The sequence below is a fragment of the Pinus tabuliformis genome, chromosome Q (assembly GCF_031772625.1).
Source record: "Pinus tabuliformis cultivar Carrire ecotype Pingquan chromosome Q, CPIR1, whole genome shotgun sequence".
NCBI lineage: Eukaryota > Viridiplantae > Streptophyta > Pinopsida > Pinales > Pinaceae > Pinus > Pinus tabuliformis.
In genome coordinates this window covers 544,047,880-544,624,595 of record NC_142296.1, presented here as the reverse complement: position 1 = coordinate 544,624,595, position 576,716 = coordinate 544,047,880, and the positions used below count along the sequence as shown (strand labels likewise).

The 576,716-nt window shown below is 38.5% G+C and overlaps 3 protein-coding genes across 8 annotated transcripts; 1 reads left to right on the top strand and 2 right to left on the bottom strand.

Moving 5' to 3' along the window:
* Positions 1-56,013: 56,013 nt before the first annotated feature.
* Positions 56,014-57,773, bottom strand: LOC149220600 (Phosphoenolpyruvate carboxylase family protein). 2 transcript variants are annotated; one of them, XM_089384831.1, is made up of 2 exons: positions 57,587-57,773; positions 56,014-57,467 (listed from the first exon to the last, which is right to left on the bottom strand). In XM_089384831.1, the coding sequence occupies exon 2, from the start codon at positions 57,326-57,328 to the stop codon at positions 56,465-56,467; it is 864 nt and encodes a 287-aa protein (XP_089240957.1). In that variant the 5' UTR covers positions 57,329-57,467; positions 57,587-57,773; the 3' UTR covers positions 56,014-56,464. The 2 variants fall into 2 exon arrangements, with proteins under 2 accessions (XP_089240957.1, XP_089240956.1); XM_089384830.1 differs by having other exon boundaries at positions 56,014-57,773.
* A 122,996-nt stretch (positions 57,774-180,769) lies between these two features.
* On the top strand, positions 180,770-486,379 carry LOC149220598 (POLLEN-EXPRESSED TRANSCRIPTION FACTOR 2). Of its 5 annotated transcripts, none has more exons than XM_089384826.1 (13): positions 180,774-181,284; positions 221,965-222,165; positions 224,075-224,149; positions 258,331-258,390; positions 271,792-271,893; positions 311,638-311,679; positions 311,991-312,074; positions 394,472-394,561; positions 440,586-441,169; positions 441,999-442,230; positions 485,441-485,560; positions 485,811-486,032; positions 486,238-486,379. In XM_089384826.1, the coding sequence occupies exons 1-12, from the start codon at positions 181,018-181,020 to the stop codon at positions 485,877-485,879; spliced, it is 1,926 nt and encodes a 641-aa protein (XP_089240952.1). In that variant the 5' UTR covers positions 180,774-181,017; the 3' UTR covers positions 485,880-486,032; positions 486,238-486,379. The 5 variants fall into 5 exon arrangements, with proteins under 5 accessions (XP_089240955.1, XP_089240952.1, XP_089240951.1 ...); XM_089384825.1 differs by having other exon boundaries at positions 485,811-486,058; XM_089384828.1 differs by having other exon boundaries at positions 180,775-181,284; positions 311,994-312,074; positions 485,811-486,058.
* LOC149220599 (uncharacterized) lies at positions 245,217-245,885 on the bottom strand. The gene has a single exon (XM_089383658.1). The coding sequence runs from the start codon at positions 245,883-245,885 to the stop codon at positions 245,217-245,219; it is 669 nt and encodes a 222-aa protein (XP_089239784.1).
* Positions 486,380-576,716: the final 90,337 nt, after the last annotated feature.

Sequence of the window (576,716 nt, the reverse complement as noted above, 5' to 3'; positions counted from 1 at the left end):
ATGATCTAAAAATATCATTACATGGAGACAAGATTTGGAAGAGCTCTAACCAACGTCAAGAAACATGTAATTAGAAAAATAATTATATAACTTAAATGTTTTCTTCATAATCGAAAACAATACTCAATACATGAGAGGCTCATATCATTTTATAAATAATTATGTTTCAGAGGAACTACATGTCCCAAAAGACGTGAAAGAAAACAATTAACAAACATTTCGGAGGTTAACAGTCGGGAGATTCCTCTTCGAACAAGAGAAATCACACCCATGTAGAATGAGAAACCAAAATTTGGGTACCTTATACGTGGCGGAAGAGTTGAATAAGTTGAAATCAACCCATGCCAAATTTGGAAAAGTTAAAGGAAAACGCTATGTTCAAAAGAGAAATCGGTACATGAAATAAGCATATACGAAATTAATAATTAGTAAACAAGAACTGGATAAATAACACAAAGAAAATTTAGCATTAAAGGAACAAATGTGAAGAGGGTTATACAAATAACTTGAAAATAAGTTACAAAATTTTGATGGCTTCTTCCACCTATACAAGAGTAAAATTAACTTATTTACTATACATAGAAAAATGGTTGCTATCTAAAACAAAGACAACAATGTTATAGGTAAAAATAATTAAAGATTGAACTCAGAAATTATAAAGTGAATAACAATGTAAACCCGGTGATTACATTATTTTAACCTATGTAAAACAAATAATTGATTTTTGGATAAATACCAATCTAAACTCTGTACAATGTGGGAAGGAAATAATTGCTGAGTAATTAAGAACTTCAATTCATAATTATTTTTGGGTAAATTTACCCCAGGCATATGACTTTATCGCGCTTCATGCAAATGACAAGATGAAAGAAATGAAGAACTTTAGCACAGAATTTTTTTGGATTTATTTGAGTTCGAATCATGGAAATGCCAAAAAAAAAAAAGGAAAAAGTGTGGCACATAAATTCATGACAGAAAAATGCTAAAAATTCAGACCAATAAAGAATAGAATGAAAATCTTAGGGCATCAACAAAAATGATACACACACCAAAAATTACAATACACGCACCCAAAAAAATACGAACGGCCCTAACCAAAAAAATTAAAAATAGTTACCTGAGCAGTAGCATAGGGAAGAGCGGGAGACATCCCTGCTACCTTTTCTCTATAGAAAACTGTCCTTTCCGCATCAACTACTGGTTGGACAGAGACGGCATTAGAGAAGCCCAGAAAGATAATAGCTGCGAACATGGATCCCAAAGCATTGAATATATCTTGTTGCTTCTGCCTGCAAACAACATCCAACCACACATAAGAATTGAATTGGATCGTTTTGTCCACAAACAACACATTAGAATTGGAGAAAGTAATGTTTACATGTTATTAGGGCGCAGCAAAAGGTGAAAATGAGTCGAACAGTGTTGTACTGAGGATTTCACCAATACACCAGTGCTGCTTCCAGAAACAAGTCATGGTTTGAACGGCAAATGATTGACCAAATTTCCATTCGAAACACAAATCCTTTGAGTCCGGGGCAGGTTGGCTGAGTCCGTGAATGAGAATTTTATTATGCCTGTGCAAAAAATAACGATACATTTCGTTTTCAGTCACATGAATAAACCCACATACATAAAACAATACATTTCGTTTTCAGTCACATGAATAAACCCACATACATAAAACACAAAAATGCGGGCATTATTGCTAATGGATCTCTAAATTATAAGTCAAAAAGATAATAAATTGGGATAAATAAATAAGAAAACTTCTTTTTTTTTCGGAAGAAAAAAAATAGAAATATGTTTTATTAGATGTGAAGATTGTTTTATATCAGCTTATATCTATGGCAGGCTTTGCCTTAGCTGGATTGTAAACTTCGTACATATAACCAAAAAAATTGATCACTGATATATCAACAGAATATTAACAAAAAACAGGTCACATGAATAAACCCACATACATAAAACACAAAAATGCGGGCATTATTGCTAATGGATCTCTAAATTATAAGTCAAAAAGATAATAAATTGGGATAAATAAATAAGAAAACTTCTTTTTTTTCGGAAGAAAAAAAAATAGAAATATGTTTTATTAGATGTGAAGATTGTTTTATATCAGCTTATATCTATGGCAGGCTTTGCCTTAGCTGGATTGTAAACTTCGTACATATAACCAAAAAAATTGATCACTGATATATCAACAGAATATTAACAAAAAATAGTAACAGTACCAAAAAAATTGATCACTGATATATCAACAGAATATTAACAAAAAACAGTAACAGTAATCTTGTAGTCTAAGTCACAAACCTTACCATAACTTGGGCCCTTCCATAGCTAATTTCCCCCGGTGACTGAGATTACACGATAATCGACTGCCTGTTCTGGACGATAGAATCTGAGATTACATGATAATCGACTGCCTGTTCTGGACGATAGAATCCAACCGCTGGTCGAAAGAAAGAATCAACCCAAGGTTGGGATGGATAATAAACTGGCTTGCTGACTTGTAGATAGCACTAGAGTTACATGCATGCAGATAGACATGTGGCAGATACAAAACTTTGCCCCAACTACACTTTGGATAAAATGAACTTTGGATAAAATGAAGGCAAGTTTGTGTCAGTGAATTATATGTAGTTTGGATATAAAAATCTTTAGTGAATTATATTTAGTTTGGACTAGGAATTTACAAAATCCGCTTTAAGTAAGCATCAAAACATGAGAAATAATCAAATTGATAATCACATACTTATTAAGCTTTTTTATAGTATGAAAATAGGGAATATCTGAAAAATAAATAAAAATGGATAGTAAATGAAAGGGTAATAGGTTCCAATAAGTTTATAAAAATTTCAAAGTTAAATCTTGATAATTATAAATTAAAACATAGTTATTAAAAATAAAAGTAAATAAAGAAAAAGATTAAAAAGAAAAAAAGAGTAAAGTATAAATGGAAAAAACATAGAATGGAAAAACATATATTTTATATATTTTACAAAATATAAACAAGAGCCATATTTTTTTGAATATTTAAATGAAGGGATTATCATCGAAACTTTTGTTTACATATTAAAAAAGAAAAAATATTATTTTAAATTATGAATATGAATTCAAAAATAATATGTTTGTCAAGATGAATGAAAATGGATTATTTTTTGTTTAATGGTACGGAAAAAATGATATTTGATTTTGAAATCACTACGAAATGAAAAAGTAGTAGAAGAAACATCTATATTTTAGTTTTTGCATTATTTCATTATGTTACCAGAAAGGAAAATAAGAAAAATAATATTTCTTATCTACAAAATTAACTTTGAATGTCAATCATATATATGTAATTGTGATATATTCTAAATTGTTGTTAAAAAGATATTAGGAAAAATGAAAAAATATTTAGTTTTTGCATTATTTCATTATATTACCAGAAAGGAAAATAAGAAAAATAATATTTCTTATCTACAAAATTAACTTTGAATGTCTATCATTTACATGTATGTGTGATATATTCTAAATTGTTGGTAAAAAAGATATTAGGAAAAAGGAAAAAATATTAAATTTTCTATGGTTTATAACATTTCATATTTTTGATGTGGTTACTTCAAAATTATGCCCAAAAAAACATAATACAAGAGATTACACAATGATGCTACCCTTTCAGGGCTCTAATCGAAATATGGAAAAATAGTAATATTTTGACTAAAGAAATTATTAGAGATAATTGTTAAAAACTTACTAAAATATGACGTAAAAAATGAAATATAGCAATTCAAAGTAGCTGCTAGAAAATAAAACTTTTATTTATAATATAAAAATCTTTTGCACGAGAAAAAACCTTGGATAGCAGAAAAGTTGAATATCTTTTGCACCTGAAAACTTTGGATATCAGAAAAGTTTGCCGCAAGGACACGCAGAAGAGGTACCAAAAACTTAGGATATCTTACTTTTACCCGTCTTGAAACCTGTGAAGCCCGCAATAAGACCCTCAACTTTGTTGGCCAATCAGCAATTACATAATAAATTTTATATTATTTTTTAATATGAAAACTTTGGTTAAAATTGTGATGTATAGCAATATTTTTTGGTCAAACAAGAGATTAATAGGCAGTCAACGCACGATCAATTGCTAAGAGTCCAGGCAGGGACTAATAAGCCATATCAATGAATAACTTATCAAGTTCTATATTAGTAAATGAATAACTTAGACTTATTGAGTTCTATATTAGTGAGGAACTACAATTTATAATCAGGTTATTTGTTTTAATTTCAATACTAAGAAGAAAAAGGAAGAATGAGTGGCAATCTCATTGATTTAATAATAGTGAATTTATATTTAGAATGACATCCATTCATTCACGTGTGTAGAGAGAGAGAATCCCAAATGAGCTCTGAGATAATGGAGACGGTTTCTGAAAGTGTCCTTTGCGCAGCCCCCCAGCCCAGCAGTCTGGGCACAAATGGAGAATACCGATCGGGACCTCGTTGCCTCCATAGCAGAACTGCATGCGCTATTGGCAACTCTGCCACTCAGCTTCCCGTTCGAATACGCTATGACCTAGCACATGAGCTTCCAGTGAATGCATGGTCTCGGATGAACCCCGCTCGCGCCCCGCCCCCCTTTCGGATCGATGGCTTATCCATAGATCTGGCCAAGATCTATCAGTTTCGGCCACCTAGAAGGGAGATTGGCCCATGCACTGGCCAAATTCAGAATCTTGCTCACGATCTAGTTTTTCCCTCTTCCGAGGTGCAGTCGCTGAGGCAAATCGCAAAGGCGGGTCCGATTGGAATGTTTGGGTAGCGCTGCCTAATGTAATCCTGACCCGACTCACACCCACGTCGCCGCAATCCGTGATAAACATCTCAACTCGATCTCACGTCATAAATCAGGGTCTTGGCTTACAAATCTGCCAACCAAGGAGATCAGTTCAGAACTTACAGCCACCAACACAAGTCGGCCGACAGTGCAGTCCAGCAGAGAGAAATCCAAGGCTGGATCTTGAAGGTCAAGCACCACATCTACCAAAATGAACCACAATTCGTCTCTTTATTAGATCATTAGAAGGGAAATCGGTTTGTTTGAAGATAGGGGTTTGGGAGTGGATAAAAACCCTCAAACAAATGCTACAAGAAAAGATGGGTATACCAGCCAGACTACAAACCTTGATTTTTGCAGGACGATTACAAACTACAGGATTATACTATTGGACATGATTTAATCATTTTTTTCAACACAAGACTCTTAGAAGGAAACCCTGGCTCAAGCTCAAAAAACGCATCTTCCTTCAAAGACACTGTCAAAGGAAAAATGGAATCGCAGCAACCACCAGATCTGATGCCCAATTGACCTTGTCCCTATATCATGGAGCAGATGACCCGGTCCCAGCATTGACAATTAATGTACCTGAGGTAAATGAGATGCATGATGAATTCTTTTCTAAAGCAATGATCTACAGGTTTAGTGGGTTTTGGCCCAAATCTGAGGCACTTCATCAATGATTTTTTCCACTTGTACAGCAAACTGTGACATTCATTTATGTTCTAAAGGTTTCTTCATTGTCAAATTTGACACAACTTCAGATAAGGAATATGCTTTGCATGAGGGACCATGGTTTTGGGGAAATTTATTCATGATACCATGGTTTCCAGGATTTGATGCAAATACTATGGTGGTTTCTAAAATGCTAGTGTGGGTAAGGTTACACAATCTACCCTTGCATTTTTGGCATCCTAAAGTATTAACAGGAATTGGAAATACCCTGGGGAAATTCTTAAAAATAGATGCAGATCGTGTGTCAAAGGGCATCTTCACCTTTGCCAGAATTTGTGTGGAGGTAGACCTCAAAAATGGTTTAGCACATCACATTTTGATGTACCACAACAATTAGCGATGGTCCCAACGCCTAGAATATGAGAATACAGCCTTCAGATGTTGTACATGTCCACAAACTGGCCATCTTCAAATATCCTTAAAAAAAAAAAGGAAAGAAAAAAGAAACAGACACAAAAGCCAAAAGGTTGGCAGTTTTTTGCATCAAAGACAATTGCAACAAAAGATGAAGAAACTACAAATACTACCACAAATAACAATGATCCACAGGCTACTATGCATCAGGACGAAACAATACCCAAATAAGCTTTAGTTCCAATGTCTACTGCACAGCGACAGCAGAATGAGATGATTTCCTCCGCCAAAGAAGAAATCAACACCAAAAGAACTCATGTTTCAGATGGCTCGGATTCTGAAAAAAGAAATCCCGCCAAATATAACTGAGTCTCAAAGGGCCATTGTATCATCCACCCCCAACTCTAGTGGTTGGCGGAAAGTGGAAAAAAAAAAAGGTAGGAAAGAATAGTATAGGGTAACTCTTTCATGAGTTATTATTGATCTTGGTCAATAGGATCTGCCATTATGCATATGCTTGACAGCATCTACAACATGTAATTTTGTTCTCTTTTCTCTATATAAAATTGCGATTTTCCCTGGGGAAACATATATATATATATATATATATATAATCTCATATTCTGGGTTATCAAAATTGCCTCAATAACAAGTACATTTTAACTTTCATCAAAACAATTTAAGACAGACTAGCCCTTTTTATATATACATATAGTATATGTAAATTGAACCAAAAATATAATTCACCATCGATCCTAGATCGAGATAAACTAGAATGTTGAAGTTGATTCTAATGTAATCCCCCATCAAATTTCAGAGGCTCTAACCTTGATTCCTCGTATGCTTTTTGAATGTCATCGACTCACTAGCATACTCCATGCCTACTCCTTGGATACTTTTCTTCCCTGCAGACCCCCAATCTGCAATGGGGTTGTAGAAGAGATAAATACTCTAGTAGTGTGGAGGAGAGATTCTCAAGCCCAAGAGTTTCCAACTCAATGCAATCTCCATAGACAATAAAATCATAACAAATCACAATTAGTCACTCAATGATAGTTCTGCATTAGGACAACCTTCCAGCATTAGGGTGCATAAAAGTGAATCTCTCATAGCTTGGACCTATTATATAGGAGCTTTCAGTGTTGCCACTTGGCTACTCATACAAATTATCAATTTATAATTTCTAATTCCTATTATTCACCTAATCATGTGTCACAATTTTATCAAGGCTCTCATCACCTAATCATGTGTCACAATTTTATCAAGACTCTCATCAAGTTTGATTTCTTATTTTCTTTAAAAGATTAATTTCCATCACCCCAAAACATGTTCTTTAAGTCTTCTCTTAGTTGTCTCTTGATCGCCTTTCAAATTTCCCTATTTTGGTGGTCATGTGCCTCTTTTACTTGTGTTAACTATTAGGTGTTAGATTTATGAATCTAACCTTCTCTGCTTTTTCTCAATTCAAATTTTAGTTAGAGATTACAATTATATGCTTTTTCCACATGGAGAGCTCTCATGATATCATTTTTCTTAGTTTTGAATTCAATTGTTTTTATTTCATGCATACCTCTCCCCTTGAGTGTTTGTATTTAATAAACATTTGTTTCCATTTTTCCTAACTTTAGAATATTCTTCCCAGGTGCTTAATGGTATTTAGCATATTAAATTAAGTTACTTTACTTCATTTTGAGTGTCTAGAGTTTGATCTTAGTCTATCCCCATAATCCCTTTTGCTCATTATTCCCAATTTTGTTTTAACTAATGTTTTACTTCTCAAACTTCCTTTTGTTTATTCTCTTTAATCTAAGTGATTTATCCCATTAACTTGAAATTCAATTACCCTGCTATTTCCCAATATGAAGGGCACCAAGTAATTTGTGCCCTTAAAGAACTTCCTCACGGAATTCGAAGGGTGCTACAATAGTTACCTTTCGTATATTAGTGACTAGTTGAGCAAATCATGGACATAACAATGTAGACAATCGTTAACTCCAAGACTTCCCTTTGTTGTGAAACTAATGGTGACTAAGGATTAAGTTGTCTACGTTAATGCACTCCCCTCAGTGTAACCTCATGAGTGATTGAATCCACAATCCAACTCTCACATCATCGTGAACTTGAAAGTGAAGGTGTCCATCACTTTCCAATGTAGGTCACAAGTAGAGTGCTAGTGGGTAGGATAAGGGATGTTGTCCCATCCCTCCAATAAAATTTCAATATGCTCCATACAACCCCATCACCCATGTGTGAGTTTTTCAACAAGCATGTAACATGTGTCTGCAACCATTAACATATCATTAGTATTTTGTAACAATATATCATTTATAAATTCAAATTTCAACATCGATTTTACTCAATAACCAAACTAGAATTATCGCCCAATCATGTGTAATCATTGTCTTCGACCATACTTAAAAAAAATTCAGTAACATAGGATCATAATGATTCATCATCACAACAAATATATACACATGACAAGCAACATTGAAATCATCAATATCACACTAAAATCATAATAATCAACATAGTCAACACTAATAGTCAAAGGAAGCACATCATGAGTCATCATCACATCAAACAATAACAGGATCATCAATGCCTAATGTCCTTAAAGAATATAGTATGTCACAATATCTGTCTCTGGAGTCAAAGTAGAACTAAAAGTGTCTATCTCAATTCAAACTAATACATGGAACTACATACACCCCCTCCTAATCTAAACTTCATCTTGAAATTTCAAAACAAGAATGGGAATCAATGATGCATCTCTTCAGTGTCCTCCCATGTAATTGAACTAGGTCCATGAATGTCCCATTGGACCTTTACTTGGTCCACCACTGAATTTCTAAACTATTGAGAGTATTGGTCCAATAGGAAAACCAATTTGGTTATCATCATCCCCTCGTTTGTCACTTGTAAATGACTCAAATTAATAACATGTGATGGATTGGAAATGTAATGACGTAAGACAAAGACAAGAAACACATTTTGCATGTGTGCTAATGATGCAAGTAATGCAAGCTGATATATTATTGGCCCCTTCTCTATGATTTCGAAAGGTCCAACAAACTAGGGAGACAACTTCATTCCCTTGCAAAACCTTATTGAGCTATTTTGAGGTTTAACACTTGGGAACATTTTATCTCCTATCTCATAACTTTGATTAATATGACGAGTGTCGACATATCTCTTTTGTCTATCTTGAGATTCCTTCAATTTTTCCTAAATCATAGTAATTCGTTCATCCATTTCATGTATTATCTCAAGTCCTATCAAAACCCTAGGTGTCGAGTTTGTCCCAACTCAGAGATGTCCTACAAGACCTCACATATAAGAATTAAAATGTGTCATTTTGATGGAACTTTGTAATTGTTGTCATACACAAATTCCACTAGTGGAAAAATTTATTCCCATCACTTTTGTTGATCCATTACATGCATACACAACATATCTTCTAGCACTTGGTTAGTCTACTCAGTATTTCCATCCACATTAAGATGATAAGATATACTAAAATTTAGTTGGGTTCCCAATGCCTCTTGGAAACTAGTCCAAAATTTGTTAGTAAACACACCTCCCCTCTTTAATATTATTTTGTTTAGTACTCCATGCAATCACACTATTTCATCAATAAAAACTTAAGCTATTTCAAGAGCCTTATATGTATATTTGACCAATATGAAGTGAGTATTTAGGCTATTTCAAGAGTCTTATATGTATATTGGACCAATATAATATAATGTGAGTATTTTTTGGTCAAAGTTTCCACAACTACAAATATGGATTCATGTCTTCTAGTCATCATCAACAGAGCCATGATGAAATCCATTAATATGACTTCCCACTTTGACTTTAGTATTATGTGAAGTTGTAATAGCCCAACGAAATTTCTATGTTCTGCCTTACTTGTTGATGCCCCAAGCACCATGTTGTGAAATTTAAGATGTCCTTCATTCCTCTCCGAAATAATAGTGGCTACAAGTCTGCACTCATCTTATTGACGCCGAGATGTGCCATGTATACAACTCAATGAGTTATACTTAGAATTAATTATTGTACTTCTTCATTCGGTGGCACATAACTTTTCCATGAAATTGTAGTAGTTTTCCAATGCATTTCCCTTGTACTTGGATATCCTCATTTTTTTTCCTCTAATTCCAACTTAACCTCCTTGTACCATTCGTCATCAACTTGCAATACAAGTAGTGTTTCTCTTAAATTCGTCTTCAAAGAGATAATAAAAAATATATACCAATCTTTTGACTTAAGGCATCTACAACCCTTTTTATTGTTCCCTTTATATAATACTGAAGTCATTTTTGTTAATTAATTTTGTCCACCTCCTTTGTCTTAAGGCATCTACAACCTTTTTTAGTGTTCCCTTTATATAATATTGAAGTCATTTTCGTTAATTAATTTTGTCCACCTTCTTTGTCTTGCATTTAAGTTGTCTGGCATAAAAATGAATTGTAACCCATAATGATTAATTTGTAGTCCAAATTATTTTCCAATAAAGTAATATCTCCAAATTTTTAACATGTTAACAATCATGTTAACAATAGTTCTCATTTACAGCTTGTGCATTACATACTTTCGTCGTGTGATCAGAGCTTCCTTGACACATACACAATCAATCTTCTATGTTGCATAATTACACATCCCAAACCTTTCCTTGACATGTTGGTACATACCAAAATTCTTGCTCCATGTCATGTACTTTTAAGATTAATGCATTTGTTAATAATTCCATCAACTTATTAAAGGCCTCTTCACACTTCTTCATCCAAATAAACTTATTATTCTTCTTTTGAAGCTCAATAATGGGGTTTTCTATGTTCGAGAATCCGTCGATGAATCTACTATTAATATCTTTCCATCCCCATAAAATTGTGTACTTCATGAACATTGGTTGATGCTATCCAATCCATAATGGCCTTAATTTTCACATGATCCACTGCAATACCTTCTCCATACATAATGTGTCCTAGATTATGAATATTGAACTAGTAAAATGAACACTTACACAATTTTCCATATAAATGGTTTTCTCTAAGACATTGCAAAATGAGTCTTAAATGTTCGGTATATTCCTCTAAGTTTCTTGAATAGATAAAAATATCATCAATAAGAACTTGCAAGAACTTGTTTAGATAATCTTGAAATACTTTGTTCATCGGGCTCATGAAAACACATAGGGTATTGGTTAGTCCAAAAGGAAGTACTAAAAATTTGTAATGCCCAAATCTCATTTTAAAGGTTCTTTGGGATACCCTCTTCTTTAATTCTCAGTTGATGATACCATATCTTAGATCTATCTTAGAAAACATGGTTTCTCCCTTAATTTGGTCAAATAAATCATGTATCCTTGGTAGAGAATATTTATTTTTAATCATTACCTTATTTAATTGACGATAATTTGTACATAACCTTTGGGATCCATCCTATTATTAACAAAAATCATTGACGCCCCCCACGGTGATACACTGGGTCATGTGAATCCCAAATCTAGTAATTCCTTCAATTAGATTAGCAATTCCTTTGATTTAGGCACTAACATTATACGGTGTTTTAGCAATAAGTTATGTGCTAAGTTTTATTTCAATGGTAAAATCAATTTCCCTCTTAGGAGGTACTTTAGGTAACTTCTCTGGAAACATATCCTTAAATTCAACAAGAATTGCATATTCATCTAAATCCTTTAAATAATTTTTGTCATTCAACAACGTGATGACATATAACTAACATTATTTTCTCCTAAATATCAACAATTATATCAATGAGATGAACCTTGGTGGCACCCTTATGTTCTTATCTACTAAATATTTTCTCTAACTATCGTCATTAGCGAAGTGTAGCACTTTATCCTTACAATCAAAAACTACCTCATATTGTTCTCACCAGTCCATTCATATGACAATGTCATAGGATCCTAGGATCATAGCATAATTGAAATATTAGTCTTACACACACTTAGCTCAATATTACAATCCTTTATTATCTTTCCTATGTTCTATTTCATCCCATGTGTTATTTCTACATTTCTAAAATCATGTTATTATACTGCTTCATGATTTATTTGTTATAATGCAATATCTAAAATAAAGGACTCTCCAGCACCAAGATTTATCAAAATCACAAAATTTACACCATCAATTTTACCTATAGTCTCCAGAATAGTGGATTGGTGCTCATCCTAGTGTTTGTTCACTATAGCATGTATCTGATGGGCCTTGCCCATGTCTCCCAAGGTATTTGTTGTTTTGTTGGGTTAGAATTTCCTTTTCACTAAGGGAAATCCCTCTCATATTGTGTACCTTTAGAATTCCAATACCCCCTCTTAGGACCCTGACTCCCACTACCGACTAAACTAAAATCTAGTTTATAACTTTGTTCGTACAAGACAAATTGTTACGTTAAATGGTGATGAGGTGGGAAATGGAATTATTGTGTAGAGTGATATTTATGTGTCCAATGTAATTGTTATATTACTTATAGTTCCTTCTATGTTGGCCACCAATATGGTGGCCTACAGTTCCATGTGGACCATTGTTGATTGTTAAAGACCAGTCCCTTCTAATGATTTATATGATATGCGGTGTTCCCACTAGGTGTCAAAGTTGTTTTTGCTCTAGGTAATTTTGAACTTGTAGGCCTCATTGGTCTACTCGGACTGTGACTATCTATAATCTCCTTCAACGATAATGGTTTGTTGAACTGCCTCATGTAAGGTGCAAGGAATTAAAATTCTTAGTTTATCCTAGACGAAGTTCAAACAATACACAAACTTATTAACTCTTAAACTAGACCTCATATTTCAATACAAACTAACCACCCTACTTTAATACATTGAACTCATCTAGTGGCCTTTCAAAAAAATTCCTATAACAAGTAGTGTTTCTTGGACTTATTCTCAAATAATTCCCAAGTCACTTTTGAAATATCCATACCCAACTAAGGTAGAAGTGTCTTCCACCATAGTAACATGCTTCCCTTAAGCTAAAACACACCCATTCTCACCTTTAAGTTTGAGGTGTAGACTCTTAAAGCAAAGCACATGGCCATGTTCTCTAGCCATGTTTATGTGGCTTGTCCATCCATGGACCCCAAAACTTACGTAAATTTCAACTTTTCGAACTCTCGGTGCATGTTGTTGCTAGTTGGATTTTGGGAGCCTTCAATGGGACTAGAGATTCCTCCCTTTTTTCTCTCCAAATGGTTCATTAAGGCTTTTGACATTTGTTGGAATGATCTCATTAGGTCCAGTACTTCTCTAGTAGGAATTTGTTTCGATGCTACCATATGTTGCACATTCCTAGGTGGAGTGACAAGTGTTGGTTGTGAAGGTGGTGATATGTTGTGCCCTCTTGTGGCCCTATCACTTGATCTTCCTCTTTCATTGATGTTACCTATTATAATCAAAAATAAAATTACATTAGTTCATCACATAAATAAATAATAATGCAAAAATATATGATTGTTCCAAGTTTTTTTATGTGGAAACCATGCTCTAATACCACATTTAACATATATGTGTGTGTTTTTGGGGGGGGGGGGGGCGCGCCTAGTGGGGGTAAATTAAAACCATCTTACTAATTACAACTTTAAAAACTCTTTATGTTGTGTGTCATAACTATTAATCTATGTTCATCATTTATTATAATATATCAAGTAATTAGTTTTCCCAACCCAAGGTCTCCTATTGAATATAAGGCTCTAAGGTAGATATAGATCCTTAATTATGTATATTAATTTAATAATATCACTTAACTTACTTTACCCATTTTTTCCTTATTCCAACACCTGGTAATAATATTATGTTATAGCTAGGGTTACGATAAATTTATTGAATACAATGGTAATGAAGATTTAAAGTTACAACCAAACCAAACACCCAATTGGTGTATGAGGAAACATAAGCTCTTCACTATTAGGTCCACTCAAGCTGCGAAGCTTAGTCAAGCTTGATGCTACATGGATAATTTAATCTTTCAAAGGTAACTTCTATTCTCAACCTTTCCCTATGAGGGTTGAACTCGAGACCTAGAAGGCTAACCCCATATCAATCCACTCAACTAGTCTTCACGTATATAGTTAAGTAATATTGAATCAATAAGAGAAAGTAAATCCATTTTAATTCTATATCCCATTGTATATAGTGGTTCTCTCTCTCTCTCTCTCTATGTGTGTGTGTGCGTGCGCGGATATATATATATATATATATATATATATATATATAGAGAGAGAGAGAGAGAGAGAGAGAGAAGACTACATTTGTATTCACAATATTTGGCACCATACACCCATACCCTTTTATAAATGTGTGTGTGTGCATGACACATATTTTAATAGGGTTGCATTGACATAATTTGCAAAGGACATGCATATATAACAATGGTCTATAGTGATTAAGTGACACTAAGGTAGTGCACAATGATAGATCTTGTTGAAAAATGCAGCAAGAAATTATCAATTTAATTTTACTTTGATTAAATTGAGAAAATTCTAATTTCCACATCAGCGGAAAATTGGATGCAGTTAACTTGTGTGACATGGCTTGTGTCACCCATTTTACTCAGTAAATTTGAGTTGGAGGAGTTATAGTTCAGTTCAGCATGTGCGATTGCTAATTTGTAGCAATCAAGGTCAGTTATCTCAAGTTATTTTCAGTTAAACTAGTTCCAACTATTGGAGAAACTAATGGAAGGTCAGTTGTGCAGTAGAACTTCAATCAGAATAAGTGATCATCTAGTTAACTAATCAACCAGCCCAAAATAGCTAGTGCATGCAGAGAATTTGAGTTCCCCAAGTTTGGTGGAGATTCCAAGGTAGTGTAAGATCAATTGTAAACTAGTCTTGAGTGTCCAAGTGTTGCATGCAGTCAGATGATCAACCTAAGGAATTGCGCAATCAATTTTGGAGAAATCCCTAAATAATAGGGGCCCAATTCCTCTAGGATCAGTGCGAGAAAATAGGAGCTCAAGCAGAGGAAAAAATTTACTAAGTCAAGGTCAGAGCCTTTTAGTGAGCAAAGTGATAGGTTATGCACTTGCAGGTCGTTCTCAGTTGAGAAAATCAATTTTAATACATCTCTGTTCATCATATTAATGCAAGAAAGCATTGGAGTTTTAGCAGTTTTATTTCCCCAGGAAAAATACTTGTTGCATGTGTGTTATTTCTTATTTCATGTCTAAAATTTTTGTTTTAGATTGTGAATTACTTTCCGCAGAGCAATAGAGTAGGTTTTTGTCTTGTGATTTTGATTAAAAATTCATGAGAATTTGCAAATTAGATAGTAATTTCTACATGGTATCAGAGCAGGATTCACATTAGAGTAGAAATTTCAAAGTTGTTTCTCAAGAGGCTCAAATTCGGAGCTCAGTGCAGCAGGATTTCTTCAAAGCTGAGAAGATGTCGTTCAATGGACTAAGGCTAGAGAATTCCTTGGAAGGCACCTCTAATTTTGTTGCATGGAAGGATCGCATGGAGGCAGTATTGAATGACAATGGATTGCTAGAATGCATCAAGACAGATGTTGCAAAACCACCAAAACCTAATTCTCGGAACCTTACTCAGTGGAAGAAATGTGTAGCCAAGGCGAGGAAAATAATATTGGAGGGAGTATGGGATCAAATTATCTCAAATCTCCACAGAAAAGAAAATCCATTCACAATGTGGAAAGCACTGACAAAATTGTTCGAGAATAATAGTGACCACAGGAAGTTTGCGCTCAAGCATAAACTTCAAAGTATCAAGATGTAGAAGAATGACACTGTTTTGCAGTATCTGAGCAAGTTCACACAATGTCGTGATGAACTTGGTGTGGTTGATGTTAATGTCTATGAAGAAGACTTGGTAAGCCTAGACCTTCTGGGTGTTCCCAAGAGCTAGCATAGCTATCAAGATTCGGTGAACGAGGGGGAGAAGCTATAAATTGGGAGCGCTTATGGTTTGATTTGGTATAGGAGTAAATAAGGTGGAACACTAGCAATGGGACTTCATCCAAGGGTGAGGATGAAAGAAATTTTGCATTGGCTGGAAAGGCAAAGAAGGGAAAAGGGAAGAAATCGAAATCCAAACCAGAATCCAGTGAAGAGGGAAAGAAGAAAGATTTGTCCAAAATTAAATGCTTCCATTGTCATGAATTCAAGCACTATGGCACGAAGTGTCCACACAAAAGGAAAGAAAGAAGACCTCAAGTGGAGCAGCAGGTGAATCCTTGCCTTCACAGTTCAAGCTTGACTTTACCCTCATAACATGCATGGCCAACATAGTGATGGGGAGTGTGTGGTACTTGGACTCAAGTGGATTGTTCCATATGACAGGGTGTAGATACTTTTTGGGTGAACTGCAAGGAAAATATTTTCATATTCACATCAAGATGGTGGGATTGGTACAGTCACCTTTCAGAGGGAGTTGGGCTCCCCACTCAGGTTCAAGGATGTTATGATCATTATGGGCCAAAATAAAAATCTTGTCTTTGTTGTAGTTTTGGAAGGCATTGGTTATAATGTGATCTTCAGCAAAGTAAAGGAATTTCTGAGACACAAAGTCATGGGACAGGTGAAGAAGATCGAGGTTCATGTGAAGAACCTGTATAAGCTAGATGTGGAAGATTGTGCTACATTAAGCATAAAGGTGAAGAAGGTGCAGAGTTGTGATGTCGGTGAACTTTGGCATAGAAGACTTTGCCATTTACATCATGGCACCCTGAAGATCATGCAGTAGAAAACCACAGGCCCCCCCAAAGGAGCACATGATCAGCAGGATGTATGCATAGGATGTGCCTTGGGGAAGTACACAAAATCCACTTTCCATGATCAGGATATCAAAGCACATGCAGTCCTTGAAAGGATTCACTTTGATGTTTGTGGACCTTTCTCGATAGAATCCACCGCCAGGCACAAATATTTTGTTATTTTTATTGATGAATTCTCATGGAAGTGTTGGATCGTCTTCATGCGGAAGAAAGATGAGACATTCTCCAAGTTCGTAGAATTCAAGGCATTGGTTGAGAAAGAAATCAACAAGAAGATGAAGGATCTCAAGAGCAATAATGGAGGTGAGTACTTATCAAATGAATTTAAAAAAAAGAAGTCATTCAACGAGAGTTGACAGCACCCCACAACCCATAGCAGAATGGGATGGCCGAGAGAAATAATTGTAGCATTGTGGGATCAATGAGGGCGATGTTGCATGACCAAGGCCTACCTTTGAATTTGTGGTATGAAGCATGAAACACAACAATCTATTTTCAGAACCAGATTCCTCATCGAATTCTACACATGATTACACCAGAGGAGGATTTCTCGGGGAAGAAGTCGGACGTGTCACACTTCAGGATTTTTGGAGCCTTTGTTCACTGCCATGTCTCCAAATAATCAAGGAAACATCTATATATGACAATAGAATTGGGGCTATTTGTGGGTTACAGAGAAACTCCCCACAACTACCGTGTGTACTTTCCATCCCTCGGAATGATAATTGTATGAAGGGATGTAAAATTTGATGAGGAGAAAGTGATGTGATGCTCTCTTGAGAGGGAGATTCAGATCCCACCAAAAGAGGAGCTTTTATCTCCAAAGGGGGAACCTCAAGAAGTTGTGGAGCAGCCATAAATTAGAGAGCAGAGAGTGGAAACAGCCACTCAAGCAGAACCATCCAGAGAAGGCAGAAAAAGAACCAGGGAAGTTTATAGACTCGTGCAGAATGCAAGGGATAATGTGGGTGCTCCTTCAAATTTGTGCAGGCAAAGAAGGTCACCAGATCGGTACACTCACTACATGGCTCTAATGACTGAGATTGTAGAGATTGAGCCATCCTCTTTCAAGGAATCAGTAGAGAAACCTATATGGGTTGATGCAATGGTGTAGGAATACTAATCCATTGTAAAGAAAAATATTTGGGAAGTGGTCCCAAGCAGATAAATCAATTGCAGGTTTGCAATGGATCTTCAAGGTTAAGCAGGCAGAAGATGCAAGCATAGAAAAGTACAAGGCCAACTTTTTTGCAAAGGGGTACTCTCAAGTTGAAAGGATTTACTATGAGGAGATCTTTGCTCTTGTAGCAAGGTACTCATCCATTAGATCAATTCTTGCTTTGGCTACACAAATGGGGTGGAAGATCCACCAGATGGATGTAAAAACAACATTCCTCAATGGATTTATTGAGGAGGAGGTGTACATCGAGCAACCATAAGGCTTTGAGATATTTGATCGAGAGTCTCATGTGTACAGACTCAAGCGAGCATTGTATGGTCTCAAACAAGAACCTCATGCTTGGTACACCAGGATCAAGTTAATGGGTGGTAACCAATAACCACTCAGCAAGGCTGCCTTGCTTCCTAACCAAATCTGTTAGGCCTAGGTCCAGAGGAGTCATGTCAACCATATACCTATCTCACCGGTTTGGGCTTCACCAAAAGTGAAGTGGATGCAAACCTCTATCATATTTTGGTAGAAGGTAAATTGTTCATTATTGTCTTATATGTTGATGACTTGATTTTAACTGGTGATGAACAGCTGATCAGATCTTGCAAGGAGGACCTTGCAAGTGAATTTGAAATGAAGGACATGGATCTCATGCACTACTTCCTCGACTTGGAAGTATGACAAGGCAATAGGGAATTGTTTGTCTCTCAAAGCAAGTATGCAAATGAGATACTACAAAGGTTCTGCATGGAGAGTTGCAAACCCATGGAGATACCTCTAGTGACCAATTGGAGGAAAGAGGATGCCACTTCAGGTGAGGAAGTGGATGCTACCATTTATCGGCAGATAGTGCGTTCACTGATGTATCTTGTGAACACGTGACCAGATATGTGCTATGCAGTCAACCAACTAAGACAAGCAATGGTTAGGCCAACCAAATTATTTTGGAAGGTAGCTAAGCATGTTTTACAATACCTAAGAGGTACTACCCAATTTCAACTATGGTACAAATGGAAAAAGGGAGTGAAGTTGTGTGGCTTCACAGATGCAGATTGGGCGAGGAGTCCATCAGACCGCAAAGAGTGCATCAGGTGGAATTTTCAGTGTTGGGTCTGCAGTTTTTCCTGGTATAGCATGAAGCAAAGATATATGGAGCTCAACTCGGCAGAAGCAGAATACATGGCTACAAATCAAGCAGCATGTGAAGCGATCTGGATGAGAAAGAGACTTTTTGGATTCTTTAGTTAGATGATGGATCCAACTGTGATCTACTATGATAATCAGAGTTGCACTAATCTCTCTGAGAATCCAATTTTTTTCGATCGATCCAAGCATATAGATATCTGGTATCGCCATTTACGATACTATGTGCAGAGGTGAAGTTGTTGCAGTACATTACGATATAGGAACAAGATGTTGACATTTTGACAAAGGCCTTGTCAAGAGGGAAGTTAGACTTCCATAGGTGCAGGATAGGGTGGTTGATAGTCCTTTTATTGCTGAGAGCGAATGTTGAAAAATGCAGCAAGAAATTCTCAATTTGATTTTGCCTTGATTAAATTGAGAAATTTTGAATTTCCACATCAGCAGACAACTTGGATGCAGTTAACTTGTGTGACATGGCTTGTGTCACCTAGTTTACTCAGTAAATTCGAGTAAGAGGAGTTAGATTTTAGTTCAGTATGTGTGATTGCTAAGTTGTAGCAATCAAGGTCAGTCATCTCAAGTTGTTTTCATTTAAACTAGTTCCAACTGTTGGAGGAACTAGTGGAAGGTCAATTATGCAATGGGACTTCAATCAAACTAAATGATCATCTAGTTAACTAATCAATCAGCAAAAAATATCTATTGCATGCAAATAATGTGAGTTCCCCAAGCTTGGTGGAGATTCCAAGGCAGTGTAACATCAGTTGTAGACTAGTCTTGATTGTACAGGTGTTGAATGCAGTCAGATGATCAGGCTAAGGAATTGTGCAATCCAATTTGGAGAAATTCCTAATTAACAGGGTCCTAATTTCTCAAGGAACAACGCAAGGAAATAGGAGCTCAAGCAGAGGAAAAATATGACAAAGTATGGGTCAGATCTTTTTAGTGAGAAGAAAGAGAGAAGTTATGCACTTGCAGGTTGTGCTCAGTTGAGCAAATAAATTGTAATACAACTCTATTCATCATATTAGTGCAAACAGGCATTGGGGTTTTTAGCAATTTGCTTTCCCCGGGAAAAATACTTGTTGCATGTGTTTATTTATTATTGCATGTCTGAAATTTTTGTTCTATATTGTGAATTACTTTCCGCAAAGTAGTAGAGTAGGTTTGTGTCATGTAATTTTGATTAAAATTTCATGAGTAGCTGCAAATCTACATTGTAATTTCTATAGATCCCTCAATCATACTCTTATATGAAATTATGTGTTTATTTATAATGAACTTATATTCATACATTATATGTTAATGTACGACATATATTCCTCTATTATGATAAGTATATTTCTATCTATTTAATGTAAGAGGTCTCAATCTTATTAATGAATGAAAAGTTTGGAGGAATTTTAAAATCACCTATTGCATCCTTATCAATCAATTGAGGGTTGTTAAAACTTTCTTTTATTTTTTTCTCTTTACCCCACAAAAGTATTTCTCCCTCATACTTTCTTTGTATGCAAGTTGTGACCCATATTTTTTCTACAAATAGTCTTGCACCTGCAATTATGCAACACACAAATTGTACCATTTCTATACTTAGTAATTTTTCTCTTGTATGCGGATTTCTAAATGATTTTTCTTTACTCCCCATCCTACATGACTTGGTCTTGTATCACTCTCTTAAGTTTTTCATACTTATCCATTTCATTCGTACAGAAGTTGAACACCCTCCATAATCCCTTTTTAGTCCCGCATGGCCCCATACTTATGCATTTAAATATACTATTTCCTTTGCATGTGAATGTGAGATTCACTCCTCAACAAAGTCCCATTCTTATCTCCTGCATTTTGCATCCTTTATTCATCAATTCTTTATAATTTCAAGACGCATTAATTGTTAATCTTAGAACACAACTAGGTTTCTTTCTAGTATTAAATAAGGCATATTTCTTGTTAAGAGTTTGCTAACTTTCTGAATCATGACATTACTTGTTATTTATGAGCCATTTCTTTTGCACAAATCCACACAACGACAATCAATAATATACTTAATACATCAAGGCTTTCAAATTAACCACTTTTAATTCACTTTCTCATTTAACAAGTGTTGATAAGCATTAAAAAGATATGCCAAATAGAACACAAGAAGTTTTTTGCAAAGACACCCTCAATATAGTTAGCGACATAACCATGATTTTTAGTGGTCAATGACTTGTAGATGGTATCCAGGCCTAAGCGCAAAGGAAAAGGATCACAACAAGGGTTGGACTTCTAGTATTGTGCATGTTGGGTGCATTTATAAACAATTTGATTTCTTAAAGTTTATTTTGTGGTGCATTGACAGATTTTATCCTAAAAGGAGGCACATATCACTTATTGATTCTTCTAGGACCCCTATTCCTCTTACTCCAAGTTTTTTCAAGAGAATGCTTATACTTCCATATCCAACCATATTTTCAAGGTTGTTGAAGCAAATGCCTTCCTAATGAATTTTAATAGAGGGGAGACTATGTTAAAGAAATTATTGAGTAACCCAACTAGGGAGCTAGTGAACACTAACAAAATTGAGGTATGTGTGATCACTAGCCCATAAAGGTAAATTTATTGATTATTCACCAGGTTTCTTGGTGTATAATCAATTGAATTTGTCCCCAAATATTTTTTGTATATTCCACATTATTGTGTGCATGACAGAGTCATATTTGCCTCGGCCCATGCAATCTTAGAGGGAATTTCTTATCAACAATAAAATTTCAATCAATCAAAAAGGCTATTAATGTGTTATTACCTATTGCACACCATCATATAATGCAATGTCTTTAAAGGCCTCCCAAGGTTGTGACACTCTAATTTCAACATTTCCCAATGAAAATGAAAAAAAAAAAAAGTATTAGTCCACCTGCTAGAAGATGCTCCCAATAAGTCCTTACTATCCTAGAAGGAAAAGGTAATTTTTTGTAACGCCATCCTCCAAAATCTACCCAAGTAACCATCCAACCGAGGTAAACATGTGATGATAAGTTACTATGATATAATTCAACCTCCTAAGTCACGTTAAGGAAGTGGAACCGATGGAAAGACACTATACAGATCTTCCACAACAACTGCAAGACTCTTAGGAACCATCCCCACCTCTCAGGCAACCAAACCCTGAGTCCCACTGAGTTTTTTTGCCAATTAACCCCTGGACTCTCCCATGAAATGGGCATGTCAGCTTCCAAAGGGCTCTGGACGCTCCCATGGCATGGCATGCTAGCGTCCAGGGACTATTTTTCTCAATGTTATGCCAGCGTCCCCAAGTTTTGAGCCACTTTTTCAGGCCCAAAGCCCAGGTCACTACCCAAAATTTAATGACACCTTCAAAACAAAAAGATAACAAGGGAATGATGATACAAATGCAATTACTAAAACAAGCCCTTGACTAGACCCCTACTAGCCATGACAGGCATTTCATCAAACATATCACAAATATGTAAACTACAGGTTTCAACAACATATCTAAGCATAGGGGTCTCATACTCATATGAGAATCACTAAGAAGCATTTATCCCTCAACACATTAGCTGCAGTTTCATCCATTATGCCATAGATACATTATTCATTCATTTATAAGTGAAAACATGATGAGAGCCATACATAGATATTGTCATAATACATGATCATAACCAACACAATAACCACAGAAATACCAAGGAAACAATAACCATGTGATCCACATATAAACCAGTACAATACTCATAAAATAACAAGGAGAAATAACCTCATATTAATTATGAAAAGGCCAACCAGTGGTGGGACTTCCACGAACCACCTGACCATAGACATGGTTGAGCCAAAACTCTCTTCATCCAGTCACCATTGTGCAATGTTCCAAGCATGAATGTGGAATCTCATAAAACACATCAATCAAAAACCATTCAGGGCTTCCAAAGGTCCACCTCAACCCATCAAATAGTGATTCCACCTCACGCTCGAACATCACAAAACCATCATCAGATTGGTCTCAACCCAAGCCTTCCAGGGCTCCAGAGCGTTTGTTCAAACCAAGGCTCCAAGACTAGTAACTCAACCCACAGCTACTACCGAGCTCCAGAGTGTTTGTCCAACCAAGGATCCAAGACTAATAACTCAACCCAAGTTGTTACAAAGCTCTAGAGTGTTTGTCTGACCAAAGATCCATGAACTAGTAACTCAATCCAAGCTAAAGGAAACATGAGAACCAACCATAGAAACAAATAAATAAACCCACAACACCATGGCTATCCAAGAAATGGCAAGGCTAGGCAAGTCCACTGTTAATACAAGCAATCCTCCATGCTAGTGACAGATCATGACCAATAAACCACATGCATGCCAAAACTAGTGAGAAAAATATACATGCAACTCGATACCTGCAAGCAAAACCCATTGTAGTTGTTGATCCCAATGTCCTATTACGCTTTCCTGCCCTTCCTTTTCCTTATTGCTCCAAAACTCCAACTATGCCACACTCTCCAAGAGTGCTCCAAGAAACTCTAAGTGTCCAAGAGTGTGGGAGAGAGAGAATAAAGAGAGAGCTCCAAAACTAAATTGACAAAAGTCTATGTACTGATTCTCATAAGCCTTTTTATTAATGAGGCATCTACTTTCTTCATTTTCCATTCTTTTCCTTCATTTTCCTCCTCACATACCTTTCACCTCCATTTTCTCCTAATTTCCATTATTTTCATAAATAAATGTGTCAAAATGCCATTTTCCTTTCCAAAGTCTTTGCCATTGCCTTTGTCAATTTCCTTACAATTAATTAACCACAAGTTATCCCCTTCATTATGTTTTTGCCCAACATTCAGCTTGGAATAAGTGTCCCATCAACTATGGTTATTATTTTTCCTTTATTAACTTTTATTGCATGGAATTTTCATGAGGGTTGTTATATTTTCAAACAGAACAAGAGTTTGATCCAAAAGAATTTTGTGATCCATAATTATTTTTGTAGAAGCTTTCAGAAAAATCACATAAGCAATGATTGATGGTCAACATTTCGAACCTACTAATGAGGTTCATCTTCAAGACCAAGATGAAAAAACTAATCTATCAATAGGATTAAATAGCAGAGAGATGCATCAAGTTCCAAAATTAGTCGTCAGGAAAATAATATTATTTCAACAATAACGGATAGTCATTAGTCAAGAAAATTTAACTCATTAAGTCAAAAGGGAGAATTTATTAAATAATAATTTATTTTTTATTTTTTATTTTTAATATATTAATTAATTATTATAAAATTTTAATCCAACAATAAAATTACCGACTATATAAGGAATTATAACAAATTTGTGAATAGGTAAGAAATTAAATAATTAATTAATTTTTTTATATTAATTATTAATCATTAAAATTCTTAATACTTGAATTATAAAAATAGGTCAAAGGAAATAAAATTGTTAAAATTATATATAAGAGAAAGAAATTAATAAAAATCATAAAGAAAGAGTAGGAATCCAACTCTCGCTCAATTTCCAACCATCATCTCTATTGAGATTATGATATTGCTTCTCAATTTCAATTCCCTCTCTCAACTTCCTATGGTGGAAATTATCAATCCTAGCAATGACTATGGAATCTTCAATGCAGACATGGTTCTTTGTTTTCTCTGCATGTTCAGCAATAGCTCAGGAGATGGAATGATTATGCCTAATGTCTATTGCATGCTCTTGAATCCTCAGATTAATGGAGCTACCAGTTTCTCCAATGTGGGGAAACCCACATGAGCAAGGGATTGAATAAAGCCCTTTCATGTCCTTGGGATTTGTAGGGTCTTTGACTAATCTGAGGGAGCTCCTAATAGTCTGAAGGGGCTTGAAGGTAGCAGAAATATTATTTTTCTTAAGAACATGAGCGATCTTATCAGTGGTTCCATGGATGAATGGAAGAATAACATTTGAAAAATGTCACCTTGTGACTTTTTAATCAAAGAACCTTTACATAGCATTTTGAAAGGCTGCAAAACCTTGATGCCTACTATAACCATTAATTTCAAAAAAATTCATAAGGTGGTATTTCTCATCTTCTGGGTGGTTTTCATTAGATACCCTAAATGCACAGGTAGCAAGAGTGTTAAGGACCCCGAATTTTTGCATTGGGAAATAGTGAGAACTAGAATGAGAAAACTTGTGGAGTTGCAATGGGTTCTTCACTCTCTCTTGTTGTTGCTAACTTATTCAAGGAGGATTTTGAGACCAAAGCTTTGGCCTCTACTCAATTTCAACCTAAGCTCTGGAAAATGTTTGTAGATGATACTTGTGTTATATGGCCCCATGGTCATAAGAAGTTGGATTTTCTTCTTGTTCATCTCAATTCTATTTCAGACTCCATCAAATTCATAATGGAGGTTGAAGTTGATGGCAACCTTCCTTTTCTTAATGTTCTCCTCTCTAGAAATGAAGACCGTTCCTTGTCTCACCAGGTGTTTCACAAGAAAACTGACATTGAACAATATCTTCATGCTAGTTCTCAACATTCACACTAAACCCATGGCAACTCCACAAGTTTTCTCATGCTAGTTCGCACCATTTCCCAGCACAAAAATTCGGGGTCCTTAACACTCTTGCTACTCGTGCATTGAGGGTATCTGATGAAAACCACCTCGAAGATGAGAAATCCTACCTTTTGAAAGTTTCTGAAATTAATGGTTATAGTAGGCGACAAGGTTTTGTAGCCTTTCAAAAAGATTGTAATGGTTCTTCGATTAAAAATTCACGTCGTGATCATTTTTCAAATGTTCTTCCATTCATCCATGGAACCACTGATAAGATCGCTCATGTTCTTGAGAAAAATAATGTTTATGCTACGTTATGCTACCTTCAAGCCCCTTTAGACTATTAGGAGCTCCCTTAGATCAGTTAAAGTCCCCATGAATCCCAAGGACATGAAAGGGTTTTATTCAATCCCTTGCTCATGTGGGATTCCCTACATTGGAGAAATCAATCGCTCCATTAATTTGAGGATTCAAGAGCATGCAACAGACATCATGCATAATCATTCCCGCTCCTCAGCTATTGTTGAACATGCAGAGAAAACGAAGCACCATGTCTACATTGAATATTCCATAGTCATTGCTAGGATTGATAATTTCCACCATAGGAAGTTGAGAGAGACCATTGAAATTGAGAAGCAGGCTCAAAATCTCAATAGAGATGATGGTTGGAAATTGAGCAAGAGTTGGATTCCTGCTCTTTCTTTATGATTTTTATTGATTGTTTTCTCTTTCTTTCTATATATATATATATATATATATATATAATTTTAACAATTTTATTTCCTTTGACCTATTTTTATAATTCAAGTATTAAGAATTTTAATGATTAATAATTAATATATAAAAAATAAAAATTTAAATTTAAATCTTTTTTTCCTTATTTGATTTCTTACCTATTCACAAATTTGTTACAATTCCTTATATAGTCAATAATAATATTGTTGGAATAAAATTTTATAATAATTAATTAATATATTAAAAATTAATACTTAATAATTAATTCTTATTTAATAAATTCTCCCCTTTGGTTTAATGAGTTAAATTTTCTTGACTAAAGGCTAGCCGTTATTGTTAAAATATTATTATTTTCTTAACGACTAGTTCTGGAACTTGATGCATATCTTTGTTGTTTAATCCTATTGATAGATCAGTTTTTTCAACTTGGTCCTGAAGATGAACCTCATTAGTACGTTCGAAACATTGACAATCAATCATTGCTTATGTGATTTGTCTGAAAGCTTCTACAAAGAACAAGAGATTTCATAGATTTGAAATTTTGGATTTGAGGGATAGCCCTTTATACTACCAATTTATGTCTGTGACAAATTCCTTTTAGTAGAATTATGCTGACAATACAAGTGATAGGCTCACTTTTTCAATCAAAAAAGGAAGAAATTCATACACTTTCCTATTTCGATGGGAACTTTTAAAATCAAAAATATTTCTATAATTGATGATTATGCAAGTTATCTTGATATGTTCAAATTGAATGAGCTAGGAGAAGTAAACAATTTTGACCCTCAATGTATTTTTTATTTTCATCTCAATTCTAATGGATATGGAACTGTGTTTCAAATGAAACAAGCTAAAGGTGTCAGTGCCTTTTCACAAAGACACAAGTGCCTTATTCAACACTAACTTGCCAAAGAAACAACATGGACATTCAATTGCAAGCACTGGCTCCACCCCGCAACATTCACAAAAGAGTACCTCCATCTCGAAGGGTCAACCTCAAGGAAGGGAGCTCAAAAATAAAATTAGTAATATTATTGGAGATGGTGGTGATGGGAATCAACCAAAGTTTACCCTTTAAAGGTATCATGTTGTTGGAGTTAGCTTGAAAAGAAAAAGGAGTGTGGAACACCAAAATATACAAACATTAAAGTTCCGGAAATTGACGATATTGAGGAAGTACCAAAAAAACTAGGCTAGGTTGAAAGGAAAGTCTTGGAAATTCAATGCGTTAATAAGGACCTAGCTTAACAAGAGCCAACTAATTTTGAAACTGAGTTAGTTACACTATCACACAGCCTACAATAAAAATATTAAGAAATACAGTTTGAAAGAATAAATGTTAAAAATGATGAAGTCATTGCTAATGTGAACTCTGAGATTGATATCAAAGGAATAAAGCTTTCAAAATTATATGAATTTCATCAGGCTACTAGAGATGCATAGTATATTCAATCTCATAGCAAGAAGTTGAAAACATAATGTTGAGGGAAAGGATTAAACAATTGGAAATGGAATTACTATCAAAGTCATTATTTGCTAAACACATTTCTGCAGTCGAACCAAATTTAGCTTCAGAAGATGTACCAGAGAGTAGTTCCACTCGACTGATAAGGACCCTTTAGGGGGCTCGACTGATAAGGACCCTTTAGGGGGTTGTTCCCTCCGGAAACGGTTTGGTTACGGCCTGCCATCCCTCTACCATTCTCCGAGGGATTATCATAAAGAACTATGCGATTATACGAGAAGTGGGGTTATGGTCTCTTACCCTTGACCTTGCGAAATTGCCTGGCTCTTCGACCACCCACCTTGATTCGACGAGCTCGATGCCTAATATAACAGAATATATACGGGTTATATCGTGAACTAGTAGGCAATCTAAAACCTAAAAATTACAGTGGCACCTAGTCTGCTTGTTGAAATATAAAAATATGTTCCAATAACATTAATTAAATAATCGACATGATTTTAAAAGTGTAAGAGATAGCTATAGCTTCAACCACCCTATTAGTAAGAATCAATTCATTCATTGAATATTTACAAAAAGACCTAAAGGATGATAAAATGTTTCCTTAAGAAATATTAACTACATTCATCATGAAAGTATTGGATATGAATAATGCAGAATGGAAAGAACAAAATCTTCTACCATCAAATAGAATTAAAGAATTAAAGGCACGTTGAAAAGAAGAATAAAAACACTCCGCAAATTAATTGCTAAATGTGACAATATAAAGACAAGATTAAGTGATTTGTTCTTTAAAATAATTGAGATACATTGAAAATTAGTTATCCGAGGTACATGTAAAGCAAGAGATTACCGTGGAGCCATTCCGAGGCTTCGTTGAGCTCAAAGAAACTTTGGAGAAGGCAACTACATCAAAATAATTGATTGACAATTCTGACGATTCCTCTTCTAGCATGCACCTTCGGTTTATAGAGAGAATATTCAACACACAAAAAAGACTTCTTCTAGCACCATAAGTAGATTTTATAGCTTTGGTTTTCCATCCTTCTTTTCACTTAGAAATCATCCAGCCATTTTTATTGTAAAGTCTTCCAAGATTTAAGGGTGATTTTTTATTGTTGTTTATTTTTTGTTCCAGGGATTTATTTTTGCTATATGGTTTGTCGAAGCCCAATCTATGTCCTTAAGTGGAAAAAAAATGCAGTTATATTTCTTCGATGGTATAAATTTTATGAAAATATTTGTATATTTTTTAAGGTTCTTCAAATAACTATTTAAGTGAGTATTTCTAGTGTGGTCTCTAAACTTTGAGTTTTAATTTTAAGATTTCAAGGGTGTATATTTTTTTCATTTTTATGAGTTTTATCAAAATATATATTAAATTTCACTGAATATGCATGTCATGAATTCTTTCTCTACTCCAAGTGTTTGATACTTTCACTAACAATCATTTTGGAAGATCTATGAAAAATTATTAGTGAGTATTGAAATTTATTTGATGTTTATGTTCATTAGTATCATTTTTTTTTTGAATTTCTAAGACATGGTCCCATCCGAGAATTCTTGTAGGTTTTAACCCCGTACAGAAATTACCTGCATACGAGTTCTAAAACACAGAAAATAAACGATGCGAGAGCATAACACATATACACAGAGATTTCCCCTGGATCCCAAAACTGGGACTACCAGCTTGATTTTTCATTATATTCCTTTCAATGTTACAATACATATTTATACATGCCGAATCATCCAATATCATGGACCGAAAACCATCGCTTCCAAAACCATGGACCGAAAAACCTTTGCATCCAAAAAACATGTGCGAAAATCATGCACAAAACCATAGGTGGATCCGCCTAACCTAACATAGGGTCCAAAACCAAAATTTTACCTGCACCCCTCAAACCCACCAATTAACTACATGGGCTAGTCGTGGAAAGAATATAACACAACCCAACAACTATCTTTACTTTTCTTTTGAATGTATAATTATTTATTATAGAGGAGCACCACCTCTTCCCTCAAATGTTATATTCGAGATTTGGCCAATCCAAACGATCAACAAGCCTATCTCTTTGAATTAGGGATTGGAAAGATGTGTTCACATTAGTAATAGACTATCGATGAATTGAAAAAATTGATTTTTTTGTATATCAACTCCAACTTTGGCCCTTCCTACAATGATCTGAAAATCACTTATGCATGATCTTAGTTAATTAATGTAGGTATTATAGACTCATGTGTTGGTGTGCCTATGTTATTTTAAGCAATGGATCAATAAGATTGCGAAATACATAGGCATTGGAAAACAGTAAGAGAAACAAAGCAAGCAAATGCAAAAACACAACAAATTAATAAGGAGTTCACCCAATCCTCCTGGGCTACGTCTCCTGGTCCAGCTTTCAGTGGTGGCCTTCTTTATTGTGTCTTTAAGCAGAGTTTTTACAATGAGGAGCTCAATTTGAGTCTCTTGTAGCAGATGATGCTTAGTAGGGTGGTACTTGGATTCCCCAAGCCACTAGAGTACACAAACTCCCCCTTACCAAGTCTCGACCTCAACTGGTCTAAATGGGATGAGTCCAATTTGGTACTCAATTCCCAACCGATATCCTCACAGGCATTGCTTGAATCTCTCAAGCCTTCTCGGTTCTGTCTGCTCGATGCTCCCTTAGCTCTGCAGGTCAGCTCGACTTCTTCTGTTCTTTTCTTCTTGCTTTACTCTCTGTTCTGTCTCTTTTGTCTCACTGTCTTCTTGTCTTTTCTTTCTCTGTTTATGGCTTAAAGCCAACCCGTCCCTTGACTGTTTTCTTCCTCTTCCGTCTCTTCGGATCGCCTGCTGTTGTCCGCTTGGGATTCCCTGCTTCTGTGTTATCGCCACTGTGTAACGTTTCACAGGAGGTGGCCACTTGTCCTCTCACGAACTGAGTGTCAGCTCTTCCTCGAACGGTCGTTATTTCGGTTACTTTATGAAATGATTCATCCGCTAGCTCAGCGGTCAAATTGGACTTCAAACCTTTATATGTCGTAGCTTATTTCTCCCTCCAAATCCGGTCTCCCATTGGGTGCAATCTCCACCGTTAGATCTGGGGCCTCCAGATCCTACGGTTATCGCTCTTATCGCACGGGTGACTTGCTCGAACGTTAGCCCACAATGAGAGCGGTTTTCTCTCTCAGACGTCGAACATGCATCATTCAACGTATGGAATTGCTGAGTCGTCGGCCAAACCCGCTTACTGCCCGAAATGCCTCCAATATTCCGCCGGTTTTGGAGCGCGGGACCCGCCTTCTGTTTTAGCGCTTTTCCCACAGTTTCTTGGCTTCCCTTGTGACCGTGCACTCGGGGCTTTTCCTTCTCGAGGGGTTTTTCCCAGCGATGCGCGATTATCACTTTGATCGCGCATCAGAAACGGCCTTCGTTTTCTGATCTGGTCTTCCCAATTGCTAGTTTGCGCCACTGCGCGGTCTCCATGGGCCAACGGTCAGCGCGCTTTGACCGAGGTCCTTGTTGTTCCGTGCTGGCTACAAACTGTCGTTGTCTAGAGGTCTTTCCTACTAGCTCATTGTTCATAAGATTTTTTGAACTCTGCCTTGATTTGAAACAGTGATAGAAACTTGGATAATTTTCAAGGATCCAATTCGGATCACGACCTTCCCATTGAAAAAGCTTTTGTACCACCAAAAGTTGGTTTTCAAGCATCGACTAAGGGTACAATTGTCTCACTTGTCCAATCTCTATCCATTTTGCATTGCTTGGCTTTGAACCCCTGAGCCCAATTCTGAGGTACTCAACATCTCCCCTGCGTGTCGTTCTCACCTTTCTGTCTAGAACTATGTCTTCCTGCAATTCATTAAGATATTCAGGTAGCAGGTCATCAATAGAAATCAATTGACTCTGCTCTTCAGGATCCTCAATTAGTGAAGGTTCAAACAATCTCAAGCTATCTGGATTTACGACTGAGTAGATGTGCATGTAAGCTGGTAGATCAAGGCGAAAAGCATTCTCACCAGTTTTCTCAAGTATCTTGAAAGGTCCATACCTGATAGGCTTTAGCTTTTTATCTTCACCTTGCATCCTGTCCTTGCTGATATACAGCCAAACTTGATCACCAACCTGAAAACTATGCTCCATCTGATGCTTGTCATGCCTTGCCTTATATTTGGCTTGGCTCTTTTCCAACTGTTCCTGTACTGCCTAGTGGATCTCTTGGATTTGTTTGATGAACCCATTTTCACTATCCACGTTGTTGTGTCCCTCAACTATGGTGTCCTTACCAAAGACAAAATCCAAGTGTGACCTTGGTGTGAAACCAAAACAAGTCTCAAAATGAGATCTCTGTGTAGAAGAGTGTTTGGCTCTATTGTAAGCATGTTGCACATAACACAAATGTTCATCCCAAAGCTTGGAATGCTTGCTGCAATATCCCCTGAGCAACTGGATCACTGTCCTGTTGACTACTTCTGTCTGGCCATCAGTTTGTGGACGGAAAGTTGTGCTTTTCTTCAGTTTGGTGTCCATCAATTCCCACAGACTTAACCAAAAGTTTCCCACAAATCGGTTGTCTCGATCAGATATAATGGAAGTGGGTAATCCAAAATGAACCCATACATGTTGAAAGAACAGTTTTGCAGTTTGTTCAGCTGTAATCTGTTTATTACAAGGCATCAAAATACACATTTTGTTGAACCTATCCACAACAACATACAGATAATCATGACCTTTCCTAGATTTGGGCAGTCCTCCAACAAAGTCCATGGAAACACTTTCCCAAGGATGAGAAGGTACTGGTAATGGAGTGTACAAGCCTAGTTTTCTATTGCTAGGCTTGATTTTAGCACACATAGTACACCCTCTTACATATCTAGAAACTGTCTCGTTCATTTTTGGCCAATAACAAAATCTTTGCAGCTGTGTAACTGTTTTACTTACCCCAAAGTGACCTAATATTAGAGAAGTGTGTGCTTCTCGAATTATCTTTACTCTTTCAGTTTGTGGAATGCATAGCTTCCCACAATGATATAGGAGTCGGTCCTTAATATGATAATCCAATTCTTCTACTCGTTTGCCTTGACTTAAAGTTGCATATACATCTTTAAAGTCTATATCTTGAGCATATTGTTCAATGTAGCTCTCATGTAACACAGAATTATGCTTAAGTATAGTAGATGCATTTATAATGGGTCTAGATAACATATCTGCAACTTTATTGTGTATGCCCTTTTTATATCTGATAACTAAATGAAACTGTTGTAGAAAACCCATCCATCTATAATGTCTTGATTGCTGCAACTTAGTTTGGGAGTGTAGATATTGAAGTGGTTGATGATCAGTATGTGTTACTGTCTCTTTGCCCATTAAGTAATGTTTCCACTTTTTCACACTCTGTACTAATGCATACAATTCTTTGTCATATGTAGGATAGTTAACTATTGTAGTATTAAATGTCTCAGAATAATAACATATGGGTTTATCGTGCTGTATCAACACTACTCCCATGGCATAGTCACTGGCATCCATTTGGATCTCAAATGGTCTTTGAAGATCAGGCAATGCTAGTACTGGTGTTGTATTAATCTTTTCTTTCAAGGTGTCGAAGGCTTTCTGCTGTTTGCCTCTCCACTGAAACGCCTTGTTCAATCCTGTTAAAGCATGTAAGGGAGCTGCAATTAAGGAAAAGTTAGAAATGAACTTTCTCCAATATTGTGCTGCTCCTCAGAAGCTCCTAAATTCTGTAGCAGATTTGGATTTAGGTCAGTTTCCAATGACTGCCACCTTAGAGGGATCTATCTTCAATTCACCACCCCCTACTATATGTCCCAAATAATTCAAAGATGTTTTTCCAAATTCACATTTTGAGAGTTTAACATAAAGTTTTTCTCTTTTCAAAACATCTAGTGTCTACTTAACATGCTTTAAATGTTCTTCCCATGTTTTGCTAAATATCATAATGTCATCTAGATATACAATAACAAAATCATCAAGAAAAGGTCTGAGTACATCATTAATTATTCTCATGAAAGTAGCAGGAGCATTAGTTAAGTCAAAAGGCATAACCAACAACTCATACAATCCCTGCTTTGTTTTGAAAGCAGTCTTCCATGCATCTTGTTCTGCAACTCTGACCTGATGATATCCACTATGCAAGTCTAACTTGGAAAAATAAACAGCTTCTTTCAATTGATCTAATAGATCATCTATGCGAGGAAGGGGATAACGATTTTTTATTGTTATCTTATTCAGTGCTCGGTAATCAATGCACATTCTCCATGAGCCATCTTTCTTTCTCACCAAAACGATTGGAGATCCACATGGTGATGTGCTAGGTCTGATGAACCCCTTCTCGAGCAACTCCTACACCTGCTTCTTGATTTCTGCATTCTCTAAATCGGACAACCTGTACATTCCAATGTTAGGCAATGGAGCATCTTGCTGCAAATTAATTTCATGCACTATCTCCTTTTTGGGTGGCAGACCTTTAGGTTCTTGAAACAAGATATCATACTCTGAAACAACTTTTTCTAAATCAGCTCGCTGTTTAGCATCACAACCTTCAAATACATTGGTTTTATCAGGTTTCTTTTCCTTTACAACCATCAGTAAAAATTGTTTGCATGAATTTATCATTCGTTTCATCTACCCTGAGTTTATGAGAGTGTAATTACTCTTGAGCTTATGAGCTCTTACAAAGTATTTGATTCCATCTTTAACGAGTAGATACTTGTTCTCAGCTCTACAGAAAAGAGCTTTTCTGTCATACAAGTAAGGACTTCCTAAAACAATTCCACATATATCCAAAGGAATTATGTCTAACTCAACCTCATCTACAAATGTTGACCCAAAAGAAAACTTGAGTTTGCATTGTCTAGTCACTTGTAGTTGTGCTTTATCACTTAACCATCCTAATGGGTATGGTTTCTTGTGAGGTGTAGTAAGTAATCCCAACTTCTTTACAATTGCTTCAGAAATTAAATTTACTTATGAGCCACTATCAAACAAAGTATCAATCTTTTGATGTTTGGATATAACTCGAATATGGAAAAGCTCATGTCTTTTTCTCTCATTTTCTTCATCAATAGTAGATTGTGCAAAATTACTAGTAGATGCTTTAGAATTCTTACCTTTTATACCTGTGGATGCAATGGTTGTTTCATCTCCTGAGTTTGACCCCAAATCTTTCTGAATAGCTGCAACGGTCTTCTTCTTCTTGCCCTCGAACTTCTTAGATCTCAACTTCGGATGCAGAATCCAACAATGCTCATCATCATGCCCATCCTTTTTACAGTGAGTGCATGAAGACTTGTTTTTCTGTGCAGTATTGGCCTTCCTTGCTTTCCATTTCTGTTTTATTTTCTCCTTATTCTTGCTTGCAGTGGGTTGGGATGATCCCCCAACTTCTAGGTTTCCATTATTTCCTCTAGCTTCTAGATGCGTAGCCTGAATAGATACCTCATCTATACTAGTGGGATTAAACATGAGGATAGTGTGCTCATGTAGCTGTGTAGACCACCGATGTACTTCAACAGAGTCTCAAGTGAGTCTAATGAGATTCCTAGAATCAATGCTCTCTTCCTAAATTCTTGGGTATAACCTTGTACACTTTTCCCTTTCAATTGTCGAAGAGTTTGCCAGCTCATCATGGCTTGCTGCATGTAGGCCAGTGGATAGAACTGCTTTTTTATTGCAGAAACAAATTCACTCCAGACAGAAAGATTCTTACCATGTCTCTTCATGTCAGCTTGGATCTTTCCTTCCCACTAAACCAAGGTAGTGCCTCCAAGGCGTAGGTTGGACAGCTGAATCTTGCTCTTGTCTGAATCAATACTCTACACTCTACAATAAACATCAATTTGTCTGATCCAATTGTCCAACTTTTCAGCATTAAACTCTCCATCATATATTGGTAAATCAAATTTAACATCTAGTTTAATCAAAGATGTCTTCTTTTTATGTTCAGGGCTATTAGGAGGTGTGAGAAAGCTTTCTTCTTTCCCTTTGCCTTTTGAGTGATCATGGAGGAGAGACTCTTCTTCTCCTTTATCTTGTTTGGAGCCTGATGCATCTTCATCTTTATGTTTTCTAAAGTCCTTATACATTTCCTATACCATGGACCTTATGGCCAAGAAACTATCTATAAATTGAGGGTCTAGCCCCACAGAACCTTCCTCTGACATTGTCTTCTGAGGATAGACTCTTCCAATCTCGGGATTAGTTTCGACCAACTCTCCTTCTCCTAATTTGAGCTTTGATCTAGTTAGCATTCAACAGCTAAATCCAGCACAAGCTTGTCTAGCCTTAACAGCCTATAGCTCTGATACCACTTGATCTGAAAATCACTTATGCATGATCTCAGTTAATTAATGTAGCTATTACAGACTCATGTGCTAGTCCGCCTATGTTATTTTAAGCAACGGATCGATAAGATTGCGAAATACACAGGCATTGGAAAACAGTAAGAGAAACATTGCAAGCAAATGCAAAAACACAACAAATTAATAAGGAGTTCACCCAATCCTCCTGGGCTGCGTCTCCTGGTCCAGCTTTCAGTGGTGGCCTTCTTTATTGTGTCTTTAAGCAGAGTTTTTACAATGAGGAGCTCAATTTGAGTCTCCTGTAGCAAATGATGCTTAGTAGGGTGGTACTTGGATTCCCCAAGCCACTAGAGTACACAGAGTCCCCCTTACCAAGTCTCGACCTCAACTGGTCTAAATGGGATGAGTCCAATTTGGTACTCAGTTCCCAACCGATATCCTCACAGGGATTGCTTGAATCTCTCAAACCTTCTCGGTTATGTCTGCTCGATGTTGCCTTAGCTCTGTAGGTCAGATCGACTTGTTCTCTGCTTCTTGCTTTACTCCCTGTTCTATCTCTTTTGTCTCACTGTCTTCTTGTCTTTTCTTTCTCTATTCATGGCTTAAAGCCAACCCGTCCCTTGACTGTTCACTTCCTCTTCCGTCTCTTTGGATCGCCTCCCACTGTCTGCTTGGGATTCCCTGCTTCTATGTCATCGCCACTGTGTAATGTTTCACAAGAGGTGGCTACTTGTCCTCTCACGAACTGAGCGCCAGCTCTTCCTCGAACAATCGTTATTTCGGTTACTTTGTGAAATGATTCATCCACCAGCTCAGTGGTCAAATCGGACTTCAAACCTTTATATGTCGTAGCTTATTTCTCCCTCCAAATCCGGTCTCCCATTGGGTGCAATCTCTGCCATTAGATCTGGGGCCTCCAGATCCTACGGTTATCTCTCTTATCGCACAGGTGACTTTCTCGAACGTTAGCCCGCAATGAGAGCGGTTTTCTCTCTCATCCGCCAGACATGCGTCATTCAATGTATGGAATCGCTTGGTCATCGGCGAAACTCACTTACCGCCCGAAACGCCTCCAATATTCCGCCGGTTTTGGAGCGTGGGACCCACCTTCTGTTTTAGCACTTTTCCCACGGTTTCTTGACTTCCCTTGCGACCGTGCGCTCGGGGCTTTTCCTTCTCGAGGGGTTTTGCCCAGCGAAAGCGCGATTAGCGCAAAGCACATCAGAAAAGGCCTCTGTTTGCTGATCTGGTCTTCCCAAGTGCTAGTTTGCACCACTGTGCGGTCTCCATGGGCCAACAGTCAAGGTGCTTTGACCGAGGTCCTTGTTGTTCCGTGCTGGCTACAAACTACCATTGTCCAGAGGTCTTTCCTGATAGCTCATTTTTCATAAGATTTTTTGAAGTCTGTCATGATTTGAAACAGTCATAAAAACTTGGATAATTTCCAAGGATCCAATTCAGATCATACAACATGCTACCCTAAGCCCAACACTTTAAATTGGAAAATTCTTTAACTACAACAAGTAAGCACTAGAAAAAACATTATTAGGGTTAAGTTTTGTTCCTTAATACACTTTAAAGTATTTATCAACTTATTATTAGAGCAACTCGGCAAACTTTGTTTTTAAACAACTTATTATTATGGTATTTAGCTCAATTAATGTTACTGGGTCTATAATATGTGTGAATAAATCATGTGTTATTGTTTCAAATTGTCAAAGTCAAAGTTGTACCGTCTATGAAAATACATATATTATCAAAAGAACTTGACATTTGGTCACATCTATAAGTCCATTTTGAGAGAAACATTTCCTCATAAATGCATGACATGTAGTGGGATCCAATTGATTAAGTTTATAAGAGGCCAAAAACATAAATAGGAGGCCAATCACAATCTTGAGTTTGTCAGTAACTTTGAGATTGTTAGTTTGCTATAGTGGAAGAACAAAAAGCCAAAAAGACTACATAGAAGAGTTGTATTCATTAGTGAGAATAATAATGTACTCCATTTGCATATGATTTAGAAAAATCAATGTCAAACCAAATAAAAGCCATGGATGGTGTTCAATGTAGTGTTCAACACTCTATCATTCATCATCTAGAGGCAATGATCTATTACGGTGACTACATGAAATGGTCAATGAGGTGGACACATCTACTAAAGACATAGTGAGGACCCTATCCTACTATCTAGTTTTGTATATGACCCATAGGAGAAAAAAAAATATCCTATTGTTTCATCTTTCCAACTAGCAGCACTATGATGACCCATAGATATCTATTCTCATATGCCTCTCATCCATGCGTTGGTTAGTGTATTATTTCATCTAGCCTTCTCATCAAAGGATGGTGGGTCATCTATTATAAGTTACATTAACCATTTTTTATTCAAGTGCTTTCATTTAATGTTTAAGGGCATTATAATATGGATCACAAGTTGAATTGGAAGATAGATTTTTTTGGTCATATTCTTGTTCCCATGCTTCACATTGGTGGTTATCACTTGCCCCTAGTCCAGTGTGACCTTCCCTAATCCATTTCTTTCACTATTTAGGAGGGGTACAAATAAGGGGCTCGTATTGATGTTGTGTGTTCATGGTAATCCATAATTAACACTTTCCATCTCTTCCTTATATCCACATCCCATATTCTAGTTGATTTTTATCTGTCACCAATATTAGTTCCCTATTTTATTCATCCTTGAGTATGGCCCTGAAAACTTTGCACTAAGAGGACCGTTCATGCAACAGAAAAAATGAAAGAGTGTGAGCCATAATGTTAAAATGTAAAGGATTAGCAGGGATGAATACAAGTGCATGGAAAAAATCTCAGCCTAAGCTCTAACCCCCTCATTATCCATCACCCTATTCTTGGATAAGGCATGAGCTATCTAAATAAAAGGTACTTTGATTATCTCAACCTTGATAAAATCTAATGAAATGTTCATCTTTAACAGATCAATGATGAATCAATGAAAGCTTGTAACCCAAGCTATGTATCTAAAAGAAAAATCAATGAAGAAAAAGGTGCACAAGAGGGGTGGTAAAAATAGGCCCATGAAAGGGGTAACTCGGGCCCCATGATTTCTCCCTCTACACATCATAACACTCAAGAATGTTGAAATTGCATAATTGGTTCAAGACTATGGCATCCTCCATTAAGTAAAACCCATACCGTGTCATTGATCACTTTCGCCTATTGATTGATGGGTCAACCTAGGAATTATTCCTCCCATAAGGGTTGAAAGTACTTAGTAAGGCCTAATGATAACCCTCGCATACCTAAGCAAGGTAACATGTTTACACATCATAAGCTAGAAAGACATTTGAAGATGATGCTCATATAAAGTACTTTAATGTATTTTATATTAAATATGGCCCACTTTGATACTCTTATGGTTTTTGCACCTATGATGTTGTTTCTCACTTGAATCTATGAGTATGTGTTAGATTCTTGCTCCTATGTATAGGTGCCATCCCTTGATGTATTGTGTGATGCTTCTCCAACACTTCAAAGAGGATGTCCAACCCCACTTGATGACCCCAATGGACACCAGAGCCAAGATATTGACCATTTTTTGAGGAGCACTAACCTTGGGGATGCATTGAACCCTATTAATTGCACTCTCCTCTCCCTTCATGACCTGAAATGTTACACATTTGAGCGAGGGCATTACTTAGAGATTTGATGCACCCAAGAGATGAAAAAACACCCTTATGTCGGCATTGCACCTTCTTAATGGATGTTTCCCTATTTTTGAGATCATTTGATGATGATATGAGAATCTATGGAAGGGATGTTACACTACTTTCCATGATGATGTCATGCCCTAATGCCATGATGTCCCCTTCATGTGGCTCGGATTGATGGCATGAGATATGAAATTTGGAGTGCGGAGCACACCCTTGAATCATTCATGGCACATTTTGATGAGAGACATGCCTTTTGAAAGATGGTGTCACCCTTGGAGGACTTTTAGCTTACACATGTGGGTTAAAAGAGGCTTTTTTTATCATTGACATAGTTATATTTGGGGTTGACTTGTGACCTATCCAACTTATAATCTTAATTTATATTATTTTTACGGTGTTTAGTCTATTTTTGGACTAAATCAACTTGATTGTCCTCATATAAGTAGAAGAAAGTCAATTTAGCCTTAGATCATTGTCAGACACATGCACTTGGAGAGTAGTGTGCACTAGCTTGTTTCTTCTCTCTTGGTCACTATGGAGCATTAGATGAGAAAATTTGTCTTAGAGAGAATATTTTGATTGGATGGTTCTATATCTTGTATGATGAATGGTGATTCTGTGATGATTTTGTGCTAATTTATGGTAAGTGTCTTCTTTCATCTTGTACTTCAAGTAGAATTGGGGTTCTAAAGAAATTTTGATTGGTATGTTGATGAATCTTGTGGCACTAACATCTCCTTGACAAGATTATCAAGTTTTTATTGAGAAATCTAAATGTAGCTTCCTCCCATATTGTCTCCAAGAAGATTGAAGGATGCTAGGGTTTAAGAAATTGAGAAACCTAAGTGTAGATTTCTCTCTCTCCTTTAAATCACTTCCATCGATCCTCTTCCATAGAAATATAGCTTTAGAATCCATTAGTCCTTGATTAAGAAAAGCATCAGTCCATTCTCTTGTGTCAATTACATAAAATAACAAATATAAAACCCTATATTTTATTTCTTATGTTTTCTCAGTTAAATTAGAGTTAGGATAGAGTGCCTTGCAGTAATATCTGTATCTTCCAAGTTATAAAGAATTCTTATATTGCTCGAGGATGTCGATGGCGAAACTGAATGCCCTGGTTGCTGGTAACTCCACAGTGGTAGCGGATTTGGACGCGGCCTACGGCAAGGCGAAAACCACGGTGAGTCAAACCCTGGAGAAAGCTCCAGTTCTGTGTCTGGTTGACGATACAAACGGAACGAAGAGGGTTTTAAGTGAGACATTCCTACACATCGAAGCTGTGGGGTTTCAAGCAAGCTCGAAGGCCCTTTGTCGAGCTTCTATCAGGCAGTCAAAAACGATTTTTGTGACGGCGGTTTTGAGGAACATTGATTTTGGCCCTGCTCGGATCAAATCTCCGGATGGCTGCCAACATTACTCTCCTGTACATCATCTGCCCAAGGGTAACAACTGGCTTTTCTCAGGGCCGAGGAACATCAGTGAAACCTGTGTTCACGGCGCAGGCCAAACCCAGAAAGATGGCTTGATAAAGCACTCGATACCTCGCCAAGGGTCAATGACGGGGTTGGTTTCCCAAGCGTTTAACCTCCAGGACTGTTTGCTGAGCTCAGTGGAACAACAGCACCTGTTGGGGTTCTTTATGTTGATGCAAAACAATAGTGACGCAGAGGAGATGAACGGATTGGTTCTGGAAAATAGATTCACAGATTTCGGGGACCAGCAAAGGAAGCTTTCACTTGTCCTATCCAAAGAGGATGCGAGACAAGTGTTTGACGAAATGACTAACCGATATTTGGCCGCCTGGAGGAACCGGATCTCTTCCTCTGCACAGAATGGTTTCTCTGTACAGATCTTAAGATATCGGCATGAGATGAGGTGGTCAGAAGCTGCAGGGCTTGTGCTCAGCCCTGTAGAGAAGGAAGCAATGGATATCAGAGAGATTTCAAACCCTTGCGACCCTTTCCCAGCAATCAATAGTGCTGGCTGCCAGGGGAAGAATCATCATCAACGAGCACAGTTAGAGCCCTCAGTAAGCTATGCTTGCACCAAATCCCGCTCCTCTCATCTTCACAGAGGAAAGCAGGAATTAGACATCCCAGAATCTTTCCAGATCTTGATAATGCTCCTCTCTGGCAAAACTCTACTTCAGTGGGTGAGCTCTTCAGATTTAGTCCAAGACCTCAAGCAAATCCTGGAATATAAGTTGGGGATCTCATCGGCATCTCAACGACTCCTTTATGAAGGTAAACAATTGGAGGATTTTAATCTACTTTCTTTTTACAACATTCAAAGAAATGCTTCCATAATTTTTTCCCTGCGTCGGAGAGGGGGAGCTGGTGGACAGTCATCTTCAGCTGCAGCGTCCTCTTACAAAGATGTTGTCCATGCTCAGACGCACAAGAAAACAACACCACCAGCCCAGGCTCCAAAACCCTTTTTGGTGGACAGACTGGAGGAAATCCCTTCCGTTAATATTAGGCATCCTGCGATGGATGTGCAATTCCAACTGTTCGCAGAAACTGGAATCAACTGCAGGTTCAATGGGCTATGGCCACGCTCAGCAGATCTTTTCCACTGGATTCACACCAACTGGACCAAAAGGTGCAAGATCCTTCTCTGCTCAAAAGGCTTCTTCATGGTGATGTTTGCCTGCAGTGAGGACTACCAAAAAGCATTAACTAGAGGACCATGGTTTTGGGACTCAGCGGGTTTATTCCTAACCCCCTGGTTCCCAGATTTTGATCCATCTACAGCAATTATTACCAAAATCCCCATCTGGGTCAGACTCCCTAACCTCCCGGCGCATTTATGGCACGTTGTTGTGTTTCAAGCAATAGGTAATTCACTAGGACGCTACCTCGACGTAGACACCTCCAGAGAGGAAGAGAACATATACACATTCGCCAGAATCTGCGCAGAAATTGATATCAGCAAGGGTCTCCCTGAGAAGATTATTCTCAAAATGGGAGATTTCCATTGGACTCAGACTCTGGATTTCGAGAATACATCCTTTCGATGTCGAAACTGCCATCTCACAGGGCACCTTCAGAATTCGTGCCCTTCAAGGCCTGCCAAGAATAAGAAAGAAAATTCTAAGCCAAAATCCAAAAGCTGGAAACCTCAAGCACATCCCCCAACGGATGTTTCTGTTTCCAGCTCAGATGAAGAGTTTGAGGAGGAGGATGAGGAAGATATGGACGCAACACCAGCACAGGATACGCCTCCGACGGGACCTGAGGTATCCAAGGTCCCTCCTAATTCACAGAAAAGAACTCATGAGTCATCTCCTTCGGATTCAGACAAGGAGATCTCTCCTTCAACCCAGCTCAGTTTACAAATCATGCCAGCCCAGCAGAGTAATCTTGGTTGGGTTAAAGTTGGCAAAAAGAAAGGAAAAAAAGGTCGAACCAATGTTTCTACCCCCGGTGAGTAGAATCCGTGGTTCGGTTCCTGCTTTTCTGCTCGTCTGGTTTCTTCATGCTTAGTTCTGCTCTCGTCTGAACCTCTCTTCGGGACCGAGGTGGATTGTCCATCCTTTCCGGCTGCCCGTTTTCTTTTAAGGGGTTCTGAAGCTGTCCTTTTTAGCTTGTAGTGTTTTCTGTCAGGTGTTACTATGTTATTGTCCTTCTGACAGTTCTGGTTTTCTACCGCCCTGCGTGGTGTTTCTTTTCTTAGTTTTCAGGAGCTCTGCTGTTTCTTTGCAGTCTCCTGTTGTCTGGCCTGCTGTTTAGCGGTTGTTTTTCTGCAAATGCAGAAGCTTGTACTATATTTTCCTTTGTTAATTTCAAAATCTGACTTACACAAAAAAAAAAAAAATAATAATAATTAGAGTTAGGATAGAACAAAAACTACATTTTTCAACATTCTTTACCTTGGATCTTATAGCGTTGGGTTTAAATTTTGGATGCACTCAATTGAAAGAGTAAAAATATTATTTTTCAGCAATTAATTAGGGTTTATTCCTAAGGCTTATATAGTTATTTTGTGTGTTTTTAGCCATTGAAAATTGTTGTAACTTAATACTTTGTTTACCCATTAAATAGCCTTAATTTTTACTTGATTATCATATATTCTAGGGTTGTTTTATTATTATTGTTATTATTATTTGCATTTTGTAATTTTAATATTTAAAACCCTAATTTAGAGTAACAAAGCGTGGTGTATGTTTGAGAACTTATTTGAGCCATAGGATCCTTTGAATCTGTCATCTAAAAATTATATCCTTAGTCACTTGAAACCCTAATTTCTAAATATTTATCCTTGGGTGAATCTTGTAGTAGAACCCTTATAGGATATTTAGCCTAAGCTACTTGGGTTACTCAATCCCTAAAATCTACTATGGAAACCTCCCTTGTGGTGATAATATCCAACCACAAAATATTAGGGGAATAGTTGCTAAGGTGACAATGCTCGTTAATTCCATTATTGTTCTCAATCTAGATTGCTTAGTGAGACTTTGCACTAAGGTGCTAGATTTTGTAGTGATGGTGCCTACATAGTGGCTAAAGGTTATTTAGCCTAAGCTACTTGGGTTACTAATCCCTAAGATCTATTGGGGAAGTCCCCCTTGTGGGAATAATATTCAACAACCAAATAACAAGGGAATAGTTGCTAAGGTGACAATGGTGGCTAATCCCATTGTTGCTCTTGCTCTAGATTGTTTAGTGAGATTTTGCACTAAGCTACTAGATTTTATAGTAATAGTACCTACATAGTGGCTAGATCTAGCCACCAAAGAAGTAGAATTCAAACAAAGTGGAGCCAAATTTGATATTAATAGTGTTTGTCTAAATGTAGTAAAGTTCAGTAAGGCTAAATGTGACTAATCTCATTATGAATAGTGCAAATCCATTCATGGTGTTGTAGTTTGAATAGTGTGTCCATATCCACAATTTTGTTGTGAGATCTTGGATAGTGTGTGTCCCTAAGTTAAAAATATCCAATAATGTCAATATGTTTCCCCTATAATTTTTTGTTGGATTGGGGATATGTTGTCATCCATTTATAATAGCTTTGAATTTGAGCATGTTCCCAATTCACTCATAATATTGTTCCTTTCACTTTAAACAATGTTTGTACTACGTACGGGAATGCTGAAAATAATCTTAAGTTGGTACAAGATAGTTGTATTCAAGTTAGTATTCTTGTACATGAAAAATACTTATATTAATGTTTGCACATAAGTAATAATAACAACTCACTTTAAATCATGATCAATTCAATGAAAACAAGGGGGATAACTATGTACTCCTATTTAGTAGAAGAACATCATTTATATAAATCTCTTTAAAAAATAATAAAAAGATTAATCACAATTTTATTTAAAACAACTCTTTATTTTTCAATTTTTTTATAACACTAACTTTTTAATATTTCTCTAGCTTTACATGCATTCACATATGGAGGTTGTGGTGAACATTATTAGAGAAAAGACAAACTTGTATTCCTTTATTTAATTTGAAAAATAACAGAATATTTATTCATTTTTTATTGTAATTTACATAGTTATTATTTTGTCATTTAATTTGTAGCTTTCTAATGAGAAATCACATTGTCCTTTTTAACACCTAAAATAGAAAAAACTTACAATGATGTAGTATAATTACGTGATTAAGATAGCAAAATCATAGATGAAGAACAACAAAATTCCAACCAAATCAATTATCTACTGCAACTAAACGTAATAGTTATCTTGTTAAATTGTAGAATAATCCATGCTTCAAGTGCTTAAAGCTATTTATCAATGTGCTCAATCTTTATCAATGTTTAAACTATTTATCCATACATTATTTATTATTTTATTTATTTTTTACATGGGCATAGATGTATGAGTACTAGAGTGACTTAGTTCACGTTATTAAGCTTCAATGTTTGGGAGAGAAGGTGATGACTTTCCTTTAGACTATAAGGACTATGCACTAAAATTTATAGAAAATGTAAAGAGGTTTTCCAAGCCTTACGAGATGGATGTATTCATCAAAAAAATTTGATTATCATAAATACTAAAAAGACTTACCATCATGAGTTAGCTTAAGCAGTAAAGTGCTACAAATTACAAGCATAGAGTCACAAAGTCAAATCCCCAACTTGGTTGCTTTTATGAATATTGCGGTACTCATTTGATGTTCTTGCTAGATTAGGTTGTCAAAATTGTTGGTTGCTTTTATGAATATTGTGGTACTCATTTGATGTTCTTGCTAGATTAGGTTGTCAAAACTACAACTGGTTAGTTTACCATAAACACCATTCTTAGAATGAAGGCAAGTACCTAGTTGGTTCTCAAAATGTGCATTTCATCAAAAATAAATAAAAAAAATAGTGGCTCAAGACCAAAGTAAGACTATGAATTAAGAGAAAAACCAACCATATTTTCTAAAATCAGAATCCCTATTGTTTTGTTTTATATTATTTTGTATTATATTGATTTGTATGGCCTTTTTCCCTCTCCAAAGCAATTGTATCTTTTAACTTTGTTTTGTTTTATATTGATTTGTATGGTCTTTTTCTCTCTCCAAATCAATCATATCTCTTAACTAAGCTTTAGCTTCATCTTCATTTTCTCTATTTCCTCAAATTTAAGGTTAAAGTAAAGACACCAAAAAATCGTATAAAATTAGCAAACAACTAGAAGTTGACAAAAATGTCTAAAAAAACATGTACAATGAGTAAACCTGAAAGCAAAGAATGAAATTGAAAATCTAGAAAATAACACACCAAACATCATAAAAACCAACAAAAATGAGTAAACCTGAAAGCAAAGAATGAAATTGAAAATCTAGAAAATAACAAGACAAAACATCATGAAAACCAACAAAATGCCACCCAAGTAAGAAATAATATATTTGTTAACTTATCATTTTAAAAGTCTTCCTACTCGTTATAGATTATATTAATATTCTATTGTTCTTAATATCTCTTAATGCAATGAACAGACAGAGGACAAGCCCTTGATTACAAATTAAAATATACCTTAAATAATAACTATATACCAAGATAATTTATACAACAAGGACATAATTTATTGTCTATTTAAGATTCAAATTCCTATGATATCATAGCAGACCACTTGTTACATAAAAAAAATGTTAATGTATATGAATTATTGTGGATTTATAATGGGGTTTTTCTTTCTTTTCAATCTTGTGCAATAAAATGTATTGATTATTACCAATGCAACTATTGATTAATGTCACATGTAATAAAATGTATTGATTATTACCAATGTAACTATTGATTAATGGCACATGTAAATATTGATATTTGGTGTAATGTAAATATATTAATTGACTAGTTACATAAGCAATATAAATCCATTTTAAATCAACATGGATCCATTTTAAATCAGGATTGATCAAACATCAAATAGATTCAGTCCAATTTGTTTTGTAATTTTTTAAATTTATTAATAATTCACTAACATAAATAAATCTCTTTAATTTTCCTATTCCAAACCAATTAAGTAAACATTTTTTCCTCTTTCCATGACCAACTTATAATAAAAGCAAATCTTTGTAATTTATTTTTATCTTCACATGGTAAAGCAGTAAAATGTTAAGTACTTTTGTAATAAAAACAAATCTTTGTAACTATTTTTATTTTCATGTAATAAAATGTTAAATACCTTTTATTAAGTAAAGTATCCCCACTATGCCAAATGATGCTAAAATGACAAGTAAAAACACCAACCTCAACGTTACAAAGATGCAATGAATATGCTAAATAGACTACCAATGATATTAAAAGTATGAACGTCAAAGTAAATAGGGATGCTAATATAATGATGGTGAAATATATAAGAATTTTAATGGAGTGCTTCAAAGAAAATTGATGGGACCATAAGGATGTCAGCAGTATTGATATTGATAAAATGAGAATGAAAAAAAAAAAAAAAAAAAACCTAAAGAATAAATGAGAATGACATGAAAAGGATGCTAAAAGTCATGCATAATAGGATGCTTTTGCGATATAAGTTGGGTGCACCAACTTAATGGAGTGCTTCAAAGAAAATTGATGGGACCATAAGGATGTCAGCAGTATTGATATTGATATTGAAAATGAGAATGACATGAAAAGGATGCTAAAAGTCATGCATAATAGGATGCTTTTGCGATATAAGTTGGGTGCACCAAAAAGATGCAGAAAAGCATGTCTTCCTTGTCCTATCAAGGAAGAGAGAATAGAAATAGGACTTAAAATCACCCTATTGTACTTGTGCAAATTCACGTGCACTCTCTTATTTCTATAGTTATTACCACATTGGTTTTAACAGAACTGCGCTCTTCTCATTCACTACTAGAGTGTAGTGAAACAGTATCAATGTGGCAGAATAACTAAAAGAAACCACACATTCGACATTGAGAATTTACCCTAGATAACCCTACGAGAAAACTTCAGTAACAAATAGGAAGCTTTTGTCATCTCTTTAATGAATTCTTAGAAATGCAAATCACAGAGGGCTCATCTGATCTACTCTTGTGTCGGTGACCCAGGCTATAAGAAAAAATAGTTCCCATGTATATAACTCTTAATGCTAGATCCACACTAGAAAGGGACCTCGCCGAGCTTTGCTTCTATGCAACAAACCTGAAGTTTACACATCTGTGCATACTTCCTCTGTATCTATGTTTGAACTCATTCCAAGACCCAACTAGAGTTTTGAATCGCTGTGTTTCTGAAAGTTTTGTCCTCTTGGAAGCTTTGAACCAAGTTAAAATACTAATCTACTCTTTTGGGGGAGAAGGATTCTCTACTGTAGCAACGACTACCACTATAGCATATTGTCCCCCTCTCTATGGATAGTAGTTTCAATTCCTTGTCCATGTGGAAGACCAATTCCATCCTTTTCTGCTACAGGGTGGGTGCTCCCGGTCCGGTCAATATTGCTTATTCCGGTGTTTATCAGTGGTGGTATACCATTGGCTTACGCACTAACGAAGATCTTTATGCTGGAGCTCTTTTCTTGCTATTTCTTTCTGTCATCTTTTTAATAGCGGGTAGGTTACATCTACAACCTAAATGGAGACCAAGTGTTTCATGGTTCAAAAATGCCGAATCCCGTCTCAATCATCATTTGTCAGGACTCTTCGGAGTCAGTTCTCTAGCTTGGACAGGGCATTTAGTTCATGTCGCTATTCCTGAATCAAGGGGAGTGCACGTCAGATGGGATAATTTTTTGGATGTATTATAGCAATATCGGGTAAGCTTGTCCCGTTGTACTTGTAATGGTCAAGTAGAAGATCAACAAACTGATGGAAAGAAAAAAACTAATAAAGGTCTTTTTCAATGCAAAGTAGTAGACGTTCTAGGGAAAAAACGTTTCTTCTATCTGGCGAATATTTGCAGGGTTATGTCCGGAATGAAGGATCCGGGAACATATCTTCGGATCCAAGAGAGAAATATTGACCTGAGTCTAATGGCCTTTTGCATTGCTATTCAGAAGAATAGCAGTGCAAATAAAATATCGAAAGAACTTGCTCTTCAGAGGAGTGATTCCCAGACCAACCTTCAATGCCCAACAAAACTGGTTTGCTCTCTCTGTGGTGAGTTGTCTTTATCGTTGTCCAAAAAACTCTTCGGGGTTGATTCAAGTTCGTGAGATTGTCAACAGGTGGATAACTGAGTGAAAGTGTTGTTATCGCCTTCCACCAAGGTTCTGTTGAGAAATCCAAGGCATAGTAATTATGTGATTTCTTTTCTATTAGTAACTGCTTGCGAGTGCTTTTTACTTCTTTAGATTAGAATCTTCTTTTACTTAGGTTATTAGTGTTCTTCTTCATCAAACAGAAACCAATGCATAAACCATAAACTTTAAAGAGACGAGACACAAAATATAGGCTATCATCCAGGGCCAAAACCTCTCACTCTTTGAGAGGAAAACCCAAACAAATTCTTCTTATAAAGATTCTAATTGACAAATTCTTCATCTTGCCCTGGCGATGAACCACACTAGATGGTTCGAAATGCATTAACAAAACTCTGTTTTGATGTGATTTTTTATCGAAAGTTTTCTTACTTTTCATAATATGGATCACAGAAGCCTAAATTCAATTAAGACCAAGACCCTTGACCTATCTGCCACAACAGACAAAATCCTTAGTCAACGATAGTCAACCTTCTGCTCCTTCCTCCTCGACTTCTTCTTCAACCTCTTGCTTTAGACTTTCGGCCTTCTACCACTTCAGCTCCCTAGGACTGCACCACTGCTGCAACAGACTTCTCCTCTCCTCGGCCTTCACTGTTGCAATATATTAACTTTTGGCCTTTTTCCACTTCAGATCCCTACTGCTGCAACAAACTTCCTCCTTACTGCTGTAACAGACTGCTTTTCTTCCTTACTGTTGTAACAGACTTCTAATACGGATAGGTGTTTTCTGCCCTTGAAACAGTCCCATAAAGTACCCTAAGAACCTCGCTCTTCCTGTCCTTTACTTCACTGGTTATGAGAGGCATCTATCTCCCTTTCTCACACTTCTGTCCACCGCAGATCATCACAGAAAACTTCACTGAAATCTGCCTTCTGAAATGAGGTTGAGCTGCCGGCAAATAGTTGTTTGCCTCTGTATATGAGCCGACATTATTGTATGTGAGCCGACATGTCCTTTGGGGAATTTACATTATTCTTTTTTAAGCCGACATGAGGAGGATATTTGCTTGGTCTTGGAGGGCTATTTATACTTTTCTAATGACTCATATAAAATACAATATGCCCAAGAAGGATCCTTCATACATGACATAGACTCAAATTAACTTTTATGACAAATCCTAAAGGCTTTCAATGGGAGCCATCACTAAAAATAAAATTCCTTGCTCATGAAACCCATGAGACAAGCATAATAATAATTTCGTTTTTCTTCTTTTCATCAATTACATGAAATCATAATTATACATGTCATTATGAAGACCGAACCTAGTTACTTTTCAACAGGTTGGAGTCTCTAACTAACATGATTGTGCTTATGCCTAATCTCTGAGTAACGTTTTTGTGCTTATGTCTATGCTTATGTGCATATAAGCTTGCAAAAACAAGTAAGGCTAGGTATAAGTCTGGGGTACTTTGGTAGAATAGATACCCTTCATGCGTGAGTTCTTAGCCAAAGAAGACTACCATGGCATAGCAGTATGTTTTTGTATTACTCTTAAATCTAAAATAGAGTAGAGAGAAGACTACCATGGCATAGTAGTATGTTTTTGTATTAGTCTTAAATCTAAAATAGAGTAGATATTGCTTGCTCATGTTGAGTGGAAGCTTCAATTAAAAAAACAATGGCAAGATAATCTCTCTTCCTCCACAATGAATTCGATTTCTATTCCCAATTGAGAATAGGCTCTGTTAAACACTTGGGTTTTCTCCTCTTGTAGTCGATTACTAGTCCAAAATTCTGCCTTTTATACTCTGTTGCAAATATATGTAAGAATCAATGCTTAGGATGTCAATATGGCCAAGAAATATGTTTGTATTGAAGAGAAGGTGTGCGATGTGATTCGTTCTCAACGAATGCTGCAAAATTAGATTCTTGCTTCTCATCTTTATCTATATTTAATTTCAACTTCCACATGCTATAGTGGTTGTAGTGTTGCGATTTATACAACTCAATAGAACGACTTCTCCCTTAAAAACAATAATACAATGGCAATGGAATCAAATACTCACAAATCCAAGTCCTACTCTGATTTATCTCATCTTAGGTACAATCAAAACTACAAAACCCTGTCCAATCTTCCCAAGTCCACAACCTATATATCCCATCATCTTACACAACATCTAGGACCTCTCAAAGACAAGAACGCATGAGAAGGAACATCATCAAGATTGACGTTTGTATCAAATTAAGCATCATCACTACCAAAAATATCATCAAGAGTGCTATCAAAAATATCAAAAAAATAAGTATCATTGGAAGAAATAAGTTGACCAAAAGGGAAATTTAACATCTTATTCCAAAGACTCAAGGAGGTCTGCCTTCTCGCCAAATTCATGCATGAGGTTCTGAAGACATGCTCTAGGGGTCCTCAGCCCTCATGGTTTAGTCAGCGACAACTTCATCATATTTTTTCAAGTAGAGGAAACAAAGGTTTGTAATTCACATACCTCATACTCATCAAATAGATGTGCATTATCAACCTAGAGGAGTGCAGCATCCTCACGAAACTCCATAATTCAAACCTACAAAAAATTGGCCTCCCTTGCAACGGGGAATTGAATTCTTCAAACCTATCAACCCGCTCCTTGAGTCCTCTATTTTATGTCCACAACTAAGTAACAATACCCTTCAAAGTTACATTATGATTATACGTTGCAAACAGACAACTGTGCTATGAAGACGAGAAGCATACGAAATTAACTTAGCAATGGTTTCTCCTATAAGATAAGCTCTCTGCACGGAGTCTCTAAGATCCAATTATTCTTCTTCATCAAGGGCAAACAACATTTCCCTTCATTCCACACCCAATTGATTCTCAAATAAGTCAACTCACTACTGGTTGATTTTCAACTTGATCGAAAAACTCTTTGCAAAGTCTAGTCAGTTCCAAAGTTTAGTCAGTTCACATCTAACAAGTATGAATAGGCTTCAAAACTAGTAATATTACAGCAAAACAGTGATAAAGCAGCCAAAGGATCTGATCACTGAAGTATCCTTGTATAAGGATAAGCTTTATCAATCTACCTATGGGAAGCCTTTTATAGAAAGGGCAAATTCATTTAAAAAATGCTACACAATTATGGATGTCAAAATAATATAAGACCCAAACCTGTGTGATCTAGTGTGTGCAAACTAAGCAAAGGAATCATGTTTTCAACAGAGGGCAGTTGAACCCTAGTATATTCTTCTATAATAAGCAGTTTTACCCATCTACTAATGGAAAGCCTTTTATATAAAGGATAAATTAAATTAAAAAAAAAATGCCACGCACTTATGGATGCCAAATCGAATTAAACAACCCAAAAAAAACACGAACATATGTGATTAGTCTACATGCACTAAGCAAATGAACCACATTTTCGGCTAAATGTCCTAGCATGATCGTGCACAATAGAAGTTGTGTCCAAATCACAATGAGAAAGCTTGCACCGCAACTAGAAAAGGTCATGCAGATCCAACTCTGTCCCACGATTCCACTGTGGTAAGAATCGGGCTTCATTGGTCACTTGGAACTTCACGCACTCGTATCTTCACAAAATTTCTCCAAACATCAACAGCACATGTTCAGTCAATTCTTCAATGCTCTGCTCAACCAAATAACCATGCACTTATGAGTCACACCAGAATTAGAAATCGACCTGTAGGGGATCTATTGCTGCTTTACCACCCAAAGTCTTACTCTTCTCTGCATCATCCAGGCATACAACAATGCCCAAGAAAGCAAGACAAGAATTATTGAATGATCACGCTTCATGAAAGCAAGACAAGTTAATCAGTGTCCACGAGATTATAGTCAGATCAAAAATGTCAACAATCTCCTTTTAGTCATTTGGCGTTCACTCAAATCCACCCAAGGATTAAATTCCAGTTGATTAATATCCACTGTTCTTCTTCCATTCAAATTCTGATTGCCATGGTTCTATCTATGCTCCACCGGTTGATCAGTCGACTACACTTGCAGAAAACACCGCAACAACATTCCACAATCTAAACTAAACTCAAGTCAAACACTCACTACACTCCAGCACATAAGTTGATGCTCTAATACACTTTAGACTTCCCTATCATGTATTCAAAGATTCTTCCTCCTTACTGCAATCAAACTCAGCACTGCAATCTATGGACAGTCAAAGATCATCAGCGGCTGCACTACTATCCACAATATGAGCAAAGTAATATCTATCTAAAGATCACATATCTTAAACAGACAAAAGCATATCAAACAGCGCACATGCAGTGACCAACTACTACTACTCAAAAGTGTTATAAATCCGATCTAGGGCAAGGTCAGTTCATATAAAGAACCAGCGATGATCTAGAAAAAACACCAAAGCATCATGATCTAAACACCAGCAAGCATTCTAGAACTTACCATGACCTAGGGCACACAGCAAACTGTGCTCAGCACACCGCAAACCAAGCCCACTGTAATCACATCAGAATCACACACGAAGTCATACCAATAAACAAGTTTATATCAGTTGTAGCAAATGAGCCATGCATTTTAATCGTCAGACAAGACAATACTGATAACATGTTAGGATTTCACATTTATTCAGCATACCAAGATAACTTAGACATAAATAATTCAAAATAAATAAGAACACAAACACCATAGCCAAGACAACACAATGTTTAAAATGGAAACGCTAAATGGAAAACCAGTGTCCAATATGCTTATCATTCAAATCACCGTTTGATTAAGGCAAGCCTTACAATATCATCTCACAATGATGATTTGCTACTCGATTCACATCATAAATGAGGCTAACATGTAAGTTTTAAGATCATTATCCAAAACCGCAAGTGAGGGACCACAACCCACAAATCATCCATGAAGTCAACTTGGTGCCTCGAACCTAATCATGGTCAAACCCAAACTCGAACCCAAATATGACTTCTAGGCAAAAAAACCTTTCAGTCTCAAACTAATCTTGTAACTAATACATTTTCTGTGCAATATGCTCACTAATATGAGGTTAATGCAGAACAGTGCTGCGGGGAGCACTGTTTGATAAACTTTGTTATAGTTTGGTAAAGGTTACAAGTACAACTTTGGTGATGACAAATGTTATATATTGAACTTTGAAACTTTAAGATTGATGAGAATTGAGAAGTTGTAACATGTGGACTTATTGTCGATGAAGATAACTACTAGATGATTAATGTTATATGGCTTTATCCATGTTTTTATGCTTTTATAAATAATTCATCATTTTACATGCTTTTGTTGACATATATGTATCAAAAATGTATAAAAATATATATTATATAAAAAACACTCATAACAAGCCTACATAGATCTGTAATAACATGCCAACATGTAATTCTAGTTGTCTATCCAAAATGCGTTAATTAAAGACAGGGAAACTGTGATCCAAGACTTGGCAAGAAATCTTGAAACCATAGGTGTAGTTTAAACTTTACAGAACAGTATCTTAAGCATGCTTAACACAACCTTTATATTTAATAAGCTTTACATGAAAAGTTCAAAAACAAGAGAGTATAATAGCAGAATTCTAAAATAATGAACTCAATAATATGTTTCATAATGCATATTACCGTAGTTTTAGAACTAGTCAACGAGTTACATATAATGTTGCACTTAAGGTAAGGAGGTGCTGAGAGTGAATCTCTGTAACTAAATCTTATAGAAAATAGTGTGTAGGGTTTGATGTCTCTTTGCGGCACACATATGAACAAAATAAAGACTGGCAATTTGGAGCTTGTGTAGGGTTTGATGTCTGTTTGGGGCACACATATGAACAAAATAAAAACTGGCAATTTGAAGCAAGCTCTAGGTCATTGGAAATGTACATACTTGCACGTAAAGCAATTAACAACAAAATTACCATCAACAACAAATACTTGAACTCAATGGAAAAGAACCATCAACAACAAAATTACCATAATCTGAGTTATTCCAAAACTTGTGTTGTATATATTACAATTCTCTTTTCAATTGCATTAAAAACAGCTGAGATCCATTTTAACCTTAGATTTATACAGCACTGAAAATGATTTATACAGCACTGACTGATAAAAAGAAGAACAAAAAGAAAACAGAGGTGTAAGTTCTTGCTGCTTAAAAGATCAGTCGCTGATTCCTTTCTTTTCATTTTTACATTATAAACCTCAATCTTTCTTTATTTTATTTTATTAGCATCAAGTTACACAATTTATCCATACTAAGTGCACCTTGACAGACTCTGTTTCTCTCAGTGAATGAAAAGATTAATAAAACCTTTAAAAGGAAATGGAATTAGGCATAATTTGCAGAATTACAGCAACATGGTCAACCTTGAAACAAAATAGAATGTGACGATCAAGAATAAACTAACAGCTTGGCAACAGCGCGTTGTTCACTAATGAGAAAAAGTGTTAAACTGCCGACCAGGTTCGCACTGAGGTTTGCCCACCCGTATAGCATGAGTTTTAAAGGGGTAATGCCGGGTGCAAGTCCTGGCTGATATTGACCGAGAAGCTACCCCCTAAAAACCAGCTCCTAAGGCCAAAGCGATCCGCCTCTTTGCAATACAGTACCTAGGGGTTTGTTCATAAAGCACCTCGCAGCAAAACGCTGACAAACCCACGAAATTAAAAATGCTGAAAGAAAACATTCCAAATGACGGCAACCAATGGTGTTTTAAAATCATAGCACAGCAAGGAGTCTAAAATTCAAATTGGCCATCAAGTATCACATTGAATTCCCACGCACTAATACATTATCAACTACACATAAAATGCACATACATACTTACCTTGTTCTGTGCATTCCAAAACACATATAAGGCAATACATACTTACCCCGTTCTGGATATTACAAAACCTACATAAGTCTCTAATTCCTTGTGAAACTACTGTTATAAATTATATCAAGTTTCAACCATCACTATGATCACCCCTATAATTGAAATATGCCATGGAGTTTTATGCCTGTTACAGACTACCATTGAACCAAGATACAGAATGTATATCACTCTACACTATGTTGGACAGACTCATATGCATTACATGCAAAACTTCAGCCCCAGTTGGGTGCCTGCTAGCTAGAAGTCAACCCAATCCATTCCAACCCAACTCGCGAACTATGCATCCCCAACATGCAGTGTAGCGCTAGAATTCACCCGTGTAGCTTCTCGGTCTCCAATTCTCTCTCCACATCCAAAACCTCGACTTGCTGGACACCATCCTCAGTCTCCACCCCATTAGTCTTATGCTTCCTCAGATCAGCGAGCGCCGCATCCCTGAACAACCCAATATCAACAGCACCGGACACCATATGATACCCACGTCGTTGAAGTTCACTGGGCGGATCGTGCGGCATTGCGAAGCCGGCCAAGAAGGGCCCATTCTTAAGCCCCAAAACACCCTTCTCCGCCCTCTGCAACATCTCTTTAGCCCTCTTGTTCCCCAAATCGTTCAAAAACCCCATACTGGTACTCAAGTCCGTTGGACCCATTTGAATACAATCTACACCCTCGACCATGGCTATTTCCTCTATTTTCTTCACAGCCTCCTCAGACTCCACCTGGCACATGACCAAAACCTCGTCTTCGTATTCCTCGAGGTATTTCTCGTTAACCCCGTAGCGAGAAGCCCTAACGACGGAATGCGCAACCCCCCGGATGCCCTTGGGCGGGTACCGGCAATACGAAACGGCCCTCTTGGCGGCCTTGGGGCCGTCTATCATGGGGAACATAAGGCCCTGGGGGCCGAGGTCCATGGCCTTCTTTACCATAACAGGGTCATTGTCCGGGATTCTTAAGATGGCCGGAGTCTGGGTGGAGGCCAAGGCCTGCATCACGGGCAAGGCCGCCATCGTATCCCCGGGGCCGTGCTCCATGTCGATTACAGCAAAGTCGTAGCCCGCGAATCCGACTATTTCCGCCACCACCGGCGAGAAGCTTAGCAAGAACACGCCGTATAAACGCTCGCCGTCTGCGAGGCGGGCCTTGAGCGGCTTCGAAAGGCCATTATGGGCCATTTTCGGGCCAGTGCCATCCGTCTTCTTCTTGCATGTGATGGGGCGAATTTGTTTCAAAGCCCGCGAAGGTTTGTTTAGGGAGGGGAAAGCGCGGGGATGGCCGTTAGACGATAACGCTGAATGGATATAGCTCTGCAAACTGTAGGTGAACGCCATTGATCAGTTCGTGGACTATCGAACTGTGAGATCTCTGTAAAAAGCAGCAGCGTCTTGAATGAAAAGGAATGCAAATTTTCGGTTCTAATCAGCGAGGTATACCTATTTCTCTGATGGTAACAAATTCGGCCCCATGATCGGATCTTCCATCTACATGATGTTGACGATGGTGCAGGTATGGCTGTCACTTATCTTGCAGTGTCACTAACGCCGGCCATGAAATACATGAATCCGTGTCGATTCCTTCCTTTCTATTGCCCGTGAAATTGGGAGTGGGACAGGCTCGAATCCTTGATAAAATAGAAAATAAAATGTGGGTGTATTGACCTAAATCGTTATATTAAATTTTGGGTTTTTTTTAAATTTATTTGTTTTTGCTTTTTTAATTTGTAGTCATATGCATCATGGTATATTAAATTTAATTTAGGTTTTCTTTTAATTTATTGGTTTCTGTTTTTATTATTTTTTTTATTTGCAATTATATGAATCATGGATCCTATATGGCCCTCTTAGTATTACTAAGAAAAAATATGGGGTTTAACGGTGAGTTTTGTTGGGTGAAACTCACGAGATGAGGGTTCAAATTTTATTGAGTATATATATGATCTGTTGTGTCTTCGCTAGAAGAGTAAGCGACCCAATAAAGGACGTCTCCGCTCTTATTGAGGAAAAAAAAAAAAAAAAAAATGCTTTTTCTAAATCAAAGATAATCATCCTTAAATTGGATGGGTACTTTTATCTCCATCCTGATATCCATTAGAGTAGCACATATTTTACGAAGGGAAGTATGGCTATGCTAATAGCCATAGCCATAGTTCATAATATTTAGATCCTTATCGTCCTTGAACTGAAAAGGCACCCATGCAATATAGCTGAAAATATATTTTGAAATTTTTTAAAGTCTACATTTTATTTGATAAAAAAAAAAAATGTTTCAATGGATTTTTATATAGGAATGCATAATGTTTTTTTCAAAATTTCAAAATCTTATTTTAGCGGATATTTAAATGTTTATGTAGAAATACACAATGGTGAAGTCATTTTTAGATAAATTTGTAAAAAATCTACAAATAAAAAATTAATATTTTATATCAGTCCCTAAAAAAAATTCAAATTTGTGAGAAATCTATATAGCAAACAAGAAATTAACATTTTATATTAATCCCTAAAAAAAATTCAAATGTCAAAAAATAATCAACTACTCGCAAATAAACAACATAGCCACAAATATACTTTTCTTCCTTACGAGTACCGAATAAATTCTCTTATTAATGACTCACTGCCATAGAAAATCAATTAAAAAAAAACTTGAATAGTGCTTTCAAATGTATTTTGGAGGGTAATTTTATAATTAATGTTCCATAAGAGGACTGTGATCAAAATGTTTACAAAGGCATAAATTAATACTCTAAACATTGAAGTTAAATAATTTAATGAGGGTGGCTTTCGCAGTATACACACTAATCTTGAATTTCAAAATGTTGGAAGGAGTCCTTATGAAAGTTGGTCTTCAACAGGGTCAACAATAGTTTGATTTTTTATTGGTAACTTCAACAACTTTTTCGACAACCACTTCATGCACACTCAACGCACCATTATCACCATTAGAAGCAACAATATTATGTTGATGTGTAGCTTCAAGTCATTTAGTAGTATCTTTAACAACAGAGATATTGATGGCTTTGTTTTTGTTACTCGCCTCAGATTAACGCTTCAAGAATAGTTATTTTTTGCATTTAACTCAATCAAGCTACCAGGAACATCACCAACCGTTGAGGGGGCTCTGTATCCAACTTTTTGAAAAGAAGATAAGGCATTGATAGATAAATGCCAATAAGATTGTTAATTTGAAAAGTTGTAATTTGGTTTTTATAATCAAATAAACAATAATTGATATATTAAATTAACGTTGGATTAGTAAATCCGATATATTTTGAGATAATTGTATTTATATTTGTGGGTTGTGGTGAACACAAATAGAACATTAGCGACGTGGTGAACCCGAGTGTATTAGTGAAATCGTATAACTCGCATGAAAGGAAATGGTCATAGAGTAATGGAGAAGAGATGGGAGATTGAATTTTGGATGATGCAATTATCCATGAACTTCACATTGAGTGTTGTGTATCACATTTTTTTATAAAGTGGTGGTCATAAATCTGGTGGGGAGTGTAGTCAATCATGTTGGTGAAGGCATCAAGGCATAAAGAATCATAATTTATTATTTCTTGTCATCTTCAGAAAACGATAATACAAAAAAAAAAAAAAAAAACAACAACAACAACAACAATGAATTTGATGATCTTCTGGACATCTAATACAATATTAACTTGGTTCGCCAAAAAAATGCCAATGTAACTAACAAAATTCCAAGAAATGTTTTGTCACTGATAAATAAAAATGGGAGAGAAACCATTTGTTGCATATAAATTAACCACTTTTGAACAAGATAGCAGTAAGAAAAGATACAAAAGGTGTCAATGTAGAAAGTTGTCAATTGATAGACAAGGCTATAAATCCCATGTTTAACCTTCTACAATTTGAAAAGAACCTATAATATTTATGAGAAAAGTCTACAAGAAAAAGAAACATAGAGTTGTGGCAATGATTGTTCAATCTTAGAAAGTTTGCTTTTTCCACTCTTTTATTTGTATCAAATCCTAAGATACAAACATTTTATCGGGTTTGTACTCTAAAAAAAATTGCACATACAGAACAACAAATTCAACTGCCCACATCATGCCTGTGTCGACCTTCAAAGCTTTCTACTGCTCCATACTAGATACTCGTCTAGTTGTTGCACATTTTGTTTCCCTCCTTTGTTGGTCTATTCCAGATACTCGTCCAACTCTTTTGGAGTTATATACTCTTTGTGCCTTTGAATTGCTCTCTATTTGAAGCAATTTAGAAGAAGAGCTTATAGCTCTTGGCAATGAAAACATGCAGTTTAAAAATTTCCAGCAGAGATGAAGATAGCAAGGAGTCGCAGTCTCATTGCTAATAGAATTTGGTTCTGCAAGTTGTAAGCCCTATAGATATTGAGATCGGCAAGTGGCTTGTGTTTTGCGAAATTGGTATTCACCCTCATAGTCTCGGTAAGTTATGTCACTTGAAACAAAAGAAGGTCCTCAAAGCCATTTTGTGATTATGGTAATGGAAATACCCCAAGAGGCTTCATATGCTCATGGAAATTGGTTTTAGTTGATAAAAGGAAATATGCATGTTTATTTATTTCTAGATGTGTGTGATAGCATGCATGTGTTTTTTGTTTGTTTCCACAGTGTGTGGTTGGTGGTTGGTGGTAAGTTATGATTCCGTTCTACATCAAGCACTCCCTCCCTTTTTTTTTCTTTTTCACCCTTGCTTAATCATGAGAAAGGTTTTATGGCCTTCGCTAGCTTGTCTAATGGTTGTCTGACATTAGTTGGCTTTTCTAATTATAGATGTCCAAATCATATGTTACAAAAGATTAACCAAATGATTGTATGCAAATATAGTAAGGGTGAATTTAATGGGATTGATGATGAATTTTTCAATCATTCTCTACCATGTTAAAGAGGACCTCTCACTTCAAGCATTGATGTTGTTGCATACAACAATAATCATGCCACGGATGTACATAGAAACAACAAACTTCTAAGCCTCTCTCAATCAGGTTGACATTACCAGATCCAAACAGTTGGAAGGTGCAAATGAAATAGAAAGTTCAAAAAGTGCCCAAAGTTTACATATAGTTAACTAACAAAAACTAACAACATGCTAGCCCGTTCTAAAGCTATGATTTCACATATTCATGTGCACTAACTTTTATTGCTTCGACATTCTTCTTAAGCACATCACAAGGAACACTGTGAGACTATTTTATTCTCTACATAATTATTTATCTTGCGTGGTTCATCGAGCTTGACTATCATTCCCAAACCATTATTTTCAATAAAATATCTAAACACTTTAATAACATATCTAAAATTTGATTACCAAACACCATTAAATAATTATAAAATTTATTTAAATTATAAGTTTATTTTCACGATAATTATTATTATTAATTTTATATATTTATATATGTAGCAAAATTTTATAAAATTTAATTAAGTTATAAGTTTTTTTTCTTTTTCTTTTTCTTGTTGATTAGCAGAATCGGCAACAGCGGTGGTATCGTACTTGCGTTACACAGGGTCGAATCCCACCGGCTGCAACTATAACCTCTAGGAGGAACCACCCAGCGCACAAGAATAGCCCTCGGGTAAGACGAGACTCGAACTCGTGACCTGCACAGCGGCACGGAGGACTTAACAGATCATCTGCTGGCCACGAGACCAAACCTCTGCGGGCCAATTATAAGTTTATTTTCACGATAATTATCATTATTAATTTTATACATTTATATATGTAGCAAAAATTTTAATTATAATAATTTATTTTAACTTGTAAATAAATTAGTTTTTGTTATAATATCAAAATTTATCAATATCAATTATAATTTATTTTACAACCAAAATATTCTATACAAATTTTATTTTAATTTAACATCAATTATAATTTATTTTACAACCAAAATATTCTATACAAATTTTATTTTAATTTTATAATAATGTGTAATTTAATATGAAAGGTAAAAAAATAAATTCAAATACTTCCTCTCAAAATTAATAAAAATATTTCATAAATATTTTGTAATAATTTAATTATTTATAATTAAATTAAAATTCTTAAATTCTCATTTTAAATATATGTATTAAAATAATTACACACAAACCATCCCATTTATAATTGATATTCATGGTTTCAGTTATTTGATAACCATGTCATTTGTAATTGATGTCCATAGCCTCTAACAACGATAAGACGTGTTACCTAGATTGTCACTCAAAATTTAATATCTATATATGAAAAAAAATTACATAAATTAAATTATATAATTTAGAGTGAAATATATATATATATATTTATTTATTTATTTATTATAGAGTGTAATAAAAAATATAATTTTAAATTAAATGGTGTAGAATGAAAATAAGAATATGCTTTTAATTTTGAAATCGGAATGGCATAAGAAATTTTACAGTGAAATAAAAAATAGGTTTTAAAATCTAAAACAATAATAGAAGAATGGTTTAAGAAAGACAAAAGTCCCAAGTTGGATGGTCGATCTGTAGAATGTTTCTTGGGATTCTATGAGTTAATTGGATCGGATCTTTTTAAAGTAGTGGAGGAATGCAGATCTTCTGGAGAAATGTATGACGCATTTAATACAACTTTCATTGCTCTTATCCCTGAGACCGATGACCCAAAAAATTTAACGATTGTAGGCCCATTTCGTTGTGTAATTGTATTTGCAAAATCATCGCCAAAATTATAGCTAATAGGATTCAGCCCATTCTATCTCAACACATATCAAGTGAGCAATTTTCCTTCTTGGATAACAGACATATACATGAGGCTATTGGTGTTGCCCAAGAAGGATTACACAGATTTGAAAATAAAATAAAAGTGGAAAGGTATTATTTTGAAGATTGATTTAGCTAAGGCTTTTGATAAGGCAAATTGGTTGTACATTCGTATGTTGCTTACTCATTCGAGATTCAATGTCAATTTCTTCAACTGGATTATGTGATGCATCACATATGCATCCTTTGCAGTATTAATCAATGGCGCTCCTTCAGATTTCTTCCATGCTAAGCGAGGTTTGCATCAGGGATGCCCTCTCTCTCCCCTACTCTTTCTCTTGATTATGGAAGACCTCAGTAGAAGGGTTAGGGAGGCTAATAGGAGGGGGAATATAATTGGTGCTTCAGTGGCCAATAACATCAACTTGACACATCTTCTCTTTGTTGACGATGTCCTGATCTTTTTGAATGGCTCTCGTCATGACATTGACTCTTTTAAAGGTATCCTTAATTTATTTTGTAGAGCTATGGGAATAAATGCTAATCATTTTAAATCTACACTATCTGCTACAGGATGCTCTCAGGCAGAGATCTCTTATGCACTTGAGGAGTTCTCGTTCCAACACTCCACCTTTGAAGAGGGACTAAAATATTTGAGATTTCATCTCAAACCCAATGACTACAAGAAGGCTGACTAGATGTGGCTAACTGTAAGGGTTGAAAAAAGGCTAAACTCATGGAGCCACAGGTGGTTATCGAGAGATGGTCAACTTGTCCTAATCAAGTTTGTACTAGAAGTCATCCATGTGTTCTCGATGTCTTTGGCATGGATCCCCACAGGCATCATGAATAAAATTCAAAAATGTTGTTGTGGTTTCTTATGGAGAGGCATAAAGGATGGAAATATTTTTGCTTGGTTCAAATGGGATAGGATTACTCTGCCCAAAAAATGGGGTGGATGGGGTATCAAGAACCTCTTTTGTTTATCTTAGGCCCTTGCTGCAAAGAGTGGATGGCGATTGTTATCCACAAACAACTTATGGATTTATGTGGTCACACAAAAATATATCCACCAGCTTTCTCTGACACAATGGATTTGTCTTCAAAATAAGAATAAGAACAACATCTCCTTGATATGGAAAGCCATTCTCGATACTTTTCATATCATTGGTTCTGGACTCGCTTGAAAAATCGGCTCTGATACACAAGTTCGAATTGGTATTGACCCGTCGTCTGGAAGAAATGTTCAGTGTATTCTACCCCCACACCTCGTGAATTTCTTAGCTAAACACGGCGAGTCCACCATCAATCAGATTATTGATATGGAGAACTCCTCTATATGGGGACAAGAATGGATGTCGACACAAGACTTAAATATCGCCACTCAATGGCATCAGGCTTGGAGAGCCTACACTAGAGCCTTCATCTTAGGTCACATAATACTACAAGACAGAGAGGATGAGCTCATATTGACACACTCTAAAAGGGGATATTACATCCCAAAAGAAGGATATTTTTTCATACATGTTGATAAAGAACCTAGGGAACTAAAATGGTGGCGAAATTCTTCATGGAAAATGAAGAGTTCGATTAAAACCAGACTTTTCTTATGGTGCCTCTTGGAAAACATAGTACCTATCGCCAACAATCTAATGAAGAGGTCCTTCTATGGACCATCCTAGTGTGCACTTTGTCGATGTGTTGTGAAGAATCAATCAATCATTTTTTTTCTCTTGTCAATTTTCAGTCACAGTATGGAACCTCATCTACCATGCATTAAACATCAGCATCAGGTGGAAAGGTGGCACTATCAATGATGCCTGGGATGGTTGGTGGAACGTAGCCTCCCTTGACAAACTAAAAAATCTACATCTATTAGTTTGTTGGGGCATAATCACAAGATCTTTTTTGATATTGATTATCATCCTGAACATCTCGATGCACAAATCCTTACAATCTACAATCTTCTACCTGATGAGGAGATCAGATCTAGTACTCGCTATGTCCTCCCTGAGATCATTGATCATAATATGCCTTGGGCTTACTTTGATGGATCAACACAAAATGGTCGATGTGGTGGAGGGGCAATTTTATATCTCAATAACCAGCATTACTTCAAATTACAAATCGATTTGGACTTAGGCACAAATAATTTCTTTGAATTATTCAACGTCAAATTACTTATGTTATTTGCGCATGAAAAGGGATTTCGGCAATTACAAGTGTTTGGTGACTCTTGGGTTGTCACTAATTGGCTTAATCTTAATTCTACATGTCACGTGCACACACTCAGAACATTACTAGAGGAAGTTCTTATGATATAATCACTTTTTTATTATATTTCTTGTTAACATATTTTTAGGGAGAGGAACTCTCTTTCTAACCAGCTTTCCAAGGTGGGCGTGCAACAGGTTCATGGGACATGGTTGATCACTGAACATAAAGGAAATAAGCATCACCAATATTACCATCGCCCTTTCATAGATATACAATGGGCAGATTTAGACAAAGAATAACTACACCACTTTTTTGATATGTCTCGATTGCAACAAATGATCTTTATGTTATTCTCCTATTAGTTTTTGTTACATATATGTGTATATATCATGGACAACTTCATCATATCAACGGTTTTGGACTTATGATCACATCTTGGTTATGACTTATATCAAATTTTAATTATGGTTGTTAACACTCATATGTTTGTTGAGTGTTATAAACAATCACTTTCAATATGCATTTCCATATACAACATGTAATTTTCACTATTTTACATAATGGAAATTACGATTTTGCCGGGGGGAAACAATGGAAGAAGAATATATATATATATATATATATATATATATATATATATATCTAACAATGAAATTAAACATATGAAATTATATAATATATACAGTGAAATAAAAACCAAAATATTTATATATTGTAGAATGTATAATGAAATAAAAAAATATTTTAATTATAAAACAAAAATATCATAAAAATTGTATAATGTATACAATGAAATAAAAATCAAAATATTTACATATTAACAAGTAGAATATTGCTTTACAGATATTAATGGAAACACAAAGCAAGTTATTACTAAAAATTTCAATCCTACCCAGAATTTAGACCACATTTCAGAAAGAACATAATTACTTTATTTTCTACAAGGTTGCGACTATTGCAACTACTAACAACAATTTTGGAGGGTAGTATTTGTATTCAAAGGGAACAAATTCTATGATACTTCAAAGCAGCGCGATGCATTAAATCGCTTCCATCCAAGTATCTATGAAGGCAACACTAATAACTACCAAGAATTTAAGAGGGCCTAGGGGCCATATACACGTCTTGTTGCAAATGGCCCCTAGGTTGTAAGCTAGATTACAAGCCAAGAAAATTGGTATGAACTTTTAAAGTTGTAAATAACTAGAGTTGTAAATTTAGCGAAACGACATGTGTATCTGCCTAAAGTACTTGGATTGTGAACAGATATCACGCGTATATGAAAAGGGTAGACGAAAATGTGAGATAAACATATTAAAAAAGAATGCCTAACATCAGAACATGGTAATTGTAGATTTGATATTCCTTGAGCTTGTTTTGAGTATTAAACAGGTTGTATGTGATTAATTTTTTTTTTGAACATAGTTAACCTCAATGTTATTTTATTCATTAAGAGTTTTTCAACATTATAAAGAGTACCTCAATCCAATCCAACTAATTTATGCAAGGAAGTTTTACTTTGGATAAATTGACATATGTTTTAATCATCATAATGGATGTTATCCCAATGTCATTTACTCATCTGCATACCCTAGTTGATAATTTAGCACCCTAGTTGATAAATTTATGCAAGGAAGTTTTACTTTGGATAAACTGACATGTTTTAATCATCATAATGGATGTCATGCCAATGTCATTTACTCATAATGGATGTCATCCCAATGTCATTTACTCATCTACATACCCTAGTTGATAATTGAGCAATATAAACACTGTAATCTTAACCCTTAGTGTCGTGGATTTAATATATGTTAAAAAGTGGTTATTTTTATTGTGATGATTTCTTATTTTATAATTAAGAATAAGATGAGTGGGTTATCAAAGCACAGGAAGGAGGTGATTATTTAACCATATGTTTAGGTAATATGTCTATTTATTTCATAGTGAGTGATTATATTTTTTTATAATTTACAATATTATTTTATGAATAAAAAAGTAAGGTATAATCATTTTTTTTTCTAGCGTGGTTATAAAACGTGTTCATCTAGATTACCTCATATGTTTAAGGAGTTGTCTTTAGTGCAACTTTTTGGAATTTCCAGTGCCGGAATCTCGTGGAAAAATTTGAGGCGAAATCTTGATTTGTGTTATTTAAACTAGTTTTTTGACTATATATATGGAGTCACCCTAATGAAGTGTTTTTTAATCATTATTTTGGATTTATCTTAAATCAATCTCTTTCCACTTTAAAAACAATTTGCATCTCAAGATATTTGATCTTTAAGATCTTGGTAAATGTAGAGTCATGATGGATCTAAGTTGTTTTTATTATTAATTATAATAAATTATAAATATAATAATAATAATTATTATTATTATTTTTAATTAGTTTTATGTAATTTGATCAAGTTAAAATGCTTTATTGATAATTATCATAATTATTTTTTTATGCTTTATTGATAATTATCATAATTATTTTTTTATTTTATAATTTTATTTTGTTTTTGTTTTTGTTTTATTTTCACAAAGTCAAAATCTTTACAACATCTCTATCATATTGAGTTGGAGAGCACCTCTCCATGCAATTACTTTTAACCTTTTATTATTCTTTAATTGAGGCTACATGTAAATTTTTACAAATATTTACATACAACATCTATTGCGACTCTTTTGTTTTTAGATTTAATTTAATAAATGTTATCAAATGAAATTAAAATAAAATATTTATAAAAATAAAAAATAAAAAATTGAAATAAGTTATGGTTTTTGGGCATGTGGTATTGATTAGCCATGATATTGTAACAAAGCTTATTTATACGGAAAGGTTATTAACTTATTAGCATATTAGCATATATGGGGGACAGGAGCTCTCGCATTGGGGAATGGAGACCAAGGGTTTCAGGCCTTGGCCCTAGGTCTCATGACCCTGGCACATAATTGAATATGGCAACAATTCAATGTCAGTTCTCTGTACTCGGCACCCAAAATGTCATAATTTTCTCTGGCCCGGAGGTATCGGTGGCGAGGTTGGTACTCGGGCCATTAGTTTTACAACCACAGGATGGGGTTAATCCCTTTTAACCAACATTGCTTATTGCAAAGGGTTTTGATGATTAGGGTTTTGAGACAGTTGCAGTTTTCTCGCTGTGCCGGTTTAAGTTTGTTTGTTTGGGCGCGGCAGAGATGGGGTTTGATAGCGAATTTCTTGAGCTCGAGCCTCCGCCAGAGGACCTTTTGACATGTTGGGGACACGAGGTCTCTTCCAAGAATCTTGACTTGTTTTTCCCAAAGAATGTAAACATCCAAGGTCCCAGTAAAGAGGCGATTGCGGGAGGCTCACAGTATGGGGTAAATCGACGAGATGAGAACCTCCCGAGTGTCTGGAATGGTGTTTGGCGGGCGGGCGCTACTCCTGTGGAGAACCAAGAGCAGCTGCGGACAGTCGAAGGTCGGGCGAAATTTTTGAAGCATTTCTCTCGTATTATCTCGTCGAACGAGGATCAAGTGGCTCTTGTTGGTGGAGTCTCGCAAGGTCAAGCTAGCCCCTGGCAAGGTTTTCCTCTGCTTTTCGCACCCCAGGGTCAAGAAGCCTCACACGGTGGCAGAGGACCTTCTTTAAGCTCCATTCCGGCTACTGCTTGCATAAATCGACTGCCCTGGGCCACATCTTGTGGGGGGGTTGACAGAAACCTTAGGACCTCGACCTCTAATTTGATCCCTCAGGCTGTTGCTTACTCAAAGGAGGTTGGGACCATTGAAGGAAACCAGCAAAGGAGGTCGGACGAAGCAGAAGTCCCTTCTGTGCCTGAAGGAGGGGGTCAAGGGCCCCCTGTTTCGGTTGCGCCGGATGCTCCTGTTCCAAATGCTGCAGGAGCGGAAGGGGACTTCAAGGAAGTCGTGGGGGCAAAGAGAAAGAAATCGAAGTCCATCAAGAAGAAAGAGCTTCGTCTGTGCTGTCTTTTGGGGGTAGATATCAGCATAGAACAAACAATGGACGCAACTGAGACTATTCTAGTTGGCCGTGTAAGAGGAAGGAAGTACTCGGCCGAATACATAGCGGACTCGGTCCAATCCGAGTGGAAAGAAGCCCCGGGCAAGCCATCAGAGATTCTTGTTTTGGAAAGGGGTTGGTTTAGTATTCATTTTGACAGCAAATCACATGCGGACTGGGTCTTTGAATGGAACTGGTGTTTTGGAAAGCGTCCCATTCTTTTTTGCAGATGGACTCCATTATTTAATGCGCAGAAGGAGAAATTGGCGGAGTCCCCTGTCTGGGTAAAGCTCCCTGGACTTCCTTTACAATTCTGGACGGAATCCGTTTTTGTCTCTATTGGTAATACCCTGGGTAAATTTCTGGATTATGATAACTCTTACATCATAACCAAGGACAGGAGTATGGCTTGAGTGCTTGAGAGCCTAAATCCAAGGGAGGGATTGGCGGATGCGATGACGTTAAAATACAGGGAGCTTGAATTCCTTCAAACCCTGGACTATGAAAACCTCCCTTTCCGGTGTCTTCGTTGTCATAAGTATGGTCATCGTGTGAAGGAATGTCCATTGGGACATCGTCGTCGTCGCCGTCAAATGAGACCCTTTTGACCTCAGGGGGCTCCTGCACAGGAAGCAGGGGGGGCTTAGCAGAAGGTTTCAGTGAAATCTGTAGACCAGGCGAGGGCTTCAGAAATAATTGATCTAATGGAGCAGGAACACCTCTTGGATGGTAAAAATGCAGCTGCCACTCAGATTAATCCGCCGGCCACCCTGGCTCCCCTACCTGATGAGCTTGTTGGGGCGTCCATGGCGGGTACATCTTCTTTTCCTCCCTTTTACAAATGTTCTTCTGCAATCTCTTTACAGTCTCTCTCAGAAAGGCCTGGTCCCTCCAGGCAGATTTTAAATGATTTCTCTGCGCTGAATTTATCTAAAGCCTCCTCTGATAGTATTATTATCTCGGTCTCCCTTCCTTCTGATGATGCCTTACATCCCTCTGAGATTGCTATTACTTCTGCTGAATCCTGTGTTCATATCTTGGATAACCCACCTTATAATCTTCGCCCTTTGGCCAATAGAAAGGGTAAGGGACAGGCTGTAGGAGGAATTGCCTTGGACCCAGTGGTTATTGGGCCAAGGAAGTTAAGGGGAAGAAAATCTTTACTCTCAAAAGCCCAGTTCAAAGCTGTCATTAATATCTCTGACGGGAAGCAGAAAACTCTTCCTGGGGTGCTTAGAGCGGAGCCACCACCCCCCCTGTTCCTTGATGATTCTACTTTCCTTCAACTACAGAGGCTTAGCTAGCCAGCTGAAAAAGCTAGCCTTCAAAAACCTTGTGCACTCCTATAACCCTGATGTTATTCTCCTCCAAGAAACATTGGGTAAAAGTGACGATGTTATCTGTACTCTTCAAAAGTTTTTTCCTGGGTGGGCATTCTCAGCTCTCGACGCTGAAGGCGGGTCAGGGGGTGTAGTTACAGGTTACAATATGAGGAAGCTCAAGGAAGTTTCATCTTGGGGTTCTGAAAATTGTTTGGCAATGGAACTCTATTCTAGAGAGTTGTGTATATCCTTCCTTTTCCTGAATATCTATGGGCCTTGTCTGGAGAGGGAACGCTTTTGGAACTCTTTCTTCAGCCTCTCTTGCTTCTCCCATCCTTACCTCATCATTGGAGGTGACCTGAACTTCTCTTTGGGGGAGTCGGAATCTTGGGGTGCTAATGCCCACTCGAACCCCCTCTCTATTTTTTTCATGAATAAAATTGCTTCCTACCACCTGGTCGATGCTCCTTTGATCAAATTGCGCCCTACCTGGAGAAACAGACGCCTCGGTGTCGATTGGGTGGGAAAAAGACTAGACTGCTTCCTTCTCTGTGAGCCTCTGGTGGATTTTCTATCAGTTTTCAGACACTGGGTCGGGGAAGGGGGTCACTCTGATCATTTCCCGGTCCTCCTGGAATTGAAAGGAGATGCAAAAAAACCAGGAACCCCTTTTAAATTCAACTCATCCTGGCTGAAGGATGAATCCTTTGAAGCTCTTTTCCATGATACATGGAGAAAGGACAATCATAATGAAGAAGGAAGCAGAAGCATCCACTTGTCGAACAATCTTAAGAGAATGAATCAAGCGACAAAAGAATGGGCGCATCGGAAGAAACTGAAGGAAGAAGAGGAGCTCAAAAGTATAAACTTCGAATTAGATCTGTTGGAAAACTCGGATGGATCTAGTTATGAGTCCTTGGATTCAAGAAACAGAATTAAAGAGTTGGAAGCATCTCGGTGAAAACTTCTCCAGTTAAGGGAAGAAAGCTGGAGATTGAAAAGCAAAGCCATTTGGCTGCAAGCGGGAGATGAAAACTCTATGTTTTTCCAGAATTATGCAAAGGGCCGAAAGATTGCTAATACAATTTGGGAATTGAAAAAAGAGGACGGGGAAATGGCAAAATCCTTCGAAGAACTGGCTTCTCTAGGTGTAAACCACGAATCTTTTCAAAGCCCCGGAGGAAGTATCCATAGCGGAGGTCATTAGAGTTGCTCAATTCTTTCCAAGATATGTTGAGGAAGAAGACAATGACTCTATTATGGAAGCTGTCTCTAAACAGGAAGTGGAGGACATTCTCAAGGATATGCAGAAGGACAAGAGTCCTGGGCCAAATGGGTGGACAAGAGTCCTGGGCCAAATGGAAGGACAAGAGTCCTCTGGATCTATCTATCAACGCTTCAACTCAACCTTTCTGGCTCTAATCCCCAAATCTGATCAGCCAGCCTCTTTCGATGAATTTCGGCCTATTTCCCTATGCACCTATGTCTATAAAATTATTGCTAAAATCATTGCTTCCAGGATGAAACCCTTCTTATCTAGGCACATCTCTCCAGAGCAGTTTGGTTTCCTGGATGGAAGACAGATTCATGAAGCAGTGGGAATTGCTCAAGAAACCCTGCATAGCTTAAAGAGGAATGGAAAGAAAGGGGCAATTGTTAAAATTGATTTATTAAAGGCCTACGACAGAATAAGTTGGATGTACTTGCGCCTTCTGTTGACTCACCTTGGTTTCAGATTCGATTTTGTAAGGTGGATTATGAGCTGCATTACTTCATCCTCTATCTCCTTATTAATCAACAGAGCGGCTTCAAATTTTTTCAATCCGGAGAGAGGGCTGAGACAAGGATGCCCTTTGTCCCCCCTTCTTTTCCTGTTGGCTGCAGAGGGGATGAGTTTGATGATTAGCAGGGCAAAAAGACAAGGAGAGCTCTGAGGAATTGAAGTGGTTGTTAATCTATGGGTAACCCATCTGCTCTTTGTAGATGACATCATTCTATCTAGCAATGGAAGTGTGGAGGACTGTAGAGCTCTAAAGAGCATCCTGGACCTTTTTCTTAAAGCTACAGGTCTTAAAATCAATGAGCAGAAATCGACCCTTACAATATCGGGTTTGTCTTTGGAGGAAAGTGGCAGAGTAGCGGCTCTTCTTCCATTTGAAATCAAATCTCTGCAGGAAAGCTTTAAATACTTGGGCTTCCTGTTGAAACCTGATACTTACCAGGTACAGGATTGGAAATGGCTCCTGATAAAAATAGAAAAGAAACTAAATTTGTGGAGTCATAAATGGTTGTCTCGAGCAAGGAGGCTAGTCCTAATAAAGACAATTCTGATGGCAATTCTTGTTTACTGAGCTAGTCTCATGTGGGTACCTAAAGGTATACTAGCTTCCATAGACAAACTGTGTAGCAGATTCTTATGGGCCGAATCTAAAGTAGAACATGTGACTCCCTGGGTTGCATGGGATAAGATTTCGAGACCGAAAGAATGGGGAGGATGGGGAATTAAGCATTTGTCTTTTTTTTTTCAAAATCCTTAGCAGCCAAGCTGGCATGGAGATTTATATCGACCGATTCTCTTTGGTCCACTGTTACAAAAAGAAAGTACATAGCTCCGGCCACTGTAATGGAATGGGTCTGCAATCCTGTAAAGTCCTCCAAAAATGCATCGGTGGTCTAGAAGGCAGTAGTTGCTTCGGCTCACACTATTGAACAAGGACTTGCATGGAAAGTGGGGGATGGTTCTCGGGTGAGGGTTGGATGTGATTCCTGGGCTGGGTGCACGGAAATATATGCCTTATCTCATGATCTGGAATTATTTTTAACTGAACGGGGATATCTTTTTCTGAATCAGGTGGCAAATCCTAGGACTACTACCATTTGGAGACAAGGGTGGTTGACAGAAGCTGACCTTCATTTGGAGGAGAGATGGAGGGAGGAATGGAGCCTTTTTGTCTTGGACCTCCAAAACTCCTCTGTCCAGATTTCAGAAGCAAGGGATGAGCTAGTTTGGGTCCATGCACAGACAGGAAGCTACTCACCTAAGACAGGCTACAAATGGTTGATGTCCCAACAAGGTTGGGAAGACCCTGCATGGTGGTCAAAACTTCTCTGGAAGTTGAAATGCCCTGCAAAAACCAGACTTTTCTTCTGGTGCATCCTTCAGAAAAAAGTGCCAACATGGGATTTCTTACAGAAAAGGGGGAAAATAGGCCCGGGATGGTGCTCTCTTTGCAAAGAAAATGAGGAATCAACAATGCATTTATTTCTCACATGCCCTTTCAATGTCAGCCTTTGGGCTGAATCCTTGAGACTCATGAATTCTCCCCTCAGGTGGGAAGGAGACAGTATCCAGCAAGCATGGTTTCGGTGGTGACAGGAGGCCTCTGATGACAAAGTCCGCTCCATCCCTCTCCTGATAGCCTGGGGCACTTGGCTAGAAAGGAACCAAGTAATTTTTAAAGATCTTCCCTTCCCTATTGGAAAACTGGCTGTGGAAGGGGCAGCAATATACGACAGCATCCCATCCTCATCTGGACATTCCATCCACCGCTCTATTCAGACTGAATTTATTAGGGAATCTGTTCCGTGGGCCTACTTTGATGGGGTTGCAGACTTAAATGGACGGTGCGGAGCAGGTTTGGTCATTCATATTACTCCTGAAAAATCTTTTCGTGCCTCAATCGGCCTTGGGTAGGGGACTAATAATTTTGCTGAGCTCAAGGCTTTACATCACCTTCTTTGTTGGCTTTCCTTGAAACAATTGAGACAGGTTCAGATTTTTGGTGACTCAAAGAATGTTGTGAATTGGTTCAACAGGACTCAACATTGCAGAAATTATATTTTGCTTCCTTTGCTTAATGAGATTTTGCATATCAAAAGCTTTTTTAATGAAATCATTGTTTGCCACATCTACAGGGAAAGAAACCAGGAGGCAGATAACTCTAAAACAGGTGTACAACAAGATTTGGGGACTTGGTCAGTAACAGAGATGGACAAGGGGGTGATCAATCCTATTGACCAGCCAGTCTTCGGATGACATTGTTCTGCTTTGATGTTCTACTTAATATCATGTTGTTGCTGTTATTTTAGTTTTATTTCGAACTACATATAATCTATTATGTCTCTCTACCAAAACTATGGACTATCTCATTTATGTTTACTTTTCTGAGGGCTGTTTTCCTCATATGAGGAGGCCTGTTGACATAGTTTTCACAAAAAACATTTTCTGTGTTGTTTTTTCAAGTAACCTTGAGACCGGAATAGTGCCTACTGCCGGTCTCTACAGGAATATACATTTTTATACGTCTGTTTTTTCTTCAGATGATGAAGGCATGCTTCTATCTTTTTCTCTTATCTTTGTTTCAGTGATATGCCGAGAGATTTGAAAGATTGGAAGTGCCCTCTTTTTGAGAAGAAGTTTTTCTGCTTTGGCAGCCTTAGGGATGCTTATGGGTACCCAAGGAAGCCGTGACTGCTTTTCTCCCTCACTTGAAGGAGATCGGGAGTTGATTTGTAATGCAATGCATATGCTATGAGACTCTCTAATATATATAAAAAGTCCGATTTTCTTCCGTGGAAAAAAAAAAAAAAAAACAAAGCTTATTTATAAGTTAATAATATCCATGGTAAAATTGAGATAAATATCCATGATTAAAAATCTTGTTATATTGTAAGCATTAAATTTTTATATGCTTATTAATTAAATTTAAATATGATTCAAATCATTATGTTATATATATATATATATATATATATATAATAAATATGAAATTAAACATATGTTTTTAGATCTAAAACAATAGTATGATAATTATGAAATTATATAATATATACATTGAAATAGAAACCTAGAATTTATAATAAAAAATATATATATATTTATAATTATAAAACAAAAATATTATAAAAAATAATTAATTAATTATATATATATATATAAAATATGAAATTAAATATATGTTTTTAGATCTAAAACAATAGTATGATAATTATGAAATTATATAATATATATATTGAAATAGAAACCAAAATATCTATATGTTGTAGAATTTATAATAAAATAAAAAATATATTTGTAATTATAAAACAAAAATATGATAAAAATTTGTAATGTATACTGTGAAATAAAAATCAAAATATTTACATATTAATAAGTAAAATATTGCTTTACATATTAATGGAAACACAAAGCAAATTATTACTAAAATTTTCAATCCTACCTAAGTATTCAAAGGGAACAAATTCTATGATACTTCAAAGCATTTAGACGGTAGTATTTGTATTCAAAGGGAACAAATTCTATAATACTTCAAAACAGTGTGTGCATTAAATCGCTTTTATGCAAGTATCACTAAAGGTGACACTAATAACTACCCAGAATTTAAGAAGGCCTACGGGCCATATAGACGTCTTGTTGTAAATGGCCCCTAGACTATAAGCTAGATTAAGAGTCAGGAAAATCGCTGTGAACTTTTGGCGTTGTAAATTTAATGCATGAGCAGGTATATGTGAATTCCAAACGAAATATAAGCAGATGGAAACAACAAGTGTAACTAGCCCCTAAGTCGTAAGCTAGATTGCGAGCCAGGGAAATTGATATGAACCTTTGAAATTGTAAATAACGAGAGTCATAAATTTAAATTTAATGCATGTGCAGGTATATGTGAATTCCAAACATAATATAAGCCGAGCGAACCGAACCGACATGTATAATTGCTTAAAGTACTTGGATTATGAACAGATATCACGCGTAGACAAAAATGTAAAGTAAACGGATTCAAAAGGAATGCCATGATGTTTGTAGATTTGAAATTCCTTAAACTTGTTTTAAATATTAAACAAGATGTTTCTGATTAAATTTTTGTGAACATAGTTAACCTCAACGTTATTTTATTCCTTAAGAGTTTTTCAACATTATAAAGAGTACCTCAATCCAATCCAATTTTGTGAACATAGTTAACCTCAGCGTTATTTTATTCTTTAAGGGTTTTTCAACATTATAAAGAGTACCTCAATCCAATCCAATTTTGTGAACATAGTTAACCTCAGCGTTATTTTATTCTTTAAGGGTTTTTCAACATTATAAAGAGTACCTCAATCCAATCCAACTAGTTTATGCAAGGCATTTTTACTTGGGATAAATTGACATATGTTTTAATCATCATAATGAATGTGATCTCAGTGTCAGTTACTTATCTGCATACCTCAGTGTCAGTTACTTATCTGCATACCTTAGTTGATAATTGAGGAATATAAAAACCTTAATGTTAACCCTGCGTGTTGTGGATTTAATATATGTTAAAAAGTGGTTATTTTTATGGTAATGATTTGTTATTTTATAATTAAGAATCTGACATGAGTGGGTTATCAAAGCATAGGAAGGAGGTGATTATTTAACCATATATTTAGGGTAACATGTCTCTTTATTTCATAGTGAGTGATTATTTTTTATTTCATAGTGAATGATTATTTTTCATTATAATTTACAATGTTTATTTCGAATAAAAAAGTAAGGTATAATCATTTTTTTCTTAGAGTTTTCATAAAACATATTCATATAGATTATCTCATATGTTTAATGTGTTAATGATGTGATTTTTTTTTTTTTTTTTTTGTAAGCTTAGGTGGGACCTTCTCATTTTCGAGTTTTTACATGTCCATTATTCACCCCATTTCCAGGGAGGGTAGCACAAGAATCGAACCCAAGATCTCCGGTTCGGTGAAACTTCATTTCCATGGCCATTGCCACTTGAGCTACCCCATGTAGACAATGATGTGATTTTTATTATTAGTATGGTTTTATCTTAAATCCTAAGTTACATGGATTAAATCTCTTTCCACTTTAAAAACAATTTGCATTTCAAGATATTTGATCTCTCTTAGTGCTTGGTAAATTCAAAGTTATGATGAATCTAAATTGGTTTTATTATTAATTATAATAAATTATAAATATAATAATTATTGTTTTTAGTTTTATTTAATTTGATCATGTTAAAATGTTTTATTGATAATTATCATAACTTTTTTTTTATATAATTTTATTTTCACAAAGTCAACATCTTTACAACATCTCTATCATATTGGTTTGGAGGACACCTCTCAAAGCAATTACTTTTAACCTTTTATTATTCTTTAATTGAGGCTATGTGTAAATTTTTACAAATATTTACATACAACATCTACCTCGACCCTTTTGATTTTATATTTAATTTTAAAAATGTTATAAAATGAAATTAAAAATATATATATTAAAAAAATAGTTATGGTTTTTGGGCCTGTGGTATTGATCAGCCTTGGTATTGTAACAAAGCCTATTCATGAGTTAATAATATCCATGGTAAAATTGGGGTAAATATCCATGGTTAAAAATCTTGTTATATTGTAAGCATTAAGTTTTTATATGCTTATTAATTAAATTTAAATATGATTCAAATCATTATGTTAATTCATATGATAAAATGGATCTTAATTTATAACTACTATTTATATTTTATATATTTTAATGTGATAGGTATATTATGATTTTCTTTTATCTAAAAAAAAGTGTTCATAATTTTAAGAAAATCAAATAGCTTATGGACTCAAGTGGTCACATAGAAATATATCCACTCGCTTTCTCTAGCACAATGGATTCATCTTCAGAATACGAATAGGAACAACATCTCCATGATATGGAAATCCATTCTGGATACTTTTCATATCATTGGGTTTGGACTCACTTAGAAAATTGGCTCGGGTACACGAGTTCAAATTGGTATTGACCCATGGTCCGGCAACAATGGTCAACATATTCTCCCTCGGGACCTCGTGAATTTCTTGGTTGAACACGGCAAGTCCACCATCAATCAGATAATTTATATGGAGAAATCATCTATATGGGGACAAGAATGGATGTCGGCACAAGACTTAAATATCATTGCTAAATGGCATCGGGCTTGGAGAGCCTACACCAGAGCCCTCATATAGGCTCATATAAGACTACAAGACAGAGAGGATGAGCTCATATGGACACTCTCTAAAAGGGGATATTACACCAGGAAGGAAGAATATATTTTCATGCATATTGATAAAGAACCTTGGGAACTGAAATGGTGGTGGAATTCTTCGTGGAAATTGAGGAGTCCAAGTAAAACCAAGCTTTTCTTATGGTGCCTCTTGGAAAAAAAGTACCTATGACTGGCAATCTAATGAAGAAGTCCTTGTATGGACCATCCTGGTATGTACTTTATCGATGTGTTGAAGAACAAATCAATCATTTATTTATCTATTTTCAATTTTTAGTCACAATATGGAACCTCATCTACCATGCATTAAACATCAACATCAGGTGGGAAGGTGGCACTATCAACGATACCTGGGATGGTTGGTGGAACGTATCCTCCCCTAACAAACTAAAAATTATACCTCTGTTAGTTTGTTGGAGCACATGGCTCGAGCATAATCACAAGATCTTTTGTGATATTGATTATCTCCCTGAACATCTTAGTGTACAGATCCTTGCAATCTACAATCTTCTACCCGATGAGGAGATCAAATATAGTACTTTCTCTATCCTCCCTGAGATCATTGATCATAACATGCCTTGGGCTTACTTTGACGGGTCAACACAAAATGGTCAATGTGGTGGAGGGGCAATTTTATATCTCAATAACCAACATTACTTCAAATTACAATCTGGTTTGAGCTAGGGCACAAACAATTTCTCTGAATTATTCAACCTCAAATTACTTTTGTTATTTGCACATGAGAAGGGATGCCTATAATTACACGTGTTTGGTGACTCTTGGGTTGTCATTGTTTGGTTTAATCTTCGTTCTACATGTCACATGCACACACTCAGGACATTACTAGAGGAAGTTAGTCTGATAATCGCAATTTGATTATATTTCTTGTTAACATATTTTCAAGGAGAGGAACTCTCTTTCTGACCAACTTTCCAAGGCAGGTGTGCAGCAGGTTCATGGGACATGGTTGATCACCGAACTTAATGAAAATGAACATCACCAATATTACCATCACCTTTCCATAGATCTACAAGAGGCAAATTCAAACACAAAATTACTATACCACTTTTTTATATGTCTCGGTTGCAGCAGATGATCTTTATGTTACTCTCATGTTAGTTTTTGTTAGATATATGTGTATTTATCATGGACAGCTTCATCATATCAATAGTTTTGGACTTATGATCACATCATGGTTATGACTTATATCAAATATTATATATGGTTGTTAACACTTAGATGTTTGTTAAGTGTTATACACAACCACTTTTGATATGCATTTGTGTATACAAGATGTAATTTTCACTATTTTACATAATGGAAATTATGAAAAAAATTCCTTGGGAAAAACGATGCAAGAAGAAATTTTATATATATAATGTACAATGAAATTAAACATATGTTTTTACATATAAAAAAATAATATCATAATTATGAAATTATATAATATATACAATGAAATAAAAACCAAAATATTGATATATTGTAGAATGTATAATGAAATTAAAAAATATGTTTTTAATTATAAAACAAAAATATCATAGGAATTGTAGAATTTATACAGTGATATAAAAATCAAAATATTTACGTATTAATAAGTACAATATTGCTTTACAAATAGTAATGAAAACATAAAGCAAGTTATTGCTAAAATTTTCAATCCTATCCAAATTTTAGACTACATTTCAGAAAGAACATAATTACTTCCTTTTTTGCAAGGTTGTGACTATTGCAACTACTAACAACAGTTTTGGAGGGTAGTATTTGTATTCAAAGGGAACAAATTCTATGATACTTCAAAGCAATGTGATGCATTAAATCCCTTCCATCCAAGTATCTTTGAAGCCAACATTAATAACTACCAAGAATTTAAGAGGGCCTAGGGGCCATATAGGTATCTAGTTGTAAATGGGCCCTAGGTTGTAAGCTAGATTGCGAGCGAGGAAAATCGGTATGAAACTTTGGAGTTGTAAATTTAATGCATGTGCAAGTATATGTGAATTCCAAATAAAATATAAACAGAGGGAAACAACAAGTGTAACTGGCCCTTAGGTCGTAAGCTAAATTGTGATCCAAGAAAATCAATATGAACCTTTGAAGTTGTAAATAACTAGAATTGTAAATTTAATGCATATGCAAGTATATGTAAATTCCAAAAGAAATATAAACAGAGGAAGACGACATTTATAACTACCTAAATTACTTAGATTGTGAATAAATGTCACACATTAACGAAAATGTGAGGTGAACAAATTAAAAAAGAACGCCTACCATCATAACATGGTAATTGTAGATTTGATATTCCTTAAGCTTGTTTTGAGTATTAAACGAGATGTATGTAACCTCAATGTTATTTTATTCATTAAGAGTTTTTCAACATTATAAAGAGTACCTCAATCCAATCCAGCTAGTTTATGCAAGGAAGTTTTGCTTTGGATAAATCGACATAAGTTTTAATCATCAGAATGGATGTCATCTCGTGTCATTTACTTATTTGCATACCCTAGTTGATAATTGAGGAATATAAAACCTTTAATCTTAACCCTGTCTGTTGTGGATTTAATATATGTTAAAATGTGGTTATTTTTATTGTAATGATTTGTTATTTTATAATTAAGAATAAGGTATGAGTGCATTATCGAAGCAAAGGAAGGAGTTGATTATTTAACCATATATTTAGGTTAACATGTCCATTTATTTCATAGTGAGTGATTATTTTTCTTTATAATTCAATATGTTATTCTATGAATTCAATATGTTATTCTATGAATAAAAAAAGTAAGGTATAATCATTATTTTTTTCTAGGGTTGTCATAGTGCATGTTTATCTAGATTACTTCATATGTTTAATGTGTTAATGATGTGTTTTTTACCATTAGTCTAGATTTATTTTAAATCTTGAGCTACTAAGCATCGAGATGAATCAAATCTTTTTCCACTTTAAAAGAAAATTGCATCTCCTTATATTTGATGCCTCTCAGTGCTTGGTAGATTCAAAGTTATGATGGATCTAAGTTGGTTTTATTATTAATTATAATAAATTGTAAATACAATTATTATTACTTATTATTTTTTATTTTAGTTCTAGATTTAGTTTTATGTAATTTGATTAAGTTAAAATGCTTTATTGATAATTGTCATCTTTTTCTTTTCTTTTTTCACAAAGTCAAAATGTTTACAACATCTCTATCATAATGAGTTGGAGAGCACCTCTCCACCCAATTACTTTTCACTTTTTATTATTTATTTTTAATTGAGGCTACACGTAAATTTTTACATACAACATCCCCCTACCTTTTTGCTTTTAGATTTAATTTAAAAAATGTTATAAAATGAAATTTAAATTATATATATATAAAAAAAACAAAAATTGAAATAAGTTATGGCTTTTGGGCTTGTGGTATTGATTAGCCACAAAATTGTAACAAAACCTATTCATAAGTTAATAATACCCATGGTAAAATGGGGGTGAATATCCATGATTAAAAATCTTGTTATATTAGAAGCATTAAGTTTTTATATGCTTATTAATTAAATTTAAATGTGTTTCAAATCATTATGTTATTTTTGATGATAAAATGGATCTTAATTTATAACTATATTTATATTTTACATATTTTAATGTGATATATATATTATGATTTTCTTTTATCTAAAAAATTGTTCATAATTTTAACAAACTCAAACAACTTATGGACTCACGTGGTCATGCAAAAATATATCCACCCGCTTTCTCTAACACAATGTATTTGTCTTCAGAATAAGAATAGGAACATCTCCATGATATGGAAAGCCATTATGGATACATTTCATATCATTAGTTATGGACTCGCTTGGAAAACGACAATGGTACATAGGATCGAATTGGTATTGACCCATGTTCTGGCAGCAATGGTCAACATATTCCCCCCCTGGACCTTGTGAATTTCCTGGCTGAACACGGAAAGTCCACCATCAATCAGATTGTTGATATGGAGAAATACTTTATAAGGGAACAAGAATGGATGTTGACATAAGACTTAAATATCCCTGCTCAATGGCATAAGGCTTTGAGAGCCTACACCAGAGCCCTCATCTTGGCTCATATAAGATTACTAGAGAGAGAGGATGAGATCATATGGACACACTCTAAAAGGGGATATTTCACCCCGAAGGAAGGATATATTTTCATACATGCTGATAAAAAAACCTGGGGAACTAAAATGGTGGTGGAATTCGTCATGGAAACTAAAGAGTCTGAGTAAAACCAAGCTTTTCTTATGGCTCCTCCTGGAAAACATAGTACATACGACCGACAATTTAATGAAGAGGTCCTTTTATAGTCCATCCTGGTGTGCACTTTGTCAATACACTGAAGAATCAGTCAATCATTTATTTATCTCTTGTCAATTTTCGGTCACGGTATGGAACCTCGTCTACCATGCATTAAACATCAACATCAGGTGGGGAGATGTCACTATAAACGATGCCTGGGATGGTTGATGGAATGTGTCCTCCCTTGACAAACTAAAAAATCTACCTCTATTAGTTTGTTGGGGCATATGGCTCGAGAAGAATCACAAGATCTTTTCTGATATTGATTATCATCTTGAACATCTTGGTGAACAAATCCTTGCAATCTACAATCTTCTACCTAATGAGGAGATCAAATCTAGTACTCACTTTGTCCTCCTTGAGATCATTGATCATAACATGCCCTGGGCTTACTTTAATGGATCAACATAAAATGATAGATGTGGTGGAGGGGCAGTTTTATATCTCAATAACTAGCATTACTTTAAATTACAATATGGTTTGGGCTCAAGCACAAAGAATTTCTCTGAATTATTCAACCTCAAATTACTTATGTTATTTGCACATGAGAAGGGATGTCGGCAATTATAGGCGTTTGGTGACTCTCGGGTTGTCAATGATTCGTTTAATCTTCATTCTACATGTCACATGCACACACTCATGACATTATTGGAGGAAGTTTTTCTAATAAAATCACAATTTGATTATATTTCTTGTTAACATATTTTCAAGGAGAAGAACTTTCCTTTTGACCAACTTTCCAAGGCAGGCATGCAACAAGTTCATGGGACATGGTCAATCACTGAACTTAATAGAAATGAACATCACCAATATTACCACCGCCATTTCATAGATTTACAACAAGAAGATTCAGACACAAAATAACTACACCACTTTTTTGATATGTCTCAGTTGCAGCAGATGATGTTTATGTTACTCTCATGTTAGTTTTTGTTACATATGTGTATTTATCATGGAAAACTTCATCATATCAGCAGTTTTGGACTTATAATCACATCATGGTTATGACTTATATCAGATATTATATATGGTTGTTAGCACTTAGATGTTTGTTGAGTGTTATAAACAACCACTTTTAATATGCATTTGCATATACAACATGTAATTTTCACTATCTTACATCATGGAAATTACTATTTTTCCTGGGGAAAAAATGGTGGAAGAAGAAATCTAAAACAATAGTATCATAATTATGAAATTATATAATATGCACAGTGAAATAAAAATAAAAATATTTACATATTAACAAGTAGAATATTGCTTTACAGATACTAAAGGAAACACAAAGCAATTTTTTGTTAAAATTTTCAATCCTATCCAAATTTTAGACTATATTTAAGAAAGAACATAATTACTTCCTTTTCTGCAAGGTTGCGACTATTACAGCTACTAACAATAGTTTTGAAGGATATTTTTTGGATTCAAAGAGAACAAATTCAATGATACTTCAAAGCAGTGTGATGCATTAAATCACTTCCATCCAAGTATCTCTGAAGGTGACACTAATAACTGCCAAGAATTTAAGAGGGCCTAAGGGTCATATAGACATCTTGTTGTAGATGGCCCCTAGGGTATAAGCTAGATTGCGAGCCAGGAAAATCGGTGTGAACCATTGGAGCTGTAAATTTAATGCATGTACAAGTATATGTGAATTCCAAACAAATATAAGCAGAGGGAATAACAGGTGTAATTGGCCCCTAGGCCATAAGCTAGATTGTGAGCCAGGAAAATCAGTATGAACCTTTGAAGTTGTAAATAACTAGAGTTGTAAATTTAATGCATGTGCAGATATATATAGATTCCAAACGAAATATAAGTAGAGTGAAACGACATGTGTAACTGCCTAAAGTACTTGGATTGTGAACATATGTCACGTGTAAACCAAAAGATAAACGAAAATGTGAGGTGAACAAATTAAAAAAGTACGCATATCGTTGTAACAAGATATTTGTAAATTTGAAATTCCTTGTTTTGTTTTGAGTATCAAACAAGATGTTTGTGATTATTTTTGTGAACATAGTTAACCTTAACGTTATTTTATTATTAAGAGTTTTTCAACATTATAAAGAGTACCTTAATCCAATCCAACTAGTGTATGCAAAGAAGTTTTGCTTTAGATAAATTGGCATATGTTTTAATCAACATAATGGATGTCATCTCGGTGTCATTTACTTATCTACATACCCTAGTTGATAATTGAGGAATGTAAAAACTTTAATCTTAACCCTACTTGTTGTCGAATTAATATATGTTAAAAAATGGTTATTTTTATCGTATCGATTTGTTATTTTATAATTAAGAATAAGATATGAGTAGGTTATCTCCATACCCTAGTTGATAATCGAGGAATATAAAAACTTTAACCGCCTTCATATATGTTAAAAAGTGGTTATTTTTATTGTATCGATTTGTTATTTTATAATTAAGAATAAGATATAAGTACATACCTTAGTTGATAAGTGAGGAATATAAAAAATGTAATCTTAACCCTGCTGTTGTGGATTTAATATATGTTAAAAAGTGGTTATTTTTAATGTATTGATTTGTTATTTTATAATTAAGAATAAGATATGAGTGGGTTATCAAAGCAAAGGAAGGAGTTATTTAACCATATTTTTTTTTAAAAGGGAGGGGCTAGTTCCCAGGAGAAGCGATATGGGGCCCTTTTTTTATTACATTATATTTTGTCAGACAAGTTGACAACCGTCATATTATACATACATTCGCTGTGGAACAGCCATCACATCATACAATTCGCAATGGAGCCAGCATACAACGCAGCAGCAGCGGCAGCAGGGAGAATCGAACGCGGTCGGGGAGCGAGATAGCCGACAGCCCTGACCGCCAGATCATGCACTCATGTGCTTATTTAACCATATATTTAGGGTAGCATGTCCATTTATTTTATAGTGAGTGATTATTTTTATTTATAATTTACAATGTTATTTTAGGAATAAAAAAGTAATGTATAATTATTATTTTTCTTAGGCTCGTATGTTTAATGTGTTAATGATGTGTTTTTTATTATTAGTCTAGATTAATCTTAAATCCTAAGCTATTAAGCACCGGGATGGATCAAATCTCTTTCCACTTTAAAAAAAAAATGCATCTCAAGATATTTTATCCCTCTCCGTGCTTGGTAGATTCAGAGTTATAATGGATCTAAGTTGGTTTTATTATTAATTTTAATAAATTATAAATATAATTATTATTATTTTTTATTATAGTTTTATGTAATTTGATTAAATTAAAATGTTTTATTGATAATTATCATATATTTTTTTTCTTCGCAAAGTCAAATTGTTTACAAATCTCTATCATACTGACTTAGAGAGCACCTCTCCACACAATTACTTTTAACCTTATATTCTTTTTTGATGGAGGCTACATGTAAGTTTTTACAAATATTTACATACATCTCCCCCTACCTTTTTGCTTTTAGATTTAGTTTTAAAAATGTTATAAAATGAAATTAAAATAAAATATTAAATATATATATATATATATATATATATATATATATATATTGAAATAAGTTATGGTTTATGGCCATGTGGTATTGATTAGCCATGGAATTGTAACAAAGCCTATTCATAAGTTAATAATATCCATGGTAACATTGGGGTGAATATTCATGATTAAAAATATTGTTATATTGTAAGCATTAAGTTTTTATATGCGTATTAATTAAATTTAAATATGGTTCAAATCATTATGTTAATTTATATGGTAAAATGGATCTTAATTTATAACTACTATATATATTTTAATGTGATATGTATATTATTATTTTCTTTTATCTAAAAAATTGTTCATAATTTTAACAAACTTAATTTTATCACTGTTAAGAAAAATCTTTTAGTAGAAATCACATAAGAGAAATTTTTGGCCGAACCAACAAGTGTGGTTCATCATCAGACTAGATGAAGAGGTAGACCATGACAAATGCTTTAATAGAGAGAAATGTTATTATTGTTATTACTTTTGACATTTTATTATTAATTGGGCCAACATTTAAATGTTTACTCTCATTTATGGACACTACAATATCTACCCCATACCTTTTTGCTTTTAGTTTAATTTTAAAAATATTATAAAATTAAAATAAAATAAAATATTTTCATTTTGAAATTATTTATGATTTTTGGGCATGTGGTATTGATAAGCCATGGTATTATCCGATGGTATTGTAGCAAAATTTATTTAGAAATTAACAAGCTACATAGTAGCGTACCTACTACCTAGTTTAAATATAGCTAGATTAAAGTGTGTGTGTATATATATATATATATATATATATATATATATATATATATATATATATATATATATAATTTCAAAAAATCTAAATTTTAAAATATTTAGACAAATTGTTATAGTTTTTTAAAAATTTGATAGAACTTATTGAAAAAAAATATGGCAAAAAAACTAGACTAAAGCAAATCTTAATTGTTTTCTTGTAAGTTTGGCAGGACTACATCTTCATCGTGTCCTATATAACATCTTGATTGAGACAGGGAATTGAACGTGTGACTTCACATCACCGTCTATCCAAGACCCTTGTAACAACCCACGTTGCGTAGACATTTAATTTGGGTTACCATGTTTTACTTATTACTTTATCTTTTTACTTTGAACATATTTATTATTTAATTAATGAATATTAAGAGTTAAATTATTTTGACAAGAACTGAAAGAAATAGTTGTTAACCTCCTGAGACAATTAAAGTGGTTACTCATCTATCTCCTCAAAAGAGGAATTCAGGGAAGGCCTAGGGGGCTGGAAGAAGACAGAAAGAATAGAATAACAGATGGGTCAAGGGAGCAGAACATTGCTATCCAGAATTCCTTGAGCTGGGTGGAATAAACCAGTGGGAAAACCTTGAGTACAGTCAGAGAGGTATGTGACTTGAGGCTAGACAGTGAGTCCTGATGCCCAAGATACCTGACTGCAACAGACTCATTTTACTATTCGGAGGAGGAAGAGCTCGAGGGAGAGTGTGCACGTAATTTCCAGACTCACAGCTAGCTGGTGAGATCTTCTTGAAGAGGAACTACAAAACTACAAGGCGGTGAACAAATAAGTAATCAAACTCTTTAACTTAGGGACTATTGAAATAATTATTCTACAGTGATTAATGGATAATAACAGGATTGTGCTTGTGCTAGGTATTTTGAAATTGTATATTCTGTATCTTAAGCTAGTATGAAATAGCTTACTTATTTAATCAAAGAATTTTTATTAGTCTATATGTGGAAGAAATTATGAATTAAACAGAGAACTATGATATATTTAAAAAAAGAACTGTTCATATTACCTAGAGAATAGAGAACATATATATATACTTAAATAGAGAATTGTTAACATTATGTTTAAACCGAGAACAACCTAAATACTGCGACAAAGAATTGTTAATACTATGCTTGTGCAATGGCCTAGCTGAATGCAGTACACATTTATGAAATGTGTGACAATCACAAGTAAAAGCCCGACATATTTTTTCCAAACAGTCACAAGAATAGAGAATTAAATTTACATACATGAAAACTGTAAGAATGTTAAGAGCAAAGCTAGATTTTTCTAAATTTAATAACTGGAAAGAAATCACTCATTATCGAATCCAAAGGTCGAGTAATACTCAGTCAAATTCTGGTAAAACGAGTTATCACAATCCATGTATTCATAACTTCACCAAAATAAAATAATCCATGTACAAGATCTGTAGAGTCAAATGTAACCAAACAGACAAGCTTCGACATAGGAAGCCGAGCAAAAGCAAAAGGGATGATAAACCATGAAAGCGTTAAATTCTGTCGTCGACACCATATTCAAACTCTCAAAAGATTTACAAACCAAATTATAAAGACTCATCATAAAATAAACCAATGTCAAACCCTCTACAGGGCATATATATATATATATATATATATATATATTCCATGAGGAAATTGGAACAACTCGGTTCGTCGAGTACCTAGAACCTATATTAATCACAAAGCATTCAAATGCAAATCATGATCGGCTTGTAGCCCCTGCCAATCTTCACGCTTTCACCCAAAGAAGCTAGGGTAGCATCTAGTGGATCGTTTTAAAGCGTAGCCACTAAAAAAACGAAAATATCTGAGAAAGACAAGCCGCCATGGGATTCAGTAGTGAAACCAACCTGAAAACCAGAAGGCAATAATCATACATAAGTATGATGCCTTTGAGACCAACATGTCCGTAAGAGTAGGGTTTCGACAAGGTTTGATACCTAAAATTTCAAAGTAAGCAACAATAAAAAGAGAATCCTTAACATTAAACTCAATTCATTACTCAGAAGGGTCGAGAGGTACCTAAGAGAAGTCTACGTTGGGATTATGAAGCCCGCCTATGCCATAAACCCTCACACCGAGTTAGCATTCGCTCAACTTAGGAGAATGAAAACCCAAAACCCTGTTTAAGCTGTCATTATCTCTCTGAGCATGAAGGTCTTCAAATTCACCTCCATCCGGAGGGGCAAGCCGACGGAAGCAAGAATTCCCTGCATAGTAGACCGAATGAACAGAAAACTTGCTTGTGCACCTTCGAGGCATAAATGAAAATTGGAAGCGAGAATCCAAATCGAGGAGAAAGCCAAAGTTCACGAGGTACCTAAAGGGTGGGGTCTATTGCAACTCTCCATCAAATCGAGCTTGGACGGACGAAAACCCTCTTTGCCGCAGAGATGGATTGGCTCAGTTGCATAACAGAAAACCGGAAGAATGACATAACCCAAATGAACCCATTTGTAGCAGGAGGTAGAGGGAATGGTTACCTTAATAAACCTTGGATGTCGAGGACTGTCGAATCTCCAAACCCAAATTGAAGGGAGCAAACAACGCCAAGTGTCTCGAGCTACTAGATCCTTCTAGTGTCGAACACTAGAATATTAAATGGATAAGAAACGTGTACTGGGAGCTGAGCCGCCCAAATTAATTCACTTTAGGAATGTCATTAAACCATAGTACTGAGACCTGTCAGGTCTATTTGGAATTTTGATTAATAAATAAAGAAATATCTGAAGGTTTGATTATTAATATTGAATATATAAAGTTTGGTTATATGTAATATGTAATTTTTTTTAAGTTAATAGTTGGTGTAGTAATTTGTGTTACAAGTGGTATCAGAGCTCGGTTCAAACACTGAGGCTTCTGGGATATGCATAATGTAAAATAAACAAAATAAGTGAATGTGAATGTGAACACAAATATCAACACTAAGGTGCAAAATGCAGAGGGGTCCCAGACCATCGAACCAGCCATAAGCAACTTATGTAGGGGCCAACCCTGACATGTGGATACATCTGGGAGAAGAATCTCAACAAGCCAATGCTGTCCTAATTGAAACTGTTCAACAATTACGTGTTGAGATGATAAATTTAAGGATAGATAATGAATGGTTGTGGCAAGAGCAAGAGAGAATCCTTAAAAGTTTGTCCGACTGACAGAATCAACAGGGACCAGACCCCAGCGCTGATAATGGGGAGAAAACCACGACAGTCCATCAAGGGGAAGATAATGCTGAGTCGGTAGAAATACATGAGGAGGATGAAGAAGGATATTCTGATAATGTTTCCGACCTGCAGAAAACAAAAATATAGAAATTGGAGTTACAAGGGAAATTCAAAAAGATAAAACCATCACTCTTTGAAGGAGAGTTCGAGGAAGCAGCGAAAGCATGGTTAATCGAAATGAGCAAATACTTTCAGATCTATGACTACAATGATAAACTTAAAGCACGGCTGCTAGTCTATCAATTAAGAGGTAAGGCCACCCTTTGGTGGGAGGAAATAAAAATTGTGAGAAAATTTGACGAAGAACAAGTTACATGGAAAGAATTTCAAAAGCATTTCAAGGATAAATACTTAACTGAGTGTTATTATGATGAAAAAGCAAATGAGTTCCATGATTTAAGGTTGGGAGCCTTGATCATGGATGAATATGTGAAACGATTTACCTCCCTATTACAGTATGTACCATATATGCAGGAAGAAAAGGCCAAGATTCAACGTTTTATTAGTAGCCTACCTAACTTTATGAAGGAAAAGTTGGAATTTGATTACCCAAGAACAATGGATGATGCAGTGTGAAAAGCCCGTATCTATTATCAACAAATGAAACAGAAGAGTGAAGGATCAAAAGGAGGATTGAGCCGGAGGGGGAGAAATTTACCCCCAAACAGACAGACAAAAGCTACCAATGGAAGGAATGTACAACAAAGACCCTTCAGTAAATTTCCAGCAAGGAATCAGTCAAAGCTCCCAACATCCACTAACAATAGACATTTGAAGGGGATTAATAAGCTTGTCAATTATCAGCAACAGAAACAGCCCCTACAGTGCTGGGGATGTGGAGAACCCCATTCTTACAAAACCTACCTGCATAGGGCAAGAACATAACAAATTTCAAACATGTAAGAAGTTTCCATGGTTGGGGAGGTGGAAAGAAGTATGCCCATAATTAATGTTGTACTTGACAACCATCAAGCAGAGTACCAACCCACCCTGATTGAGTGTGAAGATATGATTACTAATCAACATGTCTTTGTTTTGTTTAATTCGGGTGTTAGTCTATGCTATGTTAGTCCTAAGGTTGTAGAGAGATGCCAACTGTAAAGCAGTAAATTTCAAAAAACTTGGTTAGTTCAACTAGCCACAGGGGCAAAGAGAAGGGTAGCTACAAAATCAAGGTGTTGTCCTGTAACTATTTCAGGACAACATATTTATGTTAATCTAAATATACTCCCTTTGGGTTCGTATGATGTACTAATAGGGATGGATTGGTTGGAAGGACACTAGTCCTTAGTTGATTGCAAGGAAAAATCTGTTAGCTACCTTACTGAGTTAGGACAGAGAAAGGAAATACAAGGAATCAAGAAAAATATTAAGTTGTGTCCTATTACTGCTAACCAGCTGGGGAAATGCATTAGGAAAGGCTGTCATATTTATGTTGTCCAAGTAGGATACACAAATTCCAAGAGTAAAATGACTTCCTTGGAAAATATTCCCGTCATTCAAGACTTTGTTGATGTGTTTCCTGAATCCATTCATGGATTACCACCTAAACGTGATATTGATTTTACGATTGAATTAGTCCCTGGTGCAACTCCTGTTTCCAAAACTCCTTATCACATGAGCATACCTGAGTTAACAAAACTCAAAATGCAACTACAAGAACTGCTTGATAAAGGTTACATTCACCGTAGTGTGTCCCCCTGGGGAGCCCCCGTATTGTTCATATGGAAAAAGGATGAAACGGTAAGATTGTGCATTGATTATCATCAGTTGAATAAACTGTCTATCAAAAACAAATACCCTTTATGCATTGACGATTTATTTGATCAAGTTCGAGGAGCTAGTGTGTTCTCAAAAATTGATCTAAGGTCTGACTACCATCAAATAAGGATAAAGGAAGAAGATATTTGTAAAACTGCGTTTCAAACTCATTATGGTCATTATGAGTTCGTAGTATTACCCTTCGGCCTTACAAATGCCCCAACCACTTTTATGAGTATTATGCACGGTATTTTCCAGCCATACTTAGATAAATTTGTGCTGATTTTTATTGACGATATATTGATTTACTCTAAGAATCAGGTGGAACATGAAAAGCATTTGAGAATGGTGTTGCAGACTCTATAGGAAAATCAATTATACGCTAAGTATAGCAAGTGTGAGTTCTACAAAAGCCAGATACAATATCTAGGGCATGTCATATCAACAAAGGGTATAACGGTGGATCCGGAGAAGATTATAACCATTATGGAATGGGGCACCCTGAAGAATGTTGATGATGTTAGATCCTTCTTGGGCTTAGTAGGTTATTACCATCGGTTCATTGAAGGATTCTCAAAAATTGCATTGCCCATAACCTTGTTACAGAAAAAAGGGCGAACTTTCTGATGGACACTTGAATGCCAACAGAGCTTTGAACAATTGAAACAATTACTTACTACTGCACCTGTATTGAAAGTAGCAGACCTAAAGAAATGTTTCGTGGTTTGCACAGATTCAAGTAAGTAAGGCGTTGGTGGAGTATTAACGCAAGAAGGGAAAGTTATAGCTTATGAATCCTGCAAATTGAAAGAATATGAGTAGTGATATTCTGCCTATGATCTTGAATTAATAGCAGTAGTGCATGCGCTTAAAATGTGGCGAAACTACCTACTGGGAAAGAAATTTATGTTATTAATGGATCATAGTAGTCTTACAAATTTCTTTAACCAATCCAGCCTAAACGCCTGACAAGCCAGATGGACAACATTCTTGAGCGAATTTGACTTTGAAATGAAGCACCTTAAGGGAAAGGAAATTGGGTAGCCAATGCATTAAGTAGAAAATTGCATTGTATCTATGAGGTGCAATTCGACCAGGTACGATCAAACCTCCCTGATATAATTAAGGAAGCATCCCTTAAGGATCTAGAGTATGCCTTTCTTTGGCAACAGGTAATTGATGCCCAAAGGAAGGGGGAAAGTCTGAATATGGTATAAATCAGGATAAAATGCTAACTTTCAGAAACCGGCTGCCCACCCAGGGTACCAGAAATTACTTTCCGCAACTAGGAAAGGTTATTTCTAGCCAAGTTTAAGAAAATATATTACTGTATACCTAACTAAATGTTTGGAGTGTCAGTTAGTGAAGGCGGAACATCAACATCCCACTGGACTACTACAACCGTTGCCCATCCCTGAGTGGAAATGGGAGACAATTACCCTGGATTTCATCACCGATTTACCTCGCACCAAGAAGTAGCATGACTCAATTATGGTGGTGGTTGATAAGCTAAGAAAAACCGCTCATTTTATACTGGTAAAATCCACTTACAAAACTGTTGAAATTGCAGACATATTTATGAGAGAATTTTTCATATTGCACGGGATACCCAAGGTGGTAATTCCTGAAAGAGATGTAAAATTTACATCCACTTTTTGGAAAATGCTCTTTTTTGGATTGGGTACACAGTTTCAATTTAGTACCGCATACCACCCACAGACGGATGGTCAGACAGAGTGAGTGAATCAAATACTAGAAGATATATTAAGAATATTTGTGATGAAACAACCGCATAAGTGGGAAGATTACCTCCATTTATTGGAGTTTGCTTATAGTAACGGATTCCACAAGTCATTGGGCATGAGCCCCTTTGAGTTGTTGTATGGAAGAAAGTGCAGAGTGCTCATAGATTGGAATAGTCTTGTCAATACGCTAACATTAGGTCCTGATATGTTAGCCGAGATGGAGGAGACAGTTAAGAAAATTCGTCAGAATTTAAAAGCTCCCCAGGATAAACAAAAGGTTTATGCGGATAAAAGAAGAACATATAGAGAATTCCACGTAGGGGATCATGTGTATTTGAGAGTAAATCCAAGAAAAATCACCTTGCAATGGAGGGGTTGTGCTAAGTTAGCACCTCGGTATTGTGGTCCTTTTCAAGTTTTGGAATGGATTGGACCTGTAGCATACAAACTCGCATTACCAAGCCATATTCGGGTCCACAATGTCTTCCATGTATCCTTGTTAAAAAAATATGTGTACAACCCTCAACATATAATTAACTGGGAAAATGTACAAGTAATAAGTTAATAGAACAAATAATGTATAATTTGTTGTTTTGAAAAGTTTCTGACAGCAGGTTGTAAAATGTGCAGGTCGAACCGAAAGGAGAGTTTCTGGCAGAACCTCTTCGTATTCTCGATCGGAGAGAAACCGCCTTGTGGAAACGAGCCATCACCCAAGTTAAAGTGCAATGGAAGCACTTTGGCCTGGAAGAGGCCACCTGGGAAGAAGAGGATTTTATGCGGAAAGCTTATCCGACGTTATTTTCATAAACTAGGAAGAACACCAGGGACGGTGTTCCTCATAAGCGCGGGAATATGTAACACCCCACGTTGAATAGACATTTAATTTGGGTTACCATGTTTTACTTATTACTTTATATTTTTACTTTGTCATCAAATACTTGACACAAAATATTAAAGCTATGGTTGGAAGGCTAGAACATATTTATTATTTAATTAATGAATATTAAGAGTTAAAGTATTTTGACAAGAACTGAAAGAAATAGTCGTTAACCTCCTGAGACAGTTAAAGTGGTTACTTAGATGTCTCCTCAAATGAGGAATTCAAGGAAGGTCTAGGGGTCTCGAAGAAGATAGAATACCAGATGGGTCAAGGGAGCATAACGTTGCTACCTAAAATTCCTTGAGCTGGGTGGAATAAACCAGTGGGAAAACCTTGAGTATAGTCACAGAGGTATGTGACTTCAGGCTAGACAGTGAATCCTGATGCCCAAGATACCTGACTGCAACAGACTCATTTTATTGTTCGAAGGAGGAAGAGCTCGGGGGAGATTCTGGACGTAATTGCTAAACTCACGGCTGGGTGGTGAGATCTTCCTGAAGAGGAACTACATAACTACAAGGAGGTGAACAAATAAGTAATCAAACTCTTTAACTTAGTGACTATTGAAATAATTATTCTATAGCGATTGATGGATAATAACAGGATTGTGCTTGTGCTAGGTATTCTGAAATTGTTTGTTCTGTATCTTAAGCTAGTATGAAATAGCTTACATATTTAATCAAAGAATTATTATTAGTCTGCATGCGGAACAACTTATGTATTTAAACAAAGAATTGTTCATATTACCCAAATTACAGAGAACATATATATATATATATATATATATATACTTAAACAAAGAACTGTTAACATTATGTTTAAAATGAGAACAGCCTAAATATTGAGGCAGAGCATTGTTAATACTATGCTTATGCAATGGCCTAGCTGAAGGAAATACACTTTTATGAAATGTGCGATAATCACCAGTAAAATCCCAACATATTTCTTTCCAAACAGTCACAAGAATAGAGAATTAAATTTACATACATGGAAAGAATGTTAAGAGCAAAGCTAGCTTTTTCTAAATTTAATAATTGGAAAGAAATCACCCATTATCAAATTCAAAGGTCGAGTAATATTCGGTAAAATTACGGTAAAACAAGTTATCACAATCCATGTATTCATAACTTCACCAAAAGAAAATAATCCATATACAAGTTCCGTAGAGTCAAATGTAATAAAACAGACAAGCTTCGACATAGGAAGCCGAGCAAAAGTGAAAGGGATGATAAACCATGAAAGCATTAAGTTCTGTCATCAACACCATATTTAAACTCTCAAAATATTTATAAACCAAATTATATAGACTCATCATAGAATAGACCAATGTCAAGCCCTCTATAGGGCCATATATATATATATATATATATGCCATGAGGAACTTGGAACAACTTGGTTCACCGAGTACCCAAAACCTATTTTAATCACAAAGCATTCAAATGCAAATCATGGTCGGCTTGTAGCCTCTGCCAATCTTCACGCTTTCACCCAGAGAAGCTAGGGCAACATCCAATGGAGTGTTTGCAAGCGTAGCCACTAAAAAAATGAAAATATCTGAGAAAGACAAGCCGTCATGGGGTTCAGCAGTGAAACCAAACTTAAAACCAGAAGACGATAACCATGCATAAGTATGATGCCTTTGAGACCAGCACGTCCACAAGAGGAGGGTTTCAGCAAGGTTTGATACCTACAATTTCAAAGTAAGCATCGTTAAAAAGAGAACCCTTAACATTAAACTCAAATCATTACTTAGAAGAGTCGAAAGGTACCTGAGAGAAGTCGGTGTTGGGATTATGAAGCCCTCCTGTGCCATAAACCCTCACACCGAGTTAGCATCAGCTCAACTTAGGAGAATGAAAACCCAAAACCCTGTTTAAGTTGTCATTATCTCTCTGAGCATGAAGGTCTTCAAATTCACCTCCATCCGGAGGGGCAAGCCGACGGAAGCAAGAATTCCCTGCATAGTAGACCGAATGAACAGAAAATCTTGCATGTGCACCTTCGAAGACATAAATGAAAATTCGAAGCAAGAATCCAAATCGAGGAGAAAGCCAAAATTCGCGGGGTACCTGAAGGGTGGGTTCTGTTGCAGCTCTCCATCAAACTGAGCTTGGACGGATGAAAACCCTCTTTGCCGCAGAGATGGCTTGGCTTAGTTGCATAACAGAAAACCGGAAGAATGACATAACCCAAATGAACCCATTCGCCGCAGGAGGTAGAGGGAATGGTTACCTCAATAAACCCTGGACATCGAGGACCGTCGGATCTCTAAACCCAAATCGAAGGGAGCAAACAACGCCAAGTGTCTCGAGCTACCTGATCCTTTAAGTGTCAGACACCAGAATATTAAATGGATAAGCAATGTGTACTGGGAGTTGAGCTGCCCAAATTAATTCAATTTAAGAATGTCATTAAACCATAGTATGGAGACTTGTAAGGTCTGTTTGGAATTCCGATTAATACATAAAGAAATATCTGAAGGTTTCATTATTAATATCGAATATATAAAGTTTGGTTATATGTAATATGTAATTTTTTTAAGTTAATCGCTGGTGTAGTAATATGTGTTACAACCCCATAGACCGTAATTTTGATATATAGTGAAGTTTGAAAATTAAATTAACAACAAAATTTATAATTATAATATGTTTTATTATTTTAATATTTTAATTTTGAAAAGGATAGTAAAAAATAAACTTTTTACTTTTATTTGAGAATGTAAGTAATGGTGTGACTTTTTTTTTTCTTTTTAATCTTATTGAAAGTTTAGTTGATTTGTGTAAATATTTAGGTGATTTGTTTAAAAAGGCAATAAATGAGTTTTGGAGTTAAGTCATCAGAGATAGCTCAAACTATCAATATTTGAAATTTAATTTTAGTGAAAATCTAAATTACGCTGCATGCAAATAAAAAATGGTCAAAAAAAACACATAAAACTCTTAATTTAAAATAATGTTAACAATTATCATAAAATTTTAAAATAATGTTAACAAATACCGTAGAATTAAAATAATTAATATTGTAAACATATTACAATACCACTGATTTGATTATATCTTCTCTTTTTTTTTTAAATTATACACTTAAATTAATATTACCAAATTCCAAACTTAAAATTACACTCTTACACTTTTAAAATTATATAATAATTAAATATATAATGAAAATCATATCAAACCGAAAAAATCATACTAAAATATTTAATCAATTGTAAATCAATATTCTGGAATTTGAAATGAAAATCAAATGTCATCTCTTTTGATGTCACACTCCATCACAACACAATTTCCTGACAAGTTTGGAATGGCGATGTCATTGATTCAGGTATAATTCACATCTACCTACCAATTAATTAAATCCTATTCCTATTAAACTGATCACATGTCAAAAGTACATTAATTCAATGTTTCTCCAACTTCTAGTATTATATTATTTAATGACTATGTTTTGTTAGTGATCGGCTTCATTGTCTAATGCATCGTAGGATTCTCAATGCCCAGCCTACACACTGATGTAACCTTTGTACATTTATTATCATTACACAATAAGAGTAATAAGATCACAGCTAACCTAATCAAATGTAAAAATAATAGTTTTAAAATATTTTAAAAAATAGTAAATTTAATATGTAATGGTAAATTATAGAAAATATATAAATATTTTTAGTCAAATTTAAATATATAGGTTTGATTAAAAATTGAATATGCCCACAGAGAGAGGTATAATTATAATATAATAATATCCATGGTAAAGTGGGGTGGAGAATCTTATTATATTGTAAGTGGTAAATTTTTATGTGCTTATTAATTAAATTTAAATATGGTTAATCATTATTTTAATTTATATGATAAACTTGATCTTAATTTATAACTACTATTTATATATTATATTTTAATGTGATATGTATAATATTATTTTCTTTTCTCTACAAATTTGTTATTAATTTTTTAATAAAAACAAAATCACAATATAAACATATTGAATTAAAAAAATGATTGTGTCTAACATCTAGCACGCAACATCTAACATCCAATGTCTACACATTATAATATAATAATATCCATGGTAAAGTGGGGATGGAGAATCTTGTTATATTGTAAGTATTAAATATTTATGTGTTTATTAATTAAATTTAAATATGGTTATGAAATCATTATTTTAATTTATATGATAAACTGGATCTTAATTTATAACTATTATTTATATGTTATATATTTTAATGTGATATGTATATTATTATTTTCTTTTATCTAAATATGTGTTAGTAATTTTATTAATAAAAACAAAACCACAATATAAAAATATTGAATTTAAAAAATGATTGTGTCTAACATCTAGCATGCAACATCTAACATCCAATGTCTACACATCTCCCCTATACAGTGTTGCAAAATGCCTCTCAGTGCAATTATAGCTTCCTCTCTCATTTTTCCATATTAAGGGCAATATGCTTATGTTATTACATCATAATCATAACTATTCACTATGCATTATAGTATCACCTCATTGTATTCATAATGGAATTTTAAAATTTGATGTGAAAAATTGTTTAGTTAAATATTTATGGTTGTTTATACAACATGTTAATATCATACCGATCTTCCTAGAGGTTTTTGTGGAATAGTTGCAAGATCCAATGATCGGCATAAGATGGAGAACATGGGATAAAACCCAAACATGGTGAATGAGTATAATTAGTATTCCAAAGAATGAATCAAGTGAGATATTTACAAGAGGAGGTTCAAACTCTTAATTAACCATGGTGGTTCTAGTGAGGATGATGACTCTAAAAATAAATTTGAAGATAAACAAGACCAGAAAAAGAGTTGAAGAAAGAAAAACCAAGCCCTAAATCGTCTTCCTAGCAACAGTTCAAAGTGGAAGAAAAAGTAGACATCAAGCCCTACCAAGTTTATATTGATGCCATGAAGTTAAATCATTAGTTGCCACAAAGAAGTTTACTTCAATTTGCATATCGTAGGAGAAGAACAAAGTATATCATTTTCCCCACTAAAGCTAGAGAGTCATGCCTAAAACTTAATGGATATATATATATATATATATATATATATATATATATATATATATATATATATATATATATATAGATATATAATGAAACTAGAAGGTAATCCACCAACAACTAAGTGGGAGGTGTTGAAAAACCTTATCAAGTCTTAGACCAAAGGATTCGTTGCCACTACTACCGACATGATAAATGGAAAAGTTTATAAGAGTACACTACCAAGTTTAGAAAGAAAAGCATTCAATTAGGAATATATTCCAAGAGCCTATTTGTAGTTATCAACTATCTTAGCGTTCTACTCATTGATTTAAGGAATTAAGTGATGCTTTTTAAACCTAACATCATTGTTGAAGCGTGTGTGCAAGAAAAGGTATTTGTATATTGAAAATAAGAAATGGAAACCTTATGGCTCTAAGCAAAAGATCAATAGGCATTTTCAAAAGAGGGAAAGAAGATTATCACCCCAATACTAAATGGTACACTAAAGAGAAATGTGGGAAGCTACATCTTAAGTTGAGCCCAAGGAACCACAAACAAATGACAAAGAAAAAGAACATGTTAAAAATATCTCTAGAGAACTGAGTTGAACAACATGGATTTAGATGAAAAGAATGTTTACACCAGAATATAGGGAGGTAAATGTAAGCAACATCAAATAAGGATAAGAGGAGATGAACAAGCTATTATGTACCAAGATTTAGGTCAAGAATAAAAAGGTGAATGTTTTTTTTTACTCTAGTTCATAAGCTAACCTCATAGCAAAGGATATTATATGTAAGATTGGATTTGAATTTCTTGATCATCCTTTTCCACACTTAGTGGGATGGGTAAATAAGGATGTGGCACTATTATTCTATAACAAATCCATTATCAAAATTTCCATTAATGCAAATTACATTGATGAAGTGGAGGTGGGCGTAGTGCCACTTGATGTGTGAGATGTCGTGTTTAGAAACCCCTACATAAGAGATGTTTTAGTATCCCAATTTTAACGTTGAATTATAATGGAATAAATCACGAATCAACAATATGATGTGGTTTAAATAACAAGATTTAAGCCATATGAGTTGAGTTGACACTATGTTGCATCATAAATATCCTTAGTGTTGAACTCAAAGAAAAGTATTCACTAGTGAATGTGTACGAGTCCTATTTATGGGTTAGGATTGTGGTATGGTTGTTGTATTTTCTATATGATATGCTTATGTATGTGTAAAAGCATGTATAAAAAGAGAAATACATAATAATATAATATCCACCAAAAAAAGTTACTTGAGGAAGCAACAAGGGAACTATGATACCACAAGAGAAGAAGACGAAAGGGGGTTGTTAGGTGATTTGTCCTTGTCATTGTCATTTGGAAGTACTCATTTTTTCCCATGCTTACTTATAATATTCCCCATTAATATTTCAATTATGAATGTGTACCAAGTAAAAGTTGTCGTATCATTGGAGAGAGAGTAGATCTCAAACAATTAAATTGTCTCTCGTTGCCTTTTTCATTACCATTATATTATTCAACCATTTATGGGCATGAGGAGGAGACATGCTTAAAAACAATTTTCCTCACCTATGTTACATGGATGTTTTCTTAAATTTTTATCACCATTATGATTAAATGGGAATATATTGCCATGTGCTTGTGACTAGTAAATCTTGTAGAAGTTAGGGAAACTTGTTGCTGAAAATGTGAGATAAAATGGGATGGTTTGAGAGAGAATCCATGGTTGGAATGTCCAAATTCATTGAAGAAAACATCTTCAAACTTGAAACCCTATTATTTTTTATTATTAACTATTTTAATGCAATGTTTTAGGTTATCTCCCAAAGGAAACCAATAATATAACTAATTTTATGTTATTTTTCCACAATACTGGTGTCTATGATAGAATCTTAAATCACTGACGCTACCAAACCAAGTATCACAACAAGTCTACTTTGCACAATGGAATATAAACAACAGTAAATCTACTAGTGCACAAAATATACACAAATTTTTACAAAGTATGTACAACAACCCAATTTCATTATATTAAACAACCTGAATAATACAATAGTCTAGGGATCCCGTACCAGGGATAATGGCCCTCATACATCCACTAGAATAAGATATAATAACTAGGGCTTAGTGTTAGTCCATCGACAACCAATCTACTAATAGAAGATACATTGATCATCTGGCTGATGTAGCGCACTCTCTCATCTCCTCTTGGTCATATCTTGTACATGTTAGGTCATTCGTCTCCCTATTTGTAGCACCTACCTCTATGAATGAACCAAGTCCATCTAGCCACTGAATCTTGGTTCCACCTGCTCTATCATTAATCGTTTTTCCTTCAACGCATACACCTTAAGACTCTTGTCGAGTTGTTCACAACTCTGCTTGTGAAAAACTCTTATCTGCCCACTGTTGCTCCTCAACTACTTAACGACTACAACCCACTATAGTCTTCCTATGTTTCTCCAATGAAGACTAACATAGGGCTCAGAGGGCTTCCACCTATCACTCCAAGATGTCCTTCTCCCACAATGAACACAAGCTAGGAGGACTACCCAACTTCTATCGTAGATGTCCTTCTCCATAAGGCAAGTCTAGGGCTACTCGAACTGCTCCTAGATTATCAAACCCTTGGGTTTCTTCTTCTTCCACATCTAAAAATCCCTTAGTCCTTCAAGAGACATGTTTCTTTGGGCTTGAAGCAAGCCTCTGCAATCCTCACAAGTTGTTCTTTGGGCTGCTCAAACTCTACCAACTTGGTCCACTCTCATGTTGCCCTCCAATAAACAACGAGTGTACAATACAATGTTGTATCATTTTCTCACTGGTTAGGGCATCCAATCACTATGATCACACTTCCTTTTGGCTACTAGCAGACTTCCAAACTTTGTTCTCTTCTAGGGCACACATCTAACTAGATCTCTAAAGATTTTCCCTTTGCTCTGTAATAGAGGGGTTATTGCACAAATCTAGGCACCCAATCACCATTTTAGCATCTGCCCATTGGTTAGGGCTTCTACATTGCCACATCAACCCCACCTCTTAGCTTCTACAGTCATCCAAATTCATATCATCCAATCTGGTATAAAAGTAGACCCAACACCTAGCAATAATGGAGAAATGACATACCTTTAAATGGTTGTTCATGGACTAAATTATGGTCACTATTTAGGGAACTCTTTTATCCCAGAACAACCCACCACATGTGACCAAAAATCACAAAAAAAATTGCGGCCTCCTCCCTTCTTCAAGTCTTGTGACTTGCTTGCATGTTAAGCTTCTATAACACCTTGTTTTAGGCTAGTTTAGCCTACCAAACTGCCACTACAGTTTTGCAGCCTAGAAATTACAGGCCTCTCGCCTTTTTGGCTTGCTCAAGGAAGAGATACCATGCAAAAATAGGCCTAGAACATCTCCTCCATCACTCAGCCTTCCTACAGATTAACTTGCTATTCAAGACAGTCTCAAGATAACCTAAACGACTCCTCTTTCCTTTGCTCAACTCCTACATTGTGGCCCAAAATAGAGATGTCTTTCTCCTCTAATGTGAGCTCCCATCTTCACATTTACTTACCCATGTGTTGCACAAATGGATGCTCAAATGAATCTCCTCCACCTTGTATTTATACCCAATATAAGGGCTTCAACGAACAACCATCTATGGGATTTCCAACTTGTCATAAGGCCTCTCTTAAGCTAGCCGACCTTAACTCTTGTTGTGCAAACTCAACCAATAACTTCAAAAATTCATTTCTCCACATAGACAACTCAAATTTCGATGATCTTCGATGCGTCTAGTTCATCTTGGCATCCTTTATCATCTACATCAATCACATGTCCAAATATCCTCATGGATTCACACCCATATGCTGGGGGTGCAAAGCCCACAAGCTTGGGTTTCACATCCACAAGTGATTTTGTGGCGCTCCAACCTCCAAACCCTGAATCTTAGGGCTTGGAGTACCTCCCAAGCTACAAATCTTAATGCTCCCTCTTAGTCAGGGAGGTACTTCCAACAATAGGAAGTCTCCATCAACATCATCTAATGACACTAGCCTATCTTGTGTTCATCGCTGCAACATACTCTATAGAATGATCCCTGCAATCTTGGTAGTGCCTCTGCCTCATGTCATCAAACCTGAAGACCTCAACACTTCCATAGGGTTTCTCCCTTTGAAGCTAGACTCCCTCTACATTTACACAATCTCCACAGGATCAACCTATCACTGATCTTGTGTCCTACAAGGTCAGTCTAAGTTGCGGTCAAACATAGGTCATCATCACCGCAACCCCTTCCTGCAAGCCCTCATCCTCTTGGATCAAACAAAACTTGTGCACATCCCTCCAATCTCGAATATGCAACATCACGATCCAATGAAGAAACTAGCCTACCAATATGCATTCCATCGCATGAAGCAATCTCGATCATACCAATCTCATCCATGCTAAAGCAATCCTCGAGTTGTCTCAACGATCCATGGCAATTCAAAGGAAGTCCATGATCAACAACCTACCCTACAACAAACTGTTTTTCACTAGGCTCACCACCAATCCACTAGAACTCCCATCCAATCTCACTGCCAAGCCATTCAAGACCACATCTCCATGTCTTCAGTTGAACGCTCTACTCCATGATCTAAACAATCCTAACTCCCTCTAAGTTGCTTCACTGTGCACACTTTGATTCACTGGCCCTTAAAAGAAGCTCTGATACCATGTAGTTTTTCCATGATACTGGTGTTTAGAATAGAATCTTAAATCACTGACACTACAAAACCAAGTATCTAAAGGAGTCTACTTTACACAATAGAATATAAACAACAGTAAATTTATTAGTGCACAAAATATACACAACTTTTTACAAATTATGTACAAAAACCCAACTTCGTTATATTAATCAACCTGAATAATACAACAATCTAGGGCTCTCGTACCAGGGATAATGGCCCTCATACATCCACTTGTACAAGATACAATAACTAGGGCTTGGTGTCCATCAACAACCAATCTACCCATACAATATACATTGACCATTTGGCTGATGTAGCACGCTCTCTCAGCTCCTCTTCGTCGTATCTTGTATCTGCCTAGTCTTTTGACTCCCTATATACAACACCTGCCTCTATCAATGCACAATTCCATCTGGACATTGAATCTCGACTCCACTTGCTCTTATTGACCATTCGTCCTTCAACACATCAACACCTTGAGAGTCTTGTCGAGTTGTTCACAACTCTGTTTGTGAACAACTCTCATCTTCCCACTGTTGCTCCTCAGCGACTTAGGGAATTCAACCCACTATAGTCTTCCTGCACTACTCCAATGAAGACTAACATAGGGCTTGGAGGGCTGCCACATATCACTACGAGATGTCCTTCTCCCATAATGAACACGGGCTAGGAGGACTAGCCAACTTTTTTTGTAGATGTCCTTCTCCACAAGGAAAGTCTATGGCTACTCAAATTGTTCCTGGTTGATTAGACCCTTGAGATTCTTCTTCTGCCACATCTAACAATCCTTAGTCCTTCAAGAGACTTGTTTCTTTAGGCTCGAATCAAGCCTCTACAATCCTCCCAAGTTTTTCCTTAGGCTACTCCAACTCTACCAACTTGGTCCATTCTCATGTTGACCTCCAATAGATCATAAGTGCCCAATACAATGTTGTAGCATCTTCTCACTAGTTAGGGCACCCAATCAACATTGTAGCATCTACCCACTGGTTAGGGCTTCTGACATGCCACGCCAGCACCATCTCTTAGCTACTACAGTCATCCAAATGCATACCATCCAATTCGGTCCAAAACTAGACTCAACACCTAGCAATAATGGAGAAATGACATACCTTTAAATTGTTTTCATGGATTGACTTATGGTCATTGTTTAGGGCACTTGTGCATCCCATAAAAACCAACCATCTATGACCAAAACTCACACAAAACATTGTCAATTATCGTAGCTTGTTGCCTTGTTAATATCCTACAACACCTTGATTTAGGCTAGTTTAGCCTACCAAACTTCCACTACAGATTTGCGGCCTAGACATTACAAGCCTATCACCTTTTTGACCTGCTCAATGAAGAGATACCACACCAAAACAAGCCTAGGACATCACTTGGCCTTCCTACAGATTAAATCAGTCCTCACGACAGTCTCAAGATAGCCTAAACGACTCCTCTTTCCTTCACTCAAACAACTCCTAACTTGTGGCTAAAAATAGATATGTCTTTCTCCTCTAATACGAGCTCCCTTCTTCACATTTACTTGCCCATGTGTTGCACAAATGGATTCTCAAATGCATATCCTCCACCTTATATTTATACACAATACAAGGGTTTCAACAAATAACCATTTATGGGCTTGCCAACCTATCATAAGGCCTCTCTTAGGCTAGCCGACCTTAACTCTTGTTGTGCAAAACCAACCAATAACTTCAAAAATTCATTTCTCCACATAGACAACTCGAATTTCGATGATTTTTTATGCATCTATTTCGTCTCAACATCCTCTACCATCTCCATCCATCACATGTCGAAATCTCCTCATGGATCGACACCCATATGATCCGGTGCAAAGCCCACAGGCTTGGGTTTCATGCCCATGAGTGCTTTTGTGGCGCTCCAACCTCCAAACCCTGAATCTTAGGGCTTGGAATACCTCCCAAGCTACAAATATCAACACTCCCTCTTAGTGAAGGAGGTAATTCCAACACTAGGAAGTCTCCATCAACATCATCTGATGACGCTAGTCTATCTGGCATCCATGACTGTAACATACTCTGTAGAATGATTCGGACAATCTCAGTAGCGCCTCTACCTCATCTCATTTGAACCTGAAGACATCAACACTTCCATAGGGCTTCTCCCTCTAAAGCTAGACTCCCTTTGAGTCTACACGGCCTCCATTGGCTCATCATGTCACTGACCTTGTATCCTACAAGGTTAGTATGAGTTGTGATTGAACATGGATCATCATCATCACAACCCATTCCTGCAAGCACTCATCCTCCTGGATCAAACACAACTCATGCACATCCCTCCAATCAGGAGTATCCAACATCACGATCCAATGAAGAAACTAGCCTACCAATATGTAGTCCATCACATGAAGCAATCTCGATCATACCAATCTCATTCATGCCAAATAAATCCTCGAGTTGTCTCAATGATCCATGGAAAGTAAAAGGAAGTCCATGATAAACAACCTTCCCTACAACAAACTATTGTTCACCAAGCTCACCACTAATCACCACAACTCCCTTCCAATCTCACTAGCAAGCCAGTCAAGATGACATCTCCATGTCTGTGGTTGAAACCTCTACTCCATGATTTAAACAATCCTAACTCCCTTTGAGTTGCTTCGTTGTGCACACTCTGATTCACTGGCACTTCAAAGTAGCTATGATACCATGTTGTTTTTCCACGATACTGGTGTCTAGGATAGAATCTTAAATCACTGACACTACCAAACCAAGTATCACTAGAAGTCTACATTGCATAATGAAATATAAACAATAGTAAATCTACTAGTGCACAAAATATACATAACGTTTTACAAATTATGTAAAACAACCCAACTTCATTATATTAATCAACTTGAATAATACAACAGTCTAGGACTCTCGTACTAGGGATAATGGCCCTCATACGTCCACTTGTACAAGATACAATAACTAGGGCTTGGTGTCAGTCCATCAACAACCAATTTTCCCATACAAGATACATTGACCATCTCGCTGATGGAGCATGCTCTCTCAGCTCCTCTCGGTCGTATCTCTTACCTGCCTGGTCCTTCAGCATTGTATCTATAGCACCTGCCTCTATCAATGCACCAAGTCCATCTGTCCACTGAATCTCAGCTCTACCTGCTCTCTCATTCACCATTCGTCCTTCAACGCATTAACACCTTGAGACTCACGTCGAGTTGTTCACAACTTCGTTTGTGAAAAAATCTCATCTTCCCAATGCTGCTCCTTGAATACTTAGGGACTTCAACCCATTATAGTCTTCTTGAATTTCTCCAATGAAGACTAACATATGGCTCGAAGGGTTGCCACCTATCACTACAAGATGTCCTTCTCCAACAATGGACATGGGCTAGGAGGTCTGCCCAACTTCTATTGTTGATGTCCTTCTCCACAAGGAAAGTCTAGGACTACTCAAATTGCTCCAAGCTAATGAGAACCTTGAGCTTCTTCTTCTGCCGCATCTAACAATCCATTAGCCCTTCAAGATACTTGTTTCTTCTTTCTTGAAGCAAGCCTCTACAATTCTCCCAAGTTGTTCTTTAGGCTGCTCTAATTCTACCAACTTGGTCCACTCTCACATTTCCCTCCAATAGACCATGATTGTGCAATACAATGTTGTAGCATCTTCTCACTGGTTAGGGCATCCAATAAATATTATCACCCTTCCTTTTGGCTGCTAAAAAAATCCCACACTTTGTCCTCTTTTAGGACCCACCTCCAACTAGAACTCTAAATATTTGCCCTTTTCTCTGCAATAGAGGAGCTATTTGAAAATCTAGGCACCTAATCACCACTGTAGCATCTACCCATTGGTTAGGGCTTCTAACATGCCATGTCATCCCTACCTCTTAGTCGCTACAATGATCCAAATTCATACCATCCAATCTAGTCATAACCTAGACCCAACACCTAACAATAATGGAGAAATGACATACCTTTAAATTGTTGTTCATGGACTGAATTTTGTTCACTGGTTAGGGCACTCTTGTAGCCCATAACAACCCACCATATGTAACCAAATTTCATACAAAACACTATGCCCTCCTCCCTTCTTCAAGTCTGGTAACTCGTTGCCTTGTTAAGCTCCTACAAAACCCTGTTGTAGGCTATTTTATGCCACCAAACTACTACTACAGGTTTGTGGCCTAGACATTACAGGTATGTCACCTTTTCGGCCTGCTCAAGGAAGAGATACCACGCCAAAACAAGCCTAGAACAACTCCTCCGTCACTTGACCTTCCTACAGATTAACTCGCTCTTCAAGACATTCTCAAGATAGCTTAAATGACTCCTCTTTCCTTCACTCATGCAACTCCTAACCTATGACCAAAAACATATATTTCTTTCTTCTCTAATGCAAGCTCCCTTCTTCATATTTACTTTCTCATTTGTTGCACAAATGGATGCTAAAATGAATCTCCTCCACCTTGTATTTATACACAAGACAAGGGCTTCAGTAAACAACCATCTATGGGCTTGCCAACCTATCACAAGGCCTCTCTTAGGCTAGTCGGCCTTAACTCTTGTTGTGCAAACCCAACCAATAACTTCAAAAATTCATTTCTCCACATAGACAACTTAGATTTCAATGATTTTTTATGCGTCTAGTTCATCTCAATGTCCTCTATCATCTCCATCCATCATATGTCCAAATATCGTCATGGATTCACACCCATATGCTCGGGTGCAAAGCCCACAATCTTGGGTTTCATTCCCACAAGTGCTCTTATGATGCTCCAACCTACAAACCCCAAATCCTAGGGCTTGGAATACCTCCCAAGATACAAATATCAACATTTTACATGCACTACAAAGTAGTTGAAGGGAATATTTATTGAATGTAAGTGGCATCTGACAAAGAGAAGAGGAGATGATTATGATATTATGTATCAAGATTCAATTTAAGAAGACAAAGGTGAATGTTTTATTTAACTCTAGTTAGGATCTTATAAGCAAGCTTGGAAATGAAGTACTTAATCATCCTTGCCCACATCCATTAGGATTGATAAATAAGAAATTGGCACTGTTAGTATATAAAAGTTGCAAGATTGTAATTTCCACTAATAAAATTTACATTGATGGAGTGGAGGTGGATGTGGTGCCACTTGATGTGTGAGATATGATGTTTAGAAGCCCCTACATAAGAGACACTGGAATACCCCAATATTAATAGTGAATTATAATTTAATAAATTATGTATCAATTGTATGATGTGGTTTATGTGGGATTCAAATAGATGAGTAGATTTTTAATAACAACATGTTACATCATAAATATTCCTAATGTGGAACTCAAAGACAAGGCTTCACTAGTGAATGTGTATGAGTCCCATTTATGGGTTGGGATCATGGTGTGGTTATCGTCTTTCCTATGATATGCTTATATATATATATGTGTGTGTGTGTGTGTGTAAAATAATGTATAAAAATCAAAATACGTAATAATATGGCATCCGCCAAAAAATTTACTTGAGGAAGCAACAAGGGAACTATGATCCCATGAGAGGAGAAGATGAAAGAGGGTTGTTACGTGATTTGATCTTGTCATTGTCCTTTAAATGTACCACATTTTTTGCTCATGCTTACTTACAAGCTTTCCCATTAATTTTCTAATTAGGAAAGTGTACCAAATAAAAGTTGTCATATCAATGGAGAGAGAGAGAGAGTAGAGCTCAAGCAATGAAACGTTCTCTCACTATCTTTTTCTTTATCATTATACTATCAAAATTTATGGGCGTGAGGAGGAGACACTCTCCTAATTTAGTTTTCCTCATCTATTTTATGTGGATGCTTTCCTCAATTGTATCACCATTATGACCAAATAGAAAGAGATTCCCATATACTTGTGACTAGTAAGAGCTTGTAAAAGTTGGGGAAACCTTTTCTTGAAAATGTGAGAGAAAATATGATGGTTTGAGAGAGAAACCATGGTTGGAATGACCACAACAATTGAAGAAAACAACTTCAAACATGAAACTTATATTTGTTGCTCATTAAATATTTTGAAACCTTGTTTTTTTTATATTTTGGGGTATCTCCAAAAAGAAATCCATATTTGGCCTAATTTTACATGCACTAAAGAGTAGTGGAATGGAAGAAAATCCCGAAGTAACTATTAAATAAAGAAAGGAAATATCTATTGAATGTAAGTAGCATCCAAGAAAGAGAAGAGGAGATTACCAAACAATTTCGTTTTAAAATTCAAGTCTTGAAGATAAAGATGAATGTTTTATTTGACTCTAGTTCACAAGATGGCCTCATAATATAGAATCTTAATTATAAACCTGGATTCAAAGTACATGATCATCCTTGCCCACACCCATTGGAATGGATAAATAAGGATATGGCACTATCAATGTCTAAGAAATGCATGATCAAAGTTTCCATCAATGCAAATTACATTGATTAAGTGAAGGTGGACGTAGTGTCACTCGATGTGTGAGGTGAGGTTTTCAAAATCCCTTACGTAAGAGATGTTATAATACCCCAATTTTAACATTGAATTATAATGTAATAAATCATGCATCAATTGTAGGATTTATTTTATGTGACCTGATGTAACGCTCCCTACCCAACCTCCATGGTCTCATTATACAAATGGAATTACAAAATTTATTCTCCCCTATAACAGGCCCAGGTTAAAAGTTCATGTAATAAAGGTTCATAAAGGCAAAATAAGACCAAGGTCATGGGACATGTAATCCAAGCTGAATGTTGGGAAAAGCACTATAGTGGGCATCACATTTGGTTTATTTATGGCTAAGGAAACTGGTAAAGGATATAATAACTAGGGTTCAGAGATCGACAGAGTGATATATCGGAGTTCAGAGCGGAGGCCTTTAGGGATATCAACAATCGGAGGGAGTGTTGTATCAGAAATACGAGATTGGGGAAATATGATATTGGAACTTTTAAGTAGTGACACACTCTGCAAAACTCCGATATGGGATTCTCCGATATAAGGGAGCGGAGGAGGGTTACGTGGTATATGGCTCCTTCGTCCAATAAACTATAGTCACTGATAAATGGGGTCAGGACTTATGATATCGGGGATTTTCAAAGGAATCTTCTAATATTGATAAGTTCCGAGGTTACGATATGTTATAGCCACTTTATCAAGAGAACACACCCGCTTTATAAGATAAGACAAAGCCACTTTTTGGAAAATATAGCCACTAATAATAATAATGAAGATCTTATTCTCGAGGGATATGTTTTATTAATTAATTAATTAAAATAAAAGAATAATTACAAGTTTAGTAACTTCAGAAAAAATGAATATTTTAATTAACTTGAATGTCTAAATAGTAAAACTAAGGCTAAATTATAAAAAGAAAACAAGTGTAAATTGAAATCAAATTATACTTGAAATGATGAAATCATACTCAAATCCTATATGCAATGAAAAAAGGGTCCCCATGTCTATTATCATAGAATAAAATGGGGGTGTTGTGTGTTCACTACAATAGAACATTAGCAAAAAAAATCCTAACGACCCTATCAATCAATGAATACGTACATGTATACATATATGCATAAATAGACATCAACATAATCATAGTCACAACACAATTGCCAGATATCGTAAGGTCTAGGTTAAGAGAACTCCCTTTATCCATGCATCACATGCACAACATCAAGAGCAATAGTTCCCAACATAGCTAAGGCATCTAACGCCTCAAATCCACTTACTTTACCTTTCATGTTACCTTTCTCATGTTTGTACTGCCACCGTCCATTTACCACAATGGACCCAACTAGTTTAACCGGTTGTCATATTCTTACCTTAGTTTCCCTTATACATGCACCAGGCTTCATCCGAGTCTTACATTACATGTTGGGCTTCATTCATCTCTCCCCAAGCTCCATCAACTTTCCTCTTTCCCAAACCAATTCCCTAGACCCACAAAACATAAGAGGCAAGAACAAGACAAACAAGAAGAAACTGTGAAAAACTAATGGCAATGCGACACCACAAATAAAGTGGCATGGCCATACACTAGACACAATCAAAACCACAAATCAAGCGCAACAAATCACAAAAGAACAAAAGCACAAGGCTAGAAACTAACACTGTGACTCAATCCTCCTAATTCCTAATACTTCCAAAGCAAAGCTCAACCCGAGCCTTCTTAAGAATTTCATGGCAATCTCTTTGTCATGCAATCCCCTGCATCACATTTCCATAAACACATCACTGTCAGTGAATAAATAAACATAACAACATACTTTTTACCTTACCTTGTTGTTCCAAGCACATTTCCTTGTAACTGAACACGTCCATTCCATCTCTCAAGGGACTCCAATTCCCTTGACGAATCCATCCATAACTAGAAACTAGTTGTTATACTTGTCAAATACATGTTTAGGAATATAACACAAATCAAGGTTAAGAATACTTCCTGTATGCAAAACACTCATTTGTTTTGAATTGCGGTTTCCAAACATAGCCAAAGGAATTTTCACCCAATTCCTTTCTTTTACCTTTTCCTTGTTGCAATTGAGTCTTACTATGCATTGTCACATCACCCAAACTGTTAGTTATATAAACACATCAACTATTACCTTGTCAAGCTAATACCAAGCATGTTTCCCTGCAACTTCTCACACATGTCACTCTCACATTCCAAAGATCAAGACATCATGTATATTAATTTGAAATCAACCTTTACCAAGTCTAACTACCAGATCATAATCAAGTAACTGTATTAAGACATAATGCTACAACTATCACCTACTTACACTCAAGTACATATCAATTATCTCAACACATATGTATAGTACAACCATCTTAAAGCAATAGCATTCATGCAATCTTATAGACACAAACTCATATCATGCAATTAATCAAACATTCAAAGAAACTATAAACGTACCATGTTAGATAAATCAACTAGAAGAAATAATAAACACCAAAAACTCAAACATAAAATAGGCGACATAAGCAAACTCATACCTCAATGTATCTCAGGGGAGGCTATCTTATCTGCACAATCAATCTATATTAGCATGATATAACTTCACAACATATCAACTCAAACATAAATAAGATCATGATATCCATAACAATAACTAGCTAACATGTTCACCTCATAAGATCATAAACAATTGTTGTTCATGCATAACAATCACATATTCACAGTCAGTTTAGATTAGTACAACACAATGTCACAAATAGGTCGACTCATACCTGAATATTGTAGTCATAACCATCTGCATAGGCGAATCAATTTGGCATGATACATATAACATCAAGATCTTAATGCAATAACCCTAATCATTAAGTTAACTATCATATAACAATCAACAAGTTAACATATAACATACTTATCAACAACATATAACATAATCATCAAGCTAACTCTCATATAACAACAACATCAAAGCATACAACCACAAGTTACTATCATTCATGACTATCTGAGACATGTGCATATGACTACGCTAATTGAATAGCATTTATCATACATCTAACCATAATAATATAATTACAAGCATATAAGTAACCCTAATGCTTATAAAAACCATTAAACACATACCTACATGCCAAATATACAAACCTATATGACGTTATGATCTTACCCCGAAGTCTAGTGCGGCAACCTCACTCTGATGATCTACATCTCCTACTCTATCTCAACCAACACATTAGCATCATAACATACCAATAACATCATGATGACCTAATTGCATGCAATGACCTCACAATGCATGTTTGACCTACTATACACGCATAACTATAACTTAGACAATGCATGCATAACAACATATAGGCACTGACATGCATAACAAATGCATATACAACTGATATGCATTCATGACAAACGCATCCCAATAACAACATCGTCAACTCCTACATGGAAACACAACTACAACAATGAGCATCACCATGCATACATAACAAGCACATATATAACCTACATGCATGCAAGACAAACATATTCTACCCATCCAATCTAAGTGTTGAACCATGCTCTGATACCACTCTGTAACACCCTCCTCACACATCTACCCAAGTAACCATCCAACTGGGCTAAACATGTGACAAAGAGTTACTATGATATGATTCAACTCCCTATGTATCCTTTACGGAAGTGGAACCTACGGAACACAGACAACCTGACCTTCTACACCTGCAATAGAACCCCCAAGAGCCATCCAACCCATCTAGGTGATTAGCCCCTGAGATAAACTGACATTTTGTTGCATTAAAGCCTCAGTCTCTCCTTTGACATGGGCATGCATGCGAATGGGACCCTCTAGTCACTCCCACTGCAAGGCATGTGTGCGACTTGGGACTTTTCCAAGTAGTTATGTGCTAGCGACTATGGATTATGTGCCACCTTTTCAAGGCCAGGACTCAGGCCACTGCCCATAACTCCTTGAAACTTCTAGAAATGAAAAGTTACATCAAAAACATGATACAAATTCAAATACTTGAACAAGGAATTGACTGGACCTCTACTAGCCATGACAGGCATTTCGTCAAACATGTCATAAATATGCATTCTACAGGTTTAAACAACATTTTTGAGGATAGGGGTCTCATACTTACCTGAGAATCTCTAAGAAGCATTAATGCCTCATCACAATAACTGCATTACCATATATTAAGCCATATATTCATTGTACATTCAGTTATTAACCAAAACATGATGAGATCGATACATTTTCACAATCCTAAAACTCATTCATAACCAGCATATAACCAATAGAAATATCAAGGATATAACATCCATATAAGCCACATATAAACAAGTATATTTACCCATAAAATACCAAGGAGAAAGAGAGCTCTTATTGATGAATTCAAAGGCCAACCAGGTTCAGGACTTCCACGTTCCACCCGACCATAGATTGATTGAACCAAGTCTCTCTTCATCCAATCACCCCCATTCCATATTCCAAGCGTCAATGTGGGATCTCATAGAACAAATCCATCAAATTCAAACTAGGGCTTCTAGAGGCCAAACCACCTCAACCCTCAACCAGTGATTCCACCTCACAGTTGGACATCACTAACCATCACTAGATTGGTCTCTACCCAAGTTGTCTAGGGCTCCAGAGCGTTTGTTCCAACCAAGGCTCTAGGACTAGTAACTCAACCCACAGTTGCTACCAGGCTCCAGAGTGTTTGTCCAACCAAGGCTCCATGACTAGTAACTCAACCCAAGTTGTTACAAGGCTTTAGAGAATTTGTCCAACCAAGGCTCCAGGAATAGTAAGTCAACCCAAGTTGTTACAGGGATCCAGAGCATTTGTCCAACCAAGGCTCCAAAAAATAATAACTCAACCCACAACCAAATGAATATGAGAACCAATAAAAAAAAAAAAAAAAACCCACAACACCATGACTATCCAGGAAATGGAAAGGCTAGGAAAAACCACTATCAATCCAGGCAAATCTCCATGCCAATGACATACCATAACCAAGAAACCACATGCATGTTCCATGCATTCCAAAATTAGCAAGGAAACCATATATGCAACTTGATACCTATAAAGCAAACCCATTGTAGCCCTTGATCCCGATGTCCTCTTACGCTTTCATGCTTTTCCTTTACCTTCCTGCTCCAAATTCCAAGTATGCCACACTCCTCCAAGAGTGATCCAAGAAATTCTAAGTGTCCAAGAGTGCGAGAGAGAGAGAGAGAGAATAGAAGAGCTGCACCAAAACTTGTCAAAAGATTGCCAACTAATCCTCAAAAGCCTTTTTATTAATGAGGCCTCTAATTTCTTCAATTTTCCATTATTTTCCTTCATTTTCCTCCTCACATACAACCTGTGACCTTTCACCTTCCTTTTCTCCTAATTTACATTATTTTCATAAATAAAATGTTGATTAATGCCTCATGCCTTTCCAAACCCTTTGTCATTTCCTTTGCCAATTTCCTTAGCCATAATAAACCAGATGAACTCCAGCTAGGATGTTTTTCCTACCATTCAACTTGGAATGTGTGTCCCATGACCATGGTCTTATATTTTTACATGAATTTTTTACCAGGGTTGCTACAGCAAGCATATGCCTCTTGATTCACTTGTTTCTAATTGGGGGTGGAGGTAAAAGCCTCTATATTCCCTTGTTTGGGAAAAGGGTGGAGGTGGGACACGTATTGACTCCCTTGATAGACTAATGGACAAGACAAGAAGTATAATTTAAATCATTACAATTTATTTATGATCAATCTCATGAGAGATTGTATTCCATGTTATAGGAAAGCATGGGAATTTCCCAGTATGGGTGAATGGCGCTGGTTGCAAGACAAACAAGTAGCATCTTGAAGATATCATAGTGCATAGCAAAAGCACCAAGAAGAATGTAAGGAGCCATAGAAAGTGGTTGATTCAAGGAAAAAATTTCATGTCTATTTAGTTGTTGAGCAAGATATATATATATATATATATATATATATATATATATATATATATATATATATATATATATATATATATATAATGTGATTGTAAGTGAGTTGCATTATAAAGCTCACAATGATTTTGTTGGGACTAAGCATGTTTTGCATTGTGTTTAGGATTAGAACACCGAGGATGGTGTTCCTCCAAGGGGGAGGGGTTTGTGACAACCCCTTTGGGAAACTTCACCTCTTACATACATTTTAAATATTTCATGTATTTTGATTATAAATTAAAAATACCTGACAATTGGGACACGGATTCTAGAGTTTGAAGAAGGAGATTGCTTGGGATTTGAAGGAAGCTTGATTTTTTCATGGAAACCATTGAAAGTTGGTAGGTTTGTGATTAAATGGAATAGTTATGTTGTTAATCCAACTAAGGAGGAAGGATAAGGATCCATGCTTGCCTTGGATAAATCCACAAGGCATAAAGAACAAAATTTAAATGGAAAATGGGTTGCGTTGGTATAAGGGTGAAAATAAACATAGGCCAACCATTTGGGAATGGGAGAGGATGAATTTATAGGCTGGGAAAGGGAGTTAGGACCTCTCCAAAGATAGGATTATGCCCTCATCTCAAGGAGGTAGCTCATATGGATAAGACCAAAAGGCCAAGTTGGGAGGATTCAACCTCATCTATGCCAAACAACCTCTAGCTCATCGCTCTAGAAGCTTCTAGATCACGAAGCTTCTCATCCTCTTTGGGAAAATTGCCTTTTTGGGATCATTGCGGGTTTTAAGTCTCATAAGAGTGATTATCCTTAAATTAGGTTTTTAGATCTATTTCCTTAAGGGGAAGCTCAAGGCATTTTCCAGTCAATGTCTTAGGAAGGCTATGAGCTACATATATGAATGAGTACAGTGCATAATGGTCATGTTTCGGCACTTCGGGGTAAGTCACAGAGAAGTGGAGGAGGTGTGAGAAGATACTATGTAACAGAGCTCCCTGTGGAGTAGAGTTCTGATGTATTGTGTCTTGAAAATCACGGGTTTGCCTATGCAAAGTTCCGATGGAGCAGAGTTCCCTGTCTTGTGTCAAGATCCTTAAAAATGAAACAAGGACCATGGAGCGGAGTTCCTTGTCTTGTGTCAAGCTCGTTAAAAAATGAAACAAGGACCATGGAGTAGAGTTCCTTGTCTTGTGTCAATCTCCTTAAAAAATGAAACAAGGTGTCATGAGCATGGTTCTTTTCCTGTGTCAAGCTCGTTAAAAAATGAAACAAACCCCCTAATTCGAGTCTTGGATTAGATCTCATAAAATCCCAGTCGAGTCTTTCACTTGATCTCGTAAGTGAACCTTCATTCCATCCACTTAGGTGAATGAAATGAAGCTTGGGGGGCATGTACCTCGAATTGAGTCATTATGCTAGGGGCATGCAAACTTATCTCAGAATAGTTTATATTTTGTTTCAAGCTTGTGTAAAAATGAAACCACATCCAAGCATAGTTTTTACCATGTTTCAAGCTTATGAAAAAATGAAACCATCCTCAATTATACTCGAGCATAGTTTCCCATGTTTCAAGCTTTTGTAAAAATGAAACCATTCCTACTTTAAATCTCATGATTTCCATTTTTATCCGTTGATTTTTGCTAGATGAGCCTTGGTTTTTTCATTCCATCGTCACCATCTCTTTGGCAATCATATGCTTTCACTTGGTTGTTTTACCTTTGCCTAAGGAAAATCTGCGATGAAGTGGTCTTATTAGCCAACCTCTTGACCTTTACATGTTTTGAGCAATTCCATCCTGACCGGAACAAGTTGCTATCCTTTTATACCACTCGTTCCTCCAGACGGAGTTATCTTTAAGCTCTTTTTTTACTCTCGAAATATGAAAATATTAACGAGTACTTGTCATTTCAAACTCGTTAAAATCAAATGAATTGACATCACTTCATCATACGTTTACCCCTTTTTCGGGCTGAGATTGACTATTTACGAAAAAGGTACACCTTGGTCGAAATGGTCAAGAGGTTCTCTCGAATATTGTTTTCTACCTTTTCAGATTCGAGAGACTAATTACGAAAAGGGACATGATGGAGTTTTATTTTAGTTTCTTTTTCTCTAAACATGAAAAAGACATCGAGTTATTCTTCCGTCGTACTCGTAAAACTTAAACGACAAAAGACTTGTCACCATGATGAGACCGAGTTCCTCCTTTCTAGGACTCGTAAAACTTACTAGGATGGATCCATCTGAAGGATGAACTAATATGACAAGCATATGGTATCCTCTTCAAGATTGTGTAAAAATAAAGAGGTACTCGCTAGAAATAGCGGGGGGGAAATGAAGATGAAACATCCTTTGTATAGGAAGCATGTCGCTCTTGAACATGACACTCTTCTGTTCTCACGTCGGGTTTGGGATATCCTCACTCACTCACTTGTCCTCCCAAGTTTGGGTGATCCAATTTTGCCTCTCATTTGACTATTCCATATTGTCATCATGACCTTTAGTCCTATGTCGAGTCAAATGCTTCCACACTCCGGAGTCGTGTCGCCAATGTTCAAGAGAAGTCCTATTTGTAATTATTTACCTATAAACTATTTGAGTCATTGTTACAGCCTTGAAAATTATTCCACTTTATACCTTGTTTCGTGTCAATGATGAGTGATTCATCATTGCCCTCCTTCGACGGGTCGCTTCCTATTGACTTCAGCCCATTATCCAAGACAATGGCTTAGAAACTCCCTTTCAGTACCTTAGAGCTTGCATGTCTTAATGGCAAGTTCTTTGCATCCGACGATAGGTCTTCACCATTGGCTTTCAATCAGGTGATTCCACGAGTGTTCAACTTCAACTTCATTATCACATTCACTGATTGTACTGTTGTACCTTGAGATCCATTGTCATTATTGGTGGTTTCTCTCGTACCTGTTAACGATCCACGTCATTGGCCGGTAATAAGGTGGATTTCTAGCATGTTTGACTTCAACACGTTCATTCACATGTTGGAATTCATACTTTGATCGGGTAGGGATGGTGCGCAAGACCTTGTGTCTTGACTAATATGACTCAGGTTGCATGGAGTTATATGTTGTTCATGATTGTACACATGTTTCTACTATACAGATGGTTGTGACCATACTGTGGGACTTTATATTTATGATGATCCTCGTTATCTGGATGGTTGTGCCCATACCATGGATCTTTTCATATAGTATTCATCATTCAGATGGTTGCGCCCATGCTGTAGATTCATGTCTTGATCTCAGATATGTATATGTATATGCGTCCTTGATTTGCAGGTCTCCTGAGAGTGAGTCTCCTCGTCCTTGCAAAAGCTCGTAAAGCATCTCAGCCATCACTCCTCGTTCTGCCTTCATGCTTTAGGGGCCATCTGTTACACATTATTTTTTCACACCTCTTGCACTTCTCTGCGACATATACCGAAGTGCCCGAAACATGACCATTATGCAGTGTAATCATTCATATATGCAGTTCAGAGCCTTACTAAGACATTGATTGGAAAATGCCTTGAGCTTCCCCTGAAGGAAATAGCTCTAAAACCCTAATTTTAGGGTTTTAGAGCTATTTCATTCAGGGGAAGCTCAAGGAATTTTCCAATCAATGTCTTAGGAAGGCTATGAACTGCATATATGAATGATTACACTGCATAATGGTCATGTTTCGGGCAATTCGGGGTATGTCACAGAGAAGTGCAAGAGGCGTGACAAAATATTGTGTAGCACTTACTTGCAAATCTCTTTTCATCCTTAAAGGCATATTTTCCGATATGTGATTACCTCTGACCTCTGATATCAAAGAACCTGCGAGATTAGCATATCGCAATATCACAGTGCAAACCTTTATCGCATATCGAAGAGCGGAGATTTTGAATTGTGTCACATAACAAAAACGCCGATGGGGAATCTCCAACTTGCTAAAGCAGATTATAATATGCCAAGTGGGCTCCTCCGATAATGCTTATTATAATACGCTGAAAAATTTTAAAAGGGCTATCACTTATGTGTTTCGGAGTATAGATATTTGCTTATTATTATAAAGAACAAACTTATATGTATTAGAGTTTTAGTATCAGAAATTTCTAAAATAATTCCTCCAATGTCGTAACTCTGATATAACTCTATTATCAAAAGGTCCCTCCCACCAATAGACTACAACCACTTTATGGCTTTTCTGCCACATCATTCCAACCAATCACGCGAGGGGAAATCTGGTTCCACCAATCAGAAGCCTCCCTTGACTAGGGTTTTGACCATCCAAAGGATAAGGTTATCCCAAAATTTCCTTTAACTTCATAGGCTCACTCCTATGCACCGCAACAAATCCTTCTCTCTGATTCTTGTGATGAATCAGCCAAGGGACCTCAACTCTGCATCACATAGTGTCTTAGATGAAGAGCTCTAGAACCTCCCCGGTTATAAGCTTTGTTGTTACAAAGGCTTCTTCGACCCAGTCTTGCCGACTATGTCTCTATCTCAGGAATCTCGTAGACTCCCAAACATGCTTCACGGTTTGATGATGATACCTTTGGTTACTTAGGATGATCTACGACGTTAGCCCACTTGATCTTGGGTGATACGTTCTTCAATGGATTCCTGGTCAGCGAGTCTTCCCTTCCCACTGGGAGGGAATCCTACCGAAGGCGACATAGCACTCTTGTGTCACTTTCCTACAATGGGTTTGGTGTGGACTCATGAGAGGTTCCTACCTCACCTACCACACACTAACGGTACCAGACCCTATGCCGAGCCTGCAAGCAGCTCCATGGCACTTGACGAAACCTTCAGGTGCCTCGACAACCATCATAAGACGCCAATAATAGGTATCCAAACTGCTGAGAAGGCCAGGTTGAAGGTCATTTAGGCAAATTTGGTGGCTTATCTAATTCCAAGGGAAAACTCCCCTTGACATTAATCCAATGCTTGCCATGCAACACAATAACTTGTAACTTGGAAAACAAAAGGCATGTGTTAAGTTTAGGTATGTTCTATGCTAGAGCAATTTATTTAAATTTTCACAGATAGCAATCACATCAACATTACGATAAACTGCAGATAGAACATAAATATAAAACGCGGAAGACAAGCCAAGACAAGAGGACACAAGATGTGGCGCGAGCTAGGGACAAACCCCACAATGTGTGGGGAAACCCTTTGATCAAATCATATTTTATCTTCAAAGTTCAACAGAGAGAGAGAGAGAGAGTACATTTACAACAGAAGTCAATACTTTGACTTATCTAGATCTAGCATAGATCATTTCATATGTCAATACTTTGACTTATCTAGATCTACCAGAGATCATTTCATATAACGATGAGATCATTTGAAGACATTCTGCTTCAACTGATTCTCAAGGTGACTCCTTCACCTATCATCGTGCTGCATCTCGTCCATTTGCTGCACCTTACCATGTAGCACCATCATGCTACTCATGATCTCATACATCACACTGTCCATACATCATGTTGTCCATGATCTGCATCATGCTGCCCATGATCTACATCATACTGCCCATACATCATGTTGTCCATGATCTGCATCCTGTTGCCCATGATCTACATCATACTGCCCATACATCATGTTGTCCATGATCTGCATCATGCTGCCCATGATCTACATCATACTACCCATACATCATGTTGTCCATGATCTGCATCATGTTGCCCATGATCTACATCATACTGCCCATACATCATGCTGTCCATGATCTGCATCATGCTGCTCATGCTCATGATCTCATTTATCATGATGCTGCCCGTTGCATCATTCATCACAGTTGCACCATTGCTGCACCTTTATGAGATCATGCTGCCCTATGACTGAGCTGCTCTCATCTGCTCTTATCATCATTTTGCTGCCCATGCCCATCATGATCTGAGACTGATCATTCTTATCATTCTCATTATGTTGAGATTGTAATCGTCATTTCTTATGATCCTTGTCATTGTGAGTGCATATTTAATACTTCACATCACAGCTGTATGTCACCGAGATCTATATGCCGAGATCTTCTTCATCCAACCAAAACCGAGCAGTTGTGATCATACATCAAGACTGCTACAAGTATGCCTAGGGTTTATCATATCATGTAGAATTACTGAATTATCATACACAGGTATGCGGAGCTTCATATATGATCTGCGGCTTGGTTCAATACATGACTGCGGCTACAGGAATTTACAACGGCTCCACACCTTGACTCGAGTTATGACTGCGTATGAGTATCTATGAACATCGTATGTATGAACAACGTGTATAACTAGCATTGGACGATGTGTAAATATATATAACATCAACAGTGTATGTAAATATGAACAACGTGTATATATATAACATGAACAACGTGTATAACCAGCATTGAACAGCGTGTAGGGTTTCTGTAACGGTGCGTATATTGTCTTCAGCTTATACACTATTTCCATAATCTGCGTGTGAATGACTTCATGAACAGCGTGTTACTGTTTCCTTAATCTGCGTGAATGAATATTGACTGCGTTGAATTATATTATGGTTCCATGACAGCGTTCCATTTAATAGCATCATGACTGCGTTCCAATACATATATCTGTATTTATATTATCGTTCCATGCCCATACATATGACAGCGTTCTATTTCTGGACAACATATATATATATATATATATATGTGTGTGTGTGTGTGTGTGTGTGTGTGTTTCCCATATTGTGTATTTCTGGACAGGGTATATATATATATATGTGTGTGTGTGTGTGTGTGTGTGTGTGTCCACGTATCTCACGTTGCCAGATCTAGGGTATGACATCGTTTCATACAACCACGCTGCCAGATCTATGGTATGACAACATTCCATGACTGCGTTGTGTATATACCTGACTGCCTAGCGTATGACTGCCCAGAGTATAACCATGACTGCGTTGCCTCCTCATCACTGTGGCTCAGCTTTATGCACTTGCTGTGTGTATTGCCGGCGTATTATATCATTGCCTGCGTCCTGATCATGAACATCGTGTAGATATTACCATTGCGTATATTATTGCCTTCTCATGGTGTCTCACTCCTTCTCCAAAAACCCAAGACGTGGAGAGGAGGAGATCACTCAAGAGTTGTGTACCAATTGACATCAAAACTCTTCTATTTATACTAAAGGCGGATGATTGAATAGACATGACGTTTGGGCTTCTAGAGCCTACATAAGAGCTGGTCGGCTTGATAATAATTATATAAACAAAATAAATTCATATCTCCATAAATACTTATCGGAATCGGATGATCTTTGGATCAATCCTACACCTCTCGATGAGAAGGATCCAATAAAAATATCAGCTACCATAAATAAGCCGACCCACATGGAGTTTGGCCCTGGTTGCCAATTTAATAGCATGCAAGCAGATAAAGACCCTATTATTCAACCAGTCTTCCATGTAATCTTCATATTAATAAAAGGGTCTCAGAACTCACTATATTTCAAGTTTGATCCAACCTCTCATGGCTCAACCATGACATGTAATGAGTTTTGTCTCTTCCTTAATAAGTTATTAATTTTTGTTATCATGCGGTTTGTTATAGCATGTGATTTGTTATGCCTCTTAAGCATCAAACATTCTATATTTACCTTCAGTAGTCATTACACACATCTTTGCCTTCATCTTTCACACACACACACACACACACATATATAAAAATCAGTCCCACAGGGATTTACCACATATGCAAACATAATCAACATAATGCAGTCCTTCAATCCAGAACTAGTAGTGGAATCAAAGGTTTACTCATCGCAACATTCAAAATGAGACAACACAAAACATTTGTGATATGGGTACCTCCGATGTGGAACGGATGCGATAACATAATTAACTCATTTTAATAATTGTATCGGGTCCATAATATCAGAGGTTTTGATATCGGAGATAATCACAACATGCCATAGTTTGCAAACTTGCGCTATAATAAAGCTCTGATATGGTGGATGCCAAATTACAATTAAACTCGTTTTAATATCAATATTGCATCCATATTGTCGGCCATTTTAGATGATGGCACATAACAAAAGTTTCAATAAATGGATGTGATCTTAGATTAAATCCAATCTTATAATTATACTGGGTTTGCAAGTGAATCGGCAATCGGCGATTTGATATCGTAGGTTTCATTTTTAGAAGTCTCGATATCAAGGCGGATGCATAATTCTTATTAATTAACATTAATACACCATATTGCGTCCGGATATCAGAGATTGGAGAAAATCCAAGGTCATAGATTATCACATATCGCAGCACATGCCTTCAAGAATATCAGTGAGATATGGATATCGGAGGAAGTGCTCTATCGCAAGTCAGAGATGGGGGGGGGGGGTTTCAAGTGCTAACATATAACAAAAACATTGAATCATCAACTGCACATATATGATATTGTTGTTCGTCTGTATACTTAACATATTTCGATTAAAACACATCAATGGTGATAATGATCTAATCGCATGCAATAACATATATGACAAACTTGAATTAAAACAGTACTTCAGCTCAAAAACATAGCATCAATGTAAAGATAATAGTGCCCGATACACATTCGCTTTGCTCATAAGTAAAATCTGTTTGGTTCTTCTTTCTATTAAGACTTGTTTACAACTACAGTACTAAAAACCAAAATACTTCTCGCAAAATTTTAGAACCCCCTTTCTTCATAACAATGAAGGGGATTTGAAGTTTAAAATCAAAACTCAAATATAGAAAAGTCCATAAAATGTTGTGCTAGTCCAAACAAACCACGCTTAAAATAAAAATAGAAACTAATATTATAGTCATGTTACAACAAGTTGATCAAGACTTGGACGAAGAATGCTCTCCCAATCGTTGTTCAAGTTTGCATATATTTGTCATCGACGTCAATTCAGGTGGATGTTCAGGCCTAATGCGCATAAGTGCAGTGAATAAGGCATCACTGAGTGCTAGCAACACCTGACTAGTTGTATTTAGAAGACACCTCAACATCAACTATTTCCCATGTGGTTTGACTAGTAAATGCCAATGGAATTCCAAGTCAATCTTTGATGGAGCTTTTATCCGCTCAACCTTCTTCTTTGATGATTATCGCCAAGATTTTGTCAATATTTTAACATTAGGCAATGCATCTTCTGGGCAATCCGAGATTAAATTTGCCTGCAATAGGTTATTGTTGATTGATTCAATCATGTTGCTAGATATGTCCCTAGCACTATAGATTGCCATCTCCGCATTTTTAAGCCTTATCTCCAATTCTTGGAAGACAATCTCTTTATGAGATTCTTATATTTTGGGAAAATTTTCTAATCGGCCCTCAGAGTTGCTCTGCTAGTTAATGAAATTAGAGATTTTCTCTTCAACTTCCTTGCTATATGTCCTTAGATCGGAGAATTGATTCATAAGTGCATTAGCTAATTGGCACATCTCTTCGATAATGGCTAACTTTTGGAAAAATAGAACCTGTCGATGAGCAAGCAGGTTATTCAGATCCCCTGCTACTTTAATGAATTTTTTCGTCTCAGGATTAACCTTCAATTGCTCAATCCTGCGCTCTAGTTCCTATATATGGACATCCTGACTCTTCATGTCATATTCATAAGGAATCTTTAGCCCCATCGAAATTGGTTTTCAATTGTGCAAATTGAGCTTGCCATTGTTGGACGATTCGTTGCTTTTCATTTTCTAAATTTTGTTCAAGGAGCCTTATTCTATCATCTTTCTCCCTTAAGAGTTATTGCACTTCTGTGGTTTTGTCAATTGTTGCACTAGCATAGGCTCCTGCATATTATGATAGTCTCCTGAGATCTTTGGTAGGTGTCACTTGGGCATCTTTCCACGGTACTTGAAAGGAGGTATTTGTTGGGACCAGAGCTTGCCTTTGTTCAGTCCTTCTCCTCTTTCTCTGCCTGCTAACTACTGCTCTGTGTTTGGGACTGTGAAATACGTCCAAAGGAGAAATCTCCTAAATATTGAGAATGGTCTCATAGGTCAGGAAAACTGGGATGATTTCCAGATCATCAATGTCCATAGTTTCTTTAGAAGCCTCAATAGTGAACGAGGTCTTCTCAGTGATTACAGGAGTCTGAGCAATCTGTGTCTACGACGGAGTTTGTTGTTTTTTAGGGTCAGTCTCTTTAAGAAATTGATCCCAAATCACATCCAGACTTTCTTATGTCATTACCTTCTTTGCCTTTCATTCGCTAGCTGCCGATGTTTCAGTTACATGAACGACATCTTGACTTTGGGATGCGCTTGTTCATGTGTCTTATTCCATGTTCTGGTGATTTAGATTCATAATTTCATTGGGAAAATGGGAAATCCTTTTAACCCTATATTGATGAAACACCTAGTAAGAAACCTGAGAGCTCTAGCATGACCCATGAAGAAGAGGAAGAAATGCAACATGATATATCAATATTACGAAACCAAGTGCAACAAATTTCACTCGCACAAAAGGTAACAGAAAATAAGATGGATGGTTTAAAGAAAGATGTAGAACCTAAGATGGATGGTTTAAAGAAAGTCGTAGAAGCTAAGATGAATGACTTGGAAGCTAAGATGGATGGCGTGGAAACTAAGATGGATGGCGTGGAAGCTAAGATGGATGGCATGGACGCTAAGATGGAAGCTAAGATGAATGGCATGGATGCTAAGATGAATGGCATGGACGATAAGATGGAAGAATTGAAGATAAATTTGAATAAGTTGCTACAAGAAATGGTCAGTAATGGTGAAGGGGTAGTAAAGGAAATTTGATGAGAACAAAATAAATGTTAATCATGATTTCATAGACTCTAATGTTGGATTGAATACCCACCATGTTCCAAAAATCGATATGAGGAAGTTTGATGACAAGGATCCCGGAACATGGATGCTACAGATGGAGCAATTTTCAATCTCCATAATGTGCAAAACACACAAAAGGTACGTATTGAAACTTCATATTTGGAACCAAATCAGTTTGTATGGTATCTATAGCTTTTCTCTCGTAAACAATTGTCACTTGGGCAATTTTTACGGAAGAAATGATAGCACATTATGAGGATACAAAAGCAACACCTTTTTTAGCCAATTGATCAATCTCAAACAAAAGGGTTCAATGATGGTGCACATTGGGGACTTCCAAAAATTGAACATAAGGGTAAAAGATATTCCAGAGGAGCATGGGATTGGTGTGTTCATAGGGACTTTAAAGGATAATATCCAACATGAGGTTCGCCTTTGGGAACCTGATTCATTGGAGAAGGCATTCAGGTTAGCAAGAAAAATGGAAAGCAAAATGATGGCAACCAGGAAGCCTACCACTCACAACTATAAAGATGGAAGTGTTGTTGCCCCTAGCCTTCCACAACCTACAAGGTTGACACCACAACAATTGGAAGAAAAAAGAGAAAAAGGGCTTTGTTACAGTTGTGATAGCAAATACACTAAAGGTCATAAGTGTGTTGAGAAGAAATTATTCTACATAGATTGTGAAGAGGAGGAAGAAAAGGAACAAGAAAGGTCAAAAGAAGAGGATATAGTCCAGGAACAAACCCTAGATAAAGAAGAAATGAATCCGACTATATCTTGTAATGCATTGGCTGGAATTACCACTCCTCAAACTATCAAGATAGAAGGACCTATCAAGAAGAAAAAAGTAATAGTGTTGATTGATTCGAGAAGTACCCATAATTTTATTCATTGTAAGATAGCAAAGGAATTGAATTGCTTCCTATATCCAGCACCAGAGTGTCAAGTGATGGTTGCAAGTGGAGGAACCATAAATTGCTCTGGAAAGTTCCATAATATCAAGTTATCCATGGGAGAATATGTATTGAATAGCCCAATGCTTTCCATTCCAATGGGTGGTGTTGATGTTGTACTAGGAGTCCAATGGCTACAATCCTTGGGTACAATAGCTTTTAATTTTTAAGAACTTTTCATGAAATTTTATGCGGAAGGAAAGGAAGTTGAATTAAAGGGTATTGTAGGAAAACCGAGAAAGATATTCAGCTCTAACAGTATGACAAAGCTTCTAAAGAAGGAACAACAAGGTGTAATTGCACAATTATGTTTACTATAGGTTCCCACATAGAAATCATCTATTTCTTCAGATCTCCAAAAAGTCTTGGACAATCATTCCAGGGTATTTGAGACTCCTAAAGGTCTCCCACCTATTTGTGATAATGATCATGCTATTCATTTGATTCCAGGAAGTGTTCCTCCAAACATCAGGCCGTACAGATATCCCTATGCCCAAAAGAGTGAAATTGAACTTATGGTTGCAGAAATGCTAGAGGCTGGTATAATTCAACCTAGTCAAAGTTATTTCCCTGCTCTAGCAGTATTAGTTCACAAGAAGGATGGACCATGGCGCATGTGTCCAGATTATAGGGAGCTCAACAAGCTCACTATTAAAGATAAATTTCCCATTCCTGTCATTGATGAATTATTGGATGAATTGCATGGATCAATTTACTTCACCAAGTTGGATCTTTGTTCAGGATATCATCCAATCCGGGATGAAGACTGAAGGCATTCCAAAAACAACATTTAGAACTCATGAGGGTCATTATGAATCTTTGGTCATGCCTTTTGGCCTTACTAATGCACCTTCTACATTTCAAGGTTTGATGAATTCCATTTTCAAACCCTTCTTTAGAAAATTTGTGTTAGCATTTTTTGATGACATACTAATCTACAGCAAGTCTTGGAAGGATCATGTCCAACATGTTGACATGGTGCTCAAACTATTGGAGGAGAAACAATTATATGAAAAAATCTCCAAACGTTTCTTTGGAGTACAAGAAGTGGAATATTTGGGTCATATTGTATCTCATGAAGGTGTTAAGGTAGACCCTAGCAAAATTAAAACCATTAAGGAATGGAAAATCCCCACATCCATAAAGCATCTATGAGGCTTTCTCGGGTTGACAGGGTATTATCGCAAGTTTGTTAAGAATTATGGGAGAATAGCAGCACCTCAAACAACATTATTGAAGAAAGATGCATTTTCATGGACTCCAGAAACAACAAAGGCCTTTGAACATCTTAAAGAGGCAATGTGCCAAGCACCAGTCTTAGCTACACTGGACTTCATAAAAACCTTTATTGTGGAATGTGATGCCTTAGGAAATGGAATTGGTGCTGTTTTAATGCAAGAAGAAAGACCCATTGCTTTCGAAAGTCGTCCAATCAAAGGAAAGTATTTACACAAAGCTATTTATGAGAAGGAAATGTTGGCAATACTACATGCACTTAAGAAATGGCGACCCTACCTAATGGGAAGACACTTCAAGGTAAAAACAGATCTTGATAGTCTTAAATACTTTTTAGAACAAAGATTATCTTCAGAAGAGCAGCAAAAATGGGTCACAAAGATGTTGGGTTATGACTTTGAAATCATATACAAAAAAGGGAACCAAAATGTTGTGGCAGATGCACTCTCAAGAAAGGATGAGGATGTGGAAGTATTTCTTTGCGCCATTTCTATTATCCAACCAGATTGGATAAGCGAAGCAAGTGATGAATGGAAGAATGACGAGGAAGAGTAGGAACTCATTTAAAAGATACAACAAGATCCCAGTACATCTTATACATTTATCTAGAAAAATGATTCGTTATGGTACAAGGATCCGGTATACCTATGTAAGAATTCCCAACTCAAACAAAAGATTCTTAGGGAATTGCATACCTCTCCCTTATGAGGGCACTCAGGATTTCTAAAAACCTACCACGGGTTTAAGAAGGATTTTTTTTTGGGATGGCCTTAAATCGGATATTCAAAATTTTGTGGCGGAATGTTTGGTTTTCCAACAAAATAAAGTTGAAACAATTAAGACTCCAGGACTATTACAACCTTTATCCATTCCAAGCCAACGTTGGGAGGAGGTTTCAATGGATTTTATCGCAGGTTTACACAAGTCTGAAGGAAAGAGTGTTATCACGGTGGTAGTGGACAGACTTACCAAGTATGCACACTTTTGTGCATTATCTCATCTGTTTAAAGCGAGTACAGTTTCTACTGCATTTATGGAAACAATTCAAAAGCTACATGGAAACCCAAATATTATTCTAAGTGACAGAGAGCCCATTTTCACTGGAAATTTTTGGACAGAATTATTTTCTTGTCTTGGTACTCAGTTAGCTCATAGCTCATCTTATCATCCTCAATCTGATGGGCAAACTGAGATAGTAAACAAATGTTTGGAAGGATATCTTTGTTGCTTTGTATCTGATAAACAGACACAATGGGAAAAATGGTTGCCTCTAGTTGAATGGTGATATAACACTTCCTTCCATACTGCAACAAAAATGACCCCATTTATGGCACTTTATGGATATCATCCACCATCCATCACATCATATTTAAGAGAAAATTCTAAGGTTCAAGCAGTGGAAGATCACATCGAGCATCAGCAACACGTTCTCCAACTCTTGAAGGATAACCTCACCTTGGCACAAAATATAATGAAACAGCAGGTAGATCAACATCGCAGCGAAAGAAGTTTTGATGTAGGTGATTGGGTATTCCTACAACTACAACCATATAAACAAATGTCCGTCAAGCAAGCTAAGAAGGATAACAAATTATCACCAAAGTATTATGGTCCGTACAAGGTGTTGCAAAAATTAGATACTATGGCATACAAATTGGAGCTTCCTGCAGCTTCTCAAGTGCACCCAGTTTTCCATGTTTCATGCTTACAGAAGGTTATATGCGACAAGCTTCCAGTTCAAACAATATTGCCAAAACTTAATGAGGAAGGAAAAATCATATTGGAACCTGAAGCAGTCAAAGAAATAAGAACTCGACAGCTATGAAATAGATCAATTTCAGAGTATCTCATCAAGTGGAAGAACTTACCAGTTGAAGATTCCACATGGGAGGATAAGAATTTTATACAGAAGCATCTAGAACTACTCAAGCGTTGAGGACAACACTTTTTTGAAGGAGAGGGGCATGTTAGGTCCCTATAATATTAGTGATTCCCCCATTACTATTGTTGTTGTATCCCTTATTGTTATTATTGTGCCCCTAGTGTCCCCATATTGTTATTATTGTGCCCCATAGAATCCCTCTATTGTTATTTTTGTGCCCCATAGAATCCCTCTATCGTTATTTTTGTGCCTTTATATTATTATTGTTAGGCCATCTTGGTTATATTGTGACCCTGTAGACTCCTATATATAGAAAGGAGGTTTTGTCATTTGAATCATCCAAGAATTGTTAATTTGTGCAATGTAAAGGAGGTATCCCCCTCGAAGAGGCTTATTTCTAAGGTGTTCATCTATCTTTTCTATCTTTTTGTGAGTTGATTTCATAACACTAGGCATTTCTATGACCTCTCGAGGAGGAACAATTGGCTGTTGTTGAATGGAAATTTTCCTTCTATGTTTATCCGGTCAAAACATTTATTGTGAATTTTGTTTATCGGGACTAGCTTGTGAGGAAAAAACACAAGAATGACCAGCGCCTACACTTAGAGAAAATGACCTATTATGCATGAATCCAATAATTTTTACGAGCAAAATTTTCGGGAATCATTAGTATTAATGAAAGCATTTAGAATATCGAAAACCATAAATTCACTGCATTTCGCCATTAATTGACAGAACGTGCATCCACATGGCCTTCGACACACGTCAACTTTACCAGATATTTTTATCGGAGAAATCAGATGGTTGTCCTACCAAAACTTGCGATCTCGTCTATCTTCAGACCTGATTAATTTTATCAGAACATCTTTAATATAAAATCGCATCCGCCCTTCATCGCAGCTTTTGGAATGAAACCTTCACTTAGATCCGCCAATCTCCGATTGCAATATGTCTTACGCCCTCGATTACCTTTATTATAATGAATTCAATGTAATATTGTACACGTCAGGTTTACCAAAGATTTTTATCGGAGAAATCAGATGGTTGTCCTAGCAAAACTTGCGATCTTGTCTATCTTCAAACCCAATTAATTTTAACAGAACATCTTTAATATAAATTTGCATCCTCCCTTCATCACAACTTTTGGAACTAAACCTTCGCTTACACCCGCCGATCTCTGATTTTGATATGCCAATATCCATTGATTCTTTTGAACTCTTTGTGACCATTGTGCTAGCCCCCAAATTGGATCCCTTTCTATGAGCGATTTCCAATTGGAGGTGTAACTTTGGTGCACAGCATGTTAATTCGCTAATTGCTGATCATCGATCACCTTCAGCATTTGACCATTGGTCTTGTAGCTCTTCACGCGATCGCAACCTAGCCCCCATATCGGAGCCCTTCAATCAGAGGTTTCACTTCGATGCACAATACGCCTCAACCTCCAATCGTTGATCTCCCATATGTGATGCCATCACTGCTGTGCATTTTCCACCTGTCACCTTCTAAGTAATGCCACATGTTACCCTTTTTTGGCCTATTGTGAGCCTTGAAACTGCCGAATCCGCATGCCATTTATCAACCATGTTGGCAGGTCGTGATGATGTCAGCCTTCGCGTGTCACTTCTCTTAACCAATTACTAGATGCCACGCATCCCTTAACACATCCAGTCGTTGTTTGTCATGTGTCTCTTATCGGATCTAGTCTTTTGCTACCATGCGTCCCTTTGGGAGGAGAGAGAAAAGGCTCCATCTTCTTTGGTTTTTGATACAAATCCTTTGTTAATTTTTTATCGCCCATCTCGACACATTAACACTAGCGACACATTCCCGACAATTTCATCGCATATCACAACTCGCATATCGACATTTTTGAAATGTGGTCACTCTGCATCAATTCCAAAGATAGGGTAGATAGCTTGGACCCCGACTGCCGATTGTCAATATCATAGGACCCCTAACTGCCAATATCGAATTTCATATAGTGTCACCTCTAATGATTGCAAATATCATATGCGGATGCGATTCATTTTTTTATAATGTTTTCGTGTGATTTCATCTACGTTGTGTCACAACTTTCCAATATCGCATATTTGTGATGCCTGTCATGTTAAAACTTCTGATATCAAGACCTATGATACCTAATAAGCTCTCTTTTTGGCTCAATCAGGGATGAACTCAGGGTCTGCATGTCCTATTGGCGTTGCTTTGCACCTGTTAGTGCAAATGCTAGTTATGTATATGCTTTTAAAATATGTGAATGAAGGGAAGAAGTAAAATAGTAGAATTATATCACCTTTCTATTAATACATTATTTAATTTTTATTTTTTAAATCCAACATTTAAATTTCGAAAATCATTTTCTATTATAGAAAATCATTATAAATTGTTAAATTGGCAACTAGGGTCAAAATTCATGTGGGTCATCTTATTCATGGCTAATAATATTTTTATTAGATTCCTCTCGTCAAGAGGTGTAGGATTGATCTAAAGATCATCCTATTCTGATAAGTATTTATGGAGATATGAATTTATTTTGATTATGGAATTATTATCAAGTTTGTAGAAATTTTGAATAATTTAACACATATTCACAGAGATTATCCTGATCATACAATTATAAGCGGAACATGTATAATACATAATCTCCTCTACGTTGATCAAGAATATAGCAGCATCAATAACAATAAAACATCAAGAGCATTCACACATTAACACAGTATGTATCACGGGGAAAGCATCTCGCTAAAAACCCCACACTATCTGTATATTAATGATTGAGTCATGTAACATTACACAGCATAATACTTCTCACAAGTATCTCCACCTCTGTTACACACAATACAACTCAGATCTGATCTCCAAATCTCTTCCACTGCTTGCCTGCCTCCACTGCTCAATACCTGCTCAAGAACTGATGAGAATTGCTTCCCAAACTCGATTTTCACCTGCAAAATAGTCACTCACTCTTTGTAGACGTGAGCAAAGGCTAAAATGCAGGCCAAATACGTGAGCAAACTCATTGGCATACTCAATCCTTTGATTGTGCAAGATCTGGTGCACAACTATAGTCACAACTGATAGCAATCTGATTCTCTACCACCTGTCCCTGTTGAACTGAACATGCACTGACATGCAACTGAGTTAACTGATGTATTCTTTAGTTGTATTATGAGTTAATAATTAGTTTAACAACTCATCATTAGTCTATCTGCAGTTAGACTAACTACAACCAGTTTAACTAAGTTAAATTAAACACAACTCCATCAACTGTACCTCCAGTCCACTAAACTCAACTCACTTGAGTTCTAACTGAAGTCATGCATGCAACAACTCAACTGACTCATAAGAAAAACGAATTTCCTTCTGACAGTTGCATGTGCCACTTCCGTAGCTCAAACTGAAGTGCTCCAAGAGAATAAGATTAAGTTTATAGTCCAAATATTATTGTGAGATAATAATATTTGACTTTTCTATTTTTGACAGCCAGTCTAAAAATAGACTTGATCACTCACACTGTGATCACTCACACTTTCATCAAAAATAGAAGTCCATCTATTTTTCCCAACTTGATCAATCATCCATAAACATAGACATGATCCATATGTCTAAAAATAGACATAGTCTAAAAATAGACTTGCGCCAAAAATAGCCTGCGGGCCCACTTAGTGAAGGCGACTCTTTTCACTAAGCTCCATCATCTTGTTGCAATCTCAACACTCCCTCTCGACAAGATATGGATTATCAGCAACCCCTATCCTGCCTCGGTGGTACTCGAATTTGCTCCTGGTGAGAGCCTTCGTCAGAATATCAGCATCCTGATCCTCCGTTGGAATGTACGAAAGTAACATGATCCTCCGCTGCACACAATCTCTGATATGATGGTACCTGATGTCAATATGTTTAGATCTATCATGAAATACAGGATTAGCCGAGAGTTTAATGCAACTCTGGTTATCACAGTAAATCACAGTAGGATCCAAATGAGAACCGAACAAACCAACCAGGATCTTCCTCATCCATATAGCCTCGCATGCAGCCAAACTTGCTGCCATATACTCGGCCTCCGCTGAACTGAGTGCCACGGATCTCTGCTTCCTGCTGTACCAAGAAACTGTTGTCGATCCGATACTGAAGACCCCTCCTGATGTGCTCTTTCTGTCTGTTGGGCTCCCTGCCCAATCTGCATCCGTGAAGCCACATAGCTTCACCTCATCCTCCTGTCTGTACCACAAACCATATCCCGATGTGCCTCTCAAGTAGCGCAATACATGCTTGCCCACCTTCCAGAAGAGCTTGGTAGGCTTAACCATAGCTTGTGAAAGCTGGTTAACTGCATAGCATATATCAGGTCGTGTATTGACCAAATACATCAGCGACCCCACCAACTGTCGATAAACAGTGGCATCCACTTCTTCTCCCGAAGTGGCATCCTCCTTCCTCCAACCTCCAGGAAGAGGAGTATCATCAGGCTTGCAGCCATGCATGTTGAACTTCTCCAGTATCTCCCGAGCATACTTGCCCTGAGAAACAAACAGTCCACCACTGCGCTGCCATATTTCCAATCCTAGGAAATAGTGAAGGAGGCCCAAATCCTTCATCTCAAACTCTGTAGCAAGATCCTTCTTGCATGACAGTATCAACAGCTCATCACCCGTTAGAATCAAATCATCAACATACAGTACAATGATAAGCAACTTACCCTCCACCACAATCTGGTATAGGTTCGGATCCGCCTCGCTCTTGGAGAATCCAAGTCCTGTGAAATAGCTGTCTATCCGTGTGTACCAAGCACGTGGTGCTTGCTTCAACCCATACAGCGCTCTCTTGAGCCTGCACACATGCGACTCGCTGCTGAAGACTTCAAAGCCTTCGGGTTGCTCAATGTACACCTCCTCCTCAATGACTCCGTTGAGGAACGCAGTCTTCACATCCATCTGATGAATGTGCCATCCCATCTGCGCTGAGAGAGCAAGAATCGTCCGTATGGAAGAATACCTTGCGACAGGTGCAAAGGTCTCCTCATAATCGATCCCCTCAATCTGTGAAAAGCCTCGGGCAACAAATCTTGCCTTGTACTTCTCCACACTCCCGTCAGCTGCCTGCTTAACTTTGTAGATCCATCTCGAACCTACCACTGATTTCCCTTCCGGTCTAGGAACAATCTCCCATGCACTGTTTCTGACAATAGAATCATACTCTTCCACCATGGCGTCTACCCATGCGGGATCCTCCACAGCTTCCTCGAAAGAGGATGGCTCAGTCACAACACACTTGCTCATAAGAGCCATGTATCCAGTGTACCGATCAGGTGACTGTCTCTGCCTGCGTTGGGCTGTAGGTGGTCCTACAACTTTCTCTGCATCTTGAGCCAGTCGCTTAGCTTCTGTCAAGCGCTTTCGCCCTCTGATGGTTGGCGCTGCATGAGTGGTCTCTTCCACTCCATGAACCTCGTCCTGTGGCTGATCCACGTCCTGAAGCTCATCCTTAGGAACTAATAGCTCCTCATCTGCATGCAAGTGTAGCTCCCTCTCAAGCGAACACTTCATGGCTTTCTCCTCCTTAAATTTTATATCCCGTCGCACAACAGTTTTACCACTATCTGGCAAATACACGCGATAGTTGTGGGGCGTATCAGTGTACCCCACAAATATCCCAACCTCTGCAGTCGGTTCCAACTTCTTTCTGGCATCCTTCGTCACATGCATGTAAACGTTAGCACCAAAAATCCTCAAATGAGAAATATCAGGCTTCTTACCAGAATAAGCCTCCTCGGGTGTACTCATGCCAAGTATCCTATGAGGACAACGGTTCTGCACATAAACTGCTGTATTGCATGCTTCCGCCCACAAGTGAAGGGGTAGGCCCTGATCATGCAACATTGCCCGTGCAGCACCCACAATCGTTATGTTCTTCCGCTCAACTACCCCGTTCTACTGTGGGTTATGGGGAGCTATGAGCTCTCTACGAATCCCTTCTGCCTTGCAGAAATCCTTGAACTCGTCCGAGATGTATTCACCACCATTATCGCTCCTAAGAGCCTTCACCTTCTTCCCCGACTCCTTCTCGACCAGTGCTTTGAATTTACAGAACTTTGAATATGTCTCGCTCTTCTTCTACATGAAGAAGATCCAGCACTTACGAGAGAAATCATCAACAAAAATCACATAATACCTGTGTTTTGCTGTCGAAGCAACTGAGAAAGGTCCACACACGTCTGTGTGAATTCTCTCAAGGATCGTCGTGGCGCGACTATCCTTCTCGTGAAAGGTGGCTTTCACAAACTTCCCCAAAGTACACCCCTTGCATTGATCTGACTGCACAAGTGTGCCTTTAGGAAGCCCTGTAGTGATCTGCTGCAGTATCTTCAAGGCTCCATGGTGAAGGTGACCCAATCTCCTGTGCCACAACTCGCCATCATCCCAGCTCACCAATCCTTCTGCCTTGCCTGCCATTGCTGCGCATCCATCTACATGCAACTGATAAAGGTTCCTCACTCGAACCCCTATCTTCCGGGTCTCACCAGTTGTCTTGCTACGCAGGAAGGCCTTTCCCTCGCTGAAAACAACATCATACCCCTTGTCTTCTAACATCGCCACTGAGATGAGATTCTTCTTCAATCCTGGAACATGCATGACTTCCTTCAATACAAAGGGTTTACCAGACTCCCTCTCAAAGGAAATGGTACCGATACCGGTCGCACTGTATCTACCATCATCGCCCATCTCGATGTGCACTCCAAGATCTTTGTCCTCCAGATCAGAGAACAAATCTCTATCTCCCGTCATGTGAAAAGACGCACCACTGTCCAGAAACCACACTGATCCCATCACACTTGAAACCAAGCATGCGATCAATGAAAAATCAAGCTCAAACTGAGAAGCTAAGGCCTCTCCCCCTGCAAATCCAGCAGCTTGCTTGTTCTTCTTCTTCTGCGGACAATTTGTGGCATAGTGTCCATGCTGGTGACAATGAAAACACTTCACTTTGGACATATCCTGCTTCTTGCCTTTCGCACCAGACTGAGAAGCTTTCTTGCTCTTCCCTTTCTTTGCTTTGGCAGCCAAAGCACAATTCTCTTCATCAGATACCTTTGATGAAGATCCATTCTCACCTTTATTGTTACTGAGTTTATCCTTGAGTGCCAGGTCGCTCTTGCTTTGGAATAACATTTGCAATCCGTTGAAAGACATTTCAACAACACTGCTGCAAATTCGATTTTCCACCAGCTCCAAACTCAACTGCTTCCGATCTAGAATTCGTGAGAACAAAATATTTCTCGTACAGAGATGGACTGTATGGGCTTTTACCGGATATTTCACCTTCCAAAGGAAGGATGAATCCAGAGGATACCTGGCCCGATTACAGACTCTGCCTGAAGAAATAGAATGTAAACACTTCCTGAATAGTAGATCTGATGATCAATCCTCGCTTGATATCCTGTAAAAATCTCTTCTACAAATCAAGCTGCTCCGATACCATGTAGAAATTTTGAATAATTTAACACATATTCACAGAGATTATCCTGATCATACAATTATAAGCGGAACATGTATAATACATAATCTCCTCTACGTTGATCAAGAATATAGCAGCATCAATAACAATAAAACATCAAGAGCATTCACACATTAACACAGTATGTATCACGGGGAAAGCATCTCGCTAAAAACACCACACTATCTGTATATTAATGATTGAGTCATGTAACATTACACAGCATAATACTTCTCACAAGTATCTCCACCTCTGTTACACACAATACAGCTCAGATCTGATCTCCAAATCTCTTCCACTGCTTGCCTGCCTCCACTGCTCAATACCTGCTCAAGAACTGATGAGAATTGCTTCCCAAACTCGATTTTCACCTGCAAAATAGTCACTCACTCTTTGTAGACGTGAGCAAAGGCTAAAATGCGGGCCAAATACGTGAGCAAACTCATTGGCATACTCAATCCTTTGATTGTGCAAGATCTGGTGCACAACTATAGTCACAACTGATAGCAATCTGATTCTCTACCACCTGTCCCTGTTGAACTGAACATGCACTGACATGCAATTGAGTTAACTGATGTATTCTTTAGTTGTATTATGAGTTAATAATTAGTTTAACAACTCATCATTAGTCTATCTGCAGTTAGACTAACTACAACCAGTTTAACTAAGTTAAACTGAACACAACTCCATCAACTGTACCTCCAGTCCACTAAACTCAACTCACTTGAGTTCTAACTGAAGTCATGCATGCAACAACTCAACTGACTCATAAGAAAAATGAATTTCCTTCTGACAGCTGCATGTGCCACTTCCGTAGCTCAAACTAAAGTGCTCCAAGAGAATAAGATTAAGTTTATAGTCCAAATATTATTGTGAGATAATAATATTTGACTTTTCTATTTTTGACAGCCAGTCTAAAAATAGACTTGATCACTCACACTGTGATCACTCACACTTTCATAAAAAATAGAAGTCCATCTATTTTTCCCAACTTGATCAATCATCCATAAACATAGACATGATCCATATGTCTAAAAATAGACATAGTCTAAAAATAGACTTGCGCCAAAAATAGCCTGCGGGCCCACTTAGTGAAGGCGACTCTTTTCACTAAGCTCCATCATCTTGTTGCAATCTCAACAAAGTTGACCTACAACTCATGTAGGCTCAGAAGCCCAACAGTCGCATCTATTCAAACATCAATGTTGTGTATAAATACAGGAGGACTTTTCCTCATTTGCACTCACTCATCTCATCACATCTCTTTCTCTCTCCTGCGGAAAAAAGAGGGTCTTCTCTACTGCGCAGAAAAGAGTCTCTCTCTCACCCATGCGGAAGGAAGCTGCCGAAACTGACACTGCAACTGCAGATCCAAAGTTTGACCAGTGTGGACCATCAAACCTCCTCTTCTAAACTGCGTTGTAGGTTCATCTGAACCTCCTCTAAAGGCTGCAACTTTTGGTGGTGGAATCAAGTCAATCCGACGGTCAGTTTGCGAGATATCGGATGCCCTAGTTTGAAGGAAGCTGCTGAAACTAAAGTTGCAACTGCAGATCCAAAGTTTGACCAGCGTGGACCATCAAACCTCCTCTTCTGAACTGCTTTGTAGGTTCATCTAAACCTTCTCTGAAGGCTGCAACTTTTGGTGGTGGAATCAAGTCAATTCGACGGTCGGTTTGTGAGATATCGATTGCCCTAGTTTTGATGATGAAGCCGCTACTGCTGATGCTGCTGATCTAGGGTTTGCTACTGTTGATATAAATCATATTTATCGTACTATTTCTCTCTACTGAATTATTGAAGATAAAATAAGATTTGATCAAAAGGTTTCCCCACACATTGTGGTGTTTGTCCCTCGCTAGCCGCCACATCTTGTGTCTCTTGTCGTGGCTTGTTTTCTGTCGATCGTTTAATGTTCTATCTGCACTTTACTTTATGTACATGTGATTGCTAATCTGTGGAATATAATAAGAAAAAGAAGTAAACTGTTATAAGCATAGAACATACCCTAACTTAACATGGAATCAAAGCTGAGGTGAAGACAAAGCTCGAGCAAGAGCAAGAGCAATCACCGAAGAGAAGATTGGCAAGGCTGTCCTAAAAGAACTATGGGGTCCTCAACACCCTTTCCTACCAAAGACAAGCTCCGTGAGAAAGTTGACTATCACGGATGGAAGATGTCTATCGATCTAACCTTAGAAGATCAAGGAGTGTTGGACCATGTAAGAGGCAATATTGTTGAGCCTCTGTCAAATACATCTGCTACTACTTGGAACAAATGGAAAAACGGAGAAGTCAAAACAAAGAAGATCATCTGGGACTCTATCGACAAGCACTTGGTGGCCTACATCTCTGAACTGGACAACTCCAAGGAAATCTACGATAGACTGGTGAGTATATTTAAAGTTAATGACACAAATCAAGTTTTGTTTCTTAGAAATAAACTGAGGGAAATCAAGAAGGGTAAAGATGAGAGTATGCAAGCATACTTCTTAAGAATCACCGAGATCAAGAACAACCTCCTATCTATTGGGGAGCCTATTACTGACAGAGAAATGGCACTCACGACTCTTGGAGGATTACCATCCGAATGGTACGTGTTCAGGACTACTCTCCTGAAAAATAATATAATTCCTGGTTTTGAGGAATTAATGGCTAGATGCATTCAAGAAGAAACAAGGGTAGAAGAGAAAGAAATGCCCATGCCTAAAGGTCCTCCTACTGTCTTTTCTTCTCATGCTAAGAAAAGAAATAATTCTGGGACTCAATTAAAAGGAAAGGTTGGACCTAAGGGTGGAAGAAAAGGACAATGTTACATTTGCAATAAAGCAAGTCACTATGCAAGGGAGTGCCCTGATAGAAAGGACTCACACCGGGATGATGATCAAAATCCCTCTAATGGCAATCAAAGGAATGACAAATTCAATAGCAAAGGTAAGAGGAGAGCTGGGAATCAAGGAAGAGGACAACCATTCAAGAAGGCTAGAAATTCCAGGATGTATTAAATGCACCTGACCTCAAAAAGAACCCTGTGTCCATCTCGGCGATGGAAGACAAAGACTACAAGGTAACCTTCAACGATGGCAAGGTACGTATATGGAAAAATAATGTTAAAGATACCTTTACTCTTGGGTTTCGTGTTGATTCATTATATTATGTCGATTGAAGTCCGCTAGGTGTCATGTCTTATGACACATCTCTTCAGTCCGAACTTTGGCATCGGAGGTTTGCCCCCCTTCATTATAAAGCTCTACTCGGTGTAAGACAAATGGTGACAAGGATGCCCGAATTCCAAGTAGAGAAAGAAGGTGTATGTCCAGGATGTGTCGAAGGAAAGCTCAAAAGGGGACCATTCCCCTCAAGCCAAAGCAAGACCTCCGATATATTACAGTTGGTTCACTCAAGCATATCTGAGGTTGGCATTAAGAGGGAGACTACTACACCACATACTCCTAAGCAGAATGGTGTGGCGGAAAGGAAGAACTGTACGATTGTGGAAGCTGTCTCTATGGGTAGATGATGTAACAATGCCTGATGTGGAGGAACCCATGGATCCTATTTATCCACCTGAGCCTTCCTCTTTTGGGAAGAGGCCTTCATGGCTTAGGGGGATACTTAATGATGCTGAAGGACATGTTGCACCCGAGGAACCTTCCGTGAAAGCAAGAAACCTAATAGGTATCAAGGATACCTGACCATCATGAGCACAATCATACAAAATGAGCCTTCAACATTCTCAGATGCCGTCAAACATCAAGTATGGAAGGATGATATGACCAAAGAATATGAGTTTATTATGGAGAATGATGTCTGGGAAGTAGTTCCCAGACCCCAGGACAAGACAATTGTTACTTCAAAATGGCTTTACAAGATAAAGCTGCAGCAGATGGAAGTACGAAATAGTATAAGGCTCGTTTTGTTGCTTGTGGTTTCTCCCAGAAGGAAGGTATAGACTATGATGTGATATTTGCACCTGTTGCCAAATATACAACCATCCGCTTGATCATAGCCCTTGTGGCTTCACAAAGATGGAACCTACATCAAATGGATGTCAAGACCGCGTTCTTGCACGGTTCGATCAAAGAAGAGGTCTATTTGGAGCAACCCGAAGGATTTGAGATTTATGATTGAAAATCTCATGTATGTAGGTTGAAGAAGGCTCTCTATGGGCTGAAGCAAGCACCCCAAGCATGGTATGAGAGGATCGATAGCTACTTGATGAAGCTGGGATTCATTAGGAGTGAAGTCGATCCAGCCTTTACCTTAAGGTTGAAGATGACAAGCCTCTCATACTGGTGTTGTATGTGGATGACCTCTTTCTAACAAGTGCATAGCCTCTCATTCACAAATGTAAGAGGGAGTTGGCTTCTGAATTTGAAATGAAGAACCAAGGACTTGAAGTGTGGTAGAAGCCAAGGGAAATTTTGCTATCTCAAGGAAAATATGTGGTGAAGATTCTGAAAAGATTTGGTATGATGGATTGCAAGCCTGTGACTACCTCAAGGATCTTAACTTTTAGAAGTTATATGGTAGTGATGTTGGACCAGATTTGGGAAATAACTCTAAGTTTCAAAAACTCATTCATGTTGATGTTCTTGGTGAACCTCCGTCCGAACATATGTTTTGCAGTTAACATTGTGAGCTCATATTTGGTTGAGCCTCACTAGATTGGTGCCAAGAATCTTCTGAGATGTCTTCAGGACACAATCTCTCATGGATTGAGATATACTGCCGGAAATATGAAACTGCATGATTATTCGAATGTTGATTAGGCAGGTAGTGTGGAGGATCATTGGAGCACTTTTAGTGTTGTTTCTATTTGGATTATGCTTCAATATAATGGATGAGCAGGAAGCAGAAGTCAGTTGCCATAAGCACCGCCGAGACCAAATACATATCTACGAGTATGATCTCATATGAAGCTACCTGGTTGGGGAAGCTCTTCAGTGAGTTGTTTGAACACATACCACTATGATTCTCTGTAACAACTAGAGGTGGGATTCGATTATTGAGGAAACCTGTATTCGTCGATTGCTCCAACAGATAGACATCATTTGGGATATGGTAAGTCGATGAGCAAGGAGGATCCATCGCATTAAGATGATGTACAGGTCGATACACCTTGTCAAAGGCCTGAGGAAAGATCTAATCAGTGATTTTCCCAAACGACTTGGAGTCGTCAAGAAACCCTTGTACAAGGGTCCTGCATGTTGTATACATTGAGCTCTAGGAGCTTTGAGGGCTTGTGGTTCTTACTGGAGCAACATACGACCACAAGGTGACTCACCCTCCCTTGGTGGTGCACACCGGAACAAGATGATTCGCTTTCTTGTGGAACAGGATGATTCGCTCTCCTGTGTAGCAAGATGATTAGTTCTCCTGTGAGGCCTAGATTGATGTGTTCTCCATGGCAATTGTAGCAGGATTGATGTGTTCCCCTGTGAGGCTTGGATTGGTGTGTTCTCCATGGCGATTGTAGCAGGATTGATGTGTTCTCCTATGAGGCCTGGATTGATGTGTTCTCCATGGCAATTATAGCAGGATTGATGTGTTGTCCTGTGAGGACTGGATTGATGTGTTCTCCATGTTGATTGTAGCAAGATTGATGTGTTCTCCTGTGAGGCCTGGATTGATGTGTTCTCCATGGCGATTATAGCAGGATTGATGTGTTCTCCTGTGAGGACAGGATTGATTAGTTCTCCTGTCGAGGCATCCTACCCATGCAGTATGGGACTCATGGGAAGTACCTCTCATCTGATCAATGAGCAGGGAAATGAAGTTAGGGACCATAGTAGTACCGATGGACGCATCGTTGTATCTACCGTACTCCCTACGCTAGGATGACCTCCATTGATCTGGGATCAATGACACTAGTCTGGGATTAGTGGTAGGAGTGGTACATTCTATGACACTGACTTCGGGTCAGTTGAGACTGGTCTGGGACCAGTGGTACACACTCTGAGACTGACTTTGAGTTAGTGGAGGATGTTACTAATCTGGGACCAGTGGTAGGAGTTGTACATACTATGCAACTGACTTCGGGTCGATTGAGACTGGTTTGGGACCAGTGGTACATACTCTGAGGCTGACTTTAAGTCAGTATGATACATCCTTGATGATTTCTTCTTCTTCATAATTCGGACAAAAGCAGAGCAGAACAAAAAAAAGCAGAGCAGAACAAAACAAAGCAGAGCAGAACAAAACAAAGCAGATCAGAGCAGAATAGAGCAGAGCAGTACAGATCAGTACAGGGCAGAAGAAGAAAAAGCAAAATAGGAAGAATAAAGCAGAGCAAGGCAAGAGTCAGGCTGTACAAGGCAGTGCATTTGATGGATGAATAGTAGCGACCGACAGACAAATTGCAGATGAAGTTCTCCCTAGTTGAGAGGGAGTGTTAAACTGGCAACTAGGGCCAAACTTCATGTGGGTCATCTTATTCATGGCTAATAATATTTTTATTAGATTCCGCTCATCGAGAGGTGTAGGATTGATCTAAAGATCATCTGATTCCGATAAGTATTTATGGAGATATGAATTTATTTTGATTATGGAATTATTATCAAGCCGACCTACAACTCATGTAGGCTTAGAAGCCCAACAATTGCATCTATTCAAACATCAACCTTGTTGTTTAGTCAATTTAGTGTTTCTAAATTGATGTCATTAATTGTCAACCTGGGGCTCGTAAACTGATGAAGTGTGGTGCACTATATGTGCTTAGTTAACCTCTTTCTTACTTCGTTGTTTTATAAAGTTATAATGTTCAACTCTTCCTAACCCTCTGCTTTCAACATATAGTACTATGTTAAGCACGATTAAGAAGTAGTCAGAAATAAGTCCAAAAAGTAATCAAGCTCTAAGGTGACAAGTAAGAAAAACCACTTTAAAGACCAGTTATAATGTTCAACTCTTCCTAACTCCCTGCTTCAACATATAGTACTATGTTAAACACGATTAAGAAGTAGTTAGAAATAAGTCTAGAAAGTAATCAAACTTTAAACTTGCAAAGAAAGAGCTTGAAAGAAATAACTTGAAATGAAACTGAAAGCAAAGAACCACGTTCTAATGGCATTAGTCACTACTCATATTGCTGCAAATAAAAGAAATAAGAAAATCACTTCAAGGACTGATGATAATGGTTATCTCTCCCTAACTCCCTGCTTCTATCACATAGTACTGTGTAAAACATGATTAGGAAGTAGCTAAAGACAAATCCAAGAAATGATAAAAACTCTAAATGACAAATTATAACACTACTATGCCTTTTCCATCATACTGCTTCCTACATACATGATTATGTGTAACAAGTGGAAAAAGAATTAGTGCTACAAGCCAAGACTACTTCAAAACAAGTTGCAATTCATTAGTATTCGGTTCTCTTAAAGATAAATAATTCATGATAAAGAGACCATAAATTAGTTAGCATACAACTTGTAAAACTAAACTAAAAGCTAATCTAGAAAACAGAGTAAAAAGGGCAGCACTATGAATAAGACAACTGCAACTACCATTAGATATTAAAGCAAATACAACACACACAATCCCGGGAGAAAATAAAATGCAGTAATTCAAACTGTACAAGGCAGGGGCCCCCTACTACCTATGAAATCAAAGCAAAATAAAACACACTTGCATAAATTAAAATTGCATGAATGAAAATCTAATCTACCTTACATTCTACAAAGCAATATTTACAAAATGAAATATAATCTACTTACATCCTAATATGCTCCATGACATCTACTTCACATATCCTTCCATGTTGAGAACATCAAAGCTTTATTCAATTTCTTCAAAAGTGCAAAGTACAACAAAGCTCTCCAAAGCTTTCAAAAGCCATGGGACTAACAAACTAAAAGGACTAAGAAAAGACTAAAGGAAAGACTAAAGAGAGACTAACTAATGAAGGAGAGAGATCTCCTATTTATACAAAAAGATGAGAGCCATCTCATTAATGATAATCCATGAATCTCTCCCTCTACCTCTAGAGTCCTAATCAAAATAGGAACTGATAAGACACATGTCTTTTAGAGTTACAATACAATTAGGAGATGTGACACATATCCTCATGATCCCATGATTCTTTCCAACCAAATTCGAATTTGGCCTTAGAGTGCCACATAAGGGTCTTCTAGAAGTCTCCTTTCAACCTACACATGTCAACAAACTCAACCCATTTGTTAGGTATAAGCATATGCACATTATTTTCTAATGTTTAACCACAAATTCACTTAAAAGGCTTAGAAATAATAAATATTGGAAAAACATAAAGGTAGCCCAATGATAATGAAAGTGGGATGAATGTGGTGACATAGTAGTGAAATGGAAGTGAAATGGAGGTGATATAATGGACATAATAGTGAAAGTGTAATGGAAATGAATGACATTTTCAAGACTCAACACTTGTGTATAAATACAGGAGGACTTTTCCTCATTTGCACTCACTCATCTCATCACATCTCTCTGTCTCTCTTGCACAGAAAAGAGTCTCTCTCTCACACATGTGGAAGGAAGCTGCTGAAACTGAAGCTGCAATTGCATATCCAAATCTTGACTAGCGTGGACCATCAAGCCTCCTCTTCTGAACTACATTGTAGGTTCATCTGAACCTCCTCTAAAGGCTACAACTTTTGGTGGTGGAATCAAGTCTATCTGGTGGTCGGTTTGCGAGATATCGACTGCCCTAGTTTGAAGGCAGCTGCTGAAACTGAAGTTGCACCTGCAGATCCAAAGTTTGACCAGCGTGGACCATCAAACCTCCTCTTCTGAACTGCATTGTAGGCTCATCTGAACCTCCTCTGAAGGCTGCAACTTTTGGTGGTGGAATCAATTCGATCTGACGGTTGGTTTGTGAGATATCGACTGCGATGAAGCCGCTAATGCTAAAGCTGCTGATCTAGGGTTTGCTGCTGTTGATATAAATCAGACTTATTATACTATTTCTCTCTGCTGAATTATTGAAGATAAAAGAAGATTTGATCAAAGGGCTTCCCCACACATTGTGGGGTTTGTCCCTGGCTAGCCGCCACATCTTGTGTCCCTTATCTTGGCTTGTTTTCTGTCAATCGTTTAATGTTCTATCTGCACTTTACTTTATGTACATGTGATTGCTAATCTGTGGAATATAATAAGAAAAAGAAGTAAATGGTTATAAGCATAAAACATACCATAACTTAACATAAATCTTAACGAGATAGATTATTTTAATCTTATATATAATAAAGCATTCTAGATATAACATAGATGACGGTATATGTAAGGATAGAAAAAGGTAAAAGATTGATTTCTTATTAGTATATATGATTTTATAATGTAAAATTTGAAACAATGAAAAAGGTTTTTATCACGTTTGATCCCTCTTTGTTCTCCATAAAGCCATGGTTTTATATGCGTATCACTAATGATAATAAAATATACATACCAAATCAAAAGGCTGCCAAAATGGAACTTAATGCTATGTTATTTGGGTTAGAATTGATTATAGTTAGCAAAATGCTTATAATGTCAGATATAAGATATATATAATGTTAAACACAGACATGGCGAATGCAAAATGTTAAGGATAAGCATTGAATGTGTCTATTATTCACATGATATATATTTATAATACATTATGATGACCCTTGGTTTCCATATACCAAGTGGTTTCTTGGACTCCCTTTGATTGTTTACATTCCACACCAACCCTTAAAGGATTAGGTGTCCAACATCCCCCCCCTTAATCCGAAGGGGTATGTATGATTCCAAGAAGAGAGATGCAATACAAAATGTGCAAAAATGCATGGTAGCACTAGGGTGAATGTGCTCTCTGAAATGTTGGCATAAGGGGGTGGTTTAAGTATAACCACCAACACTGGAATGCTTAGTGCAGTTCCCAAAACTCTTCCAAGTCTAGTAAGAAGCTGAAATATTCTGCTAGAGGAAGTGCTCCTAATACTTTGAAGAGGGAGACCTTTAACCTAAAAAGGGAGGTCTCAACTTGCGGTGGTTTAAGGATGACCACCAACTCTGGAATGCTTAATGCAATTCCTGGAACTCTTCCAAAACTGGCAAGAAGTTGAAGTCTTCTGCTAGAGGAAGTGTCCCATGTTCTTTGAAGAGAGGTCTCAACCCCGCATACATGGTTTAAGGCTGACCACCAACTGAAGGCATGCTCATGGGCATCTTTGTCTTTGGCTACAACTCTGAATCTGGTATGGCAGGTTGTGGCTTAGGCTCACTTGATGTGGCTTTGAAGCTTGTATATGACCATCACTTCCCCCCTGTTAGATACAAGGTGAGAAGATGAAGAGATCTCAACTGCAAGACTTTTCAATATTCGAGAACAAATCTTGTTGTATGAGTGAAATATCTTCTTGGTTGTTTAAGCCCATTACCAAGAAGCGATCCATCCAAGATGAATCTTTGTTCCTGCAGGAGCCTTGTTTTTTAAGCATATGTGTGAAGAATGACTACACTGACCACAATACTTGCACGGATGAAGATCAAAACAATGATATTTCATATGGCCAACTCGGTCACAGTGTTGGCATTTAACAACTTTTGTCTGCGAATGTGGAGGAGCAGAATCTGGAACGGGTGAAGGTGATCTGCCATGAAGAAACCCAACACTTTGAAATTTAATGGGCTTGGAATAGTATGGAATATGAAAGGATGCCTCCTTATCATATCCAAGACCTATTATATGCTTATTGTGGACAAGCTCTTCCCAAGGTATGATGATTTGCTTGGGATGTGGAGGTTGAATTTCTCCTCATGCAATTCAACTGCTTCATTGGGCACTGGATTTGAATCAAATTGCTGCTTATGCGAGTCTGTTTCAATGTTCTGAACATAAACAAGTTGAGAATGATGACTATAATGCTGTAATTATGCTCGTTGAAGTTGAGATTCAAGCTCCAAAAAGTCCACCTTCTCCTATGTATACTGCAAACATGTTTTAACATTACAGAGAATGTTATTGTCAATGTTTACCATCTCATCTGCAGTATAATGTATTAGAGTATCTAACAACTCTAATATATCATCACGTCGATCCATCTCAAAACAATTGAATTAAATGAATGGTGTTGGCTTCGACTACAAATGCACCATATAATTCAGAATTATATGCACCAATGCATGAACTAATGCAACTTAACATTCTCCAATTATACAATACAACTGAAGAGGCATATATTCTCTGCTCAATGCATATACATCACCATAACTTGCATGAACTCGGCTATCACAACTTAGAAGTTCACTTCAATGTATATTCAATGTTCAATACATATAAACTATTTATTCCTCACCGTTCATAGTGCATGAACCACCTCAATCGAACCTCATATGAATGGATCTCAATATATATATTAAACTATAGACTTCAACATACATATATCAACATTTAAAGAATGGAAATACACAAAATGTTTTTCAAAACACCACACCATATTTACATTGACCAAAATACATATATGGCATCCCATAATACAACACATGACCTTCATATTTTCATCGCATCACCATTATGGCAGTTCCATATATCACACAAGACTTGACTTCAATTAAGGCATTGAAATGCACCAGGATGTTCAACACTCCAACCAACATAAAACAACTCTCGATAGGAATAAAATCTATTCAAGCTGCTCGCCAATGTCGACTGCTAGACCCGACTAACTGCTCCAAAGCTCATACATGTTGCAGTAACTTGAGTTACATGATGCAAATCTAATCCTGTGTAACAAATTATGTTAGACTTGAAGCAAAAAGGATGAATGGAAAGTGGTACTTTGAGTTCAACCTCGTGACAAAACATGTTAGACCCCTATACTACTAGTGTAACCCCTTATTGTTATTAGTACAACCCACTTATTATATTGATGTACCCATGTAGTGCCCATATTGTTACTATTGTGCCCCATAGAAGGCCACTGTTGTTATTATTGTGCCCTTACATTATTATTGTTATGTCGGCTTTGATTATGTTATGACCCCTTAGACTCCTATATATAGAAAGGAGGTCTTTTCATTTGTATCATCCAAGAATTGTTCATTTATGTAATGTAAAGGAGGTTGCCCCCTCGAAGAGGCTGAATTCTAAGGTGTTGATCTATCTTTTCTTGAGCTGGTTTCATAACATTTGGGACCAGAACTTTGGATTCTAGGGTTTCGTTGCTCCAAATAGGTCATTGTGGCATTTTCGCTATAACTTTTTTTTCTATGATGTTCGAGAAGCTAAAAAAAAAACCCATTTGAGAAGAAATCGCGCTGAATCTTGGGTCTAAATTTCAGATCTTTTCTCGCTATATTTGCAGAGATATGATCTGAGGAAGTTGGTCTTTTTGCAGACTCCTGAATTACATTCCAAATAGGTGACCTGGGGAAAATCGTCATAACTTTCTCTCTGAGCATCAGATTGGAATTTCGTAAGAAGGTATAAAAAGAGGACGGATTGTAGTTTCTTGTATATCTTTTTCAGAGCCAAAGGTCGAAATAGTGACACGTGGCACTTCATACAATTTTGCTCTTCTGGAAAGGTCTATAATCAGGTCATCTTGGGAGATTGTGCATAACTCTTTCTAGGAGAATCCAACTTGGATCAGACTAATGGCATTAGAAAGAGGACGCAGAGGGCTACTAGAGGTTGCAATTTCAGAACTTAAAGATCCGAAAGTACAAAGTTACAGTCGTTTCAAGATCGAGCTCCTAAAGTCAAGAAAAAGCAAGATGAGGAAGTTTGATGGCAAGGATCCGGTAAATTGGATACTTCAGATGCAGCAATATTTTGATCTACATGATGTACCACTGTTACAAAAGGTATGTATTGCATCTCCATATTTAGAACCGGATCAATTTTTATGGTATGAAGGGCTTTGTTCTCGTAAACAACTTGTTACATGGTCAATTTCCACGGAGGAAATGGTAGCACATTATGAGGATACAAAAAGCAACACCACAACAATTGGAAATGGTAAAAGATCTTTGTGACATAGTGGAAAGCAAAATTATGGAAACCAAGAAGCATACCCCTCACAACTATAAAGATGGAAGTGTTGTTTCTCCTAGCCTTCCACAACATACAAGGGTTACACCACAACAATTGGAAGAAAAAAGAGAAAAAGGGCTTTGTTACAATTGTGATAGCAAATGCACTAAAGGTCATAAGTGTGATGAGAAGAAATTATTTTACATAGAATATGAAGAGGAGGAAGAAAATGATCAAGAAACATCAAAAGAAGAGGATATACACCAGGACCCCACCCCAGAGAAAGAAGAAATGAATCAGACCATATCTTGTAAAGCATTGGCAAGAATTACCACTCCTCAAACTCTCAAGATAGAAGGACATATCAAAAAGGAAAAGGTGCAAGAAGTGAAAGATCACATCGAGAAAGAAAAAATAAATCCAACCATATCTTGTAATTCATTGGTCGAAATTACCACTCCTCAAACTATCAAGATTGAAGGACATATCAAGAAGAAAAATGTTCAAGAAGTGAAAGATCACATCAAGCATCAAGAAATGAATCCAACCATATCTTGTAAAGGATTGGAAGAAATTGCCACTCCTCAAACTCTAGAGATAGAAGGACATATCAGGAAGAAAAAGGTTCAAGCAGTGAAAGATCACATCGAGCATCAACAACAAGTTCTCCAACTTTTAAAGGATAACACCACTTCGGTGCAAAATCAAACGAAACAACAGGTAGATCAACATCATAGTGAAAAATGTTTTGATGTAGGTGATTGGGTATTTTTATTGCTACATCTCAAGCAAGTCATTTATGAGAAGGAAATGTTGGCAATACTACATGCACTTAAAAAATGGCAACCTTACCGAATGGGAAGACTCTTCAAGGATGAGGATGTGGAAGCATTGTTTTGTACTATTTCTATTATCCAACCAAATTGGATAAACGAAGCAAGGGATGAATGGAAGAAGGACGAAGAAGAATGGCCACTTATTCAAAAGTTGCAAAAGATCCCAATTCAAACAATATTGCCAGAAATTGAAGAGGAAGGGAAAATCATATTGGAACCTGGAGCAGTCACAGAAACAAGAACCTGATAGTTAAGAAATCGATCAATTTCAAAGTATCTCATCAAGTGGAAGAATTTACCCACTGAAGATTCCACATGGGAAGACAAGAATTTTATACAAAAGCATCAAGAACTACTCAAGCGTTGAGGACAACGCTTTTTGAAGGAGAGGGGAATGTTAGGCCCCTATACTACTAGTGTAACCCCTTATTGTTATTAGTACAACCCACTTATTATATTGATGTACCCATATAGTGCCTATATTTTTACTATTGTGCCCCATAGAAGGCCACTATTGTTATTATTGTGCCCTTACATTATTATTGTTATGTCGGCTCTGATTATGTTATGACCCCTTAGACTCCTATATATAGAAAGGAGGTCTTTTCATTTGTATCATCCAAGAATTGATCATTTATGTAATGTAAAGGAGGTTGCCCCCTCGAAGAGGCTGAATTATAAGGCGTTGATCTATCTTTTCTATCTTTTCTTGAGCTGGTTTCATAACAAAACACGTCCTTCTTCCTTTGTGCATGCTTTAAAACCAACTCCAACAATTTCCAGAAAGCTGAAAAATTTAGACTCCATAGCTCAGGAGGAGAGATGGAATGTCTGGTTGCATGGGGAAAGTTGTGTATTTGTAGGTATTAACGCATATGGTCGGTGGGTATCAACGCTCAAGAGAGAGGGCTGAGAGGCCTAGGCTCGAGGGATGCGAGGGGTCGCGTTCACCAGCGTATGGTAGCGACAACATTTAACGGAGTTGGAGTGGGAGGATACCAACAACATAATATGGGTGGTATTACACATCGTTTAAAGTGGTATATGGTATGGATCTTAGCAGAGTTATGGCGAGGGAGGTAACAATCAATGTTTTGTATTCCACTGATTCCAAGCTCAACACATGGAACTCAATGAGTATGAGCCAACGCATGTGCAATACATTCCACAGAGATGGTAGGATTGATGGATGACACTGGGAAGGTGAGGCCCCAAATTATGTGTATGAATATTCTTGATTCAAGAAGTTGCAGAATAGGAGAGAGAAAAGAGAGAAAACGAGGAAAGGATGGTCGACGGAGTTGTCAAAACTGCATACAAACCGCAAGACAGACTTACATATTCTCTGCACAAGGGACTCTCCACTGTCTAGAGAGAAAATGACTATCGAGGTCGCAAAAGAAAACTTCACTACCTCATGTCAAGAACTTCCGGACATTATTGATTACTCCCTTGTTGTAATTCGTGTGGTTTATTTGTAGCGGGCCCAATAGAAGCAACGACAACCACACGGAGGCACATCAAAGGTCTCGACCAGATTTCATCGGGTAGCAAGAAGCTCTGGAAGCATTCGTGCTAGTGGTCGATATAGAAATGGAAAGGGAGAGCCAATAAGCAAATAAAACTAGCTGTGTATGGGACGAGGAAGAGGGATGGAAGTGCAAACGTCCTTTCAGAATTATAAGCAACAACAAATTAAAAATAGTACGCAGAGAAATGGTAGATTGTGGAGTTGTGAATTTGTAGAAGGGAGTTACTCCAAGTCTGACAAGCTCATAATGGCAGAGGCATTCTTGCATGAATATGTATAGAAAAGAGTCTGACATAATAGGAAAGCCAAAGTAGTGGGCATAGTGGGTAGGTTTTTGTTGTTGTTGTAAAGAACATGCACTCACAGCGAGCAAATGTAGGATCTAAGCGTTATTGCATGGGAGAGTATACAAAGCGCATGTGGGAATTTTAACAGAGAAGGAGTGCTCAGATTCACAAAGACCACAAAAACAAGTGGCTCAAAATGGAGCAGGGCTAGCAATCGCCCACTTTGATACCATGTTAAACACGTACATGGCGAATGCAAAATATGAAGGATAAGCATTGAATGCGTCTATTATTCACATGATATATATTTATAATACATTCTGATGACCCTTGGTTTCCATATACCAAGTGGTCTCTTGGACTCCCTTTGACTATTTACATTCCACACCAACCCTTAGAGGATTAGGTTTCCAACATATAATATCAATGATATAAAAATAAACACCTTTTGCTTAGCATTTAGCTTTAGCATTCCATTAGGTGTTCTTTCCACACTTATGGAAGGACCTATTTATTTATTTATTTTAATAGTTAATGATAAAATTAAAGTTCGAGCTATTACATCATAATATAAGTTGATAAGCACTATTTACATTGTCAAATTTTGGTCAATACCTCTATCAACTATGATGATTTCGTGATGATGGGAACCACCTTCCTTATAAATATTGCATTTTTTAAGGGTGGTTCATGGACACTGAGTGGTCGCTACATCCACGGGAAAACACAGGTAAATCAATCCAAAGGGATCTACCTGCCGACCAAACTAGCAAGGCCTAACCCTAAGAGTGTCGAGGAGATTTGACCCTATGATCTCCCGATAGGCGAGGTACTTAGCAACATGAACTTGACCAATAAAAATTACAAATTGTAATACATTAATATTTTTTTTTTTGAAATAAATAATAAATTCCCCAAATTCAATTTCAATACAAACCACCCTATCCGTGTAAATATTTTAAATCTCATCATATTTAAATATAGTAATTTAAAGAAGTGATTTTTTTTTCTTAAATAGCAATACTTCTAATATTTAAATATTTATATCAAGATAAATGGTTATAACTTTTAAATTATATTTTGAGAAATAATAATGGTATATCACATGATAATATAATATTCCTTTGTGAGTTCCCTTTAATCAATGCTAAAAATGTGAAATGTACCAAATATGTCTTTAACACTATCAAAATCAATGATTTGGAAAAAAAATAAAAATAAAAATATGTGACTTAGTGGATAGAGAATTGTCGAAGACCTGCTCTTTAGTTTACAAAGAGACGTGAAGCTAGTTTTCACTTTTTAACATAGCCAAAATCTCCTTCTTTTTTAATTGAATATGTGTATGTGTGTGTGTCCTTCTTCTTTTTTAATTGAATATGTGTATGTGTGTGTGTGTGTGCGTGTGTGTGTGTGAAATTTAAAGATATAATTTTAAGTGAAGTTTGAATATTTTTCTATTTAAAATGTGTCTTCAAACCCTTTAAAAAATAAACTGGGGATTTCAAGTTGTTCTCGTATTCAGTTAAGCATGTGAGAATACAAAATTTTCATTTGGTTCTCTAGATAAAAAATAAATAAAAATTTACTAATGAAAAAAAATGGGTGTTTTGTTGAGGCAAGCCTCTAAGCAGGTAATGCTCAATACCAACAATTTTCTAGGTGACTTATACCTCACTGAGCATCAATAATGAGTCCTAGAGGAGATGCAATCATTGTTAAATTGAAGATGTGGCATGCATCTACATGGCTCTCTAAAAGAACAAGTAGACACCACAGTCAATTACCTAGGTTGACCCATAAACAGTGTTTACATCAACAGTTCTATAAAATTATTGAGACATTAAGCTTAACATTTTGTAGTGAACAAGATAAAATTTGCGTAAACAATAAAAAGTGTTATTTCATGTTAAGGGGGATTTCTAGATTGGTAATGTTGTCATAGATAAACTCTCTATAGTAATTACACTTATTTTTATGAAATTAAATCTTCAGTCTTTTTACATCAAATATTGGGCATCTATTCTATTCCCGAGAAACTTGTCTCCTAGAGAAAACTTCGGACAATATTTTGTGGCATAGCGTTAGATGAATACCAACTGTTTTGCAAACTGATTATTTCATCCTAAATAATTTGTGACCAATACCAACATTTTTGTCTCTTAAATGCAATACCTACACTACTAATAAATAAGTAAACATTTTCCTCATATATAAAATATAATAATTTTGCCTCCAACGTAATTAACCATGGGCAGATTCTAGTTGTTATCTCTTTTATCGCTTCCAGTTCACCTCTGCTGAACTGCCCCTCTTGTCAATTGCCTCTCCTAGGCCGCATATCCCCTGATTTCCTCTTCTCACAAGATTATGGCATTGCTAATGTGCTCTTTGTTTCTTCCACTTCACACCTTTCTGTAATACGAAACTTTGAAAGATAGGATTTTACACCATACACCACCTTTTCTTATTGAATGGTACAACTTCGGGACTTGCACCAACTCGATAAAAGGAACTCGCACATTTCACTTGGGGTTTACATGAATCAGAATTTTATCTAATCAATATTAGAAATGATTTTTATTTTTATTTTTTAAATGAATATAATTATTTATTTATAACTTTTACACATGATTATTTAAAACCAATGCCATTGAAAAATACTCAACACAGAGAAAATTTATCAAGGAATTTTTTCTTCATCGTCGTGATTCCAAAGGCGGCTTGCTTTAGGGAGTCCCATTTGTAAATTCAAATATCATAATATTCCGATATAATATTTTCCATTGATGGATTTTAAATATTTCATCTAAACGAAATCGATTGATTTATCTTAGTCTGGGAGAGAACTGGCTTTGGTGGTTTATCTAATAAGCAACTGGGTTTCATTCGATCCAATAACAAGGACCCACCAACCGAGTTGAATCATAACTAGTGTGAGTTTGTAAGTTGTTAGATTTGAAATTCTACATTAAAATGATAAAATCCATTTACGATGTGAAATTTGGAAAATTAAGATTATATAAATCAAAATGTGGGTGTCGATAAAGATGAAAATTTTAAAATCTATTTACGATTAAGAGTTTCAAATTATCTATTCCATCAAAAATTTTGATTCTTTCATCCTTGAATTCCATGAAATTGTCGGAGCAAAAGGGAAGAGAGTCTATGTAATGTAATTTTCGAGTATAGTTAGTTGCAAATCCATGACCCTATAGAATAATAGTGTTACTATAAGCTGAGGAAATAAACCTTGGCTGCAACGCAGAATTTACAAAGATTGTCTCTGTTTTGGACAAAAGGATAAATTAAGAGTTAAATTGTTGGTTCTGCTAAACATGAAATTTTTCTCTGGAATTCAGAACATAAAACAAATGCTAAAACTCCACATTGAGACTTCCTTGGCAACCATTTCTGCTCTTTCCAGTCCAACATACTGCTCGAGAAATACGAGAACCCTTTGGAGTTTGTGCAAACAACGAGATAGGTCACTTGTGTAAGGCCATAAGGTCCGACAAAGTTTGAAAAAAAAACTCTGATACCAAATTGTAATACCCTAATCGAAAGTTAACCGGGGAACCTAAATTTAAGAATTCAACATCAATTTTGGATGCCCTAATTTTGCAAATTAACCAAATATTCTAAATTCAAGAACTCATTTACAAGTACTTCCCTGGAAATATTGTTTGAAGGTGTTTCTAATTTGTTGATGCTCCCGCTCCTGCTACAAAACCGACCGAATCCACCTGCCTATTTGATATCAACATATCTGGTTCCCAGATCCAGAATACTTCGAAATTGAAGAATTTTGGCCCCCCTGCCCAAAACCCCAATACTCAAATATTGATTTCTCAGTCAATTCCACCCTCAAAATTCTCCTTTCATGGTCCCTTGTTCAGGAATCCCCATTTTTACCCCCCCTTGCCATTGTTGTGCAATGGCCTTTTAAGGTGCTCTGAGGTGGTCACCGACCCCCCTGCCTCTGATATTCATAGACATGGCTTTAACAATGACAACCCGGAATGTAGGAGTACTTACATGTATTCAAGGGATTAGCTTGAACTATTATAATCCATTATTTGTTAATATTTTGGTGATTTGTTTACATCAACACCTTTTTATTGTATATCATATGTTATAAATCCTTTTAGTTTGTATAGTATATGTATATTATCATTTCCCACTTTGTTTGTATAATAATTATTATATATTATAATTCTTTTATTTTTAATTTGTATAATAATTAATATATATTATAATTATTTGTACTTCCCTTGCTATTTGTATAACACATTGCCTTTATCCTTTATGTTGTATAGTTGTATATATTATGATAGTGGTACATGCATTAAGTAACTTACTCAATGTATTCAACACATATATATTGAGTTAGGTATTCACTTAGAATTTTCAATAATTAATTCAATCATCCTTTACTTGACATTTTTTTTTATAATAGGTTAGTATATATATTATTGTAGTGCATGCGATGCATGCATATGTAGCTATCATATGCATGCCTCGTATGCATGTTAATATTCCTATGTTTCCTATAACTCAAGATGGGTCATTACATCTGCATCCTGTTATTTCTTCATCTCTCCATCAAATGTAGGTGGCTTTGCTTTCTTAAACTCGTTCTACAAATATCCCCTGTCACTCCTCCTGTAAAGGTGATAACAATGCTGATCATAATGCTTATCAGAACCAGAACTAGAATAGTACCTACGTGATCCAGGTGGATATTGGTGGCCACCCGCCTATTCCACCTAGATTCCCTAGTCAGTTTCATTTGTTTCCTTGTTCATTTCAGCATTTACTATTTTTAGTAGTTTTTTCGGGTCCTAAACTTCCGGAGCAGTTTTGACCCCCTAAATGACGTTTTTTTGGGGTTTGCAACAGCCCCATAGCCATAGACAAGGCCCTACAATGAAAACTGTAATATTGGGCGATACCTTTCCAACAAGGTATTGTACGCAACAAACGAAGATAATATGACCAAGTTACGACCCCGGGAAGTTGGCTACTTAACTAACCCCAACGGGGCCCACAAACTCTTGGTGTTACATCTCCTGGGGTTAGGGTTTTGGTTGTTTAGGGTTTGATCATGTTTTCCAATAATAAATAGGCCCTTGAGCCTCATTATAACACAGTTCAGAGGCATGTAGCCGCCACATCTCTTCTCAGAGATAAGCTACCATCGCCTGAGCTATCTTATTTCCATTTTGTTTGTAAGCATAGTTCAATATTTTTCTATTAATGAAATGAAGTGGGTTTTTTTTTTCCTGCATCTCTGTGTTTATAATTATATCTGTAAGTTTTTGCGTTCCTGTTTAAGTTCGGATCACTGCGTCCATCACCTCTCCTATTCGAAGTATCCAAAGACCTGCCATATCTGATCATGTCATCTCCATCTAACCTGTACCCACCAGGAGACCTATTGCCATATGCCCTGTTAGTTCTGTCTTCCTGCTCATTGCTGATTCGAAGGGGTCCTTATCGTTGCAATTTTGACAAACCCTGAAGTATCACTACATTTACCTCTGCTTGTTTCTCCTGTGCCTCTATTATTCTGTCATTGTTTGCCTTACAACTCCTTATTTCTGCCTTTAAGCTTCTCAATGTGTTTATGAAATCAGAAGAGTGCCCAACACCATGCTGCACATTTGATCCATAGGGAGAGTATCGATAATTGTAGTCTACCATCTTGCTAGTCATCTTTGATATTCTTCCTGCAAGGTAGATGATGCCAGCTAAACCAAATCACAATAAACCAACGTACTTTAGCATAATTCGAGGAGGATGCCTCGTCTGCAAGATCAACAAATCATCATAATGCATGTATACATAATCATGAGAACATATAGAAATATAACACACAAACATATAACCATATAACCATCATTCTAGCTAGAGTCTAGTCATCAATGCATGACCATATCAACTACAGATACCATGACCTCATGCATGACAACAACCACCACATCAAAGTACATTTGACCACATGTGAATATTAACGTGCATAAACAATGCATAATAGACCATACACTCATGACGACACACTCCACAACAACACCATCAACTTCCCATGGCGATCTCACTACAACCATAACCCATACCATACAAATGCAACAAGCCCATGGTCTTACAATGCAAGAAACACATATGAAACTGACATGAATGCATGACCAACACACAACCCATCGAGTTCGAGGGGTGAACCATGTTTTGATACCACTCTGTAACACCCTCCTCCCAGATCTGCCTAAGTAACCGATCAACCAGGGTAAACATGTGACGAGAAATTACTATGATATGATTTGGCTCCCTATGTGTCAGGTAAGGAAATGGAACCGACAAAAACACACCATACAGACCTTCCACATCAACAACATAACTTCTAGGAGCCAACCCAACCACTCAGGTAACCAACCCCTGGGTCCCACTGGGTTTTTAGACCATTAAACCCCAGGACACTCCCTTGATATGGACAAGCATGAGTCTAGGAGGCTCCAGATGCTCCCACAACATGGGTATGCGTGCATCTGGGGACTTTTCTCTTCAGACTTGTGCCTGCGACTCCGAGATTTGTGCCACTTTTTGAGGCCTAGAGCCTAGGTCACTACCCATAACTCAATGACATGTCCATAAATGAATTTATACAACAAAACAATGATATATTTGCAAAAACATTGACAAGGTCTGAACTAGAGCCCTACTAGCCATGACAGACATTTCGTCAAACATGTCATAAATATGTAATCTACAGGTTTAAACAATAGATCTAAGCATATGGGTCTCATATTTATCTAAGAATCGCTAAGAAGCATTGATGCCTTAACACATTAGCTGCAATTTCATCTATTAGGCCAGATATACATTGTTCATTAATTTACAAGTAAAAACATGATGATAACCATACATAGCCATTGTCATAATACATGTTCATAACCATCCTAATAATAACAGGAATACCAAGGAAATAATAACCATATAATTCACATATAAACCAGTATAATAATCATGAAAGAACAAGGAGAAATAACCTCATATTAATGACGCAAAGGCCAACCAGGTTCAAGACTTCCACGAACCACCTGACTGTAGACATGGTTGAGCCAAATCTCTCTTTAGCTAGCCACCCCCGTGTCATATTCCAAGCATGAATGTGGGATCTCATAAAACACATCAATCAAAACCATTTAGGGCTTCCAAAGCCAAACCACATCAACCCATCAAACAATTATTCCACCTCACGCCCGGACATCACAAAATCATAACCAGATTGGTCTTTACCCAAGCTTGCCAGGGCTCTAGAGTGTTTGTTCCAACCAAGGTGTTACACAGTAATTTGTCACCATTTGTCACCGTCCCTGTTATCCCTTTCCCGCACTTTGGAGGACTCATTCCGGGACCTGTGAGAAGTGACATAACTTGAAAACACTTGCATTATGTTCCCCTAAGTATGGACTTCATATGCCTTGAAGACATCTCCTGCAGAATATCCTTAAAAAGTCCCCTTTTTCCATTAGCGCGGATCCACAGTGTATCACCCGCGCCAATGGGGGAAATTCTCCAAAGAGGGCGCGCCAGTTGGCGCTCTGTCTCAGAGTCTTACCCACGCCAACCAAGTTTGGGAAAGCTTTTTAACAAACGCACGCCCGAAAGTTTTTTCCTTTCGACTCATGAGGCTTTTCAAGGATAATGCCAATCTCATGGATGTCGAGATTCATCGTATCTCTATCCATAATAGCTTTTCGAGGATAATGCCAATCCTATGGATGTCTGGATTCATTGTATCTCTTCCTCCTCCTCCATCTATAAAAGCTTGTTCTGTTGCATTTGACAAGCTAGTTTTGAGTATAGGGAGAATTATACTGTCAGAAGTCTAAGAGATTGTTGTAAGAGTCTTCTTTGCATTCATAATCAAAGAGAGAGAGGCTTGTTCCCAATCCCGACAAGCTTTGCAAGACATATGTAGCTGATCACCCAGCCAAAGGAGGATTTGACGTCAGAACTATGGTTGTATTCTTCTTTGTTGATTATCAATAATAGATGACTATCATTATGGTTCCATTCTTGTTGTTCATTGTGATGATGTTTGAGTTATATCTTTTCTGACCGATATATAGTTGCATCTATTGGATTTTATGCTTGTATTCGCGTCGTTCTTTGCATGTGCAGGTGTCCATTCACGGAGATCGTGAGGATCGTGACCGGCCGGAGCAAAGGAACGGGAGTGTCAACTCTTCTACAACACTAGCGTTGGAATCCAAGTAGGCTCTTATAATCCACCTTTAATTTGCAATTAGGAACTTGCGTGATAGCATTGTTTGATTGTTGCTAGACCCATTTTGGGCTAGTGGGATCGCCTCTGTCCACAGAGGGGATTTACCTCTCCAACAATTTGGCGACTCCGCTGGGGAAGCTATTTGTTGTTTGATTCGTAAACTTTGGACAGAGCCTGAAGTACGGCCAGGTAGCCTTCGAAACGCTATTGCTCTGCATTAGCGAAGTAGATCAACGCCACTTCAGTCAATCTCCGGTTTGGTTTACGAACCGAACAACTTGGAGTTTGTCTTGCACTTTGGTTTTCTCTTGTTTTGCTTGCTTAGATAAGCTTTATGGGTTGAATTTTTAAGTTGTCTCTTGCTGCCTAGTCTGTCTGGATACTGTTGATTAAGCCGTGGACTGCTTGTTTTTATTTTTAAGCTAGCAAACTTGATTAGCGCGACTTTTTCCCTGACAGTCACGCCAGTGGGCGCACGTTGCACAAAAGCAACTTGCGCTAATCCCTTAAAAGCGCGAGTTACAGCCTGACAGTCGCGCCAGGCCTGTGAACTTTTCCAGTTTGCTTGTTTGGAAGCCTTCTGAGCTTGGATTTCTGTCTTGTCACATCTTTTTCAACTATTGGAGTGTGTCAGAGCTTTGTTTGACTGGTTTTTTACCTTCATCCTTCGGGTGTTTGCCTCTTTCCATCGATTTCATATTCCAGCCCTAGGGCACCTAGTGGCTTTGTGCATCGAGCCTTCCGTGGGAGTTTTGGTTCTTTGATTGTCCAGTCGACTTCTTGGCTACTGTTTGCACTTGTCTAGTGGTTGTCAAAACTTTTTATTGTGTTCATTGAGCAATTTACCTCTTTTTCGTTTAGATTTCGCTTGGCTTCGTTTGGGCTTAGATTACATAGCTCATTGAGGTTTTTGTGATTTTTCTTGGTTTGAAAGATTGTCTTGGTGTTTCAGACTTGTTTCTGTTTTCATAGAGTGAAATTTGTCTTTTTACTCTTTGTTATTATCTCTCAAAATTTGTTTAGTGCATTTTGCCAACGAAAAGAAAACGAACAATCTCTTTTGCATTGCATTAGTTAATGGAAATTAGAGCTTTTCATTGTTATTAAGCGATTAGTGACTTAAAAAAAAAAAAAAAAATTGTTTATTGCCATTAGCTGCATTAGAGTCATTGTTGATTGTTTTATGATCATTTTGTTTGATTGAAAAATCTCAACTCTCCCGTAGTTAGCATTCATCGAATGAAATGATATATTTTGGCATATAGCTTGCATTTAGGAAATTGTGAGAGATTACATACGGTAGGACCTGGAAACTGAAACCTAATCAAATATCAACCGTAAAATGAACTGAATGAATCTAAAAACGCATTGGAACTTAATGCATACATCTAGAGGTCTAGGCTAGAGACGTGTTCCGGCGTCGTTAAACCTAGTCACTGTTGTTTCACATTAAGGTTGGGTGATTCCTCCTTTTGTGACTCAATAGTGTTCTAGCACGGATTTGTGCTCCCACGTACCGTCGAGTATATGGGGAGACCCCACTAGGTTATCATCCTTTATCCACAGGAAGCCGTGTCTGCCGCCTTACAAGCCGTAACGCACTGAACACAACATTCGGGAAGATTGACTGTCGTACGGAAAGTCCTTGGTTTTCATATGATTGCCAAGGTGTATATGCAGTTTTACGGATTTGTTTGGTAAACCCTTTGCCTAGTTTCTCCAGAGTAGTCACTTTTGATCCTTTTCGGACTCCCTAAAAGAAAAGGCTCACCTGAGCATTTGTCACTTCGGGCTCATTAAACATTCGAAGGAGACTAGAGTCACCTTTTTGTCCTTTTCTCGACTCTTAAAACATGAAAAGGTCAAGTTCAGTTCCTTTGTCTTAAAATTTATTCGGCCGCGATTCACATTTACCCGGTTAGATCTTGTTTGCGTTAGCTTGAGTAGGCTTCTTTTTCGATGGCAACCTTTCCAGGGTTCACCAACCTAGGGATCCCCTATGACGGAAACCCTGGTCATTTCGCTCCTTTTGGGAATGTTGGTGCTCCTTACATGGCAACGTTGTCCCTCCCAGGGTTAACTGTTGGGTTGCCTGTTTGGTTGTTCCCAACCTCTTTGGTCCTTGCCGTCTCACCTACTGGTCAATCGGTCCCTCCACCTGAACAACATCATATTGATTCTAAGGTGGACCTCTCCCCTTCTTCGCCTGTTTCTACGTCCTCATTTTCTACTTCGCCTGGTGAAAGTCTAGATTCGAGTAACCAGGTGGCTAAGAAGAAGAAGAAGAAGTCTCCTAAGGGAGAGGCTAAAAGTGCAGATACTGCCTCAAGTACACCTCCAGTCGGGCCACCTTCTGCTCCTCCACGGAAAGTCAAATTTCCTTGTAGATTATGCAAGGATGACCATCTTCTGCGCGATTGTCCTGGCATTCCCAGGGTCTTAGAAGTATGGTCTCACGATCCGGCCCGCCCCTCATCGTCCTCTGGAGCTCACGGCGAGCTGGAAATGGTAAGGGAAAAGGGAAGATTTGAATCCCTTGTAGACTTTGTGAAGGCAATCATCCCCTTCACCTTTGTCCGCTCATGGATAAAGCCTCTGTTGTCTTGGAAAGTCTTACAGCTCCTTCACCCCAACTACCCGTTGGCTATCAACGTCTTTCTGTAGCCGCAGATCGTCCCCCTGTTAACAAAGAGATTGACTTAGATTCTTCTCTTGTCCAGGTTCCTCTTCCCGAACCAGGTTGTGCCAAGCCTGTTCCAGACCAACCATTGGTCGAAAAGAGTGTCGACTCGAGCTCACCACCCGTCAATCACTCTGTTTCGAAAGAGCATCATGCCCATGTTCTTCTCGTCTCCTCAGATTCCCCGGAGTCCAGGAATGACTCTCCTATCCCAGCTGCTCCCGAAAGTCCTTCTTCGGTTCCCATGGAGCATGGGGACAATCATACGATTCCCCCACCAAGTAGTTTGGCCATCTCCTTTGACTGGAGTCACCTGACTGCTTTCCGCCTTCCATCCCATGTGCCTTTCCAGATTACAGTACTTGCCTATGATAAGGCAGTACCTGGCACTGTTTTGGATGAAGGTGCGTCTGACAGTCTCATGCCATCCACTACTTGGCAAGCTTTAGGTTCCCCACAGCTTGGGCCAGTCGCACAGAATCTGTTAGCATTTGACGGGGGAACCAGTCAACCTCTATGGGTCCTCCCGAAATTTCCTATTACTTTCGGAGGCAAAACCGTCTATATGGACTTGCTGGTTGTCCAAGGTGCTTTAGATTTCAGTCTTCTCCTTGGCCGTGACTATGTTTATGCCATGGGGGCCCTTGTCTCTTCACTTTTCCGTGTGGTTTGTTTTCCACACGATGGAAGAATCGTGACTATAGATCAATTATCGTTCGTTCGTCCCCGAGTGCCTCCTGCGCAGTCGTCATCCCCTCTTGGTTTTCATCCACCAGTTGCATCTGCCCCACCACAGATCAACTATGTGGCCACTTATCCCGTGCCTGGATCCAGTGATGCCGCCATCGTGGATAGTGTCCTGGGGGCATTGGGTCCTAACTTCTGAGATATTACCCTTCCACCCGGAGTGGCACTCTTGCAAGCCCCGACTTCCTGTTCATTCTAATGAAGTTCTGGCGGAGCATAGTTTGTTTTCCTATGTCAAGCTCCTTAAAAAATGAAACTAGGTCTGGCGGAGCATAGTTCATTTTCCTGTGTCAAGCTCCTTAAAAAATGAAATTAGATGGCGGAGCATAGTTTCACTGTCCTATGTCAAGCTCCTTAAAAAATGAAACTAGGTGTCGAGCATAGTTCCTGATCTTGTGTCAAGCTCGTTAAAAAATGAAATAAGGGTTATGAGGATAGTTCTTTTCCTCTGTCAACCTCATTAAAAAATGAAACAACTCCCTTTCCAAATCGAGTCTTTGATTAAGATCTCGTAAAATACAAGTCGAGTCTTTCATAGATCTCGAGAGTGAACCTTCATTCCATCCACTTTGTTGAATGCAATGAAGCTTGGGGGGCATGTACCTCGATTTGCGTTATTATGCTGGGGGCATGCGAACTGATAACAAGCATAGTTTTTCGTTTCAAGCTTGTGTAAACATGAAACCGAATCTAAGCAGAGTTCTCCATGGTTCAAGCTTGTGTAAAAATGAACCCATACCTGATTTACATCTCGTGATTGCCTTTTATCTGCTAAATTTGTTAGATGAGCCTTGGTTGTTTCATTCCATCGCCACCATCTCTTTGGCTGATCATATGCTTTCACTTGGTTGTTTATCCTTTCCTGAGGAACCGCAGCGATGAGTGGTTTTATTAGCCAGCCTCTTGACCATTATATGTTTTGAGCAGTTCCACCATTACCGGAACCAGTTGCTACCCTTTATACCACTCGTTCCTCCAGGACGAGTCTCCTTTTAAGCTCTTTTCTGACTCGTAAAAAATGAAAAGATTGCCGAGTATTTTTCCCTTTTTGACTCGTTAAAGAGAATAAAAATGGAGGTCTACTTTCAGCTCTTTTCCGACCGTTTAAAGACGAAAAGATCGCCGAGTTATCCCTCTTGACTCGTTAAACGTAAATAAGAGGCGGTCGTCTTTAAACTCTTTTCCGACCGTGTAAAAACGAAAAGATCGTCGGACCCTTGTCGTTTCAGCCTCGTTAACAGTTACGAAACGACATGATTTCGATCGCTTTTTTACCTTTTCAGGTCGAAGTCACTAATTATGAAAAATACTCCTCGATCGTAATGGTTGGGCGGTTCTTTTGAGCATTGTTTTATACTTTTTCGGGCTCGCGAGACACAAATTTACGAAAAAGGACACCCTTGGAGTTTTCTTTTCTGCTGTCTTTTCAAACTCTCTAAACATGAAAAGGCGTCGAGCTCTTCCTCTGTCAGACTCGTTAAAACTTGATGACATTGGAGTCCGTCAAGATGACGCTTTACAAGCATATGCTATCCCCGTCAAGCTTGTTAATAAAAATAACTGGGGTACTCGCCAGAAATGGTGGGGGAAAATGGAACCATAATTATTGTCGTGTCGACAGTATGTCGCTCTTGAACATGGCACTTGTCTGCTTTCATGTCTGGGTGGGGACATCTCATCTCGTTTTTCACTTGCCTCTGTGGATTTGGGTGATCCTGTTTGACCTCGTCACCATGACCTTTGATCCATTGATGTCAAATACTGCCAAGTCCACTGTCGTGCCGCCGATATGTTCAAGAGAAGTTGAACTCTGTAGAATCACAACCTCCCTCTGATAGCTCGCATAATTCTGATTCACCACAACATTCTTCCTCTGTCTCATGTCGATGATGTGGGAAACACTATGGCCCACCTTCGATCAAGGTCACTTCCTATCGACTTCAGCTCATTATCCAAGAAGCTGATCTAGAGACTCCCTTCCGGTGCCTTGGAGCTTGCATGCCTCAATGGCAGGTTCTTCGTGTTCGACGTGAGGTTTTCATCATTGGCCTCCGATCGAATGATTCTACGGGTGTTTGACGCCAGCTCACTGATTCACACACCGTAGATTGTACCTATAGTACCTTGAGGGCCATTGTCATTATTGGTGGTACCTCTCGCGTCTGTTAACAGTTTTCATTATTGACTGGTAATTAGACGATGTTCATGCATGTTCGACTTCAACTCATGTATTCGCATGCTTGAACTTGTACTTTTGTTCGGGTCGAGATGGAGCGCAAGACCCTGGATTTTGTCTGTTGGAATCCAGGCTGCGATTTTGTGGATTATTGTTACATGACTCATTCACTGGATGGCTGCGACCATGCCTGAGTCTATTCATCAATCCTCACCGGATGGCTGCGCCCATACCACATATATCATGTACTGGAGCTATCAGTTGTATCTCTCTATGCGGATTCTCCGGCAGCAGCTGCATGTGTTCTTGTAAAGCATTTCACCCCTCTCTCTCTCTCGGGCCTCATGCTTTAGGGGGCATCTGTTACACAGTAATTTGTCACCATTTGTCACCGTCCCTGTTATCCCTTTCCCGCACTTTGGAGGACTCATTTCGGGACCTGTGAGAAGTGACATAACTTGAAAACACTTGCATTATGTTCCCCTAAGTATGGACTTCATATGCCTTGAAGACATCTCCTGCAGAATATCCTTAAAAAGTCCCCTTTTTCCATTAGCGCGGATCCACAGTGTATCACCCGCGCCAATGGGGGAAATTCTCCAAAGAGGGCGTGCCAGTTGGCGCTCTGTCTCAGAGTCTTACCTGCGCCAACTAAGTTTGGGAAAGCTTTTTAACAAACACACGCCCGAAAGATTTTTCCTTTCGACTCATGAGGCTTTTCAAGGATAATGCCAATCTCATGGATGTCAAGATTCATTGTATCTCTATCCATAATAGCTTTTCGAGGATAATGCCAATCATATGGATTTCTGGATTCATTGTATCTCTTCCTCCTCCTCCATCTATAAAAGCTTGTTCTGTTGCATTTGACAAGCTAGTTTTGAGTATAGGGAGAATTATACTGTCAGAAGTCTGAGAGATTGCTGTAAGAGTCTTCTCTGCATTCATAATCAAAGAGAGAGAGGCTTGTTCCTAATCCCGACAAGCTTTGCAAGACATATGTAGCTGATCACCCAGCCAAAGGAGGATTTGACGTCAGAACTATGGTTGTATTCTTCTTTGTTGATTATCAATAATAGATGACTATTATTATGGTTCCATTCTTGTTGTTCATTGTGATGATGTTTGAGTTATATCTTTTCTGACCGATATATAATTGCATCTATTGGATTTTATGCTTGTATTCACGTCGTTCTTTGCATGTGCAGGTGTCCATTCACGGAGATTGTGAGGATCGTGACCGGCTGGAGCAAAGGAACGGGAGTGTCAACTCTTCTACAACACTAGTGTTGGAATCCAAGTAGGCTCTTATAATCCACCTTTAATTTGAAATTAGGAACTTGCGTGATAGCATTGTTTGATTGTTGCTAGATCCATTTTGGGCTAGTGGGATCGCCTCTGTCCGCAGAGGGGATTTACCTCTCCAACACAAGGCTTCTAGGACTAGTAACTCAACCCACAACTTTCTCCGGGATTCCAGAGCGTTTGTCCAACCAGGGCTTCCAGGACTAGTAACTCAACCCATCAAGGTCTTCCAAAGTGTTTGTCCAACCAAGGCTTCCAAGACTAGTAACTCAACCCAAGCTGTTACAAGGCTTCCAGAAACTAGTAACTCAACCCAAGCTAAAGGAAACATGAGAATCAACTAGAAAACAAAGAAATGAGCCCACAACACCATGGTTATCCAAGAAATGGAAAGGCTAGGCAAATCCACTGTCAATTCAGGCAATCCTCCATGCCAATGACATATCATGACCAACAAACCACATGCATATGCCATGCATGCCAAAATTAGTGAGGAAAACATACATGCAACTCGATACCTGCAAACAAAACTCAATGTAGTTGCTGATCCCAATGTCCTCTTGTGCTTTCTTGCTCTTCCTTTACCTTCTTGCTCCAAAACTCCAAGTATGCCACACTCTCCAAGAGTGCTCCAAGAAAACTCTAAGTGACCAAGAGTATGAGAGAGAGAAAATAGAGAGAGAGCTCCAAAACTGAACTAACAAAAGTCTGTGAACTGATCCTTAGAAGCCTTTTTATTAATGAGGCCTCTATTTTCTTCATTTTCCTCCTCACATGCAACCTGTGACCTTTCACCTCCCTTTTCTCCTAAGTTCCATTATTTTCATAAATAAATGTGCCAAAATGCCATTTTGTCTTTCCAAAGACTTTGCCAATTTCCTTGGACATTAATCAATCACCAACAATCCCCATCACTATGATTTTGCTCAACATTCAGCTTGGAATAAGTATCCCATCAACCGTGGTTATTATTTTGCCTCTATTAACTTTTATTACATGGAATTTTCACTAGGGCTCTTACAAGGAGGCTAGAAAGTTTATTATGAGCTGGAAAACAATTGTAAGTTGACCTATCTTTAGGTATGGAGTAAAAATAAGTTTTCTCTTTGAGACTCTCGTCACCTTTGTTATGTTATATGGATATGAGATTTGGGATTGTAGTATATCTAGAGAATCATGGAGGAAGATTGAGTTGATCCAAAAGCAATTTATAACCTGCAACATAGAGATTAAAGGAAATACTCCCTACTCTATCTTCTTGATTGAAGCTAGCCTTTCCCCCATTAAAAACATGGATATGTTTAGGTATGTGATCTATAAGAAGAAGCTTTACAACATGGGAGCCAAGAGGTTCCCCAAAATTGCTTTTAAATCTAGATAATACCCCAAGCAAGGCTGACATAACAATAACTAGTCTTGGCTCAACCATTGGGGGATAAAGAAGGAGATCATCTTGGAGAATAAGGATAACATTAAAAATACTATTACTTCCAAATTTAAGGATAAGTTGTGGGAAAAAGGAAGCTAAGGTATTATAAGTAGCTGGTCAACCACAATCTTGCTAACCAAAATTATCTTTTTTTCTTGACCATTGCTAAGAAGAAAATGAACATTGCGAAGCTAAGAACTAATTCTCATGAGTTTCAAAGTGAAACTGAGAGTTGGTCAATTCCCAAAACACCTTGGGATGAAAGACTCTCACCTTTGCGATACTAAGAGCGTTGAAGATGAAAAACACTTTCTCTTGGATTGCCCGGTTCTTACTCACATCCATTTTCATTTCCAAAACCTTTGCCACAATACCAACCTTCTTGACTTGTTAAGTCAACAAAACTATAGTGATTTAGGAATGCTTCTCTCCCTTATGTTTAATCATAGAAATAAAATAAAAAGTCTCAATTAATTTTTAGCTAAAAAAAATCTTAATATACATATCCTATTAAAATATATAACATATAAATCAAAGTTATAAATTAAGATCCATTTTACCATATAAATTAAAATAATTATATGATAACATATTTAAATTTAAGTAATAAAGCACATAAAAACTTAATGCTTACAATATAACAAGATACTTAATCATGAATATTCACCCCTATTTTACCATTGATATTATTAACTTGTAAATAGGTTTGGTTACAATACCATGGCTAATCAACACCACATGCCCAAAAAACCATAACTCATTTCAAAATTGAATTTTTTTCTTAAATATTTTATTTTATAATATTTTCAAATTAAATTTAAAAGAAAAAATGTAGAGGGAGATGTTGTATGTTAACATTTACATATGGCCTCAATTAAAAAATAATAAAATGTTAAAAGTAATTGCATGGAGAGGTGCTCTCCAACTTTGATAGAGATGTTGTAATGCTTTCTAAACATTTTGACTTTGTGGAAATAAAAAATAAAAAATAAAAAATAAAAAATTAAGATAATATCAATAAAACATTTTGACTTGGTTAAATTACATAAAATTAAAACTAGAAATAAGATAAAATAAAATAAAAATAATTGATAATAAAACCAACCTAAATCCATTTTAACTCTGAATCTTCCAAGCATCGAGAGAGATCAAATATGTTAAGATGCAAACATTTTTTAAAGTGAAAAGAGATTTGATCCATTTTGGCCCATGGTAGAGTTAAGAATCATCAAGATAATATCTTGAGATACAAACATTTTTTAAAGTGATTTGTGGTAAATTCACATTTTCTCAGAAAGAAAAGCTGAATTGTATTATATTGAGTCTGTATAATAGAACAATCATACAAAAGATAAAGACATAGGACATATAACCCATAGGATAAGTCTACAGAGCAGATAGCCAAGACATTTCCAGCACTAGTTGGGATCAAAAACTGAGAGAGATATGGACATAACAGATCTAACAGATGCCATAATAGATCATAAAAGAGATAGGACAACAAAAGGCACAGAAGAACCAAAATAGAGAAGTCAAAATCCCGTGATACAAAAGTCCTGAATGATAGAGGACTCCTTGCCATCATAAATCTTTAAGGACCAAGCACCAGATTCCATAAGAAGACCTTCCTTAGATAGGCAATCCGCCCTCTGATTCCAAGCTCTGAAGATATGTTGAATTGTAGACCCCTCCATACGGCTCCAAAAAAACATAATTCAATCCATCCATACAGTGAGGTGAGGGCAGTTGACAAAACCTTTACCATTGACGTGATCAACCATTGTTTTGGAGTCCCCATAGATAGAAATGGCTTGAATGTCAAGAAAGCTACAGAAGGCGAGGAGACCCGCAAGGGGCTTTGCCTCTGCCAGGCTATTTATTCCCTCACCTGCATTCCAAGAGAGATTATATTGTAGATTCTCATCCAGTTGAATGAACACCCCAGCTCCGCAAGTGTTTTGCTGGGATGCGCCATCGAAAACGGCCCTCGGGGACCTGAGCGAAGGAGTCACCTACACATTTCTATTGACAGCATTCGATTTTGAAGAATTTTTGGGGATAGATTCATAAATGAGAATTATGCGTTGATAAATATCCTTCAGAGGCTCCTTTGCATCGTTGAAAAGTTTATTATTCCTCCATCTCCAGGCACACCATAGAACAATTAAAATGATCGGTCTCCATGATTCTTTTTGCCGGCTCCACCATGCAAAAGCGTCTTGAGAAGAAGCATGAGAAACCAGAGGGAAGCCATAAAGACTTGCCAAGACCTGCCATATTTTCAAGAGAGAGTTGCATTGGAAGAACATGTGAAAATTTGTTTCCTCTTCTGATTCGCACATAAGGCACCTACTCGGCCCATGCCACTGCCTCTTCATCAAATTCTCCCAGGATAAATTTTTATTATAAAACACCAGCCATGAAAAATATATCAGTTTGGGAGAGCATCCCGATTTCCAAAATGCTATTGGAAAAATGGAGAAGTGCACAGACTTCAGACTAATCATATCAGCATAAATATCCTTTACACACACATGAAGATTTGCAGTTGGCAGATTCCATACCAGGAAATCCTGTGGGCTGGATTGGAGGAAACCACAGCTTCTCAGAATATTCCTGACAGGGGTCCAAAGGCATTTCAAAGACTGCGATAAACCAAGATCATCAGCCGTTTTCTAGATAGGAAGAGGGCCATGCCATCCTGCGATCAACTTATCCCACGTGAAGATACCTTTACAATGAAGGAAAAATAAAATCCTTTCAGGAATAGAAATGCATTCACGCCCGCTCAAAATGGGATCTACTCCGATAAGAATTCTACTGCCAGATTGAAAACACCATTTCAGATTCTTTAAGAAATATTGTTCCAACTTGCGAAAGCTGAGCCATATGGTAGAGCCGTATTTTGCTCCAATCCTCCCCAAACGAAACCAATATTCCAAGCCTTTGCCTCGCATGTATTTCATTTTGATGGTTTTGCTCCATGGTCCCTCACCGAAAATGCCCCTCCACAAAGATCTGCACAGGAGCGCCTTTCCAAAGGTCCTCAAGTCCAATAAACCCCACCCACCTGCAATCTTCGGTCTAGAAATCTTATCCAATGTAGTGAGATGATATCTTCCTTGAGCTGAGTTGCCACCCCAAATAAAATTCGCAGAGATCTTGTTCATTTTCTGAACGATGCTTGCTGGGAGGAAAAAGATATGAGCCCAATAAACAGCAAGTTGCGAGAGAACTGCCCTAGTTAGGACGATTCTTCCAGCTAGAGATAAACATTTATATTCCCAAGCGGAAATCTTTTTATAATACCTGTCAATAAGCCATTTCCAATCATCTTTTGAGTAACCATTTGCCTTAAGTTGAAAACCAAGATATTTGACTCCATCCTTGATTGACCTCAAGCCGACTCCAAACAAAACCGAAATCCATTCCACTATTTCCATATTGGCGTCATTGTGATAGAGAATGGATTTGGATTTGTTTATTTGAAGACCGGTGGCTCGTTGAAACCTATATAAAATTTCATTTAGGCAAGTCCACGTAACCCTGCACAACATTGCAAAAATAAGCACATCATCAACAAATAAATTGTGCGATATGAAGTTGTTCCTGCATATCCTCACAGGCTTGCACGTTTTCTCTGAGACAACCTTATTTATGTGAAGGCTCAAAGAGTTCATCACCAGAATGAACAACAACGACGATAGAGGGCATCCTTGACGCAGCCCCCTTTCTGCTGAGAAAAAAGGGGTCGGGATTCCATTAATAATGACAACATAATTCACGTTCTCAATACAAGCCATGATCCAATTTATGACCTTCGATTTCATGCCAATCTTTGCTAACAAACATCTAATAAAACCCCAGTCTACACAGTCGTAAGCTCTTTGCAGATAAATTTTTAGAATAGCTGCTTCAGTTCGATTTGAGAGCATGGAGAACAGGCTTTCCTGGGTGATGGCGACTGCATCCATTATATTTCTCCCCTTCAGAAAAGCATGCTGATCCTTTGATAAGAACCTAGCTAATGTCGCTTTGATCCTCTCTGCTATAATTTTTGTGATGATCTTAAAGGTTATGTTGCACAAAGAGATCGGCCTAAAATCCTTAAAAGAGTCCGCCTCCAATTTCTTTGGGATGAGAGCTATCAGCGTGGATGAAGTAATGTGGTGAATGCTGCCCGAAATTCTTGTTGCTTCAACCATCCTTAAAAGATCAGATTTGATGATGTCGAAAAAATGTAAGAAGAATTCTATTGTCCAGCCGTCCGGGCCTGGGCATTTATCCTTCTTAAAAGCCTTCATAACTCCGTAGAGTTCCTCTTCTGTTATGGCCTGGAACAAAACTTCATTTTCTTCATCATTAAACATTTGGGGGAACAGATCGATACCCCATAGGATATCCTGAAAACTGCTATACTCCTTTCTTTTATATTGGTCTTTAAAATGTCTTACCGCCTCCTTTGAGATTTCTTGTTGAGAGAAAAGAAAACCTTCCTGCCCATTACTAATTTTCCATATAGTGTTCATCTCCCGTCTGGCACTTGCATACCTGTGAAAAAACTTGGTGTTCCTGTCACCATCTTTGAGCCATAACGCCCTGCTCTTGAGCCTCCATGAGGCTTCCTCCTCCTTTAATATATGCTGCTTCTTTCTTTCCAATTCATTTAATCTGCATCTCGTGCTGAAAGAGACCGAATTGGCTTTCAAAAACTTAGAGATATCATCCATTTCCTTTTGGATTTCATTAAGAGCCAGTCTGTCCGCTTGTCTTTTATTATATTGCCATGCCTTAACCACTTTTCTCATAGAAGACATTTTCTCTCTAAAAGTCATGAAAGGAGGAAATGAGCAATTAGCAGATAGTTCCTGCCAGGCTTTAGTTATTTCTTCATTGAAGGCCGGGTCCTCTAGGCATGTTCTATTGAATTTAAAGGGGTACCCATACTTGAAACCCTTTTCCCTCCAGCTGAGGGAGATTGGTTTATGATCGGAGATAAAGGCATTTTCAATGGTCGAGAAAGGCATGCCCATTTTATCAATGATGCTGATATGAATGATAAACCTGTCAATCCTTTTTGCAATGTAGGCCCCTTCAAGTCTTCCATTATCCCACGTAGGCATCATTTTGGATGGAGCAACATCAACAAGGTTCCTGTGGAGAAATTCAAACTTGATTCGGTCTGAGAGTGGATCATACTTCCTGCATTTTCCCCAACGTTCTTCCGAACTTAGAGTGATATTCATATCACCTGCAATCATTAATGAATCAATGTCAAAGATCCCTGAATCAAAAAAATTTTCCCAGAAAAGAGACCTGTTCTTATAAGGAGCATAGATATTCAATATATTGATGGGACACGGATGTCCCCTAATGACCGCAGAGATGAGGATTCCTGCAAAACATTTATAGGCTTTAGCTTTTATCCAGGAAGGATCCCACATGACCGCTAAACCACCCGAAAGTCCCTTGGCTTCTGAGGCTACCATGAACCATGAGGGAAACATTTTTCTGAAGTATGAAATGGACTCTTGTTTGCTGTGCATAGTTTCCTGTACAAGAATGATTTTTGGCTTGGCGGAAAGGAAAAGATCTTTGAGTGCCAAAAATTTGAGATCTGCTCCCAGACCTCGGATATTCATCGATATGATAAAAGTCATGGGGGAGGATTACCAGCCGCGCTAGCTCTAAGAGGCTGTTTATCAGACATGTCGAGGATGGGGACATCCACCAGAGACAAATTCCTTATACCACCGTCAGCATCTTTAGTCCTCCCACGATAGTGTCTGCTCCCACCATTGTTTTTCTTCCTAACAGTTATGTTCTTTGCGGAGTTTGGGCTGATGAGCGGGGGTGAAGAGAAATGAGGTTTATGGATGGTTAAGGGCTCCAGCTCGAGAGATTTCTTGTTGAGAAGGAAATCTAGGTCGCTGTCATATAAATTTACAGGAGATGAGGTCGGAGAATTTAAAGGGGTGGCCGATATCATTGGTTCTTTGCCTTTTTTGGAGGAGAGGTGGGATTCAAACAAAAATGCAGAGGATGAAGTCGGAGAATTTAATGGGGTGGCGGACACCATCTGTTTTTTGCCCTTTCCGGAGGAGTGATGGGATTTATCGGGGGTAGGCGAAGACGATGAGATATGGATGGTCTGTGAACCCACTTTAAAGTTCGTGGGTTTTGGAACCGTCGGGGGAGGAGGAATTGCTTTTCCATTAGAAGGTTCCGACGGAGGGTGGCACAAAAAAGATTGTAACTCTTTGTCGGCATTAAAATCAGATATAGACATAAAATCCGGTTTGGAGGATACCGGCTTGGAGCCAGTGCACAGAGAGCGGTCTTGTGAGTAAAACTAAGGAGATAGGTTGGAATCAAATTCCAGGTTCTTGTCCCGCGCAACCTCCAGATCAGTCGGGGTCCAGCTGGTAGAAGGAGATAGCTTCTCTTTTACAGAGGACAGAGGGGATGCCACCCTGGACTTATCACGAAAAACCCTTCTTCTGAAGGTCGGGCACCGAGGACAGTTCTTTATGAGATGTCCAGTCTTGTGGCAAGCGGAACACCTGAAGGGGATTCCCCAGAAATCAAGCCTTTGCTTTATTTTTAAATTCCTCCAGGCGATCTCTATATGATCAGGAAATCCGCCCCTATAGGCCTTTTCAATAAGAATCCATGCAATGCATTTGTCTTTTTCCCCCAGACACCATGGATCAACGTAAACAAATCTCCCAATAGAGTTACCTATCTCTGTTAAAGTCTCCCTAGACCAGAATTCCAGGGGCAGATTTGGGAGCTTGACCCAGATTAAATTGTTTGAGGGAGTATTTTTCAATGGGTTATATCCTAAATACCATCTGTGGAGTACAAGGAAACTTCTTCCATATACCCAAGGGAGATTCTGGATGACCTCAACATCGCCCGCCTTTAAGAAATGAAAGCATAACCATTCCTTCATGAGCTTTGATACAATGGGGAAATATCCAATCAACGGCTTCCACTGTGCCTCCAGCCATTTTCTCATCGTAGAATCGTCCATTTCTGTGAAATGCCATCTGCCCACCAAGGCAAGGTCCTGGAGACTATCTATCCGTTCGGAGAGGTGGACACTGTCCAATTTTAATGCCGCAGGCGGGGGGGTGGTTTTAACAGGGATCCGGGCATTGTTATATCTTTTCGCTTCTTCATGCAAGACTTTATGGGACCGGGCTCTGTCCTTGTCATCCACATGCCTTGTTGATTGTAAGACCACGTCATCCAGCGTGGATTTCCACCCTCCCTCAGAGTTGTCACCGCCCCATACCTTCTCAGCCTGAATGGTAGCACGTATCATGGCCTCCGTGGCCGATACGTCAGACCCTCCCTCCATGCGTTACCAGCTCACAACCCTGAACACTGACAGAGTATTTTGTCCAAAAAAGATTATCAAATCTGGACTTTTACCCCGGAAATAAATGAACATCAGTCCGGCCTCAAAGGGAGAAGCCCAGAAAAAGATGGCCAACTGGAGGGGATAAGACCCTTCTGTCAGAAGCTTGGCAAAAACGACGGTTCGGATGGGAATGTTTTAAAAGGCTCAGATATAGAGAAATCTCCTTTCCAAAGATAATAACTAGGATATGGATTGCCAAATCAGGTTAGTACCAAACAATAAATAATCATCTGGTATAGCCCTGAATATAACACCTGGATCGAATAAAACTGGAGAGATGATAGAGACACATCTGTCAGAGGACACACTGAACAAGGATTGGCTCGGAGGAAAAAAAGACAGTTGTCCAAAGGCATTAACTAAGAAAATACCTACATTAATTAGGCAAGGAGATTAGGCATAAACGGTCAAGGACCCATATCTAATAGCTTTTTGAAAATGAAACCGGAAATGGTAAAAAACCACAGTCCTGTAGAAACCGGTCCCCGTAAGTGGTTTTCGGAGCACTAGCAGTGGCGATGGATAGAGAACTGAAAACTACCCCAAGGCAAAGGCAACATGCAAACCCCTATCCAGCTATCACCCAAGGCAAAACTATGAAGACTTCTGATAAAAGGAAATTAACTAGAAGAGGAGTCTTGGCAGATTATACAACAACAGTAAATTTCGAATATGCACCACCAAGCTCCTATTTTAATTCGGAAATCTGAACAGGGTTTATAGAAAACTATAGACTGCTTTAATTTGTATAATAACCGAAACATTCTGATAACCCCAGACTTTTAAAACATGAGATGCTCCTATATTAAGATTCGCTCTTCGTCATATATCCTTCCCAGCATCCAGTTTATGGAGTAACATCAGAACTGTAAAAACTATTCTCACAATTCGACTAAGGGCGCTTAAAATTTTTCCAGACAATTGACAAAACCAGAGAACTTAAAAGAAACTGAAGAGAACTGAAGCAAAAAACGGAAAGCAGATACAGCTGTTATACTGACCTCTTACCGAGCGAATGCAGAGTGGAGAGCAACATAAACCTCCAGCAGAAACCAACCCAGAGCCCCCATACCGAAGAAGAAAGAGAAAAACAACTTTTTCAGGAGAAAACTGCGCATGAATGCTCCGAGGAAGAAAGAAAAAGCTGGCAAAAAATCATTTCTTACTGTGAAAAGGTTAGTTTTAGAAGCTGCCTATGGATGAGAAGAGGATGTGTGTCAAAACTGCATGGAGAGATGAGGTGGCTAGCAGGCGCGTATGAGACGTGCATGGGGAACTATAACAAGAAACCCAGAGAGAAAATGTGTCTAAAAGACCGGGTCTATCCACGCATAGACTCCCCGCCTACCCTCCTCGCACTGATTGGCTTTGAGATTGAGATGGCCATGGCGACAGCGACCTGGATGGTTGCTTTCAGCGGCAGCTCCACTCGGCATCGCCTCGGCTCCCTCAATTCTAGTGATGACTTTATCGTTGAAGGAAAAGAAAAAGATTATCAAAACTATTATAGTAAATTCACATTTTCTATCATTCAATATTATTACCTCTCATCATTCAAGTTATTAATAGTCATATAAACGCACATGACGTGCATGATGTAATGGTTGGGGCGAATGGCTTTCACATCGCCCAGCCAAGTTCGAATCCTGCGGAGGTTGTAGAATGAGAGGGTCCCACTGAAGCTTACAAAAAAAAAATAAAAATTAATAGTCATATAAACAAATTTAAAATTAAAATTATTAAATTAATTTTAAACATATTTAAAATAATCAAAATAATTACATATTCAACAAATTTTGTGTAACACACTATTTAAACCAACCTAATTCTATTTTAACCTCAAATCTATACCAAAACCACAATGATAAAAAAACACAAATTTTACTCAAATTTTAAACTCAAAAAATTATTTACAACCCCACGAATTTAAACTCAAAAAAATAGTCACCGTGGTAAATCGGACAAATTAAAACTCTGTTTCGTGCCGGCATTGACAAATTAAATTGCGAAAGTTTCTTTTCAGGGCGCCAATGTGGGAATAAAAACAGCCCTAGTTCTGTGCTTCTACTCAAGGAAGGAAGACGCAGTGTCTCTCTGCACGGGAATTTGAGCAAGACTCCGAGCGATTAATTTCTGCCGCTTAAACAACTATTTATCCTCTGAAATCCTCCGCGCAATCCTGTTTTGTTACAAGATGGAAGAGCCACAGTACTGTGATAAATGTGGAGAGTACAGAGTTATAATGGATGGCATAACAGCGATGATGGTATGTGATTCCTGCGGTTATGTTCAGGAATACTCGGATTTCAGGTCCCCCTGGGATTTCACAACGGGCGAAGGCGGAGGGAATTTTGTGTCGGCCAATGACACCGGCGCTCTTGCCGGTAGCCGCTTTTCAACTCTGGTTAACGGCCGCTGGGCTAACGTCAGGGGAGTCTACACTTATCATGAACGGAAGAAGGTATGCATGCTTTCTTCCTTTATTGGGTGGTAACTATTTCGACTCACAAGGACGGACTTTACAAGAATGAATGGATGCCTTCTTTTAACATGTCTACTGGATTATAAATTTCCAAGAAAGTTGGGGGACGGGGATGGGTTTTCCAGTTTAATAGCCCTGTGACTATATTTGAAATATATGGGAATTCCCCGGATAAGTGTAACGGTTTTTTAACAATGCAGCTTCTGGCTCTAACAGCTTATGCCTGGTGTCATGTCAAAAGATATAACAATTCATTATACAGAGCATTCAAAGACCTCAAGATACAGGCTAAAATGAGTCTATTGTTTAACTCACTAATGCAAAATATTAATTAAACATATATTGGATTTTGAGCTGGTGAAGCTCACGGCTCCAAACGTAACTTATTATTATTATGCCGTCTACTAATTTCTCAATCTTTATTGTTGAACGAGTAATTGAAAAAGTGTTTCTTAAATATTGTTTTTTGATGTCGAATCATTGAAGCTCATGCCTTCAGCTTAACTCATGCCTACTGATTTTGAATCATCACGATCTATTTATGTGTTTTTTCCATAGCAAGCCGGGCTGCCCAGGCGACTCTTTAAATTGCTCTCCTCAAAAAGATTCAATAGAATCCCTTGAAAGGAAAAGGAGAGAGGGGACTGAATGATGAGGGGGTTATCTGTTTCCTTAAAGTCACCCAAGATCTTTACCTGACCTCATCCTCCAATACTGCATTAGCATGGGGACCACTGTTAACAACACCACTCCATTAGCATGGAACTGATGTTTATTTCATGAACTCAACCACGCACCTGGAGAAGACTTGGCCAACTGCATTATCATGGAGAGTCTTACCTCCAAATTTGCACTTCAAAAGATAAGTCCAATATTCAAGTACAAACCCTAGGGGAACTCAAATTTGCACTTCAAAAGATAAGTCCAATATTCAAGTACAAACCCTAGGGGAACTTGAGGACATTACCCATTGTCATCTCGGTGATTGTTTTCTGCACTTTAGGTCAGCTCTTCTCTGGCACAGAGGGCAATCCCCAATAAGAATACAAAACCCTACCTCCCTTGCTTGCAAAATATATTGTATCTAACCTAAAAGGGGTTTTCCTCTTGAATTTCTACCTTTTTCAAATGACAGCTCTCTTCCTTTTATAGCTTCTCCTCTCAACAACTTTCCAATAGAATGTTTTATAAATATTATAGAGAATATTTTATAAAGTTATTAGATCCTCCGAGAAATAGTATAAATATCATGGAGAGTCTTACCTCCAAATTTGCACTTCAAAAGATAAGTCCAATATTCAAGTACAAACCCTAGGGGAACTCAAATTTGCACTTCAAAAGATAAGTCCAATATTCAAGTACAAACCCTAGGAGAACTTGAGGACATTACCCATTGTCATCTTGGTGATTGTTTTCTGCACTTTAGGTCAGCTCTTCTCTGGCACAGAGGGCAATCCCCAATAAGATTACAAAACCCTACCTCCCTTGCTTGCAAAATATATTGTATCTTACCTAAAAGGGGTTTTCCTCTTGAATTTCTACCTTTTTCAAATGACAGCTCTCTTCCTTTTATAGCTTCTCCTCTCAACAACTTTCCAATAGAATGTTTTATAAATATTATAGAGAATATTTTATAAAGTTATTAGATCCTCCGAGAAATAGTAATAAATATCATGGAGAGTCTTACCTCCAAATTTGCACTTCAAAAGATAAGTCCAATATTCAAGTACAAACCCTAGGGGAACTCAAATTTGCACTTCAAAAGATAAGTCCAATATTCAAGTACAAACCCCAGGGTAACTTGAGGACATTACCCATTGTCATCTTGGTGATTGTTTTTTGCACTTTAGGTCAGCTCTTCTCTGGCACAGAGGGCAATCCCCAATAAGATTACAAAACCCTACCTCCCTTGTTTGCAAAATATATTGTATCTAACCTAAAAGGGGTTTTCCTCTTGAATTTCTACCTTTTTCAAATGACAGCTCTCTTCCTTTTATAGCTTCTCCTCTCAACAATTTTCCAATAGAATGTTTTATAAATATTATAGAGAATATTTTATAAAGTTATTAGATCCTTCGAGAAATAGTAATAAATATCATGGAGAGTCTTACCTCCAAATTTGCACTTCAAAAGATAAGTCCAATATTCAAGTACAAACCCTAGGGGAACTCAAATTTGCACTTCAAAAGATAAGTCCAATATTCAAGTACAAACCCTAGGGGAACTTGAGGACATTACCCATTGTCATCTCGGTGATTGTTTTTTGCACTTTAGGTCAGCTCTTCTCTGGCACAGAGGGCAATCCCCAATAAGATTACAAAACCCTACCTCCCTTGCTTGCAAAATGTATTGCATCTAACCTAAAAGGGGTTTTCCTCTTGAATTTCTACCTTTTTCAAATGACAACTCTCTTCCCTTTATAGCTTCTCCTCTCAACAACTTTCCAATAGAATGTTTTATAAATATTATAGACAATATTTTATGAAGTTATTAGATCCTCCGAGAAATAGTAATAAATATCAATAAAAGTCTTGTAGTCTCCTTGAACTAGGTTGCTCTTCATTAGGGGTTAAAATATGCATAAAATAAGGTTTTGAATAGGGCTGCCACATGTCTCCTCTCTATAGAGGGTGCTCCTCAAGATACTCTTTTGTCATCTCATATCTATAAAGCATGCCACAACAAAATCTCTAACAAAAGACATCTCCCATAGATGATGGATCATGACTTGGTTTTCAATGTTCACATCAAATTGTACCACATGCCAAATGACAGCTCCCTATGTGGGCGTTCTCCAAGAAGGGATCAATAATTATTATCATAACCTCCTTTACGAAAGGGCGTTCCTCTAATGATGGGCATGTGACCTTGTAGAAGAGGCTTGGATGATGCATGTCATATCCACAAGCTAGGCATTCCTCTTCTCTTGGAATTTGTGCTTTGAATAGAGATGTGGAAGAGGTCTTTGGACCACCCTTCACCTTGAAATATGCCATACCATGCTCAAAGGTGGGGTGCTTCTCTATTCTTGTGCATTTGATCTTCAAGTATAACATAAAACTCCCCAATGCTCCATCATAAGGTGGGCGTTCCTGTAGATAGCTGCAATCATTCTTGTGAAGTGTGCCAAAAAAATCCATATTACCCTTCAAATATGTAGAAAAAATGCATTGGCTAATTTGAAATAACACCTCAAAGGAACATCAATGGTGAGAAATGACTTCAAAATATAAAGCTCATGTCTAGAGAAATGTGCATAAAAATTGTTGAGATTTTTGCCCCTTTATAGAGTTTTCAATGTCTAATGAAAAACAAAAATTTCACCTCTTTGACTAGTGGTTTGTTGGATCTTAACCTTGTGAATTTCAGCCTTAGGGATGTTATGAAATTGAGCATAAAACAACAGTGGAAATAGTACAATATTTCATTGTCTAAAAGCCCAATCTTCTAGGAAATCCAAGGAGAAAAGATACTTGACAACATGCATAACTTTTAGCCCTTTAGGACAACTTATTCGGCATAAACCAGATCTGAAAATTCACTTTTATAGTGGTTATTGTGAAAATTTTGAAACCCGGAATCCTATTGCAGTAACTGGAAATTATTCTCCTACTTGTTATTTTAAATTAACAATTTATTTACTGTTTCCTACAAAAAATACTGAATAACTCAAACTACAACCTACACAAATAAACACTGCGGAAGAATAAACGTTGGAAGAAATGCTAGCACACACACATCAAATAACACAGCTATTTTTGGACAATTGTCCCCTGAAAAACCCAACTTGGGAAAAGTGGTGCAACGGTGAGGGTTTTATTTATTATGCAACATTGAAATCTGAGTACATCTATGGAAGTCCAACTGGCAATCCAAACAACAAGAAAATCTGAGCAAAATATTGAAGGGAATTACCCTTCTCCCACAAGCAATCTTTGGCTCGACTTTCCCTATCAAAAACTCGGCCTTCTAGAGGATTGCGTCAGCCTCTGTGCTGCTCTGCGTAGCTGGCTGGACGACTTGCTTCGGATTGGGCTCAGATGAAGTCGTTCTGCCTCTAGATGTTGAGAAAATCGTCTCTTTGCCTCTTTGGGACTCTTTCCTAGCCTCTGGAATTGAGAACAATTTTTCTTCTCTCCAAATCGAATTGCCTGATTGAAGCAATTGGGCTGCCCCTCAACGCTGCCTCTTTGGGATAATTCAGCTTACTTGCTGTTGCCTCTCCGAATCTGGAAAATGTTTCCTTTGGATCACTGTCTTTGCCCTTCACTCTCTGCTATGATCTCACTGGCTCTCTCTTCGACAACGGACTACTGCTACTTAGGAAATCGATCTGCCCAGAAATCGAACTGCTCAAGTGTTTTCTTCGAGCCCCATTGGCTTCTTATAATCCTCTATTGAGACTTCAACGACCAAGATTAGATCTTAATCGATGGCTAGGATTAACTTGAAGTTGATCCGTGTTAGTTTCTAGAACATTCACACCTTAACTTAATTAATTCTGATTAATTAGTCATATTCTTTAAGTTTAGACTTAGGAAATATTTAAAAACTGACTAATAATCTAATTAAGTCATTTCTAGGCGGAATTTCTAGAACGATTTCTAGTTTTGGAGATCTCATGCATTCTAGCCTCTCCACAAAATTTCAAGGCTAGAACACATCCGATGCTACAAAAACGAACACTCTAGCGAGGAATGTGTTCTAGTGTTGTTGCCCCCTGTAGCAACATCCTGTCTCTGCATCATCTCCTGTCACGCTACTGATGTTTGTTGTTGCTGCTCACCAACTATTGCGCAACTCTGATATCTGTTGCATCTGTGCTGTTGTTGACCCCACTGAATTGCTGCCAACACTGCATCTGCACTGCAACTTCCTCTTCATCTGTTGCTGCTGCAACAACAACATCTGCAATTGAAAAACATTTAAACACTGAATCAACTGTGATCAGTGTAATGCATCTGTCATCCGAGTCTCTGATTGTTGCTAGTATTTGCACTATCGCTGAAGAATCTGCGCTACTATTGACTCTGCACTGTGTCAACTGCACTGCTGCCAACTCTGCACTACGCTACACAACATTTGACTGCTACTAGTTTGCAACTATCACAAAACCCCTAGGTCACAAAACCTTGATCTCAAACCTCCAGATCTCCAAGTTACTCGAAGATACTCCAAGAAACCCTAGTGTCTTCAAGAGAGAGAGAGACTAAGCACAAGTGAAGTGCAAGGGAGAGAAAGACCAAGTATAAGTGAAGAGCAAGAGAGAGAAGACTGATGCGCACTCCTCTCCAAGGTCATAGCTCAATGTAAGACTAAAATTGAATATGAGTACAAAGATATGAATGAGTATTCATCATCTCCTGCATCTTTTGGCTCACAAGAAAACCCTAGTCACAAGAGTCTTCAACAAAGGCATCATCCTCCCATGTATAACTTTTCCTAGCTACACATGTCATGGTCCAAGGTGATGTACATAATAAGGGCTCGAATACGATGCTACTATAGAATGCATATACACATCTCTCCATCACAAGCCTCCACAGATTCCATCATTCCTCTTAAGCAATGTATTCCATTGTGTTAGTTGCCCCTTGCAAGAACACTATTGTAGCTTAGGCGTCCTTGAGCTAGCTTCAAGCCTTCAAATAGGAATCCAAGCTATTTGGCACTAAGGCGTAATGACCTCCTCTAAGATGCATAATGCTCTGCCTTCTAAGGAGGGTGTTCCCCAAGCAAGTGAACTCTCCATGTGGCCATCATGATGGGCATCCACCCTACTGTGAAAAGAACTCTAATGCCCAAGGGAATAATAGCAAGCTAGTGTCCAACTGAGGTCAAACAATCATTAAGTAAGCTATCTCCATTGTGCAAATACATCATGGACCATCTTTGATGTGCCAATGTATCTTAGACCACCTAGGGACTAAACATACACCATGTACCCCAAATTTCATGAAACACCCCAAACATGGTGTAAACACTTATGGAGTAACCTAAGAAATTAACATTCCCTCCTTACAAGGAAAGTGTTTACATCAACACATGTTGACTCCCTTTGCAAGTCCACTAAACCTTCTACCTGCAAAATTGTACTAGTTGTGGTTCCAAACACAACCACTATTATATGTTAAGAATTTGTCACCCATACTATCACAATGTCTTGATCCAAAGAATGATGACCACTTGTGAATATGAAGAAATATAACATTGGAACAAACTTAATGTGTTTAACTCCATCATCCTCCAAGTCAACATCATGGGTCAAAATCAACATACACCACATCATGAATTGTACAAGACATCCTACACCCATACTATCACAATGTCTTGATCCAAAGAATGATGGCCACTTGTGAATATGAAGAAATATAACCTTGGAACAAACTTAATGTTTTTAACTCCATCATCCTCCAAGTCAACATCATGGGTCAAAATCAACATACACCACATCATGAATTGTACAAGACATTCTACAAAGATAATCATATCTCCATACATGATCACACAAGATCAAGACAAATGGATTGCATCTATCAAAGTCACAAGGATAGAAATTTGCACAAGTCAACTCCTCAACTTGGAATGCTAAGCTCACGATATGGGTAACAATCCATGCAAGGTTATTATCAATCTATCATTATGAGAATCCCTCTCATGCACCTCAAATCCTCTAGCAAAAGAAACAACCTGAACTAGGTAAATTCCCTCATCACAAGAGAATTTTGGAGCAAGAGTTACATCATGGGCAACTCTCTCTACCTAAGATTATCCACCAACCATGTCCTTGTACTTTACAAGGCTCCCATTAGTTTCAATTTGGAATCACTCTAAGCATCACCCCCCATCAAGGTATCACACCTTTGCTCTAGTAAATCAATTGGAAGACTCATGGATGGAAGAAACCAATGCAACATGGCTAGCATATCTCTTAGGAGGTATACTTGGCCTCATTAAAGATTTGGGCACTCCTATATGCTTTTGAGCCTCCTTAATGTTAGAAGACTCATCCAACCTGTCATTGGAATGTACATGTGCTGCTAGATTAGCAAGTAACCTATAAAGGCCACCTTTTCTTATCCCTCTAGCCAAGGTTTTCGAACTAGCTAGACTAGAATCACTAATGGTGCACTGTTGTTCCCTAAAAGCAACTCTCCACTATATCTCTGTCACACAAGAAATTGAAAGGAGATTCTTCCTCAAATCAAGAACGAACGAATTCAATATCACTTAGCTCAAGAACATCACCTTAAGGCATCTGAAAAGAAATGGAGCTAGCTCCTCTCGTGAGGTAAGTGGCCTCATCACTAGGCTCCATAGCGATCCCTCCCTCCAGTTTTTGAGTTCTACTAAACAAAGACTTGTAATATGTCATGTGTTTTGAAGCTTCACTTTCCACATACTATCCAACATTAGACACAATTTTTAGAAGATAAACAAGAAGTCATGGAAAAGGCATTCTCAAACTGAGAGTTAATCTCCCTTGCACTTGCCATAGTCCTAGCTGCAAGTTGTTTCACACCCTTTCTCTTCTTCTTCAATAGAGATTGCCTAACATAATATTCCATCTTATGACATTGAAATCACATCACCTTACTAGAGACCTTTCGTGTATTGTTCCATCTTCTTGAATCGTTTCTTGCTAGCCTTCTTTGTCTTCCTGATAGGGCCAATAGCATCCATTTCCCCTTGTTGTTATGAAGAAGATCGTAATTTGGTTTCTTTTTGCACAAGATCAACCCAAAGCTTTGGAAACTTTGGTATATTCTCTTGAGCACCAACACCTTGAACAAACAACATCCAGGAAGGAGAAAGCCCCCTTAGGGCAATGGACACCAACTCCTAATCCTCCACTGTTGTTCTAGTGGGGCCAATTGGTCTTTTAGTTCCTTGATCTTGGTGAAATAGCTCATCATAGTATTTCTCTTGCTCACGTGAATGACTGAAAGTGGGTTTCACAATAGCAATTGTTGAGAATGGCAAGAGTTTTGAAACAACTTAACCAAAGTCTTAAACATGTTCTTATTTGTTGTCTTCTTTAAAATGCGTGAGATCAAATGATCTTTTATAGAATCGAGAATGATTCTCTTCACTTTGGCTTTTCTCTTATGATGAGCAGCCAATTGTGCTGGATCAATAGGCTTTGAAATTTCCTTCCCAACATGCTCACAAATATTGGCCTTCTCCATAAGAATGTAAAGCTTGAGCTTTCATGGAACAAAATTGGAAGCTCTATTCAAACTGTCGTAGTCTTAGGATTGAGTCGCCTTATACATCTTGGAAAAGTTAAAGTGCACAAAAAAAATCAGTAGTATATGAAGTAGAACCAACCCTTCCAAGGGTCAAGATGCCTCTCTCAAGCAACCTAGGGTTTGAAATCCAACAACCTCGACAAGGTCATTCACCTCTCCTAGGTAATCTCTAGTTGAAATACGAGCTGCCTCTTACCTTAAGAGTGATCTCAGCCACAATAAGCTCTGATGCCATGTTGAAATTATTGCCCTTTTTAGATTTTTCAAAGTTTAATGCAAAACAAAATATAATCTCTTTTCTTGAGGCAACAATTATATATTAAATATATATTTTATTATTATTCCAAGTCAATCTTTACATAATGCCATAATCATTATTTATACAATCAAAATAGTACGTCATGACTCTTCCAGAATAGAGCCAACTATTCAAAAAATAATTTATTAATCACTAGCCTAATATAATCTGTGCAAGTATATTATAGTTTCCTAGATCTTAACCCTGTGAATTTCAGCTCTAGGGTTATTATGAGATAGAGTATGTGTTAAAATTGGCAACTAGGGCCAAACTCCATGTGGGTCATCTTATTAATGGACGCTGATATTTTTCTTGGATCCCTCTGATTGAGAGGTGTAGGATTGATCTAAAAATCATCTGATTCCAATAAGTATTCATGGAGATATGAATTTATTTGTGTTATGTGACAATTCGTAAAGGTTGGCCAGCAACCAAATAAACCCCACTTGTGCTCAACGTTTTAGTATAAATAGAGGTGGCCTTCAAGTCATTTCAACACACTTGGGATCTCTTCCTCTCTACTTGTCTTTGGGTTTTAGTAGGAGGAGAGATCCTAAGCGATAACGCTGCCCTAATCCAGAGGGCAGAAGCCGGAACTGCTAGAACTGCCAGGAATAGCCGGAATTGCCGGAACTGCTAGAACTGTTGGGAAAAGCTGGAATTGCCGGAACTGTCGGGAATTGCCGGAATTGCTGGAACTGCCGGGAAAAGCTGGAACTGCCAGGAATTGTCGGAATTGTTGGAACTGCCGGGAAATGCGGGAACTGCTGGGAAAAGCTAGAACTGTCGGGAAAAGCTGGAATTGTCGGAACTGTCGGGACTGCTGGGAATAGCTGGCACTGTTGGAACTGTCGGGAATTGCCGGGAAAAGTTGGAATTGTCGAGAATTGTCGGAACAGCTGGGAACTGCTGGGAACTGTTGGAGCATCTGTCTCCGAAGGAGAGCAACATGCAAGGGACAACTAACTAACATTGCGACAGTTGTATGGTACTTAGCAGCATATACACCAAGCATGCAATGTCACATTTAGCATGCAAGGGACAACTAGCATGCAACAACAAGCATGCTAAGGACAACAAGCATGCTAGGGACAACAAGCAAGCAAGGGACAACAAGCATGCTAGGGACAACAAGCAAGCAAGGTGCAGCCAGAGCATAGGTCAGTACGGCAACATGGTGTAGCAATGGCACATAATGTAGTACTGTGATGGGTACAGTCATGATTAATGAAGCGTGATGAGATGCAACATAGTGATGATGGGTGCAGCATGGTGCAACGCAGTGAGGTGCAACATGATGATGAAATGCAACACAACGATAGGTGAAGGAGTCACCTTGGAGAATCAGTTGAAGCAGCATGTCTTCAACTGATCTCATGTATCATCTTCTTAGAGATGATCTATGTTCTTATCTAGATAAGTCAAAGTGTTGACTTCTGTTGTAAACGTACTCTCTCTCTCTCTGCTGAACTATTGAAGAACATATAAGAAGAATTGATCAAGGGTTTCCCCACATTGGGGTTTGTCCCTGGCTAGCGCCACATCTTGTGTCCTCTTGTCTTGGCTTGTCTTTTGCGATTTATGTTTATGTTCTATTTGTAGTTTACTTTAATGATGATGTGATTGCTGATTTGGAAAAGATATTGAGCTAACTATGAAAATTGAAATAAATTGCTCTAAGCATAGAACATACCTAAAATTAATAGTATGAAATAGCAGTGGAAAGAGTACAAAATATATCACTTTTTAACAGCCCAGTCTTTTGGGCAATCCAAAGAGAAAAAGATACCAAACAATTTGCCCAATTTTCAGCTTTGTAGGGCAACATATCCCACATAAACCAGATTCAAAAATTCACTTTTACAATATTAAAACAGCAGGTATAGCAACAGCAAAACAATCCTTAGATTCTTCAATGATGATGTCAAATCACTCAACAAATTGTTCTTCTACTTGTGTCAAATCAACAAGTTGTATAGAGTCGTAAAGAACAACACATGAAGACCATTTATGGTCAAAAATCAAATCTAGAAATTGCACAAGTTTTTGATAGCTGAAAACTTCATTAATATGCTCAAGATGAAGTATAAGTACATACCATAGTCTACAACATGCAATAATCACTCTAACAAGTCCTCCAATGCCAGATGTCCTCTTCTCTACCAAAGATACCCAAGAGTTTTATTGCAAAATCCTAATCTCCAACTTCCAAGGGATAACTCTAACCTTGGACCTTTAGGATGCTCCAAGATACTTCATGAAGACCCTAGCAACTCCAAGAGAGAGAGATCGGGTACAAATGAAGACCAAGAGAGGGACAAAGAAGACTAGTGCACACTCATCTCCATGATTACTTCTCAACACAATAGTGAACATGATGATGAGTACATACATATGAATGAGTGATCATCATCTTTAATGTCTTCTTAATTCACAAGAGCAAACCCTAGTGACAACAACAATCTTCAAGAGAGATGTCCTCCTCCCATGTGTAACTTCTCTTAGGGTTTCTCCATGAACCTTAGCAAATCACTCCAAGCAGACAAGTGGAAAGAGAAGAATATAATGCTAATGATAATTAAAGTGCTGATTTTTCTAGGGCACAAGCTAGAACAATTTTCTTTAGCATGATAACTACTTCTAATGATTTAATTTGCACATAACATCCATTCAATATCATTAAGCAACTATATGGAAGAAAATATCAACCAATAAATATCAAAGAGCAGTAGAAAATAACCATGAGACAATGAGACAAGAGACACAAAAATTAGGCTTGAGGCTAGGGAAAAACCCAGAAGGGGAAAACCTAGAAAAGTTTTTCCTTATGAGAGAGAGAGTGAAATTCATCATTACAACAAAAACAACCATATCAAGATAATAGCCAAACCAGTAACCAAGAACAAGATCAAATGCCAAGCCAAGTGCCAAGCCCTCCTTCAGATTTCAGCCTCCTCCTTTTGCTCCCAACTTCGTTGGATCATATATAACAAAGACATAATCGATGTGCCAAATGTGGAGGAGAGGTCTCCTTTATATAGACTTTGAAGGGGGGTTGAATGGGTGCCTCTTGGGGGCCCAACTGACCTAAAGTAATAGGAGGTCAACTTGAATTATTTGGAGGCAAAAATTTAAATTCAAAATTTACATTTTTCCACATGATAAAATTATCGACCATGGCTACCATATTTCCAACAGAAAGGACTCTCTCCTTACTCTATATATGTGAGAGGTAAAGGAGGCCAACAATGCATTATGGGTCCAATCCCGTAGAAGAAACCTAGAGTGAGCACTTATAGGCCAACATAAGTGAAGCGCTCCACTACAAAGTACATATGTCATGCTCCAAGTTGATGTTGTACATAACAAGGGCCCCAAGATGATGTAACTACATAAAGCATGTGCACATCTCTCCATCACACAAGCTTCAATTGAACTCCATTGATCCTCCTAAGTAATGTGCTCAACTGGGTTAGTGGCCCCCTACAAGAACACAATCATAACCTAGGGGTCCTCAAGCCAACTTGAAGCCCCTAAACAAGAATTTGAGTTGTCCCATGCTATCTAGGGTTTGATGCCCTCCTCCAGGATGCACGATGCTCCTCCTCCCAAGAAGGGCATTCTCCAAGCAAGTGAACTCTCCATGTGGCCATCATTGAGGGCATTCACCGAAATATCAAAAAGAACTTCAATGCCTAAGGGAAGAATTCCAAGCCAACCATGAGGTCAATTTTGCTAAGTTACCAAATCCGATATTGGGGGGTCCAGGATTCGCTTATCTGTGAATTGGATCCGGATTTTAATATGCCTTGATTTGTCTGGGAAACGATGATGTGGTGGATCTTTATTTGCTGGAAATGGATCCCATATTGAGGAAACATATCCTATTAATTATAATTAACAATGGTATGTTCTATGCTTAAGAGCAATTTACTTCAACTTTTCTTATTAGCCCAATATCAATTTCCAGATTAGCAATCACATTAACATGATAGTAAATGCAGATAGAACATAAATAAAAAGTAGAAGACAAGCCAAGACAAGAGGACACAATATTTGGCAGATGTCAGGGAAAAACCCCAATGTGGGGAAACCCTTTAATCAAGTCTTCTTATTATTCTTCAAAAGTTCAGCAGAGAGAGAGAGAGTACAAAATATGAAATTCACTTGCCCAAATATAGTCAAATCTGTCCAGTCAAACTGCAGTCAACCGGATGCCCTAACCAGAATTTCAACGCTGGTAAAATCAACAGAATTATGCCTCCAAATCAGCTCGGTCAAACCTAATCAATTTGGCCTCCAAAGATAGTCCAAATCAGCGCAAAACAGTGCTGAAGAAATCGGTAAAACTTGGTCAATGCTCAGTCAAACTTGCGGTCAAACTTGCTGCGCTCAATGCTAGTCAAATAGCACAAAAAATCTCGGTTTCTGTGCCAAAGAATGTGGCCTACCCAAACAAAGATATTCCCACAAAAATTGCAATCAAACAAGGTTAAATGTTGCTTGGTCAACGTTGGTCAAACTTGCTGCAACTTGGTCAATGCGGAAATCAAAAAACCCTAGTCAAACTTTCGCATGTGTGGAGGGGAAGAAGGCTGCCCTGCAATTCATACGACCCAATCAGATGCAGGGAGAGAGAGATACGTGTGAGATGATTAATGTCCAAATGAGGTAGATGCTCCTTCTATTTATACACAACGTTGAGGGTGAAGAGACGTGACTCTTGGGCTTCTGAGCCTACATTAGATTGCTGGCCGACCTTGACAATTTGTCCATAGAAGAAATAAATTCATAATTCCATTTATACTTGTCAAAATGAGATGATCTTTAGATCAATCCTACACCTCTCAGAAAGAGGAATCCGACAAAAATATCATCTCCATCATATGAGCTGTCCAAGGTGGAGTTTGGCCCTAGTTGCCAAATTTAACACTCTGTCTCAACTTGGGAGAACTCCACCTGCCAAACCATCTGACAATCTGTACCATCCTTGTCATCTCTGCTCTACTTTGCTGAATTATGAAGAAATAATGAAGTAGAAATGATCGAGAGTGTATCATACCACTTTCCACTGACCTGAAGTCAGTCTCCATTGATCCCAGATCAATATCAAATATCTTAGCATAGGGAGTATGGTAGTACACAATGTGTCCATCGGTGGTACTATGGTCCCTATCCTCATTTCCCTACTCATTGGCTAGATGAGAGGTACTTAGCATGAGTCTCAAACTGCATGGGTAGGATGTATCGACAGCAGAAGGTGAACCACTCATCCTGCTCATATGCCATAGGAGAAGGTGAACCACTCATCCTATGCATATATCAACCATCATGGGGTGTCACAGGGGAAGGTGAACTACTCACCCTGTATACAACGCACCACTAGGGGAAGGTGAACCACTCACCCTATGGTTGCTCATCGCTCCAAGAAGTATCCCAAGCCCCCCAGAGCTCCCAGAGCTCAATATCCAACTCAAACGGGACCCTCATAAGAGGGTCTCTCCACGACTCCAAGTCGTTCACGGAAGGTTAAGAATTTGACCTTCCCCAAGGGCTTCGTAAGAATATTTGCGACCTGATCATCAATCCTAATCTGATGGAGCCTTATTGCTCCGCGTTGTACCATATCCCAGATAAAGTGGTACATGATATCAATATGCTTGAAGCGGTCATGAAACACAGGATTCTCAAAAAGACGAATCCCACTTTGGTTGTTGCAGAAGATCATGGTGGTATCCATCGCATGTCCAAACAACTCACTAAAGAGCTTCCTCAACCAAACAACTTCACAGGAGGCCATACTAGCAGCAATATATTTGGCCTCGACGGTGTTCAAAGCAACCGATTTCGCTTTCTACTCATCCAGGATATCGAAGCAGAACCTAGTGAGAAGCAACATCCCGATGTGCTCTTACGATCCACCACACTGCCAGGCCAGTTAGCATTAGAATAACCATGGAGCTTCACATTCTCGATAGTGTATCTCAATCCATAGGTGATTGTGCCCCGAAGATATCTCAAGAGATTCTTGGCAACAATCCAATGTATGTGATGAGGCTCGACCATAAATTGACTCAATGTATTTACTGCAAAGCATGTGTCCGGACGAGAGTTCACCAAGAACATCAGGGCCCCCACAAGTTGACGATACTTCGAAGGATTTCCCAAATCGGGCCCAACAGTACTTCCGCATAACTTCTTGAAGTTAGGTTCCATCGGAGTAGTCACGGGCTTGCAATCCACCATCCCAAATCTTTCAAGTAGCTTCACAATGTATTTTCCTTGGGAAAGGAAAATCTCACCTGGATTTTGCCAGATCTCCAAGCTTAGGAAGTAGTGCATCAATCCTAGGTCCTTTGTCTCGAATTCGGAAGCCAACTCCCTCTTGCATTGATGAATGAGAGGGTCTGCACCTGTCTGAAAGAGATTGTCCACATAAAGTACCAAGATGAGAGGTCTATCATTCTCAAATTTAAGTAAAGGTTCAGATCAATTTCACTTCTTGTGAATCGCAGCTTCATCAGATAGCTACCGATGCTCTCATACCAAGCTCAGGGAGCTTGCTTCAACCCATATAGGGCTTTCTTCAATTTGCATACATGTGTCTTACGATCTTGAACTTTGAATCCCTCGGCTTGTTCTACATAGACTTCCTCCTTAATTGAACCATGCAAGAAGGCGATTTTGACATCCATTTGGTGTAGGTTCCATCTTTGCGAGGCAACAAGGGCTATAATCGAACAGATGGTGGTATATCGGGAAACTGGTACAAATATCTCATCATAGTCCTCACCATCCTTTTGAGAGAAGCCTCGAGCAACAAACCTGGCCTTGAACTTTTCAACACTTCCATCAACTCCATGCTTGATCTTGTAGAGCCATTTCGAGGTAACAATGGATTTGTCCTTGGGTCTAGGTACTACATCCCAGACATCATTCTTCAAAATCAACTCATACTCTTCGTTCATAGCATCCTTCCAAACTTGGTGCTTCATAGCTTCTTCGAATTTGCAAGGCTCAGATTGAACAATGGTGCTCATGGCAACTAAGTACCCTTAGTACCTATTCGGCTTCTTACTTTCACGAAAAGTTCCTCTTGGAGCAATATGATTCTCAGAATCTTCAAGAGTTTCCCTAAGCCATGAGGGTTTCCTTTTTGAGGAGGAGGGCTCATGAGGAGGTGGATCGATGGGATCCATTGGTCCCTCAACATTGGGCATTAGCTCATCCTGTGGTTCTCCTTGCTTTCCTGTATCCACTTCTTTGTCATTCCTTGGAATAAGAAGGTTACTAATCTTCCCAAGGGCAAAATCTTCATCGAAGGTGACATCATGATTTATCTCCACTTCTCTTTGACTAGGCACATAGATTCTATATGCGTTAGAAGTTTCACTATATCCCATAAATGTTCCTTTCTTCCCAAATGCATACAATTTGCTTCTCTTTTCTTTCGACACATGAAAATACATAGGGCTACCAAAAATTCTAAAGTGAAAAACATCAAGTTTCTTACCGATGAAAACTTCTTCCGGAGTTTTGGAGTCCAAGGTTTGATGATGGCATTTATTTTGAACATACACGACAGCGTTGGCAGCTTTCGCCCATAAGAACTTCGGAAGACCTTGATCATGAAGCATAGCACAGGTGGCTTCTATAATAGAACGATTCTTCCTTTCAGTAACACCATTTTGCTTAGGAGTACATGCGACAATAGTCTCCCTCTTAATGCCAGCTTCTCTACAATAGTCATTAAACTCATTTGATTCATATTCAGTTCCATTATCAGTCCTCAATATTTTGATCTTCTTCCCTATTTGATTTTTGACCAAGGCTTTGAAAGAACGAAACCATGTGAACGCTTTGTCCTTCTTCCTCAAGAAATAAATCCAAGTTTTGCGAGAGAAGTCACCCACAAAGATAGCATAATATAGATATCCTCCCAAAGATGTCACGGGCAACATACCAGATAGATTAGAATGAACCAATTGAAAAATGTCAGTAATCTTGTTATCACTTGAGGGGAATGGTACCCTTGTGTGTTTTCCTTTGGCACATCCTTGACAAACACCTTCATGTTCTACTTTAAATTGGGGCATACCTGTCACCATCTTCCTCACATTGGGTAGACCTCTAAGGTCAATGAGAGTGAGCTCCTTATCAACAATAACTTCTCCAATTGAAAGAAGATCATTTTTGATCTCGGTGATCCTCATGAAGTAGGATTGGATATCTTCACCTCTTCCCTTTTTTATGCCCTTCAATTTGATTTTGAAAAAGAGGATTTGGTTTGCATTGCCAACTTTGAACATGCCAACCAACTTGTCATACATCTCCTTAGATGTGTTCAAATTAGAGATGTATGCAACCAAATGCTTATCAACAGAATCCTTGATGATCTTCTTAGCTTTGACTTCACCTTTCTTGTACTGTCATAGCAGCAACCGGTGCATTTAAAGGAGGTTCAGTAATATTTCCCTGCACATAGTCCATAACATCCCGCTCTTCCAAAGTCAAATCTAGAGACATCTTCCATGCATGATAATCAGACTGATCATTGAGCTTGTCATCAGGTTTGAAGTAAGATGCGAAAGCCATTGAATCTTGTCCTTGTCCAACAAATCTCAATGATTGCTCTTCTTAGTGATTGCTCTTTTTACTCTTGCTTGGGCTTTGTCTTCACCTCAGCTCTGATTCCATGTTAATTTTAAATAACAATGGTATGTTATATGCTTAAGAACAATTTACTGCAATTTTTCTTATTAGCCCAATATCAATTTCCATATTAGCAATCACATTAACATGATAGTCAATGCAGATAGAACATAAATAAAAAGTAGAAGACAAGCCAAGACAAGAGGACACAATATTTGGCGGATGCCATGGAAAATCCCTAATGTGGGAAAACCCTTTGATCAAGTCTTCTTATTATTCTTCAAAAGTTCAGCACAGAGAGAGAGAGTACAATATACAAAACTCGCTCAAATACAATGAAATTTTAGTCAACAGGATGCCCTAACCAAAAAGTCAACGTTGGTCAAATCAACAAAATTATTCCTCCAAATCAGCGCGGTACCTAGTCAATTCGGCCTCCAAAGACAATCCAAATTAGCCTAAAATAGTCTTGAAGAAATCGGTCAAACTTGGTCAACGCTTAGTCAAACCTGTGGTCAAACTTGTTGCGCTCAATGCTGGTCAAACAACAAATAAATTCTCGGTTTCTGTGTCAAAAAATGTGGTTTGCCCAAATAGAGATATTCCCACAAAAATCGCAGTCAAACAAGGTCAAATGCTGCCCGATCAACACTAGGCAAACCTGTTGCAACTTGGTCAATGCAGAAATTAGAGATCCCTAGTCAAATTTTTGCACGTGTGGAGGAGAAGAAGGCTGCCCTGCAATTCGTACGACCCAATCATATGAGGAGAGAGAGAGATATGTGTGAGATGATTAATGTCCAAATGAGGTAGATGCTCCTTCTACTTATGCGCAACGTTGAGGGTGAAGAGACATGGCTGTTGGACTTCTGAGTCTACATTAGATTGCTGGTCGACCTTGACGATTTGTCCATAGAAGAAATAAATTCATAATTCTAGTTATACTTGTCAAAATGAGATGATCTTTAGATCAATCCTACACCTCTCGGAAAGAGGAATCCAACAAAAATATCATCTCCATCATATGAGTTGTCCAAGGTGGATTTTGGCCCTAGTTTCCAAATTTAACAGATCCGATGTTGAAATACGACCCTGCCACAAAGTTCAATTTAATTACTATGTGATTTTTAGTTTTAGGTTTCTTTGTGGTTAATTCGATAAAAGTGGTCCTTGTTTGTATTATTCCATGAGTTTGTCGGCTACACCCTGCTCAATTTCAGACAACAACAACGCAATAGACAAGGATTCCCTGGTACGCAAGAGCAACATGACTCCACTCAGATTTGTCGATGTTCATGAATTCGTTTATAGTTAATTTTAAAATGCTTACGACAATTTTTTTTTAAAAATCTCCATCCGCTATTCCGCTAGGCCGGAATACAAAACCCACTTGGGCTGTTCACATAGCTTTGTCCCTTGCACATAGCCGTCGTTCATCATTGCATGCACATAACCATCGTTCATCATTGCATGCATATAACCATCGTTCATTGAACGGGGACCTCACTTTCTCGGGTTTGTAGGAACGATATTGTTGCCTTCGAGAACGTGGAGGTGTACACCTCCTATAGCCACATCCACCATATCTACTACCTTGAGCTTTTCTACGCATCTCTGAAGGGTTATTCTTGTTCTCTTCAGCAAAGACAATAGCAATCTCACGCCCATCAATTACTTTATGGTTTTTCCTGTGTTTGGCTTCTGCAACATCATCAGGATTTGCATACTTAACAAATCCGAAGCCTCTAGGCTCTCTCATCATCATTGCAAATGAAAAAATTCCCCATGCCCTTGAGTTGGAACCTTTTGCATTTGCTTGAATCCAAGTAGCTTTTCTCCAACACCAAGATGGCTTCTAACTTTTCGCCTCTTCTCAACAACTCCTAATTCTTTTGGTTCATAGAATTTAACCTCTTCTATGGGTGGATAAGTATTAAGGAGTTAGGGGACTGGGTAAACCTCCAGATCGATAGCCAAGCTACATATCCCCCCTTACGTCCCGATATTGGAACACTCTAAACAAGGATGATTAATTTTTAATTTTATTTTAATCAAAGCATGCTGATTAATGAAATGTTGTGTAATCAATTAAATTACAAGGATGATTAATTAAATTACTGGAAATTACAGGGATGATTAATCATTAATTTTAGAGTGTTCCAATCATTAACTAATTAATGTTATGTAATCAATTAAATTACAAATGTTGTGTAATTAATGAAAATGTAATCAAAGTATGTAGATTAATGAAACACTGTGTATTTTAATTAAATTAATTTTTATGTACTTTAATTTTTAATTTTTATGTATTTTAATTTTTAATTTTGTGTATATATAATAGTTTGAATTTTGGATTTTCTGATATATGCATTCACACACTATAGCCTACAACCTATAGAAATGGAAATCATACAGAGTGAAAGGGAAAACATCAAAACAAGCTCAAAATCTCAGAATGGAGCGAAACAGAGCTAGGGTTACACTTTGCGTAATTGGGGGTTTGGGATCGGCCGCCATGCTCTATCCCTTGGACAACTTGCAGGGCAACAAAGGTTCTAACGCACCGAGTCGATGGAGGGTTCTGATCCTTGGGTGGGTTTTTCTCGAAGATCCATATCGGAGAAAACAAATCAGAGATTATTTCGCTGGATACTCGGAACTGGAAGAAAAAGAGAACAAGGTTCTTTGGCGGTCTCTGCATTCAGGGCATCTAGAACATCATTGCTCTACCGCTTTCGGTTTCTTTATAGTCTTGGGTCCATAGATGTCGGCTGACACCGGTTTGAATGGTTGAAGAAGGATCCTTGGATTTCACTGGAGAGGCCGGTGTGGTAGTCCCTGCGGCTGGCAATGGTTGCTTATACCCTAGCAAACAGAGCACTTGACTTCCATCAGATATGCGATTCGGTTCTCTGTTGTTGCCTGATTAGTGCATATGGCTCTGCGTCGGCGCACGACATCACTTTGTGCGGTGCTCGACGGAAGGGTCCCTAGTTTATTAGCGTGACAGTGGAGGTGGGACAACTATCTCAAAATCACATGCACTTTGTTGCTACGGGGGTCGGGCGAAAAGCTTTACTCGGTAGTCAGGGTCCAATAAGTTTGGTTACTCTTGGCAAACAAGATTGCCCCCTGCCCCTGGGATGCCACACATGCATTTGCTCCCCCTTGTCGCGGTCGGTGTCGGAGTTGATTTATGGCTCTTTTGAAGTGGCATTGGTCCATTTCTCCGGCAACAATTGCATCACACAACCCACTGTGCCATACGGGTTACCCGCATCTGTGCGGCCTAACGACTACAAAAGGGATTATGGTGCCCGAAACTTGGTATGCTCTCTTCGTTTCCAAATATTTCTAAAAACCCCTACTGGGACTTTAGTATTAATTTGGGTAAAAAATGTGAAAATATCTGAATCTAACACATCAGAAATCCCTACTGCTATTTTTGGTTTATTATCTCCTACTTGTTCTTTACATTAACAAGTTATTTAATCATATAAACATCGAAATAAACACAATAGCAACCTTCACAAATATACAGATCAACCACTGAAATAAACTGAGACAACACAAGGGACACCGTTACTTTTGGACAATTGTCCCTGAAAAACCCAATGCGGGAAAACCGGTGCAACAGATATGAGGGTTTTTTATTATTATGCAGATTTCTGAATACAACTAGGGTGCTAGAAATGGCTAACCTTTAGAGATTTTCCTTGGCAGAAGTACCTTGCTCCGGAGACAGATACTTCGGCTAATCAACAATCGGATGATTGGCCCCACAACAACTTCGACTATTCCTTAGCTGGACAGCGAAAGCTGCTCCAAGCTATCTTCTGGAACTGTGTCACCTTCCAGGGATTGCGTCACCCTCCTACGACTTTGCGTCAGCTGATCAACTCCTAGTTCGGGCCACGAAATCACCTCAGCGCAACCTCTTCAACCTAGCGTCATCTCTGCAGCTCTCTACGCTGCCCACGTCAGCCTCTGCGGCTTTTGTGTCAACCTCTTGGCCTTCTGTGTCCTCTGCATCAACCCTTGCTGCCTCTGCGTCAACCTTGCTGCCTCTGCGTCAACCCTTGCTGCCTCTACGTCAACCTTCCTCGGCTCTGCGTTGCCTCTCTGACACTTTCTCTACCTCTCTGAGATGTATTCTCGACCTCCTGCTGAACTGCCCCTCGTTGCAACAGATCACTAACTCGATTTCTTAGCAAACCCTGCCCCAAAAAATTGAACTGACTGATCAACTTGGTGTGTCTCCAATTTACCTTCAAGCCTCTTCTTATACTTTTCTTATTGACGATTCAACGACCGAGATTAGGTCCCTAATCAACGGTTAAAATTAGATCTGGCTTGATCCTTGTTATTTAGAACTTTCTCACCCATATTATATTAATACACATTAATATTTTAATTTTCTTAAGTTTAGACTTAGGGTATGATAAAAAATATTAATTATTTTAATATTCCTCCATCCGGGTGGAATTTCCCTAAACGATTTCTAGGTCTTGGAGATCTCATGTGCCTTAGCCTCTCCATCAATTTTCATGGCTAGAGCACATTTGATGCTACCAAAATCAACACTCCCTCATAGCGAGGAATATGCTTTAGTAATACTTCACCACAGAAACATCACACTGATCCTCTACATCGGTACCTGTGCTGATGCTTGGCCTGCTGCCTCACATCCCCTGCACTGCTGCTTCCTGTACTGCTGCCCATGACACTGCCACTTGTACATCTGTACTGCAGCTCCCTCTGAAGATGCTGCCCCTAGCATTGCCACTGCTAACTGCTGCGCAACTCAGTGACTGAGAAGTAAGTAACTGACTTCCCCCAAATACTGACATCTCGGTTAGTCTGGGAGCCTTGTGATGCTGAAGCTACCTTTGCCGCCATCCTGTGCTCCCTTTGTTGCCACTGTGTTGCTGCAAACACCTCTATGCCTTTCGCACTGCTGCAACCTCTACTGCGTTGCTATAGACTTCTGCACTCTAGCCTTGCCTTATCGCTTCACCACACTTTGCTCCACCTGACACCTGTCATCATGCTATTGTCTTTAAGGGCTCCCGTAGCCGGATGTGATCCAAGAGTTTGGGCACCTCAAGGATCCTGTCCCTAGCATGTAATCCTCTTGACTACAACTCGGTGTCTCCCCACCTCTTCTCTAGAGGTGTATGAGCACTCATGGCACAATCGTCATTAGTCTCGGCATCCTTCTCCGTCTTAGGTGGAGCTGCCTTTGAATCGAAAGCTTCTCCCTTGCCTTTCTTCCTAGGGCACTGAGATGCATAATGTCCCAGCTCCCCACAATTGAAGCACTTGACTTTGGAGATGTCCTTCTTCTTCCTTTTCCCTTGCTGTCCCGCAAATTCTAGAGCCGCATCCTCCTCCTCGTCTTTCTTGACTCGAACTTCCTTACCACAACTCCTCGCCTTGGTCAACCTCCTGATCTCTTCCTATCGAAGAGTTGCCCACATCTCTTCCCAACTGGGGAGAGTCGCTTTGCCCAAGATGCTTTGGACAAATGTCCCCTAGTCCTCGGAGATTGCATTCAGAGCAGTCTTGACCATAAACTCTGGATCCGTTGTAGACTTGTAGACCCCACGGAAGTAAGCTAGTCGCGAATTCCTTCCAACTTGAGGAGGAAGTGATTTATCTCCTCTCCTTTTTGCATCTGATATGACCTCAACTGTTTCTCCAACAACATCTTTTGCTGCACGGAAGAGCCCTGGTATAAGGTGGTTAGGGCCTCCCACTTTTCCCTTGCTGTGTTCTTCTCAACAATATGTGGTATGACATGACCTTTGACCCCGTCAACGATCATGCATTTCGCCTTCGCCTCGGCTTCCTCATACTTCTCATTAGCAGCTGGGTCAATTGGGATAGCTACAGTTTTCAAGGCATAGTCCTTGATGCGATGTTTATCCAGGATTTCTAGGATCCTGGCTTTCCAGATGACAAAATTGGAAGCCCCGTCCAATCTATCCTGATCCCTCAATCCATTCATTGCCATCTTTGCTCCTCTTCTAGATTCCCTCTGAGTCTTGACTTCCCTCCTGGAAATCCTCCGGCTAACTGTCGAACCACCCCTCTCCAATTCTCCTTTGTTGCTGCAACTCGGATCTGGATCTCTTGGCTAGAGATCCGTCGAGGTAGTGCTTCCCTCTACCTTGGTTCTGTCTCCTTAGACAGTGTTCTTTATAGGCAGAAACATCATCCCACCGGCTCCTCAAATCACAATCTGCACAACTCCCTTAGCCCCGACAACTGAAGAATTTGAGCCCTTCAGGCTCTGCGTAATCACGACTTGCGCTGAATTTGCTCCTCTTGGCCACAATGTCAATCCTTCTTGGCTGAGAAAGATGTTCGGGCATTGTGTAGGCCTGATCTGCCCCTCTTTCCTCTGTGCTGGCCCCTCCCCTGGCTCGAAATGCTGATGCAGGCTCTATGTGAGCCTTTGCGTCACCTCTTCTCTTGCCGCTTCAGCTTTGGAACAACGCTCTCTCGAGACAACTGCTTCTGTTGCAAATTTTTCACATTTCTCTTGCTGGCATCTTCAGTCCTCCTGTGATCTGAAATCGCTATGATACCATGTGAAAATTTCTGAATCTAACACATCAGAAATCCCTACTGCTATTTTTGGTTTATTATCTCTTACTTGTTCTTTACATTAACAAGTTATTTAATCATATAAACATTGAAATAAACACAATAGCAGCCTTCACAAATATACAGATGAGCAACTGAAATAAACTGAGACAACACAAGGGACATTGTTATTTTTGGGCAATTGTCCCCGGAAAAAACCAATGCGAGAAAACTGATGCAACAGATATGAGGGTTTTTATTATTATGCAGATTTCTGAATACAATTAGGGTGCCAGAAATGGCTCACCCTTCAGAGATTTTCCTTGGCAGAAGTATCTTGCTCCGGAGACAGATATTCCAGCTAATCAGCAACCAGATGATTGGCCCCACAACAACTTCCACTGTTCCTCAGCTGGACAACGAAAGTTGCTCCAAGCTATCTTCTGGAACTGCATCACCTTCCAGGGATTGCGTCACCTTCCAGGGACTGCGTCACCCTCCTATGGCTCTGCATCAACTGATCAGCTCCCAGTCTGGCCCATGAAATCACCCCAGCGCAACCTCTTCAGCCCATTGTCAGCTCTGCAGATCTCTGCGCTACATGCGTCAGCCTCTGTGGTTTCTATGTCATCCTCTTGGCCCTCTGCGTCCTCTACGCTGGCCTCCTCAGCCTCTGCATCAACCCTTGCTGCCTCTGCGTCAACCTTGCTGCTTCTGTGTCAACCTTCCTAGGCTCTGCGCTGCCTCTCTAGTACTTTCTCTGCCTCTCTAATATGTATTCTCGGCCTCCTGTCGAACTGCCCCTCGCTGCAACAGATCACTAATTCGATTTCTCAGCAAACCCTGTCCTAGAAAATCGAATTGACTAACCCTCAATCCTCCTCTTATACTTTTCTTTTAACGATTCAACAACCAAGATTAAGTCCCTAATCAACGGCTAAGATTAGATCTGGCTTGATCCTAATTATTTAGAACTTTCTCACCCATATTATATTAATACACATTAATATTTTAATTTTCCTAAGTTTAGACTTAGGGTCTCATTAAAAATATTAATTATTTTAATATCTCTCCATCTGGGTGGAATTTCCCCAAATAATTACTGGGTCTTGGAGATCTCATGTGCCTTAGCCTCTCCACCAATTTTCATGGCTAGAGCACATCCGATGCTACCAAAAATCAACAAAAATTATAGATAGAGTGAAACAACTAAAGCAAAACATCTTGCAATATGTCGGATACCTTGCCCAAATGCAAAATTTGATATACGCAGGCATAGCATTACAGGACAAGAAGTCTTTGAAGGATTATCATATCCTAGCAGCATCCACCATTACCTTCAACTTGAGACTACATGGTGGGGCTGCAACTGCGAGCAAAACAAATAATCTGGGAGGTGGTTTTGGGAGTAGTAATTCAAAAAACACAGAAGCCAAACAAAAGCAAAAGCAAGGGGGAGAATCCTTCAAGAACATCCATCAAGGAAAAAGAGCAGACGCAGAACCAACAAAACCGATACGTTCTTCCCCTAGCCCATACATTGTGGAGCAACTGAACTCTTTTCCAGAACTAGAAATAGACAACACAAAAACATATGAGCATTGTTCTTCATTTGAATCACAAGCCATCATTTGTCGTTTCAACTGTTTTTGGTCAAAACTTGTTGAGCTTCTTCACTGGGTTTTGACTAATTGGTCATTAGATTGTGAAATACATCTATGCTCAAAAGGGTTCTTCATTGTAAAATTCCCATCAACGGAGGCAAGAGACATTATCTTACAGGATGGTCCATGGTTCTGGGGATCGACGGGCCTATTCATCACACCTTGGTTCCCAGATTTTGACGCAAACACCATGGTTGTCTCCAGAATGCCAATGTGGGTCCGACTGCACAATCTCCCTCTTCATTTCTGGGATGAACGAGTTCTTGCAGGTATCGGGAACATCATTGGGACATATATTAAGACAGATACCCAAAGATTGGAGGAAAGGATATACACATATGCACGAATATGTGTGGAAGTATATCTCAGCAAAGGTCTACCAGATCGCATCCAACTGATCCATAAACAGAGGAACTGGGCTCAGATTCTAGACTACGAGAACACAACCTTTAGATGTAGAATTTGCAAGCAAACAGGGCACCTTCGAAATATGTGTCCAGAAGCCAAGAAGGACACCAATAGAAAGAAGAAGAATGGGAAACAACTCAAAGGCTGGAATTTCGCTCCACCCAAGCATGAAGAGGAGGAGGACGAGGCAAACGAGGAACCCATACAATTTGGGAACAACCAGATAACACAGGTACCAAAAACTCAGGGGAACACCTTCAGGAACCCATGGAACCACAGAACAATCAGGTACAAACAACAAACATACCAGAAGCAATGGAATCAAGTGGGTACAAACGTCTTCATTCATCAGACAATTCAGATTTGGACAAGGACAATACAAGATCTGATGGAAATCAGCTTGCACTTGTCACTTCTTCGCCGTCTCAAGGGGGATGGCGCAAGGTCGAGAAGAAGAAAGGGAGAAAAGCCTAACTTTTCTCTTCACTGTATATTAGTTTGTTTATTGTATGTTTTCGCTGGTGATGCTATGTTCTTAGCAAATGCAACATGTAATTTTGTTTTCACTAATAAAATTACGCTTTTTTCCTGGGAAAAAACCCAAAATCTCTTTTATGGTAGTATGTGGAGATTATTGGAAAAAATCTCGGAGGTGGTTCGTATAAATGGAAGTGCAATGAGTGCCAAGATATAAAAAATGGCTCATATACTAGTGTGAAGGCCCATGTAACTGGACAAACTAACACAGGGGTGCAAGTATGAACCGAGCCAAAAGATGCAAATGGCAAGCCTGACCAAGGTTTGAGTTTTGCAAATTTTTTATTTTATGCATCTTTGTAAGATATTACTGATAGGAAGCTTGCTAAGGGAAACCACCCTGTGCAAAACTCTACAACTAGGCCTCCATTGCCATCTAGGCCTGTTACCGCAACTAATAAAAGGCCCACTCTAGGCCCTTTTGAATCCACTTTCAATAACCAGGGCAAATACATAGTCGATGAACATGTAGCTCGTTTCATTTATGCAAATGGGCCAACATTCAATTTGGTGCGTTCCCCTTATTGGCAACAAATGATTAATGCAGTTAATGAATCACCAAAAGGGTACAAGAGCCCTGGATATGAAAAGGTATGCACTACTTTGTTGACATCAGAGAGAGAATCCGTGGATAGATTGGAAGGATTATTGAAATATATGTAGTTAACAAAAGAAATCTAAATGTTCATAACCAATCATTCAATGTCCCCGACCATATATCAAAGTTTTGCAAAGTTGGAGCTACTGTAGGTACTCTTTTTTAATCAATATTATTTGTATTGGAAATTCTTAATGTTAATTACAAATTTATATATGATTTCCCATTTGAGATTTAACTTTTTGAAACTTATAGGTTGCTGAAATCCGTTTTGCCTCCCACACTCTTGTCATAGAGAGGCTTGTGTTGAAGAATCTAGGGCACATTTAGTTAATGAGATTCTTCTTGACTTGATAATTATTTGTGAGGATTTTTAGTTTTCTTATTATCACAATCTTCTCTTTGATATTATTAGAGGGTGTTTCTTATTTCATCAAATAGCTACCAAAGAACAAAGAGACAAGAACACAAGATGTAGGCATTTTGCTAGGGCCAAAACCTCTCCCTCTTGGAGAGGAAAACTCGCACATTATTCTTCTTATAGAGATTCCAATTGATGAACACCAAGACCATGACCCTTGACTTACTATGCCACTCCAAGACCCAGACCCCAATCCTGTTCTTTGTCACTGCTGAGATCATCATCATCGCTGCACCATTGAGGCCATCACTACTGCACCACCGAGATCCTTATTATTGTTGCAACACCATTGCTGCACCTTCATTGAGGACTTCACCATAACAAAGAGATCATTGTTGCTGCACCATAGTTGCTCCTTCACTTAGATCTTCATCATTGTATGTATGTCTCCCTTAGGATTATGACTATCTTTATGCCGAGATCATGACTGAGATTACGAGGATCATCATCCAAAATGCATGCCGAGAGAGAGTGTCACTGGTGGATAACCGAGACTATGTGCTATACAGGGATCCTCTTCATCATATATATGTCGAGACTATGTGTGCTACTGTAGGACACTCCACCGAAGTGATATCTGAAATGTTCCCTGACACTGCCCTCATGAATCTGAGATCCGTACTAGAGACAAACTTCAAATCTTCCTTACTGTGGCATCCGAAATCGTGTCTCCCTGTATTGTGGATTTCAAACCTTTTTACTCATTTGAAAACTCAGAGGAACCCGAGTTCCTGTACTCCTGTGGTTGACCAAGATTCTTGCACCATTCGAAGTTTCAGAGGTATCCGAATTGTCTTTTCTGTGGTGACCCCAACGGGGTATATATAGTGGTTTTCCCTCCATATTAAGCCGACATGAACCAATGAAGAGGTGTGTCTTTATATGTGAGCCGACATGACTGTTTTGCTTGTTGCCTTCTTGAAGACGATTGTGCTTGTCTTGGAGGGTTGTTCTAGACACTAGGTTGACTCATATACATTTCATATATGCTCAAGAAGAGCTCTTTACACATGTCTTTGACTCTTTGACTTTCCTAGACCTATGGAATGAGCGAGAAACTCATTCTTATAATTTACAAAAATAATATTTCTTTTTCTTGACAAGTACAAAGATCAAAATTACATTTGTAAATACTGAACCTAGTTATACTTTCTTCAACACTCCCTCTTAACTTGGGAGGTATTTATAATGGTACTTGGTCATTCTCAATTTGAAGAGTCTCTCATAAGAACAATCGGATTGGAAACCTATTTGTATAGCATCATAGTAACCAACATTGTCATAGTGAAAGGCCTTGACTAACAACTCCATCTCTCCACGAGACCATGAGCTACAATGCTGACGAGACCAATGATTATAGACACCTTCATCATTGTCTCTCACATACCCACTCGGGTGTTCACTGAGTATTACTTTCTAGGACTATTCTTATCTTGGGTTCCCAACCCTCAAAGAATATCGGTTCTCTTGCCTACTCTTATCTTGGATGCCTTACACATCCTTAAAGAGCATCGGATGCCAGATGATTACCCAATCCTCCCATTCTTTCTTCCCAGATGAAGACAAGAATGTTGTGTCTATCATGTGTCTTCATTTCCATTCATGACCTTCACTAAGACTTATAGTTGTTAGTCCTGTGTCTAGTGCATGACACATGAAATAGAAAAACACAACTGTCACTCCCTTTGAATCCGGGGCGATCTAATCCAAGTCCCCTCTTGATCAGGGGCCTGTCAAAGCTCCTTCTTAACAAGGGAGTCTTCTTTTCATCAACAGCTTCTTCTTCGTGGGTCCTTCAGTTGCTTGATCAACTTCTTTCCTTGATGTCATAGAGTTCAATTGAGCTTTTTTCCTTGTAGGACATTAGCCATCGAACACTTTCCTTCCTGGTTCGTCATGTCATTCCTTTCTTTGTGGAAAGTGGCCTTCTTGATACATATCTGGAACCTTCGTCATGTAGCTACTTCTTTCCCATCATGCTTTTTTAAGGAATTTCCATCCACCACATGGATGCCAGTTGTACTTGTACTTACAATTCTTGTTTTAGTAGCCCTGCATGCATTTATCGAGATATTATTCAAGAAATCAAAACATAACATTAAATTAAATCGTACCTTACTAGATGGCTCTTCGTCATGACATCTTCTTGTAGGTATCAACATCTTGCATTCATGTTGACACATCTCCCAAAGATATCCATTGTCAAGGGTCTTCATCTTTTTCTATCAGCGTCTTCATATCTTTTCGAGAGATTTCTTAGTCAAGTCTTCTTGGTCTTTTGGATGTTGATCACCTTTATCAGGGTTGCATATCTCACGATCTCTTTCTTCCTCACACATTCCATTCCCAGGAACTTTCAATCAGAGTTTTTTTTATTGTAGTCAACCACCTCATACTTCTTATGAGGACATATTATGTTGATTTCATCTGGTGTAACTTATGCCTTCTTGCGTCCTTTCAAAGGAGGAGATCCTTTTTCTCTTGATCATGCTTCTCAAGATATAAGTAATGATCCATGTTACGTGCAACCATATGGCATGTCATTATAATATTAAACACAAGCATACATACTTCATTTTATCTTCAGGTCATCGAGGCTTCTTCCAATAACTTCCTTGATTGAAGAGATCTTCAATCCCTTGATCTACTTCATGTCATCACATCATTATCTCATGGATTCCATAAGTTGGAATTCTTGTTGAAACACTTGCTTCCTCTCTAGATTAGTGAACCCTTCGATGAGGATTCCATCAAAGAATTTTGAGGATCTTGTATATCCCCAACTGGTAGGTGTTTCCTCTTTGACTCGATGTATGATGAGCCTTGTCCCAGATGACTCCTTCCTTTTCTTCAATGTCCACTGAGGTTCCCAAGAGCTATATTCTTCATGTTTGTCTATCATGGGTTTTGTCCTTCATGATTCCCATGGTGATGTCACAAGCTCTTGTTTCTAATGCTTCCATGATGCCATGATGCATCTTATTATCTTGGTTGCGGAGGAGGAAAGGAAGGTTGTGGCAGCAGGAGAGGAGGCAGCAGAGGGAAGATGAGGTTGCGACAAGGTAGCAAGGAGTAGCGTGAGGGTTTTGGAGGGCTAGGTGGATGTTGCAAGCAACATGGAGGCTAATGGTGGCAGAGTGGAGGGATTTGAAGGTTGAGTGGTGGCTTAAAAGCCACGACACGGGTATCAAAAGGGCAGTGTTAGGCCTCAAAGGCTTAGATTTTTGCCCAAATCTCACAAAAAATCTTCACTTTTCACGAAGTGATGTTGATTTATTCGGCCTTGCAAACAAAAATTGAGACTAGATCTTGCCCTCCAAGGCCTAGATCTGTCTCAAATCCCAAAATTTTCCTTGAATAACTTCTGATTTTTACTTGCACAAGTAAAATAAAACACCCATGACCCAATATATACACAATTTGAAAATAAAATCTCAAAACCCCAAGGAATTAGAAAATTAAAATTATTTTACAAATTAATTTAGATCTATACAATTAGAATACAGATCTAGTGGATCTGAGGAGTATGAGTCCAAATTCGCTCTCAGATCAGTGGAATTAAGCTCTTCCTAGCCAAATCTATCAAGTAAACACAATATATAAAAGATGAATAATTTTAGATGAGACACTAGCTAAGAAACCCTACAAGTGAAACTTCGTTAGATAAGTCTCGAGATTTAATTAGGAAGACTCTTTAGTTCTTATGCATTTGGAGTTGGTTGGTCCAACTGAGGACTTCCCCTCACGCCCAAGTTTTCGAATATAAAAGATCTCTGCACATTCAAATCAAGTTGTCAGATTGATAGAGATATAAAATAATACTATAATCCTAAAAAATTAGAGATACCTGTTAATTTAATTGAATTAAAATGCTATCTTAGATCCAATAACTTAAGCAAGATACCTGTGCAATAAATTATTTCACAAAGGCTAATAATCAACAACTTCTAAAATATACTTCAGTAGAGCATTAGGAATAATATTACCATAAGAAGTAGGAGAGAAACACCATCATCAATGAAAACCCCAAAGACTTTGCGTTATTATTATTCCAGAAAAAGTTACAAGAGAGTTTCGAGTGCAAGTACACGATTCAAAGATCGGATGCTTTGTGAGACAAATAACCTCTAATTTATAGGTAAATTCTCCAAATGGCTAGTTGGCTTGATCTTCGTCAAAGTAATTTCGACCGTTGATAAAGATTTGATTATCTTTTAATCTCTTCTGTCGAAATATTTAGTTTTTGAGGAATTTTCGAATTTATTTTTTAACTCATTTTTAATTAGCTATAAATTAATTATTTTGAGCTAATTTCCTCAAAAAATTGATTTTGACTTAACCATCAAGGCCCAAAGGTCCAAAATTTCTTAAAATTTTGAATATTCACTTGGTGGGAGACTTCCAAAAATTAATACTCTAGGACCCACGAATTTTTTATGTGGAGAATTTATTTTCCTTAAGACTTTAATTTTGATTCTAATTAATTAGTCTTAAGATTTTTAATTTATTTTTGCCAGAAAATTTAATTAATTGACATATGAGGGGATTAATAATTTTTTCCAACCTCTAATATTTTAGCACCATGACAAAAATATTATTTACATAAAATAATTACATTTCAACTCTCAAAGAGGGAAAACCCATTCGTTATAAACTTTCAATTATTTAACCAAATTTTGCAACTCAATATGATCTAGTAGACCAAGTGATTTGTAATAAAATAATTTAGCCAATTAGCTAAAATTATTCCCAAATCACTTTTACAGAAGACTCGATTAGAACACTAGGACTCACCTAAGATCTTAACGACAATATTCACCCTAGCTTTGGGGTAAGGCTGGAGGGAAAAACTCCGTCGATCATCTGTGTTTAGAAACACAGATGAATTAGTGAGACGAAAAACCTCTTAAGATGAAAATCGTGATCAAAATAATAAGCTTACCATGTTAAATTATGGTATGTTTTATGCTTAGAGCAGTTTACTTCAATTCTTCTTATTAGCCACTGATTAACAATCACATATACATAAAGTAAAGTGTAGATATAACTTTAAACGATTGACAGAAAACAAGCCAAGACAAGAGACACAAGATGTGGTGGCTAGCCAGGGACAAACCCCAATGCAGGTAAACCCTTTGATCAAATCTTTTTTTATTTTCAATAGTTCAGCAGAGAGAAATAATACAAAATCAAAATTCTGTAATTTTATATCAGCAGCAGCAAACCCTAAATCAGCAAAGTCAAACTTAGTCAAACGAGATGAAATTGACCTCCAATATGCTTGGTCAATTTCCTAGTCATTTAGTCCTCGAACAACTTGAAGAAGCAACCCATAAATTGCAGTTGACTGAAGTCAACCTGCTGCCCCAAACTAGGGTAGTGAACGCTAGTCAAACTAGAGGTCAGATTGCCTCGGTTCGTGTGCCAAAATCTGCGAGCTGCTTAGGAGAGGCAGCCATACGAAAACCGCACTCTTCTAAGGTCAACGCTGGTCAAAGATACCTTCTGTAGCCCCGATCAAACTCGGTCAACGCAGTCAACTATTTCTGTGTCCTTTTTCTTGCGTCCTCCTTCAGCCTGCGTCCTCTTACTTCCCATGAGAGAGAGATCCTCTTCCTTGTGTGTACCCAATATGCAAGGAGAGAGAGAAGAATGTGAGAGATGAGATGAGTTAAAAATGAATCAACCTCGCTTGTATTTATATGATTTGCTAGGCATGTGTGCCACATATTTAGCTGCTGGCCGACCTTGACATTTTGTCAAGTAAATACAAATAAATTAATATCTTCATAAATACTTGTCGGAATCGGATGATCTTTAGATCAATCCTACACCTTTCGACAAGAGGAACCTAGGAAAAATATCAGCTGCCATAAATAGGATGACCCACATGGAGTTTGGCCCTAGTTGCCAATTTTAACACTCCCTCTCAACTAGGGAGAACTCCATCTGCTAATCCGTTTGATCGTCGATACTGTCCCTGCCATCAAATGCACTGCCTTGCACTGCTTGGCTCTGCTCTGCTGAACTATGAAGAAGAAGAAATGATCGAGGATGTATCATACCATCCTCCACTGACCTGAAGTCAGTCTCAGAGTGTGTCATACCACTCCCACTGATCCCAGATCAGTATCATTGATCCCAGATCAATGGAGGTCATCCTAGCATAGGGAGTATGGTAGATACAATGATGCGTCCATCGATAGTACTACTAATGGTCCCTAACCCCATTTCCCTACTCATTGATTAGATTAGAGGTACTTTTCATGAGTCTCAGATTGCATAGGTAAGATGCCTCGACAGGAGAACGAACCATCCTGTCCAATAGTCGTCACAGGAGAACTAATCGTTCTGTCCACAGTTGCCACGTGAGAACTAATCATCCTGGCCCACAGGAGAACTAATCATCTTGTCCCACAGTTGCCACGGGGTGTCACAGGGGAAGGTTGAACCTTTCACCCTGTACATAGTGCACCACCAGGGGATGGTGAGTCGCCCTGTGGTCGCATGTCGCTCCAAGAAGTACCCCGCGTCCCCCTGGAGCTCCTAGAACTCAATATATGCATCATACACGACCCTCATAAGAGGGTCTCTCAACGACACCACGTCATTCTCGGAAAGTCAAGAATTTGACCTTCCCATGGGCTTCGTCAAAATGTCGGCGACCTGTTCATCTGTATCGATATGTTGGAGCCTTATTGCTCCTCGCTGTACCATATCCCGAATATAGTGGTACCTGATATCGATGTGCTTGGAGCGATCATGAAATACAGGATTCTCTGATAAACGAATCTCGCTCTGGTTGTCACACAGGATCACGGTAGTATCCAATGTGAATCCAAACAACTCACTGAAGAGCTTCAGCAACCAAACTGCCTCACAAGAGGCCAAACTAGCAGCAATGTATTCTGCCTCAACGGTGCTCAAAGCCACCAACTTCTACATCCTGCTCATCTAGGATATCGAGGCAGATCCCAAAGAGAAACAACACCCGGAAGTGCTCTTTCGGTCCACCACACTCCTTGCCCAATCAACATCGGTATATCCTTGTAGTCTCACATCTTCGACAGTGTATCTCAATCCATGTGTGATTGTGCCACGAAGATATCTCAACAGATTCTTGGCACCAATCCAATATGTGTGGTGAGGCTCAACCATACTCAACGTGTTGACTGCAAAACATATATTCGGACGGGGGTTCACCAAGAACATCAATGCTTCGATGAGTTGACAATACTCGATAGCATTTTGTAAAATAGGTCCGACAACACTACGACTTAACTTCTTGAAGTCAAGCTCCATCGGGGTAGTCACGGGCTTGCAGTCCACCATACCGAACCTCTCCAATATCTTCACCACATATTTTCCTTGAGATAGGAAAATCTCCCCTGGTTTCTGCCAGACTTCCAGTCCTAGGAAATAGTGCATCAGTCGCAGGTCCTTCATCTCAAACTTAGAAGCCAACTCCCTCTTACATTTGTGAACGAGAGGGTCTGCACCTGTTAGAAAGAGGTTGTCAACGTACAACACCAATATGAGAGGTTTGTCATCTTCAACCTTAAACTAAAGGTTAGGGTCGGCTTCACTCTAGTGAATCCCAACTTCATTAGGTAGCTACCAATCCTCTCATACCATGCTCGGGGTGCCTGCTTCAGCCCATAGAGGGCTTTCTTCAACCTACACACGTGAGATTCCCGCTCATGAATCTCAAATCCTTCGGGTTGTTCCACATAGACTTCCTCTTTGACCGAACCATGCAAGAACGCGGACTTGACATCCATTTGATGTAGGTTCCATCCTTGCGAAGCAGCAAGGGCTATGACTGAGCGGATGGTGGTATATCAGGCAACAGGTGCAAATATCTCGTTATAGTCTATACCTTCCTTTTGAGAGAAGCCCCACGAGCGACAAAATGAGCCTTATACTTTTCAGCACTTCCATCAACTGCATGCTTTATCTTGTAAAGCCATTTCGAAGTGACAACTGCTTTGTCCTGGGGTCTGGGGATCACATCCCAGACATCGTTTTTCATGATGGACTCATATTCCTCAGTCATAGCATCTTTCCATACTTGATGCTTGACAACTTTTGCGAACGATGAAGGCTCATTTTGAATGATCGTGCTCATGATGGTCAAGTATCCCTGATACCTGGCCGGCTTCTTATTTTCCCGGAAAGTCCCTTTGGGTGCAATATGTCCTTCAACATCATCAAGTGTCCCCCTAAGCCATGAAGGCCTCTTCCTAGAAGAGGAAGGCTCTTGCGGAGGGGGATTAATGGGATCTATAGGTTCTTCCATATCCGACATTGTCTCGTCTTCCTTTTCCTTCGGTTCGCTGGTGTCAGGTTCTTTAGATCCCCTTTGAGTAGGAAGATTGTCAACTTTGCAAAGAGCCATATCTTCGTCAAAATTGACATCATGGCTAATCTCGATTTCCCTTTGACCAGCCACATAGATTCTATAGCTCTTAGTATTTTCACTATAGCCCACGAAGATTCCTTTCTTTCCAGATGCACCCAATTTATTCCTTTTCTCTTTTGGCACATGAAAATATACAGGGCTTCCAAAAATTGTAAAATGAGATGCATCAGTTTTCTTACCAGTGAACATCTCTTTGGGAGTCTTGGAACCCAATGCTTGATGAGGGCATTGGTTTTGCACATATACGACAATATTCACATCTTCGACCCATAGAAACTTCGGAAGTCTTTGATCATGGAGCATAGCACGAACAACTTCCACAATCGTACGATTCTTCCTTTCCGCCACACCATTCTACTCAGGAGTATATGGTGTTGTAGTCTCCCTCTTAATGCCAACCTCTTTGCAAAAGTCATGAAACTCATTGGATTCATACTCAGTCCCATTATCAGTCCTTAAGATCTTGATCTTCTTTTCGGTTTGATTCTCGATCAAGGCTTTGAAGTGACGAAACCAAGAGAACACTTCATCTTTCTTTTTCAAGAAGTATATCCAAGTCTTGCGAGAATAATCATTTGTAAAAGTGAGGTAATATAAATATCCTCCCAAGGAGTTCACAGGCATCATACCAGATATGTCTGAGTGAACCAACTGCAATATATCGGAGGTCTTGCTTTGGCTTGAGGGGAATGGTCCCCTTTTGAGCTTTCCTTCGGCACATCCCGGACATACACCTTCTTGCTCTACTTTGAACTCGAGCATCCCTATCACCATTTGTCTTGCGTTGGGTAGAGCTTTATAATGAAGGTGAGCAAAACCTACGATGCCATAGTTCGGACTGAAGGGATGTGTTACAAGACATGACACCCAGTGGACTTCCTTCGACCTGATATAATGAATCAACTCGAAACCCAAGAGTGAAAGCTTCTTTAAAATTCTTTTTCCATACACGTACCTTGCCATCGATGAAGGTCACCTTGTAGCCTTTGTCTTCCATTGCCGAAATGGACACCAAGTTCTTTTTGAGATCAGGTACATATAGGACTTCTTGCAAATGAATTGTATTACCCTGATTCAATTGAAGAGTGACATTCCCTACGCCTTTCATAGGATATTTTGTGTTGTCCCCAAGAACAATTTCCAGGTTGGTCTCCTTCTCTATCAGATTAGAGAGAGCTTCTTTGTAACCAGTGAAGTGCCTTGAGGCACCACTATCAATAAGCCAATTTCCCAGCGAGTCTGGGGGAGCAGTAGTAGAGAGGGCCACTGGTAGACAATATTCATCTTGCTTATTGTTAACAACGTTAGATTCATACCTTGTGTTTCTTGCCTTTTTGAAGGGTTGTCTTCTTCCTTGATTTCCAACGTTTCTTTTACCTCTGCCATTGGACCTGCCATTCCTTTGATTGCCTTGAGAGTGATTTTGATCATCGTCATGATGTGAGTCCCTTTTATCAGGGCACTCTCTCGCATAGTGGCCCATTTTGTTGCAATTGTAACATCGTCCTTTTCTTCCACCTTTCGATTCGGCCTTTCCTTTGGATTTAGCCCTAGAATGGTTTCTTCTTTTAGTATGAGAAGAAGAGGCAGAGGGATTGCCTTTCAGTGCAGGCATTTTTTGCTCTTCCATCCTTGTTTCTTCTGCAATACTTCTACCCATCAATTCCTCAAATCCTTGGATGACATTATTGTTGAGAAGAGTGGTTCTGAATATATACCATTTGAGATGGGAGCCCTCCGAGAGTTGTGATAGTCATTTCCCTATCAAGAACGACTTCCCCAATTGATAGGAGATCATTTTTGATCTTTGTGATCCTTAAGAAATATGCTTGCATACTCTCATCGTTGTCCTTCTTCATTTCCTTCAGCTTATTTCTAAGGAACAAAACTTGATTTGCATCACTAACTTTAAATAAGCTCACTAGTCTATCATAGGTTTCCTTGGAGGTGGTCAGCTCGGAAACATAGGCCACCAGGTGCTTGTCGATAGAGTCCCAGATGATCTTCTTTGCTTTGACTTCTCCCCTGGTCCACTTGTTCTTAGCAGCATCAGATGCATTTAATGGAGTCTCAACGATTTTGCCTCTCACATGGTCCAACACTTCTTGATCGTCTAAAGTCAGATCGAGAGACATCTTCCATTTGTGATAGTCAGACTTCTCACGGATCTTGTCTTCGGCGGGGAAGAGTGTTGAGGACCCCATGAAGTTTTTAGGATAGCCTCGCCAACCTTCGGTGATTGCTCTTGCTCTTGCTCTTTCTTGGGTTTTGTCTTCAGATACCATGTTAAATTATGGTATGTTCTATGCTTAGAGTAGTTTACTTCAATTCTTCTTATTAGCCACTGATTAGCAATCACATATACATAAAGTAAAGTGTAGATAGAACATTAAATGATCGACAGAAAACAAGCCAAGACAAGAGACACAAGATGTGGCGGCTTGCCAAGGACAAACCCCAATGCGGGGAAACCCTTTGATCAAATCTTTTTTTATCTTCAATAGTTCAACAGAGAGAAATAGTACAAAATCAGAATTCTGTAATTTTATATCAGTAGCAACAAACCCTAAATCAGCAAAGTCAAACTTAATCAAACGAGACGAAATTGACCTCCAATATGCTTGGTCAATTTCCTGGTCATTTAGTCCTCGAATAGCTTGAAGAAGCAGCCAATAAACAGCCCCAAAAACACAGTCAAACTGCAGTTGACTGAAGTCAACTTGCTGCCCCAAACTAGGGCAGTGAACGCTGGTCAAACCAGAGGTCAGATTGCCTCGGTTTGTATGCCAAAATCTGCGGCCTGCCTAGGAGAGGCAGCCACACCAAAACCGCACTCTTCTAAGGTCAACACTTGGTCAACGCTGGTCAAAGAGACTTTCTGCAGCCCCGGTCAAACTCGGTCAATGCAGTCAACTATTTTTGCGTCCTCCTTTAGCCTGCGTCCTCTTTCTTCCCACGAGAGAGAGATCCTCTTCCTTGTGTGTACCCAATATGCAAGGAGAGAGGGAAGAATGTGAGAGATGAGATGAGTTGACAATGAATCAACCTCACTTGTATTTATATGATTTGCTGGGCATGTGTGCACATATTTAGCTGCTGGTTGACCTTGACAATTTGTCAAGTAAATACAAATAAATTCATATCTCCATAAATACTTGTCAGAATCGGATGAGCTTTAGATCAATCCTACACCTCTCGACAAGAGGAACTTAAGAAAAATATCAGCTGCCATAAATAGAATGACCCACATGGAGTTTGACCCTAGTTGCCAATTTTAACACTCAAGCAACCTTCAAATTTTGCTTGAAGCCAAGAGTTTGAGGAAAATTCTGAGTAGAAGAAACCTTGATGGAGCTAGAATTGTAGAATAGGCTTTGATGCTGACTGATATGAAGAGACTTGGACAACAGTGCAAATACCCACACATGAACAGAGAAATGCAAGTAGAAAGGAGATTGCCACAACTCTACATATTGTGGATTCTAATATTCTATGGTGTATTGGGGATATATATAGAAGTAGAAAATTAATGGAGAGTTATGATCTTTGACCAAGTCTCTTATCTACAAATATAAAATACAAGTTAGGTGAGTGATCGTCTTTGTCCAAGTTACTTATGGAATATATTTACAATGAGGTAGGTGAGATAATATATTTACAATGAGGTAGGTGAGATACAAAATATAAATATAATATATATTTGGACTATGTTCACTAGGAACTAGGACCAAGTCTCGTTAAATATCTGGCTAAGTAGGGAAATTATATGCATTTTCCTATGATTGATAACTATTTCCATCATGATAGGCTATCTCCTTTAATTGTTTAGGGAAGGAGGTCAATGTACCATCTGCTCTATATCTTGACTGTTACTCATCTTTTGAATAGAATTTTGAGTGTCAGGAACATCTAAACAAGACACAGTACTTGGAAATGTTGTCTTATGGTAAATAGTGGATGTCCCTCTTCTATGATATCCAGCTTACTTAAAAAAACGGATTCTCTTTTTCTATAATAGATTGCTATTAATCTTACCAGTTAATTTGCTATTTATTTTTTATTTAATGATATAGGCTAAACAGAACTTTTCCCTTTTTGTGTTGATTTTTATTTGCAGAGAAATCTGTTCTATCATCTATGTGCTTCAACTTTCAAGCACTTGATTCTTTAGGTGTCTTTTCACCTCTTAAAGTCCCTTGCTAGTCTGCCAACCTACGATGAACTATGTTAGGTCTATTCTCTATGGTTGGCTCTGTTTGATTATGGGAAATGCTTTGGCTGGAGTTACACTGTTTCCATTCCTCAATCAGAGGCAAATGCCATAACTGGTTCTGTGCAGGTATCCATGGCATAAAAATAACATAGCAAGGTAGGTTCAAACTTCACACTGGTAGAAGGTAGACCTAAGGAATTTTAATTAGGTACATATTTGCATGGTATGTATGTATCGTACAATTGGTTATTTGCATTACTGTGTTGTCATGTTCAAGATCAAGGGTCTGGTGCTGTATTCTGCATTTACATGGCACAAAACGAGTTGCTTCATTGGATTGTATATTTGCTATCTTTAGGCTCAAGTCCATAATTTTAGTTGCTTCCATGCTGTGCACTAATTTTAGGTTGATTCTCTTCATCTAGGAACTGGAGCCTTTGATACCCAAGGGGCTTATACTCACATGGTTTCTCTCATGCTTTTGAATTACATTTTATTCCATAAACTGTTTAATTGGGTTTTCAACTTCTCATTGATGTTGGCTTTGTGAAAATTACTAGAAATGTGGAATAAGTGTGTCCCATTTGTTTGTTTTCTATCTAGGCACTTGCAATGAAGAAATTGGACCAGATCACAGCACTACTGAGATTACCTGCTCAAAAGGTGGATGATGTGAAATTTATGGTGGACAAAATAACACAGGGAGAGTGGGGTGCAGGAAGATGGCTTGATATTTTAATTGGTGCGTGTATCTATGTGACTGTGCGACAAAGTCATCTTCCTCTGACAATAGTGGAGGTTGCGGTATGTATTGGGACTTTGTTGGAAGTTAGGTCCCAATAGTTATTTTTCTTTTTTTCCTCTGCCATTTATTGGGTATCTACTATCAATAGGTTTGTCTGGATGAAATTTATTTTGTACTGGCTATCATTTAGGGAAAGTTTGCAGAATGAAATGACTTCATAGTAAATTTGTAATTTTAACATATTCATTTGGAAGGATAATCTAATAAACATGTCTTCTGTTGTACCTAGTGGTTAAGGTGTGAAAGTAGGGCTTTTCCAGTTGATGTCTGAAATGATTTTCTTTATGGCACCAACATTGTGCATACATTTAACTTTTGTTAAATAATAGTTAAAAACAGTGTAAAAATGTAGAAACTTTGAAAATCTGCCGAATCTGAAATTTCCACCTCATGTCTGTGAGGCAGTGGATCGAACTTTATTCAACCACTATGCCAGAAACTTCAAATTTGTCAATACTACTTCTATGCAAACTCAAGAATGTAGACACTGCAAAGACTTCAACATCTATCTCAATACACAGATCTGAAAATTACTTCGATTACAATGGAAATATAACATCAACAAATCAAATCTGAATCTTTCATTAAGCATGTTGAAACAACATAGCATTCAGTGCCTCTTTCCTAATAAATCAACATACTGAAACAAATCAAAATTTCTCAATACATGAGAAAAATAAGATTGGAAAATCAGATCTGCAATCACAGATTTGGGATGGTAATGGTGCACTTCATATTTTCAGAGTAATGAAGATAAAGTGCAATACCTCAGCTTATCCCAAAATTGTACAACAAGTCCATTCAACTCATTCCAATGAAGGACTCTTTAATGTGTCCCATACCCTAGCTACAGCATCCACAGTTATTGAAAACTCTAACCAGCAATACAAAGGCCAAGCAAGACATCCCACCAAGCTCTACAAGCCAATCCTTGGAGATTTCAAACAAGCCAGTGTCATGCCGACTGTAAAACCCCAAGATCTCCCCTTGCATCACGTAAGTTATCTAGGAGATTCACACACTTGTATCCCATGAACTACTATACTCAAGACTTACAATTCACAAGGCAAGGAACCGTTAGTATCCAAGCACTAATCCTTGTTACATACATGATCTTCCAAAATTCTACAAATAGTCACCAACCATCAATCTTTATGAGACAACAATAAAGCATGGACTAAATTCACAGGCAACCCTAGGCTTAGTCAACAAACAAAGCTTCAAATGGAGTGCTTCTTGAATCTCAAAAGCAAGCTGTTCAAATGCACACGAGGGTTTATCCAAGCCCCAAGTTGGTGTGCCTCCCAAGGCGGGTGTCCACATATCAAGCACTCCTCCTCCATGACAATGTGCCCTCCAATCAATGGTTCCTCAACTACAGCATTCTTCAAATTGTGTAAGGTGGTTACATGCTCCTAGGGCCAAACTCCCAACCTCGAAGTGCCTAATGCCCTCTTCCAAAGTGGTTACTCCTCCACATGCCAAGCACCCATCCTCCTCAACAAGTAAGCCCTTGTAGAAGATCCCAGATATGCCACGTGCCAGCAGCGCCAGCTATCACATCAAGGAGTGCTTCTCCCTAGCAATGTTCCCAAGGAAAGCATAGACCCAATCTAAGTTCTCCAAATGTAAGTAAAAAATAAACAAAAGGGCTAGGAGACCAAAAACCCTTCCCATCCCATGAAGCACACTCTCTTAGCTAGGTGAAAACACTTTTGGAGAAACCAAAAGCTAACCAAAATGTTTGCAAAAGATTGTTGTTGTAAGTCATTCTAATTCCAATACATGAGGCAGACGCAATTCTGTTTCATTGTTTTTTCATATATATATATATATAAATTCTAATTTTCATTGTTATTCTTTTCCAAGTTCCAACTGTTTGATTTGGGTTTTATACATTGTCTGTAGGTGGTAATTAATTGTGACGTTGGTGAATTGGGGCGAATGTACAACAGAGTGATAAAGTATCTAGACATCAAATTGGTCAGCAACTAACCATTTTCAATGCTTGTTAATTTGATGCAAGATATCATACAATTTCTTTATGCTGACACATGACTAATCACATTGATAGCAATCAATCTCAATTAAATTAATTTTTCTCTATATTTTATATTGTTTTGATCTATGCATGATTATATATTACAAAAGGCAGAAACTATGTTGCGGGGGAGCGCTCCCGCTCCCAATCCGCGCTCCGGGCGGGAGCGACTCGAGAGCGGGTCGGGAGCGCGCTCCCGAAATCGCTCCCGAAATGGGAGCGATTTCGGGAGCGCGCTCCCTAAAAAAAATATCGCTCCCTGCCTTTTCGGGAGCGATTTCGGGAGCGTTTTGCCTTTTTTGCAATTTTTTTTTTGGTAGTAATGTTTGAAATGCAATTTTTTTTTAAAGAAACAAATAATTTTTGAGTGGGGCAGCTTAATGATCAAGTCTAGGCCCTAGTATTGATATGCTATTCATGGTAATGTCAAATTCTTAAAGTAAAAGGATGACAAGTGACATTCTCCTTAATATTCATCCTTTTACTTAAATTTTTAACATTACCATGAAATGACTCAGGATGTTTGAGAGTGGTTCTAGCCTCATTGGATTTCATATGGAGAAAGTAGAATTTTAGATTTCATTCAAAATTCAGCAGACTTATCAGTTTTTTAGGATTTCAGGATTTCAGGATTGCAATGTTTCCATTGAATTTTGTCATGTATTAGGGTATGGAACTCGTATTTAATCAAGAGCACCAATCCCTCTATGTACCTTGATGTTAGTGACATTGGTTGTCGAACTCCTCTATCATGACCCTCCTAAAAATGTACGCATCACTCAAACAAAATCTTGACTTGACATGCTATGCTTGTTCTATCTTATGTTAATGCTTAGAGGGTGATATTAATGACAAAGACCCTGCTTTTCCAACAAGACTAAAAAATTAGACATTTCTCGTGGTGGCAAGAGGCCCAAGCATAAGAAATAGATAATAGATTTACTTCTCTTTTCTAGTTTCTAGTAACTTTTATAACTATTGACTCTTTCATATTTATTATGATATTTTTTTAAACAATATATGACAATTTAAGTTTGAAGTTGGCAATTATAACTCATTAGTAATGAATTATGAATATGATGCTTCATGAAAGTTGAAAGTTGTTTCGTTTCATTTCATTTTATAACATTTCATTTCATGTTAGATATTATTTGTTGTAATGGTTACACTTAGCTTACAAGTACAACTTTTGTGATCAATGATGATAAATGTTATATATTGAATTTTGAAAGCTTGAAACTTTATGATTGATGAATCATGAGACTCAATATGTTGTATGTTACTATGTAACTAACTTGTGGACGTGGTTGATGAAGATTATAACTTCTAGATGATTGTTGTTGTATGGTTCAATCTATGTTTTTTTATGTTTTTTATATCTAATTCATTATTCTACATGTTTTTGTTGACATATATGTATCAAAATATAAAAAATATATATATTATATAAAAAACGCTCCGGGATTCGCTCCCAAACCGGGAGCTTCTGAAAATGTCGCTCCCGCTCCCGTTTTCGCTCCCGCTCCCCGCTTTCGCTCCCGCTCCCAAGTAACATTGGGCAGAAATAAATGATATACCTTCTAATATGGTTAGGCATTAAAGGGCCAAAATTCAAATCGAGAACAGGTGACCATTCTTGTATGTTGTAGCAAAAGAAGGTGCAAATCCCGTGATACCTTTGAGCTTTTAAGTTAGTCACAAAAAATAGTTGAGTGTCATATCCAACACTAGATCTTCACATGCTTTGCATTCCTCTTTTATTAGCAAGCATTATAACGTCAACAGTATTTGGATAAGATTATTCTTAGGATTGATGTTCCATATGCAATAATATATCTTCACATGTTTTGGATTCCTGTTTTATGAGCAATCATACTAAATTTATCTGTATTCAGATCGAAGTAGTTAAAATTGTTGTCCCATATTTCAGTATTTTAGTGAAAGGGAGCTGTGGTTTTGAATATGGTTTTCCTAAGATTACTAGTTCAAAGTGTAATGCTGATGAAATATGGTAAACCTAATGAATGTGTATGTACGTGACATAATTGTATGGAAGCACAGTACACAACTTAGTTGTACAAAAGAGCAGAAATAAATAATATTTATACTAGCAAAGAGAATGTCATTATCATTATCTTATTCATCACAACAAAATTATTTACAAATTACATATGTACAGTCTATGTTACATAATACAGTTACATATATGGATGCTAACACAGATTTGGATATGGATCCATTGGATTTCTGGAAATTTTTTGATATGATATTGTTGGAAATGACGTATGTAGAAGTGCATATAAAAAGCAATAAATAGTATTTATACTAGCAAGGAGAATGTTATTATCATTATCTTATTCATCAAAACAAGCTTATTTACAAGTGAAATATGTACAGTTTATGTTACATAATAGTATAATACAGTTACATATATGGATGCTAATACAGATTCGGATATCAATCCATTGGCTTTCTGGAAATTTTTTGATACGATATGCTTGGAAATGATGTATGTAGAAGTGCATCTAAAAAGCATGTTTAAAAAAAAATAATTATGAAACATAGAAAATTCCATTCATGATTTTGGGATTATAGTTGAAAGATTGACTATAACTTAAACCTTTCAAACTTTTGGGAATGAGGCATGTTACCCCTCTTCCATTAGGGGTACTCAAGAACTTTCAACCATGCCATTTGTAACCCAAATGTGTGCAAGTAATAAGGGCATGTGGGTGTGTTTTGTGAAAATGTCTCCTAGATCCCTGATTATGGATGGTCATGACCTGTATTTTTAGCTTCATTTTCATGGTGCTTAGTTTATGGCATTGTTGACTTCCCTTTGGTGGGTGGTACCTCCCTGCCTTGATGGGCATCTTTATGCCCTAGGGTTGTATGCGGGATCATGGAGGTGGACCTACTAGGACTTGTTGCTCATCATATTATGGGTAACCCATAAGGGAAATTTTTTCCACATTTGATCCAGCTTGCCAGTAGCAACCCCACTTTGATCCACATATAGCTACTCTCAATTGCCTCTCAACCACTCCAATCAATCATTTCTTTCATCTAGCTAGTTCACCCTGTTGTCGCCCAAAGTGTACACCTAAGGCGCAACCCTCCCTTTGGTGGGTGGTACCTCCCTGCCTTGATGGGCATCTTTATGCCCTAGGGTTGTATGCAGGCATCATGGAGGCGGACCTACTAGGACTTGTTACTCTCCATATTATGGGTAACCCCTAAGGGAATTTTTTTCCACATTTGATCCAGCTTGCCGTAGCAACCCCACTTTGATCCACATATAGCTACTCTCAGTTGCCTCTAAACCACTCCAATCAATCATTTCTTTCATCTAGCTAGTTCACCTTGTTGTCGCCCAAAGTGTACGCCTAAGGCGCAACCCTCAGAGTAGGGGTTGTCACCTTGATCCCTACTCACTCCGTTTAGACTTTCTCCTAGCTAAGTCAAAGGGGGTAGTCCTTAAAGGTGGTAATGAGGGGAAAACTTGTTGTAACAAGAAGTTCTAGGAGATTTTGAGGCAGGGCAATTGCTTCTCTAGGTAGCTTGAAATGAGATTAGAGGACAAACTATGTTATCAAATTGAGCAATGTTAGGCCCCTATGCTACTAGTGTAACCCCTTATTGTTCTTAGTACAATCCCCTTATTATATTGTTGTACCCATGTAGTCCCCATATTGTTACTATTGTGCTCCATAGAAGCCCATTATTGTTATTATTGTGCCCTTACATTATTATTGTTATGTCAGCTCTGGTTATATTATGACCCCTTAGACTCCTATATATAGAAAGGAGGTCTTTTCATTTGTATCATCTAAGAATTGTTCATTTGTGTAATGTAAAAGAGGTTACCCCCTCGAAGAGGCTGAATTCTAAGGCGTTGATCTATCTTTTCTATCTTTTTGTGAGCATGTTTCATAACATTTGGTATCAGAGCTTTGGATTCTAGGGTTTCATTGCTTCAAATAGGTCATCGTGGCATTTGCGCTATAACTTTTTTCCTGCGATGTTTCGGACGCTAAAAACAAAACCCATTTGGGTTGAAATCGTTCTAAACCTCGGGTCTGAATTTCAGAGCTTTTCGCGCTATATTTGCGGAGATATGCTCTGAGGAAGTTGGTTTTTTTTGCAGACTCTTGAATTTCATTCCAAATAGGTGACCTGGGGAAAATCGTCATAACTTTTGTTTTGAGCATCAGATTGAAATTTCGTAAGAAGTTACAGAAAGATGATGGACTGTAGTTTCCTGTGTATATTTTTCAGATACTAAGGTGAAAGATGTGACACGTGGCACTTCATACAAGTTCGCTCTTCTAGAAAGGTCTATAATTAGGTCACTGTGGGAGATTTGACATAACTTTTCCTTGGAGAATCCAATTTGGATCAGACTGGTGGCATTGGAAAGAGGATGCAGAGGGCTACTGCAGGTCGTGATTTCAGAACTGGAAAATCCGAAATTCCAATCAACAAAGAATGGAGGAAGATAATGAGGAAAGGAAGCTGAAATAGGCTAGAAAAAGGCAAGGGCCAACGCAAGGGTTAAGGGAAGGCTGCCTACAGGTGGAAAGAGCGGCGAGTGAGGCTTGAGGGTTACAGTAGGTAGGGAGGCAACAAGGAAGAGAGGTTTGAAGGCTGCGGAAGGAAAATGGAGGACTTCTATGAGGGGTGAAGGCTGTGACATCCTAGAAAGTGCAGCGAAAGGCTAGAAGAGAAGGGTTAGGGTAGAGTGTTAAGGATTTGAGGTTGTGACAGGGGTTTTGGAGGGCCCTAGGGGCTTGCATTAGGCCTTTAGGGCCTAAAAAAATTTAAAATTTTGCCCAAAATTTTTACTCCAAACTGATGTGTTTTGCCTTAAATCAATATCAGAAATTTATAAAACCCTAGATTTGAAGTTTTACTGAATGATCTTGTTATTCATCCCTGCAAACAAAAGTTTAAGACAAGATCTTGCCCTCCAGGGCTTAGATCTGTCTCAAAACCCCTAGATTTTTTTGAAAAATCTTAGATCTACACCTGCACAAGTGAAAAACAAAATACTCAAGACCCAATATATACAAAATAGAACTAAAACCCCAAGACCCAGATGTTAGAATTTTAAAATATTTCAGATCTATACAATTAAATTTAGAGCTACCAGATCTAAGGAGTATGAGTCCAACTTCGCTCCCATATTTGTAGATATAAACTCTTCTTAGTTAGGTTTATCTATTGAGCACAAACTATAAAGGATGATTAATTTAAAAAAAACGACGTATTAGCCCCAAAGACCTTGCGAAAGGAAAATCGTAAGATAAGTGTAGGAATTTAGATCAGGAAGGCTCTTAAGATCTTATGCCTTGGCAGTCAGCTAGTCCAGCTGAGGACGTCCCCAAATGCTCAATTTTTTAAACCCAAATGATTTCTGCACACTTCAGATTAAACTGTCAGATTGATAGAGACGTAAAATAACAATATAAATTTTCAAGAATTAGAGATACCTTCTAACTCTATGAAATTAAAATGCTATTTCAAACCCAATAACCTATGCAAGATTCCTGTGCAATAGATTATTCTACGAAGGCTATTAACCAACAATTTATAAAGAATAATATTCAACAGAACATTAAAAAAAAAACATTACCATAAGATGCAGGAGAGGAACACCACTATCAATGTAAACTCCAAAGACTTTGTGTTATTATTATTTCAAAAAAGATTATAAGAGAGCTTCAAGAGAAAGTACATGACTCAATGATCAGATCTTTTATGAAACAAATGACCTCTAATTTATAGATAAATTCTCCAAATGACTAGTTGGCTTGATCTTCGTTAAAGAAATTTCGACCACCGATAAAGATTTAATTATCTTTTAATTTTTATTGTCGAAATATTTATTTTTTGAAGAATTTTCGAATTTCTCTTTTAATTATTTTTTAATTAGCTCAAAATTAATTATTTTGAGCTAATTTATTCAAAAAATTGACTTTGACTTAACTATCAAGGTCCAAAGGTCCAAAATTTCTTGATATTTTCAATATTCCCTTGGTGGAGGACCTCCAAAAAATATATATTTTTTAGAACCCACAAATTTCTTAATTTGGAGAATTTATTTTTCCGAAGACTTGACTGACTCTATTTAATTAAATTTCTGACTTATGATTTTTCATTTATTTTTTTTTCAGAAAATTTAATTAATTGACACATGAGGGGAATTGAGATTATTCCCTAATATTTTAACATCATGGCTAAAATATTATTTACATAAGGTAATTACATTTAACTCATGAAGGGGGAACACCCATTTGTTATAGACCCTCAATTATTTACCCAATTCTGCGACTCAAATATGATCTAGTAGACCAAGTGATTTGTAATAAAATAATTTAGCCAGTTAGCTAAAATTATTCCCAAATCACTTTATAGAAGACTCGACAGTAACATTAAGACTTACTTCAGATCTTGACGACAAAATCCACCTTAGCTTTGGGGTGAGGCTGAAGGGAAAACTCTGTTGATCATTTGTGTTTAGAAACGTAGATGAACTAGTGAAATGAAAAACCTCCTAGAATGAAAATCGTCATCAAAATAATAATCTTACCTAGGTTGTTAGATGCATATGGTCTTACTAAGATCATTTGCATTACATACTACAAAATGAGTTTATAATTTAGACTAATGACTGATGACCGATGAATCCAGGATGATTTGAAACTAGAACATGATGAAATCCCTTTTGCAAAAAAAGGGGTGTACTGCTATAGGGTAGTTGACATGGAGTGATCAACACACCCAATGAAGGTGGGTCTTCAAATATGGGGTATGATAACCATTTTTGTAACACGTGCTTTCATTTAATGGTTTGAGGCATTTTAGTGTGGATCATTGGTCAATTGGATGATTGATCGCTTTTGATTGTATCCTTGTTCCCCTACTTCACCTTGGTGCGATATGGTTATATCTCGCTCGTAGTCTTGTGTAACCCTCCTTGAGGCCTTTCTTTCCACTGTTTAGGAGGGGCACAAATAGGAGGTCTTGATTGATGTTGCGTGCCCATGATATTCCATAATTACCACTTTCTGCCATTCCCCTTGTCCCATCTCCCCTCTTCGGGTTGATTTCTTACTGCTCACATTCCTTGGTTTCTCCCATATGCCGTCTTTGAGTAAGGTCTCAAAATCTTAGCCCTAAGAAGTTGATGCAGTTGAAAGAAAGTTAAAAGCCTATGTAACTACACTAAAAGAAAAATGTTAAAAGGCAAAAGATGGCTAGGACAAATGAAAGTGCATCGACAACAACCTAACCTGAGCTCTACCCCTCTCATTAGCTCTCTGCGAGTACGAAACATATCACGATCTATCTAAATAAAGGAACTTTTGAATGTCCCAAACTCGATGAGTAATGAATTGCTATATATCTTTAAGGGGTGATTGACACATCTGTTGATGCTTGTAGCCCAAGTGATCCATGCAAAAAAAAGATCATTAAAGATAATGGTGCACTTGAGGGGTGCTAAAAATAGGCTGAGGAAAGGGGTAACTTAAGTGCTCCCTCTTCACATCATATTACTCAAGGACATTGGTTGCATGGATGATACACCATAGTGGTATCTTCCATGAAGTCAAACCTAAACTATTTCACCCTTTCACTTGGGCCTTCTGATTGGTAGGTTGCCTTAGGATTTGTTTCTCCACTTGAGGTTGGAAGCACCTAATAGGGCCTGTTGTCACACAAAGTGTCTAGGCACCGCGACAACGCTTAGAGTAAGGGCTGTCACTCTAATCCTTACTCACTCTGTTTAGACTCTCTCCTAGACAAGTCAAAGGGAGTAGTCCGTAGGGGTAAATGAATGAAGGAAACCTGTGGAGCACAGGCTCTAGGAAACTTAAGGTTGAATATCTTAATGAAAATGAGACAAGTTCTGATTAATTGAGATGAATAAGACACAACCACAAGATAGAAATGATTTTTAGACTAGTGTCTTAGATGTTCAATTAACCACGAACCTATTTGAAAAAACACAATCAAGCTATTCAGAAGAAACAACGATGCAAAATAGTATAGCAATTAAATTTCGAAAGATTTAAATACCATGAAGAACCATGAAATTCAAATACTAAGCAATTCACAATCTTAGAATATAAATGATTTTTCTTTAATGACCTAGATCTAGAAAAAAATTGTCGTTCTCCTATAATCAATCTTTAGAGATGATTTGAAAAATAGTAAGCTTGTTTGACTCTAGAGAAATTAAAATATTGATACCACACAATTTTCCTTTTAAATTTTACCTTTAACACAAAAAGGACACCAAGAAGGAACTTTAGATTAACAATTTAATTATTCCTTAGACAATTTTTAATGTGGCAATTAATTTTTTTAATGTGACCAAAGATAAAAATCAAAAGACCTTAATTAAATTTAAATTTGTAATGGGCCGTACATAAAAATTTAATTTTTTAAATGTGAAAGCTCAAATTCTCTTTTTGATTTATTTCATTCGCAATTTCAAAGTCACCAATTTCTTTTTTAATTTTTTTAGTTTTTTTTTTTAAATGTTTAAAATGCTTTTAAATGAAATCAAAATTAAAACAAAAATAAAAAAATCATAAGTAAAAAAAATCAAATTGTAAAACAAAACCAAAAAAAGAAAAAATTTTAAAATCAAAATAAAACAATCCTAGGAGTCAAAACAAAAATAAAATTAAATCGAAGCAAAAAATTAAAAATGAAATCGAGTTTTATTAAAGAAGAGCTAACCCTAACACATACAAATGAATAAAAAAAAGAGAATTGAGCTGTTTGTGCGTTTTGTGTGCATGTGTGGAGAGGGCAACGATGACGGAGAAGAAATCTCAACGGAGGAGAGGGATATGGAAGGGGGAGCTAAGGGAGGACGCGTGAGAGAAGGAGATGAAGGCTACAAGCAACTTTTGAAGGTTTGATGCAGGGACAATAGGACATGGAGGACTGAGTGGAGGGAAGAGATATACGCAGGTTGATGAGGAAACACTGCAAAGGAGGGTGAGGATGCTTTGGCAGCAGAAACGAAAGGCAACGATGAGGAAACTGGAAGCGATGGAGGTCGAGGAGCCACAAGGAATGCAAGGCTACCACAGGATGGAGCTACAACGTGTAGGCAGAGGCGGCAAAAGGGTTTTGATGCTGGAGCAGCGGAAAGGGAGCGTAACAAGGAGGGCAGCAGGGGGGATGCAGAGATGGAGTCGTGGATGAAAGGGAAGAGATTGGAAAAAAGCTGCGAAAAAACGCAGGGGTTAGAAATTGGAAAATGAAGGAAGAAAAACACAACAAGAGAAAAGAAGGCTGTAGGAGGAAGAAAGAAAAAGAAAAACACATGCAGCAAAGGAAAATGCAGAGGAAAATAAGTCAAAATTTTTGCAGAGGTGACAAATCGCAGCAGAAAATGGTAGCCAGAAAACCTTAAAAAATTTCCTAGAAATTTTGATTAAAATGATATATTCTTATGATAAGCCCATAGCTAATTTCGCTGGGCTCTTCAGAAAATACGGATCGAGAGTTGGCTGGTCCAATTGAAAACTTCCCATAACGCCCGAGCATCTAAAATCAAGATTTCGTTGCAAAACTCAATCTAGCCATAAAAAATAGAGCGAATAAATAATAATAAAATTTAAACAAATAGAGATACTTGCTATTACGTTCAAAATTTAAATTATTATTCAAACCCCAGTGAATGAGCAAGATACCTGTACTCAAATCACTCTTCAAAAGCTACCATCAATGGCTTTAAAAAATATTATGCATGAAAACAACACATCTTACAGTATTCCCATGAAGAGTAACACTAGCAAGACTTAACTCCAAAGTCTTTATTTATTATCCAAAAAACGATTATACAAGAGCTTTTTGCTAAGCACATGACTCAGAGATTGGATGGATCGACTGACAAATGACCTCATATTTCGGCTAGTTCGAGTGATTTTCGTCAAAATAATCTCAACCGTTGATGAAGATCAAAATTTCTTTTAATCTCATCCGTCGAAATATTTATTTTTTTGAGGAAATTCGAAATTTTCGTTTAAATGCATTTTAATTAACTCAAAAATTAATTTTTTGAGTTAATTTCCCCAAAAATTTGACTTTGACTTATCCCCAGGGATCAAAGGCTTAAAATTTATCAAAATAATTAATTTACATTTATCTTAAATCTTGAACATCTTAAAATTTAAGTTTTTAGGACCGACGAATTTTGCTTTTGGAAAATTTAAATTTACGTACGACCTAGAATTAATTAAATTTCTGGCTTAGGATTTTAATTAATTTTTGGCCAGAAATTTTAATTAATTAACCTATGAGGGGATAATTTATTTTTCCAACCCTCAAGACACTTTACATTATGATTTTCATATTTTGTTACATCATAATGGGGGAAAACCCATTTGTAATAGACCCTCAAAGACTACCTGTTTCTGTGACACAAATATAATCCAACAGACCAAGCAATTTGTAATAAAATAACCTAACCAAATAGTTAGGATTATTTCCAAATTACTTTTACATAGACTTGATCTAGAACATTAGGACGTGCCTAAGATCATAGCGACAAAATCCATTCCAGTTTTGGGGTAAGACAGGAGGGGAAAACTCTATTAATCATCCGAGAATGGATCGGTGAGACAAAAAACTTTCCAGAATGGAGATCATCATTAGAAAGGTAGGTTCACTTAGGTTGTTACATACATGACACGGTTCTGCTGAGATTATTTACATCATATACATGCCGAATGGGTTTACATTATAACATGATGATAAGGCTGATGATGACAACTGGATGACACAGACACATCGATCAGGCGATATCCCTTTTGCAAAAAAAGGGGTGTATTGCTATGGGGTCATTGACACAGAGTGGTCAACAGAGCCCATTGATAACGCTCCCATACTTAAGTGGGATAACTTGTTTATAAGTCTTAAGCTAGAAAGACATTTGAAGATGAGGCTTATGTGATGCAATTTGATGCCTTGTCTGTTAAATATGGTCCACTTTGATCCATTTATGTTTTGAGGTACCTTTGATGACGACCTCACTTAGATCCATGATCTGTGCTAGGATTTTGCTCCAGGTTTCATTGGCCATCCCTTGGGCATCTTAGCATGCTTCTTCAACACTTCAAAGATGTACGCCCAATCCACATGTGACTCCACCAAAGCATTTCTAGGCAGGTTGTTATATAGCTTTTGAGGGACATTGGGCCATGTGATAACATAAATAATGTCATCTTCTTCCTATAGCATTTTGACTAATGAGCTTCACTGTTGGTGCATTGCTTCCAAAATCATTGTACTATAGGACCTTGCAGAATGCCCTTGGGTTGGTTTTGTACCATACTTGATGGATGTTGCCTTGCAGATGGTGATTTGATGATGATGACTCAATGAGACTCCTTTGGAGTGGTTTGTACTGTAATGGCCCCAATATCCTGAGCACGAAGATGCCATTCCCGCTTGCCTAATTGTTTCCTTTAGGCTAGCAAGAGGGGAAAATTGTTAAGGGGACTAAGGAATTTTGCCCAACTCTATTTTGGTATTATTATAATTAAATAAAAAGGGGCAAATATTTTTTTTTGACAAATTTGGGTATGTTATATTCATTCCAAAATAAGAGAGAGCAGGGCTCCCCAGTACATAAAGGCTAAAGCAATCAAGGGAGATGGAGAGACAAAAATCCTTGATCCTTCCTTTCCAGTTGTTACATTAACTTCAAAAGTTCCTAATTTACCTATTGCATTTAACTTGAAAGATCTAACAAATTGCTGAAGAAGCAGAATACATTTACATAGCATAGCTAAATATGATTGAAAGTAAAAAGCCAAGAGTAGGGAGTAATTTCTGTTGATTTAAAAGGAGAGTCATAGCGAGCCATGAGTTGGTATTCCTCTTAGTCTTTGTTGACTGACTTTTCCTCTGTCTTTTGGATCTTACTGCCACAATCCAAAGTATTTGAGCATTCTCCTGGTTTTTTGGCAACCATCTCTTGCAACACATTGATTGCATTTTCCAAATGAGCACATCTGTTGTTGAGTTGCTCGAATTGTTTTTTGTACTCATTGCATTGATAATATAGATACACAATATCTATTTTTCTTTTATCCCGCCAATGAGTATGCATGGATCCAATCTGATCCAGAGCGACCTTGAGGGACTTATAGTGAGGGCAAGATTGAGTCTTAGGAAACAAATCAGTGGGATCCATGACGAAGGAAGCAGGGGGACTGAGGGAGCTGAGGAGAATGAAGAGGGGAGGAACTGGCGTTGCAGGGGAAGAAGAAAGGAAATGCTAGAGTGAAGAGTGAGGGTAGCGCAAGGAAACGAAGGCGGAGATAGGAAGAAATAGGAAGGGAGAGTCAAATGGGAAACCCAATGGTCTAAGTAGGCATGATTACAATGGTATTGAGAAGCGCAAATGGCATAGGGATTAGATCGAGGAGGGATGCATATTCGCTTTGAGATGGGAGTTGTGGCAGGTGAGGAGATCGAAGGGATAAGGTTGTTGACCATGGAGCGAAGGTACGAGAGCTGAGAGAAATCTTTTCTGAACACGTGATAAACAAGCGAGAGAGGGGAGGGATGGGAGGAATTAGGGGATGACTTTGGAGAGGATCTCATTATTTATTTTTACTTCTCCCTGGGGTCAGACGCAAGCATTATTTGCATGCTTGTCAACCAACTTATTGTTCTCTCTTAGAACGTGAAAGAAGGAAACATTTCCTAAATTTTTTAGCTAATGTTGGATTCTGGTAGTAATTTGACCGAGATCAACATTTTTCGGCTTTGAATTCTTAATCATTTGTTGAATTAGGATTGAGGAGTCCCCAATGATGACTGGGTTCATATAATTTTTGCTGCTTAGGATTTGGGATCCCAGTAGAAACCCATATGCTTCCGCTTTATTGTTTGTTTCTATACCCCACTCGAAGGAGATCGAGCTTGCATTCTCATGATCGATGATGTAACCTCCAACACCTGCTCTACCTGGGTTGGATTTTGAAGCTCCATAAAAAAAATACATGGTATTTTTAGGGAATTTAACCATATCAAAAAATCCCTTTCTTTCAGACGAATTTTCCAATCTTTGGGCTTGCAGAGAATGGTTTTGAGAGGGCTGCCCATGATTTGAGGTCTGTCTAAAACAAAATTGATCCAGATTTTCTCTTCATGTTGAAGGATACTCTTGTCCAATTTCTTTGCTCCTTTGCAAAAAGAAATTCAGAAGCCAATCCCCAAGTTTTGGCTAAAATTTTCCTAACTTCTGGCTTTATGTTTTGAAATATTTGTTTATTTCGGGTGAGCCATATTTGCCAGCATAAAAATGAAGGGAGACTTCTCCAAAACCTCTTTATCAAATTCTTGTTTTTTAAAGAATAGGGATAGCTTACTTTCCAATTAGCATAGAATTCTGAGAGGGTGAGATTAAAGTTGATATTGGCCTCAATCGGGCAGATCAACGAGAGCCAACATTCTTCAAAAAATTTGCAACTTAAGAAGAGATGTTGAATTGTTTCTTCCTCTTTTTGACACAGGGGACATCTTGAAGGACCATGGATGCCTTTTTTCTTTAGATTTTCTGCAGTTAGGATCTTTCCTTTTAGCATAGTCCAAATAAAAATTTTGATTTTTGGAAGGCTCTCTGTTTTCCAAATTGATTTCCAAAGAGGCCAATCCTGATGTCCATATTCTTCTTGAAGCTTCACATAACCTGATTTTACAGAAAAATCCCCTCGGATGGGTTCCATTTGAATTTGTCTTGCTAACCAAGGCTTATTGGAGCTGCTCCCTTGAGGTGTGAAAGGAGCAAATTCCATTGATTGCTGAGATCAGGAGGAAAGGCTGGGGGGGCCAACCTTCCCATGAGTTATCTTGTTGGTTCTAGATTGAGATTTGGTCGAGAGAATATATTCCTTTATTTGTCATCCAAGTCATGAGTGGTTGTATGCCTCGAAGTTCAGAGAGAGGAGAATTTCCCATGATACTATCTCTCCATAAGTTAATGTCTTGACCACCACCTAAAATTCTGGATATGTTTTCTTTTACAAGAGGCAGAGCTTTTCTAAGAAGCTTCCAAATTTGCGAACATGGTCTGATGGGCATTTTTGCTGTTAGAAAATGCTGACGAGTGGAGTTTAAGTACTTTGCCTCCAAAACTTGTTTCCACCAGGAGGGCTCCCCTGTTATGAATCTCCATATGATCTTTGCTCTGAAAGTGATATTCATTAGACCAGGAAGTCGAATGGAAATGCCACCATTCTCATACAGAGTTATTACTTGTTTCCAATTTATCAGACTAAATTTTTTGGTCTCTGATTTGCCCCCTTGCCATAAAAAAATTCTGATAATGAGCTCTATTTGCTTTTGTATTCTAGCAGGTGCTTGTATGATAGAAAATTGATAAAGTGGAAGAGCTGATAAGACATATTTGATCAAAGTAACTCTCCCAGCTAGATTGAGCCAAAGCATGCCCTAATTTTGAATTTTCTTCTTCATTTTATCTATGGAAGAAATCCAAATCTCCAACTTCAAGATATCTTTAGAAATTGGCAGTCCCAAGTGTTTGAAGTGACCCCAGTTTGCTTTGAAAGGGACTCCTAGTATTTGAGAAATACGCTGAAGAGTTCTTGCAGGGGTATTCCATCCATAAATACTGCTTTTTAAATTGTTTAGGAGGCATCTAGAGACCTCCAAGAATCTGTCCAAAATGTTTTTGAATCTTTTAACAACAATACACGAGGCTCCCCCTAAGAATAAGGTGTCATCAACAAATTGTGAATGGTTTATGCTCTTGACTCCTCTGCTAAAATAGAGACCGATGATGGTGCCATTCTGTCTGCTGTGCTCTAAGTTTCTGCTAAGAGATTCTGCCATGATAATGTAGAGGAATGGAGAGAGTGGGCAACCTTGTCTTAAGCCTCTTGAACTTTGAAAAAAACCACCAGGTCTGCCATTGATAAGAGGGGCAATCTAGGGGCCAATAATGCAGGCTTTTATGAGATCTATGAAATATGAAGCGAAGCCAAACTTATGAAGAACAACAATTAAAAAAGAATGGTTGACTCGATCAAAGGCATTAGCCATGTCTAGTTTCAAGATGAAGCCTTTTTCGTTTCTAGATAGACTGGAGTGAATGGCTTCTTGAACAAGCATTATATTATCGACAATTTGCCTATTCGGTACAAAGCCTCCTTGATTTTCAGAAATCAAGTTGGGGAGGAGAGGCTTGAGCTGATTTGCTAGAACTTTGGAGATAATTTTATAGGAGGAGTTGCATAAGGATATGGGTCTAAAGCGATGAAAGGAGGAGGGTTTAGCTTCCTTAGGGATAAGGGCCATATACCACCTATTTTTTTTTAAAGATCCATCAGACCATCTTTAGAAGGTCCTTTTTAATGAGCAACCAAAAAGAACGATAGAACGCAATGGAGAAACCATCAGGGCCCGGGGCTTTATCTGGTTGAAGATTCCAAATGGCTAGCTGAAGTTCATCTTCTTCCACTTCTTTTGTGATAGCATAATTTGTCTCTTCTAAAATTAATTTAGGGATGTGCCTTGTGAAGTCTTCATAGTTTTGGTTCCCAAGATCTTGCTGAGAGCAAACTTTTGAAGTGCTGATATGCTTCCCTTTTTATTTCTTCCTGTCCCTTTATTTCAACATCCCCTTCTCCTTTGATTGTCTCTATGTGGTTTTTGATTATTCTCATTTTAGTGGTGTTATGGAAGAATGCAATATTCTTATCACTGACCTGAATCCACAAGTTTCTAGACTTTAGCCTCCAGGTCTCTTCCTCATTTCTGTTGTTCTTATAAATTTCCCAATGTATTTCTTTTTCTTTCAGCTGGTTCTCTTTTGTTACTTCTCCTTCCTCCATGATCTTTTGAACATTTTCAAGCTCCCTTTGCAGCTCTACTTTCTTTTGCTGAGGTTCTTTATAATGCAATCGAGCCCAATCTTTTAGAGTTTTTTGACATTTTTTAGCTTTGATTCCCAAACAAAACTTGGGGATCCATTGATTCCATGTTGTGGAGACTAGAGTTCTGAATTCTTCAAAATTTGTCTAGAGGGGATTGTAACGAAAGGGAAGAGGTCCCAAATTTTCACTTTCCCCGAATTTTATGGCAATAGGCTTGTGGTCTGAAGCAACTGAAGGGATGATCTTTGAAATCACAGAGATGTAGTATATGATGATGCTATCTTAGATTAAAAATCCGTCCAATCTCTCTTTGGTATTACCTTGGCCTAGACTTTTGTTGCTCCAAGTGTATTTACCATTTTTGGGCTGAATGTGTGAAAATTCTATCACCGCAGCAACTAATTTATTTTTTCTACTTATTCCACATTAAGTTATTTATGAAATTACTTCAATAAACATTAAAATAAATACTACTGCAGATATGACACCGTAATACAGAAACAAACATATGCACAAGCATTAACACATTGACATAGATATTTTGGACAACAGTCCCCAGAAAAACCCAATGTGGGAAAACCGATGCAGCAAGGGAGGATTTTATTATTCAACAATTCTTCTTTACAACAGGGTGCCAAACTGGCTTAATGACAGAGAGAAATAATTCTCTAGCACTTCTCTCAGTCCCAGCGTCAACCCAATTGACCTCTGCGTAGCTCTCAAACCCTCTGCATCAGCCCCTGCTTGACTGCATTAGCCCTGGGCCTCTCTGCGTCACTCATGTAGGCGCAACAAGTGATTGCGCACTCTTTTGCTGCCTCTGTGTCTGCCTAAAAAGCCCATGCGTCTGCCTCTCCTGCCTCAACGCTGATCTCTAGTGGCTGATCCCGCCTATCTGCTTCGTACTTGCTGCCTCCTGACTGCTCACCAGACCACTGGTTCAATTTCTCAGCTAACCCCGCTCTAGAAATTGAACTGACTAGTCTCCCTCAGTGCATTTTCCAAGTGAACCTCAACTCTCCTCTTATACTTTTCTTGTTGACAAATCAACGGCCGAGATTAAGTCCCTAATCAACGACTAAGATTAGATCTGGCTTGATCCATGACTTTTGGACCATTCTAACACAATTTTATATTAATACACATTAATACATTAAAAATATTAATTATTTTAGTATCTCCCAAACTGTTTAGAATTTGCCCAAACCCTTTCTGGGTATTGGAGATCTCATGTGCCTTAGCCTCTCCACCAATTTTTGTGGCTAGAGCACATCCGATGCTACCCCAAATCAACACTCCCTTTTAGCGAGGACTGTGCTCTAGTAATACTCCTCACTGAGTATCACCCTAATCATCCGGCATCGATCCCTATGCTGATGCTAAGCCTCCCTACCCAACATCCTCTGCACTGCTGCATCCTGTACTATTTCCCATGGCTCTGCTGCTGCCACTGCTGCATCTGTACAACAACTTCCTCTGCATCCGTACTGCTGCTGGTCCTTTCTCCCAACACTGCATCTGCACTGCAACTCACTCCGCATCCTTACAGTTATCACTCCCATTTCTGCTACTGAAACAGGTTCTTTACCATCCCCATCTTTTCCCTGAAGTAGTCAAATTTTGTCTTTTTAAGGGCCTTGGTGAGGATATCCGCCACCTATTCTCCTGTAGGAGTGTAGCTCAACTGTACAGCTCCTCGTTGGACACAGTCCTTGACAAAGTGACACCGGATATCAATATGCATCGACCTATCATGAAACACTAGATTCTCATAGAGCTTGATGCAATTCTAATTATCACACATGATTCTGGTCGCCTCCATATTCGTTCTGAATAGGTTCATAAGTAGTTTTCTAAGCCATATGGCCTCACACAGAGCTGTGCTTGCCGCCATATATTCTGCCTTAGATGAGCTCAGAGCCATGGACTTCTGTTTCCTACTGCACCAGGAGGTCATTCATGATCCAATATTGAAACAATACCCAGAGGTACTTTTCCAATCCACTGAACTTCATGTCCAATCTGCATCAGTAAATCCACTCAATCTGATATCCTTACTCCTGGTGTACAAGAGTCCATAATCGACTGTTCCCTGTAAATACCTGGGAACATGTTTGGCTGCTGCCCAGTGCGCCCTCTTCGGTTCCATCATGAACTGATTGAGGGTGTGACAGAGTAGCAAATGTCTGGTTTGGTATTGACCAAATACATCAGGGACCCTATGAGCTGCTTGTATAGGGTGGGATCGACATCCTTGTCTTCTGATGCATCAATCTTCTTCCAGTTGGTGATCATTGGCGTAGCCATAGGTCTACAGTCCTCCATCGAGAATCTTTTCAGGATTTCTGCAGCATACCTCCCTTGCCCAAGGAAGATTTCTCTCTTCTTTTGCCAGACTTCCAACCCTCGGAAGTAGTGCATTCGTCCCAAATCCTTCATATTGAATTATGTGGCTAGATTCTTCTTGTAGTCCCCAATGAGTCTGTCCTATCAAAAAGAGATCATCCACATACAATACTAAGATTAGCGGCTCGTTCTCTACAACTAGATATTAGAGATTCGAATCCACGTCACTCTTACAAACCCCTTCTTCTGCAAGTAGCCATCTATTCGACCATACCATGCTTTCGGTGCCTGTTTCAGCCCATATGAGGCTTTCTTCAATCTGCATACATGAGACTTCTTCTCATGAGTTTCAAAGCCCTTTGGTTGTTCAATGTATACCTCCTCTTCTATTACCCTGTTCAGAAATGCCGTTTTGACATCCATCTGATGGATCTCCCATCCCATCTGGGCTGCAAGAGATATCATGGTCCTAATAGATGTATACCTGGCTACCGGGGCGAAGGTCTCCTCATAGTCAATCCCTTCCTTTTGAGCATACCCCTTAGCCACAAACCTGGCCTTGTATTTCTCAACACTGCCGTCTGTAGCATATTTGATCTTGTAGATCCATCTTGAACCTACCACTGATCTGTCTTGAGGTCTTGGCACCACCTCCCAGACATCATTTACCATTATGGAGTTGTATTCCTCTACCATCGCATCTAGCCAAACCTGATGTTGAGCTGCCTCCTTGAAACTGGCAAGCTCTCCATCCTGAGCTACTAATGCCTGATATCTATCTGGTTGTTTTTGCTCCCTCTTATTATTTCTTGGCACATCGATGAAGTCCTCTGCATCTCGCAGAATCTGACGAAGTTCCCTGCCAGTTCTTCCTCTGCAGTAGGTGCTTTTGTTTGCTCCTCCTCCTCATCCTAAGAATTTTCCTGTGCTGAGGAAGAAATCTTTACTTATGTTGGTTGAAGAGCCTTAACCAACGGCTCCTCTTCAATTTCTCCTCGGAAGGCATCTCGCGAGATCTTTTGAAACCTTGTCCTCCATGAACTTTACATCTTGTCATACTACTACCTTCCTGCTCCCTGGAAGATAGATTCTATATGCCTTAGCGTTCTCGCTATATCTTTCAAGATATCCCTTTTCCGCAGTTTGATCCAGCTTCTTCCTCTTTTCTTCGGGTATGCGGCAATATGCTAGACTCCCAAATATCCTGAAATGACTAACTTCAGGTGTCTTCCCTGTGAAGACTTTCTCTGGAATAATCTTGCCCACTGCCCCATGAGGAGTCATGTTTTGAACATAGACTACTGTGTTGCATGCTTCTGCCCACAAGAATTTTGACATATCTTGATCATACATCATGGCCCTAGCTGCTTCTACAATAGTCCTGTTCTTTCTTTCTGCTACCCAATTCTGCTCCGGATTATATGGAGTTGTCCACTCTCTTCTGATGCCCTCCTTAGCGCAAAAATCAGTGAAGTCGTTATCGACATATTCTCCACCATTATCTGAGCGCAAAACTTTTATTTTCTTTCCAGTCAGATTCTCCACTAGAGCCTTGAACTCCTTGAATCGACAGAAAACCTCATCCTTGGTTTTCAGAAAACAAATCCAAGTTTTCCTTGAGTGGTCATCAATGAAGGTAAGGAAATACTTGGCACCACTGAGAGCTTTGAGGGACATAGGTCCGCAGATATCAGTGTTGATCAATCCTAGTACACTCTTGGCCCTGTGTTTGCTCCTAGGAAATGCTGCCTTGGCATACTTTCTTAAAACACATCCCTTGCATACATCATCTCATTCCGTACTCAGATCTTGAACTCCTGTTACAGTGCTCCTGAGAATTCTCAGAGCTCCATGGTGCAAGTTGTTAGCGCTCGAATTTGCCTCAGGCTGAAGAAGGCGAAACTCAAGGTAACATCAAACCACTTAGCCTCGTAGCTAGCCCTACGGGGCAGGAGAGGGCTCTCTCCAGTCTATCTCAGCAAAAAGTTTTCAAAAGGGGCTGAGATGATTTTAAAAGAAACTGATTTTAGGCTAGTAAATTGATAAAAAGGGGTTTTTAATAAAATGATGGGGTTTTTCTGGGCTGCATGGGGCAAAGAACAGCTTGAAACAGAGAAATATAATAAAAAACACAGATTATCTCCTGAGGCAAGGTAGGCAAGAAATTTAACATCAAATTGAGATTAAATGGACTGGCAAGACTGCTGAGGAGCTGACAAGGGCATAGAAGATGAATCCTTGTCAAACAGAAGAAAACATTGAATATGAACAAACTTAAAGGCAGAGCATAAAAATTATGAATTCTACCTTAACACTTCATTTGTTCAAATGGAAATGATCATGAAATGAAATGAAAACATAACAGGCTACATATGAAACAGAAGGAAAACTTATGCTAAATTTCATACCACAGGAATCTCAAAAGCCAGAGCTGTGTATTTTCATTAAAATCTCTGTCAAAACTGTACAATGGGAGCTCTCTGTTCTCCACCAGCTCTCAGAACTCTCTCTTTCTCCCTTTCCTCTTTTACAAATGATTTTTAATACATTAAATAAGACTGTTGTAGGAGAAAACAGATCAACCCAAAAACCTGGGCGCTGTTTCACCTGAAGTTACATAAATAGAACAAAGAACAACTTTCTCCTCGAAATTCTCTAACCAAAAAGACTAAAAATTGGAGCGCAGACCCCATTGTGTGACTAACTGAGGTCATAGATAAGAATACGAATCCTATTCTTCTGGTAACAGATGTCTTTGTTTATTTTTGGCTGAAGTGAAGGGCCAGGTGTCAAGGATGTGCGCCAAATTCTTCTCTGCTCCGATCAGTGGATCTACTCGTGATGGTGATATGCTGGAAATTATGTATCTTAGTTTGCTAGTGTAGAAATTCATTGCAGATATATTTCTTTTCTGAACAGTAAGCATCACTGCCTTCATCTGGTTCTTGCGTGCGATAAGCATCAAAAATTTGCCAAGCCCTCTTCCTTGCACACATTTCTGTAACTGAAGTTTATAAACATAGACTACAGGAATTTCTTCCTCAACAATGAATCGATAATGCACAAAAGCAACCGCAGGGTCTCCATCACCTGTCCACTGACACTCATGCACCTCTTCCTTATTATTTATATTGCAAAGATGTTCATTGTCAGCACTTTGAATACTCCGCACAAAAATATATCGCGCTTCAGGAGCAACCATTTCTCTGCGTTTTATTTTCTCTTCCGCGGCCCATTCGGGTACATATGCACTCTGCATATTCACCTTCAAAAGCTCTTGGATGTAACGTTTTAGTGAGGAGGACAAATGTTCTCCTGATCCTGATCCCAGACGAACTAATAGGCCATTTCGGTCATATGTATGAAAAGCTGGGAAGTCGACGAGATGATCATCTTTCATATCTATACAACTGCATTACAATCAAAATTGCAAGAGATTCCCAAATATTCTCAAACAAAGAAGCTCCAGGCTTCGACCCTGTATATGGATAAAGCAATATCCTTCTAGAGAGCCACATCTGCAAACTTGGGAAGCTGCTCAAAACATAGGTGAAGATAAAGACCAGCATGGCATAAATCAGTAAAGGTAGCCACAAACGCTTCCTTGTCTTTTCCAGCAGTTGTCGGCCTATGATCCAAACCAAAAGAAAGATGAGGTAGCCAAATGCTATGTAATTAGGATTGACCACGTATACTGTGACAAGTATGGTCAAACATGCAATGTAGGTCCCACAGGAGCGATATGTTGCTTGAAACATTTGGCCTATGGTTAAAAGATATTTTTTTTTTATCCAGTTCACTTGCTGAGTGTGGTGTGGATCACTATCTGTCAAATTCTGGGATGAACATATTGTCCACAGTACAGATTTGTTGAACCCATCTTTCATGAAGCCAAAACCAAATGGTGATTGCGGGCTACACTTCAGAATTGCAGAAAATGAATGGAGTGCTTCTATGCCATGATCTTGAACTGCAGAAAAGCATAATAATACTGCAATGCTTAGAAAATCCCAAAGACTTGCATGATTTGATACACCGCAGTGAAGGAGAATTGACCTTATTGAATCCCCTTTGCTGTCCAGAACCTCCGAAAATAGATCTAGCTGGAGTAGGTACAGAAATGAAAAATGTAATTCACAAAGGAGAACTAGAAGCTTCCGTGTTTGTCTGCCCACTGTTGACCTCATCAAATATATCAAGAAAAACACCATATAAAAGGCATGGAGTAGCCCAGGTTTCACTCCCAAAAGGAATATAAGCAACAAAGAAATTGAACGTGAGCTCTTGCGGAAACACCATGCAACTACAACAAAAATCAAAACCTTTTTTCTTTCTGTTGCCCTTCCATCTTATGTTCATCTTTGCATGATCTCAAGTTGTCATTTTTCAGGCTCCAAATGCAATTACTCACATAGATAACCACTGCCACAAGAGTACCAAGAAAAAACTGGGCAAAAATGAATAGCCCTGGAATAGAGTAATGGAAAAGCCCAATTGCGTCCCAAATTTTAGTATCCTTTTTTACTCTCCTTCCTCCACACATTAAAAGTTGCGTTGAATGCATATGTTAATGCAAGAGCAAGAAGAGACACGGGAAAACCATATGTGAAGAAATTGATGACAATATGCTGGAAAATGACACCCTTTGCCACCTCCTCATTCCACATAGGAATGGATATTGATTCAGGAGATGAAATTAATTGCTGAGGAGGCAGAAGATGCTGTGTCATATTATTGCTTGACTGCGACAACAGGTACTCATTGCAAGTTACTCTTGAAGTCCTTACAAGAGAAAACCTTACAGATTCCACTTTCTCCAAATCATGTAGGGCACATGTCTTCTGTTTGCTCCAGCATGTGCACTTCTCCGGAGCCAGTTACACGGAGATATCTTGGATAAATGTCAAACACGTTGACTGCATTACTTGTCCCATTCAAAACATCTAGTAAGCCTGAAGAGTTAACTGATTTAGTTGGATTGTATTTTACAACCTCCTTTCCTTTTGGTCTTTCCCTTGTGAACTCAAATTCCTCATAGACAAATTTCATGAGACTCTTAACCGTTGAAGGTGGAACCGACCAATATGTGTTTGCATCAGCTTGACAGCAAATCAATTGAATATCTTCGGAGTTATATGTTTTCAGATAACCATCAGGATCCAGGTTATTCCCTGCTGCTAAGATATCCTCCCAAGAAAGACAACGACAAAGACTGTTTTGGTAGAGTGTCAATCTACCGCCTCCTGTTTTGATATCAATCTGGGCGCTTACATCTTTAATTGGATTTGCAATGTTAGTTGGATTGCCACTACTGTACATCAACATAGGAGCCCAAAGGACACACATCAGAACTAGGAACAGACATATGCCACTGCAAAATTTCCTTGCCTTACTTTGCTTTTCACCTAGCCGATGCTCTGTTCTGGAAAAGTGTTATATCACACTTGACCAGATACAAACTTGCTGAAGAAGAATCAATCTCTCATTGACTGACAAGACGGAGTCTAACACAAGTGACCCATTCTTCTATGCCATAGTTCGTTCAAGTCCTTGTACCCATTCTTCTATGCCATAGTTCGTTCAAGTCCTTGTTTCCATGACTACCTATTAGTGCCATTGGTGATTCTAGTTGCAATCTATACAATTGATTACTTTTAATCCCGATCTGCACTTTCTTTTTTCAGCTCGGGTGTTTGACGTATACCTTCTCCTTGATGAAGTAGACGTCATAGCCCTTGTCTTGTAGTTGCGACACGGAAAGTAAGTTCATCCCCAATCCTGGTACATGCAATACATTTGTAGCACAAAACCGTTCTCCCGATTCTATTTGAAAAACTATGGTACCCTTCCCTACTGGAGTACGCTTTGCCTTATTCCCCATGGTGATCTGAAAGTTCATCTTCTCTACTCGATATTCTGAGAAACACTCCCTGATTCCCGTCATATGCCACGAAGCTCCATTGTCTATATACCATACCTCCGATGATGCAGCACTAGTCATACACGTTACTTCTTCTTCCAGCCTGGAAGCCAACATAGAGAAATCGAAATCTCTTTCTCTTATGCAATTTTCTGAAAATCTGTGTGAGTCCCCTAACGTGGATGCCTCTGCATCGTGGTCTTGACCCATAATTGATTTTCCCTTTCTGTCTCTGATTACTTGCTCTGATACCATGTGAAAATTCTATCACTGCAACAACTGATTTATTTTTCCTACTTATTCCACAATAAGTTCTTTATGAGATTACTTCAATAAACGTTAAATTAAATACTGCTGCAAATATCACACCGTAAAACAGAAACAAACATATGCACAAGCATTAACACATTCACACAGATATTTTGGACAACAACCCTCGGAAAAACCCAATGTGGGAAAACCAGTGCAGCAAGGGAGGATTTTATTATTCAACAATTCTTCTGTACAACAGGGTGCCAAACTAGCTTACCCACAGAGAGAAATAATTCTCCAGCACTTCTCCTAGTCCCAGCGTCAGCTCGACTGACCTCTGCATAGCTCTCAAACCCTCTGCGTCAGCCCCTGCTTGATTGCGTTAGCCCTGGGCCTCTCTATGTCACTCACGCAGGCCCAGCAAGTGACTGCGCAGTCTTTTGCTGCGTCTGTGTCTACCTCTCCTACCTCAGCGCTGATCTCCAGTGGTTGATCCCACCTCTCTGCTCCGTACTTGCTGCCTCCTGATTGCTCACTAGACCACTGGTTCAATTTCTCAGCTAACCCCGCTCCAGAAATTGAACTGACTGGTCTTCCTTAGTGCATTTTCCAAGTGACCCTCAAGCCTCCTCTTATACTTTTCTCGTTGATAAATCAATGGTCGAGATTAAGTCCCTAATCAACGACTAAGATTAGATCTGGCTTGATCCATAACTTTTGGACCATTCTAACACGGTTTTATATTAATACACATCAATATTTTATTTTCCCTAAGTTTAGACTTAGGGACTCCATTAAAAATATTAATTATTTTAATATCTCTCAAACTGTTTAGAATCTGCCCAAACCCTTTCTGGGTATTGGAGATCTCATGTGCCTTAGCCTCTCCACCAATTTTTGTGGCTAGAGCACATCCGATGCTACCCCAAATCAACAGAATGTCCATTAGATTGTGAGTTTCTATGATGTTTTCAAACTTAGCTCTAAGAGGATCTGCCTGAAAGCTGCCACCTTGTTTTTCATCTACATTCAATATGAGCTTAATGTCTCCTCCAATTATGAATTTTTTATTTGCTTCAAGGCTTAAACAGTTAGCCAAGGAATTCCAACAATGGTCATTGTCTCTAAAATGAATGGGAGCGTAAATGTTGAAGAGACATATTTGATAGCTAAAGATCTTATTTCTGAATTCAGTCTTGATCCAATGCAGCTCTTTGTACTGACATATAAGTTCCCATGAGGATTGTTTCCACATTGTACAAATACTGTCTGATGCACCTATTGCTTTTATAATTGTTACTTCATAATATTTAGTTTTTTGGATTATTTGATACCACTGAAGCAACAAAATTGTAGCTTCTTGAATTTAAATGTGAAATACACAAGGTATTTGTAAATAATATTTTATTAATATATGAAATATACAAGAGGTGTTGAATGTTACAATAAGGCCCTGCTTATATACCTAGGCAGGCGCCCTTTCATGAATGGGCATGTAAGACATGCCTTTTCACTTATCTAATGACTATTTAAGATAATCATCATTTGATTATTTATTATTTATATTTATTTATATTCATCTTATTTTATATAATTTATATTCGTAACATTGCCTCTCTCTTCAAGAAGCTTTGTCTTCAAAGTTTAATTGTTAATAATTTCTTCCTTGCCCACGTCTTTTCCGGCATGAGTAAGTCATCTGTACTATTGTCTTGGAATTAATTTTTATCTATTTCCCTTGGATATATATATAATTTTTAATTTGATTTGATTTATTATATATAATTAATTTTTAACAAGTAACTTTATAAGTTAATAAAGTAACTTTAATAACATTTATAAAGTAACTTTATAATTAATTTTTATGTTAATTGCCTAATTTATAGTTATGTTTATTTTATTCCCTAAATTACTACCCATCGGACGTGTGCCAAATGACTTGTCTCTTTCAATAGTTACATGGCAAGCCTTCCTTACAAATAACTCACGCGACATCTGTATTCACTGATCCCAAAAATTCCCTTAATTGCCGTCGAGCCTTTGGAGCGAACTTCGCTTTGATTTCCCCATTAGCAGAATAATCTAGGCTTGGAAAAAATTGTGTACTAGGAAAGGATGAGGTGAGTTTGCATTCTTCAAGAACTCTACTATAGATCTCATAACATATAACCGATAGGCCAACGCATTCGGTTGTTGTGGAGACAAAATATGTTCCCAGTGATTCTTTACGTAGTCTTTTCACACAGAAACAGGGTTCACTTTATTGAACATTTGAACCACGTAGTCACTCCCATCACTTTTTATAATTTCTTTCGGAATACAATACGGTAAAATGTTTATGGTGCACTGTCTGCATTTAGAAAATTCGTCAATCAAATCCCTGTCATCTCTGTTGATTGATCCAATAAATCCTTTTAACTAAAGTCGAACCTTCCTTTGGACCTCCGTTATGATTGCACTCTTCCTATCCTCGGCATAATTTGACAAATTTTCTAAGTAGTGGAAAAGATCTAGTACTCGAATTGGCTGGGTTGAACTTATGTTGTTCAAAAACTCCGCTGCAAATCTCATAACATAAAACCCACAACCCTCGAAATTGGTTGTTGAGGAGACAAGATTTCATGCCAGGCTATGTAATTTATATCAATGCCGACCTTCCTGGCAATATCTCTTGTTATGCCATACGCATGACTTTTTCCTATTTCAAGGCCTCGAAGAGAGTTGACATGCAATATGCATTAGGTTCTCCAAGGGACAGGAAGATTTGCATTTCTTCGTGGCCCGAGCCCACAAACAATCGCTAAAGTCTAGTGTTTTCTATATAGCAGAGGAATTATATTGAAATCAACTTCTTTTGTCTCATTGTCCAGTGCATCCTCGAAAATGTAGAGAGGCATTGCGTCTCTTCTGTCATTGAGCTCGTGTATGTTGATATTTATCATGTATGGAAAACATCAGTGAAATCGCTCTTGAATTTCATCCGAAAATTCTTCTAGCAAACTTTGAAACTTTTCCGTTACCTCATTGTCGTCTGCCATGAAAGGACTAGGTTGGTTACCGACAATAAATCGAGGACTGCAAATAGCTGAAGAATGATAGAATATATTTTCTTTGCAGAATCTCTTGTATGAAATCCTTTCATCTTCATCGAACGACTGTTCATCCTCCTCTTCAGGATATTCACTATCATTTTGTTCAACTTTGTTCTTCATTATCCTCATTTTCATATCCATTTCTTTTAGGAGATCAAAATAATAATCAGTCTTTGCCATTTTACTCGATCGTCTTCCGAGTATTCACTCCGGAGCTCTTGAAATCGATGTTTCTTAGTTCGAACTTGTTAAGATTCACTGTCCTTCGTAGCTTCATATTGATCTTTATAAATATAATTATTATCCCCATCACTTATTTCATCTGAATCAAAGGATGACGAATGAGAAATATCAAGAAAAATATTAAGAGGGGAGCTTCCAAACTCTGTAGGAGACTCCTCCGAAATTTTTGGTAACTCCTTCGAATTTTCTTTACTTGATTCATTTTCACTTTCATCATCTTTTTCAGCGTTTTCAACAGTCTTTGGGCTAGCAGGCTCATCTTTATCACCGTTTTGATTGATATCATTCTCATCCACATCAAGATCAATTTCATCTGGATCATCATCTTGATCTATATCATTTTCATATTCATCATTATTTTCATATTCTTCTTAGATTCTCCCACTTCCTCGGCTACATGAGCTTCGCTTCTTTCATTTTTCTTGTTGTTCTGTTGACTTGGTCAGTCCCTCTTAAAGTGTCCAAACTCATTGCACTTGAAGCATTGAACCTTGGACATGTCTTTCTTCTTGGACTTACCAACTTTCCCTTATTTTGCTTCTTGACTCAGGCTAGAAAGGCTTGAGACTGCTCATCCGATCCAATGTCATATTTTACCTTGATCCTTGATTCTTCCAAGATGCATTGAGTCCACAACTCGTCAAATGGAGTTGAATCTTTCTTGGATTAGATGCTTGTTGCAAAGTTGCTCCATTCCAGTGGTAATGCATTTAGTACGCAGATGGTCACTTGTGAATCAGAAATTGATTCACCAAGTCCTTGCAGATGGTTTCTTAGCTCAGAGACTCTCATGAGAAAGGATGCCACATCCTCATCCTTTGATTTCTTCATTTTATATAACTTATTCCGCAAAGACATCTTTTGTCTTGTTGTACTTACAAAGTACAAATTCACTAGCTTGTCATACATAGCCTTGGAAGTCTTCAAGTTTGCAACAAATGGAACAAGAGAATCCTTAATTGATTCAACTATGATCCTTTGAGCCTTTACTTCCCCTTTCATGTACTTTTCTAGTTCTTGTGTCTTGTCTTTGCTTGGTTCAGTGATATCCCCAGTAATATATTCCATTACTTCTTCTTCTGTGAGTATCAGGTCAACCCTTTTCTTCCATGCTAGATAATTTGATGCTTCTAATGAACTTATTGCTCTCCTTGCAAAAAGAACCCACATGAGCTGTATATTCAGACATGATCTAATAATATGATACTCACTTGATGACCAAGATTCTCCTTGATGATGCCTTCAACCTTCTTGATGCCTTAAAGATCCTTGAAGAGTCTTCAATAATGTCCTTGGAAGATGTTCCCTAGGATTCCTCCAACAACAACTTCCCAAATCTTTTGATCCTTTGATGTAGTCTTGATATTCTTAAGTGTAGAAACCCTCCTTCTAGAATAATAGGTCTTCTACCAATGAGTCTTTAACCAAATCCTTCAAGAGATAATTTTCCTTGTTGTCTTCTTCTTTAAGCTTTGAGAGTTTCCTTTTTCCTTCCCCTTGACAAGCAAATCCTTCCAGTGTTCTTCCAGTTGCCTTTGTTGTTAACCTTAGCTTTGAAACCATGTTGGAAAATGCAAAGTGGCAACTTATTAAGTCTTATTTTTCATAACCTTAATATTTGCTTGTGAACTTAGTTATTCGTCTTGTGTTCTTTAGTTAGATCTTTTCATCAGACAAATATCAAGAATGAAACAACAAGAATAAAGGACACATAAATTAGGCTCTCAGCCAGGGCAAAACCCCTCTAAGGGGAAAACTCGGTAAACTCTTCTCTTCTTATAGAATCTGCTTCAAGATGGGACACAAAGACCCAACATTAGACCAAGTCCTTCTCCAAGCACCAAGGCAACCCTTCCAACAAGTCCTTCCTTGAACCTGCACCAATCAGCTGCAACTTCGACTTGCTAGCCGCAGTCTTGCAATTTGCACAACTACTTTGACCCTTCAGTCTATTTCCTCAGTTTTGCACCTTCCACCGGTTCTATACCTTTGCCTGTTCTGCCCTTAGTTTTGTACTTTCGGCCTGTTCCGCACTCAGTTCTGTACCTTCGGCTTGTTCCACACCTAGTTCTGTACCTTTGTCCTGTTTTGCACTTGGTTTTGTACCTTCGGCCTATTCTGCGCCTAGTTTTGTACCTTTGGCTTGTTCCACACCCAGTTCTGTACCTTTGGCCTATTTCGCACTGGGTTCTATACCTTCAGCTTGTTCCGCACCTGGCTCTATACCTTTGCCTGTTCCGCACTCAGTTCTGTACCTTCGGCTTGTTTTGCACCTGGTTCAGTACCTTTGGCCAGTTCTGTACCTTCGGCCAGTTTTGTAGAAACTTCAGATGCAATGCACATGTTTTTCATGGTTGAATGAGGTCGAACTGCTTCCTTTATATAACCTTCTCAAGGGGTCGAATTTCCTCCTTTAGGTTGACATGATGTTTCTAGGGCCGACTTTTACTTTAGGAGATTCTAGGACTTTCTAGACTCAAAAATAATTATTTTATAAATACATTTTGCCCGGAAGGGTCTTATAAACATGATGTTGACTCCTTTGGGTCATGACAATAAATCCTAAGACATAACAAAACCTAGAAGCACAAAGAACACACTTTTATCTAGAAGACCATGAATAAAGAGCATGAAACCCATGCTCTAATAATAATAACTTTTTATTTTCTTTTGTTTGTTTGTTACATATGATACATATTGAAATGAATACAACAACAATTATGAAGACCGAAGCTAGTTACATTTTCAACAATTTGGGTATTGTTCATTTTGATCATATATTGTAATCCCAACTACAAAATCAAATCTATGTTATATAAGTTGGGGGGTTTTATTAAATATTATTATTTTTTGAGTTATTTCATTGTTGTAAGTACTATCATTGTCAAACAAATATTCTGCTTATCTCTCTCTTCTATAGACACATTCAAACATTAACCCCCCCCCTCCCCCCAAAAAAAAAAAACCAAAGGTGTGTGTTACATTCACCTATTTCTTGTTCCCTGGATCATCTCTCTTCTGTATGCGCTCGTCTTTGGCCATAGCCATCATTCTTCTTGGTAGTCTCACAATTCACGATGGATTTGTGCTCCCCACGATAACATCCTGTTATATCTATTTCGTAGAAATCTAGAGGGGCTAAAGGCTCGTTTTCCTCATCTTACTGATGACTAGTGATGGATTTTAAGCATTGGTATGACTCAATGGTTTTTTGCACTATGAAGTTCTAGGCACAAGGTCTGATTGATCTTGTTCTATTATAGAGACATGTTAGATAGAGAGATTTTTTTTAGTAGTATGAGGCATAGGTGTACTTGCCTGTTAATTTTTAATGCACCTTTTGATTCCCCTTGAAAAAATGAGTCCGATGAGTATAATATCTAAGGGTATTTAGAGAGTTTCTACTTTTAGCAACTGCTAGACATGAGCGACACATGTTAACTCCATAATGTGACATGTGGTGACCTTCGTATAGTGACACATGACCCTTTAGGGAATAACATTTGGTGTCTTGAGGCATGCACAACTATTAATGTGATTGGGATGCATGCATGGAGTTAAAATGCGATAACTAGTTTAGTAGTATGCGGCATAGGTGTACTTTCCTTTCAGTTTTTAATGCACCTTTGGATTCCCCTTGAAAAAATGAGTCAGTTGAGTATAATATCTAGGGGTATTTAGAGAGTTTCTGTTTTTGGCAACTTCCAGACATGAGCGACACATGGCAGCTCCATAATGTGACATGTGGCGACCTTCATATGATGACACATAACCTCTTTAGGGAATAACATTTGGTGTCTTGAGGTGCGCACAAGTATTAATGTGATTGGGATTCATGCATGAAGTTAAAATGAGATAACTATAGTGCATGCATTAGTTGGAAGGTGAGGTGGCAGTTGGTGATAATATCGAGGAATATTCTTTCAATTACCTGAATTTCATGCAAGTCGGCCAAAGTTTGTGCACTTAACTCACCCTATTTTCTTTGTTAACTTATCCTCCCTTTCATGCAAGTCTCTCTCTCTCTCTCTTATAACCTGCCTTATTACTTCCTTTCTTGCCACCTCACTCATGACAACTCCTCTTGTCATCCTATTAACTATTCTTTTCACTGTTTTGATCCTCACTTGAACTACCTCTCTTTTTTCCACTCACAACTTTTCTTCTAGAACTCGCGCGAGGACAACTTGAACTGGCCTAGAATGTATCATCAAGGTAATGATAAAAGGAGAGTAAAGGCTTCATTCAAAGGGAGCAATTTTCCTAGCAAGGAAACATCACATTACAACTCTCTCTCTCTCTCTCTCTCTCGTTTATTTCATGTTACAAGCTTGATAGACTAACCATGTGGAATGATGTAGGTGCTCCTTGACGTGGATTTGACTAGCCCATACACCGTTGATCACCCCTACAAACGTAGGCTCCCATAAAACCATGAGTGCTCAAGAGAGTTCATCAAAAGCCTCCAATGCAGTTAGGGACGAAAGTGACCTTAAGTGGACTTCAAGGGATAAGACATGTTTTGACCAAACAACTGAATAAAGACTCAGTGACAAAGACACAGGTCTATGATGCCTCATACAAGCGCCTCACATGGTTTTTACATGTTGTTTGACTTTGACGTTAGGCTTATAATGGGGATGAATGCTGCACTAAAAAGTATATGTACCCTTGTTGACAGTCAGGATGACAAGTGACTTTGCCAAAACTTGTTGATTTTTGGTCCTTTCTAGAGAGGGAACTTGTATGGAATGCCATGTGTCCACTTTTTTTTTTATAGGACTTCAAAATTTGGACACAAAACACTATTGTTTGTATTCTTTCCAATGAAATTGGTAGTGCTCAATTTTGATATTTCTAGAGTTAGATATGTTTGTTTTACATGGAACACCTATTTGACACGAAACACTATTGTTTGACTTTGACCTTGGGCTTACAATGTGGATGAATGCTGCACTGAAAAGTATACATACCCTTGCTGATAGTCAAAGTGACAAGCGACTTTTCCAAAACTTGTTGATTTTTGGTCCTTTCTAGAGAGAGAACTTGTATGGCATGCCATGTGACCACTTTTTTTGGTAGGACTTTAAAATTTGGACACGAAACACTATTGTTTGTCTTCTTTCCAATGAAATTGGTGGTGCTCAATTTTGATATTTCTAGAATTAGATATGTTTGTTTTACATGGAACACTTATTTGAGACTAGTTTTAGGACTGGTAAAAAACCCTAACTTCTGTAGCTTGTAACTTGAAAAGTATGTCGAATTAGAATATGAAATTTTTACCATAGGTACTTCATTATGTCTCCTCACGTTCCCAAAAGTTTCACTTTTTAAAACTTTCTAGAAGAAATTTTATAGCAAAATACCAAGATGAATTGTTTGAACGAGCCAAACCAAGGATCATATGCTTTGAATACCAAGTGTTATGTAATGCGACCATAAAATATGATAATAAATAAGAGTACACAATGTATACACTATTTGAGCATGGAACACAACTCCCTAATAGATAGGAGAGATGGATGACACAATAATTCCGTAAAGAATAGATGAACCTCCTCCAAATACCCCAATACATCCATACATCTGAATCACATGTTCTTCAATAATGACTACATCATTTGTTTATATACCTATTCACACATTGCACATGTGGCCCCTTTATTAGGCCTACTATTCCATATACATTTATGCCATTACATATAAATTGAACCCCATACATGTCACCCATTGGGGTCATATCATATACATCTAATACCATATGTGCACTGTTGGGGTCATATAAAAAAGAAAGCTCTTGTACAAGTTGAGGGAATATGTACACGCTAATTAAGAAGGCAACCTTTCACTCTGAACTAATTAGATATTCCTAATCACGACCTCCTAAATTGACTTTAGAACCCCTTTATATAATTCATAAAGTGATTGCATCTTTTGAATACATCATAACTTTATCAAATAGATGCGATTTTATTACGATGTCAAAGTTAGTGCGTGAGAAGACAGACCAAATAACATATGACAATGACTAAACTTAGGTTAATATCTTGGATGGTGATGGGGTTTTGAAGTTTTGTGGATTTTCCTTTTCATTGGCCTGGGGCTTATGAAGTCTTTTATGTGGAAGTGATTTGATTCCATGAATTGATCTATTGATTACTTGTTTAAAAATAATTGCCCAAACTGACTTATTCAACCCTTCTTTGTCATTTCTAAATGGATAAATGATAACTATTTACCTTGCTGTCTACATAAGATATTGTTGTTTTGTTTCAAGAGAATGCCTAAATATTGCAATATTGACTTTCTATTGCTTTTGTGATTCATTTGTGCAGCCGGATGTAGATTTGTTCATTTTCTTGGAGCGAGCAATTTCTTCCTTCCCAGCATTTTCCGTGAGAATTCCAGCATTTTTCTTTATCAATATTCTCAATTGAGTTTATTTATTTTCATTTATCTTGTGTAGTTGAAGTATATTTTTTTGTGGTTAAAGTTCATTGATACGGGGAGACATACTTTTGCTACAAATTTTTGATGTCTCGATGCTTTTAATCAAATATTACCTTCTAATGTTATCAATACCCTGATTTTATTTTGGACCATGCCTTACTTTCATACTATTTGAGGATGTTAGATAGTAATCCCTAATTGAGTAGATGAACATGTGGATAACATTGAAGCAATGAGCTATCTTTTTCTGAAAGATAAGCAAATGCAAATCACTGATTGAGGAAACATGAGTCAACATCAAATTCCAAAATGGTAGTGTTATCTACTTTCACTAAAATCAAATATTACCTTCTAATGTTATGAATACCCTGATTTTATTTTGGACCATGCCTTACTTTCATACTATTTGAGGATGTTAGATAGTAATCCCTAATTGAGTAGATGAACATGTGGGTAACATTGAAGCAATGAGCTATCTTTTTCTGAAAGATAAGCAAATGCAAATCACTGATTGGGGAAACATGAGTCAACATCAAATTCCAGAATGGTAGTGTTATCTACTTTCACTAAAGTAGTTGCTTTTGGATATCTATTGGATTGCACCCATTCACATCAAAGCCACTTGATAAGGAATTTGCTTGCCAAATGACGAGGAAAGCAAAGCTAAAACCAAGCTAGATTCTGTCTTGTCTAGCCATCTTAATTAATGTTGGGTTGCTAGATTCCTCCTTGTCCAACCATCTTGACTAATGTTGGGTCGTACATTGGGATCTATTGAGAGACCCCATTGGAGTTAGAGGTCACAGGGGCACTTGTATTATGGAGTTTTTTTTTTAGGCTCATCATTTGAGTAGGAGAGTTGTCTTCTCTTGGGGATACTTGTGGGATGTAGCTGCTTGTTCTTGGAAGGATTGGTGTAACTTGTTAGAAGAGTATGGTTTGCTCCCTCATGATGGGCCATTGATCACAAAGTTGGTAGGGCTCCCCTCATAGGATTTATTCAAAATGAACTTTAGTATTCCAAGGCTATTTTGGAGGGATTAGTGGTGAAGTTTTCATAGGCCCTAGCAGTAATATTATTGACGACGACTTTATTTGTTGTGGCAACAACAACATTTGCTAGCCTTGGTTCTAAATGTATGATGGGTGTTAGTTGATCCAGAGCATAGGTGGGTGTGCAAAATTCAATGTTTGGTTTGTTTGATTGTCTTATAAACTAAGATAATTTGCATGGCTTATGACCATGAAAAGAGGATTGGATTTGGTTTGCATGAATTGTGGAGCAAGCAATCTTGAAGGTCCTTTGGAGGCTGGACATTACCACTTTGAAGGGCCTTTGGAGGGTGGCGTTGTGCACTAAGGCCCCCTATAACCCTCATTTTTGGAATGGGACACTTTTGAGGGCTTGTGTCCCCTTATTTTTTTATACAAGTGGCTTAAAGAAGCCCAAACTTTGTATATTTTAGACAACTAAGTAGAGAAGAGAGTTTTTTCCCTCCATAGGCTAGACTAGATGCTTTTAGACTAGGAAATTAATATTTTAATATAAAGGAAGTTGAGCATCTCCTCTATAAATAAAGATGCACTTCCTCTCATTTTCTCATGGTTGGATTGTTGGTGAAATAACTTTAGTCTTTGCAAGATCGAAATTTCTGTAATTTTACTTTTTTCTCATAAATTTGGTTGTGCATGGATGAGTGGAGAAACCTCATATAGAGGACTTGTTGATGTGGATTGTGCTCTTTTCTTGGAAGGATATTGATGAAGCTTGGATGAATGGAAAACAATAGAAGTGGACTTTTTTTGTCTTGGTTATGTTTATGAGTGATGGAAATTAAGTATTCAATAGGTGGTCATGGTATTTTATTTTCATTGCCCCTTTTAAACAAACGTTTCTTCCATGTCTTTGAGGAAGGAGCAAGTGGGTTCCTTCCCTTATCTCATCCTTGAAGATTGAGAAGCCTTGGGTCAAATTTTTGGGGATAGTGAGTGGACTCACCCTAGTATTTTGAACCTAGATCTACTTGAATCCTGTTCAAGTTTGCTGATCTTGTAACTCCGTATGCTCCAAAAATGTATTGGCAAGTTAAGGCATTGATCTTCTATCCTCCATCACTTATTATTCTTTAAAATCCTCAAAACCATTTTGCTAGGGTTCACTCTTCAAAATCTCCTTGTAATTTCTTGATTGTGTGTTTCGGGACCTCTCTTAAAGCTTGTGTTGGTTACCTTGACCCTCTTCCGATTAGCCATTGGACCCTTTGAACTCAAATTCCAAAATTTTCTTCAAAGCCCTGACAATCCTATCTTAGGGAGAACCCTCTTTGAGACAGAGGTGAGCCAACTAGAAGTGAGAAGAGGGTTGGTGAGGTGACAATTGGCCTTGTCTTATTTACACTTTGTCTTGTAGTTGAGCTTTAGGACTTTATCTCTAGAAGTGTGTTATTTTGTTGTAACAAAAGATTAATCGTTAATATTATAATGGCCCATAACAATCTAAATAGTTCTCTTACTTGGTTGTACTATGGTGTGTTCATAATTTACCTCTATGTGTGTGTGTTAGCTTAAGAGTCAAGCTATACTACTAGTGACCTAGGTATGTGTTTCATGTCATTTTTCTTACAATTTCTCGCACCTTGTCATTTCGTCACCTTTTTCATGCATTTTTATCTTTTCCTCTTTTATGATTGACTTATCATATTCCATGTAGTAAGGTCCAAAATAGAAAAGAAAAAGAGAAGTCCCTTGTATGTGTTACCCACCACTTGTGGATAGTGTATATAGGAGAAAAAATTGTTGAGAAATCTAGGGGCGTCTAGATTAGGTGATTTATCTTACTTTGATAACTGATTGTGATGTATTTTTACTTAACTTGATTAGCTTCTTCTTACACTTGATTATTACTAGTGTTCTTTATCATCAAACAACTACCAAAAAATAAAATCAATGAGACAATAGGACACAAGGTGTAGGCGATCAACGAGGGCCAAAACTTCTCCAACTGAGAGGAAAACCACAAGAATTCTTCTCTTCTTTTAGAACTTGAATTGAGGAATTCCAAGACCTATGACTCTTGACCAAGACCCTCCAAGGCCAAGTCAAACCTTGCTTCTAGCAACTTCTGCAATTTCGAATTACCCAACAGATCCTCCTGGAACTTCGACTTGCCTAATAAATTCTTCTGCAACCTCGACCTGCAAAACAAACTCTTCTGCAACTTCGACTTGTCCAACAAATTCTTTTGTCCAACAAATTTTTTTGTCCAACAAATTCTTTTTCTTAGCAAATTCTTCTGCCCAACAAATGTAGAAACCCTTACAGGAGAGAGAGAGGCCCAAAAACTTCAATCTAGTTCTTCTTTTTCGTCCTTTATGAACTTCTATCTTGAGAAGAGCGAACTTGCTTGAGGGAGTCTCTAAATGAGGTCGAGTTCCTTCTTATTTATAGGCTTGTGAGGGGAACGAATTGTTATCTGTAGGCCGACTTGTCTCTTCATGTAGGCTGACTTGATCTTTGCACCATGACGAGGTCTTGGAGGGTCTTTTGACTCTATTTTGACTCAAACAAATTTTCTTTACAATATGTAACATGCCCAAATGGGTCTTCATTACATGACAATGAATCAATTGACTTTATGACAAACCTAGACGCACTCAATGGTTGGTTGACCTAAAAATAAATTTCCCTTGAACATGAAACCCATGCCTCAAGAATAACAATAATAAATTTATTTTTCTCTTTTCATTAAATATATAAAATCATGATTACATGTCATTATGAAGACCGAACCTTGTTACATATTTCAACACTCCCTCTTAACTAGGGAGGTATACATAATCCATACAAGGTACTTGGACATTCTCAATATGAAGAATACTCATAAGAAGAGTCGGATTGGTAACTCATTTGTTTAGCATCATATCATCCATCATTGTCACATAGCAAGGTCTTGACTAACAACTCTATCTCTCCACAAGATCAAAGCACAATGTCGACGAGACAAATTATTTATAAACACCTTCATCATTGTCTCTCCAGGAACATACTCCACCTGAGTGTTCACACGGTATGTCCTTCTAGGACTATTCTTATCTTGGATTCCCAGTCCTCAAAGAATATCGGTCCTCTACGACTATTCTTATCTTGGATTCCCTACAACATCCTCAAAGAGTATCACGTGCTAGATGCTTACCCAATTCTCCATTCTTTCTTCCCAAGTGAATACAAGAATGATGTGTCTATCTCTCCTTCTCAACTAGGAAGGATATATCCATTCCTATGAAGGAATGCACCCATTCACATAAAAGGAATGTACCCAAGCTCCCTCTCAACCAAGGACATGTACAAGCTCCGTCTTAGCTAGGGACTTGCTTCTAAGTTTCTTCTTAATCAAAACTTGCTTCCAGGCTCCCTCTTACCTAGGGTGTTGTTTCTAGCATCAACTCTCTCTTCTTAGGTGGAGATCATGGGACCTTCAGCTACTTGTATAGCTCCATTCGATGTCATGAATTTCATCTTCATCTTTATGGAACCTTCATGTTTTGGGACTTCTTCGTAGGGCATTGACCATCCATCACTTTCTTTGACGAGTCATGTTAGTTAGGTCATCCTTCTCTTCATTGGGAAGTGATCCTCTGATCCACATCTGGCTCTTCTTCATACAACTACCTCTTCTACGTCATGTTTCCTTTGGGATCTTCCATCCAACCACATGAGTGCTTAGTTGTAGGTGACATCCACAACTCCGTTTGGTAACCTTGTATTAGCCCATCCAGATATTGTTATAAAAAATGAACATCGCATCATAAATTACCTTTTGTGATGGCCCTTCATCATGACATCTTGTTGCAACATCAACATCCTGCATACATATTGACACTTCTCCAAGATATTCAATTGTCAAGGGTCTTCTTTCATTCCGAACTTTCCCAAGGTCTTCATATCTTTCCCAAGGAGATACCATGGCCAATTCTTCTAGTCATCGGATGTTGATTGCCTTTTCTAAGGGACCATAGTTACATCTTTTATGATCTCATCTTTTCTTTATTCACATATTGCTTTCCAGGAACTTCCAATCATAGTTCCTTCATCTTTGTCAACCAACTCATATTTCATATGAGGACATATAATGTTGATTTCATCCAGTCAATATGTGAACCATGCCTTCAATGCATCTTTCCAATGGAAGAGAACCCTTTCTTTTGATCATACTCATGAGGTAGAGTATCAATCCCCGTTATCTGCAACTAAGTGATGACATGACCTAACTTATCAAACATATGCATACATGCCTCTTTTCTTCTTTTGGTCATCTAGAATTCCTTCAACAACTTCCTTTCCTTGATTGAGAGTATTTCAACCATCTCGACATGCCATCGTTCTTCCAAATAGTGAATCCTATCCAAGGTGGTATTCTTAGCGAGACACTTGCTTCTTCCAAGTGATGAGCCTTCTAATGAAGATTTCAATAGATGATCTTGATTATCCTCATCGTACAAATGCTCCTTTCCAATGATGTATGATGAGTTCTACACTAGATGACTTCCTTCTACCTATAAGTACTACTTATGCTTCTAATGAGGTCACCAAAAGCTACTTCCTTCTAATGATAAATGCCACAGACTTCTACTTCAACTATCTTTTCTGATGATGTCACGAGCCCTTGCTTCATTCATATGCTCTTATGATGCCATCTCCTAAAATGATGCATCTTTTCATGCTTCTAATGCTTCCTACCATGATAGTTATACAAAAACTGAAAAGAACTTGGTGAAGAAGATTGTCTCAATCATAGAAGAGATCTTTCACTTCTTCCTTCTTTGACTTCTTCTTCTTAGCATCTTCCACTTCTTTGGTTATATGGGCTTCCTCCCTTCCTCTTTTGTTGTTGTCCTTCTTGAGCTTATGACAATTTCTCTTGCAGTGCCCATATTCTTGACAACCATAGCATTGAACCTTCACCATATTCTTCTTCCTTTTTTGAGGACCAAATTTTCCAATCTTTCCTTTTCTCTTTGCCATGGCAGCAAATGCTTGTGTTTGCTCGTTTGATCCTACATCACTTTTTGCCTTTAGCCTAGTTTCTTCAATTTTGCACAATGACCATAGTTCATTGAATGGGGTAGCTTCTTTCTTTCCATAGATGCTTGATGTAAAGTTGCCCCATTCCTCTGGTAGTGCATTGAGTACTATAGTTGTCATATCCTTATCAGACATTATTCTCCCAACTCATGTATTTGGTCTCTAATTTCTAACACCCTCATAAAGTACGAGGCTATTCCTTCTTCCTTTGATATCTTCATCTTGTAGAGTTCTTGTCTTAATGATATCACTTCTCTTACAGTACTTACAGAGAACAATTCTACTAGCTTGTCATATATTTCTTTTGATGTCTCCAACTTTGATACATAAGGTATGAGGGGATCCTTGATGGATTCTATGAGAATCCTTTGAGCCCTTACTTCCCCTTTCATATACTTTGCTAGAGCTTGAGCTTCTTCCTTTGGAAGCTTAGTGATTGTACCCTTAACATGTTCAACGACTTCATTCTCTATGAGGATCAAATTTGTCCTCTTCTTCCATGCAAGAAAGTTTGATGTCCCATCCAATTTGTTGCTTTTCTTGCAAGATGGAAGTCATTTTGATAGATTCATATATATATATATATACTCACTTGTCAAGTGAAAATGCTTCTTGATGTTAATATCTTCAACTTGATGCCTTCTTGATTTTGATGATTATAGAAAATGTCTTCTTGATGAAAATGTCTTCCTTCAAAAGTGATCCTTCAACGAGAGGGAGATCTCCTCGATTCCTTGATGATGATGATTACGCTTCTTCTTGTTTCTGTAGAATGTAGAGACTTTTAGATGCTTCAATGTGTAGTCACGCTTGTCAAAGGTATTCTTAGTTCTTTCCAGTCACGCTTGTCAAACTTACAACTTCACATTTCGGCCCTTGTTTAGAATTTCAGCTTGCTGTTGCAAACTGCAATTTTGGCTTCTTTTGCAGAAAGCCTAGCTAATACGTGTGACTAGATGGATTTGTCTCCTTTCTCCTTCTCTTGAGATGGAATCTTCTTCTTATTACTTCAGCCCCAAAACTTCGGCTCTCTTGGAGTAGCTTATACTTCAAAATTTCCTGTTGCAAGATGATGCCCTAATATTTGCACATGGAGGAATATAGGCCAAAAACAAATCTACGATGCTTTGTTTCCTTTTCTTTCTTGATTGAACTTCTTGATGCTTCTTAGATGTTTTTCTAGTGCTTCGGCCCTTAAGTGTCCTTCTTCAAGTTGCCTTTCCTTGTCTTGTCACCTTAGCTCTAATACCATGTTGAGAAATCTACGGGTAGCTAGATTAGGTGATTTCTCTTACTTTGATAGCTGCTTGTGACATATTTTTACTTAACTTGATTAGCTTCTTCTTGCACTTGATTATTATTAGTGTTCTTTATCATGAAACAACTACCAAACAATAAAATCAACGAGACAATAGGACACAAGATGTAGGTGATCAACCAGGGCCAAAACCTCTCCAACTGATAGGAAAGCCCACAAGAATTCTTCTCTTCTTATAGAACTTCAATTGAGGAATTCCAAGACCTATGACCCTTGACCAAGACCCTCCAAGACCAAGTCAAACCTTGCTTCTACCAACTTTTGCAATTTTGACTTACCCAACAGATTTTTTTGGAACTTCGACCTGCCCAGCAAATTATTCTGCAGCTTCGACTAGTTCAGCAAATTCTTTTGCAACTTCGACCTACCCTGCAAATTCTTCTATCCAACAAATTCTTCTGCAACTTCAACTAGTCCAACAAATTCTTTTGCAACTTCGACCTGCCCTGCAAATTCTTTTGCTTCTTTTTCGTCCTTTACCAACTTCCATAAGTATGTAAAAAAACAAATGAACTTCAGAAATTAAACTAAATGTTTTAAACTCAAATCACATTAATGAAATATCAGTCTAGTAATCTGCTCTTACATCAAATGTTAAAACCAACAATATATTCTAAAATAGTAGTCCTCTAACTATGCAATATTCATAAATTTCTATGTATAACAATAGAAAATTTTAAATGACAAGCTGATAACTACAATTTAGAAAATTTCTGAGTTTAATTCTTTTTGATCTATTGATGTATTTGATCTAAAAACTCAGAAATAAACTACCGAACAATAATAAAACAATTTTTAAAAATTTGTTTGCAAAAGTTACTGAAGCTAACTTCTATTTCTGCAATTATACAACAATAAAAATGTAAATTAAATTTGCTGCTAAATTTAGAAAATTTCCGAGTTTAATTCTTTCTGATCTATTGATGTATTTGATCTAAAAACTCATAAATAAACTAATGAACAACAGTAAAACAATTTTCAGAAATTTGTTTGCAAAAGTTACTAACCTAACCTCTATTTCTACAATTATACAACAATAAAAATGTAAATTAAATATGCTGCTAAACTCTGGCTAAATGCAAATCTATGCCAGTATTAACCTTGCTTTCAAAATGAAATGAGGAAAGGTTAGAGAGTGTGCACCAGTCATCCCTTAGGGGCTTGAAGACACTTGAAGATATGCTGCCCGAATCACTGAAAATCCTCAACTCAGAAAGCTTTTGTGAAAAACTTTGTTAAAATTTTTTGGGAAATTTTTAGGAAAAAAATTTAGGAAAAATTAGTTAGAGAATTTTGGTGAAAGAGGGGAGGACGAGAAAGAGGTTGGAGATGGCCAGCGCAGGGCTTTAAGGCCCTAAATTTTTTTTCCCACGATCTTCTTGAAATTTATCTTCAACATGCAAACAAAATGGAGATGCCCTTCGGGGCTTAGATCTTTCTCCGGAATCCACAAAAATCACCTGCAATTTTCAGATTTGTTCTTGCACAAACAAAAGATAGGAAAAATTCCAAAGCATGTATATACCAAAAATATGAAATACCCATAACCCCAATGGATTAAAAGATTTGATATTTATAAATCTACAATAATAGTCTATAGGTCTAACAGATCTGTAGATCAAAGTCCTCTATTAGCCAGATTTAAACAAATTTTTGCACCATATTTAAAAATAAATTTGAAATTTTAAAGAGGCACAAGTCCAAAAAAAACCCTGCAAGTAAAATATTCTATAAAGTGACTTCAGAAATAAAAAAGATAGTGGGCTCTTTTAGATTTTGTAAACTGAGAGTCAGTGGGTCTAGTTGAGGACTTCCCCAAACGCCCAAATTCTGAATGATAACTTCTACATACTTAAATTTGCTTGTTATATTAATAAAAAGCTTAAAAATGATCATAAAATTATCAAGAAATAGAGATACTTGCTACTTCTATCAAATTAAAATGATATTCTAAAAAAACCCAGAAATTTGTGCAAGATACCTGTACACAGATCAATCCTCAAAGGCTATTAACCAACAAATACAAATAAAAGCAACAAAGTATTAAGAACAATATTACCACATAAATCTGAAAGAGGAACACCACGATCTGAAACCCCAAAGTCGTTGCATTTTATTAACCAAAAAAAGTTACAAGAGCTTTTTTAGAGCAAGTACACAATTCAGAAATCTGATCCAAATAATGGAGAGTGACCTTTCATTTTAAGAAAAATTCTCCAACGACTAATTGGCTTGATCCTCGTTAAAGCAATCTCAACTGTTGATGAAGATCAAATGATCTTTTAATCATCACTGTTGAAATAAAGTTACTTTTTGAGGAAATTAACTAAAAAATGATTATTTTGAGTTAATTACCGCAAAAAGTTGACTTTGACTTAACTACTATGGCCCAAGGGTTCAAAATATCTTGAAATTTTCAATATTCCCATCGCCGAGGACCTCCAAAAATTAAAAACTTTAAAAAACACGAATTTTAAATGTTAGAGAATTTAATTTTTCCTAGGACCTAAATTAATTAAATTTCTGGCTTTAGCATTTTAATTTATTTTAGCCAGAAATTTTAATTAACTAACTCATGAAGGGATTATTAATTTTTTCAACCCTCTAATATTTAACCATGGCGTCTAACTATGAGGGACCATGCACTAATATTTTTTACATGAAATATTACATTTCTAACCCATGAAGGGGGAACACCTGTTCATTATAAACCCTTAATAATTACCCATTTTTGCGACACAAAATATGATTTAGTAGACTAAGTGAATTGTAATAAAATAATCTAACCAAATAGTTAGAATTATTCCCAAATCACTTTTACAGAGACTCGATAAATAACACTAGGACTCATTTAAAATCTTGACGACAAAATCCACCCTAGCTTTGGGATGAGGCTGGAGGAAAAAACTCTGTCGATCATCCGTGTTTAGAAACACACATGAATCGATGAGACTAAAAACCTCCTAAAATAGAAGTCATCATTAGAAAAATAAATTTACCTAGGTTGTTACATACATTTGTCTTACTAGGATCATTTACATTACAAAATGCAAAATTGGTTTACAAAACTCTAGTGTACATATAGCTGATAATGATGAATCTTTGGATCATCTGAGTGCTCAGACATGATGGAAATCCATGCGCGAAAAGATGTACAACTCTGGGGTAGTTAACATGGAGTGGTTAACAGATTCCATGTACCACTCATTGATTGCTTGTGTCCTACCTTTTGGATGAGGATGATGCACCTGGTTCACTATGCCCAGCTGGCTCCACACATGCACCACACACTTGGCAAATGATCTGGGGTCCTGGTGAGGTCTTGTGTCATTATCCGAGCCTTTATAGATGTTTTAGAGGCACTTTCGATCCAGTTGGAGACCCATGATGATGTCCTTGCCCCCACCACACCCACTTGGGGGCACCACAAGGATTTGCTTGGATAACAAGGGGCCAACCCCTTGTCCACTATGTTTGAGGTCCATTCTCACATCATGGCACACTCTGGATTTCATTGGGCCTCTTAAAAGGCCCAACAATTCACTCTATTGATCATTCGACCCTCTTGAGAGGCTTATTATTGTATTATTGAGCTATCTTGGTGGGCTTGTCCCCAAGGGATGTTATTAGTGCACATTATTTTATTATTTGGGGCTCAGATAGGCCAAATTAGGCAAATTGAACTCCTTAGTGATTGTATAAATAGAAGTGAGATGATTCAGTTTGATCATCATCACTTGGATTGGGTTAGTAACTCTTGTGAGATTTTCGCTATCCCTTTTGGAGGACGAATTTGGATGATATGGATGAATTTTGATGTTTGGTCTAGGGTCTTGGTCTATCTCATTTGAATTACTGAAGAAAGAGTTTTTGACTGGGTTTTCATTTATATAGGGGTTTTAGCCCTGGCTGAGTGCCTACATGTGGTGTCCTTGGTCTTCGTGTTTTGGTTTTGGTAATTGCTTGATGAATTAAGATAAAAGAAGAACATAAGAAAGATAATAAGAACTCAAAAATATCACAAGTAATTATCAACTAGAGAAGTTTTTTCTGCCTTTCTGATTTTCTAACACTTGTAGAAATAATTCAGCCTTGATAAACCCCCTTTGGAACTCAGAAACTGAAAGTTTCTCTGATGAAGAATAACCCCGTATTTATCTCTCCTCAATCACTGCTGCTGAAACCTTTCTGGTGTCTCTGAAAATCACCCACTCGAATGATCTCCAATGCTGCCCATTAATTCCCTTTATAATCTCTCATTCACAAATGGACGACCACGATTAGAAGTTTACTTGATCCAATCGATGGCTAAGATCATAGAAACTTTCCACAAGCTTCGAGAGGAAAAGTGATCTTCTTCCAACTAATGTCAACTAATTATCCATTTTCCCGAAGTTAGACTTGGGAAATAATTAAAATATCACCAATTGATTTAATTAAGATATTTTCCCTAGGTGAAACTGAGGAAAAATTACATGGGCTTGGAGATAATTAACTCTTCCATGTTCCTAGCATCAATGACACCTCTCTAGGATAGAACACCTATCTGAGCTACAATATTTAACTTGCTAGAGGCCTGTGGAGAATACATTTTCAAAATTTTTTGTCTAAGTGCTATTTTGATGCTATGGATGGCTGATCGGAGTGCTCTCTTGGAGGATGGAGGACTTGTTTGTGTGGATGCTTATTTGATGGATGAATATTTAATGTATGTTCTTATGTGTCAATTTCGGTTAAGTTCCTTCTCTAGAATTCCATGGCATTTATTATTGAAATAGTTAAATATGGTTGTATTTCTTAAACTTGATTGTATGCCCACTTATCTATTGCATAAGAGATGACCTCTAAAGATTTGTGAAAATGTCTGTTCTAGATTTATCCTTTGAAATTTCTGAAATCACTTAAGCTACTAAATGATTTGTGAGGGTTTAAGTACGTCATCCCTAGCTATCGTTTTGTCCACCTTAAGCTTCTATGAAGAGCCTTAGTTGACTACATTTGCCCATATTTATTAGCTAGGCTCTAGTCACTTTTTGTAAGTCAACAAAATAAAATTCATTCTTTTTTTTTCAAGTAGACGTAAGAATTTCTTCTGCTTACACAAAAAATTCGGCCCTAGGAACTGTAGGTGCAAGGTAGATTACCTCTGATTTGAGCTGGAAATTATATCGTGTGGAAATTTATCTTGCTGTCCTTAAAAATCTGCATTTAATTAGAGTAATTGAATCATCTTTCATAGCCGTTTTATGAATTTAAATTCCTGATTTAATAGGTGCCTGTAATTTTCCAGATTTACATGTATTTCAGCCCTAGATTCACATAACTGCTTATCTAATTAAAGGCTAAAACAAATCTGTTGTAATAGATTTGTGTGCTGATCTAAATTAACTCATTTTGAAGACAGGTTAACAAGAGAATTAGGCTACTTTTTAGACCTGGAAAATTAAGGGGATTAAAACACATAAGAAATACTTCACAAACGCCAACATGCCCCCCTTCCCAAAAAACCTTGCTTGAATTAAACATTGAAAGCAGATTTGAACTTAGACATTAAGAATCTACTCGATATTGTTGAGCAAATAGTTTAGGAGATGTCCTATACAGTATTGGCATTGCTGATTCATTTATTTCATCGTGTCACGAGTCTTTGTATTTGGTTATGAGAGAAAAATGACCATAGAATCTACTTGATATTGTTGAGCAAATAGTTTAGCAGAAGTTCTATACAGTATTGGCATTGCTGATTCATTTATTTCATTGTGTTACGAGTCTTTGTATTTGATTATGAGAGAAGAACGAACTTAGAATCTACTTGATATTTTTGAGCAAATAGTTTAGCAGAAGTTCTGTACAGTATTGGCATTGCTGATTCATTTATTTCATTGTGTCACAAGTCTTTTTATTTGATTATGAGAGAAGAATTTAAACCAAATGTTTTGTTTTGTAGGATATTGATGTTGAAAAAAAAAGTAGGATGATGAAACATGGACGATTGCTTCTTCAATGTGCTTTCCAATGGTTTTTGACGACAGGACGTCGCCCCGTTCCTGTAAGTGTTTCAATGTAATAGTTATAGTTGTTGCCACTTGCACTTGAACAATTTATACAAAATTTTGTTTCTTTCTTGGTCATAAATCTTGTATGTAATTCTCAACAGGAGACCTTGTTTTCAATTCATTGGATAATTAGGAGGATTTAATTTGCCTTTAAATTGTTAGTGGGAAATAGTTGTTTCCACCAATAAGCCTTCCATTATTTAAGTACTATGTGGACTATCGTGGTTATCTAACGTATATTAATCTTTGACAAGAAAATTTGATTTAATTTTAATGAATGGACCTAAGAGTTTTCAAAACCTTGGAAGGCGGTCTTTTCAACATATCAACAACTTTATTAGCAATCCTCTTTTTGTACTTCTTACCACTCAAACTTTATGTAGGTCATGCGCTAATGAAAAATCATGAGAGCATGGAGGCACTATCAGGTAAAACCACCCACCATCACCTCGATGGCCTTGCCCTACTCTTTCGACTATGGAAGAGAAGCTACCCTATTGTATGGTGTTAGTTTTTGATTGATTTGGTAGCATCATACATGTGTTCTAGTCTCGATTTGTGTATAAGAGGCTAAGGAACATGAGATCCCCAAAACCCCTAAAAGATTTCGCGAGATAAGCTTGCGAAATGCCTTAATTAAATTAATTAACTATCATTTAAATATTTCTTAAGTCTAACTTAGGAAAAGTGGTTAATTAAAGTGAATTAATTAAGGAGATTGAATTATGCTATAGAGACTTCTAGAAAATGACTTGGATTAAGTCTGAGATGATCTTAGTCGTCGATAAAGAATAATCATAGTTGTTGAAGCTTTAGCGAGAGATTATAAGAGCAAGTCGATGGGATGGAGAATGATGTTGGCATTATGATACAGGTGTTGTCCTTGATGGCAACCCACCCAGATGACAGTTCATAGTGCAACAAGTTAACTTACAGATCAGACTCCATAGATTGAAGAAAGAGAGTGGTTTAAGAAGTATACGTTGGTTCACTTTGTCCAAGCAGCGTATACATGCGGGTTAACAGAACAAAAGGAGCGTATACGTATACACACACTCCCACAGGAGGAAAAGCGCGTACATGTTGGAAAACCAAGGTTTTGGTCCGAGTTATTGACCCTAGGTATTTGGTCCAAGGTATTGGTCCTAAGTGGTTTTGGTCCGAGGTATTGACAAAGGATCTAACTATATAAGGAGGAAAAGATCATTAGGCCAAGGTGTGCAAGTATTGAATATCTTATGAAGTGTTAGATCAAATATGCAGGTTATGGGTTTTTGATGCTTTGCTTGATCTGAACTAAGGATGCACCTATGTGGTTGATGATGGATGATGGATCGGGATCATAAGACCTAAAATGAATTATCATTATGTGGTTTGATCATGGATAGTCTAGATATGAATACTGACGCATGTTTTATTCTGTAAATGTTATGATCTGGGTATGACTGAAGTCTGGAATAGCTGTGAAGTTTTTAAGTTAGTATTTGCAGATCTGTACGCTGGTTCGCTTTGATAAAAGCGCGTATACATGCAGGTTCGGCACATGAAGTAGCATATACAGTATGAAAAATGATGTTTGAAGTTGCAGTTGGTTCTGGTGATTGATGCAGAGTTTTGGGTTCTACATTGTGTTTTGGTGACTGTGTTCTGGTGATAGTGTTCTGAATGTTCAGATTGATTGATTGTGATTTGCTTTAGTGATGATGGGTTTTCAGTGATTGATTGAGTTGTGGTTGATTCAGAGATTGATGATTGAGTTTAAGTGATTGGTTGATGTAGATGTATTTGATGGTTGTATTGCAGTAGTGATTTATTTTGAGCTTCAATGTTGCTGATGGGTCCAGTATGAAAATTTGATGAAACGAGGTCTTCATGTGTATTGTTGTGTACCAGTTGCATCCAGTTTGAAAATTTATGAAACGTGGTCCCTGGAGGAAGAGAGAAGGTTGTAGCTTTCTGTAGGCCGACGCCTACGTACTGGTAAACATATCGGTCAGTACAAGAGCCAGGGGGTTGGAGCTCTCTTCCAGTAGCAGTTGGAAAACGAGTGAAGGTTGGAGCCTTCTGTAGGCTGGCGCCTACGTATTAGTAAATGGATCGGCTAGTACAAGAGCCAGGGGGTTGGAGCTCCCTTCTAGTAGCAGCTAGAAAACGAGTGAAGGTTGGAGCCTTCTGTAGGCCGGTTCCTACGTACTAGTAAACAGATTGACTCGTACAAGAGCTAGGGGATTGTAACTCTCTTCTAGTAGAAGCTGGAGAACGAGAGAAGGTTGTAGCCTTCTGCAGGTGGGTGTCTGCGTACTGGTATGAGTTTGCACCAGTACAAGATTATAAACAGGTTTTTTATATTAAAAGAAGACAACAACAGGTGGTTTTGTCCCGCATTGGGTTTCCACCTTAAATCGTGGTGTTCATGTGTGTTTCTTATGTGTGATGGTTTGTTCTGTTATTACTGCACATGGTTACTGTTTATATGGTTAATGAAGCATTGATGCACTGATTAAATATCAACATATGATGAAATAACTGAATCATAAGTTTGCTGGATATACGCTAGTTGCCTTAAATACAGTTGCGTCTACACGTAGGTTACCTTCATTGAAGTAACGTATATAAATCAGAGTATGAAAAGAAAAAGTTATTTATTTGACTAATACTAATTCCCCCCCCCCTCAATATTATTTCCAACAAATGACACAAGAGGGGAGTGAGTTACCTTCGCTGATCGAGCTACCCAATTGTAGTGATTCAACAAGGAAGAAAGTTTGGGCCAGAGAGGGAGAGCATTAGTGATTGTGGCAACAACAAAGGAGAGTTATGGAGAGTTTCCCAACAGTTTTCCAGTGCCGGAGAAGCAGCAAAATGGATGTCGAAATCTTCTGGAGAGAAAGCCATCCAAATAGTGCGAGTTAGCCAGTCCAGTAGAGGGAGTTGTCGGGAAGGGTTTGTTTTAGTTGTCAGAGGTTAGATTTTAGTCCGGACGATAGAGTGATAATTTTCTAGAGGTAGAGGGAGGCTAGACGACCCAGTTGGAGGTAGATCCAGGGCTGCATGACTTGCACCAAGCCAACAGTGTGAGCAGCTAGAGAGGGGTGCGAGCAGGCTAGTGGAGGCTAAGTTGATTTCCAGGGGAAAAAATATCTCCTAGATATTTTGGCTAGATATTTGCTAGAGGATTGCCACTTGGGCATCCAAATTATTGTACTCCTAGAATTTGTTGCATAATAATAAAATAAACCCTCATCTGGTGCACTGGTTTTCCCTTCAGGGTTTTCCCGGGGACTTTTAAGTCCAAAAATATTGGTGTTGATTTTTATGTGTGTGCGTCTATTTCTTAGTTCCTGATTTTTATTTTCCACAACGTAATTTTTGGTGAAGATTGCAATTGTAAATTATTTGTTAATTGCTGTAAACAATTAAACTGCTAACAATGAGGAGAATAATATCAAGTAATTGCAATCAGGAAATTTTCACATACAGGTGAATCCTAAGGGTCAATCTAGCCTAATCTGTTGTAGCAACGTGGGTGTTACTTGGCTTAGATCGATTATGAAAGCGTGGTTGACCAAATAATCAATTTGCTTTGTGTTGATAATGTGAAAAGCAAGCAAATTGTATACGAGGCTAAATCCCAATTTATCCCAAAATTCCAATAACACACTTATTACTAAGAATGTTTGGATTAAGCATAAATTTCTAATCAGATTTGATCCAAGTTTGGCACAACCTACTGAAAGAAATTGTGGCAACCTTGGATTGCTGTTTGATTTACTTGTATAACAGTTATTTATATTTTTAGAGTATAGATGAACTATTCAATGAATTATGCCTTGTAACCATGTGGCAATCGGCCATACAAACATTGTGAGATTACTTCCTGTTACCCTTCCTTTTGGCAGGGGTACCTATAGTAAAATTCTCCACTTTCATAGGCATTTTGATGAGCAGGACAGTCTTGTTGCATGCTGATTTTTTGGGTTGCCTTCACAGTAGTGCACATATCTTGACTCTCGAGGCATTGTTTACACCTCCCGAAGAACTGTTGGAACTATTTTGCAAGCGTGGACACCTTTTTGACATGCCACATGGAGGAAATGCTGTTCTCTTTGCAAAATTATGAACTGGTTTGTGCTGAGTTTGAGGGCTGATTTATAAAGATGACATCTGTAGGGGTCTTGGGATGACATGGAGGATGATTTGGATGATTTATATGATGTATCACTCTCTTGGCACTCCTTAGGTCAAGTGGGTATGACTGGAGTGAAATATCTTGAGCTAGAATAAAGGTTAATTGCATTTTAATTTGAATTCACTTTGCTGGCTGAGGGTTTCATGATATCAAGGTTCTCCTCATATTCTTGTTCACTTGATGGCTGATGGAAGGATGAGGAAATTCTTCTTCCTCTCTCCACCTCAAAGTCTTCATGTTCTTTATCTGCATGGTCAAAAATATCTTCTTTTGTATCGACCAAAACTTTGTTAACCCCAATAAGATGAGACGCTTTCGTGTTCTCTTGACTCGCTTCTTCATTCTTGAGATGGATGCCCATGGTCTCTTGATTTTTCTCTTCAATAAGATCCTCTTTACCACTTGCCTCATCCATCTCCTTAAGACTTTTCAAATAGAAAATCTGTATATCATTGTTTTCTAGCTCATGAGAGGGAAGAGACAATTGAACATCTTCACAGAGATCTTTAAGTAAAGTCAAGGGATTTAGAACAACCTCTTTGATCATTATTCCTTTGGGCTACTGCATACGAGATTCAATGTACTTTCCTTTGACATAATCTGACACGACATTGAGTGCATCCCCCTTCTCTCTTATTTTTGTAATGAGATCATTGGAGGGATGCTCACTGAACTTTGTAACTAGGTAATTGACCCTTTCTTGCATTGCTCCTTGTATGCAAATGAAGACATGAATCTCTCCACCTTTTCACACCCATAGATCCATTGTTTCTAGAAATTTTGGATGCATTGAAGAAATGCTTTTAATTCTTTTGGCTCAAAGTTGCAATACCGACTCCATACCTCATATTCTAAGTCACAGGACACGTCCTCCAAGGTCCCGTGCCCTGTATTTAACGTGTCGGACATGAAAACGGCCTTAAAACGTGTCGAAAACGTTTTTTAACGTGTCCTGGAAATCATAAAACGCATCTGGTCGTTTTCTTCGTGTCCTAGTCATGGAAAACGAGTATTCACAGTATGCAAGTCATCTTCAAATACCATGTTAGCGTTGACAATATAATTCATCAAAGACTCTAAGAAATCTAGAGTAGTCATGGGTTACTTTCAACTTAGGGACCTGACAAGGCTTCAATGGAGTATGAGGATATCTCGGGATGCACAATAAATCCGAAGGAACAAATAAGTAATCAAAAGATGATGTCCTATTACAATCCATACTTCAAACATATAGTATGATGATTCCTTAAATTGAAATAATTACCATAAATGTGGAACTGCCAATATTTATCTTAATTCTTACTTTGGAGAGCAGCCTTTTGTACTGTACTTTTTTATGTTTCGTTGAAGTGGAGTTGCTAGATGAGATCCTACATGTTAGTATTGAAACAAATATTTCATCAACTACAAATACAAAATGGAAAGATTACCAAGGTATTGTCATGCACAACCAGGGCTTGAAGATCTTCCTCCCTGACAATGATGCCAAAAAATGTTATCGCTCCTCTTAGCAGGGTTGTTGAAGATCTATACAATTCTACTAGGCTGGTACACACAAGACTAAGGTCCACTGTCACTTTGGTCTAAGTCCCCACTCTTTAAGCCCAACTCCTACCAAAAAGGGATGGGAGGCTTCCCTCGGATGATTTCAACTAACCAATACGAGACTAGTGCCTTATAATGGGTCAAATAGTTGAAGTGGAGTAGTTTGTAATGCTGTCTTGCTAGTCTACTGTGTAAACTATGCGTAAAATAAATTAAACTGGCAAGAAATATGCCAAATACTAATAAGTTTTGGCAAATGAATAGTTGAATTTGATGTACAAAAAATATACTAACAAAAAATGTAAATATATTTATAAATAGAACCTTGGTAAGGGGGGTAACCCTTTGAAAATTCACCCAAAAGTGCCTAAACACTTTTAGATCTTGGATTTAGGGTGGGAATACTAAAAGGTAGAAGATTGTTCAGTTTAGGCCACTTCTAAGCTTTCAGACTCGCAATAAATTGAATTTCTAGCAAGCTGGAAATTCACTTTATGAGGTCCTAGGGTCAAAACCCCATGAGTACACAACACAACAAATAAATAAAATTTTAGGGATGGAAGTTACTTCTTTTTGCTAAAAATAAAAGGTAAAACTTATAAAATGGATTTGCAGCTAATACAAGGTGAAAATAATTGATAAAAATGCACCCTATAATTGGAAAATATGCAGTAAAAAGTTTGCTACAACTATACTTTTCTGCAGATCTGCACAAATAGACTTGATACACCTATGTAAAACTTCTAAATATGCTCAAGAAAACATATATATGCATTCCTTGATTTAAATTTAACGAGTATATCCTTTTTACTCCAAGGATTACTAGCTATGATTGATGAAATTTTATAGCAAGCTAGTAGAAAATTAAGCATAAAAAAATGGAAGAGATCTTTTAGATTTTTGTTTATAAATGTGATGGTCGAAGAGTGAGACTTGTTACCCACCACCAATGGGTGCCCCTATAGGAGACATTTTTCTCCCATATTTGTCTTCAGCCGGCAGCTAGCAGCCTGTTATGTATAAAATTAATTTAATTTAATGTTTAAATTAAGGGGCACGATCAAAGGTCATGCCCCCTCATGTAATGGCACCTAGGCTGTATTTATGCCAGGGCCTCCGCCCTTGTAAATCATCATGCTGTTTTCTAATAAAATATATAAATATATCAGCTGTTAATTTGCAGAAGTAATTGTCTGTGCACCATCTGTTATTAGAGCTGTGTTCAGCATTCCTGGGCTCTGTTCCACTGCTGAGATCTGCTCCTGTTCACACTGCATGCTGTTAATTTCTTATTCCACCATCATTACCCCTGCCAAAATGCCACATTTCTCTGTCTACTACCATCTCCCGTTCCTTGTTCCCATCCTTGACCTTTTCTTTCCTGCATTTTGTTCTGTTGTTCCTGATCACCTCTGTTACACTGCAGCTTGAGCCTCACCAAAGACTTGTCCGCATCGTGTGTTCTGTTGCACGTGTTATCCGTTGTTTGTGTTCGAACCTCTCAACGCCTTGTTCAAAACATCGCTCTCTGTCCACCACATCATAACCTCAATGTCAACCCTGCGACAAACATGTAGCCAAAACCCGACCAACTGTCCTTGCTACCACCAGGCCGTCGTGTAGTCTTCTGTCATGGCTATGTTTTGTTCCTCGTTGAACTGACATCTCCATTCGAGCCGACAATTTGTGAGCATACTTTGTCGTACCTTTTCATTGAACATTGATTCAACTGGTGACCGTCATTTGTGTTGTGTGTATAGTTATATATATAAAATTATATAATTATACATATATATACATATTATTTAATTACAAGTTTTATAAATTAATAAATTAATAATTATATAAATAGTTAATTATAAAATAATTATTTATATAATAAAATTAATTAATTAAATTAACAAAAATAATATTTGAAAAGAGAAAAAATTAGGGTCAAGTTTAGGAAGAAGGTTAAGCTGGATAAATATACACCACCACACACTTGATGAATGTTGTCGTCAATGACGATGAGTGACTTTAGTAAAAAATTGATAGAACTTGAGAATAAGGTCACTGGACATGCTGAAGAAATTAAGGAGCTGTAGGACACAATGAGTATAATAGAGAGTTAGCTTGAGAAACATCATAACAAATTTAAAATGGAACATGCAACCCTTTCAAATAAGGTTGATTGAAATCATAATGAAGCAATGGTGGCATTGAGCTTTATTTGTGAAAAGTTGAAAACTACAACTGATCAACTATCCCAGAACAATGAAGCTACTCAACACCCAGATCCTTCAAATAGATCAAACTCATCAGACTCACATCACAACCCAGAATCTTCAAAAGCATCTTCGATACCCAATTCACAAATTAGTAACACGAATTTTCAAAATATGCAGCTCTTGACCCAATACCCCTTCTTCACTCCACCAATTGCTACATATCAACAAAGAGAAAAACTTAAGCTTTCCAAATTTGATAGTAACGATAAATACAGTGTTGCATGGTTCAATAAAGCAAAATAATATTTTGAGATTTATGGTTTTGACAATGACGATGTAAGAATCAGGCATGCATCCATGCAAATGGAAGGCGAAGCATATAATTGGTATATGTGGTGGAAGAAAACGACACATGTTATCAGTTGGAGGAAATTCAAAAATGCATTGTTTAAGAGATTCCAAGCTATCAAAGAAGAAGAGTTCTCTACGACACTCACCAGGGTACAACAAAAGGGAGATGTGGACGAATATACTAGAGAATGGGAAACTCTATCAACGCGAGTACTTGGATTATCAGAAACTCGTCTTATTCAATCGTACATCACGAGACTTAACCACACCTCTAGGATGAACTTAAGCTTCATGACATCACCTCTATAGAAGAAGCAAGACAGAAAACAAAAGCTGCAAAAAGTAAGCTCGAAATAATGCAACTACCAAAAGTTGAAAGAGTATATTCGAGATGAAGATTTCCCCAAACTGCTAACATGGAGAATACAAAGTATGTTCCACCACAACTACATGAAGGAGGAAAAACTAGTTTGGAAATGTAAAGAATGAAAGAGGGTAAATGCAAACGTTGTGGCGAAAAATGGGATTCTAAACATAAGTGTGTTAAAGGAAAAGAGACCAAGAACCTATATACATGTGAAGTAACCAATGATTCAGATAGTGAAGAATCAAACATAGAAGAAGTTGAAGATTCTCCACAATTTTTCCCAGAATTAGAGAACGAAATGTTGGAATTTCTAAGTCTAACTGTTAGAAATCCTTCCTGTACTTTTTGATTTATTTCTTCCTACTTGGTCTGTTAATTAACAAGTTATTTACCATGTAAATATTGAAAATAAATACAAGTACAATGTCAACACATACAGATCATCAACTGAAGGAAAAACAAGCACACAAGTGACCCCGTTATTTTTGGACTAATGTCCCCAAAAAAACCCAAGGTGGGAAAACTAGTGTAGCTATCTGAGGGTTTTATATTAAGCAGTTTCAGAATACAATCAGGGTGCCAGAAATGGCTCACCCAACAGAGAATGCCCTTGGCAGTAGTACCTCTCAACCGGAGACAAATATCGGCCCCAATTTGCCCCATGAAATCTCCTAGTGTCAGCCTCTAGGGTCTGCGTCAGCCTCTCTAACCCAGCGTCAGCCTATTTGGCCCAGCGTCAGCCTCTCGGGGCTCTGCATCAGCCCCTGGAGCCTCTGCATCTCCACGCTGGCCCTCCTTAGGCTCTGTGCAACTCCTGGCTGCCTCTACGTGGCCTCTAGCTGGCTCGGCGTCAACCCTCTCCCGGCTTCTGCGCTGATGCTCCCAGTGCTATCTCTGCCTCTCTGCCACTGTATTCACTACCCCTCAGCTGCAACTCTAATCACTCTTTCGATTTCCACAGCAAGCCGTACCCCAGAAAATCGAATTCTTGATCAACTCGGTGTGTTCTCCAAGTAACCCTCAAGCCTCCTCTTATACTTTTCTCGTTGACAATTCAACAGCTAAGATTAAGTCCCTAATCAACGACTAAGATTAGATCTGGCTTGATCCATGACTTTTGGACCATTCTATAATTCAGTTTTATATTAATTCACATTAATATTTTATTTTCCCTAAGTTCAGACTTAGGGACTTCATTAAAAATATTAATTATTTTAATATCTCCCAAACTGGTTAGGTTCTGCCCAAACCATGTTTGGGTATTGGAGACCTCATGTTCTTTAGCCTCTCCACCAATTTTCGTGGCTAGAGCACATCCGATGCTACCCCAAATCAACACGAAAATATTTCACAAGTATCATTATCAACCATGACAGAATTATTTTAGCCCCAAACATTAAAGTTAAAAGGACACATTAAAAAGAGCAAGATAATGATTCTAATAGATATCGAAAACACTCACAACTTTTTGGACTCAAATATTGCAAAAAGGCTCAACATCTTCACATATCCAATGCCCAATATGAAAGTGATGGTAGCTGATGGAAAGAAAATTGAAAAAGTAAGAAAATGCCATAAGGTCAAATTGCAAATTCAGGACTACAATCTAGAATCCCCATTCTACATAGTATTGTTGGGAGGAGTGGTTGTGGTCCTAGGTATCCAATGGCTACAAACCCTAGGCACTTACTCCGCCAACCATCAAAAGCACTTACTCCACCAACCATCAAAAGCAATTTATAAACTTTAGATGGGAGGGGCAGAAATACAAGTTATATGGTTTTCAACCTCTTCAAAATCAAATTGTATCATCCTACCAGATGATGAAGCTGATTCAAAAAGGAGCACCAGCGTATGTAGTGCAGTGTCATCAAATGGAAATGCTGGCTTCAAAATTGGTTAGCGAAGAACCACTTGAAGTTTAAGAACTACCACCTAAAGTTTAGGAACTGATTCAAAAACACAAAAAGGTGTTCCAAGATCTTCCAATGAAGATGCCTCCTGAAAGAGAAATCGAGCACATAATCAAAGTTAAATCAGGGTCAAACCCTGTCAACATCAAGCTGTATAGGTATCCACATCATCAAAAAACTGAAATCGAAAGATCAGTCCAAGATCTTTTAAAGTGTGAAATCATCACAAAAAGAAGAAGCCCTTATGCTGCTTCGGTGGTTCTAGTTTGAAAGAAGGATGGATCATTTAGAAAATGCGTAGATTATCGAAGGCTAAACAAGATAACGATTAAGAACAAGTTTCCAATTCCATTTATAGACGAAATGTTAGATGAATTTCATGGAGCCCAACATTTTTCAAAAGTGGACTTGAGATCCAGATACTACCAAATCAAAATAAGGCTAGAGGACATAGCGAAGACTGCCTTTCGAACACATGAAGGTCATTATGAATTTAAGGTAACCCTTCGGATTAACTAATGCTCTAATTTAGACTATGCGTAGATTATCGAGGGGTGAACAAGATAACGATTAAGAACAAGTTTCTAATTCCCTTTATAGATGAAATGTTAGATGAATTTCATGGAGCCCAACATTTTACAAAATTGGACTTGAGATCCGGATACTACCGAATCAGAATAAGGCTAGAGGACATAGCGAAGACTGCCTTTTGAACACATGAAGGTCATTATGAATTTAAGGTAATGCTCTTAGGATTAACTAATGGTCCAACAACCTTCTAGGTTACCATGGATGAGGTATTCCGTCGATATCTAAAAAAGTTTGTGTTAGTATTCTTTGATTATATTCTAATCTATAGTAAAACATGGAAGGAGCATCTACAACATTTGGACCAAGTTCTCACTATATTAAAAGAACATCAATTTTATGCAAAGATGTCCAATTGCACATTTGGAAAGGAAGAGGTAGAGTACCTCAGACACATAATCCAAGGAAGGAGTAAAAGTAGATCCTAATAAGATCAAAGCTATAAAAGAATTGCTCAAACTAGTTTACATCTCCAAATTAGAGGATTCTTAGGGTTGACTTGATACTATTGAAGGTTTATTTGAAACTATGCTCATGTATCCACACCCCTAACATTTTTTTTGAAAAGGAACTCATTTCAATGGGATGATAAGGCAGAATAATGTTTTGAAGACTTAAAGGAAATTATGTCCAATGCATTTGTATTAGCAACTCTAGACTTTTCAAAGGCTTTTGTAATTGAATGCGACACTTCAGGTTTTTAGAATAGGAGCAGTATTGATGCAGGATGGTCATCCCATCGCGTTTGAAAGTAAGAAGCTCAACAAGTGAGAATGTCTCAAGTCTACATACAACAAGGAAATGCTCCCCATTATGCATGCATTAGTCAAATGGAGGCAATATCTTTTGGGAAGTAAGTTCTTAATACGAACATACCATAATAGTCTTCAACACCTCCTCCAACAGAGAACACTCTCTATAGAACAACAAAAATGGATCGAAAAAATTGCAGCTTTCGATATGGATATATTACATAAGAAAGGGAATGACAACGTATTAGCAAATGCTCTATCCAGGAAAGATGAAGAATCATCATTACTTGCAATTTCGGTTGTAGTTCGAGAATGACTTAATGAAATTTGAAGTGAATATGCAAAAGACCTAGAAACAAGTTCTATAATCAATATTCTACCTAATAAATCAAATTTTGAATGGAAAAACGATATTCTGTGGTATAAAGAAAGAATTTACCTAAGCCCAAATTCCAAATTTAAATCCAAAGCTCTCAAGGAGTCCCATGATATGTTGTTAGCAGGACATGTAGGTTTCTTTAAAACCTACTATAATGCACGCCAATCATTTTTTTGGAAAGGAATGAATAATTATATTCAAAAATATGTAGCAGAGTATGATCAATGCCAAAGAAATAAAAATGAGAACATTACGACCCCTGAATTGCTCCACCCCTTAAAAATTCCAAACCAAAAATGAGAAGAAATATTGATCGAATTTATCGAAGGGTTACCCACGTCGAATTGAAAAGACAAAATTCTCATAGTAGTTGACAGACTCACCAAGTATGCACTTTTCATAAGAATGAAGAAATCAGAGTCAACAAAACAAATTGTTGAGATATTTTTCAAGAATGTATACAAACTACATGGTTTTCCCAAAGTCATTGTTAACGATAAAGACGTCAAATTTATAGGGAATTTCTAGAAGGAATTTTTCAAACATATAAGAACATAGCTCAACATGAGTTCAACATATCATCCTCGAACAAATGGTCAAACTGAAGTTGTCAATAAATGTTTAGAAGCCTACCTATGTTGTTATGCAACAACCAAACAAAATAGGTGGGTTCCATGGTTACACCTTGCCGAATGGTGGTACAACTCCACTTACAACACTTCCGCGAAAATGACCCCATTTCAAGCTTTGTACAGTTATAAGCCCCTCCTAAATGGAAGGACCTTGCCATTATTGAGATAAAATTTCCAATAGTTAAAGATCAATTAGAAGAAACCCAAAAAGTCTTCCAAACACTAAAGGAAAATCTAAATATTGCAAGAAATCGTATGAAGTAGTAGGCTGACCGAAACAGAAGAGAGAGAGAATTTGAGATTGGAGAATGGGTATTTGTTAAACTTCAACCCTACAACCAATTGTCCTTAAAAGAGAAGGGAATACAACAAATTGGCGCCAAATTCTATGGACTGTACCATATTAATAAAAGGATCAACCAAGTAGCATACAACTTTAGCCTTCCTGATAAAAAGTTGTGTTCAAAATGTCTTCCATGTATCTTGCCTTAAAAAGGCACTTGGCAAATGCCAAGTAACACAAAAAACACTTCCAACATTAGATGATGAAGGGAAGATCATCATAGAACTAGAATGAATCATCACCATCAAGGAAAAGAAGTTGCGATCACGAGTAATTAAAGAATACCTGAATAAGTGGAAGGACCTACTAGAAGAAGAAGCCTCTTGACAGACTGAAACATTCCATTGACAACACCCTTCGTTACCTATGCTTTGAGGACAAAGCATTCTTTTGAGAGGAATGTAATGTTATGTATAAAATTAATTTAATTTCATGCTTAAATTAAATGGCATGTAGTGGCACCTAGGCTGTATTTAAGCTAGGGCCTCCGCCATTGTAAATCATCATGTTGCTTTCTAATAAAATATAAAAATATATCAAATGTTAATTTGCAGAACTAATTGTTTGTGCACCACATCCCTTGACAACCACCAGTGTAAGCGATATTATGCCAATTGATCTCCACTCCTGAGCCAGTCATATGTCCCCTTGTGTTAGGATATTCCAACACATAGGAAATAGTTAAGTATAACTTGGTCTAGTGTAGAGTTAGGTAAAGCGTTTTTCTTTACTATGTACTTTTGTAACTTACAATTCGACGGTCACAATATGTAGTGATTCGACGATTCATTCGCTCCTCGGTATTATCGACACTTGATCCGTGGCTTAACACCCGATTGGTCCATGATCTCTATTTAAAGAGCATGGAGGGTCATTTGTACGGTAACCATTCATGAGAGAAGCTTATGTAAATTTTCATTCTTTTATTAATAAATTCCCTGAAGTGGTCGTGTTGGCTCAAGTCGTAGACTGCTTCCCTCTTTGAGGGTTTTAACCACGTCAATAATACTGGTGTATTGATCTGTGATTTGTTTGTGAGCGGTGTCCTTTGGTGTTTTGTCTGAGAAACTTACGTTGTAAATTCCTACATGGTATCAGAGCTATTTAAGGGCCACATCCATTGGTGATCCAAATCTGAAGTTGGTAGAACTGCATCCAACTGCTGTTTCTTAGATCTACTGTTTCTGACTGCTTTTGGGTCGAGAGGACTGCTCTAATGTGTTAGGAGCATCTGTTCCAGTGAGGAACCCCTTTCGTTTCATGCAAAAAGGTTTCCGATAGCCCTAGGTACGTCATTTTTAAGATCTGGAGGTATACAATGTTTATTTGCAGTTTCTAGTTATTTTCTCTCTATTTATTTCGGTTTATTTATCTCTTTGTTTTTATTACCGGATCTACACCTTTCATTTCTACGTATGCTCTTTGCCTGCGACTCTGTGCGATTTGGGCATATTAGAAACAGAAAGGAAGTTGTTTTTTTCGTGCGTATGCTCTTTTCTGTCGCACCTTAGTGTGATCTCGGAAAATTAGAAACATTGAGGAAAATTGTTAGTTTTCGGGTAAAGCTAACTTCAAACCATAATGTTTGTTTTTTTTTGTATGTCTGTTTTGGGTTTTGTGGTTTTTTGTTTTGTAGGCAAAAGAAAAGCTTTCTCAAGTAAGCACGCACCCCAAAGCTTCGGTGACTAAAAAAAAACCCCTTCCTCTTTTCCAAAAATTACTAACCTTTTAAACTAGCTCACCTGGTCCAAAGTTACTTTATGAGAATAAAGGTCTTGAGTTCAAGTCTTTCTCTTTGTTGAGCTAATTAGATCAAGTTTGGAAAGGGGGCGGTTTTTTTTTTTTTTAAATATAACATTATCATTCATTTCCGCATTCCCGCACTTCGTCGGCATCTTAAACAACTTTTTTTCAAAAAGCCATAACTTCTTCATCCGGAAACCGTTTTCATTGAATCAGCCTAATTTTTCAAGATCTTTCCATTGGAACACTTAGTTTCAACATCTATAGCTTCAGTTTCTATTAAAATGGAAAGTACATGCCAAGTTATTCTTGACAGCACCAACTACTTCCAATGGTGGTCCTACATTATGGATTTACTTAGAAGTAAAGGCCTTTACAAAATAGCCTCAGGCCAAGAAACCAAATCGAAAGATGAAGATAAGGCAGCCAAATGAGAAAATAGGCAAGATCAAGCACGTGGGTTGATAGGGATGTTTATTTCTCCAAACCTTAGATTTCATATCGTAGAACTTGATACTCCTAATGAAGCAATGAAACAGATCACTAAAGTTTTTGGAATTAATAATGAACTTAGAGCCCATCAACTTGAAAATGAGTTGCTTACATTGGACCCCAATAATTTTTTTCCATTGAAGATTTTCTGTCCAAGTTTAAGACCCTTAGACTTCTCTTGGAAAGTGTTAAGGTTAAGAAAAAAGATGGTAACCTTATCTATTCCATTCTTGCTAAGTTGGGACCAACGTACTCTGTGTCTGTTTCCAACTTCCATTCTACAAGAGAAGTTGTCATTTCTCAAGGACAAGACTACAAGTCCTCTTCCTTTGATGCCTTTTGTAATTCTTTAATAAGAGAACAAGAAAAACTCTTACATCTTGGTCTTTTTAATCTTGGAAACTCTTCTAAGAAAGCCTTAGCTGCCCAACAGCCACCAAATTCAAAGAATCCTAAGAAGCTGTATCCTAAAAAGAATGGTCCTAAACCAAACAAGGGTCCTAAGCAATTTCAGCCTCAAAATGAAAAATCATTTCAACAAAATTATAAGGCAAATAAAAACAAAGGGAAGAAGACTGATAGACATTGCCACTTTTGTAATCGAGATGACCACTTAGAATCCAAATTCTTTAAGAAGATGGAAGCCTTGGAAGTAGCAATGAAGAAGCTTAACATTCATTTGGAGCACTCTTCAACTTCAACTTCATCTTCAGGAATAACACTTTCTGCATGTGGTTGTCAGACATCTCGGTCTGGATAGGCACTAAATGTATCTTCTTCTTCTAATTCTCATTAGTGGCTCATTGATTCTGGAGCTTCTGATCACATGGCCAAAAACAAAGCCATGTTTTCTACTTTGAATGATTGTAACACCAAAAATATATATGTTGGTGATGATAGATCTCTTAGTGTTGTAGGGACTGGAATTGTTCATATATACAATGGTCAATTTAATGATGTATTATGTGTTCCAACCTTATCTTGCAACCTTCTATCTGTATATCAGATAACTCATTCAGGTGAAGGTAAAATCGTTGAATTTTCACCTCACGATGTCGTAATTAAGGACCTAAGAGATCCTAGACAGATTTTAGGTACTGGCATCGCTGATGATTCTACAAGGTTGTATAAGTTTAACAACTTTGGGTCATCAAATCTTCCCTCGGTATTTGTTGTTTATAATGATGAAGTGAGCAAACTTTGGCATGAGCGATTTGGTCACTTAAATTATCGCTCCCTTCAGAATCTATGTAAAGAAAATATGGTGACAGGTCTTCTAGTAGTATCTTGCGGAGATGGTGTTTGTTCTGGATGTGTACTTAGAAAACATCATCAGGATAGTTTTGAAAAACGTGCCTCTTGGCATGCCTCAACCCCTTTACAACTTGTGCATAGTGATTTATGTGGTCCATTTCCAGTTGTTTCATTCTCTGGCTACAAATATTTTTTAACTTTCATTGATGATTTCTCTAGATGCACTTGGGTATACTTCTTAAAACTCAAGAGTGAAGTATTTAACATGTTCTTAGCCTTGAAGGCCTTTGTTGAAAAACAATTTGGACATCAAATTCTTAAGCTAAGATCTGATAATGGCGGAGAATATGTTAACAACAAATTCATCAACTTTTGCACTAAGAATGGAATTCAAATGCAACATACGGTTCCATATACTCCACAACAAAATGGTGTAGCTGAAAGGAAGAATTGCACCTTAAAGGAAATGGCTAATTGTATGCTTCAATCTAAAGTACTTAGTCTTAATTTTTGGGCAAAAGCAATTAACTGTGCAAATTACATAATAAATCACACTCCTACTAAGGTTTTAAAGAATATCACTCCAGAAGAAGCATGGAGCTCAATTAAACCAGATGTAAGTCACTTTCGTGTTTTTGGAAGTGAAGCATGGGCCCATATTCCAGATGAGAAACATAAAGCTTTAGAACTTAAGAGAGTGAAAAATGTATTTTTGTTGGATATTCTGAAGATGTTAAAGGGTATAGACTTATTCCACTTTAGTCCAAAAATGTTATCATTAGAAGAGATGTAAAGTTTGCTGAAAATATATCGGCCTACAAGCCTAGTTCAGCGGATGTGCCACCTCTCTTTATCTCTTCTACTTTTGAAAATATTTCTTCTTCAGATGATGAAAGCGAGGATGACAATCCTTCCCCACCTTCTCAGGATCCTCCTTCAGCTCCTCAGCTTCCAAAATGGGTCTGTGCTACTCGGGATGCAGCAGGCGCTCTTGCCGGTGATCCTACAGATCAGTGACGTACACGTTCTCAGTTCGATAGAGCCTCTTCTTTACTGGCTCAAGCTTCAGCGAATTATGATCCTGACACCTTTGCAGAAACTTCAAGCCATCCAGATTGGAACACAGCTATGAATGAAGAATATTGTTCATTATTGGAAAATGATACATGGGATCTTGTTCCTCTACCAAAGGGACGAAAACTTGTTAGATGCAAATGGGTTTACAAAACCAAGTATGGACCAGATGAAAAAGTTGATAAACATAAAGATCATCTTGTTGCTAAGGGTTTTTCACAAGTTGAAGGCATTGACTATACTGAAACCTTCTCCCCTGTTGCCAAAATGAACTCTATTTGCCTTGTTCTTTCCCTCGCTGCCTCTTTCAAATGGGGAGTCCATCAAATGGATGTTAAATCTGCCTTCTTGCATGAAGAAATCTATATGGAACAACCTACTGGCTTTATACAAACAAGCTCCAGCAAGAAACCCCTTTATTGTCTCAAGCAAGCCCCTCAAGCTTGGTATGCCAAAATGGATAACTTTCTTTTAGAAACTGGCTTTTCTAGGTGTCATTCTGACAATACTGTCTACACAAAGAAAGTGGGCAAGTCTCTTATCATTCTTGTTCTTTATGTTGATGATCTTATCCTTACTGGTAGTGATCCCAACTTTATAAACCATGTGAAGTCCAGCCTTAAAAAGAAGTTTGAAATGACAGACTTAGGACACTTGCATTATTTTCTCGGTCTTTAAGTCTTGCAATCCAAGGAAGGTATTTCCCTTTCCCAGTCCAAGTATGCCTGTGATCTTCTACGCCATTTTCATGTGGAAGACTGTAAACCAACCCCTTCTCCCTTTCAGTTTGGAGCCAAACTTTCAGTCCCTTGTACTTCCCCTGAAGTTGATGCTACCTTATACCGTCAACTTGTAGGAAAACTTTTGTATCTGACCCATACTCATCCTGACCTTTCCTTTGCTGTTGGCCTTATTGCTTGGTTTATGCAAAACCCACATGAAAGTCATTGGAAAGCAGCTAAAAGAATACTTCGTTATGTTCGAGGTACAGTTCAGTTTGGGATTCATTACAGTGCCGAAGCATCTCCTCTATTGGTTGGTTTCACTGATTCCGATTGGGCTGGTGACCCTGATGATTGGAAGTCTACTGTAGGTTATGTGTTCACTCTTGGTTTAGGACCTATTACATGGGCTTGCAAGAAACAAAGTGGCATTTCTCTTTCTTCAGCAGAAGCAGAGTATCGTGGTGCCGTAGAAGCTAGTAAGGAAGCCCTGTGGCTTCGTCAGATCCTGTTAGAGTTTGGCTTTCAGCAATAGCATCCGATTTCACTTTGGTGTGATAATCAAAGTGCCATTCAACTATGCAAAGATCCAGTTCAACATCAATGCATCAAACACATTGAACTGCACATGCACTTCATCAGAAAGCTCATTCATGACCATGTTCTTGAAGTTCAATATTGTTCAACAGATGATCAAGTTGCAGAGATCTTTACAAAGGCTCTCATAGAGGCGAAGTTTACTAAACTTCGATTTATGGTTGGAGTTCAGGAAGTTGTCACTAAGGGGGGATAGGCTCTAATACCTTTTTCCTTCTCCTATTGTGTCATATTTCTACATCTTTCAATCCTATCCCAAGTTGTTCTTAAGGGGGGATGTTAGGATATTTCGACACATAGGAAATAGTTAAGTATAACTTGGTCTAGTGTAGAGTTAGGTAAAGTGTGTTTCTTTACTATGTACTTTTGTAACTTACAATCCGATGGTCACGATATGTAGTGATCCGACGGTTCATTCTCTTATAAGAAGAGCTTCGGCGTAAATCACATATAGAAAGACCTTAGTCGGTTCATTCTCTCCTCGGTATTACTGACACTTGATCCGTGGCTTAACATCCGATTGGTCCATGATCTCTATTTAAAGAGCATGGAGGGTCATCTGTAGGGTAACCGTTCATGAGAGAAGCTTATGTAAATTTTCATTCTTTTATTAATAAATTGCATGAAGTGGCCGCGTTTGGCTCAGGCTGTGGATTGTCAACAATACTGGTGTATTGATCTGTGATTTGTTTATGAGCGGTGTCCTTTGATGCTCTGTATGAGGAACTTACCCTGTAAATTCCTACACCTTGCCCATCTTTCGAGAGCATATGTTTGAAGGTGGGCCATCCAATCCTAAAGGTCTATCTTTCATTATGCAATTGGGTTCTTATGCTTGCTTTTTTTGGGGCACACTTGAATATGGATTATTGGGTGACTTGAAAGGAGGAAGGGTTTTGATTGTAGTCTTTTTCCCTCACCTTAAATTGGGGTTTAATTCTCAACCCTAGTCCCGTGGGATCTCCCCTATTGGCTTATAGCTTCAGGATGGGCACGACTTGGGAAACCCCGATTTTGGTAGTGCAGTGCCGTTTTCCCGTTTCATACTTTTCATTCCCCTCCACACATTACATGGCTTATTTCATCATTTTCCCTCTCTAGGTCCACATGGCCTCTGGGTCCACAAGGCTCTGGTACTCCCTTTCCCCTTGTTCACATGTCTGGGTCGGGCTTGGAATGTTGCCCCAATGTTTGATGCAACTAAAAAAAGGATTAAAAGCATATCATGGCCACATAGAAAAGGAAATAATACCACAAAATGCAAAAGATGGCCAAGACAACATATAAAAAAAAGGATTAAAAGCATATCATGGCCACACAGAAAATGAAATAATACCACAAAATGCAAAGGGCTGAGACAATATATAGGCGTGTGGGCAAAAGCCATACGTGAGCTCCACCCCTCGTAGTTATGGCCATCACCCTAGTTCCTAGGGCCCCTATGAGTGCCCCCACATTATTATGGAAGCCATGCATGTCCCACCCTTGGTGGGCGATAAATTGCCCCACCTTAAGGGGGTATTCATTGCTTATATCATACACAACATGCTCTCATCCCTTGGAGCCCTGAGAAGTATAATAAAAGAAAAATATAGAAAAGGCAAAAGGCAAATGAAGAAGGGTGGAAAAACAAAGGCCAGGGTAACTCATGTACCACAATTGCTCCCTCCTACATCTATACACCCAAATATGTGGACACATCTCATCATTACCACCCTTGAGCCCATGACATTTGGCCTTGACACTCTTGAGGCAAGGGAGGGCAAGCACCATCTTCAAAACCCTAATTTGGAGCAGTCTACATGCTTATCTTTCATCAGGAGACCCATGAGACCACTACTTGTGCCCTAGAGCCACTTTGGAGCACCACATGATGATTTACATAGAGATTAAGGGGCCACCCCCTTGTCTATCATTCATGGAGCCCTCTCTCTCATCATGGCACCTTGAGGACTCAACAAGGCCCTCCAATGACCCTTCTACATCACAATTTCATCATTTTGACTCACTTATGGATGGCTTCTTCATCACTTTATTAGCTACTTGGTGGGCTTGTCACCAAGATTTGTATTTTTCACATTATTTTATAATTGTTGGGGCTAATTAGGCTAAATTGAATTAGGAAATTATCGTATAAATAGAGATCGCTCTCATTGTGAGAGATCATCAACATCACTTGGAACTTCCCTCTTGTATGAATTTCACACTTCTTTTCTTGGACAAATTGGATGTTCTTTGATGCATTTCGATATCTTTGGAAGCTAATTTCAATCTCTCTTGGAGCTACTTCTTTCTATGGTTGGATATATCTCTTGTCATCTTGTAAGTGCTATCTTGTTGAAATTTTTTATTGGAATAATGTCTAATGTGTGGAATTATTGCAACTAGCTAATCTTTGTGTGCCCTAATTTATTAAATATCATTGTATAGGATTGTTTGATTGCAAATTGCACATATTACTCGTTGCATGACATTAGATGAATGTTCCTAGTGGATGGGATCTTGTTCTTCTTCCATGAATAACCATAGATATTGAGTAGGTAATTGTTGAAAAGTGGTTGCTAGGGCATTGGTTTTTAGCCTCGTTGAAGGCGAATTTGAAAAATTTCAAATCATCATTGACTCCATAGCCAAGGAAAGTAGGCATAGAAGAATTAGTGATCAACCTTTTCTCCCCCTTCTTTTCATCTCTCCAAAAATTTCAGCCCCTTTTCCTAAATGGCCATCTAGGGCTCCCAAAATTCTTTAGAGGTGAAATTTGAATCCGCTTGTATAAAAAATTGCGCTAGTGTCTCCTCTAGAGGATCTCAAGGTTTGGTGGAATTCTCACGGTTGATTCTTTGTAAATCTCATGCCCTAATTGTGACTTTGAAAGGAAACTAGTAAGTTTCCATTGGATAAGATGGTATTCTTAAGGGTCATATGAACTTGGTATTCGTTAGAATAAATCACACAAGACCCTTTCCCTTCTCCTATCTTGACCTGGTAAGCACAAGGAGGAGCTCCTCCCACAATTATTCATGAACCCGAGGTCTTCCGTGGGCCCGTTCTAGGTCTCTCAAGTATAGCAAAAGCCTATTTTGAAGTGATAGATTATCTTGCAAAGCCTCTTGAGAGGTCCTATCTCATCTTGGAAGTCTTGATTCTAGGCATACCTTACCTCATTGCATATTTCAAGCCTTAGGTCTTGATTTCCATCCTAGGTCTTTCTTGGAGAGCCTTTCTTGCATCAAGCCTTAATTAGGCCTCTCCTTGAATGGGCTTAGTGGAATTGCTTCACATAGATCATTGATCCTTCCATTCTCATGTTATTCCTATCCTACCAGGACTCCTCCCATCGATGAAAGTTCGTAAAAAGAAGGGGACACTAATTGTGGTGATAAGGGGTCTTTATCCCATTGTTGTCTTTTGGTTTAGTTCCTTAGGTTCCCCTCCTAGGACCCTTGCTAGATTGTGTGGCAACAAGACTTACCTTCGCCTTTTACTTTTCCAATTTGTATAGTTGTAATCACAAACCTTCATTTTGTCAACTTTCCCTTTTGGGACTAAATATGAGTGAGGAGTTGGGGGTAAAACTATCTAACTCTCTTAAGCTTGAACTAACTACAGGAAGATCGATCTCACTAGGAGCATCTACTCACTTGAGATGCCACAATTACAATAGCAACAACAATGCCCATAATCCACATTTCAGTTGGAGATTCCACCAATAGGGCTTATCCAACACTTGGAAACTGTTTTTTTGGAGACTAATTAAGGGTAAGGTGAATGCTTAGGCCTTTATTTATCCTTCAATGGGTCACTACAATGATCTTGTGATGGTGGAAGTATATCTGCTGATTAGTTCTATAAATCCTAATGATAGAGGCGAAAGCTAAGAAGGAAAAATATAGAAGAATCAACTCAACACACAACATTTTTGTAAACTGGTTCCTTTATTGTATGGCATCGATATGATCTCGCAATCAACAACATTTACTAGAGGGGAGGCTAACTTTTTATAAAACTTGTTTTTGATGGCTAGATAACGACTAGTTGATTCCTTCTCTAGCAAAATAATATTTAGTAGTCAATCACATGTTGGAGATTTAGTAATTTTAATAAAATATTACATTACAATTCATGAATTTTCCCATTTGAGGGGTTGAATTGACTCAACTATTCCTTTAGAAGCTCATGCCCCCTTTGCTTGTGGTCCACAAGTTGAAGAAAAATTCATAGATGCCCCAATTTTCCACTTGACTTTCCAAACTACTAGTTGACTTGACTTTTAACACCTTGTAAAGTCAACCTTGCCACCCTTTTGCTTAATCTCCAAATGTCTTGATGAATTTGACTATTCCGTGACTTGGGTTTGCTGTAGCTGGGCCTGATTTCATCTCGGTCTTGCTCCATTTGACCAAATTATGCCCTATGTTGCCACATCATCATTGCTTGCCATGTCATCATGCCCCTTTGTTGGATCTTCAATGCCCCTAGGAATTTGGAGAAATTGAGACATCGGTTTTGTTTGCTCTTCCTCTACAGAGCAATTTTGACATATTGCATGTCAAATTTTGCCAAACATTGTCCTTGTTTTGCCACCTAGAAACCTATAGTACCTATTGGCCAGCGTTGACCTGCCATAATTTGAGCATTCCTTGACCAAATGGAAAAATTCCATGTGGCATGACATCCCCTCATCAATCTCTGCAATATAAGAATGAGTTGACTTTTAGACTTCGAGGACCACTTTGCATTGAGAAACATGAACTGCCTTGGGAAGCATGAAATGTAGCTAATTGTGAGATTGCCATGTATAAGAAACATATGAGGGATACTACACCAAAGCCAAGGCCACATATAGACTCAGTAGACTCATAACCATGTGGGAAGACATAGGTGCACCTGACATCGGCTGGATTGGCTTATACACTGGTGATTACCCCTACAAAAGCAAAGTTCCTCTAAAATCGCGAGTCCTTATGTAAGCCTATCCAAACTCCTCCAATCTTATCCAGTACAAAACGAGTAGAGATGCACTCAAAGGGACCGACCATGGTTTGACCCAATAAGGTGTAGGATACCTAATATAGGGCATCACATGGTTGTTACATAGCTTCAACTTATGACCTTGGGTTAACAATAGTGTGAAAAGTGCTACAATAGATATAGGTACCCCTACTAGTATATGGGGTGACAGGTCCCTTTGCTTGTCTTTGAATGCCAGCTCCAGTAGGTATTGACATCCTTTTTCTCCTTTGTTCAACAACAAGTTTTTCAATCTTTTGTGTGCTTACTATACTTACACCTTGTTGTCTCTCAGATTGTACAAGCATGGTGTAATGTTTCTAATGGAATTATGCAATGAATAACTGAAGCATGAACTAGAAAATGACCAAAAATCTTTATAGACAAGGGAACAAAACACCCAATGCAAGTTTTAGAACAACAACTGAGCCATTTTATTAAAAATCTGGAATAAATGGGAGTACAGTAAAAGGGAACAAGTGCACTTGGGTTTGCAAGTAGAAACTTCGCCCCCAAACTGCCTCTGCGTTGCCCAAAAATTATGCTACAACTGCTATCTGAAAATGGTTTGAATTCCTTGCTGTAATGCTCAGATTGGCTTGAAATTGCTGCTATACCTTCCTCTTAATTTCTCCTACAAGACCCATAAAGGAATTGGTCCCAATCCTTCCAACCAGAAAACCAACAAAATGGAGCAAATTACCAACAGTTGCTAGTTGGAAAGAGACACTTGTTTGAGCCTGCTAGAGTACTCAAAAAATTCAGCCAAATTAATCTTGGCCTCTCCTCAACAAACCCAAAAAAAGAACCAGAAAGGGTTGGGCATAATTCCAACCTTCCAAAATCACCCTCAATTTGTGTGAGAACCCTCTATAGCTGGGTAATTCGTACTGCCTGAAAAATAGTTTCCAAAGCCCAACCAAACCACTTCTACGCTGGCCCAGGAAGAAGAATTTCTACCTGTATGTAATCCACTCAACCAACCCTTCAAATCACTGCAAAATCACTGCTAGGTGCCAAGAGAATATGCCTCTAAATTCCCGGAACCAACGTTGTCATGAAGCTCACTCCCCACAAGAGTGCGTGGTCCCTTACTGCACCTATCCGGCTCCTCAATAGCTCGAATTTCCCTGTCAAATCCCTACGAAACAACTCTAAGAATGTAGCAAAGCTCCCCCAAGGTGGCACTCAAAGTCCACCGAAGAAGAAATTGAGATCTCCCCACGAAAATCTTGTGTGCTAAACAACACTCTGTTGACCAAGCTAAATAGCTTGAGCAAACAATGGTTCAGATATCAAATGAGGAAAAGATCCCAATTGTTGCCCTCACCCTTCTATTTATAATTGTTGCCTTAACTTTCTTTGTGGGTCCCTCCAAATATTTTGACCTCCCTCCACAAAATCGATTTTTCCTCCAAGCAGTGTGTATTCCTTGACGGGTGGCCCCCACATTCCACCAACTCCACATTTTTCCCCTTTTTTCTAAAGTGGGACTTTCTCTTTACCCAAAAGTCAAATATTCCTTTGATTTCTCCATTCTCCTCAGTTGTGGGCCAAAATATCTCCACCCAATTGCCAAAATTACAAAAATGGAAATTCTTCTTAACAAAATTAATTAATTTGGGGACATTACAATTCTCCCCACCAAGAATTGCTTGCCTTGAAACAATCCCTGAAACAAGCACCCTCTCAATCAGCTGACCCAAACAATCAGTGTACCCAAAACCGGGGTCCCAAATGTACCACCCAACCATCTTTGATCTTTGCCCTGTCCTACCAGGGTCCCAAGCCATCTCGGTAAGTGTGAGGCATCCCATGCTCCACTTGCTGTCCAACTCAGCATAGGCCCCAGACGCCCTCTGTAGACCACCACTAAGTAGAGTATCATGGTGGTATAAAATCCTGGCCGTCTCCTCGTGAAACTGCTCTACTGAATAGTCCCTCTCATGCACTCCAAGAGTAAACTCTTGAAGTTGCAATCGAACCTTTGTGGTGTTGAGTCCTCGTCTGCATGAGTCTCTCCTGAGGTCCTCAGGTTGATCGACCTGCCACATTGTGGAAGTCCCCCACGCCATCAACGAATCACTAAAACCCGATGGAAGATCTTGATGACTCTCCCTTGTAGAAACCAGCTCACCCCTATGGGTAGCTGAACTGCTAAGTACTATGATGCTAAGGCCCCACGTCTATCACGACAAGGCACTGTCATGTTGACCCCTTGACACTCTGGTCATCACTGATTGCCTAGCATGCTCGTACTAGAGCCTCTTCCCCAATAACTCTCGGCTATAAGATATGCAATGATCGAGATTAGGCCCAACTCGCCAAAGTGACTCAACAGTACCAACGCCTAACTCCATGGCTAGCCCCAGTCCTGAGCAACAATATGCCTCGCCATATGGGGAGGTTTTTGGTGAAACCCATGGGTTCGCTTGAGAATGAATCAAATCACCTGTTATTTTGACCCTGCTTGCTGAAAAGTGGTGTATCCTACCACCCCATTGGATCCCATAATGTTAAATTTGGCAACTAGGGCCAAACTTCACATTGGACAACTCATATGAGGCAGCTCATATTTTTCTTGGATTCCTCTCTCCGAGAGGTGTAGGATTGATTAAAGATGATCCCATTTTGACATGTAAAAATGAAATTATGAATTTATTTTGATTATGGACAAATTGTTAAGGTCGGCCAACAAACTCATGTAGGTTCAGAAGCCCAACAGTCACGTTTATTCATCCTCAACGTTTGCCTATAAGTACATGATGCCTCATTCTCATTTGGAAAGACTTCACTCACTCATCTTCTCTCTCCTACTTTTATTGGGTACAAAAATCAGAAGCTACTCTCCACACGTGCGAAGGGAAAAAAGGGTTTTTTCTGTTTCATCGGTGGCTAGATTTGACTGAAAATTTCAGAGGCTGTTTTTGACTGTGTTGACTTGTTTTTGGTGCAATTTTGGGTGGAGGAATTCTGTCCTAGTAGGCCACAAATCTGGGCACAAGAATCGAGGCAATCTGACCACTTGTTTGACCAACATTGACTGTACTAGGGCTGGTCGCAGTGTTGACTTTTGTTGACTGGACTTTTTCGGACTGTTTTGGGCTGATTAGACTTGTTGGAGGTCGAAGTTGACTGGTTTTGACCAAGCTGGATTGAGGAAGAAATCTACGCTGTTGACCAACATTGACTTTTTGGTTAGGGCTTTCTATTTTTTTTGTTTGATTGATCAAATTTTCACTGTAATTGGACAAGTGAATATTATACATTGTACTCTCTCCCTCTGTTGAAATTTTGAAGAATTATAAGAAGAATTGATCAAGGGTTTCCCCACATTGGGGTTTGTCCCTGGCTGGTACCATATCTTGTGTCCTCTTGTGTTGGTTTGTCTTCTACTGTTATTGTTTATGTTTTATCTGCATTTTACTATAATGTTGATGTGATTGCTAAACTGGATATTGATATCGGGCTAATAAAGAAATTGAAGTAAAATTGTTCTAAGCATAGAACATACCATTGTTATCCTAAAATTAACACAATATTGGAGGTCCACAACTCCCAATCCTCACTGCCTGCCGCTGTGATATGTTACTAGCTGTTAGGACCCCTCTGTGCCTCGTCTCTAACTCCTACATGTATCCAATAGGTAGGCACTGAGCATCAAGAGCCTGTGCTATGAATGACCAACTGCTCTGCACCTGCCAAATCACACAGCAAGATCTACTACCCCAACTCTTGAGTATGTGCTTGGGTACCGCTGGAAGTCTAGGCGTCATCTTGCCAACAAGGACTACCTTCATCTTGCCAACGAGGACTACCTTTCCCCGTACCTCACACTCACTTAACGCCTCGAGCTGTACATCGGAAATAACACCATGCAGGTCCCTCTCGGTCACCTCCCTAAGTGTGAGCCCAAGGGTGGGACATACGCTGCATCGAAAATAAATCACGCCATCCTTAAGCCTGTGTCCATCAATTCATGCACCCACCAAACATCTCAACTGGAGAGTCTTCTCCCCGCCCATGACACGCAGTGTCTCATCCAACTGCCTAGGGTGGGCATCTCATGTCCTGCTGCCCGAACGAAGAGCATCGAGGGGCATCAACCAAACGCTCTGCGAATGTAAGCAACACTGGAGGATGATGGTTGGGTAGGTCCCCAAGGGTATGATTGAGAGTCTATAGGGATACTGAAGAATAATCCTACGGACAACCCTTTCTTCGCCTCAGATTTGCTGATAACCCCCTTGAAGACCTATCTCCACTAAACATGGTGTCCCCAGATGCTCAACAATGTCCTCATCAATCCTACGTGAATTGCATCCAATGGTACACCTAATGCCACTGTCCATAAGTCTCCTTGGAGGAAACGCTCCAAGAGCTCGTTGTGCCGCATCATGTGCCACTGCATACCACCAAGTATCACCGCACTCCTCGGTATGCCATTGTATGCCGCAACTTGTCCTTGTACGCCACTGGATCACCCTGCCTACTATTGTATCACCCTATGATGTTGGGTACGCCATATGCACCAACGTAGCTGTCGCCCCACTAACAAATCCAGTGTGGTGTGAGTCACTACCCCTACTCCATGGTGTGACCCCATGCATCGCGACACACCACCACGCACCTCCGTGCTCACATGTGAGTCACTGCCCAACGTTGTATGCCCCTACACACCGATGGATGCCATGATCTAAAGCTGAGAAGCCCGCACCCTATCAGTATCGCCACCTCCATTGTCACATCACCATTCCCTCTGATGCGTGGACCTTGCCTCCGAATCCTCCCTAAGAGACACAAGGGGTGAATCTCCATATGTACTAGTGGTGATGCCATTGTTGTGCTGCTCCTCCATGACCACTGTGCCCCACATAATTGGGGAGAACCCTTGGCTCCATACAGGGCACTGTCTGGTAGCTTACCAATGCCACCTCCTCCGACAAACTCCTGCCAAAGTATGCCAATCATCTTGTGATCCCATGTACAACCATCGTTCCAAGACAACCTAAGGAGTCTGTCCATAAATTGGTTGGCCACTGGTGCTGACCGAAACTCCCCTAGCAAATGCGTGCGCTCAACCGCTAGGTCAACTATACCACCAAGGTCGTAGTCAACTAACATATCTGGGAAATGATAGGTAGTCCCACTTAGATCCCAATGCTAATTTGGGCTTTTGGTATCCCCAGTGCCTAGAAGCTCCCGCTGAGCTTCACCGGGCTTCACTACCATCTCCATAGCCCACTCCACCAGGTACCAACTCAGAATCGCTCACCATCCAACCCCAAGAGAGGGATCGAATGTACGAACTCCCATACATAGAACAAGCCTTCCATCCTGCAGACGTTGCACCTTGCGCAACTCATGTCGCCTCATCTTATCATCCTTGTCAACACAAAATATGTTGAGCTGACTCTGCCTCTCCCTCTCCAATGTGCAAAGGTAACCTACTACTGCTACCAGGCCCATCTATGTATGTCTGAAGAGGGTTGCTTTGATGCTCTAATGTGCACTCTAGCTGGACCATTAGGGAATCCAATTGTTCTCCAACGTGAGTCAGTTTGGCCGCTGACTTGGCACAAACCACTCTCATGCCCTCCAGCCCCTCGTTTTGCTGTAGAATGGCCTCTCATACTGTCGTGGCCTTCTCTCTCAATGCTAGAAGGCCAACCTGGAACTGATGAAACTACCGTGGGCATCTATCACTTGTAGACTGGGTCACAACTTTGGATACCTCAACAATTATCGGCATCTCATCCATGGGTGGCACCTCCTCAACAGATGGCTCTATGGGTGTAGGCTCTATCTTCTCCACCAAGGTGTCAACTGGGGCTATCAAAGAGGTCTCTAATAATGGTGACTTCTGCGCCACACCGAGTATATTGATGTGCTCCTCACCATCTTGCGGGCTCTCAGCATCATGCTCAACCTCCTCCTTAGGCTCTTGATATCTAAAGCCAGGTCTCCACCAACAAAAGCGCCCCCTGGTTTGACCCTCTAACTGTTCTTGTCTTGCTTGCTCCTTTTCAGGAGATCTGGTGCCCTGATTCTGTTGACTTTCCCCACATGATGTAGATCGCTGCACCCCCACGACCTGCGCACCTCTAGTGTCTCTGCTGTAAGGGTGAGGATGGGTCTGGTCTGTCACCGTCCTCAACTGGGCCAACCTCTCATCGTTCCAACGGATTCCACCCCAGAATTTCTGCATACTGAATATCCCTTGAGCCATGGGTTTGTCTACGGTTTCACCCGTCACTGTGCATTCATACCCAATTCTCCCATGTTCTTGTTGGCTACCCACAGCTGGGCCAAGATCAAGGCTCTGATACCACTGTAATGTTCCTAATGGAATTATGCAATGAATAATTGAAGCATGAACTAGAAAACGACCAAAAATCGTTACGCACAAGACACCAAAACACCCAATACAAGTTTTAGAACAATAGTTGAGCCATTTTATTAAAAATATGGAATAAATGGGAGTACAATAACAAGGAACAAGTGCACCTGGGCTTGCATAAGCAAGTTGAAGCAAACCCAAGGTGAGAAAGATGCCCCAATGAGTAGAAACTTCGACCCCCAAACTGCCTTTGCGCTGCCCAGAAATTGTGCCACTGCTGCTATCTGAAAATGGTTCGAATCCCTTGCTGGAATGCTCGGATTGGCCTGAAATTGTTGTTGTAGCTTCCTCTTAATTTTTCCCACAAGACCCAGAAAGGAATTGGTCCCAATCCTTCACACCAGAAAACCCACAAAATGGAGCAAATTACCAACAGTGGTTGGTTGGAAAGAGACACCTGTTTGAGCCCGCTAGAGTGCTCAGAAAATTCAGCCAAATTAATCTTGGCCTCTCCTCAACAAACCTAGAAAAACCCAGAAAGGGTTGGGCCTAATTCCAACCTTCCAAAATCACCCCCAATTTGTGTGAGCACCCTCTACAGCTGGGTAATTTGTACTGCTTGAAAAATAGCTGCCAAAGCCCTCCAAAATTAGCTGAGAATACCTCCAAGAATTATCCTTATGCCCCCTTGTAAATCTTCAGCCCCAACTCTAGTTCAAGCCTCCACAACCAACGTGCTCCTCTAATGACTGCGTAGGCCCAACCAAACCACTTCTACGCTGGCCCAGGAAGAAGAATTTCGGCTTGTATGTAATCCACTTAGCCAACCCTTCAAACCATTGCAAAATTGCTGCTAGGTGCCAAGAGAATATGCCTCTAAATTCCCGGAACCCACGCTGTCATGAAGTTCACTCCCCACAAGAGTGCGTGGTCCCTTACTGCGCCCATCTTGCTCCTCAATAGTTCGGATTTCCCTGTGAAATCCCTCTAGAACAACTCTAAGAATGTAGCAAAGCTCCCCTAGAGTGGCACTTGAAGTCCACCGAAGTAGGAGTTGAGATCTCCCCTTGGACATCTCGTGTGCTAAACAACATTCTATTGACCCAGCGAAACAAATTGAGCAAACAACGATTCAGATATCAAATGAGGAAAAGATCCCAATTGTTGCCCTCACCCTTCTATTTATAATTGGCGCCTTACCTTTCCTTGTGGGTATATTTTGACCTCCCTCCAAGGGGTTTCATGCTTAAGGTCTTTTATTTTAGAGGTCAAGTACCCATTGAGTGCTTCTAGGTTTTATCCTAGGTCAAGAAGTCAAAAGAGTCATTGTCATAAGTTGAAGACCCCATCAGGCACATTGTAACTTGTAAAGAAAATTATTTTTTGTCATTAAAGTGTCAAAATACCTATGTTGCACGGGTACCGCTCTCGGTCGTTGGAGAGAAAATACCCCATGCTCTGGCGCTCCTGGGAGCTTAGGAGCTGGTACGAAATGCTCTAAAATAGGCGGAAACTTTGGTTGGAGCATTGGAGCTTTCTGGGAGCTTGTATTAGCAAAAATTTTGGTTTTAAGAGCGGGTTTCAAGTGGGAGCTCCGATCGGGAGCTCGTAGGGGCTTCTATCCATCGAGGATCGTCTATACGCTCCTTGATGGATTGGAGCTCCTACGCGCTCTCGATCCATGCGTATCCGATATATTAAAAATTAATACATGAGTTGTTTCATGGTGGGAAAGGACACAGAACTAGCAACTCAAGTATTGGAGGGATTAGGTTACGACGATATTCTGGATTGCCTGGAAAGTCTTAGTAAAAAATTCCTTCTAGAATATCATCTCGACGTCGAGTTAGATGATGAATCTGAATGCACGCCGGAAAAACCCGTAAGAATTATTTCTGTATTTAATCTTTGTCCTACGAAAAGGAGAGGTCTCGGTGGATTCTTATTGCCCCTAATTGTTTGTTTTTCTCAGATTGGTGACGACTATAATTTCTACCTTCCACACCCAAGGGGAAGATATAAAATTGCAATGCATGATCAAATTAGGAGTTTAGCCAGACGTTACGCTATGGAAGAGTTTCGTACCCCTAACCCTCTTCGACTTAGCTGCTCAGATGATATACAAAAGATGTTGCTGTTGCAAGTATGTGTATTCCGTGCCCAGTTTTTTATTACTTTTAAATAATCCATAAAACACAGACATTTGACTTAACTTTGTTATTCTCGTTTGTCAGGGCGGAGCAGAGTCGTGTGGGATACGAGGGATTCAGACTCAAAAAGGTCAGAATCAAGCTGTTTGCATGAAGTACTTAATTAAGAAACCTGGGACCAATAGTCGTCTTGTGGTTGATCTCTGAGGTGCATCGGTGGGTGTGTAATCTTATTACTGTAACTGTGGTGAGTTTAATAAGACTAATGGATTTGGGAAATCTGTGCAGACATCGGCCTCTCATGAAAAGCTATCAATTGCTTTCTTTTTTGGAAAACTGGGGAAGTCATCAACTATCCCTCAAATTGGGGACACAACGTTTTATGAGATTGTGGGTGTTTAATTTTTCCAGAGATTAGATCTGTAATAAAAATCGATACTTTGAATTATTAAAATATTTATCACTTGAAATGGACTTATGAAATTTGTGCAGGTCACCCTAGAAATACATTCCATCGCGGGGAAGTTTAACGTCAGAGTGGTGGATTTTGTCTTTGTTGCATCTCCATTTGAGTTTCATGCGAAGATGGAAGAATTCCAATTGTATGGTGCTATATTGATGTGCTTTCTCACTTTTCCATCTCCCCGCGGTCACAGACATGATCCATGCATACTCGAAAATTAATATATATTAAATTTTAATTTTTAATATATTATATTATTGTTGCTCCCAACTTGACGTTTCTTGTAAATTTGGGCAAAGCTTCTATCCGTACTGGATACTCGTTCCCACGTATCCAAAGTACCCACGTACCAGAAACTCGTGCAACATTGCAAAATACCCTTCAAGATCAAGTTGGCTTGGCAGCTGGGAAGTCGGCCTAATTTGAGGAGCCACGTCCACATTAAGAAGCCTATATAAGAGAGGGAACTTGATATAAAGGAGGGAACTCAACCTCCTTGGAAGACGTTCATCACTCACTCATTCAAGCGAAGGAGGAAGAGGAAGAAGGCAACAAAGAAGGAAGAGGATGGAGAAGACTTATTTCTGGGCTATTTCTCTCTCACACGTGCGAAGGAAGGTTGGATTTCTATTGCTGGTCTAGGGTTTTTTCTTCTGCAGGTTCGATCTTGAAGAAGGAAGAGAAAGAAGGTTAGTGAAGGTCACATTAGGCCATCCTCAAGCACCAGAAGAAGGAGAAAGCCAAGCGAAGGTCTGAAGAAGTCTTGGGAGGCCAGAATAAGCTCACAGGTGTGGCAGTAACTACTGCTGGGAGGGCTAAAAAATTTAGATTTGCAGTAGAGGCCGAAATTCTGAAGTTAGGGATTGAAGTTGTGCTGCTAGAAGATATTTGGCTGGGTTTAACTTGGACAAAGAAAGCACATCATCCGGACGGGTTGGACTTGGTCTTGTAGGGAATTGGTTTTGTTCTAGAGGTCTTGGAATTCGTCAATTGAAGAATCTATAAGAAGAGAATAGAATTGCGGGTGAGGTTTTGGCCTTGGCTTGTAGCCTACATGAAGATGAAAAATCAAATCATGAAGATGAAGGTCCCACTGAACCTATACAACCTGTGGTAATCCCCGAAACTAGAAAGAGACCTAACTGGTTGAAGTCTACACTACTTGATGCAGAAGGTCATGGAGCAGTTCGAGGCACATTCACGGAAAGCAAGAAGCCCAAACGATATTCTGGGTATGTAGCCTATATGACGAAATTGATAGGAGCAGAGCCATCCACCTTTAAATAAGTTGTCTCACACCAGGATGGAAGGGTGCCATGAATGAAGAGTATTAATTGATAATGAAAAAGGGAGTTTGGGAGATCGTACCTAGGCCTGAAGACAAATCTGTGGTAACTTCCAAGTGGCTCTACATGATTAAACATGCAACAAATGGAAGCATTGATAAATATAAGGCAATATTTGTGGCTAAGGGCTTCTCTCGACAAGAAGGCATGGATTATGAAGAGATATTTTCTTTTATAACAAGGTATATAACTATACACTCGTTGGTCTCTTTAGCAGCATTGATGGGATGGAACATCCACCAAATGGATGTCAAGACTGCATTCGTGAATGGCACAATTGATGAGGAAGTCTATATAGAGAAACCCTTGGGATTTGAAGTTAAAGATAGAGAGGCATATGTTTGTAGATTGAAGAAGGCATTATATGACCTCAAGCAAACACTAAGAGCATGGTATGCTAGGATGGATGCATACCTTTAGAGATTAGGCTTCACAAAGAGTTATGCTGATCCAGACCTTTATATTAAGGTTGTGAAGGGAGAGCCAGAATCATTCTTTTGTATGTGGATGATCTTCTCTTGACAGGTGTGGAAGGTCGAATTGAAGAATGTAAGAAACTAGTAGAAAAATTTGACATGAAGGATCTAGGGTTGATGCACTACTATTTAGGTCTGGAAGTCTAGCAAGGACATGATGAGATCTATCTAGGTCAAGGGAAGTATGTCAACGGACGTTGAAGAGGTTTGGCATGATGGATTGCAAACCAATGACAACCCTGATAATCACAAACTTTAAAAGACTAAGGAGTTCTGAATCGAGCCATGTGGATCCTACCAGGTATAGACAATTGATTGGCTTACTAATGTGCTTCGTGAATACACAACCAAACATATGTTTTGCAGTAAATGTTCTCAGTCAGTTCCAAGTGGAGACGAAGCATGATCATTGGATAGGAACAAAACATATACTAAGATATCTACAAGGAACAATCCACTACTGCTTGAAATATGATAGGAGGAATGACGTCCATTTGACTGGATATACACATTCCAACTGGGGAGGCAGTGACCAGGATGGAAGGAGCACTACAAAAGGATGTTTTAGTTTGGGACCCTCCATGATCTCATGGATGAGCAGAAAGCAAGATACGGTTGCTTTGAGTAGTGTTGATGCTGAGTGTATTGCAGCCTGTGCAGTAAGCAGAGAAGCTGTCTGGTTGACGAAGCTGCTGTCTGACTTGTTTGAAGGACCAATGGATCTGACAATGATACATTGTGATAATTCTAGTTGTCTAAGATTGTCTAAAAACCCAATGTTTTATGGAAAGACAAAGCATATAAACAACAAGTATCACTACATTCGGAAGCTAGTACAAGATGGTGTATTGCAACTACGGTATATCTCCATTGATGAACAGGTAGCTGATATTTTGACAAAATCTCTTCCTAACAAGAAGCTTGTGTATTTGAGAGATAAGCTTGGTTTGGTTGATATATCCTCCCTGGTTGAGAGGGAGAGATAGGCACATCATTCTTGTCTTCACTTGGGAAGAAAGAATGGAGGATTGGGTAAGCATTTGGCATTCGATACTCTTTGAGGATGTGGTAGGGCATCCAAGATAAGAGTAGTCATAGAGGACCGATATTCTTTGAGGATTGACTATCCAAGATAAGAATAGTCTTGGTGGAACATACTTTGAGAGAACCTAGGTGTGGTATGTTTCGAGAGAGACAATGATGATGGTGTCTATAAATCATTGGTCTCACCAGCATTGTGCTTTGATCTTGTGGAGAGATAGAGCTATTAGTTAAGGGCCAATGCCTTGCTATATGACAATGCTAATTGAGATGATGCTAAACAGATGGGTTACCAATCCAACTCTTCTTATGAGATCTTGTCAGATTGAGAATGTCCATGTACCATTAATGAATGCCTCCCTAGTTAAGAGGGAGTGTTGAAAAATGTGTAACTAGGTTCGGTCTTCATAAATATGAAATGTACTTTTGATTCTTGTATATTGTAAACTGAAAGAAAATTATTATTATTATTTTTGGAGCATGAGTTTCATGCTCAAGTTCTTTTATTTTAGAGGTCAAGCACCCATTGAGTGCTTCTAGGATTTGTCCTAGGTCAAGAAGTCAAAAGAGTCATTGTCATAAGTTGAAGACCCCATTGGGCACACTGTAACTTGTAAAGGAAATTATTTTTTTCATTAAAGTGTCAAAATACCCTTCAAGACCAAGTCGGTTTGCCAGTTGGGAAGTTGGCCTAATTTGAGGAGCCACGTCCACCTTAAAAAGCCTATATAAAGGAGGGAACTCAACCTCCTTGGAAGACATTCATCACTCACTCATTCAAGTGAAGAAGGAAGAGGAAGAAGGAAGCGAAGAAGGAAGAGAATGAAGAAGACTTGTTTCTGTGCTCTTTCTCTCGGAGACGTGCAAAGGAAGGCTATGGTTTCTGCTGTTGGTCTAGGGTTTTTTCTTCTGCAGGTTCAATCTTGAAGAAGAAAGAGAAAGAAGGTCAACAAAGGTCACATTAGGCCATCCTCAAGCACTAGAAGAAGGAGAAAGCCAAGCGAAGGTCTGAAGAAGCCTTGGGAGGCCAGAATAAGCTCACACGTGTGGCAACAACTACTGCTAGGAGGGCCGAAAATTTCAGACTTGCAGTAGAGGCCGAAATTCTGAAGTTGGGGGTCGAAGTTGTGCTGTTGGAAGAGATTTGACTGGGTTTGACTTGGACAAAGGAAGCACATCATCTGGAAGGGTTGGACTTGGTCTTGGTCTAGAGGTCTTGAAATTCGTCAATTGAAGAATCTATAAGAAGAGAAGAGATTTGCGAGTTTTCCTCTCAAGTGGAGAGGTTTTGGCACTGGCTTGTAGCGTACATTCTGTGTTCTTGTTCTTCTTGTTTTGGTCGCTGTTTGATGATATACAAACATAATAACAAGTAAAGAAGCTAATAAGTAAGAAAAGGTAAAAAGAGATCACAAACAGTTATCAAGAAAAGAGAAATAACTCTAATCATTGCCCTTTAGATTTCTCAACAGATAGCTGCAAAACAAGGGTTAGAAAAAATTTATATACAAAATTAATTACAAAAAATTAATTTACAAAATATACAAATATACAATGCTTAAAATATTTTGAAGAATAATTTTTTTTTATATGATAATTTGACAATGGCTTGATGTATTTCGAAAAATAGATGTTAACCAAAACCTTAATGAAGTAAGCAAATCACATAAAATATTCGAAGTCCAAACAAGGTCAACTTTTGCCTATAGTCTGTGAACTTGGAGCTCGAGGGCCGAGGAACCTGTAAACTCTATATATTTTCTTAAGAAAACTCGTTAGAACATACAATGAATCAAATCACCTAAGATAATCCCAAAACTTACTAATAGACTGTTCCTATCATCTACAAATGAAATAATGATTCATATAATATTTGAAGCACAATATAGGAAAGCACATACCCAACACATACCACAGATCAATGAGACAAAGACACCATGAACTGTACCCCAAAGTCTTTTATTATGAGATTCAAACATTCTCGGCAGAACAGTGGCTTCACACCAACATTTACAAAATTACATATGATCAAAGATCAAGATCATCGTGATTAATAGAAGCTCAACAACATTTTGTTTATAGAGAAATTCCTCTAAGTGGAAAATAACAACTAGTTGGCTTGATCCCTGTCAAAATAATCTCGATCGTCGATAAATACTTGATCAACTTTTAATCTCTGTCGTCGAAAATATTTATTTTTGAGGAATTTTCGAATTTCTCATTAAAATCCTTTTTTATTAGTTTAAAAATAATTATTTTGAACTAATTTCCTAAAAAAATTGACTTTGACTTAACCACCAAGGTCTAAAGGTCCAAATTATTTTCTTGAAATTTTCTAATATTCCCTTAGTGGGAGACCTCCAAAAGTTAATTTCTTTTAGACCAACGGATTTTCTTACTTTGAAAAATTAATTATTATAACATTTTAATTTTGATTCTAAATTAATTAGTTTTTGGCTTAGGATTTAAGTTTATTTTTGCCAGAAAAATTAGTTAATTGACTCATGAGAAGATTAATTATTTTTCCACCCTTAAATATTTTAGCCATGGTGTCCAAGTATGAGGGACTATGCACTAAAAATATTTTTTACATAAGGTTTCTCAAGTTCAACCCTAAAGGAGGAATACCCGTTCGTTATAGACCCGCATAATATTTATCCAATTCTGCGACATAATATGATCTAATAGACCAAGTGATTTTTAAGAAAATAATTTAGCCAATTAGCTTAAATTATTCCCAAATCACTTTTACAATAGACTCGACTAAAACACTAAGACTTGACTAAGACTTCGACGATAAATTGCACCCTATATTTGGGGTTGAGGTTGGAGGGAAAAACTCTGCCGATCATCCATGTTTAGAAACACGGATAATCAGTGAGATAAAAAACCTCCTAGGATGAAATTCATTGCCAAAATCGTAGGCTTATCTAGGTGGTTACATAATTAAATGGTCGTACTAGCATCATTTACATTATAATTTTGTAGAATGGGTTTACAATGATATGGCAGACTGCTGGCTAATGATTCTGAACTTTGAAAAAAATCCTTCAAGTCTTTGGATCCTAGTTCCTTGGAATGTTGAAAAAATGGGTGCAACACACCTTCTTGTATATTTTTCTTTGGCTCGGTATTTAAGAGGCAGGCACTGAGTTCTTTAGCTATGTTCTTTCAATATTTTTCTAGGAGTTGCTTGCACTTCAACATTTTACCTACTGCACTGGATGCACCTCTTAGTCCCATTCAACTACTTTTATTGTCATTTATCGGACATTAATAAAATTATCTTATCTTTTCTTTATCTATCCTTTGATGCAGAAGTTGTAAGATTGTCCCATCTTCACTTTGAGAAGTGTTTGATAAAATGTCATGGGTGGTTTGTAAGAGGAGAGCTTGACTCGTAATAATGCCACTGTTCTGGTGAAATTTAATAAGGTCATGCCCTCTTTCACCTAATATTGGTGTCTTGTAATAGCTTGAATAGGTGGGATTGTGACCATAATCATTACTGTAGCTTTATCTTATCTTCTTCAAAAGTTCATCTTGAATTCAATTATTTACAGTAAAATGTCCCAAATTGAGTGCTTCTATTAGAATTTTGTGGGTTTTCCAAAACTGAATTCCAGTTTGTTGCATTCCTTAGCAATGCAGCTTTGGAAGGGATCTACGCTTGCTTAGTGCTCATCTCAGAAAAACTCATGTTTGATTTCATTTGCATTGAGGTATTCAAGAATGATAAATTTCGATGAATTCATTGCAGATCGTGGCTGCTATACTGGCATTTCTTGCTGAAGTTAACGAGGTAACAAATTCATCTCATACTGTGTTTCTTTGCTGAGATTCAATTTATATGATTAATTTATTTAATTTAGTTTCTTTGTTTGCTTTTTTGAGAAAGTGCATCTTATATTATATGGCAAAACATTACGAATAAAGCTCATAATGAGTTGCTCTTTGTGCATGAGCTATTGTTTCTGAATCATTTTAATCTTTTAGGATTGTCTCAAACTTTTTAACGGTTGTCAATTATTTCAAATTAAATTGTATTTCGCAAGTTTACTTGAGATCTTGTAAAAATTTCAACGAGCTGATATTCTTAATGAATGCATATAGCAGGTCAATATTGGACTTGAAGACCTTTCAAAAGAATTGAATGTACCAGCTCATACTTCCAAGCTACGATATAAAGAGTTTCAGGTTTTCCAATTTTCTTTGTCTTCATTTTCGATAGTTGCTCTGTCCTTGTTCTGATCACTTAGATTATTCTATAAGTACCAGAAGCACTTGTCAAATAAAAAAAATGGATTGTAAAGGGTGTTGCTTCCTTCAAACTTCATCTGTGTTTTACACTAGACCGGTACAAATAATCACTTTTGTAAAGTCCCAAATTTTACTTTGTGGAAGAGCATTTTGTCTTATTTGATATTCCATTTTCATGGAAGAAATTGATATTAATCTATGTTTCACAATGGTTGGGGGATGGTTGGATATGAGAAATAGAGGAGAGCCCCTGGAATATATTGGAAATACTAAAATGATATCAATTTTACTATTAAAGGATCATGATTAATCACATATGCGACATCCAGTTACACAACTTGAAATTCAGATATGTGAATCTATACATCCATGCATCATACAATGATACATCCATATATTATCATCAGACATGATACAAAACTTTTATATGAAATACTTTTATTTTTTTTACTCTTGGTAAGTCTTATCTTATTTATAGGATATGTTACCCACCACTTCGTGGGTGATATCCCCAAGATAATTTTTTCTCTATGATGAACCCCTTGCAGCCTCCTACTAGTTTGTTGTGCCATTTCTTTGTCACCTGAGCCAGCCATGTGGTCCCTCACCCACCTGTATTGATTGTATGTCTGAAGGTGGGCCTCCCGAATCTAAAGGTATGTCTTGTCATTTGGTAATTGAGTATTGGGTTTACTTATCATGGATACTTCTGGGTATGGATTGATGGGGGGATTTGGTGAAAACGGTGGGCTTAGTTTGTGCTCTTGTCCCCTTGATCTCTTTTGAATGTTACTCTTGGACCTTAGTCCTGTGGGATCTCTTTTATTGACCATTTGTTTGTAGGGTGGTACTACTTGGGAAACCCCGACTTTGGGCGCGTGTTCCTGCTCCTTTATTTGCATATATTACTCCCTTTCTACTCACTCTATCCCACTCATCATTTCTCCCACCTAGGTCCACATTTCCATTCCGGGTCCACATAGGGCCAGCCTCCCTATCCCCTTGCCTCCACCTTGGGTCAGGCCTAGAATGATGCCTTAGAGGTTGAAGCAGCTAAAAGAAAAAGAAAAAAACATAATTGGCCACACTTAACAGGAAATTGTACCACAAAATGCAAAAGATGGTCGGGACAAAATAATTAGCACGTAGACAAAAGCCAATACATGAGCTCTAATCCAATCCATGGTCATTACCCTGGTTCCATACGCCCTAGATGAGCCTCCTTTATCATTCAGGAACCCATGATTGTTTCAACCTCTGGAGGGCAATGAACCGCCCTACCTAAAACGGGGTAATCACTGTTATATCTTACACATCATGCCCTTGTCCTTTGAGCCCCAAGCTGTTAATTAAAGAAAATTCATGTTGATTTTGGGTAGCATCAGATGTGCTCTAGTTCCAAAATTTTGTGGAGGAGCTAGAATACATGAGATCTCCAAGGCCCAGAAATCGTTTGGAGAAATTCACCCGGATGAGGAGTTATTAAAATAATTAATATTTTTAATGGGTTCCTAAGTCTAAGCTTAGGAAACTAAAAATATTAATGGGTATTAATAAAGATAAGGGTGAGAAGCTTCTAAGAGACGAGGATCAAGTCTGTTTTAATCTTAGCCGTTGATTAGAGAATTAATCTTGGCCGTTGATTCATCAATAGGAAAAGTATAAGAGAAGACTTGAGGATCATTTGGAGATACACCAGCGGATACTTAGTATCCCAAGGAAAATTAATTCTCAAAGAGAAGGAGATCGATTTCAGAGGGAGAGTTGCAGGGTGGAGTAAGAGGAGGGCATCAACAACAGTTAGTGACCAAGGAGGAGATGACGCAGAGGTATTGAGAGATAGTGTAGAGGGAAGACGCAGTCCTCACGCAGGCTGACGCAGAGGGACACATAACCACGCAGAGTGACGCAAAAGTGACGCAGAAGTGGGAGAAGGGTCTCTAGGGTGTCAGAAAGTTTCTAGAAAAGGGATGAACCTTGTCTCAGGTGTTTTCTCTCAGTAGTGTCCCAGTTTCTCTGTAAAATCATTCCTTGTAAAAGCGATTATTGCTGAAGATTAATAAAACTCTCATCTGCTGCACCGGTTTTCTCATAATGGGTTTTTCTGGGGACAATTGTCCAAAAAACAACTGTGTTGATGTGATTGGTTCTTGTTCTTGTTATTTTCTCTATGTAATTATCTGATAACTGCAATATAATTTTTTTTAATGTTTGCTGAAGGGATTTCGTGAATAACTTATTGTGAGAAATAAGTAGGTGAAATAAATCAGTTACTGCCATAGGAGAGATCCGGCAACAGGAGAGAAGAATCGGCTATGGGTCAGGGGCATGATGCAGAGGCATCAACCTAAAGGGACTCATGCATATTTCTAGAAGAAAGCACAAGGGACATGGATCACGATTATTCTACGTTAGCTTCTAGACTAGAAGAAGAAGTCGCTTGCCTAGCAAGCTCTGCCTCTTCTGAGGTTTGGTATATAGATAGTGGAGCTTCTTGGCATATGACAGGAATTCAAGAATGTTTTTCAAACTATCAGGAATAAAGGATGAATTTTCAGATCACCATGGGAAATAAGGCAAAGTGTGCCCCCGTAGGAAGAGGTATTGTAGTCTTTCAAACCAAAGCAGGAGAGCGACTTCGAACAACCAATGTGCTGCATGTGCCAGGATTGGGGATGAACTTACTCTCCATATCTCAACTTCAAAACAAGGGCTATGACATTTTCTTCATTAAGGAGAAGGTATATGTCCAACACCCAAGTTGGAAAAGGAAGGCCCAGATTGGAATCATAAGTAACAAGTTGTATGGATTACAGCTAAATCTCCAATGGCACTGATAGGAAACAATGGAGATAAAGATTTGAATGAACTATGGCACAGGAGGATGGGACACTTACACCATGGGGCTCTGAGAATTCCCAGGAAAACAGTATTAGGAGTTCCAGAATTAAGTACCGAACGACTTGATGTATGCAGAGGGTGCGCTCTAGCCAAGTATGCCAAGGCAGTGTTTTCCAGAAGTAACAATAGAGCTTAGAGTATTCTAGGATTGATACACTCAGACATCTGCAAACCTATGTCCACAAAAGCTCTTAGTGGTGTCGAATATTTCATCACCTTCATCAATGACCATTCCAGGAAGACTTGGATGTACTTTCTGAAAACCAAGGATGAGGTTTTTGGTCGATTCAAAGAGTTCAAGGCTCTAGTAGAGAATTTGTCAGGAAAGAAGATAAAAGTGTTGCGCTTAGACAATGGTGGAGAGTACGTTGAAAAGGACTTCACTGGTTTTTGCGCTAGGGAAGGCATCATAAGAGAGTGGACAACTCCCTACAATCCGGAGTAGAATGGAGTAGCAGAAAGGAAAAACAGGACTATTGTGGAAGCAGCTAAGGTGACGCTGTATGATCAGGATATGCCCAAATTCTTATGGGCGGAAGCATGTAGCACGACAGTTTATGTCTAGAACAAGACTCCACGCAAGGCATTGGGAAAAATCACCCCAGAAAGGGTCTTCACCGGGAAGACACTTGAAGTCAGTTATTTCAGGATATTTGGGAGTTTGGTGTATTGCCGTATACCGGAAGAAAAGAGAGAAACTATATCAAATTGCTGAGAAAGTATATCTTGTGGGATATATCGAGAATGCTAAGGCATATATAGTCTATCTTCCAGGGAGTAGGAAGGTAGTAATTCGACGGGATGTAAAGTTCATGGAGGACAGAGATTTTAGGAAATCTCGAGAAATGCCTTCCGAGGAGCAGTCAAAAGACGATCCGTTGGGCCAACCACTTCGACCAGCAGAAACTAGTACCTACTACCAACAATTCTCCTAAAGAGAAAGCTTCAGAACAAGAGGAATCTCAAGAAGAGGAAGAGCTGATAGATGTATCCACTACTAGTGGAAGAATGAGCCGGGAACTCCGACAAATTCTACGGGATGCAGAGGACTTCATTGGTGCACCTAGGAATAAAAAAAGGGAGCGAAAACAACTAGACAGATACCAGGCCCTAGTAGCTTAGGTTGGGGAACCTTCTAGTTTTCAGGAGGCCATTTAGCATCAAATATGGGTAGATGCTATGGTGGAGAAATACATTTCTATAATGGTGAATGATGTCTGGGAAGTGGTACCTAGGCCTCAAGACAGGTTAGTGGTAGGTTCGAGATGGATCTACAAAGTCAAATATGTTGCAGATGGCAGTGTGGATAAATACAAAGCCAGGTTTGTGGCTAAGGGGTATGCTCAGAAGGAAGGGATATACTATGAAGAAACCCTCAAACCCAGTAGCCAGGTATACTTCTATTAGAACTGTGAAATCCCTTGCAACACAGATGGGGTGGGAGATTCACCAGATGGATGTCAAGACGACGTTCTTGAACCGGGTGATAGAAGAAGTATGCATTGAACAACTAGAGGGTTTTGAGACACATGAGAAGAAATCTCATGTATGCAGATTAAAGAAATCCTTGTATGGGCTTAAACAGGCAAGTAGAGCATGGTACAGTCGAATTGATGGCTAGTTGCAGAAGATGGGGTTCGTCAAGAGTGACGCAGATCCTAATCTCTACTATCTTGTCGTAGAGAATGAGCCTCTAATCCTGGTGTTATATGTGGATGATATTTTCCTGACAGGATCATCTAGGCTCATCAAAGACTGCAAGAAGAACCTAGCCACAAAATTCGACATGAAGGATTTGGGATAGATGCATTATTTCCTAGGGTTGGAAGTTTGGCAGCAGAAGGGCGAGATCTTCCTTGGACAAGGGAGATATGCTATAGAGACCTTGAAGAGATTCAGGATGTAGGACTGCAGACCTATGGCTACTCCAATGATCACCAATTGGAAGAAGATTGATGCATCAAAAGATAAAGACGTTGATCCCACCTTGTACAGGCAGCTTATAGGGTCCCTGATGTATTTGGTCCAGGGTTGCGGGGGAGCGTCACCCCCCTCTGGCTCCCGCTCCCAATTTGCGCTTCGAGTGGGAGCGGCTCCGGAGCGCCTCGGGAGTGTGCTTCCTAAAAAAAAAACGCTCCCTGCCTTTTCGGGAGTGTTTAAGCCTTTTTGCAATTTTTTTTTTGCAGTAATGTTCCAAATGCAATTTATTTTCAAAGAAACAATTAAGTTTTGAGTGAGGCAGCTTAATGATCAAGCCTATGGCACTAGCATTGATATGCGATTCATGGTAATGTCAAATTCTTAAAGTAAAAGTGACATTCTCCTTAATCTTCATTTCCATCCTTTTACTTAAACTTTTAACATTACCATGAAATGACTCGGGATTTTTGAGAGTGGTTCCGACCTCATTAGATTTCATATGGAGAAAGTAGAATTTTAGATTTCATTCAAAATCCAATAGACTTAACAGTTTTTCAAGATTTCAGGATTGGGGGATTGCAATGTTTCCATTGAATTTTGTCATGTATTAGGGTATGGAACTCATATTTAATCAAGAGCACCAATCCCTCTATGTACATTGATGTTAGTGACATTGGTTGTTGAACTCCTCTATCGTGACCCTCCAAAAAATGTATGCATCACTCAAACAAAATCTTGACTTGACATGCTATGTTTTTTCTATTTTATGTTAATGCTTAGAGGGTGATACTGATATTAATGACAAAGATCCCTATACAGATACATAGGTAATGACAAAGATACATCTGGATATTAATGCTTAGAGGGTGATATTAATGACAAAGATCCTGATTTTCCACCAAGACTAAAAAATTAGACATTTCTCGTGGTGGAAAGAAGCCCAAGCATAAGCAATAGATAATAGATTTACTCAGTGTTGCGGGGGAGCGCCCCCCCCCCCCCCTTCGAACCCGCTCCCGAAGCACGCTCGGGCGGGAGCGGGTCGGAGCGCGGAATCGGGACGGGAGCGTCGGGAGCGCGCTCCGTAAAAAAATTTGCGCTCCCTGGTCTGTGAGGGAGCGCTTCAGGGAGCGATCGCTCCCGCGCTCCCGGAGCGCTTTTTAATGCCTGGGAGCGATCGGGGAGCGATCGCTCCCTGATCGCTCGGGCATTAAAAAACGCTCCGGGCGAATTAAAAAACCGGGAGCTGTTCGGCGGAAAAAAATTCCGCCGGACCCGAAAAAACAAAAAAATTTAACTAATTTTTTTTGGTTTATAAGCCCAATGGGCCAAAAAAAAATCATTTCAATGAGATTGAGCTTGAGCTTGAGAGCTGAGGAAGAGCAAAGGAGCAAGGAGCAAGAGCTGAGGAGCAAGGAGCCAGAGCTGAGGAGCGAGGAGCAAGTGCGAAGGAGCGAGGAGCAAGCTTGCAGAGGTAAGTAACTTAATCATTTAGTTAGTTTAGTTGGTTAGGTAGTTAGTTTGGTTAGTTTAATTTACCTGTTTGAGTTTAAAGATCATTAATTTAAATTAAATTAATAAATGAAATGAATTAATCCCAATAAACTAAATTAATTTGCGGATTCAAGACTCAAACCCTACAAACATCAAACACGATGGACCTGGGGATTTTTATTGGCATTTTCCTCTTCCTGGTCCCTTTTCTGGTTATTATGGTGGTGGAGAGTAGGAAACAAAGGGGGCCTGAAACTGAAGAGGTGGATGAAGAAGCCGGAGGAAGTCAAATAGGTGAAAACCCCAGTGAGGAGGATGTGGAGGAGGGTGAACATGAGGGTCAAAAAACTAAACAAGACCAAACTCCATTGTGGAAATATGTTCAGAGGGCTGAAATAGGGAGAGGGGGTGGAACCACTAAATTTCATTGCCCCCATTGCAACACTGATTACACAGGCTCATACACCCGTGCTAGAAGACACCTTTGCGGGAAAAGGGCATGGGATGGAGAGAAACAAATAGGAATCAAAACTTGCAACGCGGTGTCAACAGCAGATAGAGGCAAATACATAAAGGAAGAGGAGGACGCCCAATACAGAGCAAAAAGATCAAGGGGTTTCTTTGAAAGCTCACAAAGAACTCCTTCAGCATCCTCCCAAGGCAGTGGATATGGACATGGAGGCTCAGGGTCATCATCTTTACGCCGTAGAACCATATCAGATTTCCTTGATGAGGGGTGTAGGAATGATGTGGATTCAAAAATTTACAGGTTCCTCTATGCAAATGGGATACCATTCAATGTTCTACGCTCACCTTATTGGCACGAAATGGTTTCTGCCATAAATGATGCCCCTAAAGGATACAAGAGCCCTGGGTATGACAAGACAAGAACTGTTGGCCTTGATCATGAAAAAGCAAAAATATCACATTCTTTGAATAAAATGACAAGTTCTTGGACTGACAATGGGGTGTCCATTGTATCTGATGGATGGACAAATGTAAAAGGCAAGCCATTGATAAGTGTTCTTGCTGTGTCCCGAAGTGGTCCCATTTTTCTAGCTGCACATGATTACTCAGACAAGTTCAAGACCGCTATCAACATTGCAGAAGCATTGCTTGAAACAATTGAGTGTATTGGCCCATACAATGTCATCCAAGTCATCACTGATAATGCTCCTAATTGTAAGGCAGCGGGAGCAATTATTGAGGATAGATACCCGAACATATTTTGGTCTGGATGTTTGGTTCACACATTGAACCTTCTGTTGCATGATATTGTCAAAAACAAAAATGAACAATACCAATGGATTGGTGATTTGTACAAGAAAGGAAAAAAAATGATAAAATTTATTACAAATCATAGCAATACCCATGGCCTTTTCCGCAGTCACTCGAGATTGGAGTTGCTGAAGATTGCGAGGACTAGATTTGGTAGCTATTACCTCACCTTCAGGCGCCTTTTGAAGGTAAGAGAGGGTTTAGCTAGCATGGTATCAAGTCCAAATTGGCAGGTGTTAAAGGAAAGGGCTACAAATGTAGCTGACATTGCAGGTTTTGAAACGGTGGAGGAGGCCGCTCTTGATGGGCAGTTTTGGACAACTGTGAGACAGGTATTGGATTTCACCAAGCCAATTTATAACATGATTCGGTTTGCAGATACAGACAAACCAGTGATTGGCGAGGTGTATGAGCAAATGGATACCATGTTGGGGGAAATAAAAGACATTGTTAATAGCAGAGATCCTGACTTGTACAATCTGATTCACGATTGTGTGTGTGAACGGTGGAAAAGGCTTAACCTTCCACTACATTGCTTGGCGTATATCCTTACGCCAAAATACTACTCAGATTCTTGGTTGGGCAAACCTGCAGCAGGGGGTGGTGTTAGGACCAAACCCCATTTAGATCGAGAGGTAACTAAAGGATATCTGGATGCATTAGAAAAGTTGGTGCCTGACAGGGAGGAATGTGCAGTTGTGCGCCTTGAAATAGGCAGATACTTCACTGGCAGTGGTTTGTATGATAACTTCCATGCAATGGACGACAAAGATAAATTTGATTCTCTCACATGGTGGGAAACATATGGCGGCGACGGACTTTTGCGAAAATTGGCATTGAAAGTTCTTGCACAGGTTGTAAATTCTTCTTCTGCAGAGAGGTGTTGGAGCACCTACAGTTATATACATAATGTGAAAAGAAACAAGCTCAACGAAAACCGAGCAGAAAGCTTGGTTTATGTGCACTACAATTTGAGGTTGTTGAGCCATTACTGTGATTGGGCTAATGAAGATCCCACATATAAAATTTGGGACAATCACCCTGAGGACGACAATTTGGAGGATGGCATTGTACATATGGAAGAACTAGAAGATGAGCTTGTACGGAGCTGCAGCAGCCATGCCACCTCCACCTCCACCATCCAGTAGCAGTTCTCGGGGCTCGAGTCTTGTTCCATTGCTGTCGCCACCTCCATCGACACCCTCGCGTGGAGGCTCTAGTTCTGGTCGTCGGTCTGGGCGGGAGACTCCTAGAAGACCACCACGACCTACTTATACTCCTGGAGACTCTCGTGGCAAGGGCCACTTGTAGATTTATAGTTTACTTGTCTTTTTTAGTTTCTATTAGACTTGTCACTTTAGTTTTCATAACTGTTCAGTGTTGAGTTTTGAGTCCTTGACTCTTGACTCTTGACTCTTTCATATCATTATGACATTATGATATTTTTTGTAAACATTATATCACTGTGACAATGAAAATTTGAAGTTTGAAGTTGGGCCTTGGCAATTATAACTCATTGGTAATGATTGTGAATTATGAATATGATGCTTTGTGAAAGACTAAAGTTGTTTCATTTCATCTCATTATTCATGTTTCATTTTATAAATTTTTAACATTTCATATCATGTTAACAGTTAGAAGTTAGGACTTAGAAATATCTTCGATATTACTTCTTGTAATGGTTAAACTTGGCTTACAAGTACAACTTGTTACTTTGGTGATCAATGATGATAAATGTTATTGAATTGAATGTTATTTTAATTTATTATTTTACTAAGGTTGATGACGATTATAATTTCTAGATGATTGATGTGATATGGTTCAATGATCAATTTATGTTTTTTATGTTTTTTATTTCTATTTCATCATTCTACATGTTTTTGTTGACATATATGTATCAAAAATTAAAAAATATAAAAAATATATATATTTTTAAAAAATCGCTCCGGGATTCGCTCCCAAACCGGGAGCTTCTGAAAATGGTCGCTCCCGCTCCCGCTTCCGCTCCCGCTCCCCGCTTCCGCTCCCGCTCCCAAGTAACACTGGATTTACTTGTCTTTTCTAGTTTCTAGTAATTTTTATAACTATTGACTCTTTCATATTTATTATGATATATTTTTAAACAATATATGACAATTTAAGTTTGAAGTTGGCAATTATAACTCATTAGTAATGCATTATGAATATGATGCTTCATGAAAGTTGAAAGTTGTTTCATTTCATGTTAGATATTATTTGTTGTAATGGTTACACTTAGCTTACAAGCACAACTTTGGTGATCAATGATGATAAACGTTATATATTGAATTTTGAAAGCTTGAAACTTTAAGATTGATGAATCATGAGACTCAATATGTTATATGTTACTAACTTGTGGACGTGGTTGATGAAGATTATAACTTCTAGATGATTGTTGTTATATGGTTCAATCTATGTTTTTTTATGTTTTTTATATCTAATTCATCATTATACATGTTTTTGTTGACATATATGTATCAATATATATATATATTATAAAAAACACTCCGGGATTCTCTCCCAAACTGGGAGCTTCTGAAAATGTCATTCTCGCTCCTGTTTTCACTCCCACTCCTTGCTTTCTCTCCCGCTCCCAAGTAACACTGATCTGGTCAATACGAGGCCAGACATTTGTTACGCTGTCAACACTCTCAGTCAGTTCATGGTGGAACCTAAGAGGGCGCACTGGGCAGCAGCCAAACATGTTCTCAGGGATATACAAGGAACAATCGAGCATGGACTATTGTACACCCAAGGCAATGACATTAGGCTGAGTGGGTTCACTGGCGCAGATTGGGATGGAAGTTCCGTAGATCGTAAAAGTACAACTGGGTACTGTTTCAACATTGGATCAGGAATGACCTCCTGGTGTAGTAGAAAACAGAAATCCATGGCTCTGAGCTCAGCTGAAGTAGAATATATGGCAACTAGTACAACTTCGTGCGAAGCCATATGGCTTAGGAAATTGCTTGTGAATCTATTTAGGAGAAGGATGGAAGCGACCAGAATTTTGTGTGATAATCAGAGTTGCATCAAGCTCTCTGAGAATCCAATATTTCATGATCGATTAAAGCACATTGATATCAAGTGTCACTTTGTTAGAGACTGTGTCCAGCGAAGGGCAGTACAACTAAGGTACACTCCTATAGGAGAACAAGTGACAGACATCCTCACCAAGGTTCTAGGAAGAACAAAGTTTGTTTATTTCAGGGAGGAGATGGGGATGGTGAAGAATCCATTTCATTAGCAAAAATGGATAAGTATTGGGAGTTAGCAATGGCAGTGGTATGGGCAACATGATGCAACATATTCAGAGGGAGTTGCAGTACAGATGTAGCAGTGACAGTTGCAGTGTCATGGGCAGCAGTATAGGTTGCAACAGCGCAGTAGATGAAGGATAGAGGAACGATGCCATTGATCAGTGTGGTGTCTCTATTGGGAAACACTGTTAGAGCACATTCCTTGCCGAGAGGGAGTGTTGATTTTGGGTAGCATCAGATGTGCTCTAGCTCCAAAATTTTGTGGAGGGGCTAGAATACATGAGATCTCCAAGACCCAGAAGTCGTTTGGAGAAATTCCACTTGGATGAGGAGTTATTAAAATAATTAATATATTTAATGAGTTCCTAAGTCTAAGCTTAGGAAAATAAAAATATTAATGGGTATTAATAAAGATAAGGGTGAGAAGCTTCTAAGAGATGATGATCAAGTCTGATTTAATCTTATCCGTTGATAAGAGACTTAATCTCGACCGTTAATTCATCAACAGGAAAAGTATAAGAGAATACCTAAGGATCATTTGGAGATACACCAGCGGATACTCAGTATCCCAAGGAATATCGATTCTCAAAGAGAAGGAGATTGATTTCAGAGGGAGAGTTGCAAGGTGGAGGAAGAGGAGGGCATTAGCAGCAGTCAATGACCAAGGAGGAGGTGACGCAGGGGTATTGAGAGACAACGTAGAGGGAAGACGCAGTCCTCACGCAAGCTGACACAAAGGGATGCAGAACCGCACAGAGTGATGCAGAAGTGATGCAAAAGTGGGAGAAGGGTCTCCAGGGTGTCAAAAAGTTTCCAGAAAAGGGATGAACCTTGTCTCAGGTGTTTTCTCTTAGTAGTGTGATGTGTCCTAGTTTCTCTGTAAAATCATTCCTTGTAAAAGTGATTATTGTTGAAGATTAATAAAACCCTCATCTGTTGCAATGATTTTCCCACATTGGGTTTTTCTAGGGACAATTGTCCAAAAATAACTGTGTTGATGTGATTGGTTCTTGTTCTTGTTATTTTCTCTATGTAATTATGTGATAACTGTAGTAGAATTTATTTCAATGTTTGCTGAAGGGATTTCATAAATAACTTATCGTGAGAAATAAGGAGGTGAAATAAATCAGTTACTACAGTAGAATTTATGGGTTAGAAATTTTCACAATTCATAAAAGGAAAAAGACATATAAAGAAGGGTGGAAAAAGTCAAGGCCGGGGAACCTCATGTACCACGATTGCTCCCTCCTACAAATTACATTCCCAGGTGTGGGCTTCCTCTTATCTAGCTACCCCCATGCCCCAATATGTGGCCCAAGATTGCCCCTCATTCCCTACTTCATTCCACTTATTTATCACTTGCCACCTCGATTAGAGGGATGTACCTTGGACTTATTATCCCCTTTAAGGGTTGAACCACCTAATAAGGTACTTGGTTGAACACCTTTGGAGCTTGGAGACAATAGCACATGCCAAAGGCCACTACGGAAGGGCATGCCATTATGAAATGCCCACTTTGTTATCCATGGTTTGTAAACTCTTTTACACAATTATTTTAATCACTGGTTGTACTGGAAGCCTAGGGGACGCATTGGATTTTATGCAGGATTTCATACGATTTTCATTCATGTTTGGTCTCCCTATATGGGATACTAACCCCCAAGGGTCTACATTGACGCATATAGGGTGTGGATAGAGAGCCATTGGCCTCCACAACGGCAGACAACACTCCATGGATCTTCATCAATGCTCAGAAACTACTAGTGATCCACTTCTGGGATGATGGTGATATGCTTGGTACATTATACTCGATAGGCCCCCACAGGAGCCCCATACTCTTGGCAGGTGTCCTAGGACTTGTACGACGTCATGGCAGCATTCATTCCACCACTGGGACCCTTGCAGAGGATCTACATGCATCTCTGGTTCATATGGAGACCCATGGGTCATTTATGTGCCCTCAGACCCACTCGGAGCACCACAGGACTACTACTTGGAGAACAAGGGGCCACCCCCTTGGCCATCAGATTCCGAGGAATTTATTCATCAGTATAGAACTTCAAGATATTATTAGGCCTTTGGAGGGCCCCAGGAAATGTACATATTATTATTTTGCCCCTTGTGAGGCCTATTTTTCCATTTGTGAGCTAGTTTGGTGGGCGTGTCACCAATAGGGGTTTTATTTGCACATTATTTTATCATTAGGGGCTAATGTAGGCCCATAGGCTAATTCAAACTCCTTAGGAGGCTATATATTGATGTTAGATACATTCATTTGGATCATCACTTGGCTTGGGATCTATTTAATCATAGAGAACTTCACATTTTTTCCTTAGAGGATATTTTTGGAGATGGATAAATTTTGACGTATGGATTTGGGCTATTTTTCTTGTCTTGGAGCTTTGTATTGCAAATGAAATATGGGTTGGATATATTCTATAACATTGTAAGTAAATTTTGACGTTGTTATTCTAGTTGCTGCATACTGCTAAAATTAGGGCTAGTTGCTACGTAATTGAAATGTGGAATTAACCATGGTTTAGCTAATTTAATGTATGGGCCAATGTTATATGAATGAAATGTCCTAGAGATTATTTGTCTCGATAAGCTTGCATCATTTTCTTTGAAGTATAAATGCTTGAAGGTCACTTTTCTTTTCTTTCTCTCAACATTGGATGAAGCTGACTTTCCGGGCCTCCTTGATCAAGAAACCAAGTTCTTACTCATCATCATCCTTGACTCCATATCCCCAAGTGAATTAGGCACTGATCCCTAAAAAGGGTGGTCATCTCCTTCACCTTTTTCACCTTTTACCACTTTTTCCTAGGTCTAGCCCTCAAAGGTCACCTAGGGCATCAATTTCCCAGGAATTGACCCAAGGAAAAACTTTGATCTCCTACAGGCTACTACGTTGGTGGGTCCCCTCCCTCTCCTCCAAATTTGAGGCAATTCTAACAATGGAATCTCCGGGAATCCCAAGCCCTAGCTCTAGGATTGAATTTTTCCTAGGCATCCCCAAGGCTAGACCTCAACAGGATCAATTCAACCTTTTGAAGTAAATATTCTTGTTTGGTCCTTTCCTTTCACCTTGTCCAGGATAGGAACATCATTGGTTTCTACATTCCATCCCTGAACCTGGACTGGGTCCACTTGGCCTCGTGTGGTCCCACCAGTGCTTTAAGATTCGGTCGGCTCAGAACCGATTCGGCCGAGTTGGTCTGAGTCAAGGCCTCACCGGGTCGACTCGGCTAGTGAACCGGTTCGGCTGGCCAGGTTATTACCGCGCTGGCCGAGTTGTCTAACAACTTGGTCGGCTCGGTAATAACCCGACTAGCTTGGCCAAGTCCAAGCCTACTCGGCCGGGTTGGATGATAGCAGCCCGTGAATTAAAATCAACGATTTTTATTTTTTTTTATTTTTTTGCTTTTGGGGGACTCCAAGGTTTTCACGATGATACTTTAATGGTTTTTTGTCCCTAAATAAGTTTATCTCGCTTGATCTTGAGAGGTTTGTTTAGGTGGTATCACATATGTAGTAGAGATTCCTTAAGGGATAGCTTCTTTCTTCTTCAAAACCTTCCAATAGGTTCTTTGCCCCTTTCTTAAAGCAAACCTAACTTTGTGGCCCCAACCTTGGCCCTCCAAAGATGAGCATCGAGCCTTGAGTTGATTCCATGTGATGCTACACCCCTTGATGAGCCTCCAAATGTTAAAACACTAAACTTAAAAGCTTGGACGTTGGACCATTTGATGATATGCTCAAATGGATTGAAGATGTCCCCTGGCTAGCCTTGACCCTATTTTGGTGGATGGTGCCTTCTTCCAAAGCACAGATGAGGATGGTTATCATTGAGATGACTTAGGAGGGCTAGCACATCCCTCTTTGATGCCAATGCTTACCCTTAGGGGTGCCATGTCACTCACATGCTTGAAAAGGGTGACATAGGGTTTCTCCTAGATGATGTCATGGGGGAAGATGCACCTTTTGAAGATGTACACATGCACTTCGGGACTTTCTTGGAGTGACTTGGACCCTTGTGTTAGTTCCTCGATGACTTACAATCTATTTTGGAGGATAACGCCATTTCTAGCCTCCTTGGTTATGTATTTTTGTTTTGATCTCTATATCATCATCATGTATGTATTGGACAGTGCACTAGGTGCCATTTTGATATAATGGATATATTCATGAGCCTACTTTGACCATATGTTGTCTTCTATCTATATTCTAATGCTGTGTGTTTGGAAAGATGAATGAAAATCTTTAAAATTATGTTTTTTTTAAAAATAAATAAATATTTAATGTATTTTTTACAATGACCGAGTCATTGAAATCGAGCCGACTGAGTCAATACCGAATCGGAGTCGGATTCAGAGTCAGAGTTTTAAAAAATTGGGACCCACTTCTCAATAAAGATTATTTGTCAAGGACCATTTGGGAATCCAAGTTTCTTAAGGATTATAGGGACTGAGAACCTAGTCTATAAGCCTATTCCTTCTTCCTCAACCCTCCAATCCTCACCCCTTACCCTTAGAGGAGCAAGTCCCTTGCTTAAAGAGCAAGCAAGTTCCATTCTTCACTCCATCCTTGGGAAAGGGTTTCCAGGGTCACTTTCCACCTATCCAGTGACATATACTTTACAAGTGATCCCTACACCATAGGGACTCCTCCCATTGGTCAAAGTATGTAAAGAGTAGGGAGACATAGTTGTGTTGACAGTTAAGCCTCCATTGTTTCCCTTAACCTAGCAGTTGCCCTCTTAGGAACCCCTTTTAGGTCCCTTGTTGGTTTGAGTGGAAACATTTTTGGTGCCGTTGCTAGGGACACGAAAAGTGTGTTTTGTTCCCCATACGACATATTGACATATCATTATTGCCGACTCCATTGGAAGAACAAAGCCCTAGTTCTTCATTGAACTTTAAAGTCGATGCTTGTAGGGTGGCACAAGCATTTTTCTAGGCGTCTATAATTTCACACTGGCGCCTCCTACATATGTTTCATGTATGCCTCAAATAGGTTGTCATTCTTTCGTAAATTTCCCGCTTTGGACATTGCTAGCATCCTTGGACATCCTAATCATTCCACGGGAAGAATGCTACGTGGGATGCCCATGTTTGATGGTGATCCACTCTCCACAATTAACCACATAGAAAGATTGAATGCACACACTTCAGGAGAGAAGGTTGTCCACCATGATGTCCTTATGTTGTTGTTGATGGGGTCGCTTGGTGGTCATAACTCATCGCTGCATGATCACGAATCCAGGAGCATTTCATCTATTGAAGAGTTCATTGAGGGCTTTCTTAGACATTTTCAAGTACACCTTGCATCAAGCATCCAAGAGGAAGCTTTCATCGAACATCATCAAGACATCAAGAACCTAGGTAATGAGCAAGAAGACGAGTCCTCCTTGGGTCCACATGATGAAAATGATGATTTTGAGGACATGTCCTAGGGAGGATGAATTTATGAAAAGTAAAATTGAGACCAACCCTACCTTTCTCGAGGTTATTATTCCCGATGAATCCTCTTTTGAAAACCTTGAGAGAGATGGTCCCATTAGCCCCTTGAAAGATGACATTGAAGATTATTTCCACATTGAAAAGGAGAAATGGGAAATTTCTAGTCCTCAATTTGATTGTGCTCCCATTTTTGACACTGATAGGGAGGATGAGGATGAGATTGGTCTTCCCTTCCCCTCAGGCACTAGTTATGATGACATACCCATTAATACCCTTGGGAAGGAGAATATTCATTTTCCCTCGCATAAAGAGGGGCAGTTGGAAGTGATCAACTTTCCTTTCAAGAGAGGCCCGATCTTTGATATTAAGGGAATTGACAAGGCTCCCATTTCCCCTGAGCATGATTCTATGTTCAAATCACTTGAGCCTTTAGATTATGACTTGGGAAAGTGAAACCCGTTAGATACAATACTTCTTTCTCCCTGTTTCCTATTGGTCATCGTCTTGGGTCTTCATCAAGTGATTCCCTCACCCCTGGTCATATGACCTCAAGTAATTGTGAGCCCATTTTCCCTCCCAAGTATAGTGTAAAGGAAAAGTCCATCACTAATTATACTTTTCCTCTTTGGACGCGCCCTCGGGATTTTGATCACTCCATAGTCTTCCCTCTCTAGTGTAATCATCATGTGCAACCAACTTGTGTTTCTCCATCTTGTCGACCTCCCTTTCCCACTAATCATAACGTAAATAATAAGGACAATGGTGGAAATGATATGCCAGAGGTTGCCATCCATCAAAGGCTTATGAGCTTGGTTGTTGACATCTCTATATTTTGGTTGCAAGAGAAGATCTCACGGACTAGATCACATCCTTTTCTCACCTCTTCTCACATAATCACCCATGTATGGGCCTCATATTTTCCCACCCCCCACCTACAACATCATCCATGTGTTTGGGTTTGCATTTGCTTTGGGATTTGCTACATGAGTAGTCATACTGGTAGGCATATGTATATTGATACGATGATATGTTGGTTGCATTGGCTTTATGATTACACTTAGCATTAGCATTATCACAGGCATGATAGGGTAGGATGCATTGCATGCCGATTTCCGCATTAAAAATAACATCATATGATTTTCTCATGGTAGATAGATGCATATTTGCATATTTTATTTTCTGTTGGTTTATGGGCTAATGTTAAGCATGGGTGATCATAAGACATCGTGAAAAACGTGCTGCCCCGTTGCTTTGATCTTTGACATGTGCAAATAACAGGTCTATGCTGACCAAGAGATTGCTAGAGTTCTCGTGACCTCCTGTTCAAGCAACCTCGTCCACTTCTTCGAGAGATTACCTCGTAGTTGGAGCTAGATGTTACCCACCACTTTGTGGGTGATATCCCTAGGAGAAATTTTTCTCCATAATGAACCTCAGCCTACAGCTAGCAACCCCTTGCAGCCTCCTACTAGCTCGTTGTGCCATTTCTCTGCCACTTGAGCCAGCCATGTGGTCCTCACTATACCCCACTCATCATTTCTCCCACTTGTCTCCACATTTCCATTCCGGGTCCACATAGGGCCAACCTCCCTATCCCCTTGCCCCCACCTTCAGTCAGGCCTAGAATGATGCCCCGGATGTTGAAGCATCTAAAAGAAAAATAAAAAAGCATAATTGGCCACATTTAACAAGAAATTGTACCACAAAATGCAAAAGATGGTTAGGATAAAATAATTAGCACGTGAGCAAAAGCCAATACATGAGCTCTACCCCAATCCATGGTCATCACCTAGGTTCCATAGGTCTTAGATGAGCCTCCTTTATCATTCAGGAACACGTGATTGTACCAACCCCTGTAGGGAAATGAACCGCCCTACCTAAAAGGGGGTAATCATTGCTATATCTTACACATCATGCCCTTGTCCTTTGAGCCTCAAGCAGCTAATTAAAGAAAATTCATAAAAGGCAAAAGGCATATAAATAAGGGTAGAAAAATCAAGGCCGGGGCACGTTATGTACCACGATTTCTCCCTCCTACACATTACATACCCAGGTGTGGGCTTCCCCTTATCTAGCTACCCCTATGCCCCAATATGTGGCCCAAGATTGCCCCTCTCATTCCCTACTCCATTCCACTTATTTATCACTTGCCACCCCCATTAGAGGGATGTACCTTGGACATACTGTTCCCTTTAAGGACTGAAACCACCTAATCAGGTACTTGGTTAAACCCCTTTGGAGCTTTGAGACAATAGCACATGCCAAAGCCCACTACGGAAGGGCATGCCATTATGAAATGCCCACTTTGTTATCCATGGTTTGTAAACTCTTTTACATGATTATTTTATTGACTGGTTGTACTGGAAGCCAAGGGGCCGCATCAGATCTTATGCAGGATTACAGGTGGTTTCCATTTGGGTTTGGTTTCTCTATACGGGATTCTAACCCCCAGGGGTATACATTGGCGCATATAGGGTGTGCATAGAGAGCCGTGGCCTCCACAGCAACGAAAAACACTCCACGGATCTTCATCCAATGCTCAGAGACTACTAGTGATCCACTTTTGGGATGATGGTGATATGCTTGGTACATTATGCCCGACAGGTCCCCACAGGAGCCCCACACTATTGGCAGGTGTCCCAGGACTTGTACGACGTCATGGCAGCATTCAGTCCACCACTAGGACCCTTGTAGAGGATCTACAGGCATCTCCAATTCATATGGAGACCCATGGGGTCATTTATGTGCCTTCAGATCCACCGGGAGCACCACAGGTCTACTACTTGGAGAACAAGGGGCCACCCTCTTGTCCATCATATTTCAAGGAATTTATTCCTCAGTATGGCACTTCAGGACATTATTAGGCCTTTGGAGGGCCCCACAACATGTACATATTATTATTTGGCCCCTTGTGAGGCTTATTTTTCTGCTTGTGAGCTAGTTTGGTGTGCTTGTCGCCAATAGGGGTTTTATTTGCACATTATTTTATCATTAGAGGCTAATGTAGGCCATAGGCTAATTAAAACTCCTTAGGAGGCTATATATTGATGTTAGATACATTCATTTGGATCATCACTTGACGTGGGATCTCGCTAATTATAAAGAACTTCACATTTTTTCCTTGGGGGATATTTTTGGAGATGGGTGAATTTTGACGTATGTATTTGGGCTATTTTTCTTGTCTTGGAGCTTTGTCTTGCAAATGAAATGTTGGTTGGATATATTCTATAACGTTGTAAGTAAATTTTGACGTTGTTATTCTTGTTGCTGCATACTGCTAAAATTAGGGCTAGTTGTTGTATAATTGAAATGTGGAATTAAGCATGTTTTAGCTAATTTAATGTATGGGCCAATGTTATATGAATGAAATGTTCTAGAGATTATTTGTCTCGATAAGCTTGCATCATTTGCTTTGAAGTATAAATGCTTGAAGGTCACTTTTCTTTTCTTTCTCTCAACATTGGATGACACTGACTTTCCGGGCCTCTTTGATCAAGAAACCAAGTTCTTACTCATCATCATCGTTGACTCCATATCCCCAAATGAATTAGGCACTGATCCCTAAAAAGGGTGGTCATCTCCTAAACCGTTTTTACTTTTTACCACTTTTTCCCAAGTCTAGCCCTCAAAGGTCACCTGGGGCATTAATTTCCTAGGAATTGACCATTGAAAAACTTTGATTTCCTACAAGCTATTGCGCTGCTAGGTCCCTTCCCTCTCATCCAAATTTAAGGCAATTCTAACGGTGCAATCTCCTGGAATCCCAAGCCCTAGCTCTAGGATCGAATTTTGCCTAGGCATCCCCAAGGCTAGACCTCAATAGGATCGATTCAACCTTTTGAAGTAAATATTCTTGTTTGGCCCTTTCCTTTCACCTTGTCCAGGATAGGAACACCATTGGTTTCTACATTCCATCCCCGAACCTGCACTGGGTCCACTTGGCCCCGTGTGGTCCCACTTCTCAATCAATGTTTTTAAAACCGGAACAGGTGACCGGACTGGTACACCTAATGAACCAGTTTACTGACTGGAACCGGTCTAACCGGGACTGTTTTGGTCTAAACGAACCGGTCTAACCGGGACTGGTTTGGTCTAAACAAACCGGTTTTAAAAAAATACATTAAATAATTAATTTTTAATGAAACAAAACTATTTTTAAGATTTAAAACCATGATTCCAAGCCAATAGAGACAAAATATGCAAAGTTTGCTCATTTATATATCATTTAAAGGTGAATATATCAAAATGGCACTGAGTGCAATACATATCATCGACAAAATAGCAAAATACATAAGCAATGAGCCTCTAAATGGCCTATAAAGTCCAAAAACAATGCTGCAAGCTATGAGGCCATTGGCCTACTACAAGTCTACAGTGTACACATGATCAATCATCAAGTTCATCACCACTACTAGCCACAGGATCATCATCAATAGCTACATAGACATCATTTGGTTCAGAGTCTGAGGATGTCTCAGCTTGATCTACAACCTCAGTAGCAATGCCACCAATAACAATAGAAGTGGACCTAATGGAAGCACGAGTTTTTCGACTTGCACGACTAGTGCCTTCCATTGGTTCTTTGCCTTTCCTTGATGCCGCCATTGATCTTGGTTTTGGTGTTGCCACAAAATCTGCTTCATTCCCTGCTAAAGCCACGTCAATATCAAAATCAGCCTCAAACACAGGATCTTCAGTCTCCTCCACCCATTCTGATGTTGGATCAATATCGCCCAACACAATGGGATCTAGATCAGGTGTTTTGTTCATCATTTGGTTCCTCCTCAGTCGAAGGTTGTATTGCACGAAAAAAAGATCATTTAACTGTTTTTGTTCCAAACGGTTTCTCTTCTTCGTTTTTATGTGCTCAAAAACAGACCAATTGCGCTCACAACTTGAAGCACTATAGGTTTCACTGAGGACTCTAATTGCAAACCTTTGCAATTGACGACACTGGCCACCAAATGACTCACCAATGTGCTTCAAAGAAAAAGACATTAATTAGTAACTTAGTTTATAATTTGTATTGTAAAGAACGTAAACAATTTTAGCTTGAAAAGAAAAACAAATTGGAAATTGGAATTGCTTACCTGGTTGATCCACATCTCTTGCTATCTTTGCCAAGTTTTTGCCAAAGGTACCACCTGCCATAGTGAAAACAATAAGTTGTCTATGTATTTCCAACTAGTCTGCATGGGTAGGGACCATGCGCTCCAAGCAATCAATCAATCTAGCTCTGACCTCCCCATCATGCAGATCTCCTAGCCGATTTTTATAATGATACTTTGGGTTCAAAAAATACCCAGCTGCATGTATAGGACGATGGAGTTGATTGTTCCATTTGTTATTAGTAATCTCCCATATATGGCCATATTTAGCTAACTAGTCCTTGTAAGCTGCCCGTATCTGCTCCTTTGCCCGATTCGTAGCCTCATAAATGTAGCCCATGGCCACTTTTTCCCCATCCACCGTCCTTAGCACCTTAACAAGGGGCTTGATAATTTTCACAAGCTCTATAGACCTTTTCCAAAAATAATTGTCTAACACTTTCTTTTTGGTGTCTTTTCCATCTTGTCTACGAGCCCACCGAGATTCAAACCATTCTTCAGAAGAAAACATTTTCTGCAAGTTTTTATGTTGACTATTGAGACATTGCAACGTGAGGAAGTGAGTTGCAAATCTCGTAATTGTAGGCCTAACAAGCTCTTTGTGCCCAATGTTTTTCCTCATTAGGCTCAATACCCATGAGTGGTTGTAAATGTATTTTGTAATGCACTTGGCATGCTCTACAATGTTTTTTACCCACTCCACTTTGCCTATGTCTTCAAGCATGAGGTCTATGCAGTGTGCAGCACATGGAGTCCAAAATATGGTCTTATATTTGGATTGAAGCATCTTTCCAGGAAGAACATAGTTTGAGGCAGTATCAACCTGCACAACATGCTGCTCCCCAACTTCCTGAATAATGTCATCCAAAAGCTCAAATAGAAGGGTTGCATCCTTCACCTTATCAAATGCATCAATTGATCTCAAAAACATGGTTCCTTGAGGGAAAGAAACAAGGAAATTAATGATAGTGGGGTTCTTTCCATTGGTCCATCCATCTGACATGATGGAACAACTTGTTTTGAGCCATGAATCTTTAAACTCAACCAAATACTCATCAACAGAAGATATCTCTTTTTGCAAATGAGCTCCCCTCAAGTCATGCATACTAGGGCCTTTGAAGCCTTTTCCTGTGGCTATAACAGAGTCCCACATAGCTTGGTAATAAGGTGAGCGAGCAACATTAAATGGGATATCTGAATCATACCACCATCTAGCAATGTATTAATGAGAAGTTTCTTTGCATTGTTTTTTCCAATGTTAATCCAAAGTGGGTTCACGACTTGGCTGGGAGGAAGTGGGATTAGAAGAGGCAATACTGGCAGAAGATGAGAAACTTTGGATGTTTTTTCTCTTTGTTCCTTTTGATGGTTGGCCACAAGAAGGATGAAGATAGTGAAAGGGGTCATTGGTGGAAGGGATAGAAGTTGAGTCTTGAATCTCATAATCATCATACCCACTCTCTTTCATGGTTTCTAATAATTTCCTCTTCCTTGCAATGTCATCTTGGATGACCTTCTCCCTAGCCTTATCCTCATAAAAAATTTCAAGCTTGGAAATGTATTATGCCCTAATAGGACCTAACACTGCATTTGGTGCATCACATGGCTTTATTTAGCCTTTTACCCTAGCCAAGTGTTGTTTCAATCTAAGAATACCCCCACCTCCAATAGATTTATGGCATAATTTGCATATCATTTTTCCATCAATTACATCACAAGGAGCCCATGCACTGTCCTTTCCTTTTGGAGCCATGTTTGCTTGAAATAATTACAATGTGCAAAGGAATCTGCCATTTAAAAAAATAATGTAGCTAAGCAACATGGAAAACCAAAGCTAAATTTAGGAAAACAAATGCACATGCAAGCTACAAAATTTGATAGCATAGAACTAGAGATTTGATAGCATAGATGATAGAAGTGAAAAGTTTATAAATTTATAACACATAAAAAAATTTAATTCATGGACAGCAGTCAAATGAGGAATTTTCAAGTGAAAATCCTTACCTGGAAATGCAAACTAGCTTCCTTAGCCTCCTCTTGAAGATGCCAACTCCACTGACAGCTACAAACTATCTCCAAAATAGCTCCAACTCCAACTCCAAGATGACTACTCCAGGGAAAACTCAACACTCTCCAAGCTCCCAAACAAACTCACAAACACTCATAAACACTCCAAATCAGATGTGTGAGACAAATGAAAGGGAGAGGGGCCTCTTAAAGGCTTGGAGAGGGTGTTTTTGGAGGGAAAACACCCTTAGTTTCCCTCCAAAACTCCTAAATTTCATTGAGAAAGCCGCTTTGTGGGTCCTTGATGGGCATGGCAGGTAATCGGTCGGTTTAGGATGAAATCGGCCGGTTTGCTACAAACTCGCTGGTTCTGTCCTAAACCGGCCGGTTAGGACCGTTGAGTGCTAATTTCTCACCATCCTGCCTCCTTAACCGGGTTTTTGCTCGGGTTCCAACCGGTGGCCCTGCTGACCGGCCGGTTAGACCGGTAACCGGTTAGCTAGGCCGGTTTTAAAAACTATGAATCTCAATAAAGTTTATTTGTCAAAAACCATTTGGGAATCCAAGTTTCCCAAGGATTATAGGGATTGAGAACCTTGTCCATACGCCTATTCCTTCTCCCTCACCCCTCCAATCTTCACCCCTTAACCCCGGAGGACCAAGCCCTTTGCTTAAAGAGCAAGCAAGTTCCATTCTTGACTGCATCATTGGGAAACGGTTTCCAAGGTCACTTTCCACCTATCCATTGACATAGACTTTACAAGTGATCCCTACACTTCTGGGACTCCTCCCATAGGTGAAAGTCTATAAAGAGCAGGGAGACTTAGTTTTGGTGACAGTGGGCTAAGCCTCCACCATTGCCCTTAACCTAGCAGTTCCCCTCTTAGGATGCCCTTTTAGGTCCCCTGCTGGTTTGAGTGGTAACAGGGTAAACAAGCTTACATTTGCACATGCTTTCTACCAGCATTCCAAACTAGTGAAGCAAAAACCAGTCCCAGGGGCTTGCATTCAAGCAAACTAACCAGTCAGAGGCTTGCAGACACTCTAGTTTTCTAGTAAAGAGATAAATTACATTGCTGTCCGTTTTAAAAAGCAGAAAAAACTGTAAATTGTCAACCTAGTGACCTTACAAAAATGAACTGTCCTTGAAAATGACCATCTATAGATCGTTACATACATAGGATCTTAATTGGAACCAGCCTAGTCCAAAGAAAGGCACAATGAATGTTGAGAATGCAATCATATTATAATTACTGTCATTGGAAAACTTTGCTGTGCCACTCCTTTGACATCTGCGCAAAGCCTGCATCATTATCCAGCAGTAATGCTGGTTTTGACAGACCATCGACGTCTGAATTTAATCTTCTGAAGATTTGATGACAAGAAATATTAAAAAAAATGCAAATTCCAGAATTTTCAAATTTTCAAATAATGTATGTAAAAACAGGTTTGCCATCCAGATTTGGACATTCATCCATTTTACAGCCACCACGGAATCCCTGAGTACTTGAAGACTTTGTACACCCTGGTTGAATTCCAACTTCATTAATAAATTCATTGCCATTTTCTCAGTGAAATTATTTGTGCCCCCCCAGACCTGCTTTGAAGGTTATGTATTGAGAATCATTCAATTGCAGGATGCCTCCACCACCATAAGTGGTCTGAGGTCCCTGACAGGTGCCATCAAAATATCCCCAAGTCATAGAGTTGTCGATAATACGGTGGGACAGAACTCTAGGGATCACTACTGTTGAGGCCTATTTGAGGGTGCCTAAAGATTGCCTTATATGAGAAGCACATTGGATTGCTGGCAATTGTCTTCCTTGAGAAATTTCTGTGTTCCTTGCAAGACATATGCTCCAGGAGGCCACCAATAGCAGCACTCTATAAACCTAAAGCTTGTTCTGCTTAATTGAGTATAGTAAACATTCCTATACAGTACTACATTTGACACATCCCTATAGCCAGTCAGCTCTGCCAATCTTGCCAAAGCCATCCCAGCATATGAGCATCCTACCAGTCAATGATCTTTGGATTCACTCTATTGTTTAAACTGTGTGCAATGGCATGGCCCATGTTAATCCCTTCTTTAGAGCACTAACTTTAACAACCACATAGACACCTGAACATTGAGTGGGGCTTTTATTTTCTGCAGCACTTCCAAGTTCCCATCACCATTCATATCCTTCCAGTCTTTCATCAACAAACATGGCTTTATACCCTAACCTGGATGTGTATACCCCTAAAGCATGGTTCTTCGACCAAACCAATTGATCCTCCTCCTCTCTTGATGTAATGCAATTCCTCTCTAACTGTGCTGTAAAAACTTTCCACTCTGCAGCTCCTCTCTCAGATAAGTCTCAACTTAGATTACTTCCAGCCTTGATGCCATGGTGTTGTAATGTTTTCATCAGCAGCCTGCAATAATTTAAATTTGCCATTACACTGCAGTGATTCTATCACCCGTTTGAAAGGCTATAAGCTTCCCCATTGCCAACATGCCTGCCAATCTTCTAGACTAACTAGTTTCCCACCATGGGACAACACTGCACTATGGCTTTCCAAACAATGGAAACATTATTGCTTACTCTATATGTCTATTATCCTTCCTGATCTATTCCTTTGCCATTAAGGGTTCTATGTATTTTTGAGTTAGACCTTGTCTCTACATACCCTCCCTTTAGATGAGCCTAGTCTCATGATTGCAATACTAATGGATGGTTCAAGATATCTTCATAAGATTTACCTTAAAAGGAAAGGAAGTTGATCTTAGAGGTATCCAAGGGAAATCCTCTAAATTGATAAGCTTTAATGGAATGACAAAACTACTCAAAAAGGGGCACCAATGTGTAATTGCATAGTTGTGTTCACTAAATGTTCAAATGTCAATATCATCTTTGTTAGGGAATCTCCATAAAAGTTATCAACAATCATTCCAAGTTATTTAAATTAATGCCTAAGGGTCTTCCACCTGCTCGAGATCATGACTATGCTATTCATTTGCAGCCATAAAGTGTACTAGAGTAAATGAAGAATGGAAAATCACACTAGACGAAGAAACAATCCTTGAAACATAGATTGTATTCATTGTAAAAGGAGGTTTTACCCCTTGAAGAGGACTTTAATTATTGGTTTCTTATCATCTTTAAGGCAAAAGGTTCGTAACATATGGCAACCCTAGGATCAAGTGTTGGCATCAAAATAGGATGTGCTAGCCCCCCTAGACCATCTCAAGTGGCCTCCATCATCTGCTTGGTTTTGTAACAAAGCAAAGTCCATTAAGAAAGTTCAAGGTCAACATGGGGGCATTCTGTGTCCACTTGGGCACATCATCAATCAAGCCAATGCCTTGGCTTCTTGGCTAAGTGTTTCAACATCTGAAGGTGTAGAAATGGGCATACAACCATGTGGATGCTCCTCAAAATCCAACGGTCATCTCAGGAAAGGAAACAATGGGGCTGCAGTGTCATATGTGCTCTCAATGTTGGGATATATGTATTCTCTATTTTGCTGTGAAGGTGTCAGACCATCCCTCAAGAGATCTTTGCTACATGTTTAATGAACCACCTATAACATACCTTGATATCAAGTGAGATTAACATCATTAGCGACAAAAATCATTACAGTGTCATAGTGGGCCATATTCAATGTTAGGGTCACCTAAAATACATCACATAAAACCTTTGCTTCAAATGTCTTTGTAGCTCATAATTTGTAAGCAAGTTACCACACTTATTTTAGGGTTGATTATACAGTTAGCCCTATCAGCTGCTTTTGACCCCTAAGGGGAGGGACATTTTATAGGAAGCCCCATCAATCTATAGGCGTGATAAATGTGGTCTTGGAATGGGAAAGACTTTAAGGAAGATGGCCACAACCATGGTACCATTTGAAGAACACCCAACACCTTGGGTATAATAATGATAAGTGTGAGCAAACGTAGACGCATGAGTTACCCCTTTCCTAGGTCTACTTTTTCCACCCCTCTGGTAGGCCTTTTACCTTTAGTGATTTGTCTTTCTTTCTTGCATATATTAGGTTTCGTAGCTTGCATTATGATTTTCCAATAACCCTTAAGGATGTAGCAGCTTATTGCTCATTAGGGTTGGGGCATTCATAAGTTCCCTTATTTAGATAGAGCATTGAATGCTTAAGAATTGGGTGATAGCTAAAGAGGTTGGTAGAGCTCATGCCATGCTTTTTCCCACATGTTTATTTCATTGTCCCATTCATCTTTTACATTTTTCATTTTTCTTTCCTTTGTGGCTTCATATACTTTTTTCCCTTTTTTTGTTGCATCATCCTCTTAGGGCAAATTTTTCATGCACTTACCCAAATATGAAGATATAAGGGGCTAGACCAAATGATCAATGACAATCAGCCTAATGGATGGAAGTGGGTAAGTATGGATTACCTTGGGCATACCATATCGATCAGTGCCTCCTATGTTATGAAACCAGCTCAAGAAAAGATAAATCCACGCCTTAGAATTCAGCCTCTTCGAGGGGGCAACCTCCTTTACATTACATAAATGAACAATTCTTGGATGATACAAATGAAAATATCTCCTTTCTATATATAGGAGTCTAAGTGGTCCCAATACAATCAAAGCCTACATAACAATAATATTGTAGGGCACAACAGTAACAATGGTGGGCTTCTATGTGGCATAATAGTAACAATATGGGCACTACATGGGTACATCAATATAATAAGTGGGTTATACTAATAACAATAAGGGGTTACACTAGTAGTATAGGGGCCTAACATGCCCCTCTCCTTCAAAAAGCGTTGTCCTCAACGCTTGAGTAGTTCTTGATGCTTCTATATAAAATTCTTGTCCTCCCATGTGTAATATTCAGCAGGTAAGTTCTTCCACTTGATGAGATACTTTGAAATTGATTGATTTCGTAGCTGTCGGGTTCTTGTTTCTGTGACTGCTCCAGGTTCCAATATGATTTTTCCTTCCTCTTCAATTTCTGGCAATATTGCTTGAATTGGGATCTTTTGCAACTTTTGAATAAGTGGCCATACTTCTTCGTTCTTCTTCCATTCATCCGTTGCTTCGTTTATCCAATTTGGTTGGATAATATAAATAGCACAAAACAATGCTTCCACATCCTTATCCTTGAAGCGTCTTCCCATTCGGTAAGGTCGCCATTTTTTAAGTGCATGTAGTATTGCCAACATTTCCTTCTCATAAATAGCTTGCTTGAGATGTAGCAGTAAAAATACCAAATCACTCACATCAAAACATTTTTCACTATGATGTTGATGTACCTGTTGTTTCATTTGATTTTGCACCGAAGTGGCGTTATCCTTTAAAAGTTGGAGAACTTGTTGTTGATGCTCGATATGATCTTTCTCTACTTGAACCTTTTTCTTCTTGATATGTCCTTCTATCTTTTGAGGAGTGGTAATTTCTTCCAGTCCTTCACAAGATATGGTCGGATTCATTTCTTGATGCTCGATGTGATCTTTCACTTCTTGAACATTTTTCTTCTTGATGTGTCCTTCTATCTTGATAGTTTGAGGAGTGGTAATTTCATCCATTGAATTACAAGATATGGTTAGATTCATTTCTTCTTTCTCAATGTGATCTTTCACTTCTTGCACCTTTTTCTTCTTGATATGTTCTTCTATCTTGAGAGTTTGAGGAGTGGTAATTCTTGCCAATGCTTTACAAGATATGGTCTGATTCATTTCTTCTTTCTTTGGGGTGGTGTCTTGACGTATATCCTCTTCTTTTGATGTTTCTTGATCCTTTTCTTCCTCCTCTTCATATTCTATGTAAAATAATTTCTTCTCAGCACACCTATGACCTTTAGTGCATTTGCTATCACAATTGTAACAAAGCCCTTTTTCTCTTTTTTCTTCCAATTGTTGTGGTGTAACCCTTGTAGGTTGTGGAAGGCTGGGAGAAACAACACTTCCATCTTTATAGTTGTGAGGGGTATGCTTCCTGGTTTCCATAATTTTGCTTTCCATTATGTCACAAAGCCCTTTTACTCTTTCCAATTGTTGTGGTGTTGCTCTAAAGAAGGTGTTGCTCTTTATATCCTCATAATGTGCTATCATTTCCTCCGTGAAAATTGACCACGTAACAAGTTTTTTACGAGAACAAAGCCCTTTGTACCATAAAAATTGATCTGGTTCTAAATATGAAGATGCAATACATACCTTTTGTAACAGTTGTACACCATGTATATCAAAATATTGCTCCATCTGAAGTATCCAATTTATCGGATCCTTGCCATCAAACTTCCTCATCTTGCTTTTTCTTGATTTTAGGAGCTCTACCTTGAAACGACTGTAACTCTGTACTTTCGGATCTTTAAGTTCTGAACTTGTGACTTGTAGTAGCCCTCTGTGTCCTCTTTCCAATGCCACAAGTCTGATCCAAATTGGATTCTCCAAGAAAACGTTATGCACAATCTCCCGCAGTGACCTTCTTACGAAATTTCAATCCGATGCTCAGAAATAAAGTTATGAGGATTTTCCCCAGGTCACCTGTTTTGAGTGTAATTCAGGAGTCTGCAAAAAGACCAACTTCCGCAGATCATATCTCCGAAAATATCGCGCGAAAAGATCTGTTTGGAGCAGCGAAACCCTAGAATCCAAAGCTATGATACCAAATGTTATGAAACCAGCTCAAGAAAAGATAGAAAAGATAAATCCACGCCTTAGAATTCAGCCTCTTCGAGGGGGCAACCTCCTTTACATTACATAAATGAACAATTCTTGGATGATACAAATGAAAATACCTCCTTTCTATATATAGGAGTCTAAGTGGTCCCAATACAATCAAAGCCTACATAACAATAATATTGTAGGGCACAACAGTAACAATGGTGGGCTTCTATGTGGCATAATAGTAACAATATGGGCACTACATGGGTACATCAATATAATAAGTGGGTTATAATAATAACAATAAGGGGTTACACTAGTAGTATAGGGGCCTAACATCCTATTAGTGCCCTCCTTAGTAGTGGAAGAAAAAGGCCCTAGGGGAGGTCACATTGGACGAGGAGCAAAGGATAATGTCCTAGGTGAAGTATGGAAACAAAGGTACAATCAAGAGCGGTCAATCATCCATCCTGGCCTATGATCCATACTAGTATGCCCCAAACATTGAATAGTAGCACATGATTACAAATTTTTTTAGTGTACCTATTGATATATGACCCACCTTCATTTAAGAAGTATGCTAGATGGGAGAGATCACTGACTATAACATAGGTGGAGAGCTATGAAGTAAAGCTCAAAGGAATATCGATCTCATCCTCTAGATCTCATTGTCCTCCTAGTAGAGCTCAAAGGAATATCCAACTCATCCTCTAGATTTGCTAACTGTGCCTGTTGTTGGTGTTGCTGGTCCCTTAGGAGCTTCTTGCTCCCGCTCTTCTACCATTGTTGCCTCCTTCTCATGAGATCTCCCAAGGGTTCTGCCCTCATCAAATCTGTAATGTCCCCTACCTCTTGAGAGAAATAAGACGAGTTTCGCTAGCTTGATAAATTCTTGTAGGCTAAGGTGGGGAATTTTTTAAATAAGTGAACATGATTCGCCTAGGAAAACTTAATAAATGCCTAAGGGGTAAAAAGGGGGGCATATCCTAGGCTAATGAAAAGTCATTTTCATTTTATAAAGTGAAAGTCTCCTAAAGTGACTTAATAAAAATTAATAGGGTAAAATGGTAGCAAAAGTGGCTACTTAATTATAAAATGAGAAAAGTGAGGAGTCTCTCCACATTCTATGACTTGCATTTTGAGGAAAATAGATCTTGGACTATTTTTTGAGAGAAGCTTAGTGTCTTTGAAACCCCAGCTGCCATTGCTAGCTTTGGTGTTGAAATTAGACACCCTAGTTTGTCTTGAGAGTGGAGTCATTCAAATTTCACCAATGAGATTCAAAGCAGAAGAGGATTTTCAGAGGGTATTGAAGTAAAGAGGTTTCATTAGTTGGTTTTATCTTCTGATATTGTGTTTCCTATATATTTCTTCTCATAGGTAGAGGCCAAAGCCAAATATTGAAATTCATCTTGTTGGATGAGTTCCCATCTAGAAGGCTGAGTCTCCTAGTTTATTTGTTGGTGGGTTCGAGTAGAAAATGGGTTGAGCTCCTTCTTGTTGAAGTTGGCCAAGTTCATTGCTCATCTAGGATGAGTCTTTGTTTATTATCAACGAAGTGGTTTCCATTGCTAGTCATGCGTCACCTTTCCAAACTGAACGTGTTTTGTGCAATGGGCAACATATTTCCTTGCAAAAGTTGAGCCCTTGAGATACACGCAGAGGTGATACTATCTATCAGAGTAAATGCTACATTTTAGTTGGCCATTTTAGACCTGAGAAGGGGCCAAGTCATCAATTCTTTATGGGTCATCTAGCTGCTGTTGGATGAGGGTCGAATCCTCCATCAATTGCTGTGCGTGCTACCTCATTCCGTAGTCATTCCAGATTGTACCCATTGCTGAAGTATCCCTACTACATATGGATTTCTGAACTAGAGACTAAAGGAGCTTCCATCCTTATTTTTATAGAAGACACTAGTGGCAGGCTACTGAAATAAACTCAGGCTCCTTATCTCTGTTCAATGCACATACTACATACTTTATTTCAACTAGTAAATCTGAGATATACCACTTGCATTTATTTGACAGTGAACTAAACATTTCTTAGTTGTATGTAATGGCTTTATAATGTTTTTATGAGACTAGTTTTGCACTGTGTCTGTATCTTGTTGAGTAAATCATGAAAAGTGCATCTACAACAGTTGTCACTAAATTATTTGTTAAAATGTTTCACTGAGAAAAGCCCTACAAACTCACAAAATATAGTGCTAATTTTGGGTAATTTCCAAGAGGGAATTTTACAAAATCTGACATCCCAACTCAAGATCACCTTTCTCTATCTTGGAAATTAGACTTAGTAGGCCTTTGAGACCTAACTGTAGCCCACAAATATGCCCATTTCTAGCAAGAGCTCCAACATAGTCCTCTTCTCTGTGGGAACGTGGACATAAACTGGACTACCGAATATGCACAAACAGAGCACATCCAATTTCACACCTGCAAACAACAACTCCTCAGGAGTCACGTCGTCCAATATCTTGTGGGGACTCTTGTTTTGCATATACACATCTGTATTGCAAGCCTCCGTTCACAAAAACATAGGCAACTCTTTATCATAGATCATTGCCCTCGCTACGTCGGTGATGGTCTTGTTCTTCCTATCGACAACCCAATTCTGTTGAGGGTTGTAAGGTGCTGTGAGCTCCTTCTTAATCCTTGCTTCTTTGCAAAAATCTTTGAACTTCTTGTAGGTATACTTGCCCCCATTATCATATCTTAGCACCTTAATCTTCTTCCCAGTTTGGTTTTCCACAAGAGCCTTGAACTCTTGACGCTGATCAAAGACCTCATCCTTGGTCTTCAGGAAATAGATCCAAGTTTTCTTGGAATAATCATCTATGAATGTTGCAAAATATAAGGACTCTGTGATTGACGTCACAGGTATAGGACCACAAATATACGAGTCCTCCAAGTCTAGCACTCCCTTAGACCTAGTCTCGCTACGAGGATACACAACTTTGGCTTGCTTACCAAGTGCACACCCTTTACACACTATATCATACTCCACCCTCATCTTTGGCAAACTAGTGACCATCCTTTCCAACATAGGGAGAGCTCCATAATGTAGGTGTTCTATCCTTCTATGCCAAATATCGCTCTGGCTATCACTCTCATATATGAGAGCCTTCACCGATTGTAACAGATAGAGATCCTTCTCCCTTCTTCCAATCACTTGCTTCTTCCTGAGATCAGTCCTTTCGGTCTAACAACCACTTCTCCTCCCGCAAAGCTAACCTTTAGTCCTCTGTCTTATATGGCCGAAATTGAAATGATATTTTTCTCCAACTTCGGTACATATAACACCTCATTCACCTCCATAATGCCACTTGGGTCCATCTGAAACTCACCACTCTCTGTCCCTTCTACTGCATACTTAGCCTTATCACCAAGCTCCACATGTAAATCCCTAGCCCCCCTGGTCATGCTGGTGAAGAAGTCTCGAGATCCCATCATTTGACGAGATGCTCCATTGTCCATGAATCAGACACCTATTGGGATGGTTCCAAAAAGGCAATATAGTAAGGCGAAGTTTTTCTTAAACTTCTCCACTATTTCCTCCATCTGCGCGGTAGTTGCTGTAACAGTATTTCCCTTGGCCTTTGTTGTCGCACAAAGTGTCTAGGCAGCGCGACAATGCTCAGAGTAAGGGCTGTCACTCTTGATCCTTACTCCGTTTAGACTCTCTCCTAGGCAAGTCAAGGGGGGTAGTCCCTAAGATAAATGGATGAGAAAGCCTGTGGATCACTGGCTCTAGGAGATTTTAATGATGGACAACCTGATGAATTTAAATGAATCTTGATTAATTCAGATGAATAGATTAAACGCTAATGTAACCGAGACACGACCACAAGATAGAAACAGTTATAGACCAGTGCCTTTATGATCAATTAACCGTAGATTAAGTAAAACAAGTTATTTAGAACACTTTACAAATATATGACGAATAATAACAATCATGAATAATCGATATAAATGCCCAAAACTGTATCGCGCAAGATATTCTAGATTTAAAACTGTATGCCCAGGTCTAGCATTAATTAACCTTTTCCAACAGTCAATATGATTTATCACACCATGACCATAGAAGAATCATAAAATTTAAGATTTAGCATTTAACATCAGAAACAAAAAAGGACTTTAATTTAGGCAATAAACATTAATGAAGTAAAACAAATCAACGGGTTAAAAAATTGAAATTTTTAATGGGCCATAGGCCACATTAAAAATTTTAATGTTTAAGCGAAAAACCCCTTAATTTATTTCATTTTAAATCCTTAGTCACAGATTTAAAGTTTTTTAAATATTTTTAAAGATTTTTAAATGTTTAGGGTTTTAAAAGTTTTTAGATTTTTATATTTTGAAAATTTTAATGTTTTTTTTTTTAGATTTTAAATTTTTTTGTTTTGTTTTAAATATAGTAGTTTTTTTTTTTTTTTCCTCTAAGTTTTAAAATTTTAAATTAAAAAAAAGGTAAAAAATCATATGTCAAAAGATTTTTTAGGATTTTTTTAGATATTTTTTATATTTATCAAAGTCAAAATAAAACAAAAAATAAAATCTAAATGAAAACAAAAATCAGATTTTGATTTTTTTTTCTTTTTAAATGAAAAATGAAAATAACTAGGTGAAACGAAATAAAAACTAAATCGAAATTTGTTAAAGTCCTAAGTTAAAACTTTAATGAATCTAAAAGAAATATATACACCCTAGCCCGAAAAAGAACTAACACATAGCATACAAAAAAAAAAAAATTCGAATGTTTTTGTTTGTTTTGTGCAGCTCTAGAGAGGCTCGACGAAAAGCAGAGGTTGAAGAAGGTGAGCGAGGATGAGGAGGCTCGGACCAGGTTTGCAATGGATAGCGCAAAGAGGAGAGAAAGGGCTGCAGGCTTACTATGGCAGCGTATGTTTTGCAGCTGCAGGCTTTGATGACGGAAGGAGGAGGCTGTGATGGGAGATTGGACTGGCAGCGAGAGGAGGAAAGCGTATAAGGGATGAGAGGATGGCAGACAGAGGCGTGGAGAATCAACGGACAACGCAGGTCGAATGGCAGCGGAAGAGGATTCAGGGGTTCGATGATGAGGAAGAAAGGCAGCGAAGGGGTTTGCAGATTAAGGAGTGAAGCAGTGAAATGGGGCAGTAAGGAAGAAGAGGAACGCTAGTCGATGGAGTGACTGAGAGCAAAGGAGGAAGAGTTGACTGGTGAGGAAGGGAGAAGACTGCGTGGAGGCAAGAAACAACTGTGCGTAGAGGACAGGTAGCAGAGGGAGCCGTAGGAGTCACGTTTTGCAGGCTGTAAGCTTAACGTGAAGGTAATGGAGCTACGTGGAGGGAAAGAGCAGAGATCTGGCAGCAACGGAGGGCCAAGGGATGCAGATGGAGTACCAAGGGACTTAAGCCGATTTGCCCAAAAAAAATTTGAATTTTTCCTGCAATAAAAATAAAACCCCAGGTAGCCAAAAACTGGAGAAAAAATTACAGAAGGGAATGTTATACTTATGCTTAAAATTTATCAATGAAACCCTTATAGAAAATTCTCCAGATTTAATTAAAATATTTAATCCACTTGCTTCAGATTTGACCCTAAAACCCTAAAAAAAATTTTAGATCTGAATTTAAATTATTTAAAACCCTTGGACTGCAAGATCTCTAGATAAAAACCCTGCCAAATGATGTTGATGGACCCAGAGATCCAGATCTTACCCTCCATGGCCTAGATCTAGACTCTGCACAACTTTCAACTTCAGATCTGCAGTTGCAGGATAGAAAAAAACACCCAAACGATATATACAATGACCCAAAAAACTAAAACCCCGAAAACCTAAGTTAGAAAACTGAAAATAACTATAGATCGCTATCCCTTTTGCAAAAAAGGGGGTGTTCTGCTATGGGTGGTTGACATGTAGTGGTCAACACCCTTCTTGTTTGGACCCTGACTAGAAAAATGCCTGAACTTGTGACAAGCAAAGCATTTAACTTTGCTCATGTCCTTTTCCTTCAAGTTTTGTGAAGATCCTCCTCCACTCTGGTTTTGCTTGGCTATTGCTTTGCCCTTTTTTGCTTGTGCAACAAGAGAAAGCTCATCTTTCTCCTCGACACCCTTTCACTGTCCTTTGATCAATGAGTTCTCTGATCTCCTTCTAGATGAGGTCATCCCACAACCAACTCCAATTAGGGAGTTGTTGCCTAGTAAGGATCCCATCCACAAAGGTGGTCCAGTACTTAATGCAACCCTTCAAAGTAACTTTCACCAACTCTGAATCATTTACAATCTCCCCAACAACTACAAGCTCATTACAAGCCTGCTGGATCCTCATGAGGTAAGATGTCAAGGACTTAGATATTCTCATTTTGATACTGTTTAATTTCTCGCGCAATACCATTTTTCTGTTTTCATTTGAACTTTGATAAAGACCGGTTAGAGCTACCCACATTTGTTGTTCGATGTCCTTCCCTAATATGTGAGGAATTATGTGATCCCTCACACCATTGAAAATTATGTAGCTTGCTTTGATATCTTTGAGTTTATGTTTCCTTGCAAGGTTTGGATTTGAAGGCACCTAAATGTCTCGACTCACAATATCCCACAGATTATTCATCTTTAGAATCATGGTAATTCGCTCCTTCCAAGGACTGAAATTTGTAGCCCTGTCCAACCTATCTTCATGTCATGAATTGCTTAATGATTCCATCTCCATAAATCGACCACGACTGCAAAACCTAGCTGCAAAATTTTAAGAAATAATTTTGTTAAAGAAAAAATTTGCTGCTGCAAACCCTCTTGATCTTAGATCTCTCTCTTTCAGAGTCTTCTAGAATGCTTTGATACCATGTTAAATTTTTGAATACCGACCATATTTATTTTTTCATGGCAATTTATTTTATCCCCAACAATTTGTTTATTTACCCAAATAAACACTAAATCACTGAAAAAATAAGCACTGGTATTTTTAACTTCTAGAAATAAATATATGCAACGGGAATTAACTCGAAGAGGTCAATCACATATTGCAAAAATAATTCACCCACAACAATTCTCCGTCATTTGTTAATCTGGAAAATCTAGGTTTTCGACCCAGAAAGATACAAGGTAAAATACAATATCTGGAGCCTGCAACTCAGCTCCCACTGAATGGATTTGGCTTGTAGGAATTCGGCCTCAAGGAATTGAACTTCTAGACGAAGTCGACCTGATGAAATTGGCCCAAATACTTAGCCAACAAAATCAACCTTCACCCTCCTTGAATGCCACTACTGTGCACTAGGGAAAGCTTGGTCCTCTAGCAATTTGACCTTCTCCAGATCAAATTGATCTCCCTCCAGCGACTTGGCCCAACAATCTCTTCCACTCAGCCTCTTAGATTCGCCCTCAGTCCACTCACACTTCTTCTTTGCGCACCTAGTCCACCGAGCCACTCACACTTCTTCTTCTTTGTGCACCTAGTCCACTGAGCCACTCACACTTCTCCTTCTTTGCGTGCCTAGTCCACTGAGCCACTCACACTGAGAGAAAATCACTCTCTTCATGATGACTCACTCACTTGATTTTTGTGTTGTCTTCACCTCTTCACTAGGCCTCCTTTATATTCTTCATAAGCCCAAATCCCTAACTCTAGTCTCCCTTCTAAAATCATCTAGGAGATCAATGGTTGAGATTGTTTCTAAGTCACTTAAATAATTAAATTACTTATCTTTAGAAAATGAATTAATAGCCCATAATAGTTAATTGACTTTAATTGTTGTACCTTTACTAAATTAGGATTAGGGAAGAAGGTATCAATCACTTACTCCACCAAGCAAGCACCTAGAAAAGCAAATAATGTCTTCCACATGCTAAGACACCAATCCTACGTAGAAGACCTTCCGAGGCTAGCACAAGCTTCAATATATGCAGTGGGAATTAACCAGTGTGGAAAAAGTCTAGAAAAAATCCCGATTTAATCCTAAAAACGCGATTTTTTGAACTAAACGATTTAATCCCTCGACTTTTTGGCGACTTTTTCACAAAGGAAAAAATCCCGATTTTTTCCTTATACTCCCGATTTAATCGGGAGTTGACCCAAAAAGTCTGCCTCCCTTCCCAGGCCGTGGATAAAGAGGCCACAAAGGTGAAAAAACTGAATTGAAGCTTCCATCTATGCATTTTCAAGTTATTGCATTGTATTGTTTGTCATACTTCTTGCGAGCATAGCAGTCTCATTTGTAATCTGTTAGTTTTGAGGTTAAGATATGTTTTTGTTTTCCAAGGAAAAACAAATCTTTATACTTCATATTTCTAGTTAGAAAGCAAAGTATACATTGGCTAAGCCTCCAGGCTTTTAGTGATCCAGACTCTAACAGCCACTGCCCCTTCAAAAGATTACAAAAGTACCAAAAGAACAAGCATACAACAGTCTTCTGTAGAAAGAACCCCACGCCATCAAAAACATTGTTATAGTTGTTGAATGCTTCTAGAAGAAACAACAAAGAGGAGGTCATGAAGATCAAATAGCAACAACCTGTCCAAAAAAAACAAAACCAGTGCCTCAAAAAAGAACCCATTTTTCAGACAGGAACAAAGTACCTATGAAATCTTGTGACAACAAAGATACTTCCTGCAATGAGAGCACGTTTTGAAAGGGAATCTTCTTTAGTGGTGAACTCCCTATAAATGTGGGCAAAGGTTATGTATCAGAAGTGGATTTTACCTCCAAGAGTTTTTGAATAATAGATGCCAAGGCTAGGTTAGTAATCTGACATCTACTGTTTTCTCAGAAAATAAGCAGCTTGGAGTCACCAAGCGTTAATTTTCACATCTACTGTGATACTCATTGTTAATTTTCAGTGGACCTACCACCTGACACCTTATTACCCAAGCAGATTACAATCTACTGAATAAATGCATGACTTATTTCTTAATACAATTAGCGGAAACAAAAATTAAAAGGGGAAGAGGATCTCAATGACTGATTACTTGATGACTTTTAGATGACTCATGATATACATTTATTATATTTTTTGTTGATATTTTGACTCTTGAGAGTTGAGATTCAGACAGGACCCAAAATTCAGGAGTTGATTCACTATTTTGATATGTGATGTAGCATTAGACTTCATATACATATTATATATTAGCTTTCTTTACATGTTTATGTGGAAATGCATTTATTTGATGTTGTGGATACTCTAGATGTTAAAAAAAATAAAATAAAAATGAATAATTTTGTGCTTTTTTAATTTTGCCGACTTTTTGGCGACCTTTTCAAAAAACTCCCGACTTTGACGAGTTTTTCAACTTTTGGACCCTTGCCGAATTAATCCCGACTTCGACTTTTTCCACATTGGAATTAACTCAAAGAGATCAATCACATATTGCAAAAATAATTCACCCACAACAATTCTTCGTCATTTGTTAATCTGGAAAATCTGGGTTTTCGACCCACAAAGATACAAGGTAAAATACAATATCTGGAGCCTGCAACTCAACTCCCACTGAATGGATTTGGCTTGTAGGAATCCGGCCTCAAGGAATTGAACTTCCAGACAAAATCGACCTGAAGAAATTGGACCAAATACTTAGCCAACAAAATCAACCTTCATCCTCCTTGCATGCCACTACTGCGCACTAGGAAAAGCTTGGTCCTCTAACAATTCGGCCTTCTCCATATCAAATTGATCTCCCTCTAGCGACTTGGCCCAACAATCTCTTCCACTCAACCTCTTACATTCGCCCTCAATCCACTCACACTTCTCCTTCTTTGCGCATCTAGTCCACTGAGCCACTCACACTTCTCCTTCTTTGCGCACCTAGTCCACTGAGCCACTCAGATTGAGAGAAAGTCACTCTCTTCATGATGACTCACTCACTTGAGTTTTGTGTTGTCTTCACCTCTTTGCTAGGCCTCCTTTATATTCTTCATTAATCCCAAATCCCTAACCCTAATCTCCCTTCTAGAATCATCTAGGAGATCAATGGTTGAGATTGTTTCTAAGTCACTTAAATAATTAAATTACTTATCCTTAGAAAATGAATTAATAGTCCATAATAATTAATTGACTTTAATTGTTGTACTTTTCCTAAATCAGGCTTAGGGAAGAAGGTATCAATCACTTACTCCACCAAGCAAGCACCTAGAGAAGCAAATAATGTCTTCCACATGCTAAGACACCAATCTTATGCAGAAGACCTTCCGAGGCTAGCACAAGCTTCAACACATAGGGATGTTGCTGGCCGATTGGCCAATGGGGAGAAGACTTTTCTCTTAGGGGTTGCCCACTTTTGGTGGGTAATAGGACCACCTTGATTCACCAATATATCACTAAAGTAATCTTCAATTAAGATATCTTTTCGCAAATATTATAATACATCCAAATAGAGTGTACCCTAGAAAATGTGCCCAAAGGTTGGAGCACTATCCTAGATGAGGTAGTTAGCCACCTAGAGATGACAAATACATGCACAAAATAGAAGAAATGGGTAGGGAACACTCTCCAAGAAGATAAGTAACTCACACTTTAAGAGGAATCCATAGAGATATCTGCAAATAGTTGTTTTAGCCACCTCTATAAATGGAATGACCTCAAAGAATGTGCCAAGGTGGTTAGATGTCCTTAATAGGTGTTGCAAACGAACTCGTCAAGAGTGCATCCTTTGGAGATGTGCAAAGAGCATGGTCATAGGACCATGTTGGTCGAACAATAGCATAAAACAATCCATGAATTAGATGTGCACTTGAAAAGTGTTCCAAAGTGGCTATGTGTACATGTACCAAAACCACATCTCTACCAATAGATACCATATACAACTTTTCCTAGGAGGATGCAAATTGGTTAGGCCTACTCCATATTTCTGCGAACACCTAGATCCATGTGCATGTACATCCAATCAATAGCTCCTCCCAATGATGTGACCTCAAGGAATGTGACGCAATCTAGATCCATGTGCAAATACCACCACACCTCTCCAATACCATGAGCATACTAGTGGAACGACCTAGAAAATGCTATGAATATATATATATATATATATATATATATATAATAATACAAATAATGTAAACAATAATAATAATAATAAACAATGGTTAATTAACTAGTAATTAGTTAATGAAGAGGTATGTCCCTAAGGACATGACCGTTGGTGAAGAGGTATCTGCCTAGGTATATAAGCAGGCCCTCACCCTCTGTAATCATCTCACTTGTATTCAAATATTCTTATATATAACTACTTGTTCTATAATGGATGCCTTTGTCTTTTAACTATTCTAAAGATTATTGTGAAGTATGAACCTTGTTTGTTACATGGTATTAGGGCATTCCTCCGAGTATACGAACTTTGTTTGTTACAAGAAATAGTGCAAGTGAGGCTCCTATACCTCCACATGTGTGAAAAAATGACAAGTAAGAGGAGTGCTCCACATTAGCAGGTAGCCAACTACGTTAGGAATGCCACATTAATGTCAATATGTCACTATCATCAAGAGTGATTGTACTAAACAAAACCACTATAGCTTGTCATCAATATGTGTACTTGAAGGTCCAACCTTCTAGTAAAATGTGCCCAAGGAGGTGGATGCATTATGCCAAGTTTCACTAATCAAAATAATGGAGCAATAATCTAAGTGAAACCCTAGGAACCCACACAAATATACCGGGTAATCAATCCACCACATCAAAAAGCAATAATTAACTAATAATACTTTAGGGAATGCTTAGTAGATGGGTATCCCTCTCTAGAAATGTGCTAAGGGTCAATTAAATGTGTGAGCAATGCTATGCAAAATCCTCAGACACAACATGTGCTAGATGGCAATATACAAACAAGAGATAATGATGCCAACTAGGAAGATAATGCACATTATCTAATGATCCAAAATGGATCCTAAAACCCTCTAAGTCTTCATATACTTAAACACTATTGCAAGGGAAAAACATTAACGAATGGCGGAAAACACTATCGCACGGGAAAAACATAAAGAAATGGTGATAACAGAGTTAAGCGGAGGCTAAAGCAACATTGCACAGGAGCCTTCGGATCGGACTGATCAACGGTCCAAATCTAATCGGCATATCGCAATCGGAGGTGGCAAGTGGAGTCTATCGGAGGCGACCTTATGGAAATCACGATAGCAATCAACGCGATTAAACGAGGGGATCTACTCGCAATATTGCATTGCTAATACACACACAGAAGGACTTAACACGTGGCTCGAAGGTTAGGTGATATGCGATTGCGATATATCGCATTGCAATATCGCATCGCAACTATGTAAGGGGTGATGCCAAAGACATGCGACATGTGATAAAGCCGGACCCGAAAGGGTTTATGGATGCGAATATATATATTTTGAGTTCCGATATGAAGCCATTTGTCGGGTTTTTTGTGTATTTGGGGTTTTTCCGTTATAAACCCAAATACAAAGGAACCCGCGGCCTGCGACTTGCGATAGTGATATAAAAGCGGACCCGATGGAATTGTAGGGCGGATTCAATAATATTTGAAGTCCGATAGAAAGCATTTTGGCAGATTTTTCAGCGTTTCTGTGTATTTCTCTGTGTAAACAGAGAAACGACTTTTTGGGGATTTCAAATGCGCCAATGGTCCTTTCCGTTTAAAAATAGGTGGCCACCATACCTAAAGGCATTTTACAATGATTGTTTAATGCTCAGAGGGGATTTGAATAGACAGAGGCCAGGAGCCAGAGAGCCTAAAGGGGAGACGAACAGACAAGCGCTGATAGGCTTAAAAGCCACTCAATGTCAAAGACAGAACAACCAATTGATGAGACAGAGAGAAAACATAAGACATAGAGCGAGAGGGAGAGTCAGTGTACTCAGAAAGACTTGAGGGATTCATGTAAAACCCTATTGTTTGTCCCTGTTGTGTTGAGACTCGATTTGAGCTCACACTTGTAAAAATCTGCTCTTGAAGACATAATAGAGAGGTCACCACTGAAATCTGGACCAGGAGACGTAGCCCAAGAGTTTTGGGTGAACTCCTTGATTATTTGCTGTGTTGATGTGTGTGTGTCTGTTATGTTTCTCTAACTGCTCATTTTTTATATTATTCACAATCTTTTCGATCTGTTGCACTAAGTAATATAGGCATTCCTACTCATGAGTCTGTAATACCTTGACATTGATTTAAGAACACATTTTCAGATCAAGTGGTATTAGAGCTTTTGGTTTTGGTTTTGTTGTGGTTAGACAAGCTTGTGCTGGATTTTGAATGCTAACTAGGTCAAAGCTCAAACTAGGAGAAGGAGAACTTGTTGAGACTAATCCAGAGATTGGAAGAGTCTATCCTCAGAGGAGAATGGCAGAAGAAACTCCATTGGAATCAGAATCTCAGTTCATGGACAGTTTTATGGCCATGCGAGCCATGGTGGAAGAGATGTATCGGGAATTTAAGAAGGGTCGAGGTGAAAGCACTTCAACACCCAAACAAGACAAAGGAGCAGAGGAACCTTCTCTAGTTGCCCCTCTAGAGGGCAAAGGGAAAGGGGAAATGCCTCCTCCATCATCTCCTCCACCATCACCTTCATCATCCTCATCTCCTAGCCCTGATAAGAAAAAGAAGAAAACTTCTTTGATTAAATTAGATGTGAAATTTGATTTGCCAATTTATGATGGAGAACTAAATGCAAAAAAGCTAGATAACTGGATAAGATAGATTGATGTATATTGCAGGGTGCAGAACATTGATTCAGAAAGGAGAAAGATTCAGCTGGCTAGCCTTTGACTTGGAGGAACTGCACTAGTGTGGTGGGAAGGCAAGACACAAGCTGATCTGAAAAGACATGGTAAAATTCTTTCTACCTGGAATGAATTTGTTTCTGCCATCAAAAAACAATTCTATCCTTTAGCTTATATGCAGCAGGCAATGATGAGTTGGCAAACTCTTCGCCAATTAAAGGGTCAAAGTGTACAAAGTTATACCCAGGAATTTAGAAAAAGAGCTTTAACTCTAGGCATATCTCTAGACTCACCTGAAACTTTGTTGAAGTATATAGGTGGTTTGCATAGCTATTTGAAGCATACCATTCTCATGTTTAATCCCACTAGCTTAGATGATGTATCAGTTCAGGCTACACATCTAGAAGCTAGAGGCAAGAATGTGAACCCAGAGGTTGGGGGATCATCTAAACACTCTATAACAAGGAAAAGAAGAAACTGAAATGGAAGGAGAGGAGAATAAACACTGTACAAGAGGACAAACCTTCTTGCACTCATTGCAAAAAGGATGGACACGATAATGCACACTGTTGGTCTTTGCATCCGAAGCTGAAACCTAAGAAGTTCGGTGGTAAGAAGAAAAAGACTGCTATTGCTATTCAGAAAAACTTGGGGTTAGACTCAGGTGATGAAACAATAGTCACAACCACATGTATAAAAGGCAAAAATTCTAAAGCATCCACAAGTAATTCTGCACAATCTATTGATAATGAAGTTAATGAGAGGAAAAGACATGAGCTTTTTCGTATTAGAGTCATTTCCAAGCACCAAAAGATTGATACTTTATTTGAGAGTGGATCACAGGTAAACTTGATTTCTGAAACAATTGTAAAGAAGTTGGGATTACTAACAAACCCTCACGATAAGCCATATCCATTAGGTTGTGTGTGATAAAACAAAGCTACAAGTCACAAGACAATGTAAACTTAGGTTTGCTATTGGGTCAACATTTGTAGATGAGGTTGAGTTAGATATAGTTCCATTGGATATATGTGGTATTGTTTTGGGAAGTCCTTACTTGTATGATAGGAAAGCTATTTTCTATAGAGCTGAAAATAAGTATCAACTCACTAAAGATGGAATAGAATATATTGTAAGAGCTCATAAACTCAAAAATAACTATTCTCTCATAAACTCAGGGCAGATGAAAAGAATTGTGAATTCATGTAAGCAATTTTTACTAATGGTTGTAAAGGAAAAGAACCCTGATAAAACCAATATATTTGAAGGATGTGATGCTAAACAAAACACTGATTTAGTTAAAGTTGTTTCAGAATATGGTATCCTATTTCAAGAACCTAAAGGTCTGCAACCCAAAAGGGAAATAGTACATGATATTCATTTGCAACAAGATGCTCCATTACCTAACATCGGAATGTACATGTTATCCGCTTTAGAGAATGCAGAGATAAAGAAGCAGGTACAAGAGCTGCTTGATAAAAGGTTCATAAGACCAAGCACATCACCAAGTGGATCTCCAATCGTGTTGGTGAGAAAGAAAGATGGTTCGTGGAGAATGTGCATTGATTATAGAGCACTGAATAAAATAACGATCAAGAATCGTTATCCTCTTCCTTGTATTGATGATTTATTAGATTAGTTGAAAGAAGTAGTTTACTTTTCCAAGTTAGACTTGCATAGTGGCTATCATCAAGTCAGAGTTGCAGAACAAGATGCATGGAAGACTGCTTTCAAGACAAAGCAAGGGTTGTATAAATGGCTGGTTATGCCTTTTGGCTTATCTAATGCTCCTGCCACTTTCATGAGAGTTATGAATGATGTACTCAAACCTTTTATTGATGATTTTGTAATTGTATATTTAGATGACATTCTTGTTTTCAGTAAGACATGGAAAGACCATGTAAAGCATGTAAAGCAGACTTTAGATGTTTTAAAAAGAGAAAATCTCTATGTGAAGCTGTCAAAATGTGAGTTTGGCAAAACATCTTTGAATTATTTGGGTCATATTGTAGGGGGTGGTGAATTGAAGATAGATCCCTCTAAGGTTGAAGTCATTGTGAACTGGCCTAAACCCAAATCTGCTACAGAGGTTAGAAGTTTCCTAGGAGCAGCACAATATTGGAGAAAGTTTATTGCTAACTTTTCTTTGATTGCAACTCCATTACATGCTTTAACAGGATTGAAAAAGGTGTTTCAGTGGGGAGGCAAACAACAGAAAGCCTTCGACACCTTAAAAGAAAAAATTAGTACAACACCAGTACTAGCACTGCCAGATCTTCAACGTCCATTTGAGATTGAAACAGATGCCAGTGACTATGCCATGGGAGCAGTGTTGATGCAACACGGTAAACCCATATGCTATCATTCTGAGACATTTACTTTTGCAGTAGTTAATTATCCCACATATGATAAAGAATTGTATGCATTAGTATAGAGTGTGAAAAAGTGGAAACATTACCTAATGGGCAAAGAAACAATCATACATGCAGATCATCAACCACTTCAATATTTGCACTCACAAACTAAATTGCAGCAATCAAGACATTATAGGTGGATGGGTTTTCTACAACAATTTTATCTTGTCATTAGATATAAGAAGGGCATACACAATAAGGTTGCAGATATGTTATCAAGACCAATCATAAATGCATCTATTATACTTAAGCATAACTCAGTAATGCATGAAAGTTACATTGAACAATATGCTCAAGATGTAGATTTTAAATATGTATATGCAACTTTAAGTCATGGCAAACAAGTAGAAGAATTGAATTATTATGTTAAGGACCAACTCTTATATCATTTGGGAAAGTTATGCATTCCACAAACTGAAAGAGTTAACATAATTTGAGAAGCACATACTTCTCTCATATCAGGTCATTTTGGTGTAAGTAAAACAGTTGCATAGTTGCAAAGGTTCTGTTATTGGCCAAGAATGCATGAAACAATTTCTAGATATATTAAAGGGTGTACTATGTGTGCTACAAGCAAGCCTAGTAATAGGAAATTAGGTTTGTACACTCCACTTCCAGTTCCTTCTCGTCCTTGGGAAAGTGTTTCCATCAATTTTGTTGGGGGATTGCCAAAATCTAGAAAAGGTCATGATTATTTGTATGTTGTTGTGGATAGGTTCAGCAAAATGTGTATTTTGATACCTTGTAACAAGCAGGTTACAGCTGAATAAACAACGAAGTTGTTCTTTTAGCACGTATGAGTTCATTTTGGGTTACCCACTTCTATTGTATCTGATCAAGATTCTCGATTTGTTGGGAAGTTTTGGTCAAGTCTATGGGAGTTGATGGACACCAGATTGAAGAAGAACACAACGTTTCATCCACAAACAGATGGTCAAATAGAGGTTGTCAACAGGACGGTGATCCAGTTGCTCAAAGGCTATTGCAGCAAGCATCCCAAGCTTTGAGATGAGTATTTGTGTTATGTGCAACATGCTTACAACCGTGCCAAGTACTCTTCTACTTAGAGATCTCTTTTTGAGACTTGTTTTGGTTTTATACCAAAGTCTCCCTTGGATTTTGTCTTTGGTAAAGACATAACAGTTGATGGACACAGTGATGTGGACAAAGCAACCAAGTTCATTGAACAGATCCAAGAAATTCACCAAGTAGTACAGGAACAGATGGAAAGAAGTCAGGGCAAGTAAAGGAAAGACATGACAAGCATGGAGTTGAGCATAGTTTCCAAGTTGGTGATCAAGTCTGGCTATACATAAGCAATGACAAAATGCAAGGTGAAGGTAAGAAGCTAAAACCAATAAGGTATGGACCTTTCAAGATACTTGAGAAAATTGGTGAAAACGATTTTCGCCTTGATTTGCCAGCTTTTATGCATATCTATTCAATTGTTAATGCAGAAAACTTGAGACTGTATGAACCTTCATTGATTGAACATCCCAAAGAGCAAAGTCAGTTGCCTTCTATTGATGATCTGTTGCGTAAATATCTCAATGAGTTGCAGGAAGACACAATTCTAGACAGGAAGGTGAGAACTACGTGATGAGGGGATGTTGAGTACTTGAGAATCGGGCTCAAAGGTTCAAAACGAAGCAGTCCAAAAGCTTTTCAGTGGGAAGGCGTGATCCAAAATGGATCCTAAAACCCTCTAAGTCTTCATATACTTAAACACTATTGCAAGGGAAAAACATTAACAAATGGCGGAAAACACTATTGCACGGGAAAAACATGAAGAAATGGCGAAAACAGAGTTAAGCAGAGGCTAAAGCAACATTGCACAGGAGCCGTCGGATCGGACCGATCAACGGTCCAGATCTAATCGGCATATCGCAATTGGAGGTGGCAAGTGGAGTCTATCGGAGGCGGCCTTATGGAAATCACGATAGTGATCAGCGCGATTAAACGAGGGCCGTTGATCAAGCGTGTAGATCAACGATCCAGATCTACTCGCAATATCGCATTGCTAATACTCACGCAGAAGGACTTAACTCGCGGCGCAAAGGTTAGGAGATATGCGATTGCGATATATCCCATTGCAATATCACATCACAACTATGTAAGGGGTGATGCCAAAGACATCCGATAAAGCCGGAACCGAAAGGGTTTATGGATGCGAATATATATATTTTGAGTTCCGATATGAAGCCATTTGTCGGCTTTCCTGTGTATTTGGGGTTTTTCCGTTACAAACCCAAATACAAAGGAATCCGCGTCCTGCGACTTGCGATAGCGATATAAAAGCGGACCCGATGGAATTGTAGGGCGGATTTAATAATATTTGAAGTCCGATAGAAAGCATTTTGGTAGATTTTTCAGCTTTTTTGTGTATTTCTCTGTGTAAACAGAGAAACGAATTTTTGGGGATTTCAAATGCACCAATGGTGCTTTCCATTTAAAAATAGGTGGCCACCATACCTGAAGGCGTTTTACAATGATTGTTTAACGCTCAGAGGGGATTTGAACGGATAGATGCTGAGAGCCAGAGAGCCCGAAAGGGGAGACAAATAGACAAGTGTCGATAGGCTTAAAAGCCACTCAATGTCAGAGACAGAGCAGGCAGTTGTTGAGACAAAGAGAAAACAGAAGACAGAGAGCGAGAGGGAGAGTCTGTGTACTCAGAAAGACTTGAGGGATTCAAGTAAAACCCTGTTGTTTGTCCCTGTTGTGTTGAGACTCGATTTGAGCTCACACTTGTAAAAATTTGCTCTTGAAGACATAATAGAGAGGTCACCACTGAAAGCTGGACTAGGAGACGTAGCCCAAGAGTTTTGGGTGAACTCCTTGATTATTTGCTGTGTTGATGTGTGTGTGTCTGTTATGTTTCTCTAATTGCTCATTGTCTGTATTATTCACAATCTTTTCGATCCGTTGCACTAAGTAATATAGGCATTCCTGCACATGTGTCTGTAATACCTTTACATTGATTTAAGAACACATTTTCAGATCATCTAACCATGGTATACCAATAATAAGTCGTAGAAATAATCTTTTCATGGTAAATAACTTTAAGGGGTAGCAATGATAGAGAAATAAGTGTGCAAAGGGCAACTCCTCAAGCCACCTCACACACACCAAGGGAAATCAACAATGTTATAAATGAAGTGTTGAGGAGAGTATGATCACAATGCATAATGCCCTTGAATAAATGGTAATGCTCCATCCAATATTCTTGCTTTTGTTTATCCGATGTGAAGATAATGCTAATGGAATAATTATCACTAATATCTGCATCTACTAACAAGATATGGCAAAAGCCCACTTCACTCCATCCACAACCTGCCTAGAAGGTTCTTCAACTGGATAGCTCATGCTATATGAGTAGGTAACGCCTCCAAAGGCTTGTAGTTGCGAGTGGCCTATAAAAAATTTGGATGTGTTTTTATGCTGATCCAATAGCCTCTTTTGGTTTGGCTAGTGATTGCCATTTAAACAAGGGAGTTCATTCTTGTTTTCTCTTCCTTGTACAAGAATTTAAAATAGTGCTTCCTTTTAGTATCTAGCATCCGCTTAGGTATAAATGCTAGGGTATGTTAGTACACTAGAATTGCCTCCAATACTTTCTTGACTAAGGTAGCTTTGCCTCCAAGTGAGGGCCAACAATTGCATCATAGAAACAATGTTATTCGGTAAGATAATGGACATCATCTAACCATGGTATTACCAATTATAAACCATAGAAACAATCTCTTCATGGGAAGCCGCTTTAAGGGGCAATGACATAAACAAATAAGTGTGCAAAGGACAACTCTCCTCAAGACACATTACGCTCACCAAAGGTAGTCAACAATGTTATAAGGGACACTTTAAGGAGAGTGTGAGCAAGAACCATAAATTTCATGTCCCTTTTCCAATGGTCAAAGAAGCCCATGGTATTCGAGTGACCCATGGTATTTGATGACTTATGGTATTCACCCGTGGTAATTAGGTCATCGATGGTATTTCAATAGTCTATGATTATAAAAAGAGATGAGAGTTCACTCCTTAGGCATGCATTTTGCATTATTGTCTTGTTATTGAGTTGAGCTCTTGGAGACTGTTTGGTTGAGAGCCCATATGAAAGAGGGTTAGTTTCAGTGGTGAGTGATTCACCCTAGTTGATCCAGTCAAGGAGCTTCAGTATTGAGACCATATACCCTAGTGACTCGATTAAGGAGGGATCAAATAAGTGCCACCCACTAGGGCTTAACGTGGAGATTACAAGGAGAGGTCAATCAAATCTTTCACAGGTGCATAGCTCTTAGAGAAGCAGGTTTTAGGAGGCCAAATTCAGTGTTTACTGCATTCATCTTTGGAGGCCACAACATTAGCTTATTATCTAGCCAAGCATGCAATATAGCAGGGTTTATTTACTGATCTCTTCTAGGTTCTAAAATTGAAGCATTGGCATGCATTCTTATATTCCATTTTAATAAAAGTAAGGCTAAATTTTTGCTGCTATTTCTTGTGTTTATTTTTGGGTGGAGTTTAATATGTAATTGTAAGTAAACTGTTTAATGGAATGTATTTGTAGTAGAGCTTTCCTATTGTGCAAACAAAGTAGTGCGAATTATTGGCATATGTTAAAAACAAGACATTACAATGGTATCAGGGCTGTCCATCCTGCCAGCTTAAGGATTTAAAGGGTAATTCATTGGTGGGTGCTTAATTGATGGATTTGTAAGTGCTCGTGGCAGTATCTCTTTTCCACCAAGAAGCCAATTTTCTTATGCATGTAGGGTTATTTGAAGGATTGAGTCGAATTTAGGGTTTTAGAGATCAAGCTTCCTTGAGGCCGCTTTGCTTGCTAAAGGAACTCCTATTATTGGGAGAAGGGCTGATTGTGTTTCGTGGGAGCTGAAACCCTTGGGCTCGGAATATAGAGAGGGTCGAAGGTTTGCTGGCTGGAAATCGATTTCTTATGCTACCAAACTTGGAGGGCCACCAGCGGTGAGGGGTTTTTGCTGCTTTGCCAAATATCAACACAAAACCACCCGACGAAGGTTTTCCTCTATTGTTAACAAAAACCAAGAAATTGGCTCTAGAATCTAGATTTTGTGCAAAGTTTTCCTGTCAAAGGTTATGAACTTTTGCATCCAGGGTTTCATTTTTCCCTGTGCATGGGCCATAGAGTGAGCTGCTCATAGTAATATTTTAGAGCCATTTATTTATTTATTTCGAGAGAAGTTTGTCACAAAAAACCAAGGATCTTGATTGGATACGACATATGAGGGCAAAAAATGACGAACTTGTAGCATTTAGGGTGATTTTGAGATTTTTTTTATTTGCGGGTTGTCATAAATTATTGGATGAGTTATCAGGATCGTGCTACTGGCCATAGCCAGTAGAATTGTGGACAAGTTGTTGGGCCTCATGGACTGTGGATGAGTTATTAGTGTTGAAGAATGTAGCTAGGTTCAGTGTTCATGATTGAATTTTGAGTCATAATGAAATTTATTTATCAAAAGAAAAAATAAATTATTATTATTATTATGACTTATTAAAGCATGGGTTTCATGCTTGGGTCATCATTTTTTAGGTCAAAGTCCCCATTGAGGACTTCTAGGTTTTATATTAAGTCATTAGAGTCATTGTCCATTTAATGAGAACGTTCTTGGGCTTTTGAATCATGTAAAAAGAATTATTATTGAGTTAAATAAGTCATTTGTCACCTCCACAGCGAGTCGACCCTTACCTGATGAAGTCGACCTACATGAGGGTAATTCGAACTCCAGAAAAGGTATATATATAGTGCAGTTCGATTCATTTGGAAGACACACTCACACACGTTCGATATCTAAGAAGAGGCAGCGAAAAAGTGCGAAGTTGCAGAAGGAGGAAATTTGCTGGAGAAGGAAAATCAAAGTTTCTGGGTTGTCTCTCTCACACGTGTGGATTTACTGGGCTATTTGCTGGGTCGAAGTTTTGTTGTCGGGAAAGTTGAAGTTCTGCTGCTGGGAAAGTTGAAATTCCGTTGGGTCGAACTTCTGTTGCTGGGGAGGTCGAAATTCTGTTGCTGCTTCTAGGTCGAAGTGTTGCTTCAAGATCGAAGTGCTGCATCTAGGTCGAAGTTCAGTTACTGCTACCAGTTGTCGCTGCAAGGTCGAAATTCTAGGTTGAAGTTGTTACTGGAAGGTTATAATCTGGAGAAGAAGGAAAGGGCTGAATTGGTGATTGAAGGAAGTCTGTGTCTAGGTCAGGAGTCTTGGATCATCTCGTGAAACTATTAAAGGAAGAGTTGTTGACTGGGTTTTTCCCTAGATAGGGGTTTTTCCCTAGCTGTCCGCCTACATTTGGTGTCTTTGATCTTCGTGTTATGGTTATTGGTAATTGCTTGATGAACTAAGTTAAAAGAACACAAGAAAGTTAATAACAACATAAGAATATCACAAGTAGTTATCAACATAAAGAAAATCTTTTTGCCTTTTTGATTGTCTAACATGGTTTCAGAGCTAAGGTGAAGAAGAAGGAAAAACGCATCCTGAAGATCTATTGAAAAGGAGTTTTAAGAAGTTTGAATAAGAGCCATCACGGAAAATGATCATATAAAAAGTCAAGCCTACTATCTTCAATAACAATGTCTAACTCAATGAAGGCAGAAAACAAATTAGAAGGAGCATCCAATTACAAGGCATGGAAAAGGAGGATAGGTCTCATCCTCGAGAAGAATAAAGTCTTGGATCTATTCAAAGGAAAAGTAAAGAAGCCTACAAATGAATCAAGTGATGCAGAAAAGACAAAGTTTAGAGCAACAGAGATATTGGCCATGACCTTAGTGGTGGATGGAATACAGGATAACCTCATCCCATATATATCCAACATAGATTCTGCTCAAGAGATGTATGAGGCCTTATCCAAATTATTCACAATCAAGAATCTTGGTTAAATTGCAAGTCTTTAGAATGAACTAAGAACTATAAAGATGACAAAGGAAGATATTGTGGCATCCTTCTTTGCAAGAATAGCTTGGATCAAAGATGAACTCCAGGCAATAGATGAGATAGTACTTGAAAATGAGCTTGTAATCACTACACTTCTAGGATTACCCCCATCTTGGAGTGCCTTTTCATCAGGTCTCAACTGTTGGAAAGCAACTCCTACATTCGAACAATTATGGAATTCATGTAGTCAAGAAGAAGCCAGAATTTCATTAGTAAGCAACAAAGAGAATGAAGAGGAGAAAGTTTCAAATGCCTATTCTGCTCATCACGAGAACAAAGGAACGTTCAAGAAGTCTAAAAGACCTAGAAGGAAGGTAGACCTATCCAAAATTGAATGCTACAATTGTCACAAGATGGGTCACTATAGAAGCAATTGTCCTGAGAATCCGAGAAATAGAAAGAGAAATAGGGATCAAGCAAATGTTGCCGAAGAAGGATCTCCAAAGAAGAATAAGACCGAAGAATCAGAAATAAAGGACTTCTACTACTAAGTCCCTCTACTCTAAGTTTTGAATTATTTTCCTTTATGCTTTGATTTCTAGTACTTGTAGGTTTAACATGCTTTGATATATATATATATATATAATTTTTTTTTTTTTGAATTGTTTTGATCACCAAGAGACAGCCGAACTTTGTATAGGCAACTTATTGGCACTATTACATATCTAATCAACACAAGGCTAGGCATTTGTTTTGCGGTCAACGCTTTCACTCAGTTCATAGTGGAACCGAAGAGAGTACATTGGACAACAATGAGACATGTGCTATGATATCTATGAGGTACATTTGAGTATGGTTTGAGATTTACTTGAGGTGATGGTGTCAGATTGATGGGATACACATACGCAGATTGGGTAGGTAGTGTAGTGGATCGAAAAGCACCACATGGTGTTGCTTCAGTATTGGATCAGGGGTTGTCTCTTGGTGCAGTAGAAAGAAAAAGCCCGTGGCATTGAGTTTAGAAAAGGCAGAATACATGGCAATAATCTTGGCTACATGTGAAGCTATTTAGCTTCGGAAGCTGCTAGTGGCACTATTTGGTCAGATGATGGATTCAACCAGTATCTATTGTGATAATCAGAGTGGCATCAATCTCTCTAAGAATCTATTCTTCGATTATAGGTTGAAAGTTGAAACACATTGACATCATATACCACTTCATTAGAGATTGTGTATAGCGTGCATCAATTCGACGACATTATGTTTCCATAGATCAACAGGTTGCAGATATTTTGACAAAGGCCTTGGGTAAGGAAAAGTTTGTGTACTTCAGGAATAAGTTGAGAGTAGTGGAGAACACCTTCCTCGCTAAGAGGGAGTGTTAATGTTTTTTTGTATCTCAGACAGGTGTTCTCCACGGATTCAAGCGAGCTCCCAGAGCATGGTATGGTTAGATCGATAATTACTTGCAACAGATGGGCTTCGTGAAGAGCAAGGCAGATTCTAACCTCTACTATTTGATGGTAGGAGATGAGCCGCTCATTGTCATACTATATGCGAATGATCTATTTCTAACAGGGTCATCAAGGCTCATAGAGGACTGCAAGAGGGACTTAGTAGCAGAGTTCGAGGTGAAGGGTTTGGGACTAATGCATTATTTCCTAGGGCTGGAGGTATGGCAGACAAATGTGTAGATCTTCCTTGGGTGAGGGAGATACAATATGGAGATCTTGAAGAGCTTCAAGATGCAAGACTGTAGATCCATCTCTATGTTTATGATTACCAACTGGAGGAAGATAGACACATCAGAGGACGCAGTAGTGGACCCAACTTTGTATAGGCAACTTATTGGCACTGTTATGTATCTAATCAACACAAGGCTAGACATTTGTTTTGCGTTCAACACTTTCAGTCAGTTCATGGTGGAACCGAAGAGAGTACATTGGACAACAACGAGACATGTGCTACGATATCTACGAGGTGCATTTGAGTATGGTTTGAGATTTACTTGAGGTGATGGTGTTAGATTGATGGGATACACAAACATAGATTGGGTAGGTAGTGTAGTGGATCAAAACAACGCCACAGGGTGTTGCTTCAGTATTGGAGCAGGGGTTGTCTCTTGGTGCAACAGAAAGCAAAAGCCCGTGGCATTGAGTTTTGCAAAGGCAAAATACATGGCAACAAGCTTGGATACATGTGAAGCTATTTAGCTTTGGAAACTGCTAGTGGCACTATTTGGTCAGAGGATGGATTCGACCAGTATCTATTGTGATAATCAGAGTTGCATTAATCTCTATGAGAATCTATTATTCAATGATAGGTTGAAACACATCGACATCATATACCACTTCATCAGAGATTGTGTATAGCGCACATCAATTTGGCTACATTATGTTTCCAAAGATCAACAGGTTGCAGATATTTTGACAAAGGCCTTGGGTAAGGAAAAGTTTGTGTACTTCAAGAATAAGTTGAGAGTAGTGGAGAACATGTTCCTTGCTAAGAGGGAGTGTTAGTTTCTTTTGTATCTCGGACAGGTGTTCTCCACGAACTTAAGCGGGTTCCCAGAGCATGGAATGTTCAGATTGATAGTTACTTGCAGTAGATGGGCTTCGTGAAGAGCAAGGAAGATTCTAACCTCTACTATTTGATGGTAGGAGGTGAGCCACTCATTCTCATAGTATATGTGAATGATCTGTTTCTAACAAGGTCATCAAGGCTCATAGAGGACTGCAAAAGGAACTTAGTAGCAGAGTTTGAGGTGAAGGATTTGGGACTGATGCATTATTTCCTAGGGTTGGAGGTATGGCAGACAAATGTGTAGATCTTCCTTGGGCAAGGGAGATACAATATGGAGATCTTGAAGAGCTTCAGGATGCAAGGCAATACATCCATCTCTATGCCTATGCTTACGAACTAGAGGAAGATAAACACATCAGAGGATGCAGTAGTGGACCCAACTTTGTGTAGGCAACTTATTGGCACTATTACGTATGTAATCAACACAAGGCTAGGCATTTGTTTTGCAGTCAGCACTTTCAGTTAGTTCGTGGTGGACCGAAGAGAGTACATTGGACAACAACGTGACATGTGCTACAATTTCTACGAGGTACATTTGAGTATGGTTTGAGATTTACTTGAGGTGATTGTGTCAGATTGATGGGATACACAAACACAGATTAGGTAGGTAGTGTAGTGGATTGAAAAAGGACCATAGGGTGTTGCTTCAGTATTGGATTAGGGGTTGTCTCTTGGTGCAGCAGAAAGCAAAAGTCCGTGGCATTGAGTTTTTCAAAGGCGGAATACGTGGCAACAAGCTTGGCTACATGTGAAGCTATTTAGCTTCGGAAGCTGCTAGTGGCACTATTTGGTTAGAGGATGGATTCAACCATAATCAGAGTTGCATCAATCTCTCTAAGAATCTATTGTTCAAAGATAGGTTGAAACACATCAACATCATATACCACTTCATTAGAGATTGTGTATAGTGTGCATCAATTCGGCTACATTATGTTTCCACAGATCAACAAATTGCAGATATTTTGACTAAGGCCTTGGGTAAGGAAAAGTTTGTGTACTTCAGGAATAAGTTGAGAGTAGTGGAGAACACGTTCCTCGCTAAGAGGGAGTGTTAGTTTTTTTTTTGTATCTCGGACAGGTGTCCAAGACCCAAAAAAAATTTGCAAGGAAAATGTCTTAATTAGATTAATTAGCCTGCTTTTAATTATTTTCCTAAATCTAACTTAGGAAAAGTGGTTAATTAAATCATATTAATTGAGACAAAATCGATTTGCTCTAGTGAGTTCTAGAGAAGTCATGAGAAGGGGTCAAGATGATCTTAGCCATCAATAGGAGTTAGATCATGGTCGTTGATTTGTCAATGAGAGATTATAAAGAGCAAGCTGATGGGGCTTTGGAGATCACTTAGAAACAATGAAATGCAATGATAGCAAGGGCGTAGTGGAGGACACTAGCAACGCGGTTTCAGTAGGGAAATTGAGGATAAAATTTCCAGAGAAATTCTCCACAGAGATTCGAGCATTTCGAGAAGAGGACGGAGGTCAAATTATTCTGCAGAGAGAAGATCGAATCAGGAAGTGCATGTAGCCAATTTGTCTAGTGCGAGTTGCAAGAGACTCGTTTTAGTTGCCAGTTGCCAGAACTATTGCTCGGAGGCAGTGCAAGTTGGTCAATCGAGTTGCTGGAGGCAGATTCACTCACTAGATTGATTTCCTAGAGGCAATGCGAGTTGTAGGGAAGGAGAATTCAAATTTCTAGTTAGCTAATGCATATTGCAAGGGGAAGTGCGAATTGCCTATGAGAGGCCGAATTGTTTTGCAGAAGGAGATCTTGTGTTTCCAGTTCAATTTTTCCAATGTGAGTGGAGAAAAATATTTGTCGGAGCTTTGCTATTGATTGGCAAGCAGTTGTTGTAATTCTTAATTTGTTGAAGATTTATTTTAATATAAACCCTCATTTGTGGAACTGGTTTTCCCCACACTAGGGTTTTCCCAGGGACTATTGTCAAAAAATATCGGTGTCTAAATTTTTAGGTGTGCATTATTTTCTTAGTTATTGTTTCTATTTTTATTGGTGAAAATTGCAGTAGTGATTTTATTTGTTATTTGTCGTAATTAAGTTCTGAAGTTAAATAATTTGCATAAGATAGAAGAATAATTTCCAATTGCTGTAATTAAGGAAATTTCACAGGGAGTGCTCTAATATTAGAAGAAAACAGATCGTCCAGTTACAATATAAGGAAGATTAGGTTGATACATTATATATACACATGTACAACACTTTTTGGTAAAATATTCTGGGCTAACCTGTGCATGTAAAGGCTTAGGGCTAACCCGAGCTACATGTTTTGAGCCAACTTCATGTGTATATGAAAGTCATGGCTATTGTGTCCATATTCATGGTGAAGTGTTTAAAATATGTATTATTAGTCTAGATGTCCACATGTGAAGGAAGACTTGGGGTCTTGCTTGCACAACTATTTAGGAATGTTAAATGCTTGCAAAATTCACTATCCAAGTGTCAGGGCGTAAAGGCTCTAGCATGCTTAATAATTAAATTTAAACGGGAACAATACAATGTCCCAAAATCCCTTGAAATTTAACATCAGGTGACATTACAACTCGATGGAATTAACAACAAATCAAGCAATCAACACTTCTCCTAGATCAGGACAATAGTATGTAGGTTGGTTCCTTGACAATAATGTTTTTAGGGAGAAAATAGCAATGTAGAACAACAAACCCTTCTCAAAGGGAGTCCATGTTGTTCTCCAAACCAAGCAATTGAGGAAACTATAGAAACATAAGGAAGTGGGAAATTGGCTGTTTGTACTGGGGCCAAATTTGAATTTTACGAAAACAGGAGATGTCCTGTCTATAATGGAGGAGTTGGACTCATGTTTGTCTGAGGTAACCCAATCTGCTTGGAATATTTTAAGATGAGATTTTAAGCAATCAATGATTGCCTTGATCTGAGATAGGTGTGAAAAATTCAATCTATCACAACAACTGAAAATTATTTTCCTAATTGTTAATTTTATTTAACAATTTATCTGCTATGAAAAATATCAAATAATTCACACTATGATTTTCACCAATAAATTGTGGAAGAAAAATAGCATTGGAAATTGAGAAAATCTAGCAGACACATAAAAGTATGACAGTTATTTTTGGATAATTGTCCCCAAAAAAAAACCCAACTTGGGAAAATCGGTGTAGCAACTAAGGGTTTTATTATTATGCAGTAGTGAAATCTGAGTACAATCTATGGATGTCCAACTGGCAATCCAAACAAGAAGTATTTGACAAAAATAATTTAGAGAGAAAATTCTCTCACCCCACAAGCAATCCCGACACTAACTTCTTCGGAAAATATGGATGTCCAAACCCCAGCGTAGGCACCGTCCTTGCATTGCCTCTTACATGTGAGTCTTGAATCTGCCTCTAAGCAAGTCGTCTAGCTTGTCTCTACTGCTAGAAGTGATTCTATGGCTCTCTAGAAGACTTTATCGACCTCTGGATGCTAAATCAACTTCCTCGCTAGCTAATTTGAACTGCTTTGCTTCACCTACAACGCAGTCTCTGCGCTAATTTTGCGTGGATCACTTCTATCACTCGCTGTTGCCTCTATGGATCTGGGAAACTTCCTCCGTTTCACTGTCCTTAACCCTCACTGTCTCTGCTTCGATCTCTGGCTCTCTGACAACTGTTGTTGCTCTCCGGAAATCGATCTGCCAAGGAAGTCGAACTGTTCAAGTGTATTCTCCAAGTGCCCATCAACTTCTTATAATCCTCTATTGGAACACCAACGACCAAGATTAAAACTTAATCAAGGGCTAGGATCATCTTGAAGTCGATTTGTGCGAGTTTCTAGACTATTCTGACCTTGCCTTAATTAATTCTCATTAATTAACCATATTCCCTAAGTTTAGACTTAGGAAATATTTAAAAACGGCTAATAATCTAATAAAGCCATCTTTAGGTGGAATTTCAAAAAACAGTTTTTGGGTTATGCAGATCTCATGTATTCTAGCCTCTCCACCAAGTTTCATGGCTAGAACACATCTGATGCTACAAAAATTAACATTCATCTTAGCGAGGACTGTGTTTTAGTGCTGCACACCCTACACACTCTGCCTTTGTATCATCTCTTGTCACGTCGCTGATGTCTGGTTGTTATTGCCCACCAACCACTATGAAATTATGATGCTGCATCCGTGCAGCTGCCAACACTACTATACTATTGCCAACTCTGCACTACAACTCCCTCTCATAAGTTGTTGTTGCAACTGCAACCACTTCAACCACTGCAACTTAGAAGCATTCGAAATACTGAGTCATTTGTGTTTAGTATGATGCATCTGTTTCTCGAGTCTTGGCTGCTACTAGCCTTTGCACTGCCACTGAAGAATCTGCGTTGCCGCTAACTTTGCATTGAGCCACCTACTCTGTTGTCAACACTGCACTGTGCTTCTTAGGACAAACTGCTACTAGTCCGCAACTGTCACTCTGGTAGTGACTGCATCAACTGCCACTAATCCATCCTACTATTGAATATTGTGGGCTCCCGTAGTCAGGTAATAATCCTATGAGGTGGACTCCTCAATGGATCTTGCCCATCTCTGTAGCTCTCTAGGGCTACAACACCAAATCAGCCCACCTCACTCCTGGAGGTATATTTGCGAACATAACAAACTCTTCCTCTAGCCTAGAGGAAATCTTATCTATTTCCACAAATGTTGCTTGTTGGTCTTGCTTCTCTTGCTTGTCCTTCCTCTGAGGACCCTGAGTACTGTAATGACCGAGCTTACCACATTTGAAGCACTTGACCTTTCACATGTCCTTCCTCTTCTGCTCCCCCTGCCCCTGAATGGCACCTTTCGATGCTAGGGCCACATTCTCCTCCTCCTTCACACCCTTCGATGCGTTGCTAATGCAGTCACTGATGGAGCTCTTAAACAAAATTTGCCTCATTTCCTCCTACTGCAAATCGGCCCACATCTTGTCCCATCTAAGCAGTGTGTCTCCGCCGAATATACTTTGGATGAAGACTTACCAATCCTCTGAGACACTATTTAGTGCCAACCATGTTGAGAAATCAATGCTAATAGTAATTAGGGTTTGATTTCTCTTCTTGATAATCACTTGTGAATTATGTTGGCTTCTTTTACTTCTTTATTATATTATGTTTCATCAAGCAATTACCAATTTATGTGTATATGATGATCACAGGAACAAGAGACACAAGATGTAGGCAGACAACCGTGGAAAACTCGTATAAGGGGAAAACCCAGTCAGAACTCTTCCTTTAGTAGATTCAAAGACAAGATGAGATAGTCTAAGACTCTTTGACCTAGACATAGACTTCCCCCAATCACCAAGTCAACCCTTCCTTCTTCTCCAGGTGATAGTCTTCCAGCGACAGCTTTGACCTAGAGTTTCGACATTGCAGCAACAAAACTTTGGCCTCCCCAGTAGGAGAACTTCGACCCCAACAACAAAGCTTCGACTTGCAGTAGAATTCAGAATTTCAGCCCCAACAATATCTCAGTAACTTCGGACGCTTGAGAGAAACATGGCCCAAAACTTCGATTTTGTCTTCTCCTGCAATCTTCTTCCTTCTCTAGCAACTTCACACTTTTTTTACCTCTTTTTCTTGTTTATCAAACTTGTTGAGTGAGTGATGCAAATGGATTGAACTACCTCTCTCTATATAGCCTCTTTTGCGGGTCAAATTGCCCTAATGTAGGCCGAATTCATCAGAATAGGGCCGCCTTGGTGTGGAGGTGTCAAATGACCTGTTTGACTAAAAAATAATTCTTTTTTCATGATACAAAAGCTTAAGAAGGGTCTAATAAAATTGAGAATGACCCTATTGACTCAATATAAAACCTAGAAGCCTACAATGGAGGCTTTGACCTAAAAAATGATGACCCAAGCATGAAACCCATGCTTTAATAAGTCACTTTTATTAATAATAAAATTTATTTTGACGAATAAATTACATTATACAATTATGAAGACCGAACCTAGTTACATTTGTCAACACTCCCTCTTAACTAGGGAGGTATCATACATATATATATATACAAGTACATGGAAGATCTAAAAAACACATGAACTACGAGGAGTTCAGGCACACTTAGTGCCACAGACTAGATCCCTGACCAAGGTTATCTAACCAAGAGGGCTAAGATGGACTAAAGCTTTTAGCCAATCTAGGTACCATCAAGCTTACTAACAAACCATCAACCTAGGGATCTAGGTGCGTATCCATGGTCAGAGCTCCAAGAGCAATGCCACCCTCCCCTTCGGGATCAGGACATCAAACACACACAGGTCGACCAAATGTCCTCCCAAGCATTCGCCATTAGATGCTTCATCTCTCCTTATCAACTAAATCCGCAATGTCAACCAATCCAATCATACTTTTAAAATAGTCAAAGTTCTTATTTGGAACTAGGGTGATGGCCATAGATATGGGGTAGAGCTCATGTATTGGCTTTTGCCCACATGCTAAATATATTTTTCCCGTCCATCATTTGCATCTTGTAGTACATTTTCCTGTTGAATGTGGCCATTTCTACTTTTACTTTTTCTTTTCAGCCGCTTCAACTTTTGGGGCATCATTCCAAGCTTGACCTAAGGTGGGGGCAAGGGAAAGGGGAGGCTAACCTTGTGTGGACCCAGTGAGGAAATGTCGACCCAGGTGGGAAGGATGATGGATGGGGTTAAAATAAATGGAAGGGGAGTGATATATGTGGATGAGGGAGCGAGACTACGCAACTAAAATCGGGGTTTCCCATGTAGTACCACCCTAAAACCAAATGGTCAGTAAAGGAGATCCCATGGGACTAAGATCTAAGGGTAGCATCTAAAAGAGGTCTAGGGGATAGAAGCACAGGCCTAGTCCACTCTTTCCGCCGAATCCCCCCATTAGTTCATGCCCAAAAGTGTCCATGACAAGTAAGTTCAATACTCAATTATCAAATGACAAGACATACATTTAGCTTCGGGTGGCCATCCTTCAAACATACGATCAAGACAAATGGGTGAGGGCCCACATCGCTGGCTCAGGTGGCAGAGAAATGGCACAACGAGCTAGTTGGTGGCTACAAGGGGCTGCTGGCTGCTGACTAAGGGCCGTCTTGGAGAAATTTTTTCTCTAAGGGATATTACCCACGAAGTGGTGGGAAACATTTGGCTCCAATTGGGATGTGGTCTCTCGAAGAAGTGGGCGAAGCTACTCGAATGGGAGGTCACGAGAACTCCAACAATCTCTTGGTCACCGCAGACCTATTACTTGCACATATCAACCACTAAACCGACGGGGCAAACATGTTTTGCACCCATGCTTAATATCAGGCTGTAAAATCAACAAGTAATCAAATATGCAATTTCTAATCTAAATGCAGCTAATTTACCATCAGAAACATCATATGAAATTAGTTCTAATGCGAAACTCAACATGAAATGCATCCTACCCTAACATGCATGTAGCAAGGCTAATGCTAAATGTAATCTTAAAGCCAATGCAACCAACATATCATCAAATCAATATAAATATGCCTGCCCATATGATCACTCATGCAACCAATCCCAAAGTGAATGCAAAACCAATATGGAGGACGATGGGGGCGGGAGGTGGGAAAACATGGTTTCCATGCCAGGTAAGAAGAATCCCTAAGAGAAGGAACATGAGGCAATCTAGAAGTGCGAGGCTTTTCCTCTAAGTACATAATAGTGGAATGAATGATCATCCTTAAGAACTCCCTATCAGAATCACTGCTCATAATATTATGCTTTAGAAGGTCATGATGGGAAGAGAAAGGAGATTTGGAACAGGGAAGGGGACAACATATCAGTGGCTCAATGGAGTGATTGCATTCACAACCCTGAGGGTATGAGGGGGAAGGAGTGATGCATCTAGTGGATGGCTCTTCCTCAACATCATACCTAGGGAGGTGAAAGGGCCCATGGTCATTGGAGATCATACGAAAGGGGCGAGGGAATCTCTTGTTAAAGACTTAAGATGATGAGCGAGGGAAAAGGACAAAGGGAAGGTGAAGTCTCAACGGGATCCTTTTCCTGAAAGTCCAACTCAAGAGGCTCAAGTGATTTGAATATACTCCTGGAACCATAAGGAAGGCAAGTAGGAGCGAGGGCTTTATCAATTCCATCATTGTTAGTATCAAAGATAGGGTCTTCCCAAAAAGGAGAATCAATTACCCCCAACTGTCCCCTTTCATGTAAGGGAAAATAATGATCCTTCTCCACAAGGGTATCGATGGGTATCTCATCATAAATAATGCCTAAGAGAAAGGTGAGACCACTCTTAACCTCATCTTCCTTGACGGTGTCATAAATGGGAGCACAATCAAATTGAGAACTAGTGATTTCCCACTTCTCCTTTTCAATGTGGAAGTAATCTCTAATGTCATCTTTTAAGGGGCTAATGGGAACACCTTCCTCAAGGTTCTCAAGAGAAGAGTCATCGAGAGTAATATCCTTGAGAAAGGCAAGGTTAGTCTCAATTTCACTTTCCGTAGACTCATCCTTCCCAACACATGTGTTCTCAAAATCATCTTGTTCATCATGTGGACCCAATGAGGACTCATCTTCCTGCTCATCACTTAGATCCTCAAGGTTATCTCCAACCTCTTCATCTTGACTAATAAGACCTTCCCTTTGGAGGGATTCCTCTAGGTTCTCACAAGCAACTTCATTAGATTTGAATTTGGGTCCCCTATACTCCACGGACTTGTTGTTCAACTTGATAAAAGATGAAATGCTTTTAGGTTGACAAGAGTCAAGCCAACCTCGATGCTTGTATTCAATAGAGGCAATAAATAACTACATGAGGCTGTCTATATGAATCACATTAACCTCAGAAACATGCTTAATAAGTTTTGCCATGTGCTCAATTGCTGTGGATGGATCACCGTCAAATTGTGGCATATTTAGCATGAACTTCCAATCCAGGCCATTTAGGTATCCTGGAACCCATGTGATATCCAAAGCAGGAAACCACAAATGAAGCCTTCTAAAATCCATTGATCTTTATATATTGATATCATGGGAGTCGCCAGGGTGAACTAAAATTGCCTTAACAAATGCTTGCTTCACCCTACAACCATTGACTTCTAGGTTCAATGAAGATCTAGGGCTTCGTTCTTTCAATGGAGTTGCCAAAATGATATGTAAATAATGTCGTATGAGGAATAAGACACATGTCTCGTGTCCCCAACAACGACGCTAGAAATGTTACCACTCAAACTAGCAGGGGACCTAAAAGGGAATCCTAAAGGGGCAACTACTAGGTCAAGGGAAACGATGGAGACTTAGCCCACTGTTACCTTAGCTAAGGCCCCCTACTCTTTATGGAATCTCACCGATGGGAGGAGACTCGGTGTATGGAGAGTCACTTGTGAAGGATAGATCAACAATGGATATGAAGTGACCTCAATGATCCTTTCCTAGAAGGGGGTCAAGAGTGGGGCTTGCTTGCTTCTTAAGAAAGGTACAAGGATTTCTAGAAGGAGGTGATGATTTAAGGGCTAGGTTAAATGTTAATTTTAGGTAACAATGGTATGTTCTATGCTTAAGAGCAATTTACTTCAATTTCTTTATTAGCCCAATATTAATATCCAGTTTAGCAATCACATCAGTATGATAGTAAAATGCAGATAGAACATAAACATAAATAGGAGAAGACACACCAAGACAAGAGGACACAAGATGTGGCACCAGCCAGGGACAAACCCCAATGTGGGGAAACCCTTGACCAATTCTTCTTATATTCTTCAATAGTTCAACAGAGAGAGAGTACAATTACAAATTTGATAGTTTATGACAGCAGCAGAAAATCCCTAACCAAAAAAGTCAATGCTGGTCAAAGAGGGTAGAATCCTTCCTCTAAACAATTGATCAAACCCAGTCAACTTCAGCCTCCAACAACAAGCCCAATCAACCCAAAACAGTCTGAAAAAGTCCAATCAAAACCTAGTCAATGAAAGTCAAACTACGGCCAAACCTAGGGTTGTCAACGGTGGTCAAATGAAAGGTCAGATCACCTCGATTTCAGTGCCCAGATCTGCGACCTGCCAAGGAGAAAATACCTCACCCAATCCGCAGTCAAAAGGAGGTCAACACTGGTCAACACGGCCCAAAATACAACCTCTGAAATTCAGTCAACGCAGTCAAACAACCAAACCAAAAATGTCCTCCTTCCTTCGCACGTGTGAGAGACAGTTGCCCAGATTAGTGTACCTAATGAAGTGAGGACAGAGAGATTTGAGAAGATGAGATGATCATAAAATGACTTGAGGTCTCCTTTTATATGCAACGTTGAGGATGCGCTGGGGGTTTGAATGTCTGTTTTGTTTGTTGGCCGACGTTGACAATTTGTCCATAATATAAATAAATTCATATCTTCATTTTTACATGTCGGAATCAGATGATCTTTAGATCAATCCTTACACCTCTCGGAGAGAGGAATCCAAGAAAAATATCAACTGTCATAAATAAGATGATCCATGTGGAGTTTGGCAGTTGCCAATTTTAACACTCCCTCTCAACTAGGGAGAACTCTATCTGCTAATCCATCTGCTAGTCGGTACTATCTCTGCCATCAATGCACTGCTTTGCACTGCTCTACTCAGCTCTACTGAACTATGAAGCAAAAGAAGTGATCGAGAATGTATCATACCATTCTCTACTGACCTGAAGTCAGTCCCAAATAAAAGAGAGTGTCTCATACCATTCTTACTGACCCGAAGTCAGTTCCAATCAAAAGAGAGTGTGTCATACCACTCTTACTGACCCGAAGTTAGTTCTAATTGATCCCAGATCAATATCGGTCATCCTAGCATAGGTAGTACAGTAGTACACGATGCACATCCATCGGTAGTACTATGGTTCCTATCCTCATTTCCCTACTCATTGGACAGATGGGAGGTACTTCCCATGAGTCCCAGACTGCATGGGTAGGATGTCTCAACAGAAGAAGGATGAACCACTCATCTCGCCTACATGTCGCCATGGTGTATCCCAAGGGAAGGCTGAACCACTTACCCTGTACACAACAAACCACTAGGGGAAGGTTGAACCACTGTTGATAATATTGGCGATATTCGAAAATATCGCGATATTTTCGGCAAAACGATATATCGCGGAGAAAATATCACGATATTTTCTGTTTTGAAAATATCGCGATATTTTCAAAATATCGGCAAATATTGGAAAATATCGGCAAAATATCGCGATATTTTGAAAATATCGGCAAAATATCGGCGATATTTAAAAATTTGAAAAAATTATTTTTTATGCTTGCCGATATTTGCTGATATTTTGCCGATATTTTTGCCGATATTGCTGATAAGATATTTTCTGGATCCTTGCTGATATTTTGCCGATACCGATATTTTCAACACTGGGCTGAACCACTCACCCTATGGGTGCTCATCGCTCCAAGAAGTACCCCAAGCCCCTCGAAGCTCCCAGAGCTCAATGTCCATATCAATGTTGCAGGAAGCGCCCCCCCCCCCCCCCGTTCCAAGGCCCGAAGCGCGTCCCATGCAGATGCGTCCAGGAAGCGTCCCCTAAAGCGTGCTTCCAAAATTCGTAAGCGCGCTTTTGCCTGTTTTGGACGCTTCGTGGAAATTTCAGAAGCTTTCCTCCGAAGTGCGCTTCGTACGATGCTTCGGTAGTACGAAGCGTGGCGCTTCGGAGGGTGAAGCGTACGCTTCCCGTACATTTCCATACGATTCCGGAAAAGTGTCGCGCTGTTTAAAAAATTGTTTTTTTTTTAAAATTATTATTATTATTTTTTAATTTTGGGTGAATTTGCTTGTTGGGGGTGGGTACACCTCGGGTTAGGGTGAGGAATGAAGGCAAAAGAATATAAATATAGCAGATGCTCCCTCATGGTAATGTTGAAATCTTAAAGTAAAAGTGACATTCTCCTTTATTTTTCATTTTCATCCTTTTGCTTAAATTTTTAACATTACCATGAAATGACTCTGGATGTTTGAGAGTGGTTCCAACCTCACTGGACTTCATATGGAGAAAATAGAATTTCATATCCTATTCAAAATTCAGCAGACTTAACATTTTTCAGGAATTCAGGATCAATGGGATTGTGGCATTTCATTAGATTATATCAAGTATGAAGGTATGCGATTAGCATTTAATCAAGAGCACCAAGCCCTATATGTATCCTAGTGTTGGTGGTGTTAATTGTTGAACTCCTTTGTCATACGGCACGCCCTTAGCAAAAAATTACCTTTCAATCAAGTCAAAATCATCGATCAAGCATGTTAAGCTTTTTCTACCATATTTTAAGTCTTGAATTAGGTAGTTTGATCAAAATTGGGCAATGTTGACTAATATCCCTAGACAATCAAGGTAGAGGCAAAGGCTAGACAAGAGGAGAAGAATCTAGATTTTAGATGGTTGATGCTCGAATAATTAATCATTAATGTACAATGGATGTTATATCTATCTTGATTTATGCAAAAATATGCATGTTTTCATGTCTTCTACAACTAATTTGGTATTTGGGATGTTTGTTTTGAGTATAAATGCAAAAAAATATAATATATATATATATATATATATATATATATATATATATATAGCAGACGCTTCGCTTCCTAGATTTTTGGAAAATAACGCTTTTGCGTCCCCGCCTAGTCCCCGCTTCGTTCAACATTGGTCCATATCATATAGGACCCTCATAAGAGGGTCTCTCCATGACTCCTAGTTGTTCTTAGAAGGCCAAGAACTTGACCTTCCCCAGGGGCTTTGTCAGAATATCAGCAACCTGCTCATCAGTCCCAATGTAAGGGAGCCTTATTGCTCGTTGTACCATATCCCAGATAAAGTGGTACTTGATATCTATATGCTTGGAGTGATCATGAAACATGGGATTCTCTGATAATCAGATCCTACTCTGGTTGTCGCAGAGGATCACGGTGGTATCCAACACATGTCCAAATAGCTCACTGAAGAGTTTCCTCAACCAGACATCTTCACAGGAGGCCATACTAGCAGCTATGTATTCGGCCTCAGCGGTGCTCAAGGCAACCAATTTCTGCTTCCTGCTCATTTAGGATATTGAAGCAGAACCCAAAGAAAAACAACACCCAGAAGTGCTCTTGCGATCCACCACACTGCCAACTCAATCAGCATGAGAATAACCATGTAGCCTCACATCTCCGACAGTATATCTCAGTCTATGAGTGATTGTGCCCTGAAGATATCTCAGAAGATTCTTGGCACCAATCCAATGTATATGATGAGGCTCATTCATGTATTGGCTCAACATGTTAACTGCAAGACATATGTCCGAACAGGAGTTCACCAAGAACATCAATGCTCCTATGAATTGACGATACTCAGAAGCATTTCCCAATTCAGGTCCGGCAACACTACCACATAACTTCTTGAAGTTAAGTTTCATCGGGGTAGTCACAGGCTTGCAGTCCACCATCCCAAATCTTTCCAATACCCTCACAACATATTTTCGTTGAGATAGGAAAATTTCTCCTGGCTTTTGCCAGACCTCCAACCCTAGGAAGTAGTGCATCAATCCTAGGTCCTTCATCTCAAATTCAGAAGCCAACTCCTTCTTACATTTGTGAATGAGAGGGTCTGCACCTGTCAGAAAGAGGTCGTCCACATAAAGTACCAGTATCAGAGGTTTATCATTTTCAACCTTAACATAAAGGTTTGGATCGACTTCACTTCTAGTGAATCTCAGCTTCATCAAATAACTATCAACCCTCTCATACCAAGCCCGGGGTGCTTGCTTCAAGCCATAGAGGGCTTTCTTCAACCTGCATACATGAGATTCTCGGTCATGAACCTCAAACCCCTCGGGTTGTTCCACATAGACTTCCTCTTTGATCGAACCATGCAAAAAAGCGGTCTTGACATCCATCTGATGTAGGTTCCATCCTTGCGAGGTGTAGGAATTTACAGGGTAAGTTCCTCAGAAAGAACACCAAAAGGACACTGCTCACAACCAGATCTCAAATCAATACACCAGTATTTTTGACGTGGTTAAAACCCTCAAAGTGCAAGGAGGGAAACAGTCCACGACCTGTCCCAACGTGGGTACTACAGGCAATTTATTAATCAAAGAATGAAAATTTACATAAGCTTCTCTCATGCACGGATTACCCGAACAATGACCCTCCATGCGCTTTAAATAGAACTCATGGACCAATCGGGTGTCAAGCCACGGATCAAGTGTCGGTAATACCGAGGTGAGAGTGAACCGTCGGATCACTACATATCGTGACCGTCGGATTGTAAGTTACAAAATGTACAACGGTAAAGAAACACACTTTACCTAACTCTAACCTAACTCTATACTAGACCAAGTTGAACTTAACTATATCCTATGTGTCGGAATATCCTAACATCCCCCCTTAAGAACAACTTGGGATAGGATTGAAGGATTTACAAATATGACACAATAGGAGAAGGAAGGAGGCACTAGAGCCTATCCCCCCTTAGTGACAACTTCCTGAACTCCAAGCATATATCGAAGTTTATTGAACTTCGCCTCTGTGAGAGCCTTTGTGAAGATGTCTGGAACCTGATCATCTGTTGGACAATATTGCACTTCAAGAACATGGTCATGAATGAGCTTTCTGATGAAGTGCATGTGTAGTTCAATGTGTTTGCTGCGCTGATGCTGGACTGGATCTTTGCATAGCTGAATGGCACTTTGATTATCACACCAAAGTGTGGTTGGATGCTGCTGCTCAAAGCCAAACTCTGATAGGATCTGACGAAGCCACAAGGCTTCCTTACTAGCTTCCACGACACCACGATACTCTGCTTCTGCTGACGAAAGAGAAATGGCAGCCTGTTTCTTACAAGCCCATGTAATAGGTCCTGAACCAAGAGTGAAGACATAACCGGCAGTAGACTTCCGATCATCAGGGTCACCAGCCCAATCAGAATCAGTGAAACCAACTAACAGAGGAGGTGCTTTGGCACTGTAATGAATCCCAAACTGTACTGTACCTCGAACATAACGAAGTATTCTTTTAGCTGCTTTCCAATGACTTTCACGGGGGTTTTGCATAAAACGAGCAACAAGGCCAACAGCAAAGGAAAGATCAGGACGAGTATGGGTTAAATACAAGAGTTTTCCGACAAGTTGACGATATAAGGTAGCATCAACTTCAGGAGAAGTACAAGAGACTGAAAGTTTGACTCCAGACTGAAAGGGAGAAGGGGCTGGCTTACAGTCTTCCATGTGAAAATGACGAAGAATATCACAAGCATACTTGGACTGGGAAAAGAAAATACCCTCCTGGGATTGCAAGACTTGGAGACCGAGAAAATAGTGTAAGTGTCCTAAGTCTGTCATTTCAAATTTCTTTTTAAGGCTGGACTTCACATGGTTTATAAGGTTGGGATCACTGCCAGTAAGAATAAGATCATCAACATAAAGAACAAGGATGATAAGAGAGTTGCCCACTTTCTTGGTGTAGACAGTATTGTCAGAATGACACCTAGAAAAGCCAGATTCTAAAAGAAAGCTATCCATTTTGGCATACCAAGCCCGAGGAGCTTGCTTGAGGCCATAAAGGGATTTCTTAAGTCGACAAACAAGGCTGGAGTCTGTTTGTATGAAGCCAATGGGTTGTTCCATATAGATTTCTTCCTGCAAGTCCCCATGCAAGAAGGCAGATTTAACATCCATCTGATGGAATTCCCATTTTAAAGAGGCAGCAAGGGAAAGAACAAGGCGGATAGAGTTCATTTTGGCAACAGGGGAGAAGGTTTCAGTGTAGTCAATGCCTTCAACCTGTGAAAAGCCCTTAGCAACGAGACGAGCTTTATGTTTATCAACTTTCCCATCTGGTCCATACTTGGTTCTGTAAACCCATTTACATCTAACAAGTTTGCGTCCCTTTGGTAGAGGAACAAGATCCCATGTATCATTTGTCATCAATGAATGATATTCTTCATTCATAGCTGCTTCCCAATGTGGATGGCCTGAAGCTTCTGCAAAAGTGTCAGGATCATGATTTACTGGAGCTTGAGCCAGTAAAGAAGAGGCTCTTTCAAACTGAGAACGTGTACGTCGCTGATCTGTAGGATCACCGGCAAGATCACCTGCTGCATCCCGAGTAGCACGGACCCATCGTGGAAGTTGAGGATCCTGAGAAGGTGGGGGAGGATTATCATCCTCGCTTTCATCATCTGAAGAAGAAATGTTTTCAAAAGTAGAAGAGATAGGAAGAGGTGGCACATCCGCCGGACTAGGCTCGCAGGCCGATTTATTTTCATCAAACTTTACATCTCTTCTAATGATAACATTTTTGGACTTAAATGGAATAAGTCTATAACCTTTTACATCTTCAGAATATCCAACAAAAGTACATTTCTCACTCTTAGGTTCTAAAGCTTTATGCTTTTCATCTGGAATATGGGCCCATGCTTCACTTCCAAACACACGAAAGTGACTTACATCTGGTTTAATGGAACTCCAAGCTTCTTCTGGAGTGATATTCTCTAGAACCTTAGTAGGAGTGCGATTGATTATATAATTTGCACAATTAATTGCTTCGACCCAAAAACTAAGACTGAGTCCTTTAGATTGCAGCATACAATTAGCCATTTCCTTTAAGGTGCGATTTTTCCTTTCAGCTACACCATTTTGTTGTGGAGTGTATGGAACAGTATGTTGCATTTGAATTCCATTTTCGGTGCAAAAGTTGATGAATGTGTTTTTAACATATTCTCCACCATTATCAGTTCTTAGCTTAAGAATTTGATGTCCAGATTGTTTTTCAACAAAGACTTTGAAGGCCAAAAAGGTGTTAAATACTTCGCTCTTGAGTTTTAAGAAGTATACCCAAGTGCGTCTGGAGAAATCATCAATGAAAGTTAAGAAGTACTTGCAGCCAGAGAATGAAGCAACAGGAAGAGGACCACATAAATCACTGTGCACAAGCTGTAAAGGGGCTGAGGCGTGCCAAGAGGCACGTTTGTCAAAACTGTCCCGATGATGTTTTCTGAGTACACATCCGGAACAAACACCATCTCTGCAAGATACCATAGGAAGACCTGTCACCATATTTTCTTTACATAGATGCTAAAGGGAACGATAGTTTAAGTGACCAAATCGCTCATGCCAAAGTTTGCTCACTTCATCATTATGAGCAATAAATACTGAGGGAAGATTTGATGACCCAAAGTTGTGAAACTTATACAACCTTTTGGAATCATCAGCAAGACCAGTAGCTAGAATCTGTTTAGGATCTTTTAGATCCTTGATTACAACATCATGAGGTGAAAATTCAACAATTTTACCTTCACCTGAATGAGTTATCTGATAGACAGATAGAAGGCTGCAGGATAAGGTTGGAACACATAATACATCATTAAACTGACCATTGTCTAGATGAACAGTTCCAGTCCCTACAACATTAAGAGATCTATCATCACCAACATATATATTTTTGGTGTTACAATCATTTAAAGAAGAAAACATGGCTTGGTTTTTGGCCATGTGACAAGAGGCTCCAGAATCAATGAGCCACTCATGAGAATGAGAAGAAGAAGAAGATACATTTAATGCATAACCAGACTGAGATGATTGACAATGACATGCAGAAAGTGCCATTCCGGAAGTTGAAGTTGAAGTAGGCTCCACATGGATGTTATGTTTCTTCATTGCGGCTTCCAAGGCTTCTATCTTCTTAAAGCATTTAGATTCTCAATGGCCATCTCGATTACAAAAGTTACAATGTCTATCAGTGTTCTTCCATTTGTTTTTATTGGTCTTATCATTTTGCTGAAATGATCTTTCATTTTGAGGCTGAGATGGTTTAGGACCATTCTTTTGAGGATATGACTTCTTAGGATTCTTTGAATTTGGTTGCTGCTGGGCGGCTAACGCTTTCGTGGAAGAGTTTCCAAGATTAAGAAGACCAAGGTGTAAGAGTTTTTCTTGTTCTCCTATTAAGGAATCACAAAAGGAGTCAAATAAAGGGGCCTTGTAGTCTTTTCCTTGACAAATGAAAGCTTCCCTTGTAGAATGGAAAGTGGAAACAAATACAGAGTAGGCTGGTCCCAACTTAGTAAGGATGGAATAAATAAGGTTACCATCTTCTTTCTTAACTTTAACACCTTCCAAGAGATATCTAAGGGTCTTGAATTTGGACAAGAAATCTTCAATGCAAGAAAAATTATTAGGATCCAAAGTAAGCAGCTCATTTTCAAGTTGATGGGCTCTAATTTCATTTTTAATCCCAAAAACTTTAGTGAGTTTTTCTAATGCTTCATGAGGAGTCTCAAGTTCTGCAATGTGGAATCTAAGATCAGGAGAAATAGACATCCCTATCAAACCACGTGCTTGATCTTGTCTATTTTCCCATTTTGCAGCCTTGTCTTCATCTTTTTGTTTCTTCTCTTGGTCTGTGGCTATTCTGAAGAGACCTTTACTTCTAAGTAAATCTTCCATGTAGGCTACCCATTGGAAGTAGTTAGTGCTGTCAAGAATGACTTGGCATGGACTTTCCATTTTTAAAAAAAAATTGAAGTTGAAGATGCTGAAAGTAAGTGTTCCAATGGATAGATCTCGAAAAAATAGGCGGTTTAAAAAAAAACGGCTCTGAAAAAGGCTTCCGGATGAAGAAGTTATGGCTTTTTGAAAAAAAATTGTTGACGTTGCCGGCAAAGTGCGCGAATGTGCGGGAATGAAAAAAATCCGCCCCCACAAAATGGAGACTTGAACCCAAGACCTCTACTCTCTTAAAATAGCTTTGAACCAATTGATCTATACAAAAAATTTGAGAGAGAGAGAGAGAGAGGGGGGGGGGGGGGCCTTGGTTTGCGTGCTTGCCTTGAGAAAGCTCTTTTTCCCTACAAAACACAAAACACAAAACCCAACACGAATATGCAAAGAAAAACGAACCTTGCGGCTCGAAGTTAGCTTTAGCCAAAAAACTAGAAAAATTAAAAAAAAAAAAAAATCTCAAAGTTAGCTTTAGCCGAAAAACTAAATATTTTTCTCAATGTTTCTGATTTTCCGAGATCACACTAAGGTGCAGGGAAAAGAGCATACGCATGAGAAAAATCCTTCCTTTCTGTTTCTAATTTGCCCAGATCGCACAGAGTCGCAGGGCAAAGAGCATACGCAGAAATGAAAGGTATAGATCCGGTTAAAAAAAAAGGCTAAATAAACTGAGACCGAAATAAGCAGAGAGAAAATAACAGTAAACTGCAAAAAAACACTGTATACCTCCCGATCTGAAAAATGACGCAGCTAGGGCTACCGGAAACCTTTTCGCGTGAAACGAAAGGGGTTCCTCACTGGAACAGATGCTCCGAACGCAACAGAGCAGTCCTCTCGGCCCGAAAGCAGTCAGAAACAGCAGATCTAGGAAACGACAGCTGCATGCAGTTCTACCGGCTTCAGATTTGGATCACCAACGGACGCGGCCCTCAAATAGCTCTGATACCATGTAGGAATTTACAGGGTAAGTTCCTCAGAAAGAACACCAAAAGGACACCGCTCACAACCAGATCTCAAATCAATACACCAGTATTTTTGACGTGGTTAAAACCCTCAAAGTGCAAGGAGGGAAACCGTCCACGGCCTGTCCCAACGTGGGTACTACAGGCAATTTATTAATCAAAGAATGAAAATTTACATAAGCTTCTCTCATGCACGGATTACCCGAACAATGACCCTCCATGCGCTTTAAATAGAACTCATGGACCAATCGGGTGTCAAGCCACGGATCAAGTGTCGGTAATACCGAGGTGAGAGTGAACCGTCGGATCACTACATATCGTGACCGTCAGATTGTAAGTTACAAAATGTACAACGGTAAAGAAACACACTTTACCTAACTCTAACCTAACTCTATACTAGACCAAGTTGAACTTAACTATATCCTATGTGTTGGAATATCCTAACACGAGGCAGCAAGGGCTATGATAGAGCGGATGGTGGTGTATCAGGCAACAGGGGCAAATATCTCATCGTAATCTACACCTTCCTTTTGAGAGAAGCCTCGAGCAACAAAGCGAGCCTTGAACTTTTCTGCACTTCCATCAACTCCATGCTTGATTTTGTAGAGCCACTTAGAGGTGACAACCGATTTGTCTTGGGGTCTAGGAACCACATCCTAGACATCATTCTTCATAATAGACTCGTATTTTTCATTCATAGCATCCTTCCATACTTGTTGCTTCACAACTTCTTCAAGTGATGAAGGCTCATTTTGAATGATAGTGCTCATGAGAGTCAAGTATCCTTGATACCTGTTCGACTTCTTGCTCTCACGGAAAGTACCCCTTGGTGCAATATGTCTTTCAACATCTTTGAGTCTCCCTAAGCCATAAGGGTCTCCTCTTGGAGGAGGATCAATAGGATCCATAGGTTCATCAACATCAGACATCTTTTCGTCCTCTTTTTCACCCTGTTTTCCGGTGTCAGCTTCTATCCTTCCTTGGGATAGGAAGGTTGTTGATCTTGCTGAGGGCCATATCTTCATCAAAGGTGACATCATGACTTATCTCAACTTCCCTTTGACCAACCACATAAATTCAATAGCCCTTAGAATTTTCGCTATAACCCACAAAGATTCCTTTATTCCGTGATGCACCCAATGGGCCAATTTGCTTCTCTTCTCTTTTTGCACATGAAAATATATGAGACTTCTAAAAATTCTAAAATGAGAGACATCGGGTTTCTTACCAGTGAACATTTCTTTGAGAGTCTTAGAGTCCAATGCTTGATGAGGACATCGGTTTTGAACATACACGATAGTATTTGTAGCTTCAACCCATAGAAACTTCGGAAGCCCTTGATCATGAAGCATGGCACGAACAACTTCTACAATAGTACGATTTTTTCTTTCAGCCACACCATTCTTCTCGGGAGTGTTTGGTGTTGTAGTCTCACTCTTAATGTCAGCTTCTCTTTAATAATCATGGAATTCATTTGATTCGTACTCAGTCCCATTATCAGTCCTCAATATCTTGATTCTCTGCTCGGATTATTTTTGATCATGGCTTTGAAGTGATGGAACTAGGTGAACTCTTCAGCCTTATTTTTCAAGAAGTAGATCCAAGTCTTGCGAGAATAATCATCCATAAAGGTGAGATAATATAAATATCGTCCCAAAGAGTTTACAGGCATTGTACCAGATATGTCAGAGTGGATCAACTGTAATATATCTGTGGTCTTGCTATTACTTGAGGGGAATAGCCCTTTGTAAGTTTTCCTTTGGCACATCCCGAACATACACCTTCATGCTCTACTTTGAACTCAGGCATACCTGTCACCATCTATCTCACATTCGGAAGAGCCTTATAATGAAGATGGGCAAACCTCCGGTGCCGTAGTTCAGATTGTAGAGATGTGTCGCAAGACATGGCTCCCAATGGATTCCTCCAACTTGATATAAAGTGTCAACCTGAACCCAAGAGTAAAAGCATCTTTAAATTTCTTTTCCAAACATGTACCTTTCCTTCGATGAATGCCACCTTGTATCCTTTGTCTTCCATTGCCAAGATGGACACAGGGTTCTTCTTGAGATCATGTACATATAGGACTTCTTGTAAATGAATCATGTTACCTTGATTCAATTGAAGGGTAACATTCCCTACTCCTTTCACGGGATAGGTGGCATTGTCTCCAAGGATAATATCCAAGTTTGTCTCCTTCTCTATCAGATTAGAGAGAGCTTCCATGTATTCGGAGAAGTGCCTTGAGGCACCATTATCAATTAGGCAATTCCCCAATGTGTCTGGTGGAGAGGTAGTGGAGAGGGCCGATATAAGGTAGTATTCCTTTTTCTTATTGTTAACAACATCTGATTCTTCATACCTAGAGTTCCTTGCTTTCTTGGAGGGTTGACCATTTCCGTGATGTCCCACATTCCTTTTTCATTTGCCATTGAACCTGCCATTTCTTTGATTGTTGTTGTTGAAGATACCCCTAGAATGATTGTGATCATCATCATGTGATGTGTCTCTTCTATTTGGACACTCCCTTGCATAGTGGCCAAACTTATTGCAAACAAAGCACCTGCCCTTCCGTCCACCCTTAGATCCAGGCTTTCCATTGAAATGACCTTTAGATCCAACATTATTTCTCCTTTTGGCATGAGTAGAGAAAGCAGTGGAGTTGCTTCTATTAGAAAGCATTTCTTGCTACACCATTCTTGTTTCTTCTTGAATGCATTTCGACATCAATTCTTCAAACCCTGGAATTCGATCATTATTGAGAATAGTGGTTTTAAATATATATCACTCGGGTGGGAGTTCGCCAAGGGTAGTGATAGTAAGTTCCCTGTCAAGAATGACCTCTCCAATCGAAAGTAGATCATTCTTGATCCCAGTGCTCCTTAAGAAGTAGGATTGAATATCCTCGTCCTTGCCCTTCTTAATATCCTTCAACTTATTTTTGAGAAATTAAATTTGATTTGCATCACTAACCTTGAACATGTTGACCAACTGTTGTAGATCTCCTTGGAGGTGTTCAAATCGGAGATGTAGGCCACCAGACGCTTGTCAATGGAATCTCTGATAATCTTTTTTTCTGACTTCATGCCTACTGTACTTGGTCTTCGCAACAGCTGGTGCATTTGAAGGAGGCTCAAGGATTTTACCCTTCACATAATCCAACACTTCTTGTTCTTCCATGGTCAAATCAAGAGACATCTTCCATCCATGATAGTCAGACTTTTCACGGAGCTTGTCTTTAGCTGGGAAGTGGGATGAGGAACCCATTGAGCCTTTTGTCCTTGTCCAACTGCCTTTGGTGATTGCTCTTTCACTCTTGCTTGGGCTTTGTCTTCACCTCAACTTTAATACCATGTTAATTTTAGGTAACAATGGTATGTTCTATGCTTAAGAGCAATTTACTTCAATTTCTTTATTAGCCCAATATCAATATATAGTTTAGCAATCACATCGGCATGATAGTAAAATGCAGATAGAACATAAATATAAACAGTAGAAGACAAGCCAAGACAAGAGGACACAAGATGTGGCACCAACTACGGACAAACCCGAATGTCCCTTGATCAATTCTTCTTATATTCTTCAGTAGTTCAGCAGAGAGAGAGATAGTACAAAATAGAATTTGATAATTTATGACAGCAACAGAAAAACCCTAACCAGAAAAGTCAACACTAGTAAAAGAAGGGCAGAATCCTTCCTCTAAACAACTCGGTCAAACCCTGTTAACTTCGGCCTCCAACAACAACCCTAATCAATCCTAAACAGTTCGAAAAAGTCCATTCAAAAGCTAGGCAACGAAAGTCAAACTGCAGCCAAACCTAGGGTAGTCAATGCTGGTCAGATGAGAGGTCAGATTGATTTCAGTGCCGAGATCTGCGGCCTTCCAAGGAGAAGATACCTCACCCAATCCGCAGTAAAAAAGAGGTCAACGTTGGTCAACGCAACCAAAAATAAAGCTTCTGAAATTCGGTCAACGTTGGTCAACATGGTCAAACAAATAACATCCTCCTTCCTTCGCATGTGTGAGAGACAGTTGCCTAGATTAGCGTGCCCAATCAAGTGAGGAGAGAGAGATGTGAGAAGATGAGATGATCATAAAATGACTTGAGGTCTCCTCCTTTTATATGCAACGTTGAGGATGAGTTGGGGGTTTGAATCCTTGTTTTGCTTGCTGGCCGACCTTGACAATCTGTCCATAATATAAATAAATTCTTATCTTCATTTTTAAATGTCGGAATCAAAGGATCTTTAGATCAATCCTACACCTCTCGGAGAGAGGAATCCAAGAAAAATATCAACTATCATAAATAAGATAAAGAGAATGAAATCCTTCATCGATTCTCTATATCCATCATCACTTCCACAGAATGATGTTATCCAGTGTACCGAGAAAGTGCAACTAAAAGATCAAGAGAATGACAAGATAGCCAAAATTCAACAAAGCAAGGAAGTGTTAGATTGTGAACATAAAAATCTTGTGGATATACATTACAAAGAAATAATGGAAAAGGATGAAGAAATTTCTCGTCTCAAGGACCACGTCGAAAAATTACTGGCACAAGTAAAGAAGAATAAAGTCTCAAAGAATGGAACTCAAGCAGCATTTATCAGAACAAGAAGAGGAAAATTTGCGTTTAAAGAACCTTAATAAAAATTTATTAGAACAAATCAGAGATCTAAAAGATGAAAAACTTAAAATTCAAAACACTGAAAATAAGGTTGATGAATCAAAAAACAAAGAACTTTTACGTTTGAGAAACCATAATCAAAGTCTGCTCAATCAAACTAAGAAACTTAAGGAGGATAAGAAAGCATTAAAAGATAAGTTGGAACAAGTCATTCAAGTAGAAGTATCAGAATCTCCAGTTGCAACCGTTCAAATTGAAAATAAGGGAATGAATACCGATCCCGTGAATATGACAAGTCAAGAAGACAAGTCAGTTGAAGAAATGACACACGTAGATGTTGCAATTCAGATAATAGACATCCCAAGTGAATGTTCCATAACCAATTCAACAACATCTTCGCCAGAAGAAAATCTAAAAACTTTATATCGACATCCGAATCATGAGAGCAAACAACTCAACCATGCTACGTATCGGGACCATTCAGACCAGAAACAACAAATTGATGTTTCAGAGAATAATGACGTAAAATCAATCCAGTCTTATGCTAAAAAGTCGTTACAAAATTCCAGTGATCAGAGTACTATACAGAAGATTAATCTGGGATGGTTTGATCCCTTCTCAGTGTGACAATTTTGTTTGTTACTAAGAAGATCATATCAACTTGTATCAACAAGGATGACTATTCCAAGAGAGAAAGACGTTCGAAGCCGAAAAAGAGATCAAGCTTTTTTGCATCGACAAGCTTTGAGGACAAAGCTTTTTGGGGAAGGAGGCAATGTAACGAATAAAATATATAAATAATATAAATATAATGTAAAAGATAATAATCATAAATAATAGTTAGTTAAGCTAGTAATTAGGTTGAAGAGGCATGTCTAATAGGACATGACTCTTCATGAAGAGACACTTGCTTGGTATATAAGCAAGCCTATCGTTCTCATTTGTAAATCATTCATTTTCATTCTTATTCGGACATAATAATATATAATATTTGTATCCTTATGGATATCTTGATATTCCAAGACTTTTGGAGTAATTAATTTATAGAAGGAACTTTGCTCGCTTCACTGGGCTGGGGGGTAGGGTGGGGGGGGGGGGGGACAAGATAACAACATGTCCAAAGGCTTGTAGCTGCCAATGCCTTCACAAAAAAGGTGGATTTGTTTTAGTGCCCACCCACTGGCTGTCGTTTGGTTTGCCTAGTGACTACCATTTAACCAAGGGAGTTCCTTCTTGTTCTCTTTTCCTTGTTCACAAGAATTTAGAATAGTTCTTCCTTATAGTATCTAGAATCCCCTTATGTATAAATGCCAGGGCATGCTAGTACACTGGAATTGCATCCAACACTGCCTTGACTACGGTAACACTGCCTCCAAGTGAGAGCCAGCGATTTTACCATAATATAGCCCATTTTTTTAATCTTTGAAATTAGCCATTTCCAATCTGACTTCCTATAATATGGTTTAGAGCTTGTGAAAGATAGTTGTAGGCATATAGGATAAGGTGTTGTTGCAAAAGGGTAAAAGACTTGAGCTATTGAATCATTGTTTTTGAAAAGTGTTGGACCAATCTAAAGAGCTTGACTTTGCAATGATTCACAAGGTGTCCTGATATAGAAGCTTAGAGAGAAAATTCATCTTGAAAAATCCTAATCTTTGCACTAGGGCAATCTTTTTCTGTATCAAACCAAGGAACTGTATGGAATATGTGAAAAATTATTAACCAAAAATTCAATTCCTCTTAGAATTGCTTGTCACATAAGCCTGCACATGAAATCACTCGAATACATGTTGAAGTGAATCTTTGAATAGTGAACACAGTTCAAAAACACAATTCAGGTGGACTTCTCTCATTTTAATCTAGGCAAATTCAGGAGCTTTAAGTAGGAGTTGGCCTTGCTTGTGAGATGTAGTTTAGGGTTTTCCATCGAGAGGTGAGTCCCTTCCTCTTTGTTCATAGGTCCATATGCTTGTCTTTTTGGTTTTTTGAGGATGAGATTTTCCTAGTACCTCTGTTGTTTTTTTGAGGATGAGATTTTCCAGATGTACTTATTTTTTCTATGAAGTAATATTTGCGACATGTAAACAACAACACAGCTCAAGAGCACAATTGCAAGGAAAAGTTTGCACTTTTGTGAGGGTGGAAATCTCCAAATTACGATAACAATATGATGGATGCCTCTACTAGTAGAATATATAGAAGAGGAATGCCTTGTGACACATTATTCATGCACGGGTCTTGCAAAAATAGGCAGGAGGTGAGTCAAGTTGAAGAAGAATTAATATAAGAGATTAATAGGAGAGTTAAGAGGGTCATGACTCATAACAACATACCTATAAAAATCAACCAATGTCATGAATCACAAAATCCAAACTCTGATATCATCTTCAATACAAAATTGTGAGAATGGCATTCTTGATGGATAAAGTGAATATGATAATCTTGAAATCATTATTAAGTAGGTCACATTTTAAGAATCAGTGAAAATCCTTAACCAAATTCTTGAAGGAAATCATGTTTAGTATTGTCATGTTTCTACTACAATATTTGACTATTAACACTGACACTATTGTTTTAATGTGGACACTTTGCAGGAATCTTTAGTTCGAGTTGGGCAAAGGTTACCTTGGGGGAAGGACATTACAACAAAGACTGTGATAAGACATGCACCATTTCTTTTACAGGTGAATTATGTTCCTGCTTACATTTTTATTATTTCTCTAAAGTTATTCTGTTGTATATGAATATCCACTCTGAAATTTTTCCTTTTCAGAAAAAAATTACCGTTTTGAAATTAGAACACAAGGGATTCACCACATTTTGTAGACTTTTAAAGAGAGTCACACTTTAGGATAACTTGTGTTATGATTTTGGTTTTGAAAGAAGTCAATATGCTTTTATCGGAATATTGCTAAGCATTATAGTAGATATTATGATATCTTCTGTATATTCAAATAACTATCTGCATAGTTCCATAAGCATAATATATGAACATGTTCCTATAAATTCAAGCATTTTCATGTTTTGGTTTATGCATTTTGTTTGGCTATAACCAAGGCATATTGGGTACTGTTAAGAGACGTTGTCTCATGGGGTATGACTACTATTTTCATATTCCAAGAAACAAGGGATACCTTTATTTGGGGATCAACCTCGTACTTAGGCTACTAAAACTTTTGCAAGACATAAAATCACCCAACTTCATTTATTGTCTCTTAGGTAAGGTTATGGCCGCTTCCTTGTCAGATTTTGGCTATGACTTTGACCCAACATCTTTAAGCAATTCCTTTGCCTAGGAAGAGTGTCTAGACTTTTTCCTCTTACTCTTTTGCATAGTCCATCCTCCATGTAATATCCCTTTCTGACCCTTAGAAGCAAAAGGAGGTTGAGTCTTAGCTTATCTAGATCCTATGGACTATTGACAATAAAAATAAAGGGGTCACCATAATAAGATAGATAATAATTAATAAAAGGGGTAAAATGTAATCTTCCAACAAGATTCCACGACGGCAGTGTTAATATTTCTTAGGGCTATATTGTTCTTTTCTTTAGATAATTGCATTTCAACATTTACACATTTAATTCACCCCACAACATTATAACATCATTACATCATATGTGTTAGTTTTTGTAGCATCAGAGGTGTTCTAGTTTCGAAACTTTGTGGAGAGGTAAAACGTATGAGTTTTTCATAATCCAAAAATTGTTTTTGGAAATTCCACTTAGAAGTGTCTCAATTAGATTATTAGCCTATTTTTTAATATTTCCTAATTCTAAACTTAGGAAATCTGGTTAATTAATCAAAATTAATTAACATAAGGTGTGAATCATCTAGAAACTCACACGGATCAACTGGGAAATAATTTGGGTCCTTGATTAAGTTTTAATCTTGGCTGTTAGAGGTCCAACAAAGGATTATAAGAATAATTCGATGGGTAGATGGAGAACACACTTATGGAGACACAAAGATCGATTTCCTTGGGCGAGTCAATTTTCCAGAGGTAACAGCCGAAAGAGTTTGAGGTAGAAGGAAGCAAAGACAGAGAGGGGTAGGGATAGTGTATTAGAATATTTCTATTTAGTATTTAATGCTCATTCTTTTAGCTGTTGCTATTTTTATTCTTTTAGCAGTTTCTTAAGATGAAACTGATTGTTTCCATATTCTACATAGAAACCTGATGTTTCTATTATTGTAAATATCTCTGTATTATCATTGAGCTGTTTGCTCATTCCTAATTCATTCAATATTCTTTTATGGTATCAGAGCACAAGGATTTTTTCGAAATAATTTTTCATAGTTTGAAAAATTCAGTAGTTCATTTCGAAACTGCTCTCAGGGTCTGTAGATTTCTTGATCAGCTATCCGCTTCGTATTCTAATCTCTTGAGTTCCTTCATTCCTTTCTAAGGTCGAGCCCTCTGTAAGCCAGGTAGCCTTCACTGAGTCTTAGCCTCGGCTTTGCTCACTGTGATAAAAGCTTACAGTCGTCAATCTCGATACAGAAAGGGATTCTTCTCCTGCATTGTCATTTTATGAGGAATTAACTTTGTGGCGGAATCGTGAAATTGCCTTGAAATTAAAATCTGACATTTCGAATCCGGGGGCAGCAGTCTATTTGTCGGTTGAACAGTTTATTTGTTTGAAGCTTTGTTGTCTCATCGTGGCACTTGAAGCCTAGCCACTGAGAATATAAGTGTTCGCTGCTCAGCTGAGGATTTGCTTTCCCACACGGGAACGTGGCAACACAGTCTACACGCCCGACGCCCACACAGTCTTCGCTACACGGGAATCGCACGCTCGAATCATATCAAGTTACAGTAATATCATTCCATTGGCTGCCCCCCGTGGTATCAATCTATTGACTGTCTCCTCCACCAGATCGAGGGCCTAACCGGAAGCGGTAGCGGAAACCGAAGTTGAAGCGTTTGCGTCCAAAGTCGAAGCTACAATTAAACAGTTTTTTTTCCCTCACATATTTTGGCTCACGTATTCAACAGATCGAGATCCTCCAGAGATTTAAGCCCCGCTTGCATCACGTGACGACATTTTTCAGATTATAGTGACGGCATTAAAAATATCACGCATTTTCCAGTGATGGCATTTTCCAGTGACGGTATTTTCAAGTAACGACATTTTCCAGATTCACGTGTTTGATTAGCGATTTGATTAAAGTTTATTGTGATTTTCCTTTGAAGTGGTGGGACCAGAACAACGTATACATAATCGTGGACAACTTCAGTCTACGTATTCTTTTTCTCTCTCTTCAAATCAGCTTTAATTTTATGAAGATACAGATCTGAGTTTTTTTTGGTTTGGTGTTTTTGATCTGGTGCACTGATACAGATCTGAGTTATTTTTGTGCAAGACTATTTCTTTCAAAGCAGAATTTGTTAAGGTTTGGTACAGTCATCTTGAAAGAGGAATTTTAAGCAGGCAGCTACATTTTTTTGTGTGTCAGACTTCTGTATTGTCTTTGGGAAAATGGCCACGCTCACCAATCTGATGTTAGAAGGAAATCAATGCTTTAATGGCAGCAACTATAACATTTGGAAACAAAGAATGCTGACCATTTTTGAATACAGGCGTCTTGATCAGCTCATTTTGGGCAAAGAGCCTCGTCCCGGTACAGCTGGTACCGATCAAGATAAATTTGATGATCGAAATCGAGAGGCTGTTATGCCTCTCAAGCTCTCTGTCGCTGATGATCAGTTACCTCAGATTCCTTCTGGCAAGACCGCTGCCGAAATCTGGCAACAGTTGAAAGAACTGCACGAGACATCTGACAAAAGCAGAGCATTTTTTCTCAAAAATCAGTTGTTCTCCATCATGATGGATGAACATATGTCTTTACAGGAACATCTCAACAAAATTAAAGACATTCGAGATCAGCTCGAAGCCATTGGTCGGACCATGGAGGAAGAAGATATGGTAGTCATTACTCTGAAAAGTCTACCGAAATCTTATGAACACTTCATAGAAACACTCAGCATTACAACCAATGTTGATCTGAAGTTTCCAGATTTATGTACCAAACTTCTGCAGCAGGATCGGTGGAAACAACAGTTTGGTAGTGGTGCGTCATTATTGCCCTCGGAAAATGCATTTGCTGCAAAATACCAGTCCTCTCAGTTCTTTCAGCAGAAAGGCTCTTCTCAACTGTTTGATCCTGCTAGGAAGAAAAGTGTGCAGTGTAATTACTGTCACAGGTTCGGTCACATGAAGAAAGATTGCCGACAGAGGATTGCTTCTGAACAGAAGAAACAGGGAGGGCCACATCAGACAGCAAATGTTGCAGAACATTCCGAGCAGACAGATTCTGCCTTTTACGCCTTTATGGCTAAAAGGTCTTCAGAACATGTTCTTTCCTCTGCATGGTACATTGATTCTGGTGCATCACGCCACTTCTCTCACAGGCGTGACTGGTTTATTGACTTCTCACCTTTCAGTGATTCCGTGGTATTTGGTGGAGGTGAAAAGTACACTGTAGCTGGCAGGGGTACAGTTCAAATTCAGTCTGGTGGACGCACGCTCATATTTCTGAATGTATACTATGTTCCTGGTATGGAGATTAATCTGCTATCTGTCAGCCAGATTATGAGGAATTCTCCTCAGCTCGATGTTGTGTTCAGTGCACACAAGTGCTCCATCATTGACAGGGAGATCAGTCTAATAGTTGCTGTTGGCCTAGAGGACCATGGTCTATACAGGCTACTTGACACCAGTGACTCTCCAGAAGTAGCTCTAGCAGCACGTGTCTCTCTCATCAGCACTCTATGGCATCAGCGATATGGGCATCTAAATATGCAGTATCTCTCTCAGCTCTCTCGGGAGGGACTTGTGTCAGGATTACCTGATATTCAGACTCAGCAGTTGGGGGTATGCAGCGCCTGTCAAGCGGGAAAGCAACATCGGTCTTCATTTAAAAGTGGAGAATCTTGGCGTGCATCTAAGGTACTTCAGTTACTTCATGCTGACATTTGTGGTCCTATGAATACAGCTTCTATCACTGCTTGCAAATATTTTTTACTTATTGTAGATGACTTCAGTAGAAAGATGTGGGTGTATTTTTTTAAAAATAAATCTGATACTCTTAGTACCTTTCAGAAGTTTAAAACCTTAGTTGAAAAAGAATCTGGGTGTAATATCATGACCCTTAGAACCGACAATGGGGGGGAATTTTGTTCCTCAGCTTTTGCCAACTTCTGTGATATTCATGGCATCAAACGACAATTAACCACACCTTACACTCCCCAGCAGAACAGTGTTGTCGAGCGTCGCAATCGCATGGTTGTTGAAATGGCTCGTTCCATGTTACAACACAGGAGTGTTCCAAACAAATTCTGGGCTGAAGCAGTATTTACTGCTGTTTACCTTCTTAACCAATCACCTACTCAGGCTGTTAAAGGGAAGACTCCTGAAGAAGTTTGGTCTGGTCGTAAGCCTAAGATCAGTCACCTCAAAGTATTTGGCTCAGTTGCATATGTTTGGATTCCACCGGCTAAGCGCTCTAAGTTGGATTCCAAAAGCCAGAAACTCATGATCACAGGTTACAGTGATCATCACAAGGCCTATAGGCTGATAGATATAGCTACTGGTCGTCTTAGCTTCAGTCGAGATGTAGTATTTGATGAAGACAGAGGATTCTTTCAGTCTTCTTCTTCTGAGCAGCGTTCTGAGGATCAGCCTCACAGTGTTCTTCTTCCGGTCGGTCCACCTGATGGGAGGGATGATGTAGCATCAGTATTTGATAATACTCTATCTGAGCTTCCTCCAGAAAATAACCCTCCCCTTGCTGCCCCTATTGCTCTTGAGTCTACTCCACCTCCTCCTGATATTGGTTCCTCTACTCCTGATATTGGTTCTTCTACTCTTCGGCCTAAATGGTGGGCTAAAACCATTGGTGATCTCCGGGATGATGAGCTCCTTGAAGGTAGAACTTCTAGACATAAGAACAGACAACAGTCTACAGTCAATTTCGCTCTTATGGCTAACTTACACAGTATTTTTGAGCCTCAAACCTATTCAGAGGCTAAGGGTACATCTGAGTGGGAACAGGCTATGGAAGCCGAATTCCAGAGTCTTCAGAAGAATCACACCTGGACGCTTTCTGATCTTCCTGCCGAAAAAAAGCCCATAGGCTGCAAATGGGTGTATAAAGTGAAATACAAAGCTGATGGAACCATAGACAAGTATAAAGCTCATCTTGTGGCTCGAGGGTTCTCACAGAAGGAAGGCATCGACTATGAGGAGACTTTTGCTCCTACAGCCAAGATGAGTACCATAAGGCTTGTCCTTGCTCTAGCTAGTAGCAGCTCAGTTCAATTGGAAAGTTCATCAGATGGATGTAAAGAGTGCTTTCCTAAATGGTGATCTCCAAGAAGAAGTCTACATGACGCAGCCTCCAGGATTCAAGGTTGCTGGTCAAGAACAGAAAGTGTGTCGGTTAGCTAAAGCAATCTATGGATTGAAACAAGCTCCTCGGGCTTGGTACATGAAAATTGATCAGTACCTGACAGATCAGGGTTTTCAGCGGAGTCCATCTGATGCAAACCTGTATATCAAGCATACTAGTGGTGATATCTTGTTTGTGGTTGTCTATGTGGATGACCTTATCATTACTGGCAGCTCTGCACATTTGATTCATGGGATCAAACAAGATCTATGCAGAACTTTTGAGATGACAGACTTGGGACTTCTTCATTACTGCCTGGGGGTTGAAGTTTGGCAGATTGAAAATCAGATCTTTCTCTCTCAGTCCAAGTATGCCAAAAATCTTGTGGAAAGGTTCAGAATGCAGGATTGCAAACCGGCCACGACTCCTATGGAACCAGGGCTCAAACTTTCAGCACAGTCACCCTCTCCCCTTGTGGATGAAACTTTATTCAGGCAATTAGTGGGTAGTCTCATCTATCTTACTGCTACCAGACCTGACATCAGTTTTGCAGTAAGCTACATTTCCCGCTTCATGTCAGCTCCTAAAGCTGATCATTGGATAGCAGCAAAGCGGGTGCTACGATATGTGCGTGGTACTTCTGATTATGGCCTCTTATATACTCGTAGTTCAAATCCTATTCTCAGTGGCTACACTGACTTTGACTGGGCCGGTTCGGTTGATGACCGTAAATCTACAGCTGGGAATGTGTTTAGTCTAGGATCTGGTGCTGTTACTTGGACTAGTAAGAAGCAACAGACAGTGGCTCTCTCCTCAACAGAAGCTGAGTATCGGGGAGCAGTTAAGGCATCCTGTGAGGCAGTTTGGCTTCGACGTATGCTTGCAGATATGCATGTTTTCCAGACAGGGCCTACTCCTTTGTTCTGTGATAATCAGGGAGTGCTCAAACTTGCCAAGAATCCAGTCTTTCATGAACGAACAAAGCATGTGGAAACTCATTGCCACTACATTCGCCAGCTGGTTGAAGACGGCTCAGTTCAGTTGCAATATGTTCCCACAACAGAGCAGCCCGCCGACATTTTCACCAAGCCCCTTGGTCCTGATAAATTTGTAAAATTCCGAGGGTCTATTGGTGTTGTAAATAGATTGAGCATTAAGGGAGGGTATTAGAATATTTCTATTTAGTATTTAATGCTCATTCTTTTAGCTGTTGCTATTTTTATTCTTTTAGCAGTTTCTTAAGATGAAACTGATTGTTTCCATATTCTACATAGAAACCTGATGTTTCTATTATTGTAAATATCTCTGTATTATCATTGAGCTGTTTGCTCATTCCTAATTCATTCAATATTCTTTTATAGTGAAGCCGAAGGAAGATTTCTAGATCCGGTGAGTGCATTTGCAGAGAGGCCGAAATTTCTCTAGGAATTTGTGCAGAGGCAACACAGAAGCTTTAGAGGGTAGTTCGATTTGCTGAAGGAAGAAGACATTTTTAATTTTAGAGGTCGGACAGAGGTTCTAGAGGGTCAGAGAAGCATTTTCCCAGTTAGTAGTAGGCATGACGACTTGATTTTCAGTTGTTCTGAGTAGAGTGAATGCAGATAGCGCGATTGCAGGCAGTGCGAGGGTAGGCAATGCGAGTGCAGGCTGAGCGTGTAGCAGACTGTGCCAGGGTGACATAGAAGCTATGCAAGACTAGGTGGACGACTTGATTTTTAGTGGTAGTCAAGTGTCGGGATTGCTTGGAGTGAGGGTAATTTCCCTCAAGATATTTTTGCCAATATTTTCTCTGCAGGATAGCCAATATTCGACATCTAGATTGTACTCAAATAAATTCACTACTACTTAATAATATAAAACCCTCAGCAGTTGCATTGGTTTTCCCAAGGTGAGTTTTTCCAGGGACCTTTGCCCAAAAATAATTGTGTCCTATTTTATGTGTGTGTGCTAGCATTTCTTAGTTTTTAGCGCTATTATTTTTTGCAGTATTTTTGTGAAGGTTGCAGTGTGTGATGGCTTGATTTTTAGTGGTAGTCAAGTGTCGGGATTGCTTGGAGTGAGGGTAATTTCTCTCAAGATATTTTTTCCAGTATTTTCTCTACAGGATAGCCAATATTCGACATCTAGATTGTACTTAGATAAATTCATTGCTTCTTAATAATATAAAACCCTCAGCTGTTGCACTGGTTTTCCCAAGGTGGGTTTTTCCGAAATAATTGTCATATTTTATGTGTGTGTGCTAGCATTTCTTAGTTTCTAGCGCTATTATTTTTTGTAGTCTTTTTGTGAAGGTTGCAGTGTGATTTATTCGATATTTTCCATAGCAAATAAATTGTTAAATTAATTAACAATCAGAAGAATTTACTCCAGTTGCTTCAATAGGATTTCATACTTGAAATTTTCACATGGTATCAAAGTGTGATTGATCAGACAAGGAATGCTCAGAAGCGAAAGCAAAAATTCACTGTTCAGTGGGAGCAACAGGATGAATTTCTGGAGGCTGCGCAAAGGTTAAGCCAGGCAGATCAAATCGCTAGGTAGATCGATTTTTCAGTGTAGGTTGGTAGAAAAATTTGGCTTGCTAGGTTCAGTGATTCCAACAGGCAGAGGGAGTAAGAGGCAGAGGGATTACTCTAATGTTTTGTTGTACTGGAAGTCAAGGTGACGCATTGGATCTTATACAGGGTTGCAGGTGGGTCCCCATTTGGGGTTTGGTCTCCCTATACAGGGTCCAAGCCCTCCAAAGGGTCATATTGACACATGTAGGGTGAGCGTTGAGAGCCATGGGCATCCATCATAGCAGAGAGAAGATTGCTACTTAATGGATCCATCAACATCATTAGTTGATTGCTCGTGTTCCACCTTTTTGGATGAGGATGATGCACTTGGACCACCATGCTTAGTCGACTTCACACTTGCACCACACACTTGGCAGATGTTCCAGGGCCTAGATGAAGATGTGTCTCAACATGGGAGATAGAGGGAGGGCTTATGTCATCATTCTATCCCTTACGGATGGTATATAGGCATTATCAATCCACTTGGAGACCCATGAGGATGTCTTTGTTCCCCCCACACCATTTGGGGACACCATATTGGATTTGCTTGAGTATCAAGGGGCCATTGATCACTATGTTTGGAGCCTATTCTCTCACATTGGCACACTTTGGACTCCACTAGGCCTCTTCAATGGCCCAACGACTCATTGTATCTACTATTTGCCCTCTTGAGAGGCTTCATCTTTGTATTATTGAGCTATCTTGGTGGGCTTGTCACCAAGTCATGTTGCTATTGTACATTATTTTATTATTTGGGGCTTAATTAGGCCATTTAGGCTATTCAACTCTCTTATGGATTGTATAAATAGATGAGAGGCTCATTCATTCCTCTCATCATCACTTGGATTGGATTAGTATCTCTTGAGAGATTTTCGCACTTGCTTTCTTGGATGAAATTTTTGGAGATTCTTGATGCACTATGATGTTTGGATTTTCGCTATTGTCTTTGGAGCTTCTTTCTAATGCAAAGTTGATGAATGGATATACTCTTTCTCTCTCTTGTAAGTAAAATTTGATGATATTCTTGTTATCTATCTTGTTTAATGCATGGTATTGTTATCATTATTCTTGTATGGGCTAAAAAAAATGCGAAATTCTTCTTGAAGCCTTGAATAAGTGATTTGATGCATGCTTTGCTCTTTGAGGGAGTGGGTGAATGTTCCTAGAGGCACTTCATAGGTTGAAATACCTTGAAACTTCATCTCCTTTGCAAATTGAAGTATAAATCCCTAACAACCTAGTTGCTGCACTTGGAAAGGCTAACAAAGGGCAATTAGGGCTCCTTAGCATAAGAAAATCTCCGATCTAAGTCTAAGTGTATTTTGACTCCATTAGACCTAAGAAACAAGGCACTGATCCTCACATCCCTTTGGTGGTTAAAATAAGCTTTCTTTTCTTCACTTCTCCCAATCCTAGGCCTAACCCTAGAAGGTCCCCTAGGGCATCAAGATTTTTCTTTTTTTGTAGCCATCAAAATCCCTTGAAAATCGGTCCACAACTGCGTTGGGATCTTCTCAAGGGGTCCTCCAAATTTGAGCTCAATCCGATGGTGGAATTTTGAGATATTGCAAGCCTTGGCTCAAGGATCATTCCTCTCCCTAGGTTGCTTTGGTTTAGTGACCTCATTTGGATCATTGCATTCAAATTCCAAGAAAATGATTCCTTTGATCATATTCTTCTCCCTAACTTGGTCAAGCCCCTCTGTTGTTGATTAACTCCACACCTTTGACCTAGTTTGGGCCCACTTGGTTTCTTTGTGGTTCCACCACTTTGTGACTCAAACTCTATAAGGATTACATAGAAACCATTTCTTTCGGATTTTTATGCCTAAGATACACCTTGTTAAGTATTTACTCACCAAACATTGGTCTAAGTGTCCTCATAGCCCTTCTAAGAGAACCAATCACCTTGCTTTTAAAGCAAGTAAACCACTTACCTGAGCCTCTCTTATGAATGGGCTTTAGGAATCATTCCACCTCCTATCATTGATCTATCCATCCTCGTGATTCCTCTCATATCAGGACTCCTCCCCTCGGTGAAAGTCCGTAAAGAGCAGGGAGCTTTCGTTGACGGGCTATCGCGCCACTGTTGCTACTTGACCTAGTGGTTGATCTATAGGATCCATGCTAGTTTGAGCGGTAACACCATTGTGAGTTCAAAGCCTTAATTTTGGAAGGGAAGCCTTATTTGAAGCGTCAAATTGCCCGTTACTTTCAAGCCTTGTTCACTTATATGCAAAAATGATTAAATGGACCTAATGATGTAGTTGCTAGCATTGGATATTGTGTGTAATTTGTTAGTTTATGTAGCTTGGACAAATGTTCTAGTCTTAGATTGTGCCTATGAGGCTAAGGAACACAGTAATTTGATTCTCTTCAATACCCAGAAAAAGTTTAAGGAAAATTTCTTTAATTAGAATTAATTAGCTAGTTTATTAATTTTCCTAAGTCTAACTTAGGGAAATGGCTTAATTAATCATGATTAATTGATGTAAATCGATTTTCCTCTAGTGGCTTCTACAAAAGTTATTTTTAGAAGTCAAATTGATCTTAGCAATTGATTGAGATTAGATCATGGCCGTTGATTGCTTAGCAAGAGATTATAAAGCGAAAATCGATGGGGACTTGGAGAACACATCAGAGACATCGAGACACAAATTCTACAGAGAGGCCGAGTTGTCGGAGCAAAGAGAAAGATTGCTAGAGTGATCGATTTGCATAGGGAGGCCAAGTTTGTCAGTCGAAATCGAAATCCAGTGGAGGCCAAGTCTATGTTCTCAGTGGTGCGAGTTTGCCAGAGAGGGCCGAGCGCCAGGGCCGCATGGCCGATTCAGTGAGCCAGAGGGAGGCTAGATTGGATCAGAGGGCTGATTTGCTTCCAGAGGCCTAAATCAACTTGCATAAGTGTTTGGAAATTTTTTTGGAGGTTTGCTAATTTATGGCAAACAGTTGTAATTTCTTAAACATAGTTTTTGTTGAAGAATTAATAAAAACACTGATTTGTTGCACTGGTTTTCCCTTTAGGGTTTTTGCAGGGACATTAGAAAATATTTTTGTTTATTATTTGTGTGCAATAATTCTAAATTCCTATGGTTTATTTATTTTCTGTGAAGTTGTAGTAGTGTTCTATTCAATATTTGCCGCAAAATATTTGCAGAAGACAAATAATCAATTGATAGGAGAATAATAACCAATAAATTGTAACAGATTTAAAAATTTCACATGGTATCAGAGTAGATTTGAGGGCAGAAGAAGGCTCTGTGCAGGCACATGAAGAGAAAGTTTGAGGGTTTTGAACCCTGTTTATATTCTTTAGAATTATTTGGGTTTCGCTTATTTTTCGAGAGTTTGAAAATGGCCTCAGCAGGTTTGAGAGATCAGGACAGATTGGATGGAACCCCAAATTTTGTTGTCTAGGAAAGCTGAAATTTCGCTGTTGTTGGAAGAGAATGGTCTCTTAGACTATGCATACAATGTGATAGCTGTTCCTACGAATCCACAACAACTTTCAACATATCATAAGGAAGATCCTAAAACACGGAGGATAATCCTTGATGGAGTCAAGGACCATATAGTTCCGCATATTGCTGAGTTGGATACAAGAAGGAAAATGTGGGACGCTATTTTGAAGTTGTTCCAGGATGTGACCACTAACAGGGGGCTACTTCTTAGAGAGAAGCTGAGGAATACGAAGATGAACCAGGGTGAAGACGTTACCAATTACCTCATCAAACTTAGATTGGTAGGACGAGTTAACTACAGTGGAAGACAAACCAGATGATGACAAGATGGTGTGTATAGCCTTGAATGGATTTATAAAGCAGTGGGATGTATTCGTCCAAGTAATCAATGGACGAGACTAGTTGTTGGGTTGGGATCGATTATGTAGCTATTTCACCCAAGAGGAGTTGAGGCTCAGTCTTGTTAGTGGCAACAACAATAGAACTTAGAAGAGTGAGGAGCAACAGGAGAACATGGCCCTAGCCAGGAAAGGAAATGTGAAGAAGGGGTCCAGTAAAGGATTGAACCGAAAAGGTGAGAAGAAGAAGAAGGACATTTCAAAGGTCAAATGCTATGGCTGTCACAGGTATGGCCACTATGTTAGAAATTGCTCACATACAAAGAGAAACGAGAAGAAAGGCAAGAAACATGCAACAACTTCAGCGAGTGCAGATGAGCTCTCTAGCAGGATGGATTAGGAATTCACATTGATAGCTTGCCTATCTAGCTCGACCTCATAGGGAGTCTGGTACATTGATAATGGGGCGTTTTTTCACATGACGGGAGTTACAGAGTGCTTCTCCAGCTATAAGGAGGACATCAAATTTCAGATCCAGATGGGGAACAAGTCCATGTGCAACCTAGCTGCAAGAGGGATTGTTGGTAAGCTAATTCCGATTCAAGATGTGTTACATGTGCCAAGCTTTGCGATGAACTTGATCTCCATATCTATCCTTCAAGATAAGGGGTATGATGTACTCTTTAGAAGGGCACAGGAGCTATTGAAGGTTGAAGCAAAAGGATTGGAGATCTCCTATAGGAATTGGAGTTAGGAGTGGCCAATTATACAGGTTGCAGATGGACACTCCTAAGGAACTGGTTAGCAACAACAATCCAAGGGAACAGGGGGAGCTATGGCATAGGAGGATGGGCCATATTTATCATGGAGCACTTAGATTGCTTCGTGAGATGGTGACAGGTGTTTCAGAGGTGAGCACAGAGCATGATGATGTTTGCAGAGGATGCGTGTTGGGGAAGTTTTTGAAAGCAACTTTTCCAAGTGGTGACAACGGATCATAGGGGGTACTTGACTTAGTTCCAAATTCCAATGTCTACAAAATCTCTCTGGAAATACGAGTACTTTGCGACTTTTATCTATGATTTCTCCATGAAGACATGGATATACTTTGTAAAGACCAAGGATGAGGTCTTCAGGCGCTTTCAGGAGTTTAAAGCTCTAGTGGAGAATGCGACAAGTAGGAAGATCAAGATTCTTCGGTCAGACAATGGAGGAGAGTACATAGTAAGGAGTTCCATGTGTTTTGTTACTAGGGCAGGAATCAGGAGAGAGTGGACAGTTCCTTACAACCCACAACAAAATGGGGTTGTTGAGAGGAAGAAACACTCTATTTCGGAGACAGTGAGATCAATGCTTTATGACGAGGATCTACTAGGATACTTATGGGCAAAGGCATGCAGTACAATAGTTTACATATAGAATAAGGTCCCACATGGAGCATTGGGCAAGATGACACCTGACGAGGCATTCGTGGGGAAGAGGCCATATGCTAGTCATTTCAGGATATTTGGCAGCCTAGCATATTTTCACATTCCAGAATACACACATTCAAAGTTGGATCAGACTGTAGAGAGAGGCTATTTAGTTAGATACAGTGAAACCTCTAAGGCATATCGAATTTTTAGTCCAGGGGCCAGGCAGATCATTGTCAGGAGAGGATGTAAAACTCCCAGAGGACAAGTCATATAGGAGATCCAGAGATTTGCTAGCAGCTGAGGATTAGAGTGAGTAGCCAACAAAAGCTCCTAGAGTTGAGTAGCATGATCAGGGGCAACAATAGTGCACGAGTATAGTGACTAGTATGAGCATCAACTCAAGTATTAGTGCTCCTGAGACTTCACAAGGTATGTGGCAGTAGATGCAACATATCAGGGAGATGCATCAAGAGGATATAAAGGTGTATATACCTAACTACACTGTTGGTAGGAGGAACTGTGAGGTTCAATAGATACCTAGGGATGTTCATGAGTTTGTGGGGACTCGAAGGATGGGTAGTAGACAATGAAGACAACCAAAGAGTTAGATTGGCTACATGGCATTAGTAAGTTAGTTAGTTGATAGCGAGCCTTCTAGCTATCAGGTGTGGTGGGATGCAGTGGTTGAGGAGCATACCTGAATCATGTAGAACAATGTATGGGAGGTTGTACTGACACTGACAGATAGGGCGGTGGTTGAATCACGCTGGATCTTCAAGATCAAGCATGGTGCAGATGGCAACATCGAGAAATACAAGGCAAGGTTCGTGGCCAAGGGATTCTCTCAGGAGTGAATATATTACGAGGAGACATTTTCTCATGTGGCTAGGTACACTTCTATTAGGGCCATGATCTCATTAGCAACACAGATTGGATGGTAGATCCATCAGATGGATGTCAAGACGACATTCTTTAATGGAGAGTTGGAGGAGGAGGTGTATATTGAACAACTAGAGGGCTTTGTGGCACACAACAGTGAGACACATGTGTAGATTGAAGAGAGCCTTGTACGGGCTCAAGCAGGCTCCTAAGGCGTGGTATGAGCACATGGACAAGTACTTGCAGGGCATGGGCTTCTTGAAGAGTGAGGCAGACACGAACATCTACTACTTGGTGGTTGGGGGTGATGGTCTCATTCTTGTCTTGTATGTAGATGACTTGTTTCTTACAGGTTCACTAGGGCTCATATAAGACTGCAAGAGAGACCTTGCAGTTGAGTTTGAGATAAAGGATTTGGGGCTCATGCACTACTTTCTAGGCATGGGGGTGTGGCAGACAAATGGATAGATTTTCCTTGGGCAAGGAAAATATTGCATTGAGATCATGAGGAGATTTGTGATGGAGGACTATAAGCCCATGTCTATACCTGTGATTATGAAATGGAGGAAAGTAGACACATCCATGGAGAAGGATGTAGACCCCACCTTATACAGGCAGTTGATTGGTTCTCATATATTTGGTCAACACTAGGCTGGATATATCCTCTGCAGTGAACTCACTTAGTCAGTTCATGGTGGAGCCAACGAGAGTGCATTTGATGGCATCTAAACATGTGTTGAGATATTTGTGCGGCACTATCGAGTATGGGATCATGTATACTCGAGGTGATGGTGTTAGGTTGGTTGGATATATTGATGCAGACTAGGTAGGTAACATAGTCAATCAGAAAAGCACTTTAGGCTGTTGCTTCAGCATGGGATTAGGAGTTTTTTCTTGGTACAAGTAGGAAGTAGAGTTCTGTAGCAAAGGTTTGTATCCATCTTTTGTTAGAGGGTTGAGACGATGATGATGCACTGTGACAATCAAAGTTGCATCAGGTTGTTAGAGAATCTGGTGTTTCATGACAGGTCCAAGCATATAGTCATCAAATACCACTTCATTGGAGATTCTGTGGAGCGCAAAATTTTTCAACTACAATATATACCCACATATGAGCAGGTAGCTGATATACTTTTTTGTCTGTGAGGTTTCTGCGAGTCTTCAGAGACAAGATGGGTGTTATGCAGAACACCTTCCTCGCTAAGAGGGATTGTTAGTTTATATAGTTTGGATAGGTGCTCTAGTCTCAGACTGTGTCTATGAGGTTAAGGAACATAGTGGTTTGATTTTCTCCAATACCCATAAAAAGTTTGTAAGGAAAATTTCCTTAATTAGAATTAAGGAGCTAGTTTATTAATTTTTCTAAGTTTAACTTAGGGAAATGACTTAATTAATTAGGATCAACTGAGGTAAATCAATTTTCCCCTACTGGCTTCTAGAAAAGTCATTTATAGAAGTCAAATTGATCTTAGCCATCATTTAAGATTAGATCATGGCCGTTGATTGCTCAACGAGAGATTATAAGGAGGAAATCAGTGGGCACTTGGAGAACACATCAGAGACATTGAGACATAGATTTTTAGTGATAGAAAGGGCACAATGATAGTGTGAGGGCACCAACAGAGATCAATAGTGTTTGGAGACATGATTGTCGGAGAATATCAATACAATAATTTTCAGAGTTTATTGGAGATCGATTTTTCTGCAAAGAGACAGTTCTCCAGTGGTGCGAGTTACTTTAGAGAGGTCGAGTTGCCAGAACAAAGAGAAAGATTTCCATAGTGATTGATTTGCATAGGGAGGTCGAGTTTGCCAGTGGAAGTCGAAATCCAATGGAGGCGAGTCTATTTTCGTAGCAGTGTGAGTTTAGCAGAGAGGGCTGAGCGCCAGGGCCACACGTGTGACTGACTCACTGAGCCAGAAGGAGGCCGAATTGGATTAGAGGGTCCGATTTGCTTCCATGGGCCTAAATCGACCTGCAAAATTTACTGGAATAATTTTCTGGAGGTTTGCTAATTTACGACAAACAAATGTAATTTCTCCAACACATATTTTGCTGAAGAATTAATAAAAATACTCATCTGTTGCACTAGTGTTCCCTTCGGGGTTTTTCGAGGGACATTAGTCTGAAAATATTGGTGTTCATTGTTTGTGCAAGTGAAATAATTTCTCAGTTCCCGTGGTTTATTTATTTTCTGTGGAGTTGAAATAGTGTTTTATTTATTATTTGCCGCAAAGTATTTGTAGGAGACGAATAATCAATTGATAGGATAATAATAACTAGTAAACTGCAACAGATTTAAAAATTTCACATAATTGTCAGGTGGCTCCATAGCCATGGCTCAGGAAACTTAACTAGGGCCCAAGTCTTTTAGAGGAGCATATTGACACCCACAGGTGGAGCGTTGAGAGCCATGGGACGCCAAGTAGGAGCAGAGCATCATACATAGCCATGAGCAACTCCATAACCCATACGTTCCAACACTTTGCCCTACATTGTTGACTTTTTATGGGATGATGCACTTGGACCCAACATGCCCTCAACCGACTTAGCACGCTTAGAGGGAGGGTAGTTGATTCAAGGCCCAGGGGAGGATGGTCTCACACCTTGAGACATGGGAGGGATACCACCACCTTGAAATCCTCCAAGGTTAGAGCAAAGACAGGCATTTTGACCACTTGCAAACCCATGAGACCACTTTTGTGCCCCAAAATGAAAATTGGGGTCCACAGAGGAGCATTGACAGAGACCTAAGGGCCAACCCTTAGGAGGTGATTTTAGAGGGCTTCTACTCACACCTTGGCACTAAGAAGCCTCAACGCTAGCCCTAGAAGCGCTCGCACTTACATGAAGTCATCTTTCTCTCTCTTATGACTCACACGTGTCGGTAGGAGTTCTGCGTTATCATTGGCTAGTAGGTTGGCTTGTGACCTAGCTTGTGATTAGCACATATTTTTATGATTTCAAGGGGCATTAGGCCAAAATAGTCTTTATGACTCCTTATATAAATAAAGGAGAGATCATTTCTGTCAAATCATCATAAAACTTGGAAATTTCGGCCTCTCTTTGGAGAATTTCGGCCCTCTTTTCTTCTAGTAGAGATTGGATCTATGAATGCATTTTGATATTTGGAGCAAATTGTTTGTCTCTGGAGCTATTGTCTTGGATCAATGAATGGAACTCTTTCCATGTTATTTTGTAAGTGGGCCTATTGTTGAATATTATTTTCTTTATGTCTAATGTATGGAATGTATTGAATCTAGGGTTTGCTATTTTGTCCTAATTTGTGGAAAATCTATTGAAAAGTATCTGGATGTCATTATTTCATGCATTACTCATTATATAATAACATGTGAATGATAATCCTAGTAGTGAACTTTGATTATCTCTTCCATGAAAGTCCTTAATTCATCGCATAGATAATTGTTAGGGTTTTTGATGCTAGGGCATTGTTACGCACCAACAATGAGTGACCCCATATGATAAATTTTTCTCCTGTCATCTATTCCAACCTACAACCAGCAACCCTTGACAACCATGGAGTAGCGGATGTGATGTGCCATTCTTATTTCCGCTAGTTGCATCAGTTGTATGTTTCCTTGCCCATCTGTCAGGAGAACATGTTGGAAGGTGGGCAATCCGACCCAAAAGGTACTTTATTCATTATGAAATCGGGTGCTTATGCTTGTTTTTCATTTGGGCATTTGGCATGGATTATGGGGTGACTTGGAAGAAGGAAGGGTTTGACCGTGGTTTTGTTCCCTTACCTTAAATGGGGGGTTAATCCTCAATCCTAGTCCACTAGAACCTCACCAATGGCCCATGGATTTAGGAAGGGCACTACTTGGGAAACCCTGATTGAGATAACATGGTCCCATTTTCCCGATTCCATACTTATCACTTCCTTCCATACATTACAAGCCTTATACTTCACCTCCCATCTCTGGGTCCATTTGACCATGGGTCCTTCAAGATTTAGCACACCCCCTCCCCTTTTTCGCATATCTGGGTCGGGCTCGGAAATTTTGCCCTTGGAGGTTGATGCAACTAAAAAAAAAAAAGAGCATATCATGGCCATGTTGTCTCTCAAATTGTATTGGCACCGCGACAACGACTCAGGTCAGGGGCTATCACCCTGATCCTTAACCTCTCTGTTCTAACTGTCTCCCAACAATAGGCTATGGGGGGTAGACCCTATGGAAATGAAATGATGAAGGACAAGTTGGAAACCAATTAGTCTGGGAGACACATTTGAGTGGCCTAATACTTGCTTAAATCTAGCAAGATTTTAAGGATTAGATTGGATTTATATACTTGAAACCAGTGCCTTATGGAGTCAACACTCTTGCTTTATAAAATCGAGATCAAGTATCAGATGGACAACTGCTGCTTTAATGCGTTACTATCCTATATGGAATGCAATTCCTAAGACCCATGTGAAATGCAAAGATCTTGGTAAATTTTAATTAAATGCCCAATCTAAGTATGACCTTTGATCTTTATCTATATTGAGTTTAAACTCTGTAGTAAGTGGCAAAGAGAAGTCAAGGTGAAGCACACGAAGGTGTGATTAACGATCCCTCTCCTTGAAATTGCTTTCGGCGCTGCAGAGACTGTGGCTCTGACGACTGCAAGGTCACCATTTTACATACTAGAAAGGCTAGACTTCTCAAACAAAGATGAAAGGGTGTTCCAATCTCTCTATCATCCAAGATTATGCTTGGAGGTAAGTTTTTAGATGCAATGCTAGCTTAGGATGATCTGCAAGGTGAAATTAGAGAATGATTCTTAAGATGAGATTGTTAATGTTTAGGTACTCTATTTATGGTTATTCTTGAGTTATATGGACAAGTACTTATTTAAGAAATTCAATAGACAATCTCATTCACAAGAATAAATGCCAACTTTGAAAGTGCCAACAAGATACAATAGATGGCCAAAATGAAACTTACTCAACTTGATGATCACAATATGTTCGTAGAGAGAGATCACCAATATGCCAAAGATCCACAATAGATATCAGCGACAAGTCTAATGGAAATCAAAGAACTTATCTAATTAGAATAATTAGCCAATGATTATTTAGACAAGATAATGCCAATTACTTAGTGAGATATTCTCTTAGATTTAGCAAATCTCTTGGCTACTAAGCTCTTTGTTCAACAAGTAGATTATCACAATGCCATATTGTAAAATTATTACCAATTTGATTCTCAATTAACCAAGGCTCAATGACATTTATAAATCACAAATTGCTTAAGAGACTTTCAATGATATCCTTTAAATTTCCAATTACATCTCCCAAAGATAAGTAATGTACCCAAGATGCTTGAGTAATTTACTCAATACGATTATGAGATTTAGAGTTTAATGTTTCGAATGCTTTATGATGAGTAAGCCTATTAGTGTAAAAAATCTTAACTCATATAACTCCTAAGCAATAAAGAATTAAAGTCTTCCTAGCACATAAAATTTTCATTAATTTTCAAACTACTTCAGCAACTTAACATGAGCAAACAAACCTATTGACCCTGCGGCCTACACCTACCTACAAGTTAGTGAGAAAAGCCTTCAACCCCACAAGGTGTGGTTGGTGGCAGGGAAATCAGAGAAGGGGTTATCACACTAATCTCGACTCTCTCTGTTTGAGCTATCTCCTAGGTTAGCTAAGGGGAGGTGGTCCCTAATGAAAAGTTAAGTCAAAAGATGTGAGTTTCTAGGAGAGTGTGATAGTGAAAATGGATTACTTTTAAGTATTTATGAGCAAATATGAAGTGAGCAACTTGAAATAACAATGTCAATCATTAATATGATTAAAAACCATAAAACCAGTGCTTTATAAGGAATTTGCTCAACAATCTAAAGATATATTTGCTCAAAGTAAAATGCAATTCTCTCAAAAGAGAAAGCAAAGTAACCTTGAAATGTAAATAAGAATTGTTAGCACGAGATATGTAAGATACAAAATGCTTCTGAGATAGTCAACTTTATAAATCAAAACATGTGAAACATATCTTGCCAAAACCCAAAAACTAGTAATTAACTTGGAAATGTAAAAGAAAAGAAGTGCTAAACCAAGACATCAATATGCAATTAGACTTGAAGCATGAAAATGAAGTACTTGTTTGAAATGATTACAATACTTGCTTTTGGAACAGACTTTGCATATGAAAGCTCAAACCATCAAAAGACAAGTAAAGTAAATGTAATTGAAAGTGCTCTTGCTTAATTTTATTAATTATCTTTACAACAAGATTACAATTTAACTCTTCAATCCTCAGACCTCACCGTCGTCCAAAGATATGGATCTCACGGTGAGGAGTCAATAGAGGAGTAGAGCATCTCTAAGATGCTTACTTCAACCAACTTATGTTGGAGGTAAAATTTTAATGAGGCTTGGGGCCTTCCTACACTAAAATGCTTAGATGAAATGCAAATTGTGTTAATTCCCCAAATTAAAATAATGCTACATGCAAATGTTTCAAAGAGATTGATTTGCAATGCTTGAAAATTAAATAGTGTTCAACATAAGTTGCAATTATAACTTCAATTGGAGGAATAAAATTAGTTTACAAGTGTTGCATGTGTTTCATCAATGAATTAAAATGATACAAGTAATTTGCTTGAAAGTAAAATTTGTTTCAAATATACAATGACAATAAATTGCTCCAATATTCAAGATAACGATGTAGCATAAAATTGAAGCATGTATTCAAGTGCTCATGAAACAATTTACCAAGGTAAATGGAAATGAATCAAAGTTTGTTAAGAATATAAAATGTTGCATTTAAAGGATGAATTGCCCAAAGTAAAGTGTAAGCTTGTAGCTTCAAGCAACAATGAGATAGAGAATGCAAAGCTCAAATGAAATTGTAACAAACTTTAACTTAATGAAATGTGATAGTGAGGTTGTGTTAATTCCCAATTAAAGCATGTATGTAAGTGAATGAAGTATGAAAGCTTAAACCGTGCAAATGTTAATCCACCCAAGAGAAGACTCCCTTTAAATGGAGAGATATCATACCATGGGAGAAATCCCAAGCTCCCACAAACAAATTAGATCTTTTATTAATATTACAATGAGAAAAGGGTCCTTCAAAGTCCTCAACTAAACTTAAAGGAGGGTTCTCACAATAATTGCTTGAAACTTGGAGACTAGACTTCTTTTCTTGAGAAAGTAGTGACAAGATCTCACAAAGCTTATGCAAGGGAAACAAGGTGTGAGTTTACTCCAAATGCCCACAACGTAGAGAGGAAAATGGGCAGCCCTCTAGTGAACTCGACTTGGCCAAACTAAGCCTCAAAAGGGCTCATGACATGCTTGGAAATTGAACCCCCAACATTTGCCAAAGGTCTTGCAAACACTTGCTAGATGTTGCAGGAGGTTGCTTTTCAAAATCTGCCACACAAGTGCTAGCAAACAATCCAAATAATGACTGCAAAATAAGTTAAGTATTAGTGAAAAAATCAACAAGATAAAATGTATATGTACAATTATAATTTACAAAAGGCTAAGCTAAAGAGTGAGTAAACTCTCGTCTTTTCTTAGCCATCTTCAAGCTCTTGGATAGCAAATGAAAGAAATGAAGTACAATTTTTTTTAATAGAGATTTAAATTTAGAAGTACTTGGCTTGTGTACAAGCTATGTGCCAAAACCCCTGCAAAACCACTTTGTAAGATAATACTATGAAGGCTCAAAGAAAAAATGAGAGCTCCTTTAAGAATGTATCAAGAGTGGGTTGGTCTCTCCAAAGACTTCCCCTCACGCTTGATTTTGTGATTCAAACAAGATGTTCCCTCTACAAAACTTCAATCAATAATTAGTTCCATATAGATTTAGCAATAAACAATGATAAGAAACTCTAGAGATTTATTTAAAACCAACTAGAGCATTCTATACCTAGAGCATACTTCTAAATCAAATGTCAATGCAAGATAGCTCTACATTAACAAATTTACAAGAGCATATGGAAACAAATTAGATCAAAGCATGAGTAAAATGAATTATACCAATGATCAACAATTCATCACACTCCCAAAGGAGGAACACCTCATGAATGAAACCCCAAAGTCTTTATTGATATTTTTGAAAGTGTACAAGGCACCAGTGCTTCCGCAAGCACAATAGCTAGTAACAATATGATACAAATGAGAGCTCAAAGTTCTATTATATAGAACTATGGGAGTCAATCCTAATGTAGAAGTGATTAAACAAGTGGTATGAGGTGACAATCCCAAAAAGAAATTCAAATTTGTTGAATGGAGCTCCAATGCCAAGTGTAAAAATCGAATTCTGGCAAGTGGACATCATTTTCTTCTCTTATGTGCCAAATTCGAATTTTATGATAGAATGACAAGTGTATATGGGTGGTAACCCATGTGGGGACAATTTCCCACAAAAATCTCCACCAAATATTCTCCCAAATCCTCCCAAATGTCCATTAACTTCACAAATTCGAATTTTCAAGTAAGCAGCGTTCTCATTTAATGCCAAAAATTCGATTTTATTTGAGCACATGTCCTTTCGTTGATTTTAGGAGTCCACATCACCTTGGGACTTCACTTTAACTCTCCCATAATTTCCCACCTCATTTCCACAACATTTAGCATGTGTGGATATTTATTTTCCTCCATTTATTTAATTTTTAGCTTAATTAATTGCCAAATTTCCCACTAAAATTAGGAAAAATGGGTTTTGAGAGTTAAAAACACATTTTTAACCCCTCAAAGTGTGTCATAGTAGAAAGTTGAAGGTGAGAAGTGCAAATTTCATTACTCATACCCCATACAACTTCTCTAGACATCACTTATTACATTACAAATACAATTTTATTAGCAATTTCTGCAGTGCGGAAAATCTAAAAATTTAAAAAATGATTACTTAGACCTAACTAAATTTTACGATTTTTTTTGTGTGATATAGTATGGTAATATACATCGACTCTAGACACTAAGATGTGTTAGGGGCTTAACCTTCAAACCGTCACCTCGACTTTGGGGTAAAAAGTGAATGAAAAAACCAAAAAATTATCTGCCTTTGAAAAAGAAGGGATAATTAACCAGATAAAAAAAACACTCCAAGGTGTATTCGTTTGCAGATCGATTCCCAACATCCTAGGCCTGTTATAGACTCAAAACTCATCATTACTAGTATCACTTATTACAATTCCCCTCAGGGTGTGGAATCTGGGTACAAGAAAGATGATGAGAAAATAGAAGTAGAGTTTAAAAAACTTTGTTGACTGATGATATTTGATGGTACAAGTGTCCTCTGGATCATCCTTGGGCATGGAGTCTTTCATATAATCATCAGGTGCCACTCCAGTGGTCAACAAAACCTTTGATTAATTTTCAGATCTGGATTGAATTTCCCCTGCAAAATTCAAATTTCAAAAAACTCAAATCCCAAATATATACAAAAAATAAAATTAAACCCAAAAACCCCAAAAATTCTAGCTGCAAACAAGGATTATAAACTAAAATTAGTTACAGAATTATCAGATTTAATAGATCTATACAAAATATTTACAAAAAGTACACAGATCTACTGGATTTGAGGAGTATGAGTACAACTCTGCTCTTAGATTAGTAGAAACAAACTCTTCTTAGTCAGGTCTATCGAATAAGCACAATATTATTGGGGATAAATGAATAAATAAGAACTTTTAATTTTGACCTATGATCAAAATTTCTGCAAAATAAACAATCGTCAGATAGATCTTGGAAATTAATACAGTGGGCTCTTAAGTCTCTAGACTTGGAAGTTTGTTGGTCCAACTGAAGACTTCCCCTCGCGCCCAAGATCTGAATATCAATTAGATCTATGAACACTTAAAATTAAATTTTAAGCTTCAAAAGGTGCCAAATACACGTGAAAACCCTCAATATCTAGATATACCTGCTAGATGTATTAAATTAGAACGCTTTTCTAAAACCCAATACCTAATGCAAGATACTTGTGCACAGTGTTGATAAGATTGGTATTGACAAAATATCGACGAGGGTCCTGTTGTAGCATTGTTTGGTTTTGCTAAGATAGAATAAATTAATAAAAAAAAAGATATTTTGAAAAAATGTTAAGTTAGGATATGGACATAACAATATTGAATAAAATGTTTTTGAAAATATCTTGATGATGATGTCCATATCAAAGAAAATGTTAGGTTAGATGCCCTAAAAAATCAAGGCAAAAAGAAAATCTTAGGTTAAAAAGAAAAGAAAACAAATAAACTCTGAAAGTGAGCAAGTCTAAATGCCACTACTATTTTTTCTGCAAAATAATGGTTGTGTGTAGCTTGTCATAAATGCCACAACTCATGACAGTCAAATAGTTTAGTTTTGACTGCTTCATGCTTTAAATTTGATGTTATAATTAGAGAATAAAGATCTGACCAAACTTTTTAATCTTGGCAGATCAGTGGTTAGGTAGAGAATAATAAGGTGTTCATCAGTTTAATCTAAGCCCTTAGATGTTATAAGGTTAGAATTAGATAGTTTTTTTTTTAAATAAAAAGAAAGGAAAAGGGTTTGCTAGCTTAAATGCACCCATTAAGTGAAGAAAAAATGATAGGATAAGCAAAGGGTAAGTAGAAGAAAGGTTGCAGAAGTATGATGATTGATCGGACAAAATGTACATTTATAATGTTTTACCATATGTTTTTATGTCCATGATGGAATTACACAAAGCAAATGAAGGTCTACAAGATCAATTAATTAACTTCCCTCATCCCTACTCATCTCTATATTTACTAATTTCCCCTTCCCACCTTCATACAGTTCATATTCATTCATTTTCCATAAAAAACCCTTTTCCTAAGGTTAAAATCCTTTTTGTCTAGGAAAAGTGAAAACCCCATGTTAAATCCCCTTTTACCCAAAAACCCTCAAAAAGTTGTTTAGCCTAAGTATTGATATATATATATGTGAAAATCAAATAACTCATGAAAAGGCATTATACTTAGTGTATTTCCCTTTTCTGTTCATATTTCATATTAACGCTCTCATAGCGTATTAAACCCGTAAAAGTCCCTTTCTCGTATATTATTAACTCCCTCTATTAAATATCCAGAAACCATAAATTTTATTATAAAACTATGTATCGCATATCAGTGGATCACAAACTTTTCAATGTGCATCCACTCTCCTCTGCATTGCGATATGCGATGCGCGATGGACCTGGACCTGATGTAAATATATATCATAATTCATTGCCCATTTCGCATCTGCCCCTCATCGCAAGTCCCGGCTGAAACATACACCCTCCGCCATTGCGATCTCCAATATGTGATGGGAACCTAGACCCGATCGCAGTATTATCCATGATTTATTTTCCACATCGCGTCCGGCCCCTATCACATTCCTTTGCGATGGGCCTTCCTTCGCTAAACTGTGATTGCGATATGCGATGGGAACCCAGACCCAACGTCATTTATCCGCCCGAATTCATACTATTTCAAGTCCGCCATACCTTGTTTTGCGAAGGATTTCTTTGTTAAAATGTTTTTATGATTTAAACAAAGAATCAACCTAAACCTCTATTTAACCATAAAACCCCGCCAATCTCAGTTTTTAACTCGTAATAAAGCCCATACCACCATGATTAATCGTTGGGTCCCTCTGCGTTGCTATTTTGCTCCACCACTGTCCGATCAAATTCAACGACCCTCAACGATTTCGAGTTGGCTCTCTGTCCGAGCATTACCCGCCCGAAAAAGCAGTATTCCACCAACTTCCCCTTGCTACGTGTCAGGCTGTTAATTTTAGGTATGTGCTATGCTAGAGCAATTTATTTTAATTTCTTTTCCACATTAGCAATCAGATCAAGTAAACTGAAGATAAAACATAAATATAAATCGCAGAAGACAAGGCAAGACAAGAGGACGCTAGATGTGGCGCTAGCCAGGGACAAACCCCAATGAGGGGAAACCCTTGATCAATTCTTTTTTATGTTTTTCAAAGTTCAGTAGAGAAAGTGAGAGAGATAGTACATTTACAACAGAAGTCAATCACTTTGACTTTTGATATCGGCATGAGATTAGTTGAAGACATATTGCTTCAACTAATTCTCTAAGGTGACTTGTTCACCTATCATAGTGCTGCATCTCGTCTATTTGTTGCACATTATCGTGTGACACCTTGTTGTGTTGTCACATGTGTTGAACCTTGATGATTGAGCTGCTCTCATCTTCATGTTGCATCTTCCATGGTCTTATTCATCATCAAGCTGCCCATGCTCATGATCTCATTCATCATTATGCTGCCCATGCTCATATCATCATGCTGCTTATTATGCTGCCCATGATCTCATACATCATTATGTTGCCCATGCTCATATCATCATGCATCATTATGCTGCCCATGCTCATATCATCATGCTGCTTATTATGCTACCCATGATCTCATACATCATGTTGCCTTCCTTCAGAGATAGATGCTCTGGTTGTTTCGGCAGTTCCCAGTAGTTCCGGCTTTTCCGGCAGTTCTGGCTTTTACAGCGTTCCGACAGTTCCGGCATTTCCGGCTTTTCTAGCAGTTCTGGCTATTTTAGCTTTTTTGGCTTTTCCGGTATTTCCGGCTTTTTCGGCGTTTCCGGCTTTTCCAGCAGTTCCATCTTTTCCGGCTTTTTTTTTTGGCTATTTTGGTGGTTCTGACTTTTCCGGCTTTTCTGACAATTCCGACGTTTCTGGCTTTTCCTTAGGATCTCTCCTTCTACTAAAACCCAAAGACAAGTAGAGAGAGGAAGAGATCCAAGTGTGTGTAGAAATGACTTGAAGTCCTTTTCTATTATACTAAAACGTAGAGGTTGAATAAACATGACTTTTGGGCTTCTGAGCGTACATAAGTTGCTGGCCGACTTAACAATTTGTCCATAACACAAATAAATTCATAACTTCATAAATACTTATCAGAATCAGATGATATTAGATCAATCCTACACCTCTCAATGAGAGGGATCGAATAAAAATATCAGCTGCCATAAATAATATGACCCACATGGAGTTTGGCCCTAGTTGCCAATTTTAAAACTCCCTCTCAACTAGGGAGAACTCCATCCACTGATCCATATGTCCAACTGTACTATCTCTGCTATCAGTGCCCTGCACTACTATGCTTAGCTCTGCTCAACTCTACTAGCTTTGCTTAGCTCTGCTGGATCTGCTTTGCTGTGCTATGCTCTGCTCAGCGCTGCTGGCTCTGCTCTGATTAGCTCTGCTGGCTCTGCTCTGCTCAGCTCAGCTCTGCTGGCTCTGCTCTGCTCTGCTGGCTCTGCTCTTCTCTGCTCAACTTCGCTGGCTTTGCTCTGCTGAACCATGAAGAAGAAGAATTGATCGAGAATGTGTCATACCATTCTCCACTGACCTGAAGTCAGTCTCGGAGTGTGTACCATTGGTCCCAGACTAGTCCCCAACCGACCCGAAGTCAGTGTCATAGTAGGTACAACTCCTACCACTGGTCCCAGACCAGTACTCTACTGACTCGAAGTTAGTCTCAGAGTATGTACCACTGGTCCTAGACTAGTCCTCAACTGACCCGAATTCAGTGTCATAGTGGATACAACTCCTACCAGTGGTCCCAGACCACTACTTTACTGACTTGAAGTCGGTCTCAGAGTATGTACCACTGGTCCCAGACCAGTCCTCAACCGACCCGAAGTTAGTGTTATAGTGGGTACAACTCCTACCACTGGTCCCAGACCAGTGCTCTACTGACTCGAAGTCAGTCTCAGAGTATGTACCACTGGTCCTAGACCAGTCCTCAACTGACCCGAACTCAGTGTTATAGTGGGTACAACTCCTACCACTGGTCCCAGACCAGTATCATTGATCCCAGATCAATGAATGTCATCCTAGCATAGGGAGTATGGTAGATACAACGATGCGTCCATCGGTACTACTATGGTCCCTATCCTCATTTCCCTTCTCATTGATAAGATGAGAGGTACTTCCCATGAGTCCCAAATTTCATGGGTAGGATGCCTCGACAGGAGAACTTAATCAATCCTGTCCTCATAGGAGAACTAATCATCCTGCTACACAATCGCCATGGAGAACACATCATCCAGACCTCACAGGAGAACTAATCATCCTGCTACACAATCGTCATGGAGAACACATCATCCAGACTTCATAGGAGAATTAATCATCTTGTTACACAATTGTCATGGAGAACACATCATCCAGACCTCATAGGAGAATTAATCATCTTGCTACACAATCGTCATGGAGAACACATCATCCAGACCTCACAAGAGAATTAATCATCCTACTACACAGGAGAGCGAATCATCCTGTCCCACAAGAGAGCGAATCGTCTTGTCCCACAAGAGAGCGAATCATCTTGTTCATAGGAGAGTGAATCATCCTGTCCATAGGAGAGCGAGTCATCCTGTCCCACAAGAGAGCAAATCATCTTGTCCCACAAGAGAGCAAATCATCTTGTCCACAGGAGAGCGAATCATCTTGTCCGAGTGCGCACCACCAGGGGAGGGTGAGTCACCCTGCGGTCGTATGTTGCTCCAGTAAGAACCACAAGCCCCCAGAGCTCACAGAGCTCAATGTATACAACATGCAGGACCCTTGTACAAGGGTCTCTTGACGACTCCAAGTTGTTCAGGAAAATCACAGATTTGATCTTTCCCCCGGGGCTTAGACAAAGTGTAGCGACTTGTACATCATCTCATAGCGATGGAGCTTCCTTTCTCATAAACTTACCATATCCCAGATAAGGTAGTATCTGATGTCTATCTGCTGGAGAAATCGTCAAATTCGGGATTCCTCAATAATCGAATCCCACCTTTGGTTGTCACAGAGAATCACAGTGATACAAACAGCTAACTTGAAGAGCTTCTCCAACCAGGCAGCTTCATACGAGATCATACTCGTAGATATGTATCCGGTCTTAGCGGTGCTTATAACAACTGACTTCTGCTCCCTGCTTATCCATGATATCGAAGTAGAATCCAAAGAGAAACATCACTAAGAAGTGCTCTAGCGATCCTCTACACTGCCTATCCAATTAGCATTCCAATAATCATGTAGTTTCATATTTCCGACAGTGTATCTCAATCCATGAGAGATTGTGCCCAGAAGACATCTCAGAAGATTCTTGGCACCAATCCAGTGAGGTTCAACCAAATATGAGCTCACCATGCTAACTGCAAAACATATGTCCGGATGGAAGTTCACCAAAAACATCAACGCGAATGAGTTTATGAGATTCAGAGGCATTTCCCAAATCTGGTCCGACATCACTACCATATAACTTCTAAAAGTTAAGATCCTCGAGGTAGTCACAGGCTTGCAGTTCACCATTCGACACCTAGAATCCAACTCCCTCTTACTTCTGCAAATGAGAGGGTCTGCACCTGTTAGAAGTAGGTCGTCCTCATAAGGTGCTGGTATGAGAGGTCTATGATCCACAACCTTCAGATGGTGTGGATCCGTTTCACTCCTAGTGAATCTCAGCTTTATCAGATAGCTATCGATCCTTTCATACTATGCCCAGGGTGTTTTTCTTCAAGCCATAGAGGGATTTCTTCCACCTGCATATGCGAGATTCCTGATTATCAATCTCAGACCCCTTGGGTTGTTCCAGACCTGTGGACCTGCTACATGAGGGGAATGGTCCCCTTGTAAGATTTGCCTTCGGTATATTTCAGACATGTACTTTCATGCTTCTTTTGAATTCAGGGATCCCTGTCACCATCTGATTCATAGACCTTCGGTGCTACGTGACAATGGACATGGTCCCTAGTGGACTTCCTGCAATTTGATACAACCCTGAACTCAAAAACATATTTGAAAATTTTATTTCCAAACATGTACCTTTCCATCGATGAGTGCCACCCTAAAAAATAATGGCCAAACTTATTGCAACCAAGGCATCCGCCTTTCCTTCCACCCTTAGATCCGAATTTCCCAATGAAGTGATCTTTACATGGACCATCAGAAACTTCCGCTACACCATTCTGATAATATGTTCTGCTTTGACTTCACCCTTTGTGAACTTAGAAGAGAGATGTGGAACCCATTGATCCTTTTGTCTTGTCCCTATTGTCTTTGATGATTGCTCTTTGACTCTTGCTTGGGCATTGTCTTCACCTCAGCTTTGATACCATGTGAATTTTAGGTATGTTCTATGCTAGAGCAATTTATTTCAATTTCTTTTCCACATTAGCAATCACATTAGCATAAAGTAAACTGCAGATAGAACATAAATATAGATCGCAGAAGACAAGCCAAGACAAGAGGACACAAGATGTGGTGCTAGCCAGGGACAAACCCCAATGTGGGGAAAGCCTTGATCAATTCTTCTTTTATGTTCTTCAAAGTTTAGCTGAGAAAGTGAGAGAGATAGTACATTTACAATAGAAGTCAATCACTTTGACTTTTGATATTGGCATGAGATCAGTTGAAGACATATTGCTTCAACTGATTCTCTAAGGTGACTCGTTCACCTATTATAGTGCTGCATCTCGTCTATTTGCTACACATTACCGTGTGACACCTTGCTATACTGTCACGTGTTGAACCTTGATGACTGAGTTGCTCTCATCTTCATGCTGCTCATCATGCTGCATCTTCCATGGTCTTATTCATCATCAAGTTGCCCATGCTCATGATATCATTCATCATTATGCTGCCCATGCTCATATCATCATGCTGCTTATTATGCTGCCCATGATCTCATACATCACGCTGCCTTCCTTCGGAGATAGATGCTCCAGCTATTTTGGCGGTTCCCGGTAGTTCCGGCTTTTTCAGCACTTCCGGCTTTTCCGGCAGTTCCGACAGTTTCGGCAGTTTCGACATTTCTGGCTTTTCTGGCTTTTCTGGTATTTCTGGCTTTTTTGGCGTTTCCAACTTTTCTGGCAGTTTCGGCTTTTTCGGCAGTTCCGGCTTTTCTGGCAGTTCCAGCTTTTCCGGCTTTTCCGGCGTTTCCGGTTTTTCCAGCAGTTCCAGCTTTTCCGGCGTTTTCCGGCTTTTCTCGCAGTTCCTGCTTTTCCGGCTTTTCCGGCAGTTCCGGCTTTTCCGGCAGTTCCGACTTTTCCGGCAGTTATGGCTTTTCCGGCTTTTCCTTAGGATCTCTCCTCCTACTAAAACCCAAAGACAAGTAGAGAGAGGAAGAGATCCAAGTGTGTGTAGAAATGACTTGAAGTCCTCTTCTATTTATACTAAAACGTAGAGGTTGAATAGACATGACTGTTGGGCTTCTGAGCCTACATAAGTTGCTGGCCGACTTAACAATTTGTCTATAACATAAATAAATTCATAACTTTATAAATACTTATCGGAATCGGATGATCTTTAGATCAATCCTACACCTCTCAATGAGAGGGATCCAATAAAAATATCAGCTACCATAAATAATATGACCCACATGGAGTTTGGCCCTAGTTGCCAATTTTAACACTTCTCTATATATTCCAATCCTCTCTTTGAAACAAAAGAAGGTATTCCTTTACAGGTCCCAAAGTTAGTTCTTAGGACTCCTTTGAAGTCTTTTAGGAGATCTCCTCCTCCTTCACCTCCAACTAGTTCATCAACCCCAATAAAAATATCAGCTACCATAAATAATATGACCCACATGGAGTTTGGCCCTAGTTGCCAATTTTAACACTTCTCTATATATTCCAATCCTCTCTTTGAAACAAAAGAAGGTATTCCTTTACAGGTCCCAAAGTTAGTTCTTAGGACTCCTTTGAAGTCTTTTAGGAGATCTCCTCCTCCTTCACCTCCAACTAGTTCATCAACCCCTGAATCACCATCTTATTCCTTTACTTCTTAGGGGGAACTCTACAGATGGATATGTCATATGATACTATTCCTGTTTATGGAGGAGAGCAATTAATATTATATAGAGAGGTAAGATTTGTACATACTGTTTGTAAGACTGACCAACCAAGGAACCATTCAATTTATGCAATAGATCAAGACTTTGGTTGTTTTCAACTCACTTCAAACCAACATAAAACTCAAGTCAAAATTGAAGAGGTAGTTGAAAGTCCTGAACCAAACCAAATTATATTTGGAAACTATTCTTTGATGGCTCTTGCACGAAAGATGGGGCAGGAGCTAGAGTAGTTTTAATTTCACCTGAAAAAGAAAATATAACCCATTCATGTAAATTAGACTTTGAAGTTACAAATAATGTGGCTGAATATAAAGCTTTCCTTTTAGGATTGCAATTAGCCAAAAGCTTAAAAGTTCAAAACTTAAGTGTTTTTACTAATTCAGGACTTATTGTTAAGCAAGCAAGAAATGTTTGCCAGACCAAGCACCCTAGACTTAGGTCCTATCGAAATGAAGTATGGGATTCAGTTGAAAACTTCTTTGATGCTTTTAATTTGACCCATATTCCCAGAGATCAGAATATTCATGCAGATGCCTTAGCTATCTCTGCTAACTCTTTTAAAATTCCTGATCATACTGATGTACTCTATCAGATACAAGTCAAATATAGGCCATCTAACTAAAACATTGGCAAATATTCGAAGATGATGAACATTTGAAGTCATTTCTGCAGGTAATATATGATTTTTCATTTCTACAAATTGATGAAGATAGAACTGAAATAAATGAAAATGCAGACAAAAATGATACTTCAGATTTTAAAACCCAAATTGCTAATCATGACATTATTCATTATCTAATAATTTTATTCCAAAAGGACTCATTCCTTTAGAAAAATTGTTTGATCGAAATGATGTCCTCCAAAACCCTCAGTGCATTTCTTTAGAAGATGACATAGAAGAGATTAACATTGGAACTGATGAAGATATCAAAAACATCAAAATATGTGCATTTCTGGACCCTGAGATCAAAGCTCAATATCTTAAGTTATTGCAAAATTATAAGGATGTTTTTGCTTGGACTTGTGCTGATCTAAAGACTTATGATACTTCATTAATACAACATAAGATTCCTTTGAAGCCAGAAGCAAAACCTTATCAATAGAATTTGAGAAGGATAAATCCAGCCCTTCTACCAATTGTAGAAAGTGAGATTAAGAAAATGCTAGATGCTCAGATCATCCTCCCTCTTAGATATTCTGATTGGGTTGCAAATCTAGTTCCCGTTAGACAGAAAAATGGAGAAATAAGACTCTGTGTGGATTTTAGAAATTTGAACAAGGCATCATTAAAAGATAATTATCCTTTGCCCAAAATGGATAAGTTACTTCGAATGGTTTTAAGAGCACAAAGACTTTCTATGCTTGATGGTTTTTCAGGTTACAATCAGGTGAATGTTGATACAACAGACAGAGAGAAGACAACCTTTACTACACCCTGGGGTACATTCATGTACGCTAGGATGCCATTTGGCTTAACCAATGCTGGAGCAACATTTCAGAGAGCTATGGACATAGATTTTATGGGTTAGGTAAATAAATTTGTGGTTATTTATCTTGATGACATAACTGTTTTTTCTAAATCTGATCAGAAACATCTAAAGCACTTGATGAAGGTTTTTGATAGGTGTAGAAAATTTGGAATATCATTGAACCCTAAGAAGTCCTTGTTTGCTGTCAAAGAAGGAAAATTGTTGGGCCATATAATTTCAAAGGAGGGAGTAGTAATTGACCCCAAACGAGTATCTGCGATTGAAACATTGACCTTACCTAGAAGCAAGAAGGAGATTCAAGTTTTTCTAGGCAAGATTAATTTTCTTAGGATATTTATTCCAAATTATGCAGAGATTGTAAAAGATATAACTGACATGCTCCAAAAGGACCATGAAGTCAAATGGACTGCCTCTTCTAGGCATGCATTTGAACAAATAAAAAAGGCTATCTCTGAAGCTCCCACCTTAGCCAGCCCTGATTATACTAAGCCATTTAGTATTTTTTCTTTTGCCTCTGAAACAACCCTTGCTGCTGTTCTATTACAGAAAAATGAAGATTCCCATGACCAACCCATAGCCTTTTTCAGCAAGGTTATGAGAGATGCTGAGCTTAAGTATGACATCATTGAGAAGCAAGCCTATGCCCTCATTCAAGCCCTGAAATCATTCAGGATGTATGTCTTACATTCACCTATTATTGCTTATGTCCCTAATAGTGCTGTGAAAATTGTCCTAACCCAACCAGACACTTATGGGAAAAGAGGTAGATGGATCACTCAAATTCTGGAGCTTGATCTAACTATCAAGACTACCAAGCTAGTAAAAGGTCAAGGATTATCCAAGCTTCTAGCTGAATCCAACTACAAAGTACTTGGAATCAATTCTGTTTTAGAAATACAAGAACCTTCCCTTCATCCTAAAGGGGAGAATCCACAAGAACCTCTACCTTTTGAGCAGATCAGTCCTATACACATTGATGACAAATTCTTGTTGTCAAATTTGTATCAAGATATTGTAAATTTTTTGATCCATTTTGAGTGTCTAGCATCATTCTCCAAAACCCAGTATAAAACCCTTAAGTTAAAATTAGTCAAGTACTGCATTATAAATGCAAATTTATACTGGAAAGATCCACTGAATATTTTGTTATTATGTTTAACAGAATTAGAAATTGAAGGAATCATTGATCAGTTTCATACAGGATTTTGTGGAGGACATTACGCTTGGAGAGCAACAGCATACAAGATTTTGAGGGGAGGATTTTATTGGCCCACATTGTTCTTACAAGTAGGGGCAAAGGTCAGAGGTTGTGTTCCTTGTCAAATGTTTGCTGGTAAACAAAAATTAGCGGCTCTTCCACTCGTTCCATCAATAGTTTCAGCACCTTTTTCTCAATGGGGATTAGATTTTGTTGGAGAGATTCACCCCACTTCAAGTAATCAACATAGATGGATCCTCACTGCAACAAACTACTTTATTAAATGGGTGGAAGCAATTCCAGTCATAAATGCTACTGATTCAGTAGTAATTAAGTTTATTGAGGAGAATATCTTATCTAGATTTGATTGCCCAACTCAAATTGTCACTGATAATGCAACAACTTTTTCTAGTGTTAAAATAATTGACTTTTGCCAGAAATATCAAATTTTGTTACATCATTCAACTCCATACTACCTTTAAGGTAATAGCCTTGCAGAGTCATCAAACAAAAGTCTGGTAAAGGTAATAAAAAAGACTATAGCTGATCATAAAAAGAATTGGGATTCACATTTGATTTATGCAGTATGGGCAAACAGAATTACTCCAAAGAGATCAACTGGAAAATCTCCATTTCAATTAGTCTATGGAAAAGATACAATCTTCCCTACCAATTTGGCCTTCCTTGTTTTAAAATTCTTGTAGGATTCAACAGATGAACCTGATGATTTTTTAAGAAGAATAAATCAGATTATTGAACTTAATGAAAACAGAGATGAAGTTCAACACAAATTGAAGAAATATCAGAATAAGATGAAGGCCCTGTTTGACAGAAGAGCTAGGGAAAGGGACTTTAAGGAAGGTGATCTAGTTCTAAGATGGGATGCCAGGAGAGAAGAGAAAGGAAAGCATGGCAAATTTGACAATCTATGGTTTGGACCTTTAGCAATTGCTGAAGTGAAGGGTAACAACACTTTTGTGCTGCAGAATCTTGAGGGGCTATATTCCACTTATCTTGTAAATGGAAGGTTTCTCAAACATTACATTCAGTACTAAGAAGTTGAAATAGTTTTCATTGTAAATACTCTGGTTTTCTTTTACTTTTCAAGATGTCAGTGTGATCTTTCTTACAACAAGGACTCCATAGCCCGAGGAGAAGGCACATGGATCTGCAGGTTCTTTGCATTCTACAGGAGAAAGCAGTCCCTAGATGGAGCCAATATTGTAGCATTTTTTGGTTTTGATAAGATAGAATAAATTAATAAAAAAATAAAAAAAAATATTTTGAAAAAATGTTAAGTTAGGATATGGACATAACAATATTGAATAAAATGTTTTTGAAAATATCTTGATGATGATGTCCATATCAAAGAAAATGTTAGGTTAGATGCCCTAAAAAATCAAGGCAAAAAGAAAATGTTAGGTTAGAAAGAAAAGAAAACAAATAAACTCTGAAAGTGAGCAAGTCTAAATGCCACTACTATTTTTTTTGCAAAATAATGGTTGTGTGCAGCTTGTCATAAATGCCACAACCCATGACAGTCAAATAGTTTAATCTTGACTGCTTCATGCTTTAAATTTGATGTTATAATTAGAGAATAAAGATCTGGCCAAACTGTTTAATCTTGGCAGATCAGTAGTTAGGTAGAGAATAATAAGGTGCTCATCAGTTTAATCTGAGCCCTTGGATGTTATAAGGTTAGAATTAGATAGTTTGTTTTTTTAAAAATAAAAAGAAAGGAAAAGGGTTTGCTAGCTTAAATACACCCATTAAGTGAAAAAAAATGATAGGATAAGCAAAGGGTAAGTAGAAGAAAGGTTGCAGAAGTATGATGATTGATTGGACAAAATGTACATTCATAATGTTTTATCATATGTTTCTATGTCCATGATGCAATTACACGAAGCAAATGAAGGTCTACAAGATCAATTAATTAACTTCCCTAATCCCCATTCATCCCTATATTTACTAATTTCCCCTTCCCATCTTTATACAGTTCATATTCATTCATTTTCCATAAAAAGCCCCTTTTCCTAAAGTTAAAATCCTTTTTGCCTAGGAAAAGTGAAAAACCCATGTTAAATTCCCTTTTACCCAAAAACCCACAAAAAGTTGTTTAGCCTAAGCATTGATGTATATATGTGAAAATCAAATAACTCATGAAAAGGCATTATATTTAGCGTATTTCCCCTTTCCGCTCATATTTCATATTAATGCTAACTTAGCGTATTAAACCCCTAAAAGTCCCTTTCCCTTATATTATTAACTCCTTTTATTAAATATCCCGAAACCATAAGTTTTATTATAAAACTATGTATCGCATATCGGTGGATCGCAAACTTTTCAACATGCATCCACTCTCCTCTGCATTGCGATATGCAATGCGCGATGGACCCGGAATCAACGCAAATATATATCATAATTCATTGCCCATTTCTCATCCGCCCCTCATCGCAAGTCTCGGCTGAAACATGCACCCTCTGCCATTGCGATCTTCGATATGCGATGGGAACCCAGACCCGATCGCAGTATTATCCATGATATATTTTCCACATCGTGTTCGACCCCTATCACATTCCTTTGCGATGGGCCTTCCTTCGCTAAACTGCGATTGCGATATGCGATGGGAACCCAGACTCGACGTCATTTATCCACTCGAATTCATACTATTTCAAGTTCGCCATACCTTGTTTTGCGAAGGATTTCTTTGTTAAAATGTTTTTATGATTTAAACGAAGAACCAACTTAAACCTCTATTTAATCGTAAAACCCCACTAATCTCAACTTTTAACTCATAATAAAGCCCATACCGCCATGATTAATCATTGGGCCCCTAAACGCTGCTTTTTCGCTCCACCACCGTCCGATCAAATCTAACGACCCTCAGTGATTTCGGGTTGGCTATCTACCCTAGCATTACTCGCTCGAAAAAGCAGTATTCCACCAGCCTCCTCTTGCTACGTGTCAGGCTCTAGGCTATATCGGGTGACCCCTCCCAAAAACTGCTCGCGCCTCATAAGCGGTGCGATGAAAACCAAAACCACCTCCCGCATAACAACAAAATGGCCGCTATTCACTTTGCGTCATATTTAAAAAAGTTAATTGTTTTTCCGTTTAAACGTAAACATCACCATTTTGATTTGTTTCGCCCGTTTACACAGTGAAACCTCCATAAACCTTTGCGACCAATAAAACCATTGTTTTACCTTCCGATACGCTCTGGACTTCTTCCAATATTCTTTGGAGCTCAATAAAGCCATTGACGACTTTCTCTGTCACTTATGTTTTTCTTAACAATTTCTGTGTTTTGTAGGTAAAAACTTTTGTTCTAGGCTTACAAAGAAAAAGGCTTGCATACAATTGGAAGACAAATATGAAGATCATATCAAATCACTTTACCCTGTAACATAAAATCTAAAGCGATTCACTGTTGAAAAACACATTTAAACCCTGAAATGCACAGTAAAGGTAAAAAGGAACACAGTTAAGGCTACTCAGCAGGGTGAAAGGATATTCACAGAGTTTAAAGAGTATCAAATGAAAGATCAAATGAGCGTAAAGGATACAAATAATCAAGCAGCTTAAAGGGCAAAATATCAAACAACAAAGTCAACACAACCTGAATAAAAGGGACAGCAAGAAGCGGTTCAATAGCTGCTCTTATCTTCTTGCATGAAGATCTTTCATTTCCTAGAATAAATCTTAATCAGTTTTAGGATATTTTCTTAGTTTCATTATTGTATAAATAACTCTCTTCTCGAGTTGTTATGGGTTCAAGGTTCATTGTTCATTGCTTGTTAAGTCGTGATTGTTCATTCTACTTTGAACCTGGTTGCACCTTTGAAGGAAGCTTTTCTAAACACTTGATGTACTCAGTCTTTCTGGAACCTTAATACAAAGCAGAGGATTCTGAATTTGGTTTTACACAGTTTGTGTTATCCTGTAAGTTTTTCTAGTTATCAATCATTATGTTTTTCTTGATATGCTTATGACTTATAGAGATATCTAGGTAGGGATAATTGTGTCTCAATCTATTCCTATAAACTCTTGAAGTGATCATCTATTAAGAGAATGGATTAATGAACTGTCTGTTTAGCTAATCCCCTCTAATCAATAAATTATCTGTATCTTTTGTAAGCTTAAGTATATTGCCTTGAACCTTTGGAACATAGTTTAGAAGGTTTTCATACTTATGATTGTTCTGTTTTACAGTCTGGACACTGTGATAATCATATTATTTTCTATTTTCTTCTCACCTCTATTTGATCTATATCACTGTGTAAAGCTTTATAACAACGTTTTGCTGAGATATTAATATTATCCAAAGGATTAAATATTTCAATTCTACATCTGTCTTCATTCATTGGTCTTCCAAAACTAAAACCAAAAACCCCAAAACAATTATTTTAGATGCTCTGGCATTGGTAGCTGACCTACTACTATCTCAGAGGTAATACAAGTCCAAAAATATCTTATCGACAATATCGGCGAAAATATCGGCAAATATCGACAAGCATAATTTTTTTTTTGTTTTTTGCTTTTTTATCAGATTTTTAAACATAGTCGATATTTTCAAAATATGACAATATTTTCAAAATATCGTAATATTTTGTCGATATTTTGAAAATATCGCGATATTTTCTCTGCAATATATCGTTTTGTCGAAAATATATCGGCGATATTATCAATCCCTGTGCAAATAGATAGTCCAATTGATGGCTAATGAAATTAAAAAAATTATAAAATTTAATTCAATAGAGCATTTAAGCACAAGATTTAGAAAAATATTACAAATAGAATTGAAGAGGAACACCACCATGAATAAACCCCAAAGTCTTTTCTATTAATTCCAGAAAAATATTACAATGGCAGAGTTTGACTTAGAGCTTTCTCAATTTTTTTTTTTTTTTTTTTTAATTTGTCTTTTGAGAAGCAAACGACTCCTAATTTATAGATAAATCCCCCAAACGACTGGTTGGCTTGATCCTTGTCAAAATAATCTCAACCATTGATAGATATTTGATTATCTTTTAATCTCCATCGTCGAAAATCTTTACTTTGAGGAATTTTCGAATTTTTTTTAATCAAGTTTTTATTAGTTCAAAACTAATTATTTTGAGCTAATTTCTTCAAAAAAATGACTTTGGCTTAACTACTAAGGCCCAAGGGTCTACTTTTTCTTGAAATTTCCAATATTCCTTTGGTGGGGGATTTCCAAAAATTAATTTCTTTGATACACACGAATTTTCCATTTGGAGAATTTAATTTCTCTAAGATTTTAATTTTGACTCTATTTAATTAAATTTCTGGCTTAGAATTTTAATTTATTTTTGCTAGAAAATTTAATTAATTGACACATGAGGGGATTAATAAATTTTTCTACCTTCTAATATTTTAGCCAATGAGGGACCATACACTAAAATATTTTTTACATAAGATAATTACATTTCAATCCTCAAAGGGGGAACATCCGTTTGTTATAAACCCTCAATTTACTACCCAATTCTGCGACTCACTATGATCCAGTAAACCAAGTGATTTGTAATAAAATAATTTATCAAATTAGCTTAAATTATTCTCAAATCACTTTTACAAAAGACTCGACTAAAACACTAGGATCCACCTTAAGATCTTAAAAATAAATCTCACTCTAGCTTTGGGGTGAGGTTGGAGGGAAAAACTTTGTCGATTATTTGTGTTTAGAAACACAAATGAATCAATGAGACAAAAAACCTCCTAGGATGAAATTCGTTACCAAGATAATGGGCTTACCTAGGTTTTTACATACATACACGGTTTTCCTAGCATCATTTACATTAACATTTTGCAAAATGGGTTTACGACTCTGAGAAACTAATGACTGATGATGACGAATCCAAGATGATATGAATGCTTGAACATGATGGAATCCTTTTGCGAAAAGGTGTACTGGTATAGGGTAGTTGAAACTTGACACAGAGTGGTCAATAGGCTACAAGCAAGAAACACAAGAAAGAAAATTAAAATACAAAAGATGGTTGGGACATTAACATTAGCATGTGGGCAAAAGCCAAGCATGAGCTCTACCCCTTATCATTATGGCCATCATCTGGTTCTTGGAGCCAATGTTGCCCTACCACATCATGGAAAGGAACCGTTGCATGTCCAAACCCATGGTGTGTGATGAAATACACCACCACTATGGGGGTAACCACTGCTACACATCATTCAACGCATGCTCTCATTTCCTAGAGTATCAGGCAATAATACAAAGAAAAATCAAGGAGATGCAAAAGACAATAAGAGGGGTGGAAAATAAAGGTTGGGGTAACTCATGCATCCACGATTGCTCCCTCCTTACATTTGCATGCCCAAAATGTGGAATTCCTCATCATTTGTAACCCCATTTCACCATGGAATTTTGCCCTAAGACCCCTTTTCCCCTCCGTTGTATCATTATTCACATGACACCTATTGATTGAAGAATGTTCCAAGGACTTGTCTTCCACCTTAGGGGACATGAATACCTAATAGGGTCGTCCATTAGACACTCCTACCTAGGAAGTTAACACTAGTACGTGATCAAAACTCCAAATTTGCAAGAGAAGCCTTATATGAAGTGTCATTTTGCCCTTGATTAACAAGCTTGGTCCACTTAGATGCAATAATGATTATTGTACCTAATGGTGAAGATGCATCACTGGATATTGTGTGTGATTGGAAGGCGGTTTTCATCATGGGCTGGGCAACTTAATTGGGACCCAAGCACACTAGAGGAGCATATGACACCCTGTAGGTGAACCGTTGAGAGCCATGGGACTCTTGTCATTTGCAGATCATCGTTCATATTCGTGGGCATCCTCAACACCTCAACAAGCTTGCAATTTGCTCCATATTATTTACGACTCCCGAGATGATGCACTTGGACCAACATGCCCCAGTTGACTTAGCAGTGATCACATGGTTTGGAAGTTGATTCGAGGCCCAGATGAGGTTTGTTTCACCCCTTGAGACATGGGAGGGCTAGCACCATCCTCAGAGCCCTCAACGTTGGAGCAAAACCAGGCTATTTCACCACCAGGAGACCCATGAGACCAACTTTTGTGCCCCAAACCCAAAATTGGGGTCCATAAGATGATTTGCATGGAAGTCTAGGGGCCAACCCCTAGACCTTGATTTTTGGAGCCCTCTACACTCATTTTGGCACTAGAGGAGCCCAACGCTTGCCTAAAGGAGGCCTACACATGCATGACATCAACATTTCGACCCTCCTATGGGTTAATTATTATGTTTTCACATTGTCTATAAGGTTGACTTGTGACCTTACCTAGTATTTGCCCATTATTTTATTAGTTGAGGGGCTAATAGGCTAAAATTAGACATCATTGGACACATGTATTACAGAGACCTCATTTGATCTCTCTCATCATCAAACTTGTGAATTCAAACCTCTTTAAAGAACTCACACTTGCTTCTGGTGGGTAGACTAGAGATCTTTGGATGCGTATGGAAGTTGACTTTTGGCTATTCTTTGGAGCTGTTCTTGGTCTAATGGTAGGGTACATTGCATGTTATCTTGTAAGTGAATCCTATTGTTGAATATCTTTTCTTGAATGTCTAATGCATGGAACTATTGATTCTATGTTAAATCTCTGTGCCCTAATTTGTTGAAGATCAATTTATTGAAGAATATCTAGATGAATGTTGTATGCGCTATTCATCTTAACATGCAATGAATGTTCCTAGTGGTGATCTCCTTATAGCTCTCCCATGCAACTCCAATTTTCCATTGAATGGATAAGTCCTCAAAATTTGATAGCTAGGGCATCAAATTTCGGCCTCCTTGGGAACAAATATGGCTTATCTTAAGCATCCTAGATTCCATATGCCCATAGGACAAGGCACCAATTCTATCGCTTGGTGATCACCTTGAAATTTTCTCTCAACTTCGGTCCTTTTAAGGCGAGGAAGGACAATCTAGGGCTTAGAGCGAAATTCTAGAGAGGGTTTTTGGTGGTTTGAGAGCCTAAACATCAAGAGGTAGGTCTTGACTATATGACCTATCATTTTGGTGGGCATCCACTTAAGTTTCATATATAAAATCTCTTGCCCTAGGTGTTTCCCTAAGAGGAAAACCCTAGTTTCTTCTCCCTCAACTTGTTAGACTTTAATGAAGGTATCATGAGCCTTGTAATTGTTGGAATCCATCACAAGGAACCTTTTCTCTTTGGCCTTGACCTTTGGAACTCCCATTATCGTCAGTTACATCAAACCCTAGGTCTTGCATCCCCCTTTTCTAGGGATTTTCGTTGAGAGCGAATTGCTTCTTTAAAGAAGCCTGTGAACTTATATTGTGCCTCTCTTGAATGACCTCTAGTGAGATTATCTCATTCCTTATCTATAGCCTATATGTCATAGAATTAGTCTCTATCTCTCTAACTAGGACTCCTCCCATTGGTGAAAATCCGTAAAGAGTAGGGGGTTTTGGCTAAGGTGACATTGGGCCTCTACCTCATTGTTGTCCCATTGTCTAGTTTATACCCTGTAGGGTTTCCCTCTCCAAGGCTTGCTATATTTTGCGAGAACAAGCATCATTTATCCTTCCTCAGCGAATTTTTGGTCATTCATTTGACTCATAGACTCCATCGACCCAAGACTAAAGCACTAGCCATCCTTTGTTGATGATCACTTTAACTTTTATCCATAAATTTCCTCTTTCTTCTCTTTTCCCTAATTCAACGAATTTCTGGAGTTGGAGAGTCGAAATGGCAAGAGGATAGTGGTTGCCACAAAATCCCTTTTTTTTTGTAAGTATTCACTTCAATTTCGTCCATAAATTTCTTTGCCCTAGTTACTAGCTCTAGGCTACCCCTTGTTTGGATTTAGCTTCAACTTGGGGGCTTTTTGAGGGTTTCATGTGTCTTGTCCTTGTTGAAAGTCATTGTTGGAAACCCTTCCTCTTTGCCTTGACCTTCGGTCACCTCAACACTCAACCAACCAATTGAGCCCTAGGTCTTGTGCTCTTAACCAATGTTGCACAAAGCGCGATCGGGATTTAATTGGCGCCGGGAAAAAAGCGGAAAAAATCGTTAAAAGCGGGAAAAAAGCGGAAAAAAGCGGGAAAAAAGCGTTTGGCACAAAAATATTCATTTTTTTTTCAATTTTTTTAATATCTAAACCATCTACAACATAAAATAAATACATTGACACATAAATATGATAAAAAAACTAATATATAAGATGTTTAATATCATTTCTAGCGCTAAAATCACACATAACATTGAATCATGTCCTGAATAGTAAGTCCTGAGTCCCAACTCAGCCTCAAAATATCAACAAAAAATATGATAATGTATCTCATTATGTCATAATGTCATATACAATAAAATGAAAGTCTAATCCTATTGATTTCCTCCAGCTCCTCTCCCTCACCTCTTCTCCTCCTCCTCCGCGCGCAAACAGCAAAATGACATAAAAAAAATCGATTTTCGCCTATTAAAAGCCCGCTGCCCCGTGCCTCTGCGATTTTTTCTGTAAAAATCGCGATTTTTTCCGAAAAAATCGCTATAAAAAAAAGTCCGCGATTTTTTGGTATAAAAATCGCGATTTGATCGGGCAGAGGAAAAAATCGCGATTTTCCGATAAAATCGCGATTTTATCGCGATTTTAACAACACTGCTCTTAACCCTAGGCCTCTATAAAGAAAGCAAATTGACTCCAATTGGAGCTCTATGCCTAAATTATGCCTTTCTTGTATCCTAACCTTAGAATATCCATTAGGTGACCTTTTCACATACAGTTGAAATGATCTCAAATTAATGCCATAAATACCCCCATTTAGCCTATAGGTGATGGTATTCCTTTCCAATGAAGAGAGACAAGGCTGTAATCAACTATGCATATTTAGATTAGTCTACTATCAAAAATTTACCACGCTGAAAGGCATTATGAGAAAAAGGCTTGTGTCGCTGGGAAGCATGTCTCAAAATGAGGGCTCATTTTGAGGGGTAACATATGTTAATAACGTTTTCTATTTTTGTGAAGAATTACTTATGATGTTAGACAAAAACAATGTATACAGATAAAAATCATATGCACAAGTGCCAATTCTTTTCATGACAAATTAGTGAACCCAGGGACAAAGATTAGAGATATTCATTAATTTTTTCTTTCGGTTGTGTGCAGAACTAGAATCTTCCATATCCGTGGAAAAGAGTTTCAGCAGGCTAAATTGTATTGTTTGACAAGAAATTTGTTCATAGAGAAATAAAAATAGACAGCAGAAACCGAAAAGGGAGATAGTATGACATTAGTAGGAATTTTATTGATATGCTCAACACCTAATCTCCTTAGTAAAACCAGTGTTGCAAAACTTGTTCTTGGCAATGACTCGGCAAAGGTCCAGAAAATGAAACCAATAAATACTTTAAAAACCAGCAAAAAGTTGCCAAGCAGTTGAAATCAGAAATCAGAAACCAAAATAAGAAAAGAGTGCAAAATATTTTCCTGAGCAGCGATAATTTACCTAAAAGTCAGCAATAAATTGGTAGACTTGTGAGACGTTGCAATAAATTGCACAGGTCAAATGTTAGGGTCCCCTCTGCAGTAATTATTTTAATTTCACAATTTTCTGGTGGGTGAGAAATTCAATTTTGATTTGTTTTGCGGATTAGGCTATCAGGCTTGTATTGATGCAGAGACCTGGTTTCAGAACCCTCCAGGTGCATGCAGATGAGGCTAGGTGCAAATCCAGGGTGGATTTGATGGCATAGATATGCCCCTCATAGTGCAACATTCTAGCCAAAGATACTCTATGAGATGTAATTCTCAAAAATAAAAAAGAAATTGTGGATTCACTGATCAATCGGTAGTTTCTGCAGCTTTGTATCAAACAAAACACCCTTTATTGAAGGTTGAAAATTATGCAAAATACATACATTTTTTTGTAAGAATAGGTTCTTGTTCATAAATGTCTTTGCTCCCTGAAGCTGAACTTTGTTGCCAGTTTTGAACTCATGGCATGGTTTTGTAAATTGCTATCTTTCACTATGGCTCAGAAACAACACGCTTGGCTAGATACTATCTCAAAGTGGACTGAATATAATTTGATAAATCATCATTTTTTAAAATTGTTTTTTTTGCAGTATATGGAGATAAAAGCAAAGACTAAATTCAAGGATAAGGAAAAGATTGTAAATGGTAAAGCTTCATTGTTGCCTATGGAAGTTGAAACAGCTGCAAACAAGTCTTATACTTCATTGAAGTATTTGTCTGTAGAGAAAAGGTTAAAGCTGTCTGAAGGACAGACACAATGCAAATTGGTGGATATCACTGGTGGCCCTGTAATGTCTGAGCAGCACCCACAATCTGGATTAAATACTAATGGTGCAGCTACAGACTTGATTGAGCAACAACAGCGTGGATTGGATTTGGTTGATGCAGGTGAACATAAGATATCTGCAAAAGACTTAGCTAAAATACATGACCAGTTCTTACTACAGCACGCCTCAATAAGAGCAAATGTTTTAAGGTCTGAGGAGAATACCAGAAAGAGGCGACATGAAGTTACTGGTAAAAAGAAGGGACATGGCCAGAGCATACTTGCCAGATATCCTCATGGCAGTACTCTTCCTCATCAAAGGGTTTCAATGCAGGAAATTGTGGATAAGCAAGTTGAATCAGATGCTCTGCCACCTTCTTTTGTTGCAAGTGTTGAGGCACGTGCAAGGTTAGTGCAACTATAACTTTAATAGATTGCCCTTATTTTGTTATTTTACTGGTTAGAAAATTCACTTGATTGAAATATTATGAACTACATAAGAAAGCTGGTATGGCCTAGTGTCTAGTCGGGGGAATGTTGCAAGGAGTGTGTTTAATGTCTATGAAGTCATTCACGTGTATATATGCGTCTAAATGTGAGAAACAAGCTGTTTATTATTGCAGGGAAGTCTTACACAATAACCCAATGGTCATTGCTAACTATTGCTCTTTGCATGAACTGCTGTCTAGAACTTTAGACTTCAGGATATAAAATCTTCTCTTTTATCATTGACTAGAGAAATCCTGAAAATGCTTGAAAAGCTACCCACATTTCTAAAAGCCAAAAGAGAAATCCTGAAAATGCTTGTAAAGCTTCCCACATTTCTAAGATTGAATTTTTTTTCACAGATGATCAGGTTATTGTTAACAAAGCAACCATCCTGTTTTAATTGAAAACCTTTGTTGATCCAAGAAGTAAATGGTGGAGTGTTTTTTGAGCTCCACACTTTAGTAATCATTTTCCTATAAATTTAATATAAACTAAGATTAACAACAAAAAATTCCATATTAGTTAACTCTGAACTTTGAACCTTCGATTTGCATGTCGAGACGCTACTATTTTCATCCTTGGGACATAGCACACTATTAGAAAAGCACTCTATTAGAAAGCTTTTATTGTAGTTTTATATGCAAAACCTAATTAAGCAATGTACACGGTTATTATTGCACTATAATCTCGTTTGTGTGTTTTTCTTTTCCAGAGGAATTCTCATTTTCGAGCTTATTTTGAATTGCAGGCGTAGACATAAAATCAATGCTGCTAAGTTACGTATAAGTAAATTGAATAAACCAAAGACCAAACACTTGGGTTTCAAGAATATAGGTGTACAAAAGGATGCACAACAAATCAAAGATGATTTAAGACAATCAGGCATTTTGTCATCACTTTCAAAGAAAAGAAAAGGGAAGCTCGAAAAAGGTGGGATTGATTGGGAAGACTCCATAATTGAGTGTCTTCTCCTTCATGAGGTACGTGTTGGTCCATTTCATGATGTCAAATTTTAAAGGAAAACCTATGAATTCTTTATATGGTTGTGTGTGTGAAATGATTTATTGCTTTATTACTTGCTTGCTACTCAAATTAAATTGTAGTTTCATATAAATAGGGCATCTATTTAATTCGTTGTTGAGGTATTGAGTAGATATCTAAAAAGAATGACATATTAATGATTTTGAAAATGTTATGAATAAATAATATAAATAATAAGAATCACAATAATGTGTAATTAAATAATATGTCCCAAAGTTCATGGCTATTCGTGAAGGAGCACCTTGCCTACTATATATGCAGGGCCTCATTTGTAACTGTTACCGCTTAATTTAGCAGGGGTTTTAGGAGGGTTTCCAAAGGGACTACTACTAGATCAAGTGGCAACAATGGGACAAGGACCCAATGTCACCTCAGTCAATGTCCCTTGCTCTTTACAGACTTTCACTGATGGGAGCAGTTCCGCTATGATCTATAAACTGCCGTGGATATTCCATTGAACAGTTTGTCACAACAAATCTGATAATATTATATTAAAAATATGAGATTCTACACTATTACATGTTTATTAAACTTTAAGATCTATATATTTAACTGTAATCAGTGCATGCATGTGAATGGAAATTATGTAGAAAATAGAGAATGACAAAATAAGCTCACACCCACAAAAGACACAAAATATGCTCTCGGAAACCCTTTCGGGCGAAAACCTAGCTGGAAGGTGAGGCTGCTTCACTCTCTTTCTCTATCTGGAAAAATAAGGCTGCGGGCACAAAGAAGTAATACCTGTTTCCTATGGGCTACTACTGTGCACATATGCTCTGTGTGTGCTCTACCTCTTATCGCTCTTGGCTATCTTTGCTTAGCTATGGAACAAATGCTCTTGAAAGAATAGAATGCCTCTTCCTCCTAGTGGCTTGGTTATAACACAACTCGATAGCCTACTAGTGGTTAAGTTTGACTACATTATCTCTTAGCTAGAGTTACAATATAGACTCTTCTAGAGTCTTTTACATCGCAAACACGTGGCTAGCCCCTTTTTCATGAATAATGGGGGTTGACGCGACATCCTCTTAAATTATAGGTGTCAAAATAGGAAGGTCAAATTCTGAGTGGTATAACTTTTTCATACGGACTTCGATTAACGCGCTTTTTGTGCTATTGTAAAGATCTCTGAGTGTAGAACAACATGGAAAAGTGTGACACCAAAGCGATGAAGTTTTACCCCAAAAAACGTCGTTTGATGCCTCAAAACGCTCCTGGAAGGTTTCAGAGCCCGTTTTGCCAAACTGGGTCCCACCGGTAAAAACGGTCCTGTGAGATGATTCCTCCACTTTTTCCACTCTGGATGCATCGAGATGGATGACAAACAATATAATGATCCAATCCGAATCACGCTATAGGGAAATCACTAGAATGATGAGGTCAATAACGATGCACAATGTGATTTCCAATGGCCGTTCAAAGGAGAGGCTCAGATAATAAGTCACTGGTTTTAGAAGCAAAAGAAGGGCTCTCCAAAAGAGGCTTGAGGGAAGGATGACCTCGGGTTTAGGAATATTCAAAAATGAAGAATGCCTATAATCAAAACTTCTAAAATCCCTTACTTGTGATTGATTTGTTTATACTAGGGTTCAAAGTGAGGCAAGGATGGGTCGTTCAATGGAAAGATTCAATTAAAGTGTGAGCTTTGGGAGAAGCTAGGGTGGCTTTCCACAAAAAATCCCTTGAGAGAAATACTATAAGAGATTAAGGGTTGAGAGATATACCGTGGTAAAAGCTCATCCAATGATCACCTATAGTTAAGAGAAAAAAGTTTTGAATGATGAACTACAAAGTGCAAACCTTCAAGAAATACCCAAGTCAAAGGAGCTTCAAGGGTTCCCTCTTGGTGAGATAACTAGGGCATCAATTTATTTGAAATTCCATCATCGGAATTCGTTCAAAACTGGAGGATGCCTAGAGGAGACATAAATGAAGAAACTTGTGTGAATGGAATCCTAAAATTCATCCTCCTAAAATTTCGCACCAAGCCCTAGAAATATCCTTATTCTTAGGGGATGATGAAAAGAGGAAGAAAACATGTGAAAGAATGATATTTTGTGAAGTTAATGTGATCACCAAGGATCTAGGACTAGTGCCTAGTCTATTGGGAGAATGGAGTCAAGAGTGAGATTAATTTAGGGTTTTGTTCTATCAAGGAGCCTAATTGTAGCTTCACATGCCGTAATGAAGCAACTACCCAACTACAACAAGGATTTATACTTCGACTTGTCAAATAATGGAGTTTTAGGGTTATGTTTTCAAGGACAACCCCTAGGAACATTCGCTTTTTCTTACCCAATGAATAACACATGCAATAGATCAAGACTACCAAAGTGATTCAAGATTTTTACATAATTTAGAGCACAAGCAGCATGATGATGTAGTGTTCCATACATTAAACATATAATGAAAATTTTGCATAAAAGAGAAACTTACATGGCAGAAAAAGTATATCCATCCATCACATTTGCAAGAGAGAAACTCCAAAATAGAATAGCATTAACCCAAACATCAAAATGCATTAAAGAATCTCCATTTCATCCTTAAATAGTCATAGCGAAATTCTAGAAGAAACAATGATACGAATCCAAGTGATGATGAGCTACAAATGGGGCCTCATTTTATTTATATGAGACTCTAATAGTTTAGTGGGTCTAATTAGCCTAACAAACGCCCTAAAAGTGTCACTAATGTGCAAAATAACACCCTAATTGGCGACAATCCCACCAAATAGCTCCATAACATGAAAAATAAGCCTCTGAGGAGGGCTGAAACGATAATACAATAGCTAGGAGGGCCATTGGAAGGCCTTGTGAATTCCAACATGTGCCAAAATGGATGGAAGGGCTCCAAAAATAGTGATGAAAGAGGTGGCCCCTTGATCTCCAAGCAAGTGACATGTGGTGCTCCCAAGTGGCCGTGGGGGCACAAAATCATCCTCATGGGTCTCCAAGTAGATCGAACAAGCCTGTATCCCATCTGTAAGGGATGGAACAATGATGCAATCTCTCCCTTTGTCTCACATGGTGAGACACATCCTTATATGGGCCTTGGAACAACTGCCAAGTGTGTGGTGCAAGTGTGTAGCCAACTGGGCAAGGTGGTCCAAGTACATCATCATCGTCAAATAAATGGAACACGAACAATGGAACAATGATGTAATCTGTCCCTTTGTCTCCGATGGTGAGACACATCCTCATATCGGCCTTGGAACAACTGCCAAGTGTGTGGTGCAAGTGTGTAGCCGGCTGGGCAAGGTGGTCCAAGTACATCATCATCGTCAAATAAATGGAACACGGATGAGCATTGAGTGGAGCTAAAGGATCCGTGATGTGGCTTTCTACTCTCTGCAATAGTGGAGGCCCATGACTCTCTACCCTCACCCTACAAATGCCAATATGACCCTCTAGAGAACTTGGACACTTTATGGGGAGGCCAAACCCCAAGACGAAGATCCACCTGCAATCCTGTATAAGATCCAATGCGTCTCCTCACCTTCCAATACAACAAAGCATTAATGTAATTGAGTAAATGAGCTTACAAATCACGGAGCCAAGTTGACACTTCATAGTCGCATGCGCTTCCATAATGGGCTTTAGAATGTATAAGTGTCTCCAAGTGCAAGGAGGTTAATCAAGGACTCTATTAAGTGGTTTCAACCTTAAGGGAGTGACAAGTCCGTGGTACATCCCTTGACTGAAAGGTATCATGTGATATAATGATGGAACAAAGTGGGACATTGTAATATTCCTAGTGGAAATTTACAATGCTAAGCAAAGGAAACATAGTAAAAACATATACAAAAATTTACAGCACATCAAACAACCAGAAATCTCCATAAACTACGTTGTGCTGAGCCATTTTATAAATATAATTGCTGAGTACAAAGGTAAAATCAGAAAGCATGCACCTGAGCTTGCTCAAGGCAAGCTAACAATATCCAGATGATGAAATCAGATGCTTTAACAAGCAATATGGTTGTCCCCAACAAATTCTGCGCTGTCCCAGTGAAAACTGCACTACTGGCTGCAAATAATAGTCGTTAGGGCCTCCTTCGGTGCTCAAAAAATTTCAGGAAATTAACCCCGACCTATCCACCAATAACCCACAAAAATCCACGAAGGAATTGGCCAAATGTTGACCTTGGAATTTCGGCCCAAATTTCCCTTGGCTCCTCTAGTTGTTGGCTGAATTGGGACCCCTGTTTGACCCCTCAAATCTGCCCAGAAAATTTTGCCAAATTATTTATGAGGTCCTTGTCAAAAACCCAGAAAACCCAGAAAGGGTTTGTCCTAGTTTTGATGCTCCAAAATTGACCCTAAATGCTTGGCCCTCCTCCACAAGCAAAAAATGTAACCTCTAGCAAATGCTGTGTTTGATGCTTCACTAAAATGTTGGAAAAGGCCTCAAAATACTTCCCCAAACTCCACCTCAAGTTTTAGGCCCAAACTCCCTTCACTCCTCAACTCCTAAGTGTGTATCCTCCAAGCACTGCGCAGCCCCTGCACTGCTGCTAGTGTCTCCTCCACACAAACTTGCACTTGCACTGTTGGAACAATTGGAAAAGGATGGAACTCCCTCCTTGGGCTGGCACTCGAAGTCCACCGAAGTAAGGGTTGAGATCTCCGCTCGGAGACACTCGTGTGCCAAACAATACTCGCAGACTTGACTTCTGCTCAAGTGTGTTATGTCAAAGACAAGTTTCTGAATAGATGAATGAATGACCAAAATGGGTGCCTCTTGCTCTATTTATAATTCGTGGTTCCTTCTCTCCTTGTGCCCCCCACTCTCTCTCTCCCCCAATTCACACTCCCTTCTCTTTCCTCTCTCTTCCAAGAGTGCGAGTTCCCTCTTTGGGTCGAATATCTCTTTCTTGTGGTCCCCACTTTCCACTAGAGCCACAATATTCTCTTTTCCTCCTAAGTCCTGGTGTTGGAATTGCGTTCTCTTCCCAAACTAATCTCTAATGTTGAAAATCAAAATTGGGTATATTACAATCCTCCCTACCAAAAATTGCTTGTCCTCAAGAAATGCCTGAACCACTGCCTCCTCTGTCTGCTGATCACCCCTATAACCATCAGTAATACCGGGGTCCCAAACGTGTCACTGAGTCATCCTAGGTCTCTGCACTATCCTGACATGAAAGAATCCCTCAATACTAGGATCCCAATCCATACTGTCCCACCTGAAGCTCCCCTAGCTCCACTCACTATCCTGCTTGGTATAAATACCAAAAGTCCCATGTATACCATCAATGTGTAGGAGATCATAATAATGTGGCACCATGCTAAACTCCTCATGAAGTTTTCCTACCACGTAGGCCATCCCATGCACTCCAGGAGTATACTCTCAAAGATACCACCCAATCCCTGCAGAGATATCGTCTCGCTCATGTGAGCTTCTATTGATATCATCCTGTAGGCCCACTTGCCATGCTAATAAAGTCTCACACGCCATTGGTGACTCGCTAAAGCCTAATGGAAGATTTGCATGATCTCCCCTTATAGTAGTCAGCTCATCCCTAAAGGTTATTGCGCTGTGAAGAGCGGTGATGATCAGGTCCCCTGCTAATCTTAGAGTGGTGCCACCATGCTGAAGTTGCGCTACTCAGATTATGACATACTCCCCACTGTGTGCGGACTGTATCTTCCTCTCATGAGGCCTAGTGGTGAAAGATCTATGAGAGCCAAGCTCATCTTGCCTGGGCATCCCCATGTTGCCGATATCTACCCCTCCATTGCCAATCTCGAACCTGAGCTAGAATAAGATAATTTTGCCTCGCCATGCTGTGTAGGTCTCAGTGGGCCCCCATGTGTCAAACCCAAAGTGAACTGGATCACCCTCTACCATGACCTTGCTCATCACAAAGGGGAGTGATCGACTTGCCAACCGGGTCCTTGGATTCCCCAAACATACAGGGAGCTCATAACCTCCTCCCCTCACAGGATGTCGTTGCGTAGCGCTGCTATCGATTAGAACCCATCTAACCCTCATCTCTAACCCTTGTATGTATCCACTGGGTGGACCCCAAGTATCAAGAGTATGTTCCACGCATGCAAACCTGCCCTGTTCATGCCAAATCACGCAGAGAAATCTGCTATCCCAACTATTGATGATATACCTGGACACTGTTCGGAGTCTGGGTACCCTCCTGAAGACGAAGTCTACCATCCACGTCCCTCAAGTGTGAGCTCAGGGGTGGAACATATGCTACCTCAACTATCAACCACGCCATCCCTAAGCCTGTATCTGACAACTTGTGCACCTACCAAGGGTCTCAACTGGAGAGTCTCCTCCTGGCTCATGACACACGGTGTCTCATCCAATTGTCTAGGGTGAGCCTCCCATGCCTTGCTGCATGAATGGAGAGTGTTAAGGGGAAACAACCAAACACTTTGTGACTGTAAGCAACACTAGAGGATGATGGGCGGGTATGTCCCAAAGGGTATGATCAAAAGTCTGTTGGAATGCTCAAGAGTGATCCTACAGATGACACTCTCTTCGCCTCGGATCTGCTGATAACTCCCTGGAAGCCCTGTTTGCGTCAACGCACCAGCCACTCCCTGCATGTACTCAATGTGATGTAAGGCACTCCTACTCCACAACGCGATCCAACACACTACGGTACACCACCATGCATCTCCATGTCCACTTGTAGTCCACTACTCAATACTAGATGCTCCCACACATCCTTGGATGTGATGTCCTAGAGCTGTGTCTCTACGTGTCGGCCCACACCTGATCGGTATCATCACCTCCACCATCACATCACTATACCCGTTGATGAATGGATCTTCACTCCAAATCCCCCCTTAGGGATTCGAGAAGCGAATCTCCCTATGTGTCAGCAGTGATGCTACCATTGCACAACTCCTCTGCATTGTCTGTGCCCCACACAAAAGCAAAGAGTCCCCAACTCTATGCAAGGCACTGCTCGGTGGCTTGCCAATGGCACCTCTTCTGACAAACTCTTGCCAGAGTATGCTGATCACCCCATGATCCCGTGTACAGATGTCATACCAAGACAACCAAAGGAGTCTGTCTATAAACTGGTTGGCCACTGGTGTTGACTGAGACTCCCCTAGCGGATGTGCACACTCAACTGCTAGGTCAACTGTACCATTTGGAACCCAAAAGGTAGTCCCACCTGGAACCCAATGCCAATTTGTGCTGCTGGTATCCCCTGTGCTTGGAACCTCTTACTGAGCTACACCCAGGTCCACCATTATCTCCATAGCCCACTCCACAGGGTACCAAGTCAGAATCTATCGCCATCCAACCCCAAGAGAGGGATCGAATGCACAAACTCCTGCACATAAAACAACCCCAACATGTGAATGTTGCACCCTGTGCAACTCTGATCGTCTCATCCCGCTACCTAGGTCAACACATGAGATTTGACTAGGTAGCTCTGTCTCCCTCTCTCCAATGGGAAGCTGAGTTCAAATTCTCAGCTTCCTAGCCCCAAAAATCGAATTCCAGACCAATTCGTTCTCTCCGTGTGTCTTTCTTAATGAACCCTGAGCCTCCTTCTTATACTTTTCTCATTGAGACTTCAACGACCGAGATTAAGTCTCTAATCAATGACTAAGATCAAAACATGACTTGATTTGCCTTCTAAATCATTCTCACCCATATTTTGATTAATACCTATTAATATTTTTATTTCCCTATGTTTAGATTTAGGAACCCCATTAAAAATATTAATTATTTTAATAAAATACAATTCGGGTGGAATTTCACCAAATAGTTTCTGGGTTCTTTAGAACGCATGTGCCTTTTCCTTTCCACCAATTTTCATGGTTAGAGCACATCCGATGCTACCAAAAACTAACAAATCTTGCATAAGATTCAATGCGTCTCCTAGTCTTCCAATACAACAAGTCATCAAGGAAATCGAGTAAAAGAGATTACAAACCATGGACAACAAGTGGGGACTTCATAATGGCATGCCCATCCATAATGGGGTTTGGCATGCGCTAATGTCTCCAAGCTCCAAATGGGGTTAACCAAGTATCCTATTAGGTGGTTTCTACTTCTAAAGGGGATAATATGTCCAAGATACATCCTTTAAAACGTGGTGGCATGTGATAAAGAGATGAATGGAGTAGGGAATGAAAAGGGGTAGCGCTAGGCCACATGTTGGGGTACAAGGGTAGCTAGTAAAGGGGAAGCCCCCACTTGGGTATATAATGTATAGGAGGGAGCAATCATGGTAAATGAGGTGCCCCAACCTTGATTTTTCCACCCTTCTTTATATGTCTTTTGCTTTATATGATTTTTCTTTAATTAACTGCTTGAGGCTCAAGGTGTAAGTGTTGAAGAAAGTATAACTAGATTCGGTCTTCATAATGACACGATCTTTGTAAACAATGAAATGAAAGATTTTTTTTTTTGTATGCCTTGTTGCATGGGTTTCATGAGCAAGAAGTTTATTTGTTAGTGGCTCCCATCGAGAGCCTTAGGATTTATTATTGAGTCAAAGAGTCAATTTCATCTTGAGCATTTGTAAAATATATATGAGTCAACCTAGTGTCTAGAAAAGCCCTCCTAAAAGACAAGCACAATCCTCTTAATGTCGACCTGCAAAAATGATTTAAATAGCTAAAGAAGTCATGTTGGCTTGCAAAAAGACACATCAGCTCACTTTGTCAGGTCGGCTAAATATGGAGGGCAAACCACTATATATACCCAACTAGGGTCTGTGCAAAAGAAGTGAACAGGAACATGGATTCTCTGAAATTTCGATGGGTATGGTAGCTCAGATTTCGGACAAGCATCCCTGTGGTTTTTCGGATGGGTACAAAGATGAAGTCTCGACCTCCCTGCAGTCTTGAAGATCTCTGTCTCGGCATACCAAACACAGTCACAGTGTCGGATTAGTTAAAGGATCTCAGTGATATAGTCTCGACATAATTATGTTGAGAAGGTCTCATATTAACACACTCGGTCTCGACATACTTCAAGGTGTAGTCATGATCTTAGCATAGATATGGTCTCGATCTTAATGGAGACACAGTCACAAGGTTATAATCTTAGTGAAGGTGCAACTATGGTGAAATAGTCATGATCTCGGTGGATTTAGGTGCAAATCTCATTCATATATATGGAGATCTCGTTGGTCTGGTGAAGACCTTGGTGAATTGTTGTTGCAGTAGTAATGAAGATCTTGGTGGTGCAGTAGTGATGGCCTCAGTGTTATCTCAGCAATGATGAAGAAGAGGATTGGTGTCTTGGTCTTGGAGTGGCTAAATAGGTCAAGGGTCATGGTCTTGGTATTCGTCAATTGGAATCTCTATAAGAAGAATTTTGTGCGGGTTTTCCTCTCAAAGAGTGAGAGGTTTTGGCCCTGGCAGAAAGCCAACATCTTGTGTTCTTGTCTCTTTTGTTTTGGTAGCTATTTGATGAAATAAGAAACACACACTCTTATAATAACAAAGAGAAGATTGTGCTAATAAGAAAAAGTAAAAAGGGCCTCACAAATAGTTATCATCAAGAAGAAGAATCAATTAAGTTGAATGCCCTAGATTCTTCAACATGGTATCAGAGCTAAGATGCTGAAGTCAAACGAAGGGTAGCAAAGAGACACTCAAGGATCAAACTTCAAGAAGGATATCAAAGAAAGTGATCAAGATCTACAAAAATCAGTCCATAACAACAATCTACAACAACAAGAGCTTTTGTCTCCATAGTCATCATCAAAAGGCCATAAAGGCCCTCATCAAGTTGTCTACAAAGCAAGGTAGGTCAAAGGACCTCAAAAACAAAGATCACATCATCTTGGAACAACTTGAAACCCTAGAAGCAGTCTTGATCTACACTACAAAAGAAGGCAAAGCATATTGAAGGCAAGAACGCATTGCCATCTTCAATGTTCTAAAAACAAGCTAGGATCATCTCCTTGCCTTAGAAGAAGATCATCCGAGGAAGCAACAAATCATCCTCATCAAAAGGAGCAACGTTTTCTATCGAGGAAAGGCTTTCTGATTTGAAAGAAGATCATTCAAGAGGAAGCTCTAATGCATCTGCTTCAACCACTGCCAACATGATCGAGGTGAAGATTTTATCTTCACATCTCAAGTGAGTATCTTTCATTTTATAATCAAGTTTGGTTAATTGAGTTCGTGTTTGGAAGGAGATCTATAAATCAGTTGGGTCATCAAGATTCCTTGCATAAGAAAGGAGGATAGATATAGTCCCGTGAAGAGAAGTCATATGAAATCAGTCCCAGGTCCTCTCATCCCTATGTAGCAGGAGAGGTGACATAAAAGAGAGATATGAAATGCTAGAATATATACTCTTTGAAATATAGTGAAGGTCATATCACTTAGACTTGATTGAAGGTATCAAAGAATGAAGGAATATCTTCATAAGATCTCAATTCGGAGATGAAGATAATCATAACTGTTCTAACTGATAGGAAAGGTAACAAATATCCATGAACAAGAAGGATACCTCATTCAACAATTTATGGTCTCTATGCTAGATAGAGAAAGACAAGTTGCTGACAAAAGTATTGAAGGATAAAGGACTCAAACATGTGCAGAAAGGAAAGAAAAGTTTGGTCTTCAAACAAGACAAAATAGTATCGCTAAGATTATGAAAAGATTATGGAAGCTCATATCACCGAATAGATGGAGGAAGCTGAAGAAAAGGGCCAAGGAAAGAGGGAGTAACAAATCTCTACTATGGTTGAAATGGTATCCCTCACAAAAGGGTCCTACCATAAGATTTTGTTATAGATATGATGATGATAATTAGATGCATCGCAGCATCATGGAAACATTAGAAACAAGAGCTCGAAACATCACCATGGGAATGATGAAGGACAAAATCCATGGTAGTCAAACATGAAGGATATAGCTCTTGGGAACCTCATTGGATATTACAGGGAAGGAAGAAGTCATCTAGGACAAGGCTCATCATACAAAAGGGAGAACATCTGCCAGATGGGGATATGCAAGATCCTCAAGATTCTCTGATGGAATCCTCATAGGAGGGTTCACTAATCTAGAGAGGAAGCAAGTGTTTCATCAGGAACTCCAACTCATGGAATTCATGGGATGATGGTGTGATAACATGAGAAATGAAGTAGATCAAGGGATTAAAGATCTTTTCAATCAAGGAAGCCGTTGGAAGAAGCCTAGATGACCTAAAGGTAAAATGAGGTATGTATATTGTGTTTAATATTGTAATGTCATGTCATATGGTTGCAGGTAACATGGATCATTACTTCTATCTTGAGAAGCATGATCAAGGGAAAAAGGATCTCCTCCTCTGAAAGGATGCAGGAAGGCATACAGTCACACTAAGATGAAATCAACATAATATGTCCTCATATGAAGTATGAGGTGGTTGACAACAATTAAGAAACTGATTGAAAGCTCCTAGGAATGGCATGTGTGAGGAAGAGATTGTGAGATATGCAACCATGATGAAGGCAATTAACTTCCAAAGGACCAAGAAAACTTCACTTGGAAATCTCTCGGAAAAGATATGAAGACTCTGATGAAAGTCTGAAAAAGATGGAGATCCTCGACAATGGATATCTTTGGAGATGTGTCAACATGTATAAAGGATCCTGATACCTACAGAAAGATGCCATGATGAAGAGCCATCTTGAAAGTTACGATTTGATTTAATGTTATGATTTCTTGAGTAATATCTGGATGAGTTCATGTAGGGCTACTGGAACAAGAATTGTACAACTAGCATTCATGTGGTCGATGGAAACTCTTGAAAGAACATGAGGAGAAGAAGTAGCCACATGACGAAGGTTCCAGATATGTATCAAGAAGGCCACTTTCCATGAAGAAAGGAATGACATGACAAACCAAGAAGGAAAGTGATTGATGGCTGATGCGCTACATGGAAGAAGCTTAACTGACTTTGATGACATCAAGGAAAGAATTTGATCAAGCAACTGAAGGACCCACTAAGAAGAAGTTGTTGATGAAAAAGGAGTCTCTTGTTAAGAGGGAGCTTTGACAAGTCCTTGATCAAGAGGGAGCTTTGACAAGTCCTTGATCAAGAGGGAGCTTGGGTTGGGTCACCCCTGATTAAAAAGGAGTGACAATTGTGTTTTTCTATTTCATGTGTCATGCACTAGACCAGGACTAACATCCGTAAGTCTTAGTGAAGGCCATGAAGAGAAATGTAGACACATGATGGATGTATCTTCCCTAGTTGAGAAGGAGAGATAAACACAACATTCTTGTCTTCATTTGGGAAGAAAGAATGGAGGGTTGGGTAATCATATGGTATTTGATGCTCTTTGAGGATGTGTAGGGCATCCAAGATAAGAGTAGGGAAGAGGATCGACATTCTTTGAGTGCTGGGAACCCAAGATAAGAATAGTCCTAAAAGGTCATACTCAGTTAACACCTGGGTGGGTATGTACCTTGAGAGACAATGATGAAGGTGTCTATAATCATTGGTCTCGCCAGCATTGTAGCTCATGGTCTTGTGGAGAGATGGAGTTGTTAGTCAAGGCCTTGCACTGTGAAAATGCTGGTTGATATGATGCTATACAAATGGGATTACCAATTCGATTCTTCTTATGAGAAATTCTTCAGATTGAGAATGACCAAGTACCATTATGAATACCTCCCTAGTTAAGAGCGAGTGTTGAAGAAAGTGTAACTAGGTTCGGTCTTCATAATGACATGATCTTTGTAAACAATGAAATGAAAGAAATACTTTTTTTTTGTATGCCTTGTTGCATTGGTTTCATGAGCAAGAAGTTTATTTGTTAGTGGCTCCCATTGAGAGCCTTAGGATTTATAATTGAGTCAAAGAGTCAATGTCATGTATGGAGAGCTCTTCTTGAGAATTTGTAAAATATATATGAGTCAACCTAGTGTCTAGAAAAGCCCTCCTAAAAGACAAGCACAATCCTCTTAATGCTGACTTGCAAAAATGAGTTAAATAGCTAAAGAAGTCATGTTGGCTTGCAAAAAGAGACACATCGGTTCACTCTGTCAGGTCGGCTAAATATGGAGGGCAAACCACTATATATACCCAGCTAGGGTTTGTGCAAAAGAGGTGAACAAGAACTTGGATTCTCTGAAATTTTGATGGGTACAATTGCTCAGATTTCGGACAAGCATCCCTGTGGATTTTTAGATGGGTACAGAGATGAAGTCTCGACCTCCCTGCAGTATTGAAGATCTCTGTTGCGGCATACCAAACACAATCACAATCTCGACTTAGTTAAAGGATCTCAGTGATATAGTCTTGGCATAATTATGATGAGAAGGTCTCATAGTAACACACTCTGTCTCGACATACTTCAAGGTGCAGTCATGATCTTAGCATAGATATGGTCTCGATCTTAATGGAGACACAGTCACAAGGTTATGATCTCAGTGAAGGTGCAGCTATGGTGAACAATCATGATCTCGGTGGATTTAGGTGTAGATCTCATTCATATATATGGAGATCTCGTTGGTATGGTGAAGACCTCGGTGAAGGTGCAACAATGGTGTTGCAGCAGTAATGAAGATCTCGGTGGTGCAGTAGTGATGGCCTCAGTGTTATCTCAACAATGATGAAGAAGAGGATTGGTGTATTGGTCTTGGAGTGGCTAAATAGGTCAAGGGTCATGGTCTTGGTATTCATTTATTGGAATCTCTATAAGAAGAATTTTTGTACGGGTTTTCCTCTCAAAGAGTGAGAGGTTTTGGCCCTGGCAGAAAGTCAACATCTTGTGTTCTTGTCTCTTTTGTTTTGGTAACTATTTGATGAAATAAGAAACACACACTCCTATAATAACAAAGAGAATATTGTGCTAATAAGAAAAAGTAAAAAGTTCCTCACAAATAGTTATCATCGAGAAGAAGAATCAATTAACTTGAATGCCCTAGATTCTTCAACAGTGAGAGCATGATGTGTGAGATATAGCAGTGGATAGCCCCTTTAAGGTAGGACGCTTCATTGCCCACTAGGGGTTGGGACAACGATGGGTTCCTAAATGATAAAAGAGGCTCATCTAGGGCTTGTAGAAACTAGGGTGATGGCCATGATGATGGGGTAGAGCTCATGTATTGGCTTTTGCCCAAGTGCTAAATGTGTTTGTCTCGACCATCTTTTGCATTTTCTGGTTACATTTTCCTGTTGAATGTGGCCAATTATGCTCTTACATTTCTTTTCAACTGCATCAACCTCAAAGGCATTATTGCAGCCCCGACCCAAGGTGTGGGCAAGGGGAAGGGGAAAGCTAACCGTATGTGGACCCAGTGGAGGAATGTAGACCCAGGTGGGAGAAATGATGAATGGGGTTATAATGAGTGGAAGGGGAGTAATACATATGGATGAGGGAGTAGGACCATGCAACCAAACTGGGGGTTTCCAATGTAATACGATCCCTAAAGCCGTAGGGTCAGTAAAAGAGATTCCACGAGATTGGAATCCAAGGTTAACATCCAAAAGGGGTCTAGGGGACGAGCACAAGCCTAGTCCATTCTTTCCGTCGAATTCCCCCATTAATCCACGCCCAAAAGTGTCCATGATAAGCAAACTACAATACTCAATTACCAATTGACAAGGCATACCTTTAGGTTCGGGAGGCCCACCTTCAAACATAAGATCATGGTAGATGGGTGAGGGACCACATGGCTGGCTCAAGTGGTGGAGAAATGGCACAACGAGTTAGTTGGTGGCTGCAAGGCGCTGCTTGGTTGGGGACCATCTTGGAGAAATTTTTTCTCCTAGAGATATCACCCACAAATTAGTGGGTAACAGTACTTAAACTTAGTAAAAGCAATGAAAACGCCTAATTTTCATTCTTGCTTCATTTTCGATTTATATTATGTCAATAATTAATTAGCAAGGAGAAATAATAGATTTAAAAAAAAATAAAAAAATAAAAAAATATCCATATAAATTTAACAATATCAGTCACTACAAACTATTATGCTATACAATTCATATTTGAGAACAAAATTACCAACCACAAACCACACTCCCATGCCTTTGGAGGGGTCCATTAACAAAATTTAACTTTATCCTAAATTTTGTATATAAATTTAATAATTAAAAGTTAATATATATCATTGTAAATTTAATTCTTATTTAACTCTTAAAATTTAAATTTAAGTTATTTTATTAAAATCTTGTAAAGAAGTGCTCTAAATTCAATTTGGATTTATAATTAGGATTTGTATTTATTAATTTAGCATGATTTTGTATTTAACATATATCATTATGAGTAACAAATTGTAGATAAAAGAAAGAAAAGAGGGTCTTGAAGCCATTAATTATGTAGGTGAAAAAAAAGGAATGTATGCCCCATCTCAAAATACATAGGCCAGGGAAGATAGACAAATTCTATATATATATATATATATATATATATAAGTCAAACCATAAAACAACTAAACATCATAAGAAGAGATCCATGTAGGGGGTCATAAGGATAGATTGTAACAGGGTGGCATTTATAGATCGTTGAACAATGTCAAATACTAGAAACATTGAGCTAAAAAAGAATCCCTTGATGAACTATAAAGACCAGTAAACAGGATAAGTATTGTTACACATTGATGCATATACAACATATCTCGCTTCAATTAGGACAAGGAGGTAACGATACCACCCTCCTTGACCTCAATATTAGTAACACTTGCTTGCAGGTAATAATAGCAGAAAAACTATACATGCATGAAATAGAGCTTGAATTTACGAAATTGTGTTTATTAATCTAAATTGTACCTCAGATACATATAACCTTATTGTGTGATCAGGGAAAAACTGCAATGGTAAAGATGTATCAACGACAACATCATCTAGCGGCATTGCCATTACCACAACCAACACTGTCATCAACGCCAACCGCTTTGGTCCTTGAGCTAACCATTATAATGCACTCATTAGAAGCAACCTTGTAAATGCTAAAAGGGTTGTCAATACTCAGTACCAAGGAAGAGCGACCTCACCTCGAGGAAAGAAACCCAGAGGTGTCCAAAGACTTATATTATAGACAACTGCAGGGGGATATTTCTAGGGAGCTACAAAAGATTAAGCTTCTTGAATTTTTAGGAGGGCGAGCTGGAGAGTGTGCTGAATAATGGTTGGAAGGATTGACAAGGTGCTATGCGCTAAGAGAATATTATTCTACCTCTAAGACAAAGATTGCTATATTTAAGGTAAGGGAAAGTGCCTTGATTTGGTGGGGAAATCTAGAAAAGCAATTGTATCCCACATCGGACAACGTTCCCTAGGAGTTGTTCGAGGCGCAAAATACTTGCCACATTACTTTCAAGAGCAGCAAGTCGGAGCTTTCCACATGTTATTCCATGGTGACAAAACAATGGAAGAATATGAGATGAGGTTTATGGAACTCGTAAAATACGTTCCTTATCTAGATACTGATGAACGTCAAGCTAAGCGTTTTGCGTATGGATTAAATCCTCGAATTAGGGCCATGGTTAGAATGTGGAAACCATCATTAGTAGCAGAGGCAATTGAATGTGCTCGATATGCAGAGGAGCATATAGGAATCAAAAGGGATGTCAGGCTGACAAGACCCCCACCGCCAAGATTTCTAGGGAAGACTCCCAAAAACTTCTTCAGGGGGAGTAGTTCGAGACCAGCTCTTTATGGTAATAGATTTACTCCAAGAGGAGTAGGAGCAAGGGCACCCATGGAAGCTAATGTTATATCTGTAGAATCATCAAGATCCAACGCAAGTCAGTGGAACTATCGTGGAACTACTAATAGAGGAAGAAGCGCGAGAGGAAGTAGCACAAGAGGATAGAGCTCATTTTCTAGAAACTCACAATTTGACACAAAGGGATCACCCCAAGTTAATTGGGGATGTGGAGGATCGCATTTTCAATGTGATTGTCTGTAAGCCTCATCAAGTGTAATGCATAATGCCGGAAAAGAGTCATAATCAAATGCCAAAGGCAATCATAGAATCCATGCAGTAGTCAACAACAACTAGGAAGAACATCAGTCCACTATAGTGGAGTCCTCAGGTACTATTAACGACATAAAACTCAAAATCTTATTTGATATTGGTGCTACTGATAGTTTCATTCCATCATATGCATTAAATAAATGTGGGTTGGCAGCCTGCATATAAACCGATTTCAGACAGGTAGAAATGGCTTCAGGAGAACTTCAATTCGTAAAATTAAGTGTTGAGGAATGCAAAGTTAATCTAGGGGTTTGTTCGACTAAGTTAAAAGTATATGTCACAACCCTAGGAACTTATGATCTTGTCATAGGGATGGATTGGTTAGAAGCTCATTAAGCTTGGGTAGATTGTTACAGAAAAAGAATTATCTGCATAAATGATGGAGAGATGATCCAAATCCAAGGTATTAAAATGAAGGTATCTTTACGCTTCATCTCAGCAATGTAAATGAAGCATTGCTTAAGAAAAGGTTGTCGGGTGTATGCATCCCTAGAGCAATATTTGGTGTTATCCAAATTTTTAGATGTTTTTCCAAAGGAACTGTTAGCGCTTGAAATTTCACCTCAGGCTGAGAAAGGCAAACTCCAAGGCAACATCAAACCACTTAGCCTCGTAGCTAGCCCTACGGGGCAGGAGAGGGCTCTCTCCGGTATATCTCGGTAAAGATCTTCAACGGGCGAGATAACCAATAAGAAAACACTGATTTTAGGCTAGTAAACTGATAAAAAAGGTTTGAATTGGAAATTTTAAGATTTTGGTGGAAAGTTGGGGAAAGGCAATTTTGGGTGCGGGGATTGGACACAGTTTTTGCAGGGGGTTCTTTGGGGCAAGGTAGGAGACAGTATTGATGCCTTTGATAAAGGTGGATGGATGAGAATGACCGGTGAGGAGTTAAGGAGAGCAAACAATAACCTTGAATTCCCCTTAAACAGTTGAAAACATTGATATTAAGCAAACTTAAAAGCAGAGCATTACAGTCATGAATTCTACTTTAACACTTCATTTGCCTAATTTGCAGAAGGAAAAGTAAGGAAATGATTCACATAACACACTTACAAGTACAAAGAGAAACACACCATCAATACATGTGACCACAAGAATCCCAAAAAGGACTGCAAAACCCTGGTCTTCCTTTGCCAAAAATTGCAGAGATACAATAAGTAATACAATAGAGCTTATCCCTCAAGAGTCCAACCTTCCCAACCCCTGAAAATGACTAAGAAAATACATAATATAGACAAGCTAACACCTTTCCTTGCCTCTAGGGGTCGAGCTCATCCTTCTAGGAGCTGTTTCAATCAATTCTAAACTAAGCACTGAAAACTAGGCAATCAAAACAACTTGCCTCTATAAGCTAGAAAACCAATTCATTCATTAAATTTTTGCCTATCTTATGAATGAATCTTCTAGAAGAGATAAATAAGTGTCAAAATATCATAAAATTACATCATTTACAACAAGGAGGATGAAAATCAACTCCAAAAAGTTAAATCCAGTCAAAACTGTGTTTTGCTGAGCTGTAGGTTGAATTCCTGTGCAAACTGCCTGATGGGTCGCGCGCAATTCCTGAATGGGTCGCGCGCCTTTGGAGGCACTTCCAGGTGTCCAAATGAGGCAAAAGTGGGCTTGTTGGAAAGGTCTGGATGTCTACTTTCCAACCCAAGTGGAATTTCTGAATTTGGTGGTCATTTGCCCCTCCAAAATTGCAATCTCCCAAGACTGCTTCCTGTGTGTCAAAAAGGTGGCAGAAAGTCATTTTTTGCTTGTTTTTTGACTTTCTGGAGGCCCAAAACTTGGTGAAATTTCTTGGTAATGGCTGAGCAAGTGTAAATTTCCATGACAAATCCAGAAATGCTGAGTTTTTCCAAAATGGAGTTGCCAAACGAAAGGGTCGCGCGCGGCGCGCGACCCATTGGTGGAGAAAACCTGTGTTTGGCACAAAAAATTCACAATTGACAAAATTTTCTCCAAATTTCTTGAAATTTGGGCTGGGAGTCCCCAATAAAGTACCATGCTCAGTCAAAGAGGCTTTGGCCAAAATTTGGAGTGGATCGGGCATTTTCCGTCGTTTTAGTGCCTTGGCCAACCTCCTTGGATCTGGCGATTGCAATTTTGACATTTCTCTAAAACCATGACACCTGTGCAAAAAGTGAAGGAGGTTTTTCTTCTTTGGCATGTTATGGACAAAAACCTCTCCCAGTTTTCCAAAATTCATCTTTTATTGCTCTGGAACATCATTTGAGTGCGACTTGTCCCGATGTGTGAAACAAGGAATTTTGTCGAAATGGAGCGAAATGAAGGGGATAGGGGGCTTCTAAATTCTTGGGGAAATTTTTGGGAGTGGGGAGGGATGTTAGGAAGCAGGGGAAAGTGGAATCTCAGAGATTGAGTGAGGGGAAGGGGTCCAAAAGGGCAAAACACAGGCCCAACCAAGAAAATTGCCAGGTTGTAGCTAGAAACTAGGGTTTGTGCAAAAATGAGGATTTTGGGGGATCTCAGTGATGGGAAGCATTTGATAAGGTACATGAAGGATAGGGGAAGGTGTATGAACATCTGGATACAAGTTTTGCCAATGATTTGACCGTTCAAGAGAAATTAGCTTTCAAAACCCTAGGAGAGGGAAATGACCTTGCCTAGGCGCAAATGAAGCATGAACAAGGTGTAAAATGACTCATTAGACATTGACATGATAGTGACAACCCTATGAATGATGGTAGACTCAGCTGAATAATGACATGGACCGACATTTTGACAACTTTAGAAGGAGTTAAAGCAAACCCTAGACCTAATGCCTAGTGACCAAATTTTGCTTGAAAACTCTTTGAAATGACAAAATTTGACCTTGACACTCTGAGACCACTTTGTAAGAGCATATTTGATCACTGGAGGAAGGCTGGAAAGACTGACACTAACAGGAACTACCAAGATTACTCCTGAAAGGGAGCTTGATCTCACAATAGAATTAAAACTTGGTACAAAACCAATCTCTAAAACACCTTACAGAATAAAGACTTTGGAACTCCAAGAGCTACAAACTCAATTAAAGGAACTACTGATCATGGGACACATCCGACCAATATTTCACCTTAGGGAGCTCTTGCAATTTTTGTCAAGCAGAAGGATGCTTCCTTGTGGTTATGCATAGATTATTGAGACTTAAACCGAGTTACGATAAAGAATAGGTATCCAATGCCTCGAATTGATGACCTCTTCGACAAATGAAAGGGGCTTCGGTCTTTTCAAAAATCGATCTACAATTGAGTTATCATTAATTAAGAATTAAGGACAGTGATATTTCTAAGGCTGCATTTTGAATACACTTCAGGCATTATGAATTCACGGTGGTACCATTTGGATTGACCAATGCACTAACAATATTAATGAATCTTATAAATACTGTTTTCCACAACTTTGTACAAGTCTTTTTAGATGATATTCTTATCTACTCCAAAAATGAGAAGGAGCATGAAGAACCTTTACAAATAATATTATCTTGCCTCAGGGAACACCAGTTGTATGGAAATCTATCCAAGTGTTCCTTCTTTTAGAAGGAGATTCATTACCTAGGTCATATTATATCTAGTGAAGGGATCTCAGATCCTGAGAAGGTGAAAGCAATCATGGAGTGGCCGATACCGAAAAATGCACACGAAGTGCGTAGTTTTATGGGTTTAGCCGGATACTATCGAAGGTTTGTAGAAGGGTTCTCAAAAATTGCAAAGCCTATCACAACCCTCCAACATGTGAAAATTTCAAAACTGAAATCCTATTATAGCAACTGGAAATTATTCTTCTAATTGTTAATTTTAATTAACAATTTATTTGTTGTTTGCTACGGCAAATACTGAATAAATCACACTGCAACCTTCGCAAATAAAACTGCGGAAAATAAAATAGGGTTGGAATTGAGAAAATACTAGCACAAACATAAAAATAACAAGATTGTTTTTGGACAATAGTCCCCAGAAAAACCCATTGCGAGAAAAACAGTGCAACAAATGAGGATTTTATTTTATTATGCAACAGTGAAATCTGAGTACATCTATGGATGCCCAACTAGCAATCCAAACAACAAGAATCTTTGGCCAAAATTATCTAAGAGAATTACCTTTCTTCAGCGAGCAATCCCGGCACAACTTCCCTTCAGAAAACTGGCCATCCAAACCCCAGCGTGAGCCCTTTTGCATTGCCTTTGTGCTGTCTCCCACACGTGTGGTTCAAATCTTCCTTTGATGAAGGCGTTCTGCCTACCTATGCTGAGGAAATCGTCTCTCCGTCACTCTAGACCCTTTGCTCGACCTCTGGAATTGAGAACGAATTTCTCTCTAGCGAAATCGAGTTTCTTTTGAAGCAACTGCGCAGTCCTCTGTACTGCCTCTCTGAGAATAACTCGGCCTCCTTGCTGCTGCCTCTTCAGATCTGAAAACTTCCTTTCGATCACTATCTCTGCCCCTCACTAACCCGACATCGATCTCTGGCTCTCTGGCAACTGTTGCTGCTCTCTAGAAATCGATCTGCCAAGAAAATCAAACTGCAGAAGTGTCTTCTCCATCACCACATCAACCTCCTCTTATAATCCTCTGTTGGAGCACCAACGACCCAGATTAAAACATAATCGATGGCTAGGATCATCACTGGATCGATCCATGTGAGTTTCTAGATTTCTTGCCTTGACTTAATTAATACTGATTAATTAACCATATTCCCTAAGCTTAGACTTGGGAAATATTTAAAAATTGGTTAATAATCTAATTATGTCATTTCTAGGCGAAATTTCCATAAACTATTTATGGGTTTTGGAGATCTCATGTATTCTAGCCTCTCCAACAGATTTCGTGGCTACAACACATTCGATGCTACAAAAATGAACACTCCCTCTTAGCACTACCTGCTCACAACACCTTGTCTCTGTATCATCTCCTATCACGCTACTGATGTCTGACCATACTGTCCGCCAATCCACTGCGTAACTCTGATATACGTTGCATCTGTGCTGCTGTTGACACTGCCACACTGCTTCCAACACTACATCAGCATTGCAACTCCCTCTCAGTTGTTGTTGCTGCAACTGTGCCATCTGCAATTGAAAAGCATCCAAAATATTGAGTCAACTATGATCAGTATGATGCAACTATCTCTCGAGTCTCTGACTGCTACTAGCATCTGCACTGCCACTGAAGAATCTGCGTTGCTGCTGACTCTACATTGTACCACTCTGCACTGCTGCCAACTTTGCATTGCGCTTCCCAGCGTTTGACTGCTACTAGTTTGCAACTGTCGCTCTGGAACTGATTGCATCAACTGCCATTGCTAATGAATACTATGGGCCCCTGTAGCCAGTTAATGATCCATGAGGTGGACTCCTCAAGGATCTTTCCCAACTGTAGCATTCTGGGTCTACAACACTAAGTCACCCCACCTCACTCCTGGAGGTATATGAGCAAACATAGCGAAGTCTTCCTTCAACCTGGAGGACAACCTGTTGATCTTTGTAGAAGCTGCTTGTTGGTCCTGCTTCTCCTCCTTGTCCTTCTTCTTGAGAGGGCACTGGGTATTGTAGTGACCATGCTCACCACATATGAAGCATTTGACCTTTGATAGGTCCTTCTTCTTCCTCTACTCCCCCTGCCCCTAACTGGGACCCTTTGATGTGAGGGCCACATTCTCCCTCTCCTTCATTGTCTTCGATGTGCTGTTGTTGCCACTGATGGAGCTCTTCAATAGAGCTCGTCTCAACTCCTCCTGTTGCAAATCGGCCCACATTCTATCCTAGTTTGGTAGCCTATCTCTGCCCAATATGCTTTGGACAAAGACCTGCCACTCCTCTGAGACACTGTTGAGTGCCAATCGCACTAGCTTCGTGGGTTGAGGCGCTGCCCCAACAGCTGACAACTGGTCTCGAACCTCCTGAATCCTAGTAAGGAAGGGGTCTATGCCTTCCCCTTTTTGCATCCGAATGAGTCTCAACTTCTCCTCTAGGTACATCTTCCGCTGCTCGGAAGTACCCTGGTACAATGTGGAGAGAGCATCCCACATCTACTTGGCAGTATCTTTGCCAACTATATGTGAAACAACATGATCCTGGACTCCATCTAGGATCAACCGTTTTGCTCGTGCCATTTCCTTCTTGTACTCTTTCTGCTACTCTACATCCTGAGGAATCATTACCACTGCATCAGTGTAGGCTTTCAGGCCATATTCATCTAGAAGGAAGGGCATGCTTGCCTTCCGGATGACGTAGTTGGAAGCTCCATCCAACCTGTCTTGATCGTGAAGTCTAGAGTGGCCATCTCAATGAATTGTCAAAAACTTCCTCTTTCCTTTTGCTTCGCTGTTGCTCTGCTATACGCACTCCCTTCTAGAGTGAGAAGATCTGCTCACAAATACTTTTGACCTGCAGGGAAAATCGAATCTTTTGAGACTAGAAGTTCCTTGAGGAAAATTTTCCTTCTGTGTGTTCTCTTCTCTCTTCCACCCTGACGTTGGTTTTGCTCTAGCGAACCGCTGCAAAAACCTCTGCGTCTAGTTAGAGATTTGCCCAACAAAAGTACTGAGTTACTCCTTCTGCTTATGGAATCACTTGATTTGGAAGGATCAGATTTTTTTGCCCCTTAGAAAAATTGAACTTTCCTCAAGCAAGTCAGCCTCGTAGCAAAATACCACGTTGCCCTTGGGAATTTCGGCTTGCTGCCCTTGCTAAGCAGCGAAATTCCTTTCCTTCTTTTTTCTGAGCTCTCCAGCTGATCAACTGTGCTCTGATACCATGTGAAAATTTCAAAACTGAAATCCTATTGTAGCAACTGGAAATTATTCTCCTAATTGTTAACTTTATTTAACATTTTATCTGTTGTTTGCTACGGAAAATGTTGAATAAATCACACTGCAACCTTCACAAATAAAATTGCGGAAAATAAAATAGTGTTGGAACTGAGAAAATACTAGCACACACATAAAAATAATACCGTTCTTTTTGGACCAAAGTCCCCGGAAAAACCCAATGCGGGAAAACCGGTGCAACAGATGAGGGTTTTATTTTATTATGCAACAGTGAAATTCCAATACCTCTATGGATGCCCAATTGACAATCCAAACGACAAGAACATTTGGCCAAAATTATCCAAGGGAATTACCCTTCTTTCGCAAGCAATCCCGGCACAACTTCCCTTTAGAACATTGGTCGTCCAAGCCCTAGCGTGACCCCTTCTACTCTGCCTCTGTGTTATCTTCGACACGTGTGATTCGGATCTTCCTCTAATGAAGTCGTTTTTCCTGTCTCTGCTGAGGAAATTGTCTCTTTGGCACTGTAGACCCTCTGCATGACCTTTGGAACTCAGAACGAATTTCTCTCCAGCAATATCGAGTTTCTTTTGAAGCAACTGTGTAATCCTCTGTGCTACCTCTCTGGGAATAACTCGACTTCCTTGCTGTTGCCTCTCTGGATCTGGATAGCTTCCTCTGGATCACTGTATGTGCCCCTCACCAACCCTGCTTTGATCTCTGGCTCTCCGACAACTGTTGTTGTTCTCTAGAAATCGATCTACCAAGAAAATCATGTGTCTTCTCCATCACCACATCGACCTCTTATAATCCTCTGGAGCACCAACGACCAAGATTAAAACATAATCGATGGCTAGGATCATCTCTGGATCGATCCATGTGAGTTTCTAGATGATTCTCGCCTTGACTTAATTAATACTTATTAATCAACCATATTCCCTAAGTTTAGACCTAAGAAATATTTAAAAATTGGTTAATAATTTAATTAAGTCATGTTTAGGCAGAATTTCCAGAAACGATTTATGGGTTTTGGAGATCTCATGTATTCTAGACTCTCTACCAAATTTCGTGGCTAGATAACATCTGATGCTACAAAAACTAACACAACATAAAGGAGTTAGGTACGAGTGCACTGAGGAATGTCACATTGCATTCTTTGAGCGTAAAAGATTGTTGACCAGTGCACCAATCTTACAAGTACTTGATATGGACAAAAACTTTACCATATGTACTGATGCATCCAAATAAGGATTAGGTGCAGTATTAATGAAAGATAAAGGAGTAATAGCGTATGCCTTAAGGAAGTTAAAAACTGATGAAGAACTATATGCCACACATGATTTAGAGTTGGTCATTGTAGTACTAGCTTTAAAGATATGGAGACACTACCTAGTAGGGAGGAGCTTTGTGCTCAAAAGCGATCACCAAAGTTTGCAATACTTGTTTACCTAAAGGGACTTGAATGCTAGGCAAAGACGATGGAGTGAATTCTTAAGCGAGTATGACTTTGGGATTTCTTACATTAAAGGAAAGGAAAATGTAGTGGCAGATGCCCTAAGTAGAAGACCAAGAATCTTTTCCCTTGTACCCATCAAGGTTGACTTGAGAGAGTGAGTACTAGAACATCTCTTGGAAGATAGCTGGTATTTAAAAGTAAGATATGGGTTTGATGGTAAAGGTCCAAAATAATGTAATTTTGAGGGGTATGAACTAGAGGATGATGGACTATTACGATTCCATGGAAGGATGTACATTCATGATAGTGGGGATCTCTGAAACACCATCCTTAAGGAAGCCTGCAAAGAACTGTATTGTGCACATCCTGGTGTAAAGAAGATGCGTGCTGATACAAAAAAACTCTTTTTCTGGGTAAGCATGAAGTGTGATTTTGTCCAACTCGTTGCAAAATGTTGTTATGAAACTAGCTCACAAAAAGATAAAAAAGATAGATCAACGCCTTAGAATTCAGCCTCTTCGAGGGGGCAACCTCCTTTACATTACATAAATGAACAATTCTTCGATGATTCAAATCACAAAACCTCCTTTCTATATATAGGAGTCTAAGGAGTCACAATATAACCTAGCTGACCTAACAATAATAATATAAAGGCACAAAAATAACAATAGAGGGATTCTATGGGGCATAGTAATAACAATATGGGGACAATAGGGGCACAACAATATTAATAAGGGATATAACTACAATAGTAATGGGGTAATCACTAGTATTATAGGGACCTAACATGCCCCTCTCCTTCAAAAAAGTGTTGTCCTCAACCAGTGATGCGGGGGAGCGCCCCCCCCCCCCTACGAACCCGCTCCCAAAGCGCGCTCCGGGCGGGAGCGGCTCGGGAGCGGGTCGGGAGCGCGCTCCCCAAATCGCTCCCGTAAAAAAATTTGCGCTCCCTGGTCTGTGAGGGAGCGCTTCAGGGAGTGATCGCTCCCGCGCTCCCGGAGCGCTTTTTAATGCCCGGGAGCGATCGGGGAGCGATCGCTCCCTGATCGCTCCCGGGCATTAAAAAACGCTCCGGGAGCAAATTTTAAATTTCCGGGAGCGATTCGGCGGAAAAAAATTCCGCGGACCCGAAAAAAACAAAAAATTAAACTAATTTTTTTGGATTTATAACCCCAATGGGCCAAAACAAAATCATTTCAATGAGATTGAGGTTGAGTTTGAGAGCAAAGGAGCAAGGAGCAAGAGCTGAGGAGCAAGGAGCCAGAGCTGAGGAGCGAGGAGCAAGTGCCAAGGAGCGAGGAGCAAGCTTGCAGAGGTAAGTAACTTAATCATTTAGTTAGTTTAGCTGGTTAGGTAGTTAATTTGGTTAGTTTCATTTACCTGTTTGAGTTTAAAGATCATTAATTTAAATTAAATTAATAAATTAAATGAATTAATCCCAATAAACTAAATTAATTTGCAGATTCAAGACTCAAACCCTACAAACATCAAACACGATGGACCTGAGCATTTTTATTGGCATTTTCCTCTTCCTGGTCCCCTTTCTGGTTATTATGGTGATGGAGAGTAGGAAACGGAGGGGGCCTGAAACTGAAGAGGTGGATGAAGAAGCCGGAGGAAGTCAAATAGGTGAAAACCCCAGTGAGGAGGATGTGGAGGGTGAACATGAGGGTCAAAAAACTAAACAAGACCAAACTCCATTGTGGAAATATGTTCAGAGGCCTGAAACAGGGAGAGGGGGTGGAACCACTAAATTTCATTGCCCCCATTGCAACAGTGATTTCACAGGCTCATACACCCGTTTGAGAAGACACCTTTGCGGGAAAAGGGCATGGGATGGAGAGAAACAAATAGGAATCAGAACTTGCGACGCGGTGTCAACAGTTGATAGAGCCAAATACATAAAGGAAGAGGAGGACGCCCAATACAAAGCAAAAAGATCAAGGGGTTTCTTTGAACCAAGCTCACAAAGAACTCCTTCAGCATCCTCCCAAGGCAGTGGATATGGACATGGAGGCTCAGGGTCATCATCTTTACGCCGTAGAACCATATCAGATTTCCTTGATGAGGGGTGTAGGAATGATGTGGATTCAAAAATTTACAGGTTCCTCTATGCAAATGGGATACCATTCAATGTTCTACGCTCACCTTATTGGCACGAAATGGTTTCTGCCATAAATGATGCCCCTAAAGGATACAAGAGCCCTGGGTATGACAAGGCAAGAACAGTTGGCCTTGATCATGAAAAAGCAAAAATATCACATTCTTTGAATAAAATGACAAGTTCTTGGACTGACAATGGGGTGTCCATTGTATCTGATGGATGGACAAATGTAAAAGGCAAGCCATTGATAAGTGTTCTTGCTGTGTCCCGAAGTGGTCCCATTTTTCTAGCTGCACATGATTACTCAGACAAGTTCAAGACCGCTATCAACATTGCAGAAGCATTGCTTGAAACAATTGAGCGTATTGGCCCATACAATGTCATCCAAGTCATCACTGATAATGCTCCTAATTGTAAGGCAGCGGGAGCAATTATTGAGGATAGATACCCGAACATATTTTGGTCTGGATGTTTGGTTCACACATTGAACCTTCTGTTGCATGATATTGTCAAAAACAAAAATGAACAATACCAATGGATTGGGGATTTGTACAAGAGAGGAAAAAAAATGATAAAATTTATTACAAATCATAGCAATACCCATGGCCTTTTCCGCAGTCACTCGAGATTGGAGTTGCTGAAGATTGCGAGGACTAGATTTGGTAGCTATTACCTCACCTTCAGGCGCCTTTTGAAGGTACGAGAGGGTTTAGCTAGCATGGTATCAAGTCCAAATTGGCAGGTGTTAAAGGAAAGGGCTACAAATGTAGCTGACATTGTAGGTTTTGAAACGGTGGAGGAGGCCGCTCTTGATGGGCAGTTTTGGACAGCTGTGAGACAGGTATTGGATTTCACCAAGCCAATTTATAACATGATTCGGTTTGCAGATACAGACAAACCAGTGATTGGCGAGGTGTATGAGCAAATGGATACCATGTTGGGGGAAATAAAAGACATTGTTAATAACAGAGATCCCGACTTGTACAATCTGATTCACGATTGTGTGTGTGAACGGTGGAAAAAGCTTAACCTTCCACTACATTGCTTGGCGTATATCCTTACGCCAAAATACTACTCAGATTCTTGGTTGGGCAAACCTGCAGCAGGGGGTGGTGTTAGGACCAAACCCCATTTAGATCGAGAGGTAACTAAAGGATATCTGGATGCATTAGAAAAGTTGGTGCCTGACAGGGAGGAATGTGCAGCTGTGCGCCTTGAAATAGGCAGATACTTCACTGGCAGTGGTTTGTATGGTAACTTCCATGCAATGGACGACAAAGATAAATTTGATTCTCTCACATGGTGGGAAACATATGGCGGCGACGGACTTTTGCGAAAATTGGCATTGAAAGTTCTTGCACAGGTTGTAAATTCTTCTTCTGCAGAGAGGTGTTGGAGCACCTACAGTTATATACATAATGTGAAAAGAAACAGGCTCAACGAAAACCGAGCAGAAAGCTTGGTTTATGTGCACTACAATTTGAGGTTGTTGAGCCATTACTGTGATCGGGCTAATGAAGATCCCACATATAAAATTTGGGACAATCACCCTGAGGACGACAATTTAGAGGATGGCATTGTACATATGGAAGAACTAGAAGATGAGCTTGTACGGGATGAAGCTGAAGCAGCTGCAGCAGCCATGCCACCTCCACCTCCACCATCCAGTAGCAGTTCTCGGGGCCCGAGTCTTGTTCCATTGCTGTCGCCACCTCCATCGACACCCTCGCGTGGAGGCTCTAGTTCTGGTCGTCGGTCTGGGCGGGAGACTCCTAGAAGACCGCCAAGACCTACTTATACTCCTGGAGACTCTCGTGGCAAGGGCCACTTGTAGATTTACAGTTTACTTGTCTTTTTTAGTTTCTATTAGACTTGTCACTTTAGTTTTCATAACTGTTCAGTGTTGAGTTTTGAGTCTTTGACTCTTGACTCTTGACTCTTTCATATCATTATGACATTATGATATTTTTTGTAAACATTATATCACTGTGACAATGAAAATTTGAAGTTTGAAGTTGGGCCTTGGCAATTATAACTCATTGGTAATGATTGTGAATTATGAATATGATGCTTTGTGAAAGACTAAAGTTGTTTCATTTCATCTCATTATTCATGTTTCATTTTATAAATTTTTAACATTTCATATCATGTTAACAGTTACAAGTTAGGACTTAGAAATATCTTCGATATTACTTCTTGTAATGGTTAAACTTGGCTTACAAGTACAACTTGTTACTTTGGTGATCAATGATGATAAATGTTATTGAATTGAATGTTATTTTAATTTATTATTTTACTAAGGTTGATGACGATTATAATTTCTAGATGATTGATGTGATATGGTTCAATGATCAATTTATGTTTTTTTATGTTTTTTATGTCTATTTCATCATTCTACATGTTTTTGTTGACATATATGTATCAAAAATTAAAAAATATAAAAAATATATATATTTTTAAAAAATCGCTCCGGGATTCGCTCCCAAACCGGGAGCTTCTGAAAATGGTCGCTCCCGCTCCCGCTTCCGCTCCCGCTCCCCGCTCCCGCTCCCGCTCCCAAGTAACACTGTCCTCAACGCTTGAGTAGTTCTGGATGCTTCTGTATAAAATTCTCATCCTCCCATGTGGAATCTTTAGCGGATAAGTTCTTCCACTTGATGAGATATCCGAAATTGATCGATTTCGTAGCTGTCGAGTTCTTGTTTCTGTGACTGCTTCCGGTCCAATATAATTTTTCCTTCCTCATCAAGTTCTAGCAATATTGTTTGAACTGGGAGCTTGTCGCCTATAACCTTCTTTAAACATGAAACAAGGAAAACTGGGTGCACTCGAGAAGCTGCAGGAAGCTCCAATTTGTATGCCATAGTACCAATCTTTTGCAGCACCTTGTATGGACCGTAATACTTTGGTGATAATTTATTATCCTTCTTAGCTCGCTTGAGGGACATTTGTTTATATGGTTGTAGTCGTAGGAATACCCAATCACCTACATCAAAACTTCTTTCGCTGTGATGTTGATCTGCTTGTTGTTTCATTCTATTCTGCGCCAACACTTGTTGTTGATGCTCGATGTGATGTTCCACTGTTTGAACCTTAGAATTTTCTCTTAAATATGATGTGATGGATGGTGGCTGATATCCATAAAGTGCCATAAATGGGGTCATTTTTGTTGCTATATGGAAGGAAGTGTTATATCACCATTCAGCGAGAGGCAACCATTTGACCCATTGTGTCTGTTTATCAGATACAAAGCAACGAAGATATCCTTCCAAACATTTGTTTACTATCTCAGTTTGCCCATCAGATTGAGGATGATAAGATGCTATGAGCTAACTGAGTACCAAGACAAGAAAATAATTTTGTCCAAAAATTTCCAGTGAAAGTGGGATCTCTGTCACTTACAATAATCTTTGGGTTTCCATGTAGCTTTTGAATTGTTTTCATAAATGCAGTAGAAACTGTACTAGCTTTAAATGGATGTGATAATGCACAGAAGTGTGCATACTTGGTAAGTCTGTTAACTACCACCATGATTACACTCTTTCCCTCAGACTTGGGTAAACTTGTGATAAAATCCATTGAAACCTCCTCCCAATGTTGGCTTGGAATGGATAAAGGTTGTAATAGACCCGGGGTCTTAATTGGTTCAACTTTTTTTTGTTGACAAACAAAACATTCTGCCACAAACTTTTGAATATCCGATTTAAGGCCATCCCAAAAAAAATTCCTTCTTAACCCTGTGGTAAGTTTTTAAAAATCCTAAGTGCCCTCCTAAGGGAGAAGTGTGCAATTCCATAAGAATCTTTTGTTTGAGTTGGGAATTCTTACAGAGGTATAACCGATCTTTGTACCATAACGAATCATTTTGCCAGCTAAATGTATCAGATGTATTGGAATCTTGTTGTAACTTTTGAATAAGTGCCCACACTTCTTCATCATTCTTCCATTCCTCCCTTGCTTCGTTTATCCAATCTGGTTGGATAATAGAAATGGCGCACAACAATGCTTCCACATCCTCATCCTATTTTGAGAGTGGATTTGCCACCACATTTTGCTTCCCTTTTTTGTAGATGATTTCAAAGTCATAACCCAACATTTTTTTGACCCACTTTTGTTGCTCTTCAGAGGATAATCTTTGTTCTAAAAGGTATTTAAGGCTATCATGATCCATTTTTACCTTGAAGTGTCTTCCCATTAGGTAGGATCGCCATTTCTTAAGTGCATGTAGTATTGCCAACGTTTCCTTCTCATAAATGGCTTTGTGTAAAAACTTTCCCTTGATTGGACGACTTTCAAAAGCAACGGGTCTTTCATCTTGCTTTAAAACAACACCAATCCCATTTCCTGAAGCATCACATTCCATAATAAAGGTTTTTGTGAAGTCCGATGTAGCTAAGACCGGTGCTTGGCACATTGCCTCTTTAAGATGTTCGAAGGCCTTTGTTGCTTCTGGAGTCCATGACAATGCATCTTCCTTCAATAATGTTGTTAGAGGTGTTGCTATTCTCCCATAATTTTTAACAAACTTGCGATAATACCTTGTCAACCGGAGAAATCCTCGCAGATGCTTTATGGATGTGGGGATTTTCCATTCCTTAATGGCTTTAATTTTGCTAGGGTCTACCTTAACTCCTTCATGAGATACAATATGACCCAGATATTCCACCTCTTGTACTCCAAAGAAACATTTGGATCTTTTTGCATATAATTGTTTCTCCTCCAATAGTTGTAGCACCCTGTCAACATGTTCAACATGATCCTTTCAAGACTTGCTGTAGATTAGTATATCATCAAAAAATACTAACACAAATTTTCTAAGAAAGGGTTTGAAAACGGAATTCATCAAACCTTGAAATGTAGAAGGTGCATTGGTAAGGCCAAAAGGCATGACCAAAAATTCATAATGACCCTCATGAGTTCTAAATGCTGTTTTCGGAATGTCTTCAGTCTTCATTCTGATTTGATGATATCCTGAACGAAGATCCAACTTGGTGAAGTAAATTGATCCATGCAATTTATCTAGTAATTCATCAATGACAGGAATGGGAAACTTATCTTTAATAGTGAGCTTGTTGAGCTCCCTATAATCCGGACACATGCGCCATGATCCATCCTTCTTGTGCACCAATACTACTGGAGTAGAGAAATAACTTTGATTAGATTGAATTATACCAAGCCTCTAGCATTTCTGCAACCATACGTTCAATTTCACTCTTTTGGGCATAGGGATATCTGTACGGCCTGATGTTTGGAGGAACACTTTCTGGAATCAGATGAATAGCATGATCATGATCACAAATAGTTGGGAGACCTTTGGGAGTCTCAAATACCTTGGAATGATTGTCCAAGACTTTTTGGAGATCTGAAGAAATAGATGATTTCGATGTGGAAACATCTAGTGAACATAATTGTGCAATTACACCTCTTTGTTCCTTTTTAGAAGCTTTGTCATACCGTTAGAGCTGATTATCTCTCCCGGTTTCCCTGCAATACCCCTTAATTCAACTTCCTTTCCTTCTGCATAAAATTTCATGAAAAGTTCTTGAAAATTAAAAGCTATTGTACCCATGGATTGTAGCCATTGGACTCCTAGTACAACATCAGCACCTTCCATTGGAATGGAAAGCATTGGGCTAGTCAATACATATTCTCCCATGGATAGCTTGATATTATGACACTTTCCAGAGCAATTTATTGTTCCTCCATTTTCAATCATCACTTGACACTTTGGTGCTGGATATAGGAAGCAATTCAATTCTTTTGCTACCTTACAATGAATAAAATTGTGGGTACTTCCTGAATCAATCAACACTATTACCTTTTTCTTCTTGATTTGTTCTTCTATCTTGATGGTTTGAGGAGTGGTAATTCCCGCCAATGCATTACAAGATATGGTCGGATTCATTTCTTCTTTATCTAGGCTTTGTTCCTGGAGTATATCCTCTTCTTTTGACCTTTCTTGCTCTTTTTCTTCTTTCTCTTCACAGTCTGTAGAATAATTTCTTCTCAGCACACTTATGACCTTTAGTGTATTTGTTATCATAACTGTAACAAAGCCCTTTTGCTCTTTTTTCTTCCAATTGTTGTGGCGTCAACCTTATAGGTTGTGGAAGACTAGGGGCAACACCACTTCCATCTTTATAGTTGTGAGTGGTATGCTTCCTGGTTGCGATAATTTTGCTTTCCATTTTTCTTGCTAACCTGAATGCCTTCTCTAATAAATCAGGTTCCCAAAGGCGAACATCATGTTGGATATTATGCTTTAAAGTCCCTATGAACACATCAATCCTATGCTCCTCTGAAATATTTTTTACCCTTATGTTCAATTGTTGGAACTCTTCAATGTGCTCCATTATTGAACCCTTTTGTTTGAGACTTATCAATTGGCTAAAAAATGTGTTGCTTTTTGTATCTTCATAATGTGTACTGTCAAATTCTTCCGTAAAAATTGCCCAAGCGATAATTTGTTTATGAGAGCAATGCCATTGATACCATACAAACTGATTTGGTTCCAAATATAAAGTTGCAATACGTACCTTTTGTGTGTTTTGCACATTATTGAGATCGAAAAATTGCTCCATCTATAATATCCATGTTGCGGGATCCTTGCCATCAAACTTCTTCATATCGATTTTTGGAATATGGTGGATCTTCGATCCAACGTTAAAGTCTATGAAATTATGATTAACATTTCTTTTGTTTGCATCGTGAGTTTCCTTTACTACCCTTTCACCTTTTGTAAGTATTTCTTGTAGGAAATTTGTCAAATCTGCCTTCAAATCTGCCATGTCTGTCTTCAAATCTGCCATGTCTCTCTTCAAATCCGTCTTCAAATCTATCTTCAAATCGTCTATCTTAGCTTCCACACCCTTTATCTTAGATTCCACGCCATTTATATTAGCTTCTGTTAGCTTTTGTGAGAGTGACATTTGTTGCACTTGGTCTTGTAATTTTGATATATCATGTAGCATTTCTTTCTCTTCTTCATGAGTCATGCTAGAGCTTTCAGGTTGCTTTTTAGGTGTTTGTATTTTCTTTCCTTGGGGCATTAGTTATCGATAATAATGCTCTACTATGCCCTTTGAATTCCTTCAAAATAATTTTTCAAACCAAGCTTAAGAAAAAATTTTAAAAAATCTACACACCTTTTTTCACTTTGTAGGAGCTCAATATTGCCTTTGATGTATCTTTGTAATTTCGGATCATCCAGTTCTGAAATTGCGACCTGCAGTAGCCCTCTGTCCTCTTTCCAATGGCACCATTCTGATCCCAATTGGATTCTCCAGGGAAGAGTTCTGAAATTGCGACCTCCAGTAGCCCTCTGTGTCCTCTTTCCAATGCAACCAGTCTGATCCAAATTGGATTCTCCAAGGAAGAGTTATGCCAAATCTCCACAGTGACCTGATTATAGAATAGTTCAGTAGAGCCTAAGTTGCACGAAACGGGGAAACGGGGAACCGAAACGAAACGCGACCTCCCCAAATTTTGGAAACGGGGAAACGCGAATATATATAATAATATATATATATACCAGCTACTGAAACAACTGCCAATCTCCAAGAGAAACTCCTTGCTGAATAGTGTGATGAGAGAATGAGAGGCACTGCTCTTTTATAACTTTAGAAATGGTTTCTAGAACAGCTTAGAAACCCTAAAAAAATTTACAAACTAATTAGAAAAAAAAATAAATTAAAAAACAAGTGATTTTTTGGAGGAAACGGGGCTCGTACGGCCTGGAAACGCGTTTCCGGTCGTACGGGCAAGTTTCCATTTCGGGAAACGTGCCCGTACGGCCGGAAACGCGTTTCCAGGCCGTACGGTACGTGGAAACGCGTTTCCGTTTCGTTTCCGTACGGAAACGGACCCTCCCCCTGCGTTTCCTGCAACTTAGAGTAGAGCGAACTTGTACGACATGCCACGTGTCCCTGTTTCGACCTTTGGCTCTGAAAAATATACACAAGAAACTACAGTCTGTCTTCTTTCTGTACGTTTTTACGAAACTTCAATCCGATGCTCAGAGAGAAAGTTATGACGATTGTCCCCAAGTCCTCTGTTTGGAATGTAATTCAGGAGTCTGCAAAAAGACCAACTTCCTCAGATCATATCTCTGCAAATATAGCGCGAAAAACTTTGAAATTCGGACCCAAGGTTCAGTGCGATTTCGTCTCAAATGGGTTTTTTTCGCTTCTGAAATGTTGCAGAAAAAAGTTATATCGAAAATGCCACGATGACCTATTTGGAGCAGCGAAACCCTAGAATCTAAAGTTCTGATACCAAATGTTATGAAACCAGCTCACAAAAAGATAGAAAAGATAGATCAACGCCTTAGAATTTAGCCTCTTCAAGGGGGCAACCTCCTTTACATTACATAAATGAAGAATTCTTCGATGATTCAAATGACAAAACCTCCTTTCTATATATAGGAGTCTAAGGAGTCACAATATAACCTAGCCGACCTAACAAATAATATAAAGGCACAAAAATAACAATAGAGGGATTCTATGGGGCACAGTAATAACAATATGGGGACAATAGGGGCACAACAATATTAATAAGGGATATAACTACAATAGTAATGGGGTAATCACTAGAATTATAGGGACCTAACAAATGTTTTGAATGCCAGCTAGTAAAGGCTAACCATCATCACCCAACAGGTCTCCTGCAACCTCACGACATTCCTATTTCTAAATGGGAGGTGATTTCTATTGACTTTATCATTAGACTACCTCTTACCCCACAAAGACACAATGCCATTCTGGTTGTGGTGGATAAACTAACGAAAAACACTCATTTTATTCCCATAAGAGATACTTATGAAGTGGCTAATGTAGCTTGGGTATTTATAAATGATATTATAAGGTATCATGGAATACCTAAGAAGATCATATGAAATAGAGATTCACGATTTACTTCAATATTATGGACTTGTATGCAGTCAGCCTTGGGAACTCAACATAATTTAAATGCAACATATCATTTTGAGACTAATGGCCAAACAGAAAGGTTGAACCAAGTAATAGAAGATATGTTGAGGATTAATGTTATGGATCAACAAACACAATGGGAAAAATACTTACCCTTAGTTGAATTTGCATACAATAACAACTACCACAGCTCAATCAGAATGCCTCCATTTGAAGCATTATACGACAAACCTTACAGAACATCGTGAAGTTGGGATAGGTTAGAGGACAGAGTGATAATGGGACCAGAATTAATTCAAGAGATGGAAGAACAGGTAAAACAAATTAGACAACGGTTAAAAGAGGCAAAAGATAGACAAAAGAGTTATGTTGATGCTCACAGGATAGCTAGGAATTATGAAGTAGGGGATCAAGTTTTTATCCGCATCAGACCAAACAAAAGCACCATCCAGTTTGGAAACGGAACGAAGTTGTCGCCCCAATTCATTGGGCCATTTAAAGTTCTGGAAAAAGTTTGAACTATTGCCTATTGTCTTGCACTGCCACCTCATTTTCATAAAGTTCATAATGTTTTTCATGTATCTGTACTAAGACATTATACAGTTGATAAATCATATAACCTTCAATGGAAGAAATTGCAAGTATCGGACAAGGCAACCATTTCAGTCGAACCATTACATATACTGGAACGTAGAGTTTGACAGCTCAGGAATCACCTAGTAGACCAGGTTAAGGGCTAGTGGGACAAGTATAGTCCTAGATCGGTTACCTGGGAAGATACAAAGACCATATACTAGAAATACCCCAACTTAGTTTGATTTTGAAGCACTTTAAACCTTATTTTGTATATCTTTACTTTATTTTGGTTGGATACTTAAGGCTATCATTTTAAACTGTTACCCGTAAGAATGATTTTAAATTATTTGTTTAACATTTCCAGTCAATGAAGTCTATTATTTTCTTAACAGTGTTGGTACATGGATACCAATATGAACTCTATTATTTGCTTTACATTGTTGGTACATGATACTAATATGAATTATAAATTATATTATAGATGTGATGTCTCTACTTTTTATTTTAATGAGATAGAAATAAAATAATGACTACACTTGACTACTTAATATGAAAGCGAACTTACATATGCATTGACTAGACATAGCCAAATATGTTATATGAACTCAAAGATCAATTTCATAGATGATAGCATATTTGGAATGCATGAAAACTGTTATCTGAATACATTTGGCTTTGAATATATTGATGCATATGTTCTAATGTGTGGACAAGTGTTTACATTGCAGATAGTATCATTACCAAACCAACCCATGTGATGACAAAATTCCAATAACAATTGAGGCTCAATGAAATTCCATGATAAAGTGTTGACCCTAGTCTTACTAGGAGGGGTGGAGATGTTGCTCACCATTTATCTTCCAAAACCTTGAGTCATGGGAGGACTGTGCGAGTCACTCTCCCTTAGACGTGTGATAATGACTCCTATTGGAAAATTAGGTCGATATAGTCGATGCTATCTCCCTTGAGGTTTTTGAATGGTTAGATCAGTATAGCTAACACCATGGCATATTCCGATAGGAAGGATAGGATGGGAGCAGAAGAGATTAGGAAGGATATGATGATTCTATAATAGTTTGGGAACCGGTTGGGGTAGGGCATGACTATTAAGGTTGTAAAACTATAAGTGCTCAAAACACAAATTTTAAAGTGTTCTCACATTAAATGAAATTTCAATTATGGGACACAATCCTTACTTGATTACACTAATCGCTAAAATAATCATTGATATACTATATAAACCCTAACTTCATGACAAAGTTTTTTGAAGGAGGGGTATATATAATGGCCCATTGAATTATAGGGAACATAGGAATATTAGCATGCGTACAAGGCATGCATATGATAGCTATATATGCATGCATCACATGCATTGCACTAGTATACATTCTAAATTGACTATAAATGTTCAATAACACGTCACTCCTTCAGATAGAAGTTATGCCCTTACCCATCACCACTTATATTGCTCATCACATCATAATTAATAAGAAATACTCTAAATAATCTCAATGATAATCTAAACTATAAAGTAAATTTGGTTGTAAATATAAATGTAAAATTTAAAGTCAATTAGAAAGGTGGTTATATATATATATATATATAAATTATGTATAATAACAAATTAAACTAACATGTGTTGAGAAATCCAATAGGGTGGCAAGTTAATTGATTTCTCTTATTATGACATTATCTTGTGATGTTTCATTATTAGTTTTTCTTCTTTCAATTTATCTTATTCCTATCATCAAGATTAATGGCAATCAATAAACAGAGGACACGAGATGTAGGCACGTAGCGAGGGCAAAACCCCTATCTAGGGGAAAACCCAATCAAGAACTCTTCCTTCAGTAGATTCATATGACAATGAGACAACCAAGACCAAGACAACGATCTCCTTTCCTCCATCAAGTCAACCTCTTTAATCTTTTGATGAACAACAAAGGAATTGAGGTCAAAGTCTTCATTATGTGGGCTTCCTTCTATCTCTGTAGAATTGCAAATCTCGGCTTCCTTCATTCATTGTGGGACTTCAGGGTTTCAGTTGCCTTTATTCATTGTGAGACTTCAGACTTTCAGTTGCCTTTATTCATTGTGAGACTTCAGACTTTCAGTTGCCTTCATAGACTTTAGACTTCAGCTATCTCTCTTCACTGTAATACTTCAGACTTCGACTATCTCTCTTCACTGTAATCCTTCAGACTTCGGCTATCCCTTTTCACTGTAATCCTTTAGACTTCGACTATCTTTCTTCACTATAATCCTTCAAACTTTGGTTCTCTCTTCATTGTAATCCTTCAGACTTCGACTCCTTTTTCATTGTTGGATTTCAAAACCAAATTATCTTGTCACACCTCCAAACTGGGACGGGCTAACTTGGTATATATGGTTGTTGGAGCCTCCAAAATGAGCCAACATGATCAATTGAAAAGAAGTCGTCTTTATATAAGGCTAGGTCGACTTGTAGACCAATTAGTAAATAGATGAGGACGTTGACTGGATGGGGAAGGAGTAATAAATAATTTTCTTGACTTTAAGGAGCCTAAGAAGGGTTTCTTCCAAGAATAATTTTTACTTTGACTAAACAAAAATTCTAGAGCACACAATGGGTGCTTTGACCTATTGACTATTGACCCAAGCATGAAACCCATGTTTTAATAAGTCAATGTAATAACAAAAAATTCTTTTTCTTTCTTTTGATAAATATATTTCATTATGATTCAAGTACAATGATGAAGACTAAACCTAGTTACATTCTTCAACAACATGTACTACATAGTATGGGCCAAGGGCATATATAAATCAATACTAATTCTCAAAAGAAACCTAACGCACATGTCAACCTACCAATACCATAAGCAAGAGTCATAACACGTTAACAAAAGGATTTGAGGTGTCACCATATAGGGTAGCGGCGTATTCAACTGGTAAAGAAGCGGTGATCGCCAAGGAGTGCATATAGAGAGGCAAAAGGGAGCACGAAGGGTGGGGGGGAGAAAATTCTTTTGGAAAGGAAGTTTTGTTTTGGTCTTTTGTAGACTTAGAAGGAATACTGAGAAATTCACCAACAGACAGGACGATTGAGCCCTGATTGTTCTTGGAGCTTTGGCATGTGGGCCAAAAGACCTCCATTTTGAAGTCTTTTGGGTCTAGGAACCGGATAAGTCGATCCCAGAGAGGCTAGGAGGATAAGGGGTCAGTTTGGTAGCAAGAGCAAGAGCAACAAGAGACTAGGAACACCTCCAAACAAATTTTTCAGGTAAGTACTTGCAAATGATTTGTTAAAACTTAAGATTGCCTAGTGAATTCATAAAATTCAGGTAGAAAACTTCATTTCTGGATAAAATGCAAATTAGGGCTTGTTTAGATTGTTAGATTTGAGTTCTCCGTTGAGATTCCAGAAGTAGGGCTATTTTTGAATTGTTAATTTCAATTTCTCTGGTAAAATTGTAAAATTAGGGCTTTTATAGTGAGGGTGACGTAGGGCACCAAGGCTATGACGTGTTGGCATGGATAGAATTATGATTACTTGCACATGATCCTTGAGGCACTTCTTGGAGTATGGAGCACTCATTAGCCCTAATCTCACTTTTTGAGGCTTATTGAACTCACTTGGAGGGTGATGTCATAGTTTTGGACCATGTATTCACACACATGTGGGATTTTATAGCATATTTGTCTTGTTTTGAGCTATGAGGTTGGCTTGTAACCTATTTCTTGGGGAACACCCAAAAGTGAACCTATCTTTAGGGATTCGTAGTCATTTTATTTTGTAAAGTGAGTGGGAGAAGGCTCATATAAATAGAGCCTCCCCCCTCACTTCTTATTTCATCCTCAGACATGTGAATTCAACCTTCTCTAAAAAAAGAGTGCGAACTAGCTTCCTTAGTTGCTACTTGGTTATAATGTGATTTGCTATGGATGCAACTTGCTATTGGATGTGACTTTTGCTTAGAGACACTATTTTTGGATTGAAAGAAGTGCTATTGGGGAAGATTTTGTAAGTTGATTATTGATATTTTGCATGCTTTAAATGTTTTAAGTAGGGTTTCTATTGTTCCATGTCTAAATGCTTATCATTGGTGAAACTTTGTTTCATAATTGCATGTAAAATTGTCTTCTTCATAACCTATAAGGAAACTCCTAGTGTGCAGGCCTTATAATTAATTTCTCCCCTCACAATAATAGTAACTAGGGTTTTACAAGTGGATACCCTAGAGCATGTCCCCTTACTCTATCAAAGTCCTTCCTTGGTATTCTCCATTAAGACTCCATTTGCCTTTGTAGGTTAACATGCTGGTCTAGAAGTGTGTTGGTCATCTCAAAACTAAATAAATTTCCCTTAAATTCTCTCCTAGATGGCTAGGGCAACCACTAGGGTTTTAGGTGCAGATTTGTGTGTTAAGTGTTGTTTTAACTTTTATTACATGAGAGTGCTCTAAATTGTAGGTTAATCTATATAAAATTCTAAAGCAAAATATAGCATTATAGATTGCCTTGCATGCCTTAGAAGGGTTGATGTCACCTCCATATAATGATGTTTATACATATCTAACAGCCCTAAAACTTGTTTGCTTGAAACAACACTAGTCTCTATTGGAAACCTTTATTCCCTTCTTATTGAATATCATTTGTAGAGTTTTTCTTAGGCTAGTATATGCCATTGCATGCCTTAATATTAAACATCATTCAAACCCTAACTTATGGCAACATTTTCATTGGTCTAACCTTAGAGATGCTGAACCTTTTCTTTGAATATATTAGTCATCTTTGGCCTTGCCGAGCCCTCTATCTACCCTTAGATCTTCAAAATAAGTCACCTTGAGCCCCGGTATTAGAATACCTTATAGGTGGCATAGGGAAGCCTCCCTTGTTGAAATCCCACTTAAGCTGCAGGAGGAAGTTTGCTGAGATGATAGTGGAAGCCCTTCCTCATTGTTGCAATAAGGTTTGGCCCTTCACCTGGAGAAGCCTTTCATTGGATCTGCTAGATTTTGCGGCAACAAGACCTCTTGTGGACAAGTAGCTATTGCAAGCAAATTCTTCCTTCCTTCCAACAATTTGAGCCTCCTATGGACCTTCTACCACTTCATTTAGCGGGTTGTTGAAGATCCGTACAACTTGCTATGGTTAACACACATAACACAGAGGCCCACTTTCACCTTGGCCTAATATCCACTCTTTAGGCCCAAACTCCTACCACAAGGCTGTGGGAGGCTTCCATTGAGTTAGCTCCAACCAAACACTACAAGATTAGTGCCTTATAATGGGGTCTAATGACTCAAAGGAGAAGTTTTATGTTGCTGGCCTGTTGGCTTAATGTAAAATTCTGCAATATAATGTTAAATAAACCTGCACATATGAACACTAAATATTGATGAAATATAGCAAATGCTATAACCAGAATACTATAACCAGAACTATGATTTACTCTACAATTTATTACCTAGTTAGATGAATTACGTGTAATTTTGCTTGCCATCCTGTTTGACAGGTTTGCAAATTTGCAAGTAAAATTCTAACAAGAAGCCAAGACACTCAAAATTGTCACTAATCTGTTTCCTTCCATCACCACCTTTATATTCTAAAATACCGGAAACATTGTTTTACTAAGGCTACACTCACATCACCTTGTGTCTAATAGATAGCTTACCCAATCTTACTAGGGGTGTCCACCTTGAGCTGGAGGAGAGAGAGCCTGAAAATGAAGAGGATAGGTTACTTAGGTGACAGTGGTGACCATCCTAGACGTTCCCTCTTGGGTTGTGCCTTTGGATTAGGGCTCTGATGATCAAATACAATTTGGGAGGTAACAGAAAGAACAAGACAAAATCATGGAGACTCAGCTTTTTATTCTTGTTTTAATCCAATGAAGAATATAAAGATATTAGCTTCGCAGATCTTTTTGGGTAATAGCTAGTCTATGATTCAGAACAGGTTGTTGAATATTTTAATATATCCAACTTTTCTGGCTGTAGTAAGTCTTGTTGTGCGAGGGAACCATGCCTAGTATCAACCTGTGGAAGATCATCAAATACGTTTGATGGTAGGAATGGGGCCAAAAACTGTTAATGGGGCACAAATCAGGTTGTAATCTGGCAGCTTACTTTCTGTATTAGCGGTGTGTAGTTCTCTATATATTCTGTTAAGAAGATTCTTCTTTTAGTTACGAAAGAAAATAAAATATTTGGACCTGCATTTCTTCAACAATAATCACAAATTGGTCTAGCCTTATGTTGATGTACATTTACCCTGTCACCATATTTACCGGTAGATGCTTAGAATGGAGTTGATGCAGCAGTATCTTTAAAGTATATTTGGTTGCATAGATGTCATTTCTGCACATTTTGAGTTGGTTGTTTTCTCATATTTGTTGCAAATGCAGGCAGATGAGAAACAAATTGAGGATGGCCACTATAATGCTATGCTAGATCTACATGTGTTTAAGTCAGATGAAAATATTTCCGATGAAGAGTTGAGGCAGTATTTTCGCAGTAAACGAGAGGTAAGTAAACAAATTTGCTATTTGCATTTACAAATATTTTCCTTGAAATTTATTATATTTAATATCATTGATGGAAGCTTTATCTTTTCAGATGCACACACTGAATTTTCTCATTATCTTTGTGCAATTTGCTGATGATAAGCTCCCTTGATTATGTACAGGATTAGATATTGTCTCATATGATTGCATATTTAGTTTAATTTCAAAACAGTATTTAATTTGCATTCTGCAAATTGTCTTCTTATTCCAGGTAGCTTTGTTATCTGCCCTTTATGAGGATGAACCCATTTATCCCTGGATAAGAAACCAGGATCTTTGAAGCATTGTTGGAGGAATGGCCCACTCTGTGATAATAAACATTCAAGTAAATGAATCGGGTGTTCCACTAGTTGGAGGAACGCCCCACTCTGATAATAAACATTTTATCTGGGAAAAATGTTTATTATCTCAGAACTATTCCTTGATATTTAAGGTTTGGTCTTCTCAAGACATTCGAAAGTATGTTCTTGAGTCTTGGCTTATGTTCTTCACATTTTTGTCATCAAAATTGTTATTCCAGTATGTCCCTGTCTGCATGTTGCATCATAAACTTCAAACTTGCCATTGCATTTAAAGATTTTACCACTAGAAACTATTCTAATCGATCTCTTCTTTTGCCCCCATTGTGTTTTCTGCAGGTAACACTATTCCAATCAAGACAACCAGATTAGATCTTGTATGCAAAGGAGTTGAGGAATGTGCACTCTAAAAGCTGTTTGCAATATTTGCTGTAGCATCTAAGTCAAATTCAACGTTTAAGTCTTTATTTTATGATGTTCATTTTTTTCTCCAGCTGGATGGAAATGACAAGTAAAATAAATTGCTCTTTGGAGTTCAATGGCAAGCTGTGCAGCTCTAAGGCTTAATAATGCAAAATATATTGGGTTGTTATGAGTTTTATAGGAAATATTGGCGATGGTTTATGACTTGGAAGTGGAGATTCCACTTGCACTTAGTATAAACTGGAGCAGAATGTGTTCTTGTACGAAGAAAATTATCATCAAGTTCAGTAGTTCAGCTGCGGGAAGCGTTTGATACAATTTTATTACCCAAATATCATGTGCAGAAAAACTTATGCTGTTTCTTTCTAACCAGCGTTTCCAATTTCAATCAAGTTCGCTCTTTTTTTTCTCCTAGCCTTACATTATTGATGATATTCACCTTTTAGAATGACATAATATGATTCTCATTGTTTATTGATTCTTGCCAAGATGGCTGAACTTTTCCAAATGTTGTGTAGAAAGAAATGGCATTGTTGTAGCATGTTTATGCATAATGCAACAAATAATTGCCTCTTTTGTAAGCTTCATCCATTGTAAGTAGGCACCAGCACTGGTCAAAAAATAGTTTTTATTTGATTTAGAGCTAGTGAAGCCTAGGGCTTGCATGTGACCTGCATGTTTAGTCCATTGTAAGCACATGCGTTGGTTGAAAAAATGTTTTTAATTCTGGTTTAAAGCTAGTGAAACCTAGGGATTAAATGTGGCTTCATGTTAATGTTGGTGCCTTGGGAGCTTTGCATTGGCCTTTTACGATTTTTAAAGCCAATGAATCTTAGGGCATTAAATGTGACTTCATGTTCATATGGTGGCTTGGGAGCTTTGCATGGCCTTTTGCACTGCTAAGGGTTAATAATGCAAAGAATATTGGGTTGTTTTATGACTTGTAAAGGAAATGTTGGTGATGATTTTTGACTTGGAGGTGGAGATTCCGCCTGAATTTAGTATCAGTTGGAGCAAAATGCGTTCTTGCAGGAAGAAGACTATCATCAAGTTCAGTGGTTCAGTTGTAGGAAAAAATAGATAATATGCCATTTTTGTTACCCAAGTATTATGTGCAGAAAACTTGCGCTCATTCTTTCTAATAAATATTTCCAATTTCAATCAAGTTAGCTTTTGCTTTTCTCACAGCCTTCCATTATTGATGATATTCACCTATTAAAATAACATAATATGATTTCCATTGCCTATCAAGTTTTGCCAAGATGGCTGAAATTTTCCAGTAAGTTGTGAAAAAAATGGCATTGTTGAAGCATGTTTTATGCATAATGCAGCAAACAATCTCCTTTTTTGCAAAATTCATCCGTTGTAAGCAAGCACTAGCAATGGTCAAAAAAAAGTTTTTTTTATTTGATTTAGAGCTAGTGTAGATGTGCACTTCTAAAATTTCTTTGGGATTTTTAGAGATCCTCAACTTGGGAAATATGCAACTTCCTTTCTTTGGGCTTTTCTGCTAAGTTGAAATAAACTCAAATGACTCAAATGACGATGACCGAAAGTTGAAGTCATTGTTAGAGATACCAAACTTTAAGAATTTTGTGGGTTTTTGTTGGCTTTGTTACCCACCATTTTGTGGGTGATATCCCTAGGAGATTATTTTTCTCCATGATGGTCCTCAACCGACAGCCCCTCGCAACCACCAACTAGCTCGATGTGCCATTTCTTTGCCAACTGAGCCAACCATGTGGTCCCTCACCTATCTGTCATGATCATATGTTTGAAGGTGGACCTCCCAAACCTAAAGGTATCCCTTGTTATTTAGTAATTGAGTATTCCAGTTTATTTATCATAGAAACTTTGGGCATAGATTAATTGGGGGATTCAGCGGAAATAGTGGTCTAGGTCTATGCTCTTGTCCCCTAGGTCACTTTCGGGATGTTAACCTTGCACCCTAGTCTTGTGGGATCTTTTTTTATTGACCTATTGGTTTTAGGGATGGTAAGGGATGGTACTACATGAGAAACTCTAATTTTGGTTGTGAGGTCCCGCTACCCAATTCACATTTATTACTTCCCTTTTGCTCATTACACCCCCAATCATCTCTCCTCCCACCTGGGTCCACATTCTTCCATTGGGTACACATACGATCAGCCACCCCCAACCCCTTGCCCCACATCTTGGGTTGGGCCTAGAATGATGCCCAGAGGTTGATGCAACTAAAAGAAAAAGAAAAAGCACAATTGGCCACATTCAACAGGAAATTGTACCACAAAATGCAAAAGATGGTCGGGACAAAAGCATTTAGCACGTGGGCAAAAGCCATGACATGAGATCTAGCCCATTCCATGGTCGTCACCCTGGTTCCTAAATGGCCCTTGATGAGCCTCCTTTATCATTCATGAACCCATGATTTTCCCAAACCCTAGTGGGCGATGAACTGCCCCACCTTATAAGGGGGTATCCACTACTATACTTTACACATCATGCTCTCATTACCTAGAGCAGTTAACCAAAGAAAATCATAAAAATGCGAAAGGCATATGAAGAAGGGTGGAAAAATAAAGGTCGGGGTAACTCATGCACAACGATTGCTCCCTCCTACACATTATTTACCCAAGTGTGGGCTTCCTTTTTATTAACTACCCTTGTACCATGGCATGTGATCTAGGTTGCCCCCTTTCATTCCCTACATTCCATCATTATGCCACTTGCTACCACCATATGAAGGATGTACCACGGACATACCACCCCCTTTAGAGGTAGAAACTACTTAATAGGATGCCTGGTTAACCCTATTTGGAGCCAGGAGACATTAGCACATGGTAAAACCCACTATGGAAGGGCATACCATTATGAAATTCTCACTTGTTATCCATGGTTTATAAACTCTTCTACTTGATTTCTTTAATGACTTGGTATGCTAGAAGGCACGGGCACGCATTGGATCTTATGCAAGATTGCAGGTGGTTTCCATTTGGTTTTGTTCTCCCTATATGGGGTTTTGACCGCAAAGGGCTACATTGGCACATGTGGGTGTGTGTAGAGAGCCATGGGCCTTCACAGCAACAAAAAACACTCCATGAATCCCAACAACCATTCAGAGATTGCTCGTGGTTCACTTATTGGACGAAGAAGATGGACCTAATCCATCATGCCCAGTTGGCCCCAGAGTTGCACCATACACTTGGCAGATGATCCAGGGCTTGCATGATGATGTGGCATCAACTATGCCATCATCCTAGCCTTGCATGCGATCTACAGACATCTTTGATTTGTTTGGAGACCCATGATGACACTTGTGTGCCCTCACATGTCATTTGGAGCACCACAGGTTATTACAAAGGGCCAACCCCTTGTCCATTGATTTTGGGAGTTCAACTACACATTATGGCACATATGGACTCCATTAGGCCTCCTCCAAGGTCCAACGAAATGCACTATTCATTATTCAACCTCTTGAGAGGCTTATTCTTTTGTTTGTGAGCTAGTTTGGTGGGCTTGTCACCAAAAGTTAATTATTTTGCATATTATTTTATTGTAGGGGCTAATGTAGGCTTAATTAGCTAAATCAAACTCATTAGAAGTGTATAAATACAAGTGATGTGAATTCATTTTAGCATCATTGCTTGGATTTGGAACTAGTATCCCTTTAGAGATTTTTGCTATCCTTCTCGGAGGACGAATTTTTGGAGCATGGAATGAATTTTGATGTTTGGATAATTTTCATATGTTTTGGAGCTTCTTGATGACAAGCTTTTGGATGGTTGGATATATTCGTATACATATAAGTACATTTTAATGCTATTCTTTCCTGCTAATTTTGTCACATACATTGTTGTCGGGATTTCGCTATACCGGTGCTGCTGCTTATTTGTTGCGTCTCTTATGCGAAGTTGTGGAGATTTTGTTTCTAGATAGTGAATGCTTCATGTATGGACCATGTATAATGAATGAATGTTCTTAGGGATGTTTCATTACTGAAATTCATCTTGACAAGCAATTTATTTTGCAATAAAAAGTATAAAGTCTTTAGAGCTGCTTTTGTTACTGCCCTAGTGCCAAGCAAAATTGTCTTTGAGGCCTCCTTGACCTAGAAAATTCAAAGGTCCATAGTTATAATTCTACCTGACTCCAATCTCCCCAAAGGATTAGGCACTAGTCCACCCAAAGGTGATCACCTTAAAACTATTTTCCTTCTCCCCTTTCCTCTTCTCTAGGTTTAGTCCTCTAGGTCACTTAAGGCATCAATTATCTCATGATCTAACCATCCAAATACTTAGATTTTTGGTCTACAACTGCGTTGGTGTGTCCTCAAAAATCCCTCCAAATTTCATGAGATTCTGACGGTGGGATCTTGAAATATCACAAGCCTTAGCTCGAAGGCCAATTATTGCCTTTGGTTTCCTTTAGGCTAGAAACCTCATTGAGACCCTTACATTGCCTTCCATTGAAAATTCATTCCTTCATCCCTTTCCCCTCCCTAATTAGGTCAAGCATATCATTGGTTGTTAAATCCTATTCTCTTAACCTAATTTGGGTTTGCTTGGTTCCGTGTGGTCCCATATCTTATCAAAGTCAACTCCTTAAAAACCACTTGGGAAACCAAGTTCCACAAGGATTAAGGGCTTAGGAAGCTCCTTTGCAAGTCACATTACCTAAGCCAAGCCCTCAAGTACCTAATCCCTTATTCTAGAGAACTTTGTACCTTGGTTAAAAGGCAAGCAAGTCCCACTCTTGAGTCTCTGTTAGGAAAGGGTCATCGAAATCACTTCACATCCATTTTCGCTGATCTATCTCTCATAAGTGATTCTCTATATATCGGGTCTCCTCCCATTGATGAAAGTTCGTAAAGAGTAGGAAGCTTTAGTTGTGGTGACAATGGGCTTTAGCTTCATTGTTGCTCTTGACCTAGCAAGTGCCCCTCTAGGATCCCTGCTAGTTTGAGTGGTAACATTTTGGCGCTGTTGTTGGGGACACAACATGTTTTGTTCCCCATACGACACATTGGCATATCATTATTGGCGACTCCATTGGAAGAACGAAGCCCTAGTTCTTCATTGAACTTTGAGGTTGATGCTTGTAGGGTGAAACAAGCATTTTTCTAGGCATCTTTAAAATCACCCTGGCAACTCCTACAATATTTACATGTATACTTGACGTAGGGTGTCTTTCTTTGATGATTTTATTGCTTTGGACATCGCTAACATCCTTGGGTACCCCAATCGTGTCAAAAGAAGGATGGTACAAGGGGTACGTGTTTGATGGTGACCCAAGCTCCGTAATTGACCATGTGGAAAGACTTAATGCACATACTTCAAAGGAGAAAGTGGTCCACCAGGATGTCTTTATGTTGTTATTCTTTAGTTCTCTCTATGGTCATAACTCATGGTTGCAATATCATGAACCTAGGAGCATCTCGTCTATTGAGGAGTTTGTTGATGACTTTCTTAGGTGTTTTCAAGCATGCTCCGCATTGAGAATTCAAGAGGAAGGCTTCATCGAGCATCATCAAGAACTTGAGAACCTAAGTGATGAATGGGAAGATGAGTCCTCCTTGGGTCTACATGATGAAAATAATGATTTTGAGAACATGTGTTTGGAAGGTCAAGTCCATGGAAAGTGAAGTTGAAACTAACCTTACCTTTCTCAAGGATATTACTCTCGATGAATCTCTTTTTGAAAACCTTGAAGAAGGTGACCCCTTTAGCCCCTTGGAAGATGACATTGAAGATTACTTCCACATTGAAAAGGAGAAATGGGAAATTGTTGGTCTTCAATTTGATTGTGCTACCATTTATTGCATCGACAAGGAAGATGAGGTTGAGAGTGGTCTCGCCTTTTTCTTAGGCATTATTTATGATGAAATATCCATTGCCACCCTTGAGAAGAAGGATGATTATTTTCCCTTACATGAAAATGATGATTTTGAGGAAAATCCCGTTGAATATAATACTTCACCCTCCCCTTTGCTTTATCCTTTTGTTCATCACTTCAAGTCTTCCACAAGTGATTCCCTCGCCCCTTTTCAAATGATCTCGAGTGACCTTGAGTTCTTTCCCCCTTCTAAGTATGGTGTCAAGGAAGAACCCCTCATTGACTATACTTTATCTCCTTTGACACACCCTCAAGATCATGATCAATTTATAACCCACCCTTTTCGGTGTGATAATCACGGGCAATCTACTTGTGTTTTGCCATCTCATCAGTCTCCCTTGCTTGCTATTCATAATCCTATAGAGGCCATAAAATATGAAATAAATGATAAGGACCATAATAGAAATAATATGCTCGAAGTTGCCATCTATCAAAATTTTATGAGCCTAATCATTGACATCTCTATATTTTGGCTAGAAGAGAGGATCTCATGGACTAGATTACATCATTTTCTTTCCTCTTCACACATGATCATCCATGAGTGGGCATTCTATTTTCCTACCTCTCACCGACCTTGTCATCCATGTGATTCTGTCCACATTCACTTTAGCATTTGCTACATGAGTAATCATATAGGCCAACATATTTATTTTGATTTGATGATATGTTGGGTGCATTGACTTTATGATTACGCTTAGTATTAGTTTTGTACCATATGCATGTTAGGGTAGGATGCATTTCATGTTGATTTTCACATTAGAACTAATGAAATATGATATTTCTCATGGTAGATTAATTGCATTTAGATTAAAATTTGCATATTTTATTTTTTCTCTACAACATAAAAATAAGCACGGTGATCATAAGACAACATAAAAAACATGTTGCCTCATGGGTTTAGTCTTTGATATATGTAGGTAAGAGGTCTACGAGAACCAAGAGATTGTTCGTGTTCTCATGACCTTCTGTTCGAGTAGCTTTGCACACTTTTCGGAGAGATCATGTTCCAATTGGAGCTAAATGTTACCCACCATTTTCTGGGTGATATCCTTAGGAGAAAATTTTTCTGCATGATGGTCTTCACCCAACAGCTAGCAGCTTTTCACATCCACTAACTAGCTCAATGTGCCATTTCTCCACCACTTGAGCCAGCGATGAGGTCCCTCACTCATTTGTCATGATCGTATGTTTGAAGATGGGTCTCTAAACCTAAAGATATGCCTTGTTATTTGGTAATTGAGTATTTTAGTTTATTTCTCATGGAAACTTTGGGCATGGATCAATGGGGGATTCGGTGGAAAGAGTGGTCTAAGTCTATGATCTTGTCCCCTAGGTCTCTTTTGGGATGTTAGCCTTGCACCCTAGTCTCGTGGGATCTCTTTTACTGACCTATTGGTTTTAGGGATGGTACTACATGGGAAACCCTAATTTTGGTTCCGTGGTCCTGCTCCCTGATTCACATATATTACTCCCCTTCCACTCATTACACCCCCAATCATCTCTCCTCCCACTTGGGTCCACATTCCTCCATTGGGCCCATATAGCATCAACCACCCCTTCCCGTTGCCCCATATCTTGGGTCGGGCTTGGAATGATGCCCAAAGGTTGATGCGGCTAAAAGAAAAAGAAAAAGCATAATTGGTCACATGCAACAGGAAATTGTACCATTAAATGTAAAAGATGGTCGGGACAAAAGCATTTAGCATGTGGGCAAAAGCCATGACATGAGATCTACCCTAAGTTGCACGAAACGGGGAAACGCGGAAGCGAAACGAAACGGGGAAGCGAAACGAAACGCGACCTCCCCAAATTTTGGAAACGGGGAAACGCGAATATATATAATAATATATATATATATATATTAAAAATATTTAAAAATTATTATTATATATATGTGCAATCATAAAGCATGAATGATACATTTACTTACATAAACATTTAAACATTAAGATTAAATTTACATCACATTTACTACCTGGAAACCCTAAAAAAAATTAAAAACAAATTAAAAAAAAAAAAAAAAAAAAAAAAAAAGTGTTTTTTTGGGGGAAACGTGGCACAGACAGCCTGGAAACGCGTTTCCGGCCGTACGGCCAAGTTTCCGTTTCGGGAAACGTGGCCGTACGGCCGGAAACGCGTTTCCAGGCCGTACGGTACGCGGAAACGCGTTTCCGTTTCGTTTCCGTACGGAAACGGACCCTGTACCTGCGTTTCCTGCAACTTAGGATCTACCCCATTCCATGGCCATCACCTTGGTTCCTACGTGGCCCTTGATGAACCTCTTGTATCATTCAAGAACCCATGATTGTCTCAACCCCTAGTGGATGATGAACCGCCCCACCTTATAAGAGAGTATCCACTGCTATACTTTACGCATCATGCTCTTATTACCTAGAGCCCCAAGCAGTTAACCAAAGAAAATCATAAAAAGGCAAAAGGCATATGAAGAAGGGTAGAAAAATAAAAGTTGGGGTAACTCATGCACCATGATTGCTCCCTCCTACACATTATTTACCCAAGTGTGGGCTGTTTCCCTTTTATTAGCTACCCTTGTACCGTGGCATGTGATCAATGTTGCCCCTTTTCATTCCCTATTCCACTGCATCATTATGCCACATGCCACCACCATTTGAAGGATATACCATGGCTATACTACCCCCTTTAGAGGTAGAAACCACCTAATAGGATGCCTGGTTAACCTTATTTGGAGTTGGGAGACATTAGCACGTGCGAAAGCCCACTTGAAAGGGCATGCCATTATGAATTTCTCACTTGTTATCCATGGTTTATAAACTCTTCTACTTGATTTCTTCATTGACTTGGTCTGCAGAAAGGCACGAGAACACGTTAAATCTTATGCATGATTGCAGGTGGTTTCCATTTGGGTTTTGGTCTCCTTATACAAGGTCTTGACTCCAGAGGGCTACATTGGCACATGTAGAGTGTGTGTAGAGAGCCATGGGTCTCCACAACATGCATACAACAGTCAATGCATCCCAACAACCACTTAGGGATTGCTCGTGGTTCACTTCTTGGAAGAAGAAGATGCACTTGATCCATCATGCCCAGTGGGCCCCCGAGTTGCACCATACACTTGGTAGATGATCCGGGGCTTGCACGATGATGTGGCATCACCTACACCATCATCCTAGTCCTTGCAGGTGATTTACAGGCATCTTTGATTTGTTTGGAGACCCATGAGGACACTTGTGTGCCCCCACATGTCATTTGGAGCACCACAGATTATTACAAGGGGCCAACCCCTTGTCCACTACTTTTGGGAGTTCAACTAGACATTATGGCACATATGGACTCCAATAGGCGTCCTCCAAAGCCCAACAACATGCGCTATTCATTATTCAACCTTTTTAGAGGCTTATTTTTTTGTTTATGAGCTAGTTTGGTGGGATTGTCTTCAAAAGTTAGTTATTTTGCACATTATTTTATTGTAGAGGTTAATGTAGGCCTAATTAGCTAAATCAAATTCATTAGAAGTGTATAAATACAAGTGACATGAATTCATTTTAGCATCATCGCTTGGATTTGGAACTAGTAACTCTTTAGATATTTTTGCTATCCTTTTTGGAGGATGAATTTGTAACAACCCTAGTAAAAATTCCATGTAATAAAAGTAAATAAAGGGAAAATAATAACCACAGATGATGGGGCACTTATTCCAAGCCGAATGTTGGGAAAAATCCTAGTGATGGGGATCACTTGCGATTGGTTATGGCTAAGGAAATTGGCGAAGGCAATGACTAAGGCTTTGGAAAGACAAAATGACATTTTTGACACATTTATTTATGAAAATAATGGAAATTAGGAGAAAAGGAAGGTGAAAGGTCATAGGGTGCATGTGAGAACGGAAATGAAGAAAATAGAGGCCTCATTCATAAAAAGTGTTTTGATAATCAGTTGGTAACCTTTTGTCAGTTTGGTTTTGGAGTTTTCTCATTATTCTCTCTCTCTCTCTAATACTCTTTGAGACTTAGAGTTTTCTTGGGGTACTCTTGGAGGGTGTGGCATACTTGGATTCTTGGAGCAAGAAGGCAAAGGAAGAGCATGAAAGGGAAATAAAACATCAGGATCAACAACTACATCAGATTTGCTTGCAGGTACCAAGTTGTATGTATGTTTCCTTCAATAGTTTTGACATGCATGAAATATGCATGTGGTTTGTTGGTTGTGATCTGTTATTGGTATGGACGATGGCCAGGATTGACAACGGATTGCCTAGCCTTGCCATTTTCTCAATAGCCATAGTGATTGTTTGTTTACTTCCATTATTTATTTTGGTTGGTTCTCATGTTTCCTTAGCTTGGGTTGAGTCACTAGTTCTTGGAGCCTTGGTTGGACAAACACTGTGGAGCCTTATAATAACTTGGTTTGAGTTTATAGTCCTGTAGCCTTGGTTGGAAAAAAGCTCTAGAGCCCTTGGTGGGTTAAGTTACTAGTCCTGGAGCCCTGGTTGGAAAATGGCTCTAGAGCTTGGCGACAGCTATAGGTTGAGTTACTAGTCTTAGAGCCTTGGTTTGAACAAACGTTCTAGAGTGATGGATGGCTAGGATAGAGCCCAACTTGATGATGGTTTTGTGATGTCTGACCGTGATGTGGAATCTTGTTTGGTGGGTTGAGGTGGATGGCCTCTGGAAGCCTGGATGAGTTTTGATTGATGTGTTCTGAGATCCCACATTCATGCTTGGAATATTGCACAGGGGTGGATGGTTGAAGAGAGATTTGGCTCACTCATTCTACGGTCGAGTGGAACGTGGAAGTCCCATCCCGAGTTTGGATTTTACATCATTAATAGAATATTATTTATCCTTGTATTTCTATGAGCATTTTGATGGATTATATTTGGTCAACATCGCTGTACTTTCATGAGTATTTATGTTGCTATTATGCTGGTTATTTAGGTGTTTTGTGACAACACCTATGTATGGATTTCATCATGTTTGTACTTGTAATTGAATGATCAATGTATCTATGACCTAATGGATGGAATGGCAATTGAAGTGTTGAGGCATCAATGGTTCTTAGCGATTCTCAGCTAAGTATGAGACCCCTATGCTCAGAATTGTTATTTACACTTGTAGATTACATATTCGTGATGTGTTTGACGAAATGCCTGTCATGGCTAGTAGGGGTCTAGTCAAGGTGTTGAACAAGTATTTGCTTTAGTATTGTCATTTCCATGTTATTTCATTGTTTTTGAAGAGATGGTTCAATTCTGGGCAATGACGATGGCATAGCAATGACTAAATGACTCTCTGGATGTTGGCACGCAAATCTATGAGAGTGACTCTGGGTCTCTGGATGTTGTCATGCCTATAGTAGGAGAGCGAATGAGGCTTAAGTTGTCCAAAATCTCAGTGGGACCCAAGGGCAAACTGTCTAAAGTATTGGATTGGTTCCTGAGGGTCTTGAAGCTGATGTTGAATGCCTATATGGTGTGTTTCTGTTGGTTCCATTTCATTAATGTGACTTAGGAGGTCAAATCAGATCAAAATGGCCTCTCCTCACATGTTTACCCCGTCTGGCTGGTTGCTTGGGTAGATGTGGGAGGAGGGTGTTACAGAGTGGTATCAGAGCATGGTTGACCCCTCATATTGGATGGGCTATGTGTTTAGTCATGCATGCATGCGAGTTGAATGTGTGTCTCTCATACTTGCATTCCATGTGCTTGTTGCATTTGCATGATGTTGTTCATGGTTGTAGCGATGTCATCATGTAGATTTGATGTGTTTCACTGTGGGATGCATCGTTGTGAGTGCATGTTTGGTTACATTCTTGCATATTTGGTTACATTCTTGCATGCTTGGTTGCATGTATCATTCTTGTAGGTTTGATTTCAAGTATCGTTCATTCATGGTTGATCATATGAGCTTACACATATGTGTAGTTGGTTACGTATTGCTATGCATGTTCATGTTTTCATGTGGTTAAGTGTACAATGATGTAGTGCTTCTTGTCATGCATGAGGTCATGATGTGTGTTGTTGTCAAGGTCATGCATTGATGATTGGACTCTAGGTAGAATGACGGTTGCATGGTTATATGCTTAGATGTTATGTTCTTATATGTTGTCATGATTATAGTATACACGTATCACGCTGGTTTGTTGATCTTGCAGACAAGGTATTCTCCCCGAGCTATACTAAGGTACATTGGTTTATTGTGATTTGGTTTAGTTGACATGATATACCTTACAGGAAGAAATATCAAATGACTAGCAAGATCGTTGACTACAAAGACTCTCCCTATGAATTAGAAGAGCAATATGGTGTTGGGAAATCTTCCAATTTGGTGGTTACATTGAGAAGCTTAAAAGACGAAATAAGGAGTTGTAACATAAATAATGAAAGAATTGTGCAAGCTTAGGAGAAACAAACAAAGTAAATGCAGTAATACTTCAGAGTTTGTAGCGACAGGGACCACATCGGATCAGCTATGAGCATGAGGATAGAACTAATGGGGCATATGGTAGTTGGTCGCATGGTGGTCAGAGGTCAGATAGAGATGACATAATCAAAGATGGCAGATTGTTGAGCACTCCAGATAGGAGATGGGATAGACACATGTATGATTCTAGTTCTGATTTAGATAGACATCATGATCGTCATCATCATCATCCTTACAGGAGGAGTGATAAGGGATACTTACCAGATAAATTTAAGAAAGTAAAGACACTAACATTTGAGGAGAGATGAAGAAACCATAGGATGCAGAGACATGGTTGCTTGGCATGCGAAAAATTTTCAGGGTGCATGACTATTCAAATAACATGAAAGCTAGACTGGCTACATTTAGTCTCAAAAGGTAAAACAAACATTTGGTGCGAAGATGTGAATAATGTTAGATGTATTCATGAAGATGATTTGATTTGGAGTGAGTTTGAGCAGCTATTCAAGAAGAAGTATTTGATAGAAAGATACTTTGATGACAAGGCAAATGAATTTTATGAGCTAAAGATGGGATCTATGATAGATGATGAATACGCTAGCAAGTTCTTGGAGCTACTGAGGTATGTGCCTTATCTCACAGAAGGGAGGGCCAAAATTCAGAGATTGGTTAGTGGATTACCTGTTGCATTCAAAGATAGGTTTGAGTTTGATGAGCCTAGATCATTGGAGGAGACCATCCGAAAGCTGAAGCATTGCTATGAACAATCGAAACACATAACTGAGACAAACGCAGATTGGAGAGGCAATGCAAAGAACAAGGGAAAATGGGACAAGAAGCGAGTAATACCATAGGATTCAAGTAATAAGGAGAATGTTGCACCACCTAAGGGGTTCAATGCATCAAATAGAGGACAGGGACACAAATATGAGGAGCAGAATAAGGAGCCTGTGCGTTGTTGGACTTGTGGAGGAGATCATCGCAGGAGGTATTGTCCATAGTACCAGAGTGGTAGGCCTAAGATATACAGTGCGCAGGAGGCATATACTATTGGAGATGTTGGTCAAAGTATTCTGCGTATCTGTGCAACATTAGATAACAAATAGGCAGAGCATTAGACATCTATCATTGAGATGGATGGTAAGTTTTGTTAACAAGTTATTTATATTTTGATTGACTCTGGATCTAATTATAGTTATGTTAGTCCTGACTTGGTGGATAAGTGTGGTTTGAGTAAGGAATTGCATGCAGAGTCTTGGTTAGTGCAGTTGGATACAGGTACGAAGAAGCGAATTCATCATTGGGTGAGAGTTTGTGCATTTGATTTGAATGGTATGTCGACCGCAACAGATTTGAATGTATTATCGTTGGGATCATACATTATGTTGTTGGACATGGATTGGTTGTATCTTCATAGAACCAAGGTAGACTATTATGACAAAGCCATTGAATTTGTTGATGACAATAGAGAACCAAGTATCTTACGAGGTAAGAAGAAAGCTACATCAGTTAAGATGGTGACGACTATGCAAGCAAAGTGTAGTCGCAGGAAAGGGTGCAAGCTATTTGCAGTACACTTTTCTAGTGATAAGGGTAAGGAAGTTGATTATGCAGATGTGTTGAGCAGGTATCCAATTCTACAACAGTTCAGGGATTCATTTCTTGAGGACATTTCAGAGTTTCCACTTCATAGTGAGGTAAACTTTTCTATTGAGTTAGTGCCAGGGGCAACTCCAACATCAAAAGAGCCGTATAGGATGAGCACACCTGAGTTGGCTGAGTTAAAGTTGCAGTTGAAGGAAATGTTGGACAAGGGGTACATTAAGCCAAGTGTATCACCATGGGGTGCACCGGTATTGTTTGTGAAGAAGAAAGATGGTACTCTCAGATTATGCATTGACTATAGGTAGTTGAACAAAGTAACCATCAAGAGTAAGGATTCTTTGTCGAAGATTGATGACTTGTTTGATCAATTGAAGGGAGCAGCAGTGTTCTCGAAGATTGATATGAGATCGGGATATCATCAGGCACACATCAAAGAAGAAGACATTTACAACACTGCGTTCAGGACCAGGTATGGGCATTATGAGTTTTTTGTAGTTCCATTTGACTTAACTAATGGTCCAGCTACATTTATGTGTTTGATGAATAGTGTGTTGCATCCGTCTTTGGATACATTTGTTATTGTGTCCATTGATGATATACTGGTATATTCTAAAAATGAGGTAGAACATGCCAAACATTTAGTCGCAGTATTGAGGTTGTTGAGAGCACATCAATTGTATGCTAAGCTCAACAACTGTAGTTTATTTCAGAGTAAGGTACATTACTTGGGGCATGTTGTCTGCAAGGAGGGCATTGCAGTAGATCTAGAAAAGATAAGATCCATCATGGAGTGGGTAGCTCCTAAGAATGTGGATGATGTGAGATTCTTCATGAGTTTGGCAGGCTACTATAGGAGGTTTTTCAGGAACTTCTCACAGATCTCGTATTCTATCACATCATTGCAGAGGAAAGGTAAGAAGTTCGAATGGACAGAGGAGTGTGAGGTTAGTTTTGAGCAACTCAAGAAGTTGTTAACACATGCACCAATGTTAAAGATTGTAGATTGAGACAAAGAATTTGTAGTATACACAAATTCTTGCAAGAAAGGACTTGGTGGAGTCTTTATGTAGGATGGATAAGTGGTATGTTATGAGTCGTGGATATTGAATGAGCACGAACAAAACTATCCCACACATGATCTTGAGTTGGCAGCGATTATACATGCATTGAAGATGTGGAGACACTATCTTGTGGGCATGGGGTTTACATTGATGAGTGATCACTAGGATTTGCGATATCTATTTGATCAACCGAATCTGAATGGTAGATAGGATCGGTGGTTGGTTACGATCATGAGCTTAATTTTGAGGTCTGGTATATCAAAGGTAAAGAGAACAGAGTGGTAGATGCTCTTAGCAGGCGGGTACAAGTAAATCACTTACAGCTATGAGTTCCTCTGGGACAAATCTACATGATAGGATCTTGTGGGTAGGTCAAGAGGATGTCAGATATATGGATATTGTGCATAGGTTACAATAGAGCACTGGTACAGGTACATGTGATGGCACAGGTACAAGTACATGTGATGGTACATGTATAGTTACAGGTAGTGATACAGGTACAAATACAGGTACAGGTGCAGGTGCACAGGATGTGGATTATTGCCTTACAACAGATGGGTTTGTCAGGTTTCGAGACAGGATATATGTGTTAGATAGCAGTGAGCTTAAGAAGGTAATATTGAGGGAGTTTCATGTGAAACCATATTCGAGTCATCTAGGTTATTAGAAGACACTGACAACAATAAAGAGATTTTACTATTGACTGAATTTGAAGAGGAATGTAACAAAGTTTGTGGCTAGATGTTTTTATTGTTAGTGAGTGAAGGCAGAGTGTAAATATCCAGGTGGACTACTACAACCGATTGCGATTCCAGAGTGGAAATGGGAAGTTATTTCCATGGAATTCATTACAAGTTTTCCGAAAACAATGAAACAACATGATTCTATTATGGTTATTGTGGACAAGTTAACAAAGGTTGCACTTTTCATTTTGATGAAGTCTATATTCTCAGTTAGTAATGTGGCACAGGTATTCATCAGAGATGTGGTTAGATTGCATGGTGTTTCGAAGAAGATTGTGTTAGACAGGGATGCGAAGTTCACTTCCAAGTTCTGGAAGAAGTTATTTGCAGGTTTGGGCACAGAGTTGGCTCTCAATACGGCTTATCATCTGCAAACATATGGACAGACAGAGAGGGTCAACATGATATTGGAGGACATGTTGAGGATGTATGTGATGCATCAACATCGGAAGTGGGAAGAGTACCTTCCCTTGGTAGAGTTTGCGTACAACAATGGTTATCATGAGTCATTGAGGATGAGTCCTTTTGAGACATTGTATGGGCAAAGTTGCGATACTCCTATCAATTGGAGTGATCTAGTTAATAGGGTATTGATTGGACCAAACATGTTGACAGACATAGAACATGAAATGTAGGTTATAAAAAAAAATCTAAAGGAAACACAGGATAGGTAGAAGAGCTATGCAGATTGGAACAAGTTGTTTAAGGAGTTCCAGGTTGGGGAGCAGGTGTATTTGTGTATCAAACCGAAGAACACCTTGTGGATTGGGTCATGTGCCAAGTTGGCAACACAGTTTTGTGGACCCTTTAATATTATTGAGAGGATTGGGCCAGTGGTCTATCGAATTGCACTGCCTCTGATAATGAAAGTCCATGATGTTTTCCATGTGTCATTTCTTAAGAACTATGTTAGAGATGTTGATCATGTGATTGACTGGTCTATATTGCAGGTGGAACTAGATGGAGAATTCCAGCTGGAGCCTTAGTGTATATTATAGAAAAAGGTACTCATGCTCCAAAACCGAGCGATCGAGCAAGTTAAATTGCAATGGAAACACTTTGGGCTTGATGAAGTTACATGGGAGATGGCAGATTAGATGCAGGCTATGTTTCCTTCCATGTTTGCCGGTTGAGGCAAAGCAGTTTTGGTTTGGTATTTTTGATCCAAAATGGATCTAGTTTTGCCTCCATATGAAAGTATTCAAATGCAGATGAAAGTGGGATCAAGGTCAAGTGTTCATCGAGACTATTCTAATGGTGTGAACGATGCGTAAATCCAAGTGCAGATGAAGAAATTAAGGCCAGTCAAAGTTTCAATCAAACTAGGGCAAAATGAGGAAAAGTCAAAGTCAACAGTCAACCTAGGGTGATGTCAGCAGGACATGTGTTGTCCCGAGAATGCACCATATGTTCAAGGTGATGTCATCAAGGTTGATGGCGTGTCGTGATTTGATTGGTTGATATAGGCCAATCCAGTGCTGACATGTGGCAGCCCAGATTTGCCCAATATTGGCATGCAATCCCAAAATTTTGGGGGTCAAGGAGGATCGAACCCCTGACCTCCCGGAAGGCTAAGACTTCGCCGGATTCCACTCATCAGATGAGCTATGTTACCGCTTGTTGGTTAAGTGGCGGATAATATATTTAAGGTGGATAGGTTGTTGACTGCCGGAAAAGCGTTGGACGGTCAGGGTCAACCCCATGACTACTGATCCCTTAAGCATTTGTTGTTATCATAACCGCTGGACTACACCATAGTCGCAACCACATATACGTATTAATCCATAGTTTCGAACCATATCAAATGAACCACATAAATCTCAACAATAAACCATATCATATCGTATAATATATACGATATATATATATATATTACATGTGATATAAAATGCTGGAGTGTCAGGCCGGGGTTTCGACCCGTCGACCTCCCAAACTATATATGCCTTCACAACAAAGTGCTTGCCAACACGCCAAATCCACGGGATTGTCAACAAGCCGCTGCCCATTCTTTTTAAAATCCAGTTGCAGGTACAGTCCGCTGAGGAGCGCGCTATTTTTACATGCAGAGGTGGTTTTGTGTAGTGGAAAGGCGATTTTTGCAGGTGTCTGGTGGTTTTTGACTTTCTAGGGGGTCTGAAAGTCACTGTGGCCAAATATGGTCGAGTTTACACTCATTTGACTCGAAATTTCGAGCTGGACGCAGTGGGGATGTCCATTTTATCATTTGAGACTCTGTTTTTGAGCTCATGCTTGTAACAACATATTGAAGACAAAATAAACAGGTTAGCACTGGAAGCAAAAATACTAGGAGATGTAACCAGAAAGTCTGGTGAACTCTTTTATTAAATTTGGCTGTGTCGATGTGTTTAAATGTGTGTTCAAGTTGTTTGTGTATATGGTATTAGCAATCTTTTCGATCTGTTGCATTAAGTAACATAAGTGAATTCACACATAGTCTATAATACCTTTTTCATTTATGGATCAAGTGGTACCAAAGCAGCAAGGTTTTTAAGGTTTGACAAGTTTGTGTGAAGATTTGGATGCTTACTACGTTGAGGCTCAAATGAGGCGAAGGAGAGCTTGTTGAGGCGAATCCAGAGATTGGAAGGGTCTTTTCACAAAGAAGGATGGGAGATGAAACTCCACTTGGGTCAGAATCCCAATTCTTGGATATTTTCACAACGATACATGCCATGGTGGAAGAGATATATCATGAGTTTAAAAAGGGTAAAGGTGAAGGCACTTGATCACATAAACCATCCAAAGGAGCAGAGGAACCTTTTCTTTTTACTCCTTCAGATAAAGAAGATAAAGGAAAGGGAGAAAAGCCTCCTCCATCTCCTCCATCATCACCATCATCGTCATCATCCTCTTCTTCTCATAAAACTAGTTCTTCTAAGAAGAAGAAAAAGAAAGCCTCTTTGATCAAATTAGATGTAAAATTTGATTTTCCAATTTATGATGGAGAACTTAATGCTGAAAAACTTGAGGCGAAGGAGGAACTGCACTTATGGTGGGAAGGCAAGATGCAAGCAGATCTCCAAAAGCATGGTAAAATCATTTCAACTTGGAATGAATTTGTTTCTGCTATTAGAAAGCAATTTTATCTATTGGCTTATATGAAACAAGCAATGATGAGTTGGAAAACACTACGTCAATTAAAAGTTCAAAGTGTTCAAAGTTACACTTAGGAATTCTGTAAGAGAGCTTTAACACTAGGCATTTCATTGGACTCACCAGACACATTGTTGAAATACATAGGTGGTCTTCATAGTTATTTGAGGCATACCAGACTTATGTTTAATCCAACTAGCTTAGATGATGTATCTGTTCAAGCAACTCATCTAGAAGCTAGAGGTAAAAATGTAATCCAAGATGTTGGGAAATCATCCAAACCTATTGAAGGCAAGAAGAAACTTAAGTGAAGAGAGAAGAAAGCAAACACTGTGAAGAAGGATAAACCTTCATGCGCTCATTGTAAGAAGGAAGGACACATGAGGCACATTGCTAGTCATTGCTTCTGGAATTGAAGCCTAAGAAGTTTGGAGGTAAAGAGTGAAACAATGTTGCTGCTATTCAAAAGGACTTGGGATTAGATTCAGGTGACAAGACAATGGTTATAGCTACAGGTATAAAAGGTAAAGATTCTAAAGCATCTACAAGTACTTCTTCACATTCTGTTGATAATGATAATGATAATGATGAGACGAAAAGAAATGAGCTATTTCACAAAAGAGTCATTTCCAAGCATACTAAAATTGATACCTTATTTGATAGTGGGTCGCAAGTTAATTTGATTTCTGAAGCAATAGTAAACAAGTTGGGTCTAGAAACAAAACCTCATAAGAATCCATATCCATTAGGTTGGGTGTGTAATAAAGCTAAGCTACAAGTTATGAAACAATGTAAACTTCGTTTTGCTATTGGGTCAAAGTTTTTAGATGAGGTTGAGTTAGACATAGTCCCATTGGACACATGTGGAATTGTAGTAGGAAGTCCATACTTGTATGATAGAAATGCTATCTTCTATTGAACTGAAAATAAGTATTAACTCACTAAGGATGGAATTGAATATATTGTAAGGGCTCATAAACTGAAAGATAATTTCTCTCATAAATCCAAGACAGATGAAAAGAATTGTAAATGCAAGAAAACAATTTTTACTTATGATTGTAAAAGCAAAGGATATTGATAAATTCGATGCATTCCAAGGCTGTAATCCTAAACAAAAAGTAGATCTAGTTAAAGTTGTTTCCGATTACGATATTCTGTTTCAAGAGCCTAAAGGCTTCCACCCAAGTGAGAGATAGAACATGAGATTTATTTGCAACAAGATGCTCCACTACCTAACATTGGAAGCAGCTCTAGAGAATGTATAGGAAGCAGGTACAAGAGTCGCTCGATCAAGGGTTTATTCGACCAAGCACATCACCATGCGGATCACCTATTGTGTTAGTGCAAAAGAAAGACAGTTCGTGGAGAATGTGCATTGATTTTAGAGCATTAAATAAAATCAAAATAAAGAATCATTATCCTTTTCCTCTTATTGATGATTTTTTAGATCAATTAAAAGATGAAGTTTACTTCTCTAAATTGGACTTGCGAAGCGGCTACCATCAAATCAGAGTTGCAGAACAGGATGTGTGGAAAACTGCTTTCAAAACAAAGCAAGGACTCTATGAATGGATGGTTACGCCTTTTGGCTTAACTAACGCTCCAATTACATTCATGTGAGTCATGAATGATGTAGTTAGACCATTCATTGATGATTTTGTAATAGTCTAGATGATATTCTTGTTTTCAGTAGAACATGGGATGAACATGTTAAGCATGTAAAGCAGATTTTAGATGTTTTCAAAAGAGAAAATCTTTATGTAAAACTATCAAAATGTGAATGTGGTAGAACATGTTTAAATTATTTGGGTTATATTGTAGGGGGTGGTGAATTGAAGATAGATCCCTCTAAGGTCGAAGTCATTGTAAATTGGCCTAAGCCCAATACTGCTACAGAAGTTAGAATTTTCTTAGGGGCAACGCAATATTGGAGAAAGTTTGTTGCTAACTTTTCTTTGATTGCAGCACCTTTACATGCTTTAACAAGTGTGAAACAAGTGTTTCAGTGGGGAGGCAAATAGAAGAAAGCCTTCGACACATTGAAGGAAAAGATCAATACAGCGCCAGTACTAGCACTGTCAGACCTTCAATATCCATTTGAGATCGAGATAGATGCAAGTGAATATGCCATGGGGGCAGTGTTGATGCAGCACAGAAAGCCTATATGCTTTCATTCTGAGACATTCACATCAACAGTAGTTAACTATCCTACATATGATAAGGAATTATATGCATTAGTTAAGAGTGTAAAAAGTGGAAACATTACATAGTGGGTAAAGAAACAATTATACATACATATTATCAACCACTACAATACTTACACTCACAAACTAAATTGCAACAATCACGACATTACAGGTGGGTGGGTTTTCTACAACAATTTCATCTTAGGGAATAAATATTGATTATTTAATGAATATAAATTACTATATTAATTTTAAGAGGTGATCTAGTTTTACCAAATGACCCTTGGGTTTAAACGATAAACAAGAAATTATTAGAAATATATGATATACCAATAACATTGAGTTAGTTAGTTTTTATATACTATTATTAATAAACATGTACTTTAATTATGGTATTTACTTAATGTAACTAGATTCTAAGAATAATAATGCTTTAACTAGAATACTATTAATTTGTTTTTTAATAATATTGGAATTATGAATCATAAATTATTAAGTAAATATAGATTATTTAATAAACATAAATTATTATATAGAACTTATTATTTTAATTTCGAATGGGCCATTACATTTAAATAATTAATAAAATTGATTTATTTTAAAGAACAAATAGAGAAGATCTAGTTTACCAATGACCCTTAGATTTAAACAATTATACACAGTTACCTATTGTAACTAAATTCTAAGAATAATAGTAATTTAATACTATTTATTTGTATTTAAATAATTTGGGAATAATAATAAATATAGGTTATTTAATAAATATGAAGATATAATTTATTAATGACCATTATATTTAAACAATAAATCTATTATATTATTCAATTAACTAATAATAATGAATTATATGTTTCTATTAATAATAAAATTAGTGGTTTGACTATGATCATCAGGTCAAAATTAGCCGTTGGAGTCTCTGCACACTCTATTTAATCAAGCTAAGCCAGATTGGTTCTTCAACTTGTCCTGACGATGAACCACACTGGTTGGTTCGAAACGCGTCGACAAAAGATTGATTATGTGATTTTGCCGAAGATTATCTAAACAATTTCATCTTGTTATCAGATATAAGAAGGGTATACATAATAAGGTTGCATACATGTTATCAAGACCAATCATAAATCCATCCACAATACTTGAGCATAATTCAGTAATTCATGAAAGTTACATAGAACAATATGCTCAAGAGACAAATTTTAAGGATGTATATGCAACTTTAAGTCATGGAAAGCAGGTAGAAGAATTGGATTATTACATAAAGGACAAACTCTTATATCATTTGGGAAAGTTATGAATTCCACAAACTAAAAGAGTTAAAATAATTCGAGAAGCACATACTTTTCTCATATCAGGTCATTTTGGTGTAAGTAAGACAGTTGCACAATTACAAAGATTCTGCTATTGGCCACGAATGAATGAGACAATTTCTAGATATATTAAAGAATGTACTATGTGTGCTACAAGCAAGCCAAGTAATAGAAAATTAGGCTTGTATACTCCATTGCCAATTCCTTCTCGTCCTTTGGAAAGCGTTTCCATGGATTTTGTTGGGGGATTGCCAAAGTCTAGAAAGGGTCATGATTATTTGTATGTGGTTGTGGATAGGTTCAGTAAGATGTGTATTTCGACACTATGTAATAAATAGGTCATAGCTGAACAAACTGCAAAGTTGTTCTTTGAAAATGTATGGGTTCATTTTGGGTTACCCACTTTTGTTGTATCCGATCGAGATTCTCGATTTGTCGGGAAATTTTGGTCAAGTCTATGGGAGTTAATGGACACAAAGTTAAAGAAGAGCACGACATTTCATCCACAAATAGATGGTTAGACAGAAGTGGTCAACATGACAGTGATACAATTGTTTCAAGGATATTGCAGTAAGAATCCCAAACTTTGGGATGAGCATTTGTTATGTGCAGGATGCTTACAACCATGCAAAACATTCTTCTACTCAGAGATCTCCTTTTGAGACTTGTTTTGGTTTTATACCAAAGTATCCCTTGGATTTTGTCTTTGGTAAAGACATAACAGTTGATGGACACAGTGATGTGGACAAAGCGACTAAGTTCATTGAACAAATCCAAGAAATTCACCAGGCAGTATAGGAATAGCTGGAAAGAAGCCAAACAAAGTATAAGGCGCGACATGACAAGCATCGAGTTGAGCATAGTTCTCAAGTTGGTGATCAAGTCTGGTTGTACATCAACAAAGAAAGACTACAAGGGGAAGGTAAAAATTTGAAACCAATTAGATATGGTCCTTTCAAAATACTTGATAAAATTGGTGAAAATGCTTTCTACCTAGATCTACCAGCTTATATGCAAATCTGTTCCGTCGTAAATGTTGAAAACTTGCGATTTTATGAACATTCATTGATTGAAGATCCCGAAGAGCAAGGTCAGCTATCTTCCATCGAAGATATTTTGCTCGAGTATTTCAATGAGCTACTGGAGGACATAGTTCTTGATAGGAGGATAAGGACTTCACGATGAGGAAATGTTGAGTATCTTCGAGGACTCAAAGTAAAAATCCAAGTAAAGCACGATGGATAGAGGTTAGAAAAGTGAGGGAACTTTATCCTCACTTACTCAATAACTAAAAATCAACTTTTGGTGGTCCAAAAGCTTCCAGTGGGGAGGAGTGATCCAAAATGGATTCATTTTTGCCTCCAGATGAAAGTCTTCAAATGCAGATGAAAATGGGATCACGTTGAAGTGTTCGTCTAGACAATTCCAACGGTGTGAACAGTGCGTAAATCCGAGTTCAGATGAAGAAGTTAAGGCCAGTCAAAGTTTCAAGTCAAATTAGGGCAAAATGAGTAAAAGTCAAAAATTCAAAGTCAACGGTCAACCGAGGGTGATGTCAGCAGGACACGTGTCATCTCAAGAAAGCGCCATATGTCTAGGGTGATGTCATCAAGGTTGATGACATGTCGTGATTTGATTCGTTGTTACGGGCCAATCCGGTGCTGACACGTGGCAGCCCAGATTTGCCCAATATTGGCATGCAATCCAAAAATTTTGGGGGTTAGGGAGGATTGAACCCCTGACCTCCTGGAAGGCTAAAAATTAGCTGGATTCCACTCACCGGATGAGCTATGTTACCACTTGTTGGTTAAGGGGTGGATAATATATTTAAGGTGGATAGGTTGCTGACTGTAGGAAAAGGGCTGGACGGTCAAGGTCAACCCCATGACTGCTGGTCCCTTAAGAATTTGTTGTTATCATAATTGCCAGACTACACCATAGTCGCAACCATATATACGTATTAATCCATAGTTCCGAACCATATCAAATGAACCACATAAATCTCAAAAACAAACCATATCATATCGTATAATATATATGATATATATATTACATGTGATATAAAATGTTGGAGTGTTGGGCGGGGGTTTCGACTTGTTGACCTCCCAAACTTTATATGCCTTCACAACAAAGCGCTTGCCAGCACGCCAAACCCACGGGCTTATCAACAAGCCGCTGCCCATTCTTTTTAAAATCCAGTTGTAAGTACAGTCCGCCGAGGAGCGCGCGATTTTCCAATGCGGTTTTTACATGCAAAGGTGATTTTGCGCAATGGAAAGGCAGTTTTTGCAGGTGTATGGTGGTTTTTGACTTTCTAGGGGGTCTGGAAGTCACTGTGGCCAAATATGGTCGAGTTTACACTCATTTGACTCGAAATTTCGAGTTGGATGCAGTGGTGATGTCCATTTTATCATTTGAGACTCTGTTTTTGAGCTCATGCCTGTAACAACATATTGAAGACAAAATAAAGAGGTCAGCACTAGAAGCGAAAGGACCAGGAGACATAGCTAGAAAGTCTGGTGAACTCCTTTATTAAATTTGGTTGTGTTGATGTGTTTAAATGTGTCTTAAAGTTGTTTATGTGTTTATGTTATTCGTAATCTTTTCGATCCGTTGCATTAAGTAACATAAGCGAATTCACACATAGTCTATAATATCTTTTTTATTTATGGATCAATTTTGGTGTGATTTTGGTATATGTTGTGGTATATGTTTTGGTGATGTTGGTTCATGTATATACCACCATGAGCTATGTTATAAAGCTCCAATTAGTGGTATGGGTGTCATGTCATTTTGATGTTATGTTTGTTATGTTTTCATGTCGGTTTGCTTCTCAGGAGGTCGATCATTGTAAACACTGCATTGAGCTAAGTTATAAAGCTCCATCAACAATATGTTTTGCTTATAATAGTTTTGTGGCTATAGGTATTGTTGAACACCGAGGATGGTGTTCCCCCAAGGATGAGGGTTCTATAACAACCTTAATGAAAATTCCATGTAATAAAAGTAAATAAAGGCAAAATAATAACCATGGATGATGGAACACTTATTCCAAGCTGAATGTTGGGAAAAATCCTAGTGATGGGGATCACTTGTGATTGGTTATGGCTAAAGAAATTGACAAAGGAAATGACTAAGGATTTGGAAAGACAAAATGACATTTTTGGCACATTTATTTATGAAAATAATGGAAATTAGGAGAAAAAGAAGGTGAAAGGTCATAGGTTGCATGTGAGGAGGAAAATGAAGAAAACAGAGGCCTCATTCATAAAAAATCTTACGAGGATTAGTTGCTAACCTTTTGTTAGTTCAGTTTTGAAGCTATCTCATTATTATCTCTCTCTCTCTCTCTCATACTCTTGGAGACTTAGAGTTTTCTTAGGGCACTCTTGGAGGGTGTGGCATACTTGGATTCTTGGAGCAAGAAGGCAAAGGAAGAGAGGAAAGCACAAGAAGACAATGGGATCAACACCTACATCATATTTTATTGCAAGTACCGAGTTGCATGTATGTTTCATTCACTAGTTTTGACATGCATGGCATATACATGCGGTTTGTTGGTTGTGATTTGTCATTGGCATGGAGGATGGTTGGCATTGACAATGGATTGCCTAGCGTTTCCATTTCTTGGATAGCCATGGTGATTATGGGTTTACTTTCATTGTTTGTTTTGGTTGGTTCTCATATTTCCTTAGCTTGGGTTGAGTTACTAGTTCCTGGAGCTTTGGTTGGACAAATGCTCTGGAGCTCTTGGTTGGTTGAGTTACTAGTCCTGGAGCCTTGGTTGGAAAAACACTCTGGACCCCTTGGTGGGTTGAGTTACTAGTCCTGGAGCCTTGGTTGGAAAAACGCTCTGGAGCCCGATGATAGCTGTGGGTTGAGTTACTAGTCCTAAAGCCTTGGTTGGAACAAACGCTCTAGAGCCCTGGATGGCTGGGATAGAGACCGATCTGATGATGGTTTTGTGATGTACGATCGTGAAGTGGAATCACTGTTTCGTGGGTTGCGGTGGATGAACTCTAGAAGCCCTGAATGAATTTTGATTTATTAGTTCTGTTGAAAATAACAACAAGAAATGATAAATATAGAAGTGCTAAATTTAGCACTGCTATAAATAGCATTTCGGGATACCTTCCTATTTTAGTTAGTCCCTGAACTAAAATAGAGAAGTAAATTTTGAATTTGATCTTAGCAACTGTTTGTAAAATAATTAATTAATTCATCTTGAGTTAATTAGTTGTAGAAAATCAAACATGAAGTCTATGTGGGGACATGCAACAATTTCTCCATTGATTGAGGAATTTATTCATTAGTTAAAGAGATAAGGATGAGTTGCAATATTTAGTTGTAATTAGTTGGCTCAGTTAACTGAGTCAAGTCCAGTTAGATTAGTTCAAATAGTTTGTTGAACTAATTGTGAATTCAATTAGTTAATGCATGCATGCATGCAAATGTTGCACTTCAGATAACTGAATATTCTCTCATAAATAACTCATGCATGTCAATTCAGTCAGAGACCCAGTTGAGATCAGATGGAGGGACAATGTACTATCAGTTGCAGGAATATTCTATTGTGAATATCTCTTGCATGCAGAAGGAATTCATTCCTTGGAGATTACGCAATTACTTCTTCAGTTTAGTGAGTGTGTGATGAGGTCAATCACACAGATGGCATCATTAGACCCCAAGAAAAACTGTGCAAGGAAATAGGAGGCTTGGAGGGCTGAGGGAAGGCATATCTTGTGTCTATTCAGCCTGTGAGCTATATTATTTGATTGCAGAGAGAGCAGGATAGCTTGTGAGCTGATTCTTTTTGTAACTTGAACATATTTCCACTTGTCTGATAATACAGAGATTGGGGTTTTAGGCTGAGGCTTTCCCTGGGTTATTCTTCTGTGTTCATGTGTGATTGATTTCCCGTTCTCAGTTATATGTGTTTTATTTGATCTTGCTCAATTCGATTAAGCTTCCGCAAAGTTTGTTGTAGAAGTAGATCTTGTATTTTACTTTAGTATATTGCATAATATGCTGATCTACAGTGGGGAATTTCTACAAGTTCTATGCGATTCAACATTCATGCTTGGAATATGGCATGGATGTGAATGGATGAAAAGATATTTGTCTCAGTCATTCTACAGTGGGGTGGAACGTGGAAGTCCTATCCTAGGTTTGGATTTTGCATCATTAATGAAAGGTTATTTCTCCTTATATTTCTATGAGCATTTTGATGGATTATATGTGGTCTACATGGCTATACTTTCATTAATATTTCTATTGCTATTATGCTGGTTATTTAGGTGTTTTGTGACATCACCTATGTATGGTTTTCATCATGCTTTTACTTGTAATTGAATGATCAATGTATCTATGACCTAATGGATGGAATGGGAGTTGATGTGTTGAGGCATCAATGGTTCTTAGCTATTCTCAGCTAAGTATGAGACCCCTATTCTCAGAAATGTTATTTACACCTGTAGATTACATATTTGTGATGTGTTTGACGAAATTTCTGTCATGGCTAGTAGGAATATATTCAAGGTCTTGAACATGTATTTTCTTTAGTACTATCATTTCCATGTTATTTTACTGTTTTAAAGAGATGGTTTAATTATGGGTAGTGACTTGGGCTCTAGTCCTGAAAAAGTGGCTCAAATTCTGGGGACGTTACCATAACATTAACTAAATGAGTCTCTAGATGCTTGCAGGTAAGCCCGTGAGAGTGAATTTATGTCTCTGGACGTTGTCATGCCTATTGCATGAGAATGATTGAGGCTTAAGTTGTCCAAAATCTCAGTGGGACCCAAGAGCAAGCTGTTTAAAGTATTGGATTGGTTCCTGAGGGTCCTGAAGCTGATGTTGAATGTCTGTATGGTGTGTTTGCATCGGTTCCACTTCCTTAACATGACTTAGGAGGTTGAATCATATCATAGTGGCCTCTCGTCGCATGTTTACCCTGGTTGATCAGTTTCTTGGGTAGATGTGGGAGGTGGTTGTTGTAAAAATTTTGGAGCATGGAAAGAATTTTGATGTTTGTATAATTTTCATATGTTTTGGAGCTTCTTGATGGAAAGTTTTTGGATGGTTGGATATATTATTATACATGTAAGTACATTTTAATGCTATTCTTTCTTTCTAATTTTGTGACATACATTGTTGTTGGGATTTCGCTATACCAAGGTTTATTTGTTGCATCTCTTATGCGAAGTTGTGGAGATTTTGTTTCTGGATAGTGAATGCTTCATGTATGGACCATGTATATTGAATGAATGTTCTTAGGGATGTTTCACTACTGAAATTCCTCTTGACAAGCCATTTATCTTGCAAAATGAAGTATAAAGTCTTTGGAGCTTCTTTTTTTGCTGCCCTAGTGCCAAGAAAAGTTGTCTTTGAGGCCTCCTTGACCTAGAGAATTCAAAGGTCCAGTCATAATTCTACCTGACTCCAATCTACCCAAAGGATTAGGCACTGATCCACCCAAAGCTGATCACCTTAAACCTATTTTCCTTCTCCCCTTTCCTGTTCTCTAGGACTACTCCTCTAGGTCACCTAGGGAATCAATTATCTCACAATCTAACCATCTAAATACTTCGATTTATGGTATACAATTGCGTTGGCGTGTCCTCAAGAATCCCTCTAAATTTAATGAGACTCTGAAGGTGGGATCTTGAAATATCGCAAGCCCTAGCTCAGAGACTAATTCTTGCCATTGGTTTCCCTTAGGCTAGAAACTTGAATGGGATCCTTGCATTGCCTTCCATTTAAAATTAATTCCTTGATCCCTTCCCCCTCCCTAGTTAGGTTAAGCTTATCATTGGTTGCTAAATCTTATCCTCCTGACCTAATGTAGGTCCACTTGGTCCTGTGTGGTTCCATATCTTATCAAAGTTAACTCTTCAAAAACAATTTGGGAAACCAAGTTCCACAAGTATTTTAAGGTTTAGGAAGCTCCTTTGCAAGTCACATTCCCTGAGCTAAGCACTCAAATCTCTTATCCTATAGAACCTTGTACCTTGCTTAAAAGGCAAGCAAGTCCCACTCTTGAGTCTCTCCTAGGAAATGGTCATCAAGATCACTTCACAACTATCTTAGTTGATCGATCCCTCATAAATGATTCTCTATATATCAGGTCTCCCCCCATCGGTGAAAATCCATAAATAGTAGGAAGCTTTAATTGTAATGACAATGGGCTTTAGTTTCGTTGTTTCTCTTGACCTAGCAAGTGCCCCTCTAGGATCCCTGCTAGTTTGGGTGCTAACAGGCTTGAAACCAAAGTCATTTAAATCTTTGAGTTTGCATTTAAAACTCAAATGTGGAACCCCTAGTACGAGAGGCTAGATTCCAGAGTTTTTTTCAAACTTTAAAAAGGTAAATTTAAAAAATGTGAGAAACCAAGTGCTAGATAGTTTAATGCTAGATTCCTCTTTATTAATAATTACATGTGAATATTAGCTATCTTCTCATTAATTTTATGTTTTCTTTTTCAAGCATTTATACACATGTTCTAGGCATAAAAATCATAATGAGAAAAAGAACACCACGAATCGGGTTCCAAGCTAGGGAAAAACCCCACATGGGGGAAAATCCAACAATACTTCTCTTATAGAATTAGATCAAAATGAGATATCCAAGACCCAAGACCAAGACCAAAATAACCACAAATACTCCAAGTCAAACCCTCCTTCAAATCCCCTCCAATAATCAAAGTCAACGCTGGTGAAACTTTAGATTTTGACCTTCTAATAGAGGTTGAATTTTGGCCTTGCAATCCCATAGAAATTGCCTCAGAAAATTCACACATGTGAGCTGGATTAGGGAGAAAGAAATCTTAGATCTTCTTCTCTCCTTTGACTTCGACCTTCTTCGTCTTGTCTAGGTGTAGAAATAGATAGAAGATGTGATGAGTGAATGAATGAATCCAAGAGGTCGAACTTGCCTCTTATATATAGTTGTCTAGGAGGGTCAAATACATGCCACTGGGTCAACTTGTCCAAGGAGGGTTGACTTGGTCTTTTTTTGATTCTTTGACTTAAAAAAAAAATTTAATTTCTTCTTTCAAATGTTCAAATGGGACATGACTCAAATACAATTTATTTTGACTCATAATAAATTCTTTAGACTCTTTTTGACTCTTTGAGCATGAAGAACATGCTTTGACCAAAAATAAAATAATTTTAATAATAAATATGATAAATATATTAATGATGAAGTTACATTACATTATGAAGACTGACACTAGTTACAATTTCAATGCTCCCTCTTAACTAGGGAGGTATTCATAATGACTCAACATGATATTCTTAAGTTGAAATATTCATATAAGAAAGGATCTGAATTGGTAAGCATCAATGATGATTGCATCATCATAACCAACATTTTCAAACTACGAAGGCGTTGAAAAGTATACTCTATATGTCCTCTAGGTTAGAGCACAATGTTGGGAGGCATTAATTTGGACACCATCGCCTTTCAAGGCACATACCCCACCTAGGTGTTCCCAAGGTACGACCTCACATGACCATTTCCTAAACGCAAGGAAAAGTATGTCCCTCAGACCGTTATTTACCCTATCCATGTATCAAACTTAGGATGTTAATCCTAATAAACCACAAAGTTACCCACCAAAATGGGTAAAGCCTATAGGAGAACTGTTCTCCTATTTTGGATAGCCAACGAGGCAACAACCCTACACATTGCTTAGCGATGATGATATGCCACATTATTCTCCCATTTGCATGGGTTGTTCACCTCTCACCATCCGACATTAAATAAAGGTGGGCTACCACTCAACATGTACTTTAACCAGTTTGCAATCAAGCGCTGTGACTTAATGTTTTGGGCATTCTAACATGTATGAAGTGGCGATCTAGATGATTGATTGATATTCACTGTAAACTTGTTCTCTCACCTTATGAGGGGGGTTAGCCTTTCGCCATATTTTTGTGTGACCTCCTCTAAGGCCTTAGGGTTTTAGAAAGGGAACTATTTGGGAAACTTGGATTAATGTAGCATTCCCATAACCATTCCATATTTAACATCTTTCATCATTCCTTGATACCACCTCCATCCATCCTTCGCGATAATTGTCATTGGTTCACTGGGATTTGACACTCATACATCCAACATCCACATCCTTGAGTAGGGTTAGAAAAATTCAACTTGGAGGTTGACGTGACTACAAGAATGATAAAAGCATAAGATATCCACAACAAAAGAAAAAAGGAAAGTTAAAATGCAAAATATGACCAAGACATAATTAGCATGTGGGCAAAAGCCTAGCATGAGCTCTACCCTCATTTGCGATCACTTAGCTCCTTAGCACTTGATGCTCCATCTCATCATAAGGAACTCTTGCATGTCCCAAATCCAATGAATGAGAAATCCACTCATCTTAAGGGGTAAAATAAATGCTATGCACAATATAAAAACATTACCAAAATGAAGTAAAAGGCACACCAAAGAGGTGGAAAATGCAGGCCGAGGAATGGGGTAACTCATGCCTCCATGATTTCTTCCTCCATTACATCTAATACACTCAAGATGTGTACCTCCATTAGTTGGTCCCCTGGTCATGGGACTTAGCCATGAAGTCATTCCCCTTTGTTGCACCCTATTATTAATAACGCCTATGGATTGAAGGGTTGATCTGGGAAATGTTACCTCTCCTTGGGATGGAAGCACCTAATAGGGTTGATTACCTGGCCACCTCTAAAAAGGTAGGGAACATTGTTTACAGGACTTGGTCTAGTTAGACATTTGAAGGTGATCCCATTTTGAAATATTAGTATGCCCTTAAAAGTTAAGTATGGTCCACTTTGATGCATCTATGATTATTGTATTTAATGAATGGTTGCTTTCACCTGAGTTTAAGATTATTTTTCTAGGTGGTCTTGCACAGGGTAGCTGAGCCCTTGAGGGCACACTACTCCATTACTTCACATGATGCCTAGGTCGTACTACAATTTTGAAGAGTACGATGAAATTGTAGAAGCAACACTTCCCTTCTACAACAGAGCATTGTGCACTTTGATGATCTTGACAGTTGATTGATATCCCGAAGCACCCTTAGATGCCAAACCATTGAGCTCACTTTTCCTGGCATTGAGGATTCTTGATGATGAACCTAACCGACTTAGCATGCCCCTAGGTTAGTCTTAGCACTACTTGATGAGCATGCCTTGATTCAAAGCTCGAATGATGATAATCATCCTCATGATGGCTAGGGAGGGCTTGTATTACCTCATGCAGCCTCAATGGTGGAGGGAGAGTACACTACATTGTCTATATGGCACCCATGGAGATGATGCAGGGTACCCAGAGCTGGATTTTGGATACATGGAAATGTTTTGAGGCTTTATTTGAGAAGCATTCCTTAAATTGTGATTGATCATGATACTTGGAGACACATATAGCACTTGAATTACACATTTGGATCATTTTTAGCCCTAAAAGAGGATGACTTCATGCTCAGAGAGGCCTTATGACTTACACATATGGGGAAACGATGACACATTTTATTTTGTTGAGCTATTGGCTTTCTTGGAACCCATTTATTTTATGTTTACTCAAAATCAAACGTGTTTAGGGGCTTTTAGTTGGATTCATGGATGTGACAAACCTCTTATAAAAGGAGGATCACTCCATTAATATGTTCATCATCACTTTTGTGGATTTTGACCTCCTCAGAGAGAGCTTGACTTTCCTTTGCTACTCACTAGTTGTGGAGATGTGATCTTTTGTGGAGCTATTGCTGTTGGAGACTAGTTTATGTGTTGAAGATGTCTTCTGGGATTGAAAGAAGGAAATTTGTTGGAAAATTTGTGAGTATAATTGCATATCTTTAATGGTTTTTCATGTGATAAGTGTTTGCTAGGGTTTTTATATTGTTCCTTGTCTAAATGCACATTTTTATTGGAAAATCTAGGTAAATTCTTCCATGTTAAATCTATTTCCCTTCAATTCCCTAAAAGACTTGAGAACTTTCTTCTAGTTCATTTCTCCCATCATAAAAAGACAGTTAGGGTTTGTAATTGAAAACTAGGTTTTTCCCCCTACTCCATGCATAAATTGATCTCTCTTAAATTTAGCCCCTAGTACTCCATCACCCAAGTAAGGAAAGACATTGGGATCCTTGTGGTGGTCAAAACTCATAAAAAAATTCATCTTTTCTTTTTCCTTAGGCCCTTCGGGGCAAATCGCTAAGGTTAAGGAAATGCTTGAATTCGACTAGGCTTGGTTGAGGAAAGTTGTTATATGTTTTATATATGTGTGTGTGTGTGTGTTATGTTTGTTTTTTTTTTAATCACCAACATTTAAAAAAAATTATCCACACTTAATACATTATAAAATTTGAAGTGTCAAAAATAAGCCCTCTAAAGAAAGAGGTTGATGCTGCATTAACACTTTTCAAAATTAGCATTAAAATCACTAACATTTAAAAAATAAAATCATACTTGATACATAAGAAAATTTATTGTGTCAAAAATATGCTTAAAAAAAAGGTGTATTTTGAATCAACACTTTTCAAAATCAAATGATTTTTTTCTACCTCAAAAAAATGGGTACTTGGTATGATTCTCGTTTGATAGTTTACATTGTTATAGTCTTATAATCATTCATGACATATGCATGGAATTGCATCAACTTTGAGAGTTTCATAGATTAAGTGAAAGTTCCAAGATACATGATTACAATGATGTGACACTAGCCCCAATATTGGAACATTAAGTCACCACTTTCTCCTCCAAAGAAAGATCTTCTCTCTTATGCCAAACTAGAGAAGCTAAGGTGAAAAGTCCTCTAGTCCACTCTCTTGAGCTATGATGGTGTATTTACAACAAATGAGGTGACTTTCCACCTCCCATGTGACTCTTAACCTCCCTCATGACTTTTGAGCTTCTACTATGAATTTTTGAATTCCTACATGACCTTTGAGCTTCTACATGAACTTAGAACTTTCTATTGATTTTTTACATTCCATGTGGGACCTTTGGGTTTCTACACATTTTACATTTTCTTAGTTTTGAAAATTACATAATTACATTCCACAAGTGATGTGGAAAAAACCATTGACACATATGACTTTTGTGGTGACACTTTGAGAAGCCATGACTTAACAATTGTGACATAAGAATAAATTTCACCAATGCTAAGCTCTTCTCCTTGCTGCTATGAATTTTAATTCTTCGTGATGGATCTTTTCTTTTTCTTTATTTTCACCCTCCAATGGGTCTAGATGAGTGTTGGAACCTTCCAATTCAGCATGAGTTGCCATCTCTCCGGCATGGTCCAAGATTTCTTCATGTACTTCATGATGGTTCTTTTGCTCCTTCTTCGCCAGCGTTCTCTTGTAATATCTCCTTGATAACCTCACTTGAGCATAACTCAACTGTGTTGAGATGACAACACTTGAAAATGAAATCCACTCATGACAAGCCAACATTAGTTTAGAAATCACCTATTCTACCTTTGCTTGTTGATGGAAGATGTTAATTGTGATGAGGCAACAAGCATAGGCTTTGAAAGGGAGAAGCTAAGAATTATGTAGTTGAGGGATATAAGGACCCAGGGATGACCACAATGTCCTCTGGAAATGCACAATGCATAATTAGGGAATTCTTATGGAGGTTCTGCATAGTGGAGGAGTCCTGGAGACAAGGTGATGAGCTTGCTAACTGAGGATGCGTAGTTACACTGCTCAATGAAGAGGACACAAAGATTGCATAGTTGAGCATCACAAGTGACAAGGGATGACCTCACTATCCAATGGAATTATAGAATTTGAAACAGGAGGCAATATTAGACAAGGTACTGTGCAATGAGGGGTTTCAGTTAGTAAGAGGGACTGGACTAGTCACTATAACTTTGGAATGTGTAGTTACTTAGGGGAAAGATCCAAGGATTGCATAGTTCATGGTTGTAGTGACTTAGAGGTGACCTAATTCCCATTAGAACTATGCAATGTGCAGTAGGAGGCCCAATAGATGAAGGGGTTGCACAATTGAGCAAGTTAGGGGGACAGGGAGGCAGATTAGGGCACTGTAACCGCGCAATGCACAATAGTTGAAGAGGAAGCTTAGGGGACTTTGCAGATGGGCATGAAAGTCACACAGGGATGGCCTTTTCATCTACTGTAACTGAAAAATGTGAAATCTAGGGCAGGGGCAACCATGAAATGTGCAGTTGGCAAGGTTAGGCAGCCAGATTGATGTAGACTCCAAGGTTGCTTAATGTGCAGGTGGAGGAAGTTGTTATTAAGATGAGCCGGGTGCACAAGTTTGAGAGGTAAGTATTTCATCACTGAGACTTAGGAGTGTGCATAGTACTCATCACTTCGTTAGAATATTAAGTATGCTTTTGAGTTGCACAAGATGTGAGGACAAGGATGAACTCCAAAATTGACTAAGTGTTGGATCAATGGAACAAGGGAGAAAATATGATGTAAACAAGTTCCAAAACTAAATCACACACATGTATACCATAAAATACAAGATATGAGAATGCATAATACGCAAAATCCACATGCATATCTTGAAACGAAAACAAGGTGACACTTATTTCTAAGTGTGACAATTAAAACGTAGCTTTGTGACACTTAGAATACAAGTTACAACACAAGTGTCGATTGCAACCAGAAAGTGTGTTAAGATGTGGGAGAGTGCCTAAAACATATTATTATGATATATATGAACAAATAATGCAGAATAGTGTGTTAGAGATACCTCTAGTGTTGCGTTAAAATGAAACACATGCAGATGTGAAAACAATCAAAAGTGACACTTGCAATAGTAAGAATAAGTGAAAACGACACTTGCAAAAGCTAAAGAAAGTAAAAGCGACACATGCTAAAGTGAAGATAAATAAAAAGAGACACTTGTGAGAATGAAAGTAATAAAAAATGATAGTCACGAAAGTGAAAGCGACACTTGTGAAAGAAAAAGGTGCGCAAAAACGATAATTTAGAAGAATCACTAGAATGATGATACAATTGCCATTAAGAGTGAGAGAGACTATCAAAGAATGTTGTAAGTGACTATCAACATGGATTGCGCAGTGCACTATCCCTATCAACTTTGCAAGCACTGTCAGTAGGGGTTGCGTAGGGTCTATGAGTTATGTAATGCCTATTACCAAGGACTATGCAATCACTATTATTAGTGACTGCGCATGATCTCTTTCGAGAGGTCATGCAAGCATTATTCTCAAGGACTACACAATACTTGTCTTCAAAGATATACATTCAATGTTAAGCTTGCTGGAAAGAAGTGCTATTGTAGATGCATCAAAATCATGTGCAAGCAAGTGACATCAACACCTTAGCTTCTCAAAAGAATACTTAAGCACTTGGAAAACATCAACCAACCATGAAGCGACTATGATCAACTTGGAGCAACAAGATTGTATGATCACAAGGAGGCTCCAAAATTAAAGTGTAGGAAACTTTTTGGAGGGTTTTTGTCACAACAACAACACTTGTCGACACACTATAAGAACTCCAACTTCTCTGTTTAGGTCTTCCTTTAAGCATGAAGTCTCAGTCTTTCATGAGGTATTGATTCATAGTGTGGATCACCTTAGATTCCCTATCTATGCCAGTTATAAGTATAGTCTCTCCTATCCCCTTTCTTGGCTAAACACATTTACAGAGCTGACCATATCTCAATTGTTTTGATCTGGGAGAAGGATAGTATATATTCATGAGTTTAAGATGCTCAGAGTTTTAGTTCCATCTCTAGTGTTGCTCCGCTACCAACAAGCATATTTAGTACCCCAACAGAGTCACTACAGTAACATAAGAATTGATTCATTGCCAACGAGCATGTTTAGTACCCTAACGAAGTTGCTTGCTTCACCTCTCTGCACAGGAAGCCTTTCTCTTCTTTCACCCCTTTATGTTTAATACGCTCATTGGAATTTTATCAACATTATATCGCAAGAGTGGAAGAGGGATCCCGACTTATTGGGAGCAGGAGAGGTTATTCCTTAAGAGACTGTTATACACCTTTGAGCTTAATATGCTTACTCTTAGTTTTCTCCTTTCCCATCTCTACTCGATTGGATTGGCAAGAAAAACACCATTCAATTACCATACTGAGTTAAGGAATGAAGATCCTGAAATAGATACAGACATCATGGTTCTTCTTATAGCTTTCCGTTTGAATGAATCGTATTTTCCTTTTAGACATCATTGAGTTTAAAGATATCAAACCCAAGCGAAGAAGAGGGAACATATGTTAACAAAGTGTTGATGTTTGTCACAATGTGATTTCAAGGATTCTCCATATTGTCTTTTGAGCTAGAGAGGAACAATTTTCATGCATGATCTTATTGAACAAAACATGAAAGAAAAGACATGAAAAAAAAAGAAAGATAAAAGAAAAAGAACAGAGCAAATGTAAGAACAACATGCAAGATAAAAAGCAAGAAAATAAAGAAATGATTAAATGGAAGGGGGGAATGCAGGTCCATGTGATGCAACTGTAAAAGTAAAAATGCAGCTATACCTTCTCCTAACGTAATGGGCTAAAAGGCCAAGATTGAGTGAAGTGAAATTCCCAATGTAACCACAAAAGTTGCTCCCAACCTGCAAGTACAAATATGTGAGCAATTAAAAACATAAAGCAATGTGCAAAAGTAAAGATAACAACTTGAATGTTTTGCACAAGAAATTGAAGGTTTTTCCTACCAACAAGATGTACCATAACAATTAGCTTTAATTAGTTTGCAACTTTACCTTTTCGCTCAGAATAATACAAACCTTGAAAGCTTCTTATGAATGTACCTTCATTTATATTATCATTCTTAGAAAACATCATGAAAGATCAAAACTTATTGTTAGCGACAAAACTTGCTAAGTAAGATGTTTTCAGTTAATCATATATTCGATCATGAAATTCAAAATGATGCTTTTGAGAGTTTTGAAGTTCTTGGGAAAATGAAATTTCAATTAACTGAATTGAATTATAAAGAGAATATTGTGAAGGAAAATTGATCTGATAACTATCAACAAGGGTTGAAGTACCTCAACTTCTTGACAAGTATCTGAACAGTGAGATAAATCATAAAGATCAGTGGATTCAACAAGATCAATATATGTAAAACAACTATCATCATATATACTAGTAGGAAAATGATTAGTTGCATGGCATCTGTTAGACCCAATATTATGACCAGATAGACCGATTAGGGAATAATATTCTCTGTTATATGATTGACCTAGATCCATCTTAAATCCAGATCTATTAAGTGTCTAGAGGGATCAAATATATTGTGGTGAAAACCTCCTTTTTGACTGTAAAAATGATGGAAATGTTTGCACCTCGGGAGTTTTGATCCCTCTGGGTGCTTAATAAATCTAGATTTAAGATGGATCTAGGCTGGTTTCCCAACGAGACCTCACACTGCTTGGAATAGGAGCCCCAGCCGAGAAATGAGGTCGGTTGCCATTATCCTTGGGAATTTTCCTTGGCTACAATTATCAACATAATAGATTATACAAATAATATTCGTAACAAGCAAGTAAGATGACATTGTGAGACATATAATTGCAATGTATATAAGGTTCTTTCATGGAAGGGAGAGGAAAGAGTGTGCTTCTAGAAGAAAATTAATAGTACTATCCTAAAAGAGACACAAAAAAGCATGGAAATAATCGTTAGTTAACATGAAAAGTATTTCACAAGATAACCACGTTGATAAAAGAAAATAAAAACACACATTCAACAAGATACATACCAAAGCCAACGGAATAGTTCACTTTCATTTGTATGTGTTAACATAAATATACATTACAAACAATGAAAGAATAATATTACAATCATTCACGACTTATGAATGAAATTGCGTCGACTCTGAGAGCTTCATATATTAAGTGAAAGGTCCAAGATACACGATTACAATTATGCCACACTAGCCCCAATAGTGGAACATTGAGTCACCACTTGCTCCTCCAAAGAAAGATCTTCTCTCCTATGCCAAGCTAGAGAAGCTAAGGTGAAAAGTCTCCCAGTCCCCTCTCTTGAGCTATGAGAGTGTATTTATAACAAATGAGGTGACTTTCCACCTCCCATGTGACTCTTGAGATTACAGTATGACTTTTTGAATTCCTACATGACCTTTGAGCTTCTACATGATGTTAGAAGTTCTAGTGATTTTTCACATTCCATGTGGGACCCTTGGGCTTCCACACATTTTACATTTTCTCATTTTTGGAAATTACATAATTACATTCCACAAGTGATGTGGAAAAATACATGGACACATATGACATTTTTGGTGACACTTTGAGAGTCCATGACTTGACAATTGTAACATAAGACTAAATTTGATCAATGCCAAGCTCTTCTCCTTGCTTCTATGACTTTGACGTATTCATGAGAGATCTTTGCTTGTTCATCATTTCCACTCTCCAAAGGGTCTAGATGAGTGTTGGAACCTTCCAAGTCAGCATGAGTTTCCATCTCTCTATAATGGTCCAATATTTCTTCATGTACTTCATGTTGGTTCTTTATTCTTCTCCTTATTCGCAAGCATTCTCTTGTAAACTCTCCTTGATAAACTCCCTTATGTATCACCTAATCGTGTTGAGATGACAACACCTACAAATGAAATCCACTCATGACAAGCCAACATTAGTTCGAAAACCACCTATTCTCATGATGATTGTGATGAGGCAACAATCAAGGGTTTTGAGAGGAAGAAGCTAAGAATTTCATAGTTGAGGGCTACAAGGACCCATGGATGACCACACTGTCCTCTGGAATTGCGCAATGTGCAATTAGGGAAGGCTTATCAAGGTTTTGCACAGTGGGGAAGTCCAGGAGACAAGGTGATGAGCTTGTTGACTGAGGATGTGTATTGTACAATACCCAAGGAAGAGGAGGCATAAATTGCACAGTTGAGCATCATAGGTGTTGAGAGATGACCTCACTATCCACTAGAATTGCATAATGCGTAGTAGGAGGCAAGATAGGATAAGGTACTAGGAAATGAGGGGTTTCAACAAAAAAGAGGGACATGACTAGCCACTATAACTACGCAATGTGTAGTTACTTAGAGGAAAATACCAAGGATTGCATACATGAGGGTTGCAGTGACTTAGAGGTGACCTACTTCCCACTAGAACTACAAAATACGCAGTAGGAGGTGCACTAGATGAAGGTACTGCATAGTCGAGAAAGTTAAGGGGATAGGTGTTATATAAAATTTTGTCACTGTCCCTGTACTCCTCATTACTCGATCCTGGAGGACCTCTATAATGAACCTCATGTGTTTTCCTATCATGAAGAACATTCCTTTACATCAGTCTTCATCTGTAGAACATTTCCCTCTTACATCTTTTCCAAAGAATATTCTTTCAAACTCAAATTTAAAGGCTGGCGCTAATCCTAAGTTTCTTCCCCGCGCTGATTTGGAGAGTTTAACACTGAGCCTAGCACCGATCAGCGTTGGTATCCATTCATTACCCGCACCACCCCTCTGTGGGAATTTTTAAAAAATGGAGTCGAAGTTTCCAGGTCTAGAAGTTTTGTGAATGGAAGTCTAGTAAATGGTTTGTCGAGATAGAGATGGGAGAGACTGTTTGAGCTCCTTTACCCTATTAAAATGGAACAAACCAAAAGGGATAAGACCTCTCCCATCATAAGAGGATCCATGTCCCCTCTCTCAAGCTATATAAAATTCTCCTTTTCCAAACTCAACTAGCTAATGAAAGCGATGGAATAATCTACAAAATCTTGATAGCCTTAGCCTTCTAGTTTGCATTTGTAAAGGGAGAATAAGTTTGTAGTTTGTTTGGTTTGGAGAAAAGAGGAAGAAGCCTTGAAATTACTTTGTTTGAGGTGGATCATGAGATGCTAACAGTGGTACTGGGACCTAGACAAGTCAAAGGAAACTTGCAACGCTAAGGTGAAGGTTGTACTTTCCTTTTTGTGATAATAATACAACTAATATTTTGTTTCCTATATCAATCGCATATGGTATTTGGTATCTTAAGACTCATTAGCCTCTTAAGTAGGTTGAATATATTGTATGCTATCATGTGTGTTTTGGTTTCTTGTCTATTTGTTTCAGGTGCTTGATTGAAATTAAGGAGCTGATCGCTAGAGCAAAGACACAAGGACTTCATCAAACAAGGATAAGCGATACAAGAGGTAGGATCTTATCCATTCTTAATCTAAGGGAACTTATGTCATATTGTCTTGTTTGTGGCTATACCATCTCCCCTGGGTTAGAGATATTGTCTCTGTCCATAGGGAGAATCTTCCTACTCCACAAATTGGCGACTCCACTGGGGAAATGCATCTCCTTTTCATCACTCTGTTTTTTCTACTTGTGTGTCTAGTTTGTTTATTTATGGTCTTCTGGATCTGTATTGACCTGTTTGAAGGCATACAGACATTAACCCACCCTTTGATGTGTTAAGTCTGGCCTTGTGTGAAGTTATTTTTTATTTTTTATTTGAATCCCTCGATCATCTCTAGTTTCAGCTAAACATTCGCGCGGATCAACACCAGGTTTAGCCTGACAGCCGCGTTGGAACCCTTTTCAGTGCTAGTTTCGAGCTCGTTAAATATGAAAGAGACTAGAGTCACCTTTAGTCCTTTTCTCGACTCTTATAAAATGAAAAGGAAAAGTTTTGTTTCAGTGTCTTAAAATTAACTTCCCACGAAATATTCCTGGTTAAATTTATCTTCCTTAGTGATTCTTTATGGTCGATTCCAATGGCAACATTTCTGGAGTTTTCCAGTCAAGGATTCCCCTTCGATGGGAGTCCTGGTCCTTTTCCTTCTTTTGGAAATGTTGGCACTCCTTATATGGAAACTTTGTCCCTTCCTAGGTTAACTATTGGTTTACTTGTCTAGTTATTTTCAACCTTAGTGGTCCTGAGTGTCCCAACTTCTGTCCAACCATCTCCTTCACTTGAACAACACAAAGTTGATTCTAAGGTTGGCCTCTCACCTTCTTCACCTATTTCTTCACCCTCCTCTTCTACTTCGCATGGTGAAAGTTTGAAATCCAGTAACCAGGAGGCTAAGAAGAAGAAGAAGAAGACAAAGAAGAAATCAGATAAACAAGAGGCCAACCATGCAGCTATTGCTCCAAATGCACTCCCCATCGACAAACCTTCTGATCCTTTGTGGAAGGTAAAATTCCTTTGCAAGCTATGTAAGGGTAACAATCTCCTTCAAGACTATCCTGATATTCCTAGAGTCTTAGAGGCATGGTCTCAAAATATGGATCTACCATCCCCATCGACCTCTCGAGATCATGTCGATGCTACACCCTCGGCTAGCGATTGTAAGAAGAATGGAAAAATTAAATTCCCCTTTAGGTTATGTGAAGGAGATCATATTCTTCACCTTTTTCCTCTTATGGGTAAAGCTTCCAAAGTTTTGGAAAACCTTACAGCTCCTCAACCCCAACCTCCTATTGGTTATCAGAGGCTTCCTTATAACCCTCTCCTAGTTGGTAAAGAGATTGACTTGGATTCATCTCTTTCCCATCCTTCTCTTTCCGAGCATGACTCTCTTGTGTTTGTTCCTAACCAACCATTGGTAAAAAAGAGTTTCGACATGGCTCCACCCTCAATTGTTCACTCTGTGCCCGAAGAGAGTAGTGATCATATATCTCATGTTCTTCTCATCTCCTCAGATTCTCATGAATCAAAGAGTGGCCCTCCCATCCCAGTTGTTCAGGAGAGTCCTTCTCCTATTCCTGTAAAGTATGGGGGCAATCCTATGATACCCCCACCAAGTAGTTTTGTTTATTTTGATTGGAGTTAATTGATTGCATTCTTTCTCCCATGTTATGTGCCTTTCCAGATTACGATACAAGCCTATAATATGGTAGTACATGGCACTCTATTAGATGAAGGTTCATATGTTAACATCATGTCTTCTACTACTTGGAAAGCTTTAGGATCCCCATAGCTTGTGCCTGTCACCCAGAATATGTTGGCTTTCAACGGAGGAACCAGTCAACCTTTAGGGATCCTTCCAAAGTTCCCTATTACTTTGGGAGGAAAGACCATCTATATAGACATGATGGTAGTCCAATGTCCCTTAGAATTCGATCTTCTCCTTGGGCGCGACTATGTTTATGTCAAGGGAGCTCTTGTTTCTTCGCTCTTCCGTGTGGTTTGTTTTCCACACGAAGGGAGAATAGTGACCATTGATCAATTATATTCCTCGGTCACTAGATGGCTCCAATCCTACTGTCATCCCCTATTGGTTCTCATTTGCAAGCCTCTCAGCCACAGGTCAATTATGTGGTTACCTGTTCCATCTCCAAATCTATTGCTGATCACACAAATGGCATGGTACATTATGTATTGGGGGCATTGGAACCTGATCTCTCATTTGTACTAGTTGACATGTGTTCCTACCATAACGTAGTTCTCTCGTCCAGTGAGGACCTCTTGGGGGCCATGTTCTTGTATGGTCCATGATCAATTGTTACGAGGATAATTCTTCTTTTGTGTCAACCTCATTAAAAAATGAAACAATGTGCGAGGATCGTTTGTTCCTGTATCAACCTTGTTAAAAAATTAAACATATTTCGAGGATAGGTTGTTCCTGTATCAACCTCATTAAAAAATGAAACAAATGTCATGAGGATAGTTCCTGGTCTTGTGTCAACCTCATTACAAGATGAAACAAGGTGTCGGAGCATGGTTACTGGTCTTGTGTCAAGCTCCTTAAAAAATGAAACAAGGATTCTTGAGGATAGTTATTTTACTATGTCAACCTCATTAAAAAATGAAACAACTCCCTTTTCCAAATCGAGTATTTGATTAAGATCTCGTCAAATTCTAGTCGAGTCTTTCCTTGATCTCGAAAGTGAAACTTCATTCCATCCACCTTTTAGCAACCCGATGTCTACTTCGGTGAATGAAATGAAGTTTGGGGGGCATGTGCCTTGGCTCTCATCATGTTGGGGGCATGCCATTTTTTCATCCAAGCATAGTTTTTCGTTTCAAGCTTGTGTAAACATGAAACCGAATCCAAGCATAGTTTTTCATTTCAAGCTTGTGTAAACATGAAACTGAATCGAAGCATAGTTCCTCGTGGTTCAGGCTTGTATAAAAATGAACCCATATCCATTTTAACCCTCGTGATTGCCATTTTTATCAGCCTCTCCTATCAGATAAGCCTTTGTATTTTCTCCATTCCATTGCCACTGTCTCTTTGGTCAATCATTCGATTTCACTTGGTTTTTTACCCTTTCTTGAGGAACCGCAATGATGAGTGGTTTTACTAGCCAGCCTCTTGACCTCTTAGTTTTTGAGCAGTTCCACCACAACCAGAACCAGTTGCTACCCTTCATACCACTCATTCCTCCAGGACAAGTCATCTTTAAGCTCTTTTCTGACTCGTAAAAAATGAAAAGATTACTGAGTATTTTTAACTTTTAGATTTGTTAAAGCAATAAAAGCAAGGAGTCATCTTTGAGCTCTTTTTTGACTCTCAAAATATGAAAAGATTGCCAAGCTCTTGTCAGTTTGAACTCATTAAAGGCTGTGAAACATCACTTACCCAGTATAAGGTTACCCCTTTTTCAGACTAGGATAAAACTATTTACGAAAAAGTTATACCTTAGTCAAACATGACTAGGAGGTTTCTTGAATATTTTTTTTCTACATTTTCGGGTTCGAGAGACAACTTTACAAAATGAGACCCTTGGAGTTTTCTTTTCCGTGTCTTTTTCAAACTCTCTAAACATGAAAAAATTTTGAGTTTCACCTTTTTTAGACTCGTTAAAATATTAAACGACATAGGACTTGTCATTATGAAGATATAGAGCTTATCCTTCCTAGGGATCATTAAAATTTACTAGGTAGGATCCATCCGAAGGATGGGCTTATATTACAAGCATATGCTATCCCCTTCAAGTTTGTGTTTCAAAAATAAATGGGGTACTTGCTAGAAATGGTGGGGGAAAATTGGAAGTATTCATTAGTTATATTCTTCACTTGAGGCAGCATGTCTCTCTTGAACATTGACACTCATTTGTTGTTCGTGTCAAGTTTTGGGACATCGTCACTCTGTCACTTTCCCTCCTGGGTTTGGGTTATCCATTTTAACCTATCATCTGATCTCTGCCACATCACCATCACCTTTGATCCTATTATGTAAAATGTTGCCAAACTCCAGATTCATGTCATCCAGATGTTCAAGAGAAGTCTTCTTGCTTGTACATTATCTGATCATCTGTCACATTCTTGTATTACTCTCATTCATTGTGTTTCTTGTTTCATGCCGATGATGAAGGATCCATTATGACCTTCCTTCAATGGATCGCTTCCTTTCGACTTCAGCTCATTATCCAGGAAGTTGATCTAGAAAATCCTTTCCAGTACCTTAGATCTTGCATGCCTCAATGTCAAGTTCTTTGCACTCGATGGTAGGTTCTCATCATTGCCCCTCGATCGAGTGATTTCACAGGTGTTCAACTTTAGTTCCTTATTCGCACTTTGTGAATTGTACTGATAGTACCTTTAGAGCCATTGATATTATGGGTGGTTTCTCTTGCACTTGGTAAAAGTTCACATCATTGGCCGGTAATCAAGTGATTTTATAGCGTGTTCGACTTCAGCACATCTATTCACATGTTAGAATTTGTACTTTGATCGAGTCGTGTTGGAGCGTGAGACCCTGGGCTTAGATCACAAAAGTATAGGTTGCAAGGAGTGATGAGTCATTCATGATTATATACATGATTCTTTAGACAGATGGCTACGACCATGCCATGGGTCTTTTCATTTTGATCCTCTCTATGCGGATGGTTGCGCCCATGTTGTGGATCTATTTCATATGATCCCTTCAGTCAGATGGCTTCATCCATGTCGAGGATCCATGCACATGGTCCTCTTCTTGATGTATAGCTGCGCCTATACCATGGATTCATGTATTGTTATATGCCTCTCATGTTTATCAGGCATGACTATCAGATTTCAAATATGTACATGTATGTTTGAGTTGCAAGTCTTTCGATGCTGGTATTCCAAGTCCTCACTCCGTCTTAAAGCATTTCAGCCATCGCTCTTAGCATTGAATTCATGCTTTAGGGGGCATGTGTTACACAATAATTTGTCACTCTCCTGTCATTCCCCATTCCTGATCCCGGAGAACCCTAGTAGTGACTACTATGTTATAATTTGACCATGAAACCTATGGTCTTGCATCCCTTGAAGTTTGAAGAAAGTAGTCCCCACTCCCTTCCAAACATTTCCAGAGAATCCTTCTTAAAACCCAGTTTTTAAGATCAACGCTCTTTCCCAGTGTCTCACCTGCCCCTATGGCAGAGTTTTACACTGTGACCCATGTCATTCGGTGCTACTATTAGCCCAATACCCATGTCGGTCCACTTCTAGACTGTCTTTATAAAAGGAAATAGAGTTTCACGTCTAGAAACTTCTAGTGGCAATGTGCTAGATGTTCGTTTGGTTGGATAAGGGCCGAGAACTCCATATAAGGTTCTTTCCCCCTTAAAAATGGACCTTCCCAAGGAGATAAGACCTTATTCCCCCTTGAGTGGATCTCATTCTTATCCTCCTTTCCCTATATAAACCACTTCCTCTTACCCTTTTTGGTTACAATACAACACATAGTGAAAGTGGTGGAGAGATAGAACCATCTGCAAAATTATGAAATCTTTAGTTTGATAGAAGAATATTAGTCTTAGATAAAAAAAGAATAGACTTTGGTAGCTAAAGCATGAGGAGAGAGAGTTAGATCTTCGAAGCCATTTCATGTCAAACTAGAGGAGGAAAATAGTTCTGAAAAGGCGTGTAGCGAGACTTGGATATCGCAAAGGAGATCTCCAATGTCAAGGCTTTAGTTGTATTTCTCTTTGAAGTTTATTTTAATACAACTAATGGTTTATGTCCTATATCGGATGTAATATTACATTTGATAGCTTAGAACTCCTTGACCTTTTACGTAGATTGGATTCGATTTTATCCTATCACGTTTGTTGTTGTTTCTTGCATGTTTGTTTTAGGTACTTGAACGAAAGGAACAAAAGGAAGTTGGAGCAAGGAAGCAAGATCACTATCAAGTGGATTAGCGTTATGAGAGGTAGGCCCTCTTATTCGATTCTAATCTAAGGAAATTTACATTATATTGTCTTGTTTGTGGCTAGACCCACTCTCTTGGGCTAGAGGGATCGTCTCTGTTCGTAGAGAGAATATTCCTACACCAGAATAGGGAGACATGATAGGGAATTGTAACTACATAATGCACAATATTTGAAGAGAAATCTTTGGGGATTGCACAATTGGGCACGGAAATGACAAAGGGATGGCCCCAATATCTGCTGCAACTATGCAATGTATAGTCCAGGTAACGAGGAGACATAACTAGGCATTTGGAAAGGCTAGGCAGCCAGATTGATGGTCTAGACTCCAAGGTTGCTCAATGTGCAGGTGGAGGAGGTTGTTATTAAGATGAGAAGGGTGCACAATTCCAAGAGGTAAAGATTTCATCATTGAGACTTAAGAGTGTGCAAAGTATTTATCATTTTCTTAGAATATTAAGTATGCTCATGAGTTGCGCAAGATGTGAGGACAAGGTTGAACTCCAAAATTTACGAAGTGTTGGATTAATGGAAAAAGGGAGAAAATATGATGTAAGAAAGCTCCAAAATTGAATCACGCACATTTATACCATTAAACACAAGCTAGGAGAATGAACAATAATAAAAATCCACATGCATACCTTGAAACGAAAATAAGGTGACACTTATTTCTACGTGTGACAATTTAAACGTAGCTCTATGACACTTAAAATGCAAGTTACAACACAAGTGTTGACTGCAACTTGAAAGTGTACTAAGCTGTGAGAGAGTGCCTAGCACATATTATTGTGATATATATGATCAATTAATGCATAAGAGTGTGCTAGATCTACCTCTAGCAGTGCGTTAAAATGCAACACATGTAGATGTGAAAACAATCAAAAGTGACACTTGCAACAATAAGAATAAGTGAAAATGACACTTGAAAAATCTAAAGAAATTAAAAGAAACACTTGTGAAAGCGAAAGAAAGTGGAAATGACAGTCATGGAAGTGAAAATGAAACTTGTGAAAGCAAAAGGTGCACATAAGTGACATTTGAGAAGACTCACTGGAATGATGATACAGTTGCCACTAAGAGTGAGAGAGTCTATCAAATAATGTTGCACAGTGACTATCAATGTGGATTGCGCAGTGCACTATCCCTATCAATTGTGCAATCACTGTCAATAGGGGTTGTGCAGGGTCTATGATTTGTTCAAAGCTTATTACTAAGGACTACACAATCACTATTTTAAGTGACTACACATGATCTATTTCTAGAGGTTGTGCAAGCATTATTCTCAAGGATTACATAATGCTTGTCTTCAAAGATAGACATTAACTGTTAATATTTCTAGAAAGAAGTGCTCTTGTAGATGCATCCAAAGCATGTGAAAGAAAGTGACTTCAACACTTTAGAATCTCAAAATAAGACTTAAGAACTTGGAAAACATCAACCAACCATGAAGTACTATGATCAACTTGGAGTGACATATCGTAAGATCAAAAGGAGGCTTCAAAATTCAAGTGTAGGAAAAATTTTGGAGGGTGTTTGTCATAATGACAACACTTGGTGACACATTGGAAGAACTCAAAATTCTCTGTTTAGGTCTTCATTTAGGCACAAAGTATTATTATTCCAAGAAGTGTTGATTCACCATGTGGATCACCCTAGCTTCCCCATCTATTTCAATTATAAGTATAGTCACTCCTATCCTCTTTCTCGGCTAAACACATTTACAAAGCTTAATATATCTCAATTGTTTCGATCCAGGAGAAGGATAATATATATTCACCATTTTAAGATGATTAGAGTTTTAGTTCCATATTTGGTGTTTCTCTGTTGCCAATAAGCTTGTTCAGTGGCCCTACAAAATCACTACAGGAACACAAGCATTGCTTCCCTACCAACGGGTCTTTTCAGTACTCTGATGAAGTTTCTTGCTTCACCTCTCTGCACAGGAAGCCTTTATCTTCTTTCACCCCTTATTTAATTTTTAATATGCTCATTGGGCTTTTATCAATGTTTATATCACCAGAGGGGAAGAGGGATCCCGAAGTATTGAGAGAAAGAGAGGTTAGTCCTTAAGAGGCTATTATATACCTCTAAAATTAATATGCTCTCTCTTGGTTTTCTCCTTTCCCGTCTCTACCCGATTGGATTGGAAAGAAAGACACCATTCAATTACCATATTGAGTCAAGGAATGTAGATCCTGAAATAGATACATGCATCATGGTTCTGCTTATAGATTTCTGTTTGATTGAATCATATTTTCCTTGCAGACATTATTGACTTTAAAGATATCAAACCCAAGCAAAGAAGAGGGACACAAATTTAACAAAGTGTTGATGTGTGTCACAAATCCATTTCAAAGCTTCACAACATTGTATTTTGAGCTAGACAAGAGCAATTTTCATGCACAATCTTATTAAACAAAACACGAAATAAAATACATGACAAAATAAGAAAGATAAAAGAAAAGGAACAGAGAAAATGTAAGAACAACATGCAAGACAAAAAGCAAGAAAAAAGAGAAAATATTAAATGGAAGGGGGGAATGCAGGGTCATGTGATGCAACTAGAAAAGTAAAAATGTATCTAGGCCTACTCCTAAACTAATGTGCTAGAAGGTCAAGGGTAAGTGAAGTGAAATTTCCAATGTAGCCACAAAAGTTTCTCCCTACCCACAAGTACAAATATTTGAGAAATTAAAAACATAAAACAATGTGCAAAAGTAAAGATAACAACTTGAATATATTGCACAAGAAATTGAAGGTGTTGCCTACCGGCAGAAAGATGTGCCATAACAATTAGCTTTAACGAGTTTGCAACTTTACCTTTCCACTCAGAATAATACAAACCTTGAAAGCTTCTTATGAATATACCTTCATTTTTATTCTCATTCTTAGCAAAGATCATGAAAGGTTGAAGCTTATTATTAGTGAAAAAGCTTGTTAAGTAAGATGTTTCCAACTAGTCATAGATTTGATCATGGAATTCGAAACAATGATTTTGAGATATTTGAAATTCTTGGGAAAATGAACTTTCAATTAATTCAATCAAATTATAAAGAGAATATTGTGAAGGAAAATTGATATGATATTGTTAAGGACTTTTGTCAAGATCGTGAGAACCTAACATAACTATCAGTAAGGGATGAAGTGCCTCAACTGCTTGACAAGTATCTAAACGGTGAGATGATAAATCATAAAGATCAGTTGGTTCAAAAATATCAATTGATGTAAAACAACTATCATCATATATACTAATGGGAAAATGATTTGTTGCATGACATCTGTTAGACCCAATATTATCACCATATAAACTGGTTAGGGTATAAAATTCTTTGTTATATGACCAACCTAGATCCGTCTTAACTTCAGATCTATTAAGTGCCGAGAGGGATCAAATATCTTGTGGTGAAAACCTCCTTTTTGAGTGAAAAAATTAGGGAAATGTTTGCACATTGGGAGATTTGATCCCTCTTAGCACTTAATAGAGATGGAGTTAAGATGGATCTAGGTTGGTTTGTATATATATATATATATATATATATATATATATATATATATATATATATATATATATATATATATATATATATAAGATTGGTAGTTAAGACAATTGACTTGAAGCTTTATTGTTAAACCATGAAACGTAATAATCTCCTCTGCTATATCGTAAAACCCAATAAGAATATATATACTTGTTGTCACTGCGAAAAACACCCTCCAAAATTTTTCTTACACTTGGATTTTGGAGCCTATTATGGATCTTGTGATTGGTCATTCCATGGTTACTTCTTGGTCAGTTGATGCTTTGAGCTCCCTTCTTGGATCGAAAGTGTCGAAGTCACTTGCACACACATGCTCAGTTCACAACAATTTCGTGAATGCATTATTTTATGCAAGATTGAACAAGCATTAGACGTTCCATCAAGACTATGCATGTGCGATGTCCAATCCATGTCGATAGTCAGTGCGCACTGACAATGACAATTTCTCACATTCTAGTTGCGTTCATACTTCCATTTTGGTGAGTTTTGAAAACTGTCACCTCCAAGCACCTTTGTTTTCACAAGCGTCATTTTCATGTTTTTGGTTGTTTCTTTCACTTTCCATCACTCTAATTAGTGCCGTTTTCATGTTATCTTTACTCTGGCATGTGTTACTTTCATTGTCATCCACATACCGCAAGAGTTGTTCGCACTTTAGCAATTGGTGTATTTTCGCATGTTATCTATCACAGAATATATGTAAGCTTGGGGTTTCAAGGGGTTATATTTGTGTGAACGAGTTGGTCTAACCATGTGAACACTAGTCACATTCATTCACAAAGTTTTAAGCATTGTCATTCAAGTGTTGTCACGGTCAGCGCAAAGTGTACCTTTAGTGTCACACTTGTCTTAAAGTCATCACAAAGTTGTCACATTGAGGGAAATATGTTGTTAACATGTTTTGGATGATCTATGCTATTGTGACTTCAGAGTGTTTCAAGCGTGTGATCACAATCAAGTCATACCATTGTTCACATCAGTCTCTTCGGTCCCACACTTAGCCAATTTTCAGAAATTCCCCAGCAACCTAGCCTCATCTGGCCTTCCTCAACTACACACTCCCCAGTTCCAACAATCAAGCTACATCCTTGTCCCTTAACAATGCACAATGTGTAGTTATTTCTTCCCAATACTACCACACTCCACAGCTCCAGTGCTCAAGCCCGACCTTTCCTCCCAGAATTGCGCAATTCATCCTCGCAGCTTGGCCTCAACTATGCACTCCGCAATATCTAGCCTCAAGCTCATCCCTTGAGCTCTAGATCTACTCAATTGTGTAATGGACCAACCTCCTCTACCTCCTAGAACTGTGCAGTTCTCCCAAGCAGTGCAAAACCCCGCAACTAAGCTCACTGAGTCCAAAAACTGCACAGTTTGTCTCCCAGCCGTACCTAAACTATGCAATATGCAATCTCGGGGCTCAAGCTTCACCACTGACTCCTTGAATTGTGAAATTTCACAATCATCTAGGCTCATCTGTCCTCTAGAACTGCGCAACTGGCAGATTCACGCCCATTCCCTTAGCCTGTCACACTGAGCTCTTAGATTGCGCGTATTTCTTCCTCAGTCCAGCCGAAACTTCGCATTGCGTAGTCTTAAGGCTCAAGCTTCACCCATGACGACCTGAGCTGCACAATTGTGTAGTTACTAAGCCTCTTCCCCAACTTGGCACCCAATTCTGGCTCAATTAGTGGATCAATGTGCACCATATTAGACTAGGGGTTTAGTGGATTGTAGATGTAGGTACTCTATCATGCTATTGCAAGATGATGAAGAAGGAGATGAAGAATGAGGACACTATAGAAGATAGATATGGAGTTGAATAGATAATATGATCATCAGGTGAGAAGATGAAGGAACACTGAACTCTAACAAAAGATGAAGATTAAGATCACATAAAAGACTCCTCATCTTCAATTCATAAGGAGGAGGAAGAAGAATAACATCTACCACCTTTTCAAGAAGACACAAAGAAAGAAGCAGCAAGAAGAATAGATAGGAATTGTCACATCATCATGCAGTCCATGTCATTAGTGTGATGTCATGTCTTGTCACCAGTCATCATATGCCACATCATTATTTTGGATTATGTAATTACCTATTCAAAATGTATTATAAAGTGGAAGTCCAAAGGACACATTCATAATATGAAGAGTTATGTAAATTCAAAAAGTCATAGGAAGTCAAAAATTATGAGGGTAGTCAAAGAGTCACAATGAAGGTGAAGCATCACCTCTTGGTTATATATACACCCTCATTGTGTGAACAAAAGACTTTTCACCTTGGCTCCTCCCGCAAGGAATAGCAGAGACAAACTAGCTATTTTGAGGAGCAAGGAGTGGCTCTAATGCTCCATATTGGAGCTAGTGATGTTCATTGTATGCATGTGTCTTGGAACGTTTACTTAATAATAGAAGCCTTCATGGCCGACATGTTCTTCATCCATGGATTATGAATATTTGTAAGAATATTTTGCGGATGTTTGTATTTCATGTTTTATTTCATCTCTACTAAATTGTTGAACTATTTTAGTTATATTAGTACTTATCTTATTGAGAATGTGAAGTAATGGTTTTTATTGTTGTTCCATCCTCGTGGATTATTTCCAGGATAATAGACAGATCTTTCTCTTTCATTGGTTGTAATGACCATCACATCTTTTGTGGACTATTCCGCTAGATGTCAGCGAAATCATTCTTGTTTGCGTGTGTCTCTAATTGGGTGGTAATATTACCTCTCTCTTCGAGGCTCACTTTACTATTTTTCTCCAGAGTAGAATAACTTTGACACACCTACAATCAAACACTCTCCAGGAACACCTTCTTTCTTTCGAAGGCACCACGTGTTCCTATCGTGCCAACAGTTAGAACCAAGGAAAATCTATATGGATACATGACAACCGGGTCGATATTATGGATGGGGCTCCTATCCAAAACGGTGTGAGGTCTACTTGGGACCACATATAGGGGAGACCCCTTGGTTGATGAATTTCCAGCATCATCAACAATGGCGCTAGATGGAGGGCCATATTACAAGCTGAGGCCTTTGAGTATATTTTGAATATCTTATCGTAAATGGATCATCCTCAAATCATACTCCTGGGGTGGTTTTATAAGTCATCCCCTTATGAATTTTCAATCCCCGATGAATCCTTTCATGACTTGTGTTAATTCAAGTTTTATGGTGAGGATGATACATCCGTTACCGAGCATGTATCTATTTTTCTTAAGTTATGTGAATACTATGAAATTGATTGTGAAGATGTGGCTTGTATTGTTTTCTGCCTCACCCTTGAAGGTCGAGTTAGCAAATGGTCACACTCTACCACCTGCTTCCATTCATTCTCTTAATCATCTCGTCGAGGAGCTTCATTTAGCATTTGATAGGTATTATTATTGAGATGTTTATAAAAGAATCAATCAACTTAGAATGGAGCCTGATGAATCACTTGAGGATTTCTCTAATCGATTCCTTCATATGTGTTATGAATTTATTGAAGAAGATATGGATTTTCATTTCTTGAAACAAAAGTTTGAGCATTTGGTTCATATCTCTTTGCATGGTGAATCCAAACCACCTGATGTTTCTTCTTCCCCAACTCTTGTAAATCGTGAGACACCTCTAATTTCAGAGGAGGAACCTGCTATCCCTTTTGTTCCTTGTCCTCCTCCTTTTCTAGTTCTGATGAGGGTGCCTCCTTATGATGATAATAAAGTTGAGAAATCTATGCATCAAATTCCTAATCCATCTTCTCATCCTCCTTTTGATTTTCATGACTCATACCCCATGGAGGAAATCCTGGGGTGGTTCATGGAGCCTGTGGTGAAGGCTAATCTTTTCATTCTTCAAGATGGTATTAACACTCACAACTTTAGTCTTGAATCTAAGTTGGATTTATGTTTTCCTATATCATCTACATGTAATAACTCTTTGTACCGTGATCCACTTGATCAATCTGCTCCACCAACTAATTCTTCACTCTCTCTTGATTTTCAAGTTGTTGGTTCAAATTGCGACCTGGTACAAGGGAGTCACATTGTACAAGTAGAGGAGAAAAAAAGTCAAGATTCTTTAAATCTATCTTCTCTTTTTCAAATTCCTCCATGTGAAGATGACGTCTCCTCATTCTTGTCTGATATTGAATCTGTTAATCACAAATAATAAATTAAATGAAATTAGTTTGTTTAAACCCATAGTCTTGGGCAACAATCATTCTGATGGTGATAATTATGTTGATGTAAGCGATGATGAATACCCAAGTGCATATGTTGATCTTTCAGTTCCTCATGAATATTTCAATTTGGAAGATTTAGATTTAAAATCTCATCCAGTTAAAGAAGATGCTATTTTTTAAACTTCATGTTCATCTCACTACTACTTGCGCTCTACTGTTTGTGATGTATCTACATGCAATGAAGATACTACATGCTCTTCAAGTTCTTCATCAGATGACTTTACTTCTCAATTAACACAAGGTAGTGAGGTTGTCCATGATGAAAGTGAAAATAATTAGATCATTGAGTATCCTTTCCATCCTGTATCATCTCTTGTTTTGTATTAAGACAGCTCTTCAAATCATCCTGCTCATGAGATTTCTCCAATTCATACATCTCTAGATTTGGGATCAGAAGAATTTTTCGACTTGAGTAAAAATTGTAAATCTGATCAAATTAGTAGTAGAGATGGCTTCCATTTAGTTAGTTGTGGTCTCATGGAAATGAATGAAAGTAGTTATCCTCACAACATGCATGATCTGATTCAATCTTCAAGATGCAATTTTACAATCCTTGGATGTTCTGGGACATGCCAAGGAGTCGAGGCACTTCAAATTCCATTGATGGTTATATCAAGATCTTGCAACCTTGGAAATATCCCCGAACTGAGTCGGGTTTGGTTTTCTTCAAAAAACTCTTCCTTATGCATGGTTTCGCTAGATGTAAATTCTTTCTTGAAATATGTTTAACATTACAGATATGATCTTTCAAAATTTCAAGATTCGTTTTTTTATCAGATTCAAGTTTCTGTTTCAGACGATTCATCTCCATACAAATCTATTGTATCAAACTCAGGTTTGGAATGTGTATCTCTCATAGAATCATGGAATTGTGAAGTTGATTATTCTAAATATTATCTTCGGCCAAAGGATTCATACATGTCACACTTTGTTGAAAACAATCAACTCCTGATCCTTTTTGTGAATATTTTGATGCTAATATTTTTCTTCATCCCACCTAAAATCCTCTTGAGTGTCAGTGAATGTATGGATTATTTGACGAATCAAATTCTTCTTCAATTATTTTACACTGACTGGTTTCATGTGTTTTTTATACTAGCATTCCTTTTTATTGCCTTCGATGATTACGATGCTAGTACAGTGTGTAACAAGTTACAATAAAATGGTTGGTTATACTTGTCATATGAGGAAAATGATTCTGGTATGCAAAGAATTTGCGATGTTGCTCAAATTGATTTATCTTTGGTAATTACAAACTAGGAATTTGATGCTTTAATCAGCTTATCTTATTGTGATTATGTTTCAAATGACCGTTATTCAACTTACTATTTTCCCATCAACACATCTAATGACAATCATTTTACATCCTTTGATTTTTATGGTTTAACATCTCACTATCCGGGTACTTGTCAAATAGTTGAGGCACTTTCGCACTCGCGACGTTTATGTCAAGTCTTCATTGTCTTGACATGCTTGTTTAATATGATCAGATCTATTTTCCCTCATGAGATTCTCATCATAGTCCCATGCCTCTAATTGAAAATTCAACTTTTCAAATATTTTGGGGTTTTCAAGAGGTTTGTCACGAATTCTACGATCCAATTGGTTTATGGTTGGAAAAATATTACCTGGAAAGCTCTGTCACAAGTAACAATTTTCAATATAGATGGAGATACATTCATGAGAAGTTTCCAATGTTTTTTGAATGATGGTTCTCATAAAAAATGCAAGAGTATAAATTGGTTACACGCGGTGGCTATGGCATATATTTCTGCTGACAGGAAAGACCTTTGAATTTTTGTGCAATATATTAAAGTTATATTTTCTATTGCACATGGTTTTGTATTCATTCTAATTGATCACATCTTTGTGATTACAGGCCAGGAAAAATTACGATGGCTACATTGGAAATTTTGTTATACGTGACCCCGACCTTCTAGCTATGTTAGGTTAGGAGTAGGTCTAGTTGCATTTTAGTTTACCTAAACATCCATCCTACATTCATTTCCTATAGTTTGTATTGTGTTTTTTGGTTTTGGTTTCACATATTGGTTTTTCTTTAGTCATTTTCTATCTTGTATTTTGGTTTTGTTTCCTTATTGCGTGTTGTCTCTCCTTTCATTTTGGGAGACCTTGCATGAAGACGCTGTTGGATCAAAGGGAATGTGGAAAAATAGAAAAAGACTTTGTAACACTGCAACATTTGGCTAACTCTCTGTCCTTCCTCCTTGTCCAGGTTACATCTTTTGGTCGATGGTGTTTTGACGAAAAATGTGATCCTTGTGTTAAGAAAGCCCTGGGTAGAACCATGACCTCCATGTCTATTCTAGAAACCTCATGCATGCACTCGGGTTTTTATGTTTATGTGTTTTTAGGCCGATCCAATCAAGTAGAGAAGGATAAGGGGAAAATCTAAATGGGCAAACCAATATCAGAGGTCTGATATATGCTTCTCTGAAGGGACAACCTCTCCTTCTCTCTATAAGTCAGTATTCGTCTTCCACCAATGAAATAAATAAGTGTCGATGCATATCCTTATATAAATAAATAAATAAAGGTGAAAGAAGAGAAAGGCTTCCTGCACAGAGAGGTGAAGAAAGAAACTCCTCTGTGTTACTATTCAGGTTCGCTAGTAGCATAGAAATGTTTGTGTCCCTAAAGTGACTCCACTGGGGTACTTCCAGGCCTGCTAGTAGTGGAGCAACACCAAAGATGAAAAACTATACTTTGAAAATCTAAATCTTGCGAAATTCATTACCCTATCCTGATTCGAAACAGTGTGTGATGGTTGATCTTATTTTTTTTTTAACCAAGTAAAGGAATGAAGGGGACTATGTTTATGCACGGGGTAAATGGGTAAGCCATGGTAATCTCAATGATGAATCAACACGCCTTGAAGAATGAGACCCTGCACGAAAGAATTGACCAAGGCAAAGAAGCTAGAGTTCTACCAGTGTATCTCTAAGTGGTGTCACTACAAAATATACCATCTAAAATTTTGCGTACACTCAAATTTTGCAGCCTATTATGGATCTTGCGATTGGTCATTCCATAGTCACTTCTTGGTCAGATGATGATTTGAGCTCCCTTCTTGGATCAGAGGTGTCAAAGTCACTTGTTCACACATACTCAGTCCACAACAAGTTCATGAGCACATTATTTTATGCAAGCTTGGAAAAGCATAGCACGTTCCATAAATACTGTGCCTATGTGATGTCAAATCCATGTTGACAGTCAATGTGCAATGACAACAACAATTTCTCACATTCTAGCTACATTTGTACTTCCATTTCGGTGAGTTTTGCAAACTGTCACCTTCACACACCTTTATTTTCATGTGTTGTTTTCATGTTTTTGGCTATCACTTTCACTTGCATTCACTCTAATTAGTGTCATTTTCATGTTATCTTTGCTCTAGCATGTGTTACTTTCGCTGTCATCCACATATCGCAAGAGTCATTCACACTTTAGCAATTGGCATATTTTCACATATTAGATTTCGCACAATGTTGTATGCTTGTTATGGTGGTTTCAAGGGGTTATCTGTGTGTGAATGAGTTGGTCTAACCATGTCAACACCTATCACACCCATTCCAGGATATTTAAGCATTGTTGCACAAGTGTTGTCACAGTCGTCGCAAAGTGTAGCTTTAGTGTTGCACTTGTTGTAAAGTCGTCGCATTGAGGGAAATATCTCGTTAACATGTTCTATATGATCTATGTTGTTGTGTCATCAAAGCGTTTCAAGTGTGTGATCATAGTCAAGTCTTATCACTATTCACATTAGTGTCTTCAATCCCACGCTTAGCTAATTTTAAAAAATTCCCCAACAACCTAGCCTCATCTGGCCTTCATCAACTGTGCACTGTGTAGTTTCAACCCTCAAGTTGCATCCTTGTCCCTTGACACTGCAAAATGTGTAGTTCATGCTTCCCAGGACTGTCAGACTGCGTAGCTCCAGTGCTCAAGCCTGACCTTGCCTCTTAGAATTATGCAATTGATCTTCCTAGCCTAGCCTCAACTGCACACTGCACAATCTCTAGCCTCAAGCTCATCCATTGGGATCCTGAGCTGCACAATTTCGTAATGGACCAACCTCGTTTGCCTCCTAGAACTATGTAGTTCTCCCAAGTAGTGAAAAACCCCACAGCTAAGTCCGCTGAGTCTAGAAACTGTGCAGTTTGTCTCCTTAGTCCTACCTGAACTGCGCACTGTGCAATCTCAGGGATCAAGCTTCACTCATTACTCCCTGATATACGTAAGTACGCAATCACTTGGCCTCATCTGTCCTCCAGAATTGTGCAACAACCTGATCCAGTGCCCATCCCCTTAGCTTGTCACACTGAGCTCCTAGAATGTGCCTATTTCTTCCTCAGTCTAGCCTAAATTGCACATTGCACAGTCTCAAGGCTCAACCTTCAACCCTGACTACCTAAGTTGTGCAATTGTGTAGTTACTGAGCCTCTTTCCTAGCCTGTCACCTAGTTCTGGCTCAATCAGTGGATTAATATGCATCATATTAGACTAGGGGTTTAGTAGACTGATGTCGTCTTGTCATGAGTGGATTTCAAATGTAGGTACTCTATCATGCTATGTCAATTTGAACGCTGAATTTTTCTCCAAGAAGGTCACCCTCTATTGCAGTGTTATTTCAACCCCGTTGAGTTTAAGTTAATTTGTTGTAAGCTGGAGAGATGAAGAGTGGAAAACATACATGATAAATTTGTTCCATTAAAGCCTTACCTGGGATGGTGATTAAATTGCCCAGAAACTGAAATTACAAGGCACTTGCAACGTTGTGGATTTAGAAGAATATTGCTCATTACCTTTCTGTGTTATTACGGAGAGTACCTCTGATGCAGAATTCAATGAAAAGTTCAGAAGATTATCGATGTATTACAGCTCCCTTACGATGAGTTTTGGGCAGCGATTATTGGTTTGGAGACTACAAGATCTCTTGGCCTTGCTGTAGAAAAAGAATGAAGTCTCTTGGACATTGCAGCGTGGCAATGGACAAAGCTTTACTTCCTTCTTTATGAAATATAGTCATAATTGATTTATCGTCTGTTTTAATTGTATTTCCAGGAATGATGGCTTAATTCTCTTTGCATAGAGGAAAGGATGACTGGTATCCATTAACATAGAATTGCTACTTGCCTGTTAGAAATTGAACGCAGATGATGGAAGTTCATACACAGTTGAACGTTGTAAGGTCAGTTGAAAGCTGGAAGTTCATACGTAGTTGAATTCTGGAAGGTCATTTGAATGCTGGAAGATCATACACAGTTGAATGCTGGAAGTTCATCTGAAATCCCAAGGTATAAGCTCACAAGCATTACAAAGTTATCAGAGATATAAAGGATATTAACCCTATGGAAAGGAGATTCAGTTCCCGAGATGAAATAACATGGTACCTATACTGGCAAGAAGTTGGTACCTATACTAGTACATTGTAGCATCGATAACATATAGGCCATTTGTATTAGACAGAGAATTTCTTTTCATAATGTGACTGGACAGTGTTGGAGTTGTCATTCTTTGTTACCCTGATTGTTCCACCACTCGAAAGCAATAAATCGTCTTGGTTATAATATTTCGAAGCCATAATGAGCCTGCCCATTTGAGTATGTATGCTATGCGTTTCCTAGAACTGAAATTGTATGTGCAGGTAGCAGAAGGCGTTCGATTTAACAGGTGTCAGATAGGAGCATGATCCAATTGAAAGGGTCCGTAAATTTGTGCTAGCCAATAACATAACCACAATAGTTGAATTGAAGGATATTGAAAAGGAAGCAAAAAAAAACAAAGAAGTTGATGATGCAATTGCCCTGACAAAGGAAAGTCCAGTGCCAGATCCTTCAGAACTTTTTGCTCATGTATACGTAAAGGGGTTTGGGACTGAGGCATTTGGTGCAGATAGAAAGGAACTGAAAGGTTTATTGCCTTGATGAATGTTCTTTACAGTCCAATTTTTTGAGTTACAGTTGAATAGCAAATAAGAAAGCAAATGTTCAGTGGATGAATTTAGCAGATTTTTTTGGTCGTTATTGTACAGTTGTTGGAGCTCCGGTGTAAAATTGATAAAATACACTGTATTTCTTGAATAGATGACTGTGTAAAGCTTGCATCCTTGCTGATATATATTTCTGAGTGGAAAAACAAGTATTTTATTTGTTGTAGCATTTGAGTCTCATTGTTTGGGAATGCACAATATACTTTCCTTGTATATGAATGCAACCAACCATCGTTGTGTGTGGGTTTGGAGAATAAGTGTAGAGTTAAAATCTTTCTTTTGATTCATTCCTCAAGGAATAATCTCATTTGATTGTTGTAGTTTTTTGGGAGAACAAACTTTGAGAATACCTTGTAGTGACATTGGTTCATAGTTGGTTTAAAGTGTAAGTTTAACGTTGGAGAAAATGGCCAGAATCAATGAAGTATTAGAGTTCCTCAAAACTTTGATATTGTCTACTACTCATGATACATGAAAAGTTAGCAAAGTTTCTCTCATAGACATTTAGGTCTGTCTACAAAACGCACAAGAGAAAATTGATTTTTTGCAGCTCGAATCTCAGCTACAGCAAGAAGAACTAAAACAGAGGAGTCATTCTGAACATGTTTCTGTTTAGAACAATGAGATTGCAACCCATCAGAAGCAAGTCAATAATGTTACAGTTGGTTCAGATTTAGTACCAAATAAAGCAGTAGTTGTACATACAAATGTAGAAACTCAGTCTGCACTTCCCAAGCCCATCATCAGACCTTGGGAACAACTTGTCCATAACAAGCACAAAACTAGTCTCAGATATGACAAGGACTTGTCCTTTCATATTCCAGACTACTCAAAGCCCATTCAGTTTCAAAGTGTTGGATTCATTCATGACAGTTCACTTGCTCCTCATGATATCTCACATCCAGCTATTCCAGATTCGGCCCCTCTTCCACAGCAGCAACACCAACAACAGATTATGAAATGCCAACACTATCACTGAGTTGGCCATTTGAAAGATCACTGTTTTGATCTTCATCCATGTAAGCACTGTCATAAAACCACCCATTCTTCACACAGATGCTTCAGAAACAAACGTCCTGCAAGAAAAAAGATTCATCTTGGATGGATCGCTTCTTGGCAATGGGCATCAATAGCCAAGAAGATATTCCAATCACATGTCAGAACTTGTTCCAGAGTATTGAACAGGGGGGGAAATGATGGTCATGTACAAGCTCCAAAGTCACATCAAGCGAGCCTGAGCCATAACCTCCCACACCAGCTTCAGATTTGTAGCCAGAAACAAAGATGCCCCTGAGCATGCCTTCAATTGGTAATCTGGGACACTTCCTCTAGCATAAGACTTCAGCTTCTTACCAGTTTCGGAAGAATTCTAGGAACAAAATTGAGAACACTTCCTCTAGTAGAAGACTTCATCTTCTTGCCAGTTTTGGAATAGTTCTAGAAATTTCATTAATCATTCTATAGTTGTTGGTCATCCTTAAACCATCACAGGTTGAGACTTCCCTTTTCAGGTTGAAGTTCTCCCTTTTCTGCGAGTTGAGACCTCCCTTTCATGGTTGAAGGTTCCCCTCTTCAAAATAATAGGAGCACTTCCTCTAGCAGAAGACTTCAGTTTCTTGCCAGTTTTGGAAGAGTTTCGGGAATTGCACTAAGCGTTCTAGTGTTGGTGGTCATCCTTAAACCACCAACCTTTATACCAACATTTCAGAGAGCACATTCAACCTAGTGCTACCATGCAGTTTTGCACATTTTGTATTACAACTCTCTTCTTGGACTCATACATAACCCTTCGGATTAAGGGGGGGAATGTTGGACACCTAATCCTCAATGGGTTAGTGTGGAAGCCGAATAGACAAAAGGAGTCCAAGAGACCTTGGGATGTGGAACCCAACGGTCAAACTATGTACTATAAATGTATATCTCTTGTTAATAAAAAAAGGTACTCTCATGTTTTATCCTTCAAATTATTCTTGTTGCCCATGTGTGTTTAACAGAAGGGTGCACTCTCTAATTTGGTAGAGATGGAAACAACCGTGGGATTATACTTGGAGTCGATGCCACCTATCCTGGAAAGGGTGTAGGGAATGTTACCCCTCAATTGAATGAGGGTAACTCAATTCATTTACAAAATCTCTTTTATGTACCTGATCGCAAGAAGAACCTTGTGTCCATCTTGGAAATGGAAGTCAAAGGTTTCGGGGTGGAATTCATTGATGGAAAGGTACGTGTTAAAAAATAGAATTTTCAAAGATGCTTTTTCTCATGGGTTCAAGGTTGGCAATTTGTATCAAGTTGCAGGATGGTCCATTGGGGATCATGTCAATTTACATATCGCATCTATAACAATGGAGGTCTACCTATGGGGCCCTACTAGATGTGAGTCAGATGGTGATAGGGATGCCTGAATTCAAGAAGAGCATGAAGGTACATGTCTGAGATGTATTGAAGGAAAATCTTATAAGGGGACCATTCCCCTCATGCAGCAGGTCCACAGGTTTGGAACAACCTGAGGAGTTTGAGATTCATGATCAGGAATCTCGTGTATACAGGTGGAAGAAAGCCATCTATTGCTTGAAGCAAAACACCCCGGGCATAGTATGAGAGGATTGATAACTGTTAGATGAAGCTGAGATTCACTAAGAGTGAAGCTGATCCAAACCATTGTTTGAAGGTTGTGGATGATAGAACTCTCATACCAACACCTTATGAGGAAGACCTATTTCTGACAGGTGTAGACCCTCTCATTTGCAGAAGTAAGAGGGAGTTGGATTTGAGATGTGGAATGATAAACTGCAAGCCTGTGACTACCTCGAGGATCTTAAATTTCAGAAGTTATATGGTAGTGATGTCGAACCAGATTTGGGAAATGCCTCTGAGTTTCATAAAATCATTCGAGTTAATGTTCTTAGTGAACTTCCGTCCGAATATATGTTTTACAGTTAGCATGGTGAGCTCATATTTGGTTGAGCCTCACTGGATTGGTGCCAAGAATATTCTCAGATATCCTTGGGGCACAATCTCTCATGGATTGAGATACACTGCTGGAAATATGAAACTACATGATTATTCGAATGTTGACTGGGCAGGTAGTGTGGAGGATCATTAGAGCACTTATCAGTGCTGGTTCTCTTTGGATTCTGCTTCGATATCATGGATGAGAAGGAAGCAGAAGTCGGTTGCTATAAGCACCACCGAGACCGAATACATAACTACGAGTATGTTCTTGTGTGAAGCTGATTGGTTGCAGAAGCTCTTAAGTGAGCTGTTTGTACACATGATGAATACCACTGTGATTCTATGTGAGAACCAGAGGGAGGGTTCAATTATTGAGGAATCCCATATTCGATGATTTCTCCAGCAGATAGACATCAGATACTGCCTTCTCTAGGATATGGTAATTCAATGAGCGAGGAGGCTCCATCGCATTGAGACTGATGTACAGGTTGCAGACATTTTGTCAAAGCCTCAGGGAAAGGTCAAATCTGTGACTTTCCCGAACGACTTGGAGTCATTGAGAGACCTTCTTATAAGGGTCCTGCATGTTGCATGGGCGACTCACCCTCCCCTGGTGGTGCACTATGTACAAGATGATAGGTTCAACCTTCCCTTGTGATACCCTGTGGTGACTGTGGAATAGGATGATTAGTTCTCCTATGGATCGAGATGATTAGTTCTCCCGTGGCAACTGTGGAACAGGATAATTAGTTCTCCTGTGGGCTGGGATGATTAGTTCTCCCATGGAAACTATGGAACATGATGATTAGTTCTCCCATCACAATTGTGGAACAAGATGATTAGTTCTCCTGTGGGTCAGGATGATTAGTTCTCCCATGGAAACTGTGGAACAGGATGATTAGTTCTCCTGTTGGTTGGGATGGTTAGTTCTTCTGTGGAAACTGTGAAACAGGATGATTAGTTCTCCTGTGGGCTGGGATGATTAGTTCTCCCGTGGCGACTGTGGGGCAGGATGATTCATTCTCCTATGGACAGGATGATTCGTTCTCTTGTTGAGGCATCCTACCCATGCAGTCTGGGACTTATGGGAAGTACCTCTCATCTGATCAATGAGTAGGGAAATGGGGTTAGGGACCATAGTAGTACTATCGATGGACACATCGATGTATCTACCGTACTCCCTATGCTAGGATGACCTCCATTGATCTGGGGTCAATGAAACTGATCTGGGATCAGTGTGAGTGGTTTGAGACACTCTCTTGTGATATTGATATGGGATCAATAAAATTGACTTCAGGCCAGTAAGAGTGACGTGACACACTCTCTTCAGATGAAACTGACTTTGGGTCAATAGAGAATGGTATGAGACATTCTCGATCAATTCTTCTTCTTCATGGTTCAACAGAGTAGAGAAGAGCAGAGCAAAGCAAAGCAGAGCTTAGCAGAGTAGAGAAGTTCAAGGCCTTGATGGTAGAGATAGTACAGTCAGACATATGGATTAGGAGATGGAGTTCTCCCTAGTTGAGAGGGAGTGTTAAAATTGACAACTAGGGCCAAAATCCATGTGGGTCATCTTATTAATGGAAGCTGATATTTTTCTTGGATCCCTCTCATCGATAGGTGTAGGATTTATCTAAAGATCGTCCGATTCCAATAAGTATTCATGGAGATATGAATTTATTTGTGTTATGGGACAATTCATCAAGGTCGACTAGCAACCAAATAAACCCCACTTGTGCTCAACGTTTTAGTATAAATGGAGGTGGCCTTCAAGTCATTTCAACACACTTGGGATCTCTTCCTCTCTACTTGTCTTTAGGTTTTAGTAGGAGGAGAGATCCTAAGGGATAACGCTGCCCTAATCTAGAGGGCAGAAGCTAGAACAGCTGAATTGCCAGAACTGTCGGGAACTGCCAGAATTTCTAGGAAAAGTCAAAACTACTGGGAATAGCGAGAACTACCAGAACTATTGGGAATAGAAGGAATTGCTGAACTGTCAGAATTGTTGGGAATTTCCGGGAAAAGCCGGAACTGTCGGAACTGCCAGGAATAGCTAGAACAGCTAGGAAAGTTGATGCAGAGGGAAAAAGCCAGAATTGTCGGGAAAAGTTGGAACTACCAGAACTGCCGGGAATAGTTGGAATTTTCGGAACTACTGGAACTACCAGGAACGACCGAAATTGCCAGAACTATTGGAATTTCCAGGAACTATCGGAACAGGCAAGAAAGCTGACACAGAGGGTAGAAGCTAGAATTGCCGGGAATAGGCGGAATTGTCTGAACTATCAGAACTGCTGGAATTTCCAGGAAAAGTTGGAATTTCCCAAACTGTCGGAACTGCCAGGAACAATCGGAATTGCTGGAACTGCCGGAATAGGTGAGAAAGTTGACACAAAGGGCAGAAGCCAAAACTACCTGGAATAGCTGGAATTGCTGGAACTACTAGGAACTACTGGAATTTCCAGAACAGCTAGAGCATCTATCTCCGAAGGAGAGCAACATGCAAGGGACAACTAACTAACATTGGGACAGTTGTATGGTACTTAGTAGCAAATATGCTAAGCATGCAATGTTACAACTAGCATGCAAGGGACAGCTAGCATGCAACAAAAAGAATGGAAATGACAACAAGCATGCTAGGGACAACAAGCAAGCTAGGGACAACAAGCAAGCAAGATGTAGCCAACACATAGGTCCGTATGGAAACATGGTGCAACAATGGCACATAATGTAGTACAGTGATAGGTACAATCATGATTAGTGAAGCATGATGAGATGCGGCATAGTGATGATGGGTGCAGCAAGGTGCAGCACGGTGAGGTGCAGCATGGTGACGAAATGTATCTCAACAATATGTGAAGGAGTCACCTTTGTGAATTAGTTGAAGCAGCAGGTTTTCAACTGATCTCATGTATCATCTTCTTAGAGATGATCTATGCTCTTGTCTAGATATGTAAAAGTGTTGACTTTTGTTGTAAACATACTCTCACTCTCACTCTCTCTCTCTCTCTGTGTGCTGAACTATTGAAGAACATATAAGAATAATTGATCAAGGGTTTCCCCACATTGGGGTTTGTCTCTGGCTAGCGCCACATATTGTGTCCCCTTGTCTTGGATTGTCTTCTGCGATTTATGTTTATGTTCTATATGTAGTTTACTTTAATGCTGATGTGATTGCTAATCTGGAAAAGGTATTGATCTAAATGTGAAAATTGAAATAAATTGCTCTAAGCATATAACATACCTAAAATTAACAATTTCAATGGGTATTCTATGTACCGAGGATCCTTTCGAGGATATTAGAGCTGAGTCAGGGAGTCAGGTATCCTGCTCACATAACATATTTTTTACGATCATGTCCCCCTGATGGTGTCTGTGATTTGAGGTGAACTTAGTGGCCATAATCCTAGGGAGTGACATAAGGTGACTTGGGTGGGATGCCCTGGTACCTAGATAAATGAATTTACTCGATCTTTGGTTTTTTGGGAGGGTGCTCATCTTCACGAGAGTACTTGGCCCCTTCCCACCGATGTTTGGGAGAATCCAAGGGGTAGTCATAACTATATCATTTTAGACAACTTTCTCTTATAGTCCTTTGATACTAGGTTTCATATCCAGCTAATTGTGACTATCAGAAAAAGTTTGATTGTTTGCTGATCTCAAATATATTTTGTTTTTTTGGTTGGAATTATGACTAATGTGATGTCCTTGATGGAAATATAATTGATAGAATGTCAATGTTATGGTTATTCAGATGCTACAGGTGATATGAACAAATGAATATCAACTTAGAGACAGATGGATGGAAAAGATCAAGTGTAAGAAAGTATATGCGGGTCTTGTGAAGCAACATCATGTACATACACAAGTTTGGTGAGGAGAGGTCGTGTACAAAATCCATACCATGGTATTATGAATACCAGGGGTCTTTACCATGGTATTGGCCCATAGTAATGAGTGCGACAATGGATATTTCATCTCGTCAAAGAATACTTACAACATAACCAAGGTATTTACCTAAGGTATTGGCTAAGGAAAATACTATATAAAGAGATGGAGATCAAGGTGTTGGGTGTGAAAGTGATGAATTGTTTATGAATGATTTGATTTGAAACAAGTCTGCACCAAGAAGAAAGGAGAGGTCTCATATCTGAAGTATGGTGACATATGTGTTTGTTTGACGTACTTATTGAAAATGTTTAACGATGAGAGATTTGTGTTGTAGCTTGAATGAAGTAACCTTAAAAGTAAGTAATTATAATAGTAAGGGTTTGTCTCAAGTGATTCACGTACATACACCGATCTTCTTTTGGGTAGTCGCTTATATATTCTGCAAAGTAATTTTAGAATGGATAGATTTGTACGTGGGTGTGGTAAATGGTAAGAACTTACATAAGAGGATATGATTTATAAAAGTTGTGCATACATGCTAGGGTTTTGCAGTATGGGTTGTTGATGATATTTGATTTGTTCTGTTATAATTGTTGTTGTTTGCTAATGATGTATCTTTTATAATAATCTGTGTTTGACAGTACTAGTTGGGTTGATTTGGTTATGGAATGGAATGATGTTTAGTGATGAGGCTATTGTATGATGATCTGTATTCGGTTCAACTATCTATGATGAATTGAGTATAAGATTCAGTGATTGATTCAGTGATCAAACTTTGGTAACAGTATTTTGAGATATGTGTTAGGGCCTAAATCTACCTCAGGCTGAGAAAGGTAGTATCTAGGGTAAAATCAAACCACGCTTAACCTAGTAGCTAGCCCTACCAGGTCGGGAGAGGGCTCTCTCGTTGTCAATCTCAAAAAAGATGACCAATGAAAGCTTGAGATGACTGATGTAATAAGTGATTTTAGGCTAGGTATGTGTGCAAAATAGCTTGTTTGAATATAATGATGTTTTGTTGGCTCAAATGGAAAGGCAAATTTGGGTCTGGGGAATGAGGCTCAGTTTTGCAGAGATCTCTATGGGGCAAGGTAGGCAACTAATTTGGCACTTCAAATTGAATGAAATGGAGAGATTTAGACAACTAAGGAGTTGAATAGGGCTCAGGGATCCTCTTCAAATAGCTGAAAACATCAATAACTAAGCAAACCCTAGGTAGAGCACAACAATTTCAATGGATTCTACCTTTATCCTTGTTTGTTTTAGTTAAGAAGAAGCAAGAGAGATAATGACATACATAAAAAAAATATAAACTTACAATTTATTGAAGGAAACACAATACCAAATCAAGATGCCACATGAATCCCATAAAGTGCTGCAAACCCTGGTCTATTCTTTAGCCAAAACTGCTGAGATGAGTATACAATGAAGCTCCAAGCTTTCTCAAAAGTCCAACCATGCTAATGACTGAAAAACATAAGATATAGGCAAACAACAACTCATCCTAGCCTCTAGGGGTCAAGCTCATGAGTTTAGGAGCTATTCCAACAAATTCTAAACTGAGAACTAAAAAGTAGGCAGTGGAACAACATGCCTCTAGAAACTAGGGAACTGATTCATTCAGTTGCAAACTACTTTTTTATAGATGAATCTACCTCCATGAGTGAAAATTTGACATAATTACATCAAGATCAATCAATTTACATTAAATTACATCATAATTTTGACATTAAGAAGGAGAAAAGTCAAACTGTCAAGAAACTAGGCGAAAAACAAAGTATTCTTGGTCAAACTGAGCAAAATTTCCCCAATGCGCCGCGCTGATTTCTCTATGCATAGCGCCTGTTTGCAGCCACTTTTGGAGGCCTTCCTGGTGTCAAAATTTTCTCCAAGTGTACTTGTTGGAAATTTCTGCCTGTCTACTTTCCAAAACAAGTGGAATTTTTGAATTTGGTCTCCATTTGCCCCTCCAAAACCGAGTTATCTCAACACTGCTTCCTGTGTGTCAAAATAGGGGCAGTAAGGTAATTTTTTGGATGTTTTTGACCTTTTTGGGGGCTCAAAACCTGTCAAAATTTCTTGGCCATTGGTAGGCATGCATATTTTTCCAAGAAAAATCCAAAAATGTTGAGTTTTCATCATTTGGAGGCCTCCATCAAAAGCGAGTGCCAGGTGGCGCGACGCATTGGGCATAAAAACCTGTGTTTTGGCCCAAAAATTTCAAAAATGAAAAAAGTGTCCCAAAGTTTTTGAAATTTGGGCTGGGTGTTCTCCATCAAGTGCTATGTTGGGCCAAGGAAGCCTCAGCTAAGATCTGAAGTTTATCTTGTGGTTTTTGCCTCCTCGATCTCTTCTTCAACTTGGCCTTCAAGTTCCTGATTCTAGCTTGGCACACCATATTCCTTGAAAAATAGTGATATGCCATGTTTCTCAACATATTTTTCTCATTAATGGCCTTCTCCAGCATCCTCTCCAAGTGGATATTAGCCCTTTCCAACCAAGACTCATGATCAGCATTTATTTCTTACTCAAGTGTTGTGAACTTGACTTTCCTCCTTTTGGCAGCTTGCCGGTTTTCTCATATGTTTCTTAGCTCCATTATGGTTTTCTGATACTCTAGTTGCTTGTTTCTTTGCTCCAGGTAGTTTATTATCCACTTGGCTCTTTCCAAGTTGAGGGACAAAGCATTGATGTCCGCCTATTGCTCTTGGATGACCTCCTTGAGCTTTGAGCTTTGTGGGCCCAAATCAGTGTCATCGTCCTGAATGAGAATGAAATCGGTCTCTTGCTCACCTGAAGGCCCCTCATCATGTAATGGGCTCTTGCCCTTGTCCTGAACCTACTATTCTGATGAAGGAAGTGAGACCCCTTCCACCCCGGGTAGAGATAATACTCACTTTGCTGCTGCAAACAACATTCTAGTGCCCTTTTGATAGGTGACAAACACCGGCACACTAGCGGTCTGTGTCTCATGACCCTCCTGTTGACATGAAGGTCCACCTGTCTCATGAAAAGCTTTTGGAGGTACCTGAGGAGCTGTGAAGAACTCACGAGAAATGAAATCCTCGCATGAGATGCCCTGCAAATCAAGCTGATGCATGACCATTATTTTGATGAGTGAAAAATGATATATATTGTTAAACTGCTGCTGAGGAGTCTTCTATTGTACTAGGGTGGTCATCTTCTCAATATTTCGGCACATGAAGTAGGGCAGATTCATCATTCTCACCCTGGTAAAGTGCATCAACAATCTGATATGATAAGCATATAGGCAAGAAAACTGGCCCTCACAGCTGAAATACTTCATTATGAGTTTCATCAAGGGAGAAAATGAGTCTTTTAGGTACCGAAAGGGAAAAAATCTGCTGAGTTGTCTCAAGTAACTGGGCTTGATGTATGGTTCATAATGTTCCCTGTCAATTTGCTGCCTTTTATTCCACTACTCTCCGACATTAGGTATGCCGGTTGCTAGAGAAATAGACTCTGGTGTCAAGGTGAATGCTACACCAGCTAAAGTGGCTTGGCCATTATGTAGATGAAGCACAAAAAACCTGGCCAAGTCATGATGGTACTGGACTCTAGAAACCATCTCACAAAACTGATAACAAGATTGGTGTTGGAAGCATGTGATAGCAAGAGGGCAGCCTGCAGCTCGGCAAGTGAAGTAGGCTCCTCTCGTATATGTTTGCCACCCTTGTGAGGTCCCCTTGGTGTGTGTGTTTCTGTAGGAGAGTTACTGTGTGTCTCTTCATCTCGGTCATATGAAGGATCAGATTCCATGCTTGCTAATGTGTGAGTTTTCTTGATGAGTATGAAGATATTTATGGTGATTTTTGTTTTCTGCCACCAAGGGTAAGAATGTATGAGGGACTGTAGAGGGAGAGGGTATGAGGGGTTTTGGGAATATTATGACAAGTTTTTTGGGAAATAGGGGGTTTAGGGAATAATATGTAAGCTTAGGGACAAAAATTAGGGTTTGGGGATTTTGTAGTTAGGATTTTGGAAAATGGGAATTGGGTATAGGGGTGAATGATTTGTTTTTTAAGAATATGAGAGTTAGGGAATGAATGGATGAACTAGGAAAATAAATGGAGGAGTCAAAGAGTAAGGGAAAGGTGGAGTGGACTTGGAAGCAAAATGACAAATGCAAACCCTAGGCAATCGTTTTTTGAGAAATTGCAAGGAAGTAGGGTTTGAGTTTTTTCACACAACCACCATAAATTTTTAAGAAAAACTCTTTCACTAGCAAGGAAAAGGGCTTGACTTACTTGCACACTAGAAGATTTGAGCAATTTTGGCAATTTGAGGGAGTTTATGATGAAATCGGGCTTGGTAGCTCTATGTGCCGTGCCATAAACCCAACGTGCTGCGCCTCCTGTATGCACCGCACCAGTATAAATTTAACACTATGCAGGGCGACCCAATGCGCCGCACCTCTCACCCAATGCGCTGTGCCCCTGAAACTTACCAATTTTGCTGCAATTTTTCTCTTTTTCTCCAATACGGCCTTTCACTCATTCTCTCCTTTTTCTTTAGATGCAAATGAACTCTTTGAATCGTGAAAAATGATTTATATACAAGAGCTTTTGATTTTTCATTTATAAAACCCACTTTTGTAATGTTTGCATTGTGACTTACTTTTTCAACTCTGTTTTTTTGGGTAGTTTACTTTATTTGTGCCTTTGATGAACTGACTGACTTGATTTTTTGTTTGCCTTGCAGGTGATGGAGATGCTAAAGCTTGGCAAGGTGATCAGGGTTGCCACTGAAGCTGTTACATATGAAAAATTGAAATTACACCAAATTATATACATGAAAAGGTAAAAGGAAAAATACATTTATGAGCAAGTGATTATGAAATTACTGGAACTTTATTCAACCTCCTCATGCACCTGCTGATCGTTATTGGACATTTTGAAGAGCTTTTTGATGAAACCCTAGACCTAATGAAACCGAAACCCTAGAAATGGCTTTTGCAAATTTAAAGACAAAAAGTGACTACAGATGATCTTGATGAATGGAAATGAGCCAACAGGTAAAGGACATGAGGGAAAATGTACAACAAGCCACTATCATCAGATAGTGGATTGTTGTACAACAAGAGAATTTGATCTCTGACGGAGGGATGAAGATACCGACACTAACAATATGTATGCAGGTCTTCTTCAAGGGAAGTGTGTACATACGCAGGTATGAATAAAAAAATAGTGTATATATTCTAACATATGTTTGATTAGAGTTTTGACTGACAATATTTGGTTTCTGTGATGAAAAACACATGGTACGACATACTTATGAATGGTTGTGCATTGATCTGATCTGATATGGATGAATTTGATCTTGTTGCATTGGTTGATTAAGATCCAATGTTTGATTTAATGATTCAGTTGGTTCAATAATTGGGTTATATGATTCAGTGATTGGTTATAGATGAAATTGGATCTAGTATGAAATATTATTAAAATTAGTCCATCATTTCGATAATAGCCGATAAAAAAAGTCAGGGGGTTGGAGCTCCCTTCCAGTAGATGCTAAAAAATGAGAGAAGTTTGTAGCCTTATGCAGGTAGGTGCCTGCGTACTGGTTAGATTTTGCACTAGTAAAATATTTTAAGAAGTTTTCATTTTAATTAAAGAAGAAGACAAAGACGTCAACAACGGTGGTTTTCTCCCACATTGGGTTTCCTGGTGTTCATATGTGTTGATATGATTCTTGTATGTTGATGAACTTTCTGCTTCTTATTGCACATAATTTCTATATAATTGATGAATAATAAAGTAATGATGCACTAACTAAAGATAAACATATTATTTATCTGGATACACTTTGGTTTCCCTAATAACAGTTGCATGCATACACTAGTTTCCCTCATAACATTAGTGGACAAATATCAAAATAAGAAATTGGAAATTGAAGTGAGTAAAATATTGATTCACCTCCCCTCTTGGTATTTTTCCTAACAATTTGTATCAAATGAGGTATTTCAAAAGAAGCTTGATTGCTTGAAGGGATATTCATTAGGATGATCAATCAAGAGGGAGTATCTTATATCCGGCCACCAATGTTTAATGGATCGAAATTGGTTTTATGGAAAGTAAGAATGATAGCATATTTGCAGTCTCTTGGAGCTAATGTTTGGGAAATAGTTGAAGGAGGTTATCAGTATCCATCCTCCATCCCCATAGATGATGTAGGGAAGAAACAATATGAGACCAATTCAAAGGAAGTCAATGCTCTCCTAGGAATCTTGGCAGGATCAAAATTTGTGAAGGTCATGCAGTTGAATACCGCAAAGGCTATATGGGACAAAAGAATCCAAAGCTATGAAGACAAAACTAAGGTAAAGAGCACCAAACTCCAAACTTTTAGAATCGAATATGAGACTCTCAGAATGCATAATGATTAATTGCAAGTTTATTCCTTAGGGTAGATGAGACTGTTAACTGAATGAGAAATAATGGTGATGAAGTAAAAGATTCGGTGCTTGTTGAGAAAATTATAAGATCTATAACCCCAAAATTCAATTCAAAAGTCTCTGCCATTGAAGAAACTTACTATTAACCAGCTCCATGGTATCTTAACAACTTATGAAATGAGGAAAGGGGTTCCATCAGATATCAGAGAAGCAACATACAAAGCTACTTATAAAGGAAAGAAAAGGAGGAGCTTAAGGAAATAGGCTACATATCAAATGAAGAAGAAGAAAATTTTGCAAAGAAACTCAAACTAGGAATTCATGTTAGTCTAGGTTGTCATTGATGTCAATATAGCAGTGTTTGTGATGGAAAATTCTTTAATACATGATGTTTCCTATTGATGCCCATTGATCACAATGCTCATAGTGATGAAAGTTTGATATATCATGATATGATGAGATGGAGGAGCCAAGTGGATTGAATATATATCTATATATATATATCTATATATATATATATATATATATATATATATATATACATATACATATATACATACAAGCATAATAGAAGTAGTAGATCCAAGAAGGAAAGCCATTGAAAGTCAAGAACAAGAACAACCAAAGAAGAGCTATCAGAAGAGTTTTTCAGAAGAGTTATTGGAGGTCACAGGAAGATAAGGCATAGGAGCAATAGCTATCAGAAGAGCGGAAGAGTGAAGAGAAGTCACAGGAGCAAGAACCCAAGAATAAAACCATGTAATAACACCACATCAAAGAATTTATATTGGAGGAACTTTATCGATGGTTGCATTGTATTAAGTTATGTAACATTGCTCAAAACCCCCCATTCCGATATGCATTGCAGACCTGATCGCTCAAATACAACACACCTCAATACAATATCGCATCTGTTACGTCACAAGTATTGAAGCCTTTTTACATTGAAATCTTCAATTGCGATATAAGTTCTGGACCCTATGGTCCTATTATAACATGGCCTAAAGAAATATTGCATCTACCATACCGCAAGTTTTTAATGCCTTGTCACGTTGAAATCTCCGATTATGATTTGATTGCGGACCCGATTGCTCAATTATAACACGCCCTATTGTAATATCACATCCGCTGTATTAGAACCTTCGCATTGCAAGTCTTAAAATAAGGTCACACTAAAACTGCGATTGTGATAATAATATGTGGACCCAACAACTCCATTAGAATACACCTTTATGTAGTATTGTTTTCGGGTATTGGAAGTTACAAAAATCATAAAGGGTTATCACCATCGGACTGCCGATTGCGATAAGACTTGTGGACCTGACAAACCACAGATTGCAATGGAGCTATGGACCCGATGGATCTATTGACGACTGTTTAATATTATATTGCATTCGCTTCATTGATAGTATGAATATTGGCTATGTTACATCGGTAATGTTAAAGGTTGCAATTGTGGGACCTTCGAAAGTTGCGATTGCGATTGATGACATGGATGTGGGACCTCATTGGGTATGGTCTCTCCTATGAAATTTTCCATAAATAAAACAAGTTTATGAGTAATTGGATGGATATCCATAAGTCGACCTCTCCTTCCAAATGAACGTGTCTTTTGGGTATTGGGAAAACCTGTACAAATAAAAATTATAATACCTTACCTTAAGCATCGATCTCGACATTGGGCACACAGAAGAATCGATAGTTCAGAACTTGTGAACTTGAAGAAACAGAGAGAGCCAAAGGTCGAAGACGGAAGTTGAAAGTCCAAGGGAAGAAGAAGAAAGTCGGAGGTCTAGCGGAAGAAGACTAGGTTATTCATTAAAAGGATCAGATCTATGATGACTATGTTAAAGCACAACCCACGATCTCTTACAAGGACTGCATAGACAGGATTATTTCTAATTGAATGCACAATGTGAAGCCGTGGCATTCACACCTCTAAAGTACACTTGAAGCAGTTACCACGACAATTAGAATAGAGGGTTGAAACAGATAATTGTTTGTGTATAGAACTTAGTACAGTTCATTGTAGACACATTGAAGTTGTGTGAAGACTATTGTAGATCATTATGGCTATTTGAAATCATCATGAGGTAATTTTGCAGACTCTATTTGGGCAATATGAAGAATTGTGAAGACTCCTTCATATGAAGATAGGTTGTCATTGATGTAGCAGTGAAGCTGTAGATTGACAAAACATAGTGAAGAAGATTTTGAGAGCAGTGTAATACAATCAAAACATTTCTTGACAAAGAAAAACTATAGGTTCAAAGCCCTTGGGGTTGGTGCCTCAGAATTGGAAGGATTGGTGTCCTTGGAGTTGGTGCTCCTAAATCCAAGGTTGGTGGCTTGACAAGATAGGGTCAGAGCCCTTGGGGTTGGTGCATCAATTGGAAGGATTGGTGTCCTTCAAGTTGGTGCTCCTAAATCCAAGGTTGGTGCCTTAACAAGACAGGGTTGGTGCCCTAGAGGTTGGAGCCTCACAAAAGGTCCAAGTTGGTGCTTGGCAACAGGTTAAAGCCTGGGAGTTTGAAGATCAGTATCTTCATCTAGGTTTGGAGCCCTATATACATTGTACTTGATTCATTGAAAAGATTATATTAATAAAAGCATTTATTCCTATTGTTCATTTTGTGTTCTAAATATAAGTGATCTAACTGGTAAAAGGAACAATTCAAAAAGAATACTGATTCACCCCCCCCAGTGTTTCCAATAATTGGTATCAAAGATAGTACCTTCACTCAAAGCCTAACAACTTGAAGGTTGATCATTAGAACACAAATGGCAAAGCCAAGGAAGAAAGTCTCCAATCCTCCTAAAGATGTGTCTCCCTCAACCACTGAAATTAAAGTTAATCAATTTGTGACGACTCTGTTGTTCATTGGTAAATTTGATATATGGGAGGCAAGAATGAGGAATTTCTTAAAGACTCAAGGCATTGAAGTATGGGAATCAATAATTACTGATAACATGATGAATGGAGAATCCAAGGAGTACAATGCAAAAGTGATGAAGGCAATCTTGAATGGGCTACCAAATTCTATAAAGGCCAATTTCGAAAAATGTTCATCAGCAAAGGGTATATGGGACAAACTTCATGACCTTCACTCAAAAGGAGCATTGACCATGACCACTAGTCAAGAAGATGATGGAAAGCAAGAAGGAAATCCAGAACCCATCAAGGAAGCTAAAAATAAGAGTGACAACACCAAGGCTAAAGAAGACCTAGAAGATGAAGAGAATGAAGAATATTTTGAAGAAGATCTCCTCACTAAACTTATGACTGCCATAGAAGAGATTAACAATTTGAAAAATGAAAATGAGAAACTTAAGAAGAAAGCGCAAGTTGGTGACCAGGACAAGAAAAGGAAGGAAGTTGACCTTGTCAAAATTCAAGTACAAGAAAGAGATGAGGAGCTTGCCAAGATTAAGGAATAATTTCATCAAAACAAAAGAAAGCATCATGAAGAAGTCATATCCATGACAAATCAATTGGATAAGGCAAAGAAACGAGAAGATACATTGTTAAACCACCTTGAACAAAGGAACAAAATCTTGAACAAACTTGAAGCAGAGATTGGTCAATGCAAGGAAGAGGTCACCTCCCCTAGATATCAACTAGAAGAAGCAAGGAAACAAGTACAAGGAGTTGAGAAGGTGATGGAAGCTCTGACATTCATATAAGGACAAGTTGATGAAGCAGAAAAGGAGAGAAACACCATGATATGCCAACTAGAAGAAAAGGATGATGACATCACCAAGTTAAAATTAGAAATCATTTCTCTTAAGGCTTAATCGTGTGAAGCAACCAAGATGATGGAAGAAATGAAGAAGCAGCTAGTTATGAAAGATGAAGATTGTGAAAAGTTGAAAGGAGAAATTTTCTTTCTTAAAAAGGAAGTTGACTTGCTGAATAAGAACTTGAAAATCTCTCAAACCTTAGATGACATCCTAAGTCATCAAAGGTCTCCCCTTGATAAATCAGGCCTTGGCTATGCAAGTGAATCCTCAAACAAGAAGGAAAATGCTTCACACAACAAGGATGTGAGGAAGCTAGAAAGAAATGTTGATGCTCCCAGTTTCAGCAAAGGCAAGGATAAGAGTCAAGGCAACAATGAAGGAAATCCTATTCCAAGAGGAAATGTAGATGATGTCAAGGACTGAAGAAGCAATGATTATAATCAAAGGATCTCGAGGTAGAAAGACTTCAGAAGTACATTAAGGAAACCTTCTTCTCCTAGGTACCAAAGTATATTTCTTGGTTATTGTTATTCTTGTACAAACTTTGGACACATGGCAAATGATTGTAGGGAATACCACAAAGATAGAAACTATGGTCCCTGACAATATCCGAGAAGCAATTCTGTAGGAAGAAATCATGAATTCTTATTCATGAACACCATAGAATGCTTCAACTATCATAACATTGGTCATACGACATGTGATTGTAACTTAACTTGGGTTCCTACACAAGCTACAACCATGCCAAAAAAGAAAGATACACAAGTATGGAGAAGAAAGCAAATACAATTTGAAAATATCCTGAACTCTCGAGCCAACAACACATGTTGTTGACTTGATGGAGATATTATTGATATTTCGAGTGTTTGATGATGGGATTCTGCCAAAAAGAGACCATGCATACAGTTAGGGGGAGCTTGTGATTCTTGATCATTATTGCAGAAGCTATCCATGAAAGGGTCCTTATGAAATCCTTGATGAGCTATATTAACAATCATTCTTTGATAGATCATTTCTCAGGAACGCTCCTTTGAAAGAACATGATCTCTTATCTATCCAATGGACCGTTGTTAAAAATATTTTCCACTTTATTTCTAAACAGAAATTGGAGTAGCAGAAGGCCATCTAATGCTAATAAGTGAATAAATATGTTGTTGGTATTACATAAGTTGAATATTTCGACTCAAGGATTTGATATGTGAATAGGTAAATTATGGACACAAATAGAGGCAACCTTAAAAAAAACAGATACATCTGGGAATGAAGCTTGAAGGAAGAGAAATTGGCAACATTTGACAAAACTGAAGCATTACAAAAAGTTGTCAACTAGTAAAAAGAATTCAAAAGATAGTCATAGACTGGATGTCGAATCTGCTAGTAGAAATAACTTGCAGAAACTTTTACTAGAACATAAAGAAAAATGGCTCATCAAAAGCACTATAGAAAGAAGATGTTGCACAGTCAAATATAAGCTCAGTTTAATGTTGGTCACTTTTGAAAATAACAACAGTAGGGCACAATCTCTCACCATTTCATCCGAATGAAATAATGTTAAAATATTGAATGGCAGTGACTTAAGGAGAAGCACAGAAATATAGAGGAACTCGGATTTGAAGAAAGATAGCAAGAAAGACAATTTCAGTGGATTTTTTTTCTTGTTTCGGACTATGAAGACCTCTTAAATTTGACTATGGAAGACAATAGAATACGAACAATAATCCTTCTATCTTGAGCAATAAGAAGAGCACCATGACAGGGGTAGTAGTTTGATAAGAGGAGCAGTTCGACAGGGGGAGTCCTTGTGCACTCCTTTGCCATTGATGTCAAAGGGGGAGAGAAGAAGAATATTGCCATCAATGAAAAAGGGGGAAATTGTTAATCTAGGTTGTCATTGGTGTCAATATAGCAGTGTTTGTGATGGAAAATTATTTAATACATGATGTTGCCTATTGATGCCCATTGATCCCAATGCTCATAGTGATGAAAGTTTGATATATCATGATATGATGAGATGGAGGAGCCAAGTGGATTGAATATGGATATATATATATATATATATATATATATATATATATATATATATATATATATATATATATATATATCTATAGATACACACAGACATAATAGAAGCAGTAGACCCGAGAAGGAAAGCCATTAAAAGTCAAGAACAAAAGCAGTCAAAGAAGAGCTATCGGAAGAGTTATCAAAGGTCACATGAAGATAAGCCAGAGGAGCAACGACTATCGGAAAAGCGGAAGAGTGAAGAGAAGCCAAAGGAGAAAGAACCAAAGAATAAAACCATGTAATAACACCGCAATAGAGAACTTATATCGGAGGAACTTTATCAGTGGTTCCATTATATTAAGTTATGTAACATTGCTCAAAACCCCCAATTGTGATATGCATTGCGGACCCGATCGCTCAAATAAAACACACCTCAATACAATATCACATCCATTACATCGCAAGTATTGAAGCCTCGTTAGATTGCAATCCCCGATTGTGATATAAGTTGCAGACCTGATTGTGATATAAGTTGCAGACCTGATGGCAAGCTAACAGTGTCGTCCCTTTATATAAGGGTGATGGCGGAGATGTATAAGCAATAAGATAAATAAAGCAGCAATCCCTCAGGATCAAAGATCCTGAGGGATTCGCCAAACTGTTAATCCTTAATCACTTCTTTTCTCCTCCACCGAGCTGGTGCCTTCTCCTCCTTTTCCGGACCGGTTTGCTTCAACCTGCTTAGCCTCGTTTGCACTCGGTCCTTCGTCAAAGGGACAACAGTTACCCTGTTCTTGTATTTTTCTTTGGAACAACAGCTCCTCGTTTTTACCCCTTCCTGCACAGGAGAATGACAACTATCAGCGGTTAAGTCTTGCATACTAATCCCACATGTTTTGTTATAATTCTTTATTGTTTTCCATGTTCATGATGCAAAAAGGTTCACAAGTTCCACTGAAAAACCATTGAAATGATCATCAAAAACATACCTTTTAGTACTCCACACACCCCCCTGCTTACCCTATTTCATGCCCTCATGAAAACGTTGTAGTTGACATGCAAAGCAGTGAGAGAATAGGCTGGAGAAGGAATCTCATGCAGAGGCCTACAACCATGGTGAGTGACTAGGTAGTCAAAGAACTGGCCTATTTGACCCTCAGGCATCTCATATAGGGTTTGATATCCGGGTGTAAGGTGCCAGATAATTGGACTACGGAATCTATATCCTAACCAGGATGGCCCTGCCCTCAAAATTCTTTTACCATAGAGGTTCAAATGGTTGGCAGCTAATTGAAAATTCTCATACTTAAGTGGCTCAGTGAGCTGGATGTTTGGATTAGAGATTCGGTACCGAAATTTGGCTGCATCAATGGCGAGGTCTTTGATAGAAAGAAAATATTCTAAACTTTGTCGAATGAGTGCCTTGTGCATGGGTCCTAACGTTTCGATGACACCCAGAGTTCTTGTGAGGTTTCTATGTGCTTTCCACAACCGTACTGGGTCCCTAGGCTCAGCCCTTACCCACAAGTCTAGGCCATTTTCCTGCCTCTAGAAAGTATTATAGGCTTTGAGCCATTTAATATGATTAACCCCGAATGAGATGAATGCTTGCAATTGGATGTCTCCAACAAAAGGGCCAGGGTTCAGTTCAGTCTCTTGGTCTAGCACGAGGTTATGCAAATAGAATTCACATAGCAATCTTTGGACCTTCACCCCATAATGTTTACAACAGTATATAAAGTCATGGACAATGTTAATTTGTATCGGGGCACCTGCTTTAACAGCTTTTATTTTTAATTGTAAGTATCGTTCCAGTAAAAACATAGCATAGTTTTTGGCAGGGTCCTTACATGCTAAAACGTCATTGTATAAAGAACACAAGGTATCCATCTGCTTGATAACAGTATCTAGCCTACGAGTTACCTTTGCAACTTTCTCTTGTTCCTTTTGCCACCCTTCAAAGGCCTGGATTTCAGATTGATTGACATTCCTTAGTTGTTGTTGTAGTTCTTCATACTTCTCGCGAGGGACCGTTTGCTCTCTAAGACTTTCTGCTTCTTGCTGAGCCTGTTTCAATCCCTTGCGCAAGGTCACTGTCTTTGGATCTCTTCTCCATGCAGAAGTGGAGTCCGAGAGTTTTACCTGAACTTTTTTATTGCGTTGTTTTGAGTTCAGAACCCTTATCACCCCTGAAGGTGGTGCCTCCGTCTGAATTTTCTTGTTGTTCGTTTATTTTTTAACACGAATATCAGCTTGATGCTGTTCCTTTTCAAATGGAACAACAGTCTGTTCCTCAGCATCATTTGGAACAGCAGCTGGATCCTCAGCATCATTTGGAACAGCAGCTGGATCTTCAGCAGGGTTTTGAACAGCAGGGTGATTTTTGGTCATCTGCCTTTTTATCTTGCGGATTTTTACTGCAGTGGTCATCTTTTTCTTCCCTGCGGTCTTCCTTACCATCTGCCTCGCTTTCAGGATCCTGATCTGCTGGTGGAGCTAGGCTATTATGCTCAATAATCTCCGCTGTTCCTTTCCTAATTCCCTGATTTCCAACGTTTTATTAGAAGGAACAGCAGGCTTTCTGCTGCGTTTTGGGCCGTGACTAGTCCCTGGATCTTTCTCCTGGGGTGCTTCTTCACTGTTTTGTGTTGGCTGTTCTGGGGTAGGAACCCTAACTGGTTCCGTGACTTCTTTTTCTATCCCTACTTCCTCCGAAATTTCCTCTGGTGCCTTGGGAACAGATTGTTCCCATTCAGTGTCTCCTATCTCCTCTTCATCATGAATAGGCAGATTTCCTTCTTCTGCCTCTTCTGCATGTGGTTTTTTAGATGCATCTTCTTCCTGGGGTTTACCGTGGAGGTCTGATGGAGTGGAAGGTTGGCCATACTCACCCATATTGGCCAAGACTGCGGCCAATTCATCTTCTCCCACTGGGTCCTGTGGTGGGCTACCTACCTGCTGTCCCATTTCCTCCTCCTGCTTGGATTGTCCAGCTTCTGCCTCAGAAAGCTCAGCTTCTGTTTCAGGATGCTCAGCTTCTATTTCCGAATGCTCAGCTTCTTCCTCATTTTCCTCTTCGAATTGCTCAGCCTTCTCGACCTCTCCTTTCTTTTCTCCTTCTGCTTGTTCTTCTTCTACTTCTGGCTGTGAGGGTTGCTCGTCCTCAATTACCACTGGCTGGCTAGTGCTTTCCTAGAGCTTTTCCAACCTTCCTCTTATCCGGGCTAACCAGACTGATTTTCTATGTTTCTCTCACTGTTCAGGTGTATCGGTGTCATGCTTACGCTTTGCTGATTCCTAGCGTGTTTCTAGTCATTCAGATGTGCTTGCAACATGTTTTTGTTTTACTAATTATCTGCGTTTTTTCGGACGTTCTGGTGTGCTTGTAGTATGTTTACGTTTTTGGGATGCTGCTGTCGCCCTCCCCTCAATTATTGCAATTAGCTCTTCCCAGCTGCTTTGCTGCTGGGTGAGGCTATGACTAACTATTAATCGAATTAACCCATGGTGGCTGACAACTGACTCTACATGCTGTGCCTTTTTTAGGCTTCGTGCAACGTCATGAAGTAATGAATTCAAAAGTGCAGGCAGATTTACAGAGCATTTCTGCTTTAGAACAGCTAAGAGTTTAAGATGTTGTGGTCTTACCACGTCTTTTCTCCCCTCGCAGGTGATGTAGCTTTGCACTGTTCTTGCTAATTCTGCCCAGGGTTCTCCTAGCGTTGCTGGCAGGACTCCCTTCCCCTTAATCGTCAAGCTCTGGCCTTCATCCTGGAAAATTTCCATGATCTTCTATAATCTCTCCTTCTTTAGTGTCCATACAGGTCCGGTGGCTGGTAGTCTCGAGACTTCTGCGATTATATCGTCGGTGACCGCTATCTGCTTCCCCCTTGCTGTGGAGTGATCCTCCTGCAGGTTCTGCAGGAATTCCATCGCCACTGTTTCATTAGACTCCTGCAAGCGACTGAGATAAGTCAACCACCCTGCTCTTTCCAGGATCTCCCGGGCAGTAGCGGAGACTGTCAACTCCTGAGGTTCACTTTGAATTGCCCTGCCTCCCATGGTTTCATTGTGGATTCTCAATGCGACAGCAACTGCTTGTGCTGTTTGAAACACAGAGGGAGTAATAATCGCAAGATTTTGAAAAAAACACAGAGTATGCAACGAAAATGGCTTACGAACAACAACTTGTGTAAAAAATAGAAATATCATGCCGTTAAGTCGTGCCATTCCCTAGTACACTATCTTTCCCGAATAGTGAGCTGACACATAACTCGGGGAAAAATGAGGCTAACCTCCCCCCCACAATGCGATAGGTTGTCCCAGCCATCAAAGAAAGGAGCAACACCCGATCTGCAACCAAGTCATAAAGGAACAACGTATGAAAATATGCCATGTTTAGAAAAACAACGAATTACCAAAATCGAGGCATGAAGTTGGATCGCGAATTACGTAAGAGGCTGCTGTGATATGATGCGAGGCTAGGGGATAGGACGCCTGTCGTACTTGCCAAATCTCAAGTGGTCATTGTCACCTCCTTTGCCATGATTGGTGGTAATAAATGTTCATGCGATATATAAGTCGGGAAATAATGTATGATTAGTGCCTAGGATATAAGAAACAAAAGAGTATTAGTATCCTATCTATTGGTGTAATCAATGTTACTTCAATACCATTAACAGTGCTCTGCTGCCGACAGGTGTCCATAACCTTGGCAGAGTTGTTTATTTCACCCCTGTAACCATGATCCTTTATGTGCATATTAAGGAATGTAATGTCAAAGTGTAGGCCATTATGCTGGCTTGGTAACCAGTTAGCCATAATGCCATTCACGAGGAGGGGGCAAAGAGTGGGCAGGCCGGCTCGTGGTGAGACCTCCTGTTCCAAGGTTTGTTTATTTGATATACCTTTGGACCATATCCTTGGTGTGGTGGCCATAGTGGGAATGCCACTTCACTTCCATCCTCATGATCATGGTAGGCAGGCTCTTGATGAGACCCCCTATCCTGCATTTGACAAGTTATAATTCATTTTTTTTTTTCATAAAGCACTTTTCCTTATTTATACACAAAGGGTGGTTCAACACTCCTTAAGAGTAGGAATGGTGGAAGAAGTCTTATTATCCCAATAGGAAGATAGAAACCCTTTGCCCTTATTCCTAAACAATAATCAAAGAGGATTAAAGAGAATGTCATGATAAAGATAACCAATCAAGTCAAAATTAGTAAGACAATGACAACAAAAGATGATGAATAAGTATGTCCTTCCTTCTGCCCTCTTACTGATACAGAGCCTTATAAAGATAGCAATTTATAATTTTCTGATTTCAGTATGTTGTGATTTTGTGTTCATTGCATAAGTGCATAGTTGTTTCTAAAAGACTCTGAAAGAACAGGAGCAAGAAGCATCCTCAATTTAGATCAACAAAAGGGATAAGCTGTTTCACAAGGAGAGAAAAAGTATACTAGAAGTGTTCCTTTTGGGAAGAGGAACAACAGAGGAGCATAGGTCTCAAAAGTGAAAATGTTGTTCCTTTTGAAAAAGGGACAACAAAACACACCAATGCCGTTCCTTTTGAAAAAGGAATAGCAAAAAATAAAAAGGATGCTATCTTTCCTGAAAAAAAGGACAGCAAAACACTCAAAAATGACGTTCCTTTTGAAAAAGGAACAGCGGCCATGAAAAATGTTGTTCCTTTGAAAAAGGAACAACAAAAGACGCAAAAGTGTCGTTCCTTTGAAAAAGGAACAACAAAAATAAAAAATATGTTGCGCCTTTGGAAAAGGGACAGCAAACACACTGCAATGCCGTTCCTTTTGAAAAAGGAACAGCAAAAATCAGAATGCTGTTCCTTTTAGAAAAGGAACAACAAAACAAGCAAATGCCATTCCTTTGGAAAAGGAACAGCAAAAATCAAGAGTGTGTTTCCTTTTGAAAAGGAACAGCAGAAAAATCAAGAGTGCTGTTCCTTTTGAAAAGGAACAGCAAAAAAATCAAGAGTGTGGTTCCTTTTGAAAAGGAACAACAGAAAAATCAAGAGTGTTGTTCCTTTTGAAAAGGAACAACAAAAAAATCAAGAGTGATGTTCCTTTTGAAAAGGAACAGCAGAAAAATCAAGAATGTTGTTCCTTTTGAAAAGGAACAGCAAAAAAATCAAGAATGTTGTTCCTTTTGAAAAGGAACAGTAGAAAAATCAAGAATGTTGTTCCTTTTGAAAAGGAACAACAAAAACACGCAAATACCATTCGTTTAGAAACGGAACGGAAAAAATCAAAGTCTTTGAGCAAAAAAAAAAGATGACAAGAACACATTTAGTTCAAGCATATGTACACGAACGACTTAAAGAAAGAAAAAAAAAACTTATGTACAAATTGTAAAAAGAAATGAATTCCTTAATGAATTATAGGTGAGGAAGACTTCTCTTCCTCTCCTAAAATCTCTATATCAGTGTCTCTGCGTAGCTGCTGGCAGAAGGATTCCCGAGTGAGTGGTTTATGATAGAGACGAACTTGGTGGCCATTTACTTTGAAGGCATATCTAGAACCATCAATGGTGATTAAAGTGATGGTCCCATTGTCATGTACCTTCTGAATTTCGTATGGACCCAACCAACGAGTCTGGAGTTTCCCAGGGAAGTCCTGAAACTGAGAGTCATATAACAGAGCCCAATCTCCCTCGTGGAAGACTTTGTTTTTGATGAGCGTGTCATGCCATTTAGCTCGCTGCTGTTGAATCAGTGCTATATTTTGTAGTGCAGAGAGTCTAATTTCGTCCAATTCATTGATCTGCTACAGTCGATTAATCTGTGCCTCAGTTAGATCTAAGCCAACTTCCTGTGCTATTCGTAATGTTTGGATTTCAAATTCTATAGGAAAAATGGGTTGTTTTCCAAACACTAATTGATAAGGTGAGTAACCGGTGGTGTTTCTCCATGTTGTTCTATAGGCCCAGAGTGCTTCAGGTAGTCGGGTAGCCCAATCACGCCTATGTGACGCAATGGTTTTCGTTAGGATTGATTCTATTATCTTATTGCTACTTTCTACTTGTCCATTCGCCTGTGGGTGATATGGAGTAGTGATTTTATGCTAGACATGATAATTATTAAGTGTTGTAGCTAATCTATTGCCAGCAAATTGTGGTCCTTCGTCTGTAACTATTTCCCTTGGAAGGCCATAACGTACAAATAGATGGAACAAGAACTGTATGACAGAGTCCTCTGTGGCTCTTGGCAATGCTTCCGCTTCAACCCATTTGGTGACATATTCTGTTGCCACCAAGATATATGTTTTCTGATTTCATGAGGGGTTGATGGGTCCAACGAAATCAAGAGCCCATCACTCAAATGGTTCGATGACTAACTGTGGTTTTAGAGGCATCTCGTCAGCTTGACCAGGACATCCTGCTCGCTGGCAGCTGTCACAGGCTTGGAAAAATTTCTTTGCATCTCTGAAAATCGTGGGCCAATAATATCCTATCTGTAATACTTTATGTCCAGTTCTACGCTCAGCGAAGTGTCCCCCACATGGTCTGTCATGACAGGCTTTTAGGATGTCAAAGATTTCATCTTCTCGAACACATCTCCTGTTATGCATGTCTGCCCCTGTGTGAAACAAATAGCCCCCAATCCAGGAGAATCGAGTACTCTTTTGAACAATTTGTTTTCGTTCATTAGGGGTTAAGTGTTTTGGTAGTTTACCTACTGCAAGGTAATTGGAAACATCATCATACCAGGGTGTTTGAACGGCAACAACAAACAGATGTTCATCCGGAAATTGATCTTCAACTGCTACTGCATCAATTGGCTTTGGCATTCTTGAGAGAAAATCAGCTACAAGATTTTCTTTGCCAGGCCGATCCTTGATTATGATATCGAATTCCTGCAATAAGATCAACCATCTATTTATTCTGGCATTTGTGATAGGCTTATTTGCTAAATATTTTATGGTGGAATGATCCGTATACAAGATAACATGATAGCCTATAATATAATGTCTAAACTTATTGACAGCATGTATTACAGCTAGGAATTCTTTTTCAGTAACAGTGTAATTTAATTTAGCAGGGGATAATTTTTGCTGATGTAATAGATAGCGTATGGTTTTTTATCCTCTTCCTGCCTAAGGACTGCGCCAATGGCTGTATCTGAGGCATCATATGATATTTGAAATGGCAAATCCCAGTTTGGTCCTCGAAGGACTGGGGCTATGGATACGAGCTTCTTTAAATCCTTGAAAGCACTTTCACATTTTTCTGTCCAAAGAAAATCAATGTTACCAGTTAGTGCATATAAAGGTGCAGCAATGTGTGAGTAATGTTCTATAAATCATCTATAATAACCAGAAAATCCAAGAAAGCTGCGTACCTCTGTTTGAGTAGTAGGAGTGGGAATAAGCAAAAGTATTTGGATTTTGGCCGAGTCTACCTGAATGCCGGCTGCTGAAACATAGTGTCCTAGAATAAGTCCTTCAGTCATCATCATGTAACATTTTTCGTGGCTTAAGCAAAGCCTGGTAGCTATGCAACGTTGTAGGAACTTTTCTAGGGTGTTTAGTGCTGGATCAAAATCATCTCCATATGGTGTAAATTCATCCATATATACTTCAAGTCCATCATTTATTAAATCCACAAAAATTCTAAGGATAGCCCTTTGGAATGTGGCAGGAGCATTACATAGGCCAAAAGGTAGAACTCGGTAGGCAAATGTTCCCCAAAGACAAGTAAAAGTAGTTTTGTCCTGGTCTTCAGGGGCAATCTGAATCTGATTGTATCCACTGAAGCCATCCAGGAAAGAAAAGAATTTCTTTCCTGCCAAAGTATCTAGCACTTGGTCTATGAACGGGAGAGGAAATTGGTCTTTTTGTGTTGCTTTATTGAGTTCCCTGTAATCCTCACAAATTCTCCATTTCCCATTCTTTTTTGGTACCACCACCAGCGGAGAGACCCATTTAGTGTCAGAAATAGGATAAATAAAATTGACATCTAAAAGTTTCTGAAGTTCAGCTTTTACCACATCCTTTAGATGAGGATTAAGTCTTCTTTGCGGTTGACGGACAGGTCTAGCATCTTTTTCTATATAAATGCGGTGTGTACACAATTGTGGATCGATTCCTTTCATATCAAGGTAATCCCATGCAAATGCTTCTTGATATTTTCTTAACAAATGGATGAGCTTCGTTTCTTGTTCAGGTGTGAGGTTGGCATTGATATTTAAAGTTTTTCCCGGTTCAATTTCCACAATTTTACTATTTGCGACAGAAGTAACAGGTATTGTTTGATCATGCGTATCTTTCGGAGGATCTTCTTCTAATTCATTATCAAATGCTGCTTCTATCATGTGACATTGTGTGCAGGATCCGGATTCAGTTTGACTAATGAAGTTGTTAATGGCATCATCTTCTATTTGATCTTTAAAATCAAGTGCCTCTTGTATAGTCAATGGAGATCTAATGTTATCAGTAAGGTATGATACAGGATACTTGTTAGTTTTAATTATTGTGACACTTGGCTGCGCTAGAGGGTATAGAACTAAATTCTTGATATCTGGTCCTTTGGTTATGGTGATATTTCCTTGCCGGAAACCAATGTAAGCATCGGCAGTGGCAAGCCAAGGTCTACCTAGGATTAGCGGGTGTCCATCAAGTTGGGTTTTTGGATTAATTATCAGGAAATCGGTTGGATATTCCTAGGAATCTACAGAGACCATGACATCATGTAGAGTACCCTCTGGTCTAACCACAGATTGGTCAGCCAATTCTAACAAAGTAGAGGTGGGTTCTACAGATGTAATGTCGAGCTTTTGACAGGTAGTGGTTGTTAAAATATTGCAGCTCCTAGATCAACTAAGGCATTAGATAGGGTCTGACCATAAATTGAACAATTACAATTGGATTTCCTGGGTCTCATATTTAATGGGTGTTTCTTTCCTAGATAATAAATCAGATAAAGTACCGACTACTTGGACTCTTGGATTAGTTGTTATATTCCTCCTTGGTTTCTTTATGCAAAATTCTTTGATAGTTTTTGCGTATATAGGAATGTCTTGTATGGCTTGGAGGAATGGGATTTTTATGTACAAGTTTTGTAATTCTCCCAGAATGTCAAAGTCAGGATACTGTAAAGGTCGAGGTATGACTAATCATTCTGGGAATGGAGGAGAGGATGTGGTTGCTTGATTATTAGTCTACTACTTATTTACATCCTCTTGTTGCAACTGATGTTCTCTTGATAACTGATCTTCA

Coding starts and splice junctions, on each gene's coding strand:
- LOC149220600 (XM_089384830.1), bottom strand. CDS start 57,484: ATGGCGTTCACCTACAGTTTGCAGAGCTATATCCATTCAGCGTTATCG.
- LOC149220598 (XM_089384826.1), top strand. CDS start 181,018: ATGGAAGAGCCACAGTACTGTGATAAATGTGGAGAGTACAGAGTTATA. Junction 224,150..258,330: donor AGTATCTAGACATCAAATTG/GTCAGCAACTAA, acceptor TCATTTGTGCAG/CCGGATGTAGATTTGTTCAT. Junction 271,894..311,637: donor CAGGACGTCGCCCCGTTCCT/GTAAGTGTTTCA, acceptor AATTCATTGCAG/ATCGTGGCTGCTATACTGGC.
- LOC149220599 (XM_089383658.1), bottom strand. CDS start 245,885: ATGAAAGATGATCATCTCGTCGACTTCCCAGCTTTTCATACATATGAC.